General features: G+C 41.9%; 2 protein-coding genes, 4 long non-coding RNA genes and 2 pseudogenes across 26 annotated transcripts; 1 reads left to right on the forward strand and 7 right to left on the reverse strand.

The window, feature by feature from the left end:
* Positions 1 to 26,562: 26,562 nt before the first annotated feature.
* LOC144315179 (small ribosomal subunit protein eS27 pseudogene) lies at positions 26,563 to 26,816 on the reverse strand (annotated as a pseudogene).
* A 17,480-nt stretch (positions 26,817 to 44,296) lies between these two features.
* LOC144315180 (uncharacterized) lies at positions 44,297 to 72,395 on the reverse strand. 4 transcript variants are annotated; one of them, XR_013380939.1, is made up of 7 exons: positions 72,302 to 72,391; positions 71,837 to 72,133; positions 60,675 to 60,860; positions 55,330 to 55,497; positions 51,448 to 51,844; positions 49,099 to 49,246; positions 44,297 to 44,565 (listed from the first exon to the last, which is right to left on the reverse strand). It is a non-coding gene; the product is annotated as an uncharacterized LOC144315180 (long non-coding RNA). The 4 variants fall into 4 exon arrangements; XR_013380938.1 differs by having other exon boundaries at positions 44,299 to 44,565; positions 71,837 to 72,395; XR_013380940.1 differs by having other exon boundaries at positions 44,302 to 44,565; positions 51,448 to 51,651; positions 71,837 to 72,395.
* A 15,003-nt stretch (positions 72,396 to 87,398) lies between these two features.
* Positions 87,399 to 412,556, forward strand: DNAH14 (dynein axonemal heavy chain 14). Of its 14 annotated transcripts, none has more exons than XM_077901271.1 (86): positions 87,399 to 87,488; positions 104,141 to 104,235; positions 110,520 to 110,683; positions 119,814 to 119,957; positions 125,637 to 125,767; positions 128,757 to 128,909; positions 130,025 to 130,137; positions 138,317 to 138,379; positions 142,730 to 142,874; positions 146,356 to 146,487; positions 156,747 to 156,997; positions 168,361 to 168,490; positions 174,464 to 174,743; positions 175,172 to 175,217; positions 175,305 to 175,402; positions 178,285 to 178,451; positions 179,177 to 179,521; positions 184,673 to 185,014; positions 188,965 to 189,334; positions 191,180 to 191,370; positions 194,379 to 194,624; positions 199,369 to 199,490; positions 201,413 to 201,584; positions 213,640 to 213,744; positions 213,831 to 213,949; positions 214,678 to 214,752; positions 218,758 to 218,845; positions 222,252 to 222,505; positions 224,470 to 224,701; positions 225,436 to 225,489; positions 226,793 to 226,938; positions 229,305 to 229,373; positions 229,959 to 230,145; positions 231,224 to 231,300; positions 235,530 to 235,701; positions 245,039 to 245,128; positions 251,419 to 251,553; positions 255,200 to 255,415; positions 257,135 to 257,225; positions 258,537 to 258,745; positions 259,502 to 259,754; positions 279,669 to 279,753; positions 282,141 to 282,382; positions 300,968 to 301,084; positions 303,821 to 303,979; positions 304,936 to 305,068; positions 306,579 to 306,640; positions 307,542 to 307,726; positions 308,678 to 308,806; positions 309,336 to 309,473; positions 310,715 to 310,882; positions 311,879 to 312,049; positions 316,983 to 317,150; positions 317,854 to 317,946; positions 323,371 to 323,568; positions 325,500 to 325,661; positions 327,612 to 327,803; positions 328,903 to 329,084; positions 332,992 to 333,100; positions 334,027 to 334,152; positions 335,932 to 336,026; positions 339,149 to 339,308; positions 345,077 to 345,208; positions 345,644 to 345,739; positions 352,212 to 352,352; positions 353,253 to 353,468; positions 357,513 to 357,743; positions 358,851 to 358,972; positions 361,048 to 361,292; positions 364,777 to 365,198; positions 365,274 to 365,472; positions 371,350 to 371,565; positions 374,031 to 374,116; positions 377,958 to 378,114; positions 379,346 to 379,556; positions 381,417 to 381,519; positions 383,339 to 383,566; positions 384,762 to 384,959; positions 386,822 to 387,021; positions 389,923 to 390,083; positions 390,919 to 391,115; positions 404,514 to 404,626; positions 405,465 to 405,604; positions 407,885 to 408,048; positions 411,813 to 411,959; positions 412,322 to 412,556. In XM_077901271.1, exons 2-86 carry the CDS (start codon positions 104,204 to 104,206, stop codon positions 412,532 to 412,534), a joined length of 13,821 nt encoding a protein of 4,606 aa, XP_077757397.1. In that variant the 5' UTR covers positions 87,399 to 87,488; positions 104,141 to 104,203; the 3' UTR covers positions 412,535 to 412,556. The 14 variants fall into 14 exon arrangements, 13 of the variants coding, with proteins under 13 accessions (XP_077757397.1, XP_077757396.1, XP_077757395.1 ...); XM_077901270.1 differs by having other exon boundaries at positions 87,405 to 87,673; XM_077901269.1 differs by having other exon boundaries at positions 87,405 to 87,603.
* LOC144315937 (uncharacterized) lies at positions 333,340 to 357,042 on the reverse strand. The gene is made up of 4 exons (XR_013381673.1): positions 356,588 to 357,042; positions 351,855 to 351,936; positions 338,557 to 338,612; positions 333,340 to 333,439 (listed from the first exon to the last, which is right to left on the reverse strand). It is a non-coding gene; the product is annotated as an uncharacterized LOC144315937 (long non-coding RNA).
* On the reverse strand, positions 373,917 to 375,941 carry LOC144315936 (uncharacterized). Of its 2 annotated transcripts, none has more exons than XR_013381671.1 (2): positions 375,452 to 375,941; positions 373,917 to 374,126 (listed from the first exon to the last, which is right to left on the reverse strand). It is a non-coding gene; the product is annotated as an uncharacterized LOC144315936 (long non-coding RNA). The 2 variants fall into 2 exon arrangements; XR_013381672.1 differs by having other exon boundaries at positions 375,344 to 375,941.
* Positions 402,984 to 411,769, reverse strand: LOC144315938 (uncharacterized). The gene is made up of 3 exons (XR_013381675.1): positions 411,424 to 411,769; positions 404,662 to 404,849; positions 402,984 to 403,160 (listed from the first exon to the last, which is right to left on the reverse strand). It is a non-coding gene; the product is annotated as an uncharacterized LOC144315938 (long non-coding RNA).
* Positions 412,557 to 414,115: 1,559 nt separating the features above from the next.
* Positions 414,116 to 435,594, reverse strand: LBR (lamin B receptor). 3 transcript variants are annotated; one of them, XM_077901283.1, is made up of 15 exons: positions 435,483 to 435,579; positions 432,694 to 432,879; positions 431,622 to 431,800; positions 430,093 to 430,296; positions 427,849 to 427,932; positions 427,416 to 427,611; positions 426,228 to 426,424; positions 424,585 to 424,639; positions 421,664 to 421,855; positions 420,968 to 421,071; positions 419,960 to 420,085; positions 417,984 to 418,152; positions 416,680 to 416,760; positions 416,460 to 416,582; positions 414,116 to 416,034 (listed from the first exon to the last, which is right to left on the reverse strand). In XM_077901283.1, the coding sequence occupies exons 3-15, from the start codon at positions 431,784 to 431,786 to the stop codon at positions 415,874 to 415,876; spliced, it is 1,857 nt and encodes a 618-aa protein (XP_077757409.1). In that variant the 5' UTR covers positions 431,787 to 431,800; positions 432,694 to 432,879; positions 435,483 to 435,579; the 3' UTR covers positions 414,116 to 415,873. The 3 variants fall into 3 exon arrangements, with proteins under 3 accessions (XP_077757409.1, XP_077757410.1, XP_077757408.1); XM_077901284.1 differs by lacking the exon at positions 435,483 to 435,579 and adding an exon at positions 434,764 to 434,963; XM_077901282.1 differs by lacking the exon at positions 432,694 to 432,879 and having other exon boundaries at positions 435,483 to 435,594.
* A 14,388-nt stretch (positions 435,595 to 449,982) lies between these two features.
* LOC144315943 (protein FAM221A pseudogene) lies at positions 449,983 to 456,592 on the reverse strand (annotated as a pseudogene). Its single transcript, XR_013381677.1, has 3 exons — positions 456,250 to 456,592; positions 453,147 to 453,199; positions 449,983 to 452,813 (listed from the first exon to the last, which is right to left on the reverse strand). The product of XR_013381677.1 is annotated as a protein FAM221A pseudogene (transcript).
* Between the last annotated feature and the right edge of the window lie 16,318 nt (positions 456,593 to 472,910).

Genomic DNA, 472,910 nt, shown 5'->3' on the forward strand with positions numbered 1-472,910 from the left:
GGGCAAGATGGGGAGAATCTACACCAGGGAGGCCAGGCCCAGGGGGGCCGGGGAGCCCCGCCGCACAGAGGCGCTGGCAGAGCCGTAGAGGTGATTTAGGACTTGTGGGAGACCTGACCTGGGACCTGGTTCACCTGCGTGTGTTCCGTGAATGCGGGATCCCTGCTGGAGCCCGGCAGGACCCCACGCGATCGCCCGCAGAGGAGCTACTGCCCACCGCTTGGAAAGCACTTCGCCTTAGACGCTAGTGCCGCCGAGGGGCCTGGCCTCCCGGGCTGGACTGCGTGGCGGGACTTGTGCGCCCGCTGCCCTGGCTCCCGCGGGCTGCCGACCAGCAGCTCCCGGTCGTGTGGAAGTTAGGGGACGTGCAGCCCCTGGGTGAAGCCCAGAAAATCATTGTCACCGTAAGAACGCTGGGAGCGCCGTGGGCTGAGAGCTCGCTGAACACCAGCTGTGTCACACACACCTTATTCCCCAAAGGTTGGACTTTTACCCCCATTTGAGAGATCTAGAAACTGAGGCACTCAGATGTTAAATCGCTGGCCCAAGACATGGTCATTGGGTCCTGCTAACTCCAGAGTCTTGGCCGCGTGTGTGCTGGCTTTGCTCACAAAAACCGAGGTCAGCATTCTCCTCACCGCCAGGCCCCTCCTCTGGAGGTTCTGATCCGGTGGGTCTGAGGAGGTTGGCAAGATTTGGGATGTGATAGGTGATTCCTGTCAATGGGGTCCTCCAACCCCTCCTCATAGCCCCGCATGGTGACATGTGGAGGCTAAAGTGCAGACACGTGTATAAGAGGATGAGAGGCCATCAGGCTTCCCGGGACGCCGTCCCGGCAAAATCCCATCTAAGGAGGTGGGAAAACCCAAGCATGACAATAGCTCCAATTCCACTGGGCCACACTTGATTTTTCAGGAATGGAGACAGAAGACGCAGGCTCGTAACCAGGACTGGAGGAGTGGTGCTGAGTTGGCATAATCAGCTGCTGTAGACTAGATGTAGCAGATGTCGGCTGTGAAAACCAGCCAGAATGAACTCAGAGCCTCAGAATGACTGAGAGAAGTAGACTTCTCAGGCTAGGAGGCCGTCGTGTGCTCAACAATGGGACCGTTACAGGTGTACAATTGCCAAGCCAACCATGGGCCCCCGCGGTTCATGGGGTGTCTGTAGTAAGAGTGAGTGTCTTTCTCCTGGCTGCTGGAAGTGGGCCACAGAAAGTTAGCATGTCCATGGCAAAGGCGGGAACAAAAGATATAGAAAAACCCTTAATTTACATTGAAACATATGAGAAGTCTTTTACATTGAAGCCATTCAAGGATTAAAACAAAACCATAAAGCTTTTAACACCAGGCAGATAGCAGGCTTTTCAGAAATAGAAATAGCAGGCCCTTCAAAAATAAAAGGGTACGGAGCCAAGGCAGATCTTGTCTAATGTTCCAAATGGGCGTGCAAAACAAAACAAAATAAAAAACAAAAAAAAGGGTGGGGGGGGGACACAGAAAGACAAGCAAAGAAAAAGAGAAAAGAAAAAAACAAAACAATAGCAAAGTAATTTAAAAATAGAAAAAAAAATCACTTTCTGATTGTCTGAGATGAGAACTGTTTGGTCCAATTACCATCCAGATAGTCTTTTCTGCTAGTGTGTGCGGGTTTAAGAATTCTTTCGAGTTAGAAGATTTTCTGTTAGGATCAGGTTGGAATGTACACAATACAAACAAATAGATAGGCGAAAGTGGCTTCAACAAGATAGTTCCCTCCAGAATAGAAGAAGTCAGGGGAGTCCTGCAGAGCTAATGTGGCCATTCATAGTCTTCCAGACCCAGGCTCCAGGCTCCTTCTTCCCACCTGTTCCTCCTTCACTATTTGGCTCCTGCCCCCAAGAAGGCTGCTTAACCTCCAGCCATCACATCTACTGTCTAGTCTGCAAGAATAAGAGAAGGTGACAGTGTGGCAAAGTCAGCTGTTTCTCTGGGCAGTTTCCTGGAAGTTGCTGCACAGCACTTCTGATTCCCTCTAACTGACTAGCACTTGGTCCCATAGCCTCAGCTAAGTGCAAGGGGAAGTGGGAAACTGGTCTTTGGGCACATGTGCCCAGCTCAAAATGAGGGATTCTATCACCAAGGCAGAAGGGGTGAATGGAGAGTTGAGTGGCAAATTACGGTTCTTGCCACAAGATGTGATGTCCTCGCCACCAGGAAATGGCCTCAGAAGCTCTGGGTTGGGTGACCAACAATAAGCCTGTCCGTTCTCCTCTAAAGTGGGGAGCCTTCTCCTGACCCTTTGGCCATTGCACACGAACAATGCTCCAAGCAGGTGCCCCAGAAGTGCTCTTGTCATGATCTCTGGGAGGCTGCCCAGGCCACTAAGTCTCGCCTGTGTCGTATGAGAAAGGAAGGGCGCACCTGTGCACTGCTGCTGGCCGACCGCCATCCCACTGCTGTATTCCTCTCACACGGGAGCTTCCTGCCATGCCCGGCTCTGGACCACTCCCTCCAGGGCAGACGTATCCTGCCTGTCTTCTCACTGAGGGCAAGGACGGAGCATTTAGCTGCTCTCCGCGGGGCTGAGGGGGAGGCAGTGGTGGGTGGCTGGAGGGGAGGCCACACAGCTCAGAGGGCTGGGTTTGCAGGTGAACAGGAACATCCAGTGAGCCTTCACTCAAGGCCAAGCACCGTTCAGCATTGTATATTATAGTCCTCACAATAAACTCGGGGAAAGATGGACACATATTTACCCATTTTGCAGATGAGAAGACAAAGGCTTAAGGAGGCTAACTTGCCTAAGGTGGACCCGGCCAGTAAGTAAGTGGTACAGTCAGGTTTTAAGCCCCAGGCCCTTCTGACCCCAGACAGTGACCTGTAACCCTACACTGTGCCCTGTAGCCTTTGGAGGGAGCTTCACAGAAATGTTCGTTCCTTCCTGATGCTGGTCAGCATGCGGTGGAGCCAGAGCAGAAGCTCCTGCCCACGATGGCTGTGGGGCAGCAGGCCTCATTTTGCCTTGTCACGCGGGAAGTCAGGCCAGGGAGAGCTTCTGAGGGGATCCAGGGCAGGCTTCGTGCCCTAAATAGGATTCTGTCCCATGTGAGCTTCTAAATGGCAACTTTCTTCCTTCATTCCATCTCCCTGGCTCTGCTGCTTTCGAGCAGTTGTCAATGCTGCTAACAAGCCAGCAGGGGATGTCAAGAAAGGATAATTTATTCTCTTTCTCCGGCAGCTGAGGATATCACCCCCACCCCACCCCCCCACCCCCAAAGACAGACACTCTCTTCCTACAGAGAGAAAGAAGCAAAATCTGGCATCCTCATGAGTGGCCAGCTGGGGCTTCCTGCGAAAGCTCGCGGTGAGAGGGGGTGCAGGGGGTGCTGGTCCCTGGTGCATTTGCACGCCTTCTCGGGCAGCTGCACGCCAGCCCTCAATGCTTCTTGAGACCATCAGAAAGGGCCTGGCTTGGAAATAGAGACTTTACTTTGGTTATTGCTGCTTATTTAATTTTTGTATTTTTTTTTAAAGATTTTATTTATTTATTCATGAGAGACACAGAGAGAGAAGCAGGCTCCATGCAGGGAGCCTGATGTGGGACTCGATCCCAGGTCTCCAGGATCAGGCCCTGGGCTGAAGGCAGGTGCTAAACCGCTGAGCCACCTGGGCTGCCCTTTTGTATTTTTTTAATAATAAAATTTGCTATTGAGTTTATGTAGCTGTTTTCCTCTTCATCTACGGCGCATCAGTGCTACAACTTTGTGGTGATTCTATCAGATTTAAACCAGCAGGCAGGTGTCACCAGAATGACGTCATCGTAACAAATCTCTCCGGTCCAGACTAATTCTTCTACACGGTTCATAGAGGCCAGAAGGAAGAAATGAATTAGTTGCTCAGAAGATAATATAACTCTCCCTGGAAACTTAAAGAAATTTCTTCTTTGGTTTTTTCATAAAGTGGCCTCTGTACTATAGTGAACAAGGTAGCTGGTAATAGGGTAGTCTCATGATTAGGGTTGCCAGGTTTAGCAAATAAAAATACAGCATACCAGTTAAATTGAAATTTCGGATAAGCAACTGATAATTTTTTAGTATAAGTTATGTCCCATGAAATATTTAGGAATGTGGTTATGGGGGCTGGGGCAGGGAACAGGGGGACCCTGGTCAAGGGTACAAAGTTTCCGTCAAGCAGGCTGAATGAGTTCTGGGATCTAATGTACAATATGGTGACAACAGTTGATGATACCGACTTGTATACCTGAAATTTGCTGGGTGTTCTGATACACACGCAGGAAGGGTAGCTACATCAGGTGATGGATATGTTACTCAGCTTGATGGCGGTGGATACATAGATCACAATGTCACATTGTACACTTTAAATATATACAATTTTTGTTGCTAAAAAATTAGATTTTTAAAAGTTTGATGTTCATCTGAGATTCAGCTTTAGTGGGATTTCCATATTTTATCTTGCAGCCTGACTCCTGATAAATACAGCTTTGAGACTCTGAAGGCTGCGTTTATTTTGTTTGTCTAACATCTTATTTCTTTTTTTTTTTAATTTTTATTTATTTATGATAGTCACAGAGGGAGAGAGAGAGGCAGAGACATAGGCAGAGGGAGAAGCAGGCTCCATGCACTGGGAGCCCGACGTGGGATTTGATCCTGGGCCTCCAGGATCACGCCCTGGGCCAAAGGCAGGCGCCAAACCGCTGCGCCACCCAGGGATCCCTTAACATCTTATTTCTATCCAGGCTCCATATGTACAGGGACCAGGAAGTTAGAGAGTTCCACCTGGTTGGCTGCAAAACCATGACCCTCCCTCCATGTCTCCCACCTCAGAGATGACTATTTCCAGCTCCTCTGATGTTTCTGGCAAGGATCGCCCCATCTCTGAGTGTCAGGCTCCTATCTCTGTGTCTTGATTTCACAGCGTCTGCTGCTATGTGCTGACCTCCTTCCACAGGAGACAAGAACATGAGGCTTCACCACCTCTGCTCTCTGCCACCTCCCAAGGTTGTTTTATGGTGATTTTGACCCAATGCATAGGGTTTGCATCACTATGACCTGTGCACCCTGTTCACCAGTGAGCCAATTATATCTCCTTCGTGACATAGCTATTTGGGAGTTTTTCTGAGGGGGAGCTAGTCATGGTCTTTTTTTGTTTAGGTTTTAAAGTGCTTATTACTAACTTGTCCCAATTATGTGACCTCTCTCGGTTATGCAAATCTTTCAATACACTCAAACACACCAGGCATCCAACATTATCTTCTGGACGGTACCCCGTCCTCTTCCCTACTCTGACGTGAAGCAGTCAACTGTTGGCAGGCAGGGTCTCACCTGGGGCCTCTCTCATTTGTGCTGGGGACATCCCCTCAGCCCCTTTGGTTGCTTCACTTGGTCCCTGGAGGCAGCGCCTCCTATTCCTCGGGTGGCTCCCTTGTGTTGATGGAGTAGACTCCTTGCAGCCTTCCATAACTGCTTGTTGAAGGGAAAGTGGTGAACAGCACAGATGAGCTAGTTGACGATTGGCCCTGGTGGTAGGGTCATGCCCACGTCCCAAGGGCTGGGCACTGCCGATGGACATCTAGCACCTCCCCTCCTTCCAAGCCTGAGGGCAGTTGCACCTCATTATCTGCATCCAAACCTTGGCTGTCCCTGCTGTTTCAAACAAACTGTGAGCAAGGAGCCATGAAGATGTCAGTAGAAGCAGCAGGTGAGGTGTGCAGTGTAGGGGTCCCACAGAGTGACCAGCAGATGTGTCCAGAGCACATGTGCTTTGTGTTTTCTTTGTCACTAGTGATCAATCACATCAAGTACCTAGCGATGTCATGGTTTGCCTCTCTCCTGATTGGATGGGGATGGTTATAAAAGGGGAAAAACTTGCTCTCTACCTCCAAATTGTTCTATTTCTGTTTTCTGATCCACATTGTCATTTTTCGTTGTTCCTCACCCAACAGAATAAACATCATGCAGGATGAACCCTCAAGTACCTTTATCTTTCGACATGCTGGAGACATGCCCCAGGCATCACCTGGTCTTGACCCAAGTGCTGGCTGCATGTGTGTAGCTAACTGTGTTAATGTGGCTTGGCTGCATCACTGCGAAGAAGATACTTCACGGTCCATGCTACCCACGTAGATCAAAGTCCATTTTCTTAAGGGCAGATGATATGTGGATCATGAAAGACAATAGAAATGCAAACCACTCTCTTATTCTGGACATGGACACTTGTAGTAGGAGCATAGGCTGTGTCCCCAGTTTTGCAGATGGAGATGGTGTGGGTGCACCCAGGTGCAGGGCCTGTGGTGTGCAATGCAGCCAAACAGCCCAGATGAGCACTGTGCTGGAGGAGATGTGTGGGGATGGTTTATCAAGCCACGTGGGTGCCACAGTCGGTGGGAAAGTGGAGGTGAACTCTCCTTGCTGTTGCTGTGTTTGTATCCAAGGAGCACTCTGTCATCAGGCTGTAAGACGTGCCTCTGAAGGGTGAACGTACACTTTGTGCAAATTATACTATTGACTAGCTTCCTTCACGGATGAAAGAGATAAAGAGCAGGTGGGTTGTAAACCATAAAACTCTCCTGACCAGGGATTCTTTGCCCGGCTCACCCTTCCATCTCAGAGGAGCTGGGATCCTCCTGAAATGATGTGCAAAAATCGCATGTATATTCATTTTTCTGAGGACAGGGTCCAGTTCTTTGACAGGAAGGTGCACAAAAGAGAGTGGACCTCTGATGCCTGTAGACCTATCACTGCCTCCCCCTGGTGTCGGTGGGGGCGGGGGTGGGGGGTGAGGGGTGGGGACTGAGTGCCGGCCTGTCTGAGGGGTGTTGGTGCCGTGGTGGGGCTGCCCTAACTCAGGGAAGCAAACATTCCCTGAGCACAGGGGCGGACAGGGGGACGGACTTTCTGGAGAACGAGGCGTGATGCGTGGGGGGTGTGCTTTGGGGCCAGGCAGCTTGCTGGGTTCAGGTGCCACGGACACCCCAAAGTCTGGCTCTGCCTCTGCCCTGCCATCTGTGAGACACTCCTGAGCTCTCCTATGTTTGCCACCGCCTTCTTTTTTTTTGCTTTGGTTAAACTGGTTCCAGCTGGTTTCAGCTATTTGCGAATAAAAGAGTCTCAAATAACACAAGGTGTCAGAGTAAGAAGACTTGGAAAGCTCCTTGCTGGAAGAAGGACCAGGTGGGGGTTTCCTTTCCTCTGCCAAAGTCAGGCTCAGGTGGTCCTTTGCCAGCTCCAGGAGATGTAAAATCAGGCCATTACTTGCGATCCTTCTTCTTTTTCAGTGTAGATATTAATTTAATTTCCGCCCATTTGTGAATTTCCCATTCTTCTCTACGCCACTGATTTCTAGTTTGACTCCACTGTGGTCAGAGGAGAGACTTGGTAGGGTCCCTGTTTTCCTACACGTCAGAACTTATTTGGTGATCTGACATGTGGTAGGTTCTGGAGAGAGGGGAGTGTGCGTTCTGCTGCTGCTGGAGGATGCTCTGCATGCACCTGTGGTGGTCTTAGCGCTGTTCAAGTGGTGTTTCCTGTGGGTCTTCTGTCCAGACATTCTACTCTTTATTGACAGTGGGGTCGTGAGGTCTCCTGCCGTGGTGGGACTGCAGCCTACTTCTCCCTTCAGCTCTGTCCACATGTGCTTCCCATTTTTAGAGGTAGATATATTTGTATTTGTTGAATCTACCTGATGGATTGTTGGCCCTTTATCATTATGCAAAGTATTTCTTTGTCTCTCATGACACTGTTTGACTTAAATCCATTTTCTCTGATGTAAGTATAATCACCCACTCTAGATCTCTGTTTAAGGGGAATAGCTTTTCCATCCCTTCACTTCTGGCCTTTGCACATGCTTGAATCTAAGCTGAGTTTATGGCACATGATTTGGTTGTGTGATCTTCACTGATCTTCATAGCCCTGTAAATAATGCAGATCCTTAGGGGCGCCAGGGTGGCTCAGTTTGTTGAGCATCCAACTCTGGATTTCGGCTAAGGTCATGATCTCAGGGTCGTGGAATCCAGCCCCACATTGGGCTCCGTGCTCAGCAGGGGGTCTGCTGAAGATTCTCTCTCTCTCTCTCTGCCCCTCTCCCCACACTCATGCTCTCTCTTTCAAATAAATAAATAAATAAATAAATAAATAAATAAATAAATAATGCAAATCCTTTTTATTTCCATTGGAGGGGGAGACCCTGGTGCTCACAGATGAAGTGACTTGCTCAGGCCTCTGGGTGCTGAGGGTTAGACCCAATCCCCTGGCTGGCAGAGCAGGGCTGTTTCCACAGACCCACCCACCACCTCTCTCCATCCTACCCCCTCCTCCAAACACAGGAGATGCTGCTCACAGGAGGGTCACAGATGCCACGTGAGGAGTCTGGTCTCAGGTGGAAGGGCCACAGAATGCCTCGGAAACTGGACGCATCATCCTATGTCCCCAGCCCCAAGCACTGCTGGCTACAGACTAACATGCTTGAGGGTTCTGTGGTCAGTACATTATCATGCTTCTGGCACTCAAGAGTATTAGGTGGTATTATCTGTCCTTTTTCCCGTATCATTTTCCACCATTTGATTATTAAGTCATATCAAAAATGAGATGATCTCCATCTTCTCTTGGTGGTTGCCATGGAGCTTCACTGGGCATCCCTTCAGGCTGGAAGATCCAGGTGAGACAGCAGCTGGGTGTGGAGGAGCTGCCCGTGGACATTAACGGGGGACAGAGCTCTTTGCCAGCACCCCGAGGGCTGCTCCCCAGCAGCAGGGAGGACGGGGCATGCCCACACGGCCTCAGCTTAGCAGCACCTTCCACTGCATGGCTGGGGCCAGGGATGTTCAAGAAAGGTTCTAGGCTTAGAGAACTTTAGGAAGTTTCTTTCTCTAAGGAAGCAACATAGAAAGTAGAAGCGAAGGCTGAGATTTGGACAAGCCGGTGGCTTTCACACATTTTTTGGACATGATCCACCATAAGAAATGCATCGTGACCCAGTGTGTGTGTGTGTGTGTGTGTGTGTATAAATTAAACAAGAAGTATTAAGCACATAATACTTTTCCAAAAATGCTCTGTCCTCCTCTGTACCCTGATCATTCTGTCCAGGCCAACCGATTAAAATAAATTTGAGTCCTGACCAACCGAATACATTTGCTACCCACCAATCCAACCTAGGGCAGGACCGTTGGTTAGAAATCTTCTGAAATGAACCTTGGTGCCAGCTTGGCTGCTCTGCCAATTCTCCATCAGTCAAAAGGCAGCAGCGCCCCTCCAGCAGGTGGCCGTATCGGTGAAATGTCATCCGTGCTCACAAGGCAGGCAGGGCTTTCCCCACGCTGTTTCTCTGCACCAAGTGTGGGGCTTGGCCCCTAGCTGGTACTTACCTTTACTGCTCCTCCGTCCCATCCCACCTGGGGCCAAGGGAGGCGTGTGAGCTCTGAGGGCCCCTCTGGTGAGGGCCCAAGGTGGCGGGCCTAGGCCAGCCATCCCAGGGCCTCTGCAGGGAGAACACGCCAGAGGATGCTGCGTTCAACCAGAGGCCAAAGCTGTGTCTGTAAATTAAGGGTAAGACCCTGGAATAGCACCAAGCTGGACTCAAAACTTTTTTTTTTTTTTTTGCAATCCCGCTTAGTAGCAAGTTTACCCCATCAAAGAAGTAACAGGATTGAGAAGTAAGTAGAGGCCCTGAGCGAGCAAGCCCATAACCTGTGTGCTTAGTGGGCAGGAAAGGCTGCAGGGCCCAGTGTTTTGCAGTAGACGCATCCTGGAGCAGCTGATTGAGACAATGCCAAAGCTCCCAGGAGCTCATCAATGATCTATAGGTGAGGCTGCTTGCTATCAGCGTCCATAGCCTGTGTATGTATTTCATACTCGGCCCACAGACAACACACTGGAGTCTCCCAACGTAGAGGAGACCCTCCTCTTAGTGCTGAGAAGAAGGACTTTGCAGCAAAGGCGAGAGGGTTCATCCTAGCTCTGTCACCTCCTAGCCCTGTGGCCTTTGGCAGGTGACCTCATTGTGGGAAATGGGACCTGTAACCGTGTGCACTGCACAGTGTCTTTGGGAAGATCCAGTGGATTAAAATATGTAGGACTCTGTGAATGCGGGAGAAGGGGAGCTGACACTCCGTGGGGCCCAGGACCCTGAGCCGTGGGAAGCCAGAGAACCGATGAGACCCCCCCAGGGCACATGGCCTCCTCTGGGCTCCTCCGAGCCCCCAGCCCCTCTTCTCATGCTTTCGGGCATCCTGGGCAGGGTGGCAGAGGTCTAGCTGGAGGGCTGGAGGTTTCCCAAGCCTCACAGAGGGTGGAAACAGAACTGCCCCCAGGAGAACAGACCGCCACCTGGGTTTCAGCCCGCCCCCCTCCTGGTGAGCTCTGCTGCCCAGGGAGGTGGAGTCATAGCTCCCCATACTGCCCTCCCACCCCCGAGGGTGGCAGACACAGACAGAGACAAGAGGCGGGTACACAAACAACTCTATTTTGGTGACGCAAAGTGGGTACAACCGTACATGGAACGCCATCTGCACATACCCACTCTTGCCTTCTGTGTGTCCTCCCACCTGGGATGGCTCAGCTCCCCACAGAGCTCCACCTCCTAACACACCTGCCCCCAGGTGCTGCCCCCCACCCGTTGGGGAAGGGTCCTTTCTGCCCCAGGAGCTTGGTGGGCTCTGCCTCTCAGACCGTCCGACTGTGAAGAGGGTGGGGTTAGAGACACCGTGGCTCAGGCATCCCCGCCGTCGGACTGACAGGATGCAGGGGCCCAGGTGCGCCCCAGCAAGACGGCTCAACCCCCAGGATGTGGGAAGCTGTCAGTGGTCTGAGCCTCCAAGTCTGGGGGTCCGACAGATGCGCACCTGCACATTAGGAGGGACATTTGATCTTCGGGCCTGGCTAGGAAGGGGCCCTGGAGGTTCACGGGTAGGACCCAGTGATGACGGGCCGAGTCCTATGGGCTGGTCCCTGGCCCATCAATGCTCGCAGCGGTCCTGCGGCTAGTGGGAAGCCCGCCTCAGGGCTGAGGCCCCGGTGGTTCCCTGGGGGCAGGCTTCCTGGGAAACTACAAGGAAGACTGGGGCGCCAAGAGGGAGCCTCTGCGGGTCCTGGTGGAGGAAGTGGGGGGCGAGGAAGCTGGAGCCCCATCACTGGGCATGGCCCCCAGGGCAGGGGCAGGGAGAGGCGAGAATGCATTTTCAGGCATTTCTTGCTTTCTTCTTGCATGGGGGGCAGTCTTCTGGAAAAGAGCTGCTCGCCCTGGTTGATGGGAACAGACAGCAGAGACGGAGCTGGGAGTGCAGGGCACATCTCTGCCCCGGGGTGGGGGAGGGGCACCTGCACGCAATCTGGGCAGGCCACAAAGGGCAGGCTGCACGCGGCCCTGCGCTCCCTGAGTGCTCCTCCCGGGAGCCCTACCCGGCCTTCCAGGGTGTCCCCAGGCGGTCCTGTGGTCCCAATGACACCCCAGGCTTCTTTGCCTCCTCACCCCTCTTCTGAAACAGCGAGGCTGCAGCTCGGCCCGGCTTCTGCTTGTGTTCCTTATGAGATTGTCAGTCTGGTGCAGCCACAAGAGGAGCCCCGGGAAGCCCAGGAGCACGGTTTATTGTACCCCCAGGTGCTGGAGACCATAGCACGCCGGCACACAGGGCCCCGTGAACACGCCAGGGGGTCAGGACCCAGGAGACAGAGCCAAGGAGGGCTCAGGCCAGAGGCAGGGCAGGGCAGGGCAGGACAGGCGAGTGGCTATGTTCTGGCCCGTTTGAATGAGGCCGACAGGCTTGGGGCTCCGGGGATGTCCTTGCTCACCTGGTCCCTGGCCCAGGGATGACCCAGATGGCTAAATGCTGCTTCCTTAGCCCTGCAGGGTCAGTTTGCAGGTCAAAGGCACACGGGGCCCTCGGCTGTCTCCAAGAATTAGCTTTCCTGCCCAAGGGCAGGCCTCTCCAGCCAGAAAGGTGCTTTGGGGATGTCAGAACGTCACACGCAGAAAATCAGGTGTGTTTACGATACAGCTTCTCAGCCAAAGGGTGTTCCACTCTGATTCTTCGCTTCTTGACAGGAATGTTCTACGATTTGTCATCACCACACTTACATACATGGAAGCCTCAAGTGTCCCAGAAAAACCACCTCACACATCAGGTTTAAAACCGTGTGATGTGCTGCTTGGCAGTTTAGACGTTATAGTCCAATCAATTTGAGTCGTAAAGCCTTGAAAGGGTGCCTTTTGTTGTTAATATGAGCAGCTAATACTCATCCTAGATAATTTTTAACTGTTTATTTTGAAATAAATAATCAGACTTGGAAAAAACATAGTGCAAAATATTTCCATATAGATTTTACTTAGGTTCCCCAAGTGTTAACATTTTACCATACCCACATAATCATTTGTTGTCTCCCTATACACGCACACAGACATATAGATGTGCACATGAGCACACACACAAACCACACATATACAAACACACAATTATTTTCCTGAAATGTTCTGAAGTATATCATTTCTATATTTTTGTGTTTTTTTTCTAAACACAGGTCCTTTCTCTTACCTAATCATAGTTTAAGAGTAGCAGGTCGGCATTCCTCTGATTTTTTTTTAAATTTTATTTATTTATTCATGAGAGAACAGAGAGAGAGAGAGAGAGGCAGAGACACAGGCAGAGGGAGATGCAGGCTCTGTGCAGGGAGCCCGACGTGGGACTAGATCCCGGGTCTCCAGGATCACGCCCTGGGCTGAAGGCAGGCACTTTAACTGCTGAGCCACCCAGGTGTCCCCATTCCTCTGATTTTATCGGAGGACTGGATTCCAAGTCTGCCCTGTGTCCCGTGCACGTCCTTACCTAGCCTGCAATCATGCTGCATTTTCAGTATTACGAGTGATGCTCACTTTGATCATGTGATCTTGCTGGTGTGTGCCTGATTTCTCCATTGTAAAGTTAATGTGATTTTCCCTTCACATTAGTAAATATTTTGAAATTGTGTAAGTGTCCTGTTTCTCATGCTCTCCTGCCATGCTTGTCCCTGAGAAGGACTCTGGCCTGAAATAGTCGCTTCTGTGCTGGTTTCCAAGTGGGGCTTTCCAGTGTCATTGTCTCTGCTACTTTATGACTTGGAAGAGCTTTTCCTCCCTCATGCTCCCCCCACACCGCCCCCCGTTTGTTTATTTATGTCAACATGGATTCATGGATCCTTGGTTTTATGGAATATAACCCACTGTTATTTTATTGCTGAAATTGTCCCGTATTTGGTGGGGGAGGCTCATCAAGATAGCCCTCCATCCCTTGGCATGCCCTTGTCCTTTCTGGAGCACCTCCTTGCTCTCTGGCATTAACAGATGTTCCAGGGTTCTCTGGTTCTCTGGAAAATGAGTTTAGAAATCCAAGATCTAGGGGGCACCTAGGGGGTTCTGTTGATTGAACATCTGACCTTGGTTTCGGCTCAATCATAATCTCAGGGTGGTGGGATGGGGCTGGGTTCTGCGCTCCAGGCAGAATCTGCTTGAGATTCTCTCTCTACCACCACCACCCTCCACTTTCTGAAAAAAGAAAGAAGGAAGGAAGTGAAGGCCTGGGCACTAGGTATGCTCATTGGTTTTCCCTCTCTCTGCTGTCACTGTTTGTGAGCCTCCTGGGTGAACGGAGCCAGGACAGGTCTTACATGAGCATCCACCAGTGTGAAGATGCACATACACACCTATATCCATGTGCGCATGCGTGTGCAAGTTCATATTGACGTCTCCAGCTCCCCTCCAACACCACACAGGGTTCCCAGGAGCCCCCCCATTTGCTTATTTATGAGTTTCTTCTCCAGCAGGGAGAAACCTGTGTCACTGCCAGACTGTATTCGCTTATCCTGAGGGTTAGCATACAGCTGCAGGAGTTTTGCAGTGGGTGACCCATTCCCTCGCCTTTGAACTTTGAATGGCTGTCCATGGAGCCACACAGGAAGCTGCGTTTTGGGGAGCAGGAGAGCCGATGAGAAGGGGGCTCCCTTCTAGCTCTTTCCTATCCCCATCCCTTTTGGTTTTGCCAGGAGCCCAAGGGATGGAGTCAAGGGAAGATGGGTGCCTGGGAGGCAATGTTTTTTTTTTTTTAATTTTTATTTATTTATGATAGTCACAGAGAGAGAGAGGCAGAGACACAGGCAGAGGGAGAAGCAGGCTCCATGCACCTGGAGCCGATGTGGGATTCGATCCCGGGTCTCCAGGATCGAGCCCTGGGCCAAAGGCAGGCGCCAAACCGCTGCGCCACCCAGGGATCCCGGAGGCAATGTTTAAATCCACAATACCTGCTGTGTAGGCTACAGGTTTGTAAATGCAGGTCACAGAGCTGTTGGGCTCAGCAGCTGAGGTGGGGGCGGGGGTGGGGGGTGGGGAGGCACTCTTCACACATAGCAGGTGTAATGATAAACTTTTTCTTCCTCCGGTGTGCTGGTGTGCTGACCGCAGCTGGCCCTGTGGGCTGGGGCTCTCTCTCTCTCTGTCCCCCTTGTTCCTTGCTGCTCCTTGAAGTTGTCTGTGATGACAGGCTCCCTGCTCTGTGTTATACCCACAACAAGTGGAGTTGAAGAACATTCCACTGGATTCATTTTAGATTATAAATAGAATTTCTGAGTTTTTTCCAAGTCACTTGTATTGATGCCAGTAGTTTATTACTGAAACATGTGGTCCTAAACACAAATGTTCATGACAATATGAAGAATAAGCAGTTCTTTGCCACAAAGGTCCAAAATACCCCCATCAGCTATGTGCCCAGGGGGCTTCTGGCAGGGTTCAGCAAGGCCCACTGGTGCAGAGAGAGAGTGGTGTCGCTGTAAGGGTGACAGCCCCATGGCTCCATGTTGTGGAGGCCGAGAAAATTAAGGCCATTCCACTTTAAGTTCAGCGTTAGCACAAGTCCAGCCATCCCAGGCCCCTGTGAATAAGAGCTGAACTTTACCTTACTTCAGTTACTGGAAGAAAACAGCTTACAGCTAAACGTCCTAGAAAGCCCCATATTAGAATAAAAACAGAGCCCAAGCCAAGGGCAGGAAGCCCCTATTAGAATGAGAACAGAGCTCAATGCTCTTGAAGGCCCCAAATCAAAATGTAAACAGAACTTGAGAAATTCCTCCACCCCTTCTGGAGGTCCCCTAGACCAGCCCTTAAAACTAAGCTAAAACTCACCTGGGGTCCAAGTCCCTGCTCCGCTGTGTCGCTGTGTCGGGTGCACTTGGACCCAAGCTCGAGCTTGTAAATAAACCCTCGTGTGTTTGCATCGGTGTCGGCTCCTCAGTGGTTTCTCGGATTCGCGATCTTGGGCACAACAATGTCACTGCCCGCCGCGCCCTCTTGTCAAGTACTGGCTCTTGGATTTCAGAGTTGGCGTGACGAGAACATGGAGGGGGGTGCTGTCTGCCTGCAACCCCCGCCCCGACCAGGCAGGATGGGCAACAGCTCTGACCAGGCTCTCTCCTGGCCAGGGTGAGCCCAAGGGTCACGGTGGTGGTGCTGCGGCCTCGGCGGAGACTCCACGCCAGGGGGGCGTGAGCAGCTGTTGTCACTGGAGCTCATTGCCTGACCGGGGTGTGTGTTGGGGGGGGTGATGTTGTACTGCTCAGGACAGACCTCAGTGTACGGGAGGCAGGTCTGCCCACAGCTCATCTCCCGCACACAGTGGTCAGGGGAGCCCGAGCTGGGTCCTGGGCTCCTCCTTCTCTCTGGGTGGTGCCTCCCAGGAGTGGGGCCTGGGGACACCCTGGGAGGGGTTGGGTAGCTTTGTTCTCAGTTCAAATTTAGTTTCTAAATTATGGGATGACCAGACCTTTCCACTTGTAAGATTGGCATATTGTCAGATTATTTGGGAAATAAAAAATAACCCACCAGTCAGGGGCACATCTCTGCCACCTGGACTCTGCTCCTGCAATTCTGTTTGAGGTTGTTTTTCCTCTTATCAGAAATGCAAATGGACTCCTTTAATGGTGCAAAAAAGCCCCCCAGGCAGGCACTGGATGAGCTCATTCACACCCACCCCCCCCCTTGAAGTCTGGAGGGCCCCTTGGTGAGAGGTGCACACAGCCCCATCCATCTGGGGGGTCTGCCCCACCCCCCCCACATCCGTCCTGGCTTCTCCCCGCTCCCCACCCCCCCGCCCCCACGTCCCTTAAGAGAAGACAGGATCTGTGCTTCACCCCTGCATCAGCCCTCCTCCCTGCCCCTCCTCCTCAGGATCTGGGCCCCAACACCACTCCTGCTCTGGGCCACTCCCCATGGTGCTCACCGCACTGGACCACCGGACAGCTCTCCCTCCCCAGGGTGTCAACCACAGGGCGGGGGTTGGGGCCTTCATTCAGTTTGGGGAAAATGCTGTTCTTCAGGGTCAAACTACGCATCACAAGGCAGAAACTCAACCTTTTTGGGAGAGTTAATTTCTATGCGCTTCAAATGCAAACACAGAGCACGTGTAGCAGTCTTGCTTCCTGCTAATTGGGGTTTCATTGCAGAGGAGGGACAAGAGCAGGGCATCCTGTGTTCATTGCTGCTGGTTCCCCCCAGGTTATGGTTTGCAAAGCATCTAGTGGGTCCGGGGCAGGATTTAAGAACAGATATGGAGTAGAATCAGCACAGACTAGATGAGACCACCTGGCGGAGACGAGCCCCAGGAAGCCTCTGTTTTGTCTGTACACAGGCGAAGGTGTCCACGAAGGTGTCATGGTATGTTGGACCATAGTAATGGGGCAGCAGGGCTAGCTGAGGGAGGACAAAGCACAGCTGATACCCCACAAATGACCCTGCCCAGGGTGAGATATGTGTGTGATTCCTCAGGAGGCTTCCAATTGTCTTAATGTGGGTGCCTTGCTAGAGGGAAAAACAATCTTTAACTTGACAATGGCAAGGCCTCCAGTGTCTCGTAGGTCCTCCTTAGCTTATGAAAATCCTTTTGAAATCTCCCTTTTCCTTACCTCCCCCAACTCCCAGGTATATAAGCAGCCACCCCTCACAGGCCCGGGGCAGCAGCTCTTCCTGCCCACGGGTCCCGTCCCTGGGCTTTAATAAAACTACCATTTTGCACCAAAGACATCTCAAGAATTCTTTCTTGTTAGCACAAGTACAGCCATTCCAGGCCCCTGTGAATAAGAGCTGAACTTTACCTTGCTCATTGGCTCCGGACTTCACCTATATTCCAAAACTTCATCAATAACCCTGGTTTCTTGGAAAAATTGGGAAACCACAGACTGCTTTTTACAGCGTCTCAAACTCTCTCTGAGAGTTTGCATCAGAATGACCTGGAGGGGGACCTGTTCAAATGCAGATTCCAGATGCCAGCAAGACATCTTTGTGGGAGGGGCTCCCCTTCCCTAGGGCAAATGCCCACTGGTGCCCTGGCCATAGCCCTCGATCAAGACAGGTCTGAACCCCGGGCACAGAGCCAGCTGGAGGGAGCTGGGACCCTCACCTGTCCGAGTGTTGCATGGGTGACTGTGCTGTCCCCAGCAGGAGCTGACACGCACAGCGAGGGTCTCGCCACACCCCGCGTACTGAGCACAGAGCCAGCAGGGTGTCACTGTTGAATGTAGCACTGTGACTAGTGACACAGAAAGCATTTATCCTGAGAAATGAGCCGTGGAAGGTGCCCCACCAGGCATTCGTAACGAGCTTCCCAGAGGAGAACCCCGATGCCCTGCTGGCCTGCCCCTTGCTTCCTCCTACTGAGCCCTGTGGAAGGTGTGGGGCGCGGGGAGAGGGAAAATGTGCAGTTTTTGGCGTGAAGACAGGCGTGGTGGTCCGCTGCCCGTTGTCCCCTGGTGGCCTGACCTCACGGGATTGGCTCTGCCTGCTTCTAGATTGTGTTGCTCTGTACCAGTCTGTAGGAGACACTCAGGAATGTTTGAAGAGCGTGGAAAGGCAGGCAGTTTAGCTGCTCGGAGGCTGGCCTTGGTTCACAGCTCCTACCAATCGTCACAGAAAGCCACTACTGCCTTTGGGGATAAAATCCTCCTTCATTGCTTCCCGGTTGCATGACGTCGGTGACATCTTTATTTCTCCTGGGGCCGCAGGGATTTCCTTAGAGGGCAAACCGCTTCTTAGGGATGCTTTACCTTACACCTTCATTACCTTCATTACCTGGTCCGGGCCCTGCATCGGCCTCCCTATGCGTCGGTGCCGCTGATCGCACAACTTTGCCTCCTACGATATGAAGTCAGAGTTTTTCTAAAGGAACGTTTCCTCTTTCCACTGAGGTCATGACGATCTGCGGCACTTAAGAGAACTACCCATTGAACACTGTACTTCTCGCTTTTCTTCTGGGACTCTCTCCACGTGACACAGGAGAGTGGAGAAGGAGTAGGAGTTGAAAGCGCTCATCCGTATTCTGAGGCGCAAGATTGAGTTTAAATAGACTCATTAGATCTTGGGAAAGAGGTCAATATTCCGAGGGTGGTTACTGAACACTGTCTTGGGATCACACAGAAGGAAGTGCTGATTAAATTCAATTAAACGAATTGTATGTATTATTGAGCCTGCCTGCCGGGGCCCCACAGGTCCTGCGGGAGGTGCTCAGGGACTAAGGTCCCGCCCACTGGGTGCGGATAGATTTCCTGGGAAGGCTGCCAAGCAACTAAGTCATCCTCCAAGGAACGCAGGCTAGATGGGTCCGTTCACCTGTTGCAGCAGCACCACGCTGGGCTCCCGGCGATCACGGAGCAGGCAAGCAGGGGCACGCCTCAGGAGACTCCCCGGGGGAGCCTTGTGATAATGCATGTGTTTCAACCTAGGAAAAAATTTCCAAACTTTTCTTGTTTTGAGTTAATTTTAGGCCAGGAAATTACCACTGACACAATACTATCGATCAATCTGCAGATCTCACTCCAATTTTGCAAAGTGGCTCATGAATGTCCTTTTTGTCCTTTATGATCCCACATCGCCTCTAGCTCTCCTGTCTTCTTCCTTTCCTTGAATCTGCATCTTGGGAAACTTTCACATCGTAGCTTTGGGGTGGGTTCCAAGAAGTTCCCTTTTTCAAAAGCTTCACAAATGCAGGCCCCTCTTTGGGAGTCTCTGCTTTGGCATTTAAATATGAGTATTACTGATCTGATACCCAATTGTGATGATAATACTATTTCTAGTAACATTCCTCATAACAGTTAACATTTCTTCAGTGCTTTCTGGGTGCTAGACACTGTTCATCGTGTTGCATTTTGCACCAGTTACTTTTCACAGGAAGACTTCGAGTTGGGCTTTGCAATCCAGATCTCTCAGCCCAGGACACTACTAGGGTACAGAGAGCTCAGTGACTTGCCCAAGGTCACAGAGCAGCTAAACGGTAGAGGTGGGATTTGGACCCAACTAAGCTGGCTCCAGAGGCCCCGCAGGATCTGAACCACTGCTGGTGGACTTCCATAAGTGGCAAGTGGTGCTTCTGTGCTTCAAACTGCAAGGCGCTAGGCCCCAACAGATAGAGGAGGAAGGCATATCCCCACCCTAGAGAAACTTCCAGAGCAGATGACAACCCAACTCATCAAATACAAGTGATGTCTGCAGGGATAAGGCAGTAGGGTGGGACTCCCCAGGAGAGAGCAGTGCACAGGGGCACAGGGAAGGGAAAGCATGCGTGGCCCCCACAGACTGGCCAGCAGGGGAGCTGAGAGGCCAGAGGGGCCGACATGAGGGTGTCTAGGAGGGGTCTCAAGTGCTGTGCCAAGCAGGCCTGTTCCCTGCAGGGGAGGGCTCCATCTGAGGCAGAGGATTTTGCAAAAATTTGCGTTGGCAGAGGGGGAGATGGATCTGGGCACTGGATCCCAGGAATCCCATTTGGCTGCTTTACGAGCCCAAATGTGAGCTAGAGATCACACGTCAGAACAGGCCAGGGGATGGAAACCACTGTCTGGAAGGAAAACTCGCTTCGGTTGTGACAGGGAGGGGAAGACAGAGGGGATTATCTTTATTTTAAACAGAAACTCTGCTTCTCACAGGGTCGGCGTTAGGGCTGTCACCCGGTGTCCTAGTTTTCCTAGTTTGGGTTCCCTCAGAAGGGGACCAGAGGTAAGGATGCTAAGGTGTGAGGTTATTCTAGGGGCAGGAGGCCCAGGAGGGCTGGGTTCTGTGAGAGGGGAGTTAGGCAGCCCGTGGAGGGTGTGTTATCAATCCAGCCTCCTCTGCTGAGAGTCTGGGGCTTAATCCCTAGGGAAACTCTGCATAAGAGCATAAAACATACTCCTAAAATGGATTCCCCGGGGGTGAGGGGTCTGAAGTACTCATACACCCGCTCTGTCAGTCCTGAGCTCTGAGGACAGCTCTGGGGTGTATTAATTTCCCCTCCTGCTGGCCATCAGGCTGCAGGGAAGTGCTGGGGCAGAGAGTTGCACTCCCGGGTCAGGCCCTCCCCCCAGGTGCCAACGGGGCCAACAGGGCCTGGCTGATGCAGGGAACGGAGCCAAATAGGACTAAGGAGCAAGGACTCCACAGATATTTAGAAATGGCATATCAAAATGATGTGTTTTAATAACCCTAGTCATGCAAGTTTAACTTGTCAGTCATAGACAGTGGCAGGCATGTATGCAGCCTGGCTGGCAGGCTTTCTGCCATGGAACTCTGGAACGCTTGTGGCGGGAAGGCTTAGAGAGGATGTGGGGCTTAGCCCAGGGCAAAGGATGGGAGGGTTCCAACAGGTAGAGCGGAGCCCTTGCACATCAGGACAGGCCATGCAGGGCATGTGGGGGGCAGGCAGGCCGGGAAGGGAGCCTTGGCTCAGCTTTGGGGGAGGGTCAGGTGCAGGAATCTGGAGGTAGAGCTGCCTGGAAGCGCCACCCTTGTGCGGGGCAGTCAAGAACAGAGTACTTGGCCTGTGCTTTTCCAACCCCTACCTGTGCAATCGATTGAGTGCCCTGTGAGGCTGTAACCGAAGCTCAGGTGTCAGACCCAGAGCAGGGTGGTAGAGATGACCCGGGATGCACAGACGGTCGGTTAAGCAGGGAGGGTTCATTGGGCAGGAGTGTATGCTGGGAGTGTAGAAAGGGATGGATGGCATCATTCCTGGAATAGAGGAGTCGGGAGAAGGAGCAGAGGTGGAGGGGGAAGCAGATGAGTTTGGGCTGGATGCTCTGGCGTCTTCAACAGCGAGTCAGGAAGGTGTCCTCTGTCCACTAGAAGCTCTGGCCTAATAAGTGAAGTGATGTGTCCTTGAGTAATAGGATCACAAGGTAGAGAGAGTGAGCACGAGGACCCAGGGAATTGCATCCCTTCCAGCCACAGGGATGAGGGGAGGCAACCAGGAGGAAGCACCTTAGTCTGATCTCAAGAAGCAGGTGGAGAAAAGAAGGAACGCCTGGAACCAGGCGGGACCATCAGAGTGTGGGTTCTGCTGGGGGAGCCGGGCACTTCGAGACACTGGAGCAGAGCTGGAGCCAGATGCCGAGTCAGATATTTCTTCCCTGTGCATGAAAAACTATAGATTTTTAACTTATAGCCATTGAAGGCTATTGAACTGGGGCAAATGGTGTTGGACAGGGGGACAGGCAGCCCATGCTGGGCAGGAGACGGAGATCCTGCAATTGAGAACAGACTTTACTTGGGGAAGGTGAATGAGCAGGACTATGAGCCAGGTCACAAGGCAGAGGACGCCCACACCAGGCAAATGGCCCACTTCCAATCTCGTGGTGCACTTCCACGATGCAGCGCAAGGTTTGGGCTTTCCTGTTGAGGCAAATTCAGTGGGGCTGGTCAATCTTGAACACAACTCATGGGTTAATTAGTTTATGTTTTCCTGCTTTTCTGAGATGTAGCTTTCACAAGTGTGTCAGTGGGAAGTCGTAGGCAGATCCAAGAGGGCTGTGGGTTGAAGTGCATCAAAATGCATCCATCCAAAATTTCTACAAGTCTGTTACCAAGTGACAATGTTTACTGCTGTGCAACAAAAGTTTGCTTCAAATGACCTTGAAGGAAGTTGGACTGTTTCCCATGTCAGCCATGAACAGATGGAAATGTGTGTGCAGACGGCAAGAGAATTTATTTTGAAAGCTCTTGAAAAATCATGTCTCCTACCAGTGTCAGAACAAGTATCAATGTAAGAACACACTCTGTGCTGGCATAAACAATAAGAATCTTGTTTCATTCCTGACAAACAATATTTTTTATGAAAGCATATGAATGTGTGCTCTGTTTTCTCCATAAAATTCTTGGGAATTTTTAATTTTAAACATTTAAGTCAGAGAACAAGAAAGCTGAAACTTGCCATTTAAGGTAGCCCTAACTGGGATCCCTGGGTGGCGCAGCGGTTTGGCGCCTGCCTTTGGCCCAGGTGCGATCCTGGAGACCCGGGATCGAATCCCACGTCGGGCTCCCGGTGCGTGGAGCCTGCTTCTCCCTCTGCCTGTGTCTCTGCCTCTCTCTCTCTCTCTGTGTGACTATCATAAATTAAAAAAAAAAAAAAAAAACTTAAGGTAGCCCTAACTACTCCGATCATGATTAGCTCTCCACCAGGAGAACCCACAACATCACCATCACAAGTGTCTCTGTGGCTGACCATATTTTCCCCAAAAGGCACAGAAACATCTCTGCTTCTATGTGTGCTCCCAGAACAACACCACTCGCCCCTCCCAGAGGTGGAGTCTATTTCCTCCACCTTGAAACTGGGCTGGGGTTTGGGGTGGTGAGTGGGGAGGGGGGGGAGGATCTGCACCTACCTTAACTAATAGGATGTGATAGAAGTGACACTTCAAGACTAGATCACAGAAGGTGGTATGACTCCCATCTGGCTCACTCTCTCAGGACACTTGCCTGTGGGACCCAGCCATCATGTCGTGAGCAAGCCCAAGCCACATGGAGAGACCACGTGTAGCTGCTTCTACCAACAGTATCAGGCAGGCTGACAGCCAGCATTAACCACCAAACCGTGAGTAAGGGAGCCCTCAGGAGATTCCAGTCCTCAGCTCCAAACCATTCCAGCTGAAGCCAAGTGGAGCAGACAAACTATCTCCACCCAGCCTTGCAAACTGTAGATTCATGGGCAAAATAAATGTTGCTTTAGGACACCGAGTTTTGGGGTAATTTCTTATGCAGTGAGAATAACTAGAAAAGCCCCTGAAAGCCTAAAGCCTAGGACAGAAGTGCGGACAAAGAGGATGACTGAGTTCTGGGTGTTGGATTGAAATTCTTGACCATGAAGAGGCTGGGCAGCATTTAAGAAAGAAATTGCAAATTGCAAGGATTTGGAGCAGTCAGGGCCACAAGGAACCTACCATCTGTCAGCATGGCCAGACTTCAATGCTGCAGGTGGAACCCCTTCCCCAGAAGCACATGCATGAGCACGAGTGAGCAGAAGCACAAGCAAAGCTCATAATGTGAGAGAGGATGGAAGGGCCTGGTGACAGCTATCTGTTTGTGAGGAAGCCGGAGTCACAGATCCTGAAAAGAACATGACCTAGAGGCTCCTGGAGGACAACCAAGGTAGGAAGAACTCTCCTCCTTCTCTTCTTCCTCCCTGTTCTTCTCTTGCAAAAAGGTAAGGATTAATTACTAATCAATGAAAAAACCTCCCATCCCACCTCCCATCACCTGCCTCTGGCAACCACCAATCTGTTCTCTCTCTCTATCTCTCTATATTACTATTTTTTCCCATTTGTCCATTGAGGGACACAGGTTGTTCCCATCCATTTGCTATTATAAATAAGGCTGCAATGAACATGGAGATGCAGAAATCTTTTCGAGTTAGTGTTTTTGTTTTCTGTGGATAAATACCCAGAAATGAAATTGCTGGATTGTAAATTATTCCTATTAAAACTTTTTCTTTCTATTTAAAAAAATTTAAGGATCCTCTATACTGTTTTCCACAGTTGTTGCGCCACTTTGCATTCCCACCAATAGAGCATGAGGGTTCCTTTTTCTCCACATTCTTGCCAACACCTGTTGTTTTTTGTGTTTAAGATTTTAGAGATTCTGACGGTTGTGAGGTGACATCTCATCGTGGTTTTGATTTGCATTTCTCTAATATTGAGCATCTTTTCATGTGTCTATTGGTCATCTGTATGTCTTCTTTGAAAAAATGTCTACTCAGATCTTCTGCCCATTTTGTAATTTGGATTGTTTGTTTTCTTGCTATTGAGTTGTGTTTTCTTTATATATTTTGGATATTAACCCCTTATCAGATATATCACCTGCAAATATTTAATCCCACTCCATAGGTTGCCTTTTCACTTTGTTGATGATTTCCTTTGCTGTGCAGAAGATTTTTAGTATGATGTCATTCCAATAGTTTATTTTTGCTTTTGTTGCTTTTGCTTTTGGTGTTGGATTAAAAAAAATCATCATCAAGACCAACATCTAGTTTATCACCTATGTTTTCTTGTAGGAGTTTTATGGTTTGGTCCAATCTTTAATCCATTTTGAGTTAATTTTTGTATATAGTGCAAGATAGCGATCTGGTTTTATTCCTTTGCACATGGCTGTCCATTTTTTCTAACATCTATTGAAGTGACTGTCCTTTCCTTTTCATATATTCTTGGTTCCTTTGTTGTAAATTAATTGATTATAAATGTGTAGGTTTATTTTTGGGTTCTCTATTCTGTTCCATTGATCTATGTATCTATTTCTATGTCAATACCATATTATTCTCATTACTACAGTTTGGTAATATAGTGTGAAGTCAGGGAGCATAATGCCTTCAGATTTACTCTTTTTTTCTCAAGATTTCTTTGGCTGTTTGGGTTTTTTGTAGTTCCATACATATTTTAGGTTGATTTGTTCTATTTCTTTGAAAAATGCCATTGCAAAAAAAAAAAAAAAAAGAAAAGAAAAATGCCATTGGAATTTTTATAAAGGTTGTATTACTCAATGAGTAGATTGCTTTGGGTAGAGCAGACATTTTAACAATATTGATTCTTCCAATCCATGAGCATTTTCATTTATTTGTGTCTTTTTCAATTTATTTCATTAATGTCTTATAGTTTTCAATATAAGCGTGTTTCATTTTCATGGTTAAATTGATGCCTAGGTATTTATTTTATTCTTTTTGATTCAGTTGAAATTGGATTGTTTTCTTAGTTTCTCTTTCTGTTAACTCATCATTAGTGTATGCAAATGCAACAGATTTTTGTGTATTGACTTTGTATCCTGACACTTTACTGAATTGATTAGTTCTAAGAGTCTTTTTGGTGGAGTCTTTAGGGTTTTCTATACATAGTATAATGTCATCTGTAATTAATGACAGTTTTACCTCTTCCTTTTTGATTTGGGTACCTTTTATTTCTTTTTCTTGCCTAACTACTGTGGCTAAGACTCTTAATACTATGTTGAATGAAAGTAGGAAGTAGGGTCATCATTGTCTTGTTCCTGATCTTAGAGAAAAAGTTTTCAGTTTTTCATCACTGAATATGATAATAGCTATAGGTTTGTCATGTGTCAACCATTTATGACAAACCCACATATATGGGTTGAAGTACATTCCCTTTATACCTACTTTGTTGAGTATTTTTATCATAAATGGATGATGAATTTTGTCAAATGCTTTTTCTGCATCTATTGAGATGATCATATGTTTTTTTCCTTTATTTTGTTGATGTGGTAGATGACATTGATTTGTAGATATTGAACCATCCTTGCATCTGTGGTCTAAATCCCACTTGATCATAGTGTATGATCCTTTTAATGTACTGTTGAATTCAGTTTGCTAATATTTTGTTGAGGATTTTTACAACTATGTTCATCAGGGATATTGGCCTGTAGTCTTTTTTTTTTTTTTCTTGCGGCATCCTTGTCTGGTTTTGGTACCAGGGTAATGCTGGCCTCGTAAAATGAGTTTGGATGAGTTCCCTCCTCTTTTATTTTTGTAAGAATTTGAGAAGGATTGGTATTAACTCTTCTTTGAATATTTGGTAGAATTCACTAATAAAGCCAACTGGTCCTGGACTTTTATTTGGGAGGCTTTTAATGATTGATTCAGTCTCCTTATTAGTAATCACTCTGTTGAGATTTTCTATTTCACCATGATTCATCTTGATAGGTTGTATATTTCTAAGAATTTTTCCATTTCTTCTAGGTTGTCCAATTTGTTGGTTTATGATTATTCATAGTGTCTCTTATTATCCTTTGTATTTCTGTGGCATCGGTTGTAACATCTCCTTTTTCATATTTGGTCTTATTTATTTGAGTCTTCTTTCTTTTTTTTGGTGAAATTAGCTAAAGGCTCATCAGGGTTATTTATTTTTTCAAAGAAACAGCTCTTACTTTCATTGATCTTTTCTATTCTCCTTTTAGTCTCTATTTCATTTATTTCCTCTTTAACCTTTGCTATTTCCTCTTTCTACAAGCTTTAGGCCTTCTTCTTTTCCTAGTTCCTTGACGTGCAAATTTAGGTTGTTTATTTGAGAATTTTCTTGTTTTATTGAGGTAGGTATGTATTGCTATGAAGTTTTCTGTTAGAACTGCTTTTACTGCATCCCACAAATTTTGGTATGCTACATTTTCATTTTTCTTTGTCTCAAGGTACTTTCTGTTTTCTTTTTTTTTTATTTCTTCTTTGAGCCATCGGTTGTTCAGTAGCATGTGTTTTATTTTATTATTATTTTTTTAATCCAAAACCTGTTTATTGGGATAGTGTCCCACTCCTCTTGATTCAGGGAGCTTTTAGTGCTGCTTCCACCTGAAGGAACATCCTTCTGTAAGCCTTGCTTTTCCTCCCGTGGGCTGGCAGAAGACTGTGGAGCAACTGACACACAGAACTACCGTCTGTGCATGGCTGAAGACGGTGGTGATTTTGTAGCATCCTGGGCACTTCATGTCCATGAAGTAGGAGTTGGGGCTCTGCACCAGGTGCTTCTTCTTGTGCTTCCTCTTCTTTTCTGGGGATGGGTGCAGGAGGTCCTTCACAAGGGGCATGGTCTTGTGGGGAGGTCGTCACCACCAGAAAGGTTCAGTAGCATGTTGTTTAATTTCCACATGTTTATGAATTTTCCAGTTTTCTTCATGCAATTAATTTCTAGTTTCATACCACTGTGATCATAAAAGACATCCATGTAAACACTTAGCACAGTTCTGGCACATTAAGGTGCTAAGTAAACAAGAGCCCTTCTGGGAAGAGAGAAGCAAGAAGGCTGGGGAAGAGGGTTGGTGAGGAGATGGGGGGCTTGGATCCTTGATGTGACTCTGCCACCAGCTAAGTGATCTCAGACAAATCACTTACTCGTTCCCTGGCCTATTTTCCTACCTGTAAAATGAGCATACTGGACTCATGAGTTATGGGTTTCCATATTTTGCACTCTTTAACTTGCATTAATATTGGCTTATATTTTTGGTCATTACTAGACTGACCTACTACCCCTAAACCCATACCTGGGCTGGCTTTCTGCAAAGCATTTCTATTACCTCTGCTTACTACACTCCCATCCCGGTTCTCAGGCCCACAGTGCTGTCCAAGGTCATCCATGGTGTTGGAAAAATGACTTGATACCTACATACACATCTATTTAAATATTAGAAGTGCTCATCACATCTGGGTTCCATTTGACCAAAAAGGCCTGAGAGGACGATTTTGGTATTTAGTGATTGCAGGGTCTCTCAGACCCCATTGCAGAGTTCTTTCCTGCAGGGATTGCAGGCAAGGTGTCCCTAAAGGGCTGCCAGCCTTCCATGAGAGAAGAGTTTAGTCTCTTTTTACTTTCTTCCAAATTATCTTTCCATAAAAAATGTTTGACTCTACTCTGGAAGCCCAGGGCCCCTGCCTCATCCTCCTTTGCACCATCCCTGGCTGCTCACCCAGGTCATACCCTGTGGTTGTAGAACAATCAAGCCATGATCAGAGTGGGGGAAGATCCAGCACTGCTGTGTTTCCAGACGCCTCACCTACGTGTGCATGTGGATCTTCCACATGGCTCAGAAGCCATAAGCAGAATAGAAAAATTAACAGAAGGACAGAGCACAAACATTTATATTATTAGCTGGCACATTATTTCTATAAGAGTTACTTTCCCAAGGGAAATATCTTGTCACAAGCTTAACTCATTGGTAGAAAGAGGACGATGCTGTTTATAGAGAACACTTTTGTATTGATTGTCTTATTTATTTGAGACTCATCAGCGGAGAAACAGAGGCCCAGAGAGGCTGCTCAGAGTCCAAAAGCTAACCTGTGGCAGAGACAAGACTGGCACACAGGTCTTTGGGCTCCTGGTCTAGTGTTCTTTCCTGGGCCAAAAGCTACTTTAAAATGAAAAGCTTTTCAAAACAGTATCCTCTTCAAACAAATAACTGATTGATAATATAGAAAAATTGTTTAGGCTTGTTGGCAGAACTTCTCTCCCAAAGTCCTAAAGTGCTTATAGAGTCAATGGCCTAGCTGTCAGTGTTTCTGGACTGTGTATTTCCACCTGCCTCCTAACTGCCCCCAGAAGTCTGCATAATGCCATTGTCACGGTTCAGTCACTGAGTGCTGGGGGCTCACCCCGTCCCGGCTTCCCTCATCCATTCACCTTTAATTTCAAGCAGGAAACAGGAAATATGGCGATGGGTAAAGCCACGAGATGGGAATACAACATTTGCTACTACATCCTTCATTAAACTCCAAAGTTAAAATAATTCATGCAGATGGCACGGTCATCAGTGCTCTGCCAGTTTATTTTAAAAGAGTTCTTTTTTCCAATTCAGTGGTGGGGCTAGATATCAACTCTAATAAGGTGGAAAATTCTTGCAGTGGAAAACCGTGTGGGTGCGTTTCTGACAAACTCTGAGGACCCACTATGCATTGCCTCATGTAGGGATTATTTCTTATTTTGCTTCCCAGATAATGAATAGGCTCAATTCCAATCTCAAAGGCAAATGTATCTGGAGAGATAAAGGAATGGAGGAATGGAGAGAGGACCCATTTAAAACACAACAGGGTCTCTTTCAGCAAAATGAATAATTAAATTTTGGATTTGTTGTCCAACAAAAGCAGTAATATGGGCAGACGCCAAGAGAAGTGTGACCGTGGTGTTAATGGTGGATTAAATGAAACATTACACTGTTCTCTTATTGCTGCATGGGGTTGGGTGTGAGGGAAGGAAACGAGGATACGGAGGCAGAGTGTCCCACGGAGACTAAGGCACTTGGCATTTTGTGATCTTGCCACCGAGTTCATTTGTCCTGAGGCAAAGTTATTCTCTTTTTTTGTATTTTCTTTCCCTCCCTCTCTGTTCTTCTTCTCTGTCTCATGCTGCACAGTCCTTCACATTAGACTGGCTACATCCAGCACTGGTTAAAAACTTTGACCTGGGGATCCCTGGGTGGCGCAGTGGTTTGGCGCCTGCCTTTGGCCCAGGGCACGATCCTGGAGACCCGGGATCGAATCCCACGTCGGGCTCCCAGTGCATGGAGCCTGCTTCTCCCTCTGCCTGTGTCTCTGCCTCTCTCTCTCTCTCTCTGTGTGTGTGACTATCATAAATAAATTAAAAAAAAAACAAAAAAAACTTTGACCTGTTCCTTGCAACTAAATAAATTAATAGTTTAGGAATAAGGAATTTAGGACTAGTTTTGTATTCACAGCTGATTGGATGGACCATAGAAGCGCTATTCACAGTGACTCCGAACCACAAGCTACCCAAATGCTCTTAGACCAAAGAATAGTTCAGGTGTAGTGTGCTCGCCCGCTGAGATGAATGACCTACGGCTTCTTGCTACAGGATGGATGAACATCGCATCCGTAATGTTGAGCCAAAGGTGCTAGACCCAAGAGAGAACAGGCCATATGAATCTGTTTATAGACAAGAGTATAAAATCAGGGAAAACCCAATCTATCCTGTTAGAACCAAAGGTTGTGCTTATCCGTAGCTTTTAGTGACCAAGAGGGAGCACAATGCAGCGGGGGTGGGGTGGGGGGTGGGGGTTGGGGTGGGGGGGGGGTCCTCCTGGATTGACATAATTTTCTTTCTGGATTCATGTGTTGGATAAACAGATATAATCTGTTTGGTTCGTGAAAACTCTTTGAGCTGTTCACTTATTAGTCCTTTTCTGAATGTGTATTTATTTATTTATTTATTTATTTTAATTTTTTTTTTTTTATGATAGTCACAGAGAGAGAGAGAGAGAGAGAGAGGCAGAGACACAGGCAGAGGGAGAAGCAGGCTTCATGCACCGGGAGCCCGATGTGGGATTTGATCCCGGGTCTCCAGGATCGCACCCTGGGCCAAAGGCAGGCGCCAAACCGCTGACCACCCAGGGATCCCCTGAAAGTGTATTTAATTTTAGTTTTAGAGATTTTATTTATTGGTTTGAGAAAGAGAGAGAGCACGGTCAGTGTGGGTGGGGGGTGCAGAGGGAGAGGGAGAATGTCAATGGCCCCACTACACGGTGCTGGTGGCTGCATGGTCTGAAAGTGCTTCCTGTGGTTAAGTAGGACCCAGCCTTGGACCGCCCAACAACTACTCCCCTGCGGCAGCTGGCTCACAGATACAGACCAAGGGAAAAGCCAGAGAAGAAGCAGAGGCTGCTGGCCTAGATGCCCCACTCAGAGGTCACCTGTCCCCCGAGGAGATGTGGATCCCATCACCACTCTGGTGGAAGGAAGGAGGCTCAGCTGGCAGTGGTTGTGCAAGACGTGGATCCCGTCGAGCACAGTGTCTGCTCATGTTGTTAGAGCAGTGCACTGTCCAGGGGGAGGCAGGCCAGGTGTCCCATCCACAGGAAGACCTCACCCCTTGCCAAGCTCACACAGGTCAGCTTGGAAGATGGTGGAGCTCTGGCTAACTGGTGGGAGCCTTCAGGACCAGCTGCACATGGCAGATAGGATGGGATCCCTCATCACTGGGAGGCAACATCCTGTGTCCAAGCTGGAAAGGGCAAAGGATAAAGCACTGGCCACCCAACTGGGCCAAGTGAACACTGTTGAGGTTTCTGTACATAAAAGTAATAAAAATTCAGCCAGTGTCAAAACTAAAACTAAAACCAAACCAAACCAAAGCCCCCAGAAATTGAGCAGGGCTCTCCTCCCCAGGTAGCCCCACCCTGGGCCTGGGTCACCTGCTGGGGTCAGCCCAAGCCTGCCACACAGACGTCTGCCCACCTTACTGTCTGCCCACCTTATCGGCTTACCTTCTACTCTTCTCCATTTCAATGCTTACTGCTTTTCTGCCTCATACCTCCTTCCTTCTGGACTGCCAGCCCCACACATTCCCCCTGGCTCTCTTGGAAGCAGCAGTGATCTTGTGACCTTCAGCCACCGCCACCGCAGATTGGTTCTGGGATGGGCTTGCGACTGAATAAGGACCAATTTCAGTTACCTCCCTAAAGCACGCCTCCCCTGCCACCACTGGTTGGTCCGGCAGCAAATACATGGCCAAAGGGAGTGAATCCCAGTTTTTCTGTAGGACATTTTGGAACTAGAACAGAGAAGGAGAAATAAGTCTTTTCCAGGAGTTAAGCGGTTATGTTTAAAATTTAAGAGCCATGTCAACCACATTCCCTGGAACAGGGATACAGAGACAGCTTAGGGGGAGAGAGAGAAATGATGTAAAGACAAGACAGAGAGAAGTCCCAAGAAGGTTCTGGAAGTTTCTGGCAGCGTTCAGCTTCTTGGTTATACCCCTTCCTGAAGGCATACAGCTTTCTTGGTGCCACAAGGAAGCCCAGGATCTGCAACATAAAGTTCTGTTCCTTTGAACCAAGTTCTAAAGTTGACCAGTGCCTGGTGCCTCATGAAACACGTCCCACACTGTGCTGGTCAGCTTGCTCCCCATAAACAAATCAGTCCTCATTTGTAGCATTTGCCAATCCCATGATATAAGTACTTCCACTGAGGCCAATTTCAAGCTACCAGAATTTTAACGAGGGGAAAGTTGAACATGTGCTGCACTCAGAGGAGCTGGCACCAGCATGCCCTTGTGCGGCCAGGTCACATCCCCCTCTGTTTGTGGTCTTCTCTCACCTTGTGATGTCCTCCCATCAGCTCTCCCCCGTGGCCTGCTTACTTTCTCAGTGCCTGTCTCCTGCACCACCAGGAAGCCTTCTGGAGCCCCTTCCAACCCCCTTAGCTCCCTATGTTTGCCCCTGTTGTTGTGCTCACAACACAAAGTGCAAATTTTCATGAAGACTGTGCCCCTCCATTTACACAGGCCATATCTCAGGGACCTTGCCCTGGGACCCCTGTGCTCACCATGTGCTTCTGCGCAGGGCTGAGGAGGAGGGGGCCGGGATTGCTGGCTGAGTGTACCGTCCAGCAGGAGGTCCCGGCTGAGACCCTGTAGCACAGACCCTTAGAGGACAGGCTGCTGTGGAGAGGCTCATCAGCCTCAGCCCTGAGAGGAGCTTCAGTCCAAGGCAGCCCTATGATGCTGACTGGGGCCCCAGAATACAGGGAATAAATGATTACCTGCCGGAGCTGGACTATTCTCCTGGGAGAATAGCTGTGGTCAAAACACAAGCAGCACCAGACTTTCCAGGGAGACTCAAACTCTAGGTGTTAAAAAATCAGTCTGGGGGTGGTGGGCACCTGGTGGGTCAGCTGGTTGAACGTCTGACTCTTGGTTTCAGCTCAGGTCACAATCTCAGGATCCTAGGATCGAGTCTCACATTGGGTTCCCTGCTCCAAGGGGAGTCTGCTGGAGATTTCTTCCTCTCCCTCTGCCTCTCCCCACACTCGCTCTCTTTCTCTCTCTTAAATGTGCAGGATACAAGAAGTAATGCTGCTCAGCTCTAAAAGCTACCTTCAAGGCCTGTCTGTACCCCCTGACTCCGCAGTGAGGCTGTGCCAAGCAGTCTGACTCACCGCCACTTTAGTTTCTAAGGTTGTAGGATTTTCATTCATGTTATTCAGTTGCCAATTAATCATGAATCAATTACTGGTCTTTAAATAAGTCCTATTTTTGCAAGACTTAATATCTGTTGGATCTACCCATATCAGTGCAAAGTTTTTGAAGCTAGGAGCCATGATAGAGCCTTTCTGTATACAGTGTTCCTTGGTGTCTCTGATCATGCCCAAAAATTGGGTTTTCTCCTTAAGCACCCATCTGAAGGATGCCAGGGGCCTCCTCTGTAGGGGACCGACAGTGCACGGCCTGGCAGCTGGAACTGGATGCCATGCCCTCCACTCTGGTGTAGCAGGCTTCTCTGTAAAACGGGAGCAGGGTATTCGTATCTGAGTCCAGTGTGCCTGACCACTGGCTGGATGGCACAGCATATGCTGCATGAAGGGGGACTCCTGCTAGGCCCCTGACACCTGTCATGCTGTGATGATGTAGCTCAAGCCTTCAGTTCTGGGTCTGGAGCATATCTCACAGGAAGGGCTGTGACACTGCTCTGTCTGCTAATGACAAAACATCATCTCAACCAGACACTTTCACCTTAGGTGAGGCCTCTTGTCAAAACCTGCCTGTCCTACCAGTGAAGTTTCTAAGAGTGAGAGTATGTGAGTGAATCAGTGATCTCAATCCAAAAGTATTTCCTTATTGACCGGCTTGATTCCCAAAGTGAGAATGGTGAGAATCTGATGCCTGGTTGAAGTTTTGGTCTCCTCCGAAGCATTTACCAGATCATGGCCTCTACAAAGTCTGTGTGTGACCATGGGGCTCTGACCCACACTGGCTGAGGTGGGGCCCAGGGTGGGCCCAGAGTATCTCAGAAGCTCACACTTAGACACGGGGTGCCCTGGGTCACTTTGGTAACTTGGAATAAGTCATCAGGCTGGCAAGGGAGTGGCTGTCCTGGCAGGTGACAGCCATCTATGTGGACACCCGCTGGTCTGAGGGTGAAAGAGGAGGGACCTGAGGCTGTCATCATCACCTGCATGATGGACTACCCTTCTGGGTCACCTCCAAACTGTCAGAGTGTGAACATGAGCAGAGAGCACTACTTCCAGACCTTGTTTCATAGGTCTGTCCAGGGAGCATTTAGGGAAAGGGCGCTTTGTGTGGGTGCTGTGTTGGGCAGAGAGCAAATTCACAGTGGAGCCAAACAGAAACAGTCCCCACTTGTGGCTTTCCATCTAGAAGACACATCAGTGTTCGATTCATTGGTCTGTTACTCCTTTCTAGCTCAGGTGGGGCTCGATGTGGGGCCCCCACGGCGTCAGGAGAGCAGGCACTAGGCTGAATGGAAGGACTGGTCTCCTGGCTCTGATGTCCACTCCTGGGAGGGAGGCTCTCGGGTCCCCGTGCCGTAGCTGGTCACCATATGGTTTGATAATTGCTGCCTCACGGCAGTGGGTGGTGGAGCAGCCGAGTGGATGTGGGGTTCCTCTGGGGCAGCTCCTCGGAGACATCTGCCCTGCCTATACTACAGGCTGGGAACCAAAGGGGATGCTCCCCAAGCCTGCAGTCGGCACAGGACTGAAACTTTAAGCACCACCCACCCAGCCCTGCTGCACTGTGTGTTGTCTCAAGGTGACTGTGGTCAGGGAAGGTGGCTCTGAGAGGACTGTCTGTCCTCCAGGAGGGTGGACGGAGGACTGAGAGGGTGGCAAGGGTAGTGCACATGCAGCACGCTCAGCATCGTCACACGCTGGCCAGTGGCACTGCTCTTAACCAAGGGGACAGTGACCCAGAAGACAGGCCAGTGGAGGTACCCCCTGAGCCCGATCTCCAAGGGGGGAGAGCCAGATATCCGTCACCCTACTCCGTGTCAGCCAACCTCTACAAAGTCCGAAAGCAAGTTGCTCCCAGGTCCCTTGGAGCCCCATGTTTTCTGACGGGCACAATCACAAGCTTCCAGCTTCCAGAATGTTCTTGGTTGTGTTAAGCCCACAGGTGCCTGACAAAGGCCAGCTCGGGTGCAGTGCCTGCCCCACACCTGCCCCACATGCTGGGAGGAAGGGCAGGTCAAGACACAGATTCCTTCTCTGGCCACCACTGGTTTTGATTAAATGTGAAAGAGGTCAGCAGAGAGGATCCTGGCCATGGGGTGGGGACAAAAGCAGAAGAGAGGCAGGGGTTGCTTGGGGTGGTATTGGAGCCGGGCAGGCCCAGCCTCTTCTACACTTGCATTTCAGTGTTCACTTACATCTGCACACACGTAGGACTGCCTTACCTGGCTGCTTTGTAGGCTTTGGCCTCTATGGGTTTCTTGGCATCTCACCATTGTAAGGTCCCCATCTAGCGGCAGTAGAGCCAATTGCAAGTCTGTTCCTCTTGTCTTGTGCATTTGGTCCTTAGGGAGACTGGGGAAAGTCAAAATGCATGCTGAGATGAAGCTGGCAGGGCAGTTTAGTATTTGCTGATGGATCAGGATTTGAGATGAAATGTCTCTGTAGATTGCTGAAGCAAGATTGTGTGACATTTGGGGGGAATATATCACACACTGAAGTGAATTTCATGTTCTTGGGCCAGGAGGGGTTGCTTGAATGGGGTGGAGGGTCCCTGTGGACAGTTGCCAGGAGTAGCTGGTGGCCTTATGTAGGGCCTGGGGCGGTGGGTGGAATTCAGTTCTGATGGAACAACTGTCCCAAGACAAGATGCCGCACCACTGTCCCAAGATGCCCCACCTCTGTCCCAAGACCTCCCACCTCTGTCCCCAGAAGCCCGGCCTCTGTCCCGAGATGCCACACCTCTGTCCCCAGACCCCCAACCTCTGTCCTGAGATGCCACACCTCTGTCCCAAGACTGGCCAGCAGTGTAGGTCAGGGGTCCCCGGTCTCATTCCCTGCAGCGTGCCCTAAGAGACAGTGGGCTGCCCATCTTCTTTGTGCCCCCCCCCGCCCGCCAGCCTCTCGGGAGGCTGTGTGGGACGGGGGTTCAAGGTGTGGGTTTAGGGTCAGGTCACCTGTGCTCCGGAGAAAGGCATGCACTTGTTTCCTCACCTGTGATGTGTGGTGCGGGCAGGGTGGCTCTAGGTCCTGCGGGTTGCCGTGAGCATTGCGGAGACCAGCGTCTGCCTGGCACAAAGTGGGGCTCCACACGGCACTGATGTTAACTCCTCTCTTTCCCTTCATTGATCACTCTATCCCCCCCACCCCACCACGTTTACTAGGGTGGCTTTGTGCTGTGCTTGTGTAAGAGGATGTTCAACACACACCCGTTCCTATGGTAATGGAAGCACCTGAAGCCAAGAACGACACGAGCAACTCTTCATGGGCCGTGGCCACGGAGCCGCTGTGGCCTGTCTGCACCAGAGCCCGGGAGGTGTACAAGCAAAGGCCGAGAAGCCCTGGAGCGGCTCACGGGGCGGGTGGAGAGCTGCCAGTGTGCGTGCCTCCTACCCGCCCCATCTACGGGAGCCCACGAACCGGAGGCCAAAGAGAAAGGAAGCACCCAGAGAGCAGCTACGCGGGGAGTGTCACGCCCTCTGAGGTGGGAGGAGTGGCTATAGGTGACCTGAAAAGACTTTGTTCAAGAAGACGTCCTGCCAGAGCTAGGCACCTGCCCAGTGGGGATTGTTTTCGGGACACAGAAACCGCGTTGGGGGTTGGGCGAGAAGCTTGTGAGCAGCCGGCTGGGGGAATGACTGCACCAGTGTCCAGTGTCGTGGCTCCAGGAAGAGAGTTCACAGGGGAATCCCTAAAAGCCCTTGGCCTCACGGGGAGCTCTGGTCCCTCAGCTCCTGACCGGCCCCTTAACCATGCTGGAGACTCCCCAACCATAGCTCATGAAAGAGGCAGAGACTGAGAAAATGAGGGGCCCCGACTCTCCGAGTATCCTGGGCAGCGTGGAGCCAGGACAAACTTTAATAGCATGAGATTCTGGAGTTTTGATATTAGGCTAGATTGTATGTGTGATGACCTCAAAGTAGAGGACCTGCTGTCAATGGCTAGTGACCTCTGAAGCCATGGTACCCGGGTTTCATGCAGGAGTGATGGAGGGTGCAGGCAGATGGGGTCCTAGAGAGAGGGATGGAGCTCGTGCCTGGAGTCCTGCTCGTTTAATAAATGGGTAACGGGTGCATTTGCCCTGCATCCTCAGCTTTGCTGAGCTGAGGAATTGGCTCTTATCCTGGGGGGACCAGGTCGACATGACACTTGTCTATCCATGTTGGGACTGTCCAATGTCATCCTGCCCAGGAGCACAAAGGTGCATAGACTAGATCCTCTATTGGTATTTCTCACAAGTCTGCACATAAAAAGGCAGTTAATACCACAAGCCAGGGCTGGGGACTCAGAGCTCAGCAGGACTCAACCTTGTTGGCTCTCATCTCTGTCCTGTGTGCACACACTTCACCCTGTGGAGCCAGGGTTTCTTCATCTGCTCCAGGGGTATCACCTACCCTGGAGGGTTTGTGGAGTCAGTGACTCAGTGGCTGTGGAGACTGGAGCAGTACAGACCCCCAGATGCAGTACCTAACCTCTGGTCTATAAATGTGACTGCCCAGGATGGGGCAGCTGGCAGGACACTGCATGTGACAGGATAACCCACAGTCTCTGTGCCCAGAGAGCTTCTACCCTGGGAAAGGGGTAGACTGGGTGTGTGCACACCTGCCTAACTCAGACAGTGAGTTTTTGGTGAAGACTGCATGTTTTTACTGACCTCTTTCTACACAGATGCTTTGGGTCGGGTGTCAATATTCTTAGGTGAGTTTGTAGCCAAATGAAAGATAAATTCAGAGTCCTTACCTAGGAGGTGTGATACAAGCGGCAGAGTCGGGCAGTGATGACCCCAGGACCTCCCCCTAGGTTGTCTGACAGCCAGCCAGCGGGCTTTGGGGCCTCTGCTCTCCAGTGGCACCTGGGAAGTACCCGTGGTGACTTCCCGTGAACTCTGTGACAAGGTTCTGGGATCTCCAGGTGCCGGCAGCTTGCTTTCCCAGAAAGCTTCAAGAACAGTGGGCACCCAGATCCAGACTGCCGGGTGACCAATAAGGCTGTTCTCAGATTGGCCCTCAAGGAAGGGGAGGCAGCTGGGGGCCAGGCCCCTCCCTGGCACCCAAAGTCACATGGCAAGGTCAGCGTAACGCAGGCCCACACCATCTCCCAAAGACAGTGTGAGAAAGACCTGTTCTTGCTGACTCTGTCTGTAAGGTTTGTTCCAGGAGAGCCCATTCCCTGCCCAACCTACATATATGAGGGATGTGGGGCTGGGGGAGGGAGGGTGGAGACAGAAATCACTCAGACAGCATGATCAAGATTCTAAAACATCGGGGCACCTGGGGGCTCTGTCGGTGAAGTGTCTGCCTTCGGCTCGGGTCACAATCCCGGGATTCCGGGATTGAGCCCTGCATCGGGCTCCCTGCTAGGTGGGGAGCCTGCTTCTCCCTCTGCTGCTCCCCTTGCTCATGCTCTCTCTCTCTATATCACAAAAAATAAATAAAATCTTTATTTATTTATTTTTAAATCTTTATTTTTTTATAAAGATTTTATTTATTTACTCATGAGAGAGAGAGAGAGAGAGAGAGAGACAAGCAGAAGGAGAAGCAGGCTCCATGCAGGGAGCCTGATGTGGGACTTGATCCTGGGACCTCAGGGTCACCCCTGGACCGAAGGGGGCGCTAAACCACTGGGCCACCCAGGCTACTAAAAAGATTCTAAAACGTCCCCATGACTTGAAAATTTGGAACCATACACTAAAGAGAAAATACAAGATCAAAGCAACATTTACTTGGGTTAGAAACATTATAAACCATGAAATGGAGCGCTCCTCTTGATAGAGTTCCTCTGAAGACTCACTGGGGCTTTACCGGACCCAGCTCCTCACGAGCACCCAGTACGATGCGGGTGTCAACGGGAACGGGGGGGGGGCGGGGCACAGTCAGGTCCCCTGGGCTCCACGGTGGGCTTGGATCTGGAGTGTCCTTCACAGCCTGGCAGCAGGGTTGACGCCCGTAACAACCTGGTGAAGAGTAGCAGGAACGGGGTGGGGGCTTGTGAAGAGACCCTTAGGGGCCTGAGAGACAGACAGGAACCCTCAGACATTTGTTGTTCCCAACAACACCTTTCATAGAAAGGTGCCCTCCCTTGCACTGAGGCTGTGGAGGCAGAGCATCCTGGAGGGGTGACTGAGCCATGCCGCAGCCCCTTGTGGCAGAAACTGCTAGGTGCCTACCAGTGTACATTTTCTACTTCTTTTTAATGACAAAACCCTGATTTTTTTATGGGGCAGCAATGTGCTAGCCAAAAACCGTATTTCTTGATCCCTTGCAGTTAAGTGTGGTCACACATCTAAGTTCAAGGTCAAGAACTGTGAATGGAAGCATTTTCTGGAGCCACTGGGAAGGCTCATTAATGAGAATTGATTCACTGGGAAGCACACTTTTTTGCCGTTTCTTCTTTCTGTTGGTTAGGGTATGGATGCAAGATGGCACTCCAGCAGCCATCTTGGACCATGATATGACCTTGAGTGTAGGAGCCACACCACAGGATGTTGGAGCAGAAGGATGAGAAGAACCTGAATGGCAGATGGAGACAGAGCAGATGTTTATATGCACTTACTGGGTGTTCACTATACTCTACACAGTGTCTTAGGCACTTGGTGAACCAAACACACAGTATCTGCCCCCATAGATATCAAATCAGTGAGGCAGCCAGGGCTGCCTGCTGCCATATCCAGTGTATGGCCAGGGAACATCGATGCAGAGTGAAACAGGGCCCTCTGAAGTGGTACAGAGGGGAGGTCCTGCCAGGAACTTACATTGTAGGAGCTCACTCACAACCCTGATTAGACAGATGATAGCATGGGGATTTACAGATCCCAAGATTGCTCAAAGAAGTGATCCAACAGGGAATCAAATCCTAAGACTATTTGACTAGAACTCACTTTCTTTTTTTTTTTTTAAGATTTTATTTATTTATTCATGAGAGACACACACAGAGAGACAGAGAGAGAGAGAGAGAGAGAGAAAGGCAGAGACACAGGCAGAGGGAGAAGCAGGCTCCATGCAGGGAGCCCGACGTGGGACTCCAGGACCATACCCTGGGCCGAAGGTGGCGCTAAACCGCTGAGCCACCCAGGCTGCCCTATAACTCACTTTCTTAACCACTTACTTCACTTGCTCAGGGCAAGAGGTGAGAGAAGTGCAGGACCGTCCTCGGAGGCATAGAGAGGAAGAGGACCTGGAGAGGGCAGTATTCTGAAAGTGGGGGTGGTGGTGAAGAGAAGTGTAGGGAGATGATCAATGACCTTCAAGAGGACAAAGTTAGTGATAACCTCCCTAGCTTACTAAGTCTCTCAACTTGAGTCTTTCCCCTGTAACAGGTTTACAAAACCTTTCCTTTTCATGTCTATTATTGAGATTTATGTTAAAAATAGATTTCAGCAACTGTTGGGTAGCGTAATTATTCCTCTGACGCCAGTAGGACATCCAGTACCAGCTTCTTTTGTTGTCAATCTACCAAATGCCACACAGAATCGCATGTCACGCAGTGGTGGCAGCTGTTTTGCAGACATTTAAGTATAGAACGGAGCTGTTTTTCACAAACAACTTCACGACTTCACGTCCACGGACCTGAAAGGTGTTTCTGCACCATATGCTTCTCCTTCTTGCACCGTAGAATGAGAAATAACACTGCCGAGATCACTACCAAGAAGTATACATTCTCATCTTATCTTGAGGGGTGCGGACAATATGTTTCCAAAAATGCTTCCTCCTATGACTGTGCCCCCATGGCTTAGAAGAAACCTGCCCTCCAGATTGAAAGTGATTTCCTTTTTTTTTTTTTTAAGATTCTGTTTATTTATTTGACAGAGCAAACAAGCATGAGCAAGAGGAGGGGCAGAGGGAGAAGCAGACGTTCCACTGAGCAGGGAGCCCGATCATGACGCTTAAGGCAGACGCTTAACCACTGAGCCACCCAGGTGTCATCTGTTTCATTTGTTGAAGGTTGTAAGGAGACAGTCCAGCTGTTTGAAGGATAAATCGGATCCTGTTGCAGTCTGTTCTCTCATGGCATCGTGTGGGGAACCTCACTTCTTCTTCAGAACAACCCCATTATCATCCTCATTTATTGTACATCTGGAAGAGTTGAGGTCCTCACAGCTGGGGGGCTGGTAATGACCTGGGACACGCTGTGACTGCAGTCTGGCTGCAGAGTGGTGCATTCCCATGACCCTCCTGAGCCAGCTTCCCACCCCAGCCTGTCCAAGACTGAGCTTCTGTACTCTGTGCTCTGCAAAGTCTTTCTTGGGGTATGCAAAGAAGGGACGCTTTGGGCCACCATTTGGGTATAGATTCTAGAGAGTTTCAAGGGTCAGTCATTTTGAGGGTTTTTTGTTGTTGTTGTTGTTGTTTGTTCTTTTCTGTGTATCTTTCTCCGGGGGGAATTAAATAATCAATCTTAGGATGGGTGCTGAAGCAATTGCAGAGCAGTATAGCTAGACAACCAACACCAACCAAATCATCAACTTGATTTCTTCACTCAACATTACATTTTGAGCACTCTCCCTGATGACATAGACGGATGGGTATAAATAGTCGATTCCCTTTTAACTGCTGTATAAGAAACGGTTCACGGTGTGGCTCTATCGGATCTTATTTCCCCATTTCCCTTGGAAGCATGCTGAGCTTCACCTCTGGCTGCCCCCTAATGCAAGCAGCACAGCCGCCCATATCCCCGTCCAGAGTTTCTGAGAACAGCTGCACTGTTTGCACTGACTGTGTCCTCAGCCCTTGCTGAGCTCCCGGGCGGGACATACTCTTACCTCCTGCACTGACTTTGGACGTGGCCGTGGGACCTGTTTGGCCAGTGGAACTATACTGTATCTGAGCAAAATATTTCACTGACTTGTGTGGTTGGCCTTAGCTTCCCTTGAGACTCTGCCCTCCGTTATGAAAACAACACAGCCTAGATGGTGGCTAGTCCTTTATCCCTGGGACACAAGAAGCAGGCACCAGAGCCAAACGGAGAGCAGCCTAAGCCAGCCTGGTTGGGGGATCCACTGCCGCCTGCAGCCCTCGTGGTGCACAGGCAAGCTGCCTGTCTCCTGACTCCGTTGTGTCCCCTGGAATCTGAGTAGCTCTGTTGCTGTGGCACAAGCAACTCCTATAGATAAAGGGCTCCCAAGAGTGAGCTGCTGCCAGAATCCATCCTGCAGATACGCTCTGGCCTCAGGAGATGGCCTGTGTGCCGGCAACATGATGCAGATCACTTGATGGAACCATCAGAAACATACTAATAGGCTATGGCTTTGGGTGAAGAGATTTCAAGGCAGAATGTTCACTGTAGGGGTTGGATGTTGTTTGCTGTATAAGCTAAGGTACTAAAAGAAAGAGGTACTCAGAAAATAGTTGGCTTATTTGTTTGAAGGTTTAATTTACTCATGGCAAAATCCATCCTTTTTTATTTTTAAGTGGCTCCACACCCAACGTGGGGCTCAAACTCATGACCCTGAGATCAAGAGTCAGATGCTCTGCCTACTGAGCCAGCAAGGGCCCCATCCTTTCTTGGGTGCAGTCTGGGAGTTTTGATGAGTGTATACAGTCATGTGACTACCATCAAAATCAATACAGGATGATTACATCATCCTGCCCCATTGGAGTTAAGCACCTGCTTCCAGGTCCAGCGCCTAGATTCTGTCTCTATGGTTTTGTATTTTCCAGGTATGTTCTGAACAGAGTCCTGCAGTAGGGAGCCTTTGAGTCTGGCTTGTATCACTCAGCATATGCATGTCCAGTTTACCCATGTTGTTGCGTGTATCAGCAGTTTAGTCTTTTTTAAATTTTGAGTATTTTTTCACTGTTTAGATGCACCACTTGTTGCTACTTGCTGTATCACAGTTGAGCCATTGTCTGTTGAAGAACACGTAGGTATCTTTCACTTTTTGGCAATTACAAAGAAGGCCACTATAAACATCTGCATAACAGTTTTTGTTTGTTTTGTTTCGTTTAGAGGGGGGATGAAGGTGCAGTGGGTGCAAAGGGAGAAAGATAATCTCAAGCAGACTCTCTGCTGCATTTGGAGCCTGATGCAGGACTTGATCCCATGACCCTGAGATCATGACCTCAGGCAAAATTCAGAGTCATGTGTTTAACCAAATGAGCCATCCACCCAGGCGTCTCTGCATACTTTTTTTTTTTTTAAGATTTTACTTATTTATTAAAAAAAAAAAAAAAAGATTTTACTTATTTATTCATGAGAGACACAGCGGGGGGTGGGGGTGGGGGCGGGGAGCAGAGATTCAGGCAGAGGGAGAAGCAGGCTTCTTGCAGGGACCCCGACGTGGGACTTGATCCCGGGTCCCCAGGATCATGCCCTGGACTGAAGGCAGGTGCCAAACTGCTGAGCCACCCAGGGATCCCTGCTTCCTGGTTTTTGAGTGAAGTTCTGTTTTTATTTCCCTTGGGTAAATCTCTAGGAGAGAGGTTGCTGGGTCGTGGGATACCGCAGACTGCTTCCAAAGTGCTCGTGTATCTTCCGTTCTTGCCAGCAGTGGGTGAGAGCTCCAGTTGCTCTTCACCAACAGATAAGGAGTAGTATCTCCTTGTGGTTTAGGTTTGCATTTCCTACTGACCAGTTAGGTTGAACATCTTACATGTGCTTTATCAACCACATGTCTTCTTTGGTGAGGTGTCTGTTCAAATCGTTTGCCCATTTAAAAAATTCTATTTAAAAAATAAATAAATAAATAAATAAATAATTCCCTTTTTTTTTTTTTTTTTTATTAGTGAGTTTTAAGAGTTCTTTGTATGTTCTGGATACAAGTCCATTGTCAGAAATGTGATCTACAAGCATATTCTCCTAGCCAATGACTTGTCTTTTCATTCCTTTGGCGAGGTTACTTAATTTTGATGAAGTCACATTGGTGTGTTTGAAAGCATGGTTTATTTATTATTATTTTAAAATTTTATTTATTTATGAGAGACAGAGAGAGAGAGAGAGAGAGAGGGAGAAAGAGAAAGAGACAGGCAGAGGGAGGGGGAGAAGCAGGCTCCATGCAGGGAGCCCGATGTGGGACTCGATTCCGGGTCTCCAGGATCACGCCCTGGGCTGAAGGCGGCGCTAAACCGCTGAGCTACCGGGGCTGCCCTGAAAGCATGGTTTAAAGAGAAGAAAACAGAATCCAGACATTCTGAGATTTACAAGATTGAAAGATACATAAGCTAAAGACATGAGCTGATAGCAAAGACCAAATCAAATGTATGGTTCTCTTATTGGATTAGGTGTCCTCCAAATCCTTTCAACCAAACAAAATGGTTCATGGAGAAAGACCGAGGGCATGGTCTCACAGAGGCAGGAGACACTAAGTGAAGTCAGCCATGGCCTTGTCAGCCATGCAGTGAGTGCCATGGACTGGCCCAGCACCTCCTGGTGTAGAGTTGTGAATGTAGATGGTATGTGCACACATGTATGTGCATGTCTGCTGTGTGCCTGTGTGCACATGTGTGTATGTGTGTGTAGATACATATATATGTGCACACACGTCCCAGCCCTGATACATATACACATGTGCATCTGTGTGCACATATACACGTATGTATGTGCATATGTGTGCTGTGCACATGTGTGTCCATTACATGTGCGTGCATTGTGTGGCTGGGTAGTGCATATTTATGAGCATTGCAGTGTGCCAAGTGTGTATTTGGTGCAAAATTAAGAAGTTCCTCATAATCTCTTTCCTTATGTATTTATAGTTCAGGGAGATTCAAGACAGCAGGTGAGAAACAGCATAGATGTTAATAGGCCACCTTTTGTTGGGCATTCTCTACAAAGTGTCTCATTATTACTGAAAGTTCATGTTTATGAAGTCCTCAGATACTTCAGGCATTGTCCAAGCAACTGGTAACAAAATATGGTCTGTGTTTTCTTCATCTGTAAAAGTAAAGGGTAGAAGTGAATAAATTTTAGCCTCCTTTCTCTCTAAAGTGTTATGTTTCAAACACACATTTTTCTGAAGTACAACCATCATTATCAAAAAATCCTCAAGAAAAACAGCAGCCATGAGAAAGTTGCAGTGTGGAGCATGCTGACCAGGCTCCTGCAGAAATCAGTGAGGCTGAGGGTGAGGTAGGGTGGCCCCACTCGCCTCCTCCAGAGAAGCACTGGAAGACCATAAAGACTGGAGGTTGGAGGGACTCTGCCTTCACTCACTGACCTGCTTGTATGTTCATCCCCTCACTCATCCACTGTCCCATTCTCTCTTTTCCCTTCCACCCACTCTCCCATCCTTTCCTTCTCTCAGAGACAGGAAGAGATGCCCAGGTATGCCCGTGATGTGGAACATCCCTATCTTTTCTACACAGTGCTGGATCCTCCTGTGATCTGTTCCACCTACAGATTACTCCATCTTCCCTGGTGTCTTGCCACAGATTCACAGATGCCTCATTTCACAGTAAGGACGCCTGGGCTGGAAACAGGCTCAGTGACTCACCTAAAATCACACAGCTGCTTACGGCATAACCACCATGCCTGAATAAAGCTTAGAATCACTGCATCGTAGGCTAAATGACATCTCAAGGCTTCCCACGGTCCATTTGCCAGCCAATCTTTAGGCAAACACTGGAGCTGAGCTCAAAGTTTTTGCTTCTAAGCATGGAAAGAGCGAACAAGAGTCCAGACCTGGCTCGTTTCTGAACTATGGTCAGAAACCAAATCCCTCCAGTGATATTGACTGCAGGCCTATTGCATTTGTGCCTTAAAATCCTGTTTCTTACCTAATCTGGACTACTGGAATCGTATCTATCACCCACTGGAAATTCTACTGCATCTCTTAGCCTCACTCTTTAAAATGCATGTTTAATATCATCTCTAGAAATTACAGTCAGGGTTTAGAGGACTTCAGTTGTCTAATCTAACAATGTTCAGCAAAAAGTGATCAAGGTGATTCTTGCATGAGGTAACTGGTAACAGCAGCTTTCATGTGTTAGGTTCCTTCTAGAAACTAGGATAATTTCTAGAATAATTACTGACTGAATAATGTCTTGCTCCATGTGTATACATTTATATACATTTAAGAAACGGAATACTAACTTTTTTTTTTTAAGATTTTATTTATTTACTCATGAGGGACACAGAGAGAGAAGCAGAGGCACAGGCAGAGAGAGAAGCAGGCTCCATGCAAGGAGCCCAATGTGGGACTCGATCCCGGGTCTCCAGGATCAGGTCCTGGGCTGAAGGTGGTGCTAAACCACTGAGACACCTGGGCTGCCCAAGAATAGGAATACTAAATATAACTATTAAATATGAATATTCAGTCCAATCGATAACTAGTGATTTTATTTTTCCTTGGCATAAATGCCCTGATGTTTCCTGCCCTGAGCTGAACAAATTGCAGGGCTCCCTCCTCGCCACCTGACTGGACAAGTAAGCCACACATCTGAGTGATAGGATCTATGAAGAGCAGATTATCAGCTTGTGCCTAGGGAAGGCTGTGTCAGTCTTAAGGCACCTGCTCACTCTTGGGAAAGGAACAGCATTTTGCTAAAAATGCTTGAGCTCTTACAGAAAGAAGCCAGCTTTCTGCATAAATCAGTCTGGCTTCTAGGGCGAGTTAGAAAAATAATGCTAACTAGATCCATAATGAGTGTAGAGATTCAGGCAGGTCAAAAAAGAGCAGAAACCTAGCACAATGGCCTTTTAGAAAGGAATGGGCTATGAGCATTTGTTCTAAGTCTATAAAAAGGGTAATTACCTTGGCAAGTAGTTCATTTTCTGCCCCATAAAGGCAGCTGTAAATGGATTATAAATAAGTGATGGCTCATAATTCATTAAAAACAAGAATATGGGAACAGTTTTAAGGAAGCATGAGTTTTAAGGAGAACCTTCAAATTCAGCAAACTTTACAGAGTACTGGAGCAGCCCAACAACCCCCCCCCCAACTTGGCATTGAGATAAGCAAAAGGGGAACTTTCCTTCATAGGGGCTGGCTCTTCCACATGCGCTAGGCATGGGGCTGGGGCCATTCTTCCTCCCCAGGTGTGGGCAGAGCATTGGATTTGGCATCCGAACAATGAAAGCCAGTTTACTCCCTGGAATCTTGGGCAAATGTCCTTGAGCCTCAATGTCCTCAACTGCAAACTGGGATAATAAGAGCATCTGAGTCACAGAGTGGGCATGTGTGCTGCTTGTCTCATTCACTCAACAAATACATGATGTGTGATTGAAGCCTACCTTGTGCCAGACCTTGGGAGAGGTGCTGAGGATGCATACCAGGACCTGGCCCTTCAAAAATTCAAAACTTGCCTGAAACCAACTGAGTCGAAGTCTTAGAGGTGGGACCCAAGCCCCAGAATCTTTATAGGATTGGCAGGTGAGCTCAGGCATAGGGACTGCTGGTGTAGACAGCATAGGCAAAGCACTAAGTGAATGGAATGCACAGGGCTTCATGGGTGTGGGATAGGTCTTGAAGGACCCGTGAATGTTTGTCTGTAGAGGGAGCCCAGTGAACGAAGGCACGGGGCATTCATTTGGCTTTGAAGTTTGAAGTGGAGGAAGCCCAGAAAGCATTTGTTCCTGCCTGGGAACTGAGTTAGAGGTGTGCCAACAGAGGGACAGGAGTGCTGTACTGATGTGAAGTCAACAAGGGGGCCTGGGACTTTTCATATGTACATTGATGGGGCTCAGGACACACTACCCTAAAATATGGAGGATTAAATAGAATAGCAGAGTCAAGAAGGTCACTCTGATCTCCCCAGTCCACTCTGATCAGCCTTTCCTCCCTGAAACAGGTCATAAAACCCCAAGTAAAAGGTGTCCTCCCTGTACCAGGGACCCATCACCAGACTCCTGGAGATGGGGAATTTGGGACCAGGAAACCTGTACAAACAAACCCTGTTAAACCAGCCCTCATCTTCCTACTTTACTTCTTCACCACCCACTCCCATTTGTCTTGTCAATGCTTCACAAATCTTTTTTTTTTTTTTTAATGCTTCACAAATCTATTACTACCTTGTCTAAAAGCTATCAAAGCTTCTTGTTCTGTTTTAGACCCAGTGGGGACCCTAAGAGGGTCAAGGGGAAATTTTTAACAAAAAAAAAAAAGGAAAGTTTAAAAAAAAAAAAAAAGAAAGTTTTTCACAAAAGTCAATACCCATTCAAGATAAAAAGCTCGAGGGTAGGTGTAGAGGGATGTACATCAGCATAACAAAGGGTAAAAAGACAAAAGCCTGTGAAAAACTGAGAGCTCTTCCTCTGAGATCAGGAAGGAGACAAGGATGCCTATTTTTGCCACTTGTTCAACACAGTATTGTAAGTCCTAGCCACACTGATTAGGCCAAAAGCAAATGGAAGACATAAAACTGTCTCTATTTGCAGATAACATGATACTATAGATAGAAAACCCTAAAGACTCCCTAAGAAACTTTTAGAACTAATAAATGAATTCAGTAATAATTCATGATTTGGGGCATTATGCTAAATGAACTAAGCCAGACGGAGAAAGACAAACACAGAATAATATCATTTATATATGGAATCCAAAAAACCACCTCAACTTATAATGCAGAGAACAGACTAGTGGTTGCCACAGTTGGGAGTGGGGGGGTGGGATAAATGGGTGAAGGGAATCAAAAGGCCCACACTCCCAGTTATCAGATGAGTAAGTCCTGGGGAGGCAGTGCACAGCCTGGTGGCGGCTTTGCAAGGGTAATAATTCTTTACTGTAGCTTTGAAAGTTGCTAAGGGAGTAAATCCTAGAAGGTTTCATCACAAGAAAAGTAAATTGTACTATGTGTGGTGAAGGCTTGATTTCACAATGTATACACAAGTCAAATAATTATGCTGTATACCTAAAGTTGATACAATGCTACATGGCAGAAAAACTTTGTTCAGATCCAGCCAGGGAAACTCAGCTGGTGCAGGAAAATGTCTTCCTCCCCTGCAGTGTGTTAGCAAGACCAGTCAGACTCCAGAAACGGAAACTCCCACTCTTAGAGAAGCAGCTCTGGGTCCCAGGTACCATGAGCTCTATTCAGGTCACATACTCACTATGTTAACCTTGGGCAAGTTCCTTAACCTCTCTGTGCTTTAGTTTCCACAACTACAATGCAATCAAAACCAATTTCTATGTCATGGCACAGTGGTTCAGATCAGTGACCTACTAGTGGTAAAGCAACCCAGAGCAATGCTGGACACTCCACCAGCACTGAGTTTGCTGCTGTCATGTTGGAAGTGCTGGCTCCTTCCTCTGAGAGCTCCATCATGCCTGGTGAATAGTCCCCCTGTTTTTCCTAACATTTGTATTGCAGTTACTTATCTATATGTTCCTCTCCTGAGGCTGTGAATTGATCAAGGGCAAGGCTATTCTTACTTCTTACCTGACATAGGTCTGGGGTAAGGGCTTTCTACTTATTTATGGCATATGACTAAGTTTTTATTAATTTAATAAAATAAAAACTACTGAGGTACCTGGGTGGCTCAGTTGGTGAAGCGTCTGCCTTCAGCTCAGGTCCTGATCTGGGGTCCTGGGATCCAGCTCCGTATGGGGGCTCCCTGTTAACAGGGAGTCACTCCTCCCTCTCCCTCTGCTCCTCCCCCATGCATGTGTCCTCTCTCTCTGTCAAATAAATAAATAAATAAATAAATAAATAAATAAATAAATAAATCTTTTTAAAAAGGTAATTAATTAAAAAATAAAAATGAAAGCAAAGAAAGATGTTTTTAACACTCAGCAACAATCTTTCATTGTGTTTTAAAGACTGAAATTGGATTTTTTTTCCCGGTGTTGAGAAGGACTTGCAAATGCAAAGACATTTCAATTCCTTTGGTTTTTGCTATTAAAAATTTGGCCTTCCCTCTGGCATTTTCTTGCTGCAAATCCTATAAAATATTTAGTTTCCTAAGCACACTGAAGTTTAATCCTTGTAAAGAAACTTCCGTCTAGAAATGTCAGGCATAATTTATTAACTCCCTTTTCTTGCACACTGATAGTTACAGTTCTGCATTTCTAATTGGGAGTTGAGTTGCAAATACAATGAAGATATGGAAATAGACAAATCTCTTTGAAGGTACAGTTAAGGAGGTATTTTAGGATGATCTGCAACTGTAGTTGTGGCCTGATTCACACTTGGTTTCAGTTCACAGGGGCTCCTGCTGTCCCTCTTCCTGAACGCCCTCGCCCCAGATGTCCCAGAGGCTAATGCCCTTCCGTCTTTCAAGCTGAATGGGTGTAGACTATGTTAGTCAAAATATGCCTCTTTTGCATAAGGAGAATCTTGAGCTGTTTTTCTTTTAAGATTTATTTATTTATTTATTTATTTATTTATTTATTTATTTATTTATTTATTTATTTTAGAGAGCAAGAGAGAGTATGAGCAGGGGGAGGGGCAGAAGGAGAGAATCTCAAGCAGATTCTCCACTGAGAGTAAAGCCCCACATGGGACTCGACCCCATAACCCTGAGATCATGACCAGAGCTGAAACAAAGAGTCAGATGCTTAACCAATTGAATCACCCAGATGCCCCAAGCTGGTTATTTTTAAGAAACAGCAGACACAGGAGAAGCTCTGACAAATTTTGTTTTGTTTACTGGCATAGCCCAGGTACCCAGAGCAGCCTCCGGCATTTACTAGGTGCTCAAAAATCGTGGTTGTATCAAACACCAGCTACTCTCCAACTACTGCCAGTACCAACTGTTGATAAGACACAGCAGGAGGGAAGAACACAACCTTGACAGTCTTGTCTCACACAGAGGGAAGGAAAGGTCAGAATTTACAGACCATTTGAAGTTTGGTTTCAGGCAAGTCTCTCCAAGGGGAGGTGGGTGCAAATCAACTTCTAATATCTTTAAAAATACCTTTAGTATCTTAGTATCTTTAAAGCTATAATATTACATTTTATACATTTTTATTTGTTTATGTCATCTTGAAACTATGAGGTCTCTGGAGCCAGGCAGATTATCATTTATTTACAGCAATAACTGCATCAGTTCCCCACATGCCAATTCCTCTCTTTTTGGAGGTGAGAGCCAGGTGGGTGAGTCTGTGTGTACAACGGGACTCCTTGCATCACAGGAGAAGAACCCTGAAATTGTCAATCTGTTTATATAGGATGGCATGCACTTCAGCGGGCTGCCCACAAGCAGTTGGAAGAGGCGGATCCCCATGAATGGAAATAAATGTCTCCAGGGGATATAGAAGACAAGCTTCTAGGCCTTGCTTACAACCCCAGAATGTCTCCCTGTCTGGGTTTCATCCTCCCTTGAAATATAAATGCGTACCTCCAGAAAGCTGAATCTTTCTGGAGTTCTATGGCAGCTGCATGCCCATTAACTTCCAAGACTTATCCCTTCACCAGATTCCAGTAAAATTTGCTCAGAGGGGTGTCTTGGTGGCTCAGCGGTTGAGCATCTGCCTTCGGCTCAGGTCGTGATCCTGGGGTCCTGGGATCAAGTCCCACATTGGGCTCCTTGCAGGGAGCCTGCTTCTCCCTCTATGTCTCTGCCTCTCTCTCTGTGCCTCTCATGAATAAATAAGTTAAAAATCTTTTTAAAAAATTTGTTCAGAGAGCCTTAACTGTCAGAAATATGAAAATGTTTACTTCCCGACGTAGCCTTAATTGGGATTGGATAAGATCACGACAAGGCCGTCATGGAAATGAAGACCATCTAGACGAGAACAGGCAAAGACTATGTATTCAGAGCAAAGGAATCAGCCACCATCACCTACATTCAGCACAGACACAAAGAAAGGCAGAGGAGTGGGAAAGAGGGACTTCACAATTATTCATCAAGTGCTGGCGGCTTGAGGCTAATTATTACCGGAGTCACTGGCTTCGTAGACTGTTTGCTAGAGACAGGGAGCTGACTTCCTAGAAGTCTGATTTGTAGGCAGTAGGTTGGCTTCCCCTGCTGGTTACTGTTGATGATGACTCGTTCTTGGGCTGGCTGCTGCATATTGTGGGTCAGAGTTCTATTGTGTATGTTGTCCCGGCACTGCTCGTTGTATGTTGAGTCTGTCATGGTCTGGAATGGGTGGAGACGGCAGGGCAAAGATTTTGAAGCAAGGGAATCTCAGGCTGCAACCACTCTGTGGATGCTTCCCTTGAAGAGCTGGTTAATCTTTTGGGAAGTTCTTACGGTGAACAGTCAGGTTATCTGCTTGGAGCAGTAGAGTGATGTTAATGTCAACAGGCTGGGGGAGGGCAGACAGGTGGTTCTGGATTTGGTTGAACAAATTGAAGAGAAGGGAAGGGTGAGATTTTTCTAGTATCACAGATGTCCTCAATTTTAGCACCTCCCCACCCGCTCAGTGAGGCGTAGTGCTGTGATAGAAATGACACTATTCCTGTTTTACAGGAAACGGAGACTCAGAGTTTATATAAGCTGCCCAAGGTCACATTAAAATTATAGTAAAGGCAGAACTCAAAGCCAGCCCTGCAGGACCTGCCAACCTCAAAAATAAAATAGTCCCTTATCTTACAAGCAAAATGAGTATACTTAGGAAGAGCAGAGGAATTGCAATTGTGGCTGAGCAAAGTGTAGCAAACCAAAGGCAAGTCCGAAGAGACAAAGCAAAGGTCAGCTCTCCTTATTAGGTTTCAGGAGAAAATTGGGGAGCATTGTTCTGAATAAGACATCATTGAGAAAGAGGAAGAGGTTGTAGCAGTGTGTCCCTGGCTGTGGGCGGTGGGGGGTGCCCTCTTGCAGGGACAGATTTTTCCTTTTTTTTTTTTTTTTTTAATGCAAGTCTTACGTGGAAAGTGTCCTTCCTCCCCTACTGGCTTGCAGGCTGCCCCCTCAGGCCTTCCTGACTCTACGTTTGTTTGTTTTTTTAAAGATTTTACTTATTTATCAGAGAGAGAGAGAGAGAGAGAGAGAGAGAGAGAGCATGAGCAGGGGGAGGGGCAGAGGGAGAAGCAGGCTCCTCGCTGAGTAGGGAGCCCCATGTGGGAGTCAGTCTCAGAACCCTGAGATCATGACCTGAGCTGAAGGCTGATGCTTAACCCACTGAGACCCCCAGTGCCCCTGTTTTATTGTTATTTAAAGATTTATTTATTTTAGAGTGAGCAAGCCAGTGTGGTGGGGAGGAGCAGAGAGAGAGAGAGAGAATCCTAAGCAGGCTCCACACTACACTGAGTGCAGAGCCAGGTGTGGGGCTCGATCTCACAACCCTAATATCAGGACCTGAGCTGAAATCAAGAGTCAATTTCTTCACCGACTGAGACACCCAGACACCCCTTGATGAGGCTTCCCTTCTCATGTGCACACCCCAAAATCCCATGCTGCCTTCCATAATTGCAAATACCACCCAAGTCACCTCATCACTGCCATGCACACGTGTGTGATACGTACATCCATATGGGTGTTTTTTGGTGGAAGATGGGGGTGGAGTGGGCCTTGGAGGGACACAGAATAAGGACATTTCGAGTGTTTTCAGGGTGAACCCAGAACTGAACCTGCTCTTCATGTCAAATATTCTCTGTACGGAGAGAAGGCCCTTTTAGCTACTGAATCACAATTCTCCTTAATACATGTTCTTTCTACTTTTTCTCCCCCTTAAAAGTAATTGGCAAAGTATCTGGAGTCAATGTCGAGTAATTAAATGTATGTGATTCCTGGGAACCGGTTCAGATTTTGCAAGTGCTCGGCAGCTTTCAAGAACCATGGAAATAAAACTTCAGGCTGTTCCTAGATTTACAGTCTTCACAGTTTGTGGTCTGTGCTGCTGGCATTTTTACCAAGCTGGCACACTCTGGAGAACATCATTTTATCTTTTAAAAACAATTACAATTATAATTAGTACTGTTATTATTCTCTGCACCGCAGCAGGGGAATGCGGTGATCAGCCTCCAGCTCATCAACGAGAAATGCTGCCAGCACAGCAACGTTGGGGGGCCGGGGGGGCTCCGAGCTGAGCCCCAAAGCTCTGGGTAGGACAACTGTGGGCAGGACTGTGTGTTTGCTAGGAGCCAGCAAAGGGCGTGCCCCCCCAGAACCCCTGCAAGTGGCCCTTTTCTTCCTTTCTTCACTGAGAGGGTCGCCAACCATCCCCGTTGCCTTCCAATGCTGCTGCATGTTGGGATCAGCTGGGAAGCTCTGGCCGCAACCACTCCCAGGCAGTCCCTCCGCCTACCCCACTGCAGCCCCTGCAGCCTGAGGTCAGGCCAAGCTGGGGAAGAGAGGAGGTTTAAACTGGAGGAGGAGTCTGGGCTTTTTGATTGGGCTCTCCTGGCCTCAATGTTTTCATACCTGGAAGAGTAACTTGCTTATTACCTGAGAGACTAACCACATACCCAGTCCGTCTGCCTCAGGCTGCAGGGAGGGAAGTGCAGCTTCAGAGCCGGTGGGGAAGAGGTACAAGGGGTCTCCTGATCTGGCCTCGGTCATCCCAAAACCCAGTTGCAGAACCATAGAGTGAAGGTGGAGCTCGGAGTCTGAGTCCGATCCCTGGGTCTACGTGCTTGGTCATCATCGGTACTGACAGGGCAGCTATCCCAAAACAGCCTTTGCCTCTGCCTCTGCCTCTGCCCCCACTTGTGCTCTCTCTGTCTCTCTCTCAAAAAATAAATAAAATTTTTAAAAATGTGTATGTTTTTGTCCTGCTAAACTGTTATTGCAGTTTAATTTCCAGATCCAGCCAGGGACTCAAGATGGTTGAGGAAAACTATCTTCTCTCCTACAACTTGGACCAGAGAATCTGTGCCTCAGTTTCCCCTCTGTGAAATGGGGATAATTTGACCATACAGTTACTCTGAGGATCATATGAATGAATGAATATAAAGCATTTGAAACAATGCAGGAACATAGGAATAAACATTGGTTATTAGTAGTTATTAATTGATCACCTGGGAGCTTATTAGAAGTGTTGATTCTAACACTGGCCCCTCACCAGTGGTCCAGATTCATTAAGTGTGGGATAGGGACCAGAAAACTGCATTTTAAACAAATACTACCAAATTTTTTTATTAAAAGGGGTCTGAAGACTATTTTGTGGAGTGCTTGCCATAAGGGAATGTGGTGTTCATGGGTAAGATGTCTGTCTGGTTAACGGAAAATGAGGTGAGAAGGTTGGAAGAGGTGAATATAGAAACCACTTATACTATTCTGTGGTCAAGAAACAGAAACTATTTTAGAGATACAGCATCCCCTTGCTCCAGCCCTTCCCATCTCATAGGTAGGGAAACAGGTCTGGAGCCATAGCACCCACAGTCATGGCTGTTCCCTGAAGCCTTGAGCCACAATCATTGTGTCTTTTTTTTTTTTTTAATATTTTTATTTATTTGAGAGACAGAGAAAGAGAGAGAGGCAGAGAGAGCATGAACAGGGGGAGCTGCAGAGGGAGAGGAAGAAGCAGACTCCCTGCTGAGCAAGAGCCCAGTGTAGGGCTAGATCTCAGGACCCTCAGATCAGGACCTGAGCCGAAGACAGATGCTCAACCAACTGAGCCCCTCAGGTACCCCTTGATAGTTGTGTCTTAACTGCAAGCCTCTTGCTCTTCTCGCTCTGCAGGATTGGCTCAGAAGACATTCATTATCAGGGCAATCCTGTTTCTTTCACCAGGATCCAGAAAGTTGTCAGATTCTAAGTTGAGCTAGAATATTACAGTCAAATATGTGGAGATAAACAAAGACAGAAAAACAGGAACAGGCAAGAGCTCCATGTTCAGAGCTCATGATAGCAAGGGCTGCTGCTGTCACTCACCTTCTGGCAGGGACTCAAAGGCAGACAGAGGAGTGGTCGACCTTTGTGGTTGGAACAGGGATGGCTCTCAGGGTGCCCTGGCTGGAGGCTGTTGGCTGGAAGCTGCAGGACGGCTAACTAGAGGAGGGCATCCTATGTGATTGCTGATCTGGATTTCTCTGATTGGCTCTGAGCTGGAGGTAGAGACAAGGATTAAGAAAGCTGTCAGTTATTTATTTATTTATATTTTATTGAAATTCAAGTTAGTTAACATATAGTGTATTATTAGTTTCAGGGGTAGAATTTAGTGATTCATCAGTTGCATACAACACCCAGTGCTCATCACATCACGTGCCCTCCTTAATGCCCATCACCCAGTGACCCTCCCCCCATCCCTCTCTTGTCCAACGACCCTGTTTGTTTTCTAAAGTTAACAGTCTCTTATGGTTTGTTTCCTTCTTTCTCTCTTTTTTCTGTCCCATACGCTCATCTGTTTTGTGTCACATGTGAGTGAAATCATATGGTATTTGTCTTTCTCTATTTCACTTAGCATAATACCCTCTAGTTCCATCCATGTCACTGCAAATAGCAAGAATATTCCATTCTATGTATATACCGTATCTTCTTTATACATTCATCCATTGATGGACACTTGGGTTGCTTCCATATTTTGGCTATTGTGGACATTGCTGCTATGAACATTGGGGTGCATGTGCCTCTACAAAATCACTATTTTTGTATACTTTGGATAAGTATCTAGTAGTGCAACTGCTGGGTCATAGGGTAGTTCTATTTTCAACTTTTTGAGGTATCTCCATACTGTCTTCCAAAGTGGCTACATCAACTTGCATTCCTACCAACAGTGTACAAGGGTTCTCCTTTCTCCATGTTCTTGCCAACATCTGTCATTTCCTGACTTGTTCATTTTAGCCATTCTGACTGATGTGAGGTGGTATCTCATTGTGGTTTTGATTTGATGCCAAGTGATGTCGAGCATTTTTTCATATGTCTGTTAGCCATCTGAATGTCTTCTTTGGAAAAATGAGAAGTCGTGAACAGTCATGTCTTCTGCCCATTTCTTAACTGGATTATTTGTTATTTGGTGTTGAGTTTGATAAATTCTTTATATATCTTGGATACTAGCCCTTTGTCTGATATGTCATTTGCAAATATCATCTTCCATTCTGTAGGTTCCTTTTTAGTTTTGTTGATTGTTATTAATCATGTCTTGGCTATTTGGGGCCAATTGTTAAAGGCTTTATTGTTTGGCTTGATGGACTGTTTTTAGAGACTTCCGATGAGTCTGACTTGTAGGTAGTAGGTGGGCTTTCTGGGCTGGTTAAGTGCAGGTAATGGGTTGGTGTCTTCAGTGTGCCACTGCAGATCACGATCAGAGCTCTGTTCCCATATGTGATCTGGCCATTTACTCTATTTGCATATTCAGTCTTTCACTTATTTCAATCCATGTACTTTCACCATTCTCTCCTAACCCAGATTTTGTCATGAACTACAAGTTCTGATTTACATATCTGTAGTTTGGGAAATTAGGAAAGGGTGTTGTTTTTGGTATTCATGGTGCAATGTGTGTAGTGAAAAGGCAGACAAAGACTGAATCACAAAAATCCAGCTGCCTGGAGAAGGTTCAGCCTCTGAGAACTGCTGCATGCTGTTCTCATGAGAATAGTTGCAAAGATAAATATAGCTTTTTTTTTTTTGGATTAGTATCTTATTTATTCATTGTGCATTTTAAAAATACCTATATCACATAAAGAACTACTACATAACTGTAGACAGTGTGCATATATGTGTGAAACACCTAAGTAAAAATTATGATGGGTGGGTTGTCCTAATTTTTAAATAAATTAAAAATATTGAAATATTCTTCGCTGGAAAAAAAGCCCACCTGAAAGAAACTTTATCTGCAACCAAGAGATAGCTAATTATCTAGAAAAACTTAAGATTTTATCAGTCAAAGGATGAAGTATTCCTTAGCCATCAGGGAAATGCAGATCACAACTACAATGAGATAACACTTTACACCTCCTGGGATGATAACAACAAGTGTTGGAGACAATGTAGGGAAATTGAAACCCTCACACTCTGCTGATGGGAATGTAAAATGTTGCACCTCCTGTGGAAAAATCAGTAGGTCCTCACAAGGTCAGACACAGAGTTATCCTGGGTCTGGGAAAGTCTGCTGCTAGGTATCTACCCAAGAGAAGTGAAAATATACATCCATATGATAACATTATATGAATGTGTATATAAAGTTTATTTGTAGTAACGGGAGACTGGAAATGACCCAGAAATCCACCAAAGACGCATAGATAGATGAAACACCATGCGCCTTTGTAGTGTAGGTGACTCGGGCTGAAAGGGAGCAGAGTGATTATACACACAGCAAGGGTGAATCTTGAAAACACTGTGTGACAGAAAGAAGCCATTCACTGAAGACCACATGTCGTATGATTCTATTGGTGTGAGATATCCAGAGCCAGCAAATCCATAGAGATGGGAAGTAGATTAGCAATTGTCTAGAGCAGCAGACCTGGGGAGAAATGGGAAGTGACTGCTAAAGAATTTTGTTTTTTTCGGTGTTCTAATATTGATTGTGATGGTTGCACAACTCAGGGAATATAATAGAAACAACTGGATTGCAGATGGGTGACTCATAATGTGTATGAACTGTATCTGCATAAGAGTCATGAAAAAGATGACAAATTAGCACCATTTTGCTTGGCTGTAGAACAACCCTTCTGGTTAAAGAACATGACATAAATGTTAAGGCTTTAGAGAGAACATATATATTACTTTATCATTTTCATAGTCATTTGCACAGAGGTGTTGAGTACTAACAGATTTGGTGAAAGCAAGTTATATGAAGGGGATTTACGTGAAGTAGGAATTGGTTGAACCACATACATATTTCCTACAAGTCTCCAGTATATGTATCTTTTTTATTCACTAAGTCAGAATTTTTGGATCATGTATTACCTGTCTAACACCATTTTAGGTGCTGAGGAATAAATAGATAAATGAATATATATCCAGCATAAGGAATATAAATATATATAAATATAATACCTATCTATATAAATATTTACATATCCAAGTATGAAGTCCTAGAGAGTATAGTCAGTGCTATGGGGCACATAGAAGCACATGTACATGCTGTCAAGGAAAGCTTCTGATTCAATAAATAAAAACATACTCACATGACCCTATTGCTTAACTAATAGGATAATTTGGGGGCAAGCAGAAGGGTTTTCCTAAGCATAGGGATGCATCTGGGTGTCAGGGAGGAAGGGCACTGGAAACCAGAAAATTTTGCCCCCAGTGATGTCTGTCTTTCTTTCTTTCTTTCTTTCTTTCTTTCTTTCTTTCTTTCTTTCCTTCTTTCCTTCTTTCTTTTCTTTTCTTTCTTTTCTTTTCTTTTCTTTTCTTTACTTTTCTTTTCTTTTCTTTCCTTTTCTTTTCTTTTCTTTCTTTCTCTTCTTTCTTGATTTTATTTATTTGAGAGAGAGAGAGACCCCGAGAGAGCACTAGCAGAGGGAGGAGCAGAAGGAGAGGGAGAAGCAGACTCCCCGCTGAGCAGGGAGCCCAATGCAGGACTCAATTCCCAGGACTCTGGGATCATGACCTGAGCCGAAGACAGATGCTGAACTGATTGAGCCCCTCAGGCCCCCTTGACTGTTGTTTCTGAACCTCTCTGCCTGCTCCTTCTCTCTCTCTTTTTAAAGATTTTATTTATTTATTTATTTATTTATTTATTTATTTATTTATTTATTTATGAGAGAGATGGAGAGAGAGAGAGAGAGAGAGAGAGAGAGAGAGACAGGCAAAGACACAGGCAAAGGAAGAAGCAGGCTACGTGCAAGGAGCCTGATGTGGGACTTGATCCCAGGATCTCGGGATCACACCCTGGGCCAGAGGCAGATGTTCAACTGCTGAGTCACCCAGGCATCCCTCTTTCTCTTTCTCTATCATCTTCTGCTAATTTATCCACTAAAATAAGTGTGGTTTCTAAGTTCACAGATCCAGCCACAGAGACCATCTATTTTCTTTTTATCCTCCATCTCCCCATCTTCAATCTCAAATTGCCTCCATAACAGAAAGTGTGCTAAGCATCTTTCAGCTGCAAGTAACAGAACACCCAGCTCAGAGTGACCTAGATCTCCGCCACTGCCTGTGTGATTTATGGACCAGTGTCATCGCTGTCACTCAGAGGCTTGCTGGGAAAGCAGAATCTCAGGTGCCACCCAGACCCCGTAAATCAGAGCCATACTTAACTAGACCTTCAGGAGGTTGGAATGCATAATATAGTTTAAGAAGTTGCCTAAATGATGAAACAGATTCATTGTCTTTTGTAACAACATGGCCCAGGACTGAGGCCCCCATCTGGTGATTCGGAGGCTTGGTGGTCACCAGTGTCCCTCCTCTGCATCTCTGTCCTCCTCTCAGGCTTCAGGACATCTTCCCAGGATTCCCATCCTTGTGCAGTAAACATCCCATAGCTGGGGGACAGGGCACTCATCTTTGTGCTCCTTTCCAGGAGAGACAAAGAAAGATCTTCCCCGTCTCCCCTTAGTGGGTTTCCCCTCCTGGCCGCTGGCAGATTGTGTAGCACACCTATTCCTAAATCAGTCACAGGCAAAGGGATGGGATTGTCCTCGGTGACAGACTAATCAGTTCACTCCCAGATCTGGGACTGCCCTACTTTGTCCAGAAGCACATGTTGCCCACTCTCTGGAACAGAAGTGGGCTCTGAGAGTAAGAACCTTGGGAGGAGTGGGGCTGGGCGGTTGCCCCTAGCATCTGTCCTTCCAATCCAGCAGCAAATACCCATGTAGGCAACACGTGTGCATGTGCAAGGCTCTTTAGTGTGATGTGGTAGTGGTGGAGGCGCTGGTGCTCAGATGGGGACATGTGAGTTCTCTGGCCATTACACATCAGTTTCTCAGCAAGCTCCATGTAGGGACCTGCTCTGGCAGGCTTCACCACCCCAGCCAAAAGTGATTTCTCCTGAGATGACCAGGATGAAATGAAAGCTTATTGGAGCCAGTTTTGGGACCCCTGGGAGAAAAGTGGTGAAACGGTCATAATGTGTTTTGGGATGATGTAAGTCACCACAATGGGAAGCTGGAAGTTGTAGTTCTCATTTTAGTTATTCTGTATAATCGTAGTCAAAAACCCAAGCACTGGATTGATACATAAAATAGTAACTAAAATATATTGAACAGGCACTGTTCTAACATGCTATGCAGGAATTAGGTGATATAATCACCACATCATCCCTTTAAGTATATACTATTACTACCGCCAGTTTACAGAAGAAAAACTGAAGTAGAGAAAGGAAAAGAACTTGCCTGAGGTAAACCCTATAAGAGATGGAGGCAGGCTTTGAACCAAGAAGGTCTAATGCTAGGGCTCCTGTTCAGAAGCTTTGCAGCAAATGAGAATCTGCTGGCTCTCATGCACGTCCACTTCTACAACTGGAAAAATCACAGGTTGACATGACCGCCAGCAACATCCTGAGAGTCCATGATTATCAGCTGAGGAAAAAAAAATCCATAAATGATGTCCTTCTTTTGAGCAAATATTAGCCCACACAGAAATTCATTTCTGAATTATAGACCCAAAGGAGTGCTCTGCCCTTTGATTTTACTTCATTCATCCAGTGATGTTATACTTTATGAATAAGCTCAACGGAAGGAAATGTGCTCATTATGTAATAATACTATTCATCGGTTTAAACACTTGGTGATCGCCTATAAAACCCTCACATTTATATATCCCAATTACTGAATAATAGTACAGGGGAGAAAGTATTATAGCTAAGATAGTCACAGATCAGTACCTCTAGATGCTCATGTGCTGGTTTTTAGTATCTACCTTAGGATGTGACCTAATGAAATATGAAGCTAATGTAGTCAGCACTCAAAATGGTACTTATGGTTTGTTTCATTATCCTTGGGTTGTTTCTGAAAGAAAAAAAATTAGTTATCTTTTTATGGTTATTCAGTAAGGATGATAGCAGCTTTACTATATTGGCTCAATAAAGATTAATTTTTTTTGCTTAAAGTGCTTAGAGTTACTTAAAGTAATAGCATATAATTCTTGGATCTTACTTTTTTCTAAATCAGTTCATTCATTCTATCATCGCCAGGAGTCCTTCCTCTGTAGCGAATTCAAATGGGCAGATATGAGGTAAGTTGCAAAATGTATGGATTTTTAAAATACTAGAGGATCTATTGGCTCACAGGAGAGAATTGTTAAAGTATTAATTCATCAGTGTCTACAGATCTCATCAGAAGAAAATTTTATTGTCCTCAGATTTTAATTTAAAAAACTTAAAACATACATGAAGTATGTGTATACCTGAATTTTCCATTAAGTAATGTTAATACTGGCATACCAAAGAAAGAATATTTGCCAGAATTGCATATGAAAATCATCTCACTTAAACTGGGGATTAGAAGATGGTGGCAGAACGGGAGAATCCCAGGCTCACCTTATCCCATGAACACAAGTAGGTAACAATCAAATCATCCTAGATACCCCAGAAATTGACCTGAAGACTATCAGAACAAACTCCACAACTAAAGGGAGAGAAGAGACCACATCAAAGAAGGTAGGAAGTACAGAGATGTGGTTTGGGAGAGAATTGGACCATGAATGCTGTGGGGAGAGGGAGCCATGTTCTCAGAGAAGAACAGGAAACTAGCACTCACGGGAGCTCATGGGGAAAATGAACCCCCATAGCAATTGGCTTGGAAAGCAAGAGGGGCTGAATTTCCTGAGTCCTTGCAACCAGTGGGGCTTAAAGCTTGGAGTTCTAAAGTCAGCAGGCTTGGCTAAGATAGAGCCTGGAGGGCACTGTGCTGCTCTTGGAAAGCAGGCAGGCCAACAACGCATGGACATACAGCATGGAAATGGCAACCCGAAGGAAAAAATCAACAAGGAAACGATAGCTTTGAATGACACACTGATCCAGATGGATTTAACAGAACATTCCATCCTCAAATAGCAGAATATACATTCTTTTCAGGTACACATGGAACGTTCTCCAGAATAATTCACATATTAGGCTATAAAACAAGCCTCAACAAATTCAAGAAGATTTAAGTCAAACCATGCATCTTTTCTGACCATGACACTATGAAACTAGAAGTCAACCATAAGTAAATCTGGAAAGACCATAAATAAATGGGGGTTAAATAACAACCTACTAAACAATGAGTGAGTCAATCAGAAAATAAAAACAGAAATTTAAAAAGTACATGGGAACAAATGAAAATGAAAACACAATAGTCCAAAACCTTTGGGATGCAGCAAAATGGTCCTGAGAGGAAAATATATAGCAATACAGGCCCACCTCAGGAAGTACGAAAAATCTCAAATGAACAACTTAATCTGACACCTAAAGGAACCAGAAAGAGAACAATAGACAAAATCTAAAGCCAGCAGAAGGAAAGAAATATTAAAGATTAGAAGAGAAATAAATGATATAGAAACTAAAAACCAATAGAACAGATCAAAGACACCAGGAGATGGTTCTTTGAAAAACCCAACAAAATTGACAAGCCTTTAGCCAGACCTATCAAGAAAAAAATAAAAAGGACCCAAATAAATAAAATAGCAAATGAAAGAGAAGAAATAACAACCAATGCCACAGAAATACAAGCAATTATAAGAGAATATTATGAAAAATTACATGCTAACAAACTGGATAACCTAGAAGAAATGGATAAATTTCTATAAATATATAAACTACCAAAACTGAAATAGAAAGAAATACAAGATTTGAACAGAGAGATAACCAGCAGAGAAATTGAATCAGTAATCAAAAAACTCCGAACAAACAAATGTCCAGGGCCAGATGGCTTCATAGGCCAAGTTTACCAAACATTTAAAGAAGAGTCAATACCTATTCTTCTCGAACTACTCCAAAAAATAGAAAGGAAGGAAAGCTTCCAAATTCATTCTATGAGGCCAGCTTTACCCTAATACCATAACCAGATAAAGACAGAAGTAAAGAAGAGATCAATAGGCCAATATTCCTGGTGAACATAGATGCAGAACTGCTCAACAAAGTATTAGCAAACCAAATCCAACAATATGTTAAAGAAATTATTTACTGAATCAAGTGAAATTTGTTCCCAGGATGCAAGGGTGTTTCAATATTCACAAATCAATCAACATGATATGTCGCATCAATAAGAGAAAGGATAAGAACCATATGACCACTTCAAAAGATGCAGAAAAAGCATTTGACAAAGTACAATATGGATTCATGATAAAAACTCTCAACAAAGTAGATTTAGAGGGAAAAACCTCAATATGCCAAAGGTCATATATAAGAAATCCATAGCCAACATCATCCTTAATGGAGAAAAACTGAGAGTGTTTCTTCTATGGTCAGGAACAATACAAGGATGTCCACTCTTACCACTTTTATTCAACATAGTACTAGAAGGCTAGTCAAAGCATTCAGACAACAAAAATAAATAAAAGGAGTCTAAATCATAAGGAAGAAGTAAAACTTTTACTATTTGCAGATGACATGATATTATATATAGAAATCCTAAAGGATCCACCAAAAAAAAAAAACAGCTAGAATTGATAAATAAATCCAGTAAAGTTGCAGGATACAAAATCAATGTAGAGAAATCTGTTGTATTTCTGTACATCAGAAAGAGAAATTAAGAAAGCAATCCCTTTTACAACTGTAACAAAATTAAAAAATACCTAGAAATATACTTAAGAGGCAGAAAACCTTTACTCTGAAAATTATAAAACATTGATGAAAGTAATGGAAGATGACACAAAGAAATGGAAAGACATTCCATGCTCATAGATTGGAAGAACAAATACTGTGAAAATGTCTGTACTACCCAAAGTGATCTACACATATAATGCAATCCCTATCAAAATACCAGTAACATTTTTCATAGAATAGAACAAACCTAAATTTTATATGGAACCACAAAAGACCCCAAAGAGTGAAAGCAGTCATGAGAAAGAAAAGCAAAGCTGAAGGCATCACCATTCTAGACTTCAAGTTTTATTACAAAGCTGTAGTAATCAAGACAGTGTGGTATTGGCATAAAAATAGACACGTATATCTATTCTATGGAACACAATATAAAACTCAAAAATAAACCCACAACTATATTATTTATTAGTCTTCAACAAAGCAGGAAAGATTTCAAATGGGAAAAAGTCTCTTCAACAAATGATGTTGGGAAAACTGGACAACTACATGCAAAAGAATGAAATTGAACCACTTTCTTATACTATACATCAAAAATAAACTCAAAATGGATTCAAGACCTAAAGCCATAAAAATCCTAGAAGAGAACACAGGCAATAATTTCTCTGACATCAGCTGTAGCAACATCTTTCTAGACATGTCTCCTGAAGCAAGAGGAACAAAAGCAAAAATGAATTATTGGGACTATATCAAAATAAAAAGCTTCTGCACAGTGAAGGAAACAACCAACAAATCTAAAAGACGATCTACTGAGTGGGAGAGGATATTTGCAAATAACATACAAGATAAAGTATTAGTATCCAAAATATATAAAGAACTTCTACAACTCAATTAAAAAAATGAGCAGAAGACATGAACAGACATTTCTCCAAAAAGGACATACAGATGGCCAACAGACACATGAAAAGATGCTCAATATCACTCATCATCAGAGAAATGAAATCAAAACCATGATAAGATACCACCTCACACCTGTCAGAATGGCTAAAATCAACAAGAAATAACAGATGTTGGAGAGGGTGTGGAGAAAGGGGAACCCTTATGCTCTGTTGGTGGGAATGCAAGCTAGTGTAGCCACTGGGGAAGACAGTGTGGAGTTTCCTCAAAAAGTTAAAAATAGAGCTACCTTATGACCCAGTAATTGCAGTACTGCATATTTACATGAAGAATGTGAAAACACTAATTTAAAGGGATACATGCACTCTGGTGTTTATAGCAGCATTTTTTACAATAGCCACGATGTGGAAGCAGCCCAAGTGTTTATCAATAGATGAATGGATAAAGATATATATACACAATATATATACACAATAACATGGGTGGATCTGGAGAGTATAATGCTAAGTGAAGTAAGCAAGTCAGAGACAGACAAATACCATATGATGTCATTCATATGTGAAATATAAGAAACAAAGCAAATGAGCAAAGGGAAAAAAAGAGAGAAACCAAGAAACAGATTCCTAACTCTTGAGAACACACTGCTGGTCACCAGAGGGGAGGTAGGTAGGAGGATGGATGGAAGAGGTGATAGGGATTAAGGAGTGCACCTGTTGTAATGAGCACCAGGTGATATATGGAATTGTTGAATCACTGTATTGTATACCTGATACTAAGAAAACACTGTATGTTAACTAGAATTAAAATTAAAACTTAAAATATAAATTATAATAACTAAGTTTTCATTTGAGTGGAGGCTTTCTTGCCGTTAGAGCTTCTCTAGGATTAATTAATACTTAGCAAGGTACAAACTAACCAACCAGTTCTTAATTATTTACAGGTTGATGAAACTTTCTAGAGGCTCCTGATTTTGTTTTTTCCATGATTAGGTGGTTCATTGCTCACTGGAAGCATGTTTTGCAAAAACTGGAAGTTTGATACTACATAAGGCAAGCTAAGATTTGGTATATCCCCACAATCTAGGGCATACACTGGAAAACAGACATGAAATAAACCCATGAGTATAAAACCAGGGATCCTTTCTCTTTTTTTTTTTTTTTTTTAAATTTTTTAATTTATTTATGATAGTCATAGAGAGAGAGAGAGGCAGAGACACAGGCAGAGGGAGAAGCAGGCTCCATGTACCGGGAGCCCGATGTGGGATTTGATCCCGGGTCTCCAGGATCGCGCCCTGGGCCAAAGGCAGGCGCCAAACCGCTGCGCCACCCAGGGATCCCCCAGGGATCCTTTCTGAAGTAGATTTGCTTCACTTAGCTCAATCTTGATGGATTGGTCAAGATGAATTCAGTGTATTGATAGTTTCCAGAGTTGGAAAGCTTGACAGGTGCCATGTTGAGTGTGAAACTTCTTTACAAGCTGGTTGGCTGCTTGATACCATTGTTCTGCTTTATCAGATACTTTATGTGATGTCTCTCATCCCTCAATTTACTCAGTGCATTTGCTTCACTCCTGCTGAGCGTGGACCCAGATGTCAGCCTCTGGAGTTCATGAGCGGTCTCCATGTGGCTTCCATGGGGTCCGTTGTCCTTCTTCCCCAGGTCCTGTCAGCCGCAGTTCAGACTTGGTCTAAGAGTTCCTGTCCAGGTGTGGCAGGGGCACCACCTTGGGTCTGTCAGTGTGGATGCAGAACCTGCAGCCACCTCCCTTCCCGTGCTGAGCCCCTTGCTGGCTTCCCTGGCGGCTGAGCCAGGCCCATGTGAAGGATGGGTAGCAGAATATGCCTCTCTGCATAAGGGTTAATTTGAGCTGATTATTTTGGGAGACAGCAGACAAAGGATAAGCTCTGGAAGTAGAATAGAAGTTACCCTTTTGTAAGGGACTGGACAGCTTCAAAGACTATGTCTCTTCCCACGCAGGAAGAGAAGGATGTGTCCATGTCAGGACGCGTGCACCAATGCAGAAAACATGACTCAGATCTGTGTAGCTAACCTCATTCTGTTTACATACTTTCCCTGTCACCTGCCCAGAACTGGCTCCCCCACACCTTTTCTCTCTTCCACCTAGCTGAAGATGGTGTTGCAGCCTGAATTGTGAGCCACCTCTTTGATAGGTACACATTTCTCCCCAGGCATGTCCCATTGGCACATGAGGTCTATGTATTAGTAAACTTCTTTTTGGGGTTTTTCTCCGTTAATCGTCTTTTGTGGCAGGAACCACAGCAGAAAACTTAGAGGGTTTACCTTTTTTTAAAATATTTTATTTATTATTCATGAGAGAATAATAAATAAAACACAGAGAGTAAGGCAGAGATACAGGCAGAGGGAGAAACCACTTTTACAAGCCAACCAGCTTGTAAAGAAGTTTCACACTCAACACGGCACCTGTCAGGCTTCCTATGGGGAGTCTGATGCAGGACTTGATCCCAGACTGCAGGATCACGACTTGAGCCAAAGGCAGACGCTCAACCACTGAGCCACCTAGGCATCCCAATTTAGAGGATTTAAAGGAAAGTGGTTTCCCCTCCTGTACCCGAGTATCTCCATCCCTATACTACCTTCCCTTCCTCTTTCTGGGCTGTCAGACAGTTCAGACTGCCTACCTTCCAATGGACTCACACTACTGCTGAGAAATTCTCTGGTTTCTGGATCACTTCCTAGTATATTTCCTCATTGCTGATCCATAACATTGTCCATATTCTGTGGACAACATCCACAAATCCTTCCCACTACACTTTGTAAAAACAAGTTCCTCCCTCGTGTATAATATTCTGCTCTATATAAAGTTTTTGGTCTCTATCTCTTCTCAGTGGTGAAAGACTTTGAAAATGGGTAGCTGGTCTTACCATCCCAAAGCCCCCAAGAACTGTGAAGAACGCTTGGCACATGATATCTCCCCAAAACCCCTGCACTAAGAGATGTGACTGAACGTTAACATGGTTTCTGGCAGCCTAAGGTCAGCATCCCTGGGACAACCCAGCGCCCCCTTGAGTTCCAGCCTGGAAAAGCGTGGGGCTCTGAAAAGAATTGACTGTTCATTCTAGCCAACACCTGGCGATGGGCCCCTGGCCTCCCTTTCTCATGGCATTTGCTATAAAAGGCCCGCAGTCGTAAATCCCTTCTCTGTCCCTCCAAGGGATGTATATATCTCCTGTGACTCGGGGGTGTCTTTCTCAGGGACCCAACAGCCATCAGGAAGGACAGGGTCTCTGCCTCCCGTCTCTGTGGGAGGACGGACTCTTGACTCTGATCATTGCCAGCCAGCAGACACAGCTGCCTAATCACATTTACACCAAGCTACGCTTTGTCATTTTTCAGTTCTGTGACTACTTGCATCCCTACCTGCCTCCTCATCCTCCCCTTAAAATTCCCAGTCATGTCTGTGTAACTCAGAACGGAGTCCTCCTTTCCCTTGCCATCAGCAGTTACTGAATGCTGTTTCCACTGCTTCAGCAGACCTCCAGCCTGTTGATATCTGACACCCTAGCACGGGCTATGGGCAATAAGGTGTGACACCTCTCTTGAGTCCCTGAGAAGAGCCTGCAAGGCCAATTCGGGATAGAGGAGTGTGGGGGCTGTGCATGTATTCATTCACTCATGCCTTGTTTAATCATGCCCCAGGCACTGCAGTGTGCGATGGCTCCCACAGAACTGCGTGGCTCGTAGAACCACATGAGAGGAGGACATCGGACTCCCAGATACAACTGCTCCCACCACAGCACTTTCTGCAGTCACCTAAGTGTGGAGGATTGATGGAAATTGGTCAGGCTGATAGATTTGTTCACAAAGGTGTTTTATGGCATTAGAAAATTTAATATATTCTTTACATATTGATGGAGGGTTGTTAAATCTCATTGCTAATGGTTTTGTAACGTAAATGCCAAGTGAGAAGAGGTCATTTGCACCTGCTTTCTGGATTTGCAGTTTCACAAGATTTTTTTTTTTTTTTTTTGGTTGGTTCAGTGTGTGCTGGTGTGCTGTTTTTTGTTGTGTTGGAAACAGTCTTCAGAGAATCCCACTTTAACCTCGCAGAATGAATCACAGGTGTTTTTCCTTATTTCGCAGCCCAAATATCAAGTTACTGGGATCTCTCAGCCTTGTAATTATATGCCAATACTACATGAGGTGCTGATTGTCTGCGTTTGATTCACCCATTATTTGGTCTCTCCCCCTTCCTCACCCAAAGGTTACATTTGCATAAAAGATATTTGAGGATGACGCTTGATCATCGGAGGCTTGAGTCCTTACTGCCTACATTATAGGCTGTGGTGGAGAGAGATCAATCTGAGAGACATCTAGCAATCCAGGTGCAGGTTTTTGACATTGTCAGGAAATCATCTTCATGAGGGAACTGTGAAATTCTAATGTCTCAATTACCACATGTTACAAGCCTCCCTCCCACGCTTTGTCTTACCACCCCATCTTCTGTAACCCCCTCCCACTGAGGGTGAGAGATGGAGGAATCATGCTCAACTTTTGTGCAGTTCCCAGACTGAACTGTGCATCAGAATCACCTGGGGGTTTCTACACACACACAAAACCTCACTCTTTACAAAGAGACAAGTTCTGTTAATGAAAGGTCAGGGCTCAGGCATTTGTATTTTTAAAGCTTTCTGGGGGCTTTTGATGCAAACCAGGACTGGAAAAACTATGGTCCATATAACAGAAATGTGAGTTATACAGCCACACCAAAGGAGGGGTTCAGTAACCATGTGCAAATCATATCCTGGAATCCAAGGGCTCCTGAAAAGTTGGGTAGCCTTTTTTGCCAAACACTGCTCCCCACATTGCAGGATGTGTTGGAGTATAAATACCTCTCCTCACCACCCCCAACACACCCGCCATCACCGACCACACCCTAGGAGGTGTGAGCATGATGTGAAAGATGGACACCACGCCCTCGGAGAAACGGCCAGCCAACATTTTAGCAAAACTTTATGTTTGCCTTACATTTTTCTTAGTTTGGTTTTCCCTAAAATAAACTCTAAGACAAGAACTTAGATGCAATTGAAGGAGCAGGGAATGTGAGTCAAGGAAGGGAGAAAAGCCAAGATGGGATGCACCATTGTGCAGACTCCCACTGTAGGTGACCAGGGCTCACTCCTGTGCAAGCCTCCGAGGAGCAGTGTGGAGGCAGCTCAGGAGTGTCCTGTCAGAGGACCAGAAAACTGGAGGACTTACCCACCAGCAACAGTCCCAGGCCAACCCAGGGCTGCCACCAGGGGCATTTAAATTGCAGTTCTTGGGTGCAGCCTTTCCTGAACCAGGCAAGCTCACAGGGTGCCTCAGGAAGCCTCTGCAGAAGAGCACAGGTGTGGGCTTTTGAGTCTAGAAGCGTTCTGTGCACACAGAAGCTGCGCACCATCACTGCAGGTGACCTCAGAGCAGGCTGACAATATCTGAAGCCCAAATTTTGAGACGTTTCCAACTGGATCTTATCTGGGTCTAGTCTCAAAGGCCCTGATACAAAGGAGTGTCCCTACCAGTACAGACTGACCTGGTACATGGTCAGTGGGAAACAGAGACAGGCGAGGACCAGGACAAATGTTTCCATTCCCATGGCCATGAAAGGCTTCCTTTAGACCAGGATAGCAGCTACACGAAGGCATTCTAAGTATTGAACTACCTGCTCTCAGATGCTGCCTTTCCTCTGTGCTGTGCGACAGGGAGCACCTTTTCTGGGTTCCGCTGCCCTCTGGCTTCCTGGAGAGGTGGGTATCGCCAAAGATGGAAAGTGGGGGTCAGAGAAATGCCAGAGCATTCCACCCTTTCCCATGCTTTGAGGGCCCTGCCAGCAGGGACTACACTGCTCCGTGACTCTACCTCCCACTGACTGCCTATCCCTAGTACTGGAGATTAGAATTCCAAAATTAATCTCACTGGAATAAAACCAAGGAATGGGCAGGGTTGTGTTCATTTCTGGAGGCTCTAGGAGGGAATTCGTTTTCTTGACTACTCTAGAGTCTAGGGCTGGCCTCATTCCGTTACCCCCTCCTGCCTTCAAGGTCAGCAATGGCTGGTAGAGTCTTTCTCATGGTGTCCTTTGACCTACTTTTTTCTCTCCCTTTTCTGCTTTTAAGGACTCTCTGGTCCACTCAGATAATCCAGGATAACCTCCACATTTTAAGGTCAGCTGATTAGCAACCCTAACTCCATTTGCTACCTTAACTCCCTTTTACCATGCAATGTAACACATTCATAGATTCTGGGAATAAAGATGTGGATATTGTGGGGGAGGCCACTGCCTTCTACTACATCAGATTTCTAAATCCCACTACATCAGATTTCTAAAACGGCAACTCTCTTCTGCAAATGATGCTTTTAGGTCCTGGAAGCGTGCAAGTTTGGTAACATGAGCAAGTATGGGAAGGGCATCCATCACATAGGGCCACAGTGAGTCATTTCTTTTCCTTTATTCTAAAAGGAAGATGGGGTCTTCTATCTGTTGAATAGTCTACATAAACACTTACTAGGTGTAAAACATGCTCCCATAATGGAGATAAAGGTGAATTTTCCATGGATTTTGCACTCAAGCACCTTTCTATCTACCAGAAACTTAAACATGCACAAAGTATACACAGACCAATGCAGGGAATGAGTAGAGCTGAATGACATTCTGCTCCGTGGAGTCACAGAATTGCCACATTGGCCTCACACTTCCAAAGTCAAGCCCTAGTGATTGTCTTCTCACCTGGGGGATGTCTTTTAAGTGTCACGCTGGGGAGGATGAGGGTGGCTTAGGCCAGGAGATATGGCCATAGGACACTGAACGTGTTACTCCATATGAATCTCAAGTTAAATATGGGATTTATTCTTTAATCATTTGGGGCAAATGGGATGAGTTCATGTAGCAAATGCTTACCATGAGGTTGCAGGGTGAGGACATCTCCACACCTTCTCATTTCTCTCCTGCTGCTCAGTGACTGTCCTTGTTCTATTCCATGCTGCTTCAATGTTTAATCCCGTTAAGTATCCCACATCTTAAAAATGTCTTTGTCTTAACCTTAGAAACTTGCATCTCTAGAGTAAATATTTTATACAATCACATTGATCTGTATTGAAAGAGTTACTGTTCTAGGAGATCCTTGCCGTGGTAGAAGTCATATCCAGACCATGGATGGATCAGGACAGAGGGACTGGGCTCAAGAATTAGACAAAACTGAAGGGAAACAATTGGGGATTAGATAAGACATTTTGCCCTAAGTCATGGGAACCAATTCAAGCTCTTAGGAAGCATGTGGGACTTGCAGGGGACTGGACAGTAAGTGTCCAGGAACCTCTGCTGCTCCTCTATGCCACTCCCTGTTTCTGCTCTGTTCTCCATTACCTGCAAGCTGGTTTTCCCATCAATTCAGCCTGTGCTATAGCACATGGTCCCCCTCAGGGGCTACCTGTCTCTCAGTCCCCATCTACAGGGATAGGAGGAGGGCTTGACTGGTCATCTTGACCCCATATCCAGTCAACTATGAGCTCAGAGGGCACAGTCATGTAGTATGAATGAGGCCATTCTCAGAGAAAGAATAATCTGAGAGCTTCAGAATAACAACATGATGGCTGACCACTTCCAAATTCAAGTCCAGAAAAGGCATTGTTTGGAATTAGCCAAACTCATGCTTAGGGGCACAGTCCTCCAGATGGTCAAGTCCACCCAAGACTTCTGACACCAACTGCAAGTTCACAGGTTTCCGAGAACTATCCTTGGATTCAAGAATTCATTAAAAAGTCTCATAGAACCCACTAAGAATTATTACTCTCATGGACACATTTACTACAAGGATAAGATACACATTAGAATCAGCCAAAGGAGGAAGCATAGAGCAGAGTCTGGGAAGCTTACAAATGTGAAGATTCTGTCGTGCTCAGTGTACCTTTCGGCACTGATGTATGGCTGAACTGACTGAGTGTTGTCAGGCCTGGAAGCTCACCCAAGCTTTGGTGTCCAGGTATTTTACTGAGGCTTCATTACCTAGACATGATCAATTCATCAATTGCCCATGTGTTTGAACTAAATTTCCAGCTCCCATCCCTGGAGGTCAGGTTGGTATCAGCAGTCTGAGACCCCTGTGCTCTCATCATATGATTGGTCTTTCTGACCTGGTTAGTCCCCACTCTAAGACTGCTAGGTGTGTCCTCCCACCCCAGTCATCTTAGTAATTAACTCTCAGAGGTGGTGCAAGGAGCCTGCCATGAATGAGAAAGACATCCCTATCAGGAAATTCCAAGTGGATCAGGAGCCAAAGATAAAGGCCAGTCCTGTTTGGGATAAGGACAAATTCCTTACTACACAGAAGTAAACATAGTAGCCATTCTGCTTAAATGGTCTTAATGCAAAACACAATAAAATAGAATTTAATTTAATTTTTTTTTTTGAGAGAAAGAGAGTGAGTGCTCAAGGGGAGGGGAGGGATAGAGGAGGAGAGAGAGAGCATCTAAAGCAGACTCCCTTCTCACTGTGATGTCTGATGCGAGGCTTGATCTCACGACCCTGAGATCATGACTTGAGCCAAAACCAAGAGTCAAATGCTTAACCAACTGAGCCACCCAGGTGCCCCCAGTGGGCTCTAATTTTAAAGAAAGCTTCATGTTTTCTGCTCTGTGGTGACCACAGAAAGCAGGGTCAGAGACCTGGTGGTGGACTCCATCCCTTGCTGATGCACCAGCCCACAGTGGAGTTGACTGTAGCTAAGAGTCCATGGTGGCTGGGGAGAGGGGGTAGTACCCGCAGTGTCGAAGAACATTCAGGGCAACACGTGGTTCCAATGACCAGAACAGGTCCCAAGTCCTTTGTATTCAGTGAAGTCAGGTTTCTGGATTCTCCCACCTTCCTTTTCTGTATCTCCTGTCTTGTCCCAGCTGTCTTCCAGTGGCCCCAAAACCCCAGGATTATGACTCTTTCTTTGCCACAGCCAGCTCCATTCACACAGCCGTGCCCACAATCCTAATCACTCAGCTGCTGGGAAGGGTTGTAGTCAGGTAAACTAATGCATAATTCATGTTTAATCACGTATGTCCTTTGCAAATTCTGTTCTGTTTACCAGGAAAGAGAGTCAAAGTCTGAATTCAGAGTGAGTTACAGTCAGGGATTAGACTGTTAAAGTTGTCAAAAGCGAGAAGACTAACCTGTTATTTTAAACAATTTGATGCAAACTGGTCAGCAACACCGATTTGGAGAGCAGGAAATTAAACAACATAGACTATTATTGCAGGGTTTTCAATAAACTCAAGTGTGCAGACTCCTGCTTATCTCTTCCTAGTGGGGTGGCAAACTAATTATTTTAGCTAAGACAGCAGGCACCTCAGAAAACAGAAGCCAACCAAATCAACAATTCTCTGAGTCAAGTTCAAAGTAACAAGTCCCAGAGACAAGGAACTTCAAACTCCACCCATTTCTCCTTGTTTTGAATTTGAATACACTGCCAGGGAAGGCTCACACTCCCAATGGGACGAAAATGGCAATTGAATTGTGCAGAAGCAAAACACACAGATATAGATGGATCTGAGCATCACACAAGCTTCACCATGTAATCAGTATGAATACAGACGTTGCAACACTGGAGAAGTAGCTCAGCCTTACTGGGTATGATGAAATGCAAACTTGGGTCACCAAAGCCTTTTTCCAGACTTAACCTCCAAGTCTTTAAGATTTGGGGTGGAGCGTGTCAACATGGAAACTGCCCATCAACTTGATTCAGAATAGAACATCTAGTGATATGAAAGACAGGACATCTCTACACAGGTGAATACTAATTCAAACTCTAGGGACATTCTGGACTTGGGTGAATTCTCTGGGAGTGGTATTATCAACATCAGCAGCAAGTTCCCAGACAAGAGTCTGAGAAAACTCTCTACTTGGATAACATTGGTTTTTATATAATTCAAACCTGTTATTTCCATAGCGGGCCTAGAGAAGCCATTAATTAGACCCTGACTTTTTTATTTAAGGAGAGAAAATTTATTTATTTAATTTATTTAAATTCAATTTACCAACATATAGTATAACACTCAGTGTTCATCTCATCACATGCTCTCCTTAATACCCGTCACCCAATCACCCCATCCCCACCCCCCATCAACCCTCAGTTTGTTTTCCAGAGTCAGGAGTCTCTCATGGTTTGTGTTCCTCTCCAATTTTTCCCTACTCAGTGTTCCCTCCTTCCCTATGGGCCCTTTCACTATTTCTTATATTCCACAAATGAGTGAAAACATATGATAACTGTCTTTCTCTGATTGACTTGTTTCGCCAGCATAATACCCTCTAGTTCCATCCACTTAGAAGCAAATGGCAGGTATTCATCCTTTCTGATGGCTGAGTAATATTCCATTGTGTATATACACCACATCTTTTTTATCCATTCATCTGTGGAAGGACATCGTGGCTCTTTCCACAGCTTGGCTATTGTGGACATTGCTGCTGTGAACATTGGGGTACAGGTGTGACTACATCTGTATATTTGGGATAAATACCTAGTAGTGCAATTACTGGGTTATAGGGTAGCTCTATTTTTAACTTCTTGAAGGTGTCCCAGTTTGCATTCCCACCAACAGTGCAAGAGGATTCCCCTTTCCCCACATCCTCCCCAACATTTGATGTTTTCTGTCTTTTTAATTTTAGCCATTTTCACTGGTGTAAGGTGATAGATATCTCATTGTAGCTTTGAATTGTATTTTCCTGATGGCAAGTGACATGGAGCATTTTTTCATGTGCTTATTGGCCATGTGTAGGTCTTCTTTGGAGAAATGTAGGTTCATGGCTTCTGCCCATTTCTTGACTAGATTGTTCTTTGGATGTTGAGTTTGATAAGTTCTTTATAGATCTTGGATACTAGGCCTTTATCTGATAGGTTATTTGCAAATATCTTCTATTCTGTAGGTTGTCTTTTAGTTTTGACTATGTCCTTTGCTATATATCTTGATGTAGTCCCAATAGTTCATTTTTGTTTCTGTTTCCTTGCCTCTGTAAGAAGGCAAGAAGTTGCTGTAGCCAAGTTCAAAAAGGTTGTTGCCTGTGTTCTTCTCTAGGATTTTGATGGATTCCTCTCTCACATTTAGGTCTTTCATCCATTTTGAGTTTATCTTTGTGTATGGTGTAAGAGAATGGTCTACTTTCATTCTTCTATATGTGGCTGTCCAATTTTCCCAACACCATTTATTGAAGAGACTGTCCTTTTTCCATTGGATATTCTTTTCTGCTTTGTCGAAGATAAGTTGACCATAGAGTTGAGGTTCCATTTCTGGGTTCTCTATTCTGTTCCATTGATCTTTGTGTCTGTTTTTGTGCCAGCACTATACTGACTGGATGATCACAGTTTTGTAATATAGCATGAAGTCAAGCATTGTGATGCCCCCAGCTTTGGTTTTCTTTTTCAACATTCCTCTGGGTATTCAAGGTCTTTTCTGGTTCCATCCAAATCATAGGGTTATTTGTATCGGCTTTGTGAAAAATGTCAATGATATTCTGATAGGGATTGTACTGAATGTGTAAATTGCTCTGGGTATCACAGACATTTTCACAATACTTATTCTTCTAATCCATGAGCATGGAATGTTTTCCCATTTCTTTGGGTAGACACTGATTTTTACAACTCGATTTACATTTGGAAATTTAAGGTTCTTGATTTCAGTTGACGTATTTGTGAATCTAAATTATTGCAAATTCCTACTGACTATGCTAGTCATTTTATATGCTTAGAAAGTATTGCTTTGGATGGTTATGTTAATTGCCATTTCGAACCAATTTCTGTGTGTGTGTGTGTGTGAGAAAACAAACTGTTACAAATCACCATTCTGCATCACAGTTTGGTAGTAAATTATAGTATATTGAGCTAAAGTGTTTCTGTTGTAATGTAAAATGGAGAAAATTATCAAAATTTACTATCCATAGTGAAAAGCTTAATGTTCATTGTCTTTTGTAAACATGGAAATTAAAACAATTAGGAATAAGAAATGAACTTTGTTTGTTTACAAACACAATCAATTCTATTCATCAATACTTTTCTGGTCTTTAGGGAATCCATTGTTCTCTTTGTGACAGTTGAATAGATTTAGATATTATTCTCCTAGCCTTCATTTTAAATTAAACATGCTCAGTAATTATTTATAGAGTGCTTACCATTGCAGGGTACTGCAGGAGACACAGGGAGAATAGACCCAATTTCTGTCCTTAAATATATATATTTTTTATTCATTCATGAAAGACACATAGAGAGAGAGGCAGAGATACAGGCAGAAGGAGAAGCAGGCTCCATGCAGGAATCCTGATGTGGGACTCTATCCCGGGACTCCAGGATCATGCCCTGAGCCAAAGGCAGACGCTCAACCACTAAGCCACCCAGGCGTCCCTGTCCTTAAAAATTTAGGTTTTACATTGAGATATAAAGGTTCTGGTTCAGGGGTCATTTTCTAGCTATTTTCACATAAGTTCTTATTTACATCATCTAATAATCTTTTAAAGTAGAGAAACTACTTTCATTAAATATAAGGCATAGTATTAGGGTAGTTATAACACTGTGATGTGGGCTGAGGCATGGTAACATTACACAGATGATAAGTGAAGGAATTCTCAGTCCATTTCTAGTGCTCTCACCATGTTTGAGACAGAGTTAAGTGCCTATGTGTTAAGAAAGTGCTTGAAGGGTTTGGAGGAGGTCGCATAATAATAATTTGAAAAATCTCCCCAATGAATGCTATATGAATCTCAGTTTCTTCTTAGAATCTCTGTTGCGTATATTTAACCCCATCATTCTAGTTATTTCCCTGGCAGATTATAGATTTGTCTTTGCAACTGAGTCAACATGAGTTCTCTCCTTGGACAAGCCAGAAATCACACCAGGTGAGTTGTTGCACAAAGGAAACTTTATTTGCAGTAAATCAGATCACAGAATGGCTTCCAAAGTAGGACTCCCTGAGAGAGGGTGAATGCATGTAGAGGTGGGAGGGAATAAGGCCTCGCCTGAGCCTTAAGGAAATGCGCCTGTGCATTATGTAAATAGGGCTAGTGCTCCTCCTTGAGTGGGGATTTTAGCATTATAATGAGCTAAAGGGCCATTCTAGAGGTCATACTAGAGGTCACCATAGTCCTTCTGCACAGGGGCCAGTTGGGGTTATGCTGAAACTGGTCTGGGTGATCTGGGCTGGTCAGGACAGTTGCTGCTGCTCCAGGGGTGGTTTTTGGTTTCCAGATTTCCATTTGCCTGAGTTAAGAGACAAGCTGTAAAGAAGAGCTTAAAGGAAAATGTGGGCCAAGGGTCGATGAGGACAAGCAGGTGGGCAGTCAAGGTCAGGTCTTGGGGTGCAGCTGGTGACACCTTCACTTCTTTGGCCTGCATTTCTGTATGCTCTCTCCCATTCTTCTCACCTCTTTCCCTCTGCATTCTTGGAGAGCTGTTTTTAGACTGTCGCTCAGTTTTCTGCAGGATTAATGTGTTTCCTTCTGCCTCTAGAGCACATGGCTCACTCTTTATGGTGCATTGTTCCAATTACAGAAGTGCTATATTTTCTTGATTCCTTGAGAAAAGCAGAAGTTCTCTAAAATTTTTGAAAGCATGCCCTTCTTCCGGGTTTTTAGATTCAAAAAACCTTAAAAAGAAAGGCTCAATTGTATGAGTTACCTGATCTCACAGCATTTCTTTATCTGAAAGTAAGGTTCATAGTAGTGTTCACTTCAAAGGGTTGGTATGGCAGGTAAATGAGTGAGGACACTTAAAGACTGGCCCAGTCAGGGGAGAGAAACCACACAGCAGGCTAAGCTGGGGAAGTTTAATGTAAAACTTTATTGACCATGATAAAAGACTATCTGGTAGAACAAACTCTGTGTGGTCCTCCAGGTTGAGGGAGGCAGGAAGGACAAACCTGGGAAGGGCTCAGGCTTCCACTGCAGGTGATGTGGCTCAGCCCACAAGTAGAAGTTTCCCTGTTTGGCCAGACTGGAGCTGCTGGGCAAGCAGCAGGCTTCTGGAACACAAGCTGGTGATGAGAGCAGGTATGGCGTGGGCATGCAGGGGGAGAGCCAGCATCGACTGGGATGGGAGCCCCACAGGGCCTGTGGATTGTAGGCACTCTAGCTTCCATGTTGAAAGGGCTTTGGATGGGTATGGCCAGGCCATGGCTGCAGGGCCACAGGGTCTGTGGCTGGTGCAGGCTCTCCTGGATGAACTCACCCTCTACCACTGACCCCAACTCCTATGAGAAAGGGCAGGAGAGCCTCCACTCCACCCTCTGGCAGTTTCCTCTCACTCTCTACTGAGAAAACTGGACAATGTGATCACTTTAAAGGAGAAATAGAGAATTTCATTGTTTATCACAGAACTTATACTGAGAAGATGATTCGGAGCTGAGAGGGGATATATGAATTATTGGTACAGAACTTAAAACTGTGCCTGGCTCTGAGTCTCTGCCACTACTATAGTGTTCCTTTCTTTAATAATCTTTGAATAAGGAAATACCTTGTGGCCTGGTGTGAACCAACAGTTACATTGAGGGTCTTCAGCTCTGCTTGGTTTTAATTTAGAAGCTAGCAGATTCTTTCTCTCCTACAAAGAATCAGCATTAAGGGTGATACAAACAGCCCTTAGCCCGACTTTATAGGCGTTTTCCTAATGGGGGTCTTGCCTACCTGGCTGGCTGATCACCCTGATTATTAGAGATGGATGCAATATATAGAAGGATTCTGTACAACATCGAAGACACCACTCCTTACCACCCCTGGCCCCTGGGCCCGTTCCTGCTCAGCCAGGCCCACAGCGCTTCCAGGATGTTATCATTGTGTGTCCTCCTCTGTGGCCGCTGCTGCCAGTTTCTGTGGCATCATGGGAGTGACAGTCTCTGAATGGGAATGTGAGCATGAAGGAGGTCAGCAGTCGGCTGGAAGCACATTATTCTGATGCTGAGGACAAGACTGTAATGCTTTCCAGGCAGCGTAAGTCTAGACACGGAGGCTTTTCTGACCTTGTTCGTGGCATTATATTTGCTCTCTGCTTTAGAAGGCAGGGTAAGTCAAGGTCAGGGATAAATTTCTCAGTCAATTGCCATATATCCCGCTGATGGTAGAACATCTCAGCAGATCGATCTCCAGAATTGCAGTTAATTTTTGTTGTTCTGTTTATCATTTCAAATATTTTACTTGGGAGTGGGAAAATGAATACTAGGGGCTATGAGCATACTATCTTATAAATTGTGAGTCTACAGTTTGGCATCTATCACTTCCTCAAAGTAAGTATTACAAGTATCGTAATATTTTACATATTATATTTAATTATAATTTATATAATTTATTATTATTATAGCTACCACTTAATAAGTGCTTGCCATTTGGAACATGGCATGTGTTTCTCATCTCCCTTTAATACAATACTATGAGATGAGGCACGATCTTCACTTAATGGGCAAGGAACCAAAGCTTTGTACATTTTGTTAAACTACAGAAATTCATGCTTTAGTTACCAGAATTCAAATTCAGGTTATTGTAAAAATAAAGTCCATGTGCTCTGTTATGCTGCTGTTTTATTTTACATTTTTTTAAAGTAGGGTCCACATGGCTCATCAGCGTCCTACCACCCCACCAATTGTCAGTCTAAAAGAGACAAATCATCAACTCAAACTTCCCATCTACCTCCTCTTCCACTTTTGCTTCAAGAGCTCGGCCATTTTTGCGTAAACATTGCCTTCCAGTGGCAGAGACTTTACAGCACATCACGGTGTGGAACTCATGGTTAGGTGGATTGACTAGTGAGAGAGTTTCCCTTCATACTTAATGTCAGTATGTTTCTCTGTAGTTTGTATGCAGACGCTGCACTACCGGGTTCTGGGGCGTCAAAGGATACGTCTGTTCCCACTACTCAGGTATGTGAAAACTGGCTGTACCGTCTATCAAACCAAACTGTTAACTCAATGAATTCACAGTGGACTAAAACTCTTAAGATTTTTCATGATTACTATTCTTAAATACATCTCCTTCTTAGGTTTTGGCAAACTTAGCTTGTTAAATGGAAATCTATTTTATTTATTCTCCTGTGCCACTGAGTCATGGTGGGTTTGGTGTGTTGTTCCAGTTTACTGAGGTCCTCCCAGGTCCTGGCTCTCTCACCATTGTACACACCTAAAGTAGCTTGCAGTACATGCCAATGTCTAAGTCTCTAAAAACAACTTGGAATGAGATTGGGCCAAGGAAAGCCTGGCAACATGATGTTAGACACCTTTCCCACTAATTACAAACCCACTTAAGTGTAGTATCACCATTGTGTCCATGAGAACCTTTACTGAATGTATTGCTAAAAATCCAATAATACTAACTGAATGATTTTCTCTTTACCCATGAAATTCAAATATCTAGAGTTTCCTAGAAGTAGAAAAAAAAGTAACATTTTTGAGTGATATTTTTGCCTCCACAGAGGCTACACTAGGGTTGGTAGAAGGGAGTCCCCACTGGCATGAAGCCTCAGCTGGAAAGGAACCAGTCTGATGAACATAATGAACATAATGGGTGAGGGTTTGAGAGGAATAGTAGGAAGTCTTGGTCTTTGCTGGAACCCTGGCCCCACTCAGTCACTCAGGCCACTTGACATGAAACCTGTCAGTAAACTTCCTTCCAAGTTTGGATTTAAGCAATTAATTAAAAAAAAAAAAAAAGGATTAGTCATCATTCACATTTTTTTGAAATTCAAATCAGGATTAACCAAGAATAGGTTAGTGAAAGGCTGACTTACCATTACCTGTCAGGTTTTTGCAATGTGGGTATTTGGATAGCCTAAAATAACTGAATTTGACTTCATACTATTTTTTTTTTTTAAAGTACTGGATGAAAAAAAAAAAAAATAAAGTACTGGATGAGCCAGAAGTAAGTGTGTAGAGGAGCAGAACAATACTTTTTAACTGTTAAACTCATGGTTTGAAGGTTATTTCCTTTGGGAAGTCATTTTAATGTTGATTAATTTTAATTTGGGAAAGTACAATGGCAATTATTTGTGGAATGCAGGAATAATTACATACAACAATGTAAAGTCACTCTTGTTTGAAAAACGGAAAGGAAAAACTAGATGACCTCTAAGACCTCTTTCTGCCTGAAAACTGTAGATTTAGTGTTGGAGCAAATGGCTGAAAGTACAGAGAATGGCTGTCTCCATTCAGGGCTTTCTACCAGAGCATGTGCAAGTGCTCATGCTGCACTGGGCAGATTACACAGTGTGCAAGTGTTTGTGCTGAGTTGGGCAGATTAGTGGGTCCAAAGTGCTCACGCCCTGCTGGGCAGATTACAGCATGTGCAAGTGCTCATCATGTGCTGGGCAGATTAATTGACAAGCACTTGATTCCAAAGATCCACACAATTATGTGTAAAAGAGTTTGCATCTGTAAAACATCATTAAATGGGCACACATACAAATGAAACCCAGCTGCGTGACTCTTGGGAATTTAACCAAAAATGTTAGTTTGAGGTGTATTTCCAGATTGTGGGAGAGTGCAAATTAGAAAAGAAGGAAGTGCTTTTTAAAATAATGAATTTCAGTCTTGAAAATTAGAGTTAAAAAGTGGAAGAAAAGGATGACTGACAAAGGCGCTGATATGTTTGCAAGGAAAAACAATGCTAATTTATTTAGCAAGTATAATAGGTGTTGAGAACCTACTATGTTTCACCACTGGGCTGAGGATGGTATCGAGTAAAGTGGAGAACAAGCCCTTGTGGAACAGAATCTAATGGGGGTGATGGACATTAAACCAGTAATTATATTGATAAATACATACTTGTAACATGTTACGAGTACCATAAAGAAAAATGACACGGCGTCGTGAGAGGGTTTGCCCAGGGACACAACCACAGAAGTCTTCTTGAAGGAGGTGACATTTCAGTTGTTCCCCAGGGGGTGAGTTGAGGTTAAAGAGGTGAGGGCTGTGGGAAGATAAACTCAGGCAGAGGTGTCAACGTCATTGTGAGTGGCTGAGAGAAGGGGAGTGGGATGAGAAGGTGTCAGGGACAGGCCAGGCAGCCCTACAGGACGGGCAGAACCTATAGGATTATGGGTCTCATGGCAGGGAGGATGGCTTCAGTAAAATGGAAATCACTAAAGGTTTGTAAGCAGAGGGGGTCCTGACTCTATTAGCATTTCACAAAGAACATTTGGGAGGATGGACAGGAAGAGGGCAAAGTGGACACAGAACAAGTCCTAGGATGTTTCCATAGACTGAGATGTTGCGGCCTTAGTCCAGTGTTCTTCCCGCTGTGGTCTCAAGTTATTACAAACATAATGTGTCCTGTCATACATTTTTAAGATAACATTTATATTTCTCATTATGCTTAACAATTACAAAGGACATAGTTTCTGCTGTATTGTAAATATTGACAATTTAAAATGAAATAGTTGCATCTCTAATTTAAGTCAGTTAAATGAGAATCTAAAAACTATAGTGATTTGATACCCGCTATTATTACCCATTTAAAAATTCCAGGAACTAGCTCTTCTTTGCCAGGGGGAGCTTTGTATCACTCCTTTTTCTCTTCTTATTCCATTCCAAATTCCCCACAAGACTCTGTACTAATTTGCATGTTTTTATGCTTGAAACTCTTAACTGAATCATGTCTCTGCAACAAAAATATGCATATAAATTACCAAAAGGTTCTAAGTTCAATATGGGTTGAGGAATTATAACTAGTATACAATCGATCAAAACAACACAAATACTATAGAGACTTTTAAAAACAATCGTTAGAATAAAATTGTTCTGGAAATTAACTTTTAATGAGATGAATGGGGTGCTTTTTTCCCAAGTACTTTACATGTCCATGGATAAATATGACTTATTTCAGTTATTGATGTAATGAGACAGAGTTCAGCAATAATTCTGGTTCTATTTTTCTTTTTTAATAGATGAAAGCGGTTACACCCATGTTCATATAGATACAACAGGTAAGAATGAAAGTTTTGTTGTAGTATTTCTTTGAACCCCTGAGTTACATGCAAAAACCCAAATAGTAATTCATCATAAAAATTATCTTTTATCATCTATCAGCTAACAATTCTATTAGGTCCTCCTTCAATTTTTTTGAAAGCACAAAATTGGAAAAGAATGATTTATAACCCTGGAGGCCCTAACATTTGCAGGGCTAGAAGCAAAGAAAACCTCAAACCATATATTTAACTCTGTAAAAATACCCAGTTGGTTCTTGCTATTTGCAGTAGCTAGATTCTAAAAAGTTGCCACAAACACTGATTTAGCAAATACTGAACCATTGCTCTGAGGGAATTACAGGGTTAGGTTCCTGAGAGCATTTACTTACATTTTTATCAACAGATCGATCCATAACCTTGTGTTATGTGTGTTTCTGTTTGAAGGTATTTATATACTATGATTCATTAACATTGAGCTCAGAGCCAAGAATCCTATGGAAAGCCTTGAGCTAAGTGCATGTCATGCACCTATTTTCTCTGGAAGACAAATCACAGCCTTCTCGCACTTGGGAGCACTAGGCAACACTTTTGCACTACATTTGGGTGCCATTTTAAACAGCAAAACCACCAGCAAAAAGCATAAAAATGTGGAAAACATGGCACTGACTAGATCAGGAAAGATCACTTGTTTACTACAGCATGAGAGCTGAAATGAGAAGGCTGTGCGCTGCCTCGTTCAGCCTCAGCCGGGAACCTGCTGGTCAGGACCTTCAAAATTGTCACCACTCACCACTCTGTGTATATCCACATGTAACCACAAAACACCACAAGTGTTGGTATAGGGGCTACACATACATTTGAGTGAGTAGGCGAATTCACAAATATGGAACCCGTGAATAATGAGGATGGGCTGTAATCGAGTTTATACATGGTCTAATAAAAAAGGTCCTATGGATCTCTATTATCACAGATCTCTGTATCTGTATGTACTTTCATAATGAAATGAAAGGTTAGATTTAAGTGTAAAAGTATCAGACCCCTTGGATTCTACGTGGAAGTGGAGCAGGAAGAGTCCACTCTGCTTGGTGGTTCTGGAAGAGTCCACTCAGCTCCACGCTGTGCCCGGCCTCCTGCTCTTTGGGCTGTGCAGAGGCGGAGGGAGGTCTCATGGTCGTGCTGATTACCTACTCATTAGAATCACTCCTTTTCCTAATTTTAGAACAGTATTATTAGCCGTATTTTTATCAAATAATTTAATTATGCTGTTGTTATGATTTTTTACTAACAGGTGCCTTGTTTAACCCAACAGTTTCAGAAAGGGTTAGGAAAATATAAGTAAACAAATTATAATACACCTTTGCCAATACAATTCTAATAACGCTTATTATTTTCATGTCTTTCAATATTTTTTGTCAAAACATTGAAACAATGGATTTAGCTCAATGAATTTATGGAAAATGTCTGCTGTATCATTAGCATTGCCAAATCAATTAACCAAATCAGACTGACTTTCAATCTTAAAATTTGACTTGTTTTCAATTTATACAAGTTAATTAATAAACATTTCAAAAGCTACTAGAGGAACACTGGGAAAGAAATTTGAATATATTTTTAGAAATGGACTATTAAACCAATCAAGTCAAGATTAAATAATGTAGATATAATTTATTCATGTTAATAAGCTATACAAGGGACATCTGGGTGGGTCAGTGGTTGAGCGACCGATTGAACTAGGTTTTCTAATTTAATCTTCATCTTATTTCATAATATGTGTAATATTTTCTACTCTCAAAAAAAATCAGTTTGTAGATGTTGAACCAAATAGATTTTTTAGCCTCATATACCTTTCTCTCACTAAATATCTAGAGATATTTTTACCATGATGTATGTAACATTAATAAAATTATTTCCAAAGCAGTCTCTACAATGCTTTATAACAAAAGCTGATGACCAGTTTTCAGTAACATGCTTTTAATCACACCTCTTCCTTCATAAATAATGTATTTAACTACATATCAGATTGTGTTGTTACAATTTAAGTAATGAGAAATAGTATATAGGCTTATTCTTATTTGTATAGCTTTTTAAAAAAGATTTTATTTATTTCTTCATGAGAGATACACAGAGAGATGCAGAGACACAGGCAGAGGGAGAAGCAGGCTTCACGCAGGGAGCCCAGTATGGGACTTGATCCAGGGACTCCAGGATCACACCCTGAGCCAAAAGCAGGCGCCCAATCCCTGAGCCACCCAGACGTCCCGTGAGCAAAGAATGAGTTTGAGGGTATGGAAAAGTGCTTTGGAAACAAATTCTCATGAGTCCATGCTGTGTCTAGCACCCCTTTTCACTCTTAACATAAGACAGAAAAATGGGAAGCCCTGCAACATGCTTCTGGATGCTTTGATCATTAGAAGTGTCTCACCCTAATTTGTTTGTTTGCATTGGCTTTTTGGTGTCCTTGCACGTGTTTCCACCCGGAAAGCAGTGCCGTGGGCTTGCAGGTGGAGCGTGCTTATCCTCCTCTTGTAAAGTGGGTGAAGGGCCATTTTGAAAGAGGGGGTAGAAGAGGGAGTCTTCATGATGCTTAGCGAATGGTATCCATGAAGGTGTGGACCTATAACTCCATTCCTCATAAACCACTGCTGTCTTCACGGCCCCGGGGGTCTGTGCACGTGCACAGACACTGCACCCTCCCCTGGAAACACCGCTGCCTACAGCGGAATCAGCAGGCACGGACCGCAGCGACGGAGCTGCCATGCTTTGCGGTGTAGCCTGCAGAAGCCAGGCATGAATTCCGCTGGGTGGGAACAGGAGATGGAGTGTGGACGATCCACAGCAGGTGGCTGCGTCAGAGGAGGGGTGCGGTGCCACCCTGGGCCCTGTGGCCTCGTGGTCAGCTTTCTTTTACCCCAGATCATTTTATAACGTGTTGACTGGTATTTTACGGAGTTGACTCTCAACTCTTGGCTAGTTTACCAAATGTAAGTGATGACTCGCACATCTTCCAAAAGACCTCCGTGCACCGGGCGTCCCCTCACCGTCCGCTCCTGCCTCTTCCAGCATCAGTCATCCTGGGTCTCGGCGGCGATGGGTCCCGCGCGCTCACCCGACACATCCCCGTGTCTCCTCTGCGGCAGCCCCGAGGGAGGGGACCCAGGGTAAGCGCTCAGTACGCGGCGGCTGCGCGAGCAAACAGGCCATGTGACTGCGACCTTCCTCAGAGAGAAAGGAGGGCTGTGCGCACGGGCCTCGCTCCGTCCCGCTACACTCCTCGCTCCTTCTGGAAGCTTCTACGGTAATGGACCCGTCCCGGCCCCGGGGCATCAGGCCGGTGTGCGGTGGGAGCAGATCACACCTGGGTCTCACCCGCGCGGCCTATGTGCTGTGCCCCGTGGAAGGAGGCACGCCCAGCGTCGTCTGCGGGGCAGCCTCCCAGCAGCGGCCAGCCAGGGCCTCCCGGTCGGCTGCAACCCCAGCCCCCAGCGTGCACTGCGCGGGGCCGCCCCCTCCCCCCAGCGTGCACTGCGCCTCCCCCCCCCCCAGCGTGCACTGCGCGGGCCTCGTGACCACACCGTAAGCTCCGTGCGTTGGAGGCTCGTGGCCGTGGCCGGAGACTGGCTGGCGGTTACGGCCAGGAGGGTACGGGGCGCCATCCCTCTAGGCGGTCCTCGCCCGGCTCCGACGCCTACGAGCCTGACCTTCACCTCTTGGCCCCAAAGGGGGCCGAAGCAGCCGCGGGACCACGGGGCTACGGGTGAGGGTGGGCGGCCTGGCCCCTTGCGGACACTCGCCCTTTGCGTGCGCCTGCCCAGTGGGCCAGTGGGGTGAGCCCCGGGGCGGGGTGGGGCCCTGGGGTGCGCAGGGCTGGGGAGGCGGGGTCAGGTGAGCGGGCTGGGGGGTGTGGCAGGACCCGCGGAGCAAGGCGGGGGAGGTGGCGGGTGTGCGGAGCGGACCGGGGAGCCGGGAGCGCGGTGGGGGTGGGGGTGGGGCGCGGAGCCAGGGGAACCCGGCGCGGTGGTGGTGCTGGTGGTCGGGCAGGGCCGTGGGTCCGGGCGGGGCTGGCCTGGGACCGGCCTGGGGGTGTCTAGTGGAAACGGGCCTCTTCGTTCCTCCAAGTACCGCCATAGGGCGCTGCCCTCCGCGGGCTCACCTTGTCACCGTTCGGTTGTTTACCTGCCCTTTATCAGGCCAAGTGACCTCTTCTAGTCCCTGATTCCTCTGTTAGGTTTTGTTTCTGCAGTCGTAATTGAGTCACAAACCCCGGAAACCTGCGCCTCTGCTTACCGTGTAGTATCTACGTGTAAGGGTACGGACGTCATTTAATAGAGATGTGAATAGCTTAATCGATACGGCGAATTAATGACACGGATACTGCGTTCATGAAATAGACTTTACTAAGCTATCTGTGTATCGCACGTGTGTGCCTTGATGCTTTGGATTTGGTTTTCTAATATTTAGGATATTTGCATTTCTGTTCAGAAGTGTTACTGTCTATGATTTTTTTGGTGCCTGGACTTGTTCAAGTAAGTTTGGTAGTTTTCCTTTATTTCTGAGAGTTTGTATAGTATAAGAATTTTCTTTTCTTTGCATATCTGATAGAGCTCACCGGTAAAACTCCTCCGGTCTGGTGTCTTTTACTGTAGGGTAAAGGAGAAACTTTTGAGTACTGTTTCTTTTTTTTTTCTCTCATCAGCTTTAAAGTTACTGATCTTGATTATTCTTTGCTTTCTGTTATATTAATTTCTCTTAGCTTTTTTGTTCATATCCTGGCTTTATTGAAAACATCAATAAATGCACACAATACTCTTAAATTTTAATTTCTAAGCTCTAAGAACTAATATAGCTGCATCCACCAAGTTTGAATACGATATTTTAATTGTTGAGTGGTTCGAGAGAGCAACTTCCAGTTTTATTTTCTTTTTAATCCATGGTTTATTTAGGGGTGCTATTTCAAATCCAAATAGGGAACATTTTTAAAAAGTGTAATTTTGTTGACTTACAATTTATTTGGATTGGACTCTATTGGAAAATGAGTCTTCGTAATACTGATTCTTTGAAGTTTGTGAATTCTTTTTTTACCTAGGATGTGGTCAATTTTCATGAATGTTTTTTGTGATTTAAAAGTAAATTTCTTACATACTGAGTTCTTAGGTCAAGCTTATTCGTGAGGGTCAAATCTATTGTTACTTTTGTTCACTTGATCTGTAAATCACTGGGATGGGTGTAAAATACCTCACTGTCATTGTTTTTCTGAAAAGTCATATTTTTTTGTGATTTTTTTTCTGGTTTTGCTTTATATATTTTGAGGTAGTGTTAGGTATATAAAAGTTATAAGTTGTAGCTTCTTGATGAATTGTCCCTTCTAATACTATGTTGAGACCCGGTTTCTTCTCTTTAATGCTTTTTCCTTCAATTCTGTTTTTTGTCTGGCAGAATATTGTTAACAAGTTTTCTTTTGGTTTTCATTGGCATGGTATAGTGTTTTCTATTCCTTTATTTTATTGTGGTGAAATATGCACAACATAAAATTAATCATTTAACAAGTACAGTTGAGCAGTGTTCATACTGCTCCAGGATTTGTCCTCATCCCAAACTAAGATTCCATACCCATTAAACAGTAACTCCCCGTTACCCCTTCCTCCAACTCCTGGTCACCATTCTTCTACTTTCTGTCTTTGTGAATATGACTATTCTAGGCACCTCATATAAGTATAAGCATACAATATTGGTTCTTTGTGTTTGGCCTGTTTTACTTAGTGTGATGTCTTCTAGGTCTATCCATGTTGTAGCTCATCAGGATTTTTTTTTTTTTTTTGTGAGAACAATTCATTTTTTCAGCAGATTTCATTTTTACAGTAGTGTTATAACTGTAGTCACTATGCTAGACATTATTCTCAGATCTTAATCATTTATAGATGAAAGTGTGTACACTTTTTCTAGTTTCCCTAGTAACCCTTAGCAACCATTTTTCTTCTTTGTTTCTGAGAGTTCAACTTTTTTTTTGGATTCCACATATAAATCACACCATGCAGTAATTCTCTTTCTCATCTGGTTTGTTTCACTTAGCAAAGTGCCCTCAAGTTAGGTCCATGTTCTCACAAACTGGATTTCCTTCTTTCAAATGGCTAATATAACATTATATATGTACACCATATTATCCATGTGTCCATTGACACTTAGGTTCTTTTTGTATCTTAGCTATTGAGAATAATGCAGTGAACATGGGAGTGGAAATATCTCTTCAAGATTGTTTTCATTTCCTTTGGATATATTTCCAGAAGTGGGATTGCTGGATCATATGGTAGCTCTATTTTAATTTTGTGAGGAGCCTCCATACTGTTTTCAAAGTGGCTGCACCAATGTACATTCCCACCAACAGTGCATGAGGATTTGCTTTTCTCTACATCCTTGCCAACACTTGTTAGAGTTTTTTTTTTTTTTTTTATAATGGCCGTTTTAACAGGTGTAAGGTGTTATCTCATGGTTTTGATTTGCATTTCCCTGGTGATGAGTATGTTGAATACTTATGTCTCTGTTGGCTGACCATTATGTCTTTATGTCATTATGTATGTATGTGGAAAATCAGCCCATTTAAATTGGTTGTTTATTTCTTTGCTATTCAGTTGTGTGAATTCTTTATATATTTCAGATATTAACTTCTTATTAGATGACTTGCAGATGTTTTCTCCCATTCTGTAGGTTGTGTTTTCATTTTGTTGATGGTTTCCTTTGCTATGAAGAAGCATTTTCTTTTGATGTAGTCCCACTTGTTTATTTTTATTACCTTTGCTTTTGGGCTCATATCTGAAAAAATCATTGCCAAGACCAGTGTCAAGAAGTTTATCTTCTATGTTTTCTTGTAGTTTTATGGTTTTAGGTCTTAAATTTAAGTCTTTAATTCATCTTGAGTTAGTTTTTGTGAGTTAATATGATTCTGTACCTAATTCCAGTGTGTGTGTGTGTGGGGGTGGTGGTGAGGGGGGGTTCCCTCATATCACCAAGCAATGCTCAGACACCACCTGGTGTCCTACAATTCAGCTCCCTTCTGACAGCATCTGGAGATCACATCAGATTTCATACGCTAAGTGCTCAATCCTGTAACGCTGTACCCATCCTACCTCCTCTCCCCACTTCAGATGCCAGTCTCAAGCCCAGGTTCTCACCTTTTCCTCTGAACAGCTGCAGATGGGAGGCTCTAATGACCCCCATTTTGGGTTCCATTACTTTCCTAGAGTAACTCACAGAGCTCAGAGAAATATTTTACCGGTTTATTATAAAAGGATGTAACTCAGAAACCTCCAGACAGATAAGAGGCCTAGGACAGGGTATGGGGAAAAGGCACAGAGCTTCTATGCTTTCAAGTGAACCACACTCTATGAACCTTCATGTGTTCACCAGCTCAGAAGCTCTCTGAAACCCATCCTTTTGATTTTTTTTTTAAATGTGTGTTTTAGAAGTGTGTACACCTGTGTGTGGGGGGGGGGAGGGGAGGGGATGTGGTGAACGGGAAGGGCAGAGGAAGGGAGAGAGAGAATCCCAGTCTCTATGCCCAGCATGGAGCCTATAGGGAGGCTCCATCCTACAACCCTGAGATCATGAACCAAAATCAAGAGTTGGACACTTAACTGAGCCACCCAGGTGCCCCTCCTTTTGTGCTTTTATGGAGGCTTCATTACATAGGCAGGATTGATTAAATCATCGACAGTTAATTTAACCTGCAGCCCCTCAAGAGATCAAGGTGGGGGGCTGAAAGTTCCAACTCTCTAATCAGTCTTAATGATGGGTTCTCTTGGCAATCAGCTTCCGTCTTTAGGTGAGGTCCAAAAGTCACCCATTAATGGAACAAAAGACTCTTGTAGCATTCACTTAGGATATTCTGGGAGTTTTAGGAGCTTTGTGCCAGAAATGAGGACAAAGACCAAATATATATTTCTTATAAAGCACAATATCACAAAGGTGTAAGATAGTGGTCCGGTTTCATTCTTTTGCATGTGTCTGTCCAGTTTTCCCAACCATTTGTTGAAGAGACTATGCTTTCTCCATTGAATATTCTTGCGTCCTTTGTCATAAATTAGTTGATCCTGTATGTGTGCATTCATTTAAGTCATAAAGTGTGATGCTTCTAGCTTCATTGTTCTTTCTCAAAACTGCTTTGGCTTTGAATATTTGGAGTCCTTTTTGGTTCCATGCAAATTTTAGGATTGTTTGTTCTATTTCTGTGAAAATGCCATGGGAATTTTGATAGGGATAGCTTTGAATCTGTAGACCATTTGGTGCAATATGGATGTTTTCATATTCTTCCATCCCATGATCATGGTAGATTGTTTCATTTATTTGTGTCATCTTCAGTTTGTCACATTTATTGATTTGTGTATTTGAGCCATCCTTGCTTCCCAGGGATAAACCCCACTTTCTCATGTTGTATCATCCTTTTATTGTGCCATTAATTTAGTTTGCTAGTTTTTTGGTTGAGGGGCTTTGCCACTTATTCCTCAGGAATATGGGCTATAATTTTATATTCTTGTAGTTTCTTTTTCTGACTTGGGATCAGGGTAATGCTGGCCTCATAATATAACCCTGAAGTGTTCTCTCCTTTTCCCTTTTTTGGAAGTTTGAGAAGGATTAACATTAGTTCTTTAAATGTTTAATAGGATTTATCAGTAAAGCCATCTGCTTCTGGGCTGCTTTTTTGAGGATGTTTTTTTATTACTGTTTCAGTTTCCTTGTTATTTGTTCAGATTTTGTTTCTTTCTGATTCAGTCTTGATAGGTTGTATGTTTCTAAGAATTTTTCTGTTTTTTACTTGCTGAATCATTATATTAGGACATAAATATTCTTAATATTCTCTTATGATCCTTGATATTTCTGTGGTATCATTTGTAGTCTTTTTTTTTTCGTTTCTGATTTTGAGTTTCTTTTTTCTTACTTTACCTAACAGTCAGTTTATGTTTTCAAGATCCAGTTGTTAGTTTGTATCTTTCATTTTGTTTTTCTAGTCTCTATTTCATTTACTTGTGCTCTGATCTTTCTTACTTCCTTCTGCTAACTTTGTGTTTTTTTTCCTCTAGTTCTTTAAGTTATGAAGTTAGGTTATTTATTTTAGATTTTTTTAAAAAGTTGGTCATTATTGCTATAAACTTTTCTCTTAGAACTACTTTCGCAGCATGCCATAGTTTTTGGTATTTTTCCATTTTCATTTGTTTCAAGATATTTTTTATTTTCCTTTTGATTTCTTCTTAGACTTATTGGTTGTTCAGGACTGTGTTGTTTAATTTCTATATGTTAACTTTTCAGATTTCCTCCTGTTTTTGATTTTATTTCTAGTTTCATAACATTGTGTTTGGAAAAAATACTTGATATGATTTAAAGTCTTCTTTAATTTCTTAAGACTTGTTTTGTGGTCTACCATATGATCAATCCTAGGAAAAGTTCTGCATTCCCTTGAGAAGAATGTGTACTCTGCTGCTGTTTGATGATATGTTTTGGATATATCTGTTAAGTCCATTTGGTTTAAAGTGTAGTTCAAATCAAATATTTCTTTCTTTTTTTTAATTTTTTTATTTTATTTTATTTTTTTTTTAAGATTTTATTTATTTATTCATGAGAGACACACAGAGAGAGAGAGAGAGAGGCAGAGACACAGGCAGAGAGAGAAGCAGGCTCCCTGCAAGGAGCCCAATGTGGGACTCGACCCCAGGTCCCCAGGATCACACCCTGAGCTGCAGGCGGCACTAAACCGCTGTGCCACCAGGGCTGCCCTCTTTTTTTTTTTTTAAACAGATTTATTCAGCGTCATGATCAGACTATTAAATTTAGCAATCAACAGAATGGATGCAAAAAAAAAAAAATTCTACATTAAAGCCCTTTGTTGGAATGCTTTACACTTTCCACAGAACAGAAAGTAAAATAACCTGTTATACAATTAGTCACAAATACAGTCCTCGAGTTTTTTGCCCATCCACATGAGTATTGTCTAAAATATGTCTTCTTTGTGGCAGCTAGGCCCTGCCACCACTGTGCTTGGCTGAGTTCACAAATCTGTTGTAACCTGTAGCTTCCCTGTCACTTCTCTGCTCTCCCCTCTGGCTAAGCTTTGTCTTGTGGCAGTAATTAAAACCTTCTGCCCCTGCCATAGCTGCTGCTGCTGCTGAAACCGTCATAGCCACCTTGGTTTCATGGTTTGGCAAAGTATTGGCCTCCACCACCATAGGGGCCAGAGCTTCTGCCTCCAAAATTTCCTCCTTTCATGGGTCCAAAATTTGAGGATTGATTGTTGTAATTGCCAAAATCATTATAGCTTCTGCCACCTCCAGAGTTGCTTCCATCATTACCAAATCCATTATAGCCATCTCCACTGCCACCGTATCCACCACCACCTCGACTGCCACTGAAACACCTTGACCACTGAAGTTCCCTCCACGACTAAAGTTGTCATTCCCACCAAAACCACATCCATGACCACCACCAAAGTTTCCAGAACCACTTTGGTCTCTTTGGCTGGATGAAGCACTAGCCATCTCTTGCTTCGATAGGGTTTTCCTTACTTCACAGTTGTGGCCATTCACAGTATGGTATTTTTGCATGACAATCTTGTCTACAGAGTCAGGGTCATCAAATGTCACAAAAGCAAAACCTCTCTTTTTGCCACTGCCTCGGTCAGTCATGATCTCAATCATTTCAATTTTCCCATACTGTTCAAAATAATCTCTTTGATGATGTTCTTCAGTGTCTTCTTTAATGCCACCAACAAAAATCTTTTTCACAGTTAAGTGGGCACCAGGTCTTTGAGAATCTTCTCTTGAGACAGCCCTCTTTGGTTCCACAACTCTTCCATCCGCCTTGTGTGGCCTCGCATTCATGGCTGCATCCACCTCCTCCACGGTGGCATATGTGACAAACCCAAAGCCTCTGGAGCACTTGGTGTTTGGATCTCTCATTACCACACAGTCCGTAAGCGTTCTCCATTGCTCAGAATGGCTCCTCAGACTCTCATCGGTTGTTTCAAAGCTCAAACCTCCGATGAAGAGCTTGTGCAGTTGCTCAGGCTCTTTGGGAGACTCTGACTTAGACATGATGGCAGTGGGAGGGGAGACTTTAATGATGCTTACTTGGCAGCATTCAGGGGCAGAAAAACCAAATATTTCTTTCTTGAGTTTTGTCTGGATGACTTATTTAAGTTGAAAGAGTATTAAAGGTCTCCATTATTACTGCATTGCTATATATTTTTGCTTTCAGATCTGATAATAATTTGCTTAATATATTTAGGTCCTCTGATGTTGGTGTATAGATGTTTACTGTTATATCCTCTTGATGATTAGACCCTTATGTCGTTATATAATGACTTTCTTTGATCTAGTTACAATTTTGGACTTAAAGTCTATTTCATCTGATATAACTTCCCCTAGTCTTTTTTAGTTACCATTTGCATGAAATATCTTTTTCTCTTTTCTTCGAACCTGTATATGTTCTGAAAGCTGAAGTGAGTCTCTTGTAGGCAGCATATGGTTAGGCCTTTTTGAATCCAGTCAACCACTCTTTATTGGAATGAATATTCAGTGCATTTGCATATAAAGTAATTATTTACAGGTGAATACTTATTATTGCATTTTTCTAAATGCTTTCCGGCTACTTTATAATTTCTTTGTTACTTGTTACCTCCTTTACCATTTTCTTTTGTGGCTTGATAATTTTCCAGAGTGGTATGTCTTGACTATTTTACCTTTTGTGTATCTACTATAGGTTACCAAGGGGCTTACATAAAACCTCTTATAGTAAGGATAGTCTGTTTTAAGCTGAAAACAGCTTAACTTTGATTGCATATAAAAACTCTAGCCTTTTATTTCTATCTCCTACACTTTATCGCTTTGGTGTCATAGTTTACCTCTTTTTGTATTTTATATATATATGTGTATATGTTATTTTAGCTATAGTTATTTTTAGTATTTTTGTCTTTCAAGTATATACTAGAGTTAAGTGATTTATGTAATAACACTCTTACAGTATTATTCTAAATTTGCCTATATTCTTAACTTTATTAGTAAGTTGTATGTTTTAAACTTCCATATGTTTTCATATTACTAATTAGCACTTCTGCATTTCAGCTTGAAGAGTTTCCCTTAGCATTTCTTATAAGGCAGGTCGAATGGAGGTGAACTCCTTCAGCTTTTATTTGAGAAAGTCTTTATCTCTCCTTCATTTCTAAAGGATAGCTTTTCTGGGTAAAGTATTCTTTTTTTTTTTAAATAATAAATTTATTTTTTATTGGTGTTCAATTTGCCAACATACAGAATAACACCCAGTGCTCAGCCCGTCAAGTGTCTCCCTCAGTGCCCACCACCCAGTCACCCCCACCCCCGTCCTCCTCCCCTTCCACCAACCCCAGTTTGTTTCCCAGAGTTAGGAGTCTTTCATGTTCTGTCTCCCTTTCTGATATTTCCTACCCATTTCTTCTCCCTTCCCCTCTATTCCCTTTCACTATTATTTATATTCCCCAAATGAATGAGACCATATAATGTTTGTCCTTCTCTGATTGACTTATTTCACTCAGCATAATACCCTCCAGTTCCATCCACGTCGAAGCAAATGGTATTTGTCGTTTCTAATGGCTGAGTAATACTCGATTGTATGCATAAACCACATCTTCTTTATCCATTCATCTCTCGATGGACACCGAGGCTCCTTCCATAGTTTGGCTATTGTGGACATTGCTGCTAGAAACATCGGGGTGCAGGTGTCCCGGCGTTTCATTGCATCTGTATCTTTGGGGTAAATCCCCAGCAGTGCAATTGCTGGGTCATAGGGCAGATCTATTTTTAACTCTTTGAGGAACCTCCACACAGTTTTCCAGAGTGGCTGCACCAGTTCACATTCCCACCAACAGTGCAAGAGGGTTCCCTTTTCTCTGCATCCTCTCCAACATTTGTGGTTTCCTACCTTGTTAATTTGCCCCATTCTCACTGGTGTGAGGTGGTATCTCATTGTGGTTTTGATTTGTATTTCCCTGATGGCAAGTGATGCAGAGCATTTTCTCATGTCCCATTTACAATTGCACCCAAAAGCATAAGATACCTAGGAATAAACTTAACCAAAGAGATAAAGGATCTATACCCTAAAAACTATAGAACTCTTCTGAAAGAAATTGAGGAAGACACAAAGGGATGGAAAAATATTCCATGCTCATGGATTGGCAGAATTAATATTGTGAAAATGTCAATGTTACCCAGGGCAATTTACATTTTTAATGCAATCCCTATCAAAATACCATGGACTTTCTTCAGAGAGTTAGAACAAATTATTTTAAGATTTGTGTGGAATCAGAAAAGACCCCGAATAGCCTGGGGAATTTTAAAAAAGAAAACCATATCTGGGGGCATCACAATGCCAGATTTCAGGTTGTACTACAAAGCTGTGGTCATCAAGACAGTGTGTTTACTGGCACAAAAACAGACACATAGATCAGTGGAACAGAATAGAGAATCCAGAAGTGGACCATCAACCATTCATTATGGTCAACTAATATTCGATAAAGGAGGAAAGACTATCCACTGGAAGAAAGTCTCTTCAGTAAATGGTGCTGGGAAAATTGGACATCCACATACAGAAGAATGAAACTAGACCACTCTTTTGCACCATACACAAAGATAAACTCAAAATGGATGAAAGATCTAAATGTGCCACAAGATTCTATAACAATCCTAGAGGAGAACACAGGCAACACCCTTTTTGAACTCGGCCACAGTAACTTCTTGCAAGATACATCCACAAAGGCAAAAGAAACAAAAGCAAAAATGAACTATTGGGACTTCATCAAGATAAGAAGCTTTTGCACAGCAAAGGATACAGTCAACAAAGCTAAAAGACAGCCTACAGAATGGGAGAAGATATTTGCAAATGACGTATCAGATAAAGGGCTAGTTTCCAAGATCTATAAAGAACTTATTAAACTCAACAGCAAAGAAACAGACAATCCAATCATGAAATGGGCAAAAGACATGAAGAGAAATCTCACAGAGGAAGACATAGACATGGCCAACAAGCACATGGGTAAAGTATTCATTGCAGTTTTTTCCTTTTAGTACTTTGAATATATCATCCCACTCTCTCCTGGTCTGCAAGATTTGTGTTGAGAAATTCCTGATTGCCTTTTGGGAGTTCCCTTTGATGAGTTGAGTTTCATTTCTTCTGCTGCTTTCAAAATTTTCTTTGATTTTTGATAGTTTTAATATGATGTGCCTTAGAGAAGTGCTCGTATGGGGACTTACTAACTTCATGCACCTGGATGTCTCCCCCTTTTTCCTTTCCCATGTATGTGAGTTTTTCAGGCATCGTTTTAAAAAGCCTTCTGCTCCTCTCTCTCTCTCTCCTCCTTTTGGAACTTCCATATCCTAATATTATTTTCACTTGGTAGTATCCCGCAATTCATATATTTCTTTAATCTTTGTCATTCCTCATCTTTTTTATCTGATTGGATAATTTCAAATGATCTTTGAGTTCATAGATTTTTTTTCTTCAGCCTGATGAAGTCTGCTGTTGATGCTACTGCAAGTTTTTTTTTTTCATTAATTATATTCTTTATCTCCAGAATTTGGTTCCTTTTTATGCTTTTTATCTGTTGATCTTCTCAGTTTACATTTTATTGTCTTGATCTTATTTAGTTATCTGTGTTCTCTTGTAGCTCACTGAGCTGCTTTAAAATGATTATTTTGAATTCTTTGTCCAGCAATTCATATGTTTTCATTTCTTTGAGATCTGTTATTGGAAAATTAGTGTGTTCCTTTGGTGGTATCATATTTCCTTAATTTTTTTTTTGTGTACTATGGTAGTCTTGTATTGATATCTGTGCATTTGATGGAGCGGTCATCTCTTCCAGTATTAGGGACTTGTTTTGATGGTTAAAGATCACCTGTGGGTGAGGGCACTGTCTTAATGGGATGTGGCAGCTCTGGCTCTAGGGAAGACCCAACCACATAGTTTCTATGTAGCTTCTTCAGTGAGGTCAGTGTTGGCATAGTTTTAGGGGTTCTCAGTAGCCTAGGCTACAAGTGTTCACAGTGGCAATGAGGACTGTTGGGGACTTCCATATCCTTTTTCCTCCTGTGTAGACTGTTATGGTTGAGGGGATGTCTCCTGGCACAAGGTCTGGCTCCTGAGCCCCCTTGTAGTGGTGGTGACACTGGTGTCTGATATGTGGGCACTTTGGAATACCAGAAGCTCTGGGGTCTGAGGAAGTAGCTATTCCACAGCAGTGGTGACTTCAGTGGCTGCCATGTAGATTCCTGTAGAGCAGCCATGGGACTAGGGTTTGGTGCATGGGACTGTGCAGAGCAGCACGAAGGTGGAATGTGAAATGTGCATGCATGTGGAGCACTGGGACTCTGGAATCAAGGCACATGCAGGATTGGGGCATGTGGCAGTGCTGGTCCTGGGGCAGCATGGTAGCAGCTCCTTCTGGGGAGAAGGGCACAGTAGAGTCTCCATCTCTGGGTGTTTTATTGGCAGTAGTGCCTGTTGGTTATCTCAGTAGCTGATGCTCCTGGTGTCCTCTGTGGAGCAGCATGCTAGGATCCCCATGACAGACACTATAGGATCCTCTACTGTGAGTGCTGTGTGGAGTCTGTGCTATTCTGGAAGCTGCTGAGATCCTCAGTGGCGAAGGCTACCAGGGTCCTCTGCAGAACATGTCTCTGGGGACTGTGATGGCAGCCCCTGTGTGACTGATACAGCCCACCTTGTTTGTTCTTAGCCAGACCTCCCAGCTCAGTCTCCCCAGGGATCCTTTCCACATAATTGTTCTCTTTTTCCTCCACTGCCTTGCTGTAGTTCTTAGTTGGACTCTTGAGCACCCAACCCAGGCCTATTTTTGTTCATGGGTAGCAATCTACTTACTCTTTCTTATGGGAGGACAAAGAGTAGCATTTCCTCCCATTACCTTGTTCATGTCCAGAGGCCTGCTCTCATCTTTATTTTTTCTTTCTCCTTTCTTTGGATTTATAAAGTTTTGCTCTAGCTTCCTTTCTTCTGGTATACGCATAGGCTTTTTTTTTTTTTTTTTTTTTTTTTACTTGTCAGTACCTTTTTAGATGCATCTTACAAGTTCTGATATTTAATATCTTAGCATTTAGTTCTTAATATTTTGAAATTTTAATTATGATTCATTCTTTGAACTATGAGTTAGACAGGTGTTTCTTCATTTCCACATTTATGGGATTTCACTTTTTACTGCTTTATTTCTAATCTGATTACATTGTGGTCATAGAATTTGGATTATATGATGATAAAAATGAAATTTGTTGAGATTTACATTAGGACCCAGAGGGTGGTTAATTATGAAACTGTGCCACATGCGCTTTAAAATACATACAGTCTCCATTTCTTGAGCATATTTGTTAAGTCAGATTTTAAAATTAGATTATTAAACTTTCTATTGTTACAGTTTTTTGTTTTGGTGGCAGAGGAGTTGGCCTGATTTACTGAAATGAATACATTAAAATGTTGCATTATCATACTGTATTTGTTTTTTCTTCTAGTTCTTCCAGTTTTTGAATTATGTATTTTGCTTATATACTTGCATTATATATTTTGAAGTTATTTTGTTAGGTGGAAGTTCAGGACTGTTTTATTTTCCAGTGAAATGAACCTTAATCATTATGTAGTGAACTTTCTTTTGTTTACTGACTCTGCCTTAATATGTATTTTTTCTGATAGAAATATAGCTATAGTATCTTCATTTTGTTTAATAGTTGCCTCATAGGGATCCCTGGGTGGCGCAGTGGTTTAGTGCCTGCCTTTGGCCCAGGGCGCGATCCTGGACACCCGGGATCGAATCCCACGTCAGACTCCTGGTGTATGGAGCCTGCTTCTCCCTCTGCCTGTGTCTCTGCCTCTCTCTCTCTCTGTGTGACTATCATAAATAAATAAAAATTAAAAAAAAAAATAGTTGCCTCATAAATCTTTTACTATCCTTGCATTTGTTTTGTATCTTTCTGTTTTACAGATTTATCTTTTAAATAAGGTATAACTGGATTCCTCCCTCCCCCACCCAGTTTTTCTGCCTTTGTCTTTTTTAGAAAATTTGGAGCACTTATATTGATTAACTATTACGTTTTGGTTTATTTCTGCCGCCTTGTTTTGTGGTTACCACAGAAGTTTTAAGATGTGTGCTTAACTTACCAAATTGTAAATTTAATCATTTTCCATCTTTCTCCAGATAATATAAGAATCTTAAAACAATTTAATTTTGATCATCATCCTCCTGACCTCTGTGCTATTGTTTGTTGTATAGTTTAGTTCCTTCTCACTTTTAATCCCTCAGGAAATAATTACTCTTTTATGCAGTTAGTATTTATTTAGGTATATACATATTCATTATTGCTACTGCTGAGAATTTCTTACATCTTAGATCTGTCATCTTAGGATCATAGTCCTTTTTGAAGTCCTTTAGAGTACATTTTATGTGTGTTTGTTGATTTTATTTGCCTGAAATACATTATTGCCAGGTATAGAATTTTAAGTTGACAGTTACTTTTCCATTGCACATTGGAGATGTTATTCCACTGTTTTAATTTTGTGTGCATTATCACGAAGCCCGTACCTAGTCTGTTTTTCCTTTTAAGTAATGTGTCTCTGGCCACTGTTATGATCTTCTCTTTGCTTTTGGAATTCTACAGTTCCACTGTTTTGGAAGGGTGCGTGTGTCCATGTGCATGTAAACACTTCTATGTTCATCCTGCTTAGAATTTGTAGGATGTGAAACTGTAGGTTGGAGTCCAGAAAACTCTGTTGTTGTATTGCCCAATTTACCTCTTCTTCCAGGCTTTTGATATGTGTTATGTCTGATTTGTCATTCTCTCCTGTTATTTAACCTGTCTTTTCATTTTTTTCATCTCAATGACAATTCTTTCACATCTACCTGAAGAAAAATCAGAGTAGTGCTAGGGAAAGGGAAGGAAGGAATATTTTATAGGCAACCTACCGAAGTCAACCACACCTGTCCTTTATTTATTTTTTAATGTTTTAAATCCTTGTTTTATGTTAATACATAGTTGTGGTTTTTTTTCTCATATTTGGGGGAGGTTCATGCACCATTTTAGTTCTTCTATGCTTATAGCCCGACGTATAGTTTCAACCTTTATGTTCTGTGCAGTCTAGGTAGCATCTGTTGGCTCCACATTGTGAAATAAAGAAATTAGAACATAATTCATGCATTTACATTTTATCTGATACCTCATACTCCCTAATTTTTATTGGATATATTATAATTTTAGCTCTTTTTGGGGGTACCTTTATACTTTTAAATAATATAGTTAAACTTTTTTGTTATTTTGTTACTTTGCTTATCACATTTAAGGAGTATCTGTTGACCTGTGTTTTTGAAAGATAAGGAGCATAAATATTCCTTGTATTCCATTTACTTATTCTCCCTTCTTGATAATTTTAGCAATTCATAGCTATACTACCAAGGTTCTACTCTGTATGGTAAGTCCTGAAGTTGTCGTGACCTACTTCTGTACTGAAATGAATTTAATGCTCTTCCTATTACTTCTTTGATTATCATATTTTTGTCTTCATCGCTGCGAGGGTGGAATTTATTATCACATACATTTTACAAGAAGTGTTCATGTGGATGATACTTCACTGAATTTTACATGTGTGGAAATGTTTGTTAGCTTCATACTTACATGAAAACTTGGCTCGGTATGAACTTCTTAAGCCACACTTATCTCCTGAGGAAATGTTCTGGCATTCGAATGTTGTTGTGGAGAAGTAAAGGTTAACTTTTTTCCTCTTGTCTGGTAGGAAAGAGGAATAACTCATTTGGTTTTTTATACTGTTTGATAGTGAGATCAAACAACTTCTCTCTCTCTCTCTCTCTCTCTCTCTTTTTGATATGTGGTGGTGGTGATAATAGCATGAAAATATACTCCAAAGTTAAAGTAGATGTTGCAGTTAACATATATACTCTCTGGTAGGGGCTGGCAGATGATGGCCAGCCCCTACAAGATAGGTCAAATCTGGCTTGCCATCTTTTTCTATGTCCAGAGGCTAAGAATGGTTTTTATAAAGGAATAATGTTGAGCAATTTGATGATGGGTAACACTAGCCTTGAATCCCTATATGTAACATGTTATCTTTCTCAAGAGAATTCTGTTTCTTTGTTAATAGGAGCATTTAAATAGGAATATTTTTAAAAAGTTGTATTTAACTATTTTCATATTGAATTTCATCAATAAAATATTTACAGAAATTTGTTTTCTCTTGCTGTGTGAATAATGTGTAACATCTTTGATTTTTTGCCCTCTGATCCTCAAGCCTTTTTCCAGAAGAATTCTGCTGACCTCTACTCTGTTGTAAATCCAGAATGGGTTTGATTCAGGGATGCTTTTGAATCTAGTGGAGTGTCCCTTGGATCTATCTCTTTGTTTCAAGTGTGGGCCTCAGAGTTGTAACTTTCAGTTCCTGGGTACAGTGAGTGATCCATCCGCAGGCATTGTTGGCACCCTTTGGGTCTCATTGAGACCCTTTCTACACCTTGAGTCTCCTCAATAGATCTGTCCTGCACTGATACTGCAGTTGTTGGCTTCGTTTCTGATGTAGAAATATCTATCATTTCTATTCCAATAAGAACTACTCTTGTCTTTGGCCTGTTTCAGTCGGTCATATTTGATTTGTCTGATGCTTATTCAGTTGACATTTAAATCTGTTTCTGCCCTGCATTGAATCTAGGCTATATGTTGGCTTCTTTAGTTGGAGTATACTTCCATGCCTATGCAGTGCATCTTCTTTTTTTTGACCTTGTTAGATATCCCTTAGTAATCAGAAAGAGAACCTTTCTTTGTCATATTTCAAAACCCACTCCCATCTATTCTGTCTAAATGGCCTTTTAGTACTTACTGAATGGCAAAATGAGTTTAACAGCTTAGGCCACCAGTTCTGTTACATTCTATCTATGATTTTCCCTGAAGAGAGGATCTTAAAACCTAGCATTATCTTTAGTATGGAATTTAAGTTAATTGGAATCATACAAACATAAGCTCATCATCATGAGAAGGAAAACACTGTATTTAGAAGTATATTTTATGAGAAGATATACAGAGGCTGCTCTGAGAAGGATAACTAGAGTAGCAAAGAGCCTGGAAATCATATTATATAGAGGAAACACTTGAAGGTAGTGGAGTTGTTAAATTAAGCCTAGTGGGAAAGTTGGGAACCACATACGCAGTTTTGAACCCAATAGTCATAGCTGTGAAAGCATCTTTTATATTTAAAAGATAACATGAATGTGTTTTTTACAGCCTGTTCCTTCATAGAAAAATATCAAAAATATACCCACTGATTTGGCAACAGTAAATCAAGACATGGACAAGGAGAAAAGCAACACAAAATCAAGGTAAAATAAGATAATGAAATTAAAATTTCAATAGTAATGACTGGTGGTAAGGCATTCTGATAAAGCAGAGTGTGCATTGTCATGTGGGGGTGGGGATTGGGTGAGGGTGCTGGAGTTTAACAAACCTTAGGGAGTGGTTCTCAACAAGATAGGCAGATTAATACTGGCTCCTTCCCCAGACCAGTCTTGGATATGCCAAAAAAGTGAGAAAGGGAGTTGATGGAAATGAGAAGTTAACCAACAGCTGAAAAACCCCAGGAAGGCAAAAAGGTGGTTAGATACAGGTAGATGGAGAAGAGGTCAGAGAGATTGATATGCTTTCTTTTCTTTTTCACATTCCTGTTGGTGGATCAGCATCCACTCAGCAGGAAGAAAATAACAGAGATTAGGAAGTACTGGAAGATACTGACCTCTGTTTAAATCTCATGGGCTAAACTCATGCTCTTACTGTGTCCTTTCTGAAATACAACCAAATGATCAAAATTTGGGATTGTGGGAATAAACACACAAAAGGAGGAGAGAGGAGACAAAAGCACATGGGAGCTACCAGTGTAGTTTTGGAAGCTTGGAAACAGAAGGATAAGTGATTACTGATTTTGCAGAGCAGACAGTGCAAACCTAAGGTGGCAGGGAGTGAAGCCCAGAAGTGACTGCTTCATCCCTGCCCCCACATCACCTCCCACCTGTAAGGATGCTACTAGATACTCAGGACTCCTCTCAAAGTGGCAGTGGCAGCAGCAGTGGCAGCGAAAGCAGTAACCTGAAAGTTTGTAGAAGCAGCAGTTAGAAGACAGATCCCCTTCCTTAATCTCACTCAGCCAAGAGAATGTTTCCTCTTTCATTCCAACAGAGGAGATCCAGGATGTGGGGACACCAAACACAGCTAAGAGTATATTACTGTACCCAAATTATATAACCTTAGTATTCTTTCTCTGCTGGACTTTGAGAAAGCTCACAGCCAACATCTAACTAAGCACATTATCCTCTGGGAAACTGACCAGCCAACAAGAAAGATCTATATAGATAAGGCCAATTGGAAAACAACAAGCCTCAGATTATCCCACAGTGAAACCTACCAGTTGACAGATTCCACCAGTGCATGAAGAATGGTCTCATTGCTATCTCGGTGATGATTCTTAAATATGAAAGGATCATTTGACAGAAACTAAATCACAGAAGCCTGGAGAAAATACACTGTGTAGGGAGAAGAAAAGTTCAGTAACACCCAGCTCAAGCCTATCCTAGGTTGTCAGGAGACAGAAGAAATAACATTAGGAGAATAAAAAATAAGGCACCTGGGTGGCTCAGTGATTGTCTGCCTTTGGTTCAGGTGGTGATCTCGGGATCGAGTCCCACATCAGGCTGCCCATGGGGAGCCTGCTTCTCCCTCTGCCTGTGTCTCTGCTTCTCAGTCTCTCATGAGTGAATAAATAAAGTCCTAAAAAAATTAGGGAACGTTTGGGGAAAAATAGCTTTTAGAAATTATATAATAGCAGAAATGGAGATTGAGAGGATAGGTGAAAGATAAAGTCGAGGAAGTTCTCCAGAAGAAAAAAGGAAAAGGTAGAGATAGAAAGTAAAGATAAGAAAAAGGGATACATAGACAAAAAAAATAAGATGCCTATAATCACAACAAATGCTAATGGGCTAGACTTGGGGGTGTGTGTATGTGTGTGTGTATTTTAAATGTCAAACTGAATTAAATGCATGTATGGAGGGATCCCCGGGTGGTGCAGCAGTTTAGCGCCTGCCTTTGGCCCAGGGCATGATCCTGGAGACCCGGGATCGAATCCCACGTCGGGCTCCTGGTGCATGGAGCCTGCTTCTCCCTCTGCCTATGTCTCTGCCTCTCTCTCTCTCTGTGACTATCATAAATAAGTAAAAAACTAAAAAAAAAAAAAAAAAAAAAATGCATGTATGGAAACATGTTGGAAAGCAAAAGGATACCAACAGATGAAAAGTAAAATGGTGCCTCCATATTCTCTTCTGGGTCATAGGGAACAATTACAAGACTTCACCTTTGTGGACCATAAAACTCCTTTGAACAAATTCTCAAAGCATCTCAATAGATCATATACTCCTTTATCACAGTAGACATCAGTTACAAGAGGTTAACTAGAAAACCACTCTACATTTGGAAATGAAATATAATGTCTGAAAACAGATACTTTTCTGAGTGACTCCCTCTGATGAAAGGAGGAAACCGTGTAGAACTAATAATAGAAAAGCAAGAAACAAAGAAGAAAGGAAGGAGCTGAACCTTCCCCACTAACCCTGTCACATTTAAGTGGTGTGGTATAGCTGATTCAGCTGCACAGAGAGAAATTTATAGTCCTACAACTTACATTAGGAAACAAGATAGCCTGTAAAATTCATGACCTAACAATCCATTGTAGTAAGGGGGAAATACTGAACAGAATAAACCAAAAAACAAATTGAGGGAAGGAGATAAATAGTATCAGAAATTAACAAAATAGAAATCAAAGAGAGAAAATCAGGGAGAGCAACAGCTGTCAAGTCAAATTGGCAGACCTTTGACAGAATCAACCAGGAAAAAGAAAGTCACAAGTGACTTTGCACAGCTCTAGGAAACATCACTTAGCATGTGTTCACTTTATATACTGCCTCCTAAAGCACAAATGCAAGGGGAGCGGAGTGGTGCCGGGCAGTGGCTCTATAACCATCACCAAGGAGGTGGGAAATGGGAAATACATCAGCACAGAACTATTTGCAGTTAAAAAGATGAGAAAATTGGGGCACCTGAGTGGCTCAGTTGGTTAAGCATCTGATTTTGGCTCAGATCATGATCCTGGAATCCTGGGATTGAGCCCTGAGTCAGTCTGCCAGGTTGCAGGGGAGAGTAGGGGCCTGCTTGTCCCTCTCCCTCTGCCCCTCCTCACTGCTCCTGCTCTTTCCCACTCATGCTCTTTCTCTTTCCCTCAATTTTTTTTAAGGATGAGAAAATTAAGTATGGCAGTTAGTCTGAAACAAAATGTAAAAGTTTTAAGAAAAGTATGAACAAAACAGGCTCAATAAGTAATAGGCAAGGTGAACTTTTAAAAATTTTTATTTAAGTTCTAATTAGTTAACATTTAGTGTTCTAGTGTTCTAGGTGTATGATGCAACAATTCAGTAGCCGAATAACACCCAAAGTTCATCAGGGCAGTTGTACTCCTTAATCCCCATCACCTGTTTTCACCATCCCTCCTCATCCTCCCCTCTGATACCATTAGTGTGTTCTCTAGAGTTGAGTCTTGTTTCTTGATATGCCTCTCTTTTGTTCCCCTCTACTCATTTTTTTTCTCAAATTCCACATGAGTGAAATCATACAGTATTTTTCTCTGACTGACTTATTTTGCTTAGCACAATACTCTCAAGTTCCATCCACATCATTGCAAATGGCAAGATTTTGTTCTTTTTTATCCACTGAAATTGTTGAATTTGTAATTCTGAATCATGACTGCCTCCCCACCTACCCCTTCCTCACAGACCACACATACCAGGCTTAGGCAGATTTCCAGAGATTTTGAGTTTCTACTAGGTTTATAAGTTCTAACAGAAATTCAATAAATGGATAATTACAATCTTATACAACTTCTTCCACAGAACAGAAAAAGAAAATATCCTTAAATTGAGCTAGGATTGCTTGTACAATCTTTTATATATATATGTAAGATAATTGATTTGAAAGAGAGAGGGTATGTATGCATGTACATGGGGGTAGGGGCAGAGAGATTTAAGCAGACTCTATGCTGAGTCCAGAGCCCAAGGTAGGGCTTGATCTCATGACCCTGAGATCACAACCTGAGCCAAAACCAAGAGTGGCACTGACTGTGCCACCAGTCAGTTTATACAATCTTCTAAGTTAGTTTCATTCACAACCTTAGAAGCAGAAAACCCTAAATAAGATACTAACCTACAGGTTACATTTGCATATACAAATGGATGATATACCAAGATCAAATTGAGTAGCCTGTCTGGAAAATGCAAGGTTGGTTCAACATTAGAAAGTGCATCAATACCAATAACTATTAATAGATTAAAGGAAGAAAAGCATTTGATAAAATGCATTGTCTCTTAATGATAAAAACCCGTGGCAAACTATATGATTAAGGGCATTTATCAAAAAACCTGAAGCAAATATTTTAACAAGACTTAAAAATATCCCTCTTAAATTGAGAAAAGTGATAAGGATACTTGTGATTGCCACTTATATGTGACATCCTATTAAAGGTCATAAGGCAATAAGACAAAAAGATGAAATGAAAACTGGAAGGTTTGAAAAAGAAACAAATCGTAATCAGTTATAGATGATTGATGTCTAAAAAAGTATGGAAGAATTTATGAAGTTTTATAATTAATAAGTGAATTTCATTTTGCAAGGCTGCTAGATTAAAATCAGTGTAAGCGAATTTCATTCCTGTAGTCCAACAATAGATTGAAAATTTAATTTTAGTTATAACTACCATTTGTGTAATAGTAATGAAAAATCCAGTACCTAGGAAAAATCATTTTTAAATTTATGTGTTTGACCTTTGTGGAGAAAACTACAAAATTTAATTGAGAATGCAACAGAATTTACATGGAAAATGAAAAGGCCAAGGATATGTAAGCCCTCTTTAAGAAAAAAAAATCTGAGGTGTGAACCTACAGCTATGACAACTTTAAGCAATTAAAGCAGTGTGATAGGGCAGCCCAGGTGGCTCAGTGGTTTAGTGCGCCTTCAGCCCAGGGGTGATCCTAGAGACCTGGGATCGAGTCCCAAGTCAGGCTCCCTGCATGGAGCCTGCTTCTCCCTCTGCCTGTGTCTCTCTGCCTCTCTCTCTCTCTCTCTCTCTCTCTCTCTCTCTCATGAATAAATAAAATCTTAAAAAAAAAACAGTGTGATAGAAAAACAAGGATAGACAAAGAACGAGAGGTGGATAATTGTATACATTTGGAGTGATGCAGACTTGGTGTTACAGGTCAGGGAAAGAAAGGATGGGGATGTTCAGTAATGTGCAGTGACAATTGCATTATCTTACGGGGTGGGAGTAGGGAGAATTGGATTTGCCCCTCACATCACACCCCGAACTCAAGGATGAATTGTGAAAGGCAAAACTTTAAAACTATTAAGAAAAAATAAAATAAAATAAAATAAAACTATTAAGAAAAAGTAAGAGAATTTTGTCAAGATTGGAGTAAGGACAGGTTTCTGAAGAATAAACACAAATTGTAGATGCAAAGATAGTTATATTAAAGGGAAGAACGAAGACTTCATAAAGCGAGAAGGTGAGTCCAAACCAGAAGACATTTTCAGCACATATGAAATAACAACAGATTACTATATAAAATGTGAAAAGAACTCCTAAACATTGTTAAGAAAAGGTATATAATTCAGTATAAAAAATCAACAACAAAAGATATGGATTAGACATTTTAATGAAGAGGAAACTGGTCAAGGTGTTTATAAACCAAGGGACTCTGAGTGTTCAAGGGAGGAGAATTTAAGAATAAAGACCCATGAGCAAGTGTGAAGTTATGCTGTCTCTTTGAAGAGAAAGTTTGCCTTCTTATTCATGTGATATTTTTGTGCAATATATCAATAGGTAGTTGTGCCCACTGAGCAGCATGTGAGGATCTACAAATGCTGAATTTCCTCCATCTTACAATAACATGGTCTGTGGCATTAGTTAGCTTCAGGCATTGGTTTTGGATTCTGTTGTAATGAAAAGGTTTTCTAACATTTACAAATAGTTGGGTAATGTATTATGAGAAGATTTTGGTTTTGGTCTTGATAAGGGTTGGTGATGGTGGTGGTTTTATAAAGAGTAATATAGGAGTATTGAGTTTCAAAAAAATGTATTCTGACCTCACTCAGCTGCTAATTAGGTAACATTTCTTTATCTTTTAAGTTAGATGAGGATTCTTAAATTCTTTCCAGCATTAACATTTCAGTAATAGTATCAGACCTCTTTTGCATTTAACTAGACTCTCCATGTTTCAGATCGGCTTTTTATGTTATTTATTTATAAATTAAAAAAAAAATTTTTAAGTAGGCTCCACCCCCAGCGTAGAGCCCGCGGTGGGGCTTGAACTCATCACCCTGAGATCAAGACCTGAACTGAGATCAAGAGTTGGTCGTTTAACTGACTGAGTCACCCAGGTGCCCTCAGATCTGCTTTTTAAATTGTCTTTCAAAAAATTGCTTGAAGGGATAGATATTTTATTGTAGAGTATAAAGATTTAAACTTTAAGTTCTAGAGAATGTTAACCATAGTATCTTATTTTCTTTGTCATATTAGACTTCTAAAATACGAAGAGCAAGAGTATGAAGCTGTCATACCATCGGAAAGTGAACCAGCTAAAATAACAGAAAAAGAAACCTTGAAACATAAAACATTTAGAACGTTTTCTGTACCCTTGAAGTCAGAGGAAACAGAAGACATCTATCAAGATTACTATCCAGGCATGCCAAGTTTTCTTTCGTGGAGATGGAAAGTAGTTTTCATAGCATTAAATTAAGAAAACAAGTGAACTATGTTGAAATACTAGTCTACTTCCAAATTATCGGGACTTCACTGATTTCATTAGTCATAAGTTGGTGATATCTTCAGATACAGAGCATATCTCTCTTAAAGGGAACAAAACCTAAGTACTGGTCATCATGGTAAAAACAGCAGCAGTGATACCACTGCCACGCCAAGAATGTCTGACATTTTTGGACCAACTTAACATCACTCTTTCCCACACACCCTGTCTTTCGGGATTTGCATGATGGGAGGACCAAGAAGTTGGGCCGGGCCTCCCCTGAGGGCCTCAGAGCCTCCTGGCTGCGCTGTGACCTTGTTGGTGCCCTTGTCTGCCATGGCACCGATTCCTCCTCTGTGTGCCTTCATTGTCTTCTTCCTTCCACCGGTCCCAAATGCACCATTAACAGGATGTAAAAGCGTTTTTTTAACCATGTTTCCTTTTTTATCCAGCTCTTTTCTTTCCTCACTTTTATGAGGGTTGCCCTTTCGTCTCCACCCATGGCCCCCTTCTTCCTCCAGCAGTCAGTCTGTTAGTGATGTCCTTAACTCTTCCACTTCTCTGCTCCTGAGTTGACAAAACTTCAACTCTAATCAGCGTGATTGTCAATGTTCTCTGCATTCACCCTCATACTGCTGAGCCTTTTTGCAGAAAACTTTCACAATCACGTGGGTTCCTTCTTTTTCCTGAGTCACAGTCTCCAGCATCAGTGGGACAGGGGGCACTGCCTGGTGCCCTTTTATGTCTCCTTTTAACTTTCCCTGTCATTCTTCACAGCATCTCTTTACACTGTCACAGTTTAACCATAAGCATTCTACTACCTGATTATGCTTCCTACTTTATAGAAAATGAAAATTAAAAATAGAAGTAACCAAATGGAAACATCTAACTTGCAGCTCCCCGGCCCCATTTTAGTACTTGCCTCACATCTGGAGCTCCTTTTCTGCTACATCTTCAGGAATGTGAGGTCCATATGTCATCTCTCTCATCTTCTTTTTTAATAGCTCTTTTCTGTCTGTGCATTAATGTGCTGTAGGCTTACGGCTCACCTGTCTTAAAATGACCCAGAAGCATTGTTGGGCCAATGCTCCCTTTTCACATGATGAGATCAGGCCTCTTGAAAGAGTTGCCTCAGCCTTCCCCTCCACTTCCTTCTTGTTCCCTGCTTGGGTGGGTTTGACTTCTTCATTCTACTCAGAAGACTGCAGTGTCACCAAATACCTCCACATGGTTAATTCCTTGTTAAAAGAATTAATTTGTACATAATCTTTCTTTGCTAGACTAGTTTGCAAAATTTTATTCCTTTGACCACTTCCTTTTCTCTTGACTTTTGAGGAGACTACTGTCTTGGCTTTCTTTCTACTTTTCTAGCTGATCTTTTTTTGTCTATTTCATGAATCTTTATTCCTCTGTCTGCCCTTTAAGTTGTTGTTTTTCAGATGTATGTGCAATTGCCTACTAATCAGTCTCTGTCTGAATATGAGTATGTTTGATTTTCAGAAGGAGCCTAAGAACTACTGGTGTACATTGAGCAAGGATGTTTTATCTGACAGATTAAAACAGAGGGAGTACCTGGACCTTACAGCAATTTGTAGGGCTGACTAAGCTTCCTTTCCAGCAAAGTGAAAAGTAAAAGTACTCTGGTCCTTCTGTTATTTTCCTCAGTAAAGAGGGCTCAGAAATACAAGACTGGATAGGAATACAAGAGCCAGGCAAAGCAATGACTTTTTGGCTTTGTTAAGGATGCAGGGCATTATACTATGAAGATAAAAACCAAGAAAGGTTTTGCACAGAGTTAACATGATTAGATTTTTGCTTTGCAGAGATCACTCTGGCTGCAGACTAAGGAATAGATTGGAAGGGAACAAGAATTGATAAGGAGCTCAGTTAAGAGGCTTTGAATATTCTGAAGGCAGGATTATCGATTAGGATGATGAGATGGTGAGAGAAGTGGTGTCAAAGATGATAGTTAGGTTTCTGGTTTGTTTGATATAATGAATAGTGATGCTATTCTCTGAGATACAAAGCCCTGAAGAAAGGTCAGGATTTGTGGGGTCTGGGGACGGATCAGGGTTCACTTTGGGGCATGTTGAATTTGAACTACCTTTGGTCCATTCTAGTGGGGATGTCATAGAAGCAGTTGACTCTGTGTGTCTGGAGCTCAGAGAAGCCAGGGCTGAGATGATGCATTTGGAATAACTATAGGAGTGGAAGCTTAAGGCATGGCCATGGGTGAGATTGCCTAAGGAAAGTGTATGAAGTGAGCCAAAGAACTGTAGCAGCTCTGGTCCAAAGAAGGATGGCTGCAGTAGACACATGGGTTGGTCAGAATCAGGCTAGAGAGAATGATGAGCAAGAGGATGGGTGTGGGTATCACCAAAGCTAAAGGAAAAAATTATATCAGAAATGGGGGTAGGTCCTGGTTGAAGATGGTGATGTAGAAAGATTCTGAATTTACCTCTTCCCACAGACACACCAAATCTACAGCTACATATGTGGCAGTTTCCTCTAGAAAACACCCCAAAATTGGCTGATCAACTCCTAGTGATTGGGTGAATAAAGAAAAAAGCTGTGTCAAAATGGTTAGGAGAGGCCAAGACACAATCTCACTGTAAACCCTACCCACAGTGTAGCAATCCACATTCAGGAGGAAACTCAGAATCCTGATCTCCCTGAGGAGCAAAGAGTTGGAACCCCTACATTGGTCCCCTCAAATTTTAAGATCTATGCCTGTAAGATGAGCTCCCAAAACAGCTAGCTTTGAAACCCAGGGCTTTAATCTATGAGACCTACAAAGCTATACTGAACTGAAAAACAGTTCTTAAGGCTCATGCAGACTTGCCACCCCAGAGCCTAGAACACAGACAGGTGGGAGACTAAAAAGTTCCCAGTTGTTCAGTGAAAGAAGCCTATTTGTCCTAACTCTGAGGGTCAGGCTTCTGAAACACACGCCCAAGGGCCCACTGAAATGCTTTCCAAGATGGAGGCTGGCAGATGCCATCCTTACCCTCTCCCTTGCTCCAAGCCACCATTTTCTCCCAGAATAGAATATATACACTCATCTGGCACCCTGATTTTTGTGACCGCCACCTTTGGGATACCTCTTGATGGCCTGACTGGTGTCCAGAGGTGCTTACACTCACAAGTCCCGTAGGCCTGTAATAAGGGGAGAAAAGAGTTCTTAATTGGCTCCACCCAGGGCCCAGCACACACAGAAGACTGAGACACACCCCAGGTTGTTCTGAAAAAGGAGTCTGTTGGCTTGTCCTATAGCTTCAGCCTGCAGAGCTGGCCTCTTGTTTGGCTGAAGTGCTGTCTGGGGACAGAGGCCAATGGGCACCATCTTGGTACTTTCCTTCTGCCTCATTCTGGGTCCCTGGAATCTCCTGAGGAGGGAGCTTGTGCACTGATGCTGCACCCTGATTTTTGTGTCTGCCATCCAGGAGACCCTTTTGAACTCCTGGCTTTGGTAACCATGGGGTTTGCACGTGTGAGTCTGCTGAACTGTTGCAAGTGGAGAAATAGTTCTTAGTGCCCATCCCAGGGCACAGAGCAGAGATAGCATACTGAGGTGTACCCACAGTCTGTCAGATTAATGTTGGGGGGGGGGTGTAGGTTAATCACTTATGTCCTAGTATGAAGGTTAAAAGATAAAAGTAGTAAAAAGAACCATAAATGCAAAATTTTGTTAATGGATACACAGGATAAAAAGATGTAAATTGTGAACATCAAAAGATGTAAAATGTAGGATGGAGGATTAAAAATAATAGTTTTAGAATGCATTCAAACTTATGTTGCTATCAACTTAAATAGATTGTTATAAGTTTAAGTTGTTTTATGTATGTTTCATGGTGAGCACAATGCAAAAACCTATGTAGATTCACAAAAGATAGAGGGATGTAAGAATATGTTGTAGAAAACCATCAGCTCACAAATGAAGAGGACAAGAGAAGAAGAAAGGAACAAAGAAATTATAAAACAGCTGGAAATCAATTATCATTAATTACTTTAATTAATGAAAGTTACATAAAACAACTTAAATTTAAATGTAAATGTACTAATTCTCCAGAAAGAAGATCTAGAATGGCCAAATGGATTTAAAAAAAAAAAAGACCTAGGGATGCCTGGGTGGCTCAGTGATTGGGTGTCTGCCTTCAGCTCAGGGTATGATCCCAGATCTGGGATCAAGTCCCACATCAGGCTCCCTATGAGGAGCCTGCTTCTCCCTCTGCCTATGTCTCTGCCTTTCTCTCTCTCTCTGTGTCTCATGAGTGAATGAATGAATGAATGAATGAATAAATAAATAAATAAACAAACAAGACATATATATTTTTTTAAGTTTATTTGAAAAAACAGCACAGAGGGAGAGGGAGAACAGTCTCCCTGCTGAGCAGGGAGCCCAACCCAGGGCTTGACCCTAAGACCCTGAGATCATGACCTGAGCCAAAGGTAGACACTTAATTGAGCAACTCAGGTGTCCCAAATGAGACCTATCTATATATGGCTTACAAGAGATTCACTTCAGTTTGTACAAACATTCACGACTGAAATGAAAGGATGGAAAAAATATTCCATGCCCATGGAAACCAGAAGCTGTGGTCATAATAGACTGCAATAAGAGACAAAAAAGTCAATATATAATGATAAGGGGGTCAATACAGGAAGATGATATAACACTAGTAAATATGAACTCAATGTTGGGGCAATTAATACATATTGACAGACCTAAAAGAAATAGATAACAAGACAGGAAGAGTAGAGGACTTTAATGTCAATGGACAGATAGATCATCCAGACAAAAAAATAAAATAGAAAATCCCTCCTACAATAAGGAAACATTGGTCTTAACATGAGAGACCAGATGGATTTAACAGGTGTAGTAAAACATTTCATCTAAAAGCAGCAGACTACACATCTCAAGTGTATGTAGGAAGGACATTCGCCAGGTTACATCATACAATGGGTCACAAAACAAGTCTTAATAAATTTAAGCAGATTGAAATCATGTCAAGCATCTTTTCTGCCACAATGGTAAAAACAAAACAAACTAGAAATAAGTTCCAAAAAGAACACTGGGGAAAAAAACAACAAAAAACAACAACAAAATACCCGAGACAAATAAATATGGAAGTACCAAAACTTACAGGATACAGCAAAGTAGTTAGAAAAGGGAAGTTCATAGCAGTGCAGGCCTACTTGGATAAATGAGAAAAATCTCAAACAATTGAAGTAGAAAAAGAACAAAGCCAAAGGTTAGTAAAAGGAAAAGAATAACAGAGCAGAAATAAATGAAATAGAGACTAAAAAGACAATAGAAAAGACCAATGACACTAAAAGATGATTCTTTGAAAAGATAAACTTGACAAACCTTTAGCAAGAATCACATAAGTGTAAAAAGACTCAAATATATAAAACGAGAAAGAGGAGATGTTACAGTGGATACCATGGGATCAGAGGCACTATAAACAATTATGTGCCAACAAATTGGATAACCCAGAATAAATGCACAAGTTCCTGGAAACCTACAACCTACCAAAACTGAATCATGAAGAAATAGAAAATTTGAACAGAACAGTCACTATTAAGAATTTGAATCGGTAATCCACAAACAGAAGTCCAAGACCAGTTGGCTTTACTGATGAATGCTACCAAACATTCAAAGAAGATTAATCCCTATCCTTCTCAGATTCTTCCAAAGGTAAGAACACTTCCAAACTCAGTTTACAAGCTCATTATTACCCCGATATCAAAATCAGACAAAGTTGCCATAGGAAAAGAAAATTACAGGTCAATATCCCTGAGGAACATGCAAAATTTCTCAACAAAATATTAGCAAACCAAATTCAACAATACATTAAAAGCATGAAACTCCTAGGAGAAAACATAAGTGGAAATGTCCTGGATGATTGGTCTTGGCAGTGATCTATTTTTGGATTTCACATTAAAAGCAAAAGTAACAAGCAAATACAACTGAGACTATATCAAACCAAAAATCTGCACACTGAAGGAAAACAGCAAAATGAAAAGACTATGAAATGAGAGAAAATATTTGCAAATTATGTATCTAATAAGGGTGTCATATCCAAAATATATATAAAGAACTCCTACTCAATAGCCAAAAGAAACCCAAACTAATCCAACTAAAAACGGAGGACCTGATGGCCAAGGTAATCATCAGGAGAATGTAAATCAAAACTGGAATGAGCTGTTTACCTCACACTTGTTAGAATGGCTATTATTGAAAGATAAGAGCTGGTGTTAGTAACAATGTGGAGAAAAGGGAACCCTTTGTGCTCTGTTGGTGGGAACATAAGTTGATGGAAGCCACTGTGGAAAATGGTATGGAGGTTCCTCAAGAAATTAGAACTACCATATGATCCAGTAATTGCTTTTCTTCATATTTATTTAAAAGAAATGAAAACTCTCAGAAAGCTGTATTATATCCCCACATTCATTGCAATGTTACTTCCAAGACAGAAATAAACTCTTGATGGATGAATGGATAAAAAAGCTGTGATATGTATACACAATGGTATATTATTCAGTCATAAGAAAATGAGATCTTGCCATTTGTGACAACATAGATGGGCCTTGGCAGCATTGTACCAAGTGAAATAAATAAGTGAAAGACAAAGTATGACAATATGATCTCACTTACAGGTGGAATCTAAAAAAACCACCAAACTCATGGGTAGAACAGGTGGTTCTAGAGGCAGGGGTTGGGAGTGGATAAAATGAGGGAAAGTCGTCAAATATATAAATTTTTAGTTAAAAATGATGAGGACAGGACATACAACATGGTGATTGTTAATAGTGTGTTGTAAATTTCAAAGTTGCTAAGAGTAAATCTTAAAAGTTCTCATCACAAGGAAAAAATGGCAACTGTGTGATTAATGTTAGCTAGACTCATGATCATTTTGCAATATGTACAAATAACAAATCCTGTGTTGTGCACCAGAAAGTAATGTTGTCAATTATATCTTAATTTTAAAAAAGAAAGATGTCAAAAGTAACAATACTGATAACGTTGTGGAGAAAGGTGAGATAGAACTCACCAACTAGAGGGAAGTGTGGTCTAGGAGCAGGTGAAACTTGATGGCAGCTCAAGCTCTATGTTGGAAGCTGGATACACAAAGAAAAAGAGGAATGGTTAATGCTGTAGGAATGAGAGGGGTGGGGTCCAAATGAAAGGCTGAAAGGATTGGTTTGGATGGGGAGAGAAACACCTCATTTATGAAGTCAGACTTAGCACAGGCATGTTGAAGGAATTCCCATCTGATGACTTTATGTGCCTGGGGCAGTAGGCATGAGGGTCAGGTGAAGTAGAGAGATTGGAGGTGTAGGTTCGGGGGTTTGTAGTGCATGGAGACTGAGCTAGGCTGAAAAGCCAGAAGGGCAGGTGAGCCAGGCAAACAGGATTTCAGGTTAGTGTTCAGGGTCAGTTTGTGATTCATTAAAGTGGATTTCGGAAGTTACCAATCCACTCATTCTTGGGTATTTGTCTAACAGCGCTGGGCTGTGCAGACGTAGGCATACTGAGCACATAGAGTTGGATTCTTCCAGGGCCACTGTTCTGCCATGGAGAGAAGATAAAAGAGTTGAGGGTATTGGCCAGAGTGTTGAAAGACAATGTAATTTCTGTGGGATAAAGAGACATGAAAATAAACAGAAGGAGGATGGATAGTAATGGGGCCGTGAACTGGAGGTGCTGATGAGCTAATGAAAATTGGGAGTACTGAGCAGGTTAGAAGGAGAGAGGCTGGTGCTGACAGGCTCTAGTGGGTAATCTCAGGAGTGGTTGGCTGAAGCCAGAGTAAGCCCTCCCTGAGTCAGGGCTCCAGAGCAGTTGAGTGGCCAGGCAGTTGGCAGAGAGGCCAACAAAGATGAGTATGATGCCATAAAAAGCTTGAGCTTTGGGGGAGTAGGATTTTTTTTTAGGGCGAGTTGTAAGGATTTGCAAGTGGTGAGTAGGAGCAGGGAAGGAAACAAGCCCTATGGAGGCTTTTGGAGGCATTTGGAGTGCAGGCATGTTAACAACCATTGTTTGGGAGGGCTGCACATTCCTGAGGTCTGGGAAGTCTCTGGGTTCCAATTAAGGCTTGGGAGTGAGTGTGAGAAACTCTTGGAAGAGCCTTTAGGGAGAAAGGAAGGTTTGCAAGGTTCTCTCTCAGACTTTCCACTGAAGCACACATTTCCTTGTGTGGTCTCCTGAACAAGACCTTACTCTCACCCCTAGCCCTGTCAATGAAAAACCTTACCATTCATTCAACATTTGATTTCGTGGAGCAGGATGGGTGTGTGCTCTCTGATTATACAAACAGGATGTCTTCTTTCTCTCTATCTTATCCTGTCTTGTCTCTCCTCTCATTTAGTTTTATTGGGTGAAGTAGAACTTTGCTGGCTATCTCACTTATACTCATTTTGTTTGTAATTCTGTGTCTCATCCCTACTCAATTGAAGCTCTGTGCTGTATACCACATAAATCTCTGTTAAATCAATGAAAAAGTGTAAAATTTATTAGCTTTTGAAAAACTGCATTTTCAGTAATTTCCCCATTCTTCTTCATGCTGAGAATCCACGAATCAGGTAAGTCAGGGAAGAATCTGAGAAACAGAAGAATCTTTTTTACATTTGTATCTAAGCATTTTTTGGCTGCAGTTAGCAAATTAGAGTTAACAAAAGGATTTTGTTATTTTTTTGCATGAGAATTCACATTTTAAAGACTTCTTGTAATGATAAAATTAACATTTATCTTTGTACGCACTTATTGTGTGCTGTAAACATTGATTAACTTAATTCTGGTAACACCCTATGAGGTTCTCACTGTAACAGATCTTGTTTCACAGGTGGGTAAAGAAAGGTAGATGGGTTACTTATGAAATAAATCACGGAACTGAGTGGTAAAGCTTCTAACTGCTTGGAACAAAGGCAGTCTAACTCTGAGCCCATGCTCTTCAAAACTGAAATTATTTCATGATCGACTGACTGTATGGCCTGGTGTGTAGAATTGCCCTGGTATTATTTATAGTTCTTGCTGGTTTCTCAGTTAATAATGCTTTTGCTTTCAGATTACTTTCAAAAAAGTAGAATTCAACAAGAATCTTCAAAACCAGTTTCTCGTAAGAAGGAAGAAAAACCAAAGGGAAAAAAGGATCAAACTCATGGTTGTCCAGAATTTAAGAAAAAAAGGCTTGTGTCATATGATAGAATAGGTACGTAGTATCACTGACCCAGATTGTTTAGAAGATACTACACTTTTTTCCTGATAATTTTGTGGTTTTATGTGTTTGAATAGAACACTGACTTTCGAAGAAACAATCTTACTGAATTTTATGTGTTTGGTTGCTTAAAGAACTGTTTTTTAAAAATCTTTTTGAAAACCTAAACTATCAATAGATTGAAAAATTGTACACTATGTTCTTAGAAACAATCTCTGAAGGTTACTGTTATAGAATTATAAATAAAGTTGTATGGCTTTGTTTTATCCTTTGAGTAAGATTTTGTGGTATCATTAAATTTAATTCTTTTGTGTCTTTGACATAAAGTTTAAATTCCCAAATAAATAATTCATTTACACTGATTTTCCTCACTAATGTTTTCCAGTTTGTGCTTTCTCTGTACCTGAAATTCTTATTTGTTTTATTAAGTTTGACAGGAAAAGGAAAACTTTTCTAAGTTTCACCAATATACCATAGTCCAAGGCAGATTAGTCATAAAACTATTGACACCTAAACTTCCTCACTTAACCAGACTTCGTTTTTTTAAAAAAGAAGTTCCTCACTATGGTAAATGCCTCCCAGAGCACAAAACCACATGAGTGTGGTGGTTCATGCCTTGTCTACTCCGCTCCCTCCTGGTGAGTGATGCAAAATCTGTGAGTATGGTGGAGCATTGCTTCTAGGACTAGGTCAGTCTCTCTCACATTGTTGAGATGTAATAAGACCTCTAATCAGCTGACTTCTTGTTAATCAAAAGGAGATTTTCCTGGGCGAGCCTGCCCTAATCTGACAAACCTTTAAAAAAGACCAGAGCAGTAGTAGATGCCACACTGCTGCCTTTGAAGGGGTTGTGGAGAGGGGCCAACAGTAGTAGCTGGCCAGCCACTAGCTAGAAGATGGAGGCCTCATCATGCAGCCACAAGGAAATGAGTTCTGCCAACAACCTAGGGGAGCTAGGAGGCAGTTCTGTCCCTAGCTGTGTCTCCAGATGAGGGCATCATCCACTCACATGTTCATTTCAGCCCTGTGACATCCTGAGCACAGGACCTAGCTGAAATTTGCTAGACACCTGACCTGTGTAACATGTAGTGTCTTAGCACCAGTTTGTGGTAGTTTGTTACATGGCAACAGGAAGCAAGTACAGAAGTAAAATGGTACAAGTTAGCTCAAGGTGCTCCCCCTTCCACTCCCTGTCCTCAGTTACAGGAGGTCCAGCTGATAGTCACATTGACATGAGTGGCTGTCCTTTCCATGGATTGTCTACATTTATAGTTATTGTGGGAGTTTAAAAATGTGTCCATGTGTGTTTTGATACTCCATCCTTCAAAAGGTGGAGCCTTACTCCTTTCCCTTAAATGAAGGCCAGACTTAGTGACTCCGTTCTAGCTAGTAATACAGTGGATATGATAGTCTACAATTCTACAGAGTAGGATGTGGCAGTGGAAATGATGGTGTGTCCTCCAAGACTAAGTCATAACAGGCATAGTAGTCCCTTCTACTACATACTCTTCCAGCTAGCTCACTCTCTGAGGGACACCAGGGTCATGTGAGACATTTGCACAACCCTACAGAGAGGTCCGTGTGAAGGAAAAGCTGAGATGACCTGTGTGCCGTAGCCATGTGCTGGAGCTGTCCAGGAGAGGGGTCCTCCAGCTCCAGAAAAGCCTTTAGAGGATTGATTGTAGCCCTAACCGACATTTTGATTGCAACCTCATGGGAAACTGAATTCCTAACCCATAGAAAGTGTGAGATAATACATATTTGTTTTAAATCTCTAAATTTCAGGATAGCTGCTTATACATCAATAGATAACTAATACATCCATAAAATGTATGGCATTATTTTGTGTATGCAGAAGCACACACCACAGTATTGACCAGAGTAAGCTAGATATAGAAGAATACATAAACACTAGAAAGAATTGATCTCTAATCTTAGAAATCAGGTCAGTGGTTACTTTTGTGGGAATGGGATGAACTGGGCAGGGTTTTGAGGCAGACTTCAGGAGTGCTAGTGTTGCTTTTTTTCTTGATTGGTGTGCTGGTTCAAGGGTATATTAATGTCTGAAAGTACATTAGGCTGTATGCCTATGAATTATACCTGTACTTTTTTGTATGTATATTATACTTCAGTGAAAGTTTTGAAATATGCACATATGTGATGTTTTGCACAATAAAACATCTGTGTCTTTTTGTAACCTGTCCTTTTCAGGTGGTTCATGTTGATGTGTGCTTTTGGAATTTACTCTCTCTCCCTTTTAAGATGACTTTTTGTCTAAAATGTCCTCTTTTCTCTTTTTGCTCCTCTCAAGCCTTATGTTAAGATCCATTTTTATGAGACTTCTATAAAGCTTTCAGTAAGGTCCCTAGTCTGCAGTGATCCTTCTCCTTGGAATTAACACAATATTTACTAGCAGTATTATTCATTTGACAATTTTTATATATTATCTTTCATTATGAGGACATTCACATGGTGGAATAGTATCATCACTTAAACATTTTAAACTCCAAAGCAGCAGAAGTTCTGTTTTAAACTTTTTTGAGAGAGAGAGTGGGGGGAGGAGGCAGAGGGAGGGAGAGAGAACCCCAAGCAGACTCCCCACTGACAGTGGAACCCAACGTGGGCTTGATCTCACAATCCTGAAATTGTGACCTGAGCCAAAATCACTACTCAAAATGCTTAACCGACTGAGCCACCCAGGTGCCCCTGCATTAAACTTCTTAAAGGTTTTATTTTCATCCTAAAGATATGTAATTTTACCCTTAAGTGCTGGAACTCTTCATTAACTATTGTCTTCACTGTTTCTCCTGCTGAAGATTCTGTCCTGTGATACTGCTTGTTAAAGGCTATACAATTAGAAGGTGAGGGAACTGGAAGTTCAGCCCATTGCTTGCTGATGAGGTTTTATTGCGTCTATATCAAGATATTGTGGGGTGCCTGGGGGGCTCAGTCATTTGGGCTGTTGCCTTGGGCTCAGGTCATGATCTCAGGGTCCTGGGATCAAGCTCCATGTCAGGCTCTACATAGACACAATAAATTTAGTCTTTTTTTTTTTTTTTTAAGATTTTATTTATTCATGAGAGCCAGAGAACCAGAGACATAGGCAGAGGGAGAAGCAGGCTCCATGCAGGAAGCCCAATGTTGGACTCGATCCCAGAACTCCAGGATCATGCCCTGAGCCAAAGGCAGATGCCCACCTGCTGAGCCACCCAGGTGCCCTGATAAATTTAGTCTTTATGCTGCTCACTCTCCCTTTTTTTCTTTTCATGGTTTTTCTCTGGAAGGCTTTCTCTTGAAAGTTGGAATTTCCTGACCTTAGTTCTGGTACCTGTTTTCTTGACTCACTGTGAAAGTGCAATACAGGCTAGTGTCCTCATATTTCTGTTATAAAGAATTGCTTTTTTGGATCATACCATGCACCCAGCATGGAAGGATAGTGCCACACCTTGCCATGTTAGGTGTATAATATATTGTCTGTTGTTAGTAAATACCTATGATATTTTGCATTAATCTGGCTTTTTAGAAAAATTTTCCCCCAGCATTTTGGAGGATATATATTTTCCTTAAATTTACTACTTATTCTGAAGAATTGTTATTTTAAAATTGTCCTAAATTGCTTCCATTCTCCAGTGGTCTCTATCATTAAATCCGCCAGATTGCCATCAAGAATGGATGTGTTAATTTATGCTTTTGCAGTATTGCATGAGAGGAATACCCTGGTCAGCAGTTGCTGTTTCCTAACTTAATTTTTTGCAAGTCTGATGAGTGAGAATGACTTTTTCATTGTAATTTTAATTTATGATTTCCTGATTACTAATGGGGTTGAAAATTTTTTGTGTTTACTGGCCATTTGTCTTTCCATATAAGTTGTTCATCTTTCTATCAAATGTTTATTTTTTATTGATTGGAAGAACTCTTTAAATATTTGGTATATTAATCCGTAGCTTCTTACATAGGTTATAAACATTTTATTCTAACTTGACAATTATGCTTTAGCTTTATTTATGGTGGCTTTTCATCTGTATGAATTGCTAAGTTTAAATAAGCTAAATTTATTATTCTTTTTTTTTTTAACATGCTTTGATTCTTTTTCAGGAATATATTATGTGTTTTCTTCTAATACTTCTATAATTTTCTTTTCCACACTTACTGCCATAATCCATCTATAATTTACGCTTGCCTATAATAGCGTAGTTTCCCAAATGGCTAACCACTTTGCCGTTATGATTCATAACAGTTAATGATTGCTCTACTTATTTGAAATGCCTTTTTTCACTTACTAGATTCTCTTTTGTAAATGGTCCTATCTCTGGACTCTAATCGGTTCTACCGATCTGTTTTCCTATGTCATAACCTCGCTACTTTGATTTCCACAGGTACGTGCTGTTCTGTCCTAGTCTGCATGGCTTACCTGTCAGCTGGACATAAGCAGTTTGTACTGTCCCTAAGCGTCAGTACTTTGCCTTCTCTCTTCCACACCTATTAGTAACTGGCTTTTTATTTTTATTTTTTCAGTTAAATATATTAAAGTTCTTTCTGTGTTTAAGCAACTGATAGGGTCTAGACTAGGGTGAGACAGGTAAGGCACAAAGTTAAAAGAGGAATTTACTCTTAGGGTTGTGTAGGATTGTATCCTGGTCCTGACACCATTTTACACAACAGTTCCAGGCTCATTAGTCCTGAGTTTCTAAGAAGTTGTTTTGATCAGTTGATGTTTGTGATTTCTGGAGAACCAGAATTCTTGAACAACTTCACAGCATTGCTGGTTTTGCCAACATGGTTTCTGGGTTGCTTCTCTTCCTATGATTAGTTTTATCAAGAAAACCAGAAGGACTAAGGGGACGAGCTGTAGAGCGTGGTGAATAAAAGCCAAGAAAAGAGAGTGTTTCAAGAAGGAGAGAATCATTAGCTGCTAAGAGGTCAAGAAAGATAGACTGAGGGGCAAGTGGGTGGCTCAGTCAGTTGAGTGTCCAGCTTTTGATCTCAGTTCAGGCCTTGATCTCAGGGTTGTGAGTTCAAGCCCTGCATTGGACTCCACGCTGGGTGTGGAGCCTACTTTAGGAAGGAAGAGAGAAGGGGCAGGGGGAATAGGGGAGGAAGGGAGGAGGGAAGGAAGTCTATTGCATGAGAATCTTTAGAAAGAATATTCCTGCCTTTCCTCGTCATTGCTTCTTTCCTGGTCCTGCTGTTTCCACCCCATTTGGCTTCTGTTTGAGTGTCATCTTGTGCCAACTATCTGTGCAATTGTGAAATTAGGTCTTTTGTAATATATATATATTTTAAATATTTATTCATGAGAGACACAGAGAGAGGCAGAGACACAGGCAGAGGGAGAAGCAGGCTCCCTATGGGGAGCCTGATGCTGGACTCCATCACAGGAACCCGGAATCATGCCCTGAGCTGAAGGCAGACGCTAAACCACTGTGCCACCCCTGCGTCCCTGTAATATCTTTTTTAAATGGAAAAATAATATTCCTTCCTCCAGCTTCTATTAAAATTAAATTTTAAGCTATATTTTCTCTTTCAATTATATAGTGTTTGTATGAACATTAAGTATAAGTTTCCATTTAAATTTTTTCTCTATGTAGAAATATTTGGAATATTATACATTATTAAGTGATGCCCGTACTCACACTTATATTAGATATATATTTTTTTAATGTCCCAAACCAGAACCAGAGGATGATGATGTGACAAGACATATTATTAGACTAAGAGAAAAGTTTGGTTGGCAGACAATGTTACCACAGCACTATTTGGAGTACAGAAGCTTCAAAATTGCAATTCAGAAGATTATTCTAAAGGTATGTCTATTAAGAGTTAACATTTAAAACTGTATCCTAATTTCTTTTACTTCACAATATATTACATCAAAATTAGACATTATTACAGTAATATCAAATTATAATCATTGTTTCATAGTAAATGCTTATGAAAGTGTTGAGTGTCATTTCACTTATTTCAAGAATGGAGAACAGATAAGATATATATGCCTGAAATTTGAATCTACTCTTATATTCCTGTTTATCAAATTTTTTTGTTATTTGAAAAGAAATTCTAATGTACTTCTATAACTGTATCTTCACTCTTACTGCCTGGTATCTGATTTTCTGTCTCAGTATCTTTGTATTTCCTTCTTCTTTCCTCTTTGGAGAAGTTTTAATCTTGTGCAGGGTCACATGACCAGAGGGTACAAGCAGTGAGAAGAAGTAAGATCTGCCTCCTCTGCCCTTCAGTACAGGAGATGGAAGATTGGGCAGGATCATCTAGTCCTACTTTTAGACCAAAGATTCTCAAAGGGCAATCCCCAGGCAATGAGCATCACCATCACCTTGGAGCTCCTTAGCCACACATATGCTCATCTGCACCCCAGCCCTTCTGAATTGAGACTCTGGGGGTGGAACCCAGAGACCTGTACTTTATGACACTCTCCAGGTGATTCTCATGTACAATTGAGAACTGTTGTTCTAGACCAGGGGCCAGGTTAACTTTTTCTGAAAATTGCCAGATAATAAATATTTTAGGCATATTGCAGGCTATCTGATCTCTGTTGTAAATTACTCAGCTCTGTCATGGTAGTACAAAAACAAGAACAGTATATAAACACATGGGTGTGGCTGTGTTCCAGTGAAACTATATTTACAGAAGTAGGCACCTAGTCCTGGCCATAATTTGCTGATCCCTGCTCTAGACTGTTACTATGAGGATAAATGGTCTTTGTATCATTGTTAGAGGCAGCATTAATGTGAAGCAAAGTACCATGCATTATAGAGTCAGAGTCGCCCAGTTTTGAATCTGTATTTCTTTGCTCACTGTGTGATTTTGGGCAAGTTCCTGACCTCTCTGAGCTTTAGCTTCTTTGACTGTGAAAGAAAGTCTAGTCTTTCTAGACTAGAGAGCTGTGAAAAATTAATGAGGAATTAATGTGGCATGGTATCTGGCATATAGTGGGCATGGTGGTTTAGAAAACACATAGGTATACATGGGCTTGATATCCTTGGACTCACTAATAGGGTATGTTTCATTTGTAAAGGAAGGGTTGAGAATATGAAAAAAATACATGTTTTTAAATGGAAAACAATTTAATTGAAACATACTATGCTTCTAATAAGTGGATGATATAATTGCATACATGACCCACTCGGATAATTATGTCTACGTTAAGTTTCTAGTATCTTCAACTTTCTGGAACATAATTAGAACGAAAATGATTCCAGTGGCCACATAACTGTAACCAGACCACTGTACTGTACAAATCATCACCCAGAGCTTATTTATTTTATTTTAGTTACAGGTTTTAAACTTGCTTCATAAGGTTTCTGGGTGCATATCATATCAGAGGTTAGAACAAGACAGAGAGGGGTGCTTGGGCTGTACAGTCAATTGAATGTCCAACTCTTTTTGGCTTCGATCGTGATCTCAGGGTCGTGATATTAAGCCCTGCATTGGACTCCATGCTCACTGCAGAGTCAGCTTGAGATTCTCTCTCTCCCTCTCCCCCTACCTCTCAAATAAATAAATCGTTAAACAACAACAACAACAACAAACAAGACAGTGAACACCTGGGATGAGTAAAGACAAACAGTAACAATATTTTAAGGAGGACAAAAACTTTTTTAGAAGAAAAACTGGATCTGAAACTTTAAGTGCCAGTAATTAGAAAGTCCCAAAGCTAAAAGAAATAAATTTCACTTAAAATTTTTTCTTAATATGAAGTGGCTGATTTCTCAGTAATGCCAGGTAAATAAGAAAGGGGCATTATAGTATATTGCACTGTCAGGCAGCCCCTGTAGCACAGTGGTTTAGTGCCGCCTGCAGCCTGGGGTGTGATCCTGGAGGCCCGGGATCAAGTTCCGCGTCGGGCTCCCTGCGTGGAGCCTGCTTCTCCCTCTGCCTGTGTCTCTGCCTCTCTCTCTCTCTCTTTCTCTCTCTCTCTTTCTCTGTGTGTCTCTATGAATAAATAAATACAAATCTTTAAAAAAAAAGTATATTGCACTGTCTCAGAACATGGGTTTAGTCAGACTTGTATTCACATCTCAACTTACCCCTTCCTGTCTTTGTGACTTTTCCCAAATTTCCTAATTTCTCAAAGTACTAATTTCTGCATCTGTTTTATGAGCTTAAAATAAGATGATCATCCCTGTGTCCCTGTGGGTAATTTAAAAGGTTAAATTCACAGGGTTAAATTCCTGTGGTTATAATATGTATGAAACATTTATTATTTATTAAATATTTACTTTTTACTTCACAAATATTAGTTATTATTATAATACTAAGCCACCATCATTATCAAACCAAAAGATTAACATGCTCAAAAGGTGGGGCACCTGGGTAGCTCAGTGGGTGAAGCATCTGCCTTCTGCTCAGGTCATGATCCCAGGGTCCTGGGATTGAGCCTACAGGGAGCCTGTTTCTCCCTCTGCCCCTCCCCACTGCTTGTGCTCTCTCTCTCAAACAAAATCTTTAAAAAAAAAATAGCATGGTCAAAAGGCTTCTGGTGTTGGCAAATTTACTGAAAGTGGGGCATGTGTGTTAAAGGTATGTTGCCAGTTCTTCATGTGCATAAGCATGCATTGGGAAGCACATAGATGAATTTCTCACCACATTATGAGAGTGAAAATTACATATTATGTCTTTCATAAGATTGATCTTGTTGAACTTTGGAACAATTTGATGTCAGCTTTCCTCAGTGATATTACTCTTAATTTTAATCTCAAATTGTTTAAATTTACTGAGGAATCTGTTCAGTCATTTTATTAATTTGATCAAGTTAATTATTTTTTTTGACTTCAGGAACCTTTAAAAGATGATGGAGAATTTATATATTGCCTTCCTCGGAAAAATAGTCAAGTTCTCTATAATCCATATGATCTTCAGGTGGTCTCTGCCCACAGAGCTAGACATTGCAAAGAATTTTGGGTTGTTACTGCATCATTTATCTCAAAGGTAATATAGAGTGGGTGTTTTCCACTAATGAAAAAATATTATCCAATTTAGAATATCTTTGTGTATATCAGATAAACCTGGTCATTTGAGAGACAGTTTGTGTTTAAGATACTCTTTGGGAGAAAATTATTTAATAGCAAGGTTTTTTTCTTTTTTATAGAGATACAGGTTTAAGGATTCAATTAATGTCAAATACTTTATTAAGTGTAGTTTTTTAAAAAGAAAACTCAACTATAGGGATTTGCTGACAAAATAGGAATTATAATAGTAAAAGAAAAAAATGTTTCTCAGGCTTGTCAGAAACTTCATTGCCAGTTGTAGAAACCCCCTATTACATTCTTGCATAGCACTTTCATACTTCTCACAAGTTGTAATTATACAGTTACTTGTTTTGATCGTTTTCTTAGTGTCTGTCTGCTTCCCCCTACTCTCCCAACCTCCCAACTATACACTATACTGTAAGCATGTGAGGGTAGGGCCACATCTGAATGAAGCAGATCTGTAGGTGCAGGTGTAGAGATATATCCCTGATGTGTATTATCAACTGAAAATGGGAGGAACAGCTTGTATATAAACAAAAATACACAAATACATATGTGCTGATATAGAGGTACTTTTATTGCCAGAAGAAATTTAAGGAAATGTTAACATTCAGTTGGGGAAGAGGGACTCTGAGGAAGGGAATTCCTTAGGAAAGGCCTGTGGTTCTTGAATGTCAAAATAGGGCATCTTGGTAATGGGGTTATTAGCCCCTCTGAAACTACTACATCTTTGTGGTTAAAATTGAGTTCATACATATGACTTTTATAGAAAATGTGGAAATTATGAGACTGAAAAAATGAACATATATTTGTGAAAAGCATCTCAGGGTGAGGAAGAAGCTTCTCTTATTCTTTATTGGAGCATGAGAAATAGCATTAGAAAAATGGCAAGTATAGAAGTAGTGTGGGAAGGGAAGTCAAGTTTGGGTATAGATGAAGCGGTGGAGGTATTATATAGAGAACAACCTTAATTATAAAAGCAAGTAGTTATGAGGCAAACATAGGCTTTTTTATTTCTTTAAAATAGTGCATATTTTTAAAAGAAAGTCATGGTTTTGTGCTTTATATTTGCAGGTTACTAAAATAGGTGATGTAGAAGAAATAGAACTCATACCTACCTTGGAATGGCTTTTAGAAAGAACATGTTACTCTTTATTACAGCAATTCAGGATATTTTCCAATTTTCGGTGAGATGAAAAAAACCCCAATTATTTGTAGTATGGCCCTATTGAAATAGCAACTGCCTGGTTGATATGGGTGTTCTACTACATAATTCTATCTTTATGGGGAATATTAGAGGAAATGGGATATTCCATAAAAGTATTTTAGACAAGTTGGAGGTGTAGGGAGATCCTGACTTCACCACCTCTCAGGCACAACAATCCTACAGTTCTATGTGGAATAATTTCCTTTGGAAAAGTTCTGGAAACTAGATGGAGAGTAACTCCACCACAAAAATTAAAGGCAAGATGAAGACAGGAGAAACAGAGATGCACTTTCACCAAAAACCCCACCCCCCAGTGTGGCAACCCATGAACAGGAGGGAGCTAAAAAATGTGGAAACTTTACCTGAGGAGTAGGGAATGTTTCCCTCATCAGGCACCCCAATCCTTGGGTTCTGCACCAAAGAGATGAGCCACCAAAATGTAAAAACAATGGAGACTGGTCCAGAAAAACCATAGAATTTAGGGAATGGAGAACCTGCTCATAAAGGGTTTGCATACACACTCAACTCACCCTGGGACCCAGAACAAAAGTTGCACCTTGAAAAACATCTAGGCCACATGTAAAGGAGACCCACTTACTATTCTTAAAGTGAATGTCAGAAAGGCAGGAACCTTTTGGGACATTTTTAAGGAGAAAAGTGCTGGAAGGTACCATTTTTACAATCCCATTCTACTGTGCTAATGCCAGGGTTGACAGGCACTGATTTGGCAATCTTCCTGTAACCTGGGCACACGCCAACCCCCCATGCCACAGGTCCACCACAGCCATCTGGGCAAGCATCCCATCCATCGTTAGCCATAGCTGCATCCCTACTGGCCATGTGAGTGCCATGCCCCTCCAGTGCCACAGACATGGTCTTGCCACAGCCAGTGGTGTGCCACAGTGCCACCCTTGTCACAGTTGGGACTCCCCTTGAGCACCTAGCACCGGTGGTCAGGGGTAATTGTGCATCTCAGCCTCACAGGTCACCTACATAAGGCCACTTCTTCAAGTTTGGGAGAGGTAGCTGTTTCACCTAATACATAGGGAAAAAACAAAATCAGACAAAATGACAAAGGAATATCTTCAAATGAGAGAACAAGACAAAAACCTTGGAAAAAGACATTAATGAAATGGGAATAAGTAAATTACCTAATAAAGAGCTCAAAGTAATGGTCATAAAGATACTTACTGAACTTTGGAGAAGAATGGATGGGCACAGTGAGAACTGCAGCCAAGAGAGAAAATACAAGAAAGTACAAAATGGAAGTCACAGAGCTGAAGTAGAATAAATTAACTGAGAAATACGCTAAGGGGATTTAACAGCAGACTGCATGAATCAGAAGAGTGGGTTAGACGGTAAGCTAGAGGACAAAGTGATGGAACTCAGAGCAGCAAAAAGAAGTTTTTATAAAGTGAAGATAACATAAGTGACCTTTGGGACAATTTTGAGTGGAATCACATTCTCATTATAGGAGTTCTAGAAGAAGAGGGGGAAGAAAGGGCAGAAAAACATATTTGAAGAAATAATGGCTGAAAATTTCCTTAATTTGGGGAAGGTAGCAGACATCATGTCCAGGAAGCCCAGAGAGTTCCATGTAAGAAAAACCCAAAAGAGACCAAAATATAGCATAATTAAAATGTTAAATGTTGGAGATAGAGAATCTTAAAAGCAGTGAGGGAGAAACAGCTTACTATATACAAGATTTATCCGTATGGCTATCAACAAATTTTTCAGCAGAAACTTTGCAAGGCAAAAGGGAGCAGCAGAAAATATTCAAAGTATTAAATGAAAAAAAAAATGCAACCAAGAATACTCTGCCCAGCAAGGTTATAATTCAGAATTGAAGGCGAGATAAAAAGTTTTCACATAGCAAAAGCTAAAGGACTTCATTACCACTAAACCAGCCTTATAAGAAATATAAAGAGACATCTTTAAGCTGTAAAGAAATGGCACTAATTAATGACTAGAAAACATATGAAAGTGAAAATTTGACTGGAAAAGGTAAATGTATGGTGAAGGTAGTGAATTAATCATTTATACACTAATACAAAGGTCAAAGACCAATGTAGTAAAAACAACTAAAACCACAATAATGAGTTAAGGAATATATAAAAAGTTGTAAAATGTGATATCAAAAACCTAAAACAAAAAAACAAAAAACAAAACAAAAAAACCTAAAACATAGGAGAAAGGGATAAAAATGTAGAGTTTTGGAAGTTATTCAAATTTAAGTTGCTATGAACTTAAAATACACCTTTATATACATAGGATATTATATATGAACCTCATGATAACCATAAAACAAAAACTTACAGTGAATACATAAGATGAATGAGAAAGGAATCTAAACATTAAAGAAAGTTATAAGGTGTCAAGGGAAGAGAGAAAGAATAAAGGAACAGAAAAAAACTATAAAAACGATTCACAAAAGGGCAATAAGTACATACCTATCAAAAATTAGATGTAAATAGACTAAATTCTCCAATCAAAAGGTAGAGTGACTGAATGGACTTAAAAAAAAAAAAAAGACTCCTGCAAATGCTGTCATCAAGAGACTCACTTCAGAAGTAAAGGCATGCTTCTAAAAGTGAAAGTATAGAAAAAGATATTTTATGCAAACAAATGAAAAGGCTGTTGTAGCTATATTCATACAAAATAAACTTAAAGACTTATAGAAAACAAAGTAGGGCATTACATAGTGATAAAGGAGTCAGTCCGGTAAGGGGATATAATATTTATAAATTATATGCGCCCAACATAGCACCAAATGTATAAAGGATATATCAGCAGACCTAAAAGGAGGAGACAGTGATACAATAATAGGAGGAGACTTTAATTAAACACCCAACCCATGTCAATTATTAGATCACCCATGAAGGAAATCAATAAGGAAACATTGGCCTTAAATGACACATTAGACTAGATGGACAATAGATTATACAGAACATTACATTCAAAAGCAGCAGAATACATTTCTCCTCACATGTACATGGTACTCTTTCCAGGATAAATAATGTTTGGCCACAAAAAAGTCTCAATATAACGACTGAAATCATATAAAGCATCTTTTTCAACCACGATGGTATGAAACTAGAAATCAGTTATAAGAAGAAAACTGGGAAAACCATAAAAACAAGGAGCTTAAGCAACATGCTATTGAACAACAAAGAGGTCATTGAAGAAAGCAAAGGAGAAATAAACCTAGAGACAAATGAAAACAAATGTGGCATCAAAAATCTATAGGATATAGCAAAAGCCGTTACACGAGGGAAGTTCCTAACAATACAGACCTACCTTAAGAAACAAGAAAATCCCAAACAGCCTAACTTTACACCCAAAGGACCTGGAAAAGAAGAAACAAGTGAAACCTGAAGTTAGTAAAAAGAAGGAAATAATAAAGATCAGAATGGAAATAAGTAAAATAGAGACAAAAAAACAATAGAAAGGATCAGTGAAAACAAGAGCTGGTTCTGTGAAAAGACAAAATTGACAAACCTTTAGCTAGACTAACCAAGAAAAAAAGAGAAAGGGCTCAAAATCAGAATGGAAGAAGTTACAACTAATACCGTAGAAATATGAAGAATCATGACAGTTGCTATAATTATGCATAAGCAAACTGAACAACCTATAAGAAATGGATAAATTCCTAGAAACATACAACCTACCAAGACAATCATAAAGAAATAGAAAATTTAAATAGACCAATGACTAGTAATGAGATTGAATCAGTAATCCAAAACTTCCCAAGAGTCCATGACTGTTGGCTTCATTGGTGAATTCTACTAAACATTCAAAGAGTAGTTAATACCTATTATTCTCAAACTCTTCCAAAAAAAAAAAAAAGAAAAAAGAAAAAAAGAAAAGAAAAGAAAAAAGAAACCAAAAAATGGAAGAGGAAGGAATGTTTCCAAAGTCATTTCATGCGGCCACCATTACACCAATACAAAAACCGGAGGACACCACACAAATAACATTGCAGGCCAATTTCCCTAATGAACATACAAAAATGCTCAATAAAATACTAGCAAATCAAATTAGAAAATGGATCATATACCATGGTCAAATGGCATTTATTTCAGGGATGGCAGGATGGTCCACCATCTGCAAAATAATGTGATATATTGTGATACACCACATTTAAAAAAAAATCATATGGTCATCTCAATAATGCAGGAAAAGCATCTGAAAAATTCATTTATGATTAGAACCCTCAACCAAGTGCTTATAGAGGGAATATACCTCACCATAATAAAAGCCATATATGACAAACCCACAGCTCAAATAATATTCAACAGTGAAAAGCTAAAAGCTTTTCCTCTTGAAGATTAGGAACAAGACAAGGATGACTACATTTCCCAGTTTTGTTCAACATAGTACAAGAAGTCTTAGCCACAGAAGTTAGGCAAGAAAAAGAAGAAAAGGCATCCAAATTGGATAGGAAGTAAAACTCTTATTTACAGATGACATTATACTATATATAGAAGAACGAAGCTGTGGGGCACCAGGGTGGCTCAGTGGTTGAGTGTCATGACTCTTGATTTTGACCCAGGTCTCGAGTCAATCAGGGTCCTGGGATTGAGCCCCATATAAGGCTGCATGCTCATTTGGGAGTCTGCTTCTCCCTCTCCCTCTGACCCTCCCCCTGTGCTCTTACACACTGTGTTTCTCTCTTTCTCTCTCAATAAATATATCTTTTTAAAAAAGAAAATGAGCAGAGAATCTGAATAGACATTTTTCTAGGACCTACATACAGGTGGCCAACAGAATCATGAAAAGATGGTTAATATCACTCATCATCAGGGAAATGCACATCAAAAACCACAGTAAGATATTACTTCCTACCTATCAGAATGACCATTTTAAAAAGAAGGTTTGATGAGGATGTGGAAAAAAGGGACCGTTGTGCACTGTTTGTGGAAATGTAAATTGGTGTGGCCACTCTGGAAAATAGTCTGGAGAGTCCTGAAAAAATTAAAATTAGTACCACTATATATATGATCTAGCAGTTCCATTTCTAGATATCTTTTCAAAGAAAACAAAGACTAATTTGAAAAGATACATACACTTCTTTGTTTAGTACAGCACTTTTATAATAGCTAAGATAAGGAAACAACCATGGTATTCACTGATGAATGGATAAAGATGTGTATATATAAAATGGAGTAGTACCCAGCCATAAAAGAAACTGAAATCTTGTCATTTACGTCAATATGGATGGGACCCTAAAGGTATTATGCTAAGTGAAATAAGAGAGAGAGAGGTATTATTATATCATTTCACTTTTATGTGGAACCTAAAAAACAAAAGTTACACTCAAAGTTACAGAAGACAGAGGTGTGGGTTGCCAGAGGGGAGAGGTGTTGGGAGGGGGATGAAGTGAGTGAAGAGAATCAGAAGGTAAAAACTTGGAGTTATGCAGTAGACTAAGGGGCAGTCAGTAATATTGCGTTAACTGTACCCTAACAGACTAACTCACTGTGCTCATCAGTTCACTGTATTTACAAACATCAGATCACTGTGTTGTACACCTGAAACTAATATACTGTATGTCAATTAGACTTGAATAAAAATTTTTTAGACAAAACTTAAGTATTAAAACTACTTATCTTTTATGATAAATATTGTAAGAAAAAGATTTTTTGTGGTTGAATTTAAATTAACCATAATGACCTTAACTTGCCTTTTGTTTTTCATGCAGTTATTCATGAAACATATATACTGAGAGTTTGCTAAGATCCAGTCCTTGTTCTAGATGCTGGGGATACTCTATTGAACAAAAGAAACAATGTCCTGCTCTCAAGTAACTTATAGCGGGAGGGAATAAACATATAGATGTGTAAGATATCAGGTAGACAAGGAATGCTATAATGGAAAATAAATCAGAGAATTAGGGAGTTGGGCAGCTTGTTGATTCAAGGTCATCATTTAAAAATTTATCTAGTTTCTGAGGGATATGACAGGAGACCAGGACTTCTAGACTCCTGATCCTTCACACAGTAGCCCCAGACTTGTTCTTCTAGTGTTTATATCTAGTTTTTTTTCTTTTTTTCCCCTTGTTTCTCTTTGTATTAATTGACACATGATGTTACATGAGTTTCAGGTGTACAACATAGTCCTTTGACATGTATGTATGTGGTGCTGTGCTCCCAACAAGGGTGGCTGCTGTCACTGTATCATGCCACTACAATGATGTTCTTGTTTCTGATGTCTGTATTTTCTTGTGGTCTGCTGCTATCTGCTGGAGACTAGGGAAAAAGATAAGTAATATTTTAAGTGGTTACATTTTTTTAAAAGGTTGTTTATTCATGAGAGAGACAGAGAGTGAGGCAGAGACACAGGCAGAGGGAGAAGCAGGCTCCATGCAGGGAGACCAATGTGGGACTCGATCCCAGAACTCCAGGATCATGTCCTGAGCTGAAGGCAAACACTCAACTGCTGAGCCACCAAGACATCTCAGTGGTTACATTTAATATGATAAATAATTGAAATAACTAAGAACCTGAGGAAGTTTTTAATAAGCGAAGTGAATGGATTTTGTGGCAGAATAGTTACTCATAGAACAGATATTTGCTTTGTACTTCTGTTGTTCTATTGTCATGGGCACTGGAGATAGAACCACATGAAAAATATATAAGGTTCCTGTTGCTATAGAACTTCCACTCTAATGGAGGGAAATAGATAATAAGGAAATAAGATTATATTTCAGTGAGTGGTAAGAGCCAGAAAGATAATAAACGGGCAATGGAGCTGGTCCCGTTAGGGTCTCTACCCACGTCACGTGGCCGCAGAGGTGATTGAGGGAGTCATGGGTCTGACCAGATCCTCCTCCAGAGTCCACATGACAGTGGTTTTGCCGGCAAGCAGGCGGTAATACCAGCTTATGGTATCGTGGAGAGCAGTATGGTCTGCATCTTTTGATTTAAACTGTCCCTGCTGTACTTTCCACTGGCTGCCTTGCCTGTCATAAATCCTGGGCTCCACTCCTCTAGAAATAATTTTAATTAAACTTTTGAAACACAGTTGACCTGGGATGAGTCCTCTTTTTATAGAACATGTGACATCAGTTAGTACATGGTCAAAATGATACATTTTCTTTATTCATGTTAAAAGTATAAACTGAAGTTTAGGCATTTAAAACTTACAAATCCATTAGATTTTTGAATTTTATTTTTAACATATTTTGTGAAGTTTAACAACAAATTAGTTACAAGACTAACTTGTAACAACAAGTAACATTTCAAGTAGAAAAATGAGGTACATATATAGCATTGGCAGCTTCCACTGGCAGTGCAATGTGTGAAGTGTGGAGGTGACTCACAGCAGCACCAGCTTCTTAACTTTGGGGGCCTGCCTGGAAGCATTGCTTTGTGGCCTGGTGTGGACACTCCTAACACTATCATTGGGGTGATTCATCTGGGATTCTTTCCAGGGATCTTCTAGAGTCATGAGGCTCCATGACCAGAGAAAAGTGAGATAGGAATTTAGCTAGAATGCCTTTTGGGAGCCTGACCTAACGTTAGAAGCATTTCTGATTTCTGAGGCTTCAGGTATGCCTGTTTGTGTTGTGACATCACAGGATTCTTTCTGATTCTCAGTCAGCCAGAAAGATGAGTAGCTTGGCTTCTGGGGCACTCCTGCCCCACCAGCTCCTCTTGCTACATGAGGAATCTCACCTTGGCAAACAAGCATCACCTCAAAAGTACCACCAAACATCATTAAATTTATTCTCAGATGGGTTCTTTGGAATTTTAAAATGATAAATTCATCTTTTCAAAAACATAAATATTAGATATCAAAATGACACACACTTTCTTTACATATCAATATAAAATGATTTCTTATCAGTATACTTTTTCATTATCACTGGAAACTGAATCCTGATTCTTCTTGAAATATGAGTCTCTTAAAAATAGTAAGCTAATAAATTAGATAAGGGGCAAGAATATATGTTTTTAATTTTTATATTATTGAGATGTAACTAAATTTTGTTGTCTATGAGAATTGCAACAACTCTTGCTGTTATGTTCCGTTGATAGTTTGGGAGAGAAGTATTTAGGTAAAATTTAGGATAAGTAAAACATGTTCCAGGAAATCTAGTATTCCACATGAATACTTGATTTATGAATATAGAATGTAAGAAATGTTTTTCCTTTCAGAATTAATAAATTATTCGTTACTTGGAAATTGAATGTTAGAAGAATTAAGACAGATAATAGCAGGTAAGTTTTGATGGACAACGCATTTTTAAAAATTGTGTGTACCTTGAATATGTAGGATGGAAGCAAGTCTAAGTCATTTTTCACTCAGTGACTGGAAAGTCACTTTATGGTTAAATTTAACCTATCTTATTTTTATACACAATTTCTTTTTTTTTTTTTTTAAGATTTTATTTATTCATGAGAGACAGAGAGGCAGAGACACAGGCAGAGGGAGAAGCGGCTCCTTGCAGGGAGGCCAATGTGGGACTCAATTCCAGGACCAGGATCACGCCCTGAGCCAAAGGCAGATGCTCAACAACTAAGCTACCCTGGCACCCCTAAACACAATTTCCATAGAAACATGATAATACCCACTTACTTTATTTCCTGGTCTGCCAGTCCATGACAGGAGGAAATCACAGTACTGTGAAGACATTATGATGATTCTCTTTGGTCACTTGATTTAAATGCCTCCAGAAAGGAAAGGACTCTGTCCTACGTGTCCTACGCGTAGCTGGCTGCCAATCCTGTTCTGCAGGATCTCCAGCAGCCACATTTTGTTTTTGAACCTTGTACCCTGAGGTGACCTTGATGGAATGCAGCTATGAAAAATGACACACAGGGATCTCTGTGGCCCCCAGCAGTCATGTTTTGCACACTTACTAGTAGGACAGCTGTGGGCAACCAGAACGGTGGTCTTCCCCATTTGGGGTTTTGTCTTTCCGAGAATGTTGTAGAAATGGAATCACGCAGTCTGCAGTCTGAGAGTAGAGCTCTTCCCAGGCTGCTGCCGCCTTTACTGATAGTCCTCTACGCAGGGCTGTGCCACAGTTAGTCATTCCTAGTTCAAGTATGCCTCCTGCTTTCCAGTTTTTGATCATTAGAGATGAAGCTGCTATAAATCTTCACACACAGGTTTTTACGTGACCACGAATCTTCGTTGCTCTGGGGGCCATGCCCAGGAGTGCCGTCCTATGGTGATTGCATGTTTAGGTTTCCTCAGAAATTATTGTACCATTTTGCATCCCCACCAGCAACATCTGAGTGCTTCAGCTTCTCCAAGTTTGCAGTTGTCAATGTTTCTTCATTTAGACATTCTAGTGGGTGTGTGGTAGTATCTCATTGTGGGTTTTTGTTTTGTTTTTACATTCAATCTAATTGTTTATATGTTAGGGCTTAAGTTTGCCACTTTATTTTTTGGTTTCTGTTTCTTCCCTCCACTTTGTTTCTTCTTCCGGTAGATTATTTGAATATTTCTTAGAATTCTTTTTGGATTTTTTATAGTATTTTTTAATGCATCTTTTTGTGTAACTTTTTTTAGTGGTTGCTGTTGGTGTAATACATGTGCAAAACATACAATTTACTAGTGTTGTCATATTATTAGTTGGCATGAACTCTACAAACATTAGCTTTATGTCCCTTTTCCTTCCTCTGTTTATAGCGTAATTATCTTAAATATTAACTCTACCTGCATTTGGCACTGTATCAGAAGAATTATCATTTTTGCTTCCATCATCAAACCTAAGTTATAAAACTTATAAGAAGATAACCTATACATTTTTACTTTTATTTTTTTAAGATGTATTTATTTTAGAGAGAGAGTGGGGGGAGGGCCAGAAAGAGAGGGAAGGAGGAGGGAGACCCCCCGACCCGAGCTTGGAGCCCTACCCTGAGATGTGACCTGAGCCGAAATCCAGTGTCTTACTCTTAACTGACTGAGCCACCCAGACGCTCCTACATTTTTAAAATGTGTTCAGTTTGGTTTGTTAATCATGTTCTTGCTTCCTTCTCTATGTTCCAGGATTCCCTCTTTTATAGTTTGTTACTTAATTTCTGTATAGAGAACTGTAGCCATTCTTTTAGAGCAGGTCTGATTGCAATAATTCTTTAATTCTCCTTTCTCTGAGCTGTCCTAATCTCTCCTTCACTGAAGAATATTAATTTCCCAATATGGAACTATGCCCTGACAGTTCTTTCCTTTCAGCATTTGAAAAATGGGTGCCGTTGTCTTCTGGCCTCCGTGGTCACTCAGATTGCTTTTCTTCTATAGATGTTTCTTTCGCTGCTTTCAAGATTTTTTCTTTTGCCTTCAATTTTCAGAATTTTGATGCGTTTTGGTTGGATTTCTTTGTCTTTATCCTGTTTTAGGTCACCCTGGCTTCTTGAACCTCTGTGTGCATTCTTTGACAAATTTGGTAAATTTTCATCCATATTTCTTCAAGTATTTTTTCAGCCCTGCCCTCTTTCTCCTCTCCCTTGGGACTTCAGACACATGCTAGATCTTTTTTATAGTCCTGCTGGTCCCTGAGGGCCTGGTTATTTTTTTCAGTCTATTTTTTTCTCTGTTTTTCAGATTGAGTAATTTCTATTGTTCTTTCAGTTCACTGATTTGTTTCTCTATCCATTCCATTCTGCTGTTGAGTCAATGTATTGAGTTTTTATTTTAGTCACTATATTTTTCATTTCTAAAATTTCCATTTAGTTCTTTTTTATGTCTTGTTTCTTTGTTTGACTTTCTGTTTCTTTGCTTGCTCCTACCCAGGGAAGATGAAATTCCTGGTTCCCGACTCAGCTTTCCCTGGAAGCCCTCAGAGGAATGCTAGGGAAGCCTTGTTACCCCTTGCTGAGGATGAAACTCCACACTCTTCTCTATGGTATCGCTGAAATAGAATGGTTATTGTTGAAAATTTTCTTGCATTCTTGACTGCCCCTTTCCTGATTCTTCAGCTGGATGTCAGGCTTATTTGTTGGCACCTGTAGGTGTTTCCAGGTTGCTGGTTTCTTCAACTCCAAGCCTGGGATAGAGGAAGCAAAAGAAAACCCAAAGACCTTACCGCTATGTCATTCTTGGCCAGTCAGTCTTCTTTGCCTTTCAGTGTCTTATGTCACTTGATTTATGATGTTCACGGTTTTTGGTTGTACTTAGAGGGAATAATAGTGGAAAGTCCATTTACTCCATTTTTCTAGAAGCCAGGATCCTAGTTTTAATAGATTTCTGTGACATATTTTCTGTTACCAAGCAGTTCTAACTTGTGAATTAAGTTTTAGAGAATGAATTTAGTTTTCTGTTATAATGGAATGGAAGTCTGTTGGTGAGTTCCTCATAACACCTATGCTTGAATAGTCATTGAATGATGCATTTTTTGTCTTGTCAGATTTCACCATTACAATTCTACATTTTTTTCTTGCTTTTCCCACTGTTAATTATTTTTATAATGCACTCTCCATAATTTCTTCATATCTGTGTTAAAACCTGCAAATAAAATCAACTATATTTTTTAAAGGAAAAAAAGAAAGCTTTAAACAATTCTGAGTAATGTGAATCCATTACTATGTGAATTTTGATCACTATTTTGTTAATAAATGTCAAGATTGGGTCTGATATTTGGCATTTCACTTTCTGGAATGTGTGATCTTTTTTTCTCCCTGTGCTAGACACTCAGGCATGTCACGAACCACTCCACCTCTGTGAGTAGCTTCAGGTGACATGAGGGCTGCGTAGTGTAGGGAGGCCTTCTCTGAGACACAGAGCTCGTGCTTTGCAGGAGGCAGAGAGAATGAAGGGCCCACGGAGCTTCAGCTTCATTGGTCTCATGGTATATAAAACTCTTGCCAGTAAAATGGAAAGACAGCAAAAGGTTTAATATACAATATAAAATATTAATATTAAATGTTAATATATCGATCACAATATTAAATATTAATACATAAAAACCAGCCACTCCACAAGGGATCAGTGAGGGGCAAAAGACCTCCTCTTTTTTATACACTGATGCACAGAAAAGTTTGCATTTCTTGATCCAATTTTTTTGGCACCTTCTCTCTCCCATTCTTCTCTTTTCTCCTTTGACCTGTCTTGTGTTATTGGAAGTGATCTATCTCACCTTTGTGACCATGACCAGACAGTAGAAAGGGGCCTAGGAAAGAGAAGGGCCCATGTTTTCTATTTTAGGACTCAGGTGGTTGGAGAATTTAAGAAACATTCTCCAAATGGTTCCTAATCCAGTTAATTTTTTTCCCCTATAATTAGGGAAAAAGTAAATTTAGATTAATAGGAAAAATGTAACTCCTTTTGGATATCACTGCCTAATATTTCAAGACTATTAGGACTTGGTGACATAAATAAAATTGTAACATCATCACTTCTTCCCCCTCCTGTTTTGTTCTTACTCAACACACCCAGTACCACAGCCTTGCTTTCAACATTGTCAGCCAAATAAACCATGTCATGCTTACTAATGTTTATTAACGTCACTTAAACTGTAGTAGATAGCATACATTTGGATACAAACAAATTATACTACTTACCTCCAAATCAATTTTACTGATTTTGAATGGGAGATAAGTCTGTGGAAATTCTTTAACTTTCAGGTCATTTTTGTACCACCATCTTTTTTGGGCCGATGAGTTATTTCAAGGCTGTTTGCTTTATATAAAGGGACTTTGTGAAGATGCAGTTGATATCAAAAAAGGTTATGAACACGAAGATCATCCATCTGCCATATGCCTCATTAAGGTGGGTAGAAATGCACTACCATATGCTAATGTTTGTATGCGGAAACCAGGAAGAACAAACAGAGTTGAATTGGAGGGTTACATATTGCTAGATCCATTAGTAAACGATCACAATGCATGACTAATGTTCTAAAATATCGCAAAGAACATTATTCCCTCTGATAGCCATTTACAAGAATTTACATTCCTTATGCATAATTTCTTCCCTAACTAAACTCAACCTAAGTCTGTTATGAAGCTCCTTCTTTATTTTCAAAACTCTAAATATACAATATCATTTATAAATAATTATCTCTAGTACATAATTGATGTTACCAGCTATTCTCTCAATATAACATGTCAAGAAATTATCGTAAGTTACAGCCCAGAGGTTTAGGTTAAGTTTATGAATTCTTCTAGTCTACAATTCTAAGAAAGGGTAACCTTTCTAATGAATGATTTAATTCAGTTTTATATGGAATAGTTCTTTCAAAGAGGTTAAAATACATAGAAGTATATCTTTTAGGTGTTTAATATACAGTTGAACAGGATTCCAGCAACTTTTATTTCATTTACCCACTGAATAAGGTAGAAACTGAGTGAGGAAGAAACTAAAAAGTAAAACTGATAATCACCAGACTTAAAAATAGTACAAGAATTTAGACAAGTTATACATTTGATAATCAACTCAAAAATTGTGTTGACTATACAGGTGTTATAAGGTTAATACTTATAAATCAATAGCTTATTTTAGAATTGATTATATACAGTGGCTGACACATAGTAGGTGCTTAATAGTCTTTGAGTGAATGAATAAATAAAAGAGTTAATGAAGAAAGAGAAGTTAGTCACTACAGCTGAAGTACATTTTTTATAGTTCTATTGAGATGAATGTTTCAAAAGGATTAAATTCAAGTTAAGGAAACATTTCATAGAGGAGTATTTTTTATATGGTTTTATTCTAGAAGGAAATTGGTTGGGCAGCTATATAGGTTGTTTAATGAGTGACTTTATGACAGAATTTATTGGTTCGTGATGGGTGGGAAGGCAGAGGAGACTTTAGATTATCTGTGAATGCTGGTGCCTGGTGGATGGTAATGCTAACAGTGTGACCTTAGACCCTGTCAGCTTCCCCCAGAACATCAAGAGGAAGTGAACAAAACTTTCCAGGTAATTTATAAATATTTGTTAGTTACCTATTATATGCAAAGTAAATGGATACAAACTAAAAATGAGGTATTGCTCTTTTTAATTTGCTTACAGTTTATTGGAAGAGAGAATTCTTTACATATAAAAATGATTGCTAATTCCGGAAGTAGTCACGTGGTTTTGCTAATCATTATAGCTCACCAATTAGCAAAATACAATACAAAGAAAATTTGTAAAATATTCATGCCACAGATACTGAGAGGAAGCAGAGATTAGATTAGCCTTTGTAGTTAAGTCAGGGGGTGTTTCATGAAGGAAGAACACGATGAGCTAGGCCATGCTGGATTTGAATAGCCAGGGAGCAGGGGAGAGTATGAATGTAAGTAAAGCATTCAGTGTATGATTGATGTGAAAGGTCTTAAATGTTGGGCCAAGAATAGTAGAATAAGGGAGAAATAGGAGCCGAACCTGGGCATTAGGGCTGAGAAATTCCTCGTGGGACTTGTGAAGAAAGTCAGCAAGAATAGGACTTTCTGAGACTGAAGAAACCAGGGCCAAAGGGAGGGAGAACAGAGATTGATAGCCAGGAGAACCAAAATATGGGGGTCAGGAATCAGAAGGTGGCCACTTGTGCATTAGGAGTAATGGGGATGCAGGTGCCAATGAGGATTGACAAGGGGGAGGCAGGAAGGATGAGCAAGGTCAGGAATGCAGATGAGGGATTATTCAGAAGTTAGAGTGGAGTGCAGGAGTGTGTGGGTGCTCTCCTGGGATGAAATCACTCTGTGAAGGGGCTAGGGTTTCTAGAACTGGATGGGATAGGACAGACGTGGATCATTTTATCCAAACGTATCCTTTCAAATGGAAACCTAAGTCCTAGAGAGATAGTGGTCTGTCCAAGGCCACAAAACCCGCCAAAGGGTTGGAGGAGGCAGTACTTTGAGTGCTTAATAAAAATATAAATTTTTGTGTTTCACTTCTTTTGGGGGAGAGTGCAGTGAGTGGCACTAGTAATCTACACTTTTAGCAAGCCCCTTAGGTGATTTCCTATGCAGAGTAAACTTTGAAAACTATTTCTTCTTTTTCCATGCTGGGCATGGAGTCTAATGCGGGATTTGAACTCACAGGCCTAAGATCAAGACCTGAACTGAGATCAGGAGTCAGACACTCAACCCACTGAGTTACCCAGGTGCCCTGAAAATTATTTTTAATGAACAGTTGTTGAAAGCTTTTGAACATGTTCTTTTAGGAAAATCAATGTGATGTTGGTTTGTGGGGGGAAAAGGAGATACAGAGTTAAAGAGATCACTAGGAGAGTGGTGGAATCATGCAGGTGTGAGCCGGAATGGCTTCAGGTAGGAGGTTGGCAGTGAGATCAGAAAGGAAAGGAGATTTTGAGACACATGTACTAGAAAAATCAGGATCTCGTAGCCAGATGTGGGACCAGGAGAAGAATACAGAGTTAATCTAGAACAGCACTTTTCAATCTTTTTTTTTTTTTTTGAGGAGAGTGTACATTTTTAAAGTATTTCAATAGAGGGATCCCTGGGTGGCGCAGCGGTTTGGCGCCTGCCTTTGGCCCAGGGCGTGATCCTGGAGACCTGGGATCGAATCCCACGTCGGGCTCCCGGTGCATGGAGCCTGCTTCTCTCTCTGCCTGTGTCTCTGCCTCTCTCTCTCTCTGTGTGACTATCATAAATAAATAAAGAAAAAAACATTAAAAAAAAAAGTATTTCAATAGAGCTGGGGTCAAAGGTGTTAGCTATTTATTGATGAAAATGCATTTTGGCAAGAGAATTAATAGAATATGGGAAAATAAGAAAATTCTGGAGGGAGGAAGGATGCCGTGATCTATGTTGTTTGTCTATGACAGGGCTTGGTAGCATAGTGATGGAAATTTCTCCAGGCTACATTTTGAATGAGCTCAGAAGAATGTGCACATTACTTGAACTATGTAATTTTAGCCTCTTTATCCCACATTAGTGCTCACGTTTTTAAGTCTTACACATAATTGGGACTTCAAAGGTAAAAGCAACTCCTGGGTTGGATGGTTACCCTGGGTTCATAGATATTTCAAAAATACATCAACTCTTGAATTTTTCTACTGAGGCTTAATCTTAGTTACGATTAAAATAATATTTTTTTCCTGTCTTTTATTGAGATTTAGCTTGTTTTAGCTACTGGTGTTTGGATTTGAAGAACATAAAAAGCATTTGGTATATAAAGAATGATGTATACAAAAGGAAGTATAAAATACGTTCTTTGTGACATGAAAGGATGGCCAAATTATACGTTTTCTTTTTGGTGATGAATTTTGACTTTTCAGCACTCAACATTTACTGTCATTTAATTAGCTGAACAGGTCTCGAACATATTCTCTAGATGAATTTTATAAAGAACAGTTACAGCAAGCTACCCAGGCACAGAAGCAACTTGAGGATATCAGAGATAAAGCTATTTCTGAAATCAAAAGTACAATTTTAAAGGTAATTCTTTAATTACATCCTCTCTCTTTATCAATTTTGAATACTAACTAAAGCAGTTGCTCCAAATTACATCCCTGGAAACTGGCAGGTAGATTCATTAGCCAATGAGCTAATGCTGCATATTTAGTGGGTGCAGGAAATTTTCCAGGTGCTGCGTAGAATGCAAGTATTTATGTGTACAGGTATATTCCCTGCTTTTTGAAAGTTCATGTTAACACCATTTTGCTTTTACGAAAGATCTGTATTCGTACCTCTTTTTGCTAGCTAACTGAAAGAAATCCAAAGAGAATTTTTGCCTTTATAAAAAGCCAGAAGCAAAAATAGCCTTCAGTATCTGTTTTGCAGTATCCTTTTTGTTACAGGGGCAGCACCCAGAGCCATGAGAGGGGCCCCCTGGGTCCTTCCCCAGGACCCACAGTTGGTAGGTATCTCAGCATGGGGCTGACAGAGCCTTGAACTGTGTCTGTGATCTAATGTGCTTTTTCTTGACTTGGTTTGTGCATCCATTAGCAAGATGTGTCCTTACGGTATCAGAAAAGCCTAATAGAGGTGACTTTTATAGTTTGGGAGTGCTAAAAAATTCTTCCATATAAACTCATGGTAATTGCCTCTGCTTTATGCTATTTTGGATTATGGAAGGTTTCATAGTGACTCTACTTTTGGATAGTGGGAAAAATCTTGTATAAGTGTGTGTATGTAAATGTATTTGTCTCTTTACATACATCCCTTCAAGATACCTAAAATCTAACCTGAGCTGACATATATAGGGAAATACAATTTGTTATAAACTTCGGTTTCATAAGATGAAAACTCATTGCTCAAGAGAAACATACCTAGATAAGACAAAACTCTCCTAAGGATTCTATAAAAAGGACTCAGTAATACAATGAATAGTGTCCTCTGAACATTCTTACCTGAGATGCTATGACTCATTTCACAGGATTATTCCTTACGTAGGGATTTACAACGCATGGAAGCATAGTTTACAAGTGCAGTTTGGTAAGGAACTGATGCAGTGTGTCTGGTTACAGGCTTGCTGCCTCTCTTTGCTAGTTTGGCAGAATCCAGGTGGATATTTGAGGCTCTCTGGAGGAATAAGTGGACTGGGTCTCCCTCAAGCCATTTTCAGATGTTATTTCTTGAATTAAACTTTGATAGATACTAGGAAGTGGCGACTTCAGGGCTTTGCTTCTTGACAAGGAGATAAAATGCAGCTGTTTCAAACCAATGAAAGAAGAACTCTCTTTCCTCATTGTATTCCGCAGTCACCCTAACCTCCCTAAGCCTTGTCATATGGACAGACTCTGGGACAGTTTGGCCAAGAATCATATAAATCAAACAGGGATGAACAGCACATATCTTAGACCCTGAGATAGTAGTTACATATTCCTATAGTCATTCTAGTCTCTCCCATTCAGTATCACCAGGATCTGGTCATAAATATTTGTTAACTTCAGATAAGAACCCATTAGACCCACTGCCAACCAACCACCAAATTGTTGAAATTTACCCAAGTTATTCACTCCATGGAAGTATACAGATTTAATAAAAAAGATCATAAAACTCAGAATGTGTACAAACCAAAAAAAAAAAAAAAGTATGGGGAATGGAAGTATAAATTAGGCATTGCATTAATTTTTCCTTCTTTGGTGTTATCTCTCCACAGAGGCTCATGTTTGACATGGCTCTTTAGCCAATACATGGCTGAGTTGCTGGGTCCCATCCCATGCAGCTACCTAAGTCAGGCAATATTCCCCCTTTCCCCATTTCCAGGCTGAGTGTAATTAGAAAGCACTGACATTATGTCTACTATTTTGTTAAGGCATTTCATATTTAAATGCTAAGGACCATGATTATCCAGCTTTTGTGGGCAAGAGAATCACCTAGGAAGCTTGGTATAACAAGGGGTTTCAGTTTCAGCAGGTGTGGTCAGGGAATTTATTTCTAACAAGTTCCTAGGTGAAACTTGATGCTGCTGGTCCTGGAATCACTACTCTAGAATTCCTCAGGAGAATATCAACAGTTTATTGATGTGTTCAGACTAAACTTGATATGTGAATTGAACATACTATAAAACTATTTATTTCTCACTGTGAGTTTCCCTGATCTCGGTAGAAACATCTGATTCAGAGAACTTCAGAGATATCTGTTAGAAATAAAGTCATAACTTCAGATGCAGATTTTAACAAATAATGAATCATGCATTAAGTTTCAGTGGCTGCACCCTTTAGGAAGAATTTGAATTATTAAGCATTTGTCCTATCAATTTGACTTGCCAGGAAGTTTCACCATGCATAGAATTTTGGAAGTGATGGATATTTTCATCACATCACATAATTACTACTATTTTCTTGCGGTGAGAAAGGAAAGGAAAAGCAAAGGAAACCATCAACAAAATAAAAAGGCAACCTATTGAGTGGCTAAACATATTTGCAAATGATGTATCTGAAAAGGGTTTAATATCCAAAATACATAAAGAACTTCTATGACTCAACACCAAAAAACCTAAATAATCCAATTTAAAAATGGGCAGAGGACCTGAACATTTTTCAAAGAAGACATAGAGATAGCCAAGAGACATATGAATGCTCAGATCACTAGTCATCAGGGAAGTACAAAACAAAGCCACGATGAGATATCACCTTACCACCTGTCAGAATGGCAATACAAGAAAGACAAGAAGTACGGTGTCAGCAAGAAAGTGGAGAAACAGGGAATCCTTTTGCACTGTTGAGGTAATGTAAATTGTGGTGTAAAACAGTATGGGAAACAGTAGGAATTAAAAACAAAAATACCAGATGATTCAGTAATTCCACTGCTGGATTATTTACCCAAAGAAAATAAAAACACTAATTCAGAAAGATATATGCACACCTATGTTTACTGCAGCTTTATTTACAGTAGTGAAGATATGGAAGCAATCTAAATGTCTATTGATAGATGAATGAATAAAGGTGTGGTACATATACACAATGAAATATTACTCAGCCATCGAAAAGGATGGCATCTTCCCACTTGCAACAACATGGATTAGATCCAGAGGGTGTTATGCTAAGTGAAATAAGTCAGAAAAGACAAATACTATATGGTTTCATTTATATGTGCAGCCGAAAAAATGAACAAAAGCATTCATAAATACAGAGAACAAACTAGTGGTTGCCAGAGGGAAGGGGCTTTGGAGATGGGCAAAATAGGTGAGGGGATTAACAGGTAAAAACTTCCAGCTATAAATAAATCATGGAGATGAAAAGTATAGCATAGGGAATATATGTTGTAATAATATTGTGTGGTGACAGATGGTAACTACATTTATTTATTGTGTTGAGCATAGTATATTGTATATAGAATGCAATATATTCTATAGAATTGTGAAATTTCTACATCATATACTGGAGACTAATTAGAACATTGTCAGCTATACTTCAGTTTTTTTAAATTGCAGTTTTCAGTATGTGGATCTTTTACCTTCTTGGTTACCTATATTCCTAAGTATTTTATTGTTTTGAGGCTATTATGAATGGGATTATTCATTTTTCAGATATTTTGTTGTTTCAGAAATGCAACTGATTTCTATATCTTGATTATTAGTTTTAGTGTATTTTTGATGAATTCTTTAGGATTTTCTGTAAATAAGATTATATTATTTGAAAACAAAGATAATTTTACTTCTTTTCTTCTGATACAGATGCCTTTTGTTTCTTTTTCTTGCCTGATTACTCTTGCTGGACTGCCAGTACTATATTTAATAGGAGTGAAGAGAATGGGCACCCTTGTCTTGTTTCCAATCTTAGAGGAAAAGCTTCCAGCCTTTCACCATTGAATATGATGGTGTTAGCTGTGAACTTGTCATATATTGCCCTTATTATGTTGAGTTATGTTCCTTCTCTACCCAGTTGTTGAGCATTTTTATCATCAGAGAAGGTTGTATTTTATCATATGCTTTTTCTGCATCTATTGAGGTGATCACATTTTTATCCTTCAGTTAACGGAATGTATCTTATTTACTGATTTGTGTATATTGAACCATCCTTGCATCCCAGAGCTATATCTTGCCTGATCGTGGTGTATAATCCTTTTAATATGTTGTTGAATTTGGTTTGCTAGTGTTCTTGTGGAGAATTTTTGCATCTGCATTCATCAGGGATATTGGTCTGTAGTTTTCCTGCAGTGTTGTTATCTAGCTTTGTATCAGACTAATGCTGTAAAATGAGTTTGAGGATTGTGCCTTCTTCAAGTTTTTGGAAGAGTTTAAATGATACTGGCGTTAATTTTTCATTAAATGTTTAGTAGAATTCACCAAGGAAACCAAATAGTCTTGGGTTCTTTGTTGGGAAGTTTTTGATGGCTGACTTGTCCTTAATTGTTACTTGTGCTTCTAGTTTCAGACTTGGTTGGTCCTATGCTTCTAGTAGTTTATCTGTTTCTTCTAGTTTAACCAATTTGTTGGTGTATAACTGTTTATAGCTGTCTTTTTTTGATTGGCTAATTCAGCCCATTTTTATTTAGAATAATTATTGATAGGTAATGACTTACTAATACTCTCCTATTATTTCCTGGCTGTTTTGTAGTTTCCTGTTCCTTTCTTCTTTTAATGCCTTCTGTGGTGAATTGATGATTTTCCATAGTGCTGTGCTCTGATTTTCTTTACATTTTGTGAACCTCCTATATCTCTTTGCTTTGTAGTTACTATGAGGCTTATGTAAAACATCTAGATAGCACAGACTATTTTACACTGATAATTTTGATCACAACAAAAATACTACCATTTTATTCTCCCCCTTTTATGTTTTTGATGGCATTATCTACCTCTCTCTATATTGTATCTCCATTAACAGTAATGTTAGTGGAACTAGTTCTTTTTAATATTCTTGTCCTTTAATCTTTACATAAACTTCAGTGGTTAACAGCCCACCATATTACATTTTTAGAGTATTACAAGCCTGACTATGCCTTTTCTTTTATCACTGTGTTGTGTATTTTCATGTTTTATATTACTAGCTAGCACCTTTTCATTTCAGCCTGAACAACACTTTCTATCATTTCTCTTAGGGCAAGTCTAGTGGTGAGGAATTCCTTCAGCTTTTGTCTGGGAAAGTCTTATTGCCACCTCATTTCTAAAGGACAGTTTTACCACATAAGGTATTCTTCATTGGCAGTTCTGCTAGCTCTTTGAGTGTGGCCATAAAGTTTTTACTTAGAAATCTGCTGATGGCCTTATGGGAATTCCCTTGTAAGTTACAAGCCTTTTTTTTTTTTTTTTTTTTTCTCTCTTACTGCTAAGATTCTGTCCTTGTCTTTGATTTTTGAGAGTTTTATTATGTGTCCTGGAGAGGATCTCTTTGATTTTGTTTAGTGACTTGTGAGTTTCATGAACTTGCATGTAGACATCTCTCCCCAGATTTGGAATGGTCTTAGTCATTTTCTTTAAATAAACTTTCTGACCTTTTTCCCTCTCTTTTCCTTCTTGGACCTTCAATAATTTGAAAATTGGTTCTTTCCTTGGTATTCTCTAGATTATGTAAGTTTTCTTCACTCTTTTTTCACTCTTTTTTCTCTGATTGTGTAATATCAGTTGATCCGTTTTGCAGTTTACTTTTTTCTTATGTGTTTTGTGAAGTCTGTTGTTGAAGCTCTCTGTTGAATTCCTCATTCAGTTATTATATTTTTAAAACTTGTTTCTTTTTTACATTTTCTGTCTCTTTTTGAGCATCTCATTTTGCTTGTATTGTTTTCCTGGTATCATTAAATTGTATATCTGTGTTCTCTTCTTATAGATCTCTGAGCATCCTTTTTTAAAGTTTTTGTTTAAATTCTGTTTTTTGTTTAAATTCATACAGTGTAATATTGGTTTCAGGAGTAGAATTTTATGATTCATCACTTATATACAACAGCCAGTGCTCATCATAACAAGTGCCCTCCTTAACACCTATCACCTGTTTAGCCCATCCCCCCTACCTATTTTCCTCCATCAACCCTCAGTTTGTTCTCTGTAGTTTATGACTTGCCTCCTTCTCTTTTTTCTCCTTCTCCAATGTTCTTCTGTTATTTCTCAAATTCCACATATGAGTGAAATCACGGTATTTGTCTTTCTCTGACTGACTTTGCTTAGTATAATACACTATAGCTCCATCCATGTTGTTGCAAATGGCAAGATTTCATTCTTTTTGATGGCTAATATTCCATTGCGTATATATACCCATCTTCTTTATCCAGTCATCATTTGGTGGATATTTGGGCTTTTTCCATAATTTGGCTATTGTTGATAAAGCTGCGCTAAACATTGGGGTGCATGTGCTCCTTTGAATCAGTGTTTTTGTATCCTTTGCTGGGTCACAGGGTGGCTTTATTTTAAGGAACCTCTATACTATTTTCCACAGTGGCTGCATCATTTTGCATTGCCATCAGCAGTGTAAGAGGGTTCCCCTTTCTCCTTTTGCCAATATCTATTGTATCCTCAGTTGTTAATTTTAGCTATTCTGATGGGTATGAAGTGGTATCTCATTGTGGTTTTGATTTGTATTTTCCTAATGACAAATGATGTTGAGCATCTTTTTGTGTGTCTGTTGGCCATCTGTATATCTTCTTTGGAGAAATGTCTGTTTATGTCTTCTGACCATTTCTTAACTGGATTTTTTGTTTTTTGGGTGTTGAGCTAATAAGTTCTTTATAGATCTTGGATACTAACCCTTTATCAGATATGTAATTTGCAAAGATCTTCTCCCATTCCATAGGTTGCCTTTTGGTTTTGTTGATTGTTTCCTTTGCTGTACAGAACCTTTTAACTTGATGAAGTCCCACTAGTTCATTTTTGCTTTTGTTTCCCTTGCCTCTGGAAATGTATGTATCTCCACAACATTGCTGTCACAGAGGTCAGTGAGGTTGCTGCCTATGTTCTCCTCTAGGATTTTGATGGATTCCTGTCTCATATTTAGGTCTTTTGTCCATTTTAATCTATTTTTGTATGTGGTATAAGAAAGTGGTCCAGTTTCATTCTTCTGCATGTTGCTATCCTGTTTTCCCAACACCATTTGTTGAAGAGACTGTCTTTTTCCCATTGAATATTCTTTCCTCCTTCATTGAACATTAATTGAACATATAATTGGGTTTATTTCTGGGCCCTCTATTCTGTTCCATTGATCTTCATGTCTGTTTTTGTTTCTGAGCATCTTTAGAACAATTAATTTGAATTCTTTGTTGGGAATTACTGGGTATCCATTTCTTTGGGGTCATTGACAGAGTTTTACTTTGGTGGTCATGTTTTCCTCGTTTTCATGATTCCTGTAGCCTTGCAAAGATGTCTGAGCATTTGAAGGAGGAATTACCTCTTCTGGACACTATGAACTGACTTTGATAAGGGAAATATTTCATCTGCATGTGGGTCATGCTGGAGCATCTTGTGATCTTGGGGTAGTGGTGCAAGGTGTCGTGATGTCTCTTTGCTCAGGCCTCTGAGGACCACAGCATTGACAGCTTTGTGGTCCTTGGCAAATACGATGGAGGCCCCCAGTGGCTATAAGGATTTTCAGGAGTGGCTCCAGGTCCTATGGCGAGGGACCAAGGCAGGAACTACTTGCATGTACATAGTTGGCTGTTGGGGTCATCTGTTTCTGTATAGTGGCAGGGGCTGGTTGAAGACACACTGTGGGTGCACTGGTAACTGATGGCACCTGACTGTCAGCATGTATTAGTGTGGCTGTTGGATCACACCATGAGTGCATGGTATTCAGGGGTCCGTAACAGGTATCAGGCCAACAGCTTGCAAATGCACATCTGGAGAAATAGCCCTGAGCACGTACATGGTGGGGGTCAGCGTTGGGGGTTTAGGCTGGTGTCTTGTGCTCATGTACCCACAGAAACCTGGGCTGGCTGACAATGTGTTTCCCAGGCGTGGCAGGAGCCAGAGAGGGGCATGGCTGGAGAGGGACTTAGGAAGCTGGCATCAGTGAATACAAATACCTATGTGCCAAAAGCTGATGAAATCTGCTGGAGGTCTGTGGCAGCTATGTTGGCTCCTGATTCCTTCTTCAGGGGCAAAAGCTACTGTGTTTGTGGGTTGAGCTGGTCACTCTGAATGGGGATCATTCCTACTGCATGGCTGCTATTGGCAGTCCATGTTTTCTTCCTTGTTCTAGCCATCTCTGTCCATCCCAGCTTTGCTGGCATGGGCAGGGTGAAACCAAAGTGGGACCTTTGTTCAGTGCCCCAAAGTTTGGGGAAGCCAGTGGTTATTCTGCTCTTCCTTTCCCAGCGAGGGGAACTTTATCTAGCTAGAAAGTTTCCTCTTGGCACTGAGCAGTGCCAGCTCGGGCTGGGATGATGTGGGCAAATTGAAGCTGTCTTCCTTTTCGTTTTGTGTGGTTATTCTCAGGTTTTTGGTTTCACTGTGTTGCTGAAGTTTCTTAAGTGGACTCCAGAGCTCTCCCAGAGCTGTTTTTGGTCATGGATACCTGTCTTACTTGCTGATCTTTCTTGGGAGCAAAGGCTGGGGTTTCCTACACCACCCTTTGGGTGAATTTTTAAAACTGAAATGTGTGACTACTCAGTAGCCAAACTCTAAACTAGTGGTTCTCAAATAGGCTGCAGACTAGAATCATCTGGTGTGTGTGTATGTGGGGGGGGGGGGGGGGCACTCAAATATTGATATTTATCAATATCAATATTGATAAATTGGGACCACCGTAGGCCAATTAAATCAGAATTCCTGATGATAGAGCCTCAGACAGCAGTAGAAAATCTCCTTAAGTGAATCTAAAGTACAGCTAGGTTGAAAAGCATTCTGCGTAATTTTGGGGACTGCTCAGCTCCGCAGAAATACAGCATGGGCATAGAACTGAGGAAATGGAAACCAGGAGCCACTATCAGTGAGTGATATGCACCTAGAGTCAGACTTGACTCAAAATATAGTCTGTGATGGTAATAGAGTATCCACCTATCTGCCTATTGGTGTCAGAATATCCATTAGCCTCAGAATATTCAATAAAAAGGCCAGTATTACCAGGCTTACTACTACTGTATACTTTTATATTAATACAGTTATTAATCTATTTAAAACTCTTTTAGTACCAAAGCTAAAAATCTTTATTTTGAATATTTAATAGACTGTGCCTCACCATTTTACCGATTAAAATGCATTTTGCATATAAAACTTCAAATCATGTGGCCATTCCTGGAAAAATATTTATTTTTTTCAATAAAAACATAACCTATTAATAAAGTCAGCATTTCCTCTGTTAGGCCCATGTAGCTATGCCCATAACTGGTATAGAAATTATCTTGTCTTTCTTTAGTCCAATTTCTACAAGCATTTGTTGTAATAGTAAAGAACTGCATCACGGTGGTAAACCATTCCTCCAGAGAGTCAACCAGTGCTGGAAGAAACATGCCAAATTGATAATCAACTGACCTAATTAATTTAAAAAAGAAAGAAAATACAAACGAAAAAGAAAAATAAAGAGAGGCAGCATAAATGAATGCAATTATTAGGATATAGTTTGGAAAGAATTTAAGTATCAATGAGGAAAAAATAAAAAGAATGAACAACCAATAGGTGAACAAATATTGGAAATATTTTTAGAATTTTAAAGGCCCATCACTAATAAAAAAAAAAGTATTATGTGTCAAAAGGAACCATTTTGACCAACTTTGGGATTATTTTGGAGAGCTCAATTTGGAAATTTGGGTGGTACTAGTACTACTGATGCCACCCTACATTTTTTATCAAAACATGCCATTCCCTCAGCAACGTACTAAGTCATTTATCTTAAGAGATACATTGTTTAAAGGATAAAATTCTAATGTTGGATTTGATGAACTTAAATTTTTTCTTAATTCTGTGTTATGTACCATATATGTGTTAAAAACACAAAAGGCGTCTAATTGCTGTAGCCTAGCATAAGGGAGGCAGTATTAGACTGAATTTTAGGAAATCTTTTATTTCCATTTGACTCTTCCCCCCAGTGGTGGGTGTACTTGAGGAGGGTCCCTCTATGTAGGAACGCTTAGATAATCATTAGTATGTACTTTCTATTTGAGTCCCATAAACTCATCTCCTTATAATTGAAACCCCAAACTTCATAGGCTTTTTATTTTGTCTGCCGTTTAGATACAGCACAAGCATAAAGTTTTAATGAAAATGATCATCATAATGTTTAGTTGCAGTGTTATTCAGACTAATGAAAATGCTATACATTAGAAGTCATGCTATATTATATCAACATAGGAAATTATCACTGGTTTTTCAATTGTTCATTGAATTGTAGGTGGCAGAAAAGAAAGAAATTAAAGAATATTTTGAGTCAAACTTCTCTGAAGATGACACAACACATTTCAAGCTGCCTAAATATCGACGTTTATTAGAAACAATTTTGAAGTTTCTGATGTTGATTGACTACATATTTCAAGAACTCATCCGTCAACTAATGAACACTGCAATCACACTACTTTTTGAATTATTTAATAATTCTGCTAGAATGCCATTTTCAATGGAAAAAAGGAATGAAGATCTCATTAAGTAAATCCCACCTTTTTGACTTTTATAAAAGGGATATTATTATCATAATGAAATATATTTCCTCTTATAGAGGAAATAGCCAATAACTTAAACTAGAATTTGTAGCACATTATATGTACTCAGCTTTTGCAATTACCTGAACTTCTTATCTGGTAATACTTTCCTTCATACTGTGCATAAAATTTAAGAAAATTTCCTCCCCCTGCCCCCCCAAAATTCTACCTAGGTTAGGTTGCTATGTGAAGTACATAACACATGTACTTGAAGTGAAATTTGAAATTCAGATAATAATATCTTAGTGTAAGTATGTCCCAAATATTGCCTATACTAAAAATTATCATCTTGGAATTCAAATTTAATTTGATGTTCTGTACTAATTTGCTAAATCTGGCAATTGTATGCATAGGTATGCTGTATCTTCAAAGTTCAGAACTAGTTCCTAAAAAGTCATTTGTGAGAATGATTCTGAAAGTAGCCACAAAGTTCAGTTGGAACTTGAGTCAATTCCAACTACTTATTGAAAACAAAATATTTTTACCTATTTAAATACTATTGTTAAAACCTTTTTATTATTTTCCACAACTGGATCTATCACTGTAATTTGTGAACCATGGAATATGAATTGACACTTGTAAAATATGTTCAAACTCAGAATTTAGCAATATCATTTTAAGTCAAACCAGAGTTTTAATATCAAAACTAGAGAACAAAAAATATATCAATTCATAACATTTTGAAGAATCTTAAAGATAATATATTATTTCTCTAATTTGTTATTGAATCCAACAGAGCTTAAATCACTTTTCTAAGGCCTCATAAGCGATTTGGGTTTTTTTTTTGTTTTTATAAATATTTGTTATTATTTGTAAACTATTTTATTTTATTTATTCATTAGACACACACACACACACACACACACACACACACACACACACAGAGAGAGAGGCAGAGACACAGGCAGAGGGAGAAGCAGGCTCCATGCAGGGAGCCCAATGTGGGACTCGATCCCGTGTCTCCAGGAGAAGGACCTGGGCAGATGCTAATCTACTGAGCCACCCAGGGATCCCCCTCATAAGCGATTTGAATCAGTGCCAGGACTTTAACCTGTATAAGAGCACAACTGTTTAGTAATAGCACAATATAATTTTATTTTTCCTAAAACTACAGGAGCGTGTATATGTGTATGTTTGTGTGTTTAAGAGAACTTCTAAATTTTGAACAAAATTTCTTAAATGATTTTTATTATTAGTTAATTCATCATGTAATAGAAAATTTGAAAAAAAAAAGAAAATTTGGAAAACAGAAATTACCCTCATTCAATAACTTAAATTCAATGTCTTATTATTTTTGATATTTCTCGTAGACTTTTCTTATGTAATTTTGTTGTAATCCTAGTGTGCTATTTTGTAGTTTATTTTAAAAATACAACATGTCTTATATATATGTTTTTTAATGTTATAGGAGGAATACTTGTTCAAGTACATGTGTTTTTGGAGTTTTGGAGTCATACCACCTGGGTTTTAATCTCTGTTTCATCTCTGAAAAGCTGTGTGACTTTGGTTAGCTAGTACGCTAACAGACATTAGGAAATGCTTTAGACCTGTTTCCTATCTATAGACTGGAGATACCAGTAATACCTATATCACAGTGTTGTTTGAGAATAAACACAAAGTAAATGTCTGCCAAGTAGGAGCTACCATTATTGAATCTGTTTCTATCGACCTTCTTAACAGTATTGGTTTGTATTTCCATAATAACTAATGATATGGTGTATCCTTTCATATGATTAGTGGCTACTTGTATATCTTCTCTGAAGAAACATCTTTTCAAGTCCTTTGTCCATTTTTAAGTTGTGTTGTCTTTTTATTATGTTATAAAGAGTCTTTAAAATATATTTTGGGTACAAGGCCCTTATTAATTCCAAATAATAGATAATTTGCAAAAGTTTTCTCTCATTCTGTGGGTCATCTTTTCACTTTCTTGATAGTAACCTTTGGAGAATGAAAGTATTTAATTTTGAAAAAGGCCAATTTCGGGGGCACCTGGGTGGCTCAGTAGTTGAGGTCTGCCTTCAGCTCAGGGAGTAATCCTGGGGTCCTGGCATGGAGTCCTGCATCAGGCTCCCTGCAGGGAGCCTGCTTCTCCTTCTGCCTATGTCTCTGCCTCTCTGTGTCTCTCATAAATAAATAAAAGATAAAATCTTTTTTTGAAGAAAGCCAGTTCTTCTTCAATTGTATTTTAAGTGTCATATCTAAGAAATCCCTGCCCATTGCAAGGTCATGAAGGTTCTATTTTTTCTTGTAAGATTTTCAGTTTTAGCTTCTGCATTTAGATCTTTGATCTACTTCCATTAAGGGTATTTTGTTTGTATGCAGTGTGAGATAAAGGTCTAAGTTCATTCTTTCCCACATGGGTGTCCACTTCTCCCAGCACTACTTGTTGAAAAGACTGTTCTTTCTGCATTAACTTGTCTCGGAACTCTTGTTGACAGTGAGTTGACCATAGGTGTATGCGTTTATGTCTGGACTCTAAATTTCATTAGTTGATCTATATGTCTGTCCTCCTGCCAGAACCATACTGTCTTTATTACTGCAGCTTTGTAGTAAGCTTTGAAATTGGGAAGTGTGAATCTTCCAGCATTGTTCCTTTTCAACATGGTTTGGGCACTTTTGGCTCTCTTTCATTTACATATGAATTGTAGAATAAGTTTCCCAATTTATGCAGGAAAAAACAGCTGGAATTTATATAGGGATTGCATTGAATCTGTGGATAAATATGGAAACTTTCATTTTAATAGTATAAAGTTTTCCAATCCCTGAACATGGGTTTATCTTCCATTTATACAGTCTATTTTTTCAGTGGTCTTTTGTTTTTCAGTGTATGTGTCATGCTTCCTTTATTTATTCTGAAGTATTTTATTCTATTTGATACTACTGTAAATTGAATTATTTTTTTAAATTTTATTTTGGATTATTAATTGCTTGTGTATTGAAATAGGGCTGAATTTTATATATTGATCTTGTATCCAGCATCTTTGCTCAATTTGTTTATTAGTTCTATGTTTGTTGATTTGTTATTCCTCCTTAGGATTTTCTTTTTTTTAAATAAATTTATTTTTTATTGGTGTTCAATTTACCAACATACAGAATAACACCCAGTGCTCATCCCGTCAAGTGCCCCCCTCAGTGCCCATCACCCATTCACCCCCACCCCCCGCCCTCCTCCCCTTCCACCACCCCTAGTTCATTTCCCAGAGTTAGGAGTCTTTATGTTCTGTCTCCCTTTTTGATATTTCACACACATTTCTTCTCCCTTCCCTTATATTCCCTTTCACTATTATTTATATTCCCCCAAATGAATGAGAACATATAATGTTTGTCCTTCTCCGATTGACTTATTCACTCAGCATAATACCCTCCAGTTCCATCCACGTTGAAGCAAATGGTGGGTATTTGTCGTTTCTAATGGCTGAGTAATATTCCATTGTATACATAAACCACATCTTCTTTATCCATTCATCTTTCGATGGACACCAAGGCTCCTTCCATAGTTTGGCTATTGTGGACGTTGCTGCTATAAACATCGGGGTGCAGGTGTCCCTGCGTTTCATTGCATCTGTATCTTTGGGGTAAATCCCCAACAGTGCAATTGCTGGGTCGTAGAGCAGGTTAACTCTTTGAGGAACCTCCACACAGTTTTCCAGAGTGGCTGCACCAGTTCACATTCCCACCAACAGTGTAAGAGGGTTCCCTTTTCTCCACATCCTCTCCAACATTTGTGGTTTCCTGCCTTGTTAATTTGCCCCATTCTCACTGGTGTGAGGTGGTATCTCATTGTGGTTTTGATTTGTATTTCCCTGATGGCAAGTGATGCAGAGCATTTTCTCATGTACGTGTTGGCCATGTCTATATCTTCCTCTGTGAGATTTCTCTTCATGTCTTTTGCCCATTTCATGATTGGATTGTTTCTTTGGTGTTGAGTTTAATAAGTTCTTTATAGATCTTGGAAACTAGCCCTTTATCTGATACATCCTTTGCAAATATCTCCTCCCATTCTGTAGGTTGTCTTTTAGTTTTGTTGACTGTATCCTTTGCTGTGCAAAAGCTTCTTATCTTGATGAAGTCCCAATAGTTCATTTTTGCTTTAGTTTCTTTTGCCTTCGTGGATGTATCTTGCAAGAAGTTACTGTGGCCGAGTTCAAAAAGGGTGTTGCCTGTGTTCTCCTCTAGGATTTTGATGGAATCTTGTCTCACATTTAGATCTTTCATCCATTTTGAGTTTATCTTTGTGTATGGTGCAAGAGAGTGGTCTAGTTTCATTCTTCTGCATGTGGATGTCCAATTTCCCCAGCAACATTTATTGAAGAGACTGTCTTTTTTCCAGTGGATAGTCTTTCCTCCTTTATTGAATATTAGTTGACCATAAAGTTCAGGGTCCACTTCTGGGTTCTCTATTCTGTTCCATTAATCTATGTGTCTGTTTTTTGTTTTGTTTTGTTTTTTATGTGTCTGTTTTTGTGCCAGTACCACACTGTCTTGATGATCACAGCTTTGTAGTACAACCTGAAATCTGGCATTGTGATGCCCCCAGATATGGTTTTCTTTTTTAAAATTCCCCTGGCTATTCGGGGTCCTCTCTGATTCCACACAAATCTTAAAATAATTTGTTCTAGCTCTCTGAAGAAAGTCCATGGTATTTTGATAGGGATTGCATTAAACGTGTAAATTGCCCTGGGTAACATTGACATTTTCACAATATTAATTCTGCCAATCCATGAGCATGGAATATTTTTCCATCTCTTTGTGTCTTCCTCAATTTCTTTCAGAAGTGTTCTATAGTTTTTAGGGTATAGATCCTTTACCTCTTTGGTTAGGTTTATTCCTAGGTATCTTATGCTTTTGGGTGCAATTGTAAATGGGATTGACTCCTTAATTTCTCTTTCTTCAGTCTCATTGTTAGTGTATAGAAATGCCACTGATTTCTGGGCATTGATTTTGTATCCTACCACGCTACCAAATTGCTGTATGAGTTCTAGCAATCTTGGGGTGGAGGCTTTTGGGTTTTCTATGTAGAGTATCATGTCATCGGCGAAGAAGGAGAGTTTGACTTCTTCTTTGCCAATTTAATGCCTTTAATGTCTTTTTGTTGTCTGATTGCTGAGGCTAGGACTTCCAGTACTATGTTGAATAGCAGTGGTGAGAGTGGACATCCCTGTCTTGTTCCTGATCTTAGGGGAAAGGCTCCCAGTGCTTCCCCACTGAGAATGATATTTGCTGTGGGCTTTTCGTAGATGGCTTTTAAGATGTCGAGGAATGTTCCCTCTATCCCTACACTCTGAAGAGTTTTGATCAGGAATGGATGCTGTATTTTGTCTAATGCTTTCTCTGCATCTAATGAGAAGATCATATGGTTCTTGGTTTTTCTCTTGCTGATATGATGAATCACATTGATTGTTTTACGAGTGTTGAACCAGCCTTGTGTCCCGGGGATAAATCCTACTTGGTCATGGTGAATAATTTTCTTAATGTACTGTTGGATCCTATTGGCTAGTATCTTGTTGAGAATTTTTGCATCCATGTTCATCAGGGATATTGGTCTGTAATTCTCCTTTTTGGTGGGGTCTTTGTCTGGTTTTGGAATTAAGGTGATGCTGGCCTCATAGAACGAATTTGGAAGTACTCCATCTCTTTCTGTCTTTCCAAACAGCTTTAGTAGAATAGGTATGGTTTCTTCTTTAAACGTTTGATAGAATTCCCCTAGGAAGCCATCTGGCCCTGGACTTTTGTGTCTTGGGAGGTTTTTGATGACTGCTTCAATTTCCTCCCTGGTTATTGGCCTGTTAAGGTTTTCTATTTCTTCCTGTTCCAGTTTTGGTAGTTTGTGGCTTTCCAGGAATGCATCCATTTCTTCTAGATTGCCTAATTTATTGGCGTATACCTGTTCATAATATGTTTTTAAAATCGTTTTTATTTCCTTGGTGTTGGTAGTGATCTCTCCTTTCTCATTCATGGTTTTATTAATTTGAGTCTTCTCTCTCTTCTTTTTAATAAGGCTGGCTAATGGTTTATCTATCTTATTAATTCTTTCAAAAAACCAACTCCTGGTTCTGTTGATCTGTTCCACAGTTCTTCTGGTCTCGATTTTGTTGAGTTCTGCTCAAATCTTTATTAACTCTCTTCTTCTGCTGGGTATAGGATCTATCTGCTGTTTTTTCTCTAGCTCCTTTATGTGTAAGGTTAGCTTTTATATTTGAGTTCTTTCCAGTTTTTGAATGGATGCTTGTATTGCGATGTATTTCCCCCTCAGGACTGCTTTTGCTGCATCCCAAAGATTTTGAATGGTTGTATCTTCATTCTCATTAGTTTCCATGAATCTTTTTAATTCTTCCTTAATTTCCTGGTTGAGCCTTTCATCTTTTAGCAGGATGGTCCTTAACCTCCACGTGTTTGAGGTCCTTCCAAACTTCTTGTTGTGATTTAGTTCTAATTTCAAGGCATTATGGTCTGAGAATATGCAGGGGACGATCCCAATCTTTTGGTATCGGTTCAGACCCGATTTGTGACCCAGTATGTGGTCTATTCTGGAGAAAGTTCCATGTGCACTTGAGAAGAATCTGTATTCAGTTGAGTTTGGATGTAAAGTTCTGTAGATATCTGTGAAATCCATCTGGTCCAGTGTATCATTTAAAGCTCTCGTTTCTTTGGAGATGTTGTGTTTAGAAGACCTATCGAGTATAGAAAGAGCTAGATTGAAGTCACCAAGTATAAGTGTATTATTATCTAAGTATTTCTTCTACTTTGGTTATTAATTGATTTAAATATTTGGCAGCTCCCACATTCGGGGCATATATATTGAGGATTGTTAAGTCCTCTTGTTGGATAGATCCTTTAAGTATGATATAGTGTCCCTCTTCATCTCTCACTATAGTCTTCGGGGTAAATTTTAGTTTATCTGATATAAGGATGGCTACCCCTGCTTTCTTTTGAGGACCATTTGAATGGTAAATGGTTCTCCAACCTTTTATTTTCAGGCTGTAGGTGTCCTTCTGTCTAAAATGAGTCTCTTGTAGACAGCAAATAGATGGGTCCTGCTTTTTTATCCAGTCTGAAACCCTGCGCCTTTTGATGGGGTCATTAAGCCCGTTCACATTCAGAGTTAGTATTGAAAGGTATGAGTTTAGTGTCATCATGATATCTATTCAGTCCTTGTTTTTGTAGATTGTTCCACTGAACTTCTTCTTAAAGGGGAAGTTTAAGAGTCCCCCTTAAAATTTCTTGCAGAGCTGGTTTGGAGGTCACATATTCTTTCAGTTCCTGCCTGTCTTGGAAGCTCTTTATCTCTCCTTCCATTTTAAATGAGAGCCTTGCTGGATAAAGTATTCTTGGTTGCATGTTCTTCTCATTTAGGACCCTGAATATATCCTGCCAGCCCTTTCTGGCCTGCCAGGTCTCTGTGGAGAAGTCTGCTGTTACCCTAATACTCCTCCCCATAAAAGTCAGGGATTTCTTGTCTCTTGCTGCTTTAAGGATCTTCTCTTTATCTTTGGAATTTGCAAGCTTAACTATTAAATGTCGAGGTGTTGAACGGTTTTTATTGATTTTAGGAGGCGGGGATCTCTCTATTTCCTGGATCTGAATGCCTTTTTCCCTTCCCAGATTAGGAAAGTTTTCAGCTATGATTTGTTCAAATACATATTCTGACCCTCTGTCCCTTTCGGTGCCCTTGGGAACCCCAATTAAACGTAGGTTTTTCTTCCTCAGGCTGTCGTTTATTTCCCTTAATCTATCTTCATGGTCTTTTAATTGTTTGTCTCTTTTTTCCTCAGTTTCCCTCTTTGCCATCAACTTGTCTTCTATATCACTCACTCGTTCTTCCATCTTGTTAACCCTCGTCATTAGGACTTCTAGTTTGGATTGCATCTCATTCAATTGATTTTTAATTTCTGCCTGATTGGATGTAAATTCTGCAGTCATGAAGTCTCTTGAGTCCTTTATGCTTTTTTCTAGAGCCACCAGTGCTTCTGAATTGGCTTTCTGACATTGAATTGTAATCCAGATTTTGTAACTCTGTGGGAGAGAGGACTGTTTCTCATTCTTTCTTTTGAGGTGAGGTTTTCCTTCTAGTCATTTTGCTCAGTGCAGAGTGGCCAAAAACAAGTTGTATTGGGAAAAGGAGAAAAAGAGAGGAGAGAAAGAAGGAAAGAAAAGAGAAAAAGAAAAAAGGAAGAAAAAAAGAAAAAGAGAAAGAAAGGAAAAAAAAGGGGTGGGGAAGCAAACAAATAAAAAAGAAAAACAAAAAACAAAAAAAAAAAACCACAGGGGGAGTATCTTCTGATTCTGTATACTTTAAGTCCCTTGACTTCGCCTGGAACTGGTCCGTCTAGCTGGTCTTCTGGGGGAGGGGCCTGTTGTGCTGATTTTCAGGTGTTAGCACTTGGAGCTGCTCTGCCCCTGCCTGGTGCAGGGCTCAGTAGGGGTTGTTTACCCCGTGAGGCCCCAGGAGGAACAACCCCAGTGGTGGGGCCAGCTCTGGAGCCCTGGAGTCAGCTCCCACAGTAACTCCAGAGCTCTCCGTCTGCAGGGCCTGGATGCTCCGGGGCGGGGCCGCTGATCTGCTCAGCTCGGGCAGGAGCGTCCTTGCTGTCCTGGGCCCTCCCGGCCTCTGCCTGTCCCGGGGGGAGGCCAGATCCTGGGCTGTGTCCCCGGCGCCCAGTGCTCCTGCGCTGTTGGATTCGTGCTCCCGGCGCACAGCCCCCTCCGAAGCCGCCGCCCGAGCCCCCCAAGCTGCTCCGGGTCCTGCCGTGCGCGCTGCAGCCCTTAGGGAGCTCGGCGCACTCTCCCGGGGCGCAGGTGTCTGTTACTGTCCCGGGGAGCCCGAGGGCATCCTCGCCGTCCTGGGGTCCTGCTCCAACTCCCTGCGAGCCCCTTTCCACCCGGGAAGGTCGGTGCAGCTCCTGCGTCTCCGGGACGGGGCTCTCCTGTCCTGGGGACACTCGCCCCGGCCTCAGCCCGGCTCCTGGCGGGGCCCCTCCCCCTTGGAGGCCTTTTGTTTCTTTATTTCTTTTTCCCCGTCTTCCTACCTTGATAGAAGCGCGAACTCTTCTCACTGTAGCGTTCCAGCTGTTCTCTCTTTAAATCTCAGTCTGAATTCATAGATTTTCCGGATGATTTGAAGGTTATCTAGGTAATTTGGTGGGGACAGGGGACTTGGGGACCCTACTCCTCCGCCATCTTGCCCCTCCCCTCTCCTTAGGATTTTCTATGCAGGATCATGACACCTGCAAATAGAGATAATTTTACTTCTTTTTTGTCCAGTCATACATCTTTTATTACTTTTTGTTGCCTTAATTGCCCTAGCTAGAATCTTTAGTATCTTGTTAATAGAAGTGGCAAGAGTGAACATTCCTGCTCTTGGGAAATTTTAGTCTCTTTTCATTAAGTATGATGTTAGCTGTGGGTTTTTTGCAGATGCTTTTATCAAGTTGAGGAAGTTCCCTTTTACTATTTATTCAATGTTTTTACATGAAACGTTGGATTTTGTTAAATGCTATTTTCCTATGTCAGTTGAAATGACCATATGTTTTTTACTTTATGCTACTAATGTGTACATTAAGTTACATAACGTACATTTTTGTATGTTGAACCAACCTTGCATTCTTCGGATAAATTCTACTTGATTATGGTATATAATCCTTTGTATATATAGCTGTACTGAATTTCCTCATATTTTGTTGAGGATTTCAGTATCTCTGTTTATAAAGCATGTTGTTCTGTAGTTTTCTTGTCATGTCTTCATTTGGTTTTGGTTCCAGGAAAATAGTGGGCTCATAGAATGAATTGATATAATTTCTTCCTTAAATATTTGACAGAAGTCACAAGAAAACCTATCTGGGCCTAGGGCTTTCTATTTTGAAAGCTTATGAATTGTTCAATTTCTTTAATAGATGTGGTCCTATTCATATTGTCTATTTCTCTGATTTTTATAAGAGGAGGTAGATATTTTTTAAATATTCTGTGCCATTCCTGCTGCCAGAAATTCCAAATAGGTCTATTTATTTATTTTTTTACCTTTTCCTCCTTAAATTGAGATGTTGGTCATATCTTATTATAGTTTTATACTGCTTTTTAACTCAATCTGATATTTTCTGTCTTTTAATTAGGACATTGAATAGGTTCAATGTAATCATTTAGTAATAAATGGTATGCTTTTCTTATTCCTTCTATTTTATTTATGCTTATTTTGTCATTTTTTCTCTTTCCCTTTCTCAATTTTCTCTTCTTTGTTGATTCAAATGGCTCTTAATTCCCAATGGTTTCCTCTAACTTCTTGTTTCAGTTTTCTTGTGCTTTTCAGTGTGTTTTAGAATTCTTGATCTCCCTCATTATTGTGATTTAAATTTTATTTCCCTATTTAGCATATATTTGTAAATCTTTTTTTTTTTTTATAAAAACCCTTCATTTTGGGGCACCTGGGTGGCTCAGTGGTTGAGCGTCTTTTCCATCCTGCTGAAATGAGATATGATATTTTTTATTGTAGTAACAATTCAGTATCACTAAGTGCATTCATAATATTGTGCAACCATCATCAAATCCATTTCCAGAACGTCTTCATCACCCCAAACTGAAACTCTGTGTCCAATAAACAGTAATTCCTCATTCCCCATGCGTGGCCCCCTTCCTCCCACCAAGCTCTCATGACCTCTAATACAAATTCTCTATGAATTTGCCTATTCTAGATAACCTCACTTAGTGAAGTTTTCATACATATTTGAACTTTTTGTCTGGCTTATTTTGCTTAGCGTGTTTTCAGGGTTCATTCATATTGTAAAATGTATGAGAATTTCTTTCCATTTCAAGGCTAGATAATAATCCATGTGTGTATATATCATGTTTTATTAGTCCATTCATCTGTTGTTGGACATTTGGATCATTTCACCTGTTGACTCTTGTGAATCATCTTGTTATGAGCAGTGGTGTGTAAATTTCTGTCTGAGGCTCTCAAGTGGAGCTGCTGGGTCATATGGTAATTCTACATGTAAGTCTTTGAGGAATTTCCCTGCTATTTTCCACAGTAACTGTACTAGTATTATTCCCACCAGCAAGGCGCAAGGGTCTAATCCTCACCAACACTTACTGTTGATATCTTTTAGAATATAGTAGCTATCCTAAATGGTGTGAAGTTATATTTCACTGTGACCTTGATTTGTATTCCCCTGATGATTAGTGATGCTGACCATCTTTTATTATACTGACTGGCCATCTGTATATATCTTCTTTGGAGGAATGTCTATTTTGTGTTCTGGATATTAGTAAGATCTAACAGTTTAGAAAGATTATGTTTATGTTTCTTCTTTCTTAATCTAGAATATACAAGGACATCTTTGCTTTCACTGGAAAGATAACAAATGATTGTGAAGGATTTGTTGATAATTCAAACTTACATGCCACTTCTGTTTTAAAGTCAGAAGTAAAAACGGAAGCAGATGTTAATGAGGTAAAATGGTCTTTGAAAAATATAAGCATAGATTTTTTAAATGTAAAATGAATAAGTTTTTAAATTAAAAATATGACTTATGATTATTCAAAATTTCTTGTGCACACACAGATACCCCTTCCACTGTAGAAAGCTATAATTGCACTTATCTCAGTTGGCTCATTTGTTCATGCATTGAGTACTTATTTACCAGTCACTGAGCTAGGCACCCATATAGAGCAGTGGGCAGAACAATTCCCTGACCTCTTGGAGTTTATATTTTTCAGAGAGAGACAGATATTGAAGTGATGAGTGCTATGAAGAAACACAAAGGAAGATAAGGGAATGAAGAGTGATGCTGTGTGCTACTTTACATGGGAGTAATCAGGAAAGACCACTTATCTGCAGTAGCAGCTACCCCATCCTACCCCCACTCCTGTATACCCCTTACTTTTTGCTGTTCTTCAAAGTACTTTCTTTCCCCTTGTTATTAACTAAAGAATGACACAAGACAAATAGGAAAAATCCTGACAGAATCCCAAAAACTTTCATTAGGAAATCTTTCTTTGCCATGAAGAATTGTACCCCACTCCCCACAATATTTTATTAGGATTAAACTTTAGATGGTAGATGCTTGTCCTGTTTAGCAAAAGCAGCATTTTTTATGAGATAGTACTATATAATATGTATACTTTACACATTTTTCCTTTTAAAAAATATTTTAGGTAGATTTGGTAACAAGGGAAAATGTCTACATTTTTTATTTTGTTTTTCTCTTATTAGTGTACTTTTAAAAAAGATTTTATTTATTTATTCATGAGAGACACAGAGAGAAAGAGAGGCAGAGACATAGGCAGAGGGAGGAGAAGCAGGCTCCATTCAAGGAGCCTGATATGGGACTCAATCCCAGGACTCTGGGGTCACACCCTGAGCCAAAGGCAGACATTCAACCACTGAGCCACCCAGGCATCCCATTATTAGAGTATTTTAAGAAATATGTTTTAGGAGATTTTTGCCCATTAATCTCCTGGATTGATTTTTCTTATTATTTTGTAGGAATTCTCAATGTCTGTATTGCAGTTATCTTTTCCTACTAGATGGTTTGTTACTTTTATTCCCTTATGATGTATTTTTATTAGTAGTAATTCCTTCTTTTCAAGATTTACTTATTTGAGAGAGAGAGTGAGTGTGGGAGTATGGGCAGAAGGAGAGAGAGAGAGAGAGGGAGGGAGAAAGAGAGAGAAAATGAAGCAGGCTCCCTGCTGAGTGTGAAGCCAACATGGGGCTCTATCTCATGACCTGAAGATCACAATCTGGGCCAAAATCAAGAGTCATAGGCTCAACAAACTGAGCCACCCAGGTGTCCCTATTATTAGTAATTCTTCATTTCAATGTAATAGAATTTATCAGTCCTCTTAGTTGTGTTCATGTTTGGAATTATTTACCTTCCTAAGTCATAAATATGTTCTCCTTTATTTTCTTATGAAAGTTTTTAAATCCATCTTTCACGTTTGTCTCTAATTTATCTGTGTGTAGTGTGTGTTAGGATTCATTTTCATTTGTTTCTATCTGAGTGACTGAGTTACTCAGGCACGGTTTCTTTACATCCTTTCCCTGTTGATCTGCCTGGCAGCTCTTTCTTCATGTATCATATGTGTCCATACACGTATGTCTTCTGTTTCTAAACTGTTACTCTGTTGTTGATCTATCTGCCAGTTACTGTGCCAGTCCCATACCAGATTAATGAGATAGCTTTGAAATAAGTCTCCTTTTCTAAGAGTGTCTTGTCTATTCTCAGCTGTTTGCACTTCCATATATGTTTTAGAATCAGACCCTATTTGGATTTTGATTAAAATTGCCTAGAAGATGGGGAGAGGTAATATTTTATGACATTGAGTCTCCCTACATGATTGTGTAATTTATGAGTCTTCTTTAATTTCTTTCAATGTCTTTTATAGTTTTTTTCCATAAAAATGTTGTGTATTTTTTTTGTGGATTTAACCTATGTGCTTTATAGCCCATGCCTGTACTTTAACAGTATTGTTATTTTAGTAGCTTCTACTAGTTCTTTATGAACACTTCAGAATAGAAATATTTTTAAATAAAAATATTTGCATTGCTTTAATTTTTTCCTTAGAATTAACATTAAATCAGCACTATGGACCTTTTATGGCCTTCCATTTCCATTGCAGAATTTCTCTTTAGACAACATTATACTAATTTCTATTAAAGACTGCCTTCTAAATGTACCCAATTATATACTGGCTGATGCTTATTGATAACAAATTTTGGATTAACTGGTCTTAATTTTTGCTTATTGCTCAGAATACTGGATGCTTTCCTTATGCTCATTAGCCATTTATATGTCTCATTTTTATGACTTTTTGATATCCTTTCCATTTTTCTAATGGAGTTTTCTTTTTTTCTTACTGAATTACAAAACTATAATATAGAGACTATAACCATTTGTTATATCATGAAAACATAAATCTTGGTGCATTAATTTTTCTGTGCATTTTTTAATCCACCCTCCATAGCTCACAGTGAATTTTTTTTGAAAAATACTGGGATATACATGTTAAAGTTTGTATAGGGTCACTGTTATCCTGCATCTGTACATTCCCTCACTCAAGACCTGTGCCACATGTGTGGCAGTGTAGGTCCAGATCCCACTAACATCACTTCGTAATGTTCCGCTAAGTGCCCACAGTGTGGGGCATGTTTCCCAGCTGCTGGAAGTGCTGTTAGCAGACAGCCTTTAGCTGTCGTCTTTTTCAGAGATGGCTTCAAGTACAGACCCCTTGTTCAAGGTCATGCCCCTTTTTGGGGGTGGCCCCCATGCAATGAACAGTTGTTATAAGGGTGATAAGACATGGCATCTCAATTCTATTCTGGACACTTCTGAAGGGCTGTTTGAGCTCCTGTGCTCCTTAGGGGTTGGCTGAGCCTATAGTGTGGCTTGTATGACAACTCAGCTCTCCCCTCTAAAACTGTGATAAATAGCCTCTGAACAGGTTTTCTTATGGACTAGTTGAAAATTTCTCTGTGTTGTGTAGACTTGGGCATGGATTGCTGGGTCATTGGATTGGCACTTCATTTAAACACCACTCTCTTGTCTCCAGCAAGAATAGAAGTTAAAGTCCTGTTACCAGTGCATTTCTCCATATTTGATGACTTTTTAATTCTTGCCAGTCAGGGAATCAGTATATAATCTGTGATGTCTCACTGTTTCTATTTCTCTTTACCAATGTGGTTTCATATCTCTATTAACTATTTTAATTTTTCTTCTTTGAATTGCATATTGATACTTTGAACATTTTTTCTATTGGGTTTCTTACTGATTTGGGGCTTTCTTGTGTATTCTAGATATTGATTTGTTAATTTTAGACTTTGTTAATATTACCTCTTTATCTCTGTCCATTAACCTTTGGTATTAGAAATTCTTAATTTGATTTTCTACTTTGCTTATGATTACGTTTGCTTATGTAATACAATCATATGATTACATTATGATTACAATGCTGTAGACAGCCTTGTGATCCTGGCATAAATCCTGTCTGTCCCTGGTTCTACTCTTGCCCCACAGCCCTAACTGTAGCATCTCACTCATACTTTGCCTTCTAGTATCTGACCTTGGTTCTCTCCTATTTTTGATAAACTCATGGATATCACCTCAGTTTTTGAGCTCATTCTAACATCCAGTCCAAGAAGAGATAGAAAGCAGGGTGCCTGGGTGGCTCAGTCAGTTAAGCATTTGCCTTTAGCTTAGGTCATGATCCCAGGGTCCTGGAGTCAACTGGCATCAGACTCTGTGCTCAGCGGAGAATCTGCTTGTCCCTCTCCTTCTGCCCCTCCCCCGGCTCATGGTCTCTTTCTCTCTCTCTCAAATAAACAAATAAAAAATCTTTAAAACACAAGATAATTATTTTATTTGGGGATGTATTAAGTTAGAGGTCCCTGCGGGCAACCAGATGAAAATATTTTCATTAGGATTTTGGAAATCTAGATTTGACTCTCATAGAGCAGGGCTAAAGTGGGGGAGGTGCTCATTTCCCATTGTGTACTGTAGAGTTTAGATTAACTATTTCTCTCTTATACAATCCTGAGGAAATCAAACTATTTGCTGACCCATTCTTTTTGGCACACACACACACACAAAATAGCCAAAAAATTTATTACAAAAAGATTTTCAAGCCCCACAACAAACTTCAGCCCTACCACATGGTGGTAACATAGCCTTTGACAAATTAAAAGAAGCTTCCCTAGTCTCAGCTTCTTTTTATGTATAATAAGAGTAATAATTTCTACCCCAGGATTACTGTGAAGTTGAGGTAAAGGTTGCTTATTTACCATAGTGCCTAGGATGTGATAAACACTAATCAAATAGTAATCAAATAGTATCAAATAGTGTAGTATGCTGTATCAAGTATACTTCAGTATTTGGTCTAAGTCCAAGTATACTGGGCAGCCCGGTAGAGTCCCACGTCAGGCTCCCTGCATGGAGCCTGCTTCTCCCTCTGCCTGTGTCTCTGCCTCTCTCTCTGTGTGTCTCTCATGAATAAATAAATAAAATATTTTTAAAAAGAACCGACTTCCTTTAAAAAAAAAAGTCCAAGTATACTATATCAAATAGTAACTATAGTATACATATTTCAAGAACAATTCTTTGCAGGTTATTTTCCAGAAGAAGCTGTACAACATATTATATATTTGTTGGAATTGTCTGTGAACTTTAGTGTGATAAACCATACATAACATACAATTTACCATTTTAACGTAAAATTCAGTGGCACTGGTACATTCACAATGAGGTACATTATTGGCACTATCCATTTTGTAGTTTTTCATCATCCCACAGAATCTCCATATTTATTTGTGTGGAATGTTTAAGGATTGCATATCACCTTCAGCATCTACTCCAGCTTTTTCCGTAGCAGTTTAACAGGGTGTTCATGGTGTTTGCTTATATTGTTAACTGCCTTTATTTGTTAATGAATGGTCAATGTTCTAGCAGGCAACTTAAAACTACCACTCTAAGAAACACTGGGTTCCTCCAGAACAGTGGATTTATGTGGGGCTCTTAGGGATCCATATGTTAGTGGAGAACTCATGTGTAGACAGAGCCTAAGAGCAAATATATTGTCTAAGAAAGATATTCACACATAAAATACTCCAATTATTTCCAGTAGGGATAGATACCTGTATTGGGATATGTACATTAAAGTGAAGAACTAGCACGTATAGTAGTGGATTTGAAGTATATTCCTGATTCATAATTCTTAACTTATAGTGCACAGTACAATCTCCTCAGCTTTTATTTATATATTTAAAAGATTTTATTTATTTATTCATGAGAGACATGGAGAGAGAGAGGCAGAGACACAGGCAGAGGGAGAAGCAGGCTCCATGCAGAAAGCCCGATGTTGGACTCTATCCCAGGAATCCGGGATCACACCCTGAGCCAAAGGCAGATGCTCAACTGCTGAGCCATCCAGGTGTCCCTCTCCTCAGCTTTTATTTTATTTAAAAAAAATTTTTTTTTCTCCTCAGCTTTTAAATGATTCAAATTCTTGGTATAAAATTGCTCAATCGATGTATTGTACACCTGAAACTAATATAACATTGTGTGTTAATTATACTTAAATTAAAAAATATATATATTCTTGGGTCTTTCCCCTGACCTTTTAACTCAGTCTCTGGGGATGGGCCTAAGAATTTGTATTTTTAATAAGCTCTCAAATGATTAATATGTAGTCACTCTGACATTAAGGCATTAATTTACAGTCTTTGGAGGGTGCTACTGCATTATTATGTGTCATGTTTTACATTAACTGATTTTAACATGGAAATGTCAGTTACATGGTAATATAATGTTATTGTTATACTGAAGTTATTATTGATCATTTAAAAGTTAGGTCTGTATCATCCTAAGTTAAAAGGAACGTTCTTTCAGTTACATATTGTCACCATCACCCTAACATGTCTATTCATTAGGTTTTGAATAGTATTAAAGTGGATGAAGATTTGAGAAAAATCTATGCACCGATATTTGAAGTAACTGTACACTTAAGTGTACCTGAAGAGAGTGACTCTTCAGGAAATTCCACAGAGAAATTTGATGAGTCTGACAAGTCCTCTGAAGAATCTGAGGTGTGTGAAGATGAGGCATCAACAAATGAAGTCAGTTGTGTCATAAAACACTCAAGTGAAGAACTGCTCCCAATAATGAAGAAACCAAAAAAAACGTTTTACAACTTAGAAGGAATTCTTTCAGGTAAGATGAAGGAGACTATTAAGAATGAAAGGAAATGTCCTAACAGCCAGAAAAGACAAATGAGAGAGAACTGTAGTAGTTTATATATGATCCGTGACTAGGAAGTAAGTGTTAAGAATGCACAAAGTGCACATAAACTTAGATCATTTGTGGTGTGCGTAGTAGTCTCAGTACTCACACCATTTCTCACTAGTGGGGTCCTGAGGACCTCATGAGGATGAACACCACCTGGGATGCTTGTTAATAGTTCAGACTCTCAGACTCCATTAGGATCTGAGGATGAGGTGTCCTGCTCAACACTATCTTTCAGATGACCTTTCAAGTTTATTCTTTGGTGTTTGGGAAGCACTGATACATATCAATTGGTCATTGAGCTGGTTTAAGTATCAATGTTTTATTCTCTTTTTTTTTTCAATGGATTCTCACAGATACAGAAATCATGGCTGAGTTTGAGAATAAATACATGTATGATGAGTAAGTAGTAGACATTTTTTAAATTACAAGTAATTGTAATTTATATTAGTTACTGTATTTTTCTGAAATAAGCTTTTATTTTCTCAGATTTTCAGAATTTGCTGCAAATCTCTTCTTAGCTCCCAACAGATTAGAGTTTTCAATAAAAATTCAAAATATGGTGGCTGACATTGAAAAATGTATAAGTAAGTATTTTAAAAATTTAGCTAAATACATTATCATCTTTGACAGTACTTTTTTAGATTTAGGCATTTGATGCTTATACCCAGAAATGTGGCCACCCATTATGGTATATTAGGAGATCAGACATTCCCAGTCTTTGAGATCAATTGGTGTGAACTTGGGATTATTTGAGAATATGGGATTTATACATATAACCACAGAGTGCATAGAAGATGGGAATTAGGAAAACAGCCTAAGGTTTGGATTTTTTCAATGATATACTACAGAATTTTGTGAGACTTAAATAAGCCATATATGATAGCATAGCAAATATATTGTTTCCATCTTAAACAGATTTTTATTAATTCTTTTCTAGCTATGTGTATACAGTCTGAAATTACATGGCTGTTACTAGCCTGACCAATGAATTGCTCCTTTCTCCATAATCTAAGTCTTATAAAGATCTTAACACAGCAGGACCCTTGTCAACTTTTTAAATGTTTTAATTTCCTCTTGTTACTAATAAATTTGGGGAGGGATATTTTTAGATGGTCAGATATCTTTGTTTCTTCTAAAAATTTTGCCCACTAATTTTAGCTTTAATTTGTGGATCTAGCCATTAATTAATGAGTGGATCCATTTCTTTGTTCAGTTATTTATTTACATAAATATGGATTCAGTGCTCTGTGTACATATTCATATATGTATATATACATGTATTGTGTCTGTGTGTATATTTACCTGAGAAAAAATAAAACATCTTGATCATCTCATTTCAGTCACCTTTATACAACAGCTATTTGCATTTTTAGTTTCATAAGCATATATTAGTGAAATTTATGTTTAAAATATTTTATCATCACTATTATAGACATTTTCCACATTGTTGAATTTGCTCTCAAAATCATCATTTAGATGGCTGCATAATATTACATTACATTAATGTGCAATAATATGTTTAACCATGAGTGCAAAGTTAAACATGCTCATTTCTACACATTGTCATGCCATTAATGTCTACCACACAACTTGTGGTTCCCATGGGATCTTCTCACAGAATAACTGCATAGGAGTGAAACTGATGGGTCTCAAGTCTTTCACTGATGTGTGGTTCTTTTGGATTAAGAAAATTAATTCTTAATCTTTAATATGAGTTTTAAGAAAAATAGGTTGTTTGGCTTGATTTTATGGTGATATTTCTGCTGCAAAGAACATAATCTTTATAGCATAACATGTGTAGAGCCTTTTAGAAAAGGCTCCAGGGGGCTCCCTGGGTGGCGCAGCGGTTCAGCGCCTGCCTTTGGCCCAGGGCGCGATCCTGGAGACCCGGGATCGAATCCCACGTTGGGCTCCCGGTGCATGGAGCCTGCTTCTCCCTCTACCTATGTCTCTGCCTCTCTCTCTCTCTCTCTTTCTGTATGACTATCATAAATAAATAAAAATTAAAAAAAAAAAAGGCTCCAGGATATGGTGTCTGAGTTAGACAGGCTTGCCCAGTGAACATCATAAAAAACATTCTCCTATGTCTAATTCTATTATGACTTCATTTTTATGTTTAAATATTTGATTGCTCTAACATTTATTTGGCATTCTTTCCAGAATGTCATATAAGTGGATAGGTAGGCTTTTGGGTCTGGCTTTTTTTTCAGATTTATTAATACTGTTGCATGAAGCAATAGCCTGATTCCTTTTCATTGCAGAGTTGTGTTCTGTTGTCAAGATGCACCACGGTTTGTTTATTCACTCACATCCGAGTTTTTCCAGTTTGAGGCAGTTACGAATAAAATTGCTATAAACATTCACATACAGGTTTTTGGATGAACATAAGTTTTCTTTTTTCTTGGGTTGATAATCAGGGATAGGATTGCTGGGTCATATGGTAGGTATGTGTTTAATTTTATGAGAATTGCAGAGTGGTTGTGTCATTTGCTTTCCTACCAACAATGTGTAAAGTTCTAGTCACTCTTCATCCTTGTCACCACTTGGTATCGTCAGATTTACAAATTTAGCCATTGTAGTAGGTGTATAGTGATACCTCATTGTGGTTCTGTTTTGCATTTCACTAATGACTAACATTGTTCATCTTTTCATATGCTTATATGTATATGCTTATGTGCATTTTTTGTGGTCAGATCTTCAAATCTTTTGCTTATTTCTTTTTATTGAGATGTTTGTTTCCATATTTTCAAGTTGTGAGATGTACCCTGGATACAAGTCTTTTATCAGATATAAGATTTGCAAACATTTTCTCCCAGTCTGTGCCTTATCTATTCATTCTTTCTCATGGACCTAACCTTCTTAACTCTGATAAAGTATGGCTTATTAATTTTTTTCCTGTTGTGGATTATGCTTAGGTACCTATAAACTCTTTGACTCACACAGATTCTTCCTGTATTTTCTCTTGCAATATTTATAAATTCGTGCTTTATATTTAGGTATATGATTCATCTTGAGTTAATTTTGACATAATGTATGAAGTGTAGGTGGAAGTTTTGTTTTGCTTGTTTGTTTTTGCCTGCAGTTTTTGAGTTAGACTGTAAACACACTGGTGTTGGAGGCTGTGTCTCCTCTGTCTCCTCTCTGTGCTGGTTTAATACTCTCCACGTGACACCACGTAGCATAGACACTGCAACTATTTCTCAACTTAATCATTTTCTCTCAGTTTCTATTTTAACCATGCCTTGGGCCATCACCACCCAGGACCTGTGAGTGATTCTGTTGTTTGCATAAAATTAAATCCAAACATTTACACCTGTCTTCAATTCCATTTATCAGCATAGAGCACTTGTAGCCCTCATAATAAATTAGCCTCCATGTCCAGTAGTTTTAGATGTCATGGGTAACTTTCATGTGTTGCTTTCAGTGGGACTTCTGAAAATACTAACTTTTGAATTATGTATTTTAGCCAAGATTATTCCCCTTTGCCAAGATCCTCGCCTGTCTCTCTTTACTGAATCAGTTTTAGTTATGGATTTACCTAATAAGGCTGAAAGTAGAATTGCCTATAAGAAGCTAGCCAGATGGCCAGATTGTCAGATACTTTTTGAAATGGATCCTACCTACCAAAATCAAGTAAGTTTGAAAACCATTTCTCTTAGGGACTATTTGGCTCTAGGAGCAGAAACCCACTGAAATTCTTAGGTTAAAGGAATTTATTGAAAAATTCAAGTATCCTAACATGTTGCAATGAAGTGTCATTTCCAGTGAATCTCCCTATTTGTCCTGCTCATGGGCTTTCAGCTCCACTCACCTCTTTTGTTTTTTTCCAACTTCTGCTACAAAAAAGAGCTTTCTCTTTTATGGCTCCCTCGCAATACTGACCTGCCAATCTGTTGACCTGCAACTTCCCCATTATGCTTCATCTGGGTGGTGTTGTTCAGACCCATAAGAGAATCTCAGTGTCTCTGCCTGGGTCAGAGTCTGCCTCATCAGGTAGCTGTGTCTTGGGAATTGGGCAAGGTCACACAGTACACAGAACTGCCCTTGTGCCAGGCTGTGCACGGAGCATGTCCTAAAGCAGGATGACAAGTACAGGAATACATGACTGGTGTTTCTGGTAGTACATGGCTTAAAACAACATACTAACCAGAAAGGTAAATGGCCTAGTAAGGTTTTTCAGAAAAACTAAATATTTTAAAAGCCATCTAAATTTCTTAAAGTCTTAGGTTTCCAACATAGTTCTATAGTGTGGGTGCTTCACGGAGAACTGTTGTATATGTTCTGACAGAACTGTCACCCTGTCAGCCCACACTTGTTTCTCTTACAAGTCTGACTAACATAAACACTTTTTTTTACAGATTGCCAATCTCCTGACTGTTGTTGGTAATTCCATGGGCCTAGTTAATGTTTATATCTCTAAGTTTATAAAATATTGTTCCATGGTACAGAAGGCCAAAGCCATGAGTATGAAACTGTCATCGATAGAAGAATTAACTTCAACACAGTTTAAAACTATCCTGGCTAAATTCAGAAACTATCTTCAACATATTGTTAATATGACTATTGAGAAACGCATTGGTATTTTCAATGTTTTAAGTCTTAATTATCAGTCAGAATGCTTACCATATGTTGAGACTGTCATACATCTGAGCCACGATCTCTTGCGATCTGTAATTGAAAGAAAGAATACAAATCTACTGGAAGTAAGTATTTTCAAAATTCCTATTGCATGAGAATCTTTATGATTATTAGATTATTATTTTAAAATATGTACTTAGGAAATCTACATGAGTGTTATCCTCAGAAAACTCTAGTATGTATTAACATTTGTTTGGTTCTTTGATCAGATATCATTTCTTCAAAGAAACATTCTCTCTATCTACCATTTCTAAAGTGGTACCCCCTGTTCCTTTTTCCTTTTTTTTCTGCTTTTGGGAATCATTGTAATATTATAAATGTGGAAATGACATGATACAGCTTGCATTTCTGTAGGGACCACTCTGGCTGCAGCATAAAGAATGGATTATAGTGGGACAGGATGAGAAGAAGGCTGTTTCTCGCATCTAGAAGAGAGGTGATGAGGGCTTGAACCAGGGCAGCAACAGTGTGGAGTCTGAGAAGCAGATGGATTTGAGATGCTTTGAAGAGATAGAATCAACAGGATTTAGAGATTGGTAGACTGTAAGGAGGAAGGAAAAGGAATTAATGATACTTTTAGCTTTTTTATTATGGCACAGGGGAAGGGAGCATAGTGCTCGCTTAGCTATGTAAACTGCAGATAGATGTGCGACTGTGTGTGTCTGGCTTTCAGGAAGGAGTCAGCGCTGGAAGCACGTGTTGAAGTGACTGGCATAAAAATGGTCTTTGAGGTCATCCTTCATGACAGTGCCTCTGCTCTGGAGGTAGTGGGATGGAAAAGAACCCTATGTCAGAAGCCTGAAGAATGTCAGCATTTAGGAGGTTGCTAGATGAAGAGGAGCCTGCAAAGTAATCTGAGAAGGAGCAATCAGAGAGATTGAGGAAAGCAAGAGAGTATTTTGGGAAAGTGGAAACATTTAGTAGTTTTTATTTTTTATTTAAAAATTTTTTTAAAGATTTTATTTATTCATGAGAGAAATACACAGAGAGAGGCAGAGACACAGGCAGAGGGAGAAGCAGGCTCCATGCAGGGAGACCGACATGGGACTTGATCTCTGGGGCAGTTCCAGGATCATGCCCTGGGCCAAAGGCTGCGCTAAACCACTGAGCCACCCAGGTGTCCCCATTTAGAGGCTTTTAATGCTACAAAGATTTTAAGAGAGGATTGAAAAGTGTCTATGAGCTGAGAGGTACCACATGCAGTGTATAATGAGATATGCATTATCTTTAGAACCACAGCAATCCTAAAAACATACAAAAACTATCTTACTTAGGATTGTATTCCCCAACTAGTATCAGAAAACAAAAAGAAAAAAAAATGTGTTAAACAGTGATTTCTGTGTCTCCTGCACAAAGACGTCTGAGTATTGGTAACCCAGGCTGGTGTGGTAGCTGACATGCAGGCAAGGAGCCAGGCCTTCCATTCTTTCTGCTCCACTTCCCTTGATGACAGCTGCTGCCTCACAGGCACTGTGCTTGCACTTTCGGCAGAAATACAAGGGACGCAGGAGCAGCAGCATGGTGAATGCTACTTCAGCTCCTGTTGGCCGAGCTGGGTCATGGTGCCTCTGCCAGCTGCAGAAGGACTTGACTGAGTTGAGCTCATCTTCCTCAGTAGGAGAAGAAAGCAAGTGAAAGATGGGGTGAGTTGGGTTTCAAATCAGACAACTTGCTGTGTCTGCCACAGTTGACACTTAGGCTGTTGACACTCTTCTTCCCATAAGTATTACCACTCTTATTCAGCTGAGTACTCAGCTGATTGAGAAATAAGACAACAGGTTAAGGCAAAAAGAGATTAAAAGTGTATCCTTTATTAGTAATAAAGTGGACCTTGGAGAGTTTGGCTTCTGGTTACTTAAAATTAACCTTCCCCCAAACTCAGAGTTAGGGAGGGACCTAACCCACTCAACACTGGCTGCTCTGAAACATCATCAACATCCTGGTTCCAGGGAATTCCTTTCCTTGTACAGCAGTGAGCAGAGAGGGACACAGATGCTCTGAGGACAAGGTGACTTTTGAGAGGAAGTACCTGGGCTTTGCTTGTCTACTTTCTCCTTCCAAACTCACTAATCACAGGAGTCACTTCACCTGCCCCAGGAAATGAGCATGAGGTGGAAGAGACACCAGGAAGGCCAGATGAGCCGGGGCCTGCCTCATGGAAACATCAGAAGTAGGGGTGAGTGTTGCTCCCCATGCACACTCTATCAGATGAGACATGGCACTTAGTGTTCTGGTGAACTCTAAATAAAGACAGGGTAGAAGCCCCTACTCACCCAATGTAAAATGGTGGAGAAGGAACAGGATAAGTAGAATTAAAACCTCCACCCTGTAAAGAAGAAAATGGGGAAACAGCTATCTGAGGTGGTCTAGAGCAAATATCAAATCTTGCTGGACAAAAGTACTGAGCATTCCCTTCTTTGAGGGTAGAGTAAGCTCTGTCATTGGTCAGTCTGGTAATGCTCAGTCTCTGGGAGGTCTCTCTGTCTGTGACCCCCAATGGGGCCCTGTAGGATGACCCTCTGGATTTGTTATTCTCCACCACCTCATCCAAGCCAGGCATTGCCAAACAATGCCTGAGAATCATACTACAGGGGGTGTAGTATGGGGTGACCCACTGGGGGTCACAGAGGACGAGTGTTATTAGGCTTGGATTTTCTTCTTAATTTTTTCCTATCTGCTTCTGGTTAATTCCACACTTAAGTCTAGACATGATTTTGAAGCCTGAGAAGTTTTTATTTTTAGCTGCTGTCTGTACTATCTGGCCTAAAAGTATGGTTACGTATCTGGTCCTGTTTGGAACATAGACTTGGGAGGAAAAGCTACATCCTTCATAGTGTCTGCCAGGGAGCTTCCTGCCAGCCCTCTTGTCACAGCTTCTACAGTGACCATCCATGCTTGATTACAGATAAGGGCCCCAGCCTTCTCTCCTGCTGTGGCTGTCACTCTGGAGCCACCACCAGAATCTAGAACACCAAAGCAGTTAGCTCTCTCAACTTCTGCAGACCTATGAATTAAATGATCCTCAAGTCAGCTCTGCAAAAGGCAGACAAGAATCTTCTAATCGAGCTGTAGTTCCTTCAGTCTCTGCTTAGCTTGTTTTAGCATGAGTTCATCTCATAGGATTTCACTGGAACCAGAATATGCAGGACAGCACATTTTTCCTACTATTTCCCTAATGCTATAGCTTTGGCTAGCACATCCGCTCAGTCCCAGGAAATTGCAGGCAACATTGTGACCCAATATTTTGTTTGCCACCACATAACATATGTTCACAAAAGAAGATGGCCAATAGATAAGAGTATTCTGACCACCACAGTCATCAGGGAGGTGAAAATGACTCACCTGCTTAGACGGCTAGAAGTAAACAGATTGACAATAGCAGGTTCTGAGGAAGATGTGGAGGAACTAGAATGTTCACATGTTGATGACAGTGAAATTCGTGCAGTCATGTTGGAAAACTGGTGATTTCTGGTAAAGTTAAATTTTCTCTTACCGTTTGACCCAGCAACCCCATTCAACATTTACTTACAAGAAATAAAAACAGGTTCACACAAAAACTTGTGCTCACATAATCATAGAAGCTTTACCCGCAAGTGCCAAAACCTGTAAATGATCCAGATACCTCTTGAGAGGCAAATAAGGAAAAAAACGGTGCGTTCATGCCTTGGAATAGTGTTCAGCAATGAGAAGGGATGAGTGAGTGCCACATGCACTTCGGATGGATTACAAAAATATATTGACCAAAAGAAGCCAGACACATAGGATTACCTGCTGGAGGATTCCATGTATATGTAACATGACAAATACACAACAGATGAGTGGTTTTCTGAGGCCAGAGGTAGGAGGAGATTGTTGGGGATAGGGCACAAGGCATCTTTTAGGGCAATGAAAGTTTCCTAAATATTGATTACAGAGGTAACTACACCTGTGTATAAATGTGTTAAAACTCATTATGATATAGAGTTAACATCTTTTGTATGTAAACTTGGCTTCAAAGATAAAAAAAAAAATCCTGCCTTTTCCCTTTACTATTTGAAAGAACTTACCTTATTATTATTATTGTTGTATCTCAATCTCTTTATCTGTGAATTAGTGACTAATCTAGAGAAGTATGAGAGTTAAATGAGTTACCAATTACAAAGCTTTTAAACACACTCTGGCACATAGTCACTGCAAACCAGATTCCTACAGTTAGAAGGGTCAGGGTTTTTTTAGTTCCAGAAAACTTTCTGAGTCATAATTTTTTTAAAAAGATTTATTAGTTTATTTGTGAGAGATGCATGAGTATTCATTTAGAGCCCTGGAAACATGAGGAAAAAAATATGGCAAAATTGTAATTTGAGTATAGAAATGCAATTACTTTGAAAATTTCATAGAATGATGTACATACACTTAGAAAAGTATTGATATTATACATATAATGAGTACATACACTTACAACAGATAAAAACAGGATTTGGAATCAGATTTGGGTTTGTTGAGAGCTCTGTAACTCACTACATTTCTGATTTTAAGCTAATGAGTGCCTCTGAGACTGTTTGCTCCTGTGCAGACTAGAGAAGATACCACTTAATGAGCAAATGTGCTATCAGAACAAAGTGAGATCACGTACAGAAAACTGGCACATCACTGCCCCCAAACAGGGTAGCAATTCTACGTTGTTCACATTGCAGCCAAACCTTGCTGTAGCTTGTAGCTCTTGGTTTATTTCTTAGAAGCAAAGTTATCCATAATATTACTTCCTTTATATCTTAGTAGCATTTATTTTATGTGGAAGGTACATTCAGGTTCCCTCTGTTAATAATAGAAAGAATTTGAGCATGTTAATGCTCCAATATTAAAACAATAGTTAGAATGTCTAGATGTAAAAAAAAAAAAAAAAAAAGGGCAGCCCGGGTGGCTCAGTGGTTTAGCGCCACCTTCAGCCCAGGGTGTGATCCTGGAGTCCTGGGATCGAGTCCCACATCGGGCTCCCTGCATGGAGCCTGCTTCTCCCTCTGCCTGTGTCTCTGCCTCTCTCTCTTTCTGTGTGTGTGTCTCTCATGAATAAATAAATAAAATCTTTAAAAAAAGGAAAAAAAAGGAATGTCTAGATGATGTCTTCATTTTTTTGTGAAATTATAATGATGTAAGTTAGCGATATGAAGAGAGTAATTAGCTGTGTAAAATAGTGAAAAATCATTATTTAATTATCATTGATGTGTTAATAATCCCAGGTAATGGAATCCTCTCTGAGAAAGCTGGAATCTGATCCCACTGAAATAGAAGAATTTGTGGAACATTTTACTTTTTTGGATGCAATTTCCTCAAAAATACCTGTATTAGAAAAAGAGTACTCCACAATTGCTCAGCTGTATTCCATTGTACGCTATTACCAGATCCAGATTTCTGAAGAGCAAATTGCCATATATAAAATTATTCTTATCAGGTTTGGGCAACTAAAAACTTCTATGAAGTTAAGTGAAATAAATAAAGATGCATCTATTTCTAGATTCAGAGACAATTTGGAAGCACACATCACTGGTCTGCGAATTGACCTCAGCAACCTAAAGGCCAAGGTCAGTTTTTGTTCTTTAACACTCAGCTGGATCTTCGCTTCATGTAGGCCTAAGCATAAGATATTTGCTTTTTGTGGAATTTTAGGTCAATGATCTAATACAAGTGTTGTTAACCCAGGATCCACAGACAGAATCTTGGTGATTTGTGAGCTTCACTGGAAAGAGAAATTGCATGTCTGTTTTCAGTGACCTCAGGATTCAGCAGTCAGCTGCAGGAAGTGTTGTCGTCTACCCCCGCCACACCCCTACCCCTGCCCCAGTGCCCGATCCAAGAGGCACACCCTGAAGTCTGTGTGGGCCTGAGTCTGGGCCAGAAGGAAAGAAGAGGTGTGATTTCAGCCACTAATGAGGGGTAAACTATAAAACAAGCCCCCAACATCTGCTGGGCCCTTCCCTCGTGTCAGTAACCATCTTAGGTGCTTTACACTTTTATCTGCCTAAAGAAAGTGAGAGGTCAGCTGACTTGCTTGAGATGGCACCACAAATAAGAGCCAGGGCTCTGGAAGCCTTGCCTCTGTGCCTCTCTGCCCTCACCCACACTGCCAGGTATTAGCACCCCATGGAGTCACTACAGCCGGAGTTCCTCAGTGGATTAGACACAGTGTGACTCATTGCAATCACTGGTTTTTCAGTTTTTCCATCAACATAGTAGATTGGCACCATTTCACACAAATACAGTGAAGATGAAACAAATTAGTCCTGAAAGCAGTTGGTGCACATACCCCATTGGCAACCTTTAACATCACCCTAGAGATGTATACTCAAAAACAGAAATTTCTGGTTTGCACAGTTTATGTGTGTTGAGTGCACGAGGCTGGACACCACCTGCAAGGGAGGTCTGTGTTATAGGCAGTTTACTGCCAAGTGCTGGTGGCAACCACATGGCAGGCCAGGGGCATGAAGCTGGGGCAGGAGAAGGTTTGTGCCCTTGTCACACAGGGTTTGAGGTGCTGTGAGAATCAAGAACTGGGGTGGCTCTGCAGAGTGTGATAGTGGGTAACTTTAGCTCTTCTTGGCCAGGGGCAGCTTCTGGGAAGAGACTCAGGTGTGCAGAGTGAGCGTCTGTCGTCAGGTCACTGACACCGTCCCCCACTCCTATCCCCTCCCTCCTCCTCTTGCCCAGTAAGCTTTCATCTCTGCTGATTGTGGTTTTTCACTTCTAAACTTTCTATTGGGTTCTTCTCTACATTTTTTCATTTTTCTTTCCTAAGAATTTCTGTTTTCCCATTGGTTTCAAGAATATTTGTCATTTTTTGGTAGGGCATTTTTTTTTTTTTTATCATACCTGCTTTAAATCTTTTGTCAGATAATTTTAATATCTGTGTCTTTGAGGCATTGGTGTCTGTTGAATCTTCCTATGCGAGTTGAGGTTTTTCTGATTTTTTATATGCTGAATAATTCCACGTTCTGTATTTTGGATTAAATATTAGGCTGTGGGAGTCTCTTATTTAAACCACATAGAATGTTGGTATTTTTGTTTTAGTAGGCAGCTGACCTAGTCAGGTTTGGGTCCCAAGTCCCAACCCATGCTCTTTGGTCTGCGGTCCCATTGTCATTTTAGCTGTCACAGCCTCAGAAGGGCTGCTCAGACGTGTCCCCCTGTGCACCATGGGGTGCTCAGTCTCATTCTGGGTACTGGTCTGTTAGCTGAGTCTCCAAGTCTTAGATCCCTCCAAGTGTGTGCAGCTTGGCAGGGTGGGGAGGGTGGGGGATGCAATTGCTGCACAGAGCGCTCATCCTCTGGGGTCCCTTTCTCTCTGTGCTCTTCCCAGAACTTCCCACATTCCTGGCACTCTTCTTTCCGGTGCTCTGGTTGGAAAGCTGGGGTTGGTTACCATGCTCTGCCTTTCACTTCCATCACTGTGCACACTTGTGGGCACAGCAATGGGAGGAGAGCCAGCAGTCCGCGGGGTCATCCCTCTCTGGAAGCACAGCTAACTACAGCAGAGAGGACAGTCCCCTTCCCTTGGAGTTTCAGCATCTGAGGTTTTCAGGCCACCGGCAGTCATACCACCTGGGGACTACTTGAGGGCTGGAACATGAGACAACAGGGGAGAGAACGTCCACAGCTGTCGGAGGACCACCAGGGCTGCACAGCAGTGAAGGCTCTGGGACCTGGCCCAGTTCCAAGGGCCCAGGTTAGGGGTGAAGAGAGGATTCCTGCTGAAGATGGGCCAGAGCCATGCCAGTCCTGTCTCCCCAGGAGCCCCACATCCCCCTGCGTTCAGTGCAGGCAAGGTGCAGAGCCTGAGCACTCAGGGGGGCCTGGTAGTGTTCTTACTGAACTTGGACTTCACACAAGTGGGCCACAGAGAAGCCTCAGGAGCCTGAGCAAGAGAATCCTTGCCAGAACCTTTGCTGCTCCTTAAGTTGGCAGCAGGAAGTTCTCCCAGAGCTCTCAGGGTATGTGGCTGAAGCTCAGGCCCACATTGTCCACACTGAGCTGAGGCCTGGGTGTGGGGAAGGAAACGGGTACATTTACTGCTCATCTGCTTCCAGGGCCTGCCTTCTGCTCTCTGCTTTCCAACTCCTCAGGTGGCTGCTCCACAGGGAGAGCTAGGTGGGGTAGGTGGACCCTGTCTTCTCACCTCAGCAGTGTAACCTTTCACATAATTTCATTTGTATACCTGATGGCTGAGATCATTTTGTGAGGATCTTGACTGGAGGACCACTGATAGGACTGGTGAAACTTGTGTGCATATGAGCCAGTAACATCATTTCTCCAACTAGCTTCCCCAGAGATCACTCACCAACAAACAAAATATTGAATGGAAATTATGGGAGAAACCTAAGGAAAACTTTTATTATGTGTCCATTATATGAGCATCCCTTTTACAGATCATATGGTAAGCTCTGTCCATTATCATGAATACCATTTATCAGTTTTATGCAGCATGGCCACACCACGTGTAACATAATGTCACATGCAATTCCACAGGTTGGACTTTTTAAAAGAGTAAGATGATAGGATTGAAATCCACTTATTCAATAAGTTTTTAATAAAAACTGTCTATGTTCTGTTAGGTATTCAGAAATAAACAGATGAAACTATTCTTAATCCTGAGAAATTTATAATTTAATAAGGGATAAATCAGGGCAAACTTCTACTTATGTCTTTTTTTGGAGGTCGTTGTTGCAAAATGTCCACAATTTTTTTTTAAAGATTTTATTTTATTCATGAGAGACGCAGACTGAGAGAGAGGGAGAGGTAGAGACACAGGCAGAGGGAAAAGCAGGCCCCATGCAGGGAGCCCGATGTGGGACTCGATCCCAGGTCTCCAGGATCACACCCCGGGCCAAAGGCAGGTGCCAAACTGCTGAGCCACCCAGGGATCCCAAATGTCCACAATTTCATGTGCAGTAGTTAAACCCTAAAACAAGGCAGCATGTAACAAGCACCATAAAAATAGTACAAAGTTATGGGGTGCACGTGGTTTTCTTGGTGGAGCAGTGTGTAACTCTCAATCTCAGGGTTTTGAGTTCAAACCCTACGTTGGTTGTAGAGATTACTTTAAAAAATATGGTCTTCCAAAAAAAAATATGTTAAACAGGATAAGAAAAAGAAAATGGCCTCTGGAGTCAGTACGATGCCCTGGAGGCCATACCCTGAAACTGCCACCTAACCATTTAATGATGTGACAATTATTTGTAACTTTAGAAGTTCCTTGAAAAATTGTGAAAAATACGACTATCAGGATTGTTGTACAGTGTTAATAACGTAATGTGTTACCACAGAGCCCAAGATAGAGAAGGAACCTGACAAATTATATGTATGATGATAATAATTAAAATTTATCATAGTAAACACATAATTATAAATTAAAGACAGTCTCTTCAGATGATTGCAAGTAAGGGTTGTTAAGGCTTCAATTATGCGCTGAAATGCTATCAAAACACGTTTACGTCCTGGAACCTGTGATACCTTAGAATGTTTTCCTGTTGTACTTTAGATAAGAACTCCCATTCTGTTGTGTGCTGGCACCCGCGTGGACACAGCCATGGAGTTGATGCAGACTCTCACGGAGGAAACTGCTAGTTTAGCTCATAAGGCTAAAATGTACTCCAGCTACCAGAACTGCTTTGAGGAGATCCAGCCTCACATGCACTCTCTGAATATGGAAGAGATCACACAGCTTGTCCTTGGGGAGGTTTCGGACATTGAATATGACCTAACCCTGAGGAAGGTATTGTGGGAGGCCCAGGAGGAATGGAGGACACTGTTCTGGGAATGGAGGAACACTACTCTTCACAGCATTGATATAGAATCAGTACAGAGAAGTGTCTCAAAATGGATGCACAAAATCACTGTCCTAGAAAAAGGTAAGTGTCTTTCTGTAGTTTCCCACCTATTGATTACATGCAAAGTGGCCTCTGGGCCAGGAAGATCTTTGTCCTCAACCTTATTTCTTTACCTGTTCCCAAGGCCTGACCATTAATGGCTGGAGAGGCAGTACAGGAGAGTAGGGGTAGGAATTGTTTCCTGAAGCAAGAAAGAGATCAAACTTTGCAAAAACAGTTTTAAGTAATTAATAATATTTTGTATTCTTTAAAAGTTGTTTCCCTAGGCAGAACCACAGACACTTCACTATGATCATGGCTCTTCTTTGGGCCAGACATGCTTTGATGACAAAGGCCTACCTGCAGAGCGTTCACCCAGATCCTTGCTGTTTACACCTACAGTTTCCTTTGGCCAGTGGGGCAAATAGCTAAAAAGTCATTTTGAGAGGTTTCCTTTCTGCTGATCCTCAAATCTGAAACCTTGCCAACATAGAGATGCTGTTTCTATTTGAATACTTATATAAGATCTGTCATCTCCACGAGGCTAGCATTTGTTTTTGAAGCTCCTCCCTTACCTCTCACAAGTACCTCAAGCTCTAATTTCCTTTCTAGAAAAATATTTTAATTTGTTTGTTTTTGAGTTATATAAGAAATAATATCAGGAAAAGTTTACAAATGAGAAAAGCTGGGGGACAAATTGCCTAGAGCCTTACTGCTTCAATGTAGCATTCATTCTAGGCATCTTCCCCCAGTATTTTGTCCTGTGTTTCAGAGAATGAGGTGTGAAGTATATTATATTCATAGTTTCCCAGGTAAAAAATCTTGCTATTTGCCAAAATGTACTTACAAAAAACATAGTTTTTCTTTTGTGCTTTTATTTCACTAGGTCTTGAAAAACATTTTATCATTCATGGCTTTCTAAAAGAAGCCCTATTTGTACAAATTGGATATTCAAGTGTATCAGTGTAGTCTCCAGTTCTTTTTTTTTTTTTAATTGGTGTTCAATTTGCCAACATACAGAATAACACCCAGTGCTCATCCCGTCAAGTGCCCCCCTCAGTGCCCATCACCCTCTCCAGTTCTTCTGAGTCCCCAACTCTGGCTATTTCTCTGCCTCCTCTCTTTTTCTTTTACAAGTTGAGTAAAAAGTTTATGAGGTTTGAAGTTTCAACTGCAGAGGTTTTGAGTCCTGTACATCAGTGGTTTGTCAATGCTAGAGGACAGACCAGTACTGGTTGATGGCAAGATTTGTAAAAGTACGTTTCTTATATTTCAGTGTTAAATCTTTTCTTTATGAAATGATGACAGATTTTCTTCCCCTTGATGTTCCTCCTTACTGAGCAGAATTTTAAAACCCAAAACCTGTAACAGTCTTTGGAATGTATATGCATGTACCTGTCCACCTGTATATCTAGTCAGTAGAAAACTGGGAAATTCTGTGGTAGTTGGCTTTTCCCAGTATCAAATTTTCTAAGAAAACTTGGTTTAGGTGATCTCAAATTTTAATCACCAGTCCTGATAGCTATTTTTTTCTCTCTCTTTTTAAAAGATTTTATTTATTTATTCATGAGAGACACAGAGAGAGGCAGAGACAGGCAGAAGGAGAAGCAGGCTCCCTGCGGGGAGCCCATTGCGGGACTCAATCCCTGGACCTTGGATCACACCCTGAGCTGAAGGCAGACGCTCAACCATTCAGCCACCCAGGCATCCCTATTTCTCTTTGTTTTAATCCATAGTCGATCTTCTGGGAGGGTGATGTTAATAAAACTCATTGTCTTAATGCAAACTAATTGATAAATGAGAATTACACTAAATAGCAGATGCATTTTCTGATTAAAAAAAATATTATGAATGTATCATAACCTTCTGCCCCATTGCTATTTATAGGTTTACCTAAAAATGACATAGTCACCCATCTTAAGCAATCAGTGACAGAATTTAAGCAAGAACTGCCTATTTTCATGGCTCTGGGAAACCCCTGTCTCAAGCCAAGGCACTGGGAGGCTCTCCAGGAGATTATTGGAAAGTCTGTTTCTCTTGATAAAAACTGTACAGTAGAGAATCTTCTAGCACTCAAGGTAAACAAATATTTAAAAAACAGGTTGAAATACCAGAGGGGCCAATTTTAAGCAAGCCAGTAAATCTACAAGGAATAGGAATTTAAAAAGTGAGAGGTTTGTGGACTAAGAAAGTGGGAACAGCTGGTGGAGGTCAGGTGGCTGAAGTTATGGGTAGCTACAGGTACGACGTGCCATTTGTTATACTATACTATACTATACATACTATACTATACTATACTTCCAATTCCTGGTGATTTGGAAACTGATTGTGGTTTTCATGTGTGACAAATGAAGCTAGTGTTTTATTACTTAACAGTGCTACTTCTTACAGAGATGCAGGAACAGAAACATCCAAACTACTTACTCATTTCACATAAAATGAAAATACATTAAGATCATATTAGGATAGCTCTGCCAAATCACTTGATACTCTATTTAAAATACACAAGAACTATTTGATTTGCCTTCTAGTTTTGTTGTAAAAATAGATTCCATGATTTTTATGGTTAAGAATTGTTCTGTTTTCAGACCTAGCCTACAGTAAGCTTCATTTATATTTCAGGCTTTGTGGTTAATAGTATCCAATGTAATGAGAGACAGTATTTTATAATTTTCTACAAAATGATTTATTATAATGAAGAAATGGGAAATTTTAAGGCATTTAAAAAGAAGAACTTTTAAAAGACAACTTTAGTTGATCTTTAAAATTTGATTGCTGTGTATCTCGGGCCCTGGCCTCAGTCTTCCACCTAAACTCACATGTTCACTTTGCTGTTTCAGAGATACCTCACAGTTAGGGTTCTCCACCTCCCAGGTGATTCTCTTTCCTCCCTTCCCCATATCAGCTAAGGGCATCTCGTTGTTTTTCAGTTGCTTAGGCCAAAAATCATGAAATAATCTAAATCTTCTCTTACTTTCTCACTTCTCACCCCATCTAAATCTCTCATCCTTTCCTGGATCGTTACCGGGCCTCCTGACTGATCCGTGTACCAATAGCGAATACAGCAAAATATCTAGATTATTTCAGAACATATGCTTTAATGTCAATGGCTAGGTTTATTCAAAACAGCATTCCAGAAATGAAGCACAATGGCAATGACATTTTCTTTGTCAAAGTTTTGGGTTATTGGAGTCATCCCTGGGCAAGTCAGGTAAAGGGGGAAGTTTGGCAGTCTAGCATAGCAGCAAGCAACAAAAGTGAGGGCAGGCAGGCAGGCAGGCCTTGAGCGGATCAGCTGGTAGCCTTCCTGGGGTTGGTGACTACAGTAGCTCAGAAGGTTTCAGCAAGCTGTCCCTGTATTTCTAATGTAAATGGAGAGTTTAAAAAGGAATTCCCATGCAGCTTTTGGAGGATCCAAATTAACATAATTCAACATCTCAACAAGAATGAACAAGGTCTTCAGCCTTTGAAATACTGGAGCCAGGAATCAGAGGAGCCCTTTCTTCCTGAGGTTGATTGATATAGTAGTCAGAGGGGATACCTGGCAATCAGCTGCCAAGAGTTCATGGAAGATTGTGATCATGCTATTTATTTGACAACTTATCTAGTATAATCTGTGTACCAAGATGGAGAGGATTTGGACCAGAAACTCAGCCTTCATTTCCGAAAGCATGCATTTCATGGGGTCGACCCAGAATCGACCCAGCAGTCATGCTGCAAGACTGCCCAGGACAGTCTGTGGCAGGAGTTCTTTTGTGATTGTGTCAAATGAATAAATTATGATGTTCTATGACAGCCATTTCTGTCCAACACATTATGTACATTATGTAGGCTCTGTAAAGCCTATGATGTGAAAAGCATGTTGCAAAGTAAATTAAGAGGAAGTGGTCAGTAATATGCATAAAATAATCACAGTCACTTCATGGTTGATCTTTTTCACTTTAGAAAACAGGTGCTTTATCATACAGGCAGATAATCAATTATAGGTATTGGGTTCATCTGAAGCCTCCTAGTCATTACTAAGTTAATTGGGAGATCTGGCCATTTGTCAGGCCCAAACTTTGACCATAAGGACTTGAAAGGGCTCAATGCATTTGGTTGAAATTTTGCTTTACACATTATCAGTATCTGGATTTAGTTACTAGCAATTTCAGAATGTCAACATTAAGCAAAAAGTTCTTTATTCAGCAAACTTGATGGTTCAATGTTCCTTATCTACTTTTGGCTGGGTAGTCTGTATCAAAAGGCAAGCCTCCTTGCTAAACTGTTAATGAAGGCCATAAGCAGTCAACCAATTCCACTGTTGATACCCATCTTTGGCAGATGATGAACACTAGTTGTAATTGCTGAGTCCCCTGAGCTGCATTACCAGAACATAGGGGTTAGGCATTACTCTTTAACCCTGTGGAGTAGACATATGGAACAGTGGTAGATTCTTCTTTTAGGGATAAAAGCAATGAGCCCAGCTAGTTAATTCTATGATGTGGGAATGAGAAGCTCTCCGAGTATCTCTGTTGCCGTGAGTGAGCCTGGAGATCTTGTATCAGGATCTTGTCCTATGGGAACTGGCAGTCAGTGGACATTATTAGAAAGGCCTATCTGTACTCCCTTAATTTGTTGTGAGAGCCATGTAGCCTCATGGCAATAGAACACAGAAAGGGAAGCCATGGAAAGCTTGGGTCCATTAAGATTATGTTCTCTCATAATTGTATCTCGAGGATTATTGCAGAAAGTAAAAGCATGTTACTGAGTGATAAAACAGTGGGCATTAGTGCAGAGAAAAGAAAGCTGGAATAGGTAAGCCATCTGCACATGTACAGAAGGTGCTGTTAGCTGTTCTTCATATGAACTAGAATTAGAGGAGATACACATAGTAATGAGAGATTTCACTGAGTGTGTAGAACGTGAAATGGTTAGAATGAATAAAGCCTGAGAAGGGCCGTGTCGTTCAGGTTGGGACCCACAATCTCGGGTCAGGGCATCACTGAGCTGGGACCAGGTCTCCAGGACCTGTGATGTACACGTTCACCTAAGTCTTGTGCTGCAATCATCTGATGAGTATAAAAGAATAATGTTTTCATTTTAGATGTTTCAATACGAAAATGAAATTAACGAAATCTCAACCTCCGCCACTAACGAAGCTGCTCTGGAGAAACTGCTATTTAAGATTATTGATCAGTGGAATACAACCCCATTACACTTAGTTGTTCATCAGTCAGACACGTTGTCCATCCTGATCATTTCATCCATAGACGACATATTAGCTCAGTTAGAAGAGTCGCAAATGATACTTACAACAGTTAAAGGATCTTCGTCTCTTGGGCCCATTAGGGTAAATATTATGACAAGGGGAAAATATGTTAATTGTTTATAGCTTTATTTATCACTTGAATTTTTTGCATTTTGCAACCTTTTGAATTGTATTAATCATTCACATACTTACATAAATCATTCCACATACTTAAATAGAAATGAGATTGAATGTTAGTAGCTTAAATACTAGAAGTAACTTTTTATGGAATCATGAATTGTTCACGAAGAAATGTTATAAAGTTCAATTTGAGCAGGTAAAATAAATTTGTATGAATTATAAAACTATGACCCTATAAACCATGACTTATTAGCAGTGCCACTGCTGCTAGAAATACCCACAGTTCTAGCAGGGTTCATGCCAAGCCCATTGCCTGCAGACTCCATACCTGTGTGTTCCTGTAGCTACTGCTAGAATGTCAGCCTGTACATACACTCTCGTAGTTAGGAATCGAAGCACAGGGCCAGCTGGTATTCAGTGTTCTCCAGTAATCCCTCTCTGGGAATCCCCTGTCCAACACCATGATCAAGGATCATTTAAAAACTTAAGGAAACTCGACAAGATATGTTATAATATAGAGATACTTAATAGTAAGGTTATCATATTTGACAGAGATAGAGTGAGAGAGAGAGAAGTGTGCACCCATCAAATGGAAATCACATTATTTGCAAACACATCAGCATTTAGAGAAAATGTCAGTTAACTGAACCTTAAAAGGGGGAAAAACTCAAGAAATTACAAAAAAGGGGATGAACCATATAGACTATATTCTCTAAGTGTATTAAAATAAAAAATGAACAGCAGAAAAACAGCAAAAAATAGACAAAACTATCACAAAAAAACTAAAAAAATTCAAAGCATCCTTAAGAATATATAGGAAATGGGGGATCCCTGGGTGGCTCAGTGGTTTGGCGCCTGCCTTTGGCCCAGGGCATGATCCTGGAGTCCCAGGATTGAGTCCCACATCTGGCTACCTGCATGGAGCCTGCTTCTCCCTCTGCCTGTGTCTCTGCTTCTCTCTCTCTCTCTCTCTCTCTCTCTGTATGTCTTTCATGAATAAATACATTTAAAAAAAATATATAGGAAATGTAATAAAAAATTTTAATTAAAAGTAAAAGGGAGAAAATTCTAAATCAAACACTGTCACAGTTGGCTTAAAGCCCCATGAAAAGGAAGATTTAGAACACCAAATGCCTTTATTAAAAAGTAAAAATGAATTTAGTAAATGATACCTTAGGCATACTTCAAGAAGCTGAAGAACAGCAACACACACATGGACCTCCTCTTCCAGGCAAGATACAGTAGAGGGACCAGGTACACCATCCTGCCTGAAATACCCAAAGCTGAACAGGAAAAAGTAGCTGGAGCTATGGTTTTCAGGACACTCGATATTAGGAATGGAACGATAAGGATCCTTGAGAGATGGGAAACACACAAGAAGCCCCATGGTTGCTCCAACTTGAGTTTGCAGGCCTTGGTGGAGTTGAGAGTAATCCAACCAGAGCCTGGTAGACTGCCCGATAGGAAGAGATGCTGCTGAAAGTTAGAGGATGCCATAGCTTGCAGGGTGAAGTACCAGGAAGGATACTGTAGAGAGCCATGGAAGCTCTCTATTCAAGTACTCCACAGTCCCAAGTGCTGGGATGTGAATTGGAGGAAATTCCTTGAAACCAGAGAGATGACTGCTTAAGAGGATCTGAGGGAGCCATTCATACAACTCTGGGAGTAGCACCCATATCCACCAGCCGCAACAGTAAGCAATGATTTGTACACATTATAGATGGAGCCATTGAAAGGATCTTGCCACAGTAAAATAAATACTGTTCTAACAGATCTGAAAAGCAAAACCCCAAATGATGAAACTGTTTCAAAGTGATTTACCAGCACTCAGAACAAAATTCAAGAATATTTATAGGAATACAAAAATAGGGGTCCCTGGGTGGCTCAGTCAGTTAAATGTCTGCCTTCAGCTCAGGTCATGATTCTGGGGTCCTGGGATTGAGCCTCACACCAGGTTCCCTTCAGGGTAGGAAATCTGCTTCTCCCTCTCCCTCTGCCTGCCACTTCTGCTTGTGCTGTCTCCCTTTCTCTCAAATAAGTAAAATCTTTTTTTTAAAAAAAGTAGATCTATAGAGGATCATATAGGCCAAATAGAAATATAAAGACCAAACTCAAACTTCTATGGATGAAAACTATAATATCTGACATGAACTATGCGCTAGATGAGATTGACAGCAGATTAGACATTGCAGGAGAGAAGATTAGTGAATTTAAACAATTTTGAAAAAGAAGAACGAAGTTGGAAAATCAACACTACCTGACTTTAAGATTTAATTGTAAAGCTACAGTAGTCAAAACGGTTTCATATCAGTTTAAAGATAGAAAAATGGAACAGAATAGAGTACAGAAATAGACCCACAAATATACAGACACCTGATCTTCAACAAAAGTTTAAAGATAATTCTGAAAAGAAAGTCTTTTTAGAAATAGTGCTGGCAAATTAGACAGTTGCATGCAAAACAAAATTTTAAGAACTCTTCAAGCCATGTCTTGTAGCATATATAAACTTTTAACTCAAAAATGGATGAAAACCTAAAACATCAGAAGACATTTTTGAAACATTAAGAAGAAACCATTAGAAAAAATTTTGTGACCTTGGGCTAGCTAGGTTTCTTCAGTAGGACACCAAAAGAATGATCAATAGAAGGATTTCATCAAAATTAAAAATTTGTGGGAGCCCCCGTGGTGCAGCGGTTTAGCGCCGCCTGCAGCCCAGGGCCTGATCCTGGAGACCCGGGATCGAGTCCCATGTTGAGCTCCCTGCATGGAGCCTGCTTCTCCCTCTGCCTCTCTCTCTCTCTCACTCTGTATCTCTCATGAGTAAATAAAATAAAATCTTTAAAAAAAATTAAAAATTTGTGCCCTTCAAAAGACACTGATAAGGGGAAAAAAATACAAACCAAGACTGGAAGGAAATATTTACAAAGTATGTATTTGGTAGTAGAAGATATAGTAGTAGATAGTAGTAGTAGAAGATATAGGAGAAAGATATATAAATGAGTTGCATGTGGTAAATGCAACTATATTATAGTTATATAATATGCAACTTATAAATGCAACTTATATATTTAAGAATATATACAGAATTCTCAAAATAAAAATCAGTAAAGAAATGGGCAAAAGATTAAAGCAGACACTTTACCAAAGAAAATACTGGAATGGAGAATAAACATATGAAGATGCTTATCTTCATTATTCATCAGGGAGAAGTTAGAATCCTAGTGAGGTACTGCTACACCCCTTATGGAATGACTAAAGCTAAAGAGACTGAGCATCCCAGGTGCTGGCAAGGATGTGGTGGAATGGGGAGCTCTCACTGCTGTGTGAAGGGTAAAATGTTATGTACACTCATTTAAAAGGTTTCTTTAAAAGTTAAAAAAATAGACCTACCACATGGTGCAAGCATTCCACTCTAGGTGTTTACCAAGAAGAAAGGAAAGCCTATGTCCACACCTGAATATTCATAGCAGCTTTATTTATAATAGTGAAGAACAGGAGGCACCCCAGGACTTCATCTGGTGGATGAGTATATTGTCGTCCATCTATAAAATGGAATACTACTCAGCAGTACAAAAAAGAAATACTGACATATGCAACAACAGGAATGAATCTCAAAACAATTCTGCTGAGTGAAAGAAGTCAGACCAAAAAGAGTACATACTATACGGTTTCATTTATAGAAAATTCTAGGAACTGCCAACCAGGCTATGGTTTCAAAAAGTAGATCAGTGTTTCCCTAGGAATGGGAATAGGCAGGGGTTGGAGGAAGGGATGCCACAGGCTGCAAGAACCTTTCCAAGGTGAAGGATGTGTTCATTATTTTGACCGTGGTGATTGTGTCACAGTGATAAACATAAGCCAAAATGTTCAACTGTGCAATTTGAAAAGATGCCATTTACTATATGTCACTTATGCCTTAATAAAGTTATTGAAATATAAATTAGATGTTAAAAGAAATATGGAGGTACATAGTAGAAATATAAATGAAGTGCATGTGGTTCCCTCTGAGGAATCGAGTTAGGGGATGTGCCAGTCTACTGATATGCAAGCATTTTAGTACTAATTGATTTTTAATCATTTTCTTCTTACTTTAATAAATATACAAGTCAGAAAAAGATGTTATATCCACACAATTTTTTTAATTCAAAGAATGGAAAAAACCTGTAAGTACTAATGTAAATCCTCTCTAAAAGACAAAGTCAGGGATCCCTGGGTGGCGCAGCAGTTTGGCGCCTGCCTTTGGCCCGGGGCGCGATCCTGGAGATCCAGGATCGAATCCCACATCGGGCTCCCGGTGCATGGAGCCTGCTTCTCCCTCTGCCTGTGTCTCTGCCTCTCTCTCTCTCTCTCTCTCTGTGACTATCATTAAAAAAATAAAAAATAAATAAAAGACAAAGTCAGGTTAAAAAAGTTACAAAACAATGTGTATAATATGGTTGCACTAAAGATATTACTTGTACATATATACAAAATATTTAAAGAAAGGACTGAAAGAATATACATATAAAAAATATTTGTATGTTGTATAATGAATAAAATAAAGTTGTATGAATAGAACATCTCAAACGTCTCCCAAAACTAAATATAATTAGATTTACATTTATTTATGTGATCCGCTATGTCAGTGACTGATAATCACCTTTGATGTCAGTATTTCTACTAAATGAATCTTTAGACTTTATGAATGTGTATGTTCATCTTATAGGATCTTGTGGATGAGTGGGATCAGAATTTGACTCTCTTCTCTTACACTCTTAAGGAATGGATGAATTGTCAAAGAAATTGGCTCTCTCTTGAACCAATCTTTCATTCAACCGAAATACAAAGGTAAAAAAGCCATAATGAGGTTAAAAAATGCGTGGTGGATATTTATTGCTTGTGATTCCTAAGAAGTCGTTTCTTCAATGAATGCTCTAAAATAACCCACCTATAAGCACAGGTGTATAAACTGTTGAATTGTGTTTTCATGAAAGATTGCAAGCATCATCTTTTTTTCTAAGTCCTGTTTCTCAATTATTGATATAAAATGATTAAGGACTCGGAAAGGTGCATTGGATAGTTCATTATAACCTATACTACAATGCTGTGTGTCTACTGAGTTCTGGAATATTAGTGTGGTTTTTATATCAATAATGTGTTTCTAATAGCATTCATACATGAATGGTAATTTTTTTACTTCAGACCATGTAAAAGAATGGAGGTCCTAGATGGTGAAAATTCTACCTTTTCTTTTTATTCATAGCATTCAAATTAATTGGTCTCTCTTTAAAGTGACTGGTCTTGAGAGTGTGTAAGTTGTGACACATGTATTATCTAGATAGAATTTAAAGTGTTGACCGTAAATCACACAAGCTAATCTAGGAGCCACTCTGAAATAGGGTAGGAAGTCATAGAGCATGTATTTGTAAGGTGTGTTAGATGATAGAGGGCCTTGAATATCAGGTCCAGTATTATGAATTTTATTTTAGGGGCAAAGGGGAGCTGTGAGAGGCTCACAAAAGAAAACTGTCTAGATGTGACTACTGCTCTGCAGGGAGCAACGTCCATTTTTGTTATAAATGTATATTTGTCCGATGTTTCATCTATCAACCTGTAGTTTTTCTAGAGTTCCCAAAGGTGAAAACACATACCTAAGGAATGTATCCTCTGCTTACAACAGCTTAGGGCCTTGAACTCAGACTTCCATATTACTACTTTATTGATGGAAAGGTAAGACTCCTAGTTGACAGTGTCACCTCAGTTGTTCACAGGATTTGAGAGAAAAAGGGGGGCTTTTAGTGAAAGGATGCTGAAGAGTCCTGTCCAAGAGTGTTCAAGAAGAGAAGATACGGGTCTGTAATGGACCTGCCTTTGCTGGTGGAGAAAGATGGGGGTGGAGGGATGTGAAAATGAGGAAGGGGAGGAGACATTCATTAGCGAGGAGAATCATGGGAAAGAAGAGGATACTGCCCCTTCCCATCCCTCCATACTCACTGTGAAGTGGCACCAGAGCCTCCTGTGGCTGTTAGGAGGGTACCGAACAGAGGTGAGCTTGAAGCCTCCTCCCTAATAGGATTTTTACTGCACTGAGGATATTTTTAGGCCCATCGCCCAAAATGGGGGCTGGGATAATGTTAGGGAGGGCAACTTGTGGAAGAGTTTGATGAGTATTGCTCTGGGGTTTGGGGCATTAGAAACTAGGACCTGCCTTTTTGAAGAGCTCTGAAGCAGCCTTTATTAGCAGAGCAGAAAAGTACAAGAACACACAGTCATGGTGGACCCCTGATCCTCCATCACGGGGATGTTGCCCTCTAGGGGACATCTGGCAATTCTAATGCCAAAAATTGCTGCTTCAGGAAGATCAGATTAATAGCTTCTTCTCAGGAAGCTGTCTCCAGATCCCATTTCCTCCAGAATTTTAGTGCCTTTGTTTTGTTACCTTTCCTAGGACATGGGTCACTTTTTCCTACTTTATGCAGAACTTGTATACCTGTCTTTACGTAGAACTTGTATACCTGTCTTACATGTCTCACTAAGTATAGTCTTACGAAATACTGGACACATGTCTGATTTATTTTAGTATTTCCTACCATGGACATCACCACAGGTAAGAAACATTATCAAATATCTTCAGCTAATGATCAGCAAAAATAAAACATATCACAACATTTTAAAAATTGAACAGCATCCTGTAGAAAATGCATTTAGAGTATAGATTTTAATTATACTGCCTTCAAAAGATAAAATTATCTTTAATTTTCTTTCTAAAGGCAGCTCCCAGAAGAAGCAAAACTCTTCTCTCAAGTGATTTCCATGTGGAGAGAAATAATGTTAAAAATACAAAACAAACTGGATGCTTTGCGAATAACTACCTCTGCAGGAATCCTCGAAATTCTGCAAAATTGCAATACATGTCTTGACTATATAATGAAAAGTCTTGAGGTAAAACTATAGCAGTCCTAAAGTGAAGAATCATTTAAACTTCATAATGTAATGTAAAGGACAACAGAAACTATTCCAATGCAAATTTTCTTTCCAGTAGCTGCCCACAATATTTCCAACTCTCACTAACTATAGGGTTAATGAAAATACTATCACAATGAAAAATAGTGGATAGACCAATCTAAATGGCCTGAGACAAAAATACCGAATTTTTAAGTGCTTAGATTTCCTTATCTTTAAATTGGGAATAATGGTAGTGCCTACTTTGAGGAGCTTTGTGTTAAATGAGATAATGCATTTAAAGCATAAGAGCTGGTACCAAGAAAGTATTCAATGAGTGTTAATTATATTAGCACTATGATTATTAAATTGACAAAATCCGCAAAAATTGATATGGAATACTTTGATGATTCCATTTATTTTAAATCCAGTACAGTTAATTTAGTGATATGTTAGTTTCTGGGGTACAATATAATAATTCAACAATTCTATCATTATTCAGTGCTCATCAAGCTTTGTGTACTCTTAATCTCCTTCACCTATTTCCTCCATCACCCCACCCACCTCCCTCTGGTGACCATCAGTGTGTTTCTAGAGTTAAAAGTCTGTTTCTTGGTTTGTATCTTTTTTTCCTTTATTTGTTTTGTTTCTTAAATTCCACATATGAGTGAAATCCTATGGTGTTTGTCTTTCTCTGACTGACTTCATTTAACATTATACCTTCTAGATCCATCCATGCTATTGCAAATGGCAAGATTTCTCATTTTTCTTTATGGCTGAGTAATGTTCCATTGTATGTATAAACCACATCATCCTTATCTTTTCATCTGTGGATACTTGGACTGTTTCCATAACTTGGCTGTTGTAAATAATGCTGTGATAAAGCATATATCTTTACAAAGATATATGGGGTACATATATCTTTCTGAATTAGTGTTTTTGTATTTTTTGGGTAAATCCCCAGTAATGGAATTACTGGATCATATGGTAGTTCTTTTATTTTTTCAAGGAATCTCCATACCACAGTGCCTGCACCAGTTTGCATTTCCTACCAACAGTGCAGAAACACCTATTGTTTCTCGTGTTTTGGTTTGGGTATTCTTATAGGTGTGAGGTGGTATCTCGTTGTGATTTTAACTTGCATTTCCCTGATGATGAGTGATATTGAGCATCTTTTCATGTGTCTTTTGGCCATCTGGATGTCTTCTTTGGAGAAGTATCTGTTCATGTCTTCTGCCCATTTTTTAATTGAATTATTTAGGGGTTTTGATACTGAGATATATAAATTATTTATATACCTTGAATACTAACCCTTTATCAGATATGTCATTTGCAGATATCTTCTTCCATTCAGTAGGTTGTTGTTTAGTTTTGTTGATGGTTTCCTTTGCTGTGCAGAAGCTTTTTGTCTTAATGTAGTCCCACTTGTTTTTGTTTCCCTTGCCTCAGGAGACATATCTAAAAAGAAGTTACTATGGCTGATGTCAGAAACACCATTGCCTGTGCTCTTTCAGGATTTTTATGGTTTCAGGTTATCATTTAGGTCTTTAATCCATTTTGAGTTTATTTTTGTGTGTGGTGTAAGAAAATAGTTCTAGTTTCATTCTTTTGCATGTTGCTGTCCAGTTTTCCCAATATCATTTGTTGAAGAGACTGTCTTTTTTCCCATTCAATATTCTTGCCTCCTTTGCCTCCTTTGTCAAAGATTAATTGACCATATAATTGTGGGTTTATTTCTGGGCTCTCTAGTCTGTTCTATTGACTTATAGGTCTTTTTTTTTTTTTTTTTTTTTTTTTTGAGAGAGAGAGAGAGAGAGAGAGAGAGATGGGGAGAGCAAGAGCATGAGTAGCAAGGGTGGGCAGAGGCAAAGGGAGAGAGAGAATTCCAGCAGGGTCCACACAGCATGGAGCCTGATGTGGAGCTTGATCTCATGACCCTGAGATTATTACCTGAGCCAAAATCAAGAGTTGGACACCTACCTGAATAAGCCACCCAGATGCCCCTCTATCTGTCTATTATTTTGTCAGCACCATATTGTTTTGATACTGCTGATTTGTAGTATATCTTGAAATCTGGAATTGTGATGCCTACAGCTTTGTTCTTCAAGATTGCTTTAGAAAAAAAAAAAAAGATTGTTTTGCTTTGGCTATTTGGGGTTTTTTTGGTGGTTCCATACAAATTTTAGGATTGTTTATTCTCATTCTATGAAAAATGCTGTTGCTGTTTTGATAAGCATTGCATGAATGTATAGATTGCAATGGGTAGTATAGACATTTTAACAATATTTATTCTTCCAAACCATGAGCATGGAATATCTTTCCATTTGTTCATGTCATCACGAATTTCTTTCATCAGTATTTCATAGTTTCAGAGCACAACTCTTTCACCTGCCTTGTTACATTTATTCCTAGATATTTTATTATTTTTGGTGCCTTTGTAAATAAGACTATTTTCTTCATTTCTCTTTCTACTGCTTCATTCTTAGTGGATAGAAATACAATGTATTTCTATATATTGATTTTATATCCTGCAACATTACTGAATTCATTTATAAGCTCTAATAGTTTTTTTGGTTAAGTCTTTATTTTTTTTTATGTATAGTATCAAGTCATCTGCAAATATCCTTACCAGTTTAGATGCTTTTTATTCCTTTTTTTCTTGTCTGCTGTGGCTAGGACTTCCAGTACTATGTTGAATAAAAGTGATGAAAGTAGACATTCCTGTCTTGTTCCTAACTGTAGAGAAAAAGTTCTCAGTTTTTCTGCATTTAGGATGATATTAGCTGTGGGTTTTTCATACATGGCCTTTATTGTGCTGAGGTATGTTCCCTCTAAACCTACTTTGTCATGAATGGATGTTGTACTTTGTCAATGATTTTTTTTTATGTCTGTTGATATGACTATATGGTTTTTATCCTTCTCGTGTTGAGGTGATGTGTCATGTTGAATGATTTGTGAATATTGAACTACAGTTGCATCCTGGGTATAAATCCCACTTGATCATGGTAGATGATTTTTTTAAATGTATTGTTGGATTCTGTTTACTAATATTTTGTTGAGGATTTTTGTTGAGGATTTTTGCTGAGAATTTTTACATCTATGTTCATCAGAGATATTGACCTATAGTTCTCTTTTTTGAGGTGTCTTCATGTGGTTTTGGTATCACGGTAATGTGGCCTCATAGAATGAATTTAGAAGTTTTCCTTCCTCTTCTATTTTTTGGATTGATTTGAAGAATAGATATTAACTCTTCTTTGAATGTTTGGTAGAATTTACTTGTGAGGCTAACTTTTGTTTTTTTGGGAGTTTTTTGATGTCTGATTCAATTTCATTGCTGATAATCAGTCTGATCAAAGTTTCTGTTTCTTCCTGATTCAATTTTGGGAGCCTATAAGTTTCTGGGAATTTATGCATTTCTTCTAGGTTGTCCAGTATGTTAGCATATAATTTTTCATAATATGCTCTTATAATCTTTTGTATTTCTGTGATGTCAGTTGTTATTTCTCTTCTTTCATTTCTGACTTTGTTTGATCGCTCTTTTTTTTTTTTTTTAGATGAATCTGGCTAAAAGTTTATCAATTTTGTTGATATTTTCAAAGAACTAGCTGCTGATTTCATTGATCTCTACTATTGTTTTTTTTAGTTTCTGCTTTGCTTATTTCTGCAATAATTTTTATTATTTCCTTCCTTCTATTAGTTTTGAGGGGTTTTTGTTCTACTTTCTCTAGCTCCTTTAGGAATAAGGTTAAATTATTTGAGATTTTTCTTCTTTGCTGACATAGACTTGTATTGCTATAAACTTCCTTTTAGAACTGCTTTCGCTGCATCCCAAAGATTTTGGACCACTGTGTTTTCATTTTCATTTGTTTCCATGTATGTTTTTTTATTTCCTGTCGATTTCTTGGTTGACGTGATGATTGTTTAGTAGCATGTTATTTAGCCTCCATGTATTTGTGCTCTTTTCAGATTTTTTCTTGCGGTTGATTTCTAGTTTTGTAGCATTGTGGTCAGAAAAGATGCATCGTATGACTTTGATTTTGTTAATTTGTTGACACTTGTTTTGTGGCCTAACATGATCTATTCTGGAGAATGTTCCATGTGCACTTGAAAAGAATGTGTAGTCTGCTGTTTTAGGATGAAATGTTGTGAATGTATCTGTTAGATATTTCTAGTCCAATGTGGTATTCAGAGCCACTGTTTCCTTATTGATTTCCCATTTGGGTGACATGTCCACTGATATAAGTGGGGTGTTAAAGTTCCCTAGTGTTGTTATATTACTATCATTCCTTTATTATTCCTTTATTATATCCTCCATATATTATTTCCTTTATGTTTGTTATTAGCTGTTTTATGTATTTGGGTGCTCCCATGTTTGGTGCATAAATATTTACAATTGTTATATCTTCTTGCTAGAATGTTCCCTTTATATAGGGTCCTTCTTTGTCTCTTGTTACAGTCTTTGATTTAAAGTTTATTTCATCCAATATAAATATTGCTATTGCAGCTTTCTTTTCATTTCCATTTGCATGATACATGTTTTTCTTTTTTTTTTTTTTAAATTTATTTTTTTATTGGTGTTCAATTTACTAACATACAGAATAACACCCAGTGCCCATCACCCATTCACTCCCACCCCCCACCCTCCTCCCCTTCTGTTTTTCCATCCCTTCACTTACAATTCACAGATGTCTTTAAGTCTGAAATGAGTCTCTTGTAGGCAGCATATAGATGGGTCTTGCTTTTTTAGTCATTCCATCACCCTGTGTCTCTTGATTGGAGCATTTATTCCATTTACATTCACAGTAATTACTGATAGATGTGTATTTATTGCCAGTTTGTTATTCATTTTCTGGTTGTTTTTGTAATTCTTCTCTGTTCCTGTCTTCTCTTACTCTCTCAGTTTGCTGGATTTCTTTAGTGATATACTTGGATTCCTTTCTGTTTATTTTTCACATATATATTATCAGTTTTGGATTTGTGGTTATCATTGGGTTTGTATATAAACATCTTATGCATATAGCAATCTACATTAAGTTGATGGTTGCTTACATTTGAACTCATTCTAAAAGCACTAAATTTTTACTCCTCACATTTTTAAGTATATAGTGTCATACTTTATATCCTTTTATTTTGTGAGTGTCTTGACTGATTTTTACATACAAACTTATTTTTAATGTTTTTGAGATTCCCACTTCTTATTCCTACTTATGGTCTTTCCTTTCCACTCAGAGTCCCCTTTAACATTTCTTATAGGGCTGGTTTAGTGGTCACAAATTCCTTTCACTTTTGTTTGTCGGAGAAACTGTTTCTCTTTCCTTCTGTTCTGAATGAAAGCCTTGCTGGATAGAGTATTCTTGGTTGCAGGTTTTTCCTTTCAATACTTTAACTATTTCTTACCACTCCCTCTGGCCTGCAAAGTTTCTGCTAAAAAATCAACTGAGAGTCTTATGGGATTTCCCTTGTATGGAACTGTTTTGTTTTTTGTTTTTTTGTTTTTTTGTTTTTTTGTTGTTGTTGTTGTTCTCTTGCTGCTTTTAAAATTCTCTTTTTATCTCTACTTTTGGCCATTTTATTTTATTTTTATTTTTAATAAATTTATTTTTTATTGGTGTTCAATTTACCAACATACAGAATAACACCCAGTGCTCATCCCGTCAAGTGCCCCCCTCAGTGCCCATCACCCATTCACCCCCACCCCCCGCCCTCCTCCCCTTCCACCACCCCTAGTTCGTTTCCCAGAGTTAGGAGTCTTTATGTTCTGTCTCCCTTTCTGATATTTCCCACACATTTCTTCTCCCTTCCCTTATATTCCCTTTCACTATTATTTATATTCCCCAAATGAATGAGAACATATAATGTTTGTCCTTCTCCGATTGACTTATTCACTCAGCATAATACCCTCCAGTTCCATCCACGTTGAAGCAAATGGTGGGTATTTGTCATTTCTAATGGCTGAGTAATATTCCATTGTATACATAAACCACATCTTCTTTATCCATTCATCTTTCGATGGACACCGAGGCTCCTTCCACAATTTGGCTATCGTGGCCATTGCTGCTATAAACATCGGGGTGCAGGTGTCCCGGCGTCTCATTGCATCTGTATCTTTGGGGTAAATCCCCAACAGTGCAATTGCTGGGTCGTAGGGCAGGTCTATTTTTAACTCTTTGAGGAACCTCCACACAGTTTTCCAGAGTGGCTGCACCAGTTCACATTCCCACCAACAGTGTAAGAGGGTTCCCTTTTCTCCGTATCCTCTCCAACATTTGTGGTTTCCTGCCTTGTTAATTTTCCCCATTCTCACTGGTGTGAGGTGGTATCTCATTGTGGTTTTGATTTGTATTTCCCTGATGGCAAGTGATGCAGAGCATTTTCTTATGTGCATGTTGGCCATGTCTATGTCTTTGTGAGATTTCTCTTCATGTCTTTTGCCCATTTCATGATTGGATTGTTTGTTTCTTTGGTGTTGAGTTTAATAAGTTCTTTATAGATCTTGGAAACTAGCCCTTTATCTGATACATCATTTGCAAATATCTCCTCCCATTCTGTAGGTTGTCTTTTAGTTTCATTGACTGTATCCTTTGCTGTGCAAAAGCTTCTTATCTTGATGAAGTCCCAATAGTTCATTTTTGCTTTAGTTTCTTTTGCCTTCGTGGATGTATCTTGCAAGAAGTTACTGTGGCCGAGTTCAAAAAGGGTGTTGCCTGTGTTCTCCTCTAGGATTTTGATGGAATCTTGTCTCACATTTAGATCTTTCATCCATTTTGAGTTTATCTTTGTGTATGGTGCAAGAGAGTGGTCTAGTTTCATTCTTCTGCATGTGGATGTCCAATATTTCCAGCACCATTTATTGAAGAGACTGTCTTCCAATGGATAGTCTTTCCTCCTTTATTGAATATTAGTTGACCATAAAGTTCAGGGTCCACTTCTGGGTTCTCTATTCTGTTCCATTGATCTATGTGTCTGTTTTTGTGCCAGTACCACACTGTCTTGATGACCACAGCTTTGTAGTACAACCTGAAATCTGGCATTGTGATGCCCCCAGATATGGTTTTCTTTTTTAAAATTCCCCAGGCTATTCGGGGTCTTTTCTGATTCCACACAAATCTTAAAATAATTTGTTCTAACTCTCTGAAGAAAGTCCATGGTATTTTGATAGGGATTGCATTAAACGTGTAAATTGCCCTGGGTAACATTGACATTTTCACAATATTAATTCTGCCAATCCATGAGCATGGAATATTTTTCCATCTCTTTGTGTCTTCCTCAATTTCTTTTTTTTTTTTTTTTTTTTTTTTTTTTTTACTTTCAGCATCTTTGCCATGATGCTTGGGCTGTTTATTTATTTATTTTTTTTATTGCCAAATTTTTTTTTTATTGGTGTTCAATTTACTAACATACAGAATAACACCCAGTGCCCGTCACCCATTCACTCCCACCCCCCGCCCTCCTCCCCTTCTACCACCCCTAGTTCATTTCCCAGAGTTAGCAGTCTTTACGTTCTGTCTCCCTTTCTGATATTTCCCACACATTTCTTCTCCCTTCCCTTATTTTCCCTTTCACTATTATTTATATTCCCCAAATGAATGAGAACATATAATGTTTGTCCTTCTCCGACTGACTTACTTCACTCAGCATAATACCCTCCAGTTCCATCCACGTTGAAGCAAATGGTTGGTATTTGTCATTTCTAATAGCTGAGTAATATTCCATTGTATACATAAACCACATTTTCTTTATCCATTCATCTTTCGTTGGACACTTTCAGAAGTGTTCTATAGTTTTTAGGGTATAGATCCTTTACCTCTTTGGTTAGGTTTATTCCTAGGTATCTTATGCTTTTGGGTGCAATTGTAAATGGGATTGACTCCTTAATTTCTCTTTCTTCAGTCTCATTGTTAGTGTATAGAAATGCCACTGATTTCTGGGCATTGATTTTGTATCCTGCCATGCTACCAAATTGCTGTATGAGTTCTAACAATCTTGGGGTGGAGGCTTTTGGGTTTTCTATGTAGAGTATCATGTCATCGGTGAAGAGGGAGAGTTTGACTTCTTCTTTGACTTTTGGCCATTTTAATTATGTATCTTGGTGTTGGACCTCCTCAGGTTGGTTTTGTTTAGGGTTCTCTGTGCCCCCTGGATCTGGATTTCTCTTTCCTTCCCCAGATTCAGGAAGTTTTCAGCTATTATTTCTTCTAATAAATGTTCTGTCCCCTCTTCTCTCTCTTCTCCTTCTGGGATCCCTGTAACACGACTGTTATTGTACTTGATGGTGTTGCTGAGTTCCCTTAACCTGTTCTCATTTTTTATTATTCTTTTTTCTTTCTCTTGTCCAGCCTGATTGCTTTTTATTAGTGTCTTCCAGGTCACTGATCTGTCCTCCTGCTTCCTCTAATCTGTTTATACCCTCTGGTGTATTTTTAATTTCAGTTATTGAGTTCTTCATCTCTGATTGGTTCTTTTTTATGTTTTCTATCTTTGTGGAGGGTCTCACTGAGGTCTCCATCCTTTTCTCAAGTCCAGTAAGTATCTTTATAACCATTACTTTATATTCTCCATTAGGCATGTTGCTTATCTTCATTTTTTTAGGTCTCTTGCTGTGATTTTGTTCTGTTCTTTCATTTGAGACTTATTCCTCTGTCTCATTCTATCTAACTCTCTATTTCTCTGTATCAGCTATGTCTCCTGCTCTTGATGGTAGTGGCCTTTTGAAGAAGAGGTCATACAGTGCCCTGCAGTGCAGTGTTCCCTGTTACTCCAAACCTGGTGCTCAGGGAGGTCTCCTGTGTGTGTTGTGTGCACCCTCCTGTTGTGGCTGGGATGTGTTTGCCTTGAGTCTCGTCTGCAATGGCTCTCTGCCTGTCGTGGGCAGGGTCTGGTCCCTGTGGTGTTAGTGGGCTGCCTTGAGCTTGGGATGAGTCAGACCAGGTGTTTGCCAGAGATGAAGTAGCACCAAACTATAGGGCACTCTCCCTGTCTTGTCCCCTAGAATCTTTTGTTGGTGGGTAGACCTATAGTCAGACTGGTGTGTGGTCATCTTCCCCTCTCTCCAGGGCAGGACTCATTTTGGAGTGGGGCTGGTTGGTGGTGGGGCTGTTTGCACACTGCCAGGCTTGTGGCACTGCTTTGGATGGATTCTTGCCAAGGGCCCTTTGGAGAGTGGGTGGACCCACAACATGCATGTGAGTGGGGTGCAGTGCTAGCAAAGTCTGTGCAGGTCTGCTGTGGGAGTGGATCTGGAGCTGAGCTCTGGCTGGAGGGGGCATGTCCACACTGGAGTGAGGGGGTGCTGTGAGCAAATTAGTTCCAGCCAATGTTAGCGTATCTAGGCTAAGGGAGAAAAGTGACACCCGCCAGCTCCTTTGTTCCTGGAGAAGTCTCCCCCTGATTTCTGTCCCTTGTTCCTATATGCCCCAGGCACTTTTCATACTGCAGCTTCTGTGCTATATCTCTGTGGGACTGTCATGCAGTCTCTTTAACAGTGGAGATGGTCTCCTCTCTCCCTCCCAGCTCTCCCAGAGCTGAGTCAATGTTCTCAAGATTCCAGGGTTTAAGTCCTCCTGGTTTTAAGAAGTTGTAAAATTTGACCTATCTCATTTTCAAAGCCAAATGTGACGAGGATTCATTTTCCCCATGCTGGATCCTCCCACCCCAGTCTTTGCCTATGGGTCTTTCTCCTGCCAGCATACCCCGGGTCCAGTTAGGTCCCCACCCCGTCTCTACCCTTCCTCTCGTTTTCTGGGTCTCTACATTCAGCTGTGGGGTCTGTTCTCCCAGTCTACAGAATTACTTATGCTGATGTGGATGTTATCTAGGTTTACCTGGAGGACAAAGTGAGCTTGGGTCCTCCTACTCCACCATTATTCCCCAGAAGTCTTAGTTTGATGATTTTATAAATGAAGTTATCGAATCCATATATTTAAAGATTGCCAAAACATTAAATTTTCAGCTTAGACGTACATTTTTTTAAATACTGGGTTTTAATATTTGAGATTCGTGGTGAATATATTCACTTCATAAACCAAGATCTCCTTCCAGGTTTTTGTATCTTTTCCTTGTTGAACACAAGTTACAGTGGTTGTGATGACCCTTCCAGATGTGGAAGGTAACTACCCACATGTGGTAGTTACAGCCTATAGAAAGTTCTCTACCCAGGAAGACCCTCTGCTACATGAATCCATGATTTGGGGCACGAGCTGGAGGGATCTGGTTAATAATAGCAAGTTTACTGAGTAAGGATTGAGATAGGCTTTCTAATTATTTTTTAGCATACCTTTGGACTATTAGTAAGCATCATTGCCAACCGGTAATTCTCCATTTATTGATGTGTTGAGCACCTGCTCTGTACCAGGCACTGCTGCCATGTGCTGGGAGTCCTCAGACAACTCCCTACTTATTATACAGAGCTCAAGATCTATTATAGGAACCAAAGTAGAGAGATACTAATGTGTGATGTATGCTATGATCATTTGGATGATATGGTCATGTGAAAGAAGAGAAATTGACCTAGCCTGCAAGAAGTGATAATTCATCTGGGTTTTGGAAGATTGTGTTGAGTTAGCCAGGTAAAAGGGTCCAGGGTGTGTGGGTAGCTGAGTGGAAAGAGCACCCTAGGCCAGGGGAGAGTATAGATATGGAACCATGAGCAAGCATGGCATGTTCTGGAGCTATAAATAAGATGGAACCTAGTTTGCAAATGGGGAAGTGGTGAAAGGTGAGATTCTCTAAGGAAGCAGGACCAGATGAGGAAGGGCCTTGAATATCACAATGAATGCTGACCATAGAGTAGCTACTGAAGGATTTTGAGCAGGAGGGTGAAATGATTTGATTTAGAAATGTCTCAGGACCCTAGGGTATGTGTAGATGGCGGGGGGAAGGGGGGGCAGTGAGAATAGATAAACCAGTTACAAGACTAGAAATCCTGGGGGGACTAAGGTAAGACGATGGTGAGGATGAAAGAAGGTGGAGCCACAAGCTTCAGATGGGCACGTGGCCCAGGCTTGTGCCAAGATACCTGGCTTGGCCACCAATATGGAAGGGTTCACACTACAGAGAGGAAGTAGGAGGGAGAGGCTTGTGTAGAAACAGCTAAGTGCCGTACATGTTGGAAATCTAATACTCATGGGACAGCCACATGACCGTCTTCAATCAGCAATTGGGGTTAGAGATCTGGGGCAAAAGGAAGTGACAGGAGCTACAGAGCATGTGTGTTATGTATATGCCCAGCAGCCCAGGAAGAGCAGGATGGGTGGAAGGAGAGCAGCATCCCAGGCAGAATAAGGAACGGAGCCAGCTGTCAGATGTGATGCAGACATCGTGCAGCATGAAGGCTGACCAGCTAGTGTCAATCTGTTAGTGATGCGGCCACACAGCAGGGCCTGGAGTGGCTGAGAGATGCATACGCAGAGACCCGGAGTTCACAGACCATCTTTTCAAGGCCTGTGACCGTGGAGAGGAGGTGGGGACCCAGACAGTAACTAGACGAAAACAAAGCACAAGAGGGGCTTCTTGTGTATACTTTTAATGAGAGGTAAAAAGGAAGCCTGTGGCAAAGGAGAGCTTGAGAGAGGAGGAGAGTAATGAGTGACACAGGGATGGCTTGGTTGGCATGTGGGAACAGGTGTCTCTTCCTCTGGAAAAGGAGGATGAAGTTAAGACAGCATGGGTGCAGCTAAGCCTCGGGGAGGGCTGGGACCAGAGGGTGTCACCATGGGACATGAGAGGACAATCTCTCTCCTGATGACCAGGAAATGGGCAGAAAGTGAGGCTGTGGGAAGGCAGTGCTAGTGATCCAGCTTACAGCAGGGTGTCTGCGTGTGTACATTCATTGGAGGGGGAGGTTAAATTTACATTTACTTTAGTTTTGCTTTATTATAAATTATTTTAGCAACTTAAGAAAAAAATCAGCATGGACTCTTATTTTTACTAATGCAGCTACATATGCTGCAATTTAAATATTGTATTTTTTATGTGCAAATGTAGCCCCAAATGAGGCTGTGATCGTATTATGATTAAACATACATTATGAACTGTATTTTCTTTTGGTTCTGGACAGGACTACCTTGAAATTAAAAGAATGATTTTCCCAAGATTTTACTTTCTTAGCAACGCTGAACTCCTTGATATTCTAGCTGACAGTAGAAATCCTGGGTCTCTACAGGTAATATTTTTCTCTGCTCAGGGATATTATTTCCAAACCAGGTCAGAATTGTATAGTGTTTATTGACATTTGATTCTGGTCCACAGCCTCATCTTGTGAAGTGTTTTGAAAATATAAAACAGTTATTGATTTGGAAACAAGAAATTGGCCCTCCTGCTGTGATAATGCTCATGTCTGCTGAAGGGGAAACTCTTCTGTTGCCCAAGTATGACATATGTGTTACTAATGAAACATTCAGACACCATAAAACTTTATTATTTAAAACCTCTGCTTGGAAATTTCTGATATTTCAAGAAGTTTGCTAAGCAAACTATTTCCCCAAAGCTAATGTACTTATGCAGAATTTTACTTTTTCATGTCTGTATTTATTGGTATTATCCTAGGTGCCAGCATAGGGGTTTTATTATAGGAACTTATTAGGAAGAAAATTTGCTATTTGCTTGATGTTGTTCATGCTGCTCCCTATGCTGCCTCCCTGGCCCCTGGCCCTAGGCCCCCCCTCATCAGCTGATTCCCTCCAGCCTTTGGCACGTGGCTCCTATTGGGAGTTGATTAAAAAATGCTGTGCCCAAGTGTTTCCATCCACTAAAGTCCCTAACCCCACCGTAACCTAGGCTGGCTGTTTAAAAGAGCCAGCAAGGAATACAAAAACGCTCTGTAATATAACTTATCTACTTTGTCAGTTCATGTTTTAGTGGAACCTCTTAATTTTGTAAGTCAATGGTTTCAGTGTCATAGTTCCATAAAGTTAGGTGATAAGTTGTCTCCGTAGCTTTCCAAATTAAGATCTAGAAAAAAACACAATTGTAGAATTATGATCCTTTGGCCTGTGAATGTTATAAGTGTAGAAAAGTTAGTCTACAGCCTTATCAAAGGAATGAAGAAACATAGATAAAAAGAATTATTTGCGATTTTTTTTGGAAAAAATTACAGGAAAATTCGTGTAAGAAGTGCTGTGGAACAGTGGTTGATAAATGTAGAGAAAAGCATGTTTGATGTACTGAAAAAGTAAGTACAATTTTTAAAAGATTTTATTTATTTGAGAGAGAGAGAGAGAGAGCACGCGCATGAGCAGGGAAGAGGGAGAGGGAGAAGCTGGGAGCCTGATGCGGGACTCAATCCCAGGAGCCCAAGATCATGACCTGAGCCAGACACTTAACTGACTGAACCACCCAGGTGTCCCTGTGAGTACAATTTTTAATTCTAAGATTGCATTATATATATTTAACCTTGGTTAATTACCTACTAATCTTATTGGAAAGGATCTGTAGAAATGTAGAGTGAAGTCTTTTATGAAATGGGCTTTGATAGAACATGACAGCACATGGCTGGATGGAAAATCACTTTTCCAGCGTGAATGTCAGTTTGAGAGCATGATCCTGGACTGCATCCAGGTGTTTTTTTGTGTGCTTTCAGCCTAGTCAGTTTTCTAAAGACCCCATGCCCTGAAGGCTCGGCTGTAGCCCATCCCCGTTCTGCTTCCTCACATTGTTTGCTTGGTTCCATCTTTGTGATGTTCTCCTTTTTACGTTCCAGTTGGTTTAGAGCGAAGAAAGAGCCCCAGAGCATGAATTTTTAAATGACTTTGACTCGCGCTGCCTTGTACATTTCTAATTCTTTGTGGTTGGTTATATTTGTTGGTCTTAAAGTTTTTATATATTTGTATTAATTAATATGATCCTGAATGCCGACACGAGACTCCTAGAGCAGAGCAGATCATAACCACAACAGCTTTCTCGGCTGTAGTCCTTCCCCAGGTGATGTGATCAGAGCCAGATGCCGTCTCCCATGAGGGCAGGAGCTTCTGCAGGCTCTCAAGAGACGGATGTTCACTTGTCACACCAGGACCATCTTATCAGCTGCTAATCATGATAGTTCTTTCTCTTTATGGTTCTTTTGAAATGTCTCTTCCTTTTCATGTTACTTAGGATGACAAATTTGGTACAATGTTAAAAAGTACACATGACAGTCACCATCCTTCTTTTGTTCCTCATTTTACTGGGAACATTTCTAATGTTTCACTGTTTGCTATGATGCTAGGATTTCTGGAACATACCCCTCCTCAAAATAAAGAGTTTTATTCTCTAACTTGTTTGCAAAGTTTTTAACAATTGAAGGGTATTTAATTCAAAAGTTTTTTAATGAATCTATCAAGAAACCTAAATACCCTTTTGCCTGAAATTTGCCATGAATGACAACCACAAATGTCCTTATGTTGAACTTTCCTTCATTTTCCTCTTCATATTTTGGTCCACTTAGTTTATTTTCTGGAAAATTGTATTAAACATTTCCTCCTTTTCTGTGGGTTTGTCCTTATCCTCTTTTTGTTTCTAGCATTTATTTCTAATAAATAACTGCATTACCACCCATGTTAGCTCCCTGAACCTTGCCCACAGCCCTGCAAAAAGTCCCCTCATTAAACTCTCTAGGCACCCTTCACATGTGCTGCTGCATGCATGCTTCCCATCCTCTGTCCACCCTCGAATCAGCAGGCTTTGGGTCTGGGGGTTTTTACTTCCTGTTGCTGCACTGAGTTTCTTCATATCTTTTGGGGTAGCCATGCCAAAGTCAGAGACATTTCCTTTGTTCTAGTGAATACTCTTAAAATGTGAATGCACATTGTGAAACATACTTTCATCAAAGCTTATGGTAAATATCTCCGGTTTGTCCCCAACAAGCATGGTCACTTCATACTGCCCTCCCATCACCTCCTCCATATTGTAATCATGCAGGATTTTATTCCAGTTGTATTAATTTCTATATCATCAAATGTCACAAGACATGGCAGCATTTAGTCTCACCAGAAAGTGTTCATATTCCTCTGTTACACTCCCCACTGGTTGATCTCTGATCTCAGAGAGCTTTAGCCAGGGGTTAGCATCCGTGAAGGAGTGGTCTGTCACTGCGTCAGCTTTGTTCATGTTTCTACTGGTCGTTTTTGGTTGTCCATTCGTGTTCAGACTGGTGAGTGTCCCTCTCCCTCTCTAAGCAAGTGCTGGTATGTAATTACAGTAGCCTGCCTGCATAGCTACAGGTGACAGGATGGACACATGGCCTAGGATGTGAGTGGTTTTAGCTCCCAGCATATGGAGATTCCTTTCCATTTCTCCTGGGAACTACAAGACACCCTTGTCACCTCCCCAGTGTGTGAGTTCCAGTGTCATTTCAGGTACTCCGCATCTTGGAGAAAAATGACAGCGTCAACGCCTCGATTCCTGTCTTCCCCTTACTCCCTTCCTGTCCTGCCATGTTTGAAGATGTGTGGTGTGATTGCAGGCCCTCCTCTGTTTCTCTCTGCAGCCTCATCGCCCTTGGAGATGGCTATTCATTGTGGCCATTGGCAGCTGGGGTGTGGGGAAGGTAGAGGCCGCCACTGGCCCTGCTTAGAGAGTTCTCATTCCCTGCAGAGCCGCCCTGATCTCTCTTGTGTTTGTCCAGCTTGGCAGTGGTGTTCTCCCATTTCTCTGCTCATTTCTGTAACTCAGTCCCAATTTGCTTTCCGCCTGCTAGAGCCTTTTCAAGTTGATGCCCTGCGGCACACTTTCTTGTGTTCCAGTGTTTTGTGTGTGTACATATGTGTATATGTACAATATATATGATATATACTATTAACATATTATCTGTCACTTGAAGGAATATCGCTCATGATGAAGACAGGATTGTTACATCAAAAATCTTGATCCACTCTCTCCCAAGAGGCTGTAAAAAATCAGAATAAATATTTCTAAAACCCTGAAGGAAGTTAAATAAAGAAATTATAATGTGCTGTGTGTCTGTGTGTGTTTATATATAAATGGGGGTACCGTGTCAAAATAAGAGTAAGGTCTTTTTTTTGTCAAAAGAGAAATGGAACTACATGTTTTTTGAGAGATAAAGCAATGCTACAAAAGGTGCAAATAAAAGCAGTAAAGACAGGTCATGGAATAGCAAACAAAAAGAAAACAAAGACATTAAAATAAAAGGTCATTTTAATAAGAGCTGCGTTTGTATCTCAACAATGTCACTGACATTGTTTTAAAATATATAAAAGTCATTATAAACCTATTTCTCCTCTGTGGCAGTGATAATAAGAAAATAATAAAAACAGACACCATTTGCAATTACAGCAAAAATTAGAAGAATCAATATTTATTTTAAAAATAAACTAAATTCTAGATTAAGATTGGTAAGTAAAGAAACTGTCACAGTAGTAGAAGAAAAGTAAAGTTTAATGTTGAAAATTTGTGACACATGGGATCAGTGATCAGTTTGACTATATAGAAACTAAAAATTTCTAAGTGACAAAAAACCCACTGTAACAATATGAAAACCTATTTTGTTGGCACAAATTAACTTGATCTTAAATAAAATTTCTGCATATTTTTCATGAATCCTATTTTTCCTTATGATTAATTTTTATTTTATTTTTTTAAAGATTATTTATTTATGATAGACACAGAGAGAGAGAGAGAGAGAGAGAGAGAGAGGGGCAGAGACACAGGAGGAGGGAGAAGCAGGCTCCATGCCAGGAGCCCGATTTGGGACTCGATCCTGGGACTCCAGGATCGCGGCCTGGGCCAAAGGCAGGCGCTAAACTGCTGAGCCACCCAGGGATCCCCTATGATTAATTTTTAAAGCTAAATGCAGGGCTTTACTGCTAAAGTTCATTTAATGGTTTCAGCCCAGTACTCATCTTGTAGAAATTATCTTAAATACTGATTTTGTCATTGATAGTAATAGATATTCAAAGCTAATATGGCCATCTCCCCCTTCCAGTTTCACCACCCCAGAAACTCAATGGCCCCATTGGAAGAGTACAGGTGATATTAAAGGGAAGTTTAAGGAATCTGCATTATGCATGAATTCAGGCTCTGTTAACTCTAGCATTTGGTCCCTTACGTACACCTAAATCAGAATTAAAGAACCAGAGATCCTAAAGGAAAATCCCCACCCCCACGTGATCTTGTCATGCTTGATCATTAAATGGCCACTATGATTACATGTAATAATAGAAATAAAATGTTCTATTTATAGATTTGTAAGTCAAGGAGTTGAAGACTGGAGCTGCCAAACTTTTTCCGAGTGGGTGGTGTCTCATCCAGGACAAGTGGTCCTCACAGTGGTGAGTTAATTTATGGTCATACTGCCAAGAAAGCAAAGATTTAGAAGTAAACCACTCTGAAGGGTACTAATATGTGTCACTTTGAAATGCATCAAAAAATAATATAGATGGTTGGATGGATATATGGACAGATGTGATAAAGTAAATATAGCAAAAATTAGTTGGAATATAGGTGGTGGGCATATGGGCATTTGTTTTAGAATTCAACTTTTTTATGGTTTTAAAATTTCTTCATAATGTTGAATGAAAAGAATCATAAATTTTCTCAGGGATGTTCCCCTATGGTATTGTATTTGGTTTCTACTGCTGTCATTACAAAGTTACCACAAATTTAGTTGCTTAAAACAGCACATGTTTATCGTCTTGCAGGTATGTCCGATGAAGGCCTCACTGGTGTCACTGGCTAAAATTGAGGTGTTGGCAAGGCTGCATTCCTTCCCAGAGGCTCAGGGGAGAATCCCTTTCCTTATCTTTCCCAGCCTCTAGAGGCCACTGGCATGTCTTGGCTGGTGGCCCCTTCCTTCATTTTCAAAGCCAGCCCTGTTGGCACCTGTCTGACTGTTCTACTTTAATCAAACTTCCCTCTGTTCACAGCAGAAAAAGTTCCCCAGTTTTAAGGGTACCTACAATCATATTGGCCCCGCTCAGGTAATCCCGAATAATCTCTCCATCTGAAGGTCTTGATTTAGTCGCAGCTGCAAAGTCCCTCTGCCATCTAATATGACTTGGTCACAGGTTCTGGAGAGTAGCATATGGGTGTTTTTCAGGGAGCCTTCATGCTGCTGATTGTTGCTTTTGTGGAACTCAAAGGAGAAAGAGAAACGAGGTATGTGTGATAGCAAGAAAACCAGGGCACATGGTTCTTTTGAGAAGAAGAACTTATAAAGTAGTGATTGAAGTCAAGACAGTAGAGAATTCCCCAATAGAATGTATAGAATAAGAGAAGGACAAAGAAAGACCCCAGAGGACATCCACATTTAAGGAGAAGATGAAGGAAGGAGCTCCGTGAAGGGGTCCAAAGAAGAGGCATCATGGAGCTAAGGGAGGAGAGATGGAACTGGATTAACTTTTCTCTAGAGCAAGTGAGCAGTCAGCATTTTATTTTATTTTATTTTATTTTTAATTTTTTTTTATTGGTGTTCAATTTACCAACATACAGAATAACACCCAGTGCCCGTCACCCATTCACTCCCACCCCCCGCCCTTCTCCCCTTCCACCACCCCTAGTTCATTTCCCAGAGTTAGCAGTCTTTACGTTCTGTCTCCCTTTCTGATATTTCCCAAACATTTCTTCTCCCTTCCCTTATATTCCCTTTCACTATTATTTATATTCCCCAAATGAATGAGAACATATAATGTTTGTCCTTCACCGACTGACTTACTTCACTCAGCATAATACCCTCCAGTTCCATCCACGTTGAAGCAAATGGTGGATATTTGTCATTTCTAATAGCTGAGTAATATTCCATTGTATACATAAACCACATCTTCTTTATCCATTCATCTTTCGATGGACACCGAGGCTCCTTCCACAGTTTGGCTATCGTGGCCATAGCAGTCAGCATTTTAAAATGCTCTAGAGAGATCTGAAAACTCCATTATGTATGTCTGTGATGAGAATCCCCATGAACCTTGGGGACGGAGGTTCCCCTGCAGTGATGGAGGAAGAAGCCCCAGCTCCATGAGTTACCATTACCAAGTGTTTGTAAAACAGACTTGACTTTATTAAATTCTCTAGTAAATTTAAAAATAACATCACATCTGTTTACTGTGCCTTGCCCTGCCACAACTGTCAAGTCTCTGTTAAAATAAGCTGGGATTATGGACACAAATGATGATGTCCTTTGTCTCTTGTCTCCTTTGTTATCCACTTGGCTGAATATTGATAAAATGCTTGAAGAGCCTGAGCTGAGGACTGTCTGCAAAGGCAGCAAAAGGATAATGAATCATTGTGGACATTTCTGTGATTTACCAGGCACATACTCAGATCTGCTCTATGAAGAAGAGATCATCCCAGATCCCTGGTTCTCCAAAAATCCCTGGTTCTCTAACAATAAGAAGCACTCTGTCGTGTCTCCAGAAGTACTTCATTATAGGCTTGAACTTACATCATTGAACAGACTTTGCCAAAATTTCTCCCCTTTCTGCCCTGCCTACTGCTAATTTCCCATCCCAGCATACAATTGACAATTACCCTTTCTCCTGCACTTCTGCATATGGACTAGGAGCCTTCTCCCAGCAGACATCTGTGGGGGAGTAGGGATGATAACTGGCCCATATGTTTGGCCACTGAAAGCATTTCAGTGCGGATTTATCCAGACTAGAGCAACTTCCAGCTGTCTAAGGAAAGAAAGATCTGGTTCGCAGCCCACCTCACCAGAACCCACACTGACGCAGCCTAGCGAGGGGACTCTTCCCCTTGGATGCTCTCTCCGGAGACTGAATCCTGAATAAATGCCTCAATCATAGCAGTGCAATGGCGCTTGACTGGACTCCTCTGTGATATGGCCTTGGTTCCTGCCCACTTCCCAAGCCATGGTCTCCAGCCTCCTGTTGATCTGCCACATCTCTTAAGAAAGTCAGAGTTAGTTTCTGTTGCATGTGGCCAAAAACACTGATGCATCAGGTTTCACATCCTCTACCCTTTCACCTCGTTCTAGAAAAAGGTCCCATCGCTATGCCTCTTATTCCAAAATTACTCTATGCTAATTATTCCAGAATGTATTTCTTTATAGCCTTACTTACATGTTTCTTAGGCACTTCAAATTCATTAAATCCCCAAACACATTCACTGTGCCCCTTCCCCTCCAGCATGCTCTTCTTCAGTAGCTACTATCCTTGTGACTGAAATCACAGTTCACCCAGTTACGGGCCAGAAACTTGCAAGCCTCTGGACATATTCCCCTTCACTGACTGCCAATGTGACTTTAAACCATGGGCCTTCTGGCATACATGGAGAGAGTGAGCATCAAAAGGTGGATCAAGTAACAGAAGTCCTATAGAGTTCCTGAAAAATTATGATTACAGACAACATATTCTAGGAAAAGTTCCTGAAAAATTATGATTACAGACAACATATTCTAGGAAAAGTATTTCTGGGGTCAGCTGAGCACACAGTCCTAATTTCATGCTGGAGTTTTTCTTCCATTATTACTGTCTCAAGTTATGAGTCTTGTGATGATAGCTAAGAATATCAGATTTCTAAAGTAGACATATTGGGGGTGAATATATTTCAATTTACTAAAAAAATAAGGCCACACAAGCATTAATAAAATTCAGTGTCTGACTCTCAAATGCATTCAAATGTGTAAGCTCTCTTTCACATACACTCACACACACATATCATGAAAACACCTGATTTAATTTATAGTTGATTCTTCAGTTCTCATCTTTATATCTTTTTCAGAGCCAGATCATGTTTTATAATGATTGCATCAAAAGTTTTGTGAGTTCTCATTCAAGAGCAGAGTTGGAAAAAGTCCATGCTGGTATGATTGGTCACCTAGAGGAGACTGCAGCGCTGGTGGCGCTGGATACTAGTAACACTCGCACAAAAGCTGTACTGACAGCACTGCTTACGCTTTGCGTTCACTGCCGAGACATAGCAAGAGATTTACTGCTGAAAGGTGTCTCCGGTGTGGGGGATTTTGAGTGGACAAGGTAAGTAGATCTCAATTATAGCTCCACCTGAAATAACTCCTCACATAGCTTCCTCTTGATAAACTTATTCTCCACCTCCAATTATGTGAAACTTGCGTTTCAATTTTCTGGGATTTATAGACATTCTGGGCAAACAGTGTCAGTTTGAGTACCCTGTGCCTGTGTTTTCTTTTCCACTGTGCTCCCTTCATTGTAACTTCCTTCTGTATCACATTCCTGAGTGGGCCTCACTTCTCACCATTCAGCCAGGCTGCAACATCCAATGTGTAGTGAGAGCAGCTCCCCCCAGGCCTCCGTTCTCCTTCTTCCCTGGGTGTGGTCCATTCTGGAACTCACTAAGCTGGGAAACAAAACTGAGAACGTTTGTGGCCAGTTCTCCACCTCAGAGCCCCATTCTCCTCCCAGGAATCTGGTGTGTGTGTGTGTGTGTGTGTATTAATGTCTCCCATCTATATATTCATAAATACATATTTCATACATGAAACACCACACAGCCACTGACCCTGGGGAGAAGAGGAGAGCACACTAAGATTCGTACAAGAAATGTGAAGCTTTAAACTTCTGAGTTACTTTTCCCTAAAGATGCCTCTGTTCATGGAAAAATTAACTGTCCTGCCTATATAAGGTCTTTGATTCTCAAGAAAGTGAATTTTTAAGAAATTCTGCTATCGTATAAATTTCCTTATTTTAGATGTGACAATTTCCTTTAAACTCTAGAGAAGATGGAGCAGAGAGGCTGATGTATTTAACTAACACCATTTGAGTATATTTTACCAGAATACTTCATATTTGATATGTATTTCCATGTCCATTTTACTGTAGAAGTATAACTATACCATTTTTAATTGCCAAAGAAATATGCCATCTGGATGAATCACCACCCAAAAGTTCAATATGTCATTATTACTTTCTAGTAACTCTTTTTTAAAGTGAAAATGAAAGGTGGAAGAGCCTATATAGAAAAGTAAAGTAGAGAAGACATGACTCTAATAAACTCTGTGAGCATCTATGATTCTAGGGCTAAAGTATGCTAGAGTCCCTCAAGATCCCATAGGGAACTCACAGGACACTGCAAAACATGTTAACCTTTTGAGGGGCTCTGAGGGATATGCATCTATGTCAGACACCAACCAAACTGGTAGCTCAAAGTAGTTGACAGGTGTGGTGCCTGGGACAGGAAATGTGGATAATGGATAAAGGAAGTCAAAGATACCAACTTCCAGTTATAAGATAAATAAGTTCTGGGGATGTAATGGATAGCATGGCAACTATAATTAATAATACTTCATTGTATACTTGAAGGGTACTAAAACAGTAGATCTTAAATGTTATCACAAGAAAAATAAATTCATAAGTATGTGAATGATGGATGTTACCTAAATATATAGTGATCATTTCACAACAGGTGCATATATCATCATCATGTTGTATGTACACCTTAAACTAACACAAAGGTTTGGGTCAATATCTAGGGGAAGGAGTGCACACTATAAAGCTCCAGCTGGGTCACAAGTTTTGCTCATAGCCTTACAGAGAAGAAAATTTATGGTGAGCCACGCCGATGCACAGGGTTCATAAGATAAATACCACTATTTTGTTTGATATTAAGAACAACTAGCATTTCTCTCAGCTCTCCTTGTAGTAAGGATCCTGGTTATAATGAACAATGTAAACCATAATAAATTTCATAGGGATGATTCTGGTATAAATCCTCTATTTGTGTGGCATACATCACAGCAGAGCAGCAGGATTCAGCCAGACTGCTTTCCTCACAGGGAAAGTGCTCACATGCTTGTAGTATTTGGAGTTCTGAAGTTTCACTGATGAACTATCCATAACTCTTTTCATTTTGTTGTAATTTTTTAGTCAACATTCCATTTTTAATCTTCATTATGTTTCTACATGTGAAAAAATTAAGAATGATTTTGCCCAAATACTATGTGCACTTAAAATATTCTTTTCAGACATTTGCAGTATAAATGGAATGACAAGCAGAAGTTGTGCTATGTGTCCCAAGGAGATGCCAGCTTCACGTATGGCTACGAGTACTTGGGATGTACTCCTCGGTTGGTTATTACACCCCTCACTAACAGATGCTGGCTCACCCTCACGGCAGCTCTGCTCTTGAATCTTGGAGGCTGCCCCACTGGCCCCGCTGGCACGGGCAAAACAGAGACTGTCAAAGATCTAGCCAAAGTAAGTGGTTTCTATATCCAGAATACTATTTTTTTTATAGTCACACAAACTTCCAATGGTATCTTAAATTTATACTATTCCTGCTATTAAGATGTTCCTAACATTTAACAAACACCTGACCACATTCACTAAGTCATGTAATTCATCTGTTCATTTTGAAATGTCTGCTCTGTGCTGGAACTTGGGACCTTGGCAGGGCCAAGTATGCTTTGTGCGACTTGGTATTACACTGTGCTAACTGATGTGCCAGCGGCAGTGTCGTCCCATTCATTGGGGGTGATTAGTCTGTTCTTAGCCACACACAGACTTTTACTGTTACCTAGTCTTTGTGATTAATAGCAGTGTGTGTGTATCTGTGTGCGTGCGTGTGTGTGTGTCTGTGTGAGAGAGAGACAGACAGACAGAGACAGAAAGACAAGTAACGATGGAAGTGAAGGATGTAGTTTGACGTTGCTGCAATGACATCATTGAAATGCTTTTTTCTTAGTTTTTTATCCGTTGATGTTTTAAAAACATGACTTTAGTGTTCCATGTATTAATCAACTTAGCTAATAGTGTATGTGCATTTATGTACCCTACCAAGTTTTGTGAGTTTCTAAATTTGGTATGCAGTTCACCTGTATATTGCAACGTTTTCTCAAAAGAGTAAAGACATTTTATTACTCTGAAGTTTTAGCATTAATATTTTGCATCATAATGCAAGAGCTCTATTAAAATAATATTTTGTTTCTCAGTCCTTAGGCAAACATTGTGTGGTCTTCAACTGTTTTGAGGATTTGGATTATAAGGTAAAAGCTTATTCATATATATGCAGGAAAAAATATGTACTTAAAAGAAATAATTCGTTGAGGACTGAAAGACAAGACAAATATTTCTCTTAGACATTAAGTATTAACAGAACAATAGATGCTATTGATTCTTCTAAATTAATAGAATAGAAACAAGAGTATAATAGAAACTTAAAACATTATGCAATTTGTTTTCATGCAACTGAACTACTACTTAAGACAGTGGTTTTCAAACTTTTTGACAGGGGGATTTTTCCAAACATGTGGAACATGTGGAACATGTGGAACATGAATATATTAAAAAAACTAAGAGTACTGCTCTATTAATATAAATTTATTTTATAATTTCTGACACTATACTTTTATTTACTAAAAAGGTAATCATTAAGAACAATGAGGCTATTATAATTAGCACAAAAATTTGAGTCAGAGCTTGTATCGATGATTACAATTTAAGAGTTATTTTGTTTTTGGCGGGACATTCTGTAAGACATAAAATTCTGAAATACTTCTTGAAATGTCGTGTACGTTAGTGCCTGTCACAAATTTACTTGAAGTTTCAAAACACTCCCATTTATTTAGTCTTGCACGTTAAGTTCAAACTATTTACCTTTTATTGTCATTTTCTTTGCAGTTAAAAAGCACATTACCTGTGAGATCCTGCATTTTCCATTTGTGCTCACTTAGCACATTAAAAATATCAATAAACATAAATAAGCTGTTTGCATTAGTGTTAAGACATAGAGTTTCTTGTTTCCTCCCTGGGAACTGCCTTCCAGTGGGGTCAGAAGGGCTGAGAGTAGCTGTAGTGCCTGCCCGCCTGCAGATATTTTAATGCAAAGCTTTTTAGAATAATAATTAATGTCTCCTAAAACCCCCAAGATAAACAGAATATCAAAATTTTCAATAAAGACAGGACCTGATTCCTGCAGCCAGTGGGATGAACCGGCCTGTCTTAGGGCCCAGGGGCTCTGGCATGGACTCTCCATCCCCTCTGCACCAAGTGCACGCATTCCCTGGCCTGTATTCATCCATGCGTGTTATGTTTGGCCTGCAGTGTTTCCGGTTGTTTCAGCTGCTAGCATTTAGGAATCAGTAGGTTCCAGAACTGGAACCTCCTCTGAACGCTGAGGGCCAGGCAGTGCTGCCCTGCACCTGCCATGGACGCAGGCCGAGCACCGCACATGGCCCTGCGGTAGAGGCCATGGCTGGGGAGGGTGTGCACTTGCCCTGGAAAAAATGAGGGAATGCACAGAGCCCTGGCCCAGTGAAAGCCTTCTCCTGTATAATCATTGTTTTCAAGATAATGGGAAAATTCTTCTTTGGAGTGGTCCAGTCGGGAGCATGGTGCTGTTTCAGTGAGTTCAATCGGATTGACGTGCAAGTCCTCTCCGTGATTGCGTCGCAGATACTAACAATCAAGGTCGCAAAAGACAGCTATTCTGTCAGGTACTGGCTGAATACATTTGGTTACTTACTATTAAATATTTGTTCTACAGTAAGTGTTGGGTTTTTGTTTTTTTTTCCCCTAAGTACAGACCAAAAGGAATGACATCTTGGTTGTCTCTTTTGCTTGGCAAGTAAGGTGCAAACATATGTAACTAACGTTCATGCCAGCCTGAGGGTGTCCAGGCTCCTGCCCAACTTCAGAACAGTCTTCTAGGCCACAGTACAAAGTTGCAAATATAGCCACTTGCTTTTACTTTGGAGTTTAAATTCTCTTAGTACCTTTCCACGTTAGGACATTTCACTTGAAGAAACCGAAGTCTTTTCTTTAATTCTACATCTTAAAAAAAAAAAAAAAATTATAAGGGTTCCTGGGTGGCTCAGTAGGTTGAGCATCTGCCTTCAGTTCAGCTCATCACCCCAGGGTCCTGGGATCAAGCCTTGCGTTGGGCTCTCTGCTCAGCGGGGCGTCTGCTTCTTCCTCTCCTTCTGCCCCCCTGCTGCTCATGCTCTCTCTCACACTTTCTCAAATAAATAAATAAAATAATTTTTGAAACTTATACTAGCTACACATCTGACTGAAGCCCCCTCTTATCCCATTACTCTTAATTAATATATGCTTTATTTTTAAAAATCCTGTAAAAATAATATTTGTACGTTAGGATTACTAAAGTTTACTAATCTGAGCAAATTTTTTTTTTCTTCAGATAAATTCAGGAACTCACATGATTTACTTTATGGGCATAATTGAATTTCTGTATTTAAATTTTCTATTACAATCTAATATTTCTTTTTTTATTTTTATTTTTTTAAGTAATCTCTACACTCAATGTAGGGCTCAAACTCACCACCCCAAGATCAAGAGCCACATGCTCCTACAACTGGGCCAGACAGGTGTCCTTCCCCCCCATATTTCTAATTCAAGCTAATGGACACTTACTTCTGGCTTTACTCTCAAGAATTTTGTTCCAGCTGTTAGAATCAATGTTGCAAGGCCTTACAAGCCACAGGAGGCCACATGTCACCAGTTCTTCATCACACCTCAGTATCTGCCAGACTTTGTTCTGTCCAGAGTCCTCAGCTTTTGTTCCCAGTGTTCTTCCTTTCCAGCTTTGACCACCCTCATTGGTATCAGCTATCCATAAAGTCACCAGAGGATTTCTTGCCATGTTCCCTACCTCTGGTGCTGACAAGAGGATACTGATCTCCTGGGCTGCATTTCATGCTGACACAAGAACTCTATGCCATGGCCACTCTTTGCTCCATGGTGTCACTCAGGGAGAACTCTGTGTCCAAGGGTCTCCTTGGGTTCTCTTCCCTGTTCAGTAAGTTCATTCAGGTGGGTGCCTTCCAGTCTTAGGCCCCACAAACTCTTTAAACATGATCAAATAAATATGAAACTTCAGAGCACCTATGTGATGAAGTTGGTTAAGCAGCTGACTCTTGATTTTGGCTCAGGTCTTGATCTTAGGGTCATGAGTCTGCTTGGGATTCTGTCTCCCTCTCCCTCTGCCCTTCCCACTCATGTTCTCTCTCTCCCTTTCTCTCTCTCTCTCTTTCAAATAAATAAATAGATGATTGATTGATTGATTGATTGATAGATAGGTAGATTGATTGATTGATTGATTTAAAAAAAAAATCTGAACCCCAGCAGGGCTCACAACTTTGGCTCAAGATGACCCTCTTCTTTCCTCTCTTAAAATTGTTTTTTCCCCAGCATGTGCTGTTTGGATTTAAATATAACACAGTCTTAGGAACATTCCCAAACTCACTTATTGTTTTAACATACTTTGACTTAAAGAAAACAATTCTCTTAGTAATGAATATTATAATGGATGGGAGAGGAAGTTTTTTCCTTTACCTTCCTAGGTTCTTTTGGCTTATCCATTAAGTAAATTGGCATCAGATAAATTAATAGGATAAAAATTTAATTGCCTACATACATGAACCTCACACAGACATGAGAGGTTCAAAGATAGGCAGTTAAGGTTTGTATGCCATGCTGAGTTAAACAGAAGTGGAAAGAGGTCTGGGGATTCAAAGGGAAGGAAAAGAAGTCACAGGGAGATAGGAAGAGCAAATGCTTGGTGAACAAATATTTGTACCCTGCAGATACAGCAGGGCACAGAGAGGAATTCAAATGCACAGGCCTTCTGAGCTCCTTACAGCTTATGATGCCCAGCCTATATTCTCTGTTGTTGTCTCTGGTTATAGCTGTCTTTCTGGACCTGGCCCTTAAATTCTTAGAAGCAATTAAAGAGGAGGTAAAGTTTTGGGGGCCTTCATTGTCTTCAGCTAAAAATTATCCATATAATGAAGTGGCACATTTTGGAGGTTACTCATTCTGAACCCTTTCCAATGTCTTATAGGTTTGTACTGGAAGGAAAAGAAATTCGTATCAATATGTCTTGTGCAATATTTGTTACTATGAACCCTGGGTAAGTATTGGTTAATCTGTGCCAGGAGTAGGGACAAGTCAAAATCCTTTTCTTGGATCTTAGGCACAAAGCAGTTGTCTGTCATTGTAATCAACCATCCACCACCACCACTGGAATCCCTCCTCTACTTGCACACTTATAAATAGCTACAGCTCCGTCCTTATCCACTTGGATGGTCCTCATAGTAAGTTTCTGACTGAGGGACGTTTTCACTTCAATAGCCAGAGAGAAAGGAAGAGGTCAGCCATTTGTCACATTGAAAACACAAGAAAGCAGAGAGTAGCAGAAGGGAGGGAACATGGTGGTCACAAGGAGTGGAGACCAGGCAAGCTCAGTAAACACCCATCCATGGAACATGGTGATAGGGCCTCAGTGAACTCGTATGAGGAGCACTATGGGAGGAAAGGTAGAGGAGGAAGATCTTGAGAGGAAGAGTACAATATAAGCCATCTTATACTCTTATTTTCAAATGAAGGTCACATAGAAAACTAATAGGATTATTTGGGGAAAACTGTATTGTGTGTTTTCTCATCAGAAAAACTGAAAAACTGCATTTTCTTTTTTCATTTTTCTTCCCCTTATAAGGTACAAAGGTCGAGTAGAACTCCCAGATAACTTAAAATCTCTGTTTCGCCCAGTGGCAATGATGGCTCCCCATTATCAAATGATTACTGAAATAATTCTGTTTTCATTTGGTTTCAAATCAGCAAAATCGCTCTCTGGAAAGCTAGTTAACATTTATGAATTAGCTAGCAAACAGCTCTCACAACAGGTAACAAACTGCTTTTCTCAAAACGAAGGTGATTATAGAAAACTTTAAATAAGACCTTTCTGGTATTGGAATAGGGATGACCTGGGAAATAATGGAGTTAGAATCCTATCAATACTTCTAGTTGGCAAGCCAACGTGGATGTGAGGTGATACGTAAAATCAGTCAGGGTTTCAGGATCCCTGGGTGGCGCAGTGGTTTGGCGCCTGCCTTTGGCCCAGGGCACGATCCTGGAGACCCGGGATCGAGTCCCATGTCAGGCTCCTGGCATGGAGCCTGCTCCTCCCTCTGCCTGTGTCTCTGCCTCTCTCTCTCTCTCTCTCTCTCTCTCTCTCTGACTATCATAAATAAATAAATAAATAAATAAATAAATAAATAAATAAATAAATAAATAAATAAATAAATAAATAAAATCAGTCAGGGTTTCAAGCCTTTCCTCCAGGACCTGGAGAGAATAATGGAATATCTGCTGTGTTAAATTACGGGCTACTTTCTCCTTACAGGGAAGTTAACCTCTATAGCAGTGGCCCTCACACTTTATTGTGCTTCAGGATAATTGGGGGGATCTGTTAAAATACAAATCACTGGACTTCTTACCAACTTTTTGACTGTCTAGGGTGGCCCTTGATAATTTGCTTTTCTGACAGGTTTTTGACAGTTCCTGATGTTGCTGATCTGAGTACCACATTCTGAAAATGATTATTATGGGATATGTCAGCTTAATGAGTATTTGTTTATGGTCCAAGATAGTTTGGCCAACCAACCACACTACCTCCAAAGTGTTCCTCTTTTTCATGTCCTTTCAATTCATATCTCTATTTCAGAGAAAACTTAATTTAAATACTAATAGTTTTTAACAGCTTTAATACTTGTTACTCTCTCTTTGAGGAGACTTGGGGCACCAGTTTGGGAGGGAAGTGAGGGCATTGGAAGCAAAATGCAGACTTTCTTAAGTTATATCGTAGTCTGTCTCCACAGTGTACATGATTAGGGATCTAACTGGGTAGGATATGCATTTATTTCCAAGTTGTCCAATTTTTCCTTCAGAAATTTAATAACTCAGATATTTTAATTCTTATAGGCTCATTACGATTTTGGCTTGAGGTCTCTGAAGACAGTTTTAATAGTGGCTGGAAAAAAGAAACAGGAGTTTAAGTGGTGAGTTGAATTTTTTGAATATTAGGTCAAAGAAAGTTATAAACAACACAGGGAAAATAATTTGTAAAATTCTAAGTAACAATGACAAGATAAAACAGGGATCTCCCAGAGTGTCACAGTAAAATACAGTAAAAGTGTTTAAGAATGTAAAAGAAGAGGAAGAAAAAAAAGCACAAAATCCTTGGGTACTTTTTCCCCAAAGAATCTATTATTTTTTAAAAATGTGTCTTACCTTTATATAATAAAAGATACACAAGAGTAAAAGACCTCATTTAAAAGAGCAGTAATTTAATGAGAAATGTAAAACCCATATGAAGAAAACATGGGTAAAGGACACAAATCAAAATATGAATAAATGAAATAATATACCATGTGCTTAATATCATAACATCTTAAAGGGCTTAGCAATCATAAAGAGTTAAAGACACTAAACATTCATTTATGAATGGGAATGTATCCCAGTGAATATACCAAAAGGCATTATTTATTTATTTCTAGGGAGGTACATTCTAAAGTTAACATAGAAAGGGGTGCCTGAGTGACACAGACGGTTAAGCATCCAACTCTTGGTTTCAGTTCAGGTCATGATTTCATGGGTGATGATCTCATCGGTTGTGAACTTGAGCGCTACATCCAGCTCCATGCCCAGCAAGGAGTCTGCTTGAAATTCTTTCTCCCTCCGCATCCCCCGACTCACATTCATGTGTGTGCTCTCTCTCAAATACTCTTTTAAAAAAGAAAGATAAACAATTAAGACTAGCTAGAAACACACTAACAAATGAAAGCAATGAAGGAGAAACATCCCTTTAAGCATTGAGACATGTTATCTAGAGCTTCATTAGTTTTAGCACAGGCTGGCTTATGAGCAGAGAGGCAAGCCTTCAGGCTAGAACAGAAAGTCCAGAGGCAGGACTGTTCCCACTGGGCATATAGTCTATTGTCAGCTCTGAGGCAGGAACAGACTAACAGACTTTTCAGTGAGTGCCCTTGGGAAAACTAAACTGCCGTGTCCACGAAGATCCAGTTGGAACCATAGTCCATGTTATTTACCTGGAGAAGAGGATCAAAAAAGGACTAAAAACATAAAAGTATTTGAAGAAACAAAATGTCCTTTATATCCTGACTATGGAAGAACTTTTTTTTTTTTAAAGATTTATTTATTTATGAGGGGGGGCGGGGTGCAGAGACACAGGAGGAGGGAGAAGCAGGTTCCATGCTGGGAGCCCGACATGGGACTCAATCCCAGGACTCCAGGATTGCGCCCTGGGCCAAAGGCGGGCATCAAACCGCTGAGCCACCCAGGGATCCCCTATGGAAGAACTTTTAAACTAAGACTCAAAATCTAAAAGCCATAAGGGAAAAGAGTGATAATGGTTAAGAAAACACTGTTTGTGAAGTCAGGAGATGAATGATGGACTGAGAAGGATATTTGCAGCCTCCGGTGCATTGAGAGAGCTCATTCTCAACACACTCAGGACCCTCTAGAAAATGAGGGGAAGAAACAAATTGTATGGAAAATGGGCAAAGAACAGTTCTCAGAAAAAGAAACATAAAAGTTCTTTAAATATATGAAAATATACTCAACCCCACTCCTAATGAGAGAAATATACATTAAAAATTACACTGAAATGTTGTCTCTCATGAGATGGGCGAAAATATGAAAGTTAGATGGGACTTTGTTGATGAAGCTATAGGGAAGTAGGTGTTTTCATTATTGCTAAGGGGTGGAGCTGTATCCATGTATTGCCTATTAAACATTAAATGAAAAAAAATGAATATGTTGTAAAAGGACATACCAATATACATTTACCTGAATTTGTAAAATGCAGTAAATGTTACAGATTGTTTGTGGGGACATAGATATAGCAGCAAGTACAGAACATTGTGTGGGAGAGGAGGAGTCAGGGATAATGCGTTCCTCTACTGTAGTAGTTTATTTCTTAAATATAAAGGAACTAAGGCACATACTGTAAAATGGCCTGTGTAAGATTGATGGCAAGTAAATGGGTATGTGTTATGAAATGCTTTATTACTGGGGAGCGTTAGAGACAGGAGTATAAGAATCAGCTTCCTGACATCCTCAGGTCCTCCTGTGTTTCCAACAGGCATCAGCTGGTCATTTGTATGAGCACCTGCTCCATTGAGAGAAAGACCCTGATCGGTGGTGTCCATGTTCAGTTCTCCCAGGTGCCTGGGCAGGGCCTCCCATGTCCAGAGTGCTGTCAGTCTGTCTGCCATCGTGAGGAGCAGCCAGTGGTCTTCTGTCTTTGCTTACCTCCCTCCTTCCTCCAAAGCACCATGCAAATCATGTACTTGTGTGAACCTGATTGTTAAATAAAGAGGATGGGGGAGTTTTTATCAGAGTAAAGCACAGCAAGCAATTTAAAACTTAATAGTAGACTTTTGCTTTTTAAAAATCCTTTGGCCCTCCCAACACCAAAAATTATCATTATTGTTCTTGTCTGTCCTCTTCCTTTCTGTCCCTTCCTCTCCCTCTGTTCCAGCCCATTCCTCCTCAGGCTTCTGGCTTTGCCTCCCAGGCACACAGAGATGCCACAAGTGTCCCTCATTTCTAGATGCATTCTGGATGCACTTCTCCTTTCTCCTGCCTTTTCTGTCTGGAGTGTATTGTCAGAGCCTAGACTAACTCCCAAAGAGTTTTGAGGTGCTTACATTTGAAAACTAATAAAAGACCATATATTTGTTTTGTAGGGCTGCCATAGGAAGTTATGACAGATTTGACGTTTTAAAACACCAGAAGTATATTTTCTCATAGTACCTGAGGCCAGAAATCTGGAACAAGGTTGTGGGCAGGACTGCTGTTCCTGCAGAGACCCTGAGGGAGATTCCGTCCTGTCCTCCAAAACCCCTGGGCTTTTGGGCACATTACTTCAGTGTCTGCCCATCTTCTGTGTGCCTCTGTGTCTCTCCGCCTCACTCTCAGTAGGAATCTGACTGCACTTAAATCTGGATGATCTGGGATAACTCAAGATTCTTCATCAATCCATCCTCTGTTGTATCAGATAATATTCACAGGTTCCAGGGATTAGCAAGTGAATAGATATCTTGGAGCCATTTTTGTCTGCCTCCCACAGGCAGCTTCTCTGGGTCCCAGGAAGGAAGTTTCCCTATCTCCTCTTTTGTTTAGAAAAAAAACTGCCCAACAGCTGGAATCCCAGGATGTCCTTGGTAGAAATGATTTGCTTTGTCAACAGCTAGAGAATTAATATGTCTTCAGGTAAACACTTGAAGCGCTTACAAATCCTACCATGGTACTGAGCCATGAAGTGGGTCTTAACTAACTCTGAAGAACTGGTAGGTATCTTGAAGGCAATCATAATGGGTAACAAAAATAAAAAGGTTTAATAAATATCCTTTTCTTGAATTTTAGTTGACATTAATCTAGAGCTTTCATTTTTTATTCTTAAATTATAACAGATATTCCCCATGATAATCTCAGATGCTAACTCCCAAATTATTGTTTTGTAGAACTTTAGTCAAGTCTTATCTTTGTATCTAATAGCAAAGTATCATAACATTATTATTATATATAAACTATGAAAACTCCCAGATGTAGTAGTCATTTCTTTCTTTTTTAAATTTGTTTTCCTAATGTAAAGCAGATCTGTCTTGAGTAAAGACCTCACTGACACCCAGCTGCTGTCTGAACTTGCTCCCTACCTCTTAGATGGTTGAAAAGATTAATGAATTCTTTAAAGAATTAAAGTGCCCAGTGCAGAGAGAGTTCATGGTTTCTCTTCATCAGGAAATGCAGAGGTGTGCAGGGTATGACTACTTTTATGAAGGTTTCAGTTTGATTTACAGGATCAGTTCTGTGGCATAACTTTGGCCGTTGTTCCCAGCAGCATAGCCTACAAGTCTACTTCTCTGGTTTGCCTAGAGATTTTTAATAAATTATGTTATTTTTCATTTGATATTAGGCTGAATTCATTTTGTTATTTGCAGATAAAACACTTTACTGATACAGTGCACACCCCTGACTCAGTGACTGGGGAGTAGCATGACCCTGACTGTCCGACCAGCCCAGGCCCATCTCTGGACAAGACCCAGAGTCACCTCACCCACACTACATAGCTGCTTTGCAGTGAGGAATAGGAGGAAGGGCTGTTGGGAGAGCCACCTGTCCCAAGGAATAGTAATTACCTTCAGTGTCAACAAAGCATACTTGCTAACTTGTTCTTTATCTCTCTTTTCTTCTTCCCTTAAAGTAACACCGATGACCATCTTTCTGAAACAGATGAGACTCTGATCATTATTGAGGCTATAAGAGAAGCTAGTCTGCCAAAATTTCTCCCTAAAGATGCCCCACATTTTGAAAAGATTATACGAGATTTTTTTCCTGGAGCAACATTTTCAACAGCAAATCAAATTGCCTTGGAGGTAAGATTTTTGAAAACCATCACAAATGATTTAGATGTGGAATGTTAATTAAGATAAGAAACTTGATGTAAGTAAAAAATGCTGTCATTCTTCCTGAAATACTCTACTCATGTTACAATTAGAGGAATAAAAATACCTGGAGATTGATTTCCCTTTGGAGAAAAACAGCATCTCAGCCTCAGTCAGGAAAGGCTCCTACTTATTTTGTTCCCTGGTTTTCTCATCTTTCCACTGAGAATGATGATGTTTTCTCTTTCTACTTTAAAGAGATACTTTAAGGATCAAATTAGATCAGAATTACAAAATGACTTTACAATATAAAATTTTGTGGTCATAAAAAATAACGTATTAAGACTGTAGAGATCTTTATTTCCTCTTATACCTGCCACCTTGTGGCCATTGCCACAGTCTCAGTGGGGTCTCAACTTCTCTTGTGGTAGGAGGAGCCCCATCACCCTGTGGCCTATGGCCACACACTGCCAGGTGGCCTCCAGCACTGCTTTCCTAACATACTTGTGACCACACCAACAGAGCCACTGTGGGACAAACCCGGAGTCAGGTCCCCTGACTCATATAATACAGCCCTTTACAGTCTGGCCAGACCAGCTTTACCTTGCCAGTGTGTCGTCCTCCCTCCTGCCTCTCCACTGCAGGTTTCTCCCTGTCCTCTGGCTCCAGCTGGGCCTTTATCAGCTATCAGGCTATCAAACCCATACATTCCTTTCTCTGGGACCCTGCCCAATTTTTTAAAACACTGTTTTTCTAATTTATTTTAAAATATATGGTTTATGTAGCTTATAGTTCAAAAAGCTTTGTAATTATTCTTTCTTTAAATATAGATATAAGCTGGGGGCACTTGGGTGGCTCAGTCAGTTGAGCATCTTGCCTTCAGCTCAGGGTTCTGGGATCGAGTTCTGCATAGGGCTCCCTGCTCAGCAGGGAAGCTTCTCCTTCTCCCTCTGCCCCTCCCCACCATCTGCTCATGCTTCTTCTCTCTCTCAGGTAAATAAATAAAACCTATAAATAAATAAATAAATACATGCATACCTACATAAATAAAAGTATAAGCTCAACATGGATGGAACTAGAGGGTATTATGCTGAGGGAAGGAAATAAGTCAGTCAGAGAAAGACAATTATCATATGATTTCACTCACATGTAGAATTTAAGAAACAAGATAGGATCATAGGGGAAGAGAATAAAAAATAAAACATAGTGAAATCAGAGAGGGAGACAAACCATAAGAGACTCTTAATCATGGGAAACAAACAAACTGAGGGTTGCTGGAGGGGGTGGGGGGAGAGGGCCGCTGGGGGATGGTCATGAAGGAGGGCATGTGATGTGATGAGCACTGGTGGTTATATAAGACTGATGAATCACTGACCTCTACTTCTAAAACCAGTAGTACACTATATGTTAGTTAACTGAATTAAATTAAAAAAAAAGAAAGAATAAATAAAAGTATAAGCTATGTGCATAACCTCATACCCAACAGGCAGAAAATACATAATATTTTTAGGCACATATGAAGCGCTTAGCAAAAGATCATCATTTATTAGGTTATGTAGGAAGATTTGGGAAAATTTCCCTTGGAAACGAGGCTAGGAGTTTTATGACAGGATAGTTCTTTGGCATTTCTGGTCTAGTTAGATTTCATATCCCTTCTAGGATCAATTCCATTGAACTAGATAGTATTCCCATTGCTTTCAAATGTTAGAATGCAGTCTGGGGATCTGAGTAAACCACTGTCTTATGACACCTGTGGTTTCTTGTTTCTGTTGTTGCTCTCCTGATCATGCCTTATTTTCTTAATTTGGGTTTTCTTCTTTACATAAGTAATTTAGAAGTTTATATAATTGTTTTCTTCAAAAACCAGCTTTTTATTATTTAACACATCTTTTTAAATTCTAACCCTTTAATATCCATATTAATATTTTTAAATATCTTCTTTTATTCCTCTGGGTTTTAAGTTTTCTCCCCAGCTGTCTAAGTAAGATATCTAATTTATTATTTTTTACTAATGTAAGTTTATAAAACAAGGGACGCCAGGGTAGTTCAGTCAGTTAAAGCATCTGGCTCTTGGTCTCAGCTCAGGGTTTGGTCTCAGGGTTATGGATTCAAGCCCCATGTTGGGCTCTGCACTGGGTGTGGTAAAAAACAAAAAAACAACAAAAGAAAGCTATATAACTTTGTCCAAGCACTGCTTTAGTTTTATAGGCTATAAGTTCAGGTAGGTAGGGTTTTCCTAAGTATTTTTTCCCAGAAATTTGATAGGATAGCGAGTACTTCCTTTTTTCCTAAGTGTTCTTTTAGGACAGAGGTTTCTCATGCTTTTAATTTCCAGGTAAAGGATCTTTTTATTTTCTGATTTTGTTACCGATTTCTAGTCTTACTGAATTGTGATTAAAGAATATTATCGGGCAGCCTGGGTGGCTTAGCAGTTTAGCACCGCCTTCAGCCCAGGGTGTGATCCTGGAGCCCTGGGATCGAGTCCCACATCCGCATCCCTGCATGGAGCCTGCTTCTCCCTCTGCCTGTGTCTCTGCCTCTCTCTCTGTGTGTCTCCCATGAATAAATAAATAAAATCTTAAAAAAAAAAAGAATATTATCTTTGTTATTTTTTTAAACTGTGTAATTTAGACTTTTTAATGGCCCAATATACAGGTAATTTTTCTTAATAGGCCCTATGCACATGAAAAGAAAGATATTTTCTCTTATGGATTGCAAATATAAAACAAAGTTCAGTTTATCTCCATTTGTTATGGCTGTTAAATTAGCATTTGTTAAGTGGAGCACAGGGTATGGGCTGGTGAGCCACAGTTCAGCAGGAGACCATGGGATGCTGAAAAGAGATGCTTATTCCTCATGGGTCCTGGAGGAGGTACACAGGGAGGACAAGGCAGGGTGCAGGCAAAGAGACACATGCCTCCATCAGGGTCCACAGCTGGAGTGCTTTGAGGTTCCCATGCTAAGGCTGGATTGGTCAGTTCAAACCAAACAAAGCAGGACTTTGGTAAGTTCCATGCAGGTTTTAGGGGAGTGCGTAAGGGGAAGGCCCAGGGAGGCGGTGAGGTTCTACCAGCAATTTGCACCTGCTCGTGACTCCACCACCTGCCATCCCAGGCCTGTGCTGGTGTGAGGGGCTGAGGTCGTGGATTCAAGTCCCTGCAGGCTCTTCAGTGGAACAGAAGGGATGCTGAGGCAGCAATATCATGAAGTGGCTTAGCTAAACCCTCGCTCCCATTTTTGCTGTCTTATTGATAGACTTGTACATCTTTACTTGTTCTCACTCAGTGAAGTAAATCTATGTTAACTCTTACAGTCTCTGCTTTCTAATGGTTGTTACCACATTGTTTGATACATGAATATCAATTACAAACTGCCCTTTAATATATAGTGCTTTTGTTTTCTTGTCTACCACTTTTTGGCTTGTATTCCATTCTGTTAAGACCGTTATTCTATTTTTTGTTTGCCTTGTTTACTTTGGGACTTTTTTTTTTCAAACTTTATAAATTCCACAAAGTGAAGTGGTTTTTAAATTTTGTTTTATCTTACTGATTTTTATGCAGATGAATATTTTTACTCTACGGGTAACTTTATACATTTTGATAATAATACCCATAGTTCTCCACTTATTTGGATATCATATCTTAGTTCCCTAATATGAAAAGTAATACACTTCTTTTCCCCTTTCTGCTGTCGCTGTCACTGCCCAAACGTTGTAAATTAGAAGTGCTGCCTGTGGCTCTGTGCAGGAAAGGTGTGTGTGAACTTCCTCTGCCTCCCAGGCCCCTGGCCCTGGTCCCTCCAGCAGCTTGTGCTAGATCCAGCCTCTGCTGTGCAGCCATGCAATGCACTCAGTTACTGCCCAGTATTGTAGAGTTTTTGGCAATAATGGTGTCATATTTTTATAATATTCCTAGTGGTCTAATGCAGGCGTGCTGTAATTTGAAACTCTGATTTGAAACTCCCCTTGAATATGGCAACCTTGCTGAATTCTCTTATTAGTTCACAAGTAGCACTGATTTTTGTGTGTTCCCCTGGGATTTTGTTGTTGGATCGTCATAATGACAGTTGTACCTCTTTCCTCCAATCCTTGTGTCTCATATTCTCCTTTTCTTGTTCTTACTTTTCTAGTGATGAGTTATTCCTGCATTCCTGGGATATACCATGCTTTATCATCATCATGTGATTTTTAATACACTACTGGATTAAATTAGTTAATATTTTATTTAGGATGTTCACATGTACACTTATAAGTCAAGTGTCCTTACCTGTTTTTAGAACCAGCTCTTCAAAATAGGCTGAACAACAAATGTCTTGTTTTCTGGAAGAATTCCATAAGATTGAGATGAACTATACTTTAGATTTACTTTAGATTTTTAAATGGTCAAACTTAACTATAAAAGTGCTTGGGGGATCCCCGGGTGGTGCAGCAGTTTGGCACCTGCCTTTGGCCCAGGGCGCGATCCTGGAGACCCGGGATCGAATCCCATGTCGGGCTCCCGGTGCATGGAGCCTGCTTCTCCCTCTGCCTGTGTCTCTGCCTCTCTCTCTCTCTCTTTGTGACTATCATAAATAAATAAAAATTTAAAAAAAGTGCTTGGGTCTGGATTTTGTTGGGGTGGGAGGGAAAGGCTTTGAATACTGTTTTAACTTTTTGTTACTTAGTGACCCCTTCACACTCCGTGTTCATACAACATCTCTGGGTTTCTAAATGTCTTAGCTAAAGTTATTTCTACTCCTCTCATCAGTTCCCAGGCTCTGCTACAGTTTTTTGTTGTTGTTGTTGTTGTTGTTGTTGTTGTTGTTGTTCTTTGTTATTGATCATTCTTGCTTGAGATTTGCATATAATCAATTTTTTCAAAGAGGTAACTTTTGGTTTTGATTATTTTCCCTTTTTTCTCTGTGTCCATTAGGTTGATTTCTGTCCTTCATTATTTACAATTTTTTATTTTGTTGGACCTGTTCTCCTGTTCTTTTGTTTGTTTCTTGAGTTTAGTGCTTAGATTGTTTATCTGTGTTTCCTCAAACCTGAAGTATTTAAAGATGTGAATTTTCTTCTAAGTATTCCTTTAGCTGTTTCCCACAAATTTTCACATGTAGTATTCTAATTAGCATTTAATTATAAATATTTCTTAATTACCCTTATGAGAGTAAAAAACCTGAGAGGTTTTTTTTGCTAAATTCTGGGAATTTAAACTATCCTTTTATTATTAATCACCATTTATGGTTAGCTTTGACTGGGGACTGTATGCTGTATCATATATTTATCCCTTTGAGATCACCTTTATTTAGGTTTCCTACACCTTCTAATGTATTGTTTTGTAAGTGCTTCATGTGTGCTCTCAAATGGTATATATTCTGTGCTTGCTGTATATAATGTTATATACACATACTGTGATGCAGCTTTGTTATCAGTTTTTTGCTGATCCATCAGTTTCTAAAAGGGTGTATTAAGATCTTAATGACAGTTGTTGATACATCTATTTTCCCTGCATTTCCAACAATTGCTTTATATAGTTTGAAGATATAAGTGGTGTATATATTTATATCTTCTTACTCTTCTTATATTTCACATGTGAGTGAAATCATATGATATTCATCTTTCTCTGACTTATTTCACTTAGCATTATTGTCTCTGGGTTCATCCATGTGATTATAAATGATGAGATTTCATTCTTTTTTATGGCTGAGTAATATTCCACTGTGTGTGTGTGTGTATACACCACATCTTCTTTATCCATTCATCCATCGATGGACACTTGGGTTGCTTCCATACCTTGACTTTTGTAAATAATGCTGCAGTAAATATGTAAAGATAGGAGTGCATATGTCTTTTCAAATTACAGTTTGCATATTCTTTAAGTAAATACCCAATAGTGAAATTACTGGATAATATGGTAATTCTATTTTTTTTTTTTTTTGAGGAAACTCCATACTTTTGTCCACAGTGGCTGCACCAGTTTGCATTCCCACCAGCAGTGCAATGCTTGTTGTTTCCTGTGGGTCTTGGTGGCTTGAGGGTATTTTATTTTATTTTATTCCATTATAATTAACATATAGTATTGTATTAGTTTTAGATGTACAGCATAACAATTCAACAATTCCATATATTGGATTCCTGTTCATTCTATGAATTCATTCTTACTCCTCTCCCTCCCATGTTTTAAGTATATGGTGACATACTTTACATCCTTTTATTTTGTGAATCCCTTGACTTAGTTTTGTAGATACACTTATTTTACCTCTTTTGTGCTTCCTACTTTTCTTACTCCTTCTGGTCTTTCCTTTCTACTCAAAGAATCTCCTTTAACATTTCTTGTAGGGCTGGTTTAGGGTCATGAATTCCTTTAACTTTTGTTTGTCTGGGAAACTCTATCTCTCCTTCTGTTCTGAATGATAGCCTTGCTAAATAGAGTATTTTTGGCTGCAGATGTTTTTCTTTCAGCACTTTGACTATTATCATGCCACTCTCTTCTGGCCTGCAAAGTTTCTGCTGAAAAATTAATTGATAGCCTTGTGAGGTTTCCCTTGTGCAAATGTTTTCTCTTGCTGCTATTAAAGTTCTCTTCAGATCATTACTTTTGGCTGTCTTATTTACTTTGGGTCTTGGTGCAGACCTCCTTGGATTAGTTTTGTTTAGGGCTCTCTCTGCCTCCTGCATCTGGATTTCTGTTTCCTTCCCCAGATTCAGGAAGTTTTCAGTTATTATCTCTCCAAATAAATCCTCTGCCCCCTTTTCTCTCTCTTCTCCATCTGGGATCCCTATCATGCAACTGTTATTTATGCTTGACAGTGTCACTGAGTTCCCTGGGTCTATTTTCATTTTGCATAATTTTTTCCCCTCTCATCTGCTTAGCTTTATTACTTTCCATTACTCTGTCTTCCAGGTTACTGATCTGTTCTTCTACTTCCTCTTGTTTGCTATTTATTCCAGGTGGCCCACTTTTAATTTCATTTAGTGAGTTCATTATCTCTAACTGGTTCTTTTTTATTTCCTATCTCTTTGTGGAGTGTCTTACTGAGGTCCTCCACTTTTTTCTCAAGTCTAGAAAGTATCTTTACAAGCATTACTTTTAATTCTCTATTAGGCATAATATTTATCTCCATTTCACTTAGATCTCTTGCTATAATTTTGTTCTCTTCTTTCATTCAGAACATATTCCTCTGTCTCCTCATTTTGTCTCTGTTTCTTATTGTATATTCATCTTTTCATCAGTTTTACAAGTCAATTTACAAGCATCAGTTTATTCTGCTACTTTTCCCTTCATATAATTTTTACATTGATAAATATATAACCTCTCAACTGTTAAATAAAAACTGTTAATAAAATGTTCCAAATAGTAATATGTGTCTTAAGAAATGGCACAGAGGAGCAGTTGGGTGGCTCAGTGGTTGAGCATGTCTGCCTTTGGCTCAGGTTGTGATCCCCTTCTTCCTCTTCCTATGTCTCTGCCTTTTCTGTGTGTCTCTCATGAGTAAATAAGTAAAATCTTAAAAAAAAAAGAAATGGCAGAGAGATCACAATTCGTAGTTTTAATATTAAATTTAGAATATTTAATGGTGTATTTTTGGTGGTTTACACAAAAACCTGTCACATATAGCATATCCACATATGAATATATGTTATTAAATAAATAGTCTGTAGGTATGCTATTTGCACTTATTGCTCATTTAACATATAAGAATCTGAATTGCATGCAATAGGCAATTGGAATCTTTTTTTTTTAAAGATTTTCTTTATTCATGAAAGACACAGAGAGTGAGGCAGAGGGAGCCCAATATGGGACTTGATCCCAGGACTTCAGGATAATGACCTGAGCCAAAGGCAGACACTCAACCACTGAACCACCCAGGTGCCCCAGCACTTGGAATCTATCCAGCTTCTTCATGTTTCTGTCACTAACAATATCTGCAGGAGTGGGGGTGTCATTAACTCAGAGCAACCACAGGATTAACAGAAGCCATATCCTGGAATAAATAATGTATAGTTTGCCATCCAGTTGATTCTATGGAATATCATATACAAACCATAAATACTTTACAGTAGGATTATGATTTTATTTCACAACCTTCCAAAATAGGGAATTGTGAAAATCTTTAACCAGATGGGATGAACCTGTCTGAATGTCTCTTATTTTGATTATCCCACTTCTGCTGATCTTCTGTGCATCCCATGCTATCCCTAGTCCACTCCTGCAGGGCTTACAACCAGGCAGACATCTAGGTTTGTATTGTCTATGGCAGAGAATCTCTAGCCCCTGCATCTAAAACTGCTCCAAGTACAGGCCTTAAGTGAGTGTCTCATCCAACTCCATTTAAAAGAGGTGATTTCCTACCTCCAGTAGCCTTGCCATAGGAACTACTTTTCTCCATTTGTACAGTCCTACTGAGTGTTCTGTTTTGCCTTCAGCTGCTCCTTGTCTGTCCCATCAGGGTAATGCAAGAAATGAGAAATGGAGTAGGAGAGGTCAATGAGAAAAAAGATAAATCCCACTTTTTTTTCTGTAGGCACAGTTTCTGATAGTATTGACAGTGAAATAAACCCCACTTTAGAAGGAAACATAGATGCCCTTATAATTCCTGTGTTAAAATATTAAGTATCTTTACAAGTTGCAGCCACTTCCTGGATGTTTTATTGTATAACCACATCAGGTACTCAATCTTACAAATTGTGCTTATTATCCTATGATATTATTAACATTGAAACATTAAAATAATTGTTGTAAAGCTGAAAACCTACCTTAATGGTGACTAGAATTATACAAAGATATAGACTCTTTTAAATTTTCTTTTGGTGTAGGATAATTAGATAATGATTCTAGAATAACAGCTAGTTCTTAAACATATTCTAAAGAATAAATTCTTTTCTTTTTAAAGATTTACTTAGAGAGCATGTGAGCAAGGGGAGGGGCAGAGAGAGGGGGAATCTCAAGCAGACTCCCCACTGAGCCCGACCTGGAGCTCGATCCCAGGTGATGATGATGATCCCAGGTGAGATGATGACCTCAGCTGTAGTCAAGAGTTGAATGCTCAACTGACTGAGCTGCCCAGGTGCCCCAAGAATGAATTTTAAATTGAGGGAGCTCCAAAAATAAATAAATAAATAAATAAATAAATAAATAAATAAATAAATAAATAGAGGGAGGGCCTACAAATTTGCTACTGGGGGTCTGTGAACATAACATTTTGTGTGTATTGTATTTTGGTTGAGAAATTAAGAACCACTGTCTTGATATAGTAGTATTCAGTACCTAGTTAAGAAAGATTTTGTAGGATTATGTATTAAAGGTTTAATTTGCAATGCCTTTTAAATTAATGTATTTATTTTTAGAAAGCAATATTTATTGCAACACAACAGTTGGGCTTACAACAATGGCCAGCTCAGAAAAAGAAAATCATACAGTTTTATAATCAACTGCAGGTGAGTGTGGAATGACATGTTAGCAGCTCTTTGCTCCTGAATCATTATGATCAAGGAGGAAACCAGGATAACAATAAAGTGTTTTACTCATTTATTTACCCAAATGTGGCTGCTCAATTCTCACTTTAACTTTGAACAGGTCAATCCTTTTCGCCTTTGTCCCCTTAATACGTGATTCTTTTCTTTTTTTTTTTTTTTAAAGATTATTTATTTATTTATTCATGATAGTCACACAGAGAGAGACAGAGAGGCAGAGACACAGGTAGAGGGAGAAGCAGACTCCATGTACCGGGAGCCCGACGTGGGACTCGATCCCAGGTCTCCAGGATCACGCCCCGGGCCAAAGGCAGGTGCCAAACCGCTGCGCCACCCAGGGATCCCTTAATACGTGATTCTAAAAAACCCTCCAGTGTTCTGCCTCACATAGCTAGCTATGAATTCATAGCTAGCTTTGAATTTTCTGTCCCCATGAATGAACCATTTGGAAAATATGGTGCATTTCCCTGATTACTAGTAAAATTGTACATCCTCATATATATTTCTTTGCCATTTGAGTTTTCTATGAGTTGCCATTTCTCAATTGGATTTTTTATCTTTTTCTTACCAATGTGTAGGCTTTTCATTATGTAATTTCATATACTATTTCTTTCTTGTTTCTGTACATTACAAATAAATTCTCTAAGTCTTAGATTTTCAGAAATAATTCAGTTCAAGAGACGTTGTTAATGCAGTAAAGTCCATTGATCATTTTTTATGGTTTGTGTTTTTGTGAATTTTTAGAAATCTTTTCTATTTCATAAAGATATTTTATGGTTATTTTCTAAAATGTTTTGATACTTGCAATTTCCATTTCTAAGTTGTCTAGAATTTCCTTTTCTTTAAGGTGTCAAATATGGATCTGTTTTTCCTCAGATGGATAGCCATTTCCCAAGACTTTTCCTCCCTGGTTTGCTGTTTCTCTCATATACCATGTTTCCAATATAATAGGTTGGATTTCCTTGTTGATTTCTTCCATATTTTATCATTTTGGCCTTTATCTTATGACAGCACCAGTCCTAATTACCATAGCTTTATAGTAGGTCTCCATGATTGGTGGTACCAATTGTAAGAGGAAAGAAAAGCTATTCCTGACCCTCTTAGAGTTCCTGGCTGAATCTGAAAATCAAATTGACAGGTAGATTAGCAGGATAAAAACATGCACATTTTACTGTATTTGATATTTTTTTATATAGGAGCCTTCATATAAGAATGGAAACCCAAAGAAGTAACCAGAATAGGAAGCTTTACACCTTTTAGATAAAAAATGAATTTGTGAAGAATTGGCAGGACAGAGGGGTTTGGACTGAGGGTGTAGTAAGTGGTAAAGAAGTAACTGGGAAGATATGGGCCAGTTGAACCAGGTTTGTTCACACAGCCTTGTCAGCCCTGCATTCCCCATAAGGATGTCTCTGCTCTCTGGGTACAAGGAGGGTGCCTTTCAGTGGGAGTTTTGTGACCTGTTTCAAAGAAGAAAGATGGTGGTGTTTAGAAAGGGGGTGTTTAGAGTGACCTTCTTGCTTCTCCATGTGAAAAAGACTCCTCCAGCTTAATCTGCTTAACACACCAGGGTCAAGGTGCCTAGCTTGTCCTGAGCCCTACCTCAGCCATAATCTTTGATTTTTGCTATTTTCAAGATTCTTAGATAATCAGTTCATTGACTGCCAGTTTAAAAAAAAAAATCTTGTTTGGGTTTTTATTGGGATAGAATTGAATAAATAATTAATGGTGAGAATTTTCATGAATATAATGGGTTGATTTAATAAGTTAGTCTACCATAGCTTCATAGCATCAGAAAGCACTAGACTCCTGCATCAGAGAGGTTTGTTAATCATTCAGCAACAGCAGTAGCCATGTCCCCAAGATTGAATTCTCAGAGGATGACACAAGGTCAAGTGATAGGTCTGTGTGCTGCACACACAGTTGGTTGTTCCATAGAAGAAACCCATGCTTAGGAGCACTGCAGTCTTGTGAGGGGACTACTCCAGACATTCCTAGCCTCTACTCTTGAAGGGCACATCATCTTTGTTGTTCTAGCCAGCAAATAAACATTCCCCATCCTGGTAAGAGGATTATTTCTATCTTCCAAAAACTTCTTGCTATACAAACATCCTTGAAAAGGTAGCCCCAAACAAAGCTTATCAATGCCCCTGTTCAGAGGCATGTAAAAGTGTCAGCAACCGTAAAGACTTGTCTCCCAAAAACTCTACCCCTCATTTATACTCTGTCTTGGCTTCTGGTGAATTTCCCCCATGGCCACTCTATTGACTGCTTTGATTAATCTGACTGACAAGGACTGGAGCCAGACCATATTCAATTTATTTCATACAGCGTTTATGTAAAGCCTCTCTCAAGAGGACTATATACAGTAGGATGGAGCCAACCTAAAATATTAATCTCAGCCATGCCCATCCAAGATTCTGGGTCCAAACAATGAAACAAATCCTAAGGCACCAGACTCTACCTTAGAAAGCCAGTGAATTTCTCCTAAAATTACTATATTGATTGTTCCTCTTGATCCAAAAGATTAATCCAAGTAGAGCAAGATTATCAGTTGTACAAATGTTTCTTGGCCCTGAAGGAGGAAGTGATTAGGGCAGTTCTTTTTCCTAACAACCCTAGACAGTAAATTGAAACTGTCTGACTGCCTTCCAGGGACAAGTTGATGTTTCGTTAAATACTGAATTTTTAACATGTTAACTACCTCTGATGTGCAAGTTGCATTGTTTTAGGGAAGGAGACTATTGTCTGACTTCTACATAAGAAATACAATCATAAATGTATACATGGTGCCCTTTAGAAAGAGTTTCTTAATAGTTGTTGGGTGGGTTCCCCAAGTGGGATTACAACGGTTCAAGAAATTCAGCATGATGGTGCCTCTGCCATGGGTTCTCAGGTCAGTTCTAATAATTAGATTTAGTTTGTTTGGTTTTGGGTTTGTTGTTTTGTTTTGGTTTGGTTTTGGTTTTGGTTTTTTTTGGAGTGGCCACTTGAGGACAAGCAGTCCAGTTTAACCTGTTTACCTTCCCACGAGCCAGATGGCATTTGTCTGTTCCATAAAATGAGTGAACCATGGAGATAGGGGAAGACATTCAAGTTATCTTGAGGTATTGACAGGTGTTTTGTCTGGGAAGCGTAGAAACTGAGGCCATCCCTGCTGCTTCTGATAGGCCTCTCAGTAATACTTAAGCAAATAAAAATTAAATCATGGTCAATTCCACTGGTAGGGGATGGCAGTCCCAGCAATCTGTAAAATGAAAGGCTCCTGCAGTTGTTTGGAATGCCACATTAGAGTATTTTCCTTTGTGAGGATGGAGAGACAGAGTTTTGAAAAAACAGATGTTCAATATCCATCCCTCCCCCTGTATTCCATGGTCTGAGGTATGTCTGGCCTAGGTGTCTGGGTTTTTGCTATCCTTGCACTGCCACAAAATTGGCATGCCTCATTTTAGTAATTCTTACCCTAATTATTTTCCAAACATCTCCTGCTGTGAGACAAGAGGGACAAATATGTTTTTATGGAACTTGTAGCCATTATATACCCTGCTTTGGCCTATATGGGCCACTAAGAAGAACTCATCAGGAAGTGTACTCAGTCAAGTAATCATTATCCTATGGACTAAGACCATGACAATCCAAGAGAATCTGTATAGTTGAACCAGAATTAAATTTTAATCCTCTAAGCCCCATTTTGGAATGTGTACAGTCAGGATGAACTGGGGTTGTGATTACGGACAAGAAGGAAGCAACCATGCTCAGGAATGGTTAGGATTGAATCCCAAATTTCCAAAATAGGTTTCTATAATCCCCCATCTCTTTTATGCTGATAATTACCCAAGAAGCAGATGAAAGGAGATGATCCCCTTCTGGGGATGTCCACATTCAGTGACCAACCCTCCCTGGCAAGGTGTGTGGACAAAGAGAAGGTAAGGGGGAGAGAGTCAGAAATATTTTGCGTCCGTCTTCGAGAAGGCTGTTTCAGTGCTCAATCATACCAGATACATATGGATGATAGGGAGTGGAGAGACCCCATAAAATATCTTGACCATCAGCTCAGGGTTAAGAGACTCTTGAAATAAAAGGTATACCATTGTTAGACTGCAAATGGTACAGAGTCCAACTGACAAAAATTTTGTTTCAAGAAACATAATGGTGTGGCTGGAGTTAGCTGATTGGAATCAACAGCAATCCCATAGCTTGAAATAGTGTCATTGTCAGTGAGTCACCACCAATAGCCCCAAGACAGGAGGTCACAGATCTAATGTGGGACCTGCCAGGAGTATATGGGACTCATTTGTGCCCTAAGGCAGTATGACTTTTCCCACTATGAGACAGGAGTCTGGAGTGCAGCAGTATTCTCTGCATCACAAACACAGGCCTTTACTTGGTGAGTTCTGTGATGGGGAACGTGTTGCCGCATCCAGTGTGATGTTGTGTCCAGACAACAATCATGGCAGTCTGTGAAGGGCAGGCTGGATGAGCAGCATGATTCTGGGTCATCTCAGTAAAGAATGGATCCTCATCCCGGGCCCATGAGTAGCTCAGTTTGAGGAGCAGCCACAATTTGTTCCCACAGTTCACAATCCTAGAGAGGGTTGTCTTTAATCTTCTAGTCTGTGGTTTCCCAAGTGGCAGACCAACTAGCAAGTCAGAGTTCTCACCAGTGGGCAGGATTGACAGATGTGCTCTGGTTCTACATAGCTGGCTCTGAGGAGGGACAGCAGGAGCCTTCAGGTCCCAGTGAGGCTGAGCCACCAGGACACTAGACTGAGGCATTCATGGGAATCTTTCTAAATTAAGGGCTTAACAGAGCCAGCAGCTTTGCTTCAGGAGGTGAAGTAGGGAACAAAGTCACTCCCAGAGGGGCAGCTGCCACTCATTCATGTAAAGCCATGATGCCACTACAGCCAGTTAGCTGCATTCTTGAATATATCATTTCTTCTTGACATCCAGGGCTTCTCATCTTGCCTATCAGACTAGAGAATCACAAGACCTCCATGAAGATAGATTGGAATGGAAATGAAAAACATTTTAGATTTATCCATATTTGAATTTTGGCATATTTATTTAATATATTATTAAGAATAATCATTTCTTTAGTGCTATTACAATAGTCTAAAAGAGATGATCAGGGACTCTTTTTAAGAGCATCTGGCCCTTTCCTTCTTGCCTTAGTCCATTTGGGCTGAAATAGCAAAATACCATAGATGGAATGGTTTAAACAACAGATATTTATTTCTTACAGTTCTGGAGGCTGGGATCAACATGCTAGCTGATTTGGTTTCTGCTAAGAACAGTCTTCCTTGCTAGATAGTCACTTTCTCACTCTGTCCTCACATAGTGGAGAGATGTTGAACTCTGAACTCCCTCTCCCTCTTCTTACAAGGACATTAACCACCCTCATGACCTCATCTAACCCTAATTACTCAAAGACCCCACTTCCAGTATTATCACACTGGGTGTCAGCCTCAGCATTTGAGTTTTACAGAGATGCAAACATTCTTCACTCCATGACACCAATTGTGATTGGGTTGGACAGAAGAAGATGGAATCAAGCAAATTTTGTAAGACATGAGGGACTTTGGACAATGAGTACCTAGTGGTTTTATTAACTAGATCAGGAAATAAGAGAAGCAACAATTATGAAAAGGTGTAGGTTAAATTATGTTGACTTTGAAAATCATGTGAGACATCCAGATGGAAGTATCTAATAGACCACTGAAATTTCACTTAGGCACATAGAACCAAAGACCAGGGAAAAGATGTACACATTAGGAAGTCATTAGAACTCAAATCATAGTTACTCACTCAAGTTGATGAGATTGGTAGGGCCAATGGGGGAGTGGGGTAGGGGAGGAGAGAGAGAGAAGGATGAATTAGGGAAGACTAAAATAGAAATGACATTCAAAACTCAAAAGAGAGAAGATAATAAAGAAGAAAGCTGAGATGAATCATATTACAGAAGCCAATCTTAGAGAAACGTACAGAAATAAAGGAGAATTGGAAAGAGATAAACTGTAAAATATCAAGAATTGAAAGTTATCCTTTGAATTTTAAAATTAGGAAATTTCTGTTTATTTTGACATTAACCTAGTCAATGGAAACAGAACCCAGATTATAATAAATTGAACAGTAATTTGAAGGAAGGGTTTCCAGACATAGAGATGTATTTGTAAATAAGAACCTTCAGATTTCAGTTTAGCTGAATCATCAGTAAACCAAAACTAAATCATAAATCTGCAACTTTGTTTTAGACTTGTGTTGGTGTGATGTTAGTAGGCCCAACAGGTGGAGGAAAGACAACAGTCAGAAGAATTTTAGAAAGAGCATTAACACTATCACCAGTTGAAGACCTCCTGTCAGTTACAGAAAGGGAATCTACTTCACAGGTAAATACTAAGTAATATGTTTCTCTATTTCTTCAGACCTTAATTTATACTTCAGTAACATTTTATGTCCTATTTACATAAGTATGTTTAATTTATTGCTAGGAATTTAGTAGTTAGGAATCATTGTAGTAAATTGGATTTTTTAAAAGATTCATTCATTCAGAGAGAGAGAGAGAGAGAGAGGCAGAGACATAGGCAGAGGGAGAGCAGGCTCCATGCAGGAAGCCCAACGCAGGACTCGATCCTGGGTCTCCAGGATCACACCCCGGGCTGCAGACGGCGCTAAACCGCTGCGCCACTGGGGCTGCCCAAATAGGATTTTTTTTATTTGAATTAAAACTAGTAATTACTAGTATAAAATAAATCTATTAAATTATATATTTATTTTGTAATTAGTCACCTTCACGGACTAGTTAAGTTGTAATTGTTTTTATAGGTGATCAATTGAATCATCTTCAAATGATTATAATTTTGTCTCTTGTAATATTTATATAATTTATATTCTTACTGCATTCATTAACCCTCCAAGATAGTGTTAACTATAGTAATATCTTGTTCCTTACTTTATCAGAAATGCAGTTTATATTGCTGTATTTAATATGATATTTGTTCTTCATGTATGGTAAATATTCTTTTATACTTTGGTAATTTTCTTCCATTCTCATTATACTTTGGTTTTTGACTTCTGTAATTTATGAAATAAATTATATATATAACACCCAGTGCTCACCATGACAAATGCCATCATTTGTCACCCCTCCTCCCCCCACCTCCTTCCAGCAGCCTTCAGTGTGCTCTCCATCATCTCCTATGGTTTGTCTCCTTCTTTTGTTCCCTCCTCCCCATATATTCATCCATTTTGTTTCTTAAATTTCACATATGTGTGAAATCATATGGTATTTTTATTCAATATAAAGTTAGATTCCAATAAATAGTGTGTACTTCAGTTATCTTATTTAAAGACTCAGCAGGATATTCCAAAAGTTTTAGAAAGTCAGGGTCTCAGTTCTGATGTTTTTTCAGCTAGTGTGCAGTTTCTTTCCATTTTCAGATGTTTGTTTCAGTAAGCAAGAAAATTTTTTTTTGTAGTTCTTAATAAATAACTCTTTCTCCTCCTTGATTAAATTTATTACAAAGCATCTTATTCTTTGGATGCTATTATAAATGGAATTAGAATTTCTTAATTTTTTGTGTTGTTGTTGAAGTGTGTTTGTTGCTGCTATTTAGAAATGCAACTGATATTTATGTGTTGATCTTGTATCCTACAAGTATGCTGGTTCATTTATAGCTCTAGTAGTTGTTTTGTAGATTCTTTGTAGATTTTCTATATATATAATCATGTCATATTTTTTTAAGATTTTATTTATTCATGAGAGACACACAGAGAGAGACAAGACAGAGGCAGAGGGAGAAGCAGGCTCCATGCAGGGAGCCTGATGTGGGACTTGATCCCGGGACTCCAGGATCACGCCTTGGGCTGAAGGCGGTGCTAAACCACTGAGCCACCCGGGCTGCCCTCATGTCATATTTAAATACAGATAATTTTACTTCTCTCTCTCTAATTTGGATGCTTTATATTTTTTTTCTCACCTAATTACCAGGCTAGAATTTTCAGTGCAGTGCTTAACAGCTTTGGTGAAAATGGGAATTCTTGCCTTGTGCTTGATTTTAGGGAGAAAGCTTTCAGTCTTTCATTATTGAGTATGAAGTCATCTCTGGGTTTTTCATAAATGCTCCTGATTATATAAGTAAGGAAGTTCCTTTCTATTTCTAGTTTGTTGAGTGTTTTTATCATGAAAGGGTGTGAAATTTTATCAAATGTTTTTTCTGCCTCTCTTTATGTGATCTTGTGGTTTGTTTCCTATGTTGTATTAATATGTTATATCACATTGATTGATTTTCTTCTGTTAAACCTGCCCCTCCATTCCTAAGATAAATCTCGTCTGGTCATGTGCTGTTACATTCAGTTTGCTAGCACTTTTTTGAGGATTTTTGCATCTCTGTTCAAAGGGATATAGTATGTAGTTTTCTTATGGTGTCTTTGTGTGGATTTGGTATCAGAATAATTCTAGCCTCATAGAATGTGTTGAGAAGCATCCTCTTCTTTTCTATTTTCTGCAAGAATTTGAGTAAAATTGATGTTAATTCATTGTCAGATGTTTGGTGAAACTCCTCTACCATCTGATTTTGGACTTACATTCTTGGAGATTTTGATTACTGATTCAATCTCTTTACTTGTTACAGATTTGTTGAGATTTTCTATTTCTTGAGTCAGTTTTGATAATTTTTGTTATTTCTAGGTATTTGTATCCTGCAGATTATATAATTTGGCATATAGTCATTCAAGTGTTTTTTTTTTTTTAAGATTTTATTTATTTGACACAGAGGGTGCACAACCAGGGAGAGTGGCAGAGGCAAAGGGAGAAGGAGAAAGACTCTCTGCTGAGCAGGGAGCTTGATGCAGGACTTGACCCCAGGACCCTGAGGTCATGACTTGAGCAGAAAACAGATGCTTCACTAACTGAGCCACCCAGGCGCCCCATAGTGTTTCTTATAATCCTTTTAATTTCTGCAAGGCACTAGTAATGTCCATACTTTATTTCTGATATTATTTATTTGTGTCTTTTTTATTTAATATTTCCTTTTTATTGAGGTATAATTGACATACAGTATTATATTATTTCAGGTGTACAACATAGTTATTTGACATTTACATATATTGTGAAATGATCACCACCAGTCTAGTTACCATGTCACTATACAAACTTAATACAGTATTGTTGACTCTGTTCTCCATGCTGTGCAGTGCTCCCTAGGACTTAGTTATTTTATAACTGGAACTTTGGACTTCTTGATTCCTTTCACTTATTTTGGTCCCCCTGCCAGTACCTTTCCCATTTGGCAACCACCCATATATTCTCTGTATCTATGAGTCTTGGGTTTGTTTTGTCTTTTGAAAAGATTCTACAGGGGATCCCTGAGTGGCTCAGTGGTTTAGTTCCTGCCTTCAGCCCAGGGTATGATCCTGGGGTCCCAAGATCAAGTCCCGCATCAGGCTTTCTGCATGCAGCCTACTTCTCCCTCTGCCTGTGTCTCTGCCTCTCTCTCTGTTTCTCATAAATAAATCTTTAAAAAAATAAAAAGATTCTACATGTAAGTGAGGTCATGTGGTATTTGTCTTCCTCTTTGTAACTTATTTCCTGAGCATAACCCCAAGATCCATCTGTGTTGTTACAAATGGAAAGATTTATTCTTTTTTTAATGACTGAGGATTCCATCATGTATACACTTTGTGTGTGTGTGTGTGTGTGTGTGTGTGTGTGTGTGTGTTCGTGCATGTATACACACCACATCTTCTTTATCCATTCATCCATCAGTGGACATTTAAGTTGCCTCTATATTTTGGTCATTGTAAGTGATGTTGAGCATAGGGGTACATATAACTTTTCAAATTAGTGTTTTTGTTTTCTTCCAATAGATACCAAGTAGTGGAATTGCCAGATCATTTATTAATGATCAGAAATTATTAGGATCTCTTTCTTTGGAGTGAAAGACCTCTTCTAAAACTTTTGATATTAACAGTGTAAAAATTTAAATAATTGTATTATAGTTGATGCCTTTAAGAAACCACACTGGATTTTTTCAGATTTCAGGAAGAAAAGGAAAAGTAGATATTTGTGTTTTAAATCCAAAGTGTATCACTGTTAGTGAACTATATGGACAACTGGATCCTAATACTATGGAATGGACTGATGGATTGTTATCAACAGCAGTTCGGAATTATGTATATTTTAACAATGCAAGGAACTTAAAGAAAAACAGTGATTTCGGATTGAAATCAAGAATCTCAGATGCATCTAATGTAAGTTAATATGGAAGGATTATTTTTGACTATTGTGGATAAAATATTTTTATCCATTGTTTAAAGCATTTAAGCATTATTAGATCCTTACCAGTATAAAAGTAAATTTAAAAATCAGTTTTAAAAAGAAGAAAAATTATAAGCTATAAAAAACTGAGATAATATGCTAGTGTGTCTTAAAATGGTTGATAAACAATAAAATGAAAGATACTGGCTTTTAAATTAACATAGAGTGGAATAAGTGTAAGCAGAGGATGATCTAGTCATTCTGACACCACTAGTATATCTTACAAATTAATGAAGTATGAACATAATTCAATGGCAAGGTAAATAAAGTTTTTGATACAAAATTCATCATATAATTGTAAATAGAAAGAAAAAATTTGAATGTTGTATTCTCATAAGTTATAAGTAGAAATTACTAGTAAATTTCATTAGCCAAAATATAATGGAAGAATGACATTTAGAACCAAACAGATAAGCAAAGGTTTTTTTCAGGTTTTATTTATTTATTCATGAGAGACAGAGAGAGAGAGGCAGAGTGAGAGGTGGGCCGGATGCAGGACTCGATCCCAGGACCAAGGATCATGACCAGAGCCTAAGGCAGATGCTCAGCCACTAAGCCACCCAGGTGCCTGCAAAGATTTTTTTTAAGTTTTTACTTAAATTCCAGTTAGTTAACAGAGTATGATATTAGTTCCAGGTGGACACCATAGTGATTCAGTACTTGCATACTTCACCTGGTGCTCATTTTAATCCTCATCACCTATTTCTCCCATTCAGTGGCCTCTCTGGTGACCAGCAGTGTGGTCTCTAGAGTTAAGAGTCTTTTTCTTGGCTTCTCTCTCTCTCTCTCTTCTTTTTTCACTTTGCTCATTTGTTTTGTTCTTAAATTCCACTTATGAGTAATGTATAGAATTGTTGAATCACTGTATTGTACACCTGAAACTAATATAACTGTATGTTTACTACACTGGAATTAAAATTAAAAAGAAGGCAATATTAACTCTTCCAATCCATTTTTTTTAAAATACAAGTCCCTTATCAGGGACTATGATTTACAAACACTTTCTTTCATTTTGTGGGTTGTCTTTATTTTCTTGATATCCTTTGAAACAAAAGCTTTTAACCTTGATGAAGTTCAGTCTGTTTTTTCTTTTGCCACATTTGTTTTTTTTGATATCATATCTGAAGACAGTTTTGTATAATTCAAGGTCAAAAGACTTTCTTCTGTGCTTTGTTTGTAAGAGTTTTATAGTTTCCACTTTTAAATTTAGGTCTTTGGTCTGTTTTGAGTTGATTTTTGTGTGTGGTATAAGGAAGGGATTCTGATTCATTCTAAAATTTTAGAATTATGACATAATAAAATTTTAAAACTATCATGAAGGAGGGGGAAAATACCCACCAAAATATCCACCGTGATTCTTTATAGGTGGTAGAAATTCAGAGCAGTTGCTATCTTCTTTGTCCTTTAACAGTATTATTTTAATGTTATATAACAAGCATGTACTTAACTGTATGGGAGGGACTAAGAGAATTCTCTATAAGAAATAGCCTGTGATCACCTCTTAGCTGAGTCACACTGTGTTGCTTCTGTGGGTCTTACAGCAACAGAACCTTCTGCCTTTCCCATTTTCATACTCAAGAGACCATATTGGCATATAGTCCATTTGGATTGGAAAGTGTGATCAAACAAATATTATTGCTTACATATTTTAGGTCTTCAAACTTGATTCCTCTGATGCAGCAGATACTGACATTCATGTGTTTGAGGAGGTGGGGAAAGATGTCAACATTCCAGAAGGTCAGAGTAAGTGTTACTAAGATTCGGTAAAGTGACTGATTAACAGAGGAGACAAACTGAACCAAACGAGCTTTATTGCTAACTTTAAAAACATTTTTAATTAGTGATATTTTGTTCTTATACTATTTATTTTTTTCTTCATTCGTTTATTTAGAATCTGTGTAGTGTTACCACATACTGTGGTATATTCATCTATCCTTATGTTATAGAAGCAGTAGGTCTTATTAAGCCTTTTCAGTTTATAAATGAACATTAATATCTCACAAGAACCATATAGATATTAAAGGTAAAAGTAATATTGTGTGGAAACCTACAATAGCATTGCCTCTGAAGTGGGACTCCACACAGTCTATATAATACAACCCAAGCATACCCCTCTAAAAAGAATTGCACATCCACCGTGTACTACTTTGCAGTGTGCCAGGGGCCAGAGAGTGTGTACAGTGAGGTTCCTAGAGCCCCCTTAGTCTCTCACTGCTCCAGGCTGAACCTTCAGCCACACACTCATTGTTTTGTTCTTAAATTCCACTTATGAGTAATGTATAGAATTGTTGAATCAGCCATATGCCAATCTTTCAGACTTTGAAAGAGGCTTCTGCTATTGCTTTTACATTTCTAGAATTCCTTAGTTTGTGTGTGTCACTTCTTGGCATTTGAGTTAGGAGAGCATAGTCTTTGGGCATAGTGAGTCCCCTTCCTAGGGCTTTAAGACAGGCACCAAGGCAAGTATTTCCACCAGTCAAAGCCTCTAGCATCCTGATTCTCCTCCTTCTTCTGCTGGGATTCTAATGTTCACAGGCAGCTAGCTATTTTGTACCTCCACAGTGACCCTCACATCCCTCCTCTATCTTGACCAATGAGTTTTTTACAACCGTGGAGCAAGGTGGTGCCTGTAGTGTATGGAAAGAGGAGTAAATGGGGTCACAGTATGAATTACTCTGAAATCTATTTGGTTCTTTCTTTGAAGGGCATCTACTTCTGTGCTCTGTTTTCCCTTCCATGCAGAAGGGGGAAACTCACAAACTATATTATTGTGGAAAAGATAAATCCATGGATCTCTCTCTTACCCAGAATGTAAGGGCTAATGATACAATGCAGTAATCTAAGAATATTGAAACAATATTTAAAGAATTACTAAGGTGTATGGTGTAGATAGGGTTGTTTTTATTTAATAGATATTAGAAACTGCATATAAACATATTAAGTCTAGTATTTTCTAGGATATCATTTTTCCAAACAAAATAGAAAATTTGCAAGGTTGTAATAAAAGAAGACTGAGATTATTCTCAGTTACATTAAAAATACCTTTCTCTGCAGACTATGAGTGGCAGTGGATTATTTTAGATGGTCCAGTGGATACCTTCTGGGTAGAAAATCTAAACTCCATGCTGGATGATACTAGAACATTATGCCTAGCAAACAGTGAGCGAATAACCTTAACTAATAAAATACGAGTGATTTTTGAAGTAGACAGTCTTTCTCAGGCCAGTCCTGCTACTGTCAGCCGATGTGCAATGGTCTATATGGTAAGTTTCCAAAAGCATATTTCTTAAAATGTATTGTTTAGCCATCGTCTACAGCATTTTTAATGACTGTTTATCAATACCCCTGGACTCAGAGGTGATCAAAATAGTTTTGTGTTCCCTAAAGCCTCTAACCCAGAAATGAATAGGAGAGTAAATAGGACTATTTAAACTAGGACTGCTCCGTCACTGGAATGTCAGTATTTTCCACAGCCGTGAGCAAGTAGTGCCCTTAATAGGCAGGATAGGCTGCTGGTGTGGATTCTTTTCTAGTAGAGGAAGACTGCCGTGAAGCCTTTCCATACCTGCTCTATGACCCTCAGGATTCGTGGAACACAGGACAGTGGTGAGGGAAATGGAAGACACAGCAAAGAATTCTTTTTTTAAAATTTAAGTTGAATTAACTAACGTATAGTGTATTATTGGTTTCAGATTTAGAACTTAGTGATTCATCAGTTGCATATAACACCCAGTGCTCATCACACATCACATGCCCTCCTTACTGCCAATCACCAGTGACCCCATCCCCCACCCCGCTCCCCTCCAATGACCCTCAGTTTGTTTCCTGTGATTAAGAGTCTCTCATAGTTGAGAATAGATCATTCTTTAAGCTGTTCTGATCAGTTGCACTTTGATGAATGATGATTCTGATCCATATTTTGTGTGGGGCAGCGGTGAACTAAAGAGATGGTAAGTAAGAAGATGGGCACTGTATTTTTCTTTATTCATGTAAAATTATTTTGTGCTTTGTATTGTTAGGATCCTGTTGATCTGGGATGGGAGCCTTATGTTAAGTCATGGCTTTTGAAAACTTCAGAAATTATGAATCAAACAGGAGTGAGTTGTCTTGAATTCATGTTTAAAAATAGTGTCACAGATGGACTACAGTTTATAAAGAAGCATCAGAAATATCAGCCATTTCCTGTCCAAGATATAATGACTGTTATAACTCTGTGCAGAATTCTTGATGCTTTCTTTGACTTCATGAGTAAAAATGGAGGCTTTGGAAAATGTGAGTTTCCTTCTTACATGATGTGATCTTGTATTTCACCTCATCAATGCCAATGATTTATCACCTTCTATTAAGTCTTATAAAAGAAAACAAAGGAAGACCATGAATTTTTAGTCACCTTGAACCAACAACAGACATAGAACAGCCTAGGATCATTCATAAAGGAGCATGTCATTAATGTAAAGTAATATCATATGTATGTTGAAGGGTCACTGAAATGACTAGAAGGAGTTCTAAGAAGGTCTCTATTCAGAAAGAATGCTTTTGGTATGTTTTAAAAATTCTCAGAGATAGAAATAGTGGGGGAAATGTGTCCAGAATCCTAGGTGTGAGATGTAATCATGCAAAGCTATAAACATGGAGTGTAGTAAAACGTGCAAGGTGAGAGCAAAGGATTCAGAAAATAGTGTAGCATTGTAGGTAAAGGTGTGGTTTTCAGGCTGAGGATGCCAATCTTCAGACCCTAGTTCTGTCTGGTTCGCAGTGAGACAGGTCATTAGCACAGGCTCCCAGCTCTGTTTCCAAAACCCAGCTGTAGATCCGTCAAACTAACAGACATTGTGAGAAATCCCTGGGGTGACAAGATGGCTAATGTCCCAGTTGGGGGAAGCAGCAGTCCTGAGCAGAAGAGAGCTGTATACCAGGAATGGGAGAATATCTAGCTTCGGCATCTCCCCTTCTCGCAGCTCTGAACAGACCATCGTCCTTCCCTTTACCAGCCAGCACACCACAGCCCAGCTAGGGGCAGTAACCACATAGCATGTTGGCAGCGAAGCCTGACTATGTTAAGGAGCAGCTAAGAGCATATTTCTTCCTACTGCTGAAGCCCTTCACATCCTAAAGTCTAAGTGGTTAAGAGAAAGAGAAGGCATTTGAAAAAGAGCAGTGTCAGTGTGGATACAAGTTAACACATGCCTCTCCTGCCTTGAAGAGTGTCCACTGCCTCTCCAGATGCACAGTTCTAAATTCATCAGAAGCATAAGTCAGGGAAGTGGGAGTATTAGAAACAAAGCAAGAAGTAGTTAAAAGAAGGATCATAATCAATGGGTTGAATCTTGATGTGGCTAGCTAGATGACAGCTCAGCCAAGGAGCAATCCTGGATCACAACAGGAAATGCCAAAGAGAGAAAGTATCATGTATGTGTACATGCACACTTCAATAGAACTAACTATATTAGAGATGCAGTTATTTACATACTATATATGCATATGTGTACATAAGTATGTGTGTGTGTGTATTTAGTTGAAAGATGATTGAAACTTTAGCATCCGTATAATTGAACCTCCACAAAGAAATTTTTTAAATAAATAGAAGGGAGGAAATACTTCAAGAAATAATTACCAAGGTGTTTTGGAATTTGAGAAAGTAGAAGACATAAGATTAAATAGGATTCTGAATATTAAATAGAATAGAAAAGTAAAAATGTACATCTAGATATATTATATTGATATATTGCCCCCACCCTCAGTTTTTAGTTGCTCTGCTCTTTTGGTTTGTGGGGGTTTTGTTTGTTGTTTTTTCTTCATATTTCAGTTTAAACTTTGTTGATTCATATTCCAAATCACTGACTCTTTGCTGCATCCTGTCTACTGTACAAGCTCTTTGAAAGGATTCTCATCTCCATTATTGTGTTTTTTATTTCTAGCATTTCCATTTGACTCTTTTTATAGTGCTCAGTGGTCTGCTAAAATTCTCTTCACTTTACATCAGGTGTGTTAAAAGATTTTGTTTATTTGTTTGACAGAGTGGGAGAGCACAAGCAGGGGGAGCAGCAGGCAGAGGGAGAAGCGGACTGCCCGCTTAGCAGGAAGCCCAATGCCGGGCTTGATCCCAGGACCCTGAGATCATGACCTGAGCCAAAGGCAGATGCCTCCATCAGGTGTTTTACAGTATTATTGTAGTTTCTTTAATCTCCAACATCTGGGCCATGTCTGGATCTGTTCTTTTTTTTTTTTTTTTTTAAAGATTTTATTTGTTTACTCATGACAGACGCAGAGAGAGGCAGAGACACAGGCAGAAGGAAAAGCAGGCCCCATGCAGGTAGCCCGACACAGGCCTCGATCCTGGACCCCGGCATCAGGCCCTGAGCCAAAGGCCAACCCGCTGAGCCACCCAGACGTCCCTGGATCTGTTCTATTGACTGCTTCATATCCTGGCAACAGGACTCTTTTTTCATGTTTATTTTTGTGTCCCATACTTTTTTTTTTTTTTTAATTTTTATTTATTCATGATAGGCACACAGTGAGAGAGAGAGGCAGAGACACAGGCAGAGGGAGAAGCAGGCTCCATGCACCGGGAGCCTGACGTGGGATTCGATCCCGGATCTCCAGGATCGCGCCCTGGGCCAAAGGCAGGTGCCAAACCGCTGCGCCACCCAGGGATCCCTTGTCCCATACTTTTTAATTGAATGCCAGATATTGTGGGTAGAGGAAGAGTAGAGACAGGTATATTGAGTTTATATCTGAAAATGGTTACACCTTTTCTTCTGCCAGATTGTTGAGTTAATGGTGGGGAGGACTGAGTCTGTATTGACCAAGATATAACTTTCATTGTTACTCATAGTTAGCTTCAGTGCACCTGAGCCTGGGGCCTGGGGTTTCTCAGCAAAGAAACAATTTGTTGTGATTTAAGGCTATCTAAGATTAAAGAGAGATTCTAAGAAACTCCAGAGAGAAAAATCCAATAGAATTATAAGAAGAGTTTAACACAAGATTTCTCAATAGTGATACTGACTGACGGGAAAAAAATAATGTATTATGTTCACAGTGTTTTATATGTAGCTAATTAAATATATTCTCAGATCTGCAAAGCCTGAAAAAGCTTAACACAAGATATTTTTGGAGTAATTCAGTACTGTAAGAAATGGATAAAGGAGAATTATATGAAATATGGAAATTAGATGTGATTAAATAATTTAGTAAAACTTAATGCAATCAGAGTAAGCAAAGAATACTTCTCAAAAGTATTAACATAAAAACCCAGAACAAAACTTAATTTTTTTAAAGATTTTATTTATTCATGAGAGGCACAGAGAGAGAGAGAGAGAGGCAGAGACACAGGCAGAGGGAGAAGCAGGCTCCATGCAGGGACCCCAATGCGGGACTCGATCCTGGGACTCCAGGATCACACCCTGGGCTGAAGGCGGTGCTAAACTGCTGAGCCACCCGGGCTGCCCCAGAACAAAATTTTAGACAATTCCAACATAAAGTGAATAGGAAGGGAAGGAGGTGGTAGTTCAAAGAAAGCTGAGAGAGAACTATTACCTGCACTGTTTGAGGGGGAGGAAAAAAAAAAAGAGAAGTCTAAAAAAGTGATGGGGAAGAATAAACATAAGTATAATCTTAATGTGTAGTGGTTAAGCCTCAGAAGAATAATAGAATCAATAGCATGGTACCTGGGTGGCTCAGTTGGTTAGGCATCCAACTCTTGGTTAGCCCCATGTCAGGTTCTGTACTCAGGAGGAATCTGCTGGAGATTCTCTCTGTCTACCCCTTCCCCTCTTGCTTGCTCTCTAAAAAAAAAAAAAAAAAAAAAAAAAAAATCTTAAAAAAAATAGAATCCATAGCTTTATATATGCAAAGGAATATTTGTTCTTTACAATAGAGGGTAGCAAAATAAATGAAAAGAAAGAAATTTGAATAACAAAAAACCCAATCCAACTTTAACAATAATTACAATAATAAAAATGAATGAAACTCCCTCATTTAAAAGATAGAAACTGATTTCAAATTTTTTGTAGGTTATTTTTAAATTTCAAGTTTTTATTTAAATTTAAGTTAGTTAACATATACTGTAATTCTGTTAACAGGTATAGAATTCAGTGATTCACCATTTATATATTCACACCCAGTGCTCATCATAAGTGCCCACCTTAATCCTCAACACCTATCTAGCCCATCTTCCTCCCTCCATCAGCCCTCAGTTTGTTCTTTATAGTTACGAGTCTTTCTGGTTTGCTGCCCTCTCTTTTCTTTTTAAGCTGATTCAATTTGGGGGCCCCTGGGTGGCTCGGTCAGTTAAGCACTGTCTTTGGCTCAGGTCATGATGAGTCAGGCTCCTGCTCAGCAAGGAGTCTACTTCTCCCTCCCCCTGCTCTTGTGCTCTTGCTTGCATGCTCTCTCTCTCTCTCTCTCTCTCTCTCTCTCTCTCTCTCTCCCCCCCCCAAATAAAGTCTTAAAAAAAACGGATTAAATTTTAAAACAAATAGAAACTTTTTCTCTACAAGTATCATCATTAAACCAAAATGATACAAATGGAGCATGCACTTTGGTTAAACAGTTTGGCAGTTCCTATAATGTGAAACATAGTTACTATATGACCCAACAAATCCACTCCTAAAAAATATACCCAAAAGAAAGAGAAATGTGTCCATGCAAAAAGTTGGACACAGATGTCTTTAGCACCATTATTCATAATAGTCCAAAAGTGGAAACAACCCTAATTCCTATCAACTATTAAATGGATAAAGAAAGTTGTGGTTTACCCACATGACCCAATTATTGGGGCCTAATAAGAAATGAAGTATTGATGCACAGAATGGATGAACCTTGAAAACATTGTGTTAAGTTAAAGAAGCCAGTCACAAAGACCTTATACTGTAAGACTCCATTTATATGAGATGCCCAGAATAAGTGAATATGAAATAGGTTGTGCTTGCCAGAGGTTGGGGGAAGGAGGAAATAGGAAGCTCTGCTAATGGGCAAAGAGTTTCTTTTTGGAGTGATGAAAACATTCTAAAATTATAGTGGTGATATCTGCACACCTCTGATTATACTAAAAACCACCAAATTGTGCACTTTAAAAGGGCAAATTCTGTAATATGTGAATTCTATCTCCATCTGTTATTTATAAAAATGGATATGGAAAGGCTGGAATAAGGGACAGAAATAAGATAAATAATGTAAATACAAATAGAAAGAAAACCAAGCTGTCAATTTAAGTATTTGCTCAAATTTTATTTTAGCATGAAAATTGTCTTAAGCAATAAAAAGAGTAAGACATATTAAGAACATACTGGAAGATAAATATAGCAGATTATTGATACATACACACACACACACAGAGGGAGGGGGAGTGAAAGACAATAGAAGAACTAAGTGTTAAATAAAGCAAATCTCAGTGATCACAAACATGTTAGCAACCTCTCTTCGAAGGCCCTCCAGGTAGCACGCAAAGAAATCCTTATATCCTGCAACTGAAGGGATATGAAAGCTCCAGGCCAGGACTCAGTAATTAGAGTGGTGACGCTTTAGAAATATTAAATGACCAACTCTGACACTCAGAGTGGATCGCATCTGAGCAAACATCACCCTAAATATTGACACACCCCTCTGACTCAGTACACCAAGGCATGCATTCTTAATAAGCTCAGTGATGGCTCTGTAGACTAGAGCTAATGGTAGGATGGCCATTGCTGAACTCATCTCCCTGGAGGGTCTCATATAGCCCTTACCCCCAGAAACCAGAAGAATTCAGCCAAGCAGGGGTGGGAGGTGCAGTAGATGATTCTCAGAGTTACCAAGACTGTTAGTGGAATGTTGCATCCCTCGGGGCAAAATATATGGGCAACCAACTCGGTACCACCAGCTTGTATTGTGAGAAGTCAAAGGTGAGTTAGGAGGTTGAGGGTAGCTGCCTCAGTAAAAAGTTGTGATCCCTTGTCCATTTCCAAACCCAAGCCAGCTTTCAGGCCCAGAACTCATTGAATCAAGAAGAGGCTGGGACCTTCTGCAGTATCATGGAAAGTTCTTATAAAAATAATTACATGGATCCTTCTCCAAAGGGGACTTCAGCCATTTACCTGAGTAACTCATACTAGGGAGAGAGGAATAATCAAAGATCTATAGAACTGTGGACACAGGCTCTGACTGATACAGATATCCAGAAACCTAGAGCATCTTGTCGCTCTCCTTCTGTAAGAGTGGGGGGCCTGAGGGCTAGATAATAAATACAACAGGGAATTTTGACCAGGGTTCAGTTTACTGAACTCAGAACTGAGAATTCTACTGGGAATTAAGAATTTAATTTTTTAATGCTATTAAGTTTTAAAATCTTAATTTCCAGTTTATTGCTGGTACATACAAATACAATTGATATTTTATGTTGACTTTTTGTCTTACATATGTGTTAATGTACATTTCATTAGCTTTTGTAGTTTCCTTTGGATTTACCATGTAGATGATCATGTCGACTGTGAATAAAGACATGAGTACTTTATTTCCAATCAGCGCTTGTTTTATTTCTTGTATTTGTCTCATAGTACTGGGTAGGACCTACAATTCAAAGTTCCATAGATATTTTGAGAGCAGACATGCCATTTTTTCCCCTATCTGAAGGAGAAAGCCTTCATTTTTCACTATTTCAGTATCATTTTAACCATAGGTTTCTTCCGTAGACATCCTTTTTCAAGTTGAGGAAGCTTATTACTATTTCCAGTTTGCTAAGAGATTTTCTTTATCATGAATAGTATTGATCTTATTTGTTTTTTTCTGCATATATTGAGATTATTAATTTTTTTAAATAAAGCATTCTCTAATTTCCTTTGTGATTTATTTGTCCTATGGTTGTTTAGAAATGTGGAGTTTATTTCCAAATATTTAGGGATTTCTAGATGTCTTTTTGTTATTAATTTCTAGTTTAATTTTTCCTGTTATAAAATGTGCTTTGCATGATTCTAGTGTTTTAAGTTTATTGAAACTTGTTTTATAGCCCAGAAGTTACCTGTCTGGGTGAATATAACTGTGCACTTGAAAACAAGAAGTATTCTTCATTTGTTGAATGAAATATTCTAGAAATATCAACTTAGTCTAGTTGATAGTTTTGCTCAAATTTTCAATATCCTTTCTAATTTTCCTTTTATACATACTTATCCATTATAATGAAAAAGGAGTATTAAAATCTCAATCTGCAATTGTGGTTTGTCTGTGTATCTCTTTTTAGTTCTGCAAGTTTTCCCTTTGTGTATGTTGAAGCTGTTATTAGGTGCCTACATTTAGACGTATTCTCTTCTTAATGAATTGAATCCTTGTTAATTATTTCTTTATCTCTAAGTAATTACCCTTTCTCTAAAATCAGCTTTGCCTGATATTAACATAGCCACTTCTGCTATACTGCTTTCCATTCTTTTACTTCTAACCTATGTTTTTGCGTTTGAAGTGCCTTTCCTGTTGACAGCCTGTATTTGGTTGTCACTTTGTTATCATCTGATGGTCTCGGGCTTTCAGCTGGAGCATTTGGACCATTTATTTAATATGTAATGCTATATATTACATAACATCAGATAAATACAAGAGCACTTTGAGACTACAAAAATTATTCAACAATATGAAAAATAAATATAACTTCTAAAAATGCTAGTCAATGAATGGAAAACTGAGTGGATGGGCTAATGCTGACTCAGTTTTATGTAATGCTAAAAAGAGAATTAGCAGACCAATATATAAAAAAATATGGCACTATGACAGGTTAAAAGACAGGGCAAATTGAGACCGAGAAATCCTCACATATATTTGTTTGGAGTTCCAGAAAAAATCTTGAGGAAAAAGCTATATGCAAAAAGTAGATGTGTGAGAATTTTCCAGAACTGAGAAAATACATATATTCTCAGTACAGAAAGTGAAACAAATCTCAAGCAAGACAAATAAAGTGAAACACTCACCTACATTTACCAACATGAAACTACTGAGCACCAAAGACAAGAATACATTTGAAAGGTAGAGAAAAAGGATGGATTACCTACTAAGGAATCATAATTGGATTGACAAGAGACTTTTCAACAACAAAAATGGAAGCCAGAAAACAATATATATTAGGCTGAGAAAAAAGTGACTATTAATTCAGAAGTGGTAGTCAGTTTGCCTTCCATTTTAAAATGATAAAGACCACTTGTATTTTCAGACAAAACATTTGAGAGAGTTCACCATAACAGACCATAATTAAAGGAACTTCTAAAGTATGTGCTTCAGGTAGAATGAAAATTATCTCAGAAGAAATATCTGGGGTTAAAGAAAAAAAAACATGAAAAACAGAGATGATTTAAACAAAATAAATGACAAAAGTAGCACAACAGATGAATAAGAATAAACATTTTAATTATGTTGGATCAATTAATTATCTGTATTTTTTTAAAAGGGCTTTTTGCCTCCATTAAACACAAAAATAAATCTGGTAGATTAAAGTGTCTAGTTGAAAAAAATGATACTTGAGAATTTTTAGAAGGAAATATAGTAGGATTTGTTCATGATATTGAATTGATTGATATTGGATTTATACTTGATGTATTTTTCCGTATAAAATTAAAACTATGTGTTTCTCAAAAAGCAGCAAAAATTTGAAAGACAAGCCCCAGACTATAACACAAATAACCAACAAAATATCCAATATATATAAAGTACATGGATTAAAAGCTACATGTATCAACATGCTTGATGATCCACAAACATAATGAGTAGAATAAAGTGAACTGTACAAGTACATACATTTGACACAATTTATGTAAAATTTTAAAGTCATAGAAAGTGAAACTATGTATTTTAAAGAGACTTACTACTGAAATTATTTTCATTGCTCATGAAAATAATAAAACAACAAATTCAACCTGATAACATCTACAGGAAACAGGAATGTCAACAGAGAATGGTAGCCAGAGGTCTACAGATATATTTGTGATGCTTCATATCCTAAGCTGGATGGACTATTAAAAAACATTTATTGTTTAATTTATACTTTTTATATACTTTTGTCTATTGCACAATAAGTATTTTTTATGAAATGTATAGCTGTCATACTATGAAGGTAAAACAGTTCAATAAAAACAGTGATCAAAATAATGAAACTTAAGAAAAGGGAGAAACAACATGTTTAAACACTGCAAATAAAATGATAAATATATCACGATTGCAATGAAGATAGATTCTCAAATTCAATTTTTCAACGCTACTATAAAAGACACACTTAAATCATAATGAAATAAAGATTGAAAGCAAAGTAATGGAAAATATACAAGAAAACCATCAACAGTACCTGCCATGTATGTTTTATATGTACATATTCATCTATATATGGGTTGGCAATAGTAATAGGAGACAAAAGGAGTTGTAAGCTAAAAACACTGGAGAGGGAATGCCTAGGTGGTTCAGTGGTTGAGCGTCTGCCTTAGGTCATGATCCTGGAGTTCCGGGATCGAGTCCCACATCGGGCTTTCCGTGGAGAGCCTGCTTCTCCCTCTGCCTGCGTCTCTCATGAATAAATAAATAAATAAAATATTTTTTAAAAACTGGAGGGAAAAAGGAAGGGCATTTTCTGTTGGTAATCGTAACTATCTACTAAAAAAATAATACAATTATGAGCCATTTATGTATTAACAATACATAATATTACATAATTAACAACATGGCCTCAAAATATTTAAATCAAAAACAGACAGAATGGTAAGAAGTTTTCAAATCCACACTTCCAGTAAAAAGAATTGTTTGATGATTTGAGATTTATTTTACAATTTTATTGAGATATCATGACATCCATCACTGAATAAGTTTAAGACACACAGCATGATGGTTTGATTTATATCTATTGTGAAATGATTAATACATTAGGTTCAGTTAACATCCATCTTCTTATATAGATACAATAATAATGAAGAAAAAATTGATTTTTTTCATGGTTTTATTCTCGTAGTTTTCCTTCGTATACCATTTGAACAGATTTGCTATCTATTGTCTTTCAGATTTTAATTGTACTTTATCAATTTTTAAAAATTTCTGTCTTTTTGAGTGTAGTTGACACACACAGTGTTATATTAGGTTCAGGTATACAACATAGTAATCTGACAGCTCTACACATTATGCTGTGCTCACCACAAGTGTAGCTGCCATCTGTCACCACACAACATCATGACAGTTCCATAGACTGTATTCCCTGTGCTGCACCCTCCATCCCATGATATATTTATTCCATAACTGGAAACCTGTGTCTCCCACTCCCGTTCACCCACTCTGCCCATTCCCCCCACCCTCTCCTCTCTAACAGTTATCAGTGCTCTGTATTTATGGATCTGTTTCTGCTTCTTTAAAATGTGTTTGTCTTTTATGTTCCACATGTAAGTGAAATCATACCATATTTGTCTTTCTCTGTCTGACTTATGTCACTCAGCACAATACCCTCTAGGTCCATCCATGTTACCACAAATGGCAAGACCTCATTCTTTTTTCTGGCCAAATACTTTTTCATGTGTGTACACATTTGAAGGAGCTCCTCCCCCTTCTTTTAGCTCAGCTATGGTTAGTTGTTGTTATAGTTGTTTCCATACTTAAGTGTTTGGAGTGGTAGGTAGTAGTCTATATCTGTCTGGTTTTCCATATTAATGAGATGTCAATAAATTTGAAAACCTATTTAAGATGGATAATTTTGAAGTAAAATATAAACTTTCCCAAATGATCTGTAAAAGGAAAAGTCGTGGGGTGCAAGGGTGAATCAGTGTGTTAAGCCTCCAATTCTTGATTTTGACTCAGGTCATGATCTCAGGGTCATGAGATCGAGCCCCATGTTGGGCTCCTTGCTGGGGTGTGGAGCCTGCTTAAGATTCTCTCTCTCCCTCTGCCCCTTCTCCCTACTTGCATGCATGCACTCTCTCTAATAAAAAAAAAAGCTTTTGGATTCTGGAGGGATTAGACAGGTAGAAAAATATAAATGTTTTATCTTTGTTAACAAAGGTATGGGTTAGCAAATTGCTGATTTGCTAAGAGAAGTGAGAAAAGGTTTCCTTTTTTAAGTCAGAAAAAATAAAACTATAAAAGAACCAACAATATTTTAAACAAAAAGTCATAAAAATTATAATCATCCTCATCAGGTCATTTAGTTCAGTATAATTACTTGTGTTGATCTTGATCTTTTGGTTTCAGTTTTATGAATTCATCAGCTTTATATTGGAGTACTGTAAATTCTTACTCAATTCGGTGGTATAATGTTAGCTATCAGAAACCTGTACTTTATGATAGAGTCTTTTCTGTGGCTCTCCTGGAACATGAAGCATTAGAGTAAAACCATAACTGTCTATAAGTGACAAAAGACTTAAAAACAGCTGTGGTTAAAGATTTGATGAGAGTTCATTATAATGCAATTAACATGGAAATTTGGTGATTTTTTAAATATCCTTTTTAAAAATAACTAAAATGATAACATTATACTAGTTCATAAGATTTTTAGGAATTTAATATAATTTTTAGAATATTTACATTAATAATATATATATGTTTATATATAACCTAGAGAAAATTTAGTAACACTTTTATTTGATAATGCTTTCTGTATAATTCAGTATATCAAATAAGCCTAATTAGTTGAAGATCTCACTTTTATAGGGAGAAATATCAAATCTTTTGAAATGGTCCAGGGACCCTCTTGAAAATCTGAAACTTGGGATCCCTGGGTGGCTCAGCGGTTTAGCGCCTGCATTTGGCCCAGGGTGCGATCCTGGAGTCCTGGGATCGAGTCCGGCGTCGGGCTCCCGGCATGGAGCCTGCTTCTCCCTCCTCCTGTGTCTCTGCCTCTCTTTCTATGTCTATCATAAATAAATATTAAAAAAAAAAGAAAGAAAGAAAATCTGAAACTTATTTTTTAATAAATTTATTTTTTATTAGTGTTCAATTTACCAACATACAGAATAACCCCCAGTGCCCATCACCCATTCACCCCCATCCCCCGCCCTCCTCCCCTTCCACCACCCCTAGTTCGTTTCCCAGAGTTAGGAGTCTTTATGTTCTGTCTCCCTTTCTGATCTTTCCCACACATTTCTTCTCCCTTCCCTTATATTCCCTTTCACTATTATTTATATTCCCCAAATGAATGAGAACATATAATGTTTGTCCTTCTCCGATTGACTTACTTCACTCAGCACCCTCCAGTTCCATCCACGTTGAAGCAAATGGTGGGTATTTGTCGTTTCTAATGGCTGAATAATATTCCATTGTATACATAAACCACATCTTCTTTATCCATTCGTCTTTCGATGGACACCGAGGCTCCTTCCACAATTTGGCTATTGTGGCCATTGCTGCTAGAAACATCGGGGTGCAGGTGTCCCGGCGTTTCACTGCATCTGTATCTTTGGGGTAAATCCCCAACAGTGCAATTGCTGGGTCATAGGGCAGATCTATTTTTAACTCTTTGAGGAACCTCCACACGGTTTTCCAGAGTGGCTGCACCAGTTCACATTCCCACCAACAGTGTAAGAGGGTTCCCTTTTCGCCGCATCCTCTCCAACATTTGTGGTTTCCTGCCTTGTTAATTTTCCCCATTCTCACTGGTGTGAGGTGGTATCTCATTGTGGTTTTGATTTGTATTTCCCTGATGGCAAGTGATGCAGAGCATTTTCTCATGTGCGTGTTGGCCATGTCTATGTCTTCCTCTGTGAGATTTCTCTTCATGTCTTTTGCCCATTTCATGATTGGATTGTTTGTTTCTTTGGTGTTGAGTTTAATAAGTTCTTTATAGAAACTTATTTTAAGGTCAAAAAGTCTTCATTTAGAATTTGATTTGGGGAAGTTTATCAGAAATTTCACAAAGTTTTCAAATACTTGATTAAAAAGGATCATATCCTTGTGAAACAATATTTAGTTATTAATTTAACCAAATGACAAAGACTTGAGGCAAATAAAAAGCTATGTAGTTGTAAAAAAAAAAAAAAGAATTCACCCTTTTAGTAGAGAAGACTCAATTTTCTTAAGTAATCAAAGACCTGATAAAGATAACATTGATCCCGGGAGATTATTTGGTAAAACACAGAATCTTTGTTTTTTTTCCTTTTTTTTTTTTAAGATTTTATTTATTTATTTGAGAGAACGAGAGCAAGAGAGAGAGAGAGAGAGCACAAGCAAGGTGAAGAGGCAGAGGGAGAGAGAGAAGTAGACTCCCCACTGAGCAAGAAACCTGATGTAGGACTCAATCCCAGGACCCTGAGATGACCTGAGCCAAAGGCAGACACTTAACTAACTGAGCTACCCAGAGGCTCCCAGAATCTTTGTTTTCTAGGGAGATTACTTAAAATAAAAGGTAAAGAAAATCCTTCTATAATCCTATCAGGAACAAATCAATAGTCCCAGAAAACTTTGTCCTTTTAGCAGACAAAAGAAAATTAAATTTTAGTTTCACATAAGTTCATTCTTGATATTAAAGCTTATTTTCCTTTAAAGCAATTAAATAGAGATCTTTTATAAATTAATTTTGAAGGCACCTGAGTGGCTCCAATTATTTGGGTTCCTGCCTTTGGCTCAGGTCATGATCTCTGGGTCGTGGAATCGAGCCCCACATTGGGCTCCCTGCTCAGCGGGGAGTCTGCTTCCCCCTCTCCCTCTGCTCCCCCACTTCATGCACTCTCTCTAGTAAATAATATCTTTAAAAAATTAGTATTAACAGTGTTATCTAGATATAGAAAAATGTTATCTATACATAGTATGGCCGTACACATAACATAAACATACAGACAGACACAAAGACCCTATAGCTCTAATAGTAAAATTTATCCACGAATCTGGTAAAACAAAATGAAACTCTCTTGTTTACAAATAACAGTTAGGTTCAAATTGTGTCTGTGGCAGATGGAACAATTTATGGTTACCTACCTGAAGGGCCAAAAGCTTTGAACTAGTATTTGTGGAGAGGACTTAAGATTTGTGTTTGTCAAGTTTTCTCATGGACAGTGAGGCCTGGATTTGGGATGAGGAAGCTTCCAGAGCCCTCTGGATTTCACAAAGCTCAGATGAGTGTGGGTACTGCTTTAGTTCTCTCTCCCAGGAGGCTTACATTTTAAAGATATGATCAAATTTACATTTTCAAGGGACAGAGAGACAATGTAAGTTTTGGCATATGTTTATTATCAGAAGTCCAGAGTAATTACTGTTTAAAATTTCTCTTTGTCTTAGGGGTCAGGCGACATGGGGCAGTTCCATCTGTTCACTGTCAATCAGCATAACCTCCTCCCCTTTGCTATCCTCATTTTGTCAGTGATTCTACCTCTTATTCTACCTCTGATTCCCCATCAGGATTTGTCAGAGGGTGCAGACCTTACTCTGTGGACCTTGTGCCTTCCTGCTTTGTAAAATGGCACGCTGAAGTCTCCACCTATCCTGCTCTCCTGTGTGTCTGCCAGCCCCAAAGCTAGCAGAGTGGTGGACAGCTGCACATCCTTTGCTAACCTGGGTTCTTGTAACTTTCTAACTCAAGCTTCAGACTCTGGTTAGGCATCAGTGGCCCACACAGCTGCCCACAACACAGGCCAGCCCACAGCAGCAGCCACTCACATCCCTTCTTTGCTGCAGTGCTGTGCAGTTTCTCAAACAGCCAGCATTGTCAGCGTTTCCTCATACTCCTGTGGCAGTTGGTAAACATCTAACATGGGGCCATCCCTCCCCACAGAGGCTCATGGCTAACCTGGAATGTCTCCTGACAGATGCCTTGTTCCCAAGTCTAATTTCTTTGGTCTCCTGACTGACTGACTCATCAATTGTCAGTTTGTTACCTCAGGAGTTTCCTGGATGAAATTCAAAACCAGCCCTTACACATGGAAGCAGGAAAAGACCAAAGAAAGAGGCAGACCAGTCTAGGTTGGTGGGTGGCAGTTTTAATAAGCAAGGGAACTTACTTGTTTAATAAGCAAGGGAACTTACCCAAGGCTTGTCTTGAATGACTACAGGATGAGTGGATCCCCACATCAACACATAAGAACCTTACAGGTTTCTATAGAGGCCTTAATAGGATTCAGTCCCTATTCATTCTGGATGGTCTCAATGACCCATTGCTCTCTCAAAATGGTATACCTGAAGTGGCTTGTAACATGGGAACAGGAGGCAGAATGTGCATTATGAGGATAAAAACAGAGAGTAACAAATGCCCAGTTCCTTGGGGTTCAGCTGCGGGTCAGACAACAGTCACGTTCTCTCAATGGCCTTCTCCAACAATTCATATTAATACTGTGTTTACTCCTATTAGTATCCAATATGGCCTTCATGATACCAGTCAATTAAACAACAGAGGGGAAAAAAGTTTTAAGAAATAGGAAGAGGAAAAGTTGTTATTGTTGGCAGAGGCTTTAATCATATTTATTATAACAAAAACAAAAATCAGGATTTGATTAGAATTGGAGATTGCAGCACGTTCACCAGATATTAGATCAATGGGCAAAACTCAGTAGTGTTTTTTATGAAAAATATTATAAAGATATTGTATATTTTTTTAACCATGTTACAGTTTTATTTTTAGTTTAAATTATCAATAGTGTAAAAAGGCTCAGACTGGGAGAAATTATTTTCAGATTACATATCTGATAAAGGATTAATATCCAGAATATATAAAGAACTCCTTCAGTTTAAAAACAAAGGATAACCTGATTTAAGAAGACACAAAGAGATGGAAAAATATTCCATGCTCATGGATTGGCAGAATTAATATTGTGAAAATGTCAATGTTACCCAGGGCAATATACACGTTTAATGCAATCCCTATCAAAATACCATGGACTTTCTTCAGAGAGTTAGAACAAATTATTTTAAGATTTGTGTGGAATCAGAAAAGACCCCGAATAGCCAGGGGACTCTTAAAAAAGAAAACCTTATCTGGGGGCATCACAATGCCAGATTTCAGGTTGTACTACAAAGCTGTGGTCATCAAGACAGTGTGGTACTGGCACAAAAACAGACACATAGATCAGTGGAACAGAATAGAGAATCCAGAAGTGGACCCTGAACTTTATGGGCAACTAATATTCAATAAAGGAGGAAAGACTATCCATTGGAAGAAAGACAGTCTCTTCAATAAATGGTGCTGGGAAAATTGGACATCCACATGCAGAAGAATGAAACTAGACCACTCTCTTTCACCATACACAAAGATAAACTCAAAATGGATGAAAGATCTAAATGTGAGACAAGATTCCATCAAAATCCTAGAGAAGAACACAGGCAACACCCTTTTTGAACTCGGCCATAGTAACTTCTTACAAGATACATCCACGAAGGCAAAAGAAACAAAAGCAAAAATGAACTCTTGGGACTTCATCAAGATAAGAAGCTTTTGCACAGCAAAGGATACAGTCAACAAAACTCAAAGACAACCTACAGAATGGGAGAAGATATTTGCAAATGACATATCAGATAAAGGGCTAGTTTCCAAGATCTATAAAGAACTTCTTAAACTCAACACCAAAGAAACAAACAATCCAATCATGAAATGGGCAAAAGACATGAACAGAAATCTCACAGAGGAAGACATAGACATGGCCAACATGCATATGAGAAAATGCTCTGCATCACTTGCCATCAGGGAAATACAAATCAAAACTACAATGAGATACCACCTCACACCAGTGAGAATGGGGAAAATTAACAAGGCAGGAAACAACAAATGTTGGAGAGGATGCGGAGAAAAGGGAACCCTCTTACACTGTTGGTGGGAATGTGAACTGGTGCAGCCACTCTGGAAAACTGTGTGGAGGTTCCTCAAACAGTTAAAAATAGACCTGCCCTACGACCCAGCAATTGCACTGTTGGGGATTTACCCCAAAGATACAAATGCAATGAAACGCCGGGACACCTGCACCCCGATGTTTATAGCAGCAATGGCCACGATAGCCAAACTGTGGAAGGAGCCTCGGTGTCCAATGAAAGATGAATGGATAAAGAAGATGTGGTTTATGTATACAATGGAATATTACTCAGCTATTAGAAATGACAAATACCCACCATTTGCTTCAACGTGGATGGAACTGGAGGGTATTATGCTGAGTGAAGTAAGTCAGTCGGAGAAGGACAAACATTGTATGTTCTCATTCATTTGGGGAATATAAATAATAGTGAAAGGGAAAATAAGGGAAGGGAGAAGAAATGTGTGGGAAATATCAGAAAGGGAGACAGAACGTAAAGACTGCTAACTCTGGGAAACGAACTAGGGTGGTAGAAGGGGAGGAGGGCGGAGGGTGGGAGTGAATGGGTGACGGGCACTGGGTGTTATTCTGTATGTTAGTAAATTGAACACCAATAAAAAAAAAAAAAAGAAAAAAAAAAAGAATGGACAAAAGACCTGAATGGACATATCTCAAAAACTATATAAATGGCCAAGAAGCATGTGAAAAATTAAACATAGGGCAGCCTGGGTGGCTCAGTGGTTTAATGCCTTCAGCTCATGCTGTGATCCTGGGGATGTGGAATCAAGTCCCACGTCAGGCTCCCTGCATGGAGCCTGATTCTCCCTCGGCCTCTTTCTCTCTCTCTGTCTCTCATGAATAAATAAATAAAATCTTAAAAAAAATAAATGCAAAAACCAAACATATTAAATCAAAACCACAATGAGATATCACTTCACACCCATTAGGATAGCTATTATAAAAAATTTTTTTAAATCAGAAAATAACATGACATGAACATGGAGAAATTGGAACCCTTTGCATTGTTGGTGATAATGTGGAATGATGCAGCCACTGTAGACAACAGTATGACCATTTGTAAGCAAATTGAACATGAACTTATCACCTGACCCAGCAATTCCCCTTCTGAGTATATACACAAAAGAATTAAAGCAAAGACTGTCACAGATATTTGCTCACCCATGTTCATAACAGTACTATTCACAATACCAAGGGATAGAAACAAGTCAACTGTCTACTGCAGAAAAATGGATATTATTCAGCCATAAAAAGAAAGGAAATCTGTCACTACAGCACAGATGAATGAACCTTAAGGACATCATGCTGAGTGAGATAAGCCAGTCACAGAAGGGCAAATATTGTAAGGATCCATTTATATGAGGTACAAGAAAAGGTAAATTGATAGGAACAGAAATTAGAGTAGAGATTACCAGGGCCTGGGGGGAAAAGGAATGGGGAGTTATTGTTTAATGGGTACAGAGTTTCAGTATGAGATGATGGAAGGTTCTAGAGATGGATGGTGGGGATGGTTGCACAAAAACTAAATGTATGTGATGCCATTGAATTGTACACTTAATGGTTTAAAGTGGTAAATCATATGACATTACATATATTTCACCTAATAAAATGAGTTCTTAAAATTATTCCTCACAGTTTTTCAGGACCTTCTAAAAAGCTTCAAATATCCAATGGCATGCCTACTATCATAGAACTATTCCACATCCTACGATATGTACATAGATGGGGTATCCTTCCTGAACATTCTCAGCTAAGCTATCAGTGGCTAGAAGGATAGAGAGGAGAACAGGTAAAAAAATCCCTGATCTTTTCAAAACTAGTAACATTTCCAATAAATAAAATCCTTAAGGAAATGTTTAACCTTATAGATAAAGAAACATTTATTTGAAAATAAAAAATGAAATAGCATAGGGTGCCTGGGTGGCTCAGTGGTTGAGCATCTGCCTTTGGCTCAGAGCATGATCCCAGAGTCCTGAGATAGAGTCCTACATCAGGTTCCCCACAGGAAGCCTGCTTCTCCCTCTCCCTCTGCCTATGTCTCTGCCTCTCTCTGTGTGTCTCTCATGAAAAAATAAATAAAATCTTTAAAAAAAAGAAAATAGCATAAAATTTTCATCTAATATTTTCAAATGGAGAAAACACATCAATTACCAGAATATATCAACATATAAACTCTCACAGAAGCTATTTGATGTATATATTGATTCAGCCTTTCTTGGTGAGCCATCTGGCAATATATGTTAAAAATATCAATATAGGGGCACCTGATGGCTCAGTCAGTTAACTGTCTGCCTTCGGCTCAGGTCATGATCCCAGGGTCCTGGTATCGAGTCCCACGTTGGGCTCCCTGCTCAGCAGGGATTTTGCTTCTCCCTCTGCCTCTCCTCCAACTTGTGCTCTCTCTCACTGTGCTCTCTCTCAAATAAAAAAATGTTTAAAAATCAATGTACTGTGTCCTAGAATCTCTTATTCTAGGAATGAATTCATTATAAGGAAATAGTCACAGAAGTGTACAGATTTGTGCACAAGGAACTTTATTTATAGCAGCATTATTTACAATCATAAAACAGCAATAATCTGAATTCCATCAATAGAATAGCTTCATAAACCATGGTGCAACAATGTTATGTTTCAATGGAAAGACATGAAGACAGACTTAAAAAGCAGAATGAGAAGACAACTCTCTTTTTAACTTTTGATTTGAGTTTAAATTTTAAAATATAGTATTTAAATACTATGTATTTATATAAAGGACCATAATGCATCAACATTTTTTTAAATTGGAGTACGATTTGCCAACATATAACACCCAGTGCTCAAATGCATCAACACTTAATCATTGTTAACCTATCAGTGTGGTCAAATTCTATAGAATGATAAGTTCTACAAGAAGCCTATATTATTTTCATACAAAGAAAACAAACATTATGAAAGACAAAATAAGCTAGAAGGAAGAACCTAATAATCACCCTTTGTGTTCCTCTGTGACCTGCATGATCTGGACAAAACAAGAGGGTGACAGGAACCAGGGAGAGGAATACATCCTGCCTAAAGTGCACCTGTTTGATGTTTGTTTTAGTAAATTTATCATTTGAAATTATACAGCTTTCTTTCTACTCTGCTCTTCATTAGGACCCATTTACTATTTAGTTTGTAATGTATGCCATATTTGGAGGTAGTTACCTGAATATTCTAAAGTTTTCCTGTTGGAACAATCAGACTTACAAAAAAGTTGGTAGAAGAAAAAAGTGTCAATTTATGCTTCAAATAAATAATCGTTTTGGACAATTGCAGGTACATTCTCTGCTCCTCTTAGAAAGGTAACTCTCACTGAAGTCTGATAAGGTAGCTACTTGCTAATGCATGTGAAAGAAAGATGTTCTGTGATGATTTACAAACAATTTTGAAGGTTAAACCTCACTAAGTAACCAGATAAATTTTGGGTCTCTTGTTCACTGTGGAAAAATACTCTTTCCTTGTTAAGGTGAAGATTTGAAGGACATTCCAACCGAGAAGACACATTCTTCACATTCAAAAGTTTCTGTCAAGTTCAAGAATACAAAAAAGAGGTCAGTTAAATTCCACAGACATGCTTAAGTACCTACTAGATCCCAGACACTTAAGCAAGCACAGGATTACCTGTCAATAAACCAGGACTTTTGTGACTTCAGAGTAACACAATCCACTTAAATTTATTTTATTGCAGCTTAGAATAGAGTCCTTGTGTATTTAATACGAGATCATTAGATTTTGATGCCAACTTAAATGGATAATATGAATACATTTGTGCAGATTCTGTACATAATTGAGAAAGGAATAAAATTGACATGAGTTTATTTCATGAATCTGCCATTTATGAGCTGAGAAATGTTGATCCAGTTACCAATTTATTTTTAGGCTTTGGTTTTCTCATTTATAAAACTAGATAATAATGCAATGTGCTACATGTCTAGAATAGTGCCTGGTACATAGTAAGTGCTCAATAGATTATAGCCACAGAAATTACTATCTCTACAAGTCTGCCATTTTACAAAAATGGACAGGAGAGCCACAGCTGAGGGCTTTCTACATTCCATTAAAAGGTACGAGGCCCTGACACATTCACGTCACATTTTCTTTTAAATGACAACATTTCAATATGGTTTTTACTCTGCCTGTCAACTCTGCCTTCAATTCCACATCCTGCCCAAACCATCACTCTTTCCTGCCTGCCCTGTAGCAAGAGTCTCCCAGTTGGTTTTCCCAGTTCTTCCAGCCCATTCTCAACATGGCAACAATAAATTATTTTAAATTTTTATTAGGCTGTGAGTAGCCATAAAAGAATATTTGTGAAGTATGTGCAAGATATAAGGAATAATACACAATCATCCCTATATACACCACACAATTCTAGAAAAACTTTATAATCTATCTTTGAAGTCCTCTGTGTACCTATCTAGATCTTATGCCATCTCATCATTGGAGGTGACTACTAACCTGGATTTTGTGTTTATCAATATATTTCCAAACAATATATTTTTCACCTTTGCATGTTTTTAAACTTTAGTAGAATCACCATGTTCTTGTATGACTTACATTTTTTTGTTCAGTGTTATGTTCCTATGATTAATTCATCGGATATAAGGATTCTTCATTCATTTCACTGCTGTCTAATAGGCCATTGTATAACTATGTTACAACTTACAACCTGTTGATAGACATATATGTTGTTTTCAATTTTTGTTATTATAACTGCTACCATGATTAATATGCTTGTACATGTCTTCTGGTATTTATATGCAGACATTCAATTTTTTAAAAAACATACACTACAATAAATAAATAATAAATTAGAATGTTTCTTTTTTTAGAGGCGTTTAATGCGCCTCCTTTTAGAGGCGTTTCATGATTTCCCATTACACTAAGAATGGAAGAAAAGAAGCCGTGATAGAGCACGAAAGCCCTACCCATTGCTGCTTTCACTACATGGGCTTTGGGGACACAGGCTTTTTGTTGTAGTTCCTCACTAGCCTTGATCCTTTGACCTCATGGTCTTGGCACATGTGTCCTTCTGCTCAAAATGTTCATCATCCACCATTTTGCCAAATCTCACTCAGTCGTCCTGTCCCGTGTCCGCAGAGGCTGTCCCTGATTCCCACTGCTCCTCACGGCATGTTTACCTATTCCTTACACACATCATGGCTTAGTAAGCATGTTCTTGTTCTGGAGATAAGGGAGCGTGTCCAGAGTAACTGATACATAGTAGGGATGCAGTAAATACTCACTGAATGAACTATTTATTACACCTGACTAGAAATTTAAATAGAATTGTACATGTGCATTGTACATTAATGATTGCCAATAAGTTTTAGTTCAGTGATACTTTTTTAGGGTTTTCATAATTTAGAATTAATTTTATGATAATGCTAAATCCTGAACTATTTTAAATGCCTTGAAATCAAGCCCAGACCTCTCATTCAATCCCTTCACTGTCAGCCCTGTCTCATAGAATCTCAGGGCCCCACCGACCAGAGTGATCTTGTTGGCCCAGCCTGGACGGACAAGACTCCCCCCAGACTCACATTACCTGGCTTTAGCCAGGTTAAACTAAATCAGCCTCTAGAACTTGGTTGAGAGGAGTACAGTACATTTGCTTCTGTTTTTGTACATGAAATGGAGAATTACCAGATAATCTCCCAAAAGAAGGGTAAACTCTCAATTAATAAATTGATGTAATAAATAAAACAAAAGTGAATCATGTGTACTAAATAAATGAAATAAAGGTTAACTGCAAACCTCCTACAGAAGTGGTACTTTAAAAATAGTAGCAGTGCATAATAGTAGCTTGATTTATCATAGAAAACTATACATTAACCTTAAAACATTTGTGTCAATACCTATTTTAATTTTTAATAATGAAACTTTGATATGATATTGAAATCATTGAACTTTCTTCTAAAATTCTTAATTTTCACAGTGTCTACCCTAGAGCTGAAAATACATGGTATCTGGAGAAGAATCCTGATAAATTAAAAATAATGATTCAAAAGCTCTTCGTATTTGCATTTACATGGGCATTTGGAGGAACTTTAATGCGTGAGGATGAACATGAAGATGACACAGTACTTTATTCAAGCCATGAGTCTAGTTCGCCTGCCAAAGTGACCTATGATTTTGACAATCTTGTGCATGAATTATTTGAAAGCAATCCACAAGTAGGTAAGTTCTGGGGGGCAGCAGTCATAATTATGTTTACTTTAGAGTATTACTTTGGGGGCATCTGGGCAGCTCAGTTGGTTAAAATTTTTTTAAAAAGAGGAGCACCTGGGTGGGCTCAGTTGGCTAAGTGTCTGACTCTTGATTTTGGCTCAGGTCGTAAGCTCATGTTGTGAGATGGATTCTCTTCCTCTGCCCACCCCCCTAAAAAATTAGTTTGAGACTCTTTATGGTTGGGCTCATATTGAAAGGCTCATCTTTTAAACTGTGAAATTAAAGATAAAAGCACACTCCAGTACCCTTAACTCCAGCAAAAAGAGGCTGAAGTAACTTAGATTACTGGTTCATTCTTGTTTCAAACGAAATTGTAACACAAGTAGGTGGAAGAACAAAGATAAAGCCTTGAAACTATGACCTCAGCCCAGTTGAGCCCATCAGCCCTATAAGCTGGATCTGTGTTATACATATCATCACACACCAGGAACTTATGTATAGTTTGTTTCATTTACTTTCTAAAGACTAAAATTTTTAAAATTATTTTATGAAGTTAGATTTATTATATGTGTTTATATATTTTATATTTATTATATGTGTTTTTAGTCAGTTCTAACAAATGGAATCCTAATATTCTGAAAGAGTAAGCCTTCCCAATTAGCTGTTACTGATTAAAGGAACTGTGAACAGATGAAGAGATCCTTGGTGCAGGTACCAAAAAGACTCATAATACTGGACATGAATATATTTAGAAGAACTTTGTTAAATAAAGATGAAACCTAAAAAAATTTTACCAAAATTACAAATTCTACTGGTTTATATGATGTGATTCTTGAGGTATCCTTTTGAAGTTATTTGTAAAAGCTCTATTTAAGGTATCTTTAATCACAAAGTTGTATGTTATTTCCTATGCAAATTAACTATTTTTTAAAGGCTTTATTTGAGAGAGAGAGAGAGAGAGAGAGAACAAGTGGGGTTGTGGGGAAGGAGCCGAGGGAGAAGCAGACTCCCCACTGAGTGAGGAGCCCGAGGCAGGGCTCAATCCCAGCACCTCAAGATCATGACCTGAGCCAAAGGCAGATGCTTAACCAACTGAGCCACCCAGGTGTCCTGGAAATTAACTTTTAATATCAAAGCATTGCATGTTAATTTGTTGTTGAACTTACTGGTTCAACTTGATGTTGCTAACTTTGAAGATAAATAAACTGCCTTGATTTTTCAGGCAGAAAACCCCCAAATTCCGTTATTTCTTCTCCCTGTGAACCTAAAGACAAATCAATAAGTTATATGTTATGTTAGACTGTTCATCTTAAAATGATGAATAAGAAATTGTGTTTTGTCATCTGAGGTACCATAGGAAAGCTACTTTGGAGCACAGATGTAGGAATGAAAGGAGACGCAGGTGGTAGCAGTCATTAAAAAAAGTACAAAACCATCAGAATGAAAATAAGAGAAGAAAAGAGAGTCCATAAACCTCCCACTTGTAGTCATCCTGCAAACTAAATTGTAAAACACAAAACAATTCAGACAAAACAGTATACCAATAAAATCACCTATCATAATATGAACTCATTCCAGATGAAATTATTATAGCCTAGCAGAGACTTTAATATAAGTGTGTTTAGGGTTCTTTTTTTGGAAAGATAAAGAGATGGACCAATTTTTAAATAAATAAGCATATATGAAGCACACACAAAAAAAGTAGAAATGAAGACAACATATGGCTATGAGAAAAGACCAAATAGAAATTCTGTAATCATTCAAGTAAAAGTTGGTAGCCTGGATCAACTCTACTCTTGGCACCATCAAAGAAAGAATTTGTAAATTAAAACCTAGGAAAAAATGTTTTTAACTTTTCTTCATATTGACTTTGCCTGTTTCTTATTAAGCTTAATCGTAAAAATTTCATCTGTTCTTTTGCGGGTTTGCATTTGACATTACAAATGGTAATGCTGCAAGGGCTTCCCCATGACGTATGGTCCTGGTTTTGTTGCTGCTAAGCATTTCTGTCTCACTTCTGGAAGGTCTGTTTGGGTCCTTTTCAAATAGGCTGTGTCACTTTTTAGAATTTTTTGTTCTTCATAGGTACTTTCCATCTTGCTTTTATTTAAACATAGTAAACATGGCTGTCTTAGAATATGCATCTGATAATTCTAGTCATTCAAGTCTTGTTAATTGGTGGCTGTTACCTTGTTTCTGCTAGTTACCTTTAACTAATTATTAAATTTGTGAAAATTATCTGTGTGGTTTAGGACAACAGCTCCATTCTATAGACAGTATATCCACTGCAACCATCATAGCTAAAGATTAGATCAGGCAAGAACATCGATGGATATTAAACTTAGGGCAGAATCTGATGAGGACAGGTTAGTCCCTCATCTGACACTGTTTCCTCACAAACTAGTTCTTAGTTGCAAGAGATAAAACAACAGAGAAAGAAAGTAAAGGACGAATGTTCGAATGAACCCTCTTGTTGGATGATGATAGAGCAGAATAATGGCTTTCCTGAGCTTCCCACATCCTATTCCTTGGGACCTGTCAGTATTCTATCTCATAGCACAAGGGAGTTTGAGGGTGTGATTAAGTTAAGGAGCTTGAGATGGGATGATTATCCTGGGTTATCTTACGGGGGCCAATGTAATTACATGAGTCCTTAATGATGAAGAAGGAGGCAGGAGTGTAAGGAGGAAAGCAGAGCTTGAAGTGACACAGTTGTGTGGTTGCTGGCTTTGAAGGTGGAGGAAGAGATCCCAAGCCAAAGACTGACGGTGGCTGCCCTAAGCTGGAAAGGGCAAAGAAAGGGATTCTCCTTGAGAGCCTCCAAAGGAATGCAGTCCTGCCAACACTTTGATTTTAACCCAGTGCAAACAGATTGGACTTCTGACCTCTAAAACTATAAGAGTAAATCTATGTTGTTTTAAGGCCCCTAAGTTGGTGTAATTTATTACAATAGCAATAGAACACTTACAGAAAGGCTTTATTAGTCTGAATTCATGCTTTCCTTTCTTGATATGCAGAAATAAAATAGATGTGTATATATTTGTTAGTATACATAGATCTATTTCTCAGTTCTTCACTTGTATCACCCTCCCCTTGGCAGCACAGCCCACTGCCAAAGAGGCCCATTTTTCTTTAGCCCCATATAAAGTAGTGAATTGTGAACTACCTGACTGTAGGTCAGTGAGTGGCTGGGAGGACAGCAGCCAGGGCTCAGAATGGAACATATTAAAGAGACACAAATCCTACTAAACATCTTTAGGACTCCCAACAGGAGGTCTTCCCATGAGCTGCTGGGGACACCTTGCCTGAGGATACCCTGAACTGGCTCATGGGCTCCCCAGCACTGCATTAGCCTCACCCATAAACACCCTTAACTAGGTGCCCTGTGTGCATCCCAGACGGGAACAGAAGTGAGCCTTTACAGATGGCTAGTAGAGAACCAGGCTGACTATAGGATTGAGAGAGACGACACAAACACAGCCCAGCATCACCCTAGGGACAGCAACAAGGAGGCTGTCAGCACCTGGCCTGGCCTGGCCAGATGGAGAGAAGGCATACATGCCTAAACATCACCCAACAGGAGAGAGCAAGAAGTGTGGGACAAGAATACCCATAGAAAAGACTTTAGAATCCTTAACAGTTGAAGGGAGTTATTTCTGTCTCTCCCACAGCCAGTAAAGACTGGAGAAGACTGCCTCTTCAAATGCGGAGACCACAACGAAGGACTTCAAGGAACCCGAAAAACTGAGGAAACATGACAACCAAAGGAGTCCAATATTTCTCTAGTAACTGACCCCAAAGAAACAGAGATTTGTGACTTGCACAATAAAAAAATTCAAAATAGTTTTTTTGAGGAAGCCCAATGAGCTAAAAGACAACAATGGAAAGCAATTCAATGAAATTAGGAAAACAATACACGAAATGAGAAGTTTAGCAGAGAGACAGGAATCAGAGCAGAACCAAACAGAAGTTATGGAGCTGGCGAATACAGTGAATGGAATAGAACATCAACAGCCAACTGGATCAAGCTGAGGAAAGAGTCTCCAAGACAGAAAACAGGTCATTTGAAATTATCCTCTTACAGGAGAAAAAAGAAAAAAAGAATGAAGAAAGGCTATGAAATATGCAACACCATTTTTAAAAATGTACACATTATGGGAGTCCTAGAAGGAGAAGAGAGGGAGAAAGGAGCAGAAACCTTATTTAAAGAAATAATGGCTGAGAACTTACTGAGTCTGGGAAGGGATTTAGATACCTTCAGAGATTCCCCCCACCCCCAGTAATTTCAACCCAAAAAATGTTCTCGTACACATTATAATAAAAGCTGTCTAAAGAAAGAGAATTTGAACACAGGCAAAGGAAAAAATTGCCCACATACAAGGAACCCCATAAGGCTCAGCAAATTTCTCAGCACAAATCTTGGAGGCCAGGAGAGAGTGGGATGATCTATTCAGGGTACTGAAAGAAAAAACTGCCAACCAGGAATACTTCACCCTGCAAAGTTGTCCTTGAGAAATGAAGGAGAGGAGTACCTCAGTGCCTTGGTTGGTAAAGTGTCTGCCTTCTGCTCAGGTCATGATTTCAGGGTCCTGGAACTGAAGGCTGCATTGGGCTCCCTTTCCCTCTGCTCTTCTCCCTGCTTGTACTCTCTCTCATGAGCTTGTTCTCTTCTCTCTCTCTCTCAAATAAATAAAATCTTTAAAAAAAAAGAAGAAGAAGAAATGGAGAGAAAGACTTTCCCAAACAGATAAGCTGAGGAAGTTCATCACCACTAGAAATGCTAAAAGGAGTTCTTCAAACTGAAGTGAAAATCTTAATTAGTAGCAGGAAAACATGAAATTATAAAACACATTGGTAAAGGTAAGTATATAGTCAAACTGAGATGCTCTAATACTGTAATGTGTGTGTGAATCACTGAACTCTAGTATAAAAATTAAAACACAAAAACATTAAAATTTCTATAGCTACTTAGATGTGTAATAGATACACAGTATAAAGGGAGGTAAATTGAGACATGGAAAACATAAAATGTGAAGGGAAGGTACAAGAGTTTTTTCATGTGATGGAAACTAACTTGTTATCAGCTTAAAAGATGTTTTATGTGTCATGGTAACCACAAACCAAAAACCAATAGTAGATACATAAAAGATAAAGAAAAGGAAATTAAAGCATACCACTAGGGAAACAAAGGAAGAGAGGAAGAGACAACAAGGGAACCACAAAACAGCCAGAAAACAATCAGATGATAGTAGTCTTTGCTTTTCAAAATTACTTTAAAAGTAAATGTATTAAATTCTGCAATCAAAAGATATAGAGTATATAAATGGATTTTTTAAAACAAAATCAACTATATGCTGCCTACAGGAGATTCACTTCTGATTCAGGGACACACAGAGGCTCAGATTGCAGGGTTGGGAAGCAATATTCAATGCAAACTGAAAGAAAGCAGGTGTAGCTAAGCTATATTTATATTTATATTAGACAATATAGACTTTAAGCCAAAAAGTGTAACACAGACAAGGTCATTATGTGATGATAAATGAGTGAAGATCTGAAGAAATAGAGACCAGTCCATTAATAGTAGGGGAATTTATTTCCCTACTTTAAACAATGGATAGATTGTTCAGAGAGAAAAATCAATAATGAAATACTGGAACTGAGCTATATTTTAGGAAAAATGGGCCTACCAGACATAGAGAATTCAATCCAATAGCAGCAGAATACACATTCTTCTCAAGCACATATGGAATATTCTCCAGTGTAGGTCAAATGTTAGGTTACAAAACAAGTCTTAACAAATTAATAAGATGAAAAATTATATTAACTATCTTTTCTGACCATAACGAAATGAAACTAGAAATCAATACCTTGATGAAAACTAGAAAATTTAAAATATGTAGAAATTAAATAACACACTTCTGAAAAATCAATGAAAAAATTATTAAACGTTGAAAAAACAAAAATGAAAACACAACATACTGTAACTTACGGGTTTCGGTAAAAAATTCTTAGAAAGAATTTTATAGCAATAAATGCCTACATGGTGATAAAAGAAAGATCTCAAATAATCTAACTTTACATGTCAAAGAAAAAGGAAAAGAATAATAAGCTAAGCCTAAAGTTAGCAGAAGGAAAGAAATAACAAGATCAGAGTAGAAATGAATTAAAAGAGACCAGAAACTAAGAGCAGGTTTTTTAAAAAGACAAAATTGACAAGCCTTTACCTAGATTAAGGAAAAAAGAGAAAACTCAAATAAAATTAGAAATCAAAAAACATTACAATGGACACCATAGAAATACAAAAGTTCAAAAAAAAATACAAAAGTTCACAACAGACTGCTATGCACCAACAAATCAAAAGGCCTAAAATAAGTGGGGACATTCCTAAAAGCATACAAGCTACCAAGGCTGAATCATGAAGAAATAGAAAACCTGAACAGCCCAAAACGAATAATGGGATTGAATCAGTAATCAAAAACTTACCATTAAACAGAAGTCCAGGACCAGATGGCTTCACTGGTGAATTCTATCAAACACCGAAGAAGAATTACCACCAGTCCTTCTTAAAATCTTCCAAAAAATTGAAGACAAAGAAAACTAACAAAGTCATTTTACAAGGCAGCATTACCCTAATGCTAAAATCAGATAAGGACACCACAAAAACAAACAAAAAACTCTACAAGCCAATATTCCTAATATATATAGATAGAAACCCCCCCCCCCCCCGCCAAATGAACAAACTATATTCAATAGCACATTTAAAAAATTACAAACTTTGATCATGCAGGATTTGGAATGCAAAGATGGTTCAATTTATGCAAACCAATAAATGTGATATGACACATTAACAAAATAAAAGATTAACATCATATTTTTAATAGATGCAGGAAAGGCATTTAACAAAAATCCAACATAATCTCATGATAAAGACTCTGAACAAATTTGCTATAGAATTAACATATCTCAGGATGCCTGGATGGTTCAGCAGTTTACAGCCTGCCTTCAGCCTAGGGCATGATCCTTGAGTCCTGGGATCAAGTTCCACATTGGGCTCCATGCATGGAGCCTGCTTCTCCCTCTGCCTGTGTCTCTGTCTCTCTGTCTCTCTGTCTCTCTCTCTCTCATGAATAAATAAATAATCTTAAAAAAAGAATTAACATATCTCAACATTATAAAGGCCATATATAAGAGGCTTACAGCTAATGTCATACTCAATGGTTAAAGAGTGAAAGCTCTTCCTCTAAGATCAAGAATAAAACAAGGGTTCTCACTACTCCTATTCAATATGATACTGAAAGTTCTAACCAGAAAAACTAGGCAACACATCAGGGAAATACAAATCAAAACCACAATGAGATACCACCTCACACCAGTGAGAATGGTGAAAATTAAGGCAGGAAACAACAAATGTTGGAGAGGATGTGGAGAAAGGGGAACCCTCTTGCACTGTTGGTGGAAATGTGAACTGGTACAGCCACTCTGGAAAACTGTGTGGAGGTTCCTCAAAGAGTTAAAAATAGAACTGCCCTACGACCCAGCAATTGCACTACTGGGTATTTACCCCAAAGATGCAGATGCAATGAAACGCCGGGACACCTGCCCCCCAATTTATAGCAGCAATGTCCACAGTAGCCAAACTGTGAAAGGAGCCTTGGTGTCCATTATGAGATAAATAGATAAAGAAGATGTGGTCTATATATACAATGGAATATTACTCAGCCATTAGAAACGACAAATACCCACCATTTGTTTATGTGGATGGAACTGGAGGGTATTACGCTGAGTGAACTAAGTCATTTGGAGAAGGACAAATATTATATGGTCTCATTCATTTGGGGAATATAAAAAAATAGTGAAAGGGAGTAAAGGGGGAAAGGACAGAAAATGAGTGGGAAATATCAGTGAGGGTGACAGAACATGAGAGACTCCTAACTCTGGGAAACGAACAAGGGGTGGTGGAAAGGGAGGTGGGCGGGGGGTTGGGGTGACCAGGTGACAGGCACTGAGGGAGGCACTTGACAGGATGAGCACTGGGTGTTATGCTATATGTTGGCAAATTGAACTGCAATTAAAAAATTTTTTTTAATTAGGCAACAAAAATAAATAACTGCAAAGTAGGTCTAGAGGGACCATACATCAACATAATAAAGGCTTTATATGAAAAACTCACAGCCAACATCATACTCAGTCATGAAAAAACTGAGCTTTTCCTGTAAGGTCGGGAGCAAGACAAGACAAGGATGTCCACTCTTACCACTCTTATTCAACATAGTGCTAGAAATCTTAGGCACAGCAATTAGACAATCTAAAGAAATAAAAGGCATCCAAATTGGTAAGGAAGAAGTAAAACTCTCACTATTTGCAGATGACATGAAATGACATATAGAAAACCATAAAGACTCCACCCAGCTACTGGAACTGATAAGTGAATTCAGTAAAGTGACAGAATACAAAATCAGTGTACAGAAATCTGTTGTGTTCCTATACACTAATAATGAAGCAACAGAAAATGAAATTAAGAAGGCAGTCTCATTTACAATTTCACCAAAACCAATAAAAAATCTAGGAATAAACCTAACTGAAGAGATAAAAGATTTGTACTCTGAAAACTACAAAACACTGATAAAAGAAACTGAAAATGACACAAAGTAATACAAAGACATTCCATGCTCATGGAATGGAAGAACAAATATTGTTAAAATGTCTATACTGACTAAAGCAATCTACATATTTAATGCAATCCCTATCAAAATATCAATGAAATTTTTCACAGAGCTAGAACAGACAGTCCTAAAATTTGTATGGAACCACAAAAGACCTCAAATAGCCAAATAAATCTTGAAAAGAAAAACAAAATAGGAATTATCACAATGCCAGACTTCAAGTTATATTACAAAACTGTAATAAAGCATTATGATACTAGCACAGAAATAAGCACATATATCAATAGAACAGAATAGAGAGTCCAGAAATAAACCCACAATTAGGGCACCTGGGTGGCTTAGTCAGTTGGGTATCTGCCTTCAGCTCAGGTCATGATCTCAGGGTCCTGGGATCGAGCCCTGCATTGGGCTCCCTGCTCAGAGGGAGATTCTCTCTCTCCCTTTGTCCCTCCCCATGCTTGTGCATTCTCTATTTTTCAAATAAATAAATAAAATTTTTAAAAATAAACCCACAGTTATATGGTCAGTACGCCTTCAACATAGTGGAAAGCAAATGCAAAGGGGAAAACACAGTCTCTTCAATAAATGATGTTGGGAAAACTGGGCAGCCACATGCAGAAGAATTAAACTGGACCACTTTCTTACACCATACACAAAAATAAACTCAAAATGAATCCAGGACCTAGTTGTGAGACCTGAAACTATAAAAATCCTAGAGGAGAACACAGACAGTAACCTCTTTGACGTGGACTATGGCAACATTTTTCTAGTTAGAAATCAAAGTAAAAATAAACTAACCAAAGTAAAAAGCTTCTGCACAGCAAAGGAAACAACAAAAACTAAAAGGCAATTAATGGAATAGGAGAAGATATTTGCAAATAACATACCTAATAAAGGGTTAGTATCCAAAATGTATAAAGAACTGATACAACTCAAACCCAATAAACAAATAATCCAATTTAAAAATGGGCAGAAGACTTGAACAGGCATTTCTCCAAAGAAGGTATCCAGATGGTCAATAAACACATGAAAAGATGCTCAACATCACTCCTCATCAGAGAAATGAAAACCAAAACCACAATGAGATATCTCCTCACAATTGTCAGAATGGCTAAAATCAAAAGCATCAGAAACAAGTGTCAGCCAGGATGTGGAGAAAACTCATGCATCATTGGTGGAAATGCAAACTGGAACAGCCACAGTGGAAGACAGTATTGACATTCCTCAAAAAAATTAAAAATGGCACTACCCTACAATCCAGGAATCACACTACTGGGTATTTACTCCCAAAATATTTTTAAAAAAAAACACTAATTCAAAGAGATGCATGCACCATGATGGTTATCGCAGCATTATTTACAATAGCGAAAATGTGGAAGCAGCCCCAAGTATCTATCAACTGATGAATGGAAAAAGAAGATGTGAGGGATATATATACATATATATCCATATATAATGGAATACTACTCAGCCATAAAAAGAATGAGATCTTGCCACTTGCAATGACATGGATAGAGCTAGAGAGTATTGTTCTAAGCAAAATAGGTCATTCAGAGAAAGACAAATACCATATTATTTCACTCATATGTGGGATTTAAGAAATAAAACAAATGGAAAAAGAGACACAAGCCAAGAAACAAATTCTTAACTGTAGAGAGCACACTGATGGTACCAGAGGGAAAGTGGATGGAGGGTGGTGTCAAATAAGTGATAGGGATTAAAGAGTGTGCTTAGCATAATGCAAAAAAGGAAAAAATATGAGAGAAAATAAAACATCTTTGAAAAGAGTGATGAAGGGATCCCTAGGTGGCTCAGTGGTTCAGCACCTGCCTTTGGCCCAGGACGTGATCCTGGAGTCCCCGGATCAAGTCCCGCATTGGGCTCCCTGCCTGGAGCCTGCTTCTCCCTCTACCTGTGTCTCTGCCTGCCTCTTTCTCTCTCTCTCTCATAAATAAAATCTTAAAAAAAAAAAAAGAGAGAGAGAGAAAAGAGTGATGAAGGGGTGCCTAGGTGGCTCAGTCGGTTGAGCATCTGCCTTCAGTCAGGTCATGATCTCAAGAGTCCTAGGATTAAGCCCCAAACCCCTGCTCCTCCCTCTCCCTCTGCCCTCCCTTAGTTCATGCTCTGTCTTGCTCACTCTCTCAAATAAATAAACAAAATCTTTAAAAAAAGAAAGAAAAGTGTGACAAGAAGAAACAGAAGTAAAAGGCATACAGATTGGAAAGGAAGAAGTAAAATTGTCTCTGTTTGCAGATGATATGGTCTTATATACAGAACATCCTAAAGAGTCTACCAAAAAAATTTTAGAACTAATAAACAGATTCAGTAAAGTTACAGGATTCATAATCACATACAAAATTACTTGTGTTTCTGTGCACTAACCATAAACTAGGTGAACAAGAGTTTAAGAAAATAGTGCATCTATTTACAAGTGCACCAAAAAGTGAAATACCTAGGAATGAATTAACGAAGGAGATAAAAGATCAGTATGCTGAAAATTATAAGACATTGATGAATCCAACAGGAGACAAATAAATATTTTGTACTTATGGATTAAAAGAGCTAATACTGTTAAAATGTCCATACTACCCAAAGCCATCTATAGATTCAATGCAATCTCTATTAAAACTCCAGTGGCATTTTTCACAGAAATAGATAAAAGAATCCTTAAATTCATATGGAACCACAAAGGACTGAAGATCCAAAAGATCCAAAACAATCCTGTGGAGGTGGGGCAAGATGGTGGAACAGTAGGGGTCCTCAACTCACCTGGACCCACCAACTTACCTAGATACCTTTCAAAACATCGTGAACACCTACAAATTCGACCTGAGATTTAAAGAGAGAACAGCCAGAACACTACAGAGAGAAGGGTTTTTGCTTCTAGCAAGAATCATCTAGGGTGAAATTTACTTAGGTCGTGGTTGATTTTCTTGACTCAGTCTGCTCATACAGCCACTCTGCACTGAGCAAAATGACTAGAAGGAAGAATTCACCACAAAAGAATCAGAAACAGGACTCTCTGCCATAGAGTTACATAATATGAGTTATAATTCAATGTCAGAAATCCAATTCAGAAGCACAATTATGAAGCTACTGGTGGCTCTGGAAAAAAAGCATAAAGGACTCTAGAGACTTCATTACTGCAGAATTTAGATCTAATCAGGTCGAAATTAAAAATCAAATGAGATGCAATCCAAACTGGAAGTCCTAACAACTAGAGTTAATGAGGTGGAAGAAAGAGTGAGCAACATAGAAGACAAATTGATGGCAAGGAAGGAAGCTGAGAAAAAAGAGAAAAACAAGAGACCATGAGGAAAGGTTAAGGGAAATAAATGACAGACTCAGAAAGAAGAATCTACATATAATTGGGGTTCCAGAAAATGCTGAGAGGGACAGAGGGCCAGAATATATATTTGAACAAATCATAGCTGAGAAGTTCCCTAATTTGGGGAGGGAAACAGGCATTCAGATCCAGGAGATAGAGAGGTTGCCCACTAAAATCAATAAAAATCGTTCAACACCTCGACATTTAATAGTGAAACTTGCAAATTCCAAAGATAAAGAGAAAATCCTTAAAGCAGCGAGAGGCAAGAGATTCTTAACTTATATGGGGAGAAATATCAGATTAACAGCAGCCCTCTCCACAGAGACCTAGCAGGCCAGAAAGGGCTGGCATGATATATTCAGGGTCCTAAATGAGAAGAACATGCAACCAAGAATACTATATCCAGCAAGGCTGTCATTCAGAATAGAAAGAGAGATAAAGAGCTTCCAAAATAGGCAGAAACTGAAAGAATATGTGACCACCAAACCAGCTCTGCAAGAAATATTAAGGAGGACCCTGTAAAAGAGGAAGCCCAAAGAAATAATCCATAAAAACAGGGACTGAAGAGGTATTGCAATGACAACTAAATTCATATCTTTCAATAGTTACTCTGAACGTGAATGGGCTAAATGATCCCATCAAAAGATGCAGGGTTTCAAATTGGATAAAAAAGCAAGACCCATCTATTTGCTGTCAACAAGAGACTCATTTTAGAACTAAGGACATCTCCAGCCTGAAAATGAAAGGGTGAAGAACCATTTATCATTCAAATGGTCCTCAAAAGAAAGCTGGGGTAGCCATCCTCATATCAGATAAATTAAAGTTTATCCCAAAGACCGTAGTAAGAGATAAAGAGGGACCCTATATCATACTTAAAGGATCTATCCAACAAGAAGACCTAAAAATCATGAATATTTATGCCTCTAATGTGGGAGCTGCCAAGTATGTGAATCAATGAATAACCAAAGTAAAGACATACTTAGATAATAATACACTAATGGAGAGACTTCAACATGGCATTTTCTGCAAATGACATCTTCTAAGCACATCACCAAAGAAACAAGGGCTTTAAATGATATACTGGACCAGACGGATTTCACAGATATATACTTTCCATCCAAAAGCAACCAAATACACATTTTTCTCAAGTGCATATGAAACTTTCTCCAGAATAGACCACATACTGGAACGCAAATCAGGTCTAAACCAATACCAAAAGATTGAGATTGTCCCCTGCATATTTTCAGACCACCAATGCTTTGAAACTAGAACTCAATCACAAGAAGAGATTTGGAAGAAACTCAAACACGTGGAGGTTAAAGAGCATCCTACTAAAAGATGAATGGGCCAACCAGGAAATTGGAAAATTAAAAAGATTAATGGAAACTAATGAAAATGAAGATACAACTGTTCAGAATCTTTGGGATACAGCAAAAGCAGTCCTAAGAGGGAAATACATGGCAATACAAGCCTCCCTCAAAATATTGGAAAAAACTCAAATATACAAGCTAACCTCACACCTAAAGGAACTGAAGAAAGAACAAGTAAAACCTACACCAAGCAGAAGAAGAGAGATAATAAATATTTGAGCAGGACTCAATGAACTAGAGACCAGAAGAACTGTGGAACAGATAAAACCAGGAGGTGGTTCTTTGAAAGAATTAATAAGATAGATAAACCATTAGCAAGCCTTATTAAAAAGAAAAAAGACTCAAATTAATAAAATCATGAAGAGGAGCAATCACAACCAATACCAAAGAAATACAAATGATTTTAAAAACATATTATGAGCAGCTATATGCCAGTAAATTAGGCAATCTAGAAAAAATGGATGCATTTCTGGAAAACCACAAATTACCAAAACTGGAACAGGAAGAAATAGAAAACATGAACAGGCCAATAACCAGCAAGGAAATTGAAGCAGTCATCAAACACCCAAGACACAAAAGTCCAGGGCCAGATGGCTTCCCAGGGGAATTCTATCAAACATTTAAAGAAGAAATAATACCTATTCTACTAAAGCTGTTCCAAAGGATAGAAAGGGATGGAATACTTCCAAACTCGTTTTATGAGGCCAGCATTAACTTAATTCCAAAACCAGACAAAGACCCCACTAAAAAGAATTATAGACCAATATCCCTGATGAACACAAATGCAAAAATTCTCAACAAGATACTAGCCAGTAGGATCCAACAGTACATTAAGAAGATTATTCACCATGCCCATGTGGGATTTATCCCTGGGATGCAGGGTGGTTCAACACTCGTAAAACAATCAACATGATAAATCACATCAACCAGAGAAAAAATAAGAACCATAGGATCCTCTCAATAGATGTATAGAAAGCATTTGACAAAATACAGCATCCATTCCTGATCAAAACTCTACAGAGTATAGGGATAGAGGGAACATTCCTCAGTATCCTAAAAGCCATCTATGAAAAGCCCACAGCAAATATCATTCTCATGGAGAAAAAATGAGAACCTTTCCCCTAAGATCAGGAACACCACTGCTCTTTAACATAGTACTAGAAGTCCTAGCCTCAGCAATCAGACAACAAAAAGAAATAAAGGCATTCAAATTGGCAAAGAAGAAGTCAAACACTCCCTCCTCACAGATGACATGATACTGTACATAGAATACCCAAAAGACTCCACCCCAAGATTGTTAGAACTCATAGCAATTCAGCAATGTGGCAGGTTACAATATCAATGCACAGAAATCAGTGGCATTTCTATACACTAACAATGAGACTGAAGAAAGAGTCAATCCCATTTGCAATTGCACCCAAAAGCATAAGATACCTAGGAATTATCCTAACCAAAGAGGTAAAGGACCTATACCCTAAAAACTACAGAACACTTCTGAAATTGAGGAAGAGATTGAAAAATATTCCATGCTCATGGATTGGAGGAATTAATATTGTGAAAATGTCTATGCCACCCAGGGCAATGTACATGTTCAATGCAATCCCTATCAGAATACCATGGACTTTCTTCAGAGAATTGGAACAAATAATCTTAAGATTTGTGTGGAATCAGAAAAGACCCCCGAATAGCCAGGGGAATATTGAAAAAGAAAACTAGAGCTGGGGTCACAATGCCAGATTTCAAGTTGTACTACAAAGCTGTGATCATCAAGACAGTGTGGTATTGGCACAAAAACAGACACATAGATCAATGGAACAGAATAGAGAATCCAGAAATGGGCCCTCAACTCTATGGTCAACTAATATTTGACAAATGAGGAAAGACTATCCCCTGGAAAAAGGACAGTCTCTTCAATAAATGGTGCTGGGAAAATTGGACAGCCACGTGCAGAAGAATGAAACTGGACTATTCTCTTACACCATACACAAAGATAAACTCGAAATGGATGAAAGTTCTAAATGTGAGACAAGAATCCATCGAAATGCTAGAGGAGAACACAGGCAACACCCTTTTTGAACTTGGCCACAGCAACTTCTTGCAAGATACATCTATGAAGGCAGGGGGAAAAAAAGCAAAAATGAACTATTGGGACTTAAGATAAAAAGATTCTGCACAGCAAAAGAAACAGTCAACAAAACTAAAAGACAACCTACAGAATGGGAGAAGATATTTGCAAATGACATATCAGATAAAGGACTAGTATCAAAGATCTATAAAGAACTTATCAAACTCAACACCCAAGAAACAAAAATTACATCATGAAATGAGCAGAAAACATGAACAAAAATTTCCCCAAAGAAGACACACATGGCCAACAAGCACATGAGGAAGTGCCCGAATCACTTGCCATCAGGGAAATACAAATCAAAACAACAATGAGATACCACCTCACACCAGTGAGAATGGTGAAAATTAACAAGGCAGGAAACAACAAATGTTGGAGAGGATGCGGAGAAAGGGGAACCCTCTTGCACTGTTGGTGGGAATGTGAACTGGCACAGCCACTCTGGATAACTATGTGGAGGTTCCTCAAAGAGTTAAAAATAGACCTTCCCTACGACCTAGCAATTGCACTATTGCATATTTACCCCAAAGATACAGATGCAGGGAAATGCCGGGACACCTGCACCCCAATGTTTATAGCAGCAATGTCCACAGTAGCCAAACTGTGGAAGGAGCCTTGGTGTCCATCGAAAGATGAATGGATAAAGAAGATGTGGTCTACATATACAATAGAATATTACTCAGCCATCAGAAAGGACGAATACTCACCATTTGTTTCAATGTGGATGGAACTAGAGGGTATTATGCTGAGTGAAGTCAATCGGAGAAGGACAATCATCCTATGGTTTAACGCATACGGAGAATATAAAAAATAGTGAAGGTGATTATAGGGGAAAGGAGAGAAAATGAGTGGGAAAAATCATCTAGGGTGACCGAACATGAAAGACTCCTAACTCTGGGAAATGAACAAAGGGTAGTGGAAGGGGAAGTGGGTAGGGGGATGGGGTGACGGGTACTGAGAGGGGCACTGGATGGGATGAGCACTGGATGTTATACGGTATGTTTGCAAATTGAACTTCAATAAAAAAATAATAAATCAGGAAAAAAAGTCCCATGGAAGAAGAACAAAGCTGGAGGTATCATACGTTCTTATCTCAAACCATATTTCAACGCCATAAAAATCAAAACTATGGTGCTGGCATTGAAAACTGACACACAGACCAAGAGAACAGAATAGAGAGTCTAGAATTAACCCAGTCCTGTATACCCAACCATCTTTTCTTATTCACTTCACAGAGAGACAGTGTACTCTTGAGTGGGGAGAGGGAGAGGGAGAGAGAATCTGAAGCAGATTCTACAGTCAGTGCAGAGCCTGATACGAAACTCGATCTCACAATCAGGAGATAGTGACCTGAGCTGAAACCAAGAGTCAGATGCCCAACCGACTGAACCACCCAGGCAACCCCTAGCCAACCAATTTTTTACAAAGACACCAAGAAGATGTCTTTTTGGTATACAGAATTGGGAAAACTGCATATTCACATGCAAACTGAATGATGAAGTTGGACCTTTATCTTGCATCACTGACAAAAATAAGCTCAAAATGAATTAAAGATATAAATTTAAGACCTGAAACTATAGAATGTCTAGAAGAAAACATAGGGGAAAAGTTCCTTGGCATTGGTCTTAAGAATGATTTTTTGGAATTATTGCCCAATAGCAAAGGCAACACACGCAGAAGTAAGCAGGTGGAACCGCACAGATGGAAAGCTTCTGCACCATGCAGGAAACAACCAAGTGAAAAGGCAGCCTGTGCAGCAAGGGGAGACATTTGCAAACTGAATGTGTGATAAGGGGTTAGTATCCAAAATACATACGAAACTCCTATAACACAGTAGCAAAAAAAAAAAAAAACAGATCATGGTTACCAGGGGTTAGGACTGAAGACAAAAGGGAGTTTTTTTAGGGTTTTAGAATTCTTATATTATCTCATCATCTATTATGGTGATGACAAGAATACATTCAGGGGGTAACAAACTCCTAGAACTGTATACTCCCAAAAAATAAATTTTCCAGTATATGAAAATTTTATAAATGATTCAAAAAACAGTCAAATATTCACACTTTTATCTTCATCTGGTGAAACCATGGCTACATGGTTTAGCATTATTATTCTGTGTTTTCCAGAATCTATTAAGAAAATACATTACTGGGATCCCTGGGTGGCGCAGCGGTTTGGCGCCTGCCTTTGGCCCAGGGCGCGATCCTGGAGACCCGGGATCGAATCCCACGTCGGGCTCCCGGTGCATGGAGCCTGCTTCTCCCTCTGCCTGTGTCTCTGCGCCCCTCTCTCTCTCTCTGTGACTATCATAAATAAAAATAAAAATAAAAAAAGAAAAGAAAATGCATTACTTTTATGATGGAAAAACAAATATGTTTTGAAAGTAAATAGCAGTTATGTAATATACTGGTTTGACTAAAACCAGCATAAACTGTCATTTCATAATATCCATGTGGGGCAGCCCCAGTGGCTCAGCGGTTTAGTGCAGCCTTCAGCCCGGGCATGATCCTGGAGACCTAGGATCGAGTCCCATGTCGGGCTCCCTGCATGGAGCCTGCTCCTCCCTCAGCCTGTGTCTCTGCCTCTCTCTCTCTCTCTTTCTCTCTCTCTCTGTGTCTCTCATGAATAAATAAATAAAATCTTAAAAAAATATATCCAACATGTGATAATAAGTAGAGCTTCTGGGTAAGATTTCAAAGGATATCAGATCATGATTCACCTTGCTTTCTGGATATAGAAAGACATTTTTATATAATTAAAACTCAGAAGGGGATCCATGGGTGGCTCAGCAGTTTAGCACCTGCCTTTGGCCCAGGGTGTGATCCTGGAGTCCCAGGATCGAGTTCCTCGTCGGGCTTCCTGCATGGAGCCTGCTTCTCCCTCTGCCTGTGTCTCTGCCTCTCTCTCTCTCTCTCTCATGAATAAATAATAAAAAAAATCAGAAGGAAAAAAATATAGGCCTGTTTTATAATTTTGGATATATCCTTGGTGAATGGTTATTATTTCTGATTCAACAATCAGATTTTTCACATTGAGATCATATCATTAAGGAAACATTCCATAAATGAACCTTTCTAACTTGGATTTCTTTTTCATTTTCAAATGCAGGTGTCAATCTACCAACTGGTAAGCGTTCTATCTTTGGCTATTTTGTGGATTTACAGCAATGCGAATTCATACCATGGTCAGAATTACTTCCTAGTATTCAGACACTAATTCAAAAAGGTAAGAATAATTCTAAGAATCATACTCTAACTTTTTTAAAATGTTGAGATTGCTCTAAAAAGTAGTTAGATCAGCAGCTTTGAAGACTGACCTATTCCAAGTTTGTGCAGAACCAATATAGATCTATGTTTACAAAGCATGACTAAAAACATAACCACAGAATACTGATTTCTGAGAAATTGGAATGTATTTGATTAAGGCAGTTGTGCATTGTAAAACAATATATGTATGTATTTTGCTTATTGAAAGTCTTACTAATGGGAATATTTAGTATTTTTTTTACTTTTATTTATTTATTTATTTATTTATTTATTTATTTATTTTATGATAGTCACAGAGAGAGAGAAAGAGAGAGAGGCAGAGACACAGGCAGAGGGAGAAGCAGGCTCCATGCACCGGGAGCCCGACGTGGGATTCGATCCCGGGTCTCCAGGATCGCGCCCTGGGCCAAAGGCAGGCACAATCCTGCTGCGCCACCCAGGGATCCCAGGAATATTTAGTATTTTAATTAGTTGTGGGTAGTGAAAGCAGAAAAGGGAGAGGATCTCTTCTAAAATAGGAAAAGCATATATGTAAGAACTACAGTCAATTATAAAAGAAATTAGAAAAGAATAATCATACTTTCACAGATATCTTCTGCTTATACATAGAGAAAACAAAGAAACAGAAAATGTTGTACCATGAGAGCTTAGCTGAAGTTTGAGGCAGGAACTTAATGATTAGAGGTCTTGCAAATATAAGAAATTCAATAAATGCAAATTTAATTGAATTTCTTTTAGGTCAGGTTTCTCTCATCAGTGAATTTCAAAGTTCAGTTATAAGACATTCTGGTAGGAAACAACCAGAGATATCATAATTATGGAGTGTTTGGGAATTTCTAATTTTGAACTAATTTATACGAGCATCCTACTGTATAATATTTGTCACAGTATGCATTAGTAGATGATTACATTTATCTAAAACCTCCAAATTGTCTATCACATGTTTTGCTAATATTGGTTATTTTTCTCCTTAGCTTTTACTACTACGTATAAAAACATAACTGAATGTCCATGCATATAGCTCAATATCTTAGTTTACCATTCCTCTATAAAACCATAAAACCAGGGGTATTTACTCCAAATCTAAGGTACCACTTCCTCTGCCCCCACCTTTTCCTAATTGTAGGCAACAGGCTTAGAAGAAACCAAAACCCTCACAGGCTTTCAAAGCCAAACCTATGACAGGAATTTAAATATCAGAACATCACAATATCGTCTTCCATTGAGCCTGTGCAAGGTAAATCAGAGGTCCTGGTGCCAGACCAGTGTCTGGTACAAGAAACAAAAAAATGACAAAACCCCACATTTTGTTCATGTAAGAATCCAGGAAGATTATCAGAAATACAGTGAGTGATGTGAGGTGCTTTGGAATGAAAACACTGGAAGGCAATTCTCAAGATACATCAAAATTATAAGTCATATGCCAGTTTATAGTGACCCAACAACTTTCCATGTGGGGAAGCTATGTGCAGAATAACATGTGTATATTATATAAATTCATCAGAAGACAGGAAACACCATAAATATCTAATACTTGATTGCTGGTAAGAAATCTAGGACACACACAAAAAAAAATCTAGGATACATTCATTAAATAGAAGAACATTAATCAGAAAAAAGTCTTTACTGGTATGGAAGGATTTCTAAAATGTACCAAATTTTTAAAACTTGCTGACCAGCATGTGAATGTATCGGCTAGTTGATTTCTAATGTTAAAAAAGCGAATATGAGATGAAGGAAGTGAGGTCCATGTTGTGTTGAGCCCTTCTGAGAGGTTTGGCTGCATAATGGGAGAAAGAACTGGGGTGGTATTTGTAGGAAACTGTGGGGTCAAGAGAAATTTAGTTTAGTTTTGGGTGTGTGTATTTTCTATTACATATAAAATTGCCTATATTCAATTAGTTTTTCTAAATAAATATCCATTTCCCATACTTCAGCCAATAAAAAGATGGGTGATACTAGTACATAAATGTTTGTACAACAGAAAATTTGAACAGAAACGAGACAGATGATGGGAGGAGAAGTCTTACCCGAGAAGTGAAGTTCTTTTTTTTTTTTTTTTGTATATTTTTTATTGGAATTTGATTTGCCAACATATAGTATAACACGCAGAGCTCATCCTGTCAAGTGCCCCCCTCAGTGCCCGTCACCCAGTCACCCCATCCCCCCACCCACCTTCCCTTCCACTACCCTTTGTTCGTTTCCAAGAGTTAGGAGTCTCTCATGTTCTATCACTGTCTCTAATTTTACCCACTCATTTCCCTCCTTTCCCCCATAATCTCTTTCACTATTTTTTATATTCCCGGTATGACTGAAACCATATAATGTTTGTCCTTCTCTGATTGACTTACTTCATTCAGCATAATACCCTCCAGTTCCATCCACGTCACAGCAAATGGTGGGTATTCGTCCTTTCTGATGGCTGAGTGATATTCCATTGTATGTGAAGTTCTTAAAAAGGACCACAGGAGGTTCTGCAGGAGAGCTGCTTTCCTCCTGGGCATCACCTACAGTGGTGGGGGGTGGGGGAGCTGGAAGACAGGGTGGGGGGAGTGTGGGTGAAAGGAACAGAGGCCCTGGGTGCTAGTGTGAGTTTACATTGTGTCACAAGGGATAGACTTTTCCAGAAAGTGTTTAGTACCTTAAAGATTAACATTCATGTAAAGTCATTTGAAACATTTGCACTTTACCTTAGGAACTTCAATTCTAGCGGACCCTGAAGGATCCAGTGAAAATTTCTTGAAGATCAGGGAGTACGGAGAGAACATCAGTCACATCGCCACCAGGGACACGGTGTCCCTTTCTTTCCTCATAAGCTTTCTATTAAAGAATTTCTGCCCTGTGCTTCTCACAGGTACTAAAACAGAGTTAGGAACAGACTTAGTAATTACTTAGTCTAATCAATTTACTTTATAACTGGGGGCAAAATAAGCCCTGAGAAGCTTTAGACACTGTATCAGTGTACAGTCTTACTAACAGTGCATGAATGCCCATCTCCCCCATGTTTGCCAATAGAGGACAAATCTCAGAGGCAACCTGTGGGCTCAGTCCTTGCTAGGGCTCCATACCCATGGGCTGACAGCCTGGACGGGGTGGGTTGGGGGGTGGCTGATGTTAGGAACATCCATTCACTCACATAATTATATACACAGAAAAAAAAAAAAAGAAAGAAACCGCATGAGTAAAAAATGACAGATGTAATTCCTCAACCCAGTGTTAAAATTTTTCAGTCTTTTGCTACCAAATGAGTTCATACAGTCCCCCTCTTCCTTAACATTTCTGTCACTTCTTGCCTTTCTCCTATGCTGACCTGCCCATCACCACAGGCAGTGGTTTGCTCTCCCAGTTCCATACAGAAAATATGGAGGCAAAATGAGGGTGGAACTCTCAGTCTATACCTTGCCTCCAGTTTGGTTTAGAAAATTCTTATTCTTAGTATTTGGTGAATTGTAAAGCCATGCCCCTATATTACTGTAGTAGTTTGTCATCAAATTTCTCCCGCAGATTGTGTTGACAAAAAATTTCAGGGAAATTAATTTCATGAGGTAGCTCTGCTGTCCTGTAAGAAAGATTTGTGATAGGTGCAAGTGACTATTCAATTAAAAATAATAGTTAACTCTTAATCTATCCTTTTATAAGAGATGTAAATAATTTGAGCAGATTTCATGTTTACCTCCTAGTTTACCCAATCTTGACATTGTTTAACATACAATTTTCAAATAAAATGTTATCGGTTCATCTTAATATGTTAGCATCTATTCATTTCCTTGGCTATAAATCTAACCTAATGTGGGTTTTTTTTCCCCCTAGGAGACCCTGCTGTTGGGAAAACCGCTGCCATTAAAGAAATGCTTGAGAAGTTGGAGTGTCCTGGAGCACTGGATGTGAAATATGGCTCAATCTTAGGAGAAGTCCTACTATATAATGAAATTAAAAAATCAAGGTTGTATATTTAAACTCTAAAGTTGATTTGTCTGGTAAAAAAAAATGTTTACTTTAATATATAAATGTGCCTTGTTTTAAAAAGCAAACCTGTTATGTAAAAATGCAGAATTCTTCCAAAGAGGAGTGAAGAAAATCTGTATTTTTCCAAAGTATTAACACCTAGATTAATTCCTTTAAATGAGAAATTTTTATATATAATTAAATTTAAAATCTCCTTTTTCTTACATCACAAAGTACAGCTATAAACTATTTTCTTTCCTGGAAAAATGTACCCACAACATACAAAAAATGTTGCATATAATTTCTAACACTAGAAATACATTTTCTTCTTATCAAATATAAAAATATTCTTCACAAGGGTGCGTGGGTGGCTTAGTCTGTTAAACATGGGACACTTGATCTCAGCTCAGGCCTTGATCTCAGGGTCATGGGTTCCCACCTTGTGGTGCTCCACCCATGCTGGGGGTGTGGAGCCTACTTGAAAAAAAATTTTTTATAGAGAACTTTGTCATACTCAGTGTCTCTTCCTAAGATGGGGGAGGGGAACAATGAAAAAGAGTTCTAAATTGTGCAAATAAAATGCAAATTTTTAAAGTTAATTCTAATTAAAATATGAGAGAACCACACTGTTGTTTGAACAGAGTAAGCAGGTGGAACTGTGGAGGAGCCCAGTTCAACCCCTTCTATAATGTTAGACTCCCAGGAGGAGAGGAGGGAGGCCCTCCCAGGGCTTAGCATCACCAGGGCAGGGTCTCAGATACAGAAGAGACACCTGCCCTCCCTTCAGGGGATTCCTTCCAAGCCACAGCCCCTCTCCTGCCCACACTGGCACTCATCAAGGCAGTCCTGTCTTCCCAAGATATCTTGAATTTCACTTGTATCTCCAGTGCCACTGGTTTGCAGGAGCACTGTCACCTGCATATTCCATGAATGATTTTGGAATAGAATCCTTCTTTGCTTAAATAAGGCTGTTAAAAAGTCAGAGAAATAATTTTGGAAACATTGAATACCATAGGAATCATTCCTTACCTGAATTACTATAAACATAAATAATGGACACCAGAAACTAAATCTTACTATATGTGCAGTATATAAAGTGAAATGGAGTTTAATACAGCAATAATGTTACAAAGCAATACCTGAAGACACGGCCAGAATAAAGGTGAAGGGCTTGTGTGGAACCGTCCACAGGCAAAGTGCTTTCCATACAGGGATGAGGGAGTTAGTGGCTTCCTGCCCATCAGGGACACTGGCAGCCTGGCACCCCTGAGATCTGTCCAGTTTGTTCTTTAGAGGAAATCTGCGTTGTTAAGTTTGGGTATCAGCTTTAATGGTGACAGTGGTGACACAATCTTATCTGTAAAAGTGTAAACAGGAAAAGAGAATGTTTCCTTGTAGGAGAGTGAGGTAGAGCCCACCACACACTGATGCTTTCCTTATGTTTTGTTCATAAGGCTACTGTGGGAAGCAAGCTAACTCTGAATTTCTAAAACATTGTTTTCCACTAGCCTGAAGCAGAATATCAGCATCTTGCTTTCTGAAACTCACAAGGCAGCAGCCGGGAGTCTAGGTACGTGTACAGTCCTGGACATCCCTTCCTGTCTTAGCCGCATGCAGGTCACAGCATTTCGGGATGAACACATTTCCACTGATAGTTTAAAATACAAGATCCTGAACTGCCTTGCCCTGCCCAATAGCTGGAGTGGTTTGGGAGATCTTCCGAGGAAGTGGGAACTTTGGACTAATTCTAGAAGCACCGGGAGGCAGTATCGGCCTATTCTGTTCTTTCGTGCTTGTATGAGTAACATGGTGGAGGAGTTAAAATGCTGTGAGTTTTCAGATCTGGCCACACGTGTTGCTTCCAGGCCTCATCCCAGAGACCTCTGGCCCGGTGGTTTGGGAGCAGCCACTCATTTTCTGAAGAAGAAAAGCAGGGGCAATCCAAAGAAAGCTGCAGAAAGGGAAGGGAACCTGGCCACAAGATTCTTGCCTGAGGAGTTGTTTTGTTTTTACTTTCATATTTGCCGTGGCACCATCCCACCCTTGTGGAGGATCCTCTCAGGGAATGAGTCTGATGGCTTCTGTAGACACACTTGCATGCTGCTTTTAAATCGTTCATACATACTTTCATTAGATACATAACATCTTGCAAATCTAAATATTTTTAAATCATAAAAAGTGACCTGTGTCAATTGTGCATAAATGTACAGAGAGTTTTCTGGGCTTTCGTACTGTTTCATTTGGCTGTGGTTGCAGAGACCCTGCATACCACAGAAAAGGAAGGAAATTGATGGAAATATTTCAGAGTTGGTATTCCTTCTCTCTCTGAATTGTCTGCAGAGTGATTTCATGAAAATGAAAACAATATAGTAAAACTATATAATCTTCATATTTCCTAACACCTTAAAATAAATCACAAATATTCTTAAAGTACTCTGAATTTGTGTTTCTTTCCATATTTGGTATAACAGATAAGCCTATTAAAAAGCCAGAAGTCAGAATTGATGAAAGTTCATTTAAAAATGATAATAAAGGAATTATAGTCTCAACAATAAATTTTAGCATCAGTATCACAGCTGCCCAAGCCAAGGAGATGATTCTCAAGAAGTTAGTACGAAGAACCAAAGACACTCTTGGAGCACCAAAGAGCAGCAGGGTAATACACCCCCCACTACTTTGACTAATATGCTTCTGCTACTCAAGCCATAATGTGACTTATTTTAATTCATAGTAATAGAAAAAACTGTGTCTCCATATACACACCTGCACATTGCTAGAAAATGCACTTTGTAAATGGAAGCTTTGGTTTTCACATCCATGTAATACTGATCAATTATACTGATTCAGAATTACTAAAGCCAGAAGAAGCTCCTGGAACCTAATAAACAAGATCAGATAAGACAGGAAAATGCATTAGATGCCAATGGTTTTGTAACTGAGTGTTTAACCATGTTTTCTTCCCATGATCATGACTTGAGATGCTAAAAAACCAAAATTCAACTGAATAAATTTTAAAGATTAGTTGGCTTTATTCAATTATTTGTGAATCTGCTAGGCATCCAACTAGCAGAAAGGAGCTTCCAGGAGCTGAACAAAATGAAAGACTTTCACAGGCACAGTGGTGTGGGAGCAAGGAAGTTACACTGGCAAAAAGCATATTGTTTGTGGCAATGTCACTTCCTTTAGGGAGTTGGCAGTGTCTATCAGGCAGAGGACCTCACTAGGGCTGAGTTCCTGGTTTTAGATTCCATTTCTGGGAGAGCGGAACTGTCAAGAGGTTTGGGTTTGGTGGTCTGGCGCTTAGCATAAATGACCCCCATTTGGGGCTGTTTTATTTTTAACATGCAAATAAGAGGAAGAAAAACTAGATCCATGGCCTCAGGGAAAGGTACCAAGAGAATAGCCTTGTTGAGTATGTCCTGCTGTTTTGAAAACTTACTGTTTTCTAAAATCATATCTTCAAAATAGAATTTGGTCTGCTACTTTTTAAGAGAAAAGCAGGCATGTCATTACATATAACTTTGTTCTTACACCGTAGTATAATTAATATGTGCAACTGAAAGAAAGACAATTCTAAGAGATATGTTTTAAAATCCTTTGTCTTAAGATTGTAGTATTCATCGATGATCTGAATGTGCCAGAATCAGATACATATGGAACACAGCCACCCCTGGAATTAATCAGGCAGTTACTAGATATGGGAGGGCTTTATGATACTGAGAAGAATGCTTGGAAGGTACCGTATATCCTAAGATTTTGTTCACATTAACTGTTGTTACTTAACAAACATTCATAACGGCATTGAGTGAATTGAGAAACTTAGAAACTCTAGTCAGATGAACATGCAGAACAAATTGGAAACTACTTTAACCATGCTGATGGCGTCTTTATGTGTGTTTGTGGGTGCATAGAAATCCTGGCTGTCCCAGAAACTCATGCCCATTCTTCTGCGCCCTCCCTCATCACCAGAGTCCTTCACGCGCCTCAACATGTTGCTTCGTTTCCAGTAATTGCTTTTTAAAAGACAGGCTATTATTTGATGACATTTAGAAAGCCTCCTAGGAGTAACAGGTCTTAAAATTGCTTTTGAGGATTTCGGTTACGTCTAAGAAGACCAGTTTCTATTACCATCACAGTTTTTGTTTTTTGCAGTAAATCATCTTTTCATCTAAACATTTAAATATTTTGTGCACCGGGGGCTGGGAAGTGGGTGATATTTCACTTTCTACAGATGCATGTACTTATCCTTTTCACTCTTCAAGCAGAACATTCAAGATCTTTCCCTAGTGGCGGCCTGTGTCCCTGCAGCAGTCAGGAGGCACATCAGCCCACGTCTCCTCAAGCACTTCTCCATCCTGGTGCTGCCTCATCCTTCACAGGGCTCCCTGCATGCGATTTTTCAGGTAAAATGAGTTTTAATTCCATGGTATAGGAGAAGACATGAGAATTTAAACCACCAAAATTGAAAGAAAATTCCTGTAAGGGATGAGTTTTATTCCCTCTACATTTTCTGGCTTCCAGTGGTAATTTACCTCTAAATAGCAGAAACTTAAGTCAGTGTGCATTAGAAATACATGTGGTGCACATTTAATGCATGTTTAAAATGTAGGTCCTAAGACTTCATTCTCAGAGATTCTGATCCAGCGTATCTGGGGTGGAGCTCAGGAATCTGTATCATTAACAAGCACACCTGGGTTTTTGCTATATTGGTTTGTTCTTTGTGTTTCTTTATAGAACACAAAATGAGAAAAGGAATCTGAAATATCTTATTAGAAAAATGGCTCAACTTGAAATCTAGTTTTATTAGAAAAATAAATTTGAAGGGCACCTGGGTAGTTCAGTAGGTTAAGCATCTGACTCTTGATCTCAGCTCAGGTCTTGATTTCAAGGTTGTGAGTTCAAGCCCTACACTGGGGCCTACTAAAAAAAGGAAGGAAGGAAGGAAGGGAGGGAGGGAAAGAAAAGGAAAGAAAAAAGAAAAAAAGAAAAGAAAAGAAAAGAAAAGAAAAGAAAAGAAAAGAAAAGAAAAGAAAAGAAAGAAAAGAAAAGAAAAGGAAAGAAAAGAAAAGAGAAAGAAAGAAGAAAGAAAACTTATGCAAGATTACCAATTTCTTCAAAACTAACCATGTGTTTTTCTTCTTTATAATGTAATATTTAAAGATTGATCTTTTAAATCTATTTTTCAAAAAGCACTTGGTAATTCTGCACATGATCAACAACTTATACCTTAAAAAAAATCCTAACATAGGAGAACGTACATGTACATAAACCAACCCAAAATGAGAAACCAGTTCTGTCACTTTATCTTTCATCTGGTAACCTCCCTTCAGGAGCAAGGAGGTAGAAAGATTGCCAGCACACCTGGTATACACACAGGCGGGACATAAATTGTCCCTAGAGGACATGCAACACATACCTCTAGATCATTCATCAAACTCGGACCAATTGGAATTTTCCCCAGCTTGCGACACTCGCAGTGTCTTTGTATTATTAGTCTGTTGTCAGTTGAAAGTGGATTCTAATTACTAGCATTTTAAATGCCATTAATCCTCCCTGATAGTACACAACTTCCTTTTTAGAAGGGATTATTTAGGAAGAAACCATGCTTAAACTTTTGGGCTAACTATAAAATTTCTCTTTAAAGGCTCATTTGGGAATATATTTCTCCCTCAGTAACTTCACATCTGATGTTCAGAAAAGTAAGGATCAAATAATATCTTGTTCTCTCGCTGTATACTACCAAATATGTCAGAATATGTTGCCAACTCCAGCAAAATGCCACTACATGTTTAATCTTCGAGATATGTTTAAGGTGTGTTTTAGAATTCATTCTCTATCTTTAAATTATAAGTTGAGGGAATGTAATTTTACGGAATTGACTCTCTCCATTTCTCCACTGTCAGCATCCAATTGTTAGAAGGAGGGAAAGGAAATCCACATTGATTAGTTTTGCTATTTATTAGCACCTTATCCCATGAACCATTTGAAAAGAATCATTAAAATAATTCCTTGCAGAGAATTCAGTGATGAAGCCACTAAGACTGTTAGAATATTAGCTGAGATTCTCAGCAGGGAAAGCAGTGGCAAGGGTATTCGAAAGATTTTGGTTTTGCTAAAATACTATTTCAGCTCTCAGAAAATGAAAGCATGTATGCATTTCATGGATATGCCTACATTTCCCACAAGCCTTGCTTTCTACCATAGGAAACGTTGCTAACAGTGCTGACTTAGTCATTAGCTTTGATCAAATAATTTTTAGAATTAAAATATTAAGAAAAACAATTTTTGAATTTGATCTTCCTCTCCTTGCCATGGGACTGTGGTTCAAAATAGTGCATATAATGTTTGAAATGGGTTACACGTTCTTTTCATCAAGATTCAGAATCTTAGAACATGTGTGCAGTGAGGAGTGTCTCTGTAAGCATCAGCACGCCTGCCTCCAGGTCAGCACCATAGTCAGGACTCCTGGCTTCCCATGCTAGCGAGGCGAGCCCTGGGAGGGGTCCTCAAACCCTCTACTCCAGGGGGGATGCCATGCCTGTTTTCCCTGCTATATTGGGGAAAAATATATTCTCTCACCCTGTTCATAGGAGCCCAGGACATATCATGAATTCACAACAGTAAACTGCCCATCTCATCAAAACTCCAGTTTATGACTTGGAGAAATGGACATGTTTTACCTCAGATAATCACTTCTATTTTTATGGAATCACAAACATGTAAAAATTGAGCCTCTACTTCACATAGTACCTGCTAATGTTAAAAAAAAAAAAAGGAAAAAAAAATCTTACATTTAAATCCTTAATAGCTTCTTCTAGGATTGCTGCAAGCTGACAAAACTGTTATTACCTCCAAAGAGATGTTGGCTCTATTCTTCGTTCATGAAGCCACACGAGTGTTTCACGATCGCCTAATGGAATATACAGAAAAACGGCTTTTCTATCAATTTCTTTCAAAGGAACTTGAGAATTATTTTCAGGTAAACTTAAATTTTAAGAATTATTTTATTTTTAATTTATTTATGATAGTCACACACAGAGAAGAGAGAGAGGCAAGACACAGGCAGAGGGAGAAGCAGGCTCCATGCACTGGGAGCCCGACGTGGGACTCGATCCCAGGACTCCAGGATCGCGCCCTGGGCCAAAGGCAGGCGCTAAACCACTGCACCACCCAGGGATCCCTTAAGAATTATTTTAAATGGTATCTTAGGCAAAAGAGTTGTTTTCTCCCTCTTGCACTGTTGGTGGGAATGTGAAATGGTGCAGCCACTCTGGAAAACCGTGTGGAGGTTCCTCAAAGAGTTTAAAATAGACCTGCCCTACAACCCAGAAATTGCACTGTTGGGGATTTACCCCAAAGGTACAGATGCAATGAAACGCTGGGACACCTGCACCCCGATGTTTCTAGCAGCAATGTCCACAATAGCCAAACTGTGGAAGGAGCCTCGGTGTCCATCGAAAGATGAATGGATAAAGCAGATGTGGTTTATGTATACAATGGAATATTACTCAGCCATTAGAAATGACAAATACAAAAAAAAAAAAAAAAAGAAATGACAAATACCCACCATTTGCTTCAACGTGGATGGAACTGGAGGGTATTATGCTGAGTGAAATAAGTCAATCGGAGAAGGACAAACATTATATGGTCTCATTCATTTGGGGAATATAAATAATGGTGAAAGGGAATAGAGGGGAAGGGAGAAGAAATGGGTAGGAAATATCAGAAAGGGAGACAGAACATAAAGACTCCTAACTCTGGGAAACGAACTAGGGGTGGTGGAAGAGGAGGAGGGTGGGGAGTGGGGGTGACTGGGTGGCGGGCACTGAGGGGGGCACTTGACAGGATGAGCACTGGGTGTTATTCTGTATGTTGGCAAATTGAACACCAATAAAAAATAAATTTATTATTAAAAAAGTTGTTTTCTAAAAGTCCTCAGCTGTTTCTATTGTATTTATAACATTAATATTATTAGCAATCCCATTTCCAACTTGATAATGTCTAAATAAGTACAGACTTGATATGATGGAAATGATAAGGTCTTGGTGCCTTCGCTGGTGCATTTGTCCTTTGCAAGCTCTGAAACTGCTCCCGTTTCTCCAGGGCTGGAAGAAGTGCACACTCTCAGTACCTCCAGCCTTTTGTTTTTTTTTGTTTTTTTTTTTTTTACCTCCAGCCTTTTGAACTGTGGTGTCCATGGTGCCGGTGGACTCCAGGTCTGGAAGGAAGGACAGCACTTCAGGAGGCTAAGCCACACCACCAGGGTTAACAGGAAGCACAGGGACAAGCTCAGCACCTTCACAAAGCCTCCTTGCAGGCTCCTCTCAAGAGCATTAGGGAGGTCCTTGGGAATTCCTTCCAACATGACTCCTCCTTCCTTTTCCGTCTTCTTTGGTGGTGCTGCTTTCTCTCACCCTGTTCATAGGAGCCCAGGACATATCATGAATTCACAACAGTAAAAAAATAAAAAAGACTTTTGGATATGAATCTTATACCTAGAGATATGTGCAAGCACATAAACTCAGAGTACAATGTATACACACACACATGCACATCTGCATTTGTGTGTATGTGTGTACTCATGTACATGTACATAGGTCTCTTTAAGACAAGTCACAAATGCAGAAAGTTTTTACGAAATATTTTCTAGACACTCCCATACAATCCAAGTTCTCTGCTCTTCAGCCCAGATCCTTGATGTGATGATTCATGTTAGCACACAGCCCCCTCCCCTCCAATCTTTCTGTTAGGCTCACAGGGATGACTCTTCTCCCACCTGCACATCCAGCACTCATGGGTGGGGTCTCTCAGACTTGGCCTGGTGTCACTCCTCCTTCCTTGCCCTCCTTGGGGCTACCCTTCTGTGATGCTTCGGCCTCCTCTCATCCCTGCATTCCTTCGCTCAGAGACCACACTCCCCAGCCTACCCATGTATTGTTTCCACTTTCTTCCCTGAGAAAACAGTTGAACATAGAGGGTACCACATGGGCTCTGCCTACCTGCAAGGCCCAGCCCCTCCCATGCCCAGCTGTGGAGCTCTGGCAGGTGACCCCCTGTGTCTCAGGTCCCTGTCACTGAGGTTAGGGTAGCAGCTGGACCCACCTCGTAGGCTGTGCTGAGAATCTATGGCACAATTTGTGTCAGATGATTAGACAGTTTCTGACACATAGTAAATGCTTGATAGATATAAGCTATCATAGAGCAGTGGTTTGGCAGAAAGAATCTGAACCCTAAAGTGAGACCTTGGTTTGTCTGCTAAGTCTAGCTCATGTTGCTTGGGGTGCTTCATGCTCAACATGCAAAACCACTTGCAGAACCATTCCCAGTCTTTGCCCCCTGTGCTCTCTGCGCTGCCTGGATGCCCTATCCTGATGGCTCCCACCCCTGTGATCAGCGGTACCCTCCAAGCGTACATCTGCACTGGAAACCTCAGCACCTTACCCCCACATCCTAGCACAGCATCACCTGCCTCTGCCTGTACACCTCTGGGGTCCCTACCCCCACTACCCTCTGGCCATCCTTCAAAATTCAGCTCATGCTTCCTCTTGGGGTGGATTTTTCCGGCCAACACTGCACTCTTTCCAATTTGAGTGCCCCTTCTTTGTATTCCTATCATAGAACTTATTACAATGTAATTACTTCTCCCTCTCTCTAACCTATGGGTTCCATAAGAACAAAGTCATTGATTTATTTTTTATTAAGTTTTTTATTTTAATTCCAGTATAGTTTTTTAATTTTATTTAAAACATTAATTAACATATAATGTATTATTGGTTTCAGAGGTAGGGATTAGTGATTCATCAGTTGCATATAATACCCAGTGCTCATCCCATCACATGCCCTCCTTCATGCCCATTACCCAGTTACCCTATCCCTCCACACCCCTCCCCTCCTGCAATCCTCAGTTTGTTTCTTGTGATTAAGAGTCTCTAATGGTTTGTCTCCTTCTCTGATTTCATCTTGTTATATTTTTTCCTCTCTTCCCCTATGATCCTCTGTTTTGTTTCTTAAATTCCACATGAGTGAGATCATATGACAATTGTCTTTCTCTGATTGACTTATTTCGCTCAGCATAATACCCTCTAGTTCCATCCATGTCATTGCAAATGGCAAAATTTAATCCTTTCTGGTGGCTGAGTATCCGTAGTGTGTGTGTGTGTGTGTGTGTATATATATATATCTACACATATGTGTATATACATATACATATATATACATATATATACATATATATGTATATATATGTATATCACATCTTCTTTATCCATTCATCTGTTAATGGATGTCTGGGCTCTCTCTGTTGATTTTTATTTTTACTTAAATCACCAGAATTTAGCATCCTTTCTTACTTTCAGTTGGTGCTTGATAAAGATATCTGGGATGAAGGGAGAAGGGAGGGCGGGAGAAACTTTGCTAAAAAAAAACAAAACAAAACAAAACTAGAATCTCTGTATTTTAGTAGAGAGAGCTCATTCCTGCCCATGAAGTTTGTAAACTCTATCCTATAAAGGCCAACTGAAATTCAGGTTTAAGACTTGGCTAGACCAAACAATAGATGTAGAGGCAGTAAGACATGGGCACGCAAATGCTTCAGGGACACAAAGCTTGCCCTGTGGATGGACAGCAAAAATAACTACAATATCCCCAAATTAAAGACATATTGACAAATCTTCCTTAAGGATATAAGGATATAAAGTAGTCCTCTGAGAATTTAGGTTTATATGACAATGTTTAATCAGTTGGTTGGCAAGCTTATTTTAATTTTTAAAAAATACAATGCGATAATAAAAACAGTAGTTGTACTTACACTGTGCCAGGCACTGTTTTCAGAGCTTTATTTTTTTTTTGTTTTGTTTTCAGAGCTTTATATGTCATTACTCATTTTAATCTCTATAATGCCTTTGTGATGTTGGTGCTGTTGTTATCCTCACTTTACAGATGAAGAAACTGAGGCAGAAGGGGATTAAGAACTTGCCCCAGGTTACATAGCTAGTCAAGTGGCGGATTCATCCAAACCCAGGATAGCTGACTCTAGATACCCCTTTAATCATCATGTTATTCTGCCCCCCAACCTTATCTCCTGAGTGCCTGCTAGGAATTTCCAGTACCAGATACAAGTGAGAGGGTGCTAAGACCTACATAGAAGGCGTGGGCTTACAATACAGGTGCAGCACATTTCTGGAAGTGCTGTGACAGACCTGTCTGCATGAGTGGCCTAGGGATGGAACCAAACAAGTCATTTTTTTCTACCAAGTTTTAGAGGAATGGGAAATAATGGTCAGATCTCTTTGTATGAGGGATAGATGAGAGCTGGCCAAGTGGACCAGGAAAGCAAGTATGGAAGCTTGCCAATTTATGGTGGTGGTGTTTTTAACTAGAATACAGATTTTTAGATTTGCCAGTTTTCAAATCACTCATTTGTAGGAGTGGAGGGCTGCATTTTTTCTATGAAATTTTATCCCATGTATGGATTTGTATAATTATCACCACAGTCTTAACACAGAATTGTTCCCATAACACAGAGATCTCCCCCATGCTACCAGATGTATGATGGTATTTAACAATTAATTAAGGGAAGAGTCCTTGTTTTTAATTGTTAGTGAAACTTCAAGATGTTATTTCCACAACAGAGACTCTTAATTTAGGGCCTATAGATCTTCAGAGTGTCCTTAGATAGAGCTCTATATCAATATATTTGGTCTCCTTTGCAACCTTGTATTTGACTACATGCATTTTAAAATATCATTCTGAGAAAGAGTGCATAGGTTTCACTGACAAAAGGTAAAGAGCCCCAAGACTTGCCTAGCTCTGTTGTGCCAAGAGCTTCTCTTATAGAGATCTATTACGTTCGTTTTGATAACAAGTAGAATTTTGCTATTAACAGGTACTATTAAATGATTATTTTACAATAGATCCAGTGGACCAAAGAAAAACTGATGAATGACTCAATTGTATTTGTGGATTTCTTGGATATAAACAAGGCTCATAGGAAAAAGATCTATCAAAATACTAATGACTATAATAAACTTGCCAGTATACTGAATGAATTCCAAATGAAGTTAAGTTCAGCATCTTTGGAGGTACAGACATGTGTAAAATCTGAGGAGTGCTGTGTGTATATGTGTGTGTATACATATGTCATGTATACATACACATGGATATGTATATTTATTTCACAACAGATATTTTCAAGACTGTGTGTGTGTGTGTGTGTGTGTGTGTGTGTGTATGTGTAAGAGAAAGAAAGGGGCACCCAAGTGGCTCAGTTAGCTAAGCGTCCAACTCTCGATTTCAGCTCAGGTGGTGATCCCAGGGTCCTGGGACCGAGGCCTGCCTCAGGTTCCACACTCAGCCGAGAGTCTGCTGGGGGTTCTCTTTCTCCCTCTGCATGTCCAGAGCATGTCCAGGGCAGGCAGGTGTCAGAACGGGGGCACCAACAAAATCACAGATGCCATAACCCTATTTCCTGGGGTCTCTTCTCCCCACCCCCACCCCCACCCCAGAGTTCTACCCCAAGACAGAGCAGTAGAACAGCCCCAGTGCTGCTGCTCTCTTCCTTTTCTTCTATTGAGCCTCTCACTCTCCCAGTCTTGCTCACTGGAATACTGGCAAAAGAACAGTCCTCATTATGCAAATTTATTTTGCATAAATGTAAACCAGTTTACTGGGTCTAGGTTATTGGGTTACCAAAATTGTCACTCTCACTTCCAGATCCTTGTATGTAAAACTATAGTGACTTTTCTCTGCCTCTAAACAGTTTATCTGTCCCATTTCCTCTGCTAGATTTTTCATTCCATGGTGTTCTTCAAGGAAGCAATAGAACACATCGCAAGAGCTTCGAGGGTCCTTCGACAACCAGGGAGTCACATGTTACTGGTAGGAATTTAAATTGTTCCAGTCATTTTAAGTTTCAAAATAACAATTAAGGAAATCTGATAAAATTTACTTTGCTTACAAAAGTTTTACTTATGCAGACTTTCTATTTGTGAAAGCTTGCAGCCACTGAGTCCCCACAACAAGGTGATATTCCTCTCTAGAGTCAGCATAAGAAATTTATCAGCACATAGAAATGCTTGTTTTTAGAGAGCATTTGACATGAATAGAAGTGCTAGAGTTGGCACCATCTTTAACATATCCTCAGCACTGATGTACCATCACTTCAGGGGGAGCTTGACTTTGAGAATAGTACATTTCCTGGAATATTTAGAAACATGAGTCTTTGCACAAAGTTCTACTTCTCATAAAAACAAATGGAGTTAAATTCTTGCAAAATCCCCAAATAACTTGAATAGAGGAAAGCTTACAGAAGGCTAGGTCAAATCCAACACATGCAGCCAATTCTAGGAATCATATTATTTATGAATATTTAAGCTATTGTTTGTGCCTATTATTGATGTATAATAAAAATTATAAATACTTTGATACTTTTATTTATGACTAGTTATTTAATTCACATCATTTTTTCCCAAAAGGACTTGTTTTGCATTCAGAACTACTAGACCTCTATTTAAACAGATATGTATAGGGGATCCCTGGGTGGCTCAGCAGTTTGGCGCCTGCCTTCAGCCCAGGGTGTGATCCTAGAGTCCCGGGATCTAGTCCCATGTCGGGCTCCCTGCGTGGAGCCTGCTTCTCCCTCTGCCTGTGTCTCCGCTTCTCTCTCTCTCTCTGTTTCTCTCATGAATAAATAATAAAATAAAATCTTTGAAAAAATAATACTAATAAAAAATAAACATATGTGTATAAGACTAATTAAAAGGAATTAAAAATTGAAAGAATTAAGGTAAAAATACAAAATGAAGTATTTCCTCCACTAAAACTATTCCTTTACTAACTGTTTGCATCTCATAAATGGCACCAACATAGATCTGCTCAAGCCAGAAACTGAGGAACCCCTCATTCTTGACACTTTTCTGTCACACCCCACACTCAACCATCAATATATCTTGACAATACAACTTCCAAAATATTTTTCAAGTCTACCCACTTGTATGCATCGTGTTTGCCATCACCCTACCTGAGTCACTACCACCTCAGCCTGCAGCCTTCTCTGCCTCCCTATCTAAAATAGCAGCCTCTGGGGATCCCTGGGTGACTCAGCGGTTTAGCACTGCCTTCAGCCCAGGGCATGATCCTGGAGTTCCAGGATGGAGTCTCAGATCAGGCTCCCTGCATGGAGCCTGCTTCTCCCTCTGCCTATGTCTCTGCCTCTGTGTGTGCGTGTGTGTGTGTGTCTCTCATGAATAAATAAATAAAATCTTTTTAAAATAAATAAATAAAATAAGAGAGCAGCCTCTTCCCCCCCTTCAGTCTCTGTCTCTGTCCCTTTATTCTTGCTTTTTCTTCCTAAACCTTAGCATTATCTGATCTTATGTACTTCAATTTCATTTACTTATTATGTCTCCACATTCAGAACATAAGCTCCATAAGATCTGTGATTTTGTCTGTCTTATTTCAGTTTTTAACAGATTTTTTTAAAGATTCTATTCATTTATTAGAGAGAGAGAGAGAGAATGAGGCAGAAGAGGGGCAGGGAGAAGCAGACTCCCTACTGAGCAGGGAGCCCAATTCGGGGCTCAGTCCTAGGACCCTGGGATCATGACCCAATCCAAAGGCAGGCACTTAACCAACTAAGCCACCCAGGTGCCCCTAACAGATTATTTTTTAACTCCCAAATGGCACATACTCTCTGTTTGCTTCTTTTACCGTAAAGTGACTTTCTTTTTTAATAACAAGTGAGTTTGCAAAAAGTTCTCAATTCTAAAATTCCTGAGAATGCAATCAGAGCAATTTTTTAAAGACCTAACACTCAACTAGAAACTTGCCTCCTTAACAGTGCTTTCTCATGACCCTATCATCCTATCAGAGCCCTTATTAAAAATACAAAGTAAAGCATATCAAGTCCCTGTTTCCTCCCTGATCCCATGACTACTTTGCCCAGTTAAACATCATTAATAGATCTTCGCCCCAGGTCAAGCTAGCACTGGGATTCACTTATGTAAAATAGTAATATAACCAGAAGCTGACATAGCCTGTGAGGCTTCAGCAGGGAGAAGCAGCTGGAGGGAGCATAATGACTTAGTGAAGAACATTTAAAACAGATTTTAAAAAAATAAACAATCATGATCTAGATTGGCCAGTTTAAATGAGATTAGTTGAATAGGTAAAGAAGTAAAAGATAAATCATACATGACTTGGTAAAAGTAAATATCAGTTCAGCTTGATTTTATTACTGAACCATCAGAGCAAGAAAACAAGTTTTTAGAGGCTGTCCTCCTTCCTTGGCTCAATACCCAGTTTTTCCATCTCCCAAGCCAGCAACATGCTATCATTCTGACGCTTCATCAACTGTTACACATCTCCCTTTCTCTCTCTGGCCACAGCCAGGAAAGTTTCCTGGATTTTAAGGACTCATGTGTTTAGACTGGGTTCAACCAGATTATCCAAAATCATCTCCCCATTTCAAGGTCCTTAATTTTAATCACATTGGCAAAATCTCTTTTGCCATGTAAGGTAATATATTCACATGCTCTAGGGATCATGACATGACACATTTGGGGGTGAGGGTGAGGGTGGCAAAGATATTACTCTACCTACCACAGACAGTATCAGCATATTTTTCTCTTAGCTGCTTTCAAGGATAGATACATAAAACAGTAATTATGAAACTATTGTTAGTTTTATAACATAAAGATTTAGTATGTAAAATAACTACAAAAGAGGAAGGAACAAATGGAGCTATATTGGAGCAAACTTTCTATATTTTACTGGAATTAAGTCAGTATTAATCTGGAGTAAATTGATAAAATATCCAGTGTAATTCCTAGAGAAAATATCAAAGAAATACATAATATAAAACATCAAAGGAATTAAAATAGAACTCTAGAAAAGGTTGCATTAACACCAATAAGAAGGTACTGAAGGAGAAACAAAGGAGAAAAAGACATGAGACATTTAAAAAAAGCAATATGGTAGATGTAAATCAAATCACATCAATCATAACATTAAATATAAATGTACTAAATGTTCCAATAAAGAGGCAAAGATTGTAGGACAGAATTTTTTAAATCTAATCATATGCTATCAACAGGAGTTGCATTTTAGATTCAATGACACAAAGTGGTTGAAAATGAAAACATAGAAAAAGATAATTCATGCCAATAATTCCCATAAGACAATTGGTATAATTATACTAATATTAGACAAAATAGACTTTCAGGGAAAAAAAATAAGTGTTCTGAGGGAAAAGAAAGATGTTATAATGACAAAATCATCAATCATCAGGAAGACATAACAGTTACAGGCACACACACATAACAACTAAGCCCCAAAATATGTGAAGCCAAACAGACAAAATTGAAGAGAGAGAAATAAGCAGTTCACCAGCAATAATTGGAGTCTTCAATATCCCCACTCTCAATCATTAGTAGAGCAACTAGATATAAAATCATTGAGGATATAAATATGTCAACAGTACTGTACAACAATTTAACCTAAAAAGAAAAAAAACAAAAAACAATTTAACCTAATTGATATATACAGAAGACTGCTTCCAACAACAGCAAAATACACATGCTTCTGAAGCATACATGGAACATTCTGCAGCATAGACCATGGTACCAGACTATAAAACAAGCCTCAGTAAATTTAAAAGGACTGAAGTCATTCAAAGTATGTTCTGACTACAATAGAATTAAAGCAGAAATCAATTAAAAAAAAGAAAAAAAAGAATTAAAGCAGAAATCAATAACAAAGAAATTTGAAATATTCACAAATATGTGGAATTTTTACACATATCCCCAAATAACCAATGAGTGAAAGAAGAAATCACAAGAGATATTAGAAAATATTTTGAGATGAATGAAAACACAACATACCCAAAAGCATCACTTAGAGGAAAATGTATATAAGCTATAAATGCCTATATTTTTAAAAAGAAGAAAAATCTCAAATAACCTAACCTCCCACATTTGGAAACTACAAGGAGGAAAGAAAACTAAACCCCTAAGCAAGCAGAAAGAAGGAACTAATAAAGATGAGAAGAAAGTAGAGAACAGAAAAGCAATAGAAAATATCAATGAAACCAAAGGTTCTTTGAAAAGATCAACAAAATTGACAAACCAAAGAGGGAAGGAAGGAAGGAAGGGAGAAAGAAAGAATGAATGAATTCATTATTAAAATTATCAAAATCAGGAATTAAAGAAAAGACATAACTACCAAAATTACAGAAATAAAGGATTGTAAGAGAATAGTATGAACAACTGTGTGCTGGCTCATTGGATAGCCTAGATGAAATGGACACTTGCTGGGAAGACATAAACGACTGAGCTAAAGAAATAGGTAATCTGAATAGACCTAAACAAAGAGATTGAATTGGGAATTTAAAAATTTCCCCTAGAGAAAGCCCAGGACCAAACAGCTTCACTGGAGAATTCCATCAAACATTTAAGGAAGAACAAAATCAATCCTTTACAGACTCTTCCAGAAAATAGAGAGAACAGCTCCCAACTTTACCCATGAGGCCAGTATCATCTGATAACAAAACCAGACAGATGTGGAAATCTGTCCACAATTGTCCATTGTGAATAAACAAAATATGGTGTAGCCCATCCAGTAGGATACTACCACATGAAGGAACCACAAAACCATCATGCTAAGTGAGGAGGCAGATGCTATTTATGATTCATTATAGGAAGTCTACGGAGGCGGGTTCCCAGGCCTGGGGTTGGAATGAAGACTCACTACAAGCCTGGAGATATTTCCAGTGATAGAAATGTTTGAGGATTGGATTGTGGTGATGGTTGCATAACTGTAAATTTACTAAAAATCACTGAATTGTACATGTAAAAGGTGGTATAGTCTGTAAGTTACACCTCAGAAAAGCTGCTAAAAAAGATAATACTTGGTCATGATTACCAAAGAGCATTTAAATGTTTATTGCTCAAAATAAATAGGAAAAGATCTATCTAAATTCTTATAAATGAATATCCAATCAAATATTGGCAATCATATAATGATGATTTATAAACCTGCCAATGCTATTTTTCCAGATTGTGTTATCTTTCTAGTGAAATTGTCTCATATGTCAACAGACAATATAGAGAAGAGGTGAAAATATTGACTGTGTGTGAAAGTCTTATAGAACTTTGATGAATACTTTAGTTATATTTAATGTATTTCCCAAAAAGTTTATAAACATTTTGGCCATGTAAATTTCTAGCACATACACATAGGCAGCTTATACACTGCAAAGATTCCAGGATGTATATAGGAATCATATGTTGTATTGTTCTTCCACAGATTGGAATAGACGGCTGTGGGAAGGAGACCTGTGCCACCCTGGCCTGTTATTTAACAGAATGCAAACTCTACCGAGTGCCCACATCCCACAATTTTGCCTACATAGAATTCAAAGAAGACTTTAAAAGGGGCTTCATTCAAGCAGGATTAGAAGGGAACCCCACTGCTCTGATAGTTGCTAACTTAAACCCAAAGCAGGTAAGTACATTTTGTCTATCTTATTTGCTAACGTTTGCTACATAAGTAGTGCCCCCCATTTAATATTTGAAAATGAAACACAGTCCTGCCAGCCTGCCCTGTTTTTTACGTTATTTTGTCCTTATCCAGTCACAGCCCAGAGTTTATATATTTGTCATCATGCTGCAGTTTTACATAAACATTACAACAAAAGTATTTTCTGTCTTTATAGTTTTCATTTTAATTGGCAAATTATAGTTTGCCCACGTAGCTACACTAGTTTTGTCGTCTGTGTTTTGAAAACAACACCATCATCTGAATTCACTATGTCCTTGCGTGCTCCGCGGCGTGCCATCACAGATTTGAGGCTCCTTTTCCTCTATCCGCTGCCCCAATGTCAGCATCAAATTTAGGTCTCCCTGCAGGATGTGCTTTGTTCACAAGCAAAAACTGCTAATCACCCAGCTTCATTTTTAATCTGTTTAATGGCATAAATTGTGCCCTTCCACAGCCTGAACATAATTCGGCCTGCCATCTCTGATTGTATTTACTTCTTTGTGGCAACATTCCAAGGCACACTGTTCATCATCTATGTTCCACGCTCATAGAGTTACAAGCGTTGTGTCAACTCTCATCTTGTTTTTTCTCTGCATACTGGGCCTCTCTCCCAAGGCTTGTGGTGTTCTTGCATGTTGTTATTTTGAGAGTAAGTCCTAGTGTTGTATTGTATCTGCTGTTCTCTATAGTATCTGACTTTCCTCTTTAATTCTGTGTCCTTCCTTTCCCAAATTTAAATACCCTGGTCTGTTCATTAGCTTGAGGTTTCTGCCAGACACCTCTGGATTCTAGGTGTCCTTTCTCCCCTGCCAGGAGCCTACCGTTCTAGTTTAAGAAATCATTTTTCAGAAAACTACTGTAAGGTCAAAGCTAAGATGGATGTGATCATCTATTCCCATGTCATTTAGGACTTCAAGGTCATTTGACTTCAAGGTCTTCCCCACACTTCCCAGGTTTCTCCTGCTCACATCATTGTTTTCCATGTGAATCCAAAACCTGGTGCTATGACAATGTTAAATTAACATTTGTAAAGAGGATTACAGAGTGCTGGATGGTGATCCCCAGTTCAACAGGAGACCACAAAAGAAAGTGAACTAGAGAAGTTTACTACAGGTCCTCGAAGAAGTAACACAGCATGCCTTGAGGGGCCGCCTGGAGAGGTCAAGGCAGGGTATGGGCAGAGAGAGGCAAGACCCAGGGCACATGCCTTCATCAGGGGCTGTGAGCAGAGCGACTTGGGGTTCTCAGGTCCACTCAAACCTTAAGAGTAGGGTTTCGGTTTGCCCCATGAGGGTCTATCTAAGGGGCATCTAAGGTACACAGGCCCTGAGCAGCAGGGACTGCTGCTGACCACAGACTGTTGGGGAAGTCCTCCCAGGAGCTAGCACTTGCTTGTCACTCTGTGGGCTGCTTGCATGAGGGGCTGGTGTCAGAGTAGGGTCTCCACAGGCTGCCTGGTGGAACAAAACAGATGCTGAGACAGCAGCACCCCAGAGCAGTTAAGTGAACCCTGGACAAGTAGGAAATAATTGGTGTGCTTAAGAAGCTTCGTCAGTCCTCCATCAGTCTTGGATGAGACAGAAGATCAGCCAGCTTCGTGTGAGCTCTGTCAGCCCCTCCTGGAGACTGTCCCACTAGCTTTCCTTCCCCACCTGGGCTGAAACACTAGGAACCCGGGAGGGTCTGAAGAGTATCCCAAGGAGGTCATGATACTAAGGATGCTTTTTTTAAAGTAAAGCTTGGACTTATTCTCAAAATCCAAATGCTCATACTTATTAATAAAAATTCCCTCTGATAGTTTCACAGCTCTTTGTCCTGGGTTTCAATTTGGTGTGTTTCAAGTGGAATATGTAAATAATTTACTCAGTCCTGATTCATCATTTGTTTCACCTAAGGAGGCGTTTTTGGAAGATTTGAACAACGTTCTCAATATGAGGAAAGTACTTGACCTGTTTGAAAATGAGGAGCTGGATTCCATTGTGCTAAGGATGAGATCTTTTGTTGAACAGTCTGGTTATATTGATAATAGGCAGTCTTTACTTGCATTCTTCCAAAAGGTATTGGTTTTTTCAAATTATTATATTAAATTAAAAGTAGACTACATTTATAATTCTGTACCTGATTTTCAAGTTGGATAAAGTTTTTTAGTTCTTTAAATGAGTTTTTAAAGTTAAAACTAATGACTGGACCCCCGCACACAGACAAATCACACCCTAAGGACATCCAGGGTCATCTGGGTCTGCCTGCTATCGGTGGCTAAAGAACATGGTAATAACAAGAGGCAAAGATAAGAGAAATAAGACCCCGGGTTTACTTCTTACACTGAGTTCCCTGCCTACCCACAGTTGGCATCAAGTCCGCAAAGACAAGAAACAGGAATTCTTGTATCCCTTTGAATAGCCTGGAATTGGCCAGGGGGTGACGGGAACAGACGGAAATAATCCAGATAGAGCAGATGATATTCTAAAGGACCTCAGCAGTGGGTCAGTAAAGGGCTGGTTTGAAGGGAGGCAGGATCCAGACCAACGAGCTAAGCTTTCTGCATCTTAAAGGCACAATGACTGAACATCCACCTAGTGGTGAGAGAGGTGTGATTGCTGAAAGCAGGAATCCACAGGGGAAGCACCGCAGGCTGGCTTAGGTCTGGCGCCAGCTCCTATCTGTGATGGAGTCGTTGGAAAATCGAACTAGGCCACCTCATCCTCTGTGGATGTTTAGTGATCTGGCACAAGAAGATGTTAAAAATTCCAGAAATGGAGTCCACTACTGACAACATCGTCATGTGAACGGATGCTTAGATTGGGTCATATTTTTAAATGCAATTATCCTGATCACTTGTGGCCCTCTAGTGCCTTGTTACTAAACTGGTTTATATGTATGAACTGATTGGTAAGGAGGAACAAAGAATTTCTAACTTGGAGTATGGAGAACAGTGCACTCTAGAAATAAAAAATAAACCAAAAATCCCAGTTAGAAATCAGTTTTCATTATTTGTCTATTTTATATCATACTTCCAAAAATGGCATGAAGTATCTTACAGTAATAATAGTGAATTCATCATACTTTCAGCTGTTAACATTGAGCATCTTTAGGTAGGAGTTTAAGAATGGGTTAGGCAAAGAGAGGTAATTTCATTTTTAACTTAAACATTTCTCTGTTGTATAAATTCTGCATTGAGCAGTTTAATTTACTTTTATACATTTTTTAAAGACAAAAGGAAAGAAAGAGAATCTTACGCTTTCCTCCTCTTTCAGCTTTTACCATACTTCTTTGGCAAAATAGGTTGCTTGATACTCAAACATCATCTTATCAGTTTGTACAAATTGAACTGTTTGAGTTGAAAGGAACATTGATTCACCTAAACTGCTCTCAGTAATGTGGTTTCATTTAAAGTGATGTATGGGAATGAGGAAAGAAGCTGCACCCCTGCCAGTCCTTCAAGAAGCCAGGAACAGCAGCCACACCACAGCACAGTCATATGGGGGAAAGATGCAGGGAGATTCACAGGAGGCAGCACCTGCCAAGTACCTGGGGATGGTTGAGGCTCTAATATTGCTGAGCTCTAACCCTTCAGGATTTTACTAATGCTTCCTTCATGTCCCACCCATGACATTGGTCTGTTTTTCTCTTTCAGCTTTCATTCATCTGACCACTTCCCACATTGAGTTTCTAGGCATCTTAGATGCACACCAATCCAGAGCCAAAAGTGAAGTAGTTAGACTTGTCCCAGTCTGCTGTAGGATCCCCTACTGAGCAGAACTCGGGCACCACACCCACTCCTAAGACCTGGTTTATATAAGAGGTGTTCCAGGTCCCAGAGAGCAGAACCTGGCTACTTTCCTCACCTGAGCTCCGGGGATGTGTAGTTTCCTTTGGAAGGTGCTCGGGGCACACCTGCTCAGTTCTAGTAAAGAAGTGAAACAATTTTCAAATGGAATTTTTAATAAAATATTTTTTCCAAAGCAGAGGATTACATTTTAACAACTTATATCTTTATTAATTTTCAGAGGATATATAAAAATCTTCATATTTTTATAACCATGAGTCCCACAGGACCGCACTTCCGCCAACATTGTAGAGCATATCCTTCTATGATCACCATCTGCACAATTGACTGGTATGAGAAGTGGCCAGATGAAGCTCTCCTTGTTGTAGCCAATTCTTTCTTAAGAGAAAAGGTGGATTTACAGAACAGAGAGGTAAATACATTCTCTTTTAAAAATCTGACACAATGGAAGATTTCAAGTTATTGACAGCATCTGACAGAATTAGATCTCTGAATGAATCCTAGGTAGGCAAAAATAGGCAGCTCTAGGCAAACTATGACATAGGTCAAGGGTTTTCCTTGACCCTTCATCAGTTTCCCCTGATCTGTGTCAGAGATGCCCAGATTCCTTACTGCCCGGCCTTCTGAACTCTCCTGCCCCATGGCAGACAGCAGAATCCCCAAAGGGAACAAGCTCCACTTGGCACACCAGATGCTGTGCTATGGATGCTGTACCCTTTGCGTATTCCTTATAAGTCTCTCTGTCTCCAACAAACCACATGCAAAATTAGTTCAGAACTCATGAGCCTTAGTAAGTAAGAATCTTCCCTAGCATGGCCCAACCAAAGACCCATGGGGTGTCGACAAAAGAAGCTATAAAAGTAGCTGCCCGAAACTTGGTACAGCACTTGCGACGTTACCTGGCAAGCACCCAAGGAAAGCAAAGGCTGAGGGCGAGTCAGGTGGACCTGGGAAGAATGTGCAGCTGGGCTCAAGGTGACCAGGTGATTGGCTAGCCATAATGGGCAGGGCGGGTGCTGGGGCCAGGGTGTGTCTCAGACACAGTTCTCTCCAAAACTGTGTAAGGGGCACTCTCTCCTTCAGTTTTCCCAGCCACATACCTGTATGTCCTTTGAGCCCCTACATTTTTGCAGCCTTCTTTCACTCAAGGAAGAGAAGTAGAGTCTCTTGCAATTGCTAACCCACTTTAGGAAAGGAAGGCACCATGAACCAGGCCACGGACGATGGCCTCTGAGTCCTTGGACAGCTGGAGCAGAACGGAGGGGAAAGCCTGGTAGGATGAGTCCAGCATGTCACCAGTCACCGGTCCAGTTGTTGCCTCTTTCATCCCAACACCATCTAAGCCACTAGCATGTCTGTATTCTCGGTCCCATTTGCCGGGGGCCTTCTCAACCTCAACCTCGCCACATATCAGAATGATAAACAACTTCAGGTTATTCACCATGTTCAATTTTCTCTTTATGTCTATTTAGATTGTTGTCTCTTAATTCTTAAAAATTATTATTTTGTAGAACTTAAAAGAAAAACTTGCCCCAACATGTGTCCAGATCCACAGAAGTATAAAAGACTTGAACACAAAATACTTCCAAAAAACTGGAAGGCATTATTATATCACTCCCAGTAGCTACTTGCAGTTCATGGATACCTTTGCTCACATTTTGAGGTCACGGGAGAAGGGAATGCAAACAAAGAGGTAAGACTTTGAGACCAAATCAGAAATATATATCTGTATTTTTAATTGGTGCTTTTATTTGTAAAAAGAGACACAAATACAAAAGAATGAGTCAGAATCTGCCTTTCCAGTGGGGGAAAAGGACAAAAACTGCACAAGCCCTTGAGAGACATAAGGCATCCACAAGCTGCCTGGCAGTGGAGACCTGGCTGGCACAGGCCCCCTGGGAAAAGGCAGTGTGCCCTCCCCTTGATCATGTCCTGAAAGCAAGAGCAAGCGCAGGTGCCACCGGCTTTGCCTTTATCCCAGGGACACCAGCAAAATAAAGGGAGCCCAGTGACAGCATCATTGATGGTGAGAGAGTATTGCTGAGGAGCCTATGCAGCTCCAGAGCCCCCACTGCACCGGGGAAGGTGGGCAACGAAATACTAGGTAGGACATCTCGTACCTGATCAGAGTCCAGGAGACCACTAACAGCCTCCTGGGAAGATCGGGAAGTGAGTGGGAAATGACCTGGTAGCCTCTGCCCACAAGCATCCTGTGCTCTCGCTCCAGGAGGCCCACAGGCACAGGGTGTCCGGACAAGACTCCATGACCTCCAGGGGCCACCCCATGAGACACCCTAATTAGCCATACTGATAGGGGCTTGAATCCAATCTGTTCTGTGTCTCAGTCCATGCTGGATGACAGTGGCTGTGACTCTGACCACCCCCTCCCCCCAGAACTTAGAGGGTAGGCCACAGCCAGGCTCCTGATTGGGCGCATCAAGAGGCATTGGCAGTCATACATACTCTCCTCAGATGTCCAGCAGGAAACCCAGGACAATGACAGATTATCATCACCAGTTGTGCTAGAGATGTCAGACTGGTTTGCATATGGCAGATTAGTGTAGGCCTAACTTTTAGGCAAGAAGTAGTAGCAGCCTCAGCAGTGGCATGATGCTAATGTGAGGGCAGGGGCTAATTTCGTAAAGTTGTTGTTAACAAGGTTGGGGGCAGAGAGTACATGGCAGATTCAACTCAGCTAAATTTAGAGCAGTTGCTGGAGTCTGTAAATACAGTGAGGCTACAAGGAATCCTCTTAGATTCTTTAGAAGATGAATCTTGTCCTGTTGTTTTAAGTAAAGACTCTTCAGGTCCTGGATTTAGGGACTTCTAGGTGGTTCTGGAAGTCTGTGGATGGAGCTTTTTGTGGGTCGATGGTTCAATTTGAGGCTGATGACAGCAGTCTGGATAAACTGGCCAGATGCCCCACACACAGGAGTTAAGAGATGAGTGGATCCTCTTTCCACCTCTGACTTTCAAGCTTCCAAGTGTCTCCTTCCCACCACAGGGACTGCTGCCTTCCATTTGCAGCAACATGACTATGATCACGCGGCCAGTCACTAGCCCAGTGCTTCCTCCCTTCCCCATCTTGTCTGTGCCTCACCCACACCCTCAACCCAGACACATGTCTAGGTGGCTCTTTGTGCTATACTAGAATATCTCCTACCCCCAATGTGTGGGCCAGACCAGGACCGCATCCATGCATGGTCATGATCATCTATTATAACTGCTCACCCCCATCACAGTCGTAAAGGAAGCCCCAGGCTAGAGGTCCCAGTGCCCCAGCTCCTATTTGCCACTTGAAGATTCCAGCAGCCCTGTGTCCCAGGGGTAGACATGGGAGAAGAAGTGGGGAGGGTTCATTGTGTGGTCTGGGTCCCTTACAGCCAATCTACATCTCTTCTCCAACCCAAAACTCATAATGAAACATTCTGTTTATATGGGAGGGACCCTTCAGGAAGGTAAGTCCCAAACTGCCTGCCTTATGCTTGGGCTCCCCTGGGAGCCAAGCTTCAGGAGCCCCACTGTCTTTTCAGTTTTTCATTTTATTTTTAATAGCACCTACTTCTTGGGGGTGATATTTCAGATTAACTGCCAAGCTGTGGCCAACATACATCACTCACAACAAATAACAACTCTGTTTAATACAGACTTGTGTTTTAGGAAAATCAGTCTGGTATTAGAATGGGGGATAAATTCGATATAAAACTAAAACCAAAGATTTGAAAGCTATTGTAGGAATCCAGATGAGAAGTTTTGAGGAGCTGTCCTGGGTTAGGTCAAAGAGTGAATTGCCCAGCAGTCTTGGTGTCATTGACAGTGTAAGCATGTGGCAACGACATCCTCATAGGTTAGGAAAGCCCAAGAAGTAGAAACTGGATCTTCCACGGGGCTTTTTCCTCCTTTTGCTAGAGTTAGGGCTAAACAGGGCTATAGATTTGTAGTCCTCTGATTTTACAGTGTTTATTTTATTCCTTACAAACTGTGTATTTTCAAGTTTTTATTCTAGTAAATAGGTAAGTGGAGAATTTTCAACTTTATCTTATGTTTCTTTAAAAAAATAATCTTTTCATTTTGAAATAGATTGACCAGAAGTTGCAAAATAGTACAGAGAGGTCCCGCATACATTAAGCCAGTTGCCCCCCTCACTTGTTACATTTTCCATGACTGTAGTGCAGCACCATATCCAGGACGTTGGTGTGGACACCCGGTGTGGACACAGTCCTGTGCCCATTTACCCCGTGTGTGTGTTTGTGTGGACCTGCAACAGCAATCAAGATGCAGAACTAGTCCCTCACCACAGCCGAGTCCCTTGGGCAGCCCCTACGCAGCTCCCAGCAGCCCCCGGCCACAGTCTGGTCTCTGTCTCCAGCCTCCCCTGTACGTGGGGGGCGAGATGGGCTTCGCTCAGCATCACACCGTGGATTTCCATCCAGACGTTGCACGTATCAATAGTCTATACGTTTCTGTAAGCACTCTGAGGCATGGATGGGTATGCATGGGTATGCACATGAGTGCAACCACTCATCCACAGAAGGAGCCAGGGTGGTTTTTGCGGTGGAGCGGTTCTAGGAGAAAGGCCAGAAACAGGCCACGGTGAGTATATGCTGGATCGTAAAGAAAATACCACATTGTTGTCCACCGCGGCTGTGTGCATGAGGAATAGTGTTCCTCTACAGCCTTGCAGACACGGCACTGTGGTCTCTGCCTGCGGCCCTCCACCACCAGGGTAGCCCTCTCTGTGCCTGCGCCTCCTTTCCCCGTCAGTGTCTCTGCACAGCGCTGGCACATTTGCTAAATGGATTCTTCAGTTTTTCTTGTTGCCGAGTTTTGAGAGCTCTCTGGGTGTTCTAAATAGGAATCCTCTGTCTGATATATGGACTGCAGATATTTTGTCCCAGCAGTTATTTGTCTTGTCATTCTTTGGATGGAGTCTTTCTGTTTTAATTTTGATGACATCCAATCTGTCAAATTTGGTTTTCTTTCTTGGCTGTGCTTCTCTTGTCATGTCTTCGAACTCCTCCCTCCTCCCCCAGTCCTGGGTCCTGGAGACTTTCTCCTATGCATTCTTCTAAAAGTACCACAGTCCCACCTCTCACACTTCATTCTGCCCTCCACTTAGAATTAGTTTTGTGTAAGGCATGAGGCTTACATCCACAATCTGTTGTATAACCAGCCACTCTACACCCTTTGTTGAAAATCACTCTCGCACCTTTGTCAAAAGCTAGTTGACTGTGCATCTGTGGGTTTGTTTCTGGCTTCTCTGTCCTGTTCTGTTGATGGAGATACCTTACCCTCTGCCAAGACCTCTTCCTGATGACCATCATTACTTAATCAGTCTCACAATCAGGTAGAGAGATGCCACCCACTGTATTCTTTTGCAAAATTGTTCTAATCATCCTAGTTCATTTCTATGTAAATTTTATGTGAATTTTAGAAAAAGCTTGTCTGTATCTACAAAGAAAAATCTTACTGCGATTTTGGTAGGCATCACATTAAACCTATATGATAATTTAGAAGAATCGACATCTTTACCATGTTGTCTTTCAATACATGATTGTGGTGAATCTCGCTTTGCTAATATAATGCTATTTTCCCCTCAGGAATCGTTTTTATATGGGTCTATCCAAGATCCTGGAAGCAACCACTCTAGTTACAGATATGCAAGAGGAGCTCTTGGTCCTTGGCCCACAAATAGAACAAAACACAAAGGTACATTAGGACACCTGGGTGGCTCAACGGTTGAGGGTCAGCCTTTGACTTAGGTCGTGATCCCGGAATCCTGGGATTGAGTCCCACACTGGGCTCTCCTCAGGGAGCCTGCTTCTCCCTCTGCCTGCCTCTCTCTCTGTCTCTCTCATGAATAAATAAGTAAAATCTTTAAAAAAAAAAAAAAAAAGGTACATCTGGTTTGAAATCTCTTTTAAATATTTTATATTTAATATAGAACAGCATTGGGAAGCAAAGGCTGTGATACTTGGCAAGCATGGATTAGGATTGCAGCTTTGTTAGCATGCAGCTGTGTAGCTCTGTTGGCCTCAACTTTCTTATCTGTAAAATGAACAAGACAATGACAACAAGACAACAATGATAGCAAAATAGTAACAGCACTATATTGTAATAACTCAGTGTGATAATAGGCATACAACTAGTTGGAAAAGCTCACATGGAATAATTCTGCTGTTATTAGTTAAATCAATCAACTATGCTGTGGTAACTCGCAGTCTGCAGGGTGCTCTAAAACTCTTCACATGTATCTCATGAGATGATTTTGGCTATGGTTATCCTTTCCAGTTTAATCTGTTCAACAAATATATTTCAAGCTGATTTTGGTAAATTTTAAATAATGAGATGAGCTGGGGCACCTGGGTAGCTCAGTCAAGGAAGTGACTGCCTTCAGCTCAGGTCCTGATTTCAGGGTCTTGGGATCGAGTCCTACATCAGCTCCCTGCTAGGGTGGAGTCTGCTTCAGCCTTTCCCTTTGCCCCTCCCCCTGCTCATGCTCACACTCTCTCTCTATGTCTTTAAAATAATAATGAAATGAGCTTTATGAATTTTTCTTTAAATGAATTTCTCTTTAAAAAAGAGGTTCTATATCTCTTAAAATTCATTCTTAGAAGAATTATGTGTCTCATTAGGAAAAGGAAGCACTCATGGAAAAGCTGCAGAAAGATTCACAAGTAGTGGAGAAAGTCCAGGTGCTTGTTAAACAGGATGAAGAAATTATGGCTGAAGAAGTAAGAATTGTAGAAGATTATGCTCAGGTAAAAACTAAAATATAATCAATACCAATTATTTGGAGATTTGAAAAATTATCTCCTACTTCTTCATGTGAGAATTATTCATTAATATCATTTCCTGTGCAATGTTCAGCATAGTTGATAAAAATGTGGGTTTTTTGATAGTTGGATAGTTTCTTTGAACTTTATAACTCATCACCAATAATGTCATGAATATTTTTAATGTTGCTATTGATTGGTTTAAGCAAAACTGGCATTTCAAGGTTTCTTGGGCAATTAATGATTTTTAGATGGTATATGAATTGAAAGCATTCATTAACTAGTTTTCCACCAATATCTTCCTTATAGAGTTGTTTTCTGATATTTAGATTTTCATTAATGTCAATATCTCTTGCAAACTCAGCCAGAACATTGACATTTTCCAGTGCGATTGTATGATGCATTCTTCTTTGTGAATTGGATTATTAAACAGACAAGAGCCAGATCTGAAATGTATTTTTTTCCTCTTAATAAATTATTGCTTTTGGTGTGATCTGAAAATTTTCATCACATTTGCTTCTCTATCAAAATAATCTCTATTGATTTTAACATTTAATCACTTCTGTGTTCACTAAGTTTTGTCTTAATTATTTATTTGTAAAGAAAATTTTAAAATTACAAAATAGAGTACCTTTCACACACATCTATGTAAGGAACCTCTAATTTCTCACTTATTTCATTGAGATACTCCAAAACATCTTTTTAAATGCAGTAGCTATTACCCGAAAACTGAGGAATTCTGATGGCTTGTTTTTGCATAACTCCCACTGAGAAAAACAGAAGCTCTCTGCTAAGTTTAGAGTAGTGTGTACTACATTATCACCTGTGTTCCATTTTGGGTAGGTATCATTGAGAATGTGACCCTGCACTTCCAATCATACACATCTGATGAACTGACTTTCCACAAATCAGATTCTGGGTTCATATACCACAAACCTTGTTTCTTCTCCCACTGCCCACGTAGGTGCTCGGCCTGTGGAATAAATTTATGTTACAATGTGACTCCTAGCTGAGCCCTTAACATCACATGCCCAGGAAAGCTGAACAGGGGACAACTGAAGAACTTCTCCAAGTCCTTCCTAATTTAGATAGCTTCTAATAACTTCACTATATAGAGTAGTGACTATGTCCAACTCAGCTTCTCAGCCAGACCCCAAACATGTCCACAGCTGCTCCGCTGACACCTGACCCAAGGGAAAGCCGGTTGCAGTTACAGTGTCTGACTTTTAGAGCCAGTGAAGACACACAGCCCTGTGAACCCTGACAGAGCTCCTTCCAGGCACAGGAGAAGGCCAGAGCCGGTGAGGGCCTCTGAATCTCAGGCTTCCTTAGCTGGGCAACCCACCTTTCCCAGGACCACCCTGAGTCTGATGGAGAAGAGTTCTCACACACACAGCTCCTCATCACCCGCACTCAGGACTGCAGCACACATTCCTAGTTGTGTACACAGCATGCATCGTAGAAAGGGCCAAGGGGGATCCCTGGGTGGCGCAGCGGTTTGGCGCCTGCCTTTGGCCCAGGGCGCGATCCTGGAGATCCGGGATCGAATCCCACATCAGGCTCCCGGTGCATGGAGCCTGCTTCTCTCTCTGCCTCTCTCTCTCGCTCTCTCTCTGTGACTATCATAAATGAATAAAAAATTAAAAAAAAAAAAAAAAAAGAAAAGAAAGGGCCAAATCTATTTTCCAGGTTCAAGATAGAAGAATTTACAGCATGCAACTATATGCATTCATACATGTTTGGGGGCCTCTAACTTTGTTGCAGGAAACTGCCCATGAAATAAAAAGTGTGCTGCCAGCTCTCAACAAGGCGATCGTGGCTCTGAGCGCCCTGGATAAAGCCGATGTCGCTGAGCTGAGGTAATTCACCTCATTTGTTTGGAACTGGAAAAGCCCAAAATAAAGCACAAATGCCTAGTAAATGTTACTAAGTCTGTATTCATATGTTTTTAGAACAAGTCATTTTTACCCATCTTGGTTACTTTAAACTAGTTATTATGTGTGTCACATAGTGTATGTCATCCATGTTATGGCTCCATCACCCGCAGGACACATCAATATTTTTTGCAGCCGTGAGAAAAGCCACTGCTGACTAAACTACATGCTGTGCTACTGATGACAAACTTTATCCCAGTCTCAGAGACCTAAAACCCACGTCCTAGGATTGGCCCAACAGTGCATATCCAGGATGAGAGACGGAGCCATGGTGACTCTAGCAGCACCTGACCTACAGGTCCAAAAGTAGGACAGTGTCTGTGGTGCTGCTGTGGGCTACAGAGGGCCGGGTCCGTGGCACCACAGTGACGTGCGTCCAGGGCCACAGTGGCCACCAGGTGCCCCTGGGGAACCACTGCCCGGGCCCTGGGCCCCCTGGCCGCCCTTCTGGGGTAGGAACTTCCAAGAAGAAATGAGATACTCCAAGGTCCAGAGCCTGATCCCAATATTTGTAGTTTGAATCTCTTGGTGAGATGCTCTCCATAGGGGTCTGTGGCCCAACAGACAAGAAGACTTTGCTGTCACCTGCAGGATGTGTTACATTTTCCATTATTTATTGGAAGTGATATTTCAATTAAAGATGCAGAAGTAGGCAAATCTACCATGATATTTGTAACATTATTAACTCTGGGAACAAGAAGAGACGATGACAAACAAGCTGTCTTTAACCAGCAGGACTTTCCCGGGAAAGCAGCGCATACCACAGTGCCCAAGCTCCTCCCTGCAGTTGAAAGTCAGACAAGGAGAAGCAGACCAAAATCTTGACTTCTTTCTCCTGTGTGACCTCATTCACAGGAATGCATTCCCCCGTGCTCAGGCAGCAGGGATGCTGAGTGTGTGCTGTGCACTAGGCCCCAGTCTGGGCACTGAACTTAGAGCCTCTACCAGTTAGTGAAGGCCCTTCTGACCAGGCAGCATGGAAGTAGAGAACTAAGCCAGATTTGCAAGTGAACCAGGAAGGTGTCTAAAGGAAAGGTGTTCTAAGCAGGAGAAATGGAAAGCATGACAGTCTGAAGCCAGAAATGCACTTCATGGGTTTGAGGAACTTCAAATGCCAGGGTGCCTGCAGCCTTTGAGCATGAGAGGGTGGCCTGAGTCCATGTGAGAGAAGTAGCAGTGTCTAAGCCACCCCCAACATCACCCTCCCTGGAACCTCAGGACTTGTTTCCAGAAGTTCCGTCCTCTTAGCTTTTCTCTGGGAGATATTCCTAGGAGAGAAGCCAGAGCAAATGCCTATGAGCCTGATTTCTAAGAGCAGCATGTTATGCTGGGTAAGCGCTCTGGCTCTGGTGCCTCAACTTCCCTTTTATGCAACAGGGATGACAGGTTATTAGAGGACTGGTTGAGTTAAAACATGTAAAGTGCTTACATTAGATTCTAGCATGAGGCAGGTGCTCGTTATTTTTATGCTAAGAGGTTTCTAGGACCAAACAGGCCCACTCCCATTCCCTAGCTAGAAATCCCTAACCTTTCCTTGCATACGTTATGGGGGTTTCTTGTTGTGCAGCTTGTTTGTTAAGATTCCCCCTTGTGATATTGCTGATTCCAATGCCACATCTTATGATGTGCAGCAGAGACATCCAGCAGGTACCCAGGGCAGCCCACTCTCTTTCCTAGCTGCATTAGCCACTAGAAGAAGGGGGAAGGTGGTAGAAAATATAGATTAGAGCAAACCAATAAAAGTCTAAGAGGACTCCTGTGTAGTAACGAGGCTTTTAAAGCAGATTTCCAATGTAGGTTGGTCTTGCTTTGAATCAGGTATTTGTTTCTTAAAAGTGATAGGTAGGTGGGATGATAGTCAATTGAATCTATTTTCCCTTTAATTTACATTAAAATTTTATATATAATGTATTTTTATCTCAATTTTACTATATTTCCATTATGTTTGTTTAAAAAGTGTCAAATATAGGCAAAATTGAGGAAAATCCTGTTTTTGGACCTCTCTTTTCTCCCCTGTGGACCTTGTCACTCTTTCCCTAGTTCCTGTTACAACCTTTCTCCTTATTTCAAAAACAAAACAAAACAAAAAAACCCACACTGATAATCTCAGAAAAGCCGTCTGATAAATTAGTTCTAAATAAACCATTAATTATTTAAATATATAGTCCTGAAAAATATCTGCATTTTCGAAGTAGACTGTAAAAGAAAACCAAGATTAACCTAAATGAGTGAATCTCTAGTGGTGAAATTCAAGGCAGGAGGACCTTCTTGGTAACCCTTGTAGCTAGTGTTGTATGCATATAGTTGGCTTTGTTGCCTGCCTTCTGTTGGGAAGTCTGTATGGTTTCATTTGGGGGAGACTCATTGCTGTGGATGGACCTGTGCCTTTAGTTCCCAAGTCCCAAATGTTACTGCATAATAATCACCACCCTCCTGGCATCTCACTGAAACTTACTTCTTGTGACTGTTCTTCTGACCCCTGGCTCTCCAGAATGTCACCTTCTCGTGCTCCTGCAGTGGCAAGTCAGCTGATGAGGATGCAAATAAGAAGTGGCTTCCAGCATTCCAATAACCACACTAACAATCTAAGAGACCAGCCCCCACCAATCCTCTTTCCCACACTCTGTTGTATCAGTGATTTTATGGCAGGAATTTCAGATGAGGATGGAGAAAAGTCAGAGGATATGTTTAAGGGGAGTGGCTTAGTTGTCTCTGTCAAGTAGTCATTAGGACATCAGCGCTGGGACGAAACAGGAGGGATCCTGCTATAAAGGACTCTGCAGTGAGTACTTTTCTAATGAAAAGAATTAACCTCTAACTTAGATGTTCTACATATTTAAGTCTTACGCATGTCATCTTCCCAAAGTAGAGATACCCATATGTAAAACATACCCAAATGTTTGCATATAGCCCAAACTGAAATAGCTAAGTAGTTAACCTTATGAAAAAGCCTGTTAAAAATCTGCGTATTTTGTCTTCTAAGATAGTTTACAGGATGCATTCAATTTCAGTTGTGAAGCTGACCAGGTTTCCACCACCTATTGCAGAGTGTATACACGGCCTCCCTTTCTCGTGCTGATAGTCATGAATGCGGTCTGCATTCTTCTGCAGAAGAAACCTAACTGGACGTCAGCAAAATTGCTTCTTTCGGAAACTGGTTTCCTGAAAAGACTGATTAACCTTGACAAGGACAGCATACCGGAGAAGGTACAGAGTTGATCCCTAATTAATGCATAACTGATGCCTCCCATACTCATAGTCTACAGGAGTCCAACATTGGAATTGTGCATTAGAATGGAAAGTCTTTGATGCAGGTTAGAAGATGAGGGAGCAAGCTCCATAACCATATGTAACAGGTTTGCTGGGAATGCTGAGGAAAAGCAGTGTGTCTCCCAAATCAGGGAATGCTATGTCTCAGAATCTCTTTAATGAGAGAAGAGACCAACAGAGGGAGAAAGTCTCTCTGGAGGGACTGCATTACACTAAGAAACCACAAGGTTTGAATAAAAGTGTCTGGAATTTTTTAAAGTTCAGATATAATTGACATATAACATTATATTAACTTCGGGTGTATGGTATAATGAATCAATATTCATATATATTGTGATCATCCCACAGTAAGCCTAGTTATCATCTAACACCACACATTGTTGCCAATATTTTTTCTTATAATGATAACTTTTAAGATCCTACTCCATAATAACCTTCAAATGCACAATATGATATTTTTAACTCTAGTCATCATGCCATACATTCTACCCCCAGGACTTATTTATCTTACAGCTGAAAGTTTGCACCTCTTGGCCCCCTTCACCATCCCTAAGTCCCCTACCTCTGACAGCCACCAATCTGTTGTCTGTATTTGAGTTCAGTTTTTGTTTTAGATTCCACATGTAAGTGATAAAATCCTTCTCTGTCTAACTTAGTTCACTTAGCATAACACATGCAAGGCTCATCTATGTTGTCACAACTGGAAGGATTTCCTTCTCTTTTTTTTAAAGATTTATTTTTATTTATTTATGATAGAGAGAGAGAGAGAGAGAGAGAGACAGGCAGAGACAGGCAGAGGGAGAAGCAGGCTCCATGCAGGGATCTTTGGAAAAATGTCTATTCAGATCCTCTGCCCATTTTTTAATCAGATTGGGTTTGGGGTTATTTTATTTTTTTTGTTTTTGCTTTCTCTTGTTTGAGGTGTGGTTTTGGGGGGAGTCTGTAGGAGTTCTTTATATATGTTGGGTATTAACCCCTTACCACATATGTGGTTTGCAAATATTTTCTCCCAGTCTATGAGTTACCTTTTTGCTGATGGTTTCCGTTACAGGGCAGAAACTTTTCAGTTTGATGTAGTTATATATATATATTTTTTTTTTTTTTGTTAGCTTTCTTTTTTATGTCAAATCCAAAGTCATTACCAAAATCAATGTCAGTGAGTTCACCATCTATGTTTTCTTCTAGGAGTTTTATGGCTTCAGGTCTACATCCACATCTTTAATCCATTTTGAGTTATTTCTGTGTATGATGTGAGATAGGGGTCCAGCTTCATTCTTTTGCATGTGGCTGTCAAGTTTTCCCAGCACCGTTTGTTGTAGAGATTATCCTTTCCAACTATTGTATATTCTTACTTATTTTTATTTTTATTTTTGGAGGGAGTAGGGAAAGGGCAGAGGAAGAGAGAGATCTTAAGCAGACTCCATGCCCAGCACAGAACCTAATCCAGGGCTTGATCTTATGACTCTGAGATCGGACCTGAGCCAAATGAACAGTTAGATGCTTAACTGACTGAGCCATCCTGGCATTCCTCCCCATTATATATGGTTGGATCCTTTGTTATAAATTGATCAACTTTATGTGTGGACTCATTTCTGGACACTCAGTTCTGTTCCATCAATCTATGTGTCTGTTATATGCCAGTACCATACTCTTTTGATTACTATAGCTCTATAATACAGTTTGAAATCAGGAAACATGTTGCCTCTAGCCTTGTTCTCCTTTTTCAAGATTATTGGGTTATTTGAGCTGTTTTGTGGTTCCATACAAATTTTAGGATTGTTTGTTCTATTTCTGTGAAAACTGCTATTGGAATTTTGATAGGGATTGCATTCAATCTATAGATAGCCTTGAGCATTATAGACATTTTAACAATCTTCTTCCAATCTATGAGCATAAAATATCTTTTCACTTATTGTGTTTTCTTCCATTTCTTTCATCAGTGTCTTACAGTTTTTGGTGTACTGAAAAGTATTTCACCTCCTTGGTTAAGTTTATTTCTAGGTATTTTATTCTTTTTGATGCAACTGTAAGTGGGATTATTTTCATAATTTCTGTTTCTGATGGTGCATTGTTGGTGTATAGAAATGCAATTGATTTTTGTATATTGATTTTGTATCTTGCAACTGTACTGAATTCATTTTTTCTAAGTCTTTAGAGTATTCCACATATAATATCATGTCATCTGCAAATAGTGACAGTTTTTCTTTTCTAATTTGAATGCCTTTCATCTTTTTCTTGCCTAATTGCTCTGGCTAGGACTTTGGATACTGTGTTGAATAAAAGTGGTGAGAGTAAGCGTCCTTCTCCTGTTCCTGACCTTAGAAGAATAGCTTTCAGAATTTCACTGTTAAGTATGATGTTAACTGTGGGCTTGGCTTGTCATGTACAGTCTTTATTATATTGAGGTATATTCCAGCTATACTCAGCTTGTTGAGTATTTTTATCATAACTGGATATCGAAATAGTCATCTATTGAGATGATAATGTGATTTTTATCCTTAATTTTGTTAATGTAGTATATCACATTGACTGATCAATTGTTACTGAACCATCCTTGACCCCTTGGAATAAATCCCACATCATGGCTTACGATTTTTTTGAAGTACTATTAAATTCAGTTTGCTAATATTTTGTTGAGGATTTTGCATCATTGTTCATCAGGGATATTGACCTGTAATTTTCTTTTTTTGTTATGTCCTCGTCTGATTTTGGTAACAAGGTAATGCTGTTACCTTGTCATTATAAAATGACTTTGGATGTGTCCCCTCTTCTGTTTTTTGGAAAAGTTTAAGAAGGATTGGTACTAATTCTTTTTAATATATTTGATAGAATTCGCCACTGAGGGACACCTTGGTGGCTCAGCAGTTGAGCATCCGCCTTTGGCTAGGGTGTGATCCCGGAGTTCCAGGATCGAATCCTGCATCGGGCTCCCTGCGTGGAGCCTGCTTCTCCCTCTGCCTGTGCCTCTGCCTCTCTCTGTGTATCTCTCATGATTAATAAAGAAAATCTTTAAGAATGTATATATGTTGAAAAAAAAAAAAAAAGAATTTGTCACTGAAGCCAGCTAGTTCTAGACTTTTGTTTGTTGGGAGGTTTTTCATTACTGGTTCAATCTCTTTACCAATAATTAGTCTGTCCAGATTTTCTAGTTCATGATTCAGTCTTGGTAAGTTGCATGTTTCTAGGAATTTATCCATTTCTTTTAACTCATCCTATTTGTTTGTGTATAATTGTTCATAGCAGTCTCTTCTAATCTGTTTGTACCTCTGGGGTATATTGTAGTATCTCTTTTGTTTCTATTTTTATTTATTTGAGCCCTCTCTTTTTTTCTTGGTGAATTAACTACAGGTTTTTCAGTTCTGTCTTTTTTTAAAAACCAACTCCTCAATTCATTGATCTTTTCCATTGTGTTTTAGTCTCTATTTCATTATTTCTGCTCTCATTTTTTTTTAAGATTTTATTTATCCATGAGAGACACAAAGAGAGAGGCAGAGACATAGTCAAAGGGAGAAGCAGGCTTCCTGCAGGGAGCCTGATATAGGACTCAAGCCCAGGACCTGATCATGACCTGAGCCAAAGGCAAATCCTCAACAACTGAGCCACCCAGGTGCCCCTGACTTGTTCTTTTTTTGCTAGTTTTGTTTGGTATGTGAAACTAGAACACCAACCCTCATGTCAAAGCTATGAGATAAGCACATGGGCCTCTTTCCCTGGATGATTGGGAACCTTTCAGTCACCCGCCTGTGCACTGGGCCCTAGGGGATAAGCCTGCATGAGCTCTTTCAGGACTGTTCCTCAGTTCACTGTGGCCTCGGGAGTCTTGTGGATGCAAGCCCTGTTGGCTTTCAAAACCAGATGTTTTGGGGATCTTCTCTCAGGTGCAGGTCTAAAAAGGTAAGGTGCCAGGTGTGGGGGTTCAAACTTTTCAGAGAGAAGCTTGGGGCTGTGAGTTCCCTCCCAGTTGTGGGTCACCATGCCAGGAGTGGGTGTACAGCAAGATTATGTCTCTGCTTCTGCTACCCATTTCAAGGGTGTTTCTTCTCATTGCCCAATGTGTAGGAGTATTCAGGTAGCTTCTTGGTTCCTTTTAAAGATAGTTGTTCTTATGTAGTTGTAGATTTGGAGAAGGGAAGTTTCGGATCCTCCTACATCACCATCTTGAACTGGATCCCAAAGATTTATTTTAATTTGTGTAACAAATGTTCATATAACAACATATGCCAGACATTGTTCTGAGCACTTTGAAAATATTAATTCATGTTGGAGGAGATGGGGGACAGATGAGAGCAGAGAAAAAATAGAAGAAAATCAAGTAGTGTAGACACCTAGTGAAGGGTTTTGCTGGAGCAGATTTAATTCAGAAGAATATAGATTTACTGTAGCACTTCAAGAACCATGAGAGTGGGCCAGAGTGCTGAGTAAGTGTTGGGGCTCAGTGCCCAATGTAGTGGGAGGCCATGCTGGACAAAGGAGTCCTGTAGGAAGAGGAGAAAAGTATGGCAGGGTAGGCGGAAGGTTCCGAGGGCCTGGACAGAGGCACAGTAGAGAGCAGTAACTAGCCCAGACACCACCCATGTGGCCACAAGCCAAGTAATGCTTCTGGCAGCAGAAGCTGGAAAAGGCAAGGAACAGAATCTCCACCAGGCCCCCAGAGTGAGTACTGTCCCACCTGGACCTTGATTTCAGATTTCTGGTTTCCAGCACGCCCAGAGCATAAGTTATGGTCTTTGGTCACCCAGGCTGTGCTGATTTGTCACAGTACTCACAGGAAACTCGGAGATTTGGGCCACAGGCAGTGGTTGCTATGGTAACAAATACCCAGAAATGTGAAAGTGGTTTTAGAACTGGGTAATTCCAGTGTAGAGGCTAGAGGAATATCCGAACAGGAGTATTAGGCAGGAGCTGAGCTGAGATGTTAGGCAGGTAGATTTGTAGATGCACACAGCGCCCTGTCCTTGATTCATTCACAACTATCTATGGAGTGTTTTCCTTCTAAGGGACATCATGAGACACGACGATAGCTTACAAGACCAACTCGTTCCTCGATGTTATGAAGTTGACATTATAAGAGGGAAGCCAGACACGAAACAGCTAAAAACACAATTAATTAATTACTTACAGTGATAATCTATGTTATCAGGAAATACAGGATCATATATGAACAAGGTACATTCTTTAGCAGAATGTTAGTGCTGACATCCGTATTACTCATGGATTAATGTAACAACTACTCACTCTCTGAAGCATTCTTAGTAAAAATGATTCCTTGTGGTTTTGTTTAAATAGAACTTTCAAGCTAAAATAATAGCTCATCTAAAGAAGTTATTAAAAGCATAACAGTATTTTAAGCAATAATGAAAACAGCAATAATAAATTGATAATGGATCACCTGCCATCTAAATTATTTAGCAAAATGGTTCTGACCTACCAGGCAAGAGAAGAAAAGGAATCTCAGGTCTCAGAAGGATTTTATTTTGATTATGGCTCCGCAAAATAGAGGAGAAATAGTATGTAAGCAACTGGAAAAAAGGCATGTGACACAAGTCAACTATAGTGTCCTCAGCGTGCTCAGGCCTCACTGCCACCACTGACAACCCAGACCCTTCACTGGGGCCTGGGAACTGTGCCTGCAGATTGTGTATTTAGGACAACTTCAGGTCAACAACATTGCTTTTTCTTTAATACACGAATTGTATTATCTCTAGGTTTTCATGAAGCTGAAAAAAATTTTAATCTTACCTGATTTCAACCCAAACAAGATTGCTCTCGTGTCTGTTGCCTGTTGCTCTATGTGCCAGTGGGTTATAGCTTTGAATAACTACCACGAAGTGCAGAAGGTATGTTCTTTCCTCCTCAGTACCTAAAACAACCTGGAAGGGACACCTCAGAGTCCCAGAAATAATGTTCCCTTAACAATGCTCAAATGAACTTCTGTGAAAGGATACCTAGTGCAACTTGAATCAAAGATATTATGCTAACAGATACAAATTTTATTTTTAAATTGTTTTTATTATATTTTATAAATAATTACTTTTTAAATAAATATATTTATTATATTTATTTTTTATTATTTTATTTATGGCAACTATGCTATTGTTTTATTTGGTTTTCATATATTTCACCATATTAAACTTCTTTATATCCCTTTTGTACACATAATTTCTAGGAAAGCCGATCATAAGAATTGACACTTATAAATGTCTTTCAAACATAAGCAACATTTTTAACTTGACACTTTTTAACACTTAAATGTTGTGACATTCTTTTTTAAGGTGGTGGGCCCTAAGCAAATGCGAGTAGCTGAAGCTCAGAATGTCCTCAAAATTGCACGGCAAAGGCTGGCCGAGAAACAAAGAGGTTTGCAGCTGGTAAGACATTTGTTTGCTTGTTAAACTTACAACACCTTTATGAACTAGTCAGAAACACCAAGAAACACCATCATCATTACCTCAGTAGAGTTTTATCAGTTTAGAATAAAATGAGGATAATAAAGGTAATGAAGATATTAATTGTGATTAAGTAAATAATACCAGTACTATATGTAAGGGTACCTTCCATATAGTAAAACACTCAATAATGATAATTATTACTGTATCAGTAATATATTAACTAACCATTTCACCAGATTTCTCCCAGGAGAGCTTTGTGACTTCTGTCTACCAAAGACCCACCCATTATCAAACTGTGATCTTAAAAAACTGTCCTTAACCTGTTTATATCAATGACTCTTTTGTTTTGTAAAGACAAGGTTATTTCTTAAACTTCTGGGTTTTAAGTTAAAACTTCTGTTTACCTGTATGGTCTTTCTCCCTAAGCTCTCCATTTCAACGTAGTTACCAACATTTTAAGATCTGGGGATTTCATTTAAAATTTGAATTTCTGCCTTCATTTGAAAATTCAGAAGATCTGGCAGCCTTGGGTTGGCACTCTCACTTGTCTGTAATAAGCCCCCAACTCACTTCAAGCATTTGTGTCACCTGCCTGGCCCCATAGGCATTTCTTGCAAACTCAGCTATCTAAAAAGTATCAGACATTTTTTAAGAAAATTAATAAATTTTTACTGAATATATTTTGTGCTGATATGTCATTTTATCGCTAATACTTTGTTGCAGCCTATCATGTACCTATATAGTTATATTTAGAGATGTGTTAATAATAGCTAACATTTATTGTGTATACTATGTTCCAAGTACCACACTGAGGCTTTATACAGACTTTCGCATTTAATCCTCAGGTCAGCTTTCAGAAGGAGATGTTTACAAGGAAGAAAGCTTAAGTGAAAGATTTATAAATTTGTCCAACACCGTGACCCTCTGAGTGGTGCCCATGCTCTAACCCAGGCGTGTCTAACTCTAAAGCCCATGCACTTACCTACTCCACTATAAAATACTTCTCTCCAGGAATGATTAATCTAGTAACTGGTGTGGCACAGACACCAACCAGTCACAGAGCAGTGTCAGGTCCTGGAGCCTACAGTGAAAACAGAATGGGGATAGAGGGCCGGGGTGGGCAGTGGCGGGGCTGGGAGTGCTCTCCAGGGCATAGCACAGGACCACTTAGCAACCACTACAGAAATAGTCTGTATAGTCTATGCTCATGGTTAGGAAGAATGAATATTGTAAAATGTCTATACTGTTTTTTCTGACGCATTCTAACAGGTGTGAGGTGATAACTCTTTGTGGTTTTGTTTAATTTGCATTTCTTTGATGATCAGTGATGTTCAGTATCTTCTCACGTCTGTTGCCCATCTATATGTCTTCTTTGGAAAAATGTCTCTTTAGTTCCTCTGCTCATTTTTTAAAATATTTATTTATTTTGAGAGAGAGAAATAGAGAACAAGTGGGGGAGGGGCAGGGGCAGAGGGAGAGAGAGAATCAATCCCAAGCAGGCTCCTCACCAAGCAGAGCCTGATGTGGGGCTCGGTCCCGTGACCCTAAGATCATGACCTGAACCTAAATCAAAAGTCAGAGTTGAGATGCTTAACTGACTGAGCCACCCAGGTGTACTCCATCTTCTGCTTATTTTTTAATTGGATAGTTTGGGTTTTGTTACTGAATTGTAAAAGATCTTTATATATTTTGGATATTAGCATCTTATCCAACCGTTTTACAAAACTATTCTTTTTTCTAGGTTTTTCCTTTCATTTTGTTAATTGTTTATTTTGATCTGCAGAAAATTTGAAGTTTGATGTAGTCCCAGTTGTTGATTTTTGCTTTTATTATTTGTGCTTTTGGTACTCTATCCAAAAAAAAAAAATCATCACCAAGACCAATGTCGAGCAGCTTCTTCCCTACATTTTCTTCTAGGAGTTTTATGGTATCAGTTTGATGGTATTTTGATTTATTCTGAGTTAATTTTGTGAGTGGTGTAAGATAGGACTCCACTTTCATTGTTCTGCATGTTATCTTGGCACCATTTGGTGGGAGAGATTGTCCTTCCCCATTGGATTGTTCTTGGCTCCCTTGTTGAATATTAGTTGGCCATGTATGCCAGGATTTACTACGGGGCTCTCTATTCTGTCCCACTAGTCTCTGTGTCTATTTTATGCCAGTACCACATACTGTTTTCATTATTGTTCAGAAATGCTACTGATTTCTGAATATTGATCTTACATCCTGCAATTTTACTGACATTGTTGATTAGTTCTAACAGTTATTTGGTTGAATTTTGGGGATTTTCTATATACAAAAGCATGTCATCTGCAAATAGTTAACACTTTTACTTACTCCTTTCTGATTTGGGTATTGTTTATTTCTTTATCTTGCCTGATTGCTCTAATCAGGACTTCTAATACTATATTGAGTAATAATGTTGAGGGTGGGCATCCTTATCTTGTTCCTGATCTTAAAGGAAAAACTCTCAGTTTTTCACCATGGAATATTATGTTAGCTATGGGTTTGTTGTAGTAACTGCCCTTTATTATTTTAAGGTTTGTTCTTCCTTTACCCAGTCTGTTGATGGTTTTTATCATGAACTGATATTGTATTCTGTCAAATGCTTTTTCTGCATTTATTGTGATGATCGTGTGACTTTTATCATTCATTCTATTAATGTGATATAATACATTTACTGATTTGCATATTTTGAACCATCCTTGCATCTCAGGGATAAATCCTATGTGGTCATAGTGTGCAGTTCTTTTAATGTGTTCTTTAATGCACTTTGCTCTATTTTGTTGAGAATTTTTGCATCTTTATTCATCAAGGGTATTAGTCTGTAGTTTTATTTTTCAGGTCAGTTATTTCATTTTTCTGTGATTTGGAATAAATAATTTTGTTTCTTTATTTTCCTTAACTCTCTGTGTTGGCTTCTGTGCATTTGACAAAACAGCCATATCTCCCTATCCTGTCAGAATGGTCTTGTGTAGGACATAAACCTCCTCAGCCCAGCCTGAGCTCCTGGTGTCTCTCACACCATTGCCCAAGCAGCTTTGTTTTTTCTTAGAGATTCCCAGTATTCAGAGTGTCCCAAAGGGAAGCATCTCCGTCAGTACCTAGATGCAGGCTCTTTGGACACCTGTGTAAATAGCTCTCTTCAGGGACAGATTGGGAGATGAGTGTTTCTGTCCAAGCCCTCGACACTGAGCCAGTTGAGAATTATTTCTTTGTTTGTTGTAATTCTGGCGACCCACAAACACAAGGTTTCTGGCCACCAGAGCTGGGTGCTCAGGTACTGTATCCTCTGGGCCACAACCACCAGTGCAGGAGGATCACAGTCAGCCCCTAAATGTGTACTAAACTGGAAGCCTGACCCTTAGACCACAGCCTCTTTCAGATAGGCCTCCTTAAAGCAAAGACTGAGAGATACACATTTCTATCTATTCCCTCCATGCTAAGCCCTGGAGGGATAGCCAGTTAGAAAGTATTTGTTCTAGTTCAGTAGGTCTTATGGATGCAAGCCCTCTTGGCTTTCAGAGCTAACTGTTTTGGGGGCCCATCCCTTAGGTGGAAGTCTTAAAGGTTGAGACATGAGATGTTGGGTTCAAAATCTTCACCTGCAAGGGAAGCTAGAGTTGTGAGTTCTCCTGTTTGTGTCATTGTGCCAGGGGTGTAGGTTGTGGTAGGAGTGTCCCAGCCTTTACTGTGTGGATTTGAATACTTTTCATTCACCCGGTGTGTAGGAGTTGCTCAGCTAGTTTCTGAATTTCTTTCATGGGGACTAGCTCTGTGCGTAGTTGTAGGTTTGGTGTGTCCACAGGAGCAGATGGGTTCAGATGCCTCCTGTGTCACCATCTTGGACTGGAACTCCCTTTCACTTATTCCTTGATGCCTGGTACTTTCAATTTTAGTATTTACTCAGTTCATTCATGATTTTTGGTATATTTTTTGTATTTCATTCATTCACCCAACAAAACTTTATAATATTGTCCTTTTTTTTTTTTTTTTACTATTATCAAGTGGTAGGGCAGAAAAAAATAAACTCTAAATTTCAGTCAAAACCTAACTTAAAAGTAGTCTGCATTCCCTTCCAGCTTGCAAACTTGGCCTTCACCAGACATTTCAAATATTTTAATTCATTGAACTCAAGTATATTTAAATGTTTATAAAATATTAATAGATACACTTAGCATTTTAAAAGTGAGCGTAATAGTTAACGCCACTGGTTTTAAGCCCTTCGTTGAGATTTTCTCCTCAGTTATGTACTGTCTCCTATTTTAAAAATAGATCTTTTGTTCACTTGGGCCCTAATATAAAAAATATTTCCAAAAAATATAGGGAACGTTAGGGGAAATAAATAATGCCAGAAGCTATGATATTACATGGGGATTCATTAAAAATGTTATCTTGGAGAGCATAGTGCCTGTCTTGTAACATCATCAGGAAAATGCAGATCAAAACCACAATAATACCTCACACCTGTCAGAATGGCCACAATCAAAAACAAGAAACAAATGTTGGGGAGGATGTGGAGAAAAAAGAACCCCTGTGCACTGTTGGTGAGAATGCAAACTGGTGCAGCCATTATGGAAAATAGTATGGAGGGTCCTTAATTAACCCCTATGTTTATAGCAGCATTATTTACAATAGCCAAGATATGGAAGCAGCCCATGTGCCCACTGATTGATAAATGGATAAAGAAGATGTGGTATATGTATAGACAATGGAATACTACTCAGCCATTAAAAAGAATGAAATCTTGCCATTTGCAATGACATGGATAGAGCTAGAGAGTATAATGAATGAAATCAAAGAAAGACCAATACCATATGATCTCACTAATATGGAATTTAAGAAACAAAACAAAGAAAGAAAAGCCCAAAAAACAGACTCTTAATTCTAGAAAACACAATGATCACCAGAGGGAAGGTGGGTGGGTGGGTGGGAAATAGGGAATTAGGGAATGGGGTTTAAGGAGTGTGCCTGTCCTGATGAGCATTGTGCAATGTATGGAATTATAGAATCACTATATTGTACACTTGAAACCAATATAACACTGTATATTAACTATAATTGAACTAGAAGAAAATAAATAAAATGACAGCACAAAGCAGAAAAAAAAAAGAAAAAGGAATTTTACATGTTTAGTTGAGTCAGTAAAGCCCCTACACTTAAATATTTATACAGTTCACTATGTCACAAGTAGCAAGAACGTTTTCTCAGAATAATCAAATCAAAAGGAATGAGCAAACAAAACAGCATTTTATATTAGAGTAAAAAGAACTGAGTAATCATTATGGGTGAACCAGTAATAAATCTTTAGAGTAATCATGCCACAGGTAGTAATGTGTGTGTGTGTGTGTGTGTATTTAGATATTTTCACTAGAATAACATATTTAGGAGGATAAATTATAAATTAGAAACTGTATTCAATAAGCACAATTTGGTATATATGATTCCATGAACATACTGTGTTCGAGTTTCCATGTTAAACACTGTCTTCAAAGATTTTGAGAAGACATGAACATCTTTCAAAAATATAAATATAAAATATAAGGATAATAAGTCCACAACCCAAGAGATAATATCAGGCAATTTATGATTAGTACTCAAACGATGGTTATAAACAAGTACATCAGTGTGGATTTGAGAGGACAGAGGCTTTGTGGCATCTAGAATGTGATAAGGATTTTAAAGAATGCCTTGGATGTAGATCCAAGGGATCCTTTCAAGGAACGATTTCAGGTATAAGGGAAGGATGGCAGTCAAATCCCAGAGGCAAGAACATTTAAGGTGTGTGTAGGAAATATGGAAGAAAGCAGTCTGGCAACAGTGTAATGTTATTGGAAAGGAGTTGACATTGGGGAGTGAGGTTGGGGTCAGATCGGGGAGGCTTTTATTGACAAGGCCAAAACTTTGGGCCATATCCATGGGCAATCATTTTTATAGAAATTCACCAAATGCTTTTGAGCAAAGGCGTTATCAAGATAAGCACTAATTTAAGAATATCATTTTGTCAGCTATTCATGATGGTATCTTTTCCACTGACAGCCCAGGCATAGGTTAGAGCTGCTTCATCCTACCAGCCTTCCTTCAAAAAACCTACCCATTCCTCCAGGCTGGTCAGTGTACCTGGGATGATAAAGTTCAGTCATTTTCTTGGAGAAGGAAACTGGATATAACATTTTCTGTGTGAAAAATAAATCAGAAAATGATGATTCTTCAAGTGCTGAGCTTATAAGAAAACCCATTGAGGAAAGTGACCTTTTAAAGGCAAACTTGACTTTCATGGAATCATTTATTTAATAACTATGTTTCTATTGTTAACATAATCCATCTCTCCAGGAAGATTTTCCAGGATGTGGAAATGAAGTAACCACATACTATATTCATATAAGTGATAGTTAAACTCTTGAGGCAAAATGAGCGTAATACTGTGTCTCGATAATGAATTGTCTTTCAGATTGAAGAGCATCTGCTGTTTTTGCAGGCAGCCTACAAAGATATAGTTGCTGAAAAACAACTCTTGGCAAACAGAAGAAAACTGGCCACCAAGCGCTTGCAGTGTGCATCTGTCTTACTGACTGCTCTGAAGGATGAGAAGGCATGATTCTCTTTCGTTTTATTTCTCTCCTTCAGTAATTTCTACTGAGCTTGACAAACCCCAAGATGTTATTTTCACCAAAGGTCATATCATGTGCCCCCCTAAAACTATCTTATCATCCAGTTGCTTTTTATTGAGATCAGTAGACACTCCTGATAAAAATAAAGGAGTCCTGGTCAAGAAGTCTTAAAACAGAGGCAACAGACTACAAGGATCAGACAGGACTTTCTCTTGTTCCTCAGACATCAGTTCTCTTGTCTGATAAGATCCACAGGAAACCTGTCAATGAACATGTCATGGGGCTTTCCTTTGTCCAGCACAGGGACAGCCTGAGCCAAATGCATAAAACAGGGGTGGCTAAAAGGGATGAGATGTCATAATGGAGAACATTTTATTCTGTTCTGTCAATCCTCAGACCTCTTTCATCCCTTTTAAAAAAAAATTCTGCTAATCTCTAAACTTCAGTCTCCTGGTCTTAAAATGAAGTCAATGGCCTTTACTTAATAGGATATTGAAAGTGTCAAATGAGACTTTCAAAGTAAAATGCCTGTTAGACATCTAAGGATTCAATAAATATAAGTCAATATTATATTGAACATCATTAATAATATAACGAATTGTTAACTTAAAAATTATCTTGCTTTATAAGACAAAGGACTTGACTATGGGTCCTAACAAATATGACACTGTTGACAAATCCAAGAATAGGACTCATGTTCCCCGTAGAAAATAATTTGTTTTATGATTTATCCATTAATAATTTAAATGCAAACACAGCATGAGAACAGTAATAGTGATAGCAATGCTATATCCAAGTTGGAGACCACAAATATCTGAACTGTCTCATAATAGTATATTTTATGTCAAATAGCAAGAACTCATTTTTATTTTAACATTTAGACTCGATGGCAAGAAACAATCAATCAAATAGACAAGAAGTTGGAAGGAATTTTGGGCGACATACTTATTTCAGCAGCATGCATTGTCTACAGTGGAGTGTTAACAGCGGAATTTCGCCAGCTAATTGTGAACAAATGGGAGAGCCTTTGCACTAAAAACAACATTTCTTTGTCCCCTAACTTTTCCTTAATTGAAGTCATGGCACAGAAACATGAGGTAGTAACATATTTCTGTTATCCAGTTAAGTGGCTGTTGTTGATTTGAATTTTGGGCATAAGTGCATTTTTTTAAACTGGGATCTTTTCCCCAAATTGTTTGTTGTTGTTGTTGTTGTTTTAAGATTTTATTTATTTATTTATTTATTTATTTATTTATTTATTTATTTATCAGAGAGAGCACAAGCAGGAGGAGCAGCAGGCAGAGGGAAAGGGAGAAGCAGACTCCCACCTGAGCAGGGAGCCCACCCAATTTGGGGCTCAATCCCAGGATTCTGAGTTCCTGACCTGAGACAAAGGCAGATGCTTAACTGATTGAACCACCCAAGTGCCCTCAAAAATTGTTTGACAGAGGAAACTACTGAAATTTTTTAAAAATTTTAAGTTATAGTTCTAATGCCTCAGTTAGTTACATCTATTGTTTCTCATTCTCGGGGCAAAAGTCACAGAAAATCCTCTTACTCATTGTAATTTTACTGCCTCGCCCTAATAAACATAGCCAATTTATCTCCCAGAAGTCCCTTTCATTAATAAAATTGGTGAGCTTGGGGCACATGGGTGGCTAGTTGGTTAAGTATCTGGTTACTGATTTTGGCTCAGATCATGATCTCAGGGTCATGGGATCAGCCCCTCTCTCCCTCTGCCTCTGCCCTTTCTTGCTCTCACTTACTCTTTCTCTCTAAAAATGAATAAATAAAATCTTTTAAAAAATAAAATTGGTGAACTTACTGAACCATAGGTAGCATTCTTAGAAGGAGCCAGAAAGGGACACCTGGGTAGCTCAGTGGTTGAGCGTCTGCTTTTGGCTCAGGTCATGATCCTGGGGTCCTGGGATCGAGTCCCACATCAGGCTCCCCACAGGGCACCTGCTTCTCCCTCTGCCTATGTCTCTGCCTCTCTCTCTGTGTCTCTCATGAATAAATAAATAAAATCAGAAAGAAAAGAAAAGAAAAGAAAAGAAAAGAAAAGAAAAGAAAAGAAAAGAAAACCAAAAATACAGACCTTACATTTATCAATAAATATTTATTGTCTATCTATCTGTGTGGAGAGGATGAAAAAGAAATGCACCTTTTTTTAATTTATTCCCAAAGAGTAATTTTAGATAACTTTAACTAACCACCCAATTTACAAAATCTCAGAAGCAAATACTGGCTTCTTATTTTCATAATGCCAATAACCAACTTAAACCCAAATATATCAACAATTACATTAGATGCAAGTGATCCAAAGAAGTCCACTTAAAAGGCTGAGATTGTAAGACTGTATAAAAATATAAACTAAAGCCCAAAATAGAGACCGTAAGTTACTTAGAAGGACATTTCTAAATCATAAAGGTTGACAGTTAAAATAAAAGGTGGGGGGAGGAAATTTACCACAGATTACCAAAAAAGGACAGAGTAGACATTAAGGCAAAAAAAGATTACTAGAATTAAATAAGTTTATGTTGTGGTAAGAATTAGTTTAAGTCTCCAAAAACGTTTTATCAATTCTGAATTTGTTTGTGCCTAATAATAAGACTTGAAACAATACAAAGCCCACATTAAAAGAACTACAGATAAAAATGGACAAATCTACAATCATAGAGAAAGATTTTAACATACTGCTTCCTGTAACTCATAAAAAAAGAACACAAAAATCAGTAGGAATAGAGGACATTTGAGCAATGTAATCAACAGACTTAGTGGGCAGGACCCTGTGGCCTACACCTGAGGCTTACACATTCTATGAAAGCACACGTAGAACACTACCCACCATATAATAAACCACCAAAAAGTTCCAACCAATATCAAAGGATTTAAATCACAGAGTATATTATCTGTCCAAAAGGCAATAGAGCCAGAAGTCAATAATTAAAAGTTTCTTTGAAAATCCCCATATTTCTGGAAATTAGGATATACACTCCCAAACGAACTGAAAGACTCAGTATCCTGAAGTTGTAATCCTAGTCGTAATTCCAACAGGTGAGGGGAGCATGTATGTGTCTCTTACATGACAAACTGATTCCAAAAGTAATAAGAGGAGGCAAAGAGCCAACATGTCTAAGATGTTGTTGATGAATAGGTAGAAGGACTTGCAGCATCAAATATCAACATTTACTTTAAAGCTACACTAGTTAGGATGGTGGATTTATTTATCCATGTGTAACCAGTGCAGAACAAACAATACCACCAATGGAGAACAGAGATCCCAGACACAGACTCACACACATGTGGATGTCTGACTTACGACAAAGCTGGTACTGCAGTGCAGTGTGGAATTAGTAGTCTTTTCAATAAATAGTGCTGGGTGATTGAATGTCTACCAGCAAAAAAGAGAGAGAGAGAGAGAGAAGGAAGGAAGGAAGGAAGGAAGGAAGGAAGGAAGGAAGGAAGGAAGGAAGGAAGGAAGGAAGGAAGGAAAGAAGAAAGAGAAAGAAAGAAAAGAAAGAAAGAGAGAAAGAGAGAAAGAGAAAGAAAGAAAGAAAGAAAGAAAGAAAGAAAGAAAGAAAGAAAGAAAGAAATTTGATCATTACCACACACCACACATAAAAATTCAATTGCAATTGAATGGTGGCCCTAACCATGGAAGGCAAATTAGTAAGGCATAATTTAAGAGAAAATGTTCATGACCCTAAGAAAATATTACTTTAAGCAGAACTAACCATAAAGGAAAACATTAATTGAATTACATTGAAATTTAGACATTCTGTTCATCAAAAATCACCACTCAGAGGCTATGAAAAGAAGTCAATGAATAGAAGAGGATATTTGCAGTAAAAAGGTCTACTACCAATCAGTAAGCAAAAGACATAAAAGCCAGTAAATAAATGGGTAAGAACTTTAAACAGGAAGCTCACAAAATCACCAATAAACATTTGAAAACTGCTTAACCTCATCATTCATTAGGGAAATAAAAGTTAAATCTAAAATGAGAGATCACAACACTCTAAGTGCCCTCAGCAGTAGAATGTATAAATAAATCTAGGTATGTTCATAAATACTCTACAGCAATGGGAATGAATAAAGACAGCTATAAACAACACAGATGATGTTGGACAGAAAAGGGAATATACTTTAAGATTTCCTTTATCTAAAGTTCCAAAGTTAGTGAAGTGAAATTATAGCATTTAGGAATACATACTTTGGTAAAACACTAAAGAGAAGCATGGAAGTCAGGAGAACAGAAACTCTTGGGTGGGTAATGTGTTTCTCTCACCATGCTGACCTTCACTCTAGGCACCTATATTCGGGTACAAACAGGGCTACTCCTGGGTTTCAGGATTCTTCATCCCTTTTCCTGTTTCCTTTTGTGTAGACTTCTAGAGCATGCAGTTCTTCACAGGCTTAAGTGAAAAACTTTTTCTTTCCTTTAAAAACTGAGAAGTATCCTTGGCTTCTCCTGAGGATGCCCTGCTGCCTAGGACGTCCCCTGTGTCCTGTTCCTTCTCAAAACTCCATAGGCCTTCTTGGCTTTTTCCTCCCAACCTGCTGATACTGCCACGAAGTCAGAGCCACAGGCAGAGACTATGTGAGGATGAGAAGTTTATCAGTCCTGGAGTCAGCATCTGAGTCAAACCCTCGGTCTGCCTCTTCCTCTGACAGTCTGACCACAGGCAGACCCCAGTTCCTCCTCCCAAACAATTAGGGTTGTTGTCGCAATTTAACCAGATAATGTATGTATGTGCTTGGCAGGTGGTGGGTGTGCAACAGAGTAGCTGTGATTACATCTACATAATTCTGTGTTATTGCATGTTTCATGTATGCATTAGAGTCCAGGATCCTTGGGAACAGGTACCCTGTCCTATATTTATCTGTTTCCCAGAGCATTTTTGTTGTGATGGGCGTTCATCCTCCCTGATGAACAGAAAAGTGTGTTTTAGTGAATAATTACTCATCTGACCCAAAATTTCATATCCCAGCATTTAAATTGTTATTTCCTTAGTCCTCTTAAAGAGTATTTGATTTTTCTAAAGGCAGTGAGCCTGTAAGATCCTTTGGTATCCTATAGGATACTAAAGATGTGAAGAAGTATATGAAACAGTAAAGTACTAACGATCTCATTCCAGGTTGGCCGATGGCACTCTCAGGGACTCCCCCTTGGTCAGTATTCGACAGAGAACGCCATCCTGATCAAGAATGGCCTGCAGTGGCCACTGCTGATTGACCCCCACAAGCAGGCACACAACTGGATCCGGCAGATGGAAGGGCCCAGGCTGCAGGAGCTCTCCATCAAAGACAGCAGTTACATCCAAAAAATTGAAAATGCTATGAAAATAGGAGGGAGTGTCCTCTTGCAGGTATTTGGACAGAATGTCCCAACCACCCAATTCCATGCAGCTGACATATATACTGTGTGCACCAAGCATAGAAACTGAAAGCTTTGAGTTACAAGTAACTATGTCATGGAAAAAATAATAAATAAACAGGAGTGCCTAGGTGGCATAGTCTGTTGACATCTGACTCTTGATTTCAGCTCAGGTCATGATCTCAGGGCCCTGGGATCAAGCCCCACATTAGGCTCCCTGCTCAGCATTGGAGTTTGCTGTAGACTCTCTCTTTCCCTCTCTGTCTGCCACCACTCCCTCATACATGTGTGTGCATGGGCACTTTCTCTGTCAAAATACATAAAATCTTTTAAAAAATAATAACTACAGTGACTTTTCAGTGTTCAGTTCTCTCAGACCAGGCTTTCTTTGGTATCCAAATACTAACATTTCTTTTTATTTTTCTTAATACTAACATTTACTTTTATTTTTCTTAAAAGAAAAAGTTGGGGGTGGGCAGCAAAGGGAGAGAGAATCTCAAATAGACTTCCCACTGAGCAGGGACCCCAAATACAGGGCTCAGTCTCACGACTCTGAGATCATGACCTGAGCCTCAATCAAGAGTCGGACACCCAACCAACTGAGCCACCCAGGTATCCCTCATTTACATTTTCTTTCTTTCTTTCTTTCTTTCTTTCTTTCTTTCTTTCTTTCTTTCTTTCTTTTTTTTAAGATTTTACTTATTTATTCATCAGGGACACAGAGAGAGAGAGAGAGAGGCAGAGACACAGGCAGAGGGAGAAGCAGGTATCCCTCATTTACATTTTCTTTCTTTCTTTCTTTCTTTCTTTCTTTCTTTCTTTCTTTCTTTCTTTCTTTTTTTTAAGATTTTACTTATTTATTCATCAGGGACACACACAGAGAGAGAGAGAGAGAGGCAGAGACACAGGCAGAGGGAGAAGCAAGCTCCATGCATTGAGCCTGATGTGGAACTCATCCAGGACTCCAGGACAAAGGCAGGCCCTAAACTGCTGAGCCACCCAGGGATCCCCATTTACATTTTCTAAATGCTCTTTGAAATGCTTTTTAACTGATTTGCTTTCAGATGAACTTTTTATATATTTCTCTTGTGTTTTTCAGAATCTCCCTGAAACATTAGCTCCAAGTTTGAAGGCAATTTTGAAGAAGGATATCCATCAGAAAAGAGGACAATATTTCATAAGGGTTGATGATTCTGAGATTGAATACAATCCCAGATTTAGGTAAAGTCTCTCACAGCGAAATTGAGTCAAGTGTTTATATTTTTTAAGACAAATATTATAGAGGCCTCTATTGACATAGTGGTAAGCTTCTCCTGGAGCAAAAAGTGAGATTACATTTTGAATATTTTGTTTATTTCTGTTTCTGGTTGCACTCGTCAGTACACAGAATAGTGAACTGACTTTTATTTATCAAGCCATTCCAAAACAGTTTCCAGGCAGCCCGGGTGGCCCAGCGGTTTAGCGCCTGCCTTCGGTCCAGGGCGTGATCCTGGAGACCCGGGATTGAGTCCCACGTCGGGCTCCCTGCATGGAGCCTGCTTCTCCCTCTGCCTGTGTCTCTGCCTCTCTCTTTCTCTCTCTGTGTCTGTCATGAATAAATAAATAAAATCTTTAAAAAAAAAAAAAAAAAAAACCGGTTTCCATACTGTTCCAGCTAAGACCTGTGGGTCCAGAGGGAATCCTCAGAAAGTGTGCTGGAAGGGGAAGCCTGGCCCCACTTGAATCACAAGAACTCCCCCATTGATCTGTTTGCCTAACATTTTATTTCAGCAGGAAAAGCTTCTGCTTCTTTAAAAAACAAAATCCATACTGGATATCCAGAGCAAAAAGAGAGACTTTGCCTAGCCAGATAAAAATGTTGCATCCATGTTCCCAACAGTAAGGGACCTTCGGGATTGCAACCCCCACCTCCCCCCAGTCAACTTCACAAAGCACTTTTATATAGTCACATTTGATTACCACAAAAATATAATTCCCAGGGTAATAAGGCATTTGAGTTGCCAGGCAGGTGCACTGTCCCCTTGAATTCATAATCAGCAGCTCACTGTATGAGTGGGTAGTCACAAGGGGAGTTGGAAGGTGGATTTATAGGCCCTCAGCCAAGTGGGCATAACCGCCTTGCAGGGGCTCTGACACGCTGGTCCATATATCCTTGTCCCAGGCAATGCTCTGAAGTCTTGATCCTCACCACACTCTTAGAGCCTGTAATCCTCTCTCTGGGCCTCCTTCCTTCAGTTAAGAAAATATTTTGCAAAGTATGTTCCTCAAAATGACATTCCAGGAGTTTAACAGGTGTCACTCAAAAAAGGGGTCCCAAACTTCTGAAAAGCACTAGATTAAACCAAGTTCTCTCCTTCAAGGACTTAAAACCCCTTTATGTAACAAGCCCTCTCCAGAATGCAGCATTTGGCAGGACACCCATTCTTTCCCTCCTGCTCTCAGAAGGCTAATGAAGTCATGTGTTGCTGCAGTGCCAACCTGGTGCCCATATTGGATTGTTTGTGAGGAGGTGCTAGAGGGACCTCTGGAAAGGTGGGCTGGCCACAGGTCCCCACTCGGCCACTTTGTGGCCACAGGCTGTGAGCAACTTAGTTAACCTCTCTAAGCCTCCATTCTACTCTTTATAAAATGGAAGGAGAAGCTGTCCCTGTTGTATCGAGTTGCTGGAAGACTCCCCCTCTACCACCCCCATACCACCTCGCTCCAGGTTACAACCCCCCCATACCACCTCACTCCTGGCCACCCCACCCCTGTGCCACCCCACTCCAGGTCACACACCTCCCTGTACCACCCCACTCCAGGTCACACACACACACACACACACACACACACCCTGTATCACCCCACTCCAGGCCACTACCACCACCTCTTACACAAACCAGTCTGCCAGATTCCTTCCCTCCAGCCCCCAGCCCAAGTCACTCTCCTGGCAGCAGCTGGGGTCATCCCTTTAGAGAAGGTATATCTCCCTGTACTCACACCCTCCACCGGGTATTGACAACCATCTAAGGGCAGGTCTAAGTTCCTACTAGCTAGCACTTCGCTTTCCTCCATCTGGGTGCTTCAACCAAATACAGCAGGGACATCATCTATGGTTGTATTTCTTCAAATTATAAACAGGAAATGTCTCCACACAATATAAATGGAGAGCCTATTTTGTGTACAAGGCTGAACAACACTAAAAGTTAACCTTGTTAACCTCCAGGAGAAATATTTTTTTCCATTATTTAATAAATTAGGTTTTTTTTTTCCCTCTGCAGATCCTTTGACTAACTGGTGCCTTTCTCATCCTTTAGGTTATACGTTGCTACAGAAATAGACAACCCTCATTTTCCTCCCTCAGTTTACAATTTCGTTACTATGATCAACTTCACGGTAACATTCCAGGGTTTGCAGGATCAACTCTTATCTACCGTGTTAACCCATGAAGCCCCTTACTTAGAAAATCAACGTTTCCAGTTATTGGAGAGCATTTCCCTTGATGCTGTGACCCTTGAAGAACTAGAGGAAAAAATGTTAAATGTTCTGCAGAATGCACAAGGTGAGTTCAGGTCTTTAGTGACGTTAGAAGACCTGGGCGTAACTTGGGGAAGGACAGAATAGAAGCTCCGAGAACCATACTCTGAACTGGTACCCAAAACATCAGATCTACATTTCCACCAGATAACTGATCAATGTGGGTGAAACCCCATTCTTAAAACATTGTGGCTGTTGATGTTCCTATATTCCTATCTCTGTCTTAGCTCATCAAACCGCAGGACATTCGCCACGAGGCCATTACGTCAGGTATCTGACATCTGTTATATGTATCAAGTTAGATTACAGAGACCAAAAGATTAGGTTTACCCCAAGTATTAATACTAAAATATACCAGGATGGAACCCAATGACTTAATCATACATGTCCCATGAAAATGTGGTATTTATTAAAATAGCAGTAGAAATTATTTTCCTCTTCAACATAAAAAATAAGAAACCATAGTCTTTAAATTTTAACAATATAATTTCTAAACAACTAAATATAAAGCATTAGAAATTCCTGGGGCACGCTGACATTCCTGCTCCTAAAAGGGGTTCTGGATACCCGATTTCAACATGCAGGATGGGGTCCCCCATGCTGGTAAGCAGTGCTCAGACACTATGTGGGTGTCTCACAGTTCAAGTCCATTCTGACACTATCTGCCCAGAGACAGCATCAGATTCCCCTCCCCTTAGGGGTTCAGTGCTACAGGCGCCCCCTCCCCACAGCCGGGCTTCAGACAAAAAGTTCCAGCAAGCCCTTTCTGAGGTCTAATTAGTTTGCTAGTAGACTAGAATCGGGACTTACTAGATTACTGGTCTCCCATGGAAGAATGGAACTAGGAACAGCCAGGTCGAAGGGATTGGGTGGGGGGGTGGGTAGGCAGAGTATCACGGATGGGTGTGGGCTTCAGGGGCGCTGCCAGGGCAACCACCCCATCCTTTTCAGAGACTCAAGCAACCTCATTAACATAACAAAATACACATTTATTCCTCTCATCCCCAGGGTATTCAGAGCTCTAAGCCAGAGCTGGGGATGGAGACCTTAGGTGTATTTCCTGTCATAAATCACAGTATCAAGCTCCTGACTCATCTGTCATCTAATACTCTTTATCTAGCAGTGGATTGCTGTTCTCTCTTAACTGCTGACTCAGTGGGGCTTGAAAAGTCTCTCAGATACTTTCGTTCCATATTATAATAAGATCTGACTGTAATCCTTCCTATTTTGCTGACACCTAATACACAATTTCTGTGTAACACATGGCTAAACCACGCTTCTGTTAATGACAGGACTAGGACGAGATTGTGTGGACAACATTGTCACATCCGTGTCTCTGGGAAGGTTGGAGTGAATTAGCAGCTAACTCCTTAGGGAGCAAAACCAGGACATGTGGGTAATATGTGACACACCAGAGGTGACACTGTTGGTGTAACAAGACTCACAAGGATAGCCTATGCTGGTTTATGAGCCACTGTGTGACAAATGTCATGTTGTTGCTGAAAGTTTTGCCTAAATTGGACAAAAGATAAGCTTAATGAGACAAAAGGATAGTTGTTTATGATAATACCCATCAGCACACTGTGAGCTGTTATTATGCCTTTGCTGCTTATTCTCTACCAGGCGTTCCTCATGGTAGAGTTGGATTGTTTTTAAAGACTAATTTTTTACTGATAGTAGTTATAATAAAAATTGTCCTTGAAAAAAACTAAACGAAAAAGACTCCTCAATTTGGTACATATTTTTTCCTCCCTTTTTCCAAGTTTTAGTAAAATAGATCATCCTACTATCTCTTTGTAAATATTTTGTCTTTAGTGTGACCACCCGCTCTCTGTGGGCAGTGGTTGGTGGGGGGGGGACACAGCAGTAGCCCACAGCTCAGGTCCTGACATTGCTTAGAAAGCTTCCCTAAGGGATCCCTGGGTGGCGCAGCGGTTTAGCGCTTGCCTTTGGCCCAGGGCGTGATCCTGGAGACCCGGGATCGAATCCCACGTTGGGCTCCTGGTGCATGGAGCCTGCTTCTCCCTCTCCCTCTGCCTATGTCTCTGCCTCTCTCTCTCTCTCTCTCTCTCTCTCTCTCTCTCTGTGACTATCATGAATAAATAAAAATTAAAAAAAAAAAAAAAAAAGAAAGCTTCCCTAAAATCAGTGAGAATATGCTATCCAGATCATGGAACGTAATAATCCCATAACTCCTTACAACGATCATGTGATGCTGTTTAGTTCTTGATACTGATGTAGTTTTAAAATATTTTTGGTGAGGTTTGGTGGGGTCCAGAGCCGATGGCCAAGAAAATTCTTGAGACGTCTTTGGTGCAAAACGATGGTTTTATTAAAGCCCAAGGACAGGACCTGTGGGACAGAGAGAGCTGCTGCTGCTACTCCCACTGCCCCCGCCACCCCTGCTGCCCCACTGCCCCAGGATTGTGAGGACAAATGATTATATACTTCGGGGTTGGGAGAAGTAAAGAGAAAAAAAGTTCCAAAAGGACTTTCAAATGCCAAAGAAGACTCACAGGACACTGAAGGCCTGGCTATGGTCAAACCAAGCCAGGGTTTTCCCTCTAGCGAAGCATTAGCATAAAGACAATCAGGAGCTTCCTGGAGGAAACTCATTCTCTGCCCCCTCCAGTATGTCTGTGGGCTGCAGGTTATATGGACATTTAATTGTATCTACATCTCCCTCTGCCTTCGATTCCCAATCAGTACCACATTTTAAAAGGGCTCTTTTCAAACTACCTGTGTCCGGGGTAAGCATAAGGATACTGAGGAGTCTATAAATCATATCATTAACAAAAGCACCTCAGGAAAATGGAAATGTTCATAAAATAGAGTTTGTAATCAAAATATGAGACCCAGGGGATCCCTGGGTGGCGCAGCGGTTTGGCGCCTGCCTTTGGCCCAGGGCGTGATCCTGGAGTCCCGGGATCGAATCCCACGTCGGGCTCCCTGCATGGAGCCTGCTTCTCCCTCTGCCTGTGTCTCTGCCTCTCTCTCTCTCTCTCTGTGACTATCATAAATAAATAAATAATTTAAAAAAAATATGAGAACCATCTTAAACACTTGAAATGGAGAGAGTAATTCTGTTTCTAGAGCAGTGCTTTTTCGAAAGGTAAGTTGCAATCTGTTCGTGGTCATTACCAACTTGATTGTTTAGTGAAACACGATAGAAACTATTACCGTGCACATGCTATTTTCTGGAAATTTTGTTTCCTTGTCTATGCGTATCATGGGTCATTAGGACAGATTAGCTATTTACTATGTGTTTATAATGGGAATAGAATCCACTCTATGAACGTCATCTAAAGAAGAGATGGGGGATGCTATTAACCAAATTATTCAGAAATATGCCCTGTCTTCATTTAATGGCTTATCTCCCAAATAAAACCACACACACCCAAAAAAAATACTAAACTAAAAACTCTTATTAAAGAAAGATTTCAGAATGAAGGAACTGCATTTAATATTCCAGTAGTTTTTATTTAAATTCAATTTTTGTTTGCCTTTAGAATGTGTCTTAGATGATGAGGAAATCGTAGACATCCTAAGAAAATCCAAAATGACTTCAAATGAAATTTCAAAGCGCATCAAAGCCACAGAAAAAATGGAAAGTGAAATCCAAGAGATTCGTACAAACTATCTCCCCATTGCAACTCGAGGCTCCCTGCTCTACTTTCTCGTGGCAGGGCTCGCCCAGGTCAACTGCATGTACCAGTTCTCCCTAGACTGGTTTCGACAGGCCTTCGTTCTGTCAGTAGTCTCCGGAAGCAAAGAACAAGAGAAACCCAGCTCGAAATGGGATAAAATGTCTCTGAAAAAAATTCATGATATTGCAAACCTCTCAAAAGAACCAAAGTTAGAAAGTGAGAAAAATCTCTTAGAGAGACATCTTAAAAATTCAATAGATGGGTTAACAAGAAATATTTTTAAGGTGAGACATCCTTTAATGTGGATTATACATATTTAATCTAGCTGGGCCGGTCAAATGCTCTATTTCCCTCCTTAGGTGGTCTCTTCAGCTCTATTTAACCAACATAAACTGTGCTTCTCCTTCCGGCTTTGCACCACAATCATGCAAAATAATGCTCATGGAAGTTTACTGCAGGATGACATTGGGTCCCTACCAGATGAAGAATGGGACATCTTCCTACATTCTGCCATGTTGATAAATATTAAAGCTGTGATGCCCCAGGCTAGACTTAATAGTAAGTAAAGGATACTGCTCTGGGTTCAGTAAAAAAAAAAAAAAAAAAAAAAAAAAAAAAAAAGCCATTAAAAACATGTTTCCCTGAAAAACACTGAGAGATTTTTTTAAGATGCTCCAAGTCAGTGCTTCTGTCTGGTTAAACTAAAAGCAGCTTGAAGTCAGGTGTGATGTTTAATTCATTGTTGTGTCCTTATATGTTGAGCACATGATTGGTACTCAGTGATTTTTGAATAAGTGAATGATATTTGCTATGGTAATTGTAATGCTAATCTATAAAGCTGAACCCCTAGTGCTCCTTATTAGAGAGGTGAGCGCACACATGCACGCACACATTGATTAAATACCACCTGGATGAAACTTTACCCCTCCTCACTATAATCACCCTCAATGTCTTCTGAAAATTCCTGGAGATTTTGAACCACAAAAACTATGCTTATGCAAAACAATTGGGCAAAAATCACTAAGTGTGGGCAGCCCGGGTGGCTCAGCGGTTCAGCACCTGCCTTCAGCTCAGGGCGTGATCCTGGAGACCCAGTGTCGAGTCCCACATCAGGCTCCCTACATGGAGCCTGCTTCTCCCTCTGCCTGTGTCTCTGCTCTCTCTCTCCTCTCTGTGTATTCTCATGAATAAATAAATAAAATCTTTTTAAAAAAATCACTAAGTGTGGGATCTTTCCAAATCCTCCTGTGTTGTACATTAAGTATATTTATTTTTTAAATTGTGGTAAAATACACGTAACATAAAATGTACCTTCTTAACCCTTTTTAAGCATCCAGTTCAGTGGCATGAAACTACATTCACATTGTTGTGCTGTTTGTAATTTTAAGTCACCAAAAAATACAAAGTTCTAGATAGTCTGACTTTCTCACTGAGGAAGAAAAGGTGGTTGTTTAGAGTAGCCTTTGTCAGGTGTTTCAAGACTATTAGCAAAGACTAGAAATCACAATTGAAATGTCAAAGAATTACTCTAGAGGTATATCAGACATTTGAATCATTTTGTTTTGTTTTTTGTTTGTTTACTTATCCCAAAGCCTGGTATACAGTAGGTGTTTGTGAACGATTGTTGAGTCAATAAATGCTCTTGTGAGTTTACTAAGATTCTTTTGCTTGCAAAAAAACAGACAACGACTCAGTATTTTAACCCAAAATAAAAATGTTCAGAAGGATTCTGGGGTATCTAAGAAAACAGCAAGGAAAATGTGAATAACCAAGCACCAACGTGAGAAGAACCAGGGACCACTATTAACCCAATGTCTAGCAGTTCTAAGACTCTGGGCCTTGGAGAGCCTCCAAAAGGGAGGGTCTGAGTGCCACAGCCTCAGTCAGGACTCTACTCCTCAACCATCTGCCTGCAACCAGGAGACAAGGTCACGCAGCAAAACAGCCAGCCCACAAGGCATCCATTGCACTTGGAAACCTAAAAACATCCCCAGTGTATTTTAAGAAACAACAACAAAATCCGGGTGCCCCCTCCAAAAAAAAAAAAAAAAAAAAGAAACAACAAAAATGTAATAGCTTCTATTTTTTTATTATACAAATAGTACACGTTTATTAAACAAACCATTCCAACCTACAGATAAGCAAAAAGAAGTAAATAAATCTTCTGTAATTTCACAATCTAGAAAAATATTAATATTTTTGTGGGTTTTCCTTCTACTGGTTTTCCTAACTTTCCCAACTTTTTTCAAATTAATAACGTCAAAAGTAGCTGCTCGTGTCAAATATACTTAAGAAAAATTATATATATACACACTTAAGACTTTTTAATGTCTGCACAACATTCCAATTTTTGAATGGACCAAAACTTACATAATCACTCTCTCAACCACACTCTCTCAGACTTGGGTTTCCAATTTTCTGTTATGCTAAGCAGTAAGCACAATGACTGATAAACAAAGCATCTTTTCTGACCACAATAGAATGAAACTAGAAATCAATATTAGTGGGGAACAGAAGCACAAGCTGACACCTTGCAAACCAGGTGGGATATGTGTGACATTCCTTCAGGAAACTCCAAACTATCTTAATGCTTTACTAGAGGGAAAGACAACCTTAATTTGACAATGGCAAGACCTCCAGTATCACAGTAGGTCCTCTTTAGCATATGAGAATCCTTAGAAACCTCTCTTTTCCTTACCTCCCCCCAACTCCCAGGTATGTAATCAGCCACCCCTCACAAGCCCAAGGCAGCAGCTCTCTCAGCCCACGGGTCCTGTCCCTGGGCTTTAATAAAACCATCATTTTGCACCAAAGACATCTCAAGAATTCTTTCTTGGTTGTCAGCTCTGGACTTCACCCCACCAAACTTCACCTAGTTCCAAAACTATGTCAAATATTACATGAAAAATCCAAAACTATGTGGGTATTAAACAACATACTCTTAAAATAACCAGTGGGTCAAAGAAGTTAAAAAGGAAAATAGAAAATGTCTTGAGATAAAAATTAAAACACAATATAACAAATCTTAGAGGATACAACAAAAACAGTACTAAAAGAGAAGTTTATAACTATAAATGCATTCATTAAAAGAGCAGGTCTCAAATAACCTGACCCTACACCTCAAAAAACTAGCAAAAAAAAGAAAGAGCCAACCATAAAGCTGGCGTAAGGAAGGAAACAATAAAGAATGGAGCACAAATAAAAATAGAGCATTAAAAAATAGAAAAATCAGCTAAACTAATAGCTGCCTTTTTGAAAATATTGACAAAACTGATAAACTCTTAGATTAACAAGAAAATAAGACTCATAACTAAAATCAGAGATGAAAGTGGGGACATTAAAACTGATGCTACAGAAATAAAAAGTATCATAGGAGACACTATGAACAATTATATGCCAACAAATTGTACAACCTAGAAGAAATGGAAATGTATAATCTACCAAGACTGAATCATGGAGAAGTAGGAATTTGAACAGACTTATAACCAAGTAAGGAGATTGATTCAATAAGCAAAAATCTCCCAACAAAGAAAAGGCCTAGCTAGCCCAGATGGCTGCACTGGAAAATTCTACCAAACATTTTTAAAAGAATAAACACAAATCTTACTGAAATGCTTCAAAATAATAATAATAAGGAGGAGGAGGGAACACTTCTAAGCTCGTCTGTTAAGACCAGCATTTCCCTGATAGCAAAGCCAAAGATTCTACAAGAGAAGAAAACTACAGGCTGATATTTCTGATGACTATAGATGTCAAAATTCTCACAAAATACAGCAAACCAAATTCAATACCATAGTAAAAGGATTATACACCATGACCATGTGCAATTTGTTCCTGGAATGCAAAGATGTCGCAATATAAGAAAATCAATCAATATAATTAAGCACATTAACAAAATGAAGGACAAAACCAAATGACCATCGTAATTGATACAGAAAAAGCATTTGATAAGATTCAGCTTTTTTCATGACTAAGAACACTCAACAAACTGGGAATAGAAGGAAGCTATCTCCACACAATAAAAGTCATTTGTGAAAAACTCACACCTAACATCCTACTCAGTGGTGAAACATCCGTTTTTCTCTAAGATCACAAGCAAATCAAGGATACCCCTGCTCTCATCACTTGTTTTTAACATGGAAGTTCTAGCCAATGCACCAGACAAGAAAATAAAAGCCATCCAAATTGGAAAGAAAGAAGCAAACTATCTTTGTTCACAGGTGACATGACATGACAACTCTTTAGAGTTTTCTCTTTCTCATGAAAACACTGTTAGAGCTAGTAAACCAATACAGCGAAGTTGCAAGATACAAAACCAACATACATTATTAGATGTGTTTCTATACATAAACAACAAATAAAATGAAAAGGAAATTAAGAAAACAATCCCATTTGTAATAGCATCAGAAAGAATAAAACACTTAGGAATAAGCCTAACCAAGGAGGTGAAAGATGCATATACTGAAAACTACAAAATATTGCTGAAAGAAATTGAAGATAACACAAATAAATGAAAGACATCCAATGTTCATGGGTTGGCAAACAATATTGTTGAGATGTCCATGGTAACCCAAAACAATCTACAGATTCAGTGTAATTCCTCACAAAATCCCAACAGGACTTTTTGCAAGAATAGAAAATTTCTTCCTAAAATTCATATGGAGTCTTAAGGGACTCCAAATAGCCAGAACAATTTTGAAAAAGAACAAAGAGGCCTCATACTTCTTGGTTTCAAGCTATATAATAAAGCTACAATAAAAACGTCTGGTAGTGGCATAAAGACAGGTAAATAGACCAATGGAACAGAACAGAGAGCCTAGAAATTAACACATAAACGGTCAAAAAATCTCCAGTGAGGGTGGAAAGAGCACTCAGTGGGGAAGGGACAGTCTCTGTAACAAATGGTGCTGTGAAAACTGGATATCTACGTGCAAAAGAACAAAACTGGGGCAGCCCTGGTGGCTCAGCGGTTTGGCATCACCTTCAGTCCAGGGCATGATCCTGGAGACCCGGGATTGAGTTCCTTTTCAGGCTCCCTGCATGGAGCCTGCTTCTCCCTCTGCCAGTGTCTCTGCCTCTCTCTCTCTCTCTCTCTCTCTCTCTCTCTCTGTGTGTGTGTCTCTCATGAATAAATAAATAAAATATTTTTTAAAAAGAACAAAACTGGACTCTTACACCAAATATAAAAATAAACTCAAAATGGATTCAAGATCTAAACATAAGACCTAAAACTATAAAACTTAGAAGAAAGCAGAAGGGGAAAGTTTTATCACACTGGACTTGGCAATAATCTCTTGGATATGACACCAATACACAGGCAACAAGAGCAAAAAGAGACAAATTCAATGACATCAAACTTAAAAACTTCTGTACATCAAATGACACAACAGAGTAAAAAGGCAACCTATGGAATGAGAAACAATTTCAAATCATATACCTGATAAGGAGATAATGTACAGAATATATAAAGAACTTCAACCCCTCAACAAGAATCAAATAACCCAATTTTAAAATGGGCTAAGGATCTGAATAGACATTTCTCTATAGATGATATACAGATGACCAACAAGCACATGAAAAGATGATCAACATCCTTAATCATCAGGAAATGCAAACCAAAAGACCACAATGAGATATCATCTCACACCCATTAGGACAGCCACTGCAAAAAACTGAAAATTTGAAAAGTGCTGGCAGGGGCGTGTGGGCATCAGAACCCTCGTATACTATTGGCGCAGCTCTTATGGAAAACTGTATGGAAGCTCCTCAAAGAAATTAAAGATAAAGCCAGCATATGATCTAACAATGCCACACTGGTTATATATCCAAAAGAATTGAAAGCAGGGTCTCAGATTACTATTTGCACACCTGTGTCCACAGCAGAACTGTTCATGTAGCCAATAAGTGGAAGCAGCCCCAGTGTCCATCAGGGGATGAATGGATTGACACAATGTGATTTGCCATTTCAGGGGGATATCATTCAGCCTTTAAAAGAAGGAATCCCTGACACCTGCTACAACAACATGGCTGAAGCTTGAGGACATTATACTGAGGCCAGTCACAAAGAGACTGTGTGATTCCATCCCCCTGAGGGATCTAAAGTAGTTGGAGGCATAGAGACAGTACAATGGTGGTGCCCAGGGGCTGGGGAGGCCTGTTTAATGGGGACTGAGTTTTGGATTTGCAGGGAAAGTTCTGGAGATCTGTTTTACAAAAACACGAAGGTACTTCACATTGATGAACACATACCAATGGTTCAGAAGGTAAATGTTCTGTGTTTTTACCACAATGAAAAAAGTTGCTGTTTATGTGATTAATTTTTATATAAAATGGCTTTTCCTTAAAAACGTATTTATTTAACATCTACCTTTTATGAATAACTCAAGGCTGAAAGATATTGTACCTTTCAATGTGTCCTTTCCCCTTTTCTGTTAGGTATCTATGAGACCTGCAGAAATCGACATCTTCAGTGGTTGTCGGAATCCAGGTGGAAGCAGTGCCAGTATGTCAGCAGTGAGCTGGAGCCCTTCTCTCTCCTGTGCAAATCCCTTCTGTCTAATGTGCCCCAGTGGGATGCTTTCATAAACAGTAAGGCTGCATATTGCCTGATGAGTGTACCTTTCTGTTCAGAAGAAGCTTCATTGGAGAAACGTAAGTAATCACCAATGAGAAGTAAGAGAACATTCGGTGTTTTACTTAACCTGAGTTGCATGTATGTATCTGTGGATCGTCAGCTTATAGACATAGCTCAGTGTCTGACAGGGAACATAGCTTTGCGGTGAGCAAGGCTTGGGTTACTTATGCACCTTAGGCCTTGCAAGGTGATCACCATGGGTAAGCATCACTGCCACCTGTGCAACCGATGCAGATTTCATGGGTTATTTTATACAACAGATGCCTTTTAAGAATTGCATAGGAAATAGACCTTACTTTAGATGTGAGTCCCTGCTCATTACTCCCTGCCACCTCCATGCCCATCCTGCTTTGTTTCCCTCCGCAGCTTTCTCCACTTTGCTTCCACATTTTTGCCATAACATACAATTACATTTTGCAAGCAGACACATCCTTAGACACACTTCCTCTGCCCTTGTCTCTGTGGGATGAGCAGCCAGAGTGGAACCATTGGGTCAGAAGCATATTATTTAATGTTAACAGCTGCTGCCAGGTTACTTGTCTTAAAAGTCCAGGATAACTTACATTTCCACAAACAGTACATGACTTCCTTCTCCAAAAGGGGTATTGATTTTTTCTTAACTCGTGCCAATCTGAAAATTTTAAAGTACTTTAATTTGGATTTCCTGACTAGCACCACGTTTAAGTACCTTTTCTTCAGATGTTTGTAGACCATTTGGACTGACCTATTTATGTACTTGGCCCATTTTTCTACTGAATTGTTAATTCTTTTTTTTTCCGTTTCAAATTTTATTTTATTAACTTAAACGTTGAAGAAAATGTGTATTTTGAATCTTTAATTAAACCCATTTATCTAAAACATGTTTACACACAGGACAGATACAGGATTTCAAGTAACTTATGGTAGAGTTCACTGTCCATTTAAAAGTATGCTTCTTTCTTCCACAAAAACTGCGTTGAAAAGCAAACAAAATTTTCTTTTATACTGCGTAAGAGCTAGATGCAAAGTTCTGATGCAAATTTACTTCACTGTCAACTCTGATGCTGAAGCTGGGAGGCAGAGATGTCCATAGTTCCGTTAAATGATACAAATAAAAAGCTTCTGTTTCTCTTAAATATAAATTAGAAGCCTTCATTCATGGTCTCTCTCAGTAGTACCAGACTTGGCCCCCTTAGGCAGTCACTTCTTTCCTTTTCCTTTTTTGCTTCCCTCTCCTTGCTGAAGACTTTGGCGTATCTGAACAACAAGAAGGCCATCGCCAAGGGCCAAGGGCCGGTGCATCCCCATCAGCAAGGCTGTTGAAAATCCTACAGCTACTGAGATTCAAGATGTGTGCTCAGCAGTTGGGACTTAATGTATTTCTTAAGAAAAATAAAATGTACTCTAGAGAGTGTTAATTCTTTTTTAACCAGCTGTAAGAACCCTATTGGTGTAACAGATAATTAACTTTTTGTTTTGTTAAGATACCAACCTATTATTCAATTATGTTTAAAAATCGGTCATTGTCTTTTGGATTTGTTTATTCTGTCTCTACCACACAATGGTGAAATCTCTGGCCAGTTACACCTTTTTCTTTCTTTTATAGCTTCCTGATTTCCATTTCTAAGAAGTTCTCCTTCCTTAGAGTTTTCTCTCTAGGTCACTATTTTGAAAAGTGAAGATCTTTTTATTTGGGGGGAGAAAACTTTTTGTTTAAGATCAACAAACCTATTATAGCTCTATTCAAAAAAGCTATTTCTGTATTTCAAGTTGTGTTTGAAGTTAGACATGGGGCAAATACGTTGAAATAATAAGTAGGCAGAAACTTGAGAATCTGGTTGCATTTCCACTTGATTCTCATTTCCCATATCTGTTATAGGTAGATTATAACTAGAACTTTCTAATCTCTGGAGTTATTACTTTATATTCACCAGAAAACCCTCACACTCGCAGGAACAGATTGTAAAGTGTTGGCCATACTTCTGCTTCTCGTGTGTCTGCTTCAGCAGTTCACAAGCTTGTTAGAGCACTCCTTGCCAGCCTCTCCACCAGGATGGGCACACTTAGACCTGGCTCAGTGCTCACCTCACTTGTGATCATAAGGATGCCTCAAGTCTTAGGGAAGTCAGACAGGGTGCCTGGTGGTACTATCAGTTAAGCGTCCAACTCTTGACTTTGGCTCAGGTTGAGATCTCAGGGTCATGGGATAGATTTCCCCCCCTCCACTACTCCCCACTCCCACTCCAAACCCCCATGTCTGGTGCTCAGCAGGAATCTGCTTGGGATTCTCTCTCCCTCTCCTCTGCCCCTCCCATCCACACACTCATGCACATTCTCTCTCTAAAGTAAATAAATCTTTTAAAAAATAATAAAAAGAAAAAGTTAGACATGTTTTTTTAAAAAAAAACTTTACAGTTCACAACAAAATTTTCATTTTGGTGTCTTCTAGTGATCCCAGACACTTGATTGTTCATTTCAGTTTCTTTCTCTAAATTCTATCTAGCTGAACTTCCGGATGAAAATGAAGACATGTGTAGTCCTGTGAATTTCCCCTGGGAGAAACTCACTCCATTTCAGAGACTTATTTTGGTAAGATGTGCTATGAGAAAACAGTGATATTCTGAGTGTTTTGAGCACTTTATCAGTAACTTAAACCATTCAAATTTAAAATTTTATTAGCAAAATATAAGGATTTTACAAGTAATGTTCATGTTAGAGGGAAGCACACTCTTACTGGCTCATTTGTGTGGAGGGGGTCCAATCAGGTAGCATCCTTGGCCCTTCTCGCCCCCATGACTTCCCCCCACAGAAGTAGGGGACCCCATGTGTGGGGTGAGCAAGAGCACTTGGCTCAGCAGCTTCTCCCTGGTGCCTTTGGGATCTGCCTTCCTGCAAACAGTGTACCTGTGTTCTGCTCTCAGCACCACAGATGGTCCAGGAACAGACCCAGCCTGTTAGGGTTCCCTATTAGGAAGCACACATGCCTAAAACACAGCCATCCTCCTATTGTTAGTAAAGGTGATATTTTACCTGACCCCTGTTGCTTCAGAATCCCTGGGAGAAGGCAGGTTGGGGATGTAAATGGTTGTCATTCATGAGCCCCTTAAAACATCTAAAGCTTAGCCTATGCTAATCATTTTACAGTCATTGTTTCATTTAATCCTCATTGTAATCTTGGGGAGAGATGTGATTATTTCCCTCACTTCACAGAATTGGGGGGACAGGGCTTAGAAATTGCCTAATGGCTGCCTTGCCTGAGTGATTCAGTAGGGAATCTGCTTGAAGATTCGCTCCCTCTGCCCCATCCTCCCTTGCTTACTCTCCTCCCCCGCCCCCATAAATAAATAAATATTAAAAAGAAAGAAAGAAAGAAAGAAAGAAAGAAAGAAAGAAAGAAAGAAAGAAAGAAAGAAAGAAAAGAAAAGAAAGAAAGAAAGAAGAAAAAAAGAAAGAAAGAAAGAAAGAAAGAAAGAAAGAAAGAAAGAAAATGAGAGGAAAGGAAAAGGAGGAAGAAAGAAAAGAAAGGGAAGAGGAGGGAGAGAGAAGGAAAGATAAAAGGAGGGAAAAGGAAGGGAAGAAATAGGAAGAGATGGGAAGGGAAAATATGCATCATTTCATTTAACTCTAATCTCTTTTAAATTAAGTGAGAAATTTTAATTCTTACATGATAAATTCAGCAGCATTAAAGTGCATTCACAGTGCTGTGCAAACACAATCTTATTTCTAGAACTTTATCATCCTAAACAGAAACTCTGCACCCACTAACCAGTAACTCCCCATTCCTTTTTCCCACTAGGCTGACAAATACCACCGTACTTTCTGTCTGCAGTTGTCTATTCCAGGAACCTCATGGAAGTGGAATTGCACAACATTTATCTGTCCATGTCTGGCTTCTTTCACTCAGTATAGTGTGTTCAAGCTCACCATGTAGTAGCAGGTGTCAGAATCTCTTTCCTGTTCAGAGCTAAGGAATATTCCATTGGCTGGATGTACTACATTCTTTATCCATTCATCTGCCTGTGCACACATGGGCTGCTTCCACCTTTGGGCTGCTATGGATATGGGTGTACAAGTGGTTTTTGTTGTTTTTTTTCTTTTGAGCCAAAATTTGCAAATTGAGAGATTTCACAAAAAAGTCCATATTTCCAGCTTTTACTGAAAAAGTAGGAGATCAGGCACTACTGGATCTGCAGTCTCAGGAGCAACAGTAAGAGCTGAGCAGCATCTGCCCCAAGAATGGGTATGCCATGGTCATCACTACTGGTGATCACTCCCTCACATGGGCAGTGACTGTCGGCCACCAGTAGGCACCATACCATACTTACATCTTTGTTTTTCTTGCAGAAAGAATTGTTTTCATTCTGTCCAGCCGACTTCTCTAATTCCTGTTACCCACCTGGCGACTGTAGATGACTGACCCCCAACCCACCCCACCCCCACCCCGCCTGTGGATTGTTGACCTCATCATGACATGAACAGACATTTAAGCTGCAGTAACTGACAAATGCTAAACATCTAACAGTCTGTAGTATAGGTCCACCTGTGGAGCAAAAGAAGGTAGATGGAGTGATGCTTGTATGTGCACAGAACACATCTGCAAGGAGCCACAAGAACCAGTCATGGTTCTCCAGGAAATAAGACCTCCATTTTTCTTTTTCTAAAGATTTTTTAAAGTTTATTCATAAGAAAGAGATAGCATAAGCAGAACAGCAGGCAGTGGAAGAAGGAGAAGCAATCTCCCTGCCGGGAACCTGACATGGGGCTCAGTCCCAGGACCCTGGGATCATGACCCTAGCTGAAGGCAGACCGAGTCCCCCAGGCATCCCAGGACCTCCATTTTTCAATTTCTGGCTTTTTGTATTATTTGAATTTTATGTAGCCAGTATATATTACCCTAACAGCAAAATTAAGCACATTTTTAAAGCCTGTGATACATTGACTTTCCCCAGTAAACTCCAGATGATGTTAGTTTGTGAGCTAGAAACTTCATGAGTGTAGCAATCCTATTTTCCAAACCCACAGTCAAAAGACATGGTCTGATGAAGTTCAAGTGCTCATATAAAGAAATTGAGTTAGAATATTTGAAACTGGGTCTGACCGTGAGAGTCAGAAATTGAGATTGCCACATGAGAGATTTAGAATACATTAGAAAGAAGGCTCCACCTGGGGAAGGACACTATCTCAGAGCTCTGCGAGGGCAAGGACTTGGTTCAGTTGATGCACCGCTCCCCATTCCAATGGCCTGCTGGACAGGGAAAGAAGACAAGGCAGGGGCAGAGAAAGTGGACATGAGAATTTCCAGAACTGTCTGTAGTTGTTTAGAAAGGAGCTGTAGAACTGAGTTCAGCGCAACCCCATTTCTGCTGGTCTTGCTTTCTCTCCCACCCCCACCCCCCGTGTTAAAACTTACAAAGGCATCATTTTATTGGTCAATACAGTAAGGAAGGAGCAGCATGATGGTAACAGTGGGTCACACTTGCTTCTGGGAGCACAGACTCTGAGAATGACGTGTTGGGACTACACCTGAACATCTGTTGCTTTCAGATGATTCCTGTGCTTTTGTTAAGTGGATGTGCTGGGTGAGCCCTGCTCTTAGACCCCAGATGCTTTGCATGCTTCCAGTTTTCATCTAAAAATATATATGTACCGCATTTATTTATTTAGTTAGATAAAATTGATTAATTTTTCCAGGGAGTAACAGAAAAGAGCAGAATTTGACATAATAATCAATATTTGACAATGTAAAAATAGCAATTTCCCATGGTTCAACCTAGGGCATCCACACAGATCCACACATAGTTTCAGCTTTGTCTTAAATGATGAGGTCTCTGATGCCAAGGACAGAATTCAGGATCATTTTATAAATAACACATAAGTTTAGTTTGTATGAAACAATTTTCATGGAAAAGATCCTTCCTCCAAGATTTGCAATGTTTTCTTCCAGTGGGCCCCAAACCTCTACTTACTACATGCACGCTGCTTCCAAAGTCTTCAGCCCCTCTCGAGCTCTGTTTGGATACAAACTTGGTTTGCTGTGCTACTTCCCTTTATGTTACTCATGGAGGAGTTAGTGGTCTTCTGGTTGTGCCGTCCTGAGTTCCATACTCCAACTCAGCAGAGCAGGAAGAGACCCACAGCCAAATTTCTCTTTGCAGAATCAGGAACCATAACTTAGATTTTTACAACCAATGCAAGATCTCTGTCAGTGTGAGAGGGAGGGAGGCACCAGGTGGCCCTGACACCAAGGAGGGATCATGAGCCATGGTGGCGGTTTCTCCAGCACACACAGACCCTCTGCCATTAAACATTCCCATAAAACTCTGACGACACAAATGCTGAATACTTCCTCATTTTATTCCACTTTACCATAGGGGCCATTCCCTTGGGTGCTTTATTAAAGTTACCCTATCTTCCCTGCTTTCTTGTTTAGATAAAAATTCTTCGACCAGAGCATTTAAAGAATTCAGTGAAAAGGTTTATAACTGAAAAAATGGGAAATGACTATGTCTTGAGAATGGGATTGAATCTGAAAGAGCCCTACAAGGAATCCACAGCCATAACTCCACTGATACTTACTCACACCCATGGTAAGCTATATGAGCACAGGTAAGACACCACCACGATACTAACCAGAAGGTGTAGACAGGTATGCTCGGTGCTGGGTATTATGTTTAAGATATTTCCCTATTCTTATTTAACTGTTTTGGGAAAGGGACTGATTAAAACTTTAAACCATATTAAGACTGAATATTTCTAAAAATGTAAAAGGACAAAGAATAATAGAATTTCCCAGATTCATAACCATAAAACACTTCTCAGTGCTAATTCTCTGTGCAGAAAATATCTCCTAAACACATATTATCAATCTGGAAGTTGGGATGGACCTTGTATTTATTAACTGTTTTAATATGTTGGGTCATGAAAACATACATGTATGACAAACCATCAGAAAGTGGCCCTGCCAACACAGCCCTTGTATCCCTCAAAACTCCAAATGCTTTTTCCCTTGTCTTTGCCCCACAGACCCTAAGCAAAATATTTTAACTTATCTTCTGTTCATTGTCATCTCTAAATCAAGTATGTCTTCACAATTCACCATTTTCAAACTTTGATTCAATTGGGCAATAAAAACTTTCTGAGGGGAGCCTGAGTCAGTTAAGTGGCTGCCTTTGGCTCAGGGCATGATCTCGGCTCAAGGCATGATCTCGGGTTCCTGGGCTGGAGTCCCACATCAGGCTTCCTGCTCAGCAGGGAGTCTGCTTCTCCTTCTCCCTCTGCCTGCTGCTCTGCCTACCCGTGCATGCTCTCTTTGTCAAATAAATAAATAAAATATTTTTAAATTTTTTCTGAAAGTGTGTCCATGCAGAGCCTTCCTCCTCTGTAACCTTTTATGTAAACCAGCTGCTCTATACCTGACACAGAGTAGCTGCTGTCCATTTCCTGCAGACATAGCCCAGAATGGCTGCCGGGCTCTAGCCCTCATGTCCACACTCTAAACAATAGAGTAGAAGAAAGGAAGTATTATAAAAGTTAACAAACTTTGCTACCAAAGCTTGTTCACAACACCTAGATGCCCATACCTGGCTGCAGGAGCTGCTAAAATGAAGTATTTCAGGGGTGCCTGGGTGACTCAGTTAGGCATCTGACTCTTGATCTCAGCTCAGGTCTTAATCTCAGGGTTGTGGGTTCAAGCCCCACACTGGGGCCCACGCTGGCTGTGAAGCCCATTATAAATAAAGAAACAAAGACAGATGTAAGTTTTCAAAAGGGGATGAGATGAATTTACAATTATGTGTACGTTTCCACGTTGCTGTACAGGGATCGACCCCACCAACACTGTCCTGAAGTTTGCACAAGAGTTAAAAGGAGGAACAAGTCACGTGACCATGATTTCCCTGGGCCCTGGCCAAGCCGCTAAGGCAGAGGAGCTCATCATGAAGGCCCTCCCCAGAGCCGCTCAATGGGTCTTCCTCCAGAACTGTCACCTCGCAGCATCGTTTATGCCAAGGCTTTGCACTATCATTGAGTCGTAAGAACTTTACATTTATTTGTAAGGGATCAGATTAATTATAAGAACAGTGAGGTGAAACTGGGAACAGCCACGTGAAGCAACGATAAAATAATAGTGATAGTGTTGTGCCACTCAGAGAAAATTCAGCTTGCTTACATGGACTCTCCTTTGTCCGGGATCTTTAAACTATACTAAGAATACCTCAATTTTATAAGAAAAAAAGCCTCTCTGGTTTCTACTCTCCATTGCCTTCATCACTTCCTTCCTCTCCTTCTTAAGCCTTCCCTCTCAGTAGATAAACCTACAGACATAGTCTTTATTATTCTACGTGATTCTGCACAGCAAAATGCAATAGCTCACATCCCTCCTTCCAGGGGTGATTTATTTTATGGCCTATGTTTAGTACTTACTTTGACTTTCTTGGACTAAGTCCACTTTTATAGGCTGCATCTGTCAAAGACTTGTTCACTCAGACAGAAACTTCCAGAGGCTCAGCCCTTGTTGGCAGTGGAAGTAGTTGGGAGTCGACTGCTAAGTTTGAGTGAAGAATTATCAATGTTTGGGTTTTTTTGAAGATTTTATTTATTTATTTATTTGGGAGAGAGCACATGTGCACAAGCAAGCAGGAAGAGCAGAGGAGGCGGGAGAGAGAATCTCAAGCAAACTCCCTGCTGAGTGAGGATCCTGATGGAGGGCTCAGTCTCACAACCCTGAGATCATGACCTGAGATGAATCCAAGAGACAGATGCTCAACCAACTAAGCCACCCAAGTGCCCCAGCAATGTTTCAAATTAGGAAAGTTTTAAGCAGTTGTGTTCTATAGTTCTGTCTCCCGCTTTGCATTTCTGTCTGCTTCACTGGCCACAACTGCTGTATTTGGGATGTATGTTCATGTGCTCATTTTCTTCATGCAGCTGTTTTTATGTCACGAGCATCCACAAGGAAACTATAAACCAAAATGCAACTGCTCTGACTTAAATTTCTAAAAACTTTGTTAGTATCATTTGTTCTGTTCTCAGGCTCCTATGCTTTTAGCAGTTTCAAAAGTATTCAGTAATCTCTGTTTCACCTTTACTTCACCACTTAAGAGAGCCAGAAGATGACATTTGCCTAGTTGTATGATTTCAAAAGTTGTAAACTTTGGAAGATGACACAATAATTTCTACCAAGTCCTTCAGTCATTGTTCATTCAAAAACTATTTATAGGGCACCTACCTATTTCCCAAGAATCATTCTAGAGACCAAGGACGCAGTCTGGACCAGATAGACATCCTATTAACCTTCCAAAGTGTATTAAGATAGAGTAACAATAGAATGGCAGATAGTCATGTATCATTCTAAAAACAGAAATTGGAGGAACATTCTCCAGAACAGAATTTCAGAAACTTAATAAGAGTAATTAACAATGTATAAAAAAAAATTCTATATAATCAGAGTGTAATTAAGAGAAATTCATACTTCTTTGTCAAATCAAGCCTGTAAGTGTTTAAGACTGCCACCTAGCAGCCTACTGTGGGAGAGAGAAATGTGAAGCAAATTTCTTACATGTAAGAGTTAAGAAAATATGTTCAAACATTGTTAAGAGGAAAAACAGCAGGCTACAGACAGGTACAGCATAATACTTTTATTTTAAGAAAAAGAGGTGCAACTGGGTGGCTCCATTGATTGAGTATCCAACTCTTGATTTTGGCTCAGGTCATGACCTCAGGGTTCGGGGATCAAGCCCCATCGGGCTCCCTGCTCAGAGGGGAGTCTGCTTCTCCTCTACCCCTCCTCCCCCTAGTGTACTCGCTCGCTCTCTCTTTCTCTCTCTCAAATAAATAAAATCTTTAACAAAAATTTTTACACTAAAATATTTATAAATTTTGTATTTTGCAGATTTAATAGCCCAGATGTGACAATAGACCCTGAGTTCCGGCTGTGGTTGAGCTCAAAATCAGACAGTTCTTTCCCAATTCCTATTCTTCAAAAGAGTTTGAAGGTAAGGACAGAATAGAACAGAGCTTGATGCTGACTGAGGAGCACTGTTTGAGTGTAAACTAACTTGCATTCATGATTCCGAATTCCGAAGAGTGCTTGACTTTCTACTCTAGCTCAGCCCTGACCTGTGGGCCAGGAAAGATGCTCAGGTAGTAGATGAGATCCTTGCTTCCAAGTAATTGAGAGTTTGATGGACATTTCCTCCAATGAGGATGTTGAGACTTCCAAGAGCCATAAACCAGAATGTGGGATCTGAGTTATCCTCTCAGTCTTCTTCTCCAGCCTTTCCTGTTTCTGCTCCCCAAAGCACCCCACAGCATGTTTTCTGGAAAGGCTCTAGCAGAAGCAAGTTGAAAGCAGGTGTTAGGGATGGAGACCAAAGGGTGGCAGGGCAAGACAGAGAAAGAGCTTGGAGGAACTTTCACCTCCCGTAGATCCGTTGCTCTAATTAGCAAAATGCTCCCTCAGTTCAGATGTTAGCAGCTTTCTTCCACAAGATAACAGCTTCTCTTTCCCTGTCTCTCTCTCCCTTCTCCCTCCTGCCTTTCCCTTTATACATAGCTCCTCACAGAGAGCAGACATGAGCAAGAGTCTCCAGAGAATCAACCATGATACAAAACTCTCTGAACATTTCCTCATTTCTGCAGTCAGGGCTTTCTCCACAAAAATTGCAGGCAATCTGCATTGAAAGATGTTGAAAGATAATGGGGCCCTGGAAGGAGAGAATATCTGCTCTCCTAGGCTCTTTCCATGGTCATGTGTCTGCATGCAGGGGATGGAAAGGCTCAGAGCCGTTCGCTCACACTCCAGGAATCATGAAAACCCAGGCACCTGCTCCTGTCTCCCCAGAGAGAATTTGTTTGCATTCCAGAACATTCCAGAGCAAACATCTTCCTGCTTGTCTATCTCTGGAAGAAGGAGGGGCTGCTCTGCCAGCCATTCTATATGAGCACCGAGTTTCATCCCTTGAGTACCTGTTCTGGGGCACAGATGCACTCTACACATGCTCTGGCTCTGCCTGTGTCACCCCATGGGGAACCGGAGCATGGGGGAGCACTGTAAGCCTCTCTGTGCATACACATCAGCCTATCCTTGATCCAGAAACATCATGTTCGTGTGCATAACACATCCATATGTCCTGCATACAGACCCACACGACTCTTATATGTGAATTTGTGTGTGTGCATGTATGTCTGTGTATATATATGTGTAAATGTGCAAGTAGGGGAACATTTCAAATCTTTTAGTTTCAGAGTTAACAGCCACACTCTAAAAAGCCCCTGCAGCTGGATCTCCCCACCTCACCTCTGCCCCTCATCACTGTGATCACCCTAGTTAAGAAGTCAACCAAAAGGATTTTTAATGCCAGCAGAACAATTGGGTAATACACCAAGTTAGTATCAGTGCTGATGAGACAGATGTGTCAGCCCCCTTGTTCTTCTGTCTCCTGTCCTGGGCACCCCGAGTCTACTGCTCTCCAAGGCCATGCAGCACCACCTTTGTCACAGCCATGTGGCCACTACAGTAGCTCTTCACTGCCACACTTTCCAGGATACTGTACTTAGAGCCAATAGAAGTGCTTTTATGACAGTGTTAAACTTTTCATTTTAAGATCTGAATTGGAACAGGAAATCTGGTACAATCTTTTAACAGAAACTTTCAAATTAAAAAAAGAATAACTCAGGATTTTTTACTTGCCACTGACTCTTGCAAACAGTGGCACTCCTCCCAGTTCTTGTACCAGAGCAATGTAGGCAAGCATCTCCCTGGACGTTGTGCCTGCATCTGTTGCTCACATGCTATCATTACCTCTCTTAAAGATCACAGTGGAAAATCCCCCAGGACTGAAAAGTAATTTACTTCAGACATTTGGATATAGTGGGAGTGGAGAGGTAACAGAAGAGATATTTGAAAAACCTGACTGTGGACCGTGGTGGAAAAAACTTCTATTCAGCCTGTGTTTTTTCAATGCTCTGATCAATGAAAGAAAAAATTATGGAATATTGGGCTGGAATATTGCTTATAAATTTAGTTCTTCAGACTTGGAGGTAAGTGTGATGTCTTCAAAATAAACAGTAACAAATGAATCATAGTATGATTCAAATTGCCTAGTGTCTGTCTACACAGACACTGAGTATTTTCATGGTAAGAGAGTGAACTCTGTGACCACATGACAAGGGCCAGTGTTGAGAAGGGGCCTTGAAGGCAACTTTTCTGGAAACAGGTCACAGCCCCCACCTACAGATGTACAGCATTTACTCTGGTGGGCAAGCTGGCGACCTCTCGGGCTCTTTGTTCCCTGGGCCAAAAAAGAAAAAAGCAGGATCAAGAAAGGGAGAGGAAGTGGGGGAGGGTCGGGGACAGTGGGACGAGGGCAGGGTGCAGCCAGGGGAGAGCAGACACGGGGAACTGTTCCAGGGGGCTTTCTTTGAGGCCAACTAGTTGACCTGAGGTGAGGCTGTCAGGAACCTCTCTGCAAATGTGTCGGCAGTAAGAGCTTGCATTGACCCACGGGTGGGGGAAACACACAACTCACTGGTCTCGGTCTAGAGCCTTCTGTGGACTTTGCAGGGTATTTTCTTACTGCTGAAGGAAACGTGGTAACAGCTGCTTACATTTCCCCCAGGTCAGAGCAAATACCAACAAACTCTGAGCATAATCTTGATTCTGCCGCTGGGCATCTGCCCCTGAGACCCGCCTTGCACCCGCCCTACATCTGCTCTGGACGGGCACCTTCCACCTCTTCCACATCCTCAACAGGCCGCTCAGCTTTCACAAGCGGCCATTACACCTCTGCAAGCTGTCTTGCTATTTCCAGATACAGTGACCCTGGAAATGCAGGGAATAGGGGCACTGACCCCCTGTGTGGTTAAAATCTATATATATATAGCTTCTGACTCCCCAAAGCTTTCCTGACAGCTGACTGCTGACTGGAAGCCTGACTGAGCAGTGGACACTCAATGAACACCTGTTCCGAATGTTGTGTGTATAATACACTGCTTCCTTATAATGAAGTCAGCTCCAGAAAAGAAAATGATATTGAGAAAATACATTTACAGGACTGTGAAAAACCCCACATATACAGGGACCCACATAACTCAAATGCATTGTTATTCACGGGTCAACTGTATTTTTAAAGAGAAAATATACATGGCTGATTGAGAATTGTTAATTTTATGTTAAAACATCAAAGTGAGCTGCAAACACATTCTGAAATAATAAAAACAAGTGGATTTTTTAAAGGTTGCCATAAAGATGTTGGAGAATGCCCTGAGCACCCGGTCCAGTATTTCGTGGCCGACCCTGCGCTACCTGTTTGGGGAGGTGATTTATGGGGGCCTGGTGACTGACACCTGGGACCGGCGATGTTTGAACACCCTTCTCTACAAATATTGTAATCCTGACGTGCTGAGGGATGACTTCAGTTTCTCCAGTGATGAGGTAAGAACATGTATTTCCTTACACTACTTGGTTATCTAAATGTTGTTGCATTATTTAGAATCTGCCCTTAAAGAAACCATAATGCTCACTTCCAATACTTTTATTAACTTCTAGCATTACAGAAATAACTTACCATTAATCTAGCAGTTGACATTTCATCTATCCATCTGCACTCTCAAGGCCAGAAGACCTGGACATGACTTCTGTCCCTCGGATTATTCTGATTTACGTGTCCCTACGAAGAGACCCAAACGGAAGGCCCACAATGGCCATGAGTCCCCAGAAATGTGATCCTATCGGATTACCAGCTCCAGGCCTGAGACCCAGTCTTACTTCCCAGGAGCACTCAGAGGTCCCTGTGTCTGAGCACCGGGCTCTTGGTTCCGCCCTCTGCACCACCCTTCCAACTCTGTAAAAAGGGGCCCATGTCTATAGCTAAACCATTTCTTCAGCAGCTTCCTTTTTGCAGTTTTACAGCGGTCTGACATCCTCTTCAAGTTTTACTGTCTCTATCCCTTTCAACCCAAGCAGATACATTTCATTTTTAAACTGAGTTTCTTGTGAATTGATTTGTAATGTTCTCCAATAAAACCGTACCAGCATGTATCCCAGGGACAGCTCAGTTGTGTGGTGGTGGTTCAGGGCCCCCCAGAGAGTGATGGGGCTGCAGGGCGTAAGGGCTTAACTGGGGCATGAAAAGCCACTCCCCAGCCTGCTCACAGGACTGTTGGCCCAAAGCCTCAACACCTGGGACCTTAGGGCTACTGGAATGTCCTGTGCCCTGGTGGCAGCGCTGGGGGTGGCTCTTTGACCACCAGCTAGATGTGGGGGATGTCAGAGAATTGGGGCTGTGCAACTGGTGACCCCCAGAGCAACCGAACCACCAGAGAGAAAAGAAGCTATAGTACCATTTATGGCCTCATCCCCAGGGTCACACATTGTCCCCTCTGCTCCATGTTCTGTCAATAGAAGCCAACAGCAGGCAGCCTCCATTCAAGGAGAGAAGGCGGCTCCATGTTTCAAAGGGATGGTGTCAAAGAAGTGGTTGGACTTATTTTAAACCAGCAGAGTCATGTTCATTGTTAGCACTGAATAGGGTTTTGAAGGCACATTGTCTCCCAATTAGACGAAAGTCTGAGAGTCAGCCTTAGAAAGCAGTACTCAGAGCTAATCACAGGAAGATGCAGCTGGTAGACAGGAAGAAAGCTCTCCCGTGCCCATTAAGTAGCTTGTCAATTTCTTAAAATTTTATTATTTATTTTATTACTGGAATTTTGTACCTTTTACCCATCTTCACCTATTTTGCCCATCCTCCACCTCCCAAAGGGTCAGAATGATTCTTAAGATCACTGTCACATTCCTTCTTTAGTTTTTACCCCAGTAAAATGGCTAAAGGCTTGATTGCATCCACTCTCTGTGGGTACAGCTCACAGAGGCAATAGGTAGTCAGAATCAGCCTAGCTTTTAAAGTCTCTTTTCCCAACAAGGAAGTTATTGTGCATATCATACAACTTCACTTTACAAATACAGTCATCCCAGAGGTAGCTTTTGACATAAGAAATAAGAAGAGCCAGGCACTCCAGGTGGATCAGCAGTTTAGCACTGCCCTCAGCCCAGAGCCTGATCCTGGAAACCTGGGATTGAGTCCCACGTCAGGCTCCCTGCATGGGGCCTGCTTTTCTCTCTGCCTGTGTCTCTGCTTCTCTTTCTCCCTGTGTGTCTCATGAATAAATAAATGAAATCTTTAAAAAAAAAAAAAAAGAGCCTTCTGTATAACTTTTATGGGAAGTAGTATCTTCATACATTCCTGAAAATAGGTATCACTCTGGGAAAAAAAACTAACAAAGTGCTTAAATTTTCAGATACATCAGCCAGTGCCCAAATTTGGGAGCATAATGGACTGCATACACACTATCCAGTCCTTGCCTGACGACGACTCTCCTGAGCTCCTAGGACTGCACCCTGAGGTCATAAGAGGCTGCAGGGAGATCCAGGGCCAGAAATTCATCGACAGTCTCATTGCCATGCAACCAAGAAGTACCACTGCCAAACTCATGATCAGGTAAGAACTCAGCAGGAAAAGTTTTAGTTGGAAATTATTAAACATTCATATGAAAGAATTAAATATTAAAGGAATAAGTTAATAATTTGAAGAGATTTGATGCAGAACATATGGACAAATAAGTCTAAAATATGGTGTAAAATATAAAATACAGTCTAAAAATACAGACTAAATTCTCCAAAGGACACAGACAAGCAGACACACAGGAGCACATGTGTGCACACACACAGAAATATAATTACGAAGTATGTAGTGGGTACTCAATAAATCTTTGTGCAGTGTGTGGCATTTTTAAACAAAATTTGTTTCAATGTGAAATGTCATATTTACTTCTATAGGACAGGGAAAGATCCCCATCACAGTAAGAGGACAGCATGGTCAAGAGGAGCTAGCTCTGCATTTAGAGGCCTGTGTTGCTCAGAGCTCTTATTTGAATGCTCTGTATCCAAGGTCACACTGTTTATCTGTCCATAGAGACAATGCCTGTCTCTACCCATCAAGGCCATTATGAGGTTCAAGTGGTCTCACAGATGTGACCCAAATTCTATAAGATAAGATTGTGTTTGTCAAGGCCACTAGCTGGTGTGAGCCCTCAGTGGCATGATGGCCTTCCTAGCAAAGCATGTTCCTGCTATTTGGAAACACCCTCCAGGGTGCTCATTCAGAGCTGCTCAGGACACAGGCTTCACCTCTCTTCCTTCCTCATGGACTCTGGGTTCAAATCCCAGCTCTGCCACTTGACTTTGCAAACTTGGGGATGTCAGTTAAGTCTTTCGTCTTGGGTTCATTAAACAAATATGCTGGATCTTAAACTCTCTTATGTTTTAAATATATCAACTTAGCTGGTTTCAACCTAAAATCATAAATTTAAACCCATTTCTCAATTATTTGTTTTAAATTGGAGTCCCAAAGCTGACCTTCAGGTTTTAAGAGCCCCAAATATCTTAAATATCACAAATATTACAATACCAACATGTACACATTCCTGAACACAAAACTATTGTCATTGTGACTTTGATTCTGTTAGCGTTATCTACACCAACTTCTATGTCTTCCCCTGTTGAGAGATGCTAAAAAAACAATAAGCAAATCAGCTAAAACAGAGATGGAAACCTCAATATGAATTGATGCTTGTTGGCAACCCTCAGAGGATACCTTGAACCCTGATTATAGTTGTCACTAAGATGGTAACAACTCCAAAACCCTATGAGGTGACAGTCACATTGCCCCATCCTGGGTTCCAATGACACGTGCTCTAACCGCCTGTGTACTCATAGACCGGGATTGACATTTTCTTTGCTCTGCAGGGTACTGGCATCACTAGCTCCACCTATGGCCCCCAAAGTTCTCCCTCAGGCACAGGCAGACCCCCCTCTAGACCACTACCCTGTGACCTCACCACAAGACCCCTCCTTCTATAAAAGCTGTGGGGTGAGGCTCGGATTTTGTGGAGAATATTTGCGTACTGTCAGGATCTTCCATCCACAGGTTCCTACCTGTCAGTAAGTTACCCCAAATAAAACTCTGTCACTGGGCTTCTCAGTCTGGAGGATACTTGACTGGTCCTCCTCCACCGTCTGACAGGCTCTTAATATACTCGTGTTATTTGTTCCACTTGCCTCTAAAACCTCTGAACCCATGGGAATCCTGTACTCTTATGGTCTTCCTGTCTTTTTGGACCATAAAATTCATATTAAAATATCCAATTGGATTCTCACTGTGGCTTTGGCTGACTCTTTGGTCATATCTTCCAAGATCATTCCACTGACATGAAATAAACACAGTTGAGCTCCCATTTCCCTGAATGAGTGAATATATCCTATTTGCAAATTAGAAGGGAAGCTACACACAGAAGGAGATGGTAATTAGAAATCTCCTAGTATATCCCCAGAATAGCAGGTTAAATTCCCTGCACATCCTACACTTCTAAATATTAATTCTGTACTTTTAGTCTCCAACAAATACATCAGTAAGAGATGAGATGATTGTTAAGGGGTTGCTTTTCATAAGCATATGTCCCTCCAGTCATTTCAGGAGGCTAAGATTATTGCACTTAGGCTGCCTTTACTCAAAACATTAGAAACTTTTCTGTGTGACAGGACTTAACAGATCTGTCCCATCCTATTTAATGACCTTGGTGGTAGCAAACATTTTCCCTTTGGAGATGTTTGATTATTGAAATGTTTTGATCTTGCAAAACATCAGAAGCCACCCTGGATGAATTCCTCCTGAGTAAATCCGACTTACACGTCAAAAGCTAAGGTTCCCCAGCTATTTCATGGGAGTGGTAAGCTGGCTCAGAAGCAACACGTTACGTGCGGTTGCAGCCTCCAGACTACCGCTGAATTTATAGGACGACAGTCATCTGAGTGTGTGTCCCAGGGCATTGGTTGAAAGCCAGTCCCTGTCCGTACTTTGAGTAGCAGAGTGGGAATGCCAAAGTGCTGAGTCCCATTTCCTTCTCCTCCACTAATGGTAGGGAGCTGCAGTCACCACCCTGGGCCCTGGTTTCAAAGAGTTCCTCCAGCTTTAACATCACAGCCCCATCCACACCTGTACCCACATGGCCACTCAGGATGCCACCAGATGAGCCAGTACACACCTGAAGTCCTGTGACCCTCCACAAGCGCATGCCAGTGGCCTGCCTACTCTTCAGTCCAGTGTTGGCACTTTGTGCAGACGCATTCAGAGGATGAATAGTTAAAAGGAAATCTTAAAACTTCAAAAATATATACTTTCTTGTCAGTATCTGCCATGCATTGGACACTTTTCTCCTCTGTATCTTCATCTCATAGTTCCATGGTTCCGTGAGGCTGTGTTTGCCTACAGATGCGGCTGATCAGAGGGCTCTCCCAGATTGAACAAACCTGTATCTCATTCTCCTCTTAATTTCTTCTGCAGTCGTGAGCAGAGTAACAATGAACTAGTAATGGAAATTTTATCTGACATGCTAAAGCGGCTGCCAGTGTCTGTGGAGAAAGAAGAGTATGCTGGAACTCCCAGCACCTTGAAATGCATCATGTCCAGCCCCATTTGGGAATCTCTTTATAAGAGTATCCAAGGTAAGCACAGACGTGAGCTGCATCCTCGGGGAAGGACTCGGCCACCAAGGGAATGGGAGAGTGGATTTCCCCCCAAAGGTGCCACAGAAGTAAAAAGCCTGAGGGAGCACCACCCACCTGTCTTGTCTCTCCAAGCAGAAAAGAAAACAATGCTGTGGCTCTACTTCTGTTGAGGCTGGGTGAGGAAGGTGAGGAGGGTCGTGGCCCCAAGACTAAAAGGGAGGAAATCATCCTTATCACAGAGCAGCCAGGAGCAGCTCTGCAGGCAGTGGGGCTCAGATCCTGACAACTCAGGGCAGGCCAAAGGGTGGGGCTGTGGCAACTGGCCAATTAAATTTTCAATATTCATATTGTAACCCTCTAAAGAAAGTTCATCTGAGAACCGAATGTTGAGCACTAGTCTATGCAGTCAGTGCTATTGTTGAGTCTGAACTAGGTCGGCAAGCTGGGACTGCAGCCACATCCAGCTGCCATTCGTTTCTGTACAGCCTGAAGGCTAAAATGGTTTTTACGTTTTTTTAATGGTTGATAAAAAATGGTAAAATATTTTAGGCACATAAGTATTATATGAAATTCATATTTGAGTGCCCACAAATAAAACTTGATTGGCACGCAGCCATGCTCATTCATATTTGTATGTCGGCACCTGTGTTCACGCTCCAGAAGCAACGCGGGTGGGATAGCCACAGAGGCTGCAAAAGTTACGGACTTTTTTGCGGGAAATGCATTTCAATCCCTGGTCTGGAGGTTCCTTTAATTTCCAGAGCCTATATTCCTTCATGTAAAGCCTCCTCTTATCTGAAAACTATACATAATTTTCTCTGTCTAAATCTAGGCTATGATCCCCTTATCCACTGCGTCTTGCTAACCTTTCTGAGCCAAGAAATTGAACGATTTGATAAATTGTTATTTATTGTGCATACATCTCTGAAAGGCCTTCAACTTGCAATCAAAGGGGAGATCATTCTCACCCAGGAACTGGAGGAAATCTACGGTTCTTTCCTTAATACTCGAGTACCTATGCTGTGGCAGGTAAGCCACTGCCTTCGGGCTCCCTGGCCCCCGGCTGTGGTGGAACATCCTGTCGCCACTGGAGCATGCTGACCTACTTGCTCTGGGAGGGCAGCTTGGCACTCTGCTTAGACAAATTTAAGATGTATTGTTAAATTGTACGTCTTTTTAAAGATAATAAAACCTGTATACTTATGTGTGCAGGTATGTGGTTATAGAACATATACATGCTTCAGATTCAAGACACACAAGCAAATGTTTCGGAAGAAAATGTAAGACAACCGCTGTTAGGAGTTGTTTGTGCACAAGGGAGACTTGCGTGTCCTGTGGGTAGGGCAGGAAGCTCAAACTTCACATTTTATATATCACTATATCTTAATGTATTGTCTTGATTTTTTTTTTACCATGTTCATGTCTTTTTATTTTTATTCCCGTATAATTGACATACAGTGTTAGATTAGCTTCGGGTGTACACGATAGTGATTCAACAATTTTATACATCACTCAGGGCTCATCATGACAGGTGCACTCCTTCATCCACATCACCTGTTTCCCCCATCCCCCCATCCACCTCCCCTCTGCTGACCAGCAGCATGCTCGTCAGAGTTAAGAGTCTATTTCTTGATTTGTCTCTTTTTGTTTTGTTTTGTTTCTTAAATTCCACATATGAGCAAAACCATATGGTACTTGTCCTTCTGTGACCTATTTCACTTAGCATAATACTCTCTAGTTCCCTCCATGTTGTTGCAAATGGCAAGATTTCAACCTCTTTTATGGCTGAGTAATATTCCATTGTGTATATATACTACATCTTCTTTATCCATTTATCTATCAAAGGACTCTTGAGTTATTAGTTTTATTGGTCTTGGTTATTATAAATAATGCTACAATAAACATAGGTGCATATATCTTTTTGAATTAGTGTTTTTGTATTTTGGGGGTAAATATCCATGAGTGAATTAATGGAAATGCAGTAATTCTACTTTTAATGTTTTGAGGAACCTCCATACTGTTTTCCACAGTGGCTGCGCCAGTTTGCATTCCCACCAACAGTGTAAAAGGGTTCCTTTTTCTCCACATTCTCTCCAACACGTGTTATTTCTTGTGTTTTTAATTTTAACCATTGTGACAGGTGTGATGTGCTGTCTCACTGTGGCTTTGATTTGCATCTCCCTGATGATAAGTGATGTTGAGCATCTTTTCTTGTGTTTGTTGGCCATCTGCATGTCTTCTTTTTTCCAACAGATTTATTTAAGAGAGAGAGAGCACACAAACAGGGAGAGGGGGAAACGGAGAGAGAAAGTGAGAGAGAGAGGAAGAGAGAATCTCAAGCAGGCTCCCTGCTAAGTACAGAGCCCAACACGGGGCTTGATCCTACTATCTGACCTGAAATCAAGAGTCAGACACTCAACCAACAGAGCCACCTAGATGCCCCCCGCATGTCTTTGTAGAAATGTCTGTTTGTGTCTTCTGCCCATTTTTTAATTGAATTAATTTTGGTGTTGAGTTGTACCAGTTCTTAAAATGTTTTGGATGCTAACCCTTTATCAAGTATGTCATTTGAAAATGTCTTCTCCCATTCCATGGGTTGCCATTTAGTTTTGTTGATTGTTTCCTTCACTATACAGAAGCTTTTTATTTTGATGAAGTTCCAACACTTTATTTTTGCTTTCGTCTCCCTCTCCTCAGGAGACATATCTAGAAAGACACTGCTATAGCTAATGTCAGAGATATTACTGTCTGTGCTCTCTTCTAGTAGTTTTATGGTTTCAAATCTCACATGTAGGTCTTTAATCTTTGTGTATGGTGTAAGAAGATGGTCCAGACTCACTTTTCTGCATGTTGCTCTCAAGTTTTCCCAACACCATCTGTTGAGAAGACTGTCTCACATTGTATATTCTTTCCTTCTTTGTTGAAAACTAATTGACCATTAGCTATGACTTTACTTGTGGGTTCTCCATTCTGATCCACTGATCTATGTCTCTGTTTTTGTGCCAGTATCATACAATTTTGATTCCTACAGCTTTGTTGTATATCTTGAAATCTGGGATTGTAATACCTATGCTTTTGTTCTTCTTTCTCAAGATTGCTTGGCTATTTGGATTCCATACAAATTTTAGGATTGTTTGTTGTAGTCCTATGAAAAATACTGTTGGTATTTTAATAGGAATTGCATTAAATCTGTAGATTCCTTGGGGTAGTATAGACATTTTGACAATATTTGTTCTCCCAATCCATGAGCATGGAATATCTTTCCATTTGTTTGTGTCATCTTCGAATTTCTTTCATCAGTGTTTTGTGGTTTTCAGACTACAAGTCTTTCACATCTTTCGTTAGGTTTATTCCTAGATATTTTACTATTTTTGCTGCAATTGTAAATGGGGCTTCTGCTTCATTATTGGTGTATAGAAATGCAATGGATTTCTTTGTTGATTTTGTATCCTATAACTTTACTGAAATTATCAGTTCAAGCAATTCTTTTGGTGGAATCTTCAGTGTTCTATATATAGCACCATGTCATCTGCAAATATTAAAGTTTTGCTTCTTCCTTGCCAGTTTGAATACTGTTTATTTCTTTTCTAATTGCTGTGGCCAGGGCTTCCAGTACTATGTTAAATAAAAATGATGAGAGTGGACACCCTTGTCTTGTTCCTGATCTTATAGGAAAAGCTTTCAGGTTTTCCCCATTGAGCATGAGGCTAGCTATGGGTTTTTCATATATGGCCTTTATTATGTTGAGGTATGTTCACTCTTAACCTACTTTGTTCAAGGATTTTTTTTTAAATCACGAATGGATGTTGTACTTTGTCATGTTTTTTCTGCATCTATTGAAAGGATTATATGGCTTTTATCCTTTCTTTTATTGATGTGGTATATCACGTTGATTGATTTGTGAATATTGAACCACCCTTGCAGCCTGGGAATAAATCCCACTCAATCATGGTGAATAATTTTTTAATGTATTGTTGGATTCAGTTTGCTAGTATTTTGTTAAGGATTTTTGCATCTATGTTAATCATGGATATTGGCCTGTAGTTGTTTTTTTGGTTGGGGAGAGGGGTTTTTATCTTGTCTTGGTATCAAGGTAATGCTGCCCCCAGAATGAGTTTGGAAGCTTTTCTTCTTGTATTTTTTGGAATAGTTTGAGAAGAATAGGTATTAACTCTTCATTAAATGTTTGGTAGATTTCCCCTTAGAAGCTGTTGGGTCCTGGACTTTTGTTTGTTGGGAATTTTTTAATTTAATTACCAGCAACTAAATTGAATCAGAAATCAGTTGAAATTTTCTATTCTTCTTGATTCAGTCTTGGGAGGTTCTATGTTTCTAGGAATTTATCCATTTCTTCTAGGTTGTCCAATGTATTGGCATATAATTTTACATAATATTCTCTCATAATCCTTTGTAATTTTGTGGTACCAGTTATTATTTCTCCTCTTTTGTTGATTTGATTACTTGAGTTCTCTCTGTCTCTGCTTTTTTTTTTTTTTTTTTAAGAGTCTGGGCTAGTTTAATCAATATTGTTGATCTTTACAAAAATCCATCTCCTGGTTTCATCGATCTGTTCTATTGTTTTTGTAATCTCTCGTTCATTTATTTCTGCTCTAATCTTTATTATTTCCTTCCTTCTACTGGTTTTGAGTTTTATTTGTTCTTCTTTTTCCTGCACCTTTTAGGTGTAAGGTTAAGGTTGTTTGAGATTTTTCTTACTTCCTGAGGTAGCCTGTGTTGCTATAAACTTCCCCCTTAGAACAGCTTTTGCTGTGTCCCAAAAACTTGAGACTGTTACATTTTCATTTTAATTTATCTCCATGTATTTTTTTATTTCTTCCTTGAATTCTCAGTTGACTCATTCATATTTTAGTAGCATGTATTTAATCTTCATATATTTGTGTTCTTCCCAGATTTTTTCTTATGGTTAATATGTAGTTTCATAGCACTGTGGTCAGAAAAGATACAGTCAGACTGAATACAGATTCAGTCTTTGAATTTGTTGAGACATGTTTTGTGGCCTAATATGTGATCTACTCTGAAGAATGTTCCATGTGCACTTGAAAACAATGTTTATTCTGCTGTTTGAGAATGGAATGTTGTGAATATATCTGTTAGATCATCTGGTCCAGTGTGTCCTTCAAAGCCACTGTTTCTTTATTGATTTTCTGTTTGGATGATCTGTCCACCGATGTAAGTGGGTGTTAAAGTCCCCTAATACTATTGTATTATCTATTTCTTCCTTCATGTTTGTTATTAGCTGCTTTATGCATGTGGATGTTCCCATGTCGAGTGCATAGATATTTAGTTATTATATCTTCTTATAGGATTGTCCTCTTTATGAATATATAGTGTCCTTCTTTGTCTCATTACAGTCTTTGTCTTAAGGTCTGTGTCATTAGATATAAGAATTGTTACCCTGGCTTTCTTTTCCATTCCATTTGTATGATAAATGTTTTCGTGTCCCTTCATTTTCAATCTGCAGGTGTCTTTAGGTGTGAAAGAGTCTCTTATAGGCAGCATATAGATGGGTCTTGCTTTTTTATCCATTCCATCACCCTGAGTCTTTTCTTTTTTTTAATATTTTATTGATTTATTTATGAGAGACACAGAGAGAGAGGCAGAGACACAGGCAGAGAGAGGAGAAGCAGGCTCCATGCAGGGAGCCTGATGTGCGACTGGATCTTGGGACTCCAGGATCACGCCCTGAGCCAAAGGCAGACACTCAATCCCTGAGCCACCCAGGTGTCCCACCCTGAGTCTTTTCATTGGAGCATTTAGTCCATTTACATTCATAGTAATTACTGATAGGTGTGTACTTATTGCCATTTTGTTACTCATTTTATGGTTGTTTCTGTAATTCTTCTCTGTTCCTATCTTCTCTTGCTCTCTTCTCTCAATTTGTTGGTTTTCTTTATTGATATACTTGGATTTCTTTCTCTTTGTTTTTTGCACATCTATTACCAGTCATTTGTGGGGTTTGTTTTTATAATAGAAAGAGCAAGGAGGAGGGGCAGAGGGAGAGATAGAATCTTAAGTAGACTCTACACCCAATGCAGAGCCAGACATGGGGCTCGAATTCACAACCCCAAGATCATGACCTGAGCTGAAATCAAGAGTCACATGCTTAACCGACTGAGCCACCCATGTGCCCCTCTGTTAGCAGTTTTTGATTTGTGGTTGCCATTCACTTTGTATATAACATCTTATGTGTATGGCAATCTATATTAAGTCTATATTAAGTTGATGGTGTCTTAATTTTGAGCCTGTTCCAAAATCACTAAATTTTTACTTCTCTTCATGACTTTATGTATATGGCAACATATAAGAGGATCTTATTTTGTAAATCCCTTGACAGATTTTTACATGTATACCTATTTTTACTTCTTTTGTGTTTCCTGCTTTTCTTGCTCCTGCTTATGGTCTTTCCTTTACACTCAGAGTCCCTTTGTCACTTCTTGTAGGGCTGGTTTAGCAGTCATGAATTCGTTTCATTTTTGTTTGGAGAATGTTTTTCTTTGTCCTATCCTGAATGATAGCCTTTCTGGAAAGAGTATTCTTGGCTACAGATTTTTGCTTTTAGCACTTCTCAGGCCAGAAGGGAGCAAAAGGAGGTAATCAAAGTTTCTGCTGAAAAATCCACTGATAGCTTAATGGGGTTTCCCTTGTATGTAACTGCTTACTTCTCTCTTTAGCACTACTTTTGGCCATCTTATTCACTCTGTGTCTTGGTGCAGACCTCTTTGGGTTGGTTTTGTTGGGGGCTCTCTGTGTCTCTAGGATCTGGATTTCTCTTTTCTTCCCCAGATTCAGGAAGTTTTCAATTATTATTTCTTCAAATATATTTTCTGCCCCCCTTTTCTCTCTCTTCTCCTTCTGGGATTCCTATAATGCAACTGTTGTGCTTGACAGCGTCTCTGAGTTCCCTGAATCTATTCTTTTTCTTTTTCTCTCTTTCTCTCTCCCTTACTCAGCTTGATTGCTTTCCATTACTCTATCCTCCAAGTTGCTGATCCATTCTTCTGCTTCCCCTAGTCTATTCATTCCATCTAGTGTATTTTTTATTTCATTTATTGAGTTCTTCATCTCTGGTTGGTTCTTTTTTTTTAAGTTTTATTTATTCATTTATGATAGACATAGAGAGAGAAAGAGAGGCAGAGACACAGGAGGAGGGAGAAGCAGGCTCCATGCTAGGAGCCTGATGTGGGACTCGATCCCGGGTCTCCAGGATCACGCCCTGGGCCAAAGGCAGGCGCTAAACTGCTGAGCCACCCAGGGATCCCCTGATTGGTTCTTCTTATGTTTTCCATCTTTGTGGAGGGTCTCACTGAGTTCTCCACCCTTTTCTCATGTCTAGTATCTGTGTGACCGTTTCTTTATATTCTCTATCAGGCATGCTACTTCTCTCCATTTCCCTTAGATCTCTTACTGTGACTTTGTCTTATTCTTTCATTTGGGATATATTCCTTTCTCCTCATTTTGTCTACTCTCTGTGTCTGTTTCTATGTGTTAGAAAAGCCAGCTATGTCTCCTGCTCTTGAAAGTAGTGGCCTGATAAAGAAGAGGTCTTGTCATGCCCTGCACTGCAATGTTGCCTGTTCACCAGAATCTAGCACTCCTGAGGTGTCTCCTGTGTGTGATGCATGCACCTTGTTGTGGTTGTGCCATGTTTGCCTGCAGTCAGCTCTCTGCCTGTTGTGGGAAGGGTCTGGTCCCTGTGGTGTTAGTGGGCCAGTCTGGGGCCACCTTGGGCTTGAGCTGAGTCAGACCAGGTATTTACCAGAGATGAAGTAGCACCAAACTGCAGGGTACTCTCCCAGTGTTGTCCCCTGGAAGCTTTTGTTGGTGGGTGGAGTGGGGACCTACACTCCCATGTTCATTGCAGCCCAGATATGGAAACAGCTTAATGTCTTTTGATGAATGACTGGAAAAAGGAAAAAAATGATATATACACATAATCATATTTATTCAGCCATAAAAAGGGAAGGAAATCCTGCCATTTGCAACACCATAGGTGAAACTGCAGGGTCTATGCCAAGTGAAATAAGCCAGACAGAGGAAGGCAAATGATGGATCACTTCTGTGTGGAATCTAAAATAAGAAAGCCAGTTTTGTGAAGACAGAGAACAGGATGGGGTGGGCTAGGGGTGGGTGAGGGGAGGCAGAGGTGGTGGTGGTCAGGGCACATATTTTTAGAAGCATCAGTTGAAAGGAGCAGGGGGACAGCATGATGACCACATATGATAATGCAATGCCATGCACTTGGACGCTGCTGCAAATAGATGAGCATCCTCACCATCACACAAACAAGAGTAACCATGTTAACTGTGGTATATGATGACCACGTTCGTTATCTTCACCTTGGTAATCACTCTACAGTGTTTATCAATCATCACATAGTATACTTTCAACATATACAATTATATTTGCCAATTATTCGTTAATTTTAAAACACTCTGTTGTGGGGGAGGAGAGAGGCCCTCAGCCCTCACTCTGTGACCTCCTTTTATCGTCCAGTTTCCTGACAACTTTACCAGCAACTGCCCCCTCTTCCCACTGACTCTGAACTTATCACCTTTGGCACTGTCTACTTTTCCTGTTCATGATTCCACACCCCTCCCCACCCCCACCCCCTGCCCCTGTCCTGCTTTGCACCTGTTCTCTGCAGGTCACCTCTGCCCTCTCTCACCCTGGCTTCCATGACCACTTTCTATCCTAATCTCTGGTTCTCCTCATTGGCTCCTCTGCTCTTTCCTCCCCTTTGGGTTGGTGTTGTCTAGACCAGCCATCGTCTCTTCCTACTTTTCCTAGATCTAATCCAGGGCTGTTCTTTCCACTTCGTCTAGACAATCCTTAATCTGCTTTCTGCCTCTATGGATTTGCCTGCTCTGGACATTTCCCATGAATGTAATCCTATAATGTGTGGTCTCCTGTGGCTGCCGCCACTGACTCAGCATCCTGTTATCCAGGCTAATCCATGCTGTAGCATGTGCCAGTACTTCGGTCCTTTTGACGGCTGAATAACATTCCGCTGTATTCATGTGTTTGTGTATATCCATCTCTGTGTACCTACCATATTCTGTTTGTCCATTCATCGGGAATGTTGGCATTGTCTCTATCTTCTGGCTATTAGGAGTAATGCTGCTATGAACATTCATAGAAAGTTTTTATGTGGCAATGCTGTCATTTCTCTTGGGTATATACCTAGGAGTGGAATTGTGAGGTTCAATGGTAGTGCTGTGTAACTTTTTGAGGAACTTACAGACTATTCTCCAAAGTGGCCACACCATTTTACATTCCCAGGAGCAGTATACAGGGATTCCAATTTCTCCATATCCTTGCAATGTTTGTTATTATCTGCCTTTTTGATTCTACTCATCCTGGTAGATGTGAAGTTGTATCTCATTGTGGTTTTGATATGTATTTTCCTGATGACAAATGATGTTATGCATCCTTTAATGTGTCTATATAGGTTTTTAATCTGGTGTGGGCTTCAGGGTTTGAGGGAGGGCTAATATAAAAGGAGAATTTAACTTCTGGAGCAATAGTTTTGTTTTCAACATTGTATTACCTTTTCAACAATCCTTGTTCATTTCCTACTCCATGCTGCAAGAACTTCATGGCTGATTTTATTCTTGTGTTTCTAAAATTTGGTTTTCTGCTTAAGACAAAGGCCCAGGAATCATTTCATCTTTTATTTTTAATTTTTAGTTTATGAGTGTCATTCAATTTTTTTCTGTCTACAAAGAGCAATATATTCTCATTGTAGAAGTATGAAAATATAGAAAGGATAAGGCAGAAATAGAAATCACTTAAGGTGTTTGGGTGGCTCAGTCAGTCAGGTCATAATCCCAGGGTCTTGAGATTGATCCCTGTGTCAGGATCCCTGCTCAGGGGGAAGTCTGCTCCTCCCTCTCCCTCTGCAGTTCCCCCTGTTTGTGCTGTCAAATAAATAAATAAAACTTTTTAAAAAACACTCATAATTCTATCACCCAGGGAAAATTTGTTATTTTTCTATGTTTTCTTCCAATTCTCTCTCTCCACATATATACGCATATATAGTTGATTTTCCTTATTTGCAGTAGTTAAGTGGCCATGAACACTGCACTAGTGAACACTGAACTATTGCTTCTGATCACATTTTTGTCACCCAATCAATAAATAATCTTGTTTTATGTATGTTTGCATAAAGACATCTATGTAGTATTGAATCATTAATATCTCATGGCCAACAGCAGTATAATTCATGAGTGAGCAAAGCTTATCTAACATGTGTATTTTCTGCGTGAAGTACATCACAGCCTTCTTCTGTGCAGGAACACCAGGTAGAATTTTAGCACTATGCTTGGAGCCATTTTAAGCAGTAAAATCACCAACAAAAAGCAAAAAAATATGAAAACTGTAGCACTAAATAGATCATGGAAAGAAAAAACAAGCAGAATATCACCTTTTTGGTCTCAGTTGGGAATGTGCTGGTAGGGGACTGAAATTTTTTTGCCACTCTACATATGTGTGTAAATGACTACCAAAGCACCAGTGGTACAATTTTGGAGTTAGAAATATTTTTAGGGGCACCTGAGTGGCTCAGTCAGTTGAGCATCAGACTCATGATTTCAGCTCAGGTCATGATCTCATTGGTTGTGAGATCGAGTCCCATGACAGGCATTGTGCTCAGCAAAGAATCAGCCTGAGGTTCTCTCTCTCTGTCCCTCCCCACACTGGTGCTCTCTCCCCGTAAAATAAATAAAATCTTTAAAAAAATATTTTTTACGAAGCAGTCAAGTTTGCAAAGATGTAATTCATGAATAACGAGGACTGACTTGGCAAGGGTTTCTGAGGATGTGCAGACAGTCCATGGGAGGGAGGAGTGCAGCCGGGCAGAGAGGGAAGAGGAGTGGACCCCCAGGTATGGGGGACCCATAGAGCAAAGACAAATCCCCAGAACATTTAGCTTTGAAAATCAGAGGGGCCTAACTTTGCCAGGTCTTAAAATCAGTGGGCTTAACACCTGTGACTTTAAAAATCAGTGGGGGAGAGAGGAAATTGAGTCCCTGCCCTTAAAGAAACAGAACAAAAAATAGCCTATGGAGATAATTGCACAGAAGTGGTTTGAAGAACACTTGAAGCATATGGGAGAGAGATTTGTTTACTAATCACAGAGCCTCTCCTGGAGGTCCTGGGAGACCCCTCCAGGAAAAAAGGAGCTGGCACCATCTCCCTCCATGAGTCTGCAGACAACCATGGGAACCAGCACGGCTCCATCACTCACCACCCTGCTCCTCGTCTTCACATACATCCCCTCCAGCCAGTCCTCCACTGCAGCCCCCACCTGCCCCCACCTGCCCCCGACAGCAGACATTGCTAACACTGCGTACCCCACACCCTGGCTCTTCTGCAGATCTGCCAGCTCCAACATGCCCTTGGCAAGGGTCCATCCAAAGCTGTGCCACCACCCTGGCAGTGTGAGAATAGCTGGGATAGGGGCCAGCCCCACTCCAAAGTGAGTCCTGCCCCAGTGAGAGGGAAGATGACCACACGCCAGTCGTGCTGGGGGCAGGCAGCTTCAAAACACTGATTCTAGTTCCTTTGTGTGTGTGTGTGTGTGTGTGTGTGTGTGTATATATATACACACACATATATGTGTGTGTATATATGTATACATATATGTGTATATGTGTACATACATACATGTGTATATATACATGCATATACACACACATATATCAGAGTGGGACTGCTGAGTCATGTGGTAGTTCAATTTTTTTTTTTTTGGTAGTTCAATTTTTAATTTCTGAGAAATTCCATACAGTTTTCCATAATGATTGAATCATTTTAGGGGCACCTGGGTGCCTCAGTTACTTAAGCATCTGACTCTCGGTTTCAGCTCAGGTCATGATCTCAACGTCAGGAGATGAAGCCCCATGTCAGGCTCCACACTCAACATGAACTTTGCTTGAGATTCTTTCCCTCTCCCTCTCCACCCCTCTCCCCACTCATGCAGGCGTGCTTGCTCTCTCTCTAAAATAAAATAAATGACTGATCCATTTTAAATTCCCACCAACAATGTATAAGGGTTTCCCTTTTCCACATTCTCATCAATATTTGTCATCACCTATCTTTTTGATGATGACCATCCTAACATATATGGTGCTATCTCCTTGTGGTTTGGTTTGCATTTCCCTGGTAACTAGTGATGTGGAGCACCTTTTCATGTACCTGTTGGCAATTTGTATATCTTCCTTAGGAAAATGGCTCTTCAGGCCCTTTTGGCCATTTTTTTAAATTGGATTGTTTTTTTGTTTGTTTGTTTTTTTGCTATTGAGTTTGGATGAGTGCTTTGTATATTTTGGATTTAACCCCTTGTCAAATATATGGCTTGTGAATATTTTCTCTGATTCTGTAAGTTGCTTTTCCAATTTATTGATTGTTTCCTTTGCTGTGCAGAAGGAGTATAGTCCCCCTTGCTTATTTTAGCTTTTGTTGCCTGTGCTCTGGTGTCTTATCCAATAAATCATTGACAAGACCAATGTCAAGGATCTTTTTCCATATATTTTCTTCTATAAGTTTTACGGTTTCAGATTTCATATTTAAGTGTTTGATCCATTTCTACTTTTTGAATGGTGTAAGATAGGGATCTTATGTCCTTGTTTTGCATGTGGATAACCAGTTTTCTCAGCTTCATTTGTTGAAGAGACTGTTCTTACCCCAGTTTGTGTTCTTTGCACCCTTGTCAAAAATTAGTTGACCATACATCACTGAATTTGTCTGGGCTCTCTATTCTGTTCTAATCTATGTGCCTATTTTTATGCCAGTGCCATGCTGTTTTTAGCATTACATGTAATTAGCATTACAAATTATTACAAATTTGTAATAGAACTCAAAATCAAGAAGTGTGATGCCTGCAGCTTGGGTCTTCTTTTTTAGAAGTGCTTTGAATATGTAGTGTGTTTTGTAGTTCCATACAAATTTTAGGAAACTTTGTTTTTGAGAAAAATGCCATGGGAATTTTGATCAGGATTGTATTGAATCTGTTGACACTTGGGATAGTATAGACATGTTCACATTATTCTTCCAATCCTAGAAGACAAGAAATATTTCCATTTGTGACTTTCTCAACGTCTTTCATCAATTTTGTACAGTTTTTTAATATATAGATCTTTTACCTCCTTGTTTAAATTTAGCCCTAAGTATTTTGTTATTTTTGATGCTATTATAGATAGGATTGCTTTCTTAATTTCTCTTTCGGATGGTTTGTTGTTAATATGTGGAAATGTAATTAATTTCTCTATGTTGATTTTATGTCCTGCAACTTTACTGATTTCGTTTATTCTACAGTTTTGGGGGGGTCTTTAGGGTTTTCTATATATAAGATGATATCATCTGCAGAGACCATTTTACTTCTTCCTTCCGAATTTGTATGCTTTTTGTTTCTTTTTCTTGCCCAATTGCTATGGCTAGGACTTTCTATACTATGTTGAATAGAAATGGTGAGAGTGGGCTTCTTGTCTTGTTCTTGATCCTAGAGGAAAGGCTTTTAACCTTTGACCATTCAGTATGATGCTAGCTATGGGCTTGTCATCTGTAGCCTTTATTATGCTGAGGAACATTCCTTCTATGCCTAATTTGAGGAGCCGATGCTCCACCACTGAGCAGATGCTCAACCACTGAGCCACCCAGATGCCCCTCCTTCATTCTGTTTATGTGGTGTGTCACATTTATTGATTCCCATATGTCGAGCCATCCTTGCATCCTGGGGTGAATCCCAGTTGATTAGGGTTTATGATCCTTCTAATGTGTTCCTGAATTCAATTTGCTAGTATTTTGTTCAGAATAAAACAAGTAGGATTGAGTGTTGGATGGTTGTGTATTTAGGATAGAAGGGCATGTTAATAAACAGGGTGAAGAAAAAATTTTAAAAAATAAAAATAAAATAAACAGGGTGAAGAATGGAAAGCTGAAGCTACTGAAGAGAGGCAAACTCCAGAAAGGCTTTGCAGAGCATGGCAGGTCTGCTTGACTCAGAACTAGAAGGACAGGTGATTCAACAGTAGGCAGTAGATGGGTTTGTCGGATTTGGTATAGGGGAAGGCTGGGGAGTTGAAATTGCTCACATTTAACTGCTTGTGAAGTTAAGCTGCCCAGAGAAGGGGAAAGGAGCAGACCAAAGGACTTGAGGAGAGTGATAAAAAGCCTTCAGCCAGGTTGGAAATGTCAGGTGTTTTGTCCAAAACACAGTTAAGATAATGCTTCTTTTCCTGGGTATTAGTTTTCATATTTCTCATGTGCTCTCAGCTAGAAAATGGCATCCTTCTGCCAAGTTATTTTTCCTTGGAAATTGAGTACAAGTTCACAGATATGCTCCCAATGACCCCCAAAATAAATTCTAATGACAACAAAAAATATGATGTACCTATCTCTAAATCCCAACAGAAACATGCCTACAAGTCCTGTAAGCCCCTGAGTTCCTGGGTTAATGATCTCATCCAACGACTGAATTTCTTCAATACTTGGGCCAAAATGGCTTATACTGCAATACATCATCGGTATGGATGAAAGCCGCCTTATATCTCTTACTTACTGTGGCTTAGAGCTTGGCCTTTGGGTTTCTCAGAGCAACATGTGAATTAAGCAAGGGGGAAGAAGTGTTATTTTTAGTTTAGGATGAAGACCTGGAGACATGGGATGCTGAGAGTCCTGTCCGTGGTCCGTCCACTTGAAGGACTCTGTGGCCTGCACCTCGTGCATGTGTACTTCTGTGATTCTGCACTGTGTCCCAGGAAACCAGCAGGGAGAAATGTGAAAGGAAATGAGAATTAGTTATGTGTAATTTTTAAATGTGTTTAACACACAAATTGAAATAATCTGAACAGCATGAGAGCAGCCAACACTCAAGGAGTCATGTCATTGTCACAGTAGCCCTGTGACACACAGGGGGTACCATCCTTCATCATCACCCTCATTGTAGAGATGAGCACACAGAGCCACAAAGACTTGAAGTAGCTTGCCAAGTGCTTTGCAACCAGAGAGTGAAAGTATTAAGATTTGAACCCAGAAAATCCAGTTCCAAAGTTTGTACCAAACTGTGTTTTGTGCCATTTAACTCTAAGTGAGTGCTGGGGCATCTCCTCTTATAGAAACCAGCAACTCTGGAATAGATGCCTTAGGGCACAGCCAGGACCTCCAGCATGGAGCAGCACCCCTTGTCACCTAAATCCATGGCCTTCCCGCATGTGTGAACCATAGTTGGTCTCCACTAAAGTATGAGATTGGGTCCTGAGTGGGAGAGCTTGAGATGGAAAGGAAGGACCTCAGAGGGATGGTGGTGGGAAAGCGTGCATTGGTGGTGCCCTGACCTCTCTGCCCATGGTCTGCCTCCAACAGGTATATGAGATTTGTCACAGTCTCGAATCTTTCTATTCCATCACCTGCCCAAAGCCCCAAATATCCCTATGATAAGAACAGTGATTTCTTTGAAGGATTTCCTGCAAGATACTGGCTCCCAGCTTTCTTCTTTCCACAAGGTGAGTGCACCCTGCAGGTACCCGCACCTGGGCGGTCTCTTCTCCCTCCCACTCTCTTCCTTTCCTCACTCCTACCTCCCTCCATGCTAAACTAGACCATCCTCCTCAGAGCACACCTACACCTGGCCGGCCGTGTCACGTCATCTATAGGAGGCTGATTCTGGATGTCAGAGGCTGACCCCACACCCCTCTCAGGGGCCACTGCACTTCACTGGGACTGCTGCAGATGGGTACTCCCCAAGGGAGTGCATCTGTGCTTTGGCCATTTTCACTCCTTTATGAATGAATGGCGCTGGGTCTGGGCACCATGCTCAGCATAGACATCCAGCAGGAAGGAAAGGCGTCCCAGCAGAACATGTCACCACAGCATGTGGTTGGGGGTTATGGGAGTGGTAGAGGGGCATGGCTAGGTCCTAAGCGCCATGAGGGCAGACCCAGGTGTGTCCTAATGCCCTGCCATACCCCTCACATCTACTAGCCCCCAGCACCTAAAAAAATCTCTTGGGAAATATTTGAAGAATGATTAAGTGACTTTCTGAGCAGATACATATGCATAAATAAAGGAACGGCTTTGGAACAGAGCACAGGGCCCCGAGCTGAAGTCAGGGAGGCTCCTCAGGAAAGACCTGGCTGCCTGTAAGGTAGTGTGCAGTGCAACAGGCAGGAGGATGGAGATTCCACCCTGATACGCCCTGATGGGGAGCCACGGGCTGCTCTGAGGACTTGGTAGACACTTGCTCATTCAGCGCTCCTGACCATCTTACAGGGTCCTGAATATTGTCACTCCTGTTCTCAGAGAGAACCATGGCAGAGAAGTTACGGAGTTTCCCCATACTCCCAGGACCAGACACACCTGAGCCAAGATAAGACCTTGGCTTGTGTGACTTGGAAATCCCTGTGTGTGACCGTGGCACAAACTGGGAGTCCCCCAGTGTGGAAAGGGTGACTGGGCAGGGTGCAGTGGGGACGCTGGGCAGGCTGGGGACACACCAGGGAGTCTGCCCCCTGCAGCCAAGGGGCCACGGCCATGGTCAGGCCAGGGAGGAGCCAGGGTGGGTCTGCTTGGTCTCCAGGCAGGAGCTGGGGGTGGCCCCGGGGGGGGGGGGGACCCTGAGGAACAGAGTGTGTGCGCTGGCCCTGGCTCTCTGGCTCCCACAGCTGGTGGAGGCTGACACCCTTTACTGACATAGAGACCCAGGGTGGAGCCACGTGATGGGCAGCAAGGGGATAGCCACTAGCCACCTGTCATGTCTAAGACAATCGGGGAAGACAATGCAGTGGCCGGTGCGCAGTTGTGCAGGGCTGGCTTGCAGGAGAGATGGAGGCTCCACACACCACGGGGCAGCACCGCCCAGCACTGCAGGCCCCGTGTGGCACCTGCCACCAGAGGCCTAACGGCATCCACAGCACAGTCTGGTCTCCTGCAGCCTGCAGAGCCCTGAGGTGCATGGAGGAGGGCGAGGGCCCCTCTGACCTGCCGGCACTGACGGCTTCTGGGGTCTCAGACAGTTATAGGCAAAGGATGAGAATGGCCATCCAGGCAGGAGGCAGGCTCAAGGACACATAGGAGGTGCCCTGTCTCAGCGGGTCATTCCCGCAGCCACGAGCAGAGGACATGGACCAGCGTGACAGGGGCTCGGTGGCCCAGTGAAGGCCCTAGAATTCACTCTGTGAGGACTGCCAGGGCAGGTTCTGGGCAGGGCTGTGACAGGATTCAGAAGTAGGATGAGGGTCCGGGCAAAATGCAGGGTGGATTAGACAAGAACAGTACCTGCAAGAACTGTTAGGATCCACGTTAAGAGTGTTGGTAATCAGACACACAGCGTGATCCAGACTTGCTTGAGCAAAACAGAGTAAATATAGGCTCATATGAGTAAAGAGGAAGCCAAGGCTGTTGGCTTCAGGAATGGATGGTTCCAGGTGACTGTCCTCTATGCTACTCTCAGCCTCCTCCTCATCTCTTAGCTCTGTTTGCACTGCCTTGGTCTCCTTTTCCTCAGCTGCACACAGCACTTTTCATGCAACCAAAGGTAGAAACAGCCCCCCCACCGCTTAGCAACTCCAGGGGAGATGTGCTTCCCTCTCCCGATGTCTGAACACCACTTCCTGAGAAAGACTCTGACACGCTCCGGTCTTCTACTGTCTCTGGGACCCAGCTCTGTTGCCAGGAGGATGGAGTCCATCAACACTGCTCTCTCAGACCCCAGGGAACCCCTAGGGCATACTCAGCCCCTGACTCCCCCGACTCACTGGGAACTGCTTGGGTGTTTTTCTCCAAAGCCTTTCTTACTGCTGTGCTTCAAGACTATGGAAAGTCCCAGGGAATCTCTATAGACGCCCTCACTTTTACCCACCATGTGACCTCGGACACCACTGACATCAAAGATGAGGAGTTCTCCATAATCATCCAGAAGAAACTCAACATCGTCAGGAGAGCCTTTAAGGTACTACCCCAGGCAGCCCAGGTGGCTCAGCGGTTTAGCGCTGCCTTCAGCCCAGGGCGTGATCCTGGAGTCCCGGGATCGAGTCCCACGTCGGGCTCCCTGCATGGGGCCTGCTTCTCCCTCTGCCTGTGTCTCTGCCTCTCTCCCTCTCTGTGTTTCTCATGAATGAATAAATAACATATTTAAAAAAAAAAAAAAGGTACTAGCCTGCTTAAAACATTGGAGTACATGTCCATATGTCCAGTCACTTCCTCACCAGCCTCACTCCTGCCTTCCTCTGAGCCGGGTGCTGCATGAGCAGAGTTTGTGCAGATCCTTCTTTGTACTTTTTTTTCTTTAAGAGAATTATTACTTTTTCCCACTTCTTATTGTGGCAAAATATACATAATGTAAAACCGTCATTTTAACTATGTCTAAGTGTACAGTTCTGTAACATTGTGCACATTCACTGTCTGTCTCCAGAACTTTCCTCAGTGTAGATCAGTGGAGAAAGTGAGTGAGCTCTCTAGTCTCTTCTCAAGGAGGACGCTAATCCTGGTGGATCAGGCCCCCACCCATGTGACTTCACTTGACCTTAATTACTGCCCAAGAGGCCTCATCTCTTAAGTACAGCCACGTTGGGTGAAGGGCTTTGCACAGGGGTTTGAGGGCATTGCACCACGCTGCCACCTGCCAGTGTCACCAGGATTGCTCCCTCCTTCTGTCTACCATAAACACTGCTTCCTTGAATGTGGGTGCACAAGGATTTGAGCTTTTGATTAATTTGGGTATATGTCTAGGATTGGGATTGTTGGATTATTTGGCAATTCTGTTCAACTTTCTGGGGAGCCTCCATACTGTTCCCAAGTGGTGGCACCAGTCTGCATTCCCACCAACAGGGCACTAGGGGTTCCCTTCCCTACATCCTTGCCAATACCTGTCATTTTCTAGGTTTTGATAGTAGCCATCCCAGTGGCTGTGAGGTGGTGGTATCTCACTGAGGTTTGCATCTGCATTTCCCTAGTGATTCAGGATGCTGAGCATCTTGAGGTGTGCTCATTGGCCCTCTGTCCTCTTTGGCGAAAGTCTGTTCAAGCTCTTTGCCCATTTTTTTTTCACCAGGATTTTTTGTTGTTAAGTTGTAGGAGTTCCTTAGGTATGCTGGATATTAATCTCTTACAGTATGTATGACTTGTATTTTTCTTTGTCCTGTGGGTTACCTCTCCATTCTGGGACAGCATCCTTTGATGCACAAAAATTGTTAATTGTGATGTAGCACAGTGTATGTACTATTTCTTCTGTTGTGCTTCTGCTGTCACAACCAAGAAACTACCAACAAGCCCCATATCATGAAGCTTTTCTGCTCTGTTTTCCTCTGAGAGTTTCATAGTGTTAGCTCTTAAGTTTCAGTCTTTGATCCATTTTGAATTAATGTTTAGACATAAGGTCATGCTCTATGTGGTGGGTGATGTCTAATTTTCCCAGTACCACTTATTGAAGAGACTTGTTCTTTCCACATTGAATATCATAGCACCTTTGTTGCAGATCATTTGAACACATATGTCAATGTTTATTTATGTTTTTTTTTTTTTTACGATAGCACACTGTTTTGATTACCATCACTATCATAAGCTTTGAAATCAAGAAGTGTAAGAACTCCAGCATTTTTCTTCAGGATTATCTTGTTTACTTGGTTGTCCTTGAAATTCCTTATGAATTTTAGAATAGATTTTGTTATTGGGATTTTGGGATTTTGATGGGGATAGATAGCACTGACTCTGTAATCGCTTTGGGCAGTATTGACATAAGCATGTCTTCAAATCCATGAATTCATGGTTTCTTTTGAAAATGATTTGTGCATGCTTTCTCTTCTAGATGAATTTGATAGTAGGCCTTTTATATTTCATTTTTTAACTTGGGATTTTGATCAGCTTGCTGGACATTTATGTATAAATTTGGGAGAGAATGGTTATCTCTTTAGTATTGAATCTCTCCATATAGAAACATGGTTTATCTTTCCATTTATTCAGGTTTTTCTTCACATTGATCTTAGAAATTTATGTTTACACTGTTTTCCTAAGTGTTTTGTAATCGTGCTATTGTGAATAGGGTTTGTAATGCCCTACATCTTCCTCTCTATGTTAGCTCTCTACCTGGGCTTAGCCATGCTGGAGATTAAGGACACAGTCCTCCGAGGCTGTTACATCCAAGACTTCTGACACCAGCTGCAAGTTTGGGGTTTCCTAAAACCACCCTCAGGTTTAATAATTTGCTAGGAAGATCGTAGAACTCCAGGAAAACACTATACTTACAGTTTTATTATAGCAAAAGGATACAAATCAGAACTAGCCAAAGGAAGAGACACATAGGGCAGAATCTAGGCCTGGGAGGGTCCCAAACATCAGTCTTCCATGTCCTCAGGCCCTGTTCCTCCTGGTGTCGACATGTAACAACAGGAGAGTGCTGCCCACCCAGGAAGCTCACCCAAGCTTCAGTCTTGAGAATTTCCACTGGGGTTTCCTAATGTAACCCTATTGGCTGAATCACTGCCCTCATGGCTTCCCCTAGTCCCAGAGGCTGGTTGATGTCACTGGCTCCATGTCCCCCCCCCCCCCCCCAACCAAATCTCCTGTTGGCTCCTTCTGTGCCCGCCAGCCCCCATCCTGAGCCATCTCATTAGCACAAGCCCTCTGGGGACCGGCTGGGGAGGCAAGTCCTTACCCTGAGCCTGCAAGGTGGTCCCTCCCGGGAACCAAATCCTTTATTTTTTTTTAAGATTTTATTTGACAGAGAGAGAAAGAGAGCAAGGGGAGGGACAGAGGGAGAAGCAGATGCCCTGCTGAGCAGGGAGCCTGACTCCGTGGGGCTCCATCCCAGGACCCCAAGATCGCAACCGGAGCCGAAAGCAGACACTTGACCACCTGAGCCCCGGGGCACCCCCTACATTCTTTATGACACATTCTTCTGCTCATTTCTAATTTTTTTCTAATTTAAACTGGCCAAGTTTGTCTACTTCATTTACTTTCTTCAAATATACCAAATTTGCCTTTATTAACTGTAATGGTGTTTTGTTGGCCTTCAATTTCTGTTTCCCATTTATTTGCTCTTCACAGGTTTGTGTTTACTCCCCGAGGCACAGTATGAGGAGCGCAGGCATCCTGCTCGCTGCCTGGCTCGCACCCTGGCCAGGGCACGTCCCTGGGCCACCCCACCCGCGGCCCCGCCTCCGCCCCCACCCCCCACCCCGACTCCCGGGGCGGGACCGCGCAGTGGGCCCCCTCCTCAGGTCTGGCTGCTCTTGCTCCCAGTCAGAGTGAGACTCGTCCCTGCAGCGTGCATAGGAACGGGTGCTTCTGTTTGGTGGCTCGGGAGTGTGCTGTCGTGCTAATCGCGTACCACAGGTTCTCCCCGGTGATGGGCTGAGGGTCGATGTCTGTGGAGGACTGTTGCGATCTGCTGACTCTGTCTTTGGATGGACACGGATACTCATTTTCCTTGGATGCATACCTGGGAATTAAACCGAGGGCCATTGGTGGCCGTGCACTTGGCCTGATGTAGATGCTTCTGGTGTTGGGTGGTTGTGCTGACATGCAGAAGCCCTGGGACCATGTCAGAGTCACCAGAGTCACGGCCCCCGGGGACCAGGAAGGACGACCGTACCCCTGGGAGGACGGGAACCTGGGAGGACCAGCAGGGCCGGGCTGGGAGGGACCCCCACCCGACAGAGCTTCTGTTCAAGGAAGCATCGCGCCGGGAAGCCACTGACACCACTTCTCCTACGGCAGGGCACGGACCGCACACACGTGGGAGTTCACATTTTTGGCTTATTCATGGAGGGAGCCAGGTGGAATCATGAACAAAATGCACTAGAAGACTCGCTGCCTCGTGAGCTATGCTGCGATTTTCCTGAAATCTATTTCTTGCCAACAAAGGTAACTGCCTACCTTTTGGTCAGGAGTCAGCCCTCCTGGCTTTCCCTCAGGGCTGCCAGGCACGTCCAACCCCACTCCTGTGGCCTCACTAGGACGTGTGATAAATACTTCAGACAGCAAACGACACTTAAAATAGCCCAGAATACTGATTGCTAACATCTGAAGTAGATGCTATACCAACATCCAATGCTGCTTCTCCAGACTATGTACCGTGATGTCATGACGATCACTCGGCAAGTTCGAGTCTCTGGCGTATCCCGAATACGCAGCCACAGAACCACTGACCAAAAATGCATGCATTTTACAACTGTCCCCCAGATCTAGCACATGGTTTGCTTGTGACTATTTTTTTTTTTTTTAAGATTTCTACTGAAACAACAAATACTTCTGAGCAGAGAGATTCAGAACTCTACACATTTGAATGTCCAGTTTATCAGACACCTGAGCGGTCAAGAATTTTGACAACTGGCTTACCCTCGAACTTTCTAACATCAGTGTATTTATCCACAAGGAGACCTCCTAGTCACTGGATCACAATGCAGGTTGCACTGCTCTGTGAGAAGAATGAGAAATAAACACATGTACCAAACCATTGAATTTTTGACTCTTAACCAGTTTTATGTGTCTCAAGACCCTTGCATGTAGCCAACACCTTCCACAGAAACATCCATGCTCAGCGGGGGGGCCCCACCATATACTGTCCCCGGTGAGCACATACCGTCCCCAGTGAGCCTGCACCATCTCCAGTGAGCGTGCACTGACCCTGGTGAACATGCATCATGCTCGGTGAGCATGCACCTCCCAGAGCGCAGGTCCCCCTTCAGTAAGAGTGGAAACCCCCACACCCAGCAAGCACTTGGGGCATGTTCGAATAACTTCCTGATTCCCAACAGTGATTCCCTCAGTTCCAAACAGTAAAATACACACGAGGGGGGAGTTCCTGGGAGTTCCTGGCTTGTTGGAGCCCAGAACAGGACCCTGCTGGCCAGCCTGCAGACTTCTGAGACACAGGCGATCTTCTTCCCTTCTGCAGGAAGTCCTGTGACCTCACCAAACCCCCTCCCTCTGAAAGCCAATCCCGAGAGGGCAGCATGCTCAGTCACTATGGAAATGCATTTTTGTGGCAGGACCTGTGCTGCAGAGCACCGAGCACGGAGCACCAAGCACCAAGCACCGAGCACCACATTGAGCAGGATCAGGATCTTCTGGGACCCCCGGGCCAGCCTCGTACCACAGGGTGCTGGTGGCCAGCTCTCTGCTTTAGAAGCTGCTGCTCAGAGCCCTAAGTCTTGCCCACACTCACTGCGTGGAGGAGGGTCTGCAGCCACACTCACGGCCCATCCTCAGCAGCAGGGGGAACCCGGATGGAGACCCATGCTCCACCGTAGGGAGCGTGGGCAGGGCAGGCCCACACCCCTAGCTAGATCCAGGAGAACTGCCAACAGGATACCAACAGCTTACCTTTGTGTCTATGAACTTGTAATCTCTGAAGGTAACCATCCAAAAAACACATGAGCCAGTTACACCCCACAGTCTAGAAAAGACTGAGACCGAATCTCTGTCAATTAGAAATTAAGAAATTGGCATTTGCTCCATTGCACTGGACCGTCAGAATTAGACGCAATTTGCTAATATGGTCCCTGAGTTCTGGAGACATCCGGCACGTGCTGCCTTTTCTCTGAGCCGTCCAAGGGTAAAGACCAAGGTAGGCACCTGGCTGTGGCCTTCTGACCCCACTGAGTGTTGACGCCGGGCCTGACACCCCCATGTCCCACCAGGAGGAGGTACACATGGAAGGTGTCTGGTCTCCTCTCACGGACACACAAACACCTCACAGACATGCATGGTCTTTCCAATGTACATGGATGCTTTTGTGGCTCATCCAGACTCGTGCAAGTATGACTGAATGTGAGTGGTTTCTCTATTCTCTCAAACAAGGACAAACAGCCGGCCACCATCTGGGACCCGGGACCCTCAACTAAGCCCTTCAAGTTCCAGCCTTCTGCAAGCCTGATGCCAAGAGCCATGGCCCTGCACCCAGGTCGTCTCTTGGATCGCCTTCCCCTCTCTATGGCACAGGAGTGTGGAGGTGGTCACCTCCAGGCTCCTGTGTTAGCACCAACGACCCCAGAGTCACAGGCAAAGAGACTCTCATATGCAAAGAACATCTTTTTTATTTCCAACTTAAAACTGCATTACACTTGTCAAATGCGTCAAAAAACAAAATGAACCAAAAATCGTAGCTGATATCCAGAAAGACAGCTCTATGGTGGTAAGGGCTCTCTTTTCATTACTGGAGACTGAATCCTTCTTCCTCCCCTACAGCTTCCTCAGTCAAGTACAGAACACGCTGGCACGCTCTTTCCGACACTGAGCAAAGCATAATAAAAAACTCCTGCTTCCATCAGGGTGAAGAAAACACAACTTCCCCCAAAACAAGATTTCAATACCACAGGACGTAGGATGCCAGAGCAAGCCAACTTCGTGATCACACACCTTCCAGTGGCTGAGCAGGACCAGTCGACACATGTAAATGTCGCGTGTGGAAAATGCATCATTAAAAACCCAAACGTATACACTCTAGATTCCCCTATATTTAAGATACTGAGAACAATTGAAATATAAAATTTTAGTGAGTTTGCTACTGTTCCATTCTAGGACAATTAATACTGAGACTGTATCAACTAGAATTTAATAGCTAAAGCTACCCTACACACCTCTATTAAACTAAAATAGAGAAATGATTTTGAACTCTTATTTTTAGATGAACAGACTCCTAACAATAAACACCACCCTCTTTTACAGGGAGTAGCGTTTTGTGACTATAAGGAATGTACAAAATACAGTATGAATAGCATGATCCCAACAGTAGCAAAACCACGGTTTTATTTTTTTAAAGTCAAAAACATACAAAAATATTAGCCTGAAATGGCAAGTTTTCAAATACCAATCTGTGTAAAAATGTTTAAATAGTGATGTTACTGCAAAAATATATATTTATTCTATTTTTTTCTATCTGCAACAGTTTATAAAGGCAAACGAACACCTGCAATTGAGGTAGCGAAGCCAAATTCACAAACTTTGGATTAAGAAAATATCCTTCCTATGTTTTAACAGCATCTTTTATACAACGTTAAATGAATTCTAATGGTTTTGCGATTTTTAATTGACATGTATCACTTCATAAAACTTAATATAAAATACTGCAAATGTTTTTGTTAAAGAGATATTTCGTCCTGACAATTATTTCACATTCAAAATACTGTACAGAAAAATCTGAAGTCACCATATATTACATAAAAAGCTATGTATTTACATTTTCAAATGCAGTTCTGGAAGCTGGGGGAAAGCAAACTGCTCCTGGCGGTCTCCTGCATCAGTGGCTGCGAATGATCCCTCTTTATGGAGGGTGGTTCATGCAGGGCCTCTGTGTGCTTTCCAATCACAGAACTAGGAAATGACTCAATTCAAAAGGAAATGGATAAAAATTGTCTTCTCTGAAGGTAACAAGACAGAAATGTGCTTCAAAAGTAACAGCTGATTTCTGGTTTCATTTCAGTAACACCGACACAATCATAATTTGAAAATTCATCAAACTCACAGACATCTATGGTATTCTTTTCAGTGCAATTACAAGACTTTTGTTTGCAGATTTTTAAGGATTTTTAAGGTGGGATTTTCTTCCCACCAGAAAGCCAATTCTAACACCTTAACATTTTTCCTTATGTTGTTGTGATTTAATAATAATAAACATGGCTACGTTAAAAGACCACTTGGCTCCATAGTCCTGACCCGAAAAGAAAAATAAGATCCTGTCAGTGCAACAATGAAGATTGGTTCTAGAATGTTTCCTAGTTTCTGCAGGTGGAAGCCAGAGCTGCGGGAGCATCCAGTGCTGCGTGGGGCCGGAGTGACTAGTACACGTAGGGGAAGATGCGGTAGGGCACCCGCTGGCAGTACTTCTCCCAGGCCAGGCCGTACTTCTTCCGACAGTGGCGCTCATCACGCGCTTCCCGGTGCACCAGCAGCACGGTGAAGTAGATCACGTAAAAATATGGCAGGACGTGCTTAAAACCTGTGGGTCGCCACCGCAGAGGAATTAGGTATTTTTATGATCCCAGCGCAGTATTTTCCCTGCTCTGACCCCCAAATCCTCTCAAAGTGAAGCATGAGATTGCTTCCTTTTTTCCAGTGATGGGGAAAGCACCCTGCCCCCAGCACATGGCAGACGTGGTGTCCGCAGCACAGACTCTCCGGGGGACAGCAAATGCCACGCCCGTCCTCCCCTCTGCCCCAGCCTTCGGGATCTCTGAACCCCAGTCAAAGCTCTAAACTCACTACCCTAGACTCGGCTTAGAAAGAAAGCTATCAGGCACAAGCTGCAGGTGTGGGAGTTGCTTCCGCCAGGGGCGCTCCCAGATGCTTTTGTTCCAAAGCACCCCCCTGCCCCTGCCCGTCACCCCCACACCACACACACCATGCCCCCCCCGCAGTGCTCACCACAGGGGAGGGACCACGCCAGGGCCATGATGAGATCACCCAAGTAATTGGGGTGGCGAACGAAGCCCCACCATCCACTAACTAGAAGATTTTTCCCTGTTGAAGTATGGATGGTTTTTAAATCTAGAGGAAAATAAAAATGTATTTATAATGACCTTTACACAAATAGAGACATAAAACCTACGTAATGCAGATAACATAAATATAAACCAATGCTTACGTGCAAGCTTCGGATCAGTGGGATTTTTCCGGAATGCGTTTTTCTGAGAATTTGCACATCGGAAGATTACATATCCACAAACTGTAATTTTTATAAAATTTCATGTTAACAATTTAGATATAACCTAATACTTAAATGCATCTCTAATTTCACTCCAATTATTTCTGTGCTCTGAGGAAATTTCCAAAGTACAGAATACTTTGAAAGGTTTTGAATTGTTCTTAAGAAATCAATCTCAATGTCAAAAGAAGAGAACTATCCTGAAATTTCACCATCTACCAGGGGAATGCAAAACCAACCAATACAGTTACATCGACAAATAAAACCGAATACAGACCAGGCTGTAATTACATCAAGCCTGGCGTCCTGTAGACTCAAGAATGTGGGGTGTCATCTGATGCTGTAGCACCTACGAGTCGTTAACGTGGACGCTGCATGAATCACAAACTACAGCTCGGAGGCAGCACCAGGGTGCCCTGCATATAACACTCGCCGAGTCCCACTGCAAGCCTACAAGCTGACTGCTTTATTTCAGATTTCAAATGTCTTGTGGGCTTTGACATATCACTGCCTATTAACCACCAGGTAGTCCGGCCTCCACCCGTGCTGAGCCACAGCTGTACCCCCCACTTGCACAGACCACCCGGAGGGACACGCACACATGGTGATACTAAATCTTAATTTTAACTTTAACCAATGCCTTGAATTTCTTCTTCTGCCATGGGTGCTGGTTGGCATAGCAGACCTCGCTACCCTCGAAGCTCACGCTGATTTCCCCACCCTACCTCTGGGGCAGGCATTTAATAAACAGAGTAACAGAAGGAAAGCCAAGCTGATGCTGTACGCACCTGCCCATGCTGCCCCTCTGCCCTCCTCTTCCCACAATTCCCCACCACCTCACAATTTAGATCAAACACCCTATCCTCTAGTGAGTCCACACCGCCTGGCATTCCCCAGAGAGCCATGCTCTCCACCTTCAGCACCTCACTTGGGCTGTAAATCCCCCCCACTGGTACGCTCACACCACACACGGAGTCAGAGCCCAGGCAGGGCTAGCACACAGGACCAACCTTCCTGCCTTTCAGGTGCCCAGCAGGGACAGCAAAGGGAAAGCCACCAACGGATGAAGCATCATTCTCTCTGAGAGACCAGAATTTTTCTGTATCACTCACCAATCACAAGCCACTTCAAACCTGAGCTAACTGTGGCCGCATGAAAGGGCGTGTTAGAACAACATGTAGATGCCAGAACACGACAGACTCAGCAACAACGCTCCATACATAGACACTGAAGACAATACTCACGTTTCAGAGCGATGATCAGGGAAGCCATGGGCCAAGACACTTCATTTGGATGGTTGACGAGATAAAAGGCTTGAAAGCTGTAGATAAACGGAACCCACACTAGGTCTCCAAAAGCCAGCATGAATCCAAACCCATCGTGGGTGATGTCCATGGTTGTCAACAATGCTTCCTGTGGGAAAGAGCGGGAAAAGCCATCGTTAAAGACCTTCGTGGAATGAAAGCTTCCAGACTTCAGGTTTACAAATAAAGCATGGGTTTCTAGTCAAATTCATACCGAGCTATGGGAGAAGACCCCAACCAAAAGTGTTTGAGGGGGGTCTCGGATGCTGCACCTGCCTACAGCCTCGCAGACACTCCCAGGAAAGTGCACTTTGTGTTTAATGACTCTTCTCCCTCCCCTCCTGACCCAGTGAGAAGGTGGGTCAGCCTCCAGCGGGCGCCCCACAGCAGCCAGATGCCACAGGAATTCCTTAACTGGAGCCCTTTCCTCCAGAAGGCTGTGGTACTGACAACACACGGCCCACCCCCGCCCCCCGACTGCACCCCTGCACCCCCCCCATAAGGACCCGCCTTCCCAGCAGCCGTCACTCCACTCAACAGAAGATGTGTCAAAAGTTCCAGAACATCAACGTCCAGCACTGCACATCAGAAAGCAGCCAAGAGGAAAAACTAGAATTACTAATCACTGAAAAGCTACCAGAAAGAAAGTTTTTTAGAAAAGCCTCTGAGGTGATGAAGCAACAGGGAAGCATCGTTTGGCCTCCATGACTCCAACAGCAGGAAGGCCATGTGCCCAGAAGACCAAGTTGCTTTTAGGATCAAGGTTTTCTTTCCAAAGCACATCTCCCCAGGCACTCAGAGAGCAGGGCCCAGGGCTGAGCAGGAGGCAGGACTTGAGAGGAACCGTGACCCGGATTCTTGTAACTGAGGCCCACTGGCCACAAACTGGCCCTGCCCTCCCAAAGACAAGGAAGATTCCTGAAAGACCAGCATCAGGCTTTCCAGTGGCTCTGACAGTGCTCTCTGCAGCCAGCCTGGCGCAGGCCAGGGGCGATGCGCTGGTGACCCCACCACAGGGCCTGCAGAAGCCCCTTCAGACACCAGCCACCAACACACCATCACGCAAACTTGCTCTGGGACGAGAGAATGTCAGCTGCCAGTTGTTTTTGCAAACCGAGAGAAAACTCAAGTTGGAACCAGAGGCACAGATTACAAGGACACCAGGAAACTGGTAAAATGAGTCTAAGATGGGCCCAAGGAATACATGATCCTCAAGGAGCAGAAAACACAGATGGCTTCTCAGCATGAGGAAAGCCACATGTTAGGAACTTGGCCTGACTTATACTGGTTTCCTCCATTATCATGACTTCTTTCTACCCATTTATTTTTTTTTTATTTTTTTTTTATTTATTTTTTTTTTTTTTATTTATTTATGATAGTCACACACACAGAGAGAGAGAGAGAGAGGCAGAGACACAGGCAGAGGGAGAAGCAGGCTCCATGCACCGGGAGCCCGACGTGGGATTCGATCCCGGGTCTCCAGGATTGCGCCCTGGGCCAAAGGCAGGCGCCAAACCGCTGCGCCACCCAGGGATCCCTCTTTCTACCCATTTAGTCACAGCGGTTGTGTTTTGCAACACCAACAGTGGGCCCCAGGATGTAAGAACTGGCTGCCTCCTGACAATCCAAAAAGTATTATCCTAATCCAGTGACACTGCATCAAATGAAGGTGGATGGATACATTGATTAAGAAATTGAGACTGATTTATATCAACTGGCCACATCTGCAGAGCCACAATCTACAGATCTTAAGTATCGCACACTAGGGAGCAGCTGACACACATGGAAATTCCCACTTGCATGTGTTGGCTCAAGGTGCCGCGTGGACGGACACCCAACCTGCTCCTCAGCAACAGCCTGAGAGGGGTGCCCCCTCCAACCCCGGGCAGGAGGCCAAGGCTCCTAAAATGAATTACCTCATTCCAGAGAGCGTCCACCACGTACAAGAGCTGGAAACTGTTAACCAAAATCATCGCTAAGGATGGAGCAGCTCGATGCTGTAGCTTCATCTCAGCCAAAAGCATCACCAAGTTCACAACCACCTAAAAGAAAAGGGGCAGGTACCATCTCGAAGTGCCTCCCCAGAGCCTTAGCTACCATGGCAGGAGACAGTCACCGTCACTTCACTGCTGAGAAAGCTGCAGATGCCACCTTACCACGCAGCAACCTGCAGAGCCAAGATGAAGGGGGGAGACCATGAACCCAGATGTGATGCTACAGGAAGGACACGTGGTCACCTCTGCAGTACTCTTGTCAAAAAAGCATCATCACTCATGCAGTCATGAGAAGACAGCAGCCCCTACACAGCACAGGCCCAGCACTCTGCAAACGGCAAGGCCACATAAGCCGGGAAAGCCTCCGAGAGGCAAAGCCGGGTCACAACCCCAGGGACCAGGGGTCTGTGGAGCAAGGGTCCCGGGATAGAGACAGGGCAACAGTGGAAAAACAGGAAACCCAAACACAGTCTGTGGATTTAGCTGATGATACTGTAACGACGGTAATCCGCTGGCCTGCAGGATGCTCACTCGGGGAACCAGCGAGGTGCAGATGCCAATTATTTCCCCCACGGGTCTAAAATTAAGTCAAAATTCATTTTCTTTTCTTTTTAAAGATGAGGAAAATACATTTTTTCATACATGAATTCACCTACACAAATAACACATCCCTACATAAACAACTGATAAAATCAAAACAAACTCTTAGTTTTTTATAACCTACAACAAGAGGGTATCTGAACCCCACAGCCTCTATTTACAGGGACAAAATACTCCAAATACAGATCTGCAGAAAGCTATAATTATTCCTAAAAACAAAATTATTCCTAAAAACTTGCAGCTTAATCGAAATTATCTACAGTTTTTTCTAAATGCAAGACGACCATGTAGTCCTGAATAGAAATTTTAAAGAGAAGAAGACATACGTACCCATCCAATCAATCCAGGGCGCAGTTCACAAAAGTATTTGAGATCAAAAGTACCAATCCGAGGATTTAGTTCACGGCCAATGAAGAAGTCATAGATGGCATTTCCTGGAAAGGGAAAAGTCCTTATCCAAACAATACAGCAGTTGTGAAGCTTACAAAGAGCACTGCTGCATGCCGCCCAGGTCCCAGTCCAGCCGCTCAGGGTCTGGCAGGCGGCTGCGTGGGTGGGCAGGACGGACTGTGAGCTCCGGGTGGCAAGAAGATGCGTTCCCCTTCCAGAAGCAGCCAGGGCCTTTATGGCCAGATCTGCTTTTAGGGGACCCGGAGCTTTTTTTAAATGTAGACTCAAAATTTTCTAAAATAAGCAAGCTCATTTTACAAAATGTTTGAACACTTCAGGTCAGAATCAATCAATTTGTAATATCCGTGACTTGTCTTCTTTTTTTTAAGGCTGTTTACCATTTGGGCCTGAAAGGAGACTATCCTAACTTGTGATGCTGATGATAGTAAAACGTTGGTGACTGTACTCAAGTCACTAAAGTAAGAGGTCTTACCTGTCAAGTGACTGAGAAAAGAAGAGAATTGAATAGGAAAGAAGAAGAAAAATACTCTATTTTTTCCCTTATTGTGTCTTTTCTTTCCTGTGGGTTCTCCATCCCGCAGGGCTGGAGAGGGCAGGGCGGGCTGCGCTGCTCACCAGAGCTGGCGGGGGCCAGGGCGGCCGGGGGTGCCCATGCAGCCCTCACGGCCAGGTAGGTGCTCAGGGCCATGGCGAAGGTGGCAGCGGCCAGCGCCAGCGGCAAGAAGTGGCGGTACACGTAGTGCAGCTCCACACCCCGGCACAGAGCCGCCCCAACGGCCACGCAGGTCAACAGGAAGGCGTAGAACCCTTCAAGAAAGGGCAGAAGAGAACCGTTAGCCTGGGTTCCCAGGTCTCTATCCTGAGAAAAGGCTGCAGCATCATCTTTTCAACGCTCACTTGCATGACTCAGGATCAGCAGCCAAGCGGCGTCCTGTGCCTGACCTTTCAACACGGGTCCCCTGGCTCTCAGTGTTTCAAGTATTTTAACATACTTGAGCTATTCTTTTTTATTAGGAACAATCATCATGTGCTTTTAGTGAAGAGAGAGCTGAAAAGTACATAGAAATTCACTATTAAAAAGCTGAGAAGGTTCTCAAAATTTACCTAATCCTAACCCTCAGGCCAAACCATGAACAGAACTATGCCAAACATACCTATAAAGTCTTTGGGGCAATCTTAACAGTTAAAAAAATGTAATTAGGGGCACCTCGGGGGCACACTCAGGTATCAGACTCTTCGTTTTGGCTCAGGTCGTGATCTCAGGGTCATGGGATCGAGCTCCCTGAGGGGTGCCTTGCCAAGTGCAGTCAGCTTGAGATTCTCTCCTTCTGCCCCTCCCTCCACCTCTCTAAATAAATAAATCTTTTAAAAAAATAAATCTTTTTTAAAACTTGTAACTATTTTCACTTGAAAATACCTTATCGGTAATGGTTTCAGAAGATCCTGGTTATATTGTATCCCCCAGAACACAGGTAAGAGGAGAGGCCATTGGGTGGGGCCTGTGGGCCCCCAGGGAACCCCTGCCCCCGCCAGCCCCCCTCAGCTCACCGGCAGCCCTGTCTCTGAGCTAAAGCAGCAGTTCCACTTCCAGGAACAAGCATCTACGAGAGCAGTGCTCTAAGTCAGCAAGTTACATTTGGACTAACAAACACAGAAAAGAGGTAGCTATTATTTACGTAAGAATTCTACAGATGAAGCTCTTAAAAAGCAAAAGGGTCAGCTGTGGTTTATAATTTAAATCCATATTCTCCACATACCAGGTTTAGTCCAAAAACTAACTTTTAGGTATTTAAACTTTTTCTTTAACTTTTTACAACATTCATTTAACTCTTATAAGCTTTATGAATATTAAAGACAAAGAACAACAGAAAAAGCAGCTTCCAGCCCCACAGCCCGTAGTATCTAGGGCTCTCCTTGACTCATAAGGGAGAAACCTCCTGAAGAGAAACCTAACGCTGGAACCAGTGAGAGAGAAGGACTGAGCAACTAGTCCACGGCTGCCACCCAGACACCGTGGCTGGTAGTGAAAGGGGAGTGAAAACAAGATCCCTTAGGAAAGAAGGAAATCCATGCCAAGGGAGAGCCTCTGACACAAAGATCAACAGGCCCGAAGGCAAAAATAACCCCCTCACCCTCCCTAGCCTGGGCCTACCAAGGGGGCAGAGTGTTAGAGATTCTGAAGCTGGTTCTCTGGTTCTAGCAGCAACAGATGTGGTAAAACTAAAATAAATAAAATACCTGACAGTAGCAGCAAGTGAGCATGAAGCAGACACACGGGTCAGCAGTGAGCAAGTCTCCATATTTTACACACTGGGCACAGGATGCATCTAAAATATCTTTGCCTGACCTTCTAGAACCCAGGATAATAACTTCAGATTGAGTAGGTGCTAGGTAAGTCATAGAAAAATGTACCCAGGGTTAGAAAGGTAAGTGACAGGATTAAAAATAGCCAAGAATTAAATTTATAACATAATTCCCAGGAACAGAAATCTACTCAATCATGCTGAAGTGGAAAATCACTGAGGGATAGCCATAACATACACCTAGTTCCTAAAAGCAAGTGAGCTGCACTTGATCAAAGTCTTTGCATGGCACGGGGGGACCCCCATCCTCACTCAGCACATCATCCCACCATGGGGGTACCTGAAGGTTCGGACCACACTCGGCCTCACCCACTGGTGCCCAGTCATGGACACCTCCTGCAGGCCAGTCACCATCCCACCACCGAGGGTCCCACGGGGAACAAGACAGGGTCCCCACTTCCCCATCCCCAGATGTTGGGAAGGCATCACCAAACAAACAGGAGAAGGGAGACAAATGATGAGCACAGGGTGACGTAGGGACATGTGGAATCACTCCACTGGACACCTGAAACTAATATGACACAGTATGTTCACTACACTGGATTTAAGATAAAATTAAGAACTAAAACCATGGGTGCCTGGGAGCTTAGTCGGTGAAGCGTCTGCCTTTGGCTCAGGTCATGATCTCGGGGTCCTGAGATGGGGCCCCACGTCACGCCCCCTGCTCAGGAAGGAGTCTGCTTCTCCCTCTGCCGCTCCCCCACTAGTGTTTTCTCTCTCTCTCAAATAAATATTAAAAAAAAAAGAAAACATAAAGTAAAATATAAAAGAGAAAGGGACCCAAGGGCTTCTCTGAATAGAGATGTGACAGGGATGAAGCAGCTCCATCGCACTTCGGGGACAGCTTTCCAGGCAGAAGCACTGTGGCCACAGCTGAAGGAGGATGGCGTGCTCCAGAATGGGACTTGCCGGGTCTGGCAGTGACCCAGGATGACCCAGGAGGATAAATACACAGACAAGTACAGTTACTTCAGTCAGCAATAAACACCTCTAGGAACATCAAACTCGGTGGTGGCAGAGGCGCCCGAGGGGCTGTCACCACACCAGGCACTGTGGGCTGGGGAGCCAGCGGCCTGTCCCCACTGGCAGCAACCAGCTTTGATACGCCAGAGAGCAGAGCGCTCAAGGGCTCTAAGCCATCATCAATTTGAGTGTTTAAAAAAGAAAAATCACCATTCAATCTATACTTGAGTCTTCTTCCATCAGCAAGAGGCATTCCTTCCACAACCTTAAAAGGGGGAAAAAAAAGGGTTTTTTAAATTTAAAATTTTAAATAGCACCACACTCCACCATCACATCCATCCTGGCCCTAGAAGGAAGACCACCTTTCAGTAGCAAAGGTGGTCACAGGTCCAAAGAGTTTAGTGGCGCGGCCAAACCCCACAGCAGCTGCTCAGGCATGAGGCTGTGGGATGATCCCCACACCCCGCCCCCCAGGTGCCACCGCCAACCATACGCACGGAGGAGCCTCTGTCTTGTCCACCCTGAGCTCCAGAGTCTCCAGGGACTTCCTGCTGCTCCCGAGGCAGGCTACCAGGCTTCCGTCCCACACAGCAGGGGTCCCTGTCCTCAGGCCCGCCACTGACTGACCCGTCCTCACAGACTCACCCGCTCTTCCATGCAAACATGCACGCTCACCCTGTCACTCAACCATTCCATGTGCTGCTCCATCTGCTCAGTAGTCACACACGTCACACCCACACAAGCACTTAAGAAACACACGTCTCCCACTGGATGAATTAAAAAGTCCACTATTCAGAAACGGTGTGATTCACTTTGAATACAAAGCACTAACACGGTGTCATTTGTCTTGGGCTAGACCCTCTTCCCTTTCATCGGCTATGAAAGGGGATCCAGGGGAAGGGTCACACCCGGCTGGGATCACAGGTCAGCAGCATCCCGCCTGCTGACTTCAGGTGATCTATGATCCTATCCGGTACCAATCTAACACCACACTGGCCTGTGGTCTATAAATGTGTGAAAATATACACGTACATGTATATATAAAATCTTTAACCATCAAAACTGCTTTTCTTTTTAAATATTATCTAGTTTGAAGTAAGCTTACCTAAGTCAATCTGAATGTGCATTTTTACTGTATAGCTTTACCCTAAAAACGCCTGAGAGTTCACATCCCAAAAATCATCTCTAGAACCAATAAAGTTATGGGGAGACCCTGAAGTATGGAAGGTCTGCAGCCCCAACCTCCTCTATGGGTGCTCGCCGCAGCAGTAACAAGATCCTCTAGTTCACAGACTGTAAACTTGCAGAGCCCTAAGAATAAGATCTTTAAATGAACTACTTATTGCTCAGGGAAGCCCACATTCCTTTAAATATACCTGAGCATTCTAGGAAAAAAAAAGAAAGCAACTACACTCAGCAATTTAAGACACCACGTGAGTCTGAAAAGAACTTAAAATGCTCCTCACAACACATTTTTTTTTAGAAAGATGAGAATCGGAAACTTACTATATTGAAAAAAAAAGAAAAAAAGAAAGTAAGAAAAACCAAAGCTACAGACTAGTTTAAAATCCTGATCTGGCATCTGAAATAACACTGAGGGGAAGAAGGTCTTTCCTATTTGGTTTGGGAAGTGACGCAGGACCACCCCGCCTCATCGGGGGTTCATACCATTCAGACTTTCAGAAGCACGAGTGTCACAACAGACAAGAGCAGTGGCTTCGCAAATGAGGCAGCCCTGCTACTTCCTACCATGGACGGCTTCCGACCTCAAAACTACTGTCAACTTCCTTCTGGAAGCCCCAGGGTGGGTGGGGCGGGGTCCCCACAGCAGGTGCCCCCCAGCAGACACTTACCTTCCCAATTGGCAATATGTAGAACAGAGCCTGAAGGGAAAACCAGAAGAAGTAGATTGCAAACGCTCTGGTGTCCCACAACTCAGACAAAGCTGGCATAGGAGGCGGGAAATTCAGGAGACTGGGCTCCTCCTCTTTGCACAGCAATAGCAACAGGAAGAGGAAGGGGGGCAGGCCAAGCATGATGAGAAACACACCTGCAAACAAGCAGTGACCATTCAAGGCTTGAGGTTCAGTGCAGACTACCTCGTGTTTTCACTGTTTTAAGGCAGAACAGAAGGCTGGCTGACCATCTGCCACCCAGGGCCGCACCATCCCCAAGTCCACCCTGCCCTGCTTGCCCCATGGGTCCTCAGACAGCAGGTCAGCTGAGTCAGTGCCCAACAGCCAAACCCCACCTGGCAAACCAGGCTCTGACACACTTCACATCCAACCACCGTAGGAACAAACATATTGAGATTCCAGCAAACTAAAGATCAGAAAATCTAAAACTTACCAGCCTAATCGTAAAAAAGCACACTTTCTTTCCCTACGTTTCTAGCAATTAGGACCGCATGATGTTCGTGGGACACCTGATGCTGGACACCACCATTCACAGCCCAGCTGGCCCACAGTTATAACTTCCAAAATACAAAGCAACGAAGCCAGGCAGAGTTTTGAACCAGTTGTCTAAAAGTATTTTTTTTGACTAGTATTTTCCTTTACGTAAAATCTCATCACTTTCAAATTACTACCCTCTTAATAACACTAAGCCTTTAAACACTTCTGATCCTGGATGCTCACACCAACCTGTCCAGCGGGTTGGGCAGACATGCTGACCCCATCCTGTGACCCAGGGGCTTTTGCTGCGGTCAAGCTCTGTCCTCTTGGGCCTGATGAGTCCATCTTCCTGTCCCTACCTGTCCACCACCCTATCCATACACCTCCCACACAACCTTCCTTTTACCACTTGTCTGCATTTCTTTGTTCAAAACCTATTAATGGGTTGCTGCAAGTTTTAAGTACAGCTATATGGGCCCCCTGTCAACTCCAGGATGTCCTCAAAGATGTTCCCACCCCAGGACTCTGGACCTGCTGCTCCTTCTGACGGGAAGGCTCCTCTCCAGGTTCCATGCCACCAGTCACTGCCCCGCTGCCCCGCTACACCCCGCTACACCCCGCTACACCAAGCCCCCCACCCCCACCTACCAGGGACTCCACCAAACTCCAGGCTCTTGGGCTGTGTGCCCAGCACTTCAGAGGTTTTCAGTAATGTAGATCCTTTTGTTGGAACAATGTTTTCTTCCTTAGAATCTATGTCTTTTAATTTGATCTCCTCTCTTCTTGGACGAAGGCTATACTGTGTAGACATGGACCTAATTTCTTCCGACAAATGGAATTTTTCCTAATTAAGAAACAGAAAATACTAAACATTTATAGTCAATAGTTATCATTAATGCTGCCACATTCCCTAATTCAGCATCTAAATATAGCCATTTACTAACAAGAATTTGCTAAATTATAGTCAGTCTCAATTTAAGGACAGAATTTTAGAAAAGATAGTAAGAAAATACTATGGTGTACAGTGTGATCCTTGAGGGAAAGTCACACTAACAAAGAGATGAGAAGGGACACCCCGTACCTCAGCATTTCTGTGAAGCATGCCATCCCTCTCTGTGCGCTCGGGCTCTCCATTGTATCTGCTGATGCTGTTCCCAAAAGGCTTCTACGTTGAAGAACACAAACCATTGTAAACATAAGAATTGGACCTTATTAAAAAGACCAAGATGGCAAAAATTTGCTATTAGAAATCAAGCAACAAAACAAAGACAGCTTTGATTCTAAAGAATTTCAACATACTTCTGTTAAAAAGGGAAAGGAATAGATTAGAATTTCTCAGTCTCTAAAAGATTGGATTTCACAGCACAGATTTCTACACAAGATCTTTCATCTTTTAAACATAATGAGACTGAGTGTTACGATGTCACTGAGCCATAGCAGGTACTTAGGGAGCGCCACCAGTGACCCACAGATCACCTGCCTCCTTGCTAGATTCCCACTGCCTGCTTTCTACAGGGCCCTCAGCTCCCTCTGCCTGGGTCTCCTTCCTCAAACCTGCATCCTATCAGGCAGTGGAGAGGATTCCTCATCGGACCGAATGGTGCAAATCTGTTAGTTTGCAAAGATTTTCCAGGCAATGCTTGGCTGAAATCTGTCACTTTGCTCCTTTCTCCATCACTGACAAATTACAACGCTAATAAGCCAACAGGAGGAAAGCAAGTTAAAAGTGTCCTTGGGAGGCGGGCTGGCAGAGAGAGGGCCACAGTGAGATGGTATCAGGTTCCAGCTCAGATCAGGGTCAAGCTAAGCAGTGTAAACATTCAACGTACACTTAAATCTACCCAAGCGCCAGTGAGTACTCAGCAGCCAACGGAGCCGCGTAAACACCACACTCCACTTCCAGCAGCCAGCATAGAGTCCACAGCAACAAGGTGGCCCAGTACCACAGCTGGTCAGCCAGCCCCAAACTATGCGGCTGCAAACTGCCAGGATGCTCATGCAGGGAGGCCAGCGACTGCAAAAGGTCACGCTCAGGCAGCCATGTGACCATCAAAGCTACATGCAGCACAGGTCCTTCCCACACAACACACCGTCCTCAACTCCAGGGTGGGCATGCAGTGCCCAGGGCGCTGCTGGTGAGGAACACAGCCAGTGTTCCTGAGGCACCAGGACTCTAAGGTCACACTGTACACACAGAATGGTCACTACATGCTAAACACGAAGAAATGACAGGGAGTAGCATGCAGCCTGTTCCCTAACCTGAGTCACCTGACTGGCTGTGAAAACCGCTTACATGGAATGCTCGAGCTCACCAGCCATCATCAAAACACAAGGTAGAGCGCTGAGCTTACAATCTCTGCCAATCAGATTGACAAAATATATATATATATTATTATAAATCTCAGGATGAGAAAATGAAATAGGCATTCACACACCAGTGATGTTGGCATAAACCTTCTTGAAGCAATTTGGCCACAAATCTGCTCTACCATCTGACCTAGCAGTGCCATTCCTAAGAATTCATCTTAAGGAAAATTTCACAACAGTGAAAATTTAGAGAAAAATCTAAATGCCTATCATCGATAAGGAAGCTGATGTTAACAATCAGGTCACATCTGTATGATTTACAGTATAGCCGAACAAGAACATATAGCAAACCATGTACAAAAATATAATACAGGTTATTCCCAATATTTTAAAATTTAAAAATCTGACTATAAAACAGTATGTACACAAAGCCAGTTTTTTAGGGTTATTAAAAATCTGTGTGCACTTTCCCAGAAAAGAGATAATATTAAGTGAACAAAATAAAAGATCATCTGTATTCTATCCTTTTTCCTCAAAATCATTTCCATCTGGCCTATGTACAATCTAAGATATCCAGTGCAAGGACCTACAGGTTCTGTACATGGATGTCTCTAAGCTTCAACTTGGACAATGATTCCCCTAAAGTTATCGTCTTGGAATAGGGCAAGTGGTCAAGTGTGATGATGTTTCCCTATTTTATACACAAACTTCTATAAACTATAAAACTTTTTCAGGTCTACCTACAATATACCTCTATGTCAAATTTAAACACTGCTTTTTTAAAAACCATGATATTAAACAGCACCCTCATAACAGCATTTTTCCCCCCCTGCTATTAAGAGCATTATACTTCTATTCTTCCATTTGTTTATATCATCCTCCAAAGTCATCACCCAGATGCACTGTTTCCTGGGCCCTTTATTCGACTCACTGCAAACAGTGTGAGAAAGCAGGAGGCACTTTTGGAGGGAACCCTGAATAAGGGGAAAGGCCCCTCCACCGGCCCAGGACCACGCACCAGCACCAACGGGGTCAGCTTCACTTCAAGCACCTCCTTCCTCATTTCCTTCATGTCGGCCTGGTGCGAAGCGGAGGCAGATCGGCGGGAACTTCTCGGTGGTCGACCCGGGGATCGGGAGCGCGATCTGGACCTACTCCCTCGGCGTCTGGAGGGAGAACTGGAAGTTGAGCCACTTTTCCTTTGTCTGAAAGAAGTTAAAGGCTAGAGAGGGACAAAAAGGCAGAGCTTTAGCATAGAACAGACCTGAATAAGATGAGGGCATAAAGGTGTGGCCAGTACGGACTCCACCACTGCCCTGGGCATTGAGGCCTCCAAGGGCCTGCCGGATAGTGGCCCACCTCCCACAGGACACGTGTGGCCTGTCCACTCCTGACCCTCCTCATGGATGTGCCCAAACAAACCAGCCATGTGCTTTCCTGAGAGTACATACAGGGAAAACAGCTACCACAGACTGAGTCAAACCGAGATGAGGGGACACATAAACAGCATGCAGTAACAAGAAACCCAACCCCCCCCCCCCCCCAGGTACAATCTGAAGGCGCATAAAATCTGCAAGGCTGGATTACTTCATAGCGCTTCGCACTGCCCTCTTCTTTCCCACCCGATTCTGTGTGGCCAGGGAGCTAAGAATGGCTTCACATTTTGTAAATGATTGCAAACAAAAGCAAAAGAAACATGAAACTTTGTGACACATGAGAATTACTTGAAATTCTGGTTGCAGTGTTCATAAATAGTTTTATTAGAACATAGCCACATCCATTCACTTCCAGACTGCCTGGAGCTGCTCTCACACTGCAGAAACCACAGGGCCCATAACGCCTAAGATATTTACTATCTACCTCTTTGTTCAAAAACTTTGCCAACCCCGGCTAGAGTACTTAAACTGTGGTTCAGGCTGTGGGTTCAAGAACTGTTTCTTACTGATCCACAACAAAAAATGAAATTGAGGTTGGACTTTTAGAAATGTTTAGAGCATTTCGACAAAGTAATTTCATGCCTACTGAATCAAAGGGTACAAAGTTAGGGCTTTTACTTTGTACATCCTTTTCCATGTGTCTAGTAAGTTATTTTTATGGTATTTTACATAAGCACTTCTACACCATGGATCAGATCATTTAAAGCCCAAGCCCCACTGAGAGGCCAAGAAGCTCCAGGCCAGACCTAAATCTAATTGTCACTCTCCTGATTAAATCCTCCGTGATCGGGATGAAGCCCAAACCCCTCCAGTTCTGCTCCCATTGAACCCTTGGCTGGTCCTCACCCCCACCCCAAGCCTTTGGCCAGAGTGTGACCTCCATCACCCAGGGCTTCCCCATCTGGCCTCAGTGCCCACAAAGGTGTCTCCCTGAGACCCAGTTCCGCCCCACCCCAGTGTGCGCCAACACCACCCACCAAACTTCCCTCACCAAAGGCATTTATCCCAGCGCCTCCAAACAGAGCCAGAGGCGACTGCTCTATGCCAACAAGCCCCCCATTGGTTATGTCCCCTTCCTCTGAGCAGACTGGCTGACCACAGGGGCACCGACCTTGATATCATTCTCCTTCAGCTCAAGCTCAGTGCCATCTTTGTACTGTACGGTGTAGAGCTGCGACTGGCTGTCATGGCTCAGAATTTCCACTTCGTAGTAAAGCGAACTCCCCGGCCACCGACCTCTCACCACCTCGCCATCAGCGAATTTCCTACTCGGCATCTTCAGGACTCAGTCTGGTTGAAAAGAAAAAACAAGGAGTTGCTGCATACGCACTTACATGTGTCTTTTTTCACAGAATAAACACTAAAACAACTTTCCAACTGGCCAACATTTTTGGACCAGAAACACCTCTGGGCAGGGGTAGGGGGAGAAGGGGACGTCCAACCCCTTTGTCCAAAGGTGAGAATATAGTGTAAAGCTGTTAACTGTTTTTTTCAAGGACATAAAAATTAGCAGCAGGAAATGGCAAGGGTTGGGATACACAGAGGCTGTTCTTTCTGCCAGGACATAAACCTTCTGGGGTCACTTTACACAGGATGATGTTGCCACCATGTCGCCTGCCAGTGATATGAAAATGCAGCAGGACATAAAGGCACCAGGTGGTTTGCACTCTGCAAAATCTATCACCCAAGTGACCAGACATCTTGCTGTTCAACAAGACACAGTCAACAATTAGGTCCATTTTTTCATTTATAAATTCGCATATGGGGGCGCTTGGCGGGCTCAGATGGTAGAGCGTGCAACTCCTCATCTCTGGGTTGTGAGTTCAAGCCTCACATTGGGCGTAGAGCTTACTTCAAATAAACTCTAATAAGAAACCAACCATCTGGGAAAATCAAGGATATACAATTAACGTTACTACAACCCACCAACAAGGAGAAAAATAATTCCAAACTCATAATGAAGAGCAAACTGGGGGTGCTTAAATAAAGTTTTTAAGTCTTACAGCTAAAATACAAATTCTACCAAACAAGTCTGCGGGTACCCGGCCTTCATCCTGGTGCAGCTCTCAGGGCTGCAGCAGACACCCACCCTCATTTTAACATTCTTTTGCACACGGCCCCCAGAGCCGCCTTTCCACCACACTCTGAGAAACCACGCATGATCCGCAGGAATTGCCACTTACAGGGGGCCTGCTGGCCACCCTCCTCCAATATCAACTGGTTGCTGGGCGCTTCCAGCTCTCAGGCCGCACGGTTTCCCCGTCCACAGAGTTACAGATTCCCACTTCCACGTGACAACACCGAGTGCCTCCAACTCTCTGCACCGGCAGCTGAACCAGCGGCTGGCCTCGTCTAAGCAGCAGACAGTCCTGCAGAGAAATGCTCCCCCAATGACCTTCCTGTCGCCAGCTCAACAACCTGATTGGCCGTCTGGGCACTAAGCATTCCTCCTCACTCTTCTCCTGTCCAGAGCCGCCGACTGTACAACGCCTGCCGTGTGGGCCCCCCCAGAAGCTCTGGAGTTAAGAAAGGACAAAGCTGCATTACCCCACCCCTCCAGGGGGAAACCTTTCATAAGCACATTTCTTCACTGTTAATTGCCTGAGAAAATACTTCACAAACTGCACTTGTTTAGAGATAGTAGGGAGGCTGGGAGATGAAAGCAAACACAGCCACTCAGCCAGTGATTAGAGGGTGTCCATCCATTACCCACCAGTGTAGAAGGGGCCCTGCCCGCACCCACCTGAGATAGCATCATCGTAGGCTAATGAAGGGGTGTAGGCGAGGGTGAGAGGAGCCAGAGGCATTGGGGCTGACTCACACCTAGCTGAGGAGGCACCGGAGGGGCACCTCGCCAGTGGAGGCAGTGGATGCCTGGGGACACAGAGAAGGAGCACAAAAAGGAAGGTGACAACAGCAAACCTTGTCTGTTTCAACATTCAGGTCCGAGAACCTCCAAGTACTAAGAAAGAGGAAGGAAATGTGCCCTCTTCTCTCTTGCCCCTCCTCCTCCCTGGACCCCCTAAAATCAAACCACTGTTACTGGTACTGATTCTCTGATGCTGGTCAACCAGGGTTTAAAGAAGACAACTATATCTGACTACATGAAGATGCCATTCAAGTTTCAAACAACTCTCCACACATCTGAAATCCAGTCCCTCAGAACTTTTAAAAAGGCCTCGGAACAGATACTGCACCTTTCTGAACACTGATTTATTGGCATCTTTCTATTACTCAAGTAAATCTTTTAGGTTAGGGTGCCTGGGTAGCCTTGTGGTTGAGCATCTGCCTTTGGCTCACTGCGTGATCCTGGAGTCCTGGGAGAGTCCTGCATCGGGCTCCCCCTGCAGGGAGCCTGCTTCTCTCTGCCTATGTCTCTGCCTCTCTCTGTGTCTCTCATGAATAAATAAATAAAATCTTAATTAAATAAATATTTTGGGTTACAGAAATTAAGATACCTGGTGAATATCTGTTAGGTCACTATGCTTAATTTTTTAAAAAGATAAAGAACTGGGACTTCATAGTGATGTTTCACATGGTGGCCAAGAAAGAAAACCCAAGCCGGCACTTTCCTTAGGAGACCACTATGGTATCAACAAATACCCCAAAAGATGAAACCACAGCATCATGTGCACCTCCACTTTGCCCAAGATCCTCCCATATTGTGACAGCGGGGCCACCTAACAGGATCTCCTGCGGGAGTAAATGGGCCAGGTCTGGACACTCGAGCTTCACTGCCATCACACATCCTTCTAATGAGGGGCAGACACACAGACAAGCTTCTCTTAGAAGGGATGTTTCAGTCAAGGGTGGAAAGAAAAAATGTGTTTACTGAATACCACCTTCTCAGGCTTGTGGCTGTGAAGCCCCATGCTTGCTAACTTCTCAGTCAGCCCTGGAATCCTGACCCACTTGGGCTCCAATATGTTACTGTTTATCAACACCACAGAGCACTGCTGATCAGAGACCACAGTGTTACACGGTCTGTGGTCATCTTTCCCTCACTTTTCCAAACCAGTCCAGATAGGGCAGAAAGGGGAACTTGGAGAAGTCTGACTGCCTCCCTTGCACACCTGGGCCCAAGGTCGGCCCACTAGGCATACCCTGGCCTTGCCCCCTGTCCCCTGCCCCCTGCCCCCTGCAGGAGGCCAGGGTAACACCACAGCCCCGGCCGCCGTCAGGCCGGGGAAGCTGCCCGAACCCCCTAGGTAATGCAAACACCCCAAGGTGAGGCCCGCTCCCCGGAGGCTCACTCTTCTCCCTCCTCCCCGGGCAGCTCTCGGAAACCGGCTGGAGCAGCTGCCCGTGCTCTGTCCACACCCGGCGTCTTCCTGCCCCGCCGCAGGGCCCGTCCTCCCGCCGCCAGCACACGGGGCACGGGGCACGCGGCGCGGGCTAGTGCGGCAGGTGCGCGCAGCCGCCAAGGACCTCAGGCCGTAGAGGGGCCCCTTGAGACCGTGGGACGGTGTCGCGACGAGGACTTTGTAAAGATCCTTAAGACGCTGAAAACACAGGGTCGAGCACGCGCAGCCCGCCGCGCTACCCGCGTTCGGAGCGTGAGAGCCGCGGGCCGGGAGACGGCGAGCGCGGACGTCAGAGCATCCCCCGCCCCGGCCCCGGCCCGGCCCCGGCCCGGCCCCCGCCCCGCGCGCCCCTCCCCCGGCCCCGGCCGGGCACCCCTCCCCTCCCCCCGCGTCCCCGCCCGGCCCGCCGCGGCCGCACGCAGGCTCCAGGCGCCCCCGCCGCCCTCCCGCCGACGCCGCCGCCGCGCGCCCAAAATGGAGGGAGGCGCCGGCGATCCCCACCTCCGCTCCACTTCCGCCGCGGCCCCGCCGACCCCCGCGGGAAAGCCCAGGCCGCGCGTCCCCGCCCCCGCCGCCCCCCACCCCCCGCCCCCGCCTCCCGCCTCCCGCCTCCCGCCCCCGCCCCCGGAGGCCGCTCGGCGCTGGGCGGCGGGCGCGGGGACGCTCACCTGCGCCGGGCTCCGGCGGGACGCGAACGGCTCCGGGACACCCGCCCAGCAGCACCCGCCCAGCAGCACCCGCCCAGCAGCACCCGCCCGCCGCTCCGCGCGCACGACGCCGCCCGCCCCGCGCGCACCCGCACCCGCACCCGCGCGCCCGAGCGCGCCCCCGCCCGCCCCGCCCCCGGCGAGCCCGCCCCGCGCTCCCATTGGCCGCCCGGCCTTTTGAATCGTCCCCGGCGCCGCCCATTGGCCGTGCGCGTGGCGCGGCTGCGGGGGCGGGGCAGGCGCGGAGCCGGGCCGAGGGCTCCATCCGCCCGCCGCCCGCCGCCCGCCGTATCTGGGCGGCCCAGGCGCCGCGCCCCCGCCCCGCCCCTGCGCCCCCGCCCCGCCCAGCCGTGCCCCGCGCGCTCCGGAGAAAGATAATCGCTACCTGCCCAGGAGTCCGTCAGTTCGCGCGGTGCCGAGTCCGGGCCGACTGTCGCGGGCGGCAGGTGCTTCCCGCCAACTCGCAGGCTGAGCTCTCCCGACCGCGAGGGCGGCTGCGGCCGGCCCGCCCCGACGGCCCCTCCAGGGCTCCGGCTCCTTTGTCCCGGCGGCGGGACCCGGCCTGGGCCGCGAGCGGGTGGGGGGCGCAGTGACCCGAGCGAGGGCAGGGGTGGGGCGGGGGGCGCAGTGACCGGAGCGTGGGCAGGGGTGGGGCGGGGGGCGCAGTGACCGGAGCGAGGGCAGGGGTGGGGCGGGGGGCGCAGTGACCGGAGCGTGGGCGGGGGTGGGGCGGGGGGCGCAGTGACCGGAGCGAGGGCAGGGGTGGGGCGGGGGGCGCAGTGACCCGAGCGAGGGGCAGGGGTGCCGCGGGGTCTGGGGAGCCAGGGGGCCGGGGATCCTGGCCGCAGGTGCCAGAAAGTACGCCGTTAACATGTGACCAGCGACAGAGAACTCTTGCCTTGTGCGCCCGGCTACCACCCGCCTCCCACAAGGCTGGTGTTAATTGGCCTCCAAAGCGGCGATCGATAACTCGGAATCTGGTATGGATCCTATAGCTTTTTGTGCCTCAAGTTATCATCATCGGTTGGTTGGTTTCCTTACTCTGAGGTCGAGAGTTTAAAGAAGTCCATTGAAGTTCCCCGTTTTGCAGTGTGGTCTTCAAGTACTTCTTAACCCAACTACTAGGTTAGCCTAACTTACTAGGTAAATTTAAGTGAATGTCAAAAACTCTGTCAGTTAAATTATAATAATAAACAGGCTTTTCCTGTTGATGGCACAGCTTCACTCGCAAGAGTTCTCATTTTCTAACAGTTATGAGCTACAAAACACTCAGTTTACTACTTTAAAAAAAAAAAAAAGCTATTTGAGCTTTCTCAGTCATTCACATCCAGTGTGAAAGCTTTTATCGGAGCCTTTCCTGAAAACAAGTCCTGACATCAAACTGTCTTCATTGTTGTGGAGTTTTCTTGGAGATCTGAGCTACAAAAATGGACATTGCACTCCAAAGTCAAAAAACCTGATTTTTGGCAAAGCCATGGACCCTGGTTGTCTAACGTTTAAGATAATATCAACCCTGCCTCATTTTTTTTGCAGCAGATGACCCAGAAATGGGTACCTATCCCAGGTCCAGGGGGCCCCAAGATAGACCTTATTCCTAATGGCCAAGCAGTGCTACTCTGTTCTCATCTGCCCTGCCCAGAACCAAGATTTCACTGCCCTTCCCTTGAAATACGCATTTCCTGGATCATTTCCGTTTATGAGACAAAAGATTCTCTTAAACACACATGTTGCATTTTCAAAGTCAGGTTTATAAAAGCCTCATAACAAAATGAAATTAAAAGATTGTAAATCACTAGAATGAGCTGAGCTAACATTTTACCTTATAAATTACCAAAAATATTTTTCAAAACAGCTGCTTCTGACATCAGAGAAACAAAGCAATACTTATTTATTTCTAGCTAGTGGACTGAGGTGTGTTGTGAAAAATCAGATTGATACATAGGCTACTTCCTCAATAAAGGAATAATTGGTATTTTCCTCTCATTTTTCTTACAAAAACTACTTAAAGTGTGTATATTTGGGAGTAGAGAATTTCCAGGGTTTGTTCCCAGAGAGATGTTCATCAATCACATGTAGCAAGTGTGGATTTTCAGAATATATAAAGTCAGAGTCACTTAAAGAGCAGAGTCTTGGATGCCTGGATGGCTCAGCGGTTGGGTGCCTGCTTTCAGCTCAGGTCATGATCCTGGGATCCAGGATTGAGTTCTGCATTGAGCTCCCTGGGAGGAGCCTGCTTCTCCCTCTGCCTGTGTCTCTGCCTCTCTCTTTCTGTGTGTGTGTGTGTCTCTCTCTGTCTGTCTCTCATGAATAAATAAATATTTTAAAAAAAGAGCAGAGTGTTGGCACTGCTGTTAAGGTAGCAGTGAGTGGCACAGTGCCCTCCCACAATCTGCAAGGAAAGTGAGGTAGTGGGGAAGCAAAGCCCACCGCCTGGCCACTGACAGAGCCAGAGACCACACGTGGGGCCAGGAAATCTCATGTGGGAAACCCAGGAACCTCCTTGCGGTGTGATCGCTCATGGAGATTCTCTGCTTTAACTTCCCAGAGGATCTGGGCTGTGAGGACTGAAACAGTTCTTTTGGGAAGCAGGTCTAGGCACAGTTTCACATGACGTGAGGAAGCCCATTTGGACTCTTTCGGTACTGTTTTGTTGAGGCTGTTTTTAGCGATTTTATTTATTCATTTATTTGAGAAAAAACAAGCAGAGGGGGAAGGAGAAGTAGGCTGCCCGCTGAGCAGGGAGCCCCACCAAGGACTCGATCCCAGAACCCTGAGATCATGACCTGATATCCAAAGGCAGACACATACCCGACTGAGCCCCCAGGCGCCCCAGTCCTGCTTTATAAGGGAGAAGCTGTTAGACACTGGAGCGCGGAAAGCATCATGACACAGAAGTATCCCAGGGGCCATCTGATAGCACATTCCTACTGAAGTTTGATCTGAATCATTTCTACTTACACAGAATCGGAGTTTGTGGTTACCACGATCAAGGAATTAGGTCCATCTTGATAACGACTTTGTTCATCCTTATTTGAAACACTTACACTTACATATATTCATAGCACTTACCTGCTTCTTTTTTCTTACTATTTCACTATCAGAAGGGGAAGCTTTGAAAAGATAGACCCAAGAGCCCTGCTATCCTTGGCTTCGGTGGAAGAACTGAAACAAAGGAATATCTTAAGCAATTCAAGTATGAATATGTGATTTTTTTTTCTGCCAAAATACTCAAGCTGTGCACTACTGAGAGCTGTTATATTCGAGCCAACTGTGTACAACTTTCACATAACTGTTGCAATTACATTCTGTCTGAAAACAGAATCACTTGCACTTACAGTCTTTTATGTAAGTGCGTATTCTGAATAAAATAATTCAACAGACCACTGTGCTCCAAATAGGTTTCGGGTTGTACAATCAGTTAGAATGCTCTTGCTTCAAATAAAGTGAAGATATAAAATAATTATGCAACTTTTATTTTAAATTCATGCAAATTTTAAATTCTGTTTATTTTTTTTTAATTTTTATTTATTTATGATAGTCACAGAGAGAGAGAGAGAGAGGCAGAGACATAGGCAGAGGGAGAAGCAGGTTCCATGCACCGGGAGCCTGATGTGGGATTCGATCCCGGGTCTCCAGGATCGCGCCCTGGGCCAAAGGCAGGCGCCAAACCGCTGCGCCACCCAGGGATCCCTTAAATTCTGTTTAAAATAATAACATCCGTCTCAAATATTTTGTATCATCACCCTGGGACGTGTTTTACATAGATCCAATTGCACTGGATACTGTAGGAAAGAAAGATTACAGTGATCTAGTGAGTCTTCCAAGACTAGCACTGGGGAGGGAAACAGACAAGCAGTTCTTCAGAGCCCAGACTTAGGGCATCAGAATTAAAAGATCCCTGGAGGAGGGCACCTAGGCGGCTCGTTGGTTAGGCCACCGACACTTGACTTGGGCTCAGGTCATGACCTCAGGGGCATTAGAGCCCCGCCCTGGGCTCTGCAATAATCAGCGGGAAGTCTGCTTGAGGTTCTCTCCCTCTGCCCTCCCCCACCTCATAAATAAATCTTTTAAAAATAAAAAATAATCAGTTAAAGACTCCTGGAGGAAAGAGTCAGAGTCGTGGCAAGTTCATGTGCCAGGTGTGCTCAGGCAGCATGGCCAGCGATGTTCTGTGACCCCAAAATGTGGACAAAAAGCCCATGCACCAGCTGCTTTTTTGATCAGCCTGGGAAGCCTCCCACTGATAAGACAGTGGGGTCAGGTGGTCCCTGGTTCATGTGGCCTCTGGAAGCCCAGGAACTGCCCCCAGGGACCAGATCAGCTGGCTGGAGAATTGAAGCATGGCAGCTCTGGAATCCTCAGTTGTAGGCCAGAACTTCTGCTCTAGCACTGGTTTGTTGGGCATGACCTTGAGCCAGCTTGGTGACCCCTCCCAGTCTGTGCCCTCTTCCTAAAAATGGGGATGATGACACCAATTTCACTGAGCTGATCAGAGCCATAAAGAAGCAAGGAGTGAAAGGGCTGCCTACACAGCAGGGTCTCAGACATCAGGCCTCAGACACTCCTTGCCTCTTTCTCCACTATGCTGATGCCAACTGCGGGGACTCCCCACTTTTACTAAAAGGAGGGGCACAGTATTAGTGCTAGGCTCTGAGGACAATTGCAAGTGCTAAACATGAGCATCGCCGAGGGGCTACGACTTGGCACTGGTGGGTGCTGGCACAGAATGGTGACCGCACATTATGTAGGTGAGTGTCTGTGTGCTCCGTCTGCCTCCTAGACTGGGGTGGGAGGTGCCCTCAGGGGCTCACCCTTTATTTTAGAGCTGTGCCAACACAAACCAGGCACCTGTGTGCAGCGTCTAAACCCCACAGGAAAAATACAGTAGGATTTTAAAAAGTAACATTTAGGAGCACCTGGGTGGTTCAGTGGTTGAGCGTCTGCCTTTGGCTCAGGTCGTGATCCTGGGATCCTGGGATCAAGGCTCACATCGGCCTCCCCGCAGGGAGCCTGCTTCTCCCTCTGCCTATGTCTCTGCCTCTTTCTCTGTGTCTCTCGTGAATAAATAAATAAAATCTTTAAAAAAAAATAAAATGTTATAAAATAAAATGAGGCTATAAACTCTAAAATAAGGTCATAAAATAACACAAAGTGTTATTGTATGCTGTGCCCACTAACATGTCTAAGTGCAGCTAATCCTCACAATTGCCATTAGGACAGGGACAGATCCCTGTTTTGCAGATGAGATCCAGACTTTGGAGGAGAGTGCTAGGACGGGGTTCACACCACCTCCCACCCTGGCCCAGCGCCACCATGGGGGTTACATAAATCAACACCCAAGAAGTGCTTAGAGGAGCAGTGGGCAGGGGTAGGAATATAATAAGCCAAGCTGAGTTATTGAGATTATCACATCAGATCCTGCTTTTCTTTCTCACCAATACGTGTCCCACTGTTTTAAGTTCTTGCAGTGAAGCAGAGGACGGCAGTGTCCCTGGATCCATGTACTCAGAAGTTCCCCTTCTCGAGGGATCCCCCCAGGCTTGTTTAGTTTAATACAGAAGGCTAGGACCCCGCTGCGGAATCAGTGGTCTGAATTGGGAGTTCTCCAGTGTAAGGCATGGTGTTAAACAGAATGCCATTTTAGGTCTACTTTAAGCTTATTTGGCTATATAGTCATGGTTTTTATATGCCTAGATTTTTTTAAAGATGTTATTGATTTATTTGACACAGAGGGAGCGAGCACAAGCAGGGGGAGCAGCAGGCAGAGGCAGAGAGAGAAGCAGACTCCCCACGGAGCAGGGAGCCCAACATGGGGCTTGAGCCCAGGACCCTGAGATCATGAACTGAGCCCAAGGCAGACACATACCAGACTGAGCCGCCCAGGCACCTTCATCCCTAGATTTCTAAAATAGTACAGTAACATTTCCCCCATGTAAGGTAATAAAGGAAGATTTTATCCAGAACGATCTCATTTGGAAAGCACGAAAGTATGAGGTGGAAAGCCTTCCTGCAGCATAACCCACAGAATAACATCATAGCAGCACCCCTGGAAAGTGTCATTTCTACAAATACATAGAGCTCCCTTTTTTTTTAATTGCCATGTCTTTTTTTTTTTTTTTTCTATTTTCCTTCTGATGTTCTCTGTATTCATTCTCCTGGCCCTAGAGACAACTCCTGTTGATCTGCAAGTTAAGCCAAGACACCCGTCCTGATCGGAAGGGAAGATGCCCCAGGCTCCCTCTGGGACTCCTTCCAGTCCCAGGGCAGGCAGCTCAGGAATATTTATGCTCAACTTCTAAAGAAACATACTTTGCCTTAACCATAGTTTTGCTTCCCATATGCCTACTGGACAGTGTATATGCTTGTGGGAAGATCCTAGAGAGCTGACCATGAGTTTGCCAGGACAAGGTTCCCTTCTCAACATTCGCAACCATAAGGTCAAATGGGGGTTCCTGTTAATAATGAGTTTTCCGTATTACATCCAAAGGGCAACATGAAGTCCTGCCTGTTACTTTGAAGATACTTTGCTCATCAATGCCTACTCAATATAAGTACTACCAACTGTTTTTGCTTCCTTTTTAAGACTGAATGATATTCCATTGCATGTACATGGCACATTTTGTTCATCCGCTCATCTAGCCATAGACTAGATGGGGTGCTTCGATCTTTTGGCTACTGTGAATAATGCTACTATAAACATGAGTGTAGAAGTATGGCTGCTTTTAGTTCTTTGGAGTATACATCCAGAAGAGAAATTGCTGGACCATATGGTAATTTTATGCTAAAGTTTTTAAGGGAACCACCATATACAAGTGGCTACACCCATTTCCCATTCCCATCAATGGTGCTCAAAGGTTCCAATTTCCCCACATCCTTATCAACACTTGCTCTTTTCTGGTTTGTGCTTTTTTTTATTATTGTTATTACCCATCCTAATGGGTGAAACTTGGTCCTACCAATGTTCTAATAAAATAAATATTTCTGATTTAAAAATATTTTTATTATATCATACACACAGGGCATACCTGCAAATTTTTACTTAGGATGTGCCCATCAGATTCAGATGAAGAATGACTGCTCTAAAACATGATATTCAAAAAATAAAAAAATAAAAAAAAATAAAAAAATAAAACATGATATTCATGCCATGCAAACTTTTTTTAATACAACACAAGATGGCTTCCAGTGTGGCATACCTCAAAATCTTGTTAACTTCTTGAGACCAAGGCCAAGAGTGAGAAAATGCTGGCAAGCGTGTGAAGTACTCATCCAATTTCTTTAGGAAAATACATTTTGAGAATCACTAAAATATGAAATATTAACAAAAGTAAATACCATAGAAGCACACTGTTGGCCCCAGTCACCTCATCTCACTGTCATTCAGTCAGGGTGGAGGAGAATAAGCCTTGCGAGGCTCATGGGACTATCCTTAGCAGAACAAGAGAGCACTTCTCTGAGGGAGACTGTGTCAGCAAATGCCAGTGAGCCTCAGTTAACCTATTGGGGTTTCAAGGAGAAGAGAGACATGTCAAACTCTGTGGACTGCACCCAGTTTTGCAGAGCAAGTGTTCGGACACATAAGCATACAGAGTCCGATGGGGAGGGGTGCCAGGGAGGCTCAGTCCATTGAGCGTCGGGCTCTTGGTTTCAGCTCAAGTCATGACCTCAGGGTCCTGGGATAGAGCCCCGAGTTGGACTCCATGGGATTCTCTCCCTCTGCTCTCCCCCTGCTCACTGTCTGTCTGTCTCTCTCTGTGTCTCTCTAAAATAAATGAATGAATAAATATCTATCATCTATCTATCATCTATCTATCTATCTATCTATCTATCCACACACACAGGGAAATAGTAGCCGAGAGAGAATGGCTCTGTTTCAATTCCAGGAGTCCACACCAGAAAAAGCTGGAGGGATACTGCCTGCAGACTTCAGACCCAGGGAGACTTGCATCAGGACCCCAGCCTCTTTCCCAACACTGGGGACCTTAGACAAGGTACTTAGACTTTATTTTCAGGCTCTTTCCTTATCTACAAAATAAGAAAAATCATAGGGATTATTCAAAGGGCTGTTGTGAGGTTTCAATTTAAAAATAAGTCATCACTAACTACTTCTGACTCAGTGATTTATTCATTTGGCAAATATGTGTTGAACTCTTATGGAAGAAATTTGAAAACAAAATTTTAAAAAATTTTACAACAAATTCTAGGAATGCCTGCGATTCTTATCAAAATATGGTATAAATTAGTTGGGGGAGGATGAAGCACCCTGCTTTGAAGGGATCGTTTCAGTAAAGCTTCCCAGCGAAGCCCCGCATGCTGTCGGACACTTGGACTGCCTAGAAAAGCAAGTGGAGCCAGTGTGCTGTTGTGCAGAGCACAGCCCCTGACCCCCACCTCGGCAGGAGACCTGTGGTTCCTGGGGGCCCCGGATTCACACTTCTGACTGGAAGGTCATCACCCTGTCGCTCATCCCAGTGACACTAGACTGACCACTTGATAGGTAGGTGAGTCCTTTGCCACCCCAAAACATTTTAGAGTAACTAACATGGAAAAAAAGTCTCTCCTACCATTTGGAAGTACCTGGGAATCCAAAAAATATCCCCCCTTAAAGTACTGGTAGTGCTTGGTGATTTTACAGTTGCTGAGTGGTTGCAAAATGCCAGGCACTGGTTGGCAGAAAGTCCTGCAATCGCTTGAGCTGCTCTTTGCCCAAGACACACACACCAGGGCCTCCACCACATCCTCTGCCTTTAAATACATTTTGCAAGAAGTATGCCACTCACAGCAGGGCCTTTGAGACTTCCCTGGCAGGTCTGTCCCCTGAGGATTGACTTCAGGCTACGGGAAGAAAGCAGAAAGCGTTGGCGTCAGGCAGAGAGGGGCGGGCCGGGCATGGTCGGACCAGGGTTCGGGTCTCCCCAGCATCACACCCCAGCAGCTTTTGAATGAACTTGCTTTGTCGGGCCATCGGCTCAGGAGTGCTTCATGATGAGTCTCACCTCCTGGTGGTGAGATTGGAGTCGTTTCTAAATGTTTATCACTCCCGGTGCCCGTGTGCCAAATGCTAGAAATTCTGAATTCGCTTTGTTAATATTTAACAACATCCCTGAGCTCCTCTCCTGACTCTGCTGCTGCCAACTGGGGCGTGGGGCAGTTCTGTTAATATTTCTTTCAAGGAGAGAGTGGTTTCGGGGCGCCTCGGGGGCTCCGACAGTGAAGCTGTCTTGGGCTCAGGTCATGATCTCAGGGTCCTGGGATCGAGCCTCGAGCCTCGTGTTGGGCTCTGCTCAGCCGGGAGTCTGCTTCTCCTTCTCCTCCCTGCTCGTGCTCTCTCTTTCTCTCAAATAAATAAATAAAATATTTTTAAAAAATAGTTTTTAAAAAGGGCATGGTTTCTAACCCAGCAGCAGGAATAGGGCAGGGGCTGCATAGCCTGCGGTCGGGGGGCCTGGCGGGCCTGGGGGGCAGGCTCCGGGGCAGGTGGACGTCTGCACATCTGGGCTGCCTGCAGGAGCCCTCCCAGAACTGTGGTGAGCCCCCAAAACCGAAAGCAAAGGGGCGGGGAGCTCTTCCGCCCTTTGTCAGGCACCTGAAGCTGAATTCAAGGAGAGTAAAACAACATCTGACCCCTTTGTTTTCCATTCCAAGTTTTGAAACAGGAAGAACAGAGCAAGAGGGGGAAGGCTGCCCTGGCAGGAGGCTCACCCAGCCGCCTGGGGCACCTCCTTTGTTCCGGGGCTCCCTGAGGGAGGGGCGGGCCCATCAGTACCCTGGGGAGCGGCCAGGGCGTGGGAGGGCCACCCGGGGTGCAGCAACCTGCGTGTGCGCTGGCCTCTGCCCCACACCCAGGACGGGCGCCCTGCCATCCCTGTACTGGGCTCTGTGTCCCTGTCATGCTATCGGCCGACATCTGTTGTGTCGATAAAACACAGACCCCCGCTGGGACAGAAAAGGCTAAGAAGAGCAGAAGAGGCGACTGTGCCACCCTGGGGACTGGACGGGCAGGGACATCCTGGCTCAGCACAGGGAGGAGCACTCAGCACGTGAGCTGGCTGAGTGCAGGGCAGCCCTGAGACAGGGGTGTCCGTTCACAGAGACACACTGGAGGGGACACAGAGCAGGGACAGGGGAGCCACCCCCACGCAGCAGGGACTTGGGGCATGGACAGGTATGAGGGACCAGGAGGCCAGCCGGGTGCAGCTCAAGCCCTGCCTGGGCCCCAAAGAGACAGGACAGGATTCAGGGATGCTTCCATGGATCCCCATGGAATCCCCAACCCTAGGGTTGGGATGGATCCCCATCGCTGAGATCCCCAACCCTGTGCCTGTGATGGCCCCACCGACTACAGGAGGAGGCTGTCAATGCAAACGGTGGGCCAGGCACCAGGCAGGCAATCTGAGGCTGCGGGGGTGGGGAGATCTCGCTCTGACTTCACTTCCTGGGGTGCAAGGTTATTGCAGGCGCTCCACGTGAGCAGGAAGTGGGCAGGCCCCGCGGCTCTGCCTGGTGGTTCATGAAAGAAAAAACAGACAAGTCATAACCTCTGCGGTTTGGTTCATGTTGCAACATGGAAACCAGGAAGCTTATCTCAGAGGGAGCCACGGTCCCAACATGGGGCTGTGGGGCCTGGGCTGCTGAGGCTGAGGGAGCAGCCAGTCTCCATCCTGCAGGGGAAGCACCTGGTCCTGGTAGTGGGCAAAACTGGAACCCTTGGAATGGGCCCCCAGATGCAATCATGTCATCAGAATGGGCCAACTAGAACAGAGTTCACAAGAATGGCATCTTCTAAAACAAAAAACATGAGTTTGATTCTCCCTAAAAAAAAAAAAACTAGCCCCTCCCTGAGTTTGAGGTGAGTGAGAAGCATCTCAAGTCAGTGGGTGACAGGATGTGGGGACAGCTTGATGCCTTTGGGTGGGGACACAGGGCATCCCAGCGGGAGGTTCAACCTGACTTTCAAGCCTGTGAATCTGCTGGGTCTTGAAATCCTGTTGGGCATCAGACAGATGGTCAGAAACCGCCACCCCGATCAGCGAACACACCCACACTGCCAGAAAGGACTGCCTGCAGGTGCACCAGAGAAATGTCCTTCCTGGAAAACCGCAGGAAGAGACCAAAGTTTCAGTGGGGATGTGCTGGTTACGCACAGAAGTCCTGATGCTTAGTGACATGGAGCATCCTGGTGGAGCCAGAAGAGGACAAACCCTCTGACAGCCACACCAAAGGTGCCCTGAGGCATGGGCTGGGTGAGCCTCACTGGCTCCCATGGCTTTGGTGACCACTGGGGAGAGGAAGCCAGCCTCCCCACAGCCCTCTGCTACCTGCCACCCGGCCAGCAGGTAACTAAGACTGGCCAAACACGACTGGGAGTAGGAAACGCCTGCTCATAGTCTGCCAACATAGCCTCCTGAGTTTCTCGTTGTTTCGAAAGATGAGACAGCATAACCAGATTTCCAAGTGCCCCCCCACAGTGGATGCCACTGCTGCATCCCCGGTGCTCCTGGAGCGTGGGCACAGGCAGCTGCAAGACACCCTCCAGCGTGTGCACCCCGGGGTGAAGCACTTTGATCTTAATTAGCATCTAGGATTTAAAATAAATACCCAGTTCCTGGGGTAGGGAGGTAGCCAGGGGAGTCCCAGGAGGGGGGCTCTCAGGGTCTGGGGCAGATGGCCTCCAGAGGCCACATGGGGAGCTTAGCTGAGGGGGGGTCACCTCTATCCAGCTGCTGGGTGTGTCCTGGAAGCTGTCCCCCGGCCTGATAGGCCCGACCCTACTGACTTCTGAGAACAGAGACACCTGCTTGCGGGCTGTGCCTCTGGGGCTGCTGTGCATAAGCACGGGGCTAAAGATGCAGGAGGATGGGCAGCCCAGGTGGCTCAGCAGTTTAGTGCTGCCTTCAGCCCAGGGCCTGATCCTGGAGTCCTGAGATTGAGTTCCACTTTGGGGTCCCTACATGGAGCCTACTTCTCCCTCTGCCTGTGTCTCTGCCTCTCTGTGTGTGTGTCTCTCATGAATAAATAAATAAAATCTTTTAAAAAATAAAAATTAAAAAATAAAGATCCAGGAGAACGATGCTGTTTTGCATGGGGTGAAGGGATTGTTTATATATGGGGAGGGAGGTACGTCTGCAGAGACCCCCAGCCCCCAACCTTTGGAGCCTGGCTGAAGGGACCTCCTGGGAGAGCTCTGCAGAGTGCTGGGTGGTTGGGGAGCTGGGGAGTTGGGGAGCCCAGCCCAGCGAGGAGCAGGTCCTTCTGCATCAGGGCCCTTGCTGTCTCTGGAACGTTTGGGAAAAGACTCCTTCCCGGGGCCAGTACTCATCCCGTACATTAAAGGGTTCATTGCAGAGACACTTTTAATATCCAAAATGTTGTTGCCTGCAAGCCGATACTACCGTCAGCGCCCTGCAGTGGATGGCCTGGCAAGCCCTGGCCCAGTCTTGGTGCAGTGAGCCTCCAGGAAGGAGTGCAGCCCTCGGGACACCAGGGAAGGGGACCTCAGGTCTTGTGGATCAATAGTGAACCAAGGTCTACTCACTCAGGCCAACATCTGTGGAGCACCTGTGTGTGCAGGTGCTGGGCTACAGCCTGGCCACAGCCTCAGGAGAGACAGGGGTGGCAGTGGGCCACAGAGTGGGGACCTCACAACGGGACCCATCAGGTCCGGGAGGTCAGTCCCTGCAAGCCCTTTGGAGATTTCCCTGGTGCAATTTGCCAGGGGCTTCTGACCACCTCCTTCTCTAGCAGTTGAATACTTCTGGCGCCCCAGTCCTGCCTTGTGCCACCTACATGAATCCAGGTGAAAGAGATTTCTCCTGGGATGCCTGGGTGGCTCTGTGGTGGAATGTCTGCCTTCGGCTCAGGTTGTAATCCTGGGGTCCTGGGATCGAGTCCTGCATCAGGCTTCCTGCAGGGAGCCTGCTTCTCCCTCTGCCTATGTCTCTGCCTCTCTCTGTGTCTCATGAATAAATAAATAAAATCTTTTAAAAAACAAAAAAATTAAAAGTAAAGACATTCCTTCTGAGAATGTTTTCAATAGTAAGGCTGTGACCAAAGAAAACACTTCCCAAAAGGGCAGAGGCGGTCACTACTCCTTCCATACCTACACCACCTCCCTCTCTGCCTGAGTTGCTGATTTAGGGGTCTCATGCAAAATAGAGAACAAAGCAAAACCAAACAGCCCCCTAGGGGCAGGGGGCCTGGACCTTGGTGCCCAGCCATCTCCCAGAGCCCTTGCCTGGTTGTCCACAGTGCCTCAGGCAGGATTCAGAGACTGGGGTGGACTCCTAGCACAACAGCACCCTAGGGGAGGCCCTGAGACTGGACTGGCCCCTCTGGGATGCCTTCCCAAGGAAGGGACCCCAGTGATGGTGCCCGCATGGATGGAAATACAACTACCACTGAATCAAAGCAACGGGCTGTTCCATGTGTAGAAGCTTGGCAGGGGAAGAAGGAAAGTCCCTGAATTTCCAGGGCACTCAGCCCTTGGTAGCTTTTGGTGACCACTCATCTGCAATGTCTCCTCTGATCATCACAATAACCAATGGGGAAAAGGAAAAGATACTTCTCACTCACTCTGTACAAGCACGCAAACAGGTGGTGCAGAGGTGCCTGCCGGGGCTGCTAGAAGGCAGAGTGGATGGAGCCAGAAGCCAGGCTCTTCTGCCCATCTGAACTCCACAGCCTCCTAACTGGCCCCCTTCTTCCATTCTTGCCCTGTAGGCTGCTTTCCATGCAGCCACCAACTGATTTTCTCTTCTGAAAACATGAGGCCAGGTTAGTCGTCTGCTTCCCATCTTTCACAGTGCTGCACAAAGCCCCTCCAAATCTGCCTTCCCCTCTGCCCTTCACTGGCCTCATCCCCTGCCTTATCCTCTCTGCTCACTCAGCTCCAGCCACCCTGGCCTCTTTGCTATTGGCTTCTACCTCAGGGCCTTTGTACATGCCGCCCTCTCTTCTAGAACCCTTCCCAGATACTCTGTCTCTCTCCCTCTCTTCTTCAAGTCTTGCCCTCATGATCTTTAAGCAAAGGAATGACCCAGATTATTATTTTTGTGTTCAAGGGACCCAGAAGAGCCCCCCAAAAATCCTGGAAAAGAACAAAGTGGAGAATTCACACTTTTTGATTCCCAAACTTATTCTCTATAGTACTCAAGACTGTGTTACCAGCACAGGGACAGACATATAGACCGATTAGATGGGATTAAGTCCAGAAATATACCCTCACATTTACAGTCAATTGATTTTTGACACGGGTGTCAATACAACTCAATAGAGAAAGAACAGTCTTTGCAACAAATGGCGCCGGGACAACTGGATACCGAAGTGCAAAAGAATGAAGTCGGACCCCTACCTCACACCATATGTAAAAATTAGCTCCAAGTGGATCAAGAGCTGGAATGATAAATCTTTTTTTTTTTGGAATGATAAATTTAACAGGAAAATATAGTCATAAATTTTGTGAGATCAGAGGAGGCAATGGTTTCCTACCGAAAGCATTAACAACCAAAGGGAAATCATAACTAAACTGGACTTCATCAAAATTAAAAGTGTTTGTACTTTCTAAAAGCCATTAAAGGACACTATCAAGAAAGTGAGACTACAACCCATAGAATGGGGAAACGTTTTCCAAATCAAATATCTATTAACAGACTTGTTTTAAAAATACGTAAAGAATGCTTACAATTCAATAATAAGAAGATAAATAATCTGATTTTAGAATGGGCAAAAGATCTGAATAGACTCCAAAGAAGACATACCAAGGGTCAATAAGCATATGAAAAAATACATCATTGGTGTCGGAAAAATGTGAATCAAAGCCACACCACTTCACACTCACCAAGTACAGAGGAAGGAAGGAAGGAAGGAAGGAAGGAAGGAAGGAAGGAAGGAAGGAAGGAAGGAAGGAAGGAAGGAAGGAAAAGAAAGGAAAGGAAAGGAAAGAAGAAAGAAAGACAGAAAGACAAGAGACAGAGAAATACCAAGTGTGGACAAGGATGTGGAGAAAACAACCCTCATGCTGTACGGAGAGGACTGTAAAATGGTGCAGTCACTTTGGGAAATAGTTCCTCAAAAGTTAAACTTTTGGTTACCATATGACCCCTAGGTATATGGAGGTATATGGAGAAATGAAAATGTATGTCCATACAAACACTTGCACGTAAATTTCATAGCAGCTTTATGCAGAACAGCGAAAAGAAGAAAAAACATATGGTGCCCAGTCCATCCCCTGGCGAATGGCTAAAGGAGATGCAGCATATCCGTACATGGAGTATTATGGGCCAGAAAAAGGGGTGAAAACATGGTACATTGTGGATGATACTTAAAAACATCAGGCTGAGTGAAAGAAGCCAGTCGCAAAAGACCACACAGTGTATGATTCCATTAATATAAAATGTCCAGGGCAGCCCGGGTGGCCCAGCGGTTTAGCGCCGCCGTCAGCCCAGGGCGTGATCCTAGAGACCCAGGATCGAGTCCCATGTCAAGCTGCCTGCATGGAGCCTGCTTCTCCCTCTGCCTGTGTCTCTGCCTCTCTCTCTCATTCTGTGTCTCTCATGAATAAATAAATAAAATCTTTTTTAAAAATAAATAAAATGTCTGGAACAGGTGAATCCATATATACAGAAAGTAGATTGTGATTGCCTAGGGCTGGGGGTAGATGCAGAAATGGAGAGTGACTGTCAGGGTCATGGGGCTTCTTTTTGGGGGGATAGCAAAGTTCTGAAGTTGGTTGTGGTGATGGTTGCACACTGTGAATATACTACACATTACAAACTACTGATTATACATTTTAAATGAATGAAGTACACATATGTGAATTATATATCTCAATAAAGCTGGTTTTTTCTAAAGCTTTACCTATATTTGAGAGAGAGAGAAAAGGAGTAGGCAGGAGGGAGGAGCAGAGGGAGAGGAGAGTCTCAGGCATACTCCACGGTGAGAGTGGATTTTTTTTTAAATTTTAAATACAATTTTTATTTAAAAACATAAATCAAGATTACAAAGTTTGACAAATAAAAATAGATATTTTAACTTACTATTTTTAAACAGTGCTCCCTCCTTATATATTTGTTCAAAACCCTCAATAACATGTTTAATTTTTTAAATAGCCTCAAAAAGTTAAATTGTGACAGACTAAAAACAGTTACTGTATTTTCAGGCTTTGACCAATATGAAAATAACCTCATTTGTTCAGAGAGACAAAAAGCATATACAAAATATTAAATCATGAATGTTGGCAAAAGTAATGTAAAGTATTTTCACTTGTTTAAATATAGGAAGCAATCAAAATGACATTTTTACATAGTAAGAGAACTTAATAATTTGAGAGAAAATAAAGTCTATTATTATATTTAAATAAACACAAACAAGGCCTATTTGGATGATGGTTTTAATTTTCCCAGTAGTCTTCATGAAGCTTTTGTACTTGATGGCAATGGTGCCTTTCCTTTCTGCTTAGCAACCTTTTCCATCTTTATCCTTTCTTGGTATGGTCTTTCAAAGAAAGCCGTGTCATCCTCCGCAGGTCTCTTTATGGAGGAAACTTGGCTACTCGTACCTACATCTGTCAGTGTTCCTGGAGAAGAACGAGATGATGCTTGAAATGCTGTTAGAAATGGGTGGTCCATGGCTGTAACCGGAGAGTCTAAAAGTCCAATTGAAGGCGCACCAAGCCCACTGTCATCTCATCGCACGTAGCCTTCTGCCAGTGGGCTGAAACCAGTTCAGCCTCCCATCGCTGCACAAGGAACATCCTGTCCCACTGGTTTGCCCTGAGCCAGTCTTTGGTGCTTAGGTTCCACTACTGTGTCATGAGCATATGCAGGCTGACCGCAAGCACAAGCGAAGCAACTATGGAATCCTGAACACTTGGAACAGACATTGCATATAAAGCCCGGCGCAGTGCTGTGCTGAGCCACAAAGTGCTTGCACCTGCAGCGAATGGGCCGCATCCCCGCCCCAGAGGGACGAAGAGGTAAGTCCTGCGGGAGCAGCCGGCTGTGGAATCGTTTCAAAGTCAGTTTTATGTTGTGTATACCTATGTGTACAAAAACACAGTGTCTCTGGCCCCACAAGCTTACAATCCATTCCAGTTGGTGATGGCCAGCTCACAAATAACCTGTTCTGCAAGTGCATCAGTAATGGGTGGGTTTGTTTTTTGTTTGTTTGTTTGTTTGTTTTTTGGTATTCTTCATATTCCTCAGGAGTAAAAAGTTTCCCTCCATCGTCCTCACCAACAATTCCCCGGTACTCCAGGTACGTCCAGGGCGCGGCGGTGCGGGAAGGCAAGGTCAGCTGCTCGGTGGGGAAGTGAGAGGCAGCTGCCAGGCGCACCGGCCCGCGGGGCCCCCCACGCACCGGAGCGTGGATGTTTAATTGCCTAAGCCACCCAGGGGCCCCCCCGCTGTTGTGTTTTTAAGGCGGTCTCCAGCCGGACTGGAGCAGGGAGAGCAGGAGGGTAAAGGTAGGGAGGTATTGAGGTCATTTTGGGTGGAAATGACAAAGGTCCGTGTCCAGGCTGTGGCAGTGAGGGATCCAGGCAGGACTGGGAGCAGGATCCAGGGGGAGGTGGATCCCAAGGATGGAGTCACTGGACATGCAGGTGGCTCCTGCTTACTGAGTGCTCACCTGTGCGGTGGCCCCATAGGGCACCTCCTCCTTTATTTCTTCTTCCCGTGACTCTGCAAGAAGGGCACACGTTTTGTGCTGTGAAACTGAGGCTCAGAGGGGTTTCTGGGTTCCACCCTACATCCAGGGTTCCTTCCTGCCCCCTTCCCGGTCTCCAGAATTCTGGACTTCTGCTGGGGACTGGGGGGTGGGTGGGGAGTGGGGGGACTGGGGGGCAGGTGTGGGGGTGGTTGGGGGCAGGTGTGGGGTGGGGGGGCAGAGGGCAAGTGGGGGAGCAGAGGGGCAGTTGGGGAGGGGCCAGAGGGCAGGTGTGAGGTTGGGGGGCTGGAGGGCAGGTAGGGGGGCTGGGGGGCAGGTGTGGGGGTGCTTGGGGGTGCTGGGGGCGAGGTATGGGATAGGCGGGCAGGGGAAGCTCAGAGGGGCCAGAGGGGCTGCATTCAGGCACATAAAAACCCAACTGGCCAAAGACACACGAAACAATCTGCTAAAAATAAACTCCCTGAGGAAAACCCTCCTATGGCTCTATAAGCCCCACCGCTCCCTCCACGCGGTGTGCTGGGGTCTGGGGGAGCCATGTCCAGGGGTATTGGCCAGCATCCCTCTCCCCTGCAGCCCCGAACCCTGAGGAGGTGTCCCCCTGCCCGCCCCTGCACCTCCCCTCCCTCCAGCCCAGGGAGCACAAGGTGGGCCATCTGGGCAGAGGAGACTGGGGAACCCAGCAGGCCAGATCCAGGGGTGCAGGGTGCAGACAGGACAGGCGGATGGGGCACATGCAGTTGGGCTCTGGGGGCAGGGAGCATGGGAGGGACGGAGGGACCGTCCCAGACGGAGGCCCTGGGATCCTGGCTGGCATGGGGGAGGGCATAAACCACTCCCCACCCCCACCTGGCACAGGTTGTGTCAATAAACTTTTATTGGAACACCGTCCCGCCTACCGTTGCAGCGGGCAAGCGCACCTCAAGTCTGTGCACCTGACTCTGCAGAGAAGGTTTGCCGCCCCCTGCTGTAGACAGTCTTTCACCCCTGAGCAAGAATGAGTGGACCAGGCCTTGCCTGCGCCCTGCAGGCCACTGGGACTGAGTGGGGCTGGAGGCAGGGCACAGGCTGGGGGACAGGCGACCACCTGTGGCTGCCCCCCGTGGGGGCAGGTGCCGACCTGAGCGGGGGTGGTCAGGACCGAGGGGGGCTTGGCTTTACAGGAATGGCTGAAGGATCCCCCACCAGCAGTGGCTGCCTGAGGCCCTGGGTTGGGAAGGAGTCTGAGGTCATTCTACTTAGGAGGAAGATGTCACTGCGTCATAACCTCTCGTGGAGAAGGGCCGAGGAGGTAGAGACACAAGGACCCCATATCTTCCCCTTAAATTAAAATGTCTGCGTCCACTGAGTTGAAAATAAAGCTTGACCACTGGAATTTCTTCTTGGCTGAAAAATAAAAGACGTCATCTTGGGATCTGCTCAGGTCTGAAAATTCTGAGCAATTTCTTTGTTCCTCTTGTTGACAAGCCTGTGGAGGCTGGTCTGGGCATCTGTCCAGACCCGGGCGCCCGCCTGCAAGCCCACCCCGCATCCTGAAGGAGGAAGCGGCAGGCAGTGGGGGCCAGAGGGGTGTGGCTGCGAGGTAGGGGGGCCAAGGAGATGGGGGGAGGGGCGTGGCTGCAGAGTGGGGGGCTGCCTGGCTGCAGGCCCCAGAGACCAGCGCCACCAGCAGAGTCCACTGGGCGGCAGCTCCCAGGCAAAGGGAGCCACGCGGCCTGGATGGAGCTGGCAAGAGGCCTGGGCCTGTGAATGTGGCCTCTGTAAATGCTGCAAAGAGAAGCGGCAGTACTGATCCCCAGGGGGATCTGGGTGTCCCTGAGAGCAGGCCCTAGAGGCCTGGGAGGGACACCCGAGCCTTGCGGTTCAGACGACATGGGGGCCTGGCGGGGACAGGAAGTAAGATCTGAAACAGTGACAGGACCACGCGGGGTCAGCCCAGGCTCCCAGGCTTGGGGCAGGAAATAGGAAGCCTCATCTCTCTGGTGAGCCCAGGGGGCGTGGGGGTGCCTCCCGGACTAGTGCCCACATGTCCCCCGGGCTGTGATCTGGCCACCCAGGACTCGGGACTCACCCCCTGAACCCCGGCACCTCCCTGAGACATGTTCAGCTGCAAGCGAACAGCAGGATGGCTGTAAAATGAACTGTCTGCACAGAAGGAACACAATGAGAGGAACGTCCCCTCCTCCCACCGGGAAGGACACACAGGCTTTGTGTCCCTTGGCCAGGCTCTCAGAGGGAGAAGGAGGGACGGGAGGGAGATGGGAGCGGCTTCTCTGTGCTTTGGGGGTGCCCAGCCCAAGAAGAACCCCTGGGTTCTGGGGTTCCTGGGGCCCAGTGATGGGGGCACCTAGGCTCCTCCAGAGGGAAGGCCAGGCTGCCCAGGGGATGCGGCAATGTCCCCTCTGTGGGTGAGCCCGCAGGGCTTCCTGGGGCCAGAGCAGAGCAGGGGACCACTGTGCCGACCTGTGGCAGGCCAGGGAGACCCTGGGGGGTGGGTGATGCTCAGGGAGCAGAGGGAGTGACAATGGCTGCACAGGACTATATAGCCCAGGCGTGCCCCCCCGAAAGCCTCAGTGTCCCCATGAACCAGAAGGGGTCCCCAGAAACTGAACGTGGATGATCCCCCTCAGGGAGGTGCAGGCTTGAGTCAGATTAATTTAGTTTAGAAAACGAAGTTCGCGGCTTTCACATTTCAGCATCACAGTGTTGTTAGGTGGCCACGCGAGTGATGGAGACCCTCACTTTTACTCCAAAAGGCAATTCGTCGGGAGGAGGATGAGTGAGCAGAAAAGATCTAAATGTGGCATGGTGTCCGGGCATGGGGACGCCAGCGAGAGCCCAGCAGAGCCCCCTTTGCTCTCTCTGCAGCATCTCCCCTGGGCCTGGGGCCTCACCAGAGCACTCACACCAGCAGGGCCCCGTGGGCACTTGCCATGTGCCAAGCACAGAGCTGACCATTCTACGTGGGCTGTTTAATCGTCACGGCAACCTGGTGAGGTAGGCATTATCGTCGTTACCCCCAGTCTACAGATGTGGGACCAAGGCACAGAGAGGTCGAGTAACTCACCAAAGACCACACAGTCAGGACACAGAGTCAGGAATCTCTCCACCGCTCTGCTGTGGCCTCCATCAGGAACTGGGCGGCCACCCCGAATGTGTCCCCTCCCAAACACCTGACAAGTCACCGGGGAGGACAGGCAGGAAGAGGCAGATGGGCTACTGTCACACACCTGTGCGTATAACTGTTTACATGGCCACCCATTTCCTCTTCTCAGCCACACATAAGTGAAAGGCCTGGGGCCTCTGCCTGGGCCACAGCAGGTGCTGGGAGTGATGCAGGGGCCGTGTCGCTCTCCTGGACCTTGGCACGGTGGGGGGAGAGGGCTGCAGGCCCGGCTGGAGCCAGGGCACCAAAGTCAGATAAGAACCAACTTCACACAGGGCCTTCTGATCAAATCTGATGTCCCATCTCTCCAAGTTCTGCCACTCAAAGCCACCAGAAGAGGGGCGCAGAGCAAAGTCACTGTGTCCCTGGTGCAGGACCGTAAACCAACCGCTGAGCCTGCAGGGAGCCGCCCTCTCTGCGGCTGGCCACCCGTTTCCTGCCTGACTTCTGTGTCAGGGTGGAGGCCGGTGTGCAGTGGAGCTGCCCAGAGACCTTCCCCTGCCCCTGCGGCTGGGGCCCCCTGCGTCCTGTCCCGGGAGGCCTGGGGATCAAGGTGCCACACAGAGAGGGCTGGGGGCTCTCCAAGGCCGCTGGGAGGTGACAAGGGGCTCCTCGGGGTCAAGGTCTGGACCAACCATCCCACCTGCAGAAGAGCAGGGGAGCTTCCTGGCCCCGAGGACAGGACCGGGCTAATCGTTCCTTCTCTCTCTTGCTTGCTCTTCCAAACCGGAAGAAAGGAACTTGAGCTTCAGCTCAGGATGGACGGGAGCTCCACACCTGCAGGGAGAGCGGAGGGAGCACTGGAAGGGGGGTCAGAGCCAGAGGTCCGGGTGGGAGGCCCCTCTCTGAGAAGGAATGGCCACGGGCCTGGGCGCACCTGCTCCTTGGGCTCCTTCCAGAAACACACGGAACGGAAAACCAGGCACCTCCGTGCAGCCGGGAAGGACCGTGTGCTCCTCAGATGAGGCCCTGAGAGAGGCCTGGAGGGGTTATCGGGCAGTGGCAGGAGGGGTTTGCACCTGGTGACCCCAGGGGCTTCCCAGCTCCACCTCTAAGACTGGGAGTTGAACCCCCTACATGCACTGCGTGTAGATAATTCCAGAAGGAGGAGGGAGTACGGCAACACCCCGAGGGCTTCTCCAGGACGACAAACCTGTGTCCACTTCACCACCTAGTAAATCACAGGCAGGGCCCAGCAGGTGCCTGTAAGGAGCTCACAGCAACATCCAGGCTACAGCGCACTGGCCCTTGGGCGCTTCCTCCCCCAGGGCCCTTGCACCTGCTGCGCCCCTGCCTACACCTCCCTCCAGGTCTGCGCTGCTCACCTCGGTTTCATTCGGGTCTCTGCCAGAACATTCCCCAGTGGGCTTTCCTGATGGGTGAACAGGCCTCAGTGCCGTCCGGCTACGTCCTGTACTTTGTTCGGGAAATACTTCTGCTAGATAAGTATCTTGGAGCTGGGATGGCTGGGGGGTCGGTTTGTGTCCCACTCTGAAATCCATATGTGATATCTGAGCCCCAGCACCCTGACATGTGGCCTCCTTTGGAGATGGGGGCTGTGAGGTCACAGCAAACATCTGTTGGTCTCTGCCCCTGGCTCCTGACACAGGCAGGGCCCCCGGAACCCTTCCCATTTCCTAGGTGACGAGTGTCCCCTGTTCTAATGAGGCAACTCTGGGTGGGCTCCCAGGTGGAGGCGGTCCCGGGAAGGCCAATCTCCTCCTCTTAATCAGGCCTGGCCCATTCCCTGGAGAAGGCACAGGGGCTGAAATGGACTTTGTGGCCGGGAGGTGGTCCAGGGGCAGGGAGGTCCTGGGGGTGGCCCGAATCCCATATGACCAGCGTCCTCCCAGGAGGGGGTCTAGACGCAGACACAGAGGCAGGGAAGCCCATGAAGACACGGGTGGAGGACAGCCGTGTACAGGTCAGGGAGGGCCCGGGGAAGGAGCCAACCTGCCCATACTGGATGTGGCTTTGCGGCCTCCGTTCTGTGGGTGGGGACACCCGGTTACCCGGCTGGCCAATCCAGGGCCCCCATCCCTCTGTTAATGCAGGTGGGGGTCCCCCAAGGACACGTCTGTGGTGAAGCCCCAGGGTGACCCCTTCCCTCCTGCTGAGGAACGGGCTCCTCCTGGCTCAGGAAAGCTGCTTGGCGCCACCTGGTTGGGGCCCCAGCCCCCAGGGCTGGCCGGGGCGGCGGGGGGCAGGGGGGCCGCACTTGCTCTTACACCAGCCTCGCTGGGGAGTTTGGGGACCAGCCGCAAAATGCTCCCTGGGAGCCCAGAGTAGGACTGTCAGGTTGTGCGGCCGGAGGAGAGAGATGGGACCAGCCAGTCGGAGAAGGGCGTGCGGCCCGTGGCGAAGCCGGGAGGTGGGCTCCCGTGTTCGCGGAGCGCGGCCGTGCACCAGGGCGGCTCGGAGGCCGCTGGCGCCTGGGGTGGTGCCCTGCCCCGCTGCCCTCCGCGCCGGCACCCCGCACGGCACCTGCACGCAGGTGGCGCTCAACAAGTGCTTGGCGCTTCGGCCTCCGTCTGAGGCTCAGAGGAAGGAGGTCCCTTGCAGGCGCCGAAGCGGTCTGCTCGGTGGCGGGCACTTGGAGCCCGCGTTTCCACCAGACGGGCGGGTCAGGAGCTCTGGATTCCCCACCAGTTGCCAGGTGGCCGCGGCTGGGGCACCTTGGGCGACTCCTGCCACCTGCTCCGCAAATGGAAGAGCCCGGGTCCCCCCGGGGCAGCATCTGGCCCCAAGATCCCTTCCCAGCCTCCGGTGGGGGGTGGTGCGGGGCCTGAAGGGTGTCCCCAGGGGGAGAGCTCCCCGAGGGAAGGAGGGAGACCCCCCAGCACCGGCCGCCGGGTCAGGGCTTCAGGTACATCGCACGGAGCTGCTGCGGACAGAATGTGTGTGGGCCCCCTGCCCCCCAGATTCGTAGGTTGAACCCCAGCCCCCAACGGGATGTTAAGAGGAGCCTCTGGGCGGTGAGGGGTCATGAGTGGGGGGTTAGTGGCCGTGTGAGAGAGGTCACAGAGGCTCCCCTGGCCCTTAAGCCACATGAGGGCTGCTTGGGACCAGCCACCAGCTTGGACTCCAGCCTAGGATGGTGACAAATGAACTTAGCGAAAGCCCCCGAGCTGATGCGCTTATGCCACAACACGTATATGGACCAACATGAGAACAGGTTGCTTCTTAGTGTCTTTTAAAGAAATAAATGCCCGTTTTCAGTGACTGTCACCTTGTGCCCACCTGGGGACCCTAAGCCTGAAGAATGTGGGGATGGGCACAGAGGGGTGGCGGTCCTAGAGCTCTCTGCTCAGGGAGCACCCAGATATCTGGAAGGGAGGCCCCAGCACCCTTAAACCTGTAACTGGCCCTACTGCAGGCAACCCAGGAGAGAGATGGACACCAGGGGGCAGAGTGACGCTGTGGCCAGTCCGTGACCCGCACACCAGGCCTGGACTCCTGCGAGGACAGGTTGGAGGTGAGTGAGCAGCCCAGGGCCAGCACTGTCACCCTGCTCCCATCCTGCCTCTTCCACTCAAGCACCCCAGCCAGTCTCACGGAGCACGCGCTGTGCTTGGGCCCCAGGGACACCAGTCGAGAGGGACGGGACCACCTGAGCCCTCAGCCCATTGCTCACCATGGCCCAGAAAGGTGGGAGACTGGGAGGGCCACCCAGGAGGGCCCTGCAGCCCCCAGTCCCCTCCCCAGGGCAGGGGTGGCCTCTCGGGAGGGCTCAGGGCTGTGGAGCTCAAGCCCCACTCCACCCCTAGCTGGGGTCTAGACAGGCCGCTGGGACCAACCTAGAAGGGTGTGCCCAGCACAGGGAGGGTCGTCGGCGGATGGCTAACCTGAGGGTGGGCTTGGCCCCAGCTTCGGAGCCATGGTCAGGGTCATCTTGTTGCCCCTCCAGCCAGAGACTGAAGGAGGCAAGGCCGGAGAGCCTGGCCACGTGTGCCCTCTGACGGGCCCCCACTCCCCTTTCCTTCCCCTGGGGCAGCTCCCCTCACTCCTGCTCCCCTCCAAAGCCCTGTGCCTCGGTTTCCCTGACACTGCACAAGGGGATGGTGACCCCCCCTAGGCCCGAGCTGACGGGGCACCAGGATCAGGAATGGGGCCTCCCATCCCCTGCTGGCCTCAGTGTCCACAACAGAGATGCTTCCACTGAAATCAAAACACAATCCCCCAGAGGAGACCCAGGGGCATAACCAGCAAACCAAACCAGCTGGTTGTCCCAGGCGTCACCCCTGCCTGCTGGGCACTCCCTCCCTCCTCCCTTGCTGGGGATCAGGGCACTGCCCCGAGTCACCAGGCACTGGGACGCATCTGCCCACTCGCCTTGTCCTCCCCCACAGGCCTGCGGCTCCCTGGTCACATGCCCAGGTGGGATTCGGTCCCGTGGTATGTCTGTCCCCAAGACAAGGACACTGCACGGCCTCAGAAGCCAGGCGCCTGGACCCTCCTCCCCTCACAGCCCCTCCGCCCTCAGGTCCTCCCCTATTCTGGCCACTCAGTCTGATCGTGCTGTGGTTTGCTGGTGGCTTCCACAGAGTGGGGTACCCAGGGCCCAGCACCGCCCTTGGGGGTGGGAGGGTCAGCTGGGTCCAGCACGGCTCTGCACACACCGTCCCGTGGACGCACCTTGGGGTCCCGTCAGCCCTCCTGGACTCGGTGCCGACCGTGGAAACTGCCGGGCTGCACGTCCCATCTCAGTCCTTTCCACCAAACACACCTTAGCCTCAGTTTCCTTAACTGTCGGAGGACGGAGGTAGCACCTGCCAAGTGCAAGCCACATCGGGGGAAAGAGGCGAGAAGGGCTGGTGGCCACCAGGGGCGCCCGAGCGCCGCCGCCCTGGGCAGCCAGTCGGGGGCGGGGCCCTCGCACCTGCCACCGCTGGGCCGACCCGCAGCACCTGCCCAGGGACGCTGGCCGTCCTCTCCTTGCGCCTCCCCCGCCCTCCTGGAAGGCCCAGTGTGTCGGGCGGCCCACTCCCCGGACGCACATGCAAACCCCAGGTGCTGTGGCCAATGAGCAGGGCAAAGGGCACCTGGTGGGAACAGTGGGGACGGCGACTGGGAAGGATGCTTGTTTGCTGAAAGAATGGAGATGACCGGAGCCCGGCCACGGCCAAGAATACGACAGAGCGGAGTCGGCTCTCTCCACACAGTCTCTGCCGCTCACCTGGCCTCTGGTGTCTCACGCTGACCCTCACCGTCGTCCTGTTCCCCACTCCCAGGACGGGGTCCCCTCTGAGGAGAATGACAAGCTGGCCCAGGTGGTAAAGTTAATGGGTCAGGGGGGTGACACATGGGACACAAAACAGATATCTGACTCCCAGCTCTTCCTCTTGGCAACGACCTCTTTCTGGTCTGACGGGGAAGGGCACAAATGCTCACACAATCCCCCTTCCTCTTCGTGGGGGATGAAGCCAAGGGTCAGCACTTTGACCTGGCTTAGCTGGGAGAAAAAGTCCCATTTCCAAAGTGTCTGTCATGTCCCTGGCAGCCAAGGGAATGTCAGGAGGACACATCTATGACGGTTAAATTTTTTAAAGATTTTATTTACTTATTCATGAGAGACACAGAGAGAGAGAGGCAGAGGCACAGGCAGAGGGAGAAGCAGGCTCCATGCAGGGAGCCCAATGGACTCGATCCCAGGACCTCAGCATCACACCCTGGGCCAAAAGCAGGCGCTCAACCACTGAGCCACCCAGGAGTCCCTATTTTTTAATTTTTTTGAGGAACCTCCACACTGTTTTCCACAGTGACGGCACCAGTTTGCATTCCCACCAACAGTGCAGGAGGGCTCCCCTTTCTCTGCATCCTCGCCAACACCTGTCGTCTCCACTTTGCTTATTTTTTTTTTCCACTTTGCTTATTTTAGCCATTCTGACAGGTACAAGGTAGGATCCCACTGTGGTTTTGATTCTCATCTCCCTGATGATCAGTGATGATGAACATCTTTTCATGTGTCTGTTGGCCATCTGGATGTCTTCTTTGGAGACATGTCTATTCTGATCCTCTGGAGTTGTAGGAGTTCTTTATATACTTTGGGTACTAGCCCCTCATCAGATGTATGATTTGCAAATATTTTTGCCCATTCCGTAGATTGCCTTTTTGGTTTGTTTCCTTTGCTGTGCAGAAGCTTTTTAATGTGATGTAATCCTACTTACTAACTTTTACCTTCCTTTGGTGTTGGGAATGGCTTATCAGGTAGCAATGGATGGTCTCTGCCACACTCTGCCTCCCAGCCTAGAGGCTGGACTAGACCCTGCAAGGGCTTGTAAGGAATTCAGACGCGGTTTTGGGTACAGCAGGGAGCAGGAGGGACGGACTCTGAGTTGCATGTAGTGAGGCTGCTTCCATGGCCCGTATGCAGGCAAGGGAGGAGAGAGGGCAGGGACACTATTTTAGGGGGTCCTGGAAGGAGCTGTGAGGGGCTCACGCAGCCCCAGGTAAGGAGAGCCAGCAGATGAACCACAAGGAACTGGGCCACAGGGGGAGCGTAGCCTGAGGCGATGGTCTGGAGACAGAGGTGCCACAGGTGGCAGATGGCCAGGGCATGCCCAGCCAGGGGGTGCTTGCAGGTGTTGAGCTCCAGAGGCATACCCAGCAGCCCTGGGCATGTAGGCAGAGGGCCAACCTTCCAGCACACTGAGACTGCGAGAAGCTGCTGGGAAAGGAGGGTGGCCACCCTGCATGCTCCTTGTGACTTGGCATTCAGGGCCCCTGACACCTGCTCCTAGTGCCTAGGGCCAGCCCAGACTTACTACCTTCCACCCGTGGGGTGGAACAGCAGTGACAGGGCTCTTCCACGTGGCGTGGCACCCCACTGGAACCTTCCAGCACATCTGCACTGTGTCTGCCTGCCTGCCCATGAGGGCTTTACCTGAGAGCATCTGGCAGAGGGCTTTTGGAGGTGGTGTGTGTTGTGCCCCTGAATGCAGAGACCAAGTGGTGGTTGTCTACTCCAGTGTGTGGACGAGGCTTCCAGCCCCTGTGCACAGGTCTGTTTGACACCTGGAGGTGCTCACAGCGTGCTGTGCCCTCTCGGAGCACGGGGTACCGGCCCTGTGTGGGCAGCAGGTGTGCAGACTGTGACAGCGGCCACGTTCTCCACCATCACGTCCCCTCTGGGGCTTGCACGGCCGCTGGGACCTGAGCAGCGACTGGCGGGAGCTCATCTGGCACCTGCCCCTCTGCAGCCAGAGAGGCATGGGACACACACTGGCTGCGGCCCCAAGGGAACCACCGTGGCCACAGGCAGCCCTTCCGCTCCAAGACATGGGCAGGGTGCTTAGGAGGAAAGCTGCCCCCAGAGCTGCAGCAGCGTCAGTGGCCTAGGGCAAAGACTGGCACAACCCAGGGCATTAACCAGCCTTCTACCTGGGGCTGGACTGTTCCTGGGCCAAACAAACCTACAGCAGGAGACCAGAACTTAAACCCATTATCATGTGCTGCCTTGCCACCTGGTCAAATGGGGAGGGACCTCCCCGGGGGCCAAGCCGGCCTCCCCCTGCCCCCACTGTTGGCTCTGCTCTTGATGGCAGGTGTGCAACATCTGCCCATGCTAGCAGCAAGTGGCATTGGATGTGAGTTGGCTGTTCCTACAGCTCTGGGTGGACACTGCTTCCTCCCCAGTAGGGTGCACAGGTAGCAACGACATGACTCCTATGGTTTTGGTCGCTTTTTGCCTGGGGACTGACCTCTGACAGTGCTCAGGGTCCAGCTGGGTATCAGCCACCAGGCCCGCCTAACGGGATTCAGGACTCGGGAGTGCAGCACCAGCAGCTTGCATTTCCCGTCCCCACGGTGGGGGGTGAGATGTTCCTCTGCCGATTGCCCTGCAGCACACCCAGGGGCCGCCAACGCCACCAAGAAGCCAGGGGTCTGCGCTCCCCAAGGGGCCAGCCCTTTCTGCTTTCCCTCTGAAAGCTTAAAACCAACTTCAGGGGACACCTGGGTGGCTCAGGGGTTGAGCGTCTGCCTTTGGCCCAGGATCCTGGGATCGAGTCCCACATCAGGCTCCCCGCAGGGAGCCTGCTTCTCCCTCTGCCTATGGCTCTGCCTCTCTCTGTGTCTCTCATGAATAAATAAATAAAATCTTAAAAAAAACCCAACCATCTTCAATTGGTTATATTTGTTTTCCACATAGGGCCTGCATGTGTGCACAGATGCCAAGCCAGATACTGCTGTGGTTCCTGTGGACAGGGGTTGTGCCACACATTGTTATATCTTCTGGAAACTTCGCACAGTGCTAGAAACTCAAGATATTCTTTCAAACATCAGAATCAATCTCTCTCTCTCTCAAGGGCCTCTGAACCTCTGCAGGAACCACCCCCCTGTGGCATGTGCTGGGGCTTCAGTGGGGGAAGCGTACGTCCTCTCCAATTCTTTCCCACGGTTCAGGCGCTGCCTCTCACTCCCTCCCAGCCTGCCTCCGCTCCTGACTTTGACCCCCAACCTCACCCCCCAGCCCTGCTGGCTGCTGGGCGTCAGGAGCGCCTTCCCTAGGTTGCCTGCTTTGCCTCAGAGCCCAGCTCATGCATGGACGAGGATGGGACCTCTCCAGCCGCTCCAGGCAGATGATGACGTATGAATCACAGGTGCACCATGACTTCTACTTTGTAACTTAGGCAGACGTAGCTCACCAGGGCCCCCCACCCCTCTCCACTGCACACACCACACACACAGGGGCTGGAGCGTGTTTCAGAGGCAGCTGGTCAACTCTTCTTCCTCTTCCATCTTATAGTTGGGACAGAAGGCTGGCAGGCTAAAGCATCAGGAGTCGGTCCCCTCCCAGAATGTGGCCCCTTGCAGCGCTGTGTTCTCACCTGCTGAAGCTCCAGGGCATGTGTGCTGGGTCTTACTGTGGCAAGAGAACTGGGACAGAGCCTCCGTTGGGCAAAGGGGCCGCCTTGAGCTCACCTGCATTTGCAAATCAGCTGGACCTGGCTCCCATCCCGCAGGCTCAGAGCTTCCTCTGCTGGAGGCCGAGACATACAGGGCAGTCCCCGCAGGACTCCCAATGGGACGAGCTGCCCCTGGGGACCCTGGGCACATACTAGACCTAGCAGTGCTGCTCCCAGTCAGACACCCAGAGGTGCAACCATAGGTTCAGCAGACACACGCAGGAATACTCAGGGCATGGCACCCATGAGAGTCTCGAGCTGGGGGCTGCTCCATCACACACAGAATATGGAGGGAAAGAAACCAGCGCAGAAAAAAGCACCATTCCGCTTACATAGAGCACAGTGCAGTCAGGAAAGGGTTTATGCTGGGCTTGGCCCATGGCCGAAGGGAGCATGTGGGGGCTGCTGGGGTGGTGATATCATTTCCTGAGCTGGGTGCTGGTCAAGTGGAAGTGTTTAGTCGGCCAGGTAGGTGAGCTGTATGTGTATGTGCACTTGTCTTTACTTAGATTAAAAAAAAAAAAAAAAAAAAAAAACTAAACCAACTTGCTGGAGACTCCTGGCAGCATCCCGCTTCCGGGGCTGGGTGCCTTGTCAGGGGAGTGGTTCTTTTCAGCCAGTTGACAGGCAGCAGACTTGACCTTGGGCTCTACTGTGTGCCCGTACCTACGGAGGCTGAACACAGGCACCTGCTCTGACCCCACAGTTCTCCCCAGCCACGCACCCAGAAATGCAACCCCATGCTCCCATGTGGGGCCTGCCGCTGCCATGGATGTCAGAAAGACCCCTCACTCGAGTTCTGGGACACCAAGTATCATGGTTAGCCTGGCCTCCACAGCTGCGCACCTCTCAGCACAGAACAACCTTGAAGCTAGAGCAAGGCCTCTGAATTCCCACTGAACCTTCCAGCTGAGAACAGAAGCACTCAACACTAGTCCCAATGTCCAGGGCACGCTCTGTGGGGGCTAGCTTCACCTGGCATGGCTCTCGGCCACCCCGGGGTATTCTGTGGTCATGACCGCCAGCCCAGCATCCCAGAATACCATGTCATAAGCAGCTCCAGGATGGTGCCTTTCTTGGGACCAAGGGGCTGGCAAATGTTTCCATGGTACTGACTCTTGCAAGAGGCGCCCTGTGTCTAACAACAGGATTTAGCCTGAAACGAAGCATTGAAGAATGCAGGAGGCAGAGGGCACCCTTCTCTCCACATCGGCTCCCTTCCTCCCAACCTCAGGGGACTTCTCAGGCATCGGACCCAGGGAGGAGAGCTCAGGAATTTCAGCTTAGAGATGAGGCTGCGGGGAAAGGAAGAGGAAGTTGCACTACTCGGTCTGCAGAGAGGCCTGCACCTTCTCTCGCACCTTCTCTCGTTTGCCTAACTTCAGGAACGACGATGTTGTGCAGATGTGAAGCCACCAAATGGTCACATCCTTTACACCACTGTCCCTGCGAGCTCTATGTTAAACAGACCCAGATACCCTCGGCTGGAAGGCATTGCCTGAGCATATTCCACACGGATTCCTCATTAATGACACGGCGTCTTGTTTGTGCCTTCGGGTTCTAAGCTCACGGCACTGAGGGACCCTGCAGTGGTCCCACTCTCAGATCACATACTGACGCAGTTGACAGTAAAGAGCACAGGGCATCCAGGAGGCCTGGAGGAGCAGGGGGTGTGCACAGCCACTCACTAACTCGACAGGCTCCCTCCAAGTCTGAGCTATGGCCCAGGATGTCTCCAGCCCAGACAGCACTGAGATCCCTGGAGCGGTGGAGCATGGAGGGAGGGGCGGCACTTGTCAGGCAGGCTGACACCCTCCCAATAGTGGGGTCACATGTGGAAGGGGTGCCCAGAGAAAGCTCTTAAAGCTTTCAGAATTAAGTGTATTAAAAAAAAAAAAAAAAACTTGACAGAGAATGTGCACATGCAAGTAAGGGGAGGAGCAGAGGTAGAAGCAGACCCCCAGCTGAGCAGGGAGCCCACCTGAGGGCTTGATCTCAGGACTCTGGGATCACAACCCAAGACGAAGGCAGACACTTCACTGCCTCAGCACTCCCCCCCCCCCCGCCAGGTGCCCCAGAACTGAGTGCATTCTAATGTCAGAACCACCACCAGTAAAGCGGTGAGCAAAACTTTCTCATGCTGTCTTTGGAAAACTGGTCCGTCCCAACTATAAGAGCAACCAGTACAATGAACACCTTTGAATTAAGTATCTCATCCTTTTATTTCAAAAGAAGAAAGGACACCAAGAAGCAGAAGGGTGAATGGTTAGAAAAGCAAAGCTGCAGAGGAAAGATGGGTGAGAAGTGGATCAGATCCCAGTGACGTGGTGGCCGGATGCTGTGAACCTCCATCCAGGTCCTGGACTTCAGCAGGCTCGCTGGGCCCCTCTTCTGGGACATTCTAGATGTGTCATACAGCTACCTGTAGGGCATCATGCCGCGTGCAGGCGCTGCTCCTGCCTGCCAGATCCTTCCTTGGGTCCTCTCCATTCACTCCTGCTTGAGGCTCTGACAAAATACCGGGTGCCACCGTATGCTCCCTGCCCTGCTGCCCTGCTCTGTGTCTCAGCTTCTCTTTCACTCCCCTTCATGAAGGGGGAGGCCAAGCTCAGAGGGTAATGCTTCCTGACAGTAAGACCCCCTCTTGTCTGGATTTGCTGATGATTTGACCAAAGCAGTAATTGATACTTTGTTGCTTTAAGACAAGTTGCTACGTTTCCTCGGCTCCTGAAATTGGGCTTGGCCTGTAACTCAGAACTTCCATGAGATGAGACCATGAGATCTGTCTGCACATCAAATACAGCCCTGTGTGTGTTTAAATCAACGCATGTTGTGAAGCATGATTTCCGTCCCTGCCACTGCAGGAGACTCACTCCCAGATTGGAAGGCCCTCATTACACAGGCTCCATGTGTTTACATCTTTTGCAAACAGCACTGCATAATCTGAGGGCACAAGCACACATTTCTGGTTTTAAAATCTGTAGTGAAGCAACATAACATGAGAGACTAACCCATCTGGACCATAAGGAAGTCACCTTTACATTGTATCTATTGTACTACTCTAATGAATGCTTTTGGCCCATCTACCGGGTAGGTCTGGGAGGGAAAACGTATTTAACATTCCAAATCTCATAATGGAAATAGTGGAGGTTGTCCTCTAGCCAGAAAGCAATTCACTGCCTCCCCTCCCCACCAAGAAACAAAATACAAAGCACCAAGCCAGTCACTCAGATCGCACTCTCACACCCAAGGGGTCAGCAAGAAGCACAGTGGAGCTGATTTCTGTTCAGGTCATATAAAGGAGGGTAAGCTTTGCACCAGTACTGAGAGCTGAGAGGGCCCCCTCTGCTCACAGCACAGGCCACGGGTCCTAACACACCCACGCTCCACACCCAGCTACAGACTAGAGGTTTTCAGCGAGTTTCTATAATTACAGACTGAGGGGAGGCTTCCTCATTCAGCCTTATCAAGAAAAAAAAATATTCTATGAAAATATGTAAATACTGTAATTGAGTTTGGGATATTTTACATCAACTACAGATGGCTCAAGATAGAATTTTCTTTCTAGCTCATTCACTTTTGTTAGAAACACTTCATTTTCCCAAAAAAGAAACACTCATAAAACGAAAAGCATATCTTACTAACAAAAAAAAGAATTCCAGAACACATGCATCCCACCTAGAACTAAGCTAAAAGAATGTCTATATAACAGGGCTCACCTTTGTTTTTTTTTTTTTTTTTGGTTTTTCTTTAGGGCTCACCTTTGTAATCCCAAACTGTCCAGGTCAACCTCTGGCTTTGTGCTAATGAACTTCACCTTGTCAAGGTCAACTGACCTTCACCTTTTCAAGGCCAACAAAGGATGCAGGACAACACTACCTCGAACAGTCAAGAAACCACTGGATTAAAATGAGCAGCTGGCAAGTAGCTGCAACCGTGTGCTTCCCTTGCTGCATCAAGAGCAGGGCACAGGCAACGTCAACATAAGTGCATTCCTCCCCAAGAAACAGGAAGGGGCTGCTTCACCCCATGTGGCCGAGTCTGTTCACTGAAGCAGCTCCTGGGTGGAAAGTCACAAGGATGTCCTGTCGTCAACCATCTCCTGAGATCCCACGGCACCATGCCACCTGGTCTTTGTGAAGAGCAGTATGAGCTCTAGGGTTCAGGGCTGGGACCAGGACACACAAATGCTGTGAAGAGGACACTCGGCATCCCCTCAGGCACCACCAGCCTTATGTGACAGCACTGACCCCAACGATCACCTCACCGATTTTTCCTTATTGTTCCACCTATGATGGGTGTTTCTTGGTGATTAGGGTCTAAGATTTAGAACACTTAAAATGTGTGCTGAAGATCAGAGAAAAAAGTCAGGGTTTTCCTTTCTGCTGGATAAAAAAAAAATTAAGCAACCAACCAGTGGCCACAGAAGAAACGTGGAAGCAGAAGCAACCTGTGAGGCCCAGAGGGAGAGGGCCTGGATGGCAGCCTCATGGCCACGAGCAGAGCCCACAGGGCCCCACCTGCAGGCAGGATGATGGCAGCAACACGGGAGCACTGGGCATTACACACCGCTCCCTTCCAGAGACGGCACTAAGCCCAGTGTCACCACCAGCAGCTGACACTACCTACGGCAAGGCACGATCCAGGGAAGGCACTGGCACGGGACCACCACCTGCCCCACCTGGTAGTAAGTAGAAAGAACAATGACAGGCTTTAGTACGGCACTTTGCTAAGTATCTAAACCCTTCCAGCACCTTTCTCGGGGAAATTCTCCTCCCTGAAGATCCTGGAGACCATGTCCATGCCTCCCACAGAGCCTCCCAGGGCTGCTCTGGACGCTCCATCCCTTTCTCACTGGTCTGGCCTGACCAGCATCAGCACGGCGGCTGGCCAGCTCTGCGGAGGCAGTCTACCTGGAGCACAGATGCCGCCAGACTTGAGCATGTGTGGGGCCAGGGAAACTCGGGAGCTGTCTCGTGCCTTTTGCCGCGGCAGGCAGGATAGACCATGTGCGCCCCCCAGTGCACACTGTGTGTGTGTGTGTGTGTGTGTGTGTGTGTGTGTGTGTGTGTGTGTGGAGGGGGGTAATGTAAATCCTAGGTTATTTCTCACCTAAAATGTAACGAAGCAAATTGAAAGATGTTTAAAAATGCCTTTAATGTTTAAAAAAAAGAGACAATTTCCATAGGTGTGATTCAGGGCATGGAATGTTAGTAGTTTTAGGAACCAATGTTAATAACCCACCTGTGGCACGCATGTCCCATGGTTGCAACAGTGTGTGCTCAGAGTGTTAGCCAAAAACGTCTTTTCCTGGCCTTTACCAACCAGAACACATTCTTGTGCCTGCTGGAGAATTAAATACCCCTCAGTGTAGATTTCTCCTCCTCCAAACATCCTTTCTCACGTAGTCCAAAGGACCAGCAGTGCGCTTTTCTGCACATTCCCCACGACTTACTGGAAGGAAGGATTTCTTAACCACCACTTAGGAAAATGAACCAACCCACAGGACATTATTTGCTACGTTAGTGTTTTCTTCACGGGTTTAAAAAATTTTACCTACTGGAAAGAAATCATTCTTGGAAGCGAAGAGGAAAGAGTTAAATTTACACATGAGGAACGTGGAGGTTGTTGTCTGCATACAGATTTTTCATTTACGGTATAAATACAAACTTAGTCCTCTGAATAAACCGTTACTGAAAAGGAAAAGTTGTGTTCTCTCGCATCTAGTGGCCGGTGCCTTCAGTTTAGGGAGTTTCTGAGCAGCACTCACCTACAATCATTCAAAGGAAAAATCTATTTTTTTCTCTGTCTTCACATATATGATTTCTTCAAATTTTTAATTTTAAAAAAAATTTAAAATTAATTTATTCATGAGAGATACAGAGAGAGGAAGAGACACAGGCAAAGGGAGAAGCTGGCTCCATGCAGGGAGCCCGATGTGGGACTTGATCCGGGGACTCCAGGATCACACCTTGAGCTGAAGGCAGATGCTTAACCACTGAACCACCCATGCGTCCCTGATTTCTTCAAATTTAACACGATTAACGAATAAATGTGGCAGTCATTCCTTTATACCCTATGACCAAGTCACTGATTTGCCCTCTCGTAAAAACTTGCTTTATAAAGAACTATTTAGGAAGGCAAGTACATTCAGTTTGTACTTGAGCAGTGTTTAAATGGGTGTCCATCAAGGAAGACCCCAGATGCCCCTCAGGTGAACACAGTGTGGCTGCTCAGGTAGGAGGTGCTGAACACTCCCGCCACCCTCCATTTACTGTGGTAGCCTTTTCTTAGCAACCTTAGACTTAAGTTGAAGGCTTCACTTTTCTAATATCACCAGGATATAAAAATCTCTTTGATTCTCAAAAACTATACAGAGACAACATAATGGGGACACGGGAAGCCCATGGCCCACCTGGATGTTGGGACCTGAGAGGCTGCAGCATGGGTCCCCCCGGCAGTGCTCCATCAGGTAAACGTCCTTCCCTGGAGGGCTGCCCGCTTGAGCATCTTCATCAAATGTGCTGAGACGCCAGAGAAAGCTACTCTTCAAAGTCAGCGTTCTTCACGATGTCTTCTTGTAGCTGCAGGCACCTAAAGCAATTCTGTTCATTCAGATTCACAGGTCCTTACACGTGCTTCAAGTTCTGACAACTTCAGAAGCACCCAAGTATAAACACTAAACAGCTTTTCAGTGACAAGTTAGAGATATTAAGCATCAATGCTTTTGATGCACTCTGGGGACTCCTTTCTCATCCCTCAGAGTTCTGAGGTGATGTACAGACACACATTCATCTTTCTAGTAATAACAAAAATGGCATACAACAGGTTTGGGGTTTTGAAGTAAACTTCTTTAGGAAACGGGATGATAGGAAAGTGACAAAAAGGCCCCTGGAGAGTTCTTTCACACAGTACACTTTACGTGATGCCATTTTCATGCTACCAATTCACAGACTTTTTAGATTTTTTTTATTTGTGAGAGTGAATGAAAGTGAGTGAGCATGGGCACAGGGAGAAGCAGGTTCCTCTTGGAGCAGGGCCTGAGCCCGGACCCCGGGATTATGACTCGAGTAGAAAGCAGATGACCGAGCCAACCAACTGAGCACCCAGGACCCCAATGGACAGATTCAAAGGTGACAGGGTTATGAAGTTATGATGCAACATTCCTTTGTAAACTGTGCTCCATAGGATATTGCTTAGAATCGAGCCCAACTCTTCACAATAGCATTGAAAGTATATACACATCTTAGGTGACATAGAAGTTGTGGCTAGGCGAATTGAAAAGGTTACTTAATTCACTTTTTTCTTTTTTAAAGGTTTTATTTACTTATTAAGAGTATGGGGGCAGGAGCAGAGGAAGAAAGCAGCTCCATGCTGAGCCGAGAGTCTGACATGGGGCTCTCTGCCACAACCCGGAGATCATGACCTGAGCTGAAGTCAAGAGTTGGATGCTTAACTGAGTCACCCAGGTGCCCAATGTTGCTTAATTCACTTCTGAATGGGAAGTGACTTCTAGTTTGTAGTTGAGCATTGTGATTTATACATGAAGGGAAGAGCCTGAGACGGTTGGCATTTTTTGAACTGTGGCCAGTGACATGGCTGCAGGCACCAGTGAATGACAGGGATACACTGTCAAAAGAAGTGGAGAGGATGGGA

The sequence above is a fragment of the Canis aureus genome, chromosome 6, assembly GCF_053574225.1.
Source record: "Canis aureus isolate CA01 chromosome 6, VMU_Caureus_v.1.0, whole genome shotgun sequence".
Lineage (NCBI taxonomy): Eukaryota > Metazoa > Chordata > Mammalia > Carnivora > Canidae > Canis > Canis aureus.

Coding starts and splice junctions, on each gene's coding strand:
- DNAH14 (XM_077901271.1), top strand. CDS start 104,204: ATGGACAAGGAGAAAAGCAACACAAAATCAAG. Junction 156,998..168,360: donor AGGAATGAAGATCTCATTAA/GTAAATCCCACC, acceptor TTCTTAATCTAG/AATATACAAGGACATCTTTG. Junction 371,566..374,030: donor AGAAGCTTCATTGGAGAAAC/GTAAGTAATCAC, acceptor AATTCTATCTAG/CTGAACTTCCGGATGAAAAT.
- LBR (XM_077901282.1), bottom strand. CDS start 431,786: ATGCCGAGTAGGAAATTCGCTGATGGCGAGGTGGTGAGAGGTCGGTGG. Junction 421,072..421,663: donor CCTGGCCCCCGCCAGCTCTG/GTGAGCAGCGCA, acceptor TTCCCTTTCCAG/GAAATGCCATCTATGACTTC. Junction 416,035..416,459: donor GGCGTGGTCCCTCCCCTGTG/GTGAGCACTGCG, acceptor GGCGACCCACAG/GTTTTAAGCACGTCCTGCCA.